The 511,081-nt window shown below is 33.3% G+C and overlaps 28 protein-coding genes, 2 long non-coding RNA genes and 2 other non-coding genes across 59 annotated transcripts; 12 read left to right on the top strand and 20 right to left on the bottom strand.

Annotated features, from left to right (window-relative positions):
• Window positions 1–36,448: 36,448 nt before the first annotated feature.
• LOC144855935 (ankyrin repeat and SOCS box protein 5-like) lies at window positions 36,449–43,318 on the top strand. 3 transcript variants are annotated; one of them, XM_078713898.1, is made up of 6 exons: window positions 36,449–36,467; window positions 36,559–36,692; window positions 37,136–37,335; window positions 37,660–37,853; window positions 38,015–38,143; window positions 43,044–43,318. In XM_078713898.1, exons 3-6 carry the CDS (start codon window positions 37,149–37,151, stop codon window positions 43,260–43,262), a joined length of 729 nt encoding a protein of 242 aa, XP_078570024.1. In that variant the 5' UTR covers window positions 36,449–36,467; window positions 36,559–36,692; window positions 37,136–37,148; the 3' UTR covers window positions 43,263–43,318. The 3 variants fall into 3 exon arrangements, with proteins under 3 accessions (XP_078570024.1, XP_078570023.1, XP_078570025.1); XM_078713897.1 differs by lacking the exon at window positions 36,449–36,467 and having other exon boundaries at window positions 36,559–36,795; XM_078713899.1 differs by lacking the exon at window positions 36,449–36,467 and having other exon boundaries at window positions 36,572–36,617.
• LOC144855934 (complement C1q tumor necrosis factor-related protein 4-like) lies at window positions 37,949–40,338 on the bottom strand. Its single transcript, XM_078713896.1, has 3 exons — window positions 40,189–40,338; window positions 39,279–39,761; window positions 37,949–39,052 (listed from the first exon to the last, which is right to left on the bottom strand). Exons 2-3 carry the CDS (start codon window positions 39,745–39,747, stop codon window positions 38,652–38,654), a joined length of 870 nt encoding a protein of 289 aa, XP_078570022.1. The 5' UTR covers window positions 39,748–39,761; window positions 40,189–40,338; the 3' UTR covers window positions 37,949–38,651.
• Window positions 41,178–42,436, bottom strand: LOC144855718 (C1q-related factor-like). The gene is made up of 2 exons (XM_078713633.1): window positions 42,340–42,436; window positions 41,178–41,906 (listed from the first exon to the last, which is right to left on the bottom strand). Exon 2 carries the CDS (start codon window positions 41,878–41,880, stop codon window positions 41,392–41,394), a length of 489 nt encoding a protein of 162 aa, XP_078569759.1. The 5' UTR covers window positions 41,881–41,906; window positions 42,340–42,436; the 3' UTR covers window positions 41,178–41,391.
• A 1,057-nt stretch (window positions 43,319–44,375) lies between the features above and the next one.
• Window positions 44,376–80,745, bottom strand: LOC144855933 (pseudouridylate synthase 7 homolog). Of its 4 annotated transcripts, XM_078713893.1 has the most exons (20): window positions 80,674–80,745; window positions 78,890–79,057; window positions 78,588–78,711; window positions 78,075–78,162; window positions 77,664–77,765; window positions 73,250–73,382; window positions 72,931–73,048; window positions 72,528–72,605; window positions 57,752–57,817; window positions 56,371–56,433; window positions 52,536–52,661; window positions 49,993–50,054; window positions 49,512–49,669; window positions 49,090–49,219; window positions 48,499–48,615; window positions 48,088–48,157; window positions 47,926–47,985; window positions 46,292–46,383; window positions 45,905–46,042; window positions 44,376–45,638 (listed from the first exon to the last, which is right to left on the bottom strand). In XM_078713893.1, exons 2-19 carry the CDS (start codon window positions 79,041–79,043, stop codon window positions 45,915–45,917), a joined length of 1,869 nt encoding a protein of 622 aa, XP_078570019.1. In that variant the 5' UTR covers window positions 79,044–79,057; window positions 80,674–80,745; the 3' UTR covers window positions 44,376–45,638; window positions 45,905–45,914. The 4 variants fall into 4 exon arrangements, with proteins under 4 accessions (XP_078570019.1, XP_078570018.1, XP_078570020.1 ...); XM_078713892.1 differs by having other exon boundaries at window positions 44,376–46,042; XM_078713894.1 differs by lacking the exons at window positions 44,376–45,638; window positions 45,905–46,042; window positions 46,292–46,383 and having other exon boundaries at window positions 47,922–47,985.
• On the top strand, window positions 63,120–67,691 carry LOC144855932 (uncharacterized). The gene is made up of 2 exons (XM_078713891.1): window positions 63,120–65,173; window positions 65,327–67,691. Exons 1-2 carry the CDS (start codon window positions 63,121–63,123, stop codon window positions 67,288–67,290), a joined length of 4,017 nt encoding a protein of 1,338 aa, XP_078570017.1. The 5' UTR covers window position 63,120; the 3' UTR covers window positions 67,291–67,691.
• Window positions 80,746–81,125: 380 nt separating the features above from the next.
• Window positions 81,126–81,242, top strand: Trnal-caa (transfer RNA leucine (anticodon CAA)). Its single transcript has 2 exons — window positions 81,126–81,163; window positions 81,197–81,242. It is a non-coding gene; the product is annotated as a tRNA-Leu (tRNA).
• Window positions 81,243–81,424: 182 nt separating this feature from the next.
• Trnal-caa (transfer RNA leucine (anticodon CAA)) lies at window positions 81,425–81,541 on the bottom strand. The gene is made up of 2 exons: window positions 81,504–81,541; window positions 81,425–81,470 (listed from the first exon to the last, which is right to left on the bottom strand). It is a non-coding gene; the product is annotated as a tRNA-Leu (tRNA).
• Window positions 81,542–84,439: 2,898 nt separating this feature from the next.
• LOC144856562 (uncharacterized) lies at window positions 84,440–85,454 on the bottom strand. Its single transcript, XR_013614942.1, has 4 exons — window positions 85,380–85,454; window positions 85,196–85,298; window positions 85,008–85,069; window positions 84,440–84,791 (listed from the first exon to the last, which is right to left on the bottom strand). It is a non-coding gene; the product is annotated as an uncharacterized LOC144856562 (long non-coding RNA).
• A 6,551-nt stretch (window positions 85,455–92,005) lies between these two features.
• On the bottom strand, window positions 92,006–180,289 carry LOC144855789 (membrane-associated guanylate kinase, WW and PDZ domain-containing protein 3-like). 5 transcript variants are annotated; one of them, XM_078713722.1, is made up of 26 exons: window positions 180,202–180,289; window positions 178,582–178,940; window positions 154,408–154,524; window positions 150,025–150,144; window positions 135,448–135,751; window positions 131,151–131,233; window positions 130,541–130,598; window positions 128,942–129,168; window positions 127,601–127,792; window positions 126,778–127,277; window positions 126,141–126,306; window positions 119,626–119,675; window positions 107,388–107,481; window positions 106,437–106,973; window positions 105,278–105,600; window positions 103,228–103,420; window positions 102,643–102,813; window positions 101,219–101,383; window positions 99,801–99,829; window positions 99,571–99,671; window positions 98,494–99,361; window positions 98,167–98,325; window positions 97,726–97,861; window positions 96,405–96,454; window positions 95,958–96,012; window positions 93,564–93,645 (listed from the first exon to the last, which is right to left on the bottom strand). In XM_078713722.1, the coding sequence occupies exons 2-25, from the start codon at window positions 178,895–178,897 to the stop codon at window positions 95,980–95,982; spliced, it is 4,992 nt and encodes a 1,663-aa protein (XP_078569848.1). In that variant the 5' UTR covers window positions 178,898–178,940; window positions 180,202–180,289; the 3' UTR covers window positions 93,564–93,645; window positions 95,958–95,979. The 5 variants fall into 5 exon arrangements, with proteins under 5 accessions (XP_078569847.1, XP_078569850.1, XP_078569851.1 ...); XM_078713723.1 differs by lacking the exon at window positions 95,958–96,012 and having other exon boundaries at window positions 93,508–93,645; XM_078713721.1 differs by lacking the exons at window positions 95,958–96,012; window positions 96,405–96,454 and having other exon boundaries at window positions 92,006–93,645.
• Window positions 138,196–147,709, top strand: LOC144855821 (uncharacterized). The gene is made up of 3 exons (XM_078713763.1): window positions 138,196–139,214; window positions 144,359–144,529; window positions 147,041–147,709. The coding sequence occupies exons 1-3, from the start codon at window positions 138,688–138,690 to the stop codon at window positions 147,456–147,458; spliced, it is 1,116 nt and encodes a 371-aa protein (XP_078569889.1). The 5' UTR covers window positions 138,196–138,687; the 3' UTR covers window positions 147,459–147,709.
• A 3,382-nt stretch (window positions 180,290–183,671) lies between the features above and the next one.
• LOC144855895 (testis-expressed protein 264-like) lies at window positions 183,672–187,812 on the bottom strand. Its single transcript, XM_078713847.1, has 3 exons — window positions 187,487–187,812; window positions 186,865–187,086; window positions 183,672–185,150 (listed from the first exon to the last, which is right to left on the bottom strand). Exons 1-3 carry the CDS (start codon window positions 187,742–187,744, stop codon window positions 184,863–184,865), a joined length of 768 nt encoding a protein of 255 aa, XP_078569973.1. The 5' UTR covers window positions 187,745–187,812; the 3' UTR covers window positions 183,672–184,862.
• Window positions 187,813–188,460: 648 nt separating this feature from the next.
• On the top strand, window positions 188,461–238,208 carry LOC144855803 (metabotropic glutamate receptor 3-like). The gene is made up of 5 exons (XM_078713742.1): window positions 188,461–188,680; window positions 216,356–218,211; window positions 223,240–224,303; window positions 234,223–234,406; window positions 238,003–238,208. The coding sequence occupies exons 2-5, from the start codon at window positions 216,870–216,872 to the stop codon at window positions 238,059–238,061; spliced, it is 2,649 nt and encodes an 882-aa protein (XP_078569868.1). The 5' UTR covers window positions 188,461–188,680; window positions 216,356–216,869; the 3' UTR covers window positions 238,062–238,208.
• Window positions 238,209–243,164: 4,956 nt separating this feature from the next.
• Window positions 243,165–266,166, bottom strand: LOC144855793 (Fanconi anemia group I protein-like). 2 transcript variants are annotated; one of them, XM_078713733.1, is made up of 33 exons: window positions 266,036–266,166; window positions 265,286–265,410; window positions 264,976–265,182; window positions 264,569–264,654; window positions 263,757–263,882; window positions 263,343–263,384; window positions 263,070–263,193; window positions 262,446–262,537; window positions 262,067–262,184; window positions 261,500–261,592; window positions 261,122–261,200; window positions 260,741–260,798; window positions 260,403–260,506; window positions 259,760–259,921; window positions 259,406–259,607; window positions 259,055–259,172; window positions 258,447–258,569; window positions 258,140–258,310; window positions 257,810–257,989; window positions 257,285–257,406; window positions 256,869–257,024; window positions 256,571–256,750; window positions 256,268–256,322; window positions 255,834–256,004; window positions 255,508–255,624; window positions 255,341–255,392; window positions 254,882–255,078; window positions 254,513–254,612; window positions 253,298–253,479; window positions 251,876–251,992; window positions 244,893–245,096; window positions 244,436–244,534; window positions 243,165–244,314 (listed from the first exon to the last, which is right to left on the bottom strand). In XM_078713733.1, exons 2-33 carry the CDS (start codon window positions 265,370–265,372, stop codon window positions 244,222–244,224), a joined length of 4,017 nt encoding a protein of 1,338 aa, XP_078569859.1. In that variant the 5' UTR covers window positions 265,373–265,410; window positions 266,036–266,166; the 3' UTR covers window positions 243,165–244,221. The 2 variants fall into 2 exon arrangements, with proteins under 2 accessions (XP_078569859.1, XP_078569858.1); XM_078713732.1 differs by having other exon boundaries at window positions 243,165–244,317.
• A 5,677-nt stretch (window positions 266,167–271,843) lies between these two features.
• LOC144855894 (uncharacterized) lies at window positions 271,844–274,972 on the bottom strand. 2 transcript variants are annotated; one of them, XR_013614875.1, is made up of 3 exons: window positions 274,650–274,972; window positions 272,713–272,823; window positions 271,844–272,543 (listed from the first exon to the last, which is right to left on the bottom strand). It is a non-coding gene; the product is annotated as an uncharacterized LOC144855894 (long non-coding RNA). The 2 variants fall into 2 exon arrangements; XR_013614874.1 differs by lacking the exon at window positions 274,650–274,972 and adding an exon at window positions 273,637–273,988.
• A 392-nt stretch (window positions 274,973–275,364) lies between these two features.
• Window positions 275,365–287,622, bottom strand: LOC144855310 (uncharacterized). The gene is made up of 21 exons (XM_078713127.1): window positions 287,497–287,622; window positions 287,221–287,255; window positions 286,800–286,960; window positions 286,278–286,418; window positions 285,840–285,966; window positions 285,050–285,256; window positions 284,568–284,719; window positions 284,234–284,425; window positions 283,784–283,857; window positions 283,100–283,171; window positions 282,022–282,044; window positions 281,666–281,826; window positions 281,303–281,449; window positions 280,836–280,968; window positions 279,900–280,094; window positions 279,333–279,490; window positions 278,792–278,983; window positions 278,610–278,680; window positions 278,105–278,218; window positions 277,818–277,974; window positions 275,365–277,705 (listed from the first exon to the last, which is right to left on the bottom strand). The coding sequence occupies exons 1-21, from the start codon at window positions 287,573–287,575 to the stop codon at window positions 277,306–277,308; spliced, it is 2,991 nt and encodes a 996-aa protein (XP_078569253.1). The 5' UTR covers window positions 287,576–287,622; the 3' UTR covers window positions 275,365–277,305.
• Window positions 287,623–290,412: 2,790 nt separating this feature from the next.
• Window positions 290,413–291,091, bottom strand: LOC144856210 (mitogen-activated protein kinase kinase kinase 20-like). The gene is made up of 2 exons (XM_078714161.1): window positions 290,495–291,091; window positions 290,413–290,418 (listed from the first exon to the last, which is right to left on the bottom strand). Exons 1-2 carry the CDS (start codon window positions 291,089–291,091, stop codon window positions 290,413–290,415), a joined length of 603 nt encoding a protein of 200 aa, XP_078570287.1.
• Window positions 291,092–295,310: 4,219 nt separating this feature from the next.
• On the bottom strand, window positions 295,311–308,754 carry LOC144856211 (uncharacterized). Its single transcript, XM_078714162.1, has 25 exons — window positions 307,887–308,754; window positions 307,344–307,733; window positions 307,000–307,042; window positions 306,677–306,741; window positions 306,095–306,132; window positions 305,737–305,897; window positions 304,775–304,918; window positions 302,440–302,578; window positions 301,686–301,898; window positions 301,395–301,549; window positions 300,966–301,148; window positions 300,673–300,749; window positions 300,412–300,483; window positions 300,239–300,261; window positions 299,590–299,747; window positions 299,200–299,346; window positions 298,831–298,972; window positions 298,350–298,544; window positions 297,671–297,834; window positions 297,252–297,443; window positions 296,978–297,048; window positions 296,587–296,700; window positions 296,250–296,412; window positions 295,853–296,153; window positions 295,311–295,815 (listed from the first exon to the last, which is right to left on the bottom strand). The coding sequence occupies exons 1-25, from the start codon at window positions 308,752–308,754 to the stop codon at window positions 295,813–295,815; spliced, it is 4,221 nt and encodes a 1,406-aa protein (XP_078570288.1). The 3' UTR covers window positions 295,311–295,812.
• Window positions 308,755–309,483: 729 nt separating this feature from the next.
• LOC144855666 (methyl-CpG-binding domain protein 4-like) lies at window positions 309,484–316,080 on the bottom strand. 2 transcript variants are annotated; one of them, XM_078713580.1, is made up of 8 exons: window positions 315,945–316,080; window positions 314,869–315,321; window positions 314,364–314,602; window positions 311,786–312,010; window positions 311,183–311,638; window positions 310,886–311,035; window positions 310,347–310,450; window positions 309,484–310,039 (listed from the first exon to the last, which is right to left on the bottom strand). In XM_078713580.1, exons 1-8 carry the CDS (start codon window positions 315,980–315,982, stop codon window positions 309,962–309,964), a joined length of 1,743 nt encoding a protein of 580 aa, XP_078569706.1. In that variant the 5' UTR covers window positions 315,983–316,080; the 3' UTR covers window positions 309,484–309,961. The 2 variants fall into 2 exon arrangements, with proteins under 2 accessions (XP_078569706.1, XP_078569705.1); XM_078713579.1 differs by having other exon boundaries at window positions 311,183–312,010.
• Window positions 316,081–317,136: 1,056 nt separating this feature from the next.
• On the top strand, window positions 317,137–333,153 carry LOC144855788 (uncharacterized). Its single transcript, XM_078713720.1, has 28 exons — window positions 317,137–317,365; window positions 321,271–321,315; window positions 321,483–321,652; window positions 321,918–322,022; window positions 322,375–322,513; window positions 322,654–323,034; window positions 323,124–323,412; window positions 323,526–324,073; window positions 324,245–324,557; window positions 324,681–324,706; window positions 324,805–324,971; window positions 325,087–325,179; window positions 325,414–325,552; window positions 325,932–326,198; window positions 326,406–326,697; window positions 326,817–327,364; window positions 327,599–327,905; window positions 328,467–328,516; window positions 328,635–328,795; window positions 328,987–329,097; window positions 329,270–329,405; window positions 329,588–329,854; window positions 330,070–330,355; window positions 330,635–331,173; window positions 331,395–331,713; window positions 332,036–332,149; window positions 332,392–332,763; window positions 332,867–333,153. The coding sequence occupies exons 1-28, from the start codon at window positions 317,276–317,278 to the stop codon at window positions 333,103–333,105; spliced, it is 6,513 nt and encodes a 2,170-aa protein (XP_078569846.1). The 5' UTR covers window positions 317,137–317,275; the 3' UTR covers window positions 333,106–333,153.
• A 667-nt stretch (window positions 333,154–333,820) lies between these two features.
• Window positions 333,821–335,890, bottom strand: LOC144855823 (GTPase IMAP family member 4-like). Its single transcript, XM_078713765.1, has 2 exons — window positions 335,449–335,890; window positions 333,821–335,060 (listed from the first exon to the last, which is right to left on the bottom strand). Exons 1-2 carry the CDS (start codon window positions 335,564–335,566, stop codon window positions 334,105–334,107), a joined length of 1,074 nt encoding a protein of 357 aa, XP_078569891.1. The 5' UTR covers window positions 335,567–335,890; the 3' UTR covers window positions 333,821–334,104.
• Window positions 335,891–337,367: 1,477 nt separating this feature from the next.
• LOC144855539 (actin nucleation-promoting factor WAS-like) lies at window positions 337,368–349,554 on the bottom strand. Of its 3 annotated transcripts, none has more exons than XM_078713434.1 (12): window positions 349,336–349,554; window positions 348,656–348,790; window positions 345,984–346,070; window positions 345,443–345,539; window positions 344,812–344,880; window positions 344,266–344,337; window positions 342,495–342,618; window positions 342,227–342,269; window positions 341,775–341,934; window positions 340,927–341,453; window positions 340,299–340,407; window positions 337,368–337,436 (listed from the first exon to the last, which is right to left on the bottom strand). In XM_078713434.1, exons 1-12 carry the CDS (start codon window positions 349,438–349,440, stop codon window positions 337,375–337,377), a joined length of 1,590 nt encoding a protein of 529 aa, XP_078569560.1. In that variant the 5' UTR covers window positions 349,441–349,554; the 3' UTR covers window positions 337,368–337,374. The 3 variants fall into 3 exon arrangements, with proteins under 3 accessions (XP_078569560.1, XP_078569561.1, XP_078569562.1); XM_078713435.1 differs by lacking the exon at window positions 340,299–340,407 and adding an exon at window positions 339,569–339,674 and having other exon boundaries at window positions 349,336–349,552; XM_078713436.1 differs by lacking the exon at window positions 344,266–344,337 and having other exon boundaries at window positions 349,336–349,553.
• Window positions 349,555–350,071: 517 nt separating this feature from the next.
• On the bottom strand, window positions 350,072–373,305 carry LOC144855791 (uncharacterized). 5 transcript variants are annotated; one of them, XM_078713729.1, is made up of 23 exons: window positions 373,168–373,305; window positions 372,313–372,413; window positions 368,391–368,501; window positions 366,897–367,115; window positions 365,557–365,664; window positions 364,418–365,303; window positions 361,631–361,681; window positions 357,816–358,004; window positions 357,629–357,728; window positions 357,278–357,428; window positions 357,018–357,179; window positions 356,705–356,816; window positions 356,425–356,585; window positions 356,157–356,271; window positions 355,898–356,067; window positions 355,642–355,728; window positions 355,451–355,550; window positions 355,112–355,319; window positions 354,690–354,986; window positions 354,389–354,555; window positions 354,037–354,209; window positions 353,836–353,906; window positions 350,072–353,501 (listed from the first exon to the last, which is right to left on the bottom strand). In XM_078713729.1, exons 2-23 carry the CDS (start codon window positions 372,382–372,384, stop codon window positions 353,249–353,251), a joined length of 3,963 nt encoding a protein of 1,320 aa, XP_078569855.1. In that variant the 5' UTR covers window positions 372,385–372,413; window positions 373,168–373,305; the 3' UTR covers window positions 350,072–353,248. The 5 variants fall into 5 exon arrangements, with proteins under 5 accessions (XP_078569855.1, XP_078569854.1, XP_078569856.1 ...); XM_078713728.1 differs by lacking the exon at window positions 361,631–361,681 and adding an exon at window positions 360,118–360,142 and having other exon boundaries at window positions 364,023–365,303; XM_078713730.1 differs by lacking the exon at window positions 361,631–361,681.
• A 3,002-nt stretch (window positions 373,306–376,307) lies between these two features.
• Window positions 376,308–398,540, top strand: LOC144856572 (uncharacterized). 3 transcript variants are annotated; one of them, XM_078714592.1, is made up of 8 exons: window positions 376,308–376,547; window positions 381,069–381,138; window positions 391,903–392,067; window positions 395,375–395,447; window positions 395,832–396,188; window positions 396,407–396,582; window positions 396,799–397,005; window positions 397,432–398,540. In XM_078714592.1, exons 1-8 carry the CDS (start codon window positions 376,540–376,542, stop codon window positions 397,933–397,935), a joined length of 1,560 nt encoding a protein of 519 aa, XP_078570718.1. In that variant the 5' UTR covers window positions 376,308–376,539; the 3' UTR covers window positions 397,936–398,540. The 3 variants fall into 3 exon arrangements, with proteins under 3 accessions (XP_078570718.1, XP_078570719.1, XP_078570720.1); XM_078714593.1 differs by having other exon boundaries at window positions 376,308–376,559; window positions 381,084–381,138; window positions 397,432–398,535; XM_078714594.1 differs by lacking the exons at window positions 376,308–376,547; window positions 381,069–381,138 and adding an exon at window positions 383,794–383,942 and having other exon boundaries at window positions 397,432–398,535.
• An 84-nt stretch (window positions 398,541–398,624) lies between these two features.
• On the bottom strand, window positions 398,625–407,288 carry LOC144856574 (RNA-splicing ligase RtcB homolog). 2 transcript variants are annotated; one of them, XM_078714595.1, is made up of 14 exons: window positions 407,156–407,288; window positions 406,768–406,911; window positions 406,412–406,490; window positions 406,170–406,286; window positions 405,860–406,067; window positions 405,377–405,426; window positions 405,183–405,289; window positions 404,851–405,010; window positions 404,585–404,760; window positions 404,273–404,367; window positions 403,757–403,850; window positions 403,411–403,521; window positions 402,385–402,504; window positions 398,625–401,309 (listed from the first exon to the last, which is right to left on the bottom strand). In XM_078714595.1, exons 2-14 carry the CDS (start codon window positions 406,861–406,863, stop codon window positions 401,202–401,204), a joined length of 1,521 nt encoding a protein of 506 aa, XP_078570721.1. In that variant the 5' UTR covers window positions 406,864–406,911; window positions 407,156–407,288; the 3' UTR covers window positions 398,625–401,201. The 2 variants fall into 2 exon arrangements, with proteins under 2 accessions (XP_078570721.1, XP_078570722.1); XM_078714596.1 differs by having other exon boundaries at window positions 407,171–407,282.
• An 85-nt stretch (window positions 407,289–407,373) lies between these two features.
• Window positions 407,374–410,953, top strand: LOC144856506 (uncharacterized). The gene is made up of 3 exons (XM_078714510.1): window positions 407,374–407,466; window positions 407,945–408,025; window positions 408,419–410,953. The coding sequence occupies exons 2-3, from the start codon at window positions 407,989–407,991 to the stop codon at window positions 410,296–410,298; spliced, it is 1,917 nt and encodes a 638-aa protein (XP_078570636.1). The 5' UTR covers window positions 407,374–407,466; window positions 407,945–407,988; the 3' UTR covers window positions 410,299–410,953.
• Window positions 410,954–410,996: 43 nt separating this feature from the next.
• Window positions 410,997–413,133, bottom strand: LOC144856507 (YY1-associated factor 2-like). Of its 2 annotated transcripts, none has more exons than XM_078714511.1 (4): window positions 412,975–413,133; window positions 412,192–412,317; window positions 411,979–412,092; window positions 410,997–411,504 (listed from the first exon to the last, which is right to left on the bottom strand). In XM_078714511.1, the coding sequence occupies exons 1-4, from the start codon at window positions 412,992–412,994 to the stop codon at window positions 411,315–411,317; spliced, it is 450 nt and encodes a 149-aa protein (XP_078570637.1). In that variant the 5' UTR covers window positions 412,995–413,133; the 3' UTR covers window positions 410,997–411,314. The 2 variants fall into 2 exon arrangements, with proteins under 2 accessions (XP_078570637.1, XP_078570638.1); XM_078714512.1 differs by having other exon boundaries at window positions 412,192–412,314; window positions 412,975–413,131.
• A 63-nt stretch (window positions 413,134–413,196) lies between these two features.
• On the top strand, window positions 413,197–466,499 carry LOC144855830 (lectin BRA-3-like). 4 transcript variants are annotated; one of them, XM_078713776.1, is made up of 4 exons: window positions 413,197–413,282; window positions 460,987–461,352; window positions 462,807–463,045; window positions 463,782–466,499. In XM_078713776.1, exons 2-4 carry the CDS (start codon window positions 460,998–461,000, stop codon window positions 463,971–463,973), a joined length of 786 nt encoding a protein of 261 aa, XP_078569902.1. In that variant the 5' UTR covers window positions 413,197–413,282; window positions 460,987–460,997; the 3' UTR covers window positions 463,974–466,499. The 4 variants fall into 4 exon arrangements, with proteins under 4 accessions (XP_078569902.1, XP_078569900.1, XP_078569901.1 ...); XM_078713774.1 differs by having other exon boundaries at window positions 413,201–413,379; XM_078713775.1 differs by having other exon boundaries at window positions 413,218–413,282; window positions 460,967–461,352.
• Window positions 414,066–432,309, bottom strand: LOC144855453 (uncharacterized). The gene is made up of 28 exons (XM_078713317.1): window positions 432,199–432,309; window positions 431,201–431,276; window positions 430,321–430,418; window positions 429,689–430,080; window positions 429,024–429,299; window positions 428,115–428,333; window positions 427,480–427,663; window positions 427,078–427,191; window positions 426,397–426,593; window positions 425,913–426,143; window positions 425,397–425,645; window positions 424,246–424,731; window positions 423,689–423,989; window positions 423,108–423,283; window positions 422,548–422,880; window positions 422,280–422,414; window positions 421,398–421,743; window positions 420,544–420,793; window positions 419,949–420,120; window positions 419,359–419,575; window positions 419,044–419,186; window positions 418,281–418,424; window positions 417,898–418,051; window positions 417,154–417,177; window positions 416,967–417,045; window positions 416,542–416,591; window positions 415,763–416,020; window positions 414,066–415,268 (listed from the first exon to the last, which is right to left on the bottom strand). The coding sequence occupies exons 1-28, from the start codon at window positions 432,254–432,256 to the stop codon at window positions 415,201–415,203; spliced, it is 5,430 nt and encodes a 1,809-aa protein (XP_078569443.1). The 5' UTR covers window positions 432,257–432,309; the 3' UTR covers window positions 414,066–415,200.
• Window positions 433,788–436,916, top strand: LOC144855927 (uncharacterized). Its single transcript, XM_078713888.1, has 5 exons — window positions 433,788–434,337; window positions 434,768–434,821; window positions 435,433–435,534; window positions 435,846–435,920; window positions 436,076–436,916. Exons 1-5 carry the CDS (start codon window positions 433,947–433,949, stop codon window positions 436,363–436,365), a joined length of 912 nt encoding a protein of 303 aa, XP_078570014.1. The 5' UTR covers window positions 433,788–433,946; the 3' UTR covers window positions 436,366–436,916.
• On the top strand, window positions 453,234–458,822 carry LOC144855840 (perlucin-like protein). Its single transcript, XM_078713784.1, has 3 exons — window positions 453,234–454,195; window positions 456,134–456,366; window positions 458,264–458,822. Exons 1-3 carry the CDS (start codon window positions 453,970–453,972, stop codon window positions 458,447–458,449), a joined length of 645 nt encoding a protein of 214 aa, XP_078569910.1. The 5' UTR covers window positions 453,234–453,969; the 3' UTR covers window positions 458,450–458,822.
• LOC144855822 (carbohydrate sulfotransferase 11-like) lies at window positions 465,121–468,606 on the bottom strand. The gene is made up of 4 exons (XM_078713764.1): window positions 468,457–468,606; window positions 466,639–466,673; window positions 465,246–466,167; window positions 465,121–465,207 (listed from the first exon to the last, which is right to left on the bottom strand). The coding sequence occupies exons 1-3, from the start codon at window positions 468,587–468,589 to the stop codon at window positions 465,250–465,252; spliced, it is 1,086 nt and encodes a 361-aa protein (XP_078569890.1). The 5' UTR covers window positions 468,590–468,606; the 3' UTR covers window positions 465,121–465,207; window positions 465,246–465,249.
• A 568-nt stretch (window positions 468,607–469,174) lies between these two features.
• On the top strand, window positions 469,175–484,534 carry LOC144856277 (6-phosphofructo-2-kinase/fructose-2,6-bisphosphatase 1-like). Of its 3 annotated transcripts, none has more exons than XM_078714223.1 (15): window positions 469,175–469,273; window positions 473,097–473,222; window positions 473,460–473,556; window positions 473,773–473,836; window positions 474,075–474,149; window positions 475,558–475,614; window positions 475,751–475,934; window positions 476,150–476,223; window positions 476,560–476,778; window positions 476,877–476,981; window positions 477,350–477,391; window positions 477,499–477,586; window positions 477,976–478,038; window positions 478,328–478,392; window positions 483,697–484,533. In XM_078714223.1, the coding sequence occupies exons 1-15, from the start codon at window positions 469,180–469,182 to the stop codon at window positions 483,841–483,843; spliced, it is 1,500 nt and encodes a 499-aa protein (XP_078570349.1). In that variant the 5' UTR covers window positions 469,175–469,179; the 3' UTR covers window positions 483,844–484,533. The 3 variants fall into 3 exon arrangements, with proteins under 3 accessions (XP_078570349.1, XP_078570351.1, XP_078570350.1); XM_078714225.1 differs by lacking the exon at window positions 483,697–484,533 and adding an exon at window positions 480,959–482,950; XM_078714224.1 differs by lacking the exon at window positions 469,175–469,273 and adding an exon at window positions 471,395–471,504 and having other exon boundaries at window positions 483,697–484,534.
• The last annotated feature ends 26,547 nt before the right edge of the window (window positions 484,535–511,081 follow it).

Raw genomic sequence — 511,081 nt, forward strand, 5'->3', positions numbered from 1 at the left:
ATTATTGAAACTAAGACTAATAAGTGAGCAAGTCAATATGTTATAAAACAGAAATGGGTACATGATGTAATGATCACAGCAATTACATTTCAGAAGGGGTGGAAGTATGGTGGGGAAAATATTTTGCACAATATAAAAGAGCAAAAGTTGAATGAGACAGGGAAGTATAAAAAGAAATATAAAAGTTGAATAATTGATACCAAGACAAATAAGAGAGCAAGTTATGATTATGATAAAACAGACATGGGAAAACTGTGATAATAACAGAAATTAGATTTTAGAAGGGGTGGAATTATGGTGGGGAAAATATGGATACGAGGTAGGGAAGGCAATGAAAAATAAAAGCAAAGTAATTGAAACTAAGACTAATTAATGAACAAGTTAATAATTATAAAACAGACATGGGTAAATGATGTTTTGACATTGACATGGAAACCTAAATTATATTTCAGAAGGCGTGGAAGTATGGAGGGGAAAATATTTTGTACATCATAAGTAAAATGGATGTGAAGCATGGAAGGCAATGAAAAATACAAAAATTTACACTAAGAATAATAATTGAGCAAGATTAAGATGTTAAGAATGGATTAGGCTTGGACTAAGATGTTAAGAATGGATTAGGCTTGGACTAAGATGTTAAGAATGGATTAAGATGTTAAGAATGGATTAGAGATAGACATGGGTAAATAATCTAATTATATTTCAGAAGGGGTGGAAGTATGGTGGTGCACAACATGAAGTTGAATGGATGTGAGGAAGGAAGCCAATGAAAAATTAAACATTTCAGTAATTGAAACTAAGATTAAGTGAGCAAGTTAAGATGTTAACAGACAGACATGGGTAAATGATGTTATAATCACAGCACATAATTACATTTCAGAAGGTGTGGAAATATGTTGGGGAAAATATTTTGCACAATATAAAGTGTAATTGATGTGAAGCATGGAAGGCAATGAAAAATAAAAGTTGAGTAAATGATACCAAGACAAATAAGTGAGCAAATTAAGATGATATAAGACAGACATGGGTAAATGATATTATAATCACAGCAATTAGATTTCAAAAGGGGTGGAAGTATGATGGGAAAAATATATTGCACAATATAATAGAGACAGGTGAATGGAGTTTTGGTTTGCCAAAGCATGGAAGACAATGAAAAATAAAAGTTTAATTTACACTAAGACAAACAAGTGTAAATATTTGTGTAAAAAACAGATGGAAAATATTTTGAACAAAATAATAGATAGAACAGTTGAATGGATGTAAATGTAGTGTAGAATAAAAGTTGAGTAGTTGACACTAAGTGAGTAAGTTTTAAGAATGGAGGTTTGAAAATCTAAAGGGAGGATTGTACAGAAGATGAAAGGATATAGGGTATTTGTCCAACAATGGACATTGGGCGTGAGCATTGACACTAAGAATAAGCGGACGTTATTATCATAATCACAGCAATTCAATATCAGAAGGGAACGTGAAGTATGAAAATGAAAACATAAAGTTGAATGGATATGACAAATAAAAGTGTAGTAATTGACACCACGAATAATAAGTGAGCAAGTTAAGATGTTAGGAGACAGACATGGGTAAATGATGTAATAATCACAGCCATTACATTTCAGAAGGGGTGGAAATGGTGGGAAAAATATTTTGCACAACCTAAAGTTGGAATGGATGTGAAGCATTGAATGCAATGAAAAATAAAAGTTTAGTAAGTTAGCAAGTTTTAACTTGAAAGATTTCAAGAATGGAGACAGACATGGGTGGATAGGGAATTTGTCCAACAACAGAAATTGCGAGCAACTGTTTAACAGCATTGACATGGAAACATAAAGGGAAAAGGAATAACTATAAATGGAGGATTGTACAGAAGATGAAAGGATAGGGCATCTGTCCAACAATGGACATTGGGAGCGACTGTTTAACAGCCTTGACCTGGAAACATAAAGGAGTAAGAAAACTATATCCGAGTTAAATAATTGAAGGACAATAGAGAGAAGTAAAGGTTAAAATTGAAAATATAGAAACAAAGTTAAAAGATGCAACATTATTGGTCACAGTACCTATAAATATTTGCCACTATAACTTACCTTACAGATATACTTACTTATACTTACTTGGTTGTAGGTCTACTCCAATGCAATGTGCCCTGTAATAAGCAGCAGCGTATACAATCAACTCTGAAATTGCAGCATTTTGGTTAGTAGTACTTACTTGAATGTCCTTTCATGTCCAAAAAATACAAAAACTAGCTGCATCTTCCAATATAGTAGGTCCTATTTCCTCTGCTATTCCATCCTCTACGTCCAATATCCAAGTTCTGCACACATCTCAGATAGACAGGTTGGTCCGGATATTATTCGGCCAACTCTGAAATAGCAGAATTTTGGTTAAAGTAAACTTACTTGATTCCTTCCATCTCCAAAAACTATGTCTTCCAATGTAGTAGGTCCCTTTCTTCTCCTACTCCATCCTCTATGTCCAGTATCCAACTTCTGCACATAGATCTCTGATAGACAGGTTGTTCCGGATATTAATCGGCCAACTCTGAAATTGCAGAATTTTGGTTAGAGTAAACTTACTTGATTCCTTCCATCTCCAAAACTGACTTCCAATGTAGTAGGTCCTAATTCTTCTCCTACTCCATCCTCTATCCAACTTCTGCAAACATCTCTGATAGACAGGTTGGTCCAGTTTTATCTTTGATTACAACGTGTATGCCAATAGTATCCAAGTTCCGCACATATACAGTATCTCTGATAGATAGGCTATTCCAAATGCACTGCTACTCCTGAAACAACTCTGAAAAATAGTGCTTAAGAAGAACAATATTTTATAGCCTACATACAAAACATATATTATTTTAAACCTTTGATTTTTTGCACTCAAATCTAATTGAGCCACACATACCTGCAGGGACACTTATACCAAGATAATACCAACTTACACATCATATAAAATAGTAAAGAATACAACCAATTGATATGCATTAAAACTTTAAACATATACCTTTTTAACTACAATTAATCTGAACTTAGCTACACATATACCTGCAGGAAAACTATACACCAAGAAAATAGCAACTTACAAATTATATAAAAAAATAAAAGAATAAAACCAAATTATATGCATTTAAACTTTAAACATATACCTTCTTAACTACAATTAATCTGAACTTAGCTACACATATACCTGCAGGAAAACTATACACCAAGATAATAGCAACTTACAAATTATATAAAAAAAATAAAAGAATAAAATCAATTTATATACATTTAAACTTTAAACATATACCTTCTTAACTACAATTAATCTGAACTTAGCCACACATATACCTGCAGGAAAACTATACACCAAGATAATAGCAACTTACAAATTATATAAAAAAAATAAAAGAATAAAACCAATTTATATTCATTTAAACTTTAAACATATACCTTCCTAACTACCATTAATATGAACTTAGCTACTCATATACCTGCAGGAAAACTATACCAAGATAATACCAACTTACAAATTATATAAAAAAATAAAAGAATAAAACCAATTTATATGCATTTAAACTTACCTTAAACATATACCTTCTTAACTACAATTAATCTGAACTTAGCTACGCATATACCTGCAGGAAAACTATACCAAGATAATACCAACTTACAAATTATATAACAAGGCCAACAGCTATAAGTCGCGTGCTAAAACGCATAGTGATACCGGACCGACAGACAGACCGACCGACATAGTGAACTATAGAGTCGCGTCCACGCAACTAAAAAAATAAAAGAATAAAACCAATTTATATACATTTAAACTTACCTTACCTGCAGGAAAACTATACCAAGATAATACCAACTTAGAAATTATATAAAAAAAATAAAAGAATAAAACCAATTTATATGCATTTAAACTTTAAACATATACCTTCCTAACTACCATTAATATGAACTTAGCTACTCATATACCTGCAGGAAAACTATACCAAGATAATACCAACTTACAAATTATATAAAAAAATAAAACAATAAAACCAATTTATATGCATTTAAACTTACCTTAAACATATACCTTCTTAACTACCATTAATCTGAACTTAGCTACGCATATACCTGCAGGAAAACTATACCAAGATAATACAAACTTACAAATTATATAACAAGGCCAACAGCTATAAGTCGCGTGCTAAAACGCATAGTGATACCGGACCGACAGACAGACCGACCGACATAGTGAACTATAGAGTCGCGTCCAAGCGACTAAAAAAATAAAAGAATAAAACCAGTTTATATACATTTAAACTTACCTTACCTGCAGGAAAACTATACCAAGATAATACCAACTTACAAATTATATAAAAAAATAAAAGAATAAAACCAATTTATATGCATTTAAACTTACCTTAAACATATACCTTCTTAACTACAATTAATCTGAACTTAGCTACGCATATACCTGCAGGAAAACTATACCAAGATAATACCAACTTACAAATTATATAACAAGGCCAACAGCCATAAGTCGCGTGCTAAAACGCATAGTGATACCGGACCGACAGACAGACCGACCGACATAGTGAACTATAGAGTCGCGTCCACGCGACTAAAAAAATAAAAGAACAAAACCAATTTATATACATTTAAACTTACCTTACCTGCAGGAAAACTATACCAAGATAATACCAACTTACAAATTATATAAAAAAAATAAAAGAATAAAACCAATTTATATACATTTAAACTTTAAACATATACCTTCTTAACTACAATTAATCTGAACTTGGCTACACATATACCTGCAGGAAAACTATACAAAGATAATACCAACTTACAAATTATATAAAAAAATAAAAGAATAAAACCAAGTTATATACATTTAAACTTACCTTAAACATATACCTTCTTAACTACAATTAATCTGAACTTAGCTACGCATATACCTGCAGGAAAACTATACAAAGATAATACCAACTTATAAATTATATAAAAAAAATAAAAGAATAAAACCAATTTATATACATTTAAACTTACCTTAAACATATACCTTCTTAACTACAATTAATCTGAACTTAGCTACGCATATACCTGCAGGAAAACTATACCAAGATAATACCAACTTACAAATTATATAACAAGGCCAACAGCCATAAGTCGTGTGCTAAAACGCATAGTGATACCTGACCGACAGACCGACCGACATAGTGAACTATAGAGTCGCGTCCACGCGACTAAAAAAATAAAAGAATAAAACCAATTTATATACATTTAAACTTTAAACATATACCTTCTGAACTACAATTAATCTGAACTTAACTACACATATACCTGCAGGAAAACTATACCAAGATAATACCAACTTACAAATTATATAAAAAAATAAAACAATAAAACCAATTTATATGCATTTAAACTTTAAACATATACCTTCCTAACTACCATTAATATGAACTTAGCTACTCATATACCTGCAGGAAAACTATACAAAGATAATACCAACTTACAAATTATATAAAAAAATAAAAGAATAAAACCAATTTATATACATTTACACTTACTTTAAACATATACGTTCTTAACTACAATTAATCTGAACTTGGCTACACATATACCTGCAGGAAAACTATACCAAGATAATACCAACTTACAAATTATATAACAAGACCAACAGCCATAAGTCGCGTGCTAAAATGCATAGTGATACCAGACCGACAGACCGACCGACATAGTGAACTATAGTCGCGTCCACGCGACTAAAAAAATAAAAGAATAAAACCAATTTATATACATTTAAACTTTAAACATATACCTTCTTAACTACAATTAATCTGAACTTAGCTACACATATACCTGCAGGAAAACTATACCAAGATAATACCAACTGAAAAATTATATAAAAAAATAAAAGAATAAAACCAATTTATAAACATTTAAACTTTAAACATATACCTTCTTAACTACAATTAATCTGAACTTAGCTACACATATACCTGCAGGAAAACTATACCAAGATAATACCAACTTACAAATTATATAAAAAAATAAAAGAATTAAACCAATTTATATACATTTAAACTTACCTTAAACATATACCTTCTTAATTAATCTGAACTTAGCTACACATATACCTGCAGGAAAACTATACCAAGATAATACCAACTTACAAATTATATAACAAGGCCAACAGCCATAAGTCGCATACTAAAACGCATAGTGATACCGGACCGACAGACCGACCGACATAGTGAACTATAGTCGCGTCCACGCGACTAAAAAAATAAAAGAATAAAACCAATTTATATACATTTAAACTTTAAACATATACCTTCTTAACTACAATTAATCTGAACTTAGCTACACATATACCTGCAGGAAAACTATACCAAGATAATACCAACTTACAAATTATATAAAAAAATAAAAGAATAAAACCAATTTATATACATTTAAACTTACCTTAAACATATACCTTCTTAAATACAATTAATCTGAACTTAGCTACGCATATACCTGCAGGAAAACTATACCAAGATAATACCAACTTACAAATTATATAACAAGGCCAACAGCCATAAGTCGCGTGCAAAAACGCATAGTGATACCGGACCGACAGACAGACCGACCGACATAGTGAACTATAGAGTCGCGTCCACGCGACTAAAAAAATAAAAGAATAAAACCAATTTATATACATTTAAACTTACCTTACCTGCAGGAAAACTATACCAAGATAATACCAACTTACAAATTATATAAAAAAATAAAAGAATAAAACCAATTTATATACATTTAAACTTACCTTAAACATATACCTTCTTAACTACAATTAATCTGAACTTAGCTACGCATATACCTGCAGGAAAACTATACCAAGATAATACCAACTTATAAATTATATAAAAAAATAAAAGAATAAAACCAATTTATATACATTTAAACTTACCTTAAACATATACCTTCTTAACTACAATTAATCTGAACTTAGCTACGCATATACCTGCAGGAAAACTATACAAAGATAATACCAACTTACAAATTATATAACAAGGCCAACAGCTATAAGTCGCGTGCTAAAACGCATAGTGATACCGGACCGACAGACAGACCGACCGACATAGTGAACTATAGAGTCGCGTCCACGCAACTAAAAAAATAAAAGAATAAAACCAATTTATATACATTTAAACTTACCTTACCTGCAGGAAAACTATACCAAGATAATACCAACTTAGAAATTATATAAAAAAAATAAAAGAATAAAACCAATTTATATGCATTTAAACTTTAAACATATACCTTCCTAACTACCATTAATATGAACTTAGCTACTCATATACCTGCAGGAAACTATACCAAGATAATACCAACTTACAAATTATATAAAAAAATAAAACAATAAAACCAATTTATATGCATTTAAACTTACCTTAAACATATACCTTCTTAACTACAATTAATCTGAACTTAGCTACACATATACCTGCAGGAAAACTATACCAAGATAATACCAACTTAGAAATTATATAAAAAAAATAAAAGAATAAAACCAATTTATATGCATTTAAACTTTAAACATATACCTTCCTAACTACCATTAATATGAACTTAGCTACTCATATACCTGCAGGAAACTATACCAAGATAATACCAACTTACAAATTATATAACAAGGCCAACAGCTATAAGTCGCGTGCTAAAACGCATAGTGATACCGGACCGACAGACAGACCGACCGACATAGTGAACTATAGAGTCGCGTCCAAGCGACTAAAAAAATAAAAGAATAAAACCAGTTTATATACATTTAAACTTACCTTACCTGCAGGAAAACTATACCAAGATAATACCAACTTACAAATTATATAAAAAAATAAAAGAATAAAACCAATTTATATGCATTTAAACTTTAAACATATACCTTCTTAACTACAATTAATCTGAAGTTAGCTACACATATACCTGCAGGAAACTATACCAAGATAATACCAACTTACAAATTATATAAAAAAATAAAATAATAAAACCAATTTATATACATTTACACTTACTTTAAACATATACGTTCTTAACTACAATTAATCTGAACTTAACTACACATATACCTGCAGGAAAACTATACCAAGATAATACCAACTTACAATTTATATAAAAAAATAAAAGAATAAAACCAATTTATATACATTTAAACTTTAAACATATACCTTCTTAACTACAATTAATCTGAACTTGGCTACACATATACCTGCAGGAAAACTATACCAAGATAATACCAACTTACAAATTATATAAAAAAATAAAAGAATAAAACCAATTTATATACATTTAAACTTACCTTACCTGCAGGAAAACTATACCAAGATAATACCAACTTAGAAATTATATAAAAAAAATAAAAGAATAAAACCAATTTATATGCATTTAAACTTTAAACATATACCTTCCTAACTACCATTAATATGAACTTAGCTACTCATATACCTGCAGGAAACTATACCAAGATAATACCAACTTACAAATTATATAAAAAAATAAAAGAATAAAACCAATTTATATGCATTTAAACTTACCTTAAACATATACCTTCTTAACTACAATTAATCTGAACTTAGCTACACATATACCTGCAGGAAACTATACCAAGATAATACCAACTTACAAATTATATAACAAGGCCAACAGCTATAAGTCGCGTGCTAAAACGCATAGTGATACCGGACCGACAGACAGACCGACCGACATAGTGAACTATAGAGTCGCGTCCAAGCGACTAAAAAAATAAAAGAATAAAACCAGTTTATATACATTTAAACTTACCTTACCTGCAGGAAAACTATACCAAGATAATACCAACTTACAAATTATATAAAAAAATAAAAGAATAAAACCAATTTATATGCATTTAAACTTTAAACATATACCTTCTTAACTACAATTAATCTGAAGTTAGCTACACATATACCTGCAGGAAAACTATACAAAGATAATACCAACTTATAAATTATATAAAAAAATAAAATAATAAAACCAATTTATATACATTTACACTTACTTTAAACATATACGTTCTTAACTACAATTAATCTGAACTTAACTACACATATACCTGCAGGAAAACTATACCAAGATAATACCAACTTACAAATTATATAAAAAAATAAAATAATAAAACCAATTTATATACATTTACACTTACTTTAAACATATACGTTCTTAACTACAATTAATCTGAACTTAACTACACATATACCTGCAGGAAAACTATACCAAGATAATACCAACTTACAATTTATATAAAAAAATAAAAGAATAAAACCAATTTATATACATTTAAACTTTAAACATATACCTTCTTAACTACAATTAATCTGAACTTGGCTACACATATACCTGCAGGAAAACTATACCAAGATAATACCAACTTACAAATTATATAAAAAAATAAAAGAATAAAACCAATTTATATACATTTAAACTTACCTTACCTGCAGGAAAACTATACCAAGATAATACCAACTTACAAATTATATAAAAAAATAAAAGAATAAAACCAATTTATATACATTTAAACTTACCTTAAACATATACCTTCTTAACTACAATTAATCTGAACTTAGCTACGCATATACCTGCAGGAAAACTATACCAAGATAATACCAACTTACAAATTATATAAAAAAATAAAAGAATAAAACCAATTTATATACATTTAAACTTACCTTAAACATATACCTTCTTAACTACAATTAATCTGAACTTAGCTACGCATATACCTGCAGGAAAACTATACAAAGATAATACCAACTTATAAATTATATAAAAAAATAAAAGAATAAAACCAATTTATATACATTTAAACTTACCTTAAACATATACCTTCTTAACTAGAATTAATCTGAACTTAGCTACGCATATACCTGCAGGAAAACTATACCAAGATAATACCAACTTACAAATTATATAACAAGGCCAACAGCTATAAGTCGCGTGCTAAAACGCATAGTGATACCGGACCGACAGACAGACCGACCGACATAGTGAACTATAGAGTCGCGTCCACGCAACTAAAAAAATAAAAGAATAAAACCAATTTATATACATTTAAACTTACCTTACCTGCAGGAAAACTATACCAAGATAATACCAACTTAGAAATTATATAAAAAAAATAAAAGAATAAAACCAATTTATATGCATTTAAACTTACCTTAAACATATACCTTCTTAACTACAATTAATCTGAACTTGGCTACACATATACCTGCAGGAAACTATACCAAGATAATACCAACTTACAAATTATATAAAAAAATAAAAGAATAAAACCAATTTATATGCATTTAAACTTTAAACATATACCTTCTTAACTACAATTAATCTGAACTTAGCTACACATATACCTGCAGGAAACTATACCAAGATAATACCAACTTACAAATTATATAAAAAAATAAAATAATAAAACCAATTTATATACATTTACACTTACTTTAAACATATACCTTCTTAACTACAATTAATCTGAACTTGGCTACACATATACCTGCAGGAAAACTATACCAAGATAATACCAACTTACAAATTATATAACAAGGCCAACAGACATAAGTCGTGTGCTAAAACGCATAGTGATACCGGACCGACAGACCGACCGACATAGTGAACTATAGTCGCGTCCACGCGACTAAAAAAATAAAAGAATAAAACCAATTTATATACATTTAAACTTTAAACATATACCTTCTGAACTACAATTAATCTGAACTTAACTACACATATACCTGCAGGAAACTATACCAAGATAATACCAACTTACAAATTATATAAAAAAATAAAAGAATAAAACCAATTTATATACATTTAAACTTACCTTAAACATATACCTTCTTAACTACAATTAATCTGAACTTAGCTACGCATATACCTGCAGGAAAACTATACAAAGATAATACCAACTTATAAATTATATAAAAAAAATAAAAGAATAAAACCAATTTATATACATTTAAACTTACCTTAAACATATACCTTCTTAACTACAATTAATCTGAACTTAGCTACGCATATACCTGCAGGAAAACTATACCAAGATAATACCAACTTACAAATTATATAACAAGGCCAACAGCTATAAGTCGCGTGCTAAAACGCATAGTGATACCTGACCGACAGACCGACCGACATAGTGAACTATAGAGTCGCGTCCACGCGACTAAAAAAATAAAAGAATAAAACCAATTTATATACATTTAAACTTTAAACATATACCTTCTGAACTACAATTAATCTGAACTTAACTACACATATACCTGCAGGAAAACTATACAAAGATAATACCAACTTACAAATTATATAAAAAAAATAAAAGAATAAAACCAATTTATATACATTTAAACTTACCTTAAACATATACCTTCTTAACTACAATTAATCTGAACTTAGCTACGCATATACCTGCAGGAAAACTATACCAAGATAATACCAACTTACAAATTATATAACAAGGCCAACAGCCATAAGTTGCGTGCTAAAACGCATAGTGATACCGGACCGACAGACAGACCGACCGAAATAGTGAACTATAGAGTCGCGTCCACGCGACTAAAAAAATAAAAGAATAAAACCAATTTATATACATTTAAACTTACCTTACCTGCAGGAAAACTATACCAAGATAATACCAACTTACAAATTATATAAAAAAAATAAAAGAATAAAACCAATTTATATACATTTAAACTTTAAACATATACCTTCTTAACTACAATTAATCTGAACTTAGCTACACATATACCTGCAGGAAAACTATACCAAGATAATACCAACTTACAAATTATTATTAGACTTTCTGTTTAGTTGACATCATTCGTCTTCATCTGAAATTGATGTTATGTGTGATGTAAACAAAATTTGTACGATTTAGAAATAGGAGGGATGGGTTGAGGACTTAAAAATGGTGGAATTAAGAATGAATGCCACCTAAATTAAATGTCTTATATTCTGCGTTGCAATTTGACGTCTACCTTTTCATGTAGACTTGCTGTAAAGAGATTGAAGAAACCTAGACCCACCATTTTACAGTACATCAGAGAAAGCAATTAAAAGAGGTCTAATTTTTTAAAAAGACAAGAGAGTCATTTGCTATTATAAAAGTAAGATTGTTGCACTAAAGCATGAAAAACTTTGAAAAAAGCAACTGGCTGGAAATGTTGCACACTAAGGACGATTTGGAAGGGGGAAGTTACAGGGTTTAAAAATGGTGAAATTAAGTGCTGAACGTAACCAAAGTTTGACGTCAATCGTCTACTCTTGGTGTAGACTTGCTGTTAAAGTTGACGTCTAACTTCTTGGTGTAGACTTGCTGTTAAGGTTGACGTCAATCGTCTTGGTGTAGACTTGCTGTTAAGGTTGACATCAATCATCTTGGTGTAGACTTGCTGTTAAGGTTGAAGTCTAACTTCTTGGTGTAGACTTTCTGTTAAGGTTGATGTCAATCTTCTTGGTGTAAACTTGTTGTTAAGGTTGATGTCAATCTTCTTGGTGTAGAATTGCTGTTAAGGTTGACGTCAATCGCCTTGGTGTAGACTTGGTTTTAAAGTTGACGTCAATATTCTTGATGTAGACTTGCTGTTGAGGTTGACATCAATTGTCTTGGTGTAGACTTGCTGTTAAGGTTAACGTTATGAATCTTCTTAGTGTAGATTTGCTGTTAATTTTGATGTAAACCATCTTGATGTAGCCTTGTTGTTAAGGTTGACGTAAATATTCTTCATGTAGACTTTCTGTTTAGGTTGACATCATTTGTCTTCATGTGGAATTGATGTCATATGTGTGATGTAAAACATTTTGTACGATTTTGAAATAGGAGGGATGGGATGAGTGGATATAGACTTCAAGTTGACATCACTTGTCTTCAGATAGACTTGCAGTAAAGAGATTGAAGAATTAAAGAGTACATCAGAGAAAGCAATTAAAAGAGGTCAAGTTTTTAAAAAAGACAAGAGAGTCAGTGCTATTGCAAAACAAAGAATGTTGTGCTAAAGCATAACAAACTTTGAAAAAAGCAACTGAATGGAAATGTTGCACATTACAAGGACGATTTGGAAGGGGGAAGGGACAGGGTTTAAAAATGGTGAAATTATGTGCTGAACCAAAGTTTGACGTCAATCTTCTTGGTGTAGAATTGCTGTTAAGGTTGACATCCTTGTCTTGATGTAGACTTGCTGTTAAGGTTGACGTCAATCGTCTTTGTGTAAACTTGCTGTCAAGGTTGACATCATTCATCTTTATGTGGAATTGATGCTATGTGTCAAGTAAAACAACATTTTGAAATACGAGGGAGGGGACACTTGACGTCCATCTTCTTGGTGTAGAATTGCTGTTAGGGTTGACGTCAATCTTCTTGGTGTAGACTTCCTGTTAAGGTTGACATCAATTGCCTTGATGTACATAGACTTGCTGTAAAGAGATTAAAGAAACCTAAACCCACCTTTTGTACAGTACATCAGAGAAAGCAATTAAAAGAGGTCTCTTGTCAGTGCTATTACAAAGGCAAGAATGTTGTGCTAAAGCATAACAAACTTTGAAAAAAGCAACTGGATTGAAATGTTGCACACTAAGGGCGATTTGGAAGGGGGAAGGGACAGGGTTTAAAAATGGTGAAATTAAGTGCTGAACCAAAGTTTGAAGTCAATCGTCTTTATGTAAACTTGCTGTGAAGGTTGACTTCTATCTTCTTGGTGTAGACTTGCTGTTAAGGTTGACGTCAATCGTCTTGGTGTAGACTTGCTGTGAAGGTTGACATCTATCTTCTTGTTGTAGACTTGCTGTTAGGGTTGACATCCTCGTCTCGATGTAGACTTGTCGTTAAGCTTGATGTCAATTGCCTTCATGTAGACTTTCTGTTTAGGTTGACATCATTCGTCTTTATGTGGAATTGATGTTATGTGTGAAGTAAAACAACATTTTGAAATACAAGATGGGATGAGGAATTAAAAATGGTGGAATTAAGACTGAATGTAACCTAAATTAAATGTTTTATCTTTTGCACTGCAATTTGACACTATCTTCTTCATGTAGACTTTAAGTTGAAATACTTGCTGTAAAGAGATTAAAGAAACCTAGACCCACCTTTTGTACAGCACATCAGAGAAAGCAATTAAAAGAGGTCAAGATTTTAAAAAAGACAAGTGAGTCAGTGATATTGCAAAAGCCAGTGTTGTGCTAAAGCATAACAAACTCTGAAAAAAAAGCAACTGGATGGAAATATTGCACACTATAAGGACGATTTGGAAGTGGGAAGGGACAGGGTTTAAAAATGGTGAAATTAATTGTAACAGCAATCGTCTTGGTGTAGACTGACTGTTAAGGTTGACGTCAATCGTCTTGGTGTAGACTGGCTGTTAAGGTTGACGTCAATCCTCTTGGTGTAGACTGGCTGTTAAGGTTGACGTCAATCGTCTTGGTGTAGACTTGTGGTTAAGGTTGACATCAATTGCATTGATGTACATAGACTTGCTGTAAAGAGATTGAAGAAACCTAAACCCACCTTTTGTACAGTACATCAGAGAAAGCAATTAAAAGAGGTCATGATTTTAAAAAAGACAAGAGAGTCAGTGCTATTGCAAAAGCAAGAATGTTGTGCTAAAGCATAACAAACTTTGAAAAAAGCAACTGGATAGAAATGTTACACACTATGGACAATTTGGAAGGGGGAAGGGACAGGGTTTAAAAATGGTGAAATTAAGTGCTGAACGTAACCAAAGTTTGACGTCAATCATCTTGGTGTAGATTTGCTGTTAAGGTTGATGTCAAATCTTTTTGGTGTAGACTTGCTGTTAAGGTTGACGTCTAACTTCTTGGTGTAGACTGGCTGTTAAAATTGACGTCAATCGTCTTGGTGTAGACTTGTTGTTAAGGTTGACATCAATCTTCTTGGTGTAGACTGGCTGTTAAGGTTGACATCAATCGTCTTGGTGTAGACTTGCTGTTAAGGTTGACGTCAATCTTCTTGGTGTAGACTGGCTGTTAAGGTTGACGTCAATCTACTTGGTGTAGACTGGCTGTTAAGGTTGACGTCTAACTTCTTGGTGTAGACTTGTTGTTAAGGTTGACATCAATCTTCTTGGTGTAGACTTGCTGTTAAGGTTGACATCAATCGTCTTGGTGTAGACTGGCTGTTAAGGTTGACGTCAATCTTCTTGGTGTAGACTTGCTGTTAAGGTTGACGTCAATTGCCTTGATGTACATAGACTTGCTGTAAAGAGATTGAAGAAACCTAAACCCACCTTTTGTACAGTACATCAGAGAAAGCAATTAAAAGAGGTCAAGATTTTAAATTCGACAAGAGAGTCAGTGCTATTGCAAAAGCAAGAATGTTGTGCTAAAGCATAACAAACTTTGAAAAAAGCAACTGGATGGAAATGTTGCACACTAAGGACAATTTGGAAGAGGGAAGGGACAGGGTTTAAAAATGGTGAAATTAAGTGCTGAACGTAACCAAAGTCAAGTCAATCGTCTTGTCTTGCTGTTAAGGTTGACGTCAATTGTCTTGGTGTAGACTGGCTGTTAAGGTTGACGTCAATCGTCCTGGTGTAGACTTGCTGTTAAGGTTGACGTCAATCGTCATAGTGTAGACTTGCTGTTAAGGTTGACCTCTAACTTCTTGGTGTAGACTTGCTGTTAAGGTTGACCTCTAACTTCTTGGTGTAGACTTGCTGTTGAGTTTGACGTCAATCGTCTTGATGTAGACTTGCTGTTAAGTTTGACGTCAATCGTCTTGGTGTAGACTTGCTGTTAAGGTTGACGTCAATCTTGGTGTAGACTTGCTGTTAAGGTTGATATCAATTGTCTTGGTGTAGACTTGCTGTTAAGGTTGATGTCAATCGTCTTGGTGTAGACTTGCTGTTAAGGTTGACGTCAATCGTCTTGGTGTAGACTTGCTGTTAAGGTTGACCTCTAACTTCTTGGTGTAGACTTGCTGTTGAGTTTGACGTCAATCGTCTTGGTGTAGACTTGCTGTTAAGTTTGATGTCAATCGTCTTGGTGTAGACTTGCTGTCACGGTTGACGTCAATCTTGGTGTAGACTTGCTGTTAAGGTTGACATCAATTGTCTTGGTGTAGACTTGCTGTTAAGGTTGACGTCAATCGTCTTGGTGTAGACTTGCTGTTAAGGTTGACGTCAATTGTCTTGGTGTAGACTTGCTGTTAAGGTTGACATCAATTGTCTTGGTGTAGACTTGCTGTTAAGGTTGACGTCAATCGTCTTGGTGTAGACTTGCTGTTATGGTTGACATCATTCGTCTTCATGTAGACTTGCCGTTAAGATTGACACCTTCCATCAATATACCTTCATAGGAGCAAGATCTGAAAAGAGTAATTGAGAAGTTAAATAGTTATTCATATGTTGATACAATTAATTTAATTAATCACAATTCGTCTTGGTGTAGACTTGCTGTTAAGGTTGACATCTATCATCTTGGTGTAGACTTGGTGTTAAAGTTGACATCAATATTCTTGTTGTAGACTTGCTGTAGAGGTTGACATAAATCGTCTTGGTGTAGACTTGCTGTTAAGGTTGACTTCATGAATCTTTTCAGTGTAGACTTGCTGTTAAGGTTGTTGTCAATCACCTTGATGTAGACTTGCTGTTAGGCTTGACATAAATATTCTTCATGTAGACATTCTGTTTAGGTTGACATCATTCGTCTTCATATGGAATTGATGTTATGTGTGATGTAAAACATTTTGTATGATTTTGAAATAGGAGGGATGGGATGAGGTCTTAAAAACTGAGTTGACATCACTTGTCTTCAGCTAGACTTGCTGTAAAGAGATTGAAGAATTGAACAGTACATCAGAGAAAGCAATTAAAAAAGGTCAAGTTTTTAAAAAAGACAAGAGAGTCAGTGCTATTGCTAAAGCAAGAATGTTGTGCTAAAGCATAACAAACTTTGAAAAAAGCAACTGGATGGACATGTTGCACACTAAGGACCATTTGGAAGAGGGAAAGGACAGGGTTTAAAAATGGTGAAATTAAGTGCTGAACCAAAGTCAACCTTCGTCTTGGTGTATATATACTTGTTGTTAAGGTTGACAGGCTTCCAATGGCTGGGTCAGACTTCCAATGGCTGCGTCAGACTTCCAATGGCTGTGTCAGACTTCCAATGGCTTTGTCAGACTTCCAATGGCTTTGTCAGACATCCCATGGCTGTGTCAGACTTCCAATGGCTTTGTCAGACTCCCAATGGCTTTGTCAGACACCCAATGGCTTTTTCAGACTTCCCATGGCTGGGTAAGACTTCCCATGGCTGTGTCAGACTTCCAATGGCTTTGTCAGACTCCCAATGGCTGTGTCAGACTTCCAATGGCTGTGTCAGACTTCCCATGGCTGTGTCAGACTTCCAATGGCTTTGTCAGACTTCCAATGGCTTTGTCAGACTTCCAATGGCTGTGTCAGACTTCCAACGGCTGTGTCAGGCTTCCAACGGCTGGGTCAGACTTCCATGGGCTAAAACTTACAGTAAAAAAAGTTTGTAGGCAAAGAAGGCAGCAAACAGTAAATTTGTGAATTAAATTAAGAAATAGACAAAAGATATATTTGCATTTTATTTTGTGCAAGGAGACTGTAGAAACCTGTGACTCATCTTTTGAACATCAGAGAGACAAAATAGTCAGTGCTGTTGCAAAATTAAGAATGCTTCGCTAAAGCACAAACTCTGAAAAAAGCAGCTGCATGGAAACGTTACACAATAAGGACGATTTTGAAATAAAGGGGAGGAGACAGGGCTTAAAAATTCTGAAATTAAGTGCTGAATGAAATGCAAGTGTCCTATCTTTTGCATTGTAATTTCCAAATTGCTGTGCAGGTTGACATCAATCATCATGATGTAGACTTGCCGTTAAGATTGACGTCAGTCATCTTGATGTAGACTTGCTGTTAAGATTGATGTTTATCTTCTTGGTGTAGACTTGCTGTTAAGATTGACATCAATCATCTTGATGTAGACTTGCTGTTAAGGTTGACATCAATCACCTTGATGTAGACTTGCCGTTAAGATTGACGTTTATCTTCTTGGTGTAGACTTGCTGTTAAGGTTGACATCAATCATCATGATGTAGACTTGCAGTTAAGATTGACGTCAATCATCTTGATGTAGACTTGCTGTTAAGATTGATGTTTATCTTCTTGGTGTAGACTTGCTGTTAAGGTTGACATCAATCGTCTTGGTGTAGACTTGCTGTTAAGATTGACATCAATCATCTTGGTGTAGACTTTCTGTTAAGGTTGATGTCAATCATCTTGATGTAGACTTGCTGTTAAGGATTCAATTGCGTTGATATACATAGACTTGCTGCAAGGAGACTGAAGAAACCTGTGACTCATCTTTTGAACATCAGAGAATACGAAAAAATTAAGACAAAATAGTCAGTGCTGTTGCAAAATTAAGAATGCTTCGCTAAAGCACAAACTCTGAAAAAATCAGCTGCATGGAAACGTTACACAATAAGGACGATTTTGAAATAAAGGGGAGTGGACAGGCCTTAAAAATTCTGAAATTAAGTGCTGAATGTAACACAAGTGTCCTATCTTTTGCATTGTAATTTGCAAAATTGCTGTGCAGGTTGACATCATCGTGTTGATGTAGACTTGCTGTTAAGATTGATGTTTATCTTCTTGGTGTAGACTTGCTGTTAAGATTGACATCAATCATCTTGATGTAGACTTGCTGTTAAGGTTGACCTCTAACTTCTTGGTGTAGACTTGCTGTTAAGGTTGACCTCTAACTTCTTGGTGTAGACTTGCTGTTGAGTTTGACGTCAATCGTCTTGATGTAGACTTGCTGTTAAGTTTGACGTCAATCGTCTTGGTGTAGACTTGCTGTTAAGGTTGACGTCAATCTTGGTGTAGACTTGCTGTTAAGGTTGATATCAATTGTCTTGGTGTAGACTTGCTGTTAAGGTTGATGTCAATCGTCTTGGTGTAGACTTGCTGTTAAGGTGACGTCAATCGTCTTGGTGTAGACTTGCTGTTAAGGTTGACCTCTAACTTCTTGGTGTAGACTTGCTGTTGAGTTTGACGTCAATCGTCTTGGTGTAGACTTGCTGTTAAGTTTGATGTCAATCGTCTTGGTGTAGACTTGCTGTCAAGGTTGACGTCAATCTTGGTGTAGACTTGCTGTTAAGGTTGACATCAATTGTCTTGGTGTAGACTTGCTGTTAAGGTTGACGTCAATCGTCTTGGTGTAGACTTGCTGTTAAGGTTGACGTCAATTGTCTTGGTGTAGACTTGCTGTTAAGGTTGACATCAATTGTCTTGGTGTAGACTTGCTGTTAAGGTTGACGTCAATCGTCTTGGTGTAGACTTGCTGTTATGGTTGACATCATTCGTCTTCATGTAGACTTGCCGTTAAGATTGACACCTTCCATCAATATACCTTCATAGGAGCAAGATCTGAAAAGAGTAATTGAGAAGTTAAATAGTTATTCATATGTTGATACAATTAATTTAATTAATCACAATTCGTCTTGGTGTAGACTTGCTGTTAAGGTTGACATCTATCATCTTGGTGTAGACTTGGTGTTAAAGTTGACATCAATATTCTTGTTGTAGACTTGCTGTAGAGGTTGACATAAATCATCTTGGTGTAGACTTGCTGTTAAGGTTGACTTCATGAATCTTTTCAGTGTAGACTTGCTGTTAAGGTTGTTGTCAATCACCTTGATGTAGACTTGCTGTTAGGCTTGACATAAATATTCTTCATGTAGACATTCTGTTTAGGTTGACATCATTCGTCTTCATATGGAATTGATGTTATGTGTGATGTAAAACATTTTGTATGATTTTGAAATAGGAGGGATGGGATGAGGTCTTAAAAACTGAGTTGACATCACTTGTCTTCAGCTAGACTTGCTGTAAAGAGATTGAAGAATTGAACAGTACATCAGAGAAAGCAATTAAAAAAGGTCAAGTTTTTAAAAAAGACAAGAGAGTCAGTGCTATTGCTAAAGCAAGAATGTTGTGCTAAAGCATAACAAACTTTGAAAAAAGCAACTGGATGGACATGTTGCACACTAAGGACCATTTGGAAGAGGGAAAGGACAGGGTTTAAAAATGGTGAAATTAAGTGCTGAACCAAAGTCAACCTTCGTCTTGGTGTATATATACTTGTTGTTAAGGTTGACAGGCTTCCAATGGCTGGGTCAGACTTCCAATGGCTGCGCCAGACTTCCAATGGCTGTGTCAGACTTCCAATGGCTTTGTCAGACTTCCAATGGCTTTGTCAGACATCCCATGGCTGTGTCAGACTTCCAATGGCTTTGTCAGACTCCCAATGGCTTTGTCAGACACCCAATGGCTTTTTCAGACTTCCCATGGCTGGGTAAGACTTCCCATGGCTGTGTCAGACTTCCAATGGCTTTGTCAGACTCCCAATGGCTGTGTCAGACTTCCAATGGCTGTGTCAGACTTCCCATGGCTGTGTCAGACTTCCAATGGCTTTGTCAGACTTCCAATGGCTTTGTCAGACTTCCAATGGCTGTGTCAGACTTCCAACGGCTGTGTCAGGCTTCCAACGGCTGGGTCAGACTTCCATGGGCTAAAACTTACAGTAAAAAAAGTTTGTAGGCAAAGAAGGCAGCAAACAGTAAATTTGTGAATTAAATTAAGAAATAGACAAAAGATATATTTGCATTTTATTTTGTGCAAGGAGACTGTAGAAACCTGTGACTCATCTTTTGAACATCAGAGAGACAAAATAGTCAGTGCTGTTGCAAAATTAAGAATGCTTCGCTAAAGCACAAACTCTGAAAAAAGCAGCTGCATGGAAACGTTACACAATAAGGACGATTTTGAAATAAAGGGGAGGAGACAGGGCTTAAAAATTCTGAAATTAAGTGCTGAATGAAATGCAAGTGTCCTATCTTTTGCATTGTAATTTCCAAATTGCTGTGCAGGTTGACATCAATCATCATGATGTAGACTTGCCGTTAAGATTGACGTCAGTCATCTTGATGTAGACTTGCTGTTAAGATTGATGTTTATCTTCTTGGTGTAGACTTGCTGTTAAGATTGACATCAATCATCTTGATGTAGACTTGCTGTTAAGGTTGACATCAATCACCTTGATGTAGACTTGCCGTTAAGATTGACGTTTATCTTCTTGGTGTAGACTTGCTGTTAAGGTTGACATCAATCATCATGATGTAGACTTGCAGTTAAGATTGACGTCAATCATCTTGATGTAGACTTGCTGTTAAGATTGATGTTTATCTTCTTGGTGTAGACTTGCTGTTAAGGTTGACATCAATCGTCTTGGTGTAGACTTGCTGTTAAGATTGACATCAATCATCTTGGTGTAGACTTTCTGTTAAGGTTGATGTCAATCATCTTGATGTAGACTTGCTGTTAAGGATTCAATTGCGTTGATATACATAGACTTGCTGCAAGGAGACTGAAGAAACCTGTGACTCATCTTTTGAACATCAGAGAATACGAAAAAATTAAGACAAAATAGTCAGTGCTGTTGCAAAATTAAGAATGCTTCGCTAAAGCACAAACTCTGAAAAAATCAGCTGCATGGAAACGTTACACAATAAGGACGATTTTGAAATAAAGGGGAGTGGACAGGCCTTAAAAATTCTGAAATTAAGTGCTGAATGTAACACAAGTGTCCTATCTTTTGCATTGTAATTTGCAAAATTGCTGTGCAGGTTGACATCATCGTGTTGATGTAGACTTGCTGTTAAGATTGATGTTTATCTTCTTGGTGTAGACTTGCTGTTAAGATTGACATCAATCATCTTGATGTAGACTTGCTGTTAAGGTTGACCTCTAACTTCTTGGTGTAGACTTGCTGTTAAGGTTGACCTCTAACTTCTTGGTGTAGACTTGCTGTTGAGTTTGACGTCAATCGTCTTGATGTAGACTTGCTGTTAAGTTTGACGTCAATCGTCTTGGTGTAGACTTGCTGTTAAGGTTGACGTCAATCTTGGTGTAGACTTGCTGTTAAGGTTGATATCAATTGTCTTGGTGTAGACTTGCTGTTAAGGTTGATGTCAATCGTCTTGGTGTAGACTTGCTGTTAAGGTTGACGTCAATCGTCTTGGTGTAGACTTGCTGTTAAGGTTGACCTCTAACTTCTTGGTGTAGACTTGCTGTTGAGTTTGACGTCAATCGTCTTGGTGTAGACTTGCTGTTAAGTTTGATGTCAATCGTCTTGGTGTAGACTTGCTGTCAAGGTTGACGTCAATCTTGGTGTAGACTTGCTGTTAAGGTTGACATCAATTGTCTTGGTGTAGACTTGCTGTTAAGGTTGACGTCAATCGTCTTGGTGTAGACTTGCTGTTAAGGTTGACGTCAATTGTCTTGGTGTAGACTTGCTGTTAAGGTTGACATCAATTGTCTTGGTGTAGACTTGCTGTTAAGGTTGACGTCAATCGTCTTGGTGTAGACTTGCTGTTATGGTTGACATCATTCGTCTTCATGTAGACTTGCCGTTAAGATTGACACCTTCCATCAATATACCTTCATAGGAGCAAGATCTGAAAAGAGTAATTGAGAAGTTAAATAGTTATTCATATGTTGATACAATTAATTTAATTAATCACAATTCGTCTTGGTGTAGACTTGCTGTTAAGGTTGACATCTATCATCTTGGTGTAGACTTGGTGTTAAAGTTGACATCAATATTCTTGTTGTAGACTTGCTGTAGAGGTTGACATAAATCGTCTTGGTGTAGACTTGCTGTTAAGGTTGACTTCATGAATCTTTTCAGTGTAGACTTGCTGTTAAGGTTGTTGTCAATCACCTTGATGTAGACTTGCTGTTAGGCTTGACATAAATATTCTTCATGTAGACATTCTGTTTAGGTTGACATCATTCGTCTTCATATGGAATTGATGTTATGTGTGATGTAAAACATTTTGTATGATTTTGAAATAGGAGGGATGGGATGAGGTCTTAAAAACTGAGTTGACATCACTTGTCTTCAGCTAGACTTGCTGTAAAGAGATTGAAGAATTGAACAGTACATCAGAGAAAGCAATTAAAAAAGGTCAAGTTTTTAAAAAAGACAAGAGAGTCAGTGCTATTGCTAAAGCAAGAATGTTGTGCTAAAGCATAACAAACTTTGAAAAAAGCAACTGGATGGACATGTTGCACACTAAGGACCATTTGGAAGAGGGAAAGGACAGGGTTTAAAAATGGTGAAATTAAGTGCTGAACCAAAGTCAACCTTCGTCTTGGTGTATATATACTTGTTGTTAAGGTTGACAGGCTTCCAATGGCTGGGTCAGACTTCCAATGGCTGCGTCAGACTTCCAATGGCTGTGTCAGACTTCCAATGGCTTTGTCAGACTTCCAATGGCTTTGTCAGACATCCCATGGCTGTGTCAGACTTCCAATGGCTTTGTCAGACTCCCAATGGCTTTGTCAGACACCCAATGGCTTTTTCAGACTTCCCATGGCTGGGTAAGACTTCCCATGGCTGTGTCAGACTTCCAATGGCTTTGTCAGACTCCCAATGGCTGTGTCAGACTTCCAATGGCTGTGTCAGACTTCCCATGGCTGTGTCAGACTTCCAATGGCTTTGTCAGACTTCCAATGGCTTTGTCAGACTTCCAATGGCTGTGTCAGACTTCCAACGGCTGTGTCAGGCTTCCAACGGCTGGGTCAGACTTCCATGGGCTAAAACTTACAGTAAAAAAAGTTTGTAGGCAAAGAAGGCAGCAAACAGTAAATTTGTGAATTAAATTAAGAAATAGACAAAAGATATATTTGCATTTTATTTTGTGCAAGGAGACTGTAGAAACCTGTGACTCATCTTTTGAACATCAGAGAGACAAAATAGTCAGTGCTGTTGCAAAATTAAGAATGCTTCGCTAAAGCACAAACTCTGAAAAAAGCAGCTGCATGGAAACGTTACACAATAAGGACGATTTTGAAATAAAGGGGAGGAGACAGGGCTTAAAAATTCTGAAATTAAGTGCTGAATGAAATGCAAGTGTCCTATCTTTTGCATTGTAATTTCCAAATTGCTGTGCAGGTTGACATCAATCATCATGATGTAGACTTGCCGTTAAGATTGACGTCAGTCATCTTGATGTAGACTTGCTGTTAAGATTGATGTTTATCTTCTTGGTGTAGACTTGCTGTTAAGATTGACATCAATCATCTTGATGTAGACTTGCTGTTAAGGTTGACATCAATCACCTTGATGTAGACTTGCCGTTAAGATTGACGTTTATCTTCTTGGTGTAGACTTGCTGTTAAGGTTGACATCAATCATCATGATGTAGACTTGCAGTTAAGATTGACGTCAATCATCTTGATGTAGACTTGCTGTTAAGATTGATGTTTATCTTCTTGGTGTAGACTTGCTGTTAAGGTTGACATCAATCGTCTTGGTGTAGACTTGCTGTTAAGATTGACATCAATCATCTTGGTGTAGACTTTCTGTTAAGGTTGATGTCAATCATCTTGATGTAGACTTGCTGTTAAGGATTCAATTGCGTTGATATACATAGACTTGCTGCAAGGAGACTGAAGAAACCTGTGACTCATCTTTTGAACATCAGAGAATACGAAAAAAATAAGACAAAATAGTCAGTGCTGTTGCAAAATTAAGAATGCTTCGCTAAAGCACAAACTCTGAAAAAATCAGCTGCATGGAAACGTTACACAATAAGGACGATTTTGAAATAAAGGGGAGTGGACAGGCCTTAAAAATTCTGAAATTAAGTGCTGAATGTAACACAAGTGTCCTATCTTTTGCATTGTAATTTGCAAAATTGCTGTGCAGGTTGACATCATCGTGTTGATGTAGACTTGCCGTTAAGATTGACGTCAATCATCTTGATGTAGACTTGCTGTTAAGATTGATGTTTATCTTCTTGGTGTAGACTTGCTGTTAAGATTGACATCAATCATCTTGATGTAGACTTGCTGTTAAGGTTGACATCAATCATCTTGATGTAGACTTGCCGTTAAGATTGACGTTTATCTTCTTGGTGTAGACTTGCTGTTAAGGTTGACATCATTCATCATGATGTAGACTTGTAGTTAAGATTGACGTCAATCATCTTGATGTAGACTTGCTGTTAAGATTGACGTCAATCATCATGATGTAGACTTGCAGTTAAGATTGACGTCAATCATCTTGATGTAGACTTGCTGTTAAGATTGATGTTTATCTTCTTGGTGTAGACTTGCTGTTAAGATTGACATCAATCATCTTGGTGTAGACTTGCTGTTAAAGTTGATGTCTAACTTCTTGGTGTAGACTTGCTGTTAAGGTTGACATCAATCGTCTTGGTGTAGACTTGCTGTTAAGATTGACATCAATCATCTTGGTGTAGACTTTCTGTTAAGGTTGATGTCAATCATCTTGATGTAGACTTGCTGTTAAGGATTCAATTGCGTTGATATACATAGACTTGCTGCAAGGACACTGAAGAAACCTGTGACTCATCTTTTGAACATCAGAGAATAAGAAAAAAATAAGACAAAATAGTCAGTGCTGTTGCAAAATTAAGAATGCTTCGCTAAAGCACAAACTCTGAAAAAAGCAGCTGCATGGAAACGATGCACAATAAGGACGATTTTGAAATAAAGGGGAGGGAACAGGGCTTAAAAATTCTGAAATTAAGTGCTGAATGTAATGCAAGTGTCCTATCTTTTGTATTGTAATTTCCAAATTGCTGTGCAGGTTGACGTCATCGTGGTGATGTAGACTTGCCGTTAAGATTGACGTCAATCATCTTGATGTAGACTTGCCGTTAAGATTGACGTCAATCGTCTTGGTGTAGACTTGCTGTTAAGATTGACATCAATCATCTTGGTGTAGATTGCTGTTAAAGTTGCCGTCTAACTTCTTGGTGTAGACTTGCTGTTAATTAAGATTGATGTTTATCTTCTTGGTGTAGACTTGCTGTTAAGATTGACATCAATCATCTTGGTGTAGACTTGATGTTAAGATTGACATCAATCATCTTGGTGTAGACTTGCTGTTGAAGTTGACGTCAATCGTCTTGGTGTAGACTTGCTGTTAAGATTGACATCAATCATCTTGGTGTAGACTTTCTATTAAGGTTGATGTCAATCATCTTGATGTAGACTTGCTGTTAAGGTTGACGTCAATTGCATTGATATACATAGACTTGCTGCAAGGAGACTGAAGAAACCTGTGACTCATCTTTTGAACATCAGAGAATAAGAAAAAAATAAGACAAAATAGTCAGTGCTGTTGCAAAATTAAGAATGCTTCGCTAAAGCACAAACTCTGGAAAAAGCAGCTTCATGGAAACGATGCACAATAAGGACGATTTTGAAATAAAGGTGAGGGGACAGGGCTTAAAAATTCTGAAATTAAGTGCTGAATGTAACACAAGTGTCCTATCTTTTGCATTGTAATTTGCAAAATTGCTGTGCAGGTTGACGTCAATCATCTTGATGTAGACTTGCTGTTAAGGTTGACGTCAATTGCGTTGATGTACATAGACTTGCTGCAAGGAGACTGAAGAAACCTGTGACTCATCTTTTGAACATCAGAGAATAAGAAAACAATAAGAAAAATTAGTCAGTGCTGTTGCAAAATTAAGAATGCTTCGCTAAAGCACAAACTCTGGAAAAAGCAGCTTCATGGAAATGTTGTACACTAAGGAGGATTTGAAAATAAATGGAGGGGACAGGGCTAAAATATTCTGAAAGTTCTGAATGTAACGAAAGTTTCCTATCTTTTGTATTGTAATTTCCAAAATTGCTGTGCAGGTTAACATCGTCGTCATGTAAACTTGCTGTTAGGGTTGACATCAATCGTCTTGGTGTAGACTTGCTGTTAAGGTTGATGTCAATATTCTTCATGTAGACTTTCTGTTTAGTTGACATCATTCGTCTTCATCTGAAATTGATGTTATGTGTGACGTAAACAAAATTTGTAAGATTTAGAAATAGGTGGGATGGGATGAGGACTTAAAAATGGTGGAATTAAGACTGAATGTAACCTAAATTAAATGTCATATTTTGCATTGCAATTTGACATCTATCTTCTTCATGTAGACTTTAAGTTGACATCACTGTTTTCATGTAGACTTGCTGTAAAGAGATTGAAGAAACCTAGACCCACCATTTTACAGTACATCAGAGAAAACAATTAAAAGAGGTCTAATTTTTTTAAAAGACAAGATAGTCATTTGCTATTACAAAAGTAAGATTGTTACACTAAAGCATGACAAACTTTGAAAAAAGCAACTGGCTGGAAATGTTGCACACTAAGGACGATTTGGAAGGGGGAAGGGACAGGGTTTAAAGATGGTGAAATTATGTGCTCAACATAAATCGTCTACGGTTGGTGTAGACTTGCTGTTAAAGTTGACGTCTAACTTCTTGGTGTAGACTTGCTGTTAAGGTTGACCTCAATCGTCTTGGTGAAGACTTGCTGTTAAGGTTGATGTCAATCTTCTTGGTGTAGACTTGCTGTTAAGGTTGATGTCAATCTTCTTAATGTAGACTTGCTGTTAAGGTTGATGTCAATTGTCTTGGTGAAGACTTGCTGTTAAGGTTGATGTCAATCTTCTTGGTGTAGACTTGCTGTTAAGGTTGACGTCTAACTTCTTGGTGTAGACTTGCTGTTAAATGTTGATATCAATCTTCTTGGTGTAGACTTGCTGTTAAGGTTGACGTCAATCGTCTTCATGTAGACTTGCCGTTAAGATTGACACCTTCCATCAATATGCCTTCATAGGAGCAAGATCTGAAAAGAGTAATTGACAAGTTAAATAGTTATGCATATGTTGATACAATTAATTTAATTAATCACAATTCGTCTTGGTGTAGACTTGCTATTAAGGTTGACATCTATCATCTTGGTGTAGATTTGCTGTTAAGGTTGACATCTATCATCTTGGTATAGACTTGGTGTTAAAGTTGACGTCAATGTTTTTGATGTAGACTTGCTTTTGAGGTTGACATCTATTGTCTTGGTGTAGATTTGCTGTTAAGGTTGACATCTATCATCTTGGTGTAGACTTGGTGTTAAAGTTGACATCAATATTCTTGTTGTAGACTTGCTGTTGAGGTTGACATCAATTGTCTTGGTGTAGACTTGCTGTTAAGGTTGACGTCATGAATCATCTCAGTGTAAACTTGCTGTTAAGGTTGATGTCAACCATCTTGATGTAGCCTTGCTGTTAAGGTTAACGTAAATATTCTTCATGTAGACTTTCTGTTTAGTGTGACATCATTCGTCTTCATGTGGAATTGATGTTATGTGTGATGTAAAACATTTTGTACGATTTTGAAATAGGAGGGATGGGATGAGGATTTAAAAATGGTGGAATTAAGTACTGAATATAGACTTCAAGTTGACATTACTTCAGGTAGACTTGCAGTAAAGAGATTGAAGAATTGAACAGTACATCAGAGAAAGCAATTAAAAGAGGTCAAGTTTTTAAAAAAGACAAGAGAGTCAGTGCTTTTGCAAAAGCAAGAATGTTGAGCTAAAGCATAACAAACTTTGAAAAAAGCAACTGGATGGAAATGTTGCACATTACAAGGACGATTTGGAAGGGGGAAGGGACAGGGTTTAAAAAAGGTGAAATTAAGTGCTGAACATAACCAAAGTTTGACGTCAATTGTCTTGGTGTAGACTTGCTGTTAAGGTTGACGTCAATCTTCTTGGTGTAGACTGGCTGTTAAGGTTGACGTCAATCGTCTTGGTGTAGACTTGCTGTTAAGGTTGACGTCAATCTTCTTGGTGTAGACTGGCTGTTAAGGTTGACGTCAATCTTCTTGGTGTAGACTGGCTGTTAAGGTTGACGTCTAACTTCTTGATGTAGACTTGCTGTTACGGTTGATGTCAATTGCGTTGATATACATAGACTTGCCGCAAGGAGACTGAAGAAACCTGTGACTCATCTTTTGAACATCAGAGAAAAAGAAAACAATAAGAAAAAATAGTTAGTGCTGTTGCAAAATTAAGAATGCTTCGCTAAAGCACAAACTCTGGAAAAAGCAGCTGCATTGAAACGATGCACAATAAGGACGATTTTGAAATAAAGGTGAGGGGACAGGGCTTAAAAATTCTGAAAGTAAGTGCTGAATGTAACACGTACAAGTGTCCTATCTTTTGCATTGTAATTTGCAAAATTGCTGTGCAGGTTGACGTCAATCATCTTGATGTAGACTTGCTGTTAAGGTTGACGTCAATTGCGTTGATGTACATAGACTTGCTGCAAGGAGACTGAAGAAACCTGTGACTCATCTTTTGAACATCAGAGAATAAGAAAACAATAAGAAAAATTAGTCAGTGCTGTTGCAAAATTAAGAATGCTTCGCTAAAGCACAAACTCTGGAAAAAGCAGCTTCATGGAAATGTTGTACACTAAGGAGGATTTGGAAATAAATGGAGGGGACAGGGCTAAAATATTCTGAAAGTTCTGAATGTAACGAAAGTTTCCTATCTTTTGTATTGTAATTTCCAAAATTGCTGTGCAGGTTAACATCATCGTCATGTAAACTTGCTGTTAGGGTTGACATCAATCGTCTTGGTGTAGACTTGCTGTTGAGGTTGATGTCAAAATTCTTCATGTAGACTTTCTGTTTAGTTGACATCATTCGTCTTCATCTGAAATTGATGACGTAAACAAAATGTGTACGATTTAGAAATAGGAGGGATGGGATGAGGACTTAAAAATGGTGGAATTAAGACTGAATGTAACCTAAATTAAATGTCATATTTTGCATTGCAATTTGACATCTATCTTCTTCATGTAGACTTTAAGTTGACATCACTGTTTTCATGTAGACTTGCTGTAAAGAGATTGAAGAAACCTAGACTCACCATTTTACAGTACATCAGAGAAAACAATTAAAAGAGGTCTAATTTTTTAAAAAGACAAGATAGTCATTTGCTATTACAAAAGTAAGATTATTGCATTAAAGCATGACAAACTTTGAAAAAAGCAACTGGCTGGAAATGTTGCACACTAAGGACGATTTGGAAGGGGGAAGGGACAGGGTTTAAAGATGGTGAAATTATGTGCTCAACATAAATCGTCTACTGTTGGTGTAGACTTGCAGTTAAAGTTGACGTCTAACTTCTTGGTGTAGACTTGCTGTTAAGGTTGACGTCAATCTTCTTGGTGTAGACTTTCTGTTAAGTTTGACGTCAATCGTCTTGGTGTAGACTTGCTGTTAAGGTTGACGTCAATCGTCTTGGTGTAGACTTGCTGTTAAGGTTGACGTCAATCGTCTTGGTGTAGACTTGCTGTTAAGGTTGACGTCAATCGTCTTGGTGTAGACCTGTTAAGGCTGACGTCAATCTTCTTGATGTAGACTTGTTAGGTTGATGTGAATCATCTTGGTGTAGACTTGCTGTTAAGGTTGACGTCAATCGTCTTGGTGTAGATTTGCTTTCAAGGTTGACGTCAATCGTATTGGTGTAGACTTGCTTTCAAGGTTGATGTCAATCGTCTTGGTGTAGACTTGCTGTTAAGGTTGATGTCAATCGTCTTGGTGTAGACTTACTGTTAAGGCTGACGTCAATCTTCTTGATGTAGACTTGTTAGGTTGATGTGAATCATCTTGGTGTAGACTTGCTGCAAGGAGACTGAAGAAACCTAGATCCATCATTTGTACATCAGACACAGCAAACGAGGGCAAAAAAAAAAAAAGAGAGAAAGACCGAGACAAAATATGAATCAGCTGCATGTTTACCATTAGACCATACCAGTCAGCAAACTTGATACAGAAACAATATCATGAACCATCATTTTTAGTATCCAAAAAATGCAGAGAAAACTGCAATCTACATCGCAAAATTTAAAATGGAATATGGATGAGATATAAAGGAAACTGAAAGACATAAAGAGTACATTATAACAAAAATAACTGAAAAGAAACTTCCATTGAGCAATCTGATAAACTGCAAGATAAAATATATCAATTTGTTATTAAAATAATTTAGGTATTATTTAATACGTAACTTTATTGATAGCATCATTTATCCATACCAAAAAGTCTTAGTAGATATAGCTCTATATCTATTAGCCTTATAAGTTATCGCCTTAATAGATATAGCCCTATTACCTATTAAGCACCTACTAATAAGTAGATTTTAGGTAGATTTTAGATAGTTCCTAATAGGTTTTACCTCATTAGCATAAACTCCTACTAATTAGTAGTAGATAGATTTTTCACTATTTTTAATCTGTGAGTAACACAGTTGTATACATCTATCTATTGTCTACTTATAATAGCTATACAATGGGCTATCAGCAACCTATTAGATAGAATAGAATAGACATAAACAAACTGATAATAGCCAGTAACTGTTAATAAACTATCTGTTTTATACAATAGATAGATATGGACTCAAATAGCTGTCATATCTATCTACTGTCTACTTATTATAGCTATACAAAGGCTACCAAACCTATCAATAGACTATAAACAAAATGATAATAGCCAGTCAAATATTAATCAACTATCTATTTTATATAGCTGGGAAGTAGTCATTCCATCATTGAGTTAAAATCCTTAGTAGGCGAGATAAAAAGGTCTACTAAAAAACTATTTGGGCTACGAAAAATAGAGCTATTTCTACTTAAGCCTACTTAAATCTACTAATTTTTTTTGCTATTTAGCTCTCCTATTTTAGCTTATATATACACAAAAATGTGTTAGTGAACATTTGTCTGCATTAACTATGGCTGTAATAAAATTCTCATAACATCTGAAGAAAGCTGTATACCTATAAATTTAGAAGCAGAAAAAAGTAAATAAACAAAATAAATGAAAGAAAATAAAGCAGATTAATTTGTGACGGGTTTGAGCAAGCGCGACCGGCTTTCAGTGACCGAGTCCGGCTTCAGTTGACTCCGTCCGGTTAAGTTCCCACGAATGTTTGGCTTTTAGCGACTGCTTCCAGCATTCAGCGACTGCGTCCGACTTTCAGTGAATGTGTTTGGTTTTCAGCGACCGCTTCCGGCTTTCCGCGACTGTGTCTGGCTTCCAGCAAATGTATTTGGTTTTCAGCGACCGCTTCCGGCTTTCAGCGACTGTGTCCGGCTTCCAATGACTGTACAGAAAAAAATGTAGAAAGGTAAAGAGGGCAGCAAGCAGTAAATAAGTGAATCAATATAAAACATAACCAACAAACACTATTTTATTTTTTAAATGTTTAAATAAAAAAAATTATAAAAATATTTGTATTTTATGAAATAAAATACTAACACCTATTTGTATTTTATTTTGTGAAATAAAAAAATAGACACCCAACACATATTTGAATTTTTTTTTGAAAATAAAAAATAGACACCCAACACATATTTGTATTTATTTTTGTGAAATAAAAAAATAGACACCCAACACATATTTGTATTTAATTTTGTAAAATAAAAAAATAGACAAGCAACACATATTTGTACTTTATTTTGTGAAAAAAAAAATTAGACACCGAAAACATATTTGTGAAATAAAAAAATAGATACCCAACTCCTATTTGTATTTATTTTTGTGAAATAAAAAAATAGACACCCAACACATATTTGTATTTTATTTTTGTGAAATAAAAAAATAGACATCCCACACATATTTGTATTTTATTTTGAAAATAAAAAATAGACACCCCACACATATTTGTATTTTATTTTTAAAATAAAAAAATAGACACCCCACACATATTTGTATTTATTTTTGTGAAATAAAAAAATAGACACACAATGCATATTTGTATTTATTTTTGGGAAATAAAAAAATAGACACCCAACATATATTTGTATTTATTTTTGTGAAATAAAAAAAATAGACACCCAACACATATTTGTATTTATTTTTGTGAAATAAAAAAATAGACACCCAACTCCTATTTGTATTTTATTTTGAAAATAAAAAAATAGACACCCCACACATATTTGTATTTTATTTTTTAAATAAAAAAATAGACACCCAACTCCTATTTGTATTTTATTTTGAAAATAAAAAAATAGACACCCCACACATATTTGTATTTATTTTTGTGAAATAAAAAAATAGACACACAACACATATTTTGTATTTATTTTTGTGAAATAAAAAAAATAGACACCCCACACATATTTGTATTTATTTTTGTGAAATAAAAAAATAGACACCCCACACATATTTGTATTTTATTTTTTAAAATGAAAAAATAGACACCCCACACATATTTGTATTTATTTTTGTGAAATAAAAAAATAGACACACAACACATATTTTGTATTTCATTTTGTAAAATAAAAAAATAGACACCCAACACATATTTGTATTTTATTTTGTAAAATAAAAAAATAGACACCCAACACATATTTGTATTTTATTTTTGTGAAATAAAAAAATAGACATCCCACACATATTTGTATTTTATTTTGAAAATAAAAAATAGACACCCCACACATATTTGTATTTCATTTTGTAAAATAAAAAATAGACACCCAACACATATTTGTATTTATTTTTGTGAAATAAAAAAATAGACACCCAACACATATTTGTATTTTATTTTTGTGAAATAAAAAAATAGACATCCCACACATATTTGTATTTTATTTTGAAAATAAAAAATAGACACCCCACACATATTTGTATTTTATTTTTAAAATAAAAAAATAGACACCCCACACATATTTCTATTTATTTTTGTGAAATAAAAAAAATAGACACCCCACACATATTTGTATTTATTTTTGTGAAATAAAAAAATAGACACACAACACATATTTTGTATTTATTTTTGTGAAATAAAAAAATAGACACACAACACATATTTTGTATTTATTTTTGTGAAATAAAAAAAATAGACACCCCACACATATTTTGTATTTATTTTTGTGAAATAAAAAAAATAGACACCCCACACATATTTGTATTTATTTTTGTGAAATAAAAAAATAGACACCCCACACATATTTGTATTTTATTTTTTTAAATAAAAAAATAGACACCCAACTCCTATTTGTATTTATTTTTGTGAAATAAAAAAATAGACACACAACACATATTTGTATTTCATTTTGAAAATAAAAAATAGACACCCAACACATATTTGTATTTATTTTTGTGAAATAAAAAAATAGACACACAACACATATTTTGTATTTCATTTTGTAAAATAAAAAAATAGACACCCAACACATATTTGTATTTTATTTTGTAAAATAAAAAAATAGACACCCAACACATATTTGTATTTTATTTTTGTGAAATAAAAAAATAGACATCCCACACATATTTGTATTTTATTTTGAAAATAAAAAATAGACACCCCACACATATTTGTATTTCATTTTGTAAAATAAAAAAATAGACACCCAACACATATTTGTATTTATTTTTGTGAAATAAAAAAATAGACACCCAACACATATTTGTATTTTATTTTTGTGAAATAAAAAAATAGACATCCCACACATATTTGTATTTTATTTTGAAAATAAAAAATAGACAACCCACACATATTTGTATTATTATTGTGAAATAAAAAAATAGACGCACAACGCATATTTGTATTTATTTTTGTGAAATAAAAAAATAGACACCCAACACATATTTGTATTTATTTTTGTGAAATAAAAAAATAGACATACAACACATATTTGTATTTATTTTTGAGAAATAAAAAAATAGACACCCAACTCCTATTTGTATTTATTTTTGTGAAATAAAAAAATAGACACCCAACACATATTTGTATTTTATTTTGAAAATACAAAAAATAGACAAGCAACACATATTTGTATTTTATTTTGAAAATAAAAGTTTACATTAAAAAAAAGTTTATAGACAAAGAGGGCAGCAAACAGTAAATTTGTGAAATAAAATTAAAAAATAGACACCATACACTTTATTTTGTAAATATGTGAATAAAAAAGACACAAAACACATTGTATTTTGTGAAAATAAATACCAACAAACATTATTGTATTTTAGTTTGTCATTTTGTAAAAGACATTTTAGATGCCAACATGTATAAACACCAACATGTATTTTGTTTTATAAATTTGTGAACTAAAATAAAAAATGACACAACACACTTGTATTTTATTTTGTGAAATAAAAAAAAAAAGACACCAACACCTTTGTATTTTATTTGTAAATGTGTGAATTAAGATAATAAAAACACCACCAACTTGTACACCAATGCACCAACGACCCAGAGGCTGGAACACATCACAGTTGCCCCATCCTGTAAACCAAATTTCTAATCTTAAAATACCTGAAATCCACTGCATTGATTTAACAGTAATTTTGCATAAAATAACAAAAAATAGACCATAGTCCTAGGCCTTCATAAATCATTTAGTTTGGATTTGGTGACCGCCGCTATTATTTTCTATCGCCGCCGCTGACGCGCGTGTGACGAGGTGTGTGACATGGCTGATCAGAACAAAAATTTAGACCAAACGGTATCATTTTGGAAGAATATTAACGGCGAATAAAGATTCTACACATCTTGCATTTAAAATAGAAACAAACACTGCAATATCGAAGTCTATAATGTACATATAATCCGAATAAAGGCAATCAGAAAATGAGATGAGGTCCGCCGTTTGTTGAACAGTGGGCGAAAGAAACATGGTTTCTCAAGCAGGGGTAGGGCGCACTACCTGAGCTCAGTTTGAGCTGTATAAATCTAATAAATTCGAGTATTTTTACAAATTAAAATTTTCCTACAAAGCACTATACAATAATAGTTTATTATAATTGCCTCTGGTAGTTAAATATCTTTGAATTATGTATATTTTAGAGGGAAAATAAAACATACCTGCATCATGTCCCTTGGTTGCCGACCATCTTCCTCGCCGTCTTCTTCCAAAAGGAAGAAAAAGTTGTACTAAGTATGTTAATTAGCAAATTACTGGCCGCTGATTGGTTTATTGGCCCGTCTTCTTGAAACGCGCGATCCTAAACCGGATCTTACCGGTAGGCTTCGATGATTGGACGACGTTTCACAAAATGTTTTCTGTATCGTTGCTGTTTAGAACAGCAAACATCACCCCTCTGTTCTAGGAAGTAGACGTACTTAATTCATCTATTTTACTTAATTATTGTGTACTTTGTATATTAAATTATACAAAATGAAGCAATAAAAGATAGATAACGAATAATTAAAAACAATATATTACAAACCAAATGGTTTATTTTATAGAAAAATTAGTTTGAATGAAATGTATTAGGCCTATGTTCTATCTCATTGTTCATTTGTATGCTTCATTTGTTTGAAAAGCTATACGACAGTAAAACATCCCTTAGACCAACGTTAGTAAATTCTACGCATATATGCACACAAACTTATAGAATTCAAAGCAATTTAATACTTCTGTATTAGGCCCTACTTTTTTAAAAAGTATAAAACAACCCTGGATATGATTGATCGATGAGATGATGCGGCTCGAACGTACCTTGGAACTCTAGGTGGCGCTGCTCGAAAATAATACAGTGGTTTGGTTGTTTTGATATTTTTATCGTAAGTATGCAGTAATTTTAATTTTTTTAAATGTTTAGTTCTCATAAAAATATTATTCAAATTTAATTCACTATTTTCATACTTTTTCTAGTACTACTGTTATTTTGGATATTAGAGCAAACAACCCTCGATGTTGCCCAGCCCCACACGGTGAGCGAGATGTCGAAGTGAATCATTTTCCATCACGGACGGAAGGCGAAGTTTTCGACGACCAACCAAAAGGAGGTAGAGAGGCTTATGAGCCTAGGCCTAGTAGTATAGCTATTGCATTAGGATATACTATAGGCCTAGTTACTTCAAGTTCAAAAAATAATTCGTGGCATAAAAAGTATGATAACTATGTTAACATTAACAATTTAATTACTGTTTGTAACTTTTTACAAATAGATGTCTTTGTTTTGTTATTTATAATTAAATTAAAAAATATACAGAACTCCTTTGTTGTCGGTCTGGGGGTGGGGGTGGTGGGGGAGAGTGGTAAACAGATTATTCTTTTAAGCATGGAACATGATTTAAGTAGACAGTGGTCCTTTGAATTTGTTTACGCTAACTAATGAAAATATGTTATTACCAATAATAATATATAATGCCAAAACTGCAATGCTAATATATTTATTAAATATATTATTATTATTAATTAGTATATACAATGTTTAAATTAAATTTAGATGAGGACATGCAATGGGGTCAAAGTGGAGTTCGTTGCCCATGGAATGGAAATTTGATTGTTTTGGACAAAACCAAGACGACTGCAAAACGCCAAAAAACTCAGGTCGACCTCCAAAGTTTACACATAATTGGACCGCTTTACACTATGCTGCAAGCCATGGCAATGTAGAGGAAATACAGCAAATATACCAGGCAGAAGGTGAAACGTTACGCATGATTGACATGGGCGTTATTAATACAGTGGACGCCCAATTAAGGGTACACTTCCCATGAAATGAACAAGGGGCAATATATGTTTTAACACTATGGCCAAGCATGCAATTCAGGGAAAACCCCATTTAATAATAAGGGGACATATTTTGGGTCCAGAGGGTTTTACTGTATGTACAAATTTATACATACATATGTACTGTATCCTTTAAATTTAGGATGAATAAACCCCCAACTATGCCAAAACTACATTCATAAACTGTTTTTTTAACGGTACCTAAAATCACAATTATTACCTTTTGTATTATTGCAGGTACTGCAGGTATAAATAGGAAAGACTTTTATGGCAAGTCTGCCCTCTACTGGGCAGCTTATAAAGGACACGCAAACTGTCTAGAAGTTTTAATTGAGAACGGAGCAGACGTGAACAGTCAATGTAAACACGGACAAGCCCCACTACATGCTGTCTCAGCTCTTTACCCAGAATGCATGTCTCTTCTTATAAAGGTAACAGGATGTAACCAACTTTACGAAAACAATTTTCTTCCAAATAATAATTTACAAGAAATTACCATTACTAAAATTGAGGACAAAAACAAATATAAATTCACCAGTTTGTTTATAATTTTTATTATTTTGTATTTAATATTAATACATGTTTTTTCTAGGCTGGTGCAGATGTTGACCTACGAGACAACTGGGGCGTCACGCCAATGTACACTGCTGCCTGCAACGGCCAACTTGAATGCATTAAGCTGCTCATCAAAGCTGGGTCAAAGTTCACTTTTATAAACCAAGTAAGTAAGGTCAAACATTTTGACATGGTCAGGTAAGGACTTACATACATGTCTATCAGATGTGGTGTGATGGTAATAATACAATACATTATGCAATATACCAATATAATAGTGTAATTACTTAAATGGATACTGAAGTCTCAAAATGTTAAATTTCAGAAATGAATGACTGGTTCAAAAATGTATAGGAATAAATAGAGCTTTTACAAGTATTTCAAAATAATATATTCAACTTAAAAAATTACGTAAATATATATGATTTGATCAAGTAAACTTAAAAGTAACTAACAAAATATATGTATATGAATTCTTTCAGATAATATGGTTTATAATCAAAAGTAAATAAATGCTAGTAATATAAAATCTTAAGACAATGTCCAAACACTGCAGTAAATTCAGTTATTTTGATGAAAAAAAAAATGATTACAAAATGTAATTATGGTATTACTGCAGTAGATAGATGTTAACACAATTTGTTAGAATTATTAATTAAATAAAATGCAAATGTTCACAATAAAAACCCTGTAAATACTATAGAACCACCTACTAATTCAAGTGGACTACCAGCTGTATATTCCAACTGAACCGTATCGCCTTTTACGAGCGCAAGGACAGTACTACCGGAGAGAGAATCAAAATCCGCACCATCTGTCATTGTTAAGACCGCTTCGTTATTTTTATTAACTTCGAAAGTTACCGTTCCTTTCGTGAAAGCGGTGAAAGAGAAGTAATACGTTCCGCTGTAAGGTGCCGTGAAGATTCCTGTATCGGCGTTGATACAGTTGCCGATGTTGTTGAGCGCCAACTGATAGGTGATGTTGCCCAATTCGATAGACTCACCGGGTTGGATCAAGTTGACCACCGAAAAGGAGACTTCTTTGGTGAACTTACCGCCGCAATGACAATCATCTGCAAGATTTGATTTATTTATTATTATAAGATAATCTTATCAACATACATTGAAGAAATTATGTTTGCGGTTATTACACTTATTCAGAAGTTATGAATCTGGTCTCAGTACTAGATCATTATGGTAGTTTGTTTTTTAATGGTTAAGTTATGAAATCTTCAAAACCTGTCCCTAAGCCAAGTAAGGCTTGCATAGGGTAAAAAAAATCAAAGAAAAAAAACTTACGATTTAAAAGAAACCCAGTTAACACAAGTGGATGATCATCGTCAAAAGTTTCAACCAGATCATACGGAACGTGAAGCTGAACTTTGTCGCCAACCCCAAGAGCAACGACACTAGCCGTCTCCGAATTCAAGATTTTCAGGTTAGAGGTCAACACCAGATTGTCAACATTACTAATGAAGAACAGATCTGTTGACAATTTTGCGTTTGTTTGGTCATCAGCCAAGTGTACATCAATCTCAAAATAGTACGTTCCAGGTAATTCACATGTGAATGTTCCGGTAGCGCTGTTAAAATCTTCTCCTCGGTTTAAAACCGGTGTTTGAAAACCTTTGATCGTTTCAGAAATTGTCTTGTTGATTGTGCCAGTGAATTTAGCGCTGAAAGCCGAGTCTTGGAAATACTTTGACAGAGCAAATGACGTTGGTAGGTACAGTGCGAGTAATATACACACCGGTATGACACGTTGCATTATGACGTCAACAGCTGAAATTGAAAGAGTATTATATTTTATTTATTCATTCACAAATAAAAGAGAAAGGTATAAAAGGAAAGCTGCTAAACACCACCCATATGCTAGTTGGTCAACCCAAAACAGACAAATCTGGATCTTCAAAAAAAATGTTATAAAGTAGTTTACTCAACCTCTTAAATAAGCCTTAGATAATTGAGAATTTTACCAAGATATAGTCATTACACACAATGTACAGGCATAGGCATACATCTAAGTATTTAGTACCAACCAATGCTACCTAGAAGGAGCACCTACTACTGTGTTGAATCATACTAAATAGAATACCGTAGAAAGAATTTCTAGATTTGCTGGCCTAGCTTAGACAAGTTTAGTTATTTATTGTGCTTTTAAATTGAAAAGAAAACTAACACAAAAACTAATTTAATACTGAAAACTTACCCCAAAAACCACAAGATAATTTATCTAATGATGTTTCAAGTTGCTACTACTGTAAAAACAAAATGGTGGACACCACCAGATAGACAGTAGAGTGTGGTAGCTGTTCCCTGAAAGGCTGTTGACTGACTAAAGATACAAGCTTCCTCAAAATACCTGCTTATTCAAATTAGTAGTAAAGAATTCTGGGAAACCTGTTTTGGACTATACCATTTTGGTTCCATGATGATTGTGTTAAATTTTTGTTATTACTATTATTAAAGTTTACACATCTGGTAAAATAAATGAATAAGCCAAAATATAATTTGTTAAAAGAGAGTTTTAACATAAAAAAAAATGAAATTGAAATAACCACTATTGAAGATATTAAAATGTCCAGATTTTGCATTTAAAACTATTTTTTCTAATTGCAATTCATAGTCATATATTGAACCCACATAAAATCCATTATTTATCAAAATGATTATAAAGCACAAACACCTCCTAAATATAGCAAGATTTTTTAGAATCATATTACTTGAAAATTCATATTCCCTCTCAAGTTCTCCATTTCTAAAAATTGTGTTTAGTATTATTCGTATTATCAACACTGCCAGAGGGTGTTTGATTTTAGTTTATAGTTCTAGATTAGTTATTTCAGCTCAAAACAAATATATGAAGACTCTTGTATTCAGAGTGAGACTTACCCCCTCTATATGAATATAAATATTATGGCTATTTTAATTCATGCATCACACAGACAGTAACATATGTAATTATAACGCAGTTGTTTGATTGGACAAAATATATTTAATGAAGCAGAATTTGGTTGGATATTTCAAATGCAGAGAACACTCTTCGGTCAAGCACCATTTAAGTTGCAGCGATAGCACGTAACAAGCATTGCAATTTCTTTACAATTTTCTCTCTGGGTTGTACTTTTACAGTACCTGTAGAGGAATGTTTTAAGGGGATGTAATATGCTACTTAGTAAATTAAAGTAATCATCACAGTTTTATCTTTGGTGTGCTTTATTCAAACTTCATTTATTCATGTGAATATTAAATACAATAGAATTTATCCTTTATTCATATTTCAATGGTATTTCTAAACATATGCATACTCCAATAAATTCACTATTATAGCCTAAACAGATTAGTTTATTGTTTTTATATTAAACAATAGTGTCTTTCTGAGAACATTGCTTTTTTCAACCTTATTTTATCTTTATACAGTTCTGTAGAGTAGAAATCCATTAAAAACTAATGGTTTATCTCCTTGTAAGTACAGACTCCCATCTAGATACAGGTAGACTCTCTCACCAGCAACCAGCTCGGCTAATGCGCCCCCGCCACCATAGTCTACCCTTAATGCCGGCTCAAAAGCACTGGTGATTTCCGTTTCTGCTGAACCAAAGCTGTTCTTAAAAAGCGTAATTGTCGAGTTTTGTGAATTCATCGCCGTTTGCGGGAAATGAAATTTGAAGAAGTACAACCCAGGTACCCTGCACGTGAAAGAACCAGCAGCGTTGTCAAAATCGTTGCCAACGTTAGTCACAATGTTGTCGTAGGTTGTAATGTTGCTTTGGATACTGCCAGTACGAGTAATCTTAGTAGCGGCGAAGGCACTGGTTCTTTTGTATTTGTCGGTGACTGCATCACAGTAAATGAAGACAAGACAGACAATGAACCCAATCGTAAGAAGTTTCTTCAACATGGCTGCTATGTTTTAGACACAACAATCTGTAAATAAACAAAAACAAATAATAAATTTAAAATTTACAGTACAGTCTGTTTGTACAGACTTAACATAATACTATACCTAGAATAGATTCATCAATATACATTACTATGGTAATCTACAGAATATGCAGCCATTTTGAACTGCATCCAAACCATGCCCTTTTATTAACAATATACACAAAATAATTTATTACTAATCAGTGGTTATTGTACTACAATGGGTGAAGGTGTTGTAGGCCTACACATTCAATTCTTTTAGTCTGTACCAGTCTCCAATAGCAGTGTTTAAACTGAATGCAATGGCACATGTAATTAGTCTTCAAAGGGCCTAGAATAATCTTGCTCCATTAACTACACTGCATCAATATTTTTGAAAGCTATTCTTCATATAATCAACTAAATAGAGTGCCAAATTATTTGAATGTACACTTACTTAGGCTCTGTATTAACTACTGACTACTTGTACCCCAATACTTCTTCCCAGTACAGCCAGCACCACACTGCTGTTGCACTTGCTATTTCCAGAGATCTTTGACCTTAATTTACATAACAAGTGGTAGAGCCACATGGGCTATTCCATTGAGGTATAGGTAATATAAAATGTTGGCTATACTGTAATTTATAATAAATTATATGTATTTTTATTATTTGAATACATTGTTGTTTTACATTTATGTAAAATGGGTTTTCTTGCTAAATTATATTTTATATACATATTTTCTATACTTTTAGCTGCCAAAAATGGCAACTACAATACTTGTTTCAACTTGGTTGGTTCCAACAAAAGCAGATTTGTTTTTGTTTCATCATCATGCAAGTTTAAAACAATGTAATGTAAATTCACGAAAACCTAATTTGTTCTGTTTGAAAAAAGTCAGCAGGTTGACTGAAGAAATAATTAACACAATTTTTTTTTATCAAAGGCAGTGTTTATGATTTTTTTTTGGTATTTTATTGCATTGAGGCTTTAGCATAATGTGCTACCCAAGTGTAGGATCAGCCCTGGTCGTTCATGGTAGGCGCTGCACTGTGGCTGTCATGGGTCCACAGAGGACCAACCTAATCCAAATTCTTTTTAATGATGAATATTATGAATATTATTATTATCATATATAAATTATTATTTATTTTAAACAGAAAACCGGTGGTATACCAAAGCAACTAGCAAGACATACGCAAATGTGTAAATGGCTGCGACAAGTTTCTCAGACACCACGCACTCTTCAGGAACTGTGCGCCATTGTGGTACGCAAACGATTAGGACAGCATGGTCTAAAGAACATAGAAAGTTTGCATCTACCAGAGACACTTCAGAATCGTCTGCAATTAAAGGATTTAAACTCAAGAGGGAGCTAGTCTTGTGAGAATACAGGTCACTCTCCAATTAAAGAGCAGGGTGTCTTTGGGTGGGCGCGGTGAAAGGGCGTTTGGGGGGGGGGGGTGATAATTTAGTTTATTGCAAAGTTGTCCAAAGATGAGTAGGAGTATTCAAGAAGTTTTCATTCATTAGCACCCCTATTAAGAGGAAACTTTTTAATAGGGGTGTCCCCTGAATAGAGGTTGGCCATATACATATATTTCAGTTTATGGCTCCTCTAAGTGCTTCACTCTAAATGCAATCTTAATGCTATGGTCACAAGATGTGATTAATTTATGCTGCATGTTGTTTTGTTGGATTGAACAGTTAATTTGACAAGCATTCAATCAAAGGAATGGAATATGGTCAAAGCCTTCATGAAATGCTGCAGACATTGTTACAGTATATCAACATTAGCACACAAAATTGAAAATGCCATAGAGGTATTATACAACTAGAGAGTCAAGTAAGCGACAGCAAAGTGATAAAACAGGGGGAGGGACTCCTCAAAATGACTGCCTTATAGTATATCAACATCATCAGCCTCATTGGGTTTTTTTTTTACATTAGTACACAAAATTGAAAATCCCATAGAGGTATTATATAACTAGAGAGTAAACTAAGCCAAGTGATGCAAACAGGGGGGAGGGACTCCTCAAAATGACTGCCTTATAGTATATCAACATCATCAGCCTCATTGGGTTTTTTTTACATTAGTACACAAAATTGAAAATCCCATAGAGGTATTATATAACTAGAGAGTCAACTAAGCCAAGTGATGCAAACAGGGGGAGGAACTCCTCAAAATGAATGCCTTATCTGTAAACAAACACTGTAGCGTACTGTACTGTAATGGTGCGTGTCTGCGTAGTGGAGTCATCTTCAGGTTTAAACCGGTGTATCAGATCGGATTGGCCGATACGATACAACTTATTCCATGGTCCTTCTCCACGGTGCAACTTTATTAGAGTTGACACTCTTAACGTAAAACGCAGCTATGGAAATATCTTATTATACACACTAAAAACAGATTGTATAAAATAAACATGTTTCACGTATGAAATTAATTGATAAAAATATCTAATTAATTAAAATAACCAAAAAAACCCAAATATATTTAAAAGTATGTCTTTATTGGGAAAAAATAGAAGACTGGATTTGTAAATATGAACTCTATCTCATTTAACTTGTCAAAGGTCAAAGGTGACAACCTTTGTGATGTAAATATCTTTTTCTTAATTTTCATATTTCTATTTTACAATTTGTACTTTGTGGTCCTTTATATATTTTTCATGACAGTTTCTCTTGTATATTCTTAAATGTGCTGTTTTGTGATTTTTTTCTTGATATGCCATTTCCATATTTCATAACAATGATGTGTTTCCGTAACAGTTCTACATGTGTGCTTTTCAACAGGTAATTCTTGAGAGCCATCTACACAAATAATTTATCGTAACTAGACAGTTGCAGTCCCAGCATTTAGGGAGGAGGGAGGGACAAATACTTCATATGGTGAATGTCAACGTTCACAATTTTGCACACTATTTTTGCTAGCTTTCAAAGCAGGGAGGGTGTGTTCCTTTTTAATTCACCCTGTAAGCAACAATCGCCAAGGTGTGATGGTTGGCTCTAGTCAAGTAATTGGAATAAGATTAGGTACACAGTTTTTGTGTAAATTCTTAATTTTTTAAATCCAGATTTAATGAATTTGTAAGTAAGTAGTAAAACAATTTTATATTTTTGTGAAAGAATGTTTTACACAAAAATAATGTTGTACATTTTATTTGTCTTACTTTTTCTTGTCTAATATTTTGATTAATACTATTAAGAATTGTGCTTTTCTCTTTTATGTTCGAGTACAGTATGCAATAAATTCTTTTGCCACCCGCATTTATAAATTTAACTTGATTGTAGTGTTTTGAATATCTGTGTCACCTCATGTTTGTTTCCACAATGTTTTCCATTCTAGATGACAGGCCTTAAAAAATATGTTTGGCTTTAAGTTTGGTGTTGTTCTCACGCTTTGTTCATACCAAAGAAAATTGTAAGACAGCTTCGATGCCTGTCCTCATGAGGGAGGATTTAGAAATTGTATACATGTAGAGTAGCTCATACCACATTCTACGAACATCTTTGACCTCTATGTGACCTGAACATGTGTGAACGCTTGTTGATTGAGAACTTTGTCTAAAAACACATTTTTCGTGAAAATCACTGTTCTAACAGCATATATGTATTTTGCGGAAGATGCATTAGCCCAGACTTATTGGCTACGTTTAGGAGGAAATAGACTGCAAATGCTTAGCTTCGGTAATACAGCTCCAGATACATCCTGCCATATGCGTGCATTATTCCATGGGAAACCATTGGTGTTTATGAAAAAATTGGTGATGGCTCACTTTTCTGTTATATATTCTTTGGTTATAGCAGAAAGAGCAAAGTTGGGAAAGGGAATATAATTGGACGTAGCTGTGAAGGCATTGTTGAGCTGCAATGGGGCTGCAATGAGCAGCTCTTATTTTTGTAATGGAAGTAGATCTTATTGATATGAGGTCTTTGCTTGCTTTTATGCCATGATTTCTTCTGCCTTTTCAAACAGCTTCAAAACCTTCATAAAAAACTTTTGACCTATGAACCTTACTGTCACATGATCAGTAATTAGTTATGCTTGACTGGAAACTGGCAGATGTGTCCATCTTGGTCACCTCTCTGACTGCCATTGTTGCGTAGGAAGACGGTGGTAAGGAAAACTCCATTTTGAGCGCTTTCAACTTTCCATCTACACACAGTAAAAAAAAAGTACTATTTTACCTTTTATTACTACTATTATATGAAACAAATCTATTTAAAACAACCAGATTATTAAATATAAATATACATACATATATTACCCGGGTAAGATTGTGATCTACCCAACAAAGTTAGCAATAATTGGTCCATGATGTCAACATACCCGGGTAAAAAAACTAATCCCAAACAGGCCCTTAGAGATAATGGTTGCATCATTACAAATGTCACATTCACCTACCTGTAACAGACTGTGGGGGCGCTTTTCCTTCGAATACTTCTAAATCTGATTGAGTCAGTGGTAAAAGACTATCATTATACTTCAAAATTGACCTGAAATCAAAGAAATAATTAATTAATTTAGAAATATTTAATATTTGTATTAGCTGGTTTCATAAAAAAATATGATATAATATAAATATTATAAATTGAATATGGTATATAACAACTATGAACACTGCATCCATATGTACGAAATGCACAGAGTTTGCAAACACTATGGCATGCTAACACCCACAATCTAAAAAGATCTCAAGTGTAACTATTTTTATTTACTTAATTATATAACGACATACAATTTCATTTCATCTTGCACGTATACCATGATTAAATGTTAACTAGTTTAAAAAAACTGTTGTCACTTTTCCCACGGGAGGACCCCTCAGTTGTCACGCTTGTTCCCTTTTCCACCTGGGAATCATAATGTCATTATGTTTAATGTCTTTATTTACTAAAATGTTGAACTTAAGCCAGAGAGAGTTGACCTTGACTTTCAATTTCTGATGCAAGATGCAAGAAAGTTTGCTTGTATAAAGCTGTAGATGTTTTAAAATAATTTTTCGCAAAATATTCATGGTATGTCGACAACTCAACTCAACTGACTGCACAGTCGAAATAAGCATAGTCGAGTTGTGCATGTTCCAAATGAAAGGAAATAAAAACAACTTTGAATCGTCATCCACGGTATGGGTAACCACGACTAGTTACAATAATTTCCATGTTGACATAAAGCGCCCACACTGGATCGTTTCAGTTCCGCATAAGCGCTCTTGTGAAACTAATTCCTTTTAGTTGTTGAGTTGCATTCCAGGTTGACGTCATAAACAGTATGACATTGATTTAGCGCACATTGCAACACTGAAGAATTTTTAGACTTATAATAGTCTGCATAAATCACACACTCACATTCTATCAAATGCTGAACATTAACTTGTGCAAGTAATCATTTTTTTAACGCAATTATTCCATTTATCATGTAATTACCTTCACTGGCCGTGAACATATTAAACTGTGATTTGTATTAATAGTGACAAATGTACACGATACTTTTGGAAAGTAATGTTCATGATGTGACTAAGGCTTTTATTTAAGCTCTTGGTTTAGAATTTAACACGTTTTGACGCTAACAAACCGGAGATTAAAAAAGAATATTAGCAGCATAAGGGTAGCTGGCTCATTTGAGTTTCAGCAATTTATTTTGCTTTAAAGTTGCATTGCCCAGCGTATATCAGCTCTATGTTCTAATGTGTTTTACAACACCTAAATTAATTACATGTGAAAATACAATTTCATCTTTCACATCATGAAATTATTTGTACCATTGCACTCATAAGCATTCATTATTTTATTGTATTGAGAAGGTAACACAGGCTTTGAGCCATAGGGATTTATTTCCCTTTTTCCTGCCAACTTACATTGTGGCATTTTTTGTTGTTTTGTATGTTTTTAGCAATAAAGAATAAGAATTGACGATGATAGGAAGAACAAAATAAAGGCCAATGGTACACTGAAACCTACTTGAAAAGTGAGGATGAGAAAATCTGTGAGAATGAGAAAAAGCTACCCTAATATAATACATCCTCTTTGTTGACTTACCAGTTAACATTAGATGGTTTCACGATTATTTTGCGGTAAGCACCGGGCAGAGAATACTCTCTGGAAAAAAGAACAAATTAATTATGATGAGTTTGGGATTTGAACCAAACAGCTTAGGATAGGTAAGCAAGCTTCAGTTCAAATATTAGGAATACCACTTACTTCACTTCATGCTTGAGACTTTGTAAGGTGACTCCATCTTCTTCCATCATAGCCTTGTATTGGTCTCCAACTGTCAAATTATACACAAAAAAAACAAACATTAATTTCTCAATATACTATTTCATAGACTAAATATTAAAGATATAGTGTCGACTGAAAAAATAATTTTCATTGTTTTATGTTTGTTTTATTTCTATGGAAGTGAACAAAATATATTCAAATTTGATCAATATTAATAAAAAAACGTTTTTGCGGGACAATAAATATGAAATATTAAAAATTGATGTATTGTAGAATGTTTCTCCAAATTTATATTTTGAATACATTAGTTTATCATAGAAATAATTGACAAACATCCATGTAACTTAATTGATTCTATAGTTTCTTTAGTTGCTAATTGCATTGCCTTACTTGAATGGGTAGGATATATTATATTATATCCTGGCTGAGGTAGCACAATATCCTCTATTTTCAACTCATTGAGGTCACTATCAGTCACAACATAAGCATTCTTGTTAGAGTCACCATCTAAAGATAAAAGGTAAAGGTATTTATTCTGGTCCTCAAGCTTAGCTGGAAACTGAGGAAATTCAGATTAGGCCCTTTATGGACCCACGGCAGCCAGCATGCAGCGCCTACCAGATCAGTGGAGAGGCGATCCCCTACTCTTTTTTTAATAGTATACCAAGTTCTTTATACTATATGTACACAGGACGCCTTTACATTCCATCAATACAATTGATATTTTAATTACACATCCAAAAGTGTGTTCAAATAACTAACACATTAGCACACCTCTGTCTACATATCGCTATCAAACTATTTTGACAAAAAAAGTGTGATATACCCAAATATGGTAGTGATATGTCATCATCATGTCCATATATGGGCACATCACACTTTTTTATCAAATAAAGTTTGATAGTGTAGACAGAGCTTTATAGATGTCCCTGGATAAGGGTTTGCCATATTACGCTAGTTTGTTTCACCCGTTTTGCGTACCATTTGCCTTTAAAGCAAGATCTCCAACCACTGGTTTCAAGCCATATTCTTGTATGCGTTTGGTTGCCATTGCATTCCATATCTTACTCTGATAGCTGTGTACGTACATCATTCTTGTGGTGCGAGGAATCTGCAAAAACAAAAAATTGAATGAAGTATTTGTTTTATTCTTTTTGAAGACAAACTTTGATTTCTAATATAATGTTACTCTTCCAAGCAGAATGAAAGGAACTATAAATGATACATACAAACAATTGGAATTGCAAAAGACAGAAAATTCTTTCTTTTTGAGAAGACATGAAATGGGATTACAGTGGAACCCCTGTTAGGACAGCTTTGGGACACAAGAAAGGATGTCCCTTTAATATGCATGTTCCTTGAATAGGGGTTGGCTATAGGGTTTAAAAAAAATTAAAACTTACATAGGATAGTGCATAAATAGGATTGTCAGAGTTCTTTAAAATACCCAGTAGAAGCTCTTTCTCAGCTGAATGTCGTTTGTTGCTAGGCAACATCTCCAAGGTACTCCTTGCATCTTTTGTCTGCTTCCAATTTACCCGCCATCTATCTCTTTCATCTTCTAAAAGATAATAATTTAATAAAATAAAATTACTACTTACAATGGGGTGTTGTCAATGGTATCCAGTTGTCAATACAAAGAGGTTAACATGATGTCAAGTGGTCAATTTGAGAAAAACTCTCAAGAGAATAATCTAATAGAGTAGAACTCCTATTAAGGGGACACTTTTGGGACCCATATCCAGTTAATAAGTGTGTCCCCTAAAAAGGAGTTTTCTCTGAATAGGAGATTTATTTCACAGGAAAGTGTCCCTTTAGTAGGGATGTCCTCGGAATATGGGTGGCCAAAAGGAGAGGTTCTACTATATTAAGTATGTTGATTACCTTCACTTCGAGGCTTTAGTATGAGGTCAATGACCTCATTCCACTGGCGCAAAAGTATAGCTCTGAGGAAAAAAAAAATTGGATGGTTAGTATTACACATTATAGCTGATTCTCGGTATTGTACCTACAACTGTCCAATATCATAGGCAAATTCTGTAATACAGTGACACATATGTATCACATGTTACACTTAACGTTACGCTTAACATAGCCATAATGTGAATACAGGTGTCACATGTGATATATATGTGACACTGTATTATAGCATTTGCTAATAATACTGGACAAATAATGCCATATGTGGAGATACAGTTAAAAGAATCGGGTCACAATAATATTTACGCATTGTTTTACAACATCTGTGGTCTAATTGCCATTAACACTTCCTTGTCTGTACGACCGTCAAGATCAAATCCTGCTAGATACTTCAACAATAGCAGCATTTTTAATAATTTGACATGTTAGGCTCTAGTTATTAATTGGTACCAGGAACGCAAATTTGACCCCCTAATAGGCATTTCCAGGTGGCAGCAGGCAGTTAATCTACATATCCAATACTAGATTCCACATTTAACAGATGACCTCATTCAATTTCCGGTTTAATCATCATAGACGGTTTTGAATCGAGGCATGCATTTGTCATAAAATAATTAATGTTATGACACATCATAGGATGTAACAATCCAGGCAACACATGATACTGTTACATACATTTATAAAAATGATTTATTTATCTGTATATTCAAGCTAAAACTTGTGCAGATCCTGAGGAATGGTATCCCCAACCCCCATCCCAATATTCAAATTTAATTGGCACGTGTGTCTGTGCATAAATTAACTCCAAACCGCCTGGTAATGCTGAAATTTAAAAATTCTCCAAATGAGATTCAGACCCAGAATCTTATCCTTAATATGCAGGCAACCTACCATTAAACCACTGAGGCTTTCATGGTATGGTTCAAATTTAATTTGATAGTGAATCTTTAGCGTAACGCCTATCCTCAATTGTAAGCACGAGATACAGAGGGTAAATTGGTACGCCCCTATCTTATAGCACATAGATTCACAAGGAGGAATCTCCGCAGAGATACTTTATAATATATAAATTTGCAGGAATAACTACTACTACATTTAATTAAGTCAACAGCTGTATAACATGTTTCACACAATCGTTAATGAATGTTAAACCATTTTAGAACATTCATACAGTGAGTGCCAATTACTCAAGCATATATAATTTTTATTGACATCTGAGTCTTACTTAATTATTCCAACAGTGTTATAAATTTCCTTTTAATGATCTAAAAGCGTCTGTAGGTCAAGGTTGAATGACACGAATGAATACAACATGATACATTATGTTCGGTTCTCTAGTAACATTTTAAACCGCTGACATTTCTAATCTATATAGAGATTTCTACCAAAAACCTTAAATTGTGGTAGACCCTTTTGACACCCCTGTTAAGGGGACTTCCAATACTGTATATTTTCACAACAGAGAACACCTATTTGTAATAAGGTTACACCTGTTCAGGGACACCCCTATCATGGAGCCACTTTCCTGGGAATCGAATGAATAGAGGACAATATACAATACTGCATATTTTAATTAACAATACAGAACACCTCTGTTGTAATAAGGTTACACTTTCAACCTATCCAGAATAATTAATTGGGTACGTTGGTTCCTATAAGTGGACACTTTCGGCACCCAACAATGCGTCCCTTTAACAGGGGCCTCCTCTAATAGGGATACAGTGTTAAAACAAATATTGCCTTTTGTTCATTTCATGTCAAGGCATCTGATTAATTAAAGGTACGTGTCTTCTGAATAGGGATGTCCCGAAGGAGGGCTATAGGGTTAAAACCAAATAGTGACTTTTTCTTTGTTCATTTCATGTGAAGGTGTCTGATTAAATAAGGTTGTCCTCTGGATAGGGATGTCCCGAAGAAGGGTTTCTACTGTAATGTAAACAACATGTAAAAGATTTTTCAATATTAGAAGGAACAGAAATTTCTAGAAGTAGAATATGAATCTGACTTTCATGTTTGAAATTTAAATGTGAATAATTTCACATGATTTAATCCTGAAGTGATTCATCAATTTGACAAGAAACATGAATTAAAAAAAAACATATGTTGCTTTTACTTTTAGTTTTCAACTACATTTTTTTAATCACATTTTCATTACATACAGCTAGTGGATGGGTTTTTTCTTAAAGAAAGAGAGGGGTGGGAATGCCTCTAGGCCCCAGCGGATGTACTCAAACTTAACTTGAAGAAACCTTTACACTACTATTTTATCAGTGGTTAACACATGAGACATAGACCACTGGTTTAGCACTCCAACGCTGGGTACAATTGCAGTGGGCTGCTCATTCTCTGAGGCCCCTGGGTTTAGCCAGTGAGCACTCATAGCCGTTTATGTCAGTACCACGATAATGCTTAGGTACAGAGGCTCAAGTGTATCTATATAAGGCACAGTCAAATATATAAAACCTATCCTATGGCTTATAACAAAAAAACAAGGAGCCATCGTTTACCTTCCAACCTGGTGTGTAGCAATTAGTGAGTTACCAAACCGCTGCATGCCAAAATAGTTGATAAAACCAACATCTCGAAGGGAACACATGGCACTGTTCATAGCTCCATCCTCTCCAGTCACATTTCTAACAGTAAAATACAAATGCAGACATTTTATTCAGGAGTATAAATGGGAACATGTACATATTTTTAATACTATAAGAACACATTTTTAAATTTCATTCTTTATTATTATTTCTTAATTAAATAATTTGAAACAGGTTTTCTTTCAATAGGATGTAAGTAAACCTTTACAAGGCAATGACGATATCCTCAAACCAACACCTTTCTTTATTTCAAAAATTTGTTGAAAAACCATTAAAAGTGTAAAAAGCTCTATATTTTGTTTAGTAGATGATGAGTAAAGATGACATTAAGGTTGTAGAATGTCTCATCTGTATCTTATTATACAGATTGAGTATTTAAACTAATACCATGTCTATCAAATTATAATCCATTCTCTAAATTATTAATTTTACACAACAGGTGATGATGAGGGTGAGGTGACGCATTATGAAACACAGAATGATTGGTTTACTGGGATGGTTCTCATTGTGATGATAGCCTCTGAAAGCACAGCATATGGAAAAATAGGTGCCTAAACATAAAATAATATGTATTTAGTCAACACATATTTACAATAACCTGAAAAATTAAATATCGACATAGGCAGACCTCAGCACCAAACCCGAAAACATGATCCCTACTCTTTTCCAATTTGTTAAAATTACTTAAGTATATTTCCCTGACAGAAATATCAACTTAAAGTCTCAACTAAATGACGAAGGAACCAATAAGAATAAAGGTCACAGAAAGGTCATGTGTTCATCTCACTCACTATGTATAACATTGAAAAAGTATGTTCAAATCAATGACTGTGTTTCCCACGGTTATTTTCCTGTCGACCAATCAATCGCAGCAGATTTTCATCAGAGATAGTCTGAGAATAATCTCCCTAGAGAACTAAATTTTTGTCCATAGCTCTTTAAACCAAGAAAATCCGCTATGTACGTTCACACTTTAAAGTGTAGTCAACGTCTGACCCGATTAACCTGAACCAGTCTGAAAGCGATTCATGTTGAAATGAGTCAATCATGAATGGATCATCCTGTGAATAATGATTTGACGTTTGAAAACGCTTCAAATAAAATGAAATACTCCGCAGGCATCCTGTTTGAGAGATGTATAAACTTATCTCTGTAATCGTCTAATTAAGGGATCTCTCTGTCCCTGAAACCATTTGATTTATATATCACTTTGACAATTTGCGGGAAAAAAAACATACAAGCATGAACAATGCTGGAATAAGTAATGAAACTTTATATTAAAATAGAAAACTAATTTCCAATTGGTAATTCTGTAAGGATGATAATGCTATGCAATATTATCATTAGCAATGTCACTGTGTTTATGAGAATGTCATTGTGTAATATTGCAACTAATACTGTCACTGTGAAATTATATTGTCATTAACAATGTCACTTGGTATGATAGTAACTAACAATGCCACTGGTCAATGATTTTGTCACTAACATACAATGTCATTATGGTAGTTGTCACTATAATGTCACTGTGCAGTGACATTATCCCTAACAATGTCATTGTCATAGTTTAGCCAATCAGAAAGCTATGCTCCTGACCTGGTTTTTAAAGCTCTTGACCATTCAGAAGATAATTTGATTATAATACATATAATTTAAATATATATACAGTATATCTTTTATCAACTTTATACACATACTCGCACGCATTCCTAATCTATAAAACAGTATAAAAAATAAGTTTTCAATTACACAATTTTGTATTAAATATACACAGTGTGTAAAAAAAAACTAAAAATCATTAACAATATGGAAATGGATGGAGTACAAACTTAGGCCCTGTCTAGTTAGACAAAAAAAAGTGTGATGTGTCCAAATATAGTATTGATATGCCCTAATATGGTAGTGACATGACATCATCATGTCCATATATGGGCAAATCATATTTTTTTGTCACATAAAGTTTGATAGTGTAGACAGTGCTTTTATACATAGACACTATTTATGGTCCTTTCACCTTTGAAATATCAAACTTATTCTTTAATATAATTTTAACCCAATAAAATCATACTAAAATACCATTTCAATAAATAAATAATTTAATTTTAATATTTCTAAAAAATCAGATGAAAATTTATAATATTGAAAAATGAAAGGAATTTCAAAAATGAAAGTAAAACTGAAATATTCAAATTACAAAGGGGAAAATATTAATGAACATTTCGGATTATGGTCAATTATGTACTTTATATCTACATCTTACATCGATGTTAAGAACAAGACTGTGGATGAAGCGGATAGTTGGGGGTGGGGTTGATAATGACGCAAGGGGAAAGTTTACAAATCTTGCAACAGATTGGTTAATTAATTAATTATTTAATTAATTAATTACATGTAAAAATTCATTGATTGGCTAATTCAATTAATATATCTTTTCCCTCTCAATATAACACAAAATTATTTTATACTATAGAAGTATTAGTATAACATATATAATCAAGTTTGATCTGAGGGTATAAGTACGAAACTTGGAAAACATTAGAGAGGTGGGATTACACTCAGATTATTAAAATAGATTTACCTATGTCTTGTGTCAATATTTAGCCTAAAAATTGACATTATACTGGAGTATGGAATTATATTTGTACGTACTTTGATATGGTATTGTAGTACACGCAAATATTTGTCAGTTGAGGCACTCTTGTAAAAAATACAAAAACATTTAACTTCAAAATGTTTAATTCAATGGAGGGAAACAATTTTTTTAAAATTTACAATGGTTGTATGGAGTACATATTGTCTGTTTGAAACGATCAGAAATATATAGTTACTATCCTTGAACCTCATGTATGCGATTTGGCAGGCTTTACAACTTACATGGCCAATTTTAAATGGCCAATTGGATCACTCATACTAAAGCCTAAAACATAATATTTTTGTTTAGTCACATAGTATACTTATTGCTACTACGTTTATGAAAAAAATGTAAAATCATTTTAATGTTTTACGGTAAATCTAAAAACTCTCAAGATCCGGTTCAGAGAAGAATGCCTTATCCAATGAACCCTAAATTTGTTTCAACTGATTCAATTTTGACAAAAAAATGGGAAGGAAATCGGAGCAATCATGCGATAATTCAATATTGAGCCCACACAAGCTGTCATCTGTGAAAGCTAGTACCAGGGTGTTAAATTGTTGAAACTATTAATATTATTTTGTATAGAAAAAATGACATGAAAAAAGAGGCAAGAAAATTGATACATGATTTCATTGACAATGGTAGTTTGTTGGATATATGGTAAAAAAGGTGTGGCAAGTAGGTATTCAGGGGGTCAAGATTAGCCTTTTGACTCTTAATGATGACCCACAGCCCCCTTCTAAAAAATGTTGCGCCCCTGAAAATACCTTTTACTAGTTTCAATCATCATATACCATAACATAATTGGAAAAAGGAAAACGAATAGTAAATAGAAAATTGAACGACCATGGAAATGATTAAAGCAAGATGTAAATATATATGATTTTGGAAAAATATAGTAGGACCACTCGCAGATGTATAGTGTGGATTGACACTTCTGAATGCAGGTATAGTTTTCAAAATTGTTTAAAACTTCATTAAAAACTCCATTTCTAAAAATAGATGACGTGATAGCACCTGTATTAGTTCAAGATGTTTTAAATAATCATCAATCGCTGAATGAATTACTGCAACATTTGTGCGATTGGATTATTTCTGTACCAGTCACATACTCACCTTAAAACAACTATAAAATGGTTGCCAGAAAGATCACCCAAGGACAGCGGTGTCTTGACGTAACTGATGAAACAGAAATGACAGATAGTATGAATTAATTTTGAACAATTATTATATTATAAAAGTTCAAACATGAATGAAGAACTGCTGTATATGTTAGCATGAATGTACAGACTTGTTTTAGATGCCTATTATAAAGCTGTCTAAACTAGTTTGACAAAAAATGTATGATGTGCCTAAATATGTTATTGACATGCCCAAATATGGTAGTGATATGACATCATCGTGTCCATATATGGGCACATCACATTTTGTTGTCACATTACAGCTTGACTTAAGAATACAATATATTATATTGTATAAACGAGGGGTTTTAAACACTCAGGTACACCCCTACAAATAAAATCTATCAAGTAAATAGGAATTAGATTACAGGTGGCACCCGAGAACAAACATACAAATGAGAAACATTTTTTTTCCTTGTTTTTTATTCTAAAATAAATTGAATGACTCAAGAAAGATCAGGAAACTATTTATGCTCAGTAGTTTATCTTCGTGATACGATCTAGGGTGGAGTTTACAGGAATTATACATTAATAACATTGACAACATTGACAATGCAGAATTCTTGGCAAAACATGGATATCAATTAATTTTAGTGATAAAATCTAGGGTGGGGTTAATAGGATAAGATAGGCTTTACACATTAAACACTGACAATAAAATGCAAGGATTTGGGCAAACATTTGATTGAGGAAATAGCTTCTGGACAATAGGATTATCTTGGGTGGGGTGTTTTGGCAAAATCTGTTGATATCAATATGTTTGAGGTGATGGTATGGAAATAGATTTGGTGATTTAGGGTGGGGTGATATGCAATAATCTAAAGCTCTGTCTACACTATCAAAGTTTGATGTGCCCAAATATGGCAGTGATATACCTAAATATGGGAGTGATATGACATTATCATGTCCATAAATGGGCACATCACATTTTTGTTGTCACATAAAGTTTGATAGTGTAGACAGAGCTTAACACATTGTTAAAAATGCAAATTTATGATGGGGTTTTGGCAAAATATTTTGATATTAATATGATTGAGGTCATGACATGGAAATAGATTTAGTGATGAGATCAGGGTGGGGTCAACACAGTGATAACGAGGAGAAATCAGTAGACTAATTCCTCCATGTTGATAACAATGCAAATTTATGAAAGATTCTTGGCAAAAACTTTTGATATTAATATAATTAAGGTCATGATATGGCAATAAATTGTGAAAGTGATGGTGTGTTTGAAATGATGTATTCTTTCCTATCACAATTAACATAATTATAATTGATTTTTAGAAAAGTGTGAATAAGTGATGATAAGCACTCACCTGAAGTTTCCTAACTTAATACCACGAAGAACTTTATTCAACTGGCTAAGTCTTGTAGCAAACACCCTGTAAAATACACATAGAACAAATGATTTTTAAAAACAAACAATAACTTTTATATTCCTTCTTATACTGGAAATGGAAGGAGGTAGCTGTCTTTTTTTTTCTTTTTAAACATTGATTTATTTACTAGTATATATTAATCCTAGGGCAAATTACTGAAAAAATGACAACACTGTGGGTGTCAGTGGCTTGATCTTGATACAAAATAAAATAAGTAAAACGTTAAATCAAAATGATAAATTAGAACAGCCAGATAAACGTGGAGAGCTTTCGGGCAACACTAGCCCTTCATTTAGTGCAAGAGTACTTAAATAGAGATAGAATATATATGAATACTGTATGAAATATGTACAATTTATGTCTGAAATAAAGAAATTACAAATTACAAAATAATATATGACAGAGAGTGAGAGTTAGTACAGAGACCATACTTCTGTCACAAAACAATAAATCCAGTTGTAAAACAATTCTTCATATCTTCTTTAATCAACAAATTTTCTATAGGAGCAAGGAAGAAGGCATTTGCTATCCTTATTAAACCTCCCAACTCCCTCATCACCAGGCCCCAACAAAGTGTCTCTTTTGAATATATAGTTGACCTGGGAAAACATATATTGCTGCAAACTCAGTAGGGGTGTTCTCAAAGGAAGGGTTCTACTGTAAATATGAATATTCAAGCGGCAGACAATGTTTTATTTTGTCCTTGCAGACACAGAAATACATCCAGGCACCTATATTTATATTCCTATACTCATTGTTATAGTCTGATGGATCGTTGAATCAGCTAGGAACAGATCATAATCATAAGCTGAAGCCCTTTACTCTGATTATGGTGCTATTCACTAGGGTTTACTTAAAAGTCTGTGAGTCACACCAAATCAGCTGCTCAACACACGCGCTAGAAACGTGAACGTTATACACTGGTTCAGTTATAATGAGAAGAATTGTTCTAACTTTAGAATTAGCAGCTTGGATTGCAATTTTCATTGCTTTTGTAACATATATTGAAGAATAAACTAACAAAAATTCAAGTTGAGTTGAGTTCTCCAGTATCCAGTATGTCTAATCTAATATAGGGAAAACAAATTCAATACTTGACTGAAGATATCTTCCACCAACATTATAGATGCCACTGACAAAAAAGATGTACATACGGTAAATTAACAGACTGATTAAAAGGATATCCTTGAGACCCAACAAACTGTGTGTCCTCTGAATTGGGGTTGGCCGTAGTGTTTAAACATATATTGCCATTTTGTTCATTTTATCAGCTGATTCTCGGTACTGTATCTATTTCCAAAGTATCATAGGAATATTTGGTACTGCTGTGCAACATCACATGTATCTAGCAGTAACCTAACCTACAGCTGATTTGGAATCGGTTGATTTCATGGGAAAGTGTCCCTTTAATATGCAGGTGTCCCTTTAATAGATGGGTGTCCCTTTTTAATAAGCTATGAATAGGGGTGTCTTAAAGGAGAGGTTCTACTAATTTACATTAATAGCTAATGAAAGTACTGTACCATACTAGGCATGTAGACTTTTAATGTTTTGCTATTAATTAATACCGACAGGGTCAAAGGTAAAAAAAACAACAAAACACAACATCTTGACCTTAATAATTGATGTTAATCTTATTACGGAATCCGCAAGTATTCACTTGAAATGTGACTTAGTTGTAATACTTTAAATCTAACTTTATCCGTCCTTTAATTAATAACATTAGGTCGCTTCCTTCATCAGTCATTATAATACATTAGTTGTAAGATGTTAAAAGGAAGTTGTTAAATTTGTTTAAAAAACTAAAAAGTCAATTGACAAAAATTGTTACTACCTTTATGTTAAGAAATTGCATCCTTAAGCTATGTCTACACTATCAAACTAGTTTGACAAAAAAAGTGTGATGTGCCCAAATATGGTAGTGATATGCTCAAATATGGTAGTGACATGACATCTTCATCACATTTATTTTACTCTGTTGGTGTTATAAGTAAAACACTGCCTGCCACTGAACTCTTAAGAGGACAAAATCAAGGTTAAAAAAAGTTAATAGGAGTGTCCCTTGAATATGGGTTGGTCGTAGTGTTTAAAAAATATGTTCACAGGAAAATGTTCTTTGAATAAAGGGTGTTCAGTTCGTTTCAGAGAAAAGTGTCCCCTTAATAGGTGTGTCTCAAACAAGGGATCTACATGTACTGTATATAACACAATTTTAAAACATGCTATATCATATTATTATTATAAGTTAGTATTAAGTTCCATGATTCCTATGTATTATTATCTCTGGTAAAGTTTAAATTTTAATATTAAAATTGTGAATGTACATGCAATGTATTATTAGCCCCCATGTGATACCAACTCAATTATTTGAACTTGAAAAAAACGTGCTAAAAAATGCTTAGATAATGTCGGTGAAAAGTTCTTTCATATTGCGCTTCCGGATAATAAGAATATGTGAATCCACCTACACTCTGACCTAATGGTGCTGCTGTGTTCAGAATTGAGCGATTCTGATTGGTTGAATGTATGTTCATGGTTTGCCTGTTGCTGTGTAGTGTGTCATTATGACAGTGGCTTTCAAGGCTTGTGTTTGTTACGACTAAAAGCGTGGACTTGTGTACGTTTGGACTCGTGTACACTAAAACGTTTTAACTTGATGACTAATCTAAGGTTTGCATATATGAAAGGTAAGTTTATATTTATTTAAAACTGATATATATCTTAAACATCTACAGTTTGTCTGCAATATTCATTTTTTTTCTTTTTTTTTTAAACTTTATATTGTACTTCTAGAAAATTATAATACTTGGTGAAAATAAGAATAATAAAATCTAAATCAATGAATAAATTAAATATATTTTTTTTCTGTTTGTAGTTATGACTTTGGTTGTAGGAAAATAAGAAATATAATATTAAATAATAGGGGTCTCCCCTGAATAAGGGTAGTGTTGCCCCTGTATATTGGCCCTGAATCACCCAGTTAATATAACATTAGTGGTTGATTGTTACGTTAGTGGGTGATACAGGTCTTTGATTATTTCTTAGTGTTCTCTTAATAGTGGTATCCCAACAGAGGCCTTTTCTGTATGTTTAATATTTAATAATATGTCTTCAATACAGATAAGGTTTGTATGATTCATTGCTTTCAACAATCGACCAATCGTACGTTTCAACGGAGGTCAGTTCTATTTATAGACGATATGATAGGTTGCTATATTGAGATCATCAATTTGTACTTTGTGTCCAAAATTAATATTGAGTGGGGTGGACTACAGGAATTGTTAGTTTCTAGGCTTTCATTAGTTTATCAATTAGAAACATATAACATATAAACATACACCCCTCGTGGTCCCCAATGAAAAAAAAACCATTTAATACTATACTTATATGTTATAAATAAGTTTAAAAAAAAAAATTGAATAAAAAAAAACGAATATTTGATACTTATGTTATTGTCTGCTGACATTACTGTATGTATTGTCAAGGGAGACAATCTGAACGACAGACAAATGTTTAATTTACACTATTTACTGAAATTGCCAAATTTTCAAGTTTTTTATTAATTTTAATGATTCAAATTAAATTTAGGAAAAAACTACATGACATTAACTTCCTATGGTCAACACGCAAATTCACAATTCCTTGTCTTTGGGAGTTAGTTTTGCATTAGTTTTTTAAATGATTTTCTTGGTCAATAAAAAAAATTAAACACAGCATGTAACATACAAATGTCTTTCTCAAAAATAGTACTATGGCCCCCACCCACACAAAAAAATGACCTTTTAACCAATTATATCATTATCTAAACGGATTTTCTAACTTTACGTGTCAATAAAATTATATTTCTTCTTTGTTAAAATGTTAGTTCCTAATTGCCAAACTTTTAAAAAATAATTATTGAAAATCTTAACATTCCTGACAAGTTGAAAAGAAAAGCACAGATATGTTTTAAAATATTAAAAAGATAAAAATCAATTAAAAAATGATATTTTTCAAATAGTTAACATTTTTAAAGGATTTGTTTTGAGGTTATCTAGATGAGATAATACTGATTTTTGATATTTAGTTGAAAAAAGCAACTTTTCAATTAAAAGGAAAATATAACATTACAAGTTAACAAGGAAAGATAAACTTGTTTTAAAATTTTAAAAAAGATAAAAATTAATTAACTTATATATTTCAAATAACAAATATTTTAAGGGATTTGTTTTGAAGTTATCTAGATAAAAACAATGATATATTTTAGATTAACTTGACATAAGTAAGCTATTTAAAGATAGAACATTTTAACTTACAACTCAAGTTCAAAAGGAAAGCTTTTTTAAATGATTTAATGAAGATAAAAATTAATTAAAACTGAAATATTAAACATTTTTAAAGGGGTTGTTTCAAGGTTATCTTTAAAAACAAACATTCACATTTGAATTTATTTTCACCATCATACAAATGTTGTCATTTTACAAGGCCATTTGAACAGTTGAAAAAAATACAACAAACTTATTGAATAAAAGTTTTGAATTAACCTTGTATAATGAAGATAAAAATTAATTAAAACTGAAATATTTAAAATATTTTAAAGGTGTTGTTTCAAGGTTAAACATTCATATTTTGAATTTAATTTGATCAACATACAAATGTTTTCATTTTACGAGGCCATTTGAAAAGTTATTATAAACATACTAATTAAATAAAAGTCTTGAATTAACCCTGTATGATGTAATATTAAGTAGGAGAAACTGTCTCAAGACAAACTTTTAAATCACAGGAAATCATGCTAAATTACTTGGTTCCTTTTAGGAACTAAACCCTTCCTCTTATACCAGTTGTCACCTGATTGAATTTAAAGTTCAAAGGTCAAAGAAGACACTAAAATAGCACCAGATTCCCTATGCTGTATCTCATATGTCCAGTATCTTAGGCAAATTCCTTAATACAGCAACACATGTGTACCACACTGTATCATGGAAGGTTAGCTTATTGTGATGTCTGTTCTTTTTTTAAAAATATGTAAAGGGCCTTTGAACAGTCAAGAAAGGGCGCTATATAAATGTGGTATTCATTATTTACTATGATACAGGCATCACATGTGAAACACATGATATACTGTATTACAGACTTTGACTATGATACTGGACAAATTGAGGCACAGTACCAAGACTTGACTGAAAACGATATAAGATGAATAAAACACACATCTATTCCAATATGTTTTTCTTTTTCTTACAGATATGGTGAGAAAAAAATAGTTTCAGAAACAAAAATACCAAGAAATATTAAGAGTTTCTTTTGAAAGCAGTAGCATAAAAATGAAAATGAAAACGTTAAACAGTGTAATCTTAGGAGTGATTTTGATTGATTTGGTTGGAGCGTTACCAATGTGGCCAAGAGGGGTAGATTGCCCCGCAAGGTGTATTTGTACCATCACCAACGATTACTTGTACCCATTACGTCAAGGTGTGTACCAAAAAGTGGACTGTGCCAATAAAGGACTCAACTTCATCCCGCGTAACCTACCTCCTGAAACCAACATTCTTCTTTTGAACAATAACAGAATTCGTAGTATAGGCCAAGCATTTCGTTCAGTTTTTGACCTTAAATATCTTGATTTATCGTATAATAATTTTCAATTTATCAAAGAGGGAGTGTTTGATTATAACCGTAATTTAGAGTTGATTAATCTTGGTTGGAATTCGATACAAACGTTGGAAGATGCAGTGTTTCGCAGGCAAGAGGATATGACCGATTTGACGCTTGCTGGTAACAAATTGACTGAGATTCCGTATGCGGTTAGTAGTCTGCGTACATTACAGGTTCTGCAGTTATACCAAAACCAAATCACATCACTTGAAAACAATCCATTTGTCGGATTAGATAGTTTGCAGTTTTTAAATTTACATGATAATCAAATATCAAAAATTGAAGGGACAGTGTTCCTGCGAAATCCAGAATTGAGTAATATTTATTTGAATGCGAATAAGATACAGTCGATCCCGGCAAATCTCTTCCGCAACTTGCGGAGCCTTGATTATCTTGCACTGAGTGACAACCAGATCACAAACTTCCATGTCAACACCTTCCGTATGGCTGGGAATATTCGCAGTCTTGATTTACAAAGGAACCAATTGACGACGCTACCAAGCGGACTCTTTGTGGGAATGTCAAGATTACGAGAAATCAACCTTCAGGAGAATATGTTACGTACTATTCCTCACTCAACTGCTATGTTCCGAGGACTCAACAATCTTCGGACGATTGATCTTTCAAAGAATACCGCTATCGGAACTTTACCCCCTGGCATTTTCAGCAATCTTCCAAATCTAGAAACGATAACTCTGAGTCACCTTACGGGTATCGACGCAACAACTTTTTACGGACTTCCTCATTTAAAAACACTAAAAATTACAGATAGCAGCATAAACACTTTATCAAATAATATTTTCAAAGATAATCGTCTTCTTGAGCAGCTGTCATTACCGAAATGTGGAATTAGCACGGTTGAACAAAGAGCACTTTTTGGATTGTCCAAACTCCGTTCCATAGACTTTTCTGATAACCGACTTACATTCGTTGATGGAAGCATGTTCGCAGAATGTCAACTAATTGCTATAGAAACGCTGCATCTTCAGTATAATAAAATCCGTGAATTGTCTGTGTTTGCATTCAGAAACATGGAAACACTGACAAACCTACGTTTGGACAATAACAAGATTCCAAGCCTTCCAGCATTCATGTTTAACTTCCTTAGGAATTTAAGAAGTTTAGAAGTTGATCATAACAGTATAACCTTTGTGCAAGACGGCGCTCTAAGCGGGTTGATGTCGCTCGCAAGATTCGACATCTCGAACAATCCTATAAACTGCGACTGTACCATACTACCGTTTACTCGTTGGATTAATAACAATAAAAATAAGATATTCTCATTAACGCAAACCGTTTGTGGATCGCCCTCAATATATGCTCATAATCCGATAACAACTGTGATGAACACAGTTTCCGGTACTCCGTTTGTCTGTATTCCTCCTTCAATCACATCACAACCGAAAGCTCAGCAAATATACATCAAAGTCGGTACACATTCTAAGTTACCATGCGATCTACAGGAACGTGTAGTAGCTGAACAGGTGTGGACGATTCCTTTGAATAGAAAGATCACTGTTGGGAAAACGCCTACAACAGCGTTTGTTATCGCAATGCAGCACATTACAGCTCTAACAGATGGAACACTCGTTATACAAAATGCGGGTTATACTGATTCTGGGAAATATACATGTACAGCAACCAATTCAAAAGGCATTAAATCGATTACATACAATATATTAGTTGTGGATTTTGTACCAACTGGAGGAGTCGTTGCACCAGGTAAAATAATGTAGAAAATAAGATTAGGCCTAATGTAATTAGGCCTATTTAAGGAAAGGATCAGTTCGAATGTCAAAATGTTGCCTTCTCAGATGATTCGTTAATACCATTTAAAGTAAATAAAATCAATAAATTGTGCATGTTTTATTACAGGTGCAGGAACAACTGGAACTGGTGGTACTCCTGGAGCTGGGACACCTGGTGGTGGTACTCCTGGAGCTGGAACACCTGGTGGTGGTACTCCTGGAGCTGGAACACCTGGAGCTGGGACACCTAGTGGTGGGATACCTGGTGGTGGGATACCTGGAGCTGGGACACCTGGTGGTGGTAATCCTGGAGCTGGGATACCTGGTGGGACACCTGGTGGTGGGATACCTGGAGCTGGGACACCCGGTGGTGAGATACCTGGAGCTGGGACACCTGGTGCCGGTACACCGGGTGTAGGAATACCTGGAGCTGGCACACCTGGTGTAGGAATACCTGGAGCCTGGGTACCTGGTGCTGGAATACCTGGGGCCGGGACACCAGGAGCTGGAATACCTGGGGCCGGGACACCAGGAGCTGGAATACCTGGGGCCGGGACACCAGGAGCTGGAATACCTGGGGCCGGGACACCGGGAGCTGAAGTACCTGGTGCTGGGACACCTGGTGTAGGAATACCTGGAGCTGGTGGTTGGATACCTGGTGGTGGAACTCCTGGAGTTGGGACACCTGGAGTTGGGACACCTGGAGCAGGAGTACCTGGAGCAGGAACACCTGGAGCAGGAACACCTGGAGTAGGAACACCTGGAGCTGGGACACCTGGTGTTTGGACACCTAATTTTGGGACACCTGGTTTTTGGACACCTAATTTTGGGACACCTGGTTTTGGGACACCTGGAGCTGGAACACCTGGTGTCGGGACACCTGGAGCTGGAATACCTGGTGCAGGGACACCTGGAGCTGGAACACCTGGTGCTGGTACACCAGGAGTAGGATTACCTGGCAGACCAGGAGGAGGATTTGGTGGTCCAAATAGACCAATAGGGCCTAATGGTGGTTACCCAGTATATCCTGGAAATGGTGTACCTGGTTATCCAGGTATAAATCCTGGAAATGGTGGGAATCCTGTACTTCCAGTACCTGGTTATCCAGGTATAATAAACCCAGGCACAGGGAACGTTTTACCTAGCAGGGTCCCCCACCTACAACCAACAAAGTTTCCTTATACAACACCAATGGCATACGATCCACATCCTTGTACACCAAGCCCTTGTCTCCATGGAGGTAAATGCACAGAAATACCTGCTGATGGCATTGAAGATAGTGACCATCAGAAACCAAAGGTAACAAGCAAAACAGTTATTCCGGTAGCAGTTGCTGAACCAGTGGTTCTCATGGCTAAGTGCGCTTGTACACAGTTGTGGGGTGGACGATACTGTGAGGTACGTCTTCCAGGCCGACCAAAAGCAGTACAGATATCCAATACACACAGCAACTACATACAGATAAAATGGCATGAAGGAGAAATACATGGTGATCTTTCAGGATATAAAGTACTATATCGAAAAATGGGAGGTGATCAACCAATTGAAGTGAGCATGCCCCTTGACCCAGATGTCAAATCATTTACACTGCATCAGTTGGAAACTGAAGCAACATATCGTATTTGTGTTGTTGCTTATAACACCGGTGGTGAAAGCGATCTTGGTGACGATAATTGCATTTTAGCTCACACGAATAAATCAGACAAGACAAAATCCCAGGATAATATCTCAATTTTAACAGTATCTCTCGGTGGACTTGGACTGTTGATCGCAATTGTAGCATCAGCGGGTTATTATAGATACAATCATAAGAAGAACAAGCCTGTAGAGACCATGCAACAAAGAACAGACAACCTGAAGAAAGGGCTACAAAAGAAAGGCAGAGGAGCTGCTAAGCCAGCTCGTGAACCAGTCAGGCCTGAAACCATTTACTATTCACACAGTAATGACAGCGTTATGTTGTTGGATATGAACCCACAGATACCGTCCATGATGTACTTAAACCCGAGTGCTGCACCTCCTGCACCTCAGAAAGCTATCAAACCTAAACCAAAGAAGAGGCTGTTGCAGATACAGTCAGACTTGGAATAATAAATCAATCATTTAAAATTCAGATATTATGGTGCTTTCGATTTGACCAACCTAGGAACCACTTAGGTCATGTTAATTCACCATGTCCATGCAGGAAAAGTCAGGATGCGCTTCCTCTCTCTATTCATCGACACAGTCCTGATTTCTAGCTTCAGGTGACGACCGACATCAATCTGTAGGTCGTCGCAAACAAAAAGCTTGACCCTTTATTTGTAGAATCTTTCCTGTTTATGGCAAGGAATGTGTAACTGTATAATTGCAAAAAGAATTCTGATATAGTAATTTCTATATTAAGATACAACTAGAAAAACTTTATACACAATATCTAAATTGCTGTGCATTATATTGACTATCCACTATATTATGAAAAAAAAACACCATAACCTATATTGGTTGAAAAACATCACATGATTAAATGTATTTATATAAATATATAATTACTATGCAGTATATTGAATATACACTAATATAACAAAAATTTAAACTATATAATTGTTGACAATTTAAAAAATAAAATATGTAATTGCTGTATAGTATATTTAATATACATAATTATATAAAAACAATAAATGTATATTGTATATATTTTTGACACAATTTAATAATAGTAAATACATAAAATAGTATATTGAATATACTATATTATACATATATAACTAACATAATGTATATATTGAGTGAAAACAGTATAACATTTATATATTGATTATATACTGTATACTAATTTTTAATGCAAAGCCACTAATTTGCTGATAAATTTGAATAGGCAAATTATACCACTGTATATGCAAAAATGGCAAACACTCTAAGGATTTTTTATCTTATAATGTTTTGGTATAAATAAAGTTATTATATTTCTATAAATTCTTTTAAACTTTAACTAATTTTCTTATATGCAAAATACTTAAAATTTTAAATAATGTATATAAATTTGTTTTTTTCTTTTTTTAAATATTGCAAAAAAAATCTTTTAAGTAAATAATGTATAAAATTTATTTCATCATTCGCATTGCATTTCTTATAAAGAGAGGCAAATATGCAAATGAGGTCAATTATTTGGAACAGGAAGTGAATCAAGAACAAGTAATTTTTATGAATAATTTATTGAATGGTTTCCTGAATGAATTAAAGTAAATAAATGTGCAATATGCAACATGAGACTTTTAAAAGTTGTTATAGTTTCAATTTGTTTTGTATTTATAACTATAGCTGAATATTGACATCAAACTTTATGTGACAACAAAATGTGAGGTGCCCATATATGGATGATATCATATCACTACCATATTTGGGCATATCATTACCATATTTAGGCACATAACACTTTTTTAGTCAAACTAGTTTGATAGTGTAGACAGAGCTTTACATCCACAGAAGGCAAGGATTTGGGAGTTGGGAAAGTCATATTTCTGAATTTCCTGTTTCAGGAGAATTGACCTACTCACTCGCTGGACTTAATGACTAATTGAGTAATCAATCATGGGAGCATCTCCTAAGTCTCTGCCTGCACACAGTCAGTTACTGTAACTAGTTCGTAGGTTATAGCAAATTGCATAATCTTTCGATAGCATATTGACTATGCAGCTAGTGAGTCTAAATGTCATTCTATACATGCTTATATTGCTTATGGTACACAGAATGAATTTCTGTGTAAAAAAAAAGCTGTGTAGCTGTGTGTACAGTAGTCATGTCAATGCGAATATGCAGCTATTGAGTCTAAAAGTCATTCGGTGTATGCTCATATTGCTTCTAGTACACAGAATGACTTTTCGTCTTGACAGCTCTGTAGTGGCTTGTCATGAAAATGAAAGGTTGGTAATATTTCATTGCTTAAATTTACCCAATGTCCTCTGTTCTTTCCGTTAAATAATTATTAACTGTTAATATAATTCAGTTGTCCGACAAAAATAGAAAATTATTAAACAACTGGTACGGATATGCTGTCCCTGATGTATTAAAATAAATAAAGTTAAAATTAATCATATTAGGATCATGTTAAATTTAATATTCTGAACGTAAAGAGAAAAATATAAATTAATTTTAACAAGAGAATCTTTAATTTGGACAGGTATTATTTTCAATTAAAGAAATTATAAATCAATTAATTGAATTTACAAATAATTAAAAAAAGAAATCTGTTAAAAAATACTATAATGTTTACTATGAAAAGAATGATTTATGGTTTTGAAAAACCTCTATTCTTAAAAGAACCTCACTTGGCCCATCAAACCCCCTATTAGTCATATTTTAACAGCTAACAATGGCAGCTCAAATTATTTCATGAAACTTATATTGACTTACTTTTACATTTGTTTGTATCATAAAACGCATGATAATGACTCACTATGTATTCCTTTTTAAAACAGTTTTTTTCTCAAAAAACTACAACTATTATAGGGTTCAGCTAAACTTATATTCTACACTATGCAATAAACTGTATAATTGATTCTGTTTTACAAAATTCATTATAATGACTCACTCTTATTCCTTTATAAAATTTCATTTCTCATTTCATATATTCTCCAAACGTATAATTTTTCCGACAACCAAAAATTTGCAAATTAAAAGAATATTTTCACAGGTAACTTTTCAACCTATCATTTTAAACGAAGTCTTTCAGCGAAATATTTAGGATGGCAGATTGGCTGAAGCTTCCTATGTCAGAGTTGTGTATCCTGCGTGACTCAACCGCGTTCTGAGCAGCAAACTTGTCGTTTAAAATCCTCGAGTAGGAGTGACCTTTAGGAATCCCATTTATTAATTTCTGGTAATTGTAAATAGATTTACAACAGGAATATCATTGTTTTGGATAGTTTATTTTTAGCTCTATTTTATAATTAAGATAACAGCTTTAAAAAATGGAACTACTGTACAGTATATGTTGTTCCATTGTCTATAATATAGCCCATATAGTGCTGTGCAATAGGAGTGAAGTGTAGTTGGACTTTTGATAAAAATACAATTTTAAAAGAAACTTTATTGAACAGCCTAAATCATAACTATATTGTTCTCAGACTTAGTCTATTATGAGGCCCATAACGGTATGCAATTTGATTCAAAATACAAAAATAAAATGAAAACAAAACTATATGTAGTTCCCATATTTTGTGTACTGAATGACGCAGGCCACTCAACAAAACGTGAGCATATAGACAAAAAAGACACAACACCAGACCATGTGAGTCCTTAAAGACACAGTAGAAAAAAAAAAAGATTCAAGAAACCATGAGAATAGCTCTCTGGTGAATTATAAAGCAGATTTTTTTTATATTGCCTGTAAACAAAGCTATATGTATTTTGTACTGAATGACGCAGACCGTTCCATAAAATGTGAGCATACAGACAAAATAGATAGACAGATAGAAAACTACCAGGGTCTCTCACGTAGACCATGCGAGTCCTTAAAGATAGAGTAGACAAAAACAAAAAAATGAGATTCAGGAAAATTATTAAAGCAGTTTTTTTCTATTGCCTCTAAACAAAGCTATTTGTATTTTGTACTGAATGGCAAAATGTGACCATACAGACACAAAAGACAACAGAAAGAAAACTACCATGGTCTCTCACGTAGACCATACAAATCCTTAAAGATACAGTACACAAAAACAAAAAAAATGAGATTCAAGAAACCGTGGGAAAAGCTCCCTAATGAATTATTATAAAGCACTTTTTTGCCTCTCATAAGACAAGAAGTCTGACAAAGATCCAAAAATTGTTTCACGATTAAAAGACTTGCTATAAGAATTATGAGAGTCATCTCCCCGCCATGTGTGCTACACCGTTTCACACGTAGACCTGGTCGTATGGTAATCCACGTCACGTCTGGGACAACTTTCTATTTTATCTACATGCTTATTTCCTGCCTATTGACAATTATGTTGAAATAATAGTTATAATCAAATTAAAACGCTACTATATCTATCATGACATGTCCTTCATTAACAAAGAATAAATAAATGATATTTACAATTTAATTGCATTATATATTAATTGCAATAAATTAAATAAATTTAATGAAAGAAAATTTTAAATTTCTATATTAATATAGAATACTAGGAAAGATACCCAAACCACCATAGAAAAGTGTCCTCTTAATAGGCGTGTCCCCTTAATAGGTGTGTCTCCTTAATAGGTGTGTCCCTTAATAGGCATGTCCCCTTAATAGGTGTGTCTCCTTAATAGGCGTGTTCTCATTAATAGCCATGTCTCCCTTAATAGTCGTGTCCTAGGAATAGCAATCTCAAAGGAGGGGTTCTACTATATTAACACTGTTTTGTTTTGCCGTTGGCTATGGTTTTAAAATGAAAAGAAGAAACTTGTAACAATTTGTAACATAGTTTGATCTCCGATTTATTACACGATTTTTTCAAGTATAGCTGGGCGCTGTTTGATTACTATGATTGGTCAGTATAATACCAGGGTAATTAAACATACACACTCTATAAATGAATGACATTCTATAAAATAACTACAGGAATCTTTACAAAAAAGCTTTCAAACTTTATGTGACAAAAAAAATGTGATGTGCCCATATATGGACATGATGATGTCATATCACTACCATATTTGGGCACATCACACTTTTTGTGGTAAACTAACAGTACTTTGATAGTGTAGACACATCTTTAAACGTGACTAAGTAGCCTCTCAGCTGCCTTTGATTGGTAAAAATTAATCAATAGTAGGTCAAACATATGCTTTGCATAATTACTATTATTAAAGCATCTTTTCCATACATCATCAGACAATATGTTTTAAGGTGACAGAAACGGGCAATGACCTATTAAATGTCCCTTGTATTACCTTGATCTTAACCTACAATAGAATTTCCTGAAACCTAATTGTTCCATGAGAAATAGAATATAATAAGGTTAAAGTTTAATCCATTCATACTACAAAATTTTAGAAAATCGCAAATTTCATATACGGGATGTGGGGTAAAAAAAATTGAAATATGTGTACAGTTGTAAACAATATTAATATTGTAATAAACATTTTGAATGGAATACATTGTGTTTAAGGTTTCGTTTTTAATTAGATATAATTGGGAGGGGGAATTCTGAAAATGGAAAAAGGAATGCAAATATTAAATTCCAAAAATAAATACCAATATGATACATCTTTGGTAGGAAATACCATTTATCAGACGTCCAATAAATAATTATAAATATGCAAAGATGAAACAGCACACTCATCTCTGATACAAACCTGCAGTCTGGACTACAAAGACTACTTACTTTTTTACAGTAACTTCTTGAACTGTGATGGCTCTCTTGTCTTTACTGCCAGCAAAGGAAAATAAGTGTGTGCTCATCCTGAATTACAAATATTAATATAGAAAAGCATTATCATAATGATGCAAACACCAAGTATTTGTACATTATATACAAATGTTTAAAATGGCCTAGACAGTTCAAAACAGAAGATACACTGGCACACTCAGATGACATCTCTTCTGGATATCTCAAATGAATAAAAAAAGAATACAAAACATACATTGTTCAATAGTATGTTTCAACATTACCATTCATTAAAAGTAATATTGAACTGCACATGATACATGATTAACCAATCAAATGGCAGAGATAGATGTAATAATGGGTGATATTAAATAAACTTTCTATTTAGTTGTTCACTTACTTTAAGTATTTGCATATGATATTTATAACATCATTGATGTCTTTGTTTTCTTTGTACAGCGCAAACTTGCAGTATTCAGGTCTTTTCTTCGGCCATCCTGCATTTTTTCTTTTTCTACCTGACAACAAAAATAAGATAATGATGTTTTTAAGTTGTATATCTCCATTGAAAAGAAATGTTTTAATGTTGCAGTAAGAGGTGTGAAAATACCAAAATACTACAGGAATTCTGCTACAAATATGAACAATGTTTGCTAGAAGAAAACTTCAAATTTCGGAATAAATGGTGGGTTTATAAATGGGTGCACTACTAAACATACCTTCCTGTGTGGCAAAAGAAACTTGGATCATCTTCTGGCCGTCGACCTCGATTGTACTGCTCTCAAGTTTGGATGAGAACGCCCTCACAGCCTCGTGCATTTTGGTACGAGTCTCCTTATCGTCTTTGAGGACCTAGTAAGCAATGATGAAAGAGTATGCACATATTGTTAAGAAACCAACTACTATGTTTTGCGAGAAAATGATAATATGAAACAGAATATCATTCCAGGAACCTCCAAAAGACTGGAGAACAATCCTGGAGAAATGATGTCTCTTATCGATACCACAAATCAAAGACCTTATAAAGACAAGATGACAGTCAGATGCTTTAAAGAGCTCTCTTATCGATACCACAAATCAAAGACCTTATGAAGACAAAATGACATTTAGGGATGCTTTAAAGAGGTCTCTTATCAAAGAAACAAAGCAAGAGGTTTCTTATTAAAGAAACAAAGCAAGGACCCTCCGGAGACACCAAGACAATCACTGGCACTTTAAAAAGGTCTCATTATTATTATAGCATATAGCAATGCAAAAACCTTCTGTAGCCATCAAGATAACCACGGATCCTAGACAGATCTGTTATCAATGAAGTCTTAGTGATGGAAATGACAAAATGTCGTCATCTATGTTCAACTGCTGCTATGTTTGCTGCAGTTTTGTTTATAACATTTAAACCACTTTAAAGAAGTTGAAGATTCATAATTCGTTAGATACCAACTTAATTCTAGAGGTTTCGGTTTACAACAAAGCAACACTGTGAGCATTAATGACATTAAACGTTTTATTTCCCAAGGAATAGCTACTACAGTACATTAAACACATTAATTTATATACATCAAAAACAAAAAATTCCACATTGCATTTAATTTTACTATGAATATTCCTGAATATACTTTGAATTTATAGCCTTTTAATATCATACACCAACATAATAATATAATTTTTACTTATAATAATTTTTACTGGTATTTGGTGTCAAGAATTTAAGTAGCAAGAAGTTTTGCACAATTGTTATTTTTTTGCACCAGTATTCTCGAATCGGGGGAAATTTACGTAAGAGTTTTTGTGACGCACATCTGGTACACTTTTAAAATATAAAGATTCTAGCATACTGAATGGCACTGTGGCATGGTGGTTAACATGCTTGCTTCCAATTACCAGGTGCTGTGTTCAGCTCATTACAAAGATCAGTAGTTTTACAGCAATCACATAATTTTTTACTGTACTTAACACATAGTTATACACCTATGGAAATAGCCAATTTACACAAACACAATTTTTGTCAATTAAATACTTTAGGTGCGAGAAATTCATTAAAATTACATTCGATTTAAAATAAATATACTTAAGACTATGGGGTTTAAAAAAATTCTTTCCATTTTTTTTCCTTATGGACGAAAGAAATTTACACTGTATTCCATATTTACGTTGTTTTACAGAGATCATTATCTCCATAATAATAAATAATTCAGTTTATCACATTTTTTACACATGCACACAAAATATATAATAAATATAATTTAAAAGTAAGACCTTATATTGCGTATTGTATCTACAGCAAGAATATGGCAGATATATTAAGTAGTTTAATTATGAATAAATTAAATGCTGTAAAAGGAAAACACTTGCTGTATATTTACTAGAAGTTACTATTCACAGACAACGAGCAAAGCTTTAGCTTAGTTTGAAACAGTTAAGAACTTTTGAAGTGACACAGGCCTATAGAGATGCATTTAAGCAAAAGCCATTCTACAGGCCTTATAGCCTTGACAATATGCCAGTCATAAAAGCGTAGGAGGCCTAGGGGTGCACTGAAATTTCAAGACATCAGAAATAGAAAACTATGGGTTCTTTCAGGTTTACAATTGTTAGTTACCTGGGTAAGTTGGTTCATACCTACCAAAGTTAGCAGACTTTGCCTATGAAACAGACTTACCCTGGGTAAATAACTAAGTCTGAACGGGGCCAAAGATTGAGTGTTTGCGAGTATTTAGAGTTGATATCCTGTTACTACTACTACTAGTACTATATCTTTACAGGGAAGGTATGGAAAATGGTGTAGAGGAAGATGAGATACCAAAGAAGTAAGAATGTTTTTACACAATGCAAGGGGATCGATCAACATCTAGGTAGAAGAAGAATAAGTCTTTAATTATGACACTTCATAATTTCTTGTTTTTGTTACACGAGCAACAACCACTCCCTCATCAAGTAACTCTGTCGTGGTTGTCTCACTGACAATGCGCCTGGATGGTCTTCTGGGTACTGGTTGAACCTCACTCTTGGGTGGCAGTTCTGTCTGAATGGCAGTGGAAGCTACTGATTTGATCACTGGTTGTTCATTCGATCTCTGTACGGCATGTACTACCGTATGACTCGGTGATGGTCGGTGCAAACTTGGTTGCGAATGCGCAACTGATGGCTGTAGCCTTCTGTGTTGTGTAACATTGGAAGATGCAATTGGATGTGGCTGATTGATGGTGTTTACACTTGGTGGTATCATCAGACGCACTTGGCTGCTTGTCGGTGAACGTTGTAAAACCGAACTTGGAGGGCTGTTGACATGTGGTAAGCGTAAAGGAGGAGGACCACTCATATTTATGTGGTGATGCGGAAGCATGTTGTTGACCCTAGCAGTAGACGAGCTTGCCGGCTGTGCAAGGGGAGGTCGCATGCTGGACACATGTGGCTGTTGTTGTACGGAAGGAAACGGGCGATCGCTACTCCGTGGAATCGGAACTTTTGGATTTGCACCAACTAACCGAGGATTTGGTAAAGGCGGTGGGTTATTCTTTGCCGGGGAAGTGGATGTTGATGAGATACTTGTGGAGAGCTCTGTGATCTGTTCGGTGGCCGTGTGTTTATCTTGTAGATGTCTTTTAAGATCGTATTTTCTACTGAATGCACGGTCGCAGAACAGACAAACGAGACGGACACGGCCCTCGTGCTGCTCAGCCATGTGGCGTCTAAGTGCCGACTTACTTGTAAAGCGAGCCTGACAGCGTGCACAAACCCTGCGACGGATGTTTCGCACCATAGGAGTGAAAGGTGTCTGAAAAAATAGAAAGGTGTAGATGCTAGGTATTTTTTAAAAACTTGATACACTACATCTTTGAGCGCTTCATCTGATTCTTCTAGCAACAACTCTTAGCCACCACTTCATTTTGCTTCATTCGTTTATTGTGCTTTTCTTGGAATTTGGTCCAGTCTTTTTTTAAACTCTTTAAATGTCTCAATTTAAGAATTCTTTGTATTGTTGTGACTTTTTGACTTATTCCAATTAACAAAAATAATTTGAGTACCAGAAGACTGAACCTTTTTCTAGCGTAAATACAATGTTTCCAAATGATATCAAACACCCTTCAGATTCAATAGATGTACTGTATTTTTACATATGGCATAAATTGTCCAGTATCATAGGAAAAATCTGTACATGTGGTGGCTGTATTATATTTAAGTTAGGCTTAAAGCCTACTGTACAAGACAGCAATGATAGGATGAGGCTGTGCCTGTCAAGTATGTGTCTGTATACATTACCATTGATCTAACATTCTATTTTGGTTCCCTACCTACTGTATACTAATTTAAAATCAGTGACATCTACTTTGTTTTTGCAATAAAAAAAATGCAACTATTCAATCTAGATTTGGAAATGAAAGACAACCAAGTTAACCACCAATATCAAAAAATATTGTATTGCTAAAACATATGTACTACTAATACTAAACTATTAAACTTTAAGACATACAGTAAATGCAGTACACTTCTAATAATACACTATCTATAAAAGTTTAAAACATTTGTATCTGATTTTATTAAGGCACCTCACAGTTGTAATGTACATATTGGTCATTCATCCTTAATGACTCAAAACATAAAATAAACCCAAATTCTAAAGAATCTACTTAAAGCTCTGTCTACACTATCCAACTAGTTTGACAACAAAAGCGTGATGTGCCCAAATATGGTAGTGATATGACATCATCATGTCCATATAAGGGCACATCACATAAAGTTTGACAGTGTAGACAGAGCTTAATGTATATATTCACACATTCAAGATCCCACACCCACTATGATCAATTTTGTAAAATTTTACACAATTTAGCCTTTGGCTACAATGTAAATTTTCGTTTTATTGAATAAAACCTTGAATTGAATTGAATTGATTGCGTTGTCACCTGATTGCAGCATGTTAACATTATAAGCTTGACAGACGAGAACCGTAAATACAGATTATGTGTACATTTCACACACACGTTTTCTGAACGTTATACCGTACTGATGCGGATATAAGCCACGTCCCCCCTCCCAAACCCTGAACATCCAGACGATAAAAGAAGTAAACAAAATCGTCAAAATGTGTAGGCAATTCATGGTTATATTTATTGTTCTTAAACTTATACTCACCATAATATTAACAGAGCTAGACCTGTTGTTGGATTCAATGAGTCCGCTTAACCGATCAATGTCCGTTGAATTTAGTACTGGACTTGTAGATGAAACAGGAGTCTAATAATAAAAAAAAGTAATAATAAAAATGTAAAAAAATAGTACGAATGAATGATTTGGGTTAAGGTTGATAGTAATAATATTAAATAAAAAGGGCCTACAAAAACACATTTAACCAACCTGTATCTAAAGTACTAACTATGCAAATAAGCAAACACATGAAATTACTCATCCATGTACAGTAAATCATCAGTTTAATGCATGTGTTTGTTACAATCCAAAACAAGGGATGCTTTCAGTTAGCTTTTGGGGTTGGCTGATTATTTAAACATATGCATACTATTCCAGATAACAGGACATTACGCTTACTTCTACATCATTTTCAGGTGGTTCCACATTGGACAGTCGTACAACCTCTCCCGACTTGTTTCGTTCATTTACCACAAAATCCTGAAATCTGCAAAAGAAATTAAAAACACAAATTAATTTAAGCCCACTGTTAAGCTCTGTCTACACCACCTCACAGTTGTAAATGTACATATTGGTCATTCATCCAAAAACATTAAAAAAAAAAAACAAATCTACTTAAAGCTCTGTCTACAATATCAAACTAGTTTGACAAAAAAGTGTGATATGCCCAAATATGGTGGTGATATGACAACATCATGTCCATGGGCACATCACATTTTTTTGTCAGATAAAGTTTGATAGTGTAGACAGAGTTTTGGCCAAAGTGTAATGGTAATTTGACATGGATCACTCATGTTCCAGTCGACAGGTTAGCATACCTGCTATTAGTATATCGCTTTGAAATAGGCAGAGGTTTTGTAAATACAGTACAAACCCAATTATCACTTCAAAATGGTTAACAATTATTTATACCTCTGCTTTAGCACACCCTGAAATCCATCTTCCTCATTTACATATTCTACGATTCCCACATCAGCTTCTCGTAGACCAACAAGTCCCCCATCCCCATCATTGTTTTCTTCAGCACTCAATGCTTCTGTTAAAAAAAACAATCAATAATGAATAAAGTATCCATCACTATTTACCAAACCAACTGGTTAAAATCAAGATTTGCGAAAGGGTGAGGGTCTTATGCCACACTTCCTAAGTATGTTCATCTTTTTGAACATGTACCTCTACATTTAGCCATGTATGGCATGGTAAACCAACCATACCTTCTTTGATAGTAACAACATCAGAATCCTGGAATTTCTCGATCGGTCCAGAGTCTGAATTGGAATCATCGGTTTGAAATCTCGGTTTTTTCGAGCATGTTTCAAGTTCATCCTCATCACCACCATCACGTTTCAAGCTTGGATTCTCTTCCATTTCGTTTTATCAATCTGAAAAATGGAAAAACAATTTCAATGTAACACTAACAGTTAGAAATTACAGACATTGAAAGCATTGTTTAGAGCGCCTATGTGAGAAACCCATACTGCTTCTGAGTGCTACTGTCCTTTATGTTCAGGCTAATTACAGTGATGTAGTCACAAGAAATAAAATGGTGCAGTTTTCACAATCACTGTTCAAGCAACTGGGTTTTCAAAGGCCTCTGTGAAAAAGTGGTCAGGTTGAAACCTTACAAACCGTACTGATGGCTACGGCCCTGAATTATCAAGGGTTTCTTGTTTGACACAAAGTGAAGCATTTGCTCTAATCTGCATCACGGGTCAACCAATCAAATCCAATCATTTTACGTTGTCCTTTTACATGTCAATAATCACGCTATTACATTATCTTACGAGGAATATCTCGATGATTAAAATTCGCTACTATTTTACAGATGACTTTATTCATATTCCTACAATTATCTTTACACAGTGCAGCAATTAGTAGGTCTATCAATACACCAACAAAAGTTCACTTTTATTATACAGTCTATCCCTGCTGTTGCTTGTTTAAGAAAACATTTAAAGAATCGGTAGGATATTAAGAAAGACTGGAGCAGATGACATTATTTTATATTATGAGTACCAGTATAAGATTTTAGTGGTTGTACAGTACGTATACCAGCAAATTTAGCCAACAATAATTTATCATGAGTTATCGTAGTCTTAGCTGTAATTGGCCCCTGATTTCAAAATTTGATAGTTGGCAAAAGCAGAGAAGGGGGCGGATCAAGGGTTTTTTTTTTTAAAAGGGGGAAGGGGGTAGTGCTAAAATATTAGTCAGTTTGTCAAAAAAATATGTCAATAAGTAGTAGTAGTATTTCATAAAAGACTAAGGTATTTTTTTTCTATATTGGATCTTTAAAAATGCCTGCCTAGTCCTGGTGTCAGTTTTCCATTAATTAATACTGCATTAAATACAGTTAGTAATATATTCTCGAAAGCTCTGCTAACTTTTCTGGCTGTTTTACTTTATCGTTTTGATTTAGCTTTTCACTTTTTTTTTTTTATCATCTCAATTGAGATCCAGCCACTGATACCCACAGCATTGTCATTTTTTCAGTAATTTGCCTTTGGATTTATATAATAAATATATATATATTATATTGATAGGCCTAGTGACTAGTTATTATTTTGTTTATATTTTTATTATTTTATATAGGCCTATTATATTAATTAATAATTTTTATTTGACAACCAATCTAAAAAAGAAGTTATACAAAGATATTAAAATGGATTGATTGAAGTGCATTACCTGTCTGTACTAGCACTCCCAGTTTCTGAATTTCTAAAACAATGCTTAATTTTACTGAACAATACAACATGCCTTTTGTATACAAACATTATAAGGGCGAAACGACCACGAGATAGACAACTCTCATAACCCTTGCTACACACGGCTATAAATAAGTATTTTATGACACCGTCGGTCCTCCTCTTCTTCTGCATAAAAGAGTAAGCCGAAATTATCGGCTATATTTACACATACTAGCAACAAATATTAGCCTAAAATTTAACATTATCAATACGTATTTCATATCTATAAAAATCAAAGCTAGTACCCTTACAAATTAGGAAAATATCTGGTTTTCATTCATTATTGTTGCCTCTTTGTTATACCGCGGCGGCAGACATCTTTGTTTCAATAGGCCTAGAGAAAAAGTATTTTTAAATATTCAGTATTTACTAGTGGTATTTATCAAATGAAATTATTTCATAATAAACATTAAAATATATATTTTACTATTATATTTTTTTTATATTTCTATATCTAAAATTAAATTTGTTAGAAGAATAGAAATTATTTAAATATAACAATTCTTTAGAATTTATAAAAAGATCGCCCTCTCTCTCACGATACCGTCAATAAGTATCAGAAAATGTGCATGATTCAGTTTTAAGACACCTTTCGATTTGAATAATCTAATAAATTATTACCCAAATAAAAAACGATACAAAAAAAATTATAATTTAACAAACTACCCAATATGATGCTACGTTGTCTATGATTCTACCAGATGTCAGGATGGCCGAGCGGTCTAAGGCGCCAGACTCAAGGTTAACCTTACCAAGCACTTGGTAAACAGGGTATTCTGGTCTCCGAATGGAGGCGTGGGTTCGAATCCCACTTCTGACACACCTTTTTTATTTTATGTTTTAAAAATATCAAAATTTACGTTATTTGTTTTTACAAATATATATGCGTCCTAAATAAAATTTGGAATATTTTTTTTTAATTCACATTTATTTAAGGCGCATATAATATATTTGTAAAATAACGCAACTTTAATATTTTTAAAACATAAAATAAAAAAGGTGTGTCAGAAGTGGGATTCGAACCCACGCCTCCATTCGGAGACCAGAATACCCTGTTTACCAAGTGCTTGGTAAGGTTAACCTTGAGTCTGGCGCCTTAGACCGCTCGGCCATCCTGACAACTGATAGAAACAAACAACGTAGCATAATACTACTGGCTAGTTCAATAGTTTTTTTTATTTCCACGTTTATCGTTACTTCTTATGCATGCAAATCGATACCTGATTCACTACACAATCTATGTGTTCACACATGGAGTTTACAAATGAGCGCTAGCTGTGTGCCGTACGTATATGTAGCCACTGGTATATTGCAGTTAGTATATGTGGAGTAGCAACACAGAAAATTAATCGGTTATTTCATTTTGCGCCGTTTCTGCGGCCCAAAAATAATCGATTATTTCTGCTCAGCAGAAACAGGCCAATAGATCAAGTGAACTAGAAAGAAAGAGCCAACAAATAATCCATAAAAATATTCTTTTTTTAAATATAAACAAATGAACCTTTCTGCCTTAACGTCATAGGAATAAAAATAATAACACTTCAGCTTTATGCCGATGACATGAATATTGAATTTATATTTGTACTTACAAATTAGGCCTACGAGATATATACAATTAATTTATTTGTTCAAAATAAGTTACAATTACCATACAAGAAAAGGTATGACAAGACAAACATCAAAGATTACCATTCAAATAATATTCAAAAATGTAGTAGTGTTTTTAAAAGAAAAAAAGACGTAAATATCTATGATCAGGATAGAAAATTAAAAACAAATTACACAGGTATATTTCCTGAAAACCCCACTTAATTTTCCGTAAGATTTCGTTGCGTAGATATGGATGCAAAACCTCATGTCAAAGTCTAATAGTTATTCAGTTACGTATTATACATATGAAACGCCATGTGTGACAGAATATTATCTTTTTACTAACCGTCTAAAACTACCTTAACTATGCCATACAAATTTCTCTTTTGCTTCCATATTAGAAAGACATTTGAGAATTATGCGGTTTAAATTTACAAACAAAATTATATAATATACATGAATGTTTTATGTTGATATTAAATTCGACATTTCACAAGTATTATGAAGAGCTGCCACTGAATATCAGATTGTTATTTAATTATAACAGTTCGACTTTCTAATCGTTAGTAATGAAATTTATTACATTATAGTATTCCTAGTTGTTTTAATCAATTTTCAATAGTTAACATTCTATTAATTAAATTAAATATTTTAACATTGGCCTATCGCGTTTTCACAATTTGAAATATTTTTCTATGGCAAACAAAAATTAATTTCAATTTCAGTGGACCAATTAAATTGATTGGATCTTGAATATAACTTGAACAAATCTTTAAAATATAGCGATTTTCCATTAAGTCTTTTACTTGTGTTTTCTGCTCGGTGTTGTGGAGGTCTATTATATATCCGAACAAATATAGTATTTCAACACTTTTAAATACAATTCTGGCATTGAATCTTTGCTGATAGTTCGGGTTGACTTCAAGTTGATTGTTTTTAATAATTCGTGATATAAAAGTTGCATTGACACCTTCAGATCCGCATAAACAGGTTTTATGTCGGACATTACCGGTACCAGGGAAAATTAACTCTTCCCTGCCGGTACAGATTTGTAAACAAACAAATTAAACTCGTTAAGTTCTGATAATAACAATACAACAATTTATTAATTCATTTTCAAATGTTCAAACTTCGAAGTGATACTGATAAATGAATGAGTATCTTGTCTTGGAGCCATCATCAGGAAGATGTACGTCAACTCGGCCATTTAAATCGGGAACATTTGAAAAAAAAAGAAAGAAAAGTATTTAGACAATATTCACTGCATTAGAATTACACAACATAAACAAGAAGTGCCATTGCCCACGTCTGTTCCAAAGCAATACACTTTGGTTAACCAGGGTCAACCACGAGAAGGTGTGGGTTGGCTTGCTGGATAGAGAGGCTCATAACACCACTGAGAAAACTCGCCTTAAAGATTTGTTTTCATGGGGTGATTTTTTCCGAGACGCTTCGTACCCATATGACCCTGAACATTTAACGGACACAAGTATGTTATGCTCTATTAACTAACTATATTTTTTTCCTAAAAAAAATAATTATTTAACGATACGAGAAACAGTAATTATTATGTTCACATTAGTTAAAATGTATTTTATTTTTAGTACCCGAAATTGTGACCCGATTCATTTATATTTCAAATTAATTATATTATAGGTTTTTTAGCGATCTTTTGCTCGCGGTTACTATGGGCTGTTTTTTTAAAAACCGATATACCTATTAAACAACTTTTTTAACCCGAATGTGAACCGAATTGCGAGTGATTTTTTTAATGGTATGACAAAGATGATGATTAGTTAATGAAAGTGTAATCGGTATTATTCTAATTCTAACTTTTTGATAATGCCTACCATTTACTTTCTATCTTAACTCGGCCTAACTATCTTAACTCGGCCTAACTATCTTAACTACCATAACAACTTAAACCCGTATGAGCTTAACTACCCTAGGCTAAGGGAACTAGTTTTATAAACCAATAATACCGATTACACAGTGTTAGGTTAAAATGACATGTTATGGATATTTGTATTTGATTTGTATTGGCTAAGATTTTTTCTTTTTTTTTTTTGGTGGAGGGAGGTGTGAACTCAGGGGGAAAATTTCATTTTTAAATTTTGTTTAGCAATATTGCTAATAAAACTAATTTTTGAGTCGAGAAACATAGTTTTGTATTGTGTTTTTTGCTACACAATTTTAGAAATGTGTAGCAATAAGGTTGTTTTGTATAGCTGCTTTTTGCTATGCTACACTGGCGAAACTATTCCCTGGAACTTCATCTCGTGAAGTCTAACCATCGAAACGCCGAGACATTTCAAATTTTTAAAAACATTATGTTTCTTGTTTAATTTAAATCTTTGCTTAAGTGGGGTATACCGTTTTTTCACGGTTTTAATTTATTTTAAATGGCATTTATATCATACAGATATATGCGATAGATTTAATTTTTGTCTTATTAAGTTTTTAAATTTTCATTTAGGCCTAGTATCATGTGCCATAGTCCTAGAATTCGCGTCATTATAGGATATTCGCGTCATAATTATACTATTCTCGTCATCATTATATAGAATTTGCGTCACCATAGGATTTAAAATTAACTAATAAAGCATAACATACTGAAAATAGAAACATCGAACGGATTACATAGAAGAGGAGTTCGAGAAAGAAGGAGAATAAAGGAATACAAAATATAAAAAAATGTTAACCACCTTTTAATCAGCCAATCGGGGAGATGTTTTTACATCGCCCTGATCCAACACAGCTTCTACCATCAATGACATGACTGAAAATAATAAAATAATGCCGCAAATTCTTCTAAATATTAGGTATCATACTACGCATCACTACCATCAGTTATCAGCCGTTAAGCGCTTTTTCATATTTGACGCAGGTAAGGCCTAAGTAAAATTCGTCGCCAATGAGTAGTATATCTTACATGAAATTAGGCGCAAACTTATACATATAAATGATATATTATAACATAGAGTATATCACCTACCATCAGTTTGCATCAATGTTAAGAATCCACTCGAAGTTGGTATATGCATCTTCTCCAATGGTCTTTGAAAAGAAAAATATACACATTTAAAAAGAAAAACATCCTATTATATTGACAAAAATGTTTGTATAAACCATAGCATTAAGAGGTATCAGTTAGCACCAATAAGTTGATTCCTAATTCTTTACCTCCTCTAAAGAATCCACAAAGACCATCGACCACATGCTTCCGACGAGCTTCTTGGTAACAACCAGCAGGCTATGAGTTCCTTGTCCAGATGCAACGCAGTTCCTGCAAGAAAGAAAACAGATAATGGTTTGACTGTTCTTGTACAGTGAAACTTTATGAATTACAGCTATAAACTTCTTTTACCTCCAGAAGAACCATCAATCACAATGCTTCTGACGAACTTCTTGGTAACAACCAGTCAAGATGCAAGAACTATTTCTGTAACAAAGACAATGTTTTACTGCGATTAAGAGAAGTGAAATGTATAAAGAGAAATGAATGAACACATTACAAAATATACGTAAACGTTCTAATCATCGGCCCTCACTGCGTTTATTGTACAGAAAAGAAACTTACAGAATTATCTCCACACCTGTGCCAGTCTAACCACCAACCATTACCGTCTGACATGATCTTGAGAATGCGAAATTTAGACTCAATTTTCCTGGTCTGGGAATTAAGAAAACAAAAACACGGATTAAAATCAATCTAAAGCTTTACAACATTGAAAACTTAAAATATTGTCGTTTTTGCAACAGAAATGGAGGATGTGAAGATTCCCGCTAAATACGCGTACAATAAAGTTAATCAAAGTAAAATTTGCGGATATTAATTTTGCCAGAGGTAGTGCCCACGTTATTATTAGACCCGTGGTATTTTACGCAACTGCAAAGGTGAATTTGTTTTCGTAGTTTTTTGAATTGTTGTTGACTTCTGTAGCCTTTCCTGTTTTTTTTATGTTAATGTTAAAACATGTAAGAACATATATCCTCGGCATACTTCGGCAAGGCTCTGAACGAGGTTCTACTTAAAAAAGAAAGAACATTTCACAAGGACAATGATATGAGATTAGATACTATCTAGAAATACACTCAAACGCCAACGCGCCTAAATCGCCAGACGGACAACATGCGCACACACGTCATAGCACACGTCATGAAAGTTAATATTTAAAAAACATTTAAAGGTATCAGAAGTCAATTACAATTCAAATTACCATTTTGAACAAATTCTAAATGTGTTTTGTAAATATTTAAAAATATATAATTATTAGATAACAAAGTACCGATATTAAATAATTCCCGTCTTAAATGAATAAACATTGCACAATGATGTTTAAACTAATTTGTTTGGGATTACATTTTATGGTTCGGATGGGGAAGAGGGTAGGGGTACCACTAAAATTGACTTTTGAAAAAAGGTGTTCTACTTATCTTTATCGTAAATCGAATTAGATGGTTCGAAATCGAAATGTCTACGCAGTATCACTACCACCACTATACCAAACCACAGACAGCCTGAAAGAAACTAGAAAATACCTAGCTATCTTGGCCTATAGGCCGGATAAAATTATTACAGTTAAGGATTTCGATAATTTAGTAGAGATGTTTGTGTACAAAGTTTCTAATACCGCCTTCCATTTACATGGAGAGGACAGTTTACAAAAATGACCCTAACCTGAAAAATAAAAACATTTACAGAATGTGCTTACTTCTCGCCATAGACGAGACAGTTTACAAACAGAAACTTAAACTACTTTCAGTGGGGTGTCCCCTCCCCCAAGACGCTGAAATAAAAACATACTGTTAATACAATACAAATATTAAAATGAGCATTTTTTATGTCTATGTTGTCAAGTGCATTTTATGTTTTGCAATTTATTGTGTTGTTTCTACTTATTTCATTAATTTAATTTACTTATTTATTTTGAATGTAAATGTCGAATAGAGGACGTACACGTAAAGACTCCCTATAAAGCATTCACGGTAAATCTTGTTCAACATTCTGTTCTTTAAATTATATTTTTTTTCTTTCACATTTTCTTTCAATCATGAAGTTCCTACGTTTATATCAAATACAGTTACCCAAGTAGCTGCCCTATACAACCGCTTTGAATAACCATACTCGACAGAAATATTATTTTACATTAGTGACGACACAGCCATGCGAAGTATGCTGGCATGAGAAGCCACTAAAGAAGATGGATAGAGCATTAATCTACACGTCAGATGTCTCAGACATCATGATGCCACAGAAAAAAAAATTCTCTTTCGAGATTGTCAGAAGCGCCGGCTACCAACATTACACGGAAGAGAAAAAAAAATTCACGAGCCTAGTTTTGGGATAAAGTCACAAGCCTAGCCTAACAACTAAGTTACAATCCAATGTGTTAAGGAAGTCTTGCTGCGTTAGTACCTACCTTCCACTGTGGATAAACATGGAAGCCAGCGTACAACATTATAGGGATATTATACGCCGGCGTGTTGTATCATGCACAAACATAATTATAAGTGGGTTAAAGACGCCTTTAAATAATTATATTGACACGTTTTTTAAAACTTTATTTCACATACTTAAATTACATTTTTAAACAATATGATTAATGTAATACTTTTGATTAATACAATTGGGTTTCTTTTAATGTTGTAAAGATGTTTTACCTTAAGTAACTTATTGTCTACTGTCTAGCAATATTGTATATAGGGTTGTATGAATGATGGTTGTAAGACTAAGTTATCCAGCCGTTGTTCTCCAGACGTTGTTATCCTCTTCTGCTGTGTGTTAGTAGACATAAAAAAAACCATTGCAATACACATATCGCCTCTATAGTTATAGGCCTATATCAGTGATACATGCAACATTTATAATACAAATACATATATAATTTTGAAAATACAAATATATAAACTTAAGTCCTGTAAAAAAAACATATAATATACCAAATCCAAGTTTGCGGAACACCAACAAACTATAACATGACATTTATACAAAGCACAGAACATGGAGGTATAAATATATATATATACCTCCATGCATAGAATACATATTATTGCATGATACAACACATACAACATAATATATCATTATAACACCAAAGGTATTACATGTATATTATGGGTTGAGAGATATGGGAAATCAGGAACCAGCTCACTCCACTGAAATACAATGTACTTAACTTAAGTATTAGTCCATCTGAAAAGCAAAGAACCATTGAAACATACCATGTGTTATATGCATAATATAAACATTATTACATCACACATATTGGTAAACACATGTTAGTTTTAATGGTTCCAGGGGTTAAGTCTTACTATTTTTTGTTGTCTCATCAGTGATCGAACGTCTGTCCCCGAGCTTCTATCCTTCGTCCGTTCCCCTCTATCATCTTCTTCTGGAGGATACTAAAGGCGTAAATGTCTAGGGACTTCAGTTGGTCGTTTTGAATTTGGAGTTTTTGTTTATAAAACACGGTCAATATCAACCGTTAGAAGTACGACCTATATAAAAAAAATATGAAAAATGATGTTAAAGAACTAGGCCTATTATCAATATTGAATTAAAAAAATAAAGCAAATCACATCGGTTACAAAATCAGTGCGAGCTTTACTAAATAAACGGCGGCCGTAATTTCTGTTATTCATAATTTTAACTTCAAGTTAGGTATAATTATCGTTAAGTTAATAGAAGACGAATATCTTGAAATTGGTATAGGCATATCTATTTATTTCAGTGTATAAACAGAGCACATAATGAGTAGTAAAGACTACAAAATTATGTTCCACAACATAGATACGGCAACTAAAGGCCAACACAGCCAGCGTCGTACGGCGAGAGGCCAGACGAATCGTCTCGTCGGGACCTAAAAACTACGCCCGCCTCGTCGGGATTCAACAGCACCGACGAGCCAAGATACAACTCGGTACCGCCATCTTTAAACATGCCAAGTGCACCGTGGTGGTCAATGTTTTGTAACTGGAAAATATCTTTAAAATGTGCAATTTAAGCTAATGTTTGTTCTTTAATGAAGCCTATAATGAATAGAATAAACATAACTATAGATTTTAATTTTAAAAAAAACATAATAATAGGCCAAAATGATGTAATAGTAAATAAGTACGTACCCGCTGTAAGCCACTATCCATTCACACCTTCCTCCGCAGCTTAGTCGACGACGAATGACGAGGATGTGCGTATACCTTACGCGTCGATCTGCTGTATATGCAAATTAACCCACACCGTGATTGGATACACGTACGTCACTTTGGAATGTTGATGACTCACGTGACTTCCGCTAAAATCCTGGACCTTGTCTTCTCTCCCCGTTTTTCGTCTTTTCTCTGTACTTTTTACGTTTCCGTGTAACTCGTGTTTTTCTTTCCGTAATTGGGAATGTGTTGTCCATCGTTCGTTTCCATAAAAATACGTTCTTCATTTCTCGTTTGTCAACGTAATACGTCATTCATTTCTCATTTTTTGTCAAAATACGTAACTTTTGTTGTTAGGCCTACTTGTTCATAAACCAAATTTTCGACATAGCTGCTTACCATGACACCATAAGATGACGATAAAATGGATATAATTATAGCAACATTATTGCATAACAATTGAATTTTAAAAGTCGATATTTCGGACATTTTTCGAAATGATTTCGATGGATGTTTAAAAAATGGCCAAATTTCGACCCTTTTATTTTTCGAAATAACTGCTTACTATGATTCTATAAAAAGTTAATATTTCACCTATTTTCCGACAAAATTCGTGTACTATAGCACAGATATTTTGTCGAAACATTTTGATAACCTGTTTCGGACATAACTGGTTTCTATATATATGGAAATATTAGGGAATAATAATTGCTTTTTAGCACATTTTATGGCGCCCATTTTTCGATCAAATTTCTGTACTATATATAGTACAGGAATTTGCTAGAAAATGATGCATCATTTACCCATCCATCTTCATTCATCCCTGATAAAACTTTATACCGCGTATAACGATCAAGAACAAAAAGCAATACAAACAATACATTTATATGTAAAGAAATTATATTTGGCATATTAAAAGTGACTGTACAATATTGTATCGCATACAGTTGTAAACAAAATCTTACAATAAATGCACCCAAAATCTCACAACATTGACTTTGAAATACAAATAATGAACATCAGATATTTGAATATCACCATATCTGGTCAAGTATAATCCACCCATAGAGAAAGTTATAATTAAAGCTTGGTTCCCACTAACGTAATTTAACCAATCACACGCAATTGGTTGTTTGAATTGTCAATAGCCATTGGTCAACTCGCTTGCAAGGACGTAAGCGAAACGCAAATAATTTAACCAATCACAAGCGATGGATTATTCGAATTTTCAATAGCCATTGGTCAACTCACTTGCAAGGACGACAGCGAAACGCAATTAAGTTAACTAATCACAAGCGATGTATTGTTTGAATTGTCGCTTGCTATTGGTCAACTCGTTTGCAAGAACGAAAGCGAAACACAAATAATTTAACCAATCACAAGCGATGGATTATTCGAATTGTCGCCTGCTATTGGTCTACTCGCTTGCGTCGTAGTGGGAACCAAGCTAGTCTTTTTTACCCAACAAAAGAGCTTGCTTGCTACTTGCTTAAACAAAATGTAGTTACTGCAGTAACTGCAGTAAATAATTATGACACGGTCCCTTAGTGTTTATTATAACTACACTCCTAATAATTCCACGTTTTATGAATACATTTGGTAAGAATATACTAGGTCAGATATGGTATCAAATAATGGTGTTTATTTTTATGTTAGTAAAATTTAAATCATTCAATACATTATGACAGACTTGTGGTAAAATGAGACTTTTACAAAGTTCCAGTGCAATAAATTGGAAACTCAAATATCATTTGGATCAACCATGAACAACAAAAGGCGTCATCCCCATTATCAAAATGAATAGTGCAATAGCAGATTAAAATAATTACCTACCTAACTATATTTGATATTTGAATTCAGTATCTAACTCTAAATGGAATTTGACAACTGGGAATGTTTCTAAAATCATGGCAAATAAATATGATAATTAGTTTGTTGTCGGTTAATATGGTAATTCAGAATGGCTACTATTTTAACTGGAATATTGCATTCTTTCCATGGAACAGATTCATTTTATCCAGCTGAAACACCTTTGTCAATCTTATCCAAGATAATCTTAAAGTATATTTACAATAACAATGATTTATCTAACGGTACTGTACAAAAATGAATTTCAGCCTACCTTTATTTTACAAATAATGATTTTAATATATCACAAATCATCACATTATTTATATTAAATTTAAAGAATAAATTCTGTGGTATATTAAAACTGTTTTTCAGTATGTTTAAAAAGTGTTTCTATTTTGATCGCTGGTGTAACATTTTGATTTGTTTTATTCCCCATAAAATATGAATAAAAGGTTAGGATAAAATAATAGTAAAGTTTATCCAATTACAGAAGAGGAACACGACTTTAGTGAAAGACAAAAAACAATAATTTTCCAAATACAGAAAAAACAAAATAGGAAAAAAAAACCTGACATTTAAATAATAATACATTCGACATCACAACTTTTAATTTCCAAACTAAAATAATTATAAATGCGAATATTTTGATCAAACTATTACAATGTTACATAAAGTATAAAATAAAATTATTATACAATAATAATTATAAAACAGAAATTATACATGTTGTTTTAAAAATGTATGGTCAATAAAAATGGTAAAACTTTAAAAATTACAAGCACAAAAAAAAAAAATAAGTAAAAGTTACTACATAATTATATATATATTACAGAGTTAAAATAAAATAATAGAAATATGGAATACTCTTACATGCTATAAATGTGTCTTAGATATAATAGGCTAATTAATTATTATAACAAAACAGATCCCTTTCGGAGAACAAGTTTTTTTTACAACATTTTACTAACCATACGTGGAATACTGTATGCATGCGGTAGAGCCAAGATATGCATACAATAGTCCATACCATACTGTATGCAGTAGAGCAAAGATATGCATGCAATAGTCCATACTGTATGCAGTAGAGCTAAGGACTGTATGCAGTAGAGCTAAGATATGCATACAGTAGTCCATACTGTATGCAGTAGAGCTAAGGTATGCATGCAATAGTCCATACTGTATGCAGTAGAGCCAAGATATGCATGCAATAGTCCATCTAAAGTTAAGAAAATTACATTTTTGGGGAACTAGCAATAAGCATTTTAATTGTATAATTATTTTGTTATTTTAACACCATTCTTATCTAAAACCTTCTTTATACTCCAATATATAACCCATAATATCCTAAAAAATTCCTATTCATTTCATGTACGACAAAGAGAGCGGTTAAAAAACATACAAACACCACTCTTACAGGGTCACATGACAAATAAACACTATCAGTATTACCCAATCAAATCTCTTGCGTTCTTTCTTTTCAGATGAAGGGAGAATCATAGAATCAGATTTATCAGTTAATCTTATCTTTCGTCTCCTTGCAATGTTTTTCCATTTTAACATTGTGTTTAGCAAGATTTTGAAAACGTGGCTCAAACTTCACTGGTCCAATCAGATTCAAGAAAAGATTCTTTTTCTACACTTAATTCATCTCAACAATTATTGAATACTATTCCCAATCTTTCACATGATTCCACTTAATCACAAGTTTGTTTTAACCAATCACAAGTTGATGTTGTTTCAACCAATCACAAGTTGATGTTATTTCAACCAATCATAAGTTGGTATTGTTTTAACCAATAACAAGTTGGTGTTATTTGAACCAATCACAAGTTGATGTTATTTCAACCAATTATAAGTTAGTATTGTTTCAACCAATAACAAGTTGGTGTTGTTTCAACCAATCACAAGTTGATGTTGTTTCAACCAATCACAACTTGGCTCCATTCAGTTCAATCCATGGCATACCACAACCTTGTCTATCAGCTTGTTGGAGCACGATGTTACTTTATCAAACAAAAAGAAAGTCTCTTTTGCAGCAAACTTTTGGCAGTATTATCATGTATTATAATCTCTACAAAATACAAAGTACTGTGTTTTCCCCTGTCCTCTATTGCAATTCTGAACAGCTGGCACTAACATTTTAAATATGGAATTGTTCACCAATAGCTGATAGAACAGCCAATTCTACTGGCTCTACCACAACCAAGTACTTCACACCATAGCTGATGCAACAGTCAATTCTATTGGTTAAACAGTACCTTTACCAAATATGGAATAGCTTGATATAAACATTTTGATTAAACATTCCATACAAATATAATGTTATTATTAGATGATGTAATATTATTTTCATTGGGTACTACATACAACCCCAAATATGGAAATCATTATCAAACACTGTTCCAACAAGAATTTTCAGTGGAGGAAATCTCTGTATGTTTGTTGTAAACCACAAAAACATTTAATCTTTTAATTTCCTCAATATCGTATATTCCTTGGTAAACTACGATAAGTCCAGTGGTCAAATGTTTTAACACCACTAGCATCTACAGGGGTCTTGGGTCCGGATCCTGACTGGGATGTCAATGGGTTTCTGTACATTGGGGTTGGCGTCTGGGTATTCATGGTACGCTCTGGAAAATACAACGATAGTAAATAAATAGTTATACATTTGCAAAAGCATCATAGTCCAGTTCACCAACATCCCTTTGAAGTACAAATTATATAGTGCTCTATAATAATTGTGCAGAATTTTCCTGATATTCCTGTGCAAAATATGTTGTAGTACAAGTTATTATAAAGTCAACCTCTCTTTACCAGTCTTATAGTCTGTAACCAGATTATCAAAAATTTAACCAGGTTATCAAAGAGTTAACCAAGTTAACTTAAGAGTTAACCAAGTTAACAGAAGAGTTAACCAAGTTAACAGAAGAGTTAACTAAGTTATCAGAAGAGTTAACTAAGTTATCAGAATAGTTAACCAAGTTATCAGAATAGTTAACCAAATTCTCAACAGAGTCAACACTGGTTATCAAAAAAGTTAACCAGGTTATCAGAAGAGTTAAAAAGGTTATCAGAAGAACTGCACACATTTTCTGTAGTTGCTGAATATATAGCTGTACTATTAATAAGTTTAATTCAAATGAGAATTGCAAGAACTGTAATTATAACATTCACATCAAAAACTATTAATGCATTAAAATATTAAAAACATTATATTACAAAATGATGCAAATTCATCATAGCATTAGGTGCACTGACAATCCTTAAATTTCGAAACACATTTAAAAATATTAAAATTCTCAACATACATACATGTATATATTGCATACATGTGAACAATAAAGATTGTTTTCTATTAAAATTGTTTTCTAAGTTTATTAAAAAATTAAGGTATGTCAGTGCATTATATACAATATTGAAAAAAAAATATATATTTTATTACAAAATGATGCATCCACGATGGAGTTAATAGAACATTATAGTTACATGGATGAGAAGACATTAACAATTGACATAGGAAGGAAAGAAATATTAAACATGTTATCAATTAGTTAACATACATATAAGGGATCATGTCAAAATTATTTTACTGTAGTTACTGCAGTTTATACATTTTTGTACTTCAATGTTGTATAATATTGTATAAAATACAGTTAGAGACAGTTACTGCAAGAAACATTGAGCATTATTAGCCAAAAAATGTTGCAAAAACAAACAATATGTAGTTACTGCAGTAACTACAGTAGAATAATTTGACATGATCCCTAACAAGTAGCAATGAAGTTTATTGAATAAGATGAAAAGTTACATTCTGACATTCTGAAAGCAAAATACAGTAATTTAGTTAAAGATGTACAGTAAAGGGTCTTTCACACCTGCTCCGGTCTGGCTCCTGTTCAGGTTCGTGTCAAATTGCGCGTACAGCATCGACGACTTTTCGTCTTAATGACGCGCATTGCAGCTACATGCACATCAAGTAAAATGATTGGCGCATAGCTGTGTGGAGCGTCATGAAAAAGAAACAATGAGATGTGATTTTATTTGCCAGAGAAGGTGTGGAAGACACTTAAGAGTAAAAATACTATACAGATATAGCAGACCATTTTCTTGCTGACTGGATTGCAATACAACATTTCACTTAATTAGTAAAAAAACCATACAAATAATTGATATCATAATTTACTAAAGTTTGTGTCTAATTATGAAATCAATTTGTTCCCATTTGCATGGTTCAAGAATATTTACATATTAACGAAGAGTGAAAAAAGAATAGAGCCTTCACCAACATTGAACATATGTGATTTTCTACATTTAAATAAATTTGCATATTTCTGTATAGTATACATGTTATTAATTTAAATATTTTACAAATTATTAGGAAAAACTTATTTTACCAATAAATATATTGTGTTTTGGTGGCTAATTAACTAATCTACATGTAGATTAAGTGAGATTAGCATTCAATGGCACCGATATTGGATATATAAGATTAGTAACAGACTAACAGGGATTAATCATCAATAATGTTGGGATAGGAAATAATATAAAATGTATCAAAGATTTAAATAACATTAAATTCTCTATTCAAAAAATGTACTGGATGAATTAGTTGGTTTATTATTATTTATTTATTATTTATTTTGGGTTTTTGCAGATATGGTTATTGAAATAACAATGACATTCAACTACAAGTCACATTCATGCCAAAATTTAAATATAACATACAATTTTACATCTGTACATATAAAAAGATATATATATATAGCTAGGCACAGAAAGTTTAGAGTTTTAAGTGGTTTCATTGAAGTGAGAAATTTGAAGATACAGTAGCTAAAAGGAAACGATTTAAACAGAAATACAATTAGCTTAAAAGACTTAAGCGGAAGTATAGCAGCTTAAGTAGATTGCAAAGCGAAAACAATTTGGATGTTGGGTGGCCTACATGTTGTGATGATTCAAAACGCTTAGTATCCGTTAATATACGACCTCCGGTTTCGCTGAAAAGTAGAAAATGTAGAGACAACCAACTTAATTTAATTGGTGTAGTATAATAAAAGGTTTATTTAATTTTTGGCTTAAGCTAATAGGAATTTATGTTAGAACTAACGCAGATGCAACTGCCTGAACATTCTTTTGATGATTTTACTAAATATAAGTTTTATTAACATAATATATGTTAGAATGTGGGCCTATGGAAATTTCGGCATTTTTAAAAGATAAAGTTTTAAATAATTTCAAAGTTTTTACTGCATGCTTCAATGGATTCATTCATTTTCTTTTTCAAATTTCCCACTTCAAAATTAGCAATCAATGTCAAGTTAATGAAAAATTTATTGTCATATTTCATGTCTGCCTAATCACTGCAAGCCCCCGGTGGTCCAGAGCTTACCATCGACGGAGAAAGCGCCCTCTTCAGGTGATTATTCTCTGTTCCTAAAACTGTGTAGAGATAGCAACATAGTGTAAAGTAACAACAAAAGAAAAGTAATGTTTATAATTAGATAAAACATTCAGAAAGAAAAAAAAACAAAGAAAAATAATAACTGTCACTGTAAATACTGTACACAATAATATTTGTCGACACATTCAACAAGAGTCACAAATTTTCAAGTCAAATACTGTAAAATAGTGTTCCCATTAAATAGATACTAGTGCAGTAATACAATTAGGTATTGATTAAGAATAATAAAAAGTGAAAAAGAGTTTTATAATTACAAAATTCTTATTACCACACATCTTAAAGCTATATATTATAACCTAACCTTTTTTTTTTTATCATTAATGAAAATGATGTTTTGGTATGGTTTAGTTTAAAATAAAAAATTCAAATTCAATTCACGGCATTCAAAAAATTAATTAAACTCAATCCAAATAGCACTTATTCAAACAATTAATTTCAATCAGGAATTCAATCAACTAATCAGATTCAATCAATATTTAAACCAATCAATTATTGTATTTGATTCCAATATTATAACAGCATGCTATTATTAATACACATTTAAAACCATCATTCATTTGAACATTCATTCAACCAAGACAAGAGAGGGCAGCATAGCAGTGTAAAAGTCAAACGAGGGCAGAATTTAGGTACCTACATGTGAGATGTATTTATGGGGGTAATTCCAGCATGTTCACACTGTGCAGAAACAGATAAAGGGTTAGAATACAACAACAATATGGATTTAAAAAATAAACCTTTTCATAGATTCTAAAACAATGATAAAAGTATTTGCAAAGAAAGTCAGCAGAGTGCTTAGGCTATAGGCCTACAAAATTGGTTGAGGTTTCAGTGTCGGCACCTAACCTAATTTTTCGCGCAAACAAATTCACTTGCTGAAAATCGGCTTAGAACAAAGAAGAGAACAAAGTGGATATTTAATACTATTTTTAGAAAGAATACAGATGGCTAAATGTGTGTACTTTTACTATTCTAATACAAACAAGGAATATGTTTCTTTTGTTAAAACACAAAGAGAGTACAGTACAGTATTTTAATTACTTGCACATTTCTATGTTTAAGTACAGGATTTAATACCTTAATATATGATAGGAGATGCCATATAAAGCTACAATATTTATAATATAACACTACTAATTGCCAAGTATATTGAAATACATTTGTTACACATTTTTTTTTGGATTGATGAGTTTTGTCATTGCAAAATATTAATAGACAAACAACAGTTCAAAATAAAATGGTAACATACCTAGCGTTGGTGACACCTCGTCCCTTCGTAGTATCAGATGTAATCGCGTACCTCCTCTCTTGATGGCGTCAATAGCTTCTGTGTGCAGCATGTTTTCCGTACTTTGACCATTGATTTCAAGAAGGTGATCACCGACCTAAAGGCAAATAGTTATTGAGTAGAATTGATTAAAATCGCGTTGAATTGTCTGTGAGCGAAATCGCAAGGATTTTAGACAAATGAGGCTTATGGGGAATGGTTTAGAGTATTATTGACAGAGCAAAACTTAAAATCTTATATACATGGTCATTTTGGGTAATTTGTGGTGTTTTTGACAAAGCAGGCCTCTGAAAGGAAACATTAGAGGTTCAGTAATAACATTTTTAGACAAATTTAAAGATTTTACATAGTGAAAAGAACCAAAATTGAAAGTAAGCATTCCCAACCACCTGCAAATCTTACCTTTATCCTTCCATCTTTCCCTGCTGGGCCTTCAGGTGCCATTCTAAGGATGAAGATTGGTGTATTTTGATACTCACGTCCACCTCTGATACTGAACCCAAAACCTGTTGTTCCCTTCTCTAAGACAACATTAAAATATCCTCCGGTATCAACTTCATTCTACAAATAAAATAGGACATATAGAACTCAAAAGTAGTTTAGTATTCTAGTTTTTAAGAAGACTTGTTCCATGACCAGAAAGATGTCAAGAATGCCATCCAAACCTGATATAATAATGACAATGCAGTAACTCTTTCAGGAGAGTATTATTGGAATGAACGTACTAACCTGTGGAGAACTAACAAGTGAACTTAATGATGCCTCGCGTGACCTTGATTTTGGACTTGGATAACCCTTCCTGTCTGCCATAGGTGAATTCTTCTGCCTTCTATCATCCACCACATGAGGAGGTGGGTGTCGTCTAGGATGTGGTGATGTATGGTAGCCATCCTGCCAACGTTCAGGATTTGATGGTGAGTATGTTTTACGTTCTGGATATGGGTACTGGTCACTGTATCGATCGTGTGAAGGATGATTAAAGTCTTCACGTCGATCATCGTAAGGGTGCGTTGTGCGGCCGGGTCCTCTATCTGGTGAAGGAGGATGTTTGCCCCTTTTGTCCATGGGCGCGTATCTATCTGGTGCTGGCCGTGAATTAGGTCTACCCTGAGGTCCATCCCTATGTTGTGGCTGACCCTCTCTATATGAAGGGCCATCCCAATATGGGGAAGCACCATCGCGATAAGGTGGGTGGCCATCTCTATAGTAAGGTGGACCATCTCCTCTATATGATGGTGATGGGCCATCTCGATAAGGCGGTCCATCACGATGAGGTGGTGGCCCGTCTCTGTATGACGGTGATGGGCCATCCCTGTATGGTGGTCCTTCCCTGTACCCAGGGCCGTACGAAGGGCCACCTGGTGGTGGATACCTTCCATGATCAGGTTTTGAATATGAATCACGATAGTCTATTCCATTCACTTGTGGGGGTGGCCCATGAACGAGACGTGGATCATCTCGCCTGTATGCTGGGTTACCAGGATAAGATGGGTCTCTTCGAATTGGACCTTTACTTGGTGAAGATGGTCCAATATCTGATGAACGACTTGGCTGTCTTTGTCTTGGGTCCTGCCCTCGCAGCTTTTCATCATGATACCTGATAATAAAATACAGTAATTAAAAATAATTGAAAGGCAATTATGAAATCCTTGACCTGTTAATAATTGAAAGTCAATTCTATACCTGTTAAGTTGTCTGAATGCTTAGGTCAGTTGCGAGTAAAACAAGAAAAGCTCCTGTATTGCAACTGCACTTCTAAATAACACTTGACATCATTTTTAAGGCATACATTTAGCCAGTACTTACATTTTTTCTGGTGATTTTTGTCCACTTGATGGTCTTAAGCTTGCATCGCTTCCTTTTATGTCTGCAGGCATTGCTAAAGCATTCACCATACTGTCAGAGCCCTTTAAAAGAAGACCAAATATCTAATATAAAATTCTACAGAACGAATACTGCTTGACATGAAGTGCAAATTACACTCATGAAATATTGCAAGATAGGACATTATATACAAAACATTGAAAGTAACTTACCCTTGGTGAGCTCCCTCCTGAGGCGATTTCTGTACAAGAAAACATAAGATTAAAAATGTATAATATGTTTATATTGTAACTGAAAACTCCATTGCCCTTTAAATAGCATTTATAACCATCAAACATACCAGAATCCTTATTAAAATAACCATGTACTCCATGTACAAGCAGACATGACTATACAGACAATACAAACCCCACTAAACCCATACCAAGTACAAATATACATTTGTATATATAAACTTTTATTTGGTGTTGATGTATCATTTCAAAATTTGTAGAAGATTTAAATGGATGTTACAGATCTTATGTAAAATTATTAAAAATTAAACATGTGAAATGCTATTTACTGTGTAATTATTATATAAAATAAAAGTGTATCTTTTTTTAAATAAAAACTTAAAAATAAAAATAAGTAAATGAATGCAAAAAGAAAATTGAAAAGAATAATACTCATGCATAGGGACTAGTGACGAATTTTGAAATGAGGTCAGAAATGGAAAGGAGTTTGAATAAATTGGAAAAAAAACAATGTAGGAAAAAGTGAAGGCTATAGAATATTAATAATAAAATGAGTGGGGTATTAATAAGTATATTAAAGAAAAGTAAAAAGTCAGTAGCGATTTTAGTTGGACACCAGGAAATCTGATTAGTATGTTGGAGTCAGGAAGGAAAAGTGGAATAATGTAGGAAAAGGGTGGAAACTAAAGTAGTAATGGAATAGTTCAACATAGAAACAGCAAGCACTGTATACATTATAAATTAGCGATATTTATACAGAAAATGCAGATGCAACAACAATGATAAGGAATGTGGAAAAAAAGAAAAGAAAATGGAAAAGTATTCCTTCACTTCAGTAGTGTAGCTCTCTGAGTGTTTCGGCTGCTTCTTCCAGAGGCATAGACAATTAAGTAGAGTTATACATTGTACAAGGGAAAAAAAGAAGGAAAAGATATGAAAAGAGGGAAGAAAAAAAAGGCATGGTAAAGCATTCACTATTTTCATGAATTATTAGATTAGTATTACAATAGCGATATGTAAATGTGAAAACAGATGGAATATGGGTAAACAAGTTAGGATAGTGATACACAAGCAGGTAAAAAGATGGAATGACAAGAAAGTTGGGAAAATAGTGGATAGGATAGTGATACACAAGCAGGTAAAAAGATGGAAAAATATGAAATGCTGGGAAAAGAGTGAATAGGATAGTGATACACAAGCAGGAAAAAAGACGGAAAAATATGAAATGATGGGAAAAGAGTGAATAGGATAGTGATACACAAGCAGGAAAAAAGATGGAAAAATATGAAATGATGGGAAAAGAGTGGATAGGATAGTGATACCTAAACAGCTAAAAAGATTGAATGATAAAAGATGAGGGGAAAAGAGTGAAGGAATGAAGACGCATCCATCTTTACCTGGAGATCCGATAGTAAGAGTACAAGTCCTGCCCGTATCCTTCACCATATTGACTATATCTTTGTGATGCATCGTTGTAATGTCTATGTTATTAACAGCTATAAGCCGATCACCAACACTAAGTTGCCCGCAACGATCCGCAGGACTGCCCTCAATAATACGCCCTGAACACAATCGGTAAAAACACATGACAACAATCAGTTCAGCAACAAACAAAACAAACAAAAATTAAAAGACGAAAACAAAAACAGCTTTAAATCTTATCAAGTTATCAATTGGCAATTATTAGTAATCTATTATATTAATTAGCAACATTTTGTTGTTAAAAAGCCATATTCACCGGTCAGTCTTTTTGTAGTGACCACACCTGGACATTTATTTTCTATTGGTCAAACTGAAAACTGATTATTGGCACTTTTTGACCGTGTGATTTGCAAGTGCAAAAAAAAAAGTAATATAATGTTAATAATAAAATAAACTGTAAATTGCGATACGATAGAAACTCTGGAACAGGCCGGTTATAATGTCATTAATGTCTAATTGGTTGATTATAATGCTAGATATCAATTTTATTGTATAAAAATATACATGTGTACAGATAGGTTATTAATATTTTAAATCATTTTTGTTATCAAACTGTGAGCATTTTTTAACGCATCTAACATAAAATTTTGTACTGTATATATTTTTTATAGCATAAACCTAATATTAAATTATTATCGGTTTTAAAGTTATTTCAGTTAAAATTTAAATTATCACATATTAAAATGTATACGCCATAATTCACAAAGACTAACATAAATACATGTATAAGAAGCCCTTATTATGGAAACCACAATCAACTGACATTTTCCCAAAAGCAAAATATGTAGCAAAAATTAATTAATTTAATTTGAAAATATAAAAGAAATGAAAATAAGCTTTTGTGAAACTTTTGGCCAATAAAAGCATAAAAATAGCCAAGAAATTTGAAAAAATACAAAATTGAACTTCCTTAGCAGAAAAAAATGTTGATTTCTTAATCATAAACAAAATACCAATTTCAAAAAAATGATATAGCCTTTCCCATTTCCAAACAAAGTTTTATTGGATCTTGGGCATTTAAATAATAATGATAATGTATAAACAATTTTTTCTTGTACAAGTTTCTTTGGAAAAGCTTGGCTCGATCGGATTAGCCCTTATATATATTATTATTTATTTATACTGGGTAACTTCTTCAGTTAAAGATTGTTCTTCCAGAAGGCCCAGTTATGATCAGTGGCTGTGTGTATGTACTAGTATGAATGAATAGTGGTATCAGATAAGATTTGAACTAGGCCTGACCCAAGTGAGTACGTGGGATTTGTTTAAACTACTAACTTGTACACAAATAAACAAACAAGTCAAAGTAGAATGCAATATATAGATCACATGACCATACCTATTTTCGATCCAGACTGTAAGGTTGAAGATAAGATAACAAAACCAAATCCTTCAGTGTCGCGCCTACTCAGGTTGATGTCGTAGGGGTAAGTGACATGTGGATCAGATCCCTGAGACGTAGTTGATGGAGGTCTTTTCGTCATAGGACTTCTATCATCTAACGGAGCAGCTAACAAAAATAAGTGAAGATAAAGATGAATTATATTATTATGTGATTTATAGATAGAATTGTAGATAAATTGTTTAGATTCAACTCCTTCATTAAAAAAAAAGATCACTTTTTGTGGACATGAACACAAAGTATATAATGTATTTTATTAAATGAATAAATTAACATTTATAAGTCTACTGTAAAATTGCAAAATAAAATATCTCCAAATATGGTATTATGTCCAGTATCATAGAGAAAATTCTGTAATACAGTGTCACATATGTATCTCATGCGCTGCCTGTATTTTGTTAAGGTTAGGCTTTGGGCCTATGATACGGGCATAACATGTGATACATAAATGCCACTGTATCACAGCCTTTGCCTATGATAGTGCACTCAGAATTGGCTGAAACAAGATATTGCATATCTTACCATTTGCAGGAAGTTTTCTCCTAATTCCAAGCGATACTCTTCCGGCAAGTGCGGCATTACCCATTAAGTTCACGACCTTGCGATGGGAAGAACCAATCACGGATTGTCCATCGACATATAGTAGCTCATCACCGGTCAACAGTCGTCCATCAAGGTGGGCGGCACTACCGGCGACTATGGCACCAATAGAAACCTATTTTGAAAATAAGATAACATAGTAATTAAATGTAACATGCCAAACATAGGTGTTAATAAGAATATTTAAGTAATTAGAAAACATTTTTTTGAAAACTCAAGCACATACAATTACAGCAAAACATATTTTTTTAGCTTTATAAATTTGATTTTGTAAGAGTTTTTAACTAATTACTTCAAGGAAATATTGTTTATAATGGAATTTCTTTGTTTTTGTTTTTTAATTTTTCGCTCAGTTTTTATATGACTAGTTAAATCAAAATAAATCTTTTTAATTAAAAAACAAATATATAACAGAATCAACATGAACTTGAACAACAGTGCCGACAATGAAAAAATAATTAAAATTGGTTTTCTTGAGATCTTAAACGAGAAAGACGTAAAGTACACTTAAAATTGTAAATGACAGTACTCAGCAGATTTTAGCATACGTAATAACCAAATAAAAAATTACATCAAAGAAAATGAACGTCATTTTATAATTACGAGTTTAATTAAGAATGCTAAGTGGACATCTTCATTTCCAGTATAAATGACAAAATCAGTAAACTATTTTTTTGGATGTGTTTTCTTCTATTCTCTAATTACTTCTAACATTACTCAAATTTCATCTGAACTATCGAGTCTCAAAAACAGTGCGACTGCCTAAGGAGGTCGTTTAAATGTTTGACGCATGTGTCTTAATTAACATACTCTCCTTAGAGCATACACACCGAAATAAGAGAGACTTTTAAATATCGTTAGTCAAGTTAGCTGTTTATAAAACGAAAGCCTATGGGGCTTTGATTAAGTTTTCAAGATGTTATGTTGAAGAACTGCCAATTACATAACTTTTTTTGAAAGGCTGCTTTTCACATTTCTGTATTTATTTAACATACATTTGTTGGCGTATCTCCATGCATTGAACTACAGTATGTATACCTCTCGGACCAATATCACTAATATCGCTATTAATTTCTGTATTTATTTAACATACATTTGTTGGCGTATCTCCATGCGTTGAACTACAGTATGCATACCTCTCGGACCAATATCACTAATATCGCTATTAATGTTGGCAATAAACATTTCATTGCAATAAGCGCGTCCTTTTAAGTTTCAAACCGTTTGGCAATAACTAAGGAATACGTTCAGCTAATAAATCAACACAATTTGTTTTCCTTCAGCATGCTTTTCACTGACTAGCAGCTGGCAATGCATGCTATCCATTACTTTAAATCGTTTCCATTTTTAAATGGCTCTCGAACGATCATTAGTTAATTTGCATTGGATAGATTAATACATGTATGCCATAATTTTTAGCGCTTTACACTATGTGGAACACAGCTTTAAGATATGGTGACCTATAACGTTCCATTTTGTTTAAGTTATGCAAAAATAATCTTTAAAATAAATATGTCTTAAAATTCCAATCCAATCAATCATGTCTGTCAATTTTTTTTTTTGTATTAGAAAAAAACAGTGTTAAAATGTCAAGTATCGTTTACTTGTTTAATCAGGAAAATTACCAGGCATGAGTATTTAAAAAAACATAGCATCAAAGTTTGTATTATAGTCGACTCTTCCAATGCTGGCCTCTCTGAAAACTTTCCCAAACTAAACTTTTTTTTGACATCGTAAATGCAGAATTTCTAGAAAATCATATAGTAGGCCAGTCCAAATGTGTCCGGTATTGGAGTTGACTGTATTAACTTAACTATTAGAGATCTTCTTTCAATCTACATTTGAGAAAAGGGGACAGCCGACCTGGCACCTCCTAAATGAAAATAAATTGCAATACCAAAGATAGGGACAAGTTCAGACCAATATATTAGAATCATGGATCCTAGAACTAGAGGAGATAAAAGATTGATACCTGTGAGCCCTCTTCATGTCCTCCCACAATCCGGAAGCCAAATCCTTGTTCTTTCCTTTTTAAGAATACTGTTGTTTCCATATAATTGGCTTCATCTCCCATAGGGTCCTGTTCCATCCGAGGTCGTGAAGGTGGTCGTCTATCGTCCATCTCTGGTCGGGAAGGTGGTCTTCTATCGTCCATCTCTGGTCTTGAGGCAGGCCGTCTATCATCGACCTCAGGTCTTGATGGCGGTCTTCTATCGTCGATCTCAGGTCTTGAGGGCGGTCTTCTATCGTCAATCTCAGGTCTCGAGGGTGGTCTTCTATCCATAGTTTCTCCTTCTGCAAAACAATATTTTTATCTTTGTTTTATACTGATACTTTCTAATATTTTCTTTATCACTGTAAAATAGTTTTTAACATCTGGCTTTAAATATATTAATTATCTGTAAACAATTCTTTACGTACACGCACATATTTAATTAATTACTGGTGTAATGTAAAGAATTGTATACAGATAGTTTTTAACATAATAACAAAATCAGGCCAACAAATATTTATTTTACATTTGCAGATACAATTAGTTAAAACTTCTATGTTTTCGCTCAATTTATTTGTTCCATTAATTATTCCTGTCTACATCAAAAACGTTAGAAATCAAGTTGAATGGCAATTTCAAATGCTCGGAAGTTAATTTACGATAGATGGTCTTACGTGACCTAATAGCTAAAAGCAATATAATTTACTTCAAGAAAATGTTATTGCGAAGAAAACGACATGGAGACCTGTAATCAGATTACTACATTTAAAAAGTAGTTTATTCATTTCTGAAACAAAATTGCATTACAGCATTTCTAAATATTCACAAAACAGTTTTTCACACTTTAATACTTTTATAAGCTTATCAATTAAGATCTAAATCAAATGTCCTGAGCAGTATTATTAAGTTAATGTTGTGAAAAGAAATAAATAATATAAGTCTTAATTTTTGTATTTTAAAGTATAGAATGTTATTGTTACACTTTTGAAATGAATTTCAACATACCATTGAATTTCTTTATTGGTCTGCATATACAATTTCAGTGTTTTGGTATTTTTTTACATTTATACATTGAATTCATTATTTATCTATTTATTTGAAATTTAGCATAATGAATTAAAACAAAAAATTAACTTACTAGAATAAGGAGATTTTGATGGGGATGGAATGCGATCAGGTTTAGGTGTTCTACTCCTCTCATCCTGATACAGAGGCCTGGAATTATACCCATCACCACTTGGAGTCTTCGGCCTACCGTTATACCGTGCATCATATTCTAATGGTGGGGTCTTTCGTGGGTAAGCATCATTATATGGTGGCGCACTTCGTGGGTCATCGTACCGTCCATTACCCATTCTGCCTTCTGGATCATACCGATCTCTTGGAGGTGGACCGGTTCTTTCAAGCTCTTGTCTTTCACGTATTATCCTATCTTCGTGTTCGTCAGGTCGCCTATAATCATTCAGTCGCCCTCTTTCATCATATTGACTCCTTTCTGATTCTCGTCGTTCTTTGTCGGATCTTTCATTTTCAAAGTCTCGTTTTCCAGATCCAGTCGAGATTCGGTCATCCTCTGGATGTCTGTCATTGAGATCTCTTTCAGATGTTTTACGATCATCTTCTTGGTTTCCAGTCATTGGTCCGTTTTGACGATTATAATCATTTCTATATTCACCTGAAAATTGTAACAAAGCATTCAAGGTTAAAATAATTTTGACATAGTTCCTAAAGCTAAGTTCGCAACGTAACGCAACCTACACAAAGTAAGAAAATTCCCTTCCAATAATTAAGTTTGTCCCCGCCTGCATGAAAATGTTTGCAGCACTGTTACGTCGTCAGTTCACACTTGACATTATGCAATACAGCACGTTGCATTGTGTTGCGTTCTAGTGGGAACCAAGCTTTACATCCAAGATGTAAAAATGCAATTTAAAAGTACTAAGAGAAAGTAACAAAATATATTGATCAAAATTGTAATTTTTAAGAGAAAGTAACTTCTACAAAGCAAACCGCAGAAAGTTAATAAATTTGTTTCATTTTCATTCCTGACTGTTACTTTTAGTTTCAAGTTTTAATATTTTGTACATACCATCATTTCTTTGTCCAACTATTGGCGATCTGTTGTCATTCGTTAACGAATTCTGATTTCTATCCTGCTTTTTCATGTCTAACGGGCTCGCATTCTGCAAGAGAAAAAGACAAACATTTTAAAATAGTATAATGATGAAATCAAAATCCTTAAAACAAAAAATGAATTTAGACGACCAGAACAACTTAGGTCTGCTGTGCCTTGAAATCATAAGGAGGTTTAGAATTGATATTAACATAAAAAACTATATACCACACATTTCTATAACATTAAACTTGGTGAATTGTTCCAACAGTCACAGAAAACGAACGATCTTTAATATTGTTTTACGTTACGCCACATTTTATTGAATAACTGTATTACCTCACTTTACATGTCAATCTAAGGACTATAACAGTTGACACAAGACGTGACACAAATATCTGTAGCACTGTATTACTAAAATTCGGATTACTTGAAGCAACACTCTATGTTTCAACCTTGACAAACCTCAAATACTCCGTAACCTTGTTTAAAATTGCTACTACAACAAAAACTGCCTCAAACTCGTACAATATTTTCCAATTTTACACTGAGTTACGATAAATCATTCTCTATGAAAGAATACGCTACAAACGCATATATTAATAACAACACGCTTCGAGTTATTGATTGTAGCAACCTTGCCAATGTTCAACTGTAATGAATATGCAATGACCGTTATTTTAATATTTATATACTTTCCATTAATAATCATGTGACGGGAGTTAACGATCTTGCAATGTTAATGTAAAAGTGTTTTATTGTTTATGTAACCGTTTCTTATGTAACTTGTGACCATGACAACTTTCTTTCTAGATAGATTTGCTTTCATTTCAGTTAGAATTGATTATTGAGCAAAAAAACCAAACAAAACAAAAGCAAAAATGTCTGTTGGAGCAGGAAATCTTCCTGGTATAGAACCGTGGGTTGAAATCCTTTAAGTTGTGTTTTTGTTTCTATCACATCTATTCATAGACTTAAAATTACTCTTCAAAAATCTATTTTAATCCGTCAAGCTCTGTCTGGACATGATGATGTCATATCACTACCATATTTGAGCATATCACTACCATATTTGGGCATCACACTTTTTTTGTCAAACTAATTTGATAGTGTAGACAGAGCATAAGAATATAGAGATTATCAAAGAATCAAAGTCAACAATACCAACTCTTCTTTCCTCAGACAACATGTCTACAACAAAATTTGTCATCCCCATAAAAAATTAAACTAAAACGTCATATTTTATCCACAAGTTTTTGGACATGCTTCACCAATTTAAACGATTAATTACATCTGCTGATGAATTTATTGGCTAATTTGCATAAACACCTGAGGTGAATTACAACTCTAGTAATCATCCAATGACAAATGAACAATACAAAACGAATGACCATCCATCATTTGGTTATATATACTAAGCGTTTTTGACACTTACGTTTTAGCGATTCCGTTGAGAAGAATATTTTTACATGTGGAACTGAGAGATCAATATCACCTATTAAAAAATATTCATTTCTATGATGTGATAAGCGTTCAATTTTGACCTAGCTTTTCTTAAGCTCACAGAAAAAATATATATTTCTTTCATATAATTTATGTTGAGGAAAGGAAAGAGCTCATGATATAAAATAAACCTGTACACACTTCAATCTATATCATAGCAACTTTAATGCTGTTTCTATTCCAATATGAAAGTCAATTTTACTGCAGTTACTGTACATCTTTTTTATGCAATTATTTATTTAGCTTTTTAGCTAATCATATACACTGTTGTTGCAATTAAACTTCAACATTGAAACAAATTATTATTGCAGTAAACCAAATGATAGTTGCTGCAGTGAAATAATTTTGATATAATTTATGAACTAAAAATTCTACACTAACAATTATTACATCATAAATCCAAGCATAATATTTAATTTTAACTATTTAAAACTTAAATTCCTCTTGAAAATCAAAACTTGGTTGTATATGAGCAAACTCCATTTTATTATTATTTGGCACTAATAGTAAAAACAACCATTATTTAATATTCATAGTTACAACCAATTATAAAGTACTGTACTGTATGCTAACTGAACAAACCTGTAATTCATAAAGTCTGCGAAGCAAATTCGTACTAAAATCTGACACAAACATGAAGAAACTAAAGCGTTCACTCTCAAATACAAAGTACAGTAGTTGCTAACAGTTCTCCGCAATAAAGTTTAATCCAATTTTATTACACTAGATCAGAAACAAAATTTTACAACACGGATTTCCTCTGCAAAAAGCTGAACAGCTCTGTGTGAAGTGTGTCTGAGACGGATTTTCAGAAACGTATAATGATGAAAATGAGACTTATCACATTCCTAATCATGCGTAACAAAGACGTGATGTATTTGCACGAGTTTTAAAATCTACAAGAGCTTTTAAAAATTGGAATTATTGCACAGGCCATCTACCTTGCTACAAATCATTTCTATTAAAACCGTTAACTATTTATCACATCTGCAACATGTTCTAATATTTTTTTCCTCTGACTTTAACATGATCAGCGTTGATGGGAATCGTCGAAGATGAATGTCATGATGTGTGTGATATTGCATGAATTAATCTTAAATTATAAATAATTATCATGTCTTCTTTCATTATTTAAATTTAATTAACTATATCATTGATAAACCTTTTAGTGACCTAGTTGAAGAATTAGCTGACCTACGGTAACTAAAAAAATGTTCCTAAAAATGAAAACTTAGCATTTGCTTAGCCGGTAATAATTATCATGTCTTTAATTATTTAAATTTAATTAAATGTATCATAGATAAACCCTTTAGTGACGCAGACAAAGACTTACCTTTTGCCTAGCCCGTAATTTCTTTATATTCTTTTGGCTCATTCTAACAGTACAAGTAATACAACTACAATATATAATATTTATCTATAGAACTACAGCACTGATTTGCATAAACACCTGGGTATATCTTGGGTATGGTAATCAAAATGTACTCATGCAAGATTACTACACAGTTTTCTATACATTCCAAATATGAATTCAAATGATTGCGTCAAATAGTGTGAAACTGCACCAAACAAAATTAGTTGATGTTGTTTTCTTCTTTAACTCCTACAACATCTTGTTACAAATAATAAATTATCGCAAAAATGTAAACCACAAAGATGACTCTTTTGATAATCCAAAAATAATTGGTCCATTAATTGGAGAAAACTGGTAAAAATTACAGGAACTATAGCATTATTATTGTTTAAGCTTTAATCACAGAAAATCTTTAATCTATCCATCTCTGCAATCCACAAACATCAACAAAGACCAACAAAATACAGTAACTCTTGTAAAGAAATGTCTACAAGTTTTAATTCAACAGGCACGTGACCAGGCTACAGGCCAAAAGTTTCTTTCAGACGTCAGCAAGTAAAAAAGTTAATTTGAGATGTGTTGATAAACAAAGTTATGATTGATGAAAGAGAATACTTAGACTAGAAATTAATATAGCTTAAGGATAATGGTGGATATGCTCCTCCTGTTGCTGGAGTATTGATCGCATTGTAATTTAGACGTGGAATGTTTTGATAAACTTTATTTGAGATTATGTCATCTTGGACAAGTTACCAATTAATGTTAAAAGGTGTTAAAACCTCCAAATAAATTAAACTTTATGTCTGATGAGAACATAATATTTATTTAAAAAAAGATTAAATAACTGTTATGTATTTTTTGGTAAGAAATCTTCATGATTAAAACTATCCTAAAATTATTGCGAACAGTGAAAAAAGAAACTTAATCTTTATTCCTTTAAATCCTTTAAACATCAGCTTTGGTCTACTTTATCTTGAAGAATGGTGAGAAACAACAATTTTCTAAAACTTACACTGGTAAATGTTCAATAACTTTGTTTCATCAACTTTTCACATCCAATCGTAAAAACGTTGAGAAAGAGACGGCATCATCCTCTCACTTCGAAATCAAATGGTAAACACCACAACAACAAACAAACTTTTCAGAAGACAATATCACATTCGTTTCAGTTTTATATCCAATAAGCCTATATAAACAAATTTATCCTCCCACTTTGAAAGCCAACTTGAAGAAACACTTCTCCAACCTTTCTGAACAATTTATTAATTACTTTTCTGTGATTTTTAAAGTAACTCATCCAGAAAACACTTCTTCAAACCACATCTGGATATCATCAGAAAACCACTGATGCGTAGAATCTTCTGAATGGAAAACAAAACACGATTTCAACTTAAAAAATTAGAAAAACTCTCCAATTATAGTCCAAAAGAAGCTTCCACAATTACAATTATATTATGATGCTATTACATCAGATCATTGAGTTTACAGCTATTAATTCTAAGATCTGATAGTGAGATTTGGTTGTAGTTGTTCTCATGAGAATTCATTACAAGCTCATCAATGGGCGTAATGGGTCATTAAGTTTCCACAGGTCAGTAAGTACAGTAGGTAATAAGAATTTGTTGAAACCTGGGTATTCAAAACAGATGGAAGCTAAGGACGTTTGACAGGAAAAGAATGAACAAAAAATCGATGTACTGTCTATCAAAAAATTAATAAGAATGATTGATGGTTGTTCTACCTTATTTAAATAAAGCGACATAGGTTCTGTTCACACTAGTGTTCAATATTGGTGCATAGAACAAACTAAGCCGGTTTGAATCATATCCTAGTAACAAATTGTGCTATGCAATCTAAAGGCTTGTCTACACTATCAAACTTTATGTGACAACAAAATGTGATGTGCCCATATATGGACATGATGATGTCATATTACTAACATATTTGGGAATATCACTACCATATTTGGGCAATTTTTTTTGTCAAACTAATTTGATAGTGCAGAGAGCTTATCATCATCATCATCATCATATTTGGGAATATCACTACCATATTTGGGCAATTTTTTTGTCAAACTAATTTGATATTGTAGACAGAGCTTTATACATCAGTGTCATTGCCTCCAATAAAAATCTCATGCACTGAGGCCGAGAGAGAACTTATTTGAATAAAATTTAATGTTTTACAACACGAAATGGATTAGGGTGCAGGGACTGACTGTAAAAAAGCAATTGTTATTTTATTTAAAACATATACCTTACTTTTAGAAACAAATTTAAAATTCCACTATTGACTGAGCCTACATATTTTATATTTTACATATTTCAGGAGTTATGAAAGTATAATAAAATTTGTTCTACTTCTGTTCAATAATATTTATTATGATATTCATATTCTTAATAAAATTTCAACTCAACCTCTTGTAAAAATGTAATTGGACATAGGATGCCAAAGGCTATGTTCAAATGTTATGCAATATTGTTCAATTTCTTATATGGATTTTGTATAAATTTAATTAAAAGATTGAAATATATTCTACAATAACATTTTAACACAATCTTGAATATTGGAAATGTTAATGCAAAAAAGAAGTGCTGGCACCTACGGCTGTACAAATTCTTACATAATTTTCAAATAAAATGAATCTTATAACAAGAGGTTGTGAAATATGGACAAATTGGAGAAATGAGGAGAAATTGTATTGCAATATATTAGAATAAATAAAATGTGGAATTCATTTTATTCTTAATATTAAAATAATATTCAAATAAGCTAATGATAAGTTAATGATCTCTATCTTGTAATCATGATTAAAAACTTTGAGAAAAAGGTTTAAAAATTATACAGTACTAAGACAGCATGTCAACCATAATGAATAAAGAATAAATATTGAGTTCTAGACGAGAACTAACAAATATGTTGAATATGTTACGAAATCAATAAAGAAAATTTAATTTGATATATAGCCGTGAAGGCAAATATCTATCAATTCATTTCAACTATAAATAATTTTTTAGCATTAAAATAAGACAGCCAAGAAGTCTAGGGTTTTTTATTCCTAACTATAAAAAGTAAATGGTTTTCTAAATGAATAAACCCCCATTTTCTTGACAGTACCCAAGTTGAACAGCATCACGATTTGACATATTGAACGTACGATGTCAATCGGGAAGATGTGTCTTAAAATCGTAAAATTACATAGCATGAATGAACATCATTACTGATACATATATTATTTATGTTACTGTATCAAACGTATTCCTCTAAATGAAGTCCTTTCCATTAAAGACTCCCTCCAGTCCAAATAAAGACCGTTTTCTATGACCTAACTGTAGATAAAGATAGCTGATCCGAAAGAAGGTAGTACCCTTACTTTGGGACACCCCTATTCAGGGGACACAACCTATTCATAATTGTTCTACACACCTATCTAAATTCATTACTTTAAATGTTTATTCTTCAATCGTTGAATACAATTTTTTTTTCTCGATACCAACATTACAAGTTCGAAACTACAAATTGTAGAAACTAGTTTACTTACAAGATGCCAAACATTATTTCCTGCACTTGTCCACATTGTACCATGTACAAACAACCGAACATTAATAACAAGAAGCTAACTCGTGTCAACAACAATTCATAAACTACACCATTAAAGGGCATTGTTTAAAGAAGAAATGAAAATGAAAGTTAATTTACACCATTAAGCATCAACTTTTAATAACAGCAATTAAATATGGAAACCTATCACGCCTTAAATGTGTCGTAACAGTTAAAAACAACTTACATCTTTATTAGTTTCCTCCATATTAGAATATATTACCAGATGAAGACCGTGCTAAAATCCATTTCATGGTAACTGCCAAACTCGTATAAAAATAAGCTGGTAGTGTTGTCAACAGATAAAGTAGTCAACTAACTGTTTACAATCATGTATTACGTCTTTATAACTACATCACACTTTGAATTATTCAAAAGACAACTGAGATATTTTCGTAACGAATCTGATGCTTTACATTTGTAATGACATCCTTTGGGCAACTATTTTTTACTGTTCTGATTTCTAACAAGAAATGTATTTATCATTTAAATCTTATTTTGGGCTAATTTTAAACACTATTTTACTAGTCCACATGTTATTTAACTAGTCTGACTATGTTCAAATCATACCTATAGACAGGCTTTGAATTGAATTGATTTAAGTTCACTTCCCACTGGGATAGTTAATCGTTCAACTTTCCCAAACACTATAATTCTTGCCCAATTTCTAAATGACATCATGATTCAGAATAAAGATATTGTATTTATTTTGTTTTCCTAAATTCAATAAATATATAAATGAAACATAACATTTTATTTCTTGCATATATTGCTTTATCATAATTTTTTGTAATAAAACAAAATTAGAGATTGGTTGTCCTTGAATAAATACTAGTATCCTAAATAGTAATCACACTGACATGTACATTTGCCATAGCAATAATGGTAAGCAATAAAAATATAATTTTCAGTCTATAAAGATAATTTGCCAGTAATTATGATAACATAACATGATGCATAATAAAAACATAATGTTTATATATATTATTATGAATTTCATTTTCTGGTGGTAATTTGTTTGTTTTTCATTGACCCTTTATTTTGACCAACTGTTAAGTCCAAGTGGACAATAGTTCTATTCCTGGTGTGCTTTCATTGGATTGGAAATTCAAATATAAATATGGAGATAACATTGAATTTAAAATTATTTGAAAGTTCATTTTGATATCATATGTCATAATACATATGCTTATTAATTGAATTGTAGTGTGAAATGTGTCCCACTTTAAAGTAGTTATGTGCCAAGAACATTTTTGTTTATGGATCCAGAACACAACATTATTACAGTATATACTGTATAAAGGAAATGAAAAAGTTCATACTATTACAGATTGAGGGCAGTATTGCAATTCTGAATTACTTCATAGTAGTGTATAAAGTTTTGTAATCGTTGGATGATAGAAAAATATTTCATTGATTGAACTCATAAACATTCATTATTTTTTTTATATTTCATTCTCTCCATTGTATGTCCCTTTAAAAATAAGTACGGTATGTTGAATCAGTGTGTTGGACTGTACCTTTAATAATAAAGTTTGATCTTTAAAAGCCCACCTACTGTACTACAGGTAATTGTAAATAGTCGAGTAGCAATAGACTGCTCTGAAAGTAGGTCAAGTAAAAATAGCATCCTGTAAGACCACTTTACTATAGCCACTTTCGCTACACCTTGGGCCTGGAATGTCCATACACCATGACGCATACTAAGAACTACAGACCTCATACAAATTCAATAATTATATACGGTATATTTATTATAAAAATGTTTTCACATTAAACATTATTCTTTTTCAACCTACCTCTCTAATAACCATTCTAACATTTCACAGTACTAAACTCCTAAACAAGATTATTAGCAATAGCCCACACAACTTGTTGACTGAAAAGACCTACTCAATTGATTCGAAACAAGATTAAAAGATTCTCGTAGATAATTTCTGCATCAGATATTAACCACATGTATGTCGTCTTTTCCTTATCATGCCGATGGAAAACTTGGAAAAGTCTTTGTCTATTCCGGAAACAGGAAATGCATTTACAAGGACAAGAAGTTCTTCCTACCCCTCAAAATATTATGAAGATAAATATTATATTTTATATATTATACAGTGCTTGAAATTGAAATATATAATAGTTTATAATTTCTGAAGTTTTCATATTTTATAATAAAGATATGAATTGTTCTGTACAATAGTTGAACACATTTTTTCACATCCCACCCTTTCCCATTCAATGTAAAATATATTCTTTCTTTCTTCAAAATATTATGAAGATAAAAATTATATATTTTTTTTTAAGTGTTTGAAATTGAAATATAGAATAGTTTCCAATTTCTCAAGTTTTCATATTTAACAATGAAGATATGAATTATTCTCTACAACAAGTTTTTTTCACATCCTATTTTTTTCCATTCAATGTAAAATAAATTCTTTCTTTTTTCTTGCAATCAATATTTTTGAGTATCAATAACAATAAAAAGCTTGGTGATTGCTTTTGTTCTTAAAGTGTTCTTGCATTTGAAATCAATTTCTGAGGACAAATACTTCAAAATAATCTCTGTATTGTTGGGAATACTGCCCTTTCAAAGTCCTAGATTGTCTCTATTATTAAAGGGTCCAGATTTATTGTAAACAACCTTCTTTAGAACAACAAACTAGAAAAAGCAAATGACATCATTTTGAATGAACTTTAAGAAATAAATAAACTCAGGAATACTTTATTTTATAATATATGGCCTGCTTCTGCTGTATAATCAATATACCTGTAGATTAAAAAAATACATGTTTATTTCTACGGCATTTCTGTGAGGTTTGTACTCTCAAAAAATTGTTAAAATTAATGGTTTGTTGTCAATGGAAAAGAAATATCCAAAATGCAATGTGCTCAGAATGGTGAAACGTTCAAGATGCCACAGCAGTTTGAAGGTGGTTATTCAAATAAGCGTTATTTTGTGTTGCAGCTAAAAGTTGCACAGCGATAAGCGGTTAAAAAGTGTTAACATCCAATAAATTATTTTTAAAAGTAATTTAACTGTTACTAAAGATTCACTCTGTTTCTGCCACTAAGAAATTTGGGAAATGCAATCACACAGTTATTAATTCTGAATTAATATTTGTTTACAGCAAAAACAGGCCCTGTCATTCCACAATATTACGCAGCCCCTAATATTATTCCTATAATAGGAAGTCTATTGTTACAGCCTCAAGCTGGTCCTTCAGAAATAGATACAGTTGAATCAATACACTGTATTATACCATCTTTTGCACCAGTTGCTTTCTGAAAATAACCCCTCCAAGTCATTTTAACCAAATGCAATTAAATCACACCTCCATTCACATCAAAACAAATATCCTACTATAGCAATGAATGGCTTCCGCTAACTATATCCATTGTTGGTTTGTTTTCATAAATATTTTCTTTACAGATTCATTGATTGCAAAGCCAAGAGCTTTTGTCATCGGTAATGGTTGGCGTTTCTTACCAAACATTCTAATATTATAGATAATTGCTGGTTATGTTACTATTATTAAGAATAAGGAAATATGTATTTTTGGAGTTAATAATTAAATATACGCAAAAGAAATGTTAATGAGGGAAATAGTGGAAGTTAATTAAATTTGAAAAAATAAATACGGTATGTAATGATAAAAATGTTATTTAACAACAATAATAATGAGTCATAAATTAATAAGGGAATTATGATTCATACATTCTTATTGTTAAAATATGAATAAAGAAAATAAATATATCAATAATAATAACAATAACACTACTGTATATTACTAATACTAGTAATATTTTAAGAGTATGGATAAACATTACATATTTACAATATTAGTAAGGCAAAGTTAGTCATACTGGGAGGATTTACTAGTCATACTGGGAGGGTTACTAGTCCCACAGGGAGGGGTTACATAGTCATACTGGGAGGGGTTACCCAGTCATACGTTTTTTACGGTTGGGGGAGGGGGGGGGGGGTGGGGGAGAGCGCGTTTACATTTACAGCTTTACATTCATCTAACACCAATAATAAAAACAGCATCTTATTAATATTAACTACAAATTTCTGTCTCGTTTGATGTATCCATGGCAACCAATTATGCAAATATGTTATAACCACCTGTCTATTATTATACTACTACAAATACAAGATTATTTCTTGCACTATCACATTATTAACTACTATATTAAAGAAGATCTATAAACACAATGTAACACAATGTAATATTATAATAATCGTAAAGTCGAAAGATGTCTGCATAGTTTAATTTGCATATTGTTTTATTATTGAAAAATTTTCATAAGTAAAAGTGAGCTATTATATTGCTATTCCTATTAAGTATTAGCTATATCATTATGTACATACGGTAGGCAATGCGTAACAGGTTGTCTTTCCAAGGTGTCAATGAATTGATCGACAATCAATCAAAGAGGACAGAAGTTGGTATTAAATGATATTTAACTTGTTAAATGCTTTTATCATGAACTAAATGTATAAAACATCCATCAGAAAAATTTAATTTATCCTTTTTATGGGTGACCTTTTCTCTCTAAAACCCATGCCACATACTACAGTACTATAGTCCAACATCCCTTACCATTATGCCACATTGCTCTTTTTAAACATCTTGGGTTTTATTTTGTAGGTAACAGCTGATGAATTGGCACATTATAAATGATATCACAGGTCTCAGGTGATATTAATTTCCTCTTTTTATTTTGCACTAAACTCCAGTTCTCTTAACATTTTATAACCTTTAACATGTTTGTAAAGCTATGTCTACATTATGAAAAAAGTGTGATGTGCCCAAATATGGTAGTGATATGATATGACATCATCATGTCCATATATATGGGCACATCACATAAAGTTTGATAGTGTAGACAGAGCTTAACCTTTAACATTGTTTGCAAGAATACTAAATTCCACCTGCTTATTCTAGCAAGCTGACAAAAACGAGATCGATAGAAAATATTGATTTTTAATTTAAAGTATTTATATTCTAGATCCTGTCACACAATGTAGTTGTAGTGCAGTGTCTGTAAAGGTTATTATTAATTCATTTTAATATAAAAAATCAAGTATCTCATTATAAAATATGTTTAATGGTTTATAATTTGGTTTAAAATAATATAACTTACTGTATGTAACACACACATATTTTCAGTTTTAAAATAAAAATGAAAAAAATATTTCACCTTCAATTTAGAACTTGTTACATAAGGAAATCATTAGTAAATATTAAATGGCTCAATTTTCATTAGTAACAAGAACAGGATGAAATTGGCATTTTTTTAAAATTGGGTAAAAACACCAAATCAATTGCGTGTTTGAACGCTGTTATTGGTTCGGTATTGGAGGAAAAGATGGTGGGCTCAGTTCTTAACTTTGACCAAAATATATATTTGAGATTTTAAATGGAAATAGGGTTATTTATAAAGGGAGGAGTATATCAATGTTTCTCATTTACAAGTAATGTGGGTCCTCAAATTATAGTGCTTGTAACTTGAACTTTGTATTAACCAGCCTGGTACAAAAATGAATAGTACTGTATATGACCGAGTATACTGTAGTACCATGGGTATGAAATTTGGAGAAAATTAGGGTTAGGGTTAGCAATGGAATAATACCAAAGTATGTTGTCAAATTTAGCCAACCTAAATTAGGGGTGGGATTATAGTCAAGCATGGGATACTCGGTTATATACGGTATTTAATTGATGAGAGAAACAAACAAAGCAAGAAATATAAACTTACCGTTGGTAATTTTCCGAGCATGTTCATGTTCTTGACGGGCTTCAACATACCTGCAGCAAATTTAGAATCCAAGACAATGTTAGGCATTATGGCAACAAGTGGTACACACACACAGTATAAAAATCCAAGAAAAAAAAACTCTCAACAATGTGCTAACATCTCGCAGGTATGATCCGAAACATAAATAAACAATCCCACAGAAACATAACAATTAATATTTATCTTGTCTGTAATCCTATTTAACGAACATTTGTTATTGTTTTGTAACAGAACACTCCCTATGTATATTAAGTTCAACTGCTATATCCTTCAACTTGGAGTTGTAAGCTTGTTTGAAGAGAGAAACAGAAACCATTGAAGCGTGTCCTCAGAGACCCCAATGTCAGACTACCAAAGTTTGGTATGCTGAAAATGTCTTGGGTGGTTAAAGGATTATTATAGGAGTTTTTAAACCATCTCACACTAGGTTTGGAAATTGTTGAATGAGGCCTAGAGATTGTTTTGATATTAAAATATTACTATAGTGTGTCACACTACTTGTCAATGACAGCGTCTCATGATGTTATTATTATGCAAATGAGGCTACTTGTTATTGGTCCATGGAAAGCTAGTGGCATATTTAAATGGCTTTGTCAATGACAAACATACCAATTACTAATATGAATTTAATTGCTAATGACATTGACATTAAATTGTTTTTTGTGGATTAGCACTTAAATGTCACGGCCATTTGTTTGCATGAAAATAAATACAAAAATGATTATAATTAATAGTATAAATAATTATTAAACATCTATGATAATTTCATACAAATAACAATATTCAAGAAAGAATTTAAATTTGTTTCATTTCTATCATTTTAGGTTATCTAAAGATTGTTTGATGATCTAAAAATCGGTTAAAAGAAAGGCTTCTTTCAGATTTGTTTAAATTCTACAGTACTTTGAGTGAAAGTTGTATTTAGAATAAACTTAAGTGCAACACACTCATTAGAAGGTTTCAAAATATTTTCTTTGTACCAACATAACAAATTTATTTAAACTTTATAGTAAAATAGATAAGGGAAACGTAACTATAGATAGGACGGTTGATCCGGAAGGAAGGTACAGGCATGCCTGGCTAAGCATTATCAAAGCAAATAGGAAATTATTAAAATATTGTTGGTATTGAAAAAAAAAACAGATAAAGAAGGAAAGAACGATGTGTTATAAACGGCATAAAAATATGATAGGAAATTAAGATTGCGTTATCGTTTTGCACCTTTTAAGGGAAACCTATTAAAGAATGTTAGAAGTGGAAAAACTATTGATTTTTCTTCAAATTTTATACATAGCATACTTTGAAACTACCAAACTAATGATATAACAATTAAATAGCTAATTGTAAAGTTCCTGATCAAAAAAATCCAAATCCTGGACTTAAAAATGTTGGTTTTATTTGGCCTTGGCCGGTTTATTTTCGTGTGACTCTCAATCATCCATATTTCCATATTATTAATTCAATTTTCCTTTACCAATAAATTTCTCTGAAAGCCATTCTTTATTTTTCCATGTAAGCAAATTTGAAAGTAAATCACATACCAGGAATGTATCTGTTACCATGGTGATTACCCCTAGTGACGTGACATATTCAAGTTGTTATTTTGGTGTTAAGTATGATTTATTTGTAATGGTTCCACTCCTTTATGTTTTGGACAAAAATCTAATTTAAAGTTGCTGATACACCTTCCTATCTTATGGAACTATTATTACATGTTCATAAACCCATGAAAAGTGGATTACGACCAAAGATACTAAACTTATTAATAATAATAACAACATACTTTTGGTATGATGAACTCTTTGAAAATTAACTCAACTATTCTTTCTGTACCCTTTTTTTTCTTGTTTTAGTCTCAATGTTATTATTTTTCTCTGATATTTTGGCAATTGTAGATAAAGTATTCTTTTAAAATCTGATGCAGTATAAAATTGAATTATTCAAATTACTTATTTAATTGAATATTACGAGAATGAAACATTATTATCAGACGTTTTTTGTCAAACAAATAAATGAAATGATTTACTTATTTATGATAATTGCTTTTAATTAAATATATTAATACTGTACATGTGTGTGTATAATAATAAATATAAAGTACAAGTTTCCTATTGTTATTCAGTATCATTGTATCAAGAATACATGCTAAAATATTTAAATTTAAATATCCATTGTTTATTGGTATATCAAGTTAAATTTGATTTATCACCATCCCTCCTCCATTATGTCAAGTTAAATAAATAACAGATTTTAATCCCAAGGGTAGAAACATATGTTGTAATTGTTTATCATAGTACTTTATATTCTGGGCTTAAAGAATTTGTACAAATTAAGTTGTCCTTTGGGCAACCAATGTCTACAAGTTGATCTAAAACAATTTTTACTTGCCCAATATTAATCAAAAAACAACAAGAAGAAAAGCTCTGTCTACACTATCAAACTTCATGTGACAAAAAAGTGTGACATGCCCAAATATGGTAGTGATATTCCCAAATATGGTAGTGATGACATCATCTCAGGTGTGCATGCAAGGTGAAAGTAGAGTGGAATCAGCAGGGAGGAGGAAGTGATGGACTCTACAATTCCAAGGTTTGTTTATGATTTTTTTATGCGAATACATTCTAAATCAAATGAAAATCATTGTGATTTTATGCAGATAGCATCATGCTAAAAGGTTTCTATTTTATAGAAACAATGAATTAAATTTTGGAGAAAAACACATTGAGATTAAAATAAATATTTATAAAAAAAGAAAAATAATGGTTGAAAAAAGAAAGAAAAAATGTAATGAGTTCTGCAAATAATAAAAAAAAATCCTAGAGAAATGTTTAAAAAAAACCCAAATTAAATAAATTACAGATATGGCACACGTTAGATGTCATACGAATAAAGGAATTTCAATTTACACGCGATCTTTACAATCAAGTGTGCAACAACAAATACTAAACTGTTCTAAAAAGATTGGAATGTTTATTCACGTGTATCGAGCCCGAGGACACAATCGACTTTAAGAAAAGCCTTGTAGCGTATTTTTGTCTGTCGTAACACCTTTAAGTTTACTTTCATAACTAGCTATTGTTGTTTTTCTACAGGGGCCCATGTGTGTTTTATTTTGAGTGTTGGTGAAAAAGGAGTAATTATATAATCTAAACCACTTAAAAGTAGGAAGGAGGTACCTAATTGAAAACTTTATTTATTTAAACTGGTGTTGGAAGATTGACAGTTGAAATAAGAAAGTATGAAATACTGTATAAACTGAAATTGTATGTATAACTTTATTTAAATGTTTTCTCAAAACATATAAACAACGACAAAAAGCAGGTGGATTAGCTAATGAACCAGAATGAAGGGGGTGGAGAGAGAAATAGTATTATTAATAATGTATTCATCAAATCCTAAAAGGCTTCATTGTAAGGTAAGTTACTGCATTTTGTTTACTAACTGTTGTTTACTAAACAGTTATGTAATATCTGGCTTTTGTGGGTAATTGTACACACCTTTTTATTGCAGTTAAAGATAAAACTTTGTTAATAATAGATTAAAATCATATGTTATCGCATTTAAAAAAAAGGAGATACTGCAATAACTGCAGTAGAATAAAATTTAACAAGATCTGCAAATTGAACAGATAAAATCTAACTTCTAACTTTGAGGGGCTTAAGTTGCTATAAAGATTCAACATTCCTTCCAGTAGGATTAATAATGCACTTTAATATTTAATATGGACCAGGTGCAAAGGTGTGTCATGTCACCTGAGGAATAAACAGGTTCTTGCCAACTATTATACAAGTTTTTGTGTATGTGGAAATAATGTTTAAATAGTTTAACACTGTTAAATTATTTGAAACTGTGCAATTAAGTTTTGAAAAACTAGTTTGGTGGAATGCTGTTCTCAGATTGAAAACATCAAATTACCTAAAGTGTTTATTAACTTCTATTTATTATATTTACATATTTAAAAAAAAATTGTACTCGCTCTATGAATTTAATTCATGTACCTTTTTTAGCAAGAGAGGTTTATAATTATTTAAAATGTTAATACTTTGAATGTTTATGCACATTTTTTAATAGTACAAGTTGTTTTGTGTATTGTATTCCTTGTTTTGTTTTAAGCTCTGTCTACACTATCAAACTTTATGTGACAAAAAAATGTGATGTGCCCATATATGGCCACAATGATGTCATATCATTACCATATTTGGGCATATCACTAACATATTTAGGCACATCACACTTTTTTGTCAAACTAGTTTGATAGTGTAGACAGAGCTTTATCTCAGTCTGTTAGTGGATTTTCTTTTATCTCTGTTGGTTGTGAATTGAATAAAATAGAATAAAATAATTGTGTCTCATTCAATTTTTGGCGTCTGCAAATACCTGTGTTGATAAAATTCTACTGTTCTACAATATTTCTCAACAACTAATATTTTGATAAAATTCCATAAATTTTTTCAAAACAATACTACTGTATTATTTATTTTTGTTTATTAGAAACATTTTTAAAAATAGTATTGAATGAAAATATTGTTCAAGTCTCTGATTTTGTTCAGAGATAAAAATCTTAAACTAGACTTTGAAGAAATTAAGTAAAAAACAAATTAACACCAAACCACAATGGAGGTCATTAAAAATGTAGTAAACAAAAATAAAGATGGATTATAAAGAGATTTGAATTGCTCTACAAAGATGTTAGTGTTGATTGGTTGATCTTGACCTTAAATGACTTGACCTTAAACATCACTTGACCTTAAACATCAGTTGCTTAAAAATTGTTCTTGGTTTCTTTCAACCAGTACACGAATTTGAAAAAATGCTTTATTTCGACAGTTATCGACACGATAAAGAAATGTTGTAGTTAGGAATGAACCTAGGGTGCTAGGATTGTCAGGAAGGCTACAGTAGCACAAACATACCACTAAAATACAATTGAAATGTGATAGTAGAAAATCTGAATAGGACAAATGTTGGTAACTTTCTCAATTTTATTGCTACTTGTTGTCGTCACCTCCATCGAACATTCTTTAAGGATACAATATTCTTTGACCTATGACCTTACGATGGTATTTTATCGCAAATACTTAAAACACAATGGATGATGTTTATTAACAGTAGCATGAAAGGAGACATTTGGTTGATTTGGCTGTTTGATAAGAATTTATTTCAATTTAGTATAAAATGTTTAAATGTACGTGCTTACGATTGGTCAATTTTTTTACCCCATTTGAAATGGTATATATGCAATAAAGATTTATGAACATTAACAAGTCTGCATTTCTCTCTCTCTTTTGCAAAAATTAAGGGTTGGTATTGTACTTTGGTTAAATTAGTTATCATTGTTTTACCAGTGTCTTCTTATTGTGTCTAAATTTAGTCATAATTAGTAGATGGGACTATATTTGAGCATGGGATTATACTTGGTCGTATTAAAACAGTAATTGTCTTAACATCTTATGGATACTTTGTTCTAGTGTAATAATATTCCAAAATGATAATCATATCATATTGATTGAATGAATGAGTTAATAAATCATAGAGGGCTCACTTCTGTATTTTAATTTTTGGATGATGAATAGAGTTTGAAATGTAGAGTTGGTGAAATTCTGCATAAATTTGAATAATTAACCATTTTGCATAGAAGAGAGAATAGATGTGTATAGTTAAAGTACACTTGTTTATGTTAGAATGAGGTATTGAATGCCTAAGTACTAGAAGAACGACACCACAATTGTAGGTGTACAATTAAATAAACCACCTAGGAACTTAGTCATACTAAGTCATGGGTCATAAATACTTAAATAACAAACTTGATAATAATTTACTCTGAAAGACATATCACAGCAAGGGGTATTTCAACATTCCAACACATCACATATATTCAACAAATGTCATTGTCAATGTCACATAAAATGTCACATTATTTCCTTGTAAAATTCTCTCAACAAATGTCACAAATTCAGAAATAAACTTTGTAACATCAAATACTTGAGGGCAGTAGTATATCATTCTTTGTACTGCCCTCTTTTGACAAGTTCGAGAATGAACGTTTTTGCACAGTTTTCTATCAGACTATTAAGTTCAGAGATTGACGAAATTGAAAACTTTGGAACATTAAATACTTGGCACAAGAGGGCTGTAATACATCATTCTTTGTACTGCCCTCTTTTGAGAAGTTTGATAATGAATATCTCATAGATCATACAAATGTTCTGAGATTTTAACAACATTGAAAACTATGGAACATTATATACTTGGCACAAGAGGGCAGTAGTACATCATTCTTTGTACTGCCCTCTTGAGAAATGTTTGTGAATCTTTGTTGCACAGTTCTCTCATACAACATACAAGGTAGGTTAGGAAATTCTCAAAACCAAAAGCCAGGTAATGTCTCAACATTAAACTACAAAGTCCTATATCTTGGACAACTAAAAAATTTAAACTACTGTACACACATTGATAATAAAAATAAAGAAACCCACCTCCTCTTTGCACGACAAGCGCTGCTTCAACCCCATTGGGACAGTTCTTCAGAAGATTAACAACGTACGTATGTGGTCGGTCTCGAATATACTCATCATTGATCTCCATAAGAATGTCGCCTTCACGTAAAGTTTTACAACGCTCGCTGTCGAGGATTTGTTTCACCTGATACAAAGCAAACACAGAAGATGACATAATGTAATTAGTTTAATGTTAATTGAAGAGTTAAAGATATTTATGGATGTAGTATTTGACTTTATAGTCAAGGAGGGCTAAAAATAAATAATTTGAGTGACACATTGTGGGGAAATTTTAGGGATTTAGACAAAAACATTATTTATAAATAGTAGAATAATTTTGAAATGGTCCACTCTATGTTAGCAACAAATATAAAGATTTACGTCTTTTCGAGAACCAATTGATACTGGTATACTTAATAATCTCAGTTTCTTATTGGCAATTTAAAATTCTTTCAACATTTCTTAATTTATGAATTGTAATATACAGCATAATTTTAAGCATTTCTATTTGTTGGAATTGTTAGTTTTTTTATTTGATAGTTTTGAATTACATAATTTTTCACTTTCATGAAGTTTCTATTTATTATTATAATTCATTTCATCAATCAATACCGACCTTTTGGCCATACGGACTGTCTGCTATCGTGAAACCGAATCCCATGTTTCCTTTCGTGACGCCAATGTCTATGAAATCACGTTTTTCTAAACTAGCTCGATGCTCGGGAGACACCTGCGGATCTCCGTAACCCTGCTTGCCCGGTGTGGGAGTCTTAGCACGTTTGTTCAATTCCTCTGGTGCATGTTTTTGTGAAAGATCCGGTAATGATTTATGCACATCGTTATATTTTGAATAGCGCGAGTCTTCAGGATGATCCTGGCTACTGATACTGGTGCGTGAAACATTGTCAAATTCCTGTCTGCTTTTATCACTTTGCGGTTTCTTTGAATTTGGTACTACATGTGTATAAGGATCTTCCGGATCAAACGGCAATGGATAACCCCGGCAAACATCTAGATCAACAGGCTCTCCGGGGTGAACCGCCTGGAACATTTTGACCACGTCATGATGGGTGAAACCTAATACTAACGTGTCATTTACATACACAAGAACATCACCTAAAAAAAAAAAAAAAATTTACAGACATCTTGAGACTAGTTCAAGTAGATGACAATATTAATAATAATGACTGTATTGGTAGAAATAATGATGATGTTGATGATGATGGTGGTGATAATGATGATGATAATGATGATGATAACGATGGTGATAATGATGATGGTGACGATGATAATGTTGATGATGATGATAATGTTGATGATGATGCAGTAATGATGATGATGATGCTGCTGCTAGCAGGATAGTTTTTTAAATGATTGATACTTATAGTGGTATACCCTTAAATACTGAGGAAGTTAACAAATTAAACTAATTTACTAACCCATTTGTAAGACACCATCATCATAAGCAGGACCTCCCTCTACCACACTTTTGATTTGGAGAAACTCTTCAGGGTCATCTCCACCTATGATGGTGAAGCCAAAGCCTCTATTGCTCTTGAGTAGGGTGGTCTTGATTCTGGTGCCTTTCAGCTCATTAGGATTACTGGTGAACATTGCTCTCCACTCCGAAGCTGTTGAAAGAGATAATGATCTTATTATTCGAAAACATATATTCCAGATAGGTGATCTGTAAAAATTAATCCAATATTGTCCCCCAAAACTTTGAATCGGCCATTTTGTAGCTTTAACAAAGTTATTCACTTTTTACAAAAATTATTAAAATAAACCTTTCAAGAAAAATATTTTCAGGTTTGATCCATTTTTGTTAAAAGTGAGTAATTATTATGTGACATTAAAATTGGCAACTTTTTGTCAAAGGGGGTCATTTAGAGACAGTACAGTATATCTTTAATGAAAATTGAAGTACAAAAAAACAAGTAAAAAAGAAAAATATAATAAGTAAGTAATGTTTCTTATTTGTTGTGTAATTGTGAAATTCAAATTATGAATCTAATATTATGTAATAATAATGTCCAAAATACGACAGGTTTTTTAGAATAGGTGTGGAGAAAGTCACCAGACTGACCAGGTTGACAATAATAATATGCTACAAGTTAGTTGAGAGAGCGTAATGATAGCCAATACCTCAGCCAATTTAATCACTTTAATCAAAATGCTATTATGTTGACGACACGGAAATGAAAATAAGACTCCTCGGCTCCATTTGTAAAATATCATCATTCTAAACTATTTTTCACACCAATCAATCATTGGACGTCAGTAAAGAATCTTTCTTCCGATTCCAAAGTAACAGTATCTTTTCTAAGCAAAAACTCCTAGACTTTCTAGGCCCAAAGCCTTTAGATTTTCTAGGCTCAAGCCGTTATCCTTTCTAGGCTCAAACTTCTAGACCTTTGTGGGCTCAAACTTAAAACTTTCTAGGCTGGCTTTATAACACATTTCTATAGTTCATTTCTATGCTATGAGACAAAAGGACAATAATTGTTGGTGCAGTACACGCTGCTTCCTTGGTCTTGAATTAAACCCTAGCTATCAGGGTAAGCTTGGTGGCCTGGAAGTATGAACACCATTCGCTATCTAGTGCAATGAAGTTTGTGGGTTCGAGTTGCACCAGAGAATTACAGAGTTTTCAATGACATTAGTATGAAGTACAATTTACGTAGGGCAAAACATTTGATATAAAATGTAGTTACTGCAGTAGGGCAATTTTGACATACTGTATTATATTCAATAAAAGAGTAAAAAATACACTTATGTACCTGTTGGGGACATAGTAGGGGTAAACGCCGATTCAGTCTCCACTGGTCCGTTGGCCTGTTTTGCAGAGGTGGCTTTTGAAGATATGTTACCCTCGCTAACCGTTCGGGGTGGGGGAGGAGGCGGTGTCTTGCCTTTCTTGTTAGTTCTTGGTAACGTTGAGGATTTGCCTTGTTCTTTCTTAGCTTGTACTACAGGATTTTCATATTGAGTTCTTCTGTTAACATGACTATTGAAAAAAAGAGAATCATAAAAAATGAGTAATTCTGGCATTTCAGTGCACTTTTCAATATTGGCTTAAAAAAAAATAACAAAAGGTTTCATACCTGAATTTCTACCCAGCCTAAAGATTATTTAAAAGTCTTTTACCAAGCCTAATTTCCACATTACACCCACCCAAGGGATCTATACCAAAAAATAATAATAATATCCTGGATTTTTGGATCAAACACCTATGGAAACATACTCCCATAATGCAGCTAGTAATCAGCGCAAATTTGTGTCTTGATCTAACCAGGTTCCCATTTATACACCTGGGTGGAGAGAGGCAAACGTAAATAAAGTATCTTGCCTAAGGATACAAGCAATGCGTCGAGAGTTGATCCTTGATCTCATGATCAGTAGTCGAACGTCCAACACACTGCGCCACACGCCCTTGAAAAATGTACTGTTTCCCGCCTCACCCTTACGTTTTTTACACCTTATAATTCTCTATGATCCCTGATATAACTGACGTTTCGGTTTTTCATATTGGTAAAATTACCCCCTCTATAATTCAATGTTTGTGTTTGTTTTGGAAGAAGAAAATAAAAAACATATGAAATAAGAGCAAAGTGCTTTGTCATGAGCCTATTCTTATAATCCACTTATAAATAATTGGCTATTTTTACTAATGCTATGGGAATCTTATTCAAGCACATTTTGGTTTAATTAAATTAATTGTAGTCATCGTTAATTCTCGATCATTTTGCGATAATTTGATTTAAATTTCAATGATTCACAACGTTTGGTAATATCTTGAAGCGATTTATTTTCGCATGCCTTTATATTTGCAAAAAAATAAGGCCGTTCAACATGTTATCCAGGTGTCATTTTTACGAAATTATAAAGACTTCGAATTTAAGGAAGAATGAAACCAAAATTGTAAAAATGGTTTTAAAATATGAAGGTACAGACCTCGTTCAGGGCATGATAACTAAATAAGGATATGTGTTTTAAAGATGAATGATTCCTATATAAGGATACATGATTCCTATATTAGGATATGTGATTCCTATAAGGATAAATGATTCCTTATATAACGATACATGATTCCTATATAAGAATAAATGATTCCTATATAAGGATACTAGATTTCTATATAAAGATACATGATTTCTATATAAAGATACATGATTTCTATATAAAGATAGATGATTCCTATATAGGATACATGATTCGTAAGGATACAGGATTCCTATATAAGGATACATGATTCCTATAAGGATACAGGATTCTCTATATGGATACATGATTCCTATATTAGGATATGCAATTTTTATATTAGGATATGCAATTTTTTTAGGTAAATAGATGTTTTTATTTCATATACAATAACTTACTCTATGTAATAGCAACCAAACTGAGGATCATCTATTTTTTCCCATCCATACGGTAATTCTGCAATAAAATACAAAAACAAATTTGAAGCTGTATCATTTCAATCCAATTCATCTTTCTCACAAAATTGTACATTGCAAATAATTATTTTAAAATGGATGGGACGTCAAGCTGTTGGTTTGCAGCACACACTGCTGTTACAGTAAAAACCCATGCTATTCAAGGGATACATTCTCTAAAACTCTGTCTACACTATCAAACTTTATGTGATAAAAAAATGTGATGTGCCCATATGTGAACATGATGTCATATCACTACCATATTTGGGCATATCACTACCATATTTGGGCATACAACTACCATATTTGGGCATATCACTACCATATTTGGGCATATCACTACCATATTTGTTGTCTAGTTTTAGCTTTAAACTGAACAAGGGGAAATGTAGGTTTTAACAAAGCCAATGCTATGTAGGAGCCTAAAGTTGTATATTTAATAATAGCATAGATTAGACGGACAATTAAATTAAGAAAAACAAATTTATTATCAGACACTGGGGACAGACAGACAGACATTACTATAAATTTGTTTACTTAAAAAAATGTTTACCATCGTCTTGGCATTCAAGAAGATCTTTCTTTCGTTTCATTTCCAGCCTTGGATCCAACCATTGTGTCGACTCTGTAACGTGACTAAAAAGCGATAAAAAATATAAATATATAATTCAATTCACATGTTACTTCATTTTGAGATAAATCCTTTAGCTAAAAGGACATACAAACAATTGTGTAGAAAATCTTGTAAAAATTAACCAGTAAAACTACTGATCATTTTAAATCTAGTTAGTGTGTGAATTTTTTGTAATGAAAGTACGTGAACATATTCACAACACATCTATAGAATGTAACATTCACATTCACATTCACAAATTTTACAACCATTTTTGCAATATTAATGTTGATAAAAAAAACAATGTTTTGTGATTACAAAAATATATCAGATAAATTTATTTTAAATATTTGTTTATGTAAACTTATTAATGTTTATACTAGAAGGTGTGTTCTCTACCATAAGATTACTTAGGAAGAAAACTATATATGTGGGCATATGATATTACTAAATAAAGATATATGATAACTAAATAAGGATATGCGATAACTAAATAAGGATATGCAATAACTAAATAAGGATATGTGATTCTCATATAAGGTCATGCGATTCCTATATAAGGATAATAGTATGTGATTCGGATAAAGGATTCCTATACAAGGACATGAATACCAGAGGGACATATATATAATATTTAAATATCTACTAATTACCAAGAATATCTGTATCTACAAAATAAAAATTAGCTTTTCCCCTGTAGCTTTGAGTTTAATATTGTGTGTTTGTTTCCATTTTAGGCTTGTTTCAATATCTATATTGGACAGCCAGACAGGAAGGACAGGTAATGCTCTAACAGGTAGATGAAGTCGATGACCTGATAGCAACATTCTGAATTCTGAGTCATTTTGTTATTGCGGAGGCCAGGTATCATGCGAAAATTGACACAATCAAATAATAACCAGTCAAAATAATTTAATATACTGATATCTTTTTCTTTCAAAATAAAAAAAATACAGTGGAAAGATAAAACAATTTATTTGATATAATAAAATAATTTTGGAAGGAAGGTATGTATTTGTACAAGCTGTATTTTGAAAATGTACAATTTTAATTTACTAACTAAACCAGTTCTTTTTATCTTATGGAATGGACTTGATCGTTTAAGATTTAAGAAAAAAAACTGCTTAGTTTCTTAAAAACTGACTTAAAGATGTATTGTCTTCCAAAAACATGAAAAACAAAGATGAATAAAGTAAGACTTTTAATAAGTCATATGGTAGTTTTAATCAAATTATTCACTTACGTAAAGAAACAAAATAATGGTTTCACTTAAAAAAAGACAAAATAATTAAAATTTAACCAAAATCCCATTGCTTTACAGACAACTTGAATATTTTTGCTTTAAATTACAATTCTTCAGGTAAATAATGTTGTTTTCCCGATCCAATTTTTGGTTGAAGTTAATAAGTATTAAAAAATGGCATATAAAAAAAAATATTTAAAACAAATATTTTTAATATATCTTTAAGTATGCCATTGACTTAAAACAAGGTTAAAAAGATTTTTTTTTTGCTAAGTAATTTTGACAATCTCACTCCTATAATGATTGGTAGGAATGTTGTTTTCACTTGAACCATAATCCTACAAGTTCAAGCAACCAGGTTCTAGTTGCTTTAACTCATTTTAAGAAAAACATTTGACAACTGGTTGTCAAATTACCTAACTGAGGTAGAATTAAGTTAAAATTGCATCTTACGGTTAATATAATTTACAGATTTTTGCACTAAAAATGTCTGATTTATACATTGAAAAACTATGTTAATTGAAAAGAGAAAAACATCTGAAAACAATGAAATTTCCAAATATGCCAATGAATGAAAAACTAATTTCAAGGAAAATTTGCCAAATATAAAACTTAGTTCCTAGAAAAAAATAAAAAGTAAATGGTATTCATATCAAATACACAAAACATTTTTGTAAGAGACAATGATTGGCAACTTTTTCCTATATCGCTATTAAGACAAAATTAGAAGAAAAATGTTGTTTTCGTTTGACTGGGACTCTAGAAGCTTAAGTACTGTACTACTTGTGGATGGTTGGAAGTGTTTTAAAATACATCATCATATAAAGTAATAGTAAAAAGGATGGCTAGAGAAAAACTAAATAACAGAACTTCCAACAAGATATGTTTGTGACTATGTTATCTTGAAGTGTTATGCAATATCCATTACATAAGAAAGAAATTGACACACATAGAAATGCACCATTACATTACTTAGTGTTCTAAATTGTATACGGTACTAAAACTTGAGTAATCACATGCCCAAGTATAATCCTACTATGCCATTTTTCATACCCAGGCACCATAGGACTTGGCCATACTTTAGTCATACATAGTACATACTCCTACAAATTTCCTTCACATTCAACAATAGCCTAGTAGTCCTGTCTAAGAATTATATTGAAATTGAGAAAATTTGTAATTAAAAAAACTGTTCGTTGGAGTGTCAAAGATGATAGTAAAATTCCTGATTTTCGTGAAAAGCTCTCCAGTGATAACTTAACATATGACTCAATCATCTGCAGGTACGGTTTGACTAAATGGGAATAACCTGTATTGTAACTTCACTAAAGGTTGGTATACAACAATATCTACATCCAGGTTCCTAGCGAGAATATATTAATAACATGGTGACCAATGAAAACTTAAATGTACCCAATACGTCAATAAGATTCCAACATCACTTACCGAAGTTAAAGAAGAAAAATATATCCAGAAGGAATTTCAACAGATATTATAAACAAGTATGATGAAACATATACTGTAAACGTAGTGTAGTAAAGGGGTTCCTAGATGCCAAGCCTTTTCCTGCAGGATGTAAGCAGTAGGAAAGATCTGCTTTTCTGCTTAGCACCTTTAGGTTGTGCTACGGATTTAATTTGCTTCCTCGTTGTGTGATTTATAACACCCCTCTATTAACGTTTTTATTAATATGTTAGTTCTAATGTACCACAACAATCCTAAAAATCTATTATTACTTTATTTCTAATCTACTGCAACAATCCTAAAAATCTATTATCCTGTTTGTGAAATTGGCTGGTAGATATTTTTGTCACAATGTTTTTATCGTCTTTTGTCTTTTGGCATACAGAGATTTTCCGTTACTTTCCTTAATTTTTTTGAAATGCATGTTCACAATCATGTGAACAAATATAAAAATGTTATGGCTGTGCAACATCTTTAAAGTGCCCATATCCTGATGTTGTTTACTAAAAAATGTTCATTTTCATACTAACAAAAAATCAAAGTTATATGATGGATACACTGCTTTTAAACTGGAAGTCTATGGGGTGCAGTAAACACAGTTGTTACAACCTTGGTGCTAGGTAAGGATTGAACCCTGGACCTTATGATTGGAAAGCATGCATGTTAAATACCAAGCTACAGCACCACTACAAACAATATCCTGTTCTTTTGGTACAGTAAATCAACAGAGGGCAGACATCCGATGCTCTAAAATGGTGGATTATGTTTGTCCTGAACATCTATCTATTAATATGTATGTATGTAGCCCCTCTTTTTTCAATAGCTTTAAACAAATATATAATAATTATTACAAGTTGACATCATTAATTGATGACATCACTCGGTGATGGTTTCCTTCAATTCTGCCAATTCATTATTCATCTTATAATTTATATAATAGAAAGGCAACAAGTTTAAGTATACACTTGGATTAAGCCACCATAAACCACCACCAATTAGTTTTGTTAAACTAATCTTGAAAACAAATTTCATTCATAAAAATAGAATTTCTAGCAATTGAATTAATTTGTATTATTTAATCCATTTAAGTAAGTTTTTCGAAATATTTAAACAGAATTTCAATTTTGATTTCACTGGTAGTTTCTCATAAAGCTGTTTTTTCACATGTAAATTACTGTGTTACTTGTATTTGAATTATTTTTATTATAATATATTGTTTTCTCTACTGAACCACTTTGGAAATCAATGCTTTAGCACTGAAATTGTCATTCAGTACAAAGACAGAATAAATAAATACATACAGTGCATGATAAATAACTTGGTATACTATTCAAAAAGATTAGATTTTCCATGGTGTGCTGATATTGGCCCTGTAATGGGCACTCTGGGGTAACATGCTTGTTTTGAAGAATTTACCCAGTATAAACAAGAAAAGAAATTAGCTATCAAATTATACATGGAGACATTTTATTGAGTCCCGAAGGTGTTTCCCTTAACAGGAGAACTAAAGTATCAAATAACAATACTTACTTGATAAAGTACATATCCCCCTGGTCTGTAAATGCTACCTCCCAGTCCGGGGGTAACGGACCAAGTTCGGTCGTCCGTTTATCCACATCTTCTTGCTTTTTTTGTTCCGCTTCATCAACCATCTTTGAGTTTAACGTAGTTGCTTCTATGCTGGATTTGTTCCTCTGTCTCTTGCCCTGGGACGATGGCCTTGCCCCAGGCCGGTGGTCTGGGTTGTTCTCTGTGGGGTTTGGTTGCTTCTGTGGTGTGGATGGAACTGATGCGTCCGGTGTTGCTGGTGGCTTAGGGGTGCCGTAGTGGTTACCTATTAAAAATGCAAAAAAATGTACATTAAAAAAAAACACAAAAAAACCAATCAATAGCACATAGAATTGGAAACAAACCAATACTTTCTCTAAAGATCTGTTTACACTTTACTTTTTAAAAAAGTGTGATGTCCCAAATATGGTAGTGATATGCCCAAAAATGGTAGTCATATGCCCAAAAATGGTAGTCATATGACATCATCATGTCCATATATGGGCACATCACATTTTTCGTCAATAATAGATAGTGTAGACAGAGCATTAGAAAGATCATCTAAATGATATTTTAACTCAACATTCTCCATAATTTCCTATTACTATTTCAAAACATCTAAAAACTTTATAATCAAAACCTACCCATTTTCCAGATTTTCTCACTTTCTCCCAACTGCTACACTCCCAATACACATACAACCCAAATCTTTTAATGGGGTGTATGTTCTATACCTTTCCTAATCTGTTCATTATAAACCAAAGTTAATCTTACTATAATCTTTAATTAATCCATGCCTAATCTATTTAAATAGAATTATATAAAACCAATAAAATGTCACTAAGTAAATTATTTCTTTTATTGAATAAATTACTAATCATAAAGTTTATCCAATCACATTAAAAAACGGGAAAAAAGTTAGTCATTGGGATAATCTCTTTAAAATGACACATATTGATTAAAAGAATTAACCTTCCTAATCTAATCTAAAGACATCCCAAAAACTTGGAAAATATCAATTTATTTACTTCTGTAGAAAGAAGGAGGAAAATGAAAAAAAAAAGAATAATAAACAAAATAATATTTTCAACAATATATATATTTTTTATGTTTAAAATAAATTAAAATGTAAAATATAAATTTAATGTTAAAAATAAAAAAATTTGTTGTCAAATATAATAAAATGTTAAACATTTCTTTGTAAAGGGCTCAACTTAAAAAAAAGCACATCTAGAGATAGAATGATAAAGCAGAGGCAACATAAGTCCTTTAATTAAACACAATTATTTGTCCTCAACGAAGGTAATTAACATTCTCAAATATATAATTTTATAACTTCATGTGGTTAAAAATAACTGATTGTACCATAACTATTAAATTGACACGATTTGTAGAACTGGCTAAAAATATTGTTTTAGGTTAATCCACTAATGACTAACTTACAGTGATTAAGCCTAGTTACTCAACACAATTAATGTAAATCGGATCAAATTTTGAATTTATTAATTGAGATAATTAAGTATGATGTGTGTTCGATTTAGATTAAAAGAAAAAAAAAACAACAATGACAAAATTTTGATTGGTTGATAACAAGATAATAGAGTTTAGTTAAATGTTTATGATTTTAAAAAAAAAGATTTTATTTCTAATAAATGGAGATGATAAGAAAGTTGATAAAGATAACGTTTTGTGATGATTATTTATGATAACAATAATGTTGATGATAAGAATATCATGATAGCAATAATGCTGATATAATGAAAGTAATGATAACGATGATGATAGTGATAAAGATGTTCTTAATGATGATATTATAATGATAATAAACAATATTTTTCATGATAAAGATAACGATGAAAAAGCTGTTAACTTTATGATAATGATATTTGAAATTACAATGATAAATATGATGAAAGTTATTGATAGAATAGAAGTAAAATAGTTTTTTTAAAATAATTTTTTAACATCACAATTTCGTTTTTGGTTAGGATCTGGTTTAGAAGTTTATTAAAGATGAAAACTGAATAATAAATTGTGATGTACAAAGTGTTTGGCTTCTTACTAGATTTCTTCAGTATGTTTGTAATTTATATTACCATACCATACAAAGGTCAGAAAGGATAAATTCCTCATGATAAAGATTATTCTTAAAGATATCATCAGTTGAAGACCTGAAGTCATCAAATAAGTCGATGAAGAGGGCTGAATCATCCAACAGGGAGGGACAAACAGCGTTAATCCTCAACCTATTATCTCAATGATCACTCTCATTTAAAACATTTAACAACAACTTCCTGTTAGCTTGCTATCAACCCACAAGGTAGCTATCAAACAACTTGTTCAACAAATTAATCGGTGTTACGATTCACGCTAGAAAAATTCACATGCTTTTTTTTTTGCTTTCCCAACTTGACTCACTTCCTGTGAAGTTAATGACACCCCTATTGGTGAAGTGGAACATCCCAGGTTTATGACCATTAAGAGTGCTGGATGAATTGCATAAATAGATCACAGCTGTGTCTGTAAGAGAGATTACAAACGGACTCAACCATATCTTAATTTGTAGGGAGACAAAAAACACACTGTTACTAAACAAACAACGCTTCGGAATGTAATCCTAAAACAAAAAACACAACTGTGTTAAAAATGTTAATTAAAAACCTTTTCATTGTTCCAGTTATTTATTTTTTAGACTAAAAGTATTGAAAATTTATGTAAATTTTCTTTGAAACGGTTTGTTTTATCATCCGTCTGGCTTTCATTTGGATAATGCATCTCTGTTGATGAATGATTACTCGCAGCGTAAGCGTCGTCGGCGACCATTGTTTGTGTTCTAACACAGAATTTGTAATCATATGAAAACCAGCTTATAATTGCTTGTGTGAATACTAAATGATTTCAACCTTAAAAGCTGGGGGTGACTAGTGCATTTCTGAGAAGGGGTGTAACAAAAAAACAGCACATGTTAATCATTAAACACTGGCTGTATAACAAGAAACTTTTGATAACCTCACATATTTTATAGGTCACTTCCCCATTACAATGGAAATCTAATTAAGTATTTCTTACCCATTGCAAAATGGAATGTTCTAATGATAAAGATCATTAAATAGCAGATTTAAATATCAAATGTCATTAGCTGGTTGTCAAATAGATTTAATGACTATAAGTGGGGTTGGGAACAGAGTTGCTTTGTCTGACAAACATCCACCAGAGTAAAGCATGGCTACTATCAACTGGTCTCAAGAAAAATCCACGCCTGTAAGTTCGCCAGAAACTATTGAATCTTCGAAACCGTGGACAGGTATTGTACGATGTAAAAACTTTGGCTATGAGGAATCGTTGGCGTTGATAAAAATCTGGGGAAGCGAAGGCATACAGAATTTATTCAAAACGAAACGAAGGCATTTCTTCGTATGGAATAAGATAGCGGAGCAGATGACACAGCTTGGATACACAAGGAGACCGGAAAATTGTAAAACAAGGATTGACAATATAAAAGCCATATATTTCCGGATTAGGAAGAACTTACTGGATGGTGATCCGGCACCATCATGGCCTTTTTGGGATACAGTGCACGGAATTATGACACAAGGGCCGACAGATTGGGATATGAGGGATGGTGGAGATGCCATAGAGATGGAGGATGACTACGGAGAAATGGAAGATGAGGAACACAATGATAATAACGCTATTGCACAGAATGGATGTGACCAGGATGTAAATGCATACCAACAACAAAACACAGGGTAGGTATTCAATTGATAAATGGCTCGAAATTCACCCTAGAAAACAGGTAATTTGATAGTAGATTGTTTCTATTTGCTAGTTGGAAATTTCAAAACTAGCAAATGATACCAAAATGTGCATGCTGGTTGGGTTGCTAATTTTAATTTTAGGTATACATTGCCATAATAAATGGCTCGAAATTCACCCTAGCAAACAGGTAATTTAAAGTTGGAAATTTTAAAACTAGCAAATTTATGTTTTGTTTCCTGGACCAGACTGCATATTGTGAGTGCCACTTTCAAAGGTTTATGGTCAACAAATAAATTTTAAAAAATACCAAAAACTTATGCATGGCTATTCTAGTTGTGTGTCTCATTTTGCTATTTTTCTATTTTATAGCTATAAGTGCTGGATAAAAACACAATATCTAGCCTTGCAATAAATTAGAATATTTTACAATTGTTGGTTTAAAGTTGGGGTTGCTATTTGTTAGATATTTTATAACTAGCTGGTGGATAAAAACACAAATTTCTAGCCTTTGCAATAAATTAACCTGTTTTACAACTGTTGGTTTTATAGGCCTGATTATGTGATCTTCCTCTTGTTTGCAACAACAATGTAATTAGGCTTATGAAAATTGAAGCAATAAAAATGTTTGATCAACTGTACAAACAAGTGTAACTGATTATAGTTAATAACAGGAAACACAAAATTAACATTTTTTTCTAAATTACTTGAGTGATTTGCTTTGTAATTTTCTTTGTGTTAAAAGATGAATAATAAATAATGAATTTCCAAATATTTGAATTTGAAATTTTTTCTTAGAATTACCAGATATTATATTTTCACTGAAATAATAAACAATACATACTTTACGTAATGACTACAGCAGTTTGGATATATTACGTACAGTAATAAGAAAATATCGCACTGGTACTGTAGTAGTACTACCACAGACAGTACTTTTAAAATAAGCTTTTCTAGAACTATAGGTTTTCAGCTAGCTATATTTTCAAATTCATGCCACTTTTGAAATGACACATGGTTTTAGTTAAAGTAGTTTTTAAATATTATGTAATTATTTTTAAACAAAATTTTGATAAATATTTCTAGTGAAGAAATTGTTGTTTGTTGTGAATTGCTTTCTAAAATGGTTGGCTTGGCTCACTGCTGTGTGTGAATTGAAATAAATAAAATATTATATACGTTGTATGGTTTAATAATTAAATTAGACAGCTCAGAAAAAAAATAAATATAAAAAATTAAGGAAGTATTTCAAAACAAAACAGAAAATGTAAAACAATTGCAAAGAATCTTCAATTGAAAGAGATGGTATATAATTGAATATAGATTCTAGATCATTAAAGCCAATAGCTATACACACATTTTTTTTTCCAGTAGAATCAATTAAGCAATCAATTTAGTAACGAGCTAAATTAACACGGAACAGCTCTCCCATTGTCCTCGCAAAACCATACACAAAAACAAAACCTAGCAAAATTTACAACCCTACTCACTCATCATACATTTAAACATCAACATTTGTTAATATTCTAAGCGTTATTGCTCATGTTGACTAGAAATTAAATTCTACAAATTCCCATAGGAATGCAGCGGGATATGTACGCACTGTAGTTGTTGCAATTATTGATTTTCCGCATTCATTCGGACAAACTGTTAGCTTAAGTCTCAGTATATATACGCTACCCTCATTAACATAACTATTCCATGTGATGATAAAAACGATTGTAAAATATGAATGATTTCAACAACGGTTGTTAAACGTACCGAAGAAAAAATATCATTATTAAAATTAAATGCTGGTTGATGAGTTAGTTGAATAATATTAATACTACAGTACCATTTAACAACCATTGCTAGTCATATATTTATCTTTTATGACATGAGAAAATTTTTACAAAGTTTAAATTAACCAAATTTGTCCGATTCTTTATGAATAAAAGTAAATATCCTATGAGTTAAGGACTAAAGTTTAAAACATTTTTTAATTTCATTTTTTACTATAAAGTTTTTGTCTGCTTCAATATTATGAATTCACATTTAATAAAAATAAAATCACATAAACTTTAACCTTTATTCAATCTAAAAAACATCAACATGATTTAATTGAAACCATTTGTGTTAACAGGTCTCACTATAAAAATGGCCTGCCGCTAGACACATCTTTGGAATCTTTTTAACCCTGTAGTCCTGAATGACAAAATTGAAAATGTAAATGTTAAATTATTAAATAAAACATTTGATATGAGATTTAGTGAAGTCTTTGATGAAGATGGTTTCCATGGAGATAATAAGTAACTGTAAAAGATGATGATAATGACAGTGATGTTCATTAAATGTTCATTATGGTTATTTCATGCTAATTTAAATGCTTTATTCAGACATGATATGTTTGTAATGATAACTTGATGATGATAAAATGATGCTGATGATAATTATGACAATGACGATAAAATTATGTCGATGAAATTATGAATTTCTTGATGAAAGTATCATCAGTAAAATAGTAATGATGAAATGATATGAAAAAATTATGCAAATGATGAAATGATAATGAAAATTACATCAAGATAAAATAATGATAAATTTCTTGATGAAATAATAATGGTAATGATATTATGTTAATCTTGGTAAAATAATTCTTATTGTAATGAAGAAAATGATCAAATGATTTTCTTTATGATGAAAATTACATCATGATAAAATAATGATATTCTTGATGAAATAATGATGAAATGATGCTAATCTTGATGAAATAATGGTTATTGTAATGATGAAGAAAATGATGATTTTCTTTATGATGAAATGATGATGATGATGATGATGATGATGATACTGATAATGATGTTATTATTGTTAATGCATTTCAACTTCTTGTTTATACCATTAATCAACTTTTTATTTAAAAAAACAATTTTATTTTAAATGTATAGTTACACATTCGATGTCAGAAACTTTATGAAAATGTAATATACAGAACAAGCATTATTATACTTGTTTTTAACTTAGTTAGCAAGCTAGTCACTTGGTATTTTGTAACAATAAAGCCTTTATTGTTTGTAGACAATGTTTCTTTCTTCTCCACACATATGTCATTGTTGACTGATAGTGGTCGCTTTTAATGTTATCAGCAACGGAAATATCATTAAGATCTAGTATAATCATAAATCAACTGTTTTTTTATCAATAACATTTGTGATACGAATTTGTTTTTACAATCACATTGTTAAAGGATTCTCTGTCATTCATTATGACATAATAACACAAATCCAAACAACACGAATTCGAACAGAAAACAATGTAAGGCCAGAAAAAAAAGTATACTTGTTATTAGCATCAACTTAATAAATTTCATGGGTGGGAAGCATTTTTAAATGTAATATACTACTGTATATTTTTATTTATAGTCTATTGGCATTGATTCATGCTACAATTCTCAAATAAAACTGAGACCAACGCTTTTAAACAAGAAAAAAAATGAAACTATACTATACTATACATTTTAAACTTTAAGAAAACCATTTTATGCAATAAAATATTTTCTGTACTCTGGCGATAATTGAATGTTACAACTCTTTGTCACTTTTGAAAAATATTTTAAAAGGTGGCTTGGAAATCAGGGGAGGGAGGTGACGCAGAAAAAACTGTAGTTACCTCAGTAACTGTGGTAAAATAACTTTGACATGATCACTTCAAAAAGTACCAAAAACATCACGATCATATCAAAATAATCAGCTATTTAATAATATGAAAATCAATTTCATTTCTAAATATTAGTCATATCCTTTTTATCACAATGGTAGTAAATTTGATTAAAGGAATGCGTATATCTTGATATGGTTCCACACAGTCAGGTCTTAATAACTTAACGAGTACAATGTGTAAACGTGAGCCGGTTACCTCACTCTCGAAAGGAAATAATTATAGACGGACAGGTAGAAAATATTGATAACATTTTTACGGATTTCGAAGCTGATCATAAACAGCCAGTCTCTAGACAATGTATGATGAATAGGAAAAACAACTCACGTAGAATTAAATTTAATTTTGAAGATCTACATTTTTTTTGTGATTTTATTGATAAACAAGAAAAAAAGTGACGTTGAGATTAATTTGTTTTTAACCACCAAACAACATCATCACAAAATTTTGAAGATCTACATTTTTTTTTTGGTGATTTCATTGATAAACAAGAAAACAATTGATGTTGATATTAATTTGTTTTTGACCACCAAACAACATTAAAACAACAGTAAAACAACAGTAAAATATATTTGATTTATAATTGGTATACAATATACTAATAGTTTTTTATACTGTATCAAATTGTATATAGGCCAAAAAAAAAAACAAAACAAGAATTAAACAATTCCTGTCCCTTATCAAAATTTATCAAAAGACTTATAATTTTTGTTTTACTGTTTGCTAATTTTTAAAAAGAAATTATATTCTGTAAAATAATTGGACAGTCAATATCATTAGTAAAAATAATGTTGATATTACCATGAATAATTATTAAATTTCTTTTTAAAATTCAAATCTGGATGTAAAACTAAACAATTTGCCTCTGGACATTGTCAAGATCTTAAGGTTGCTGTGTGTGAACGGGGACAATACAAATCATGTTTCCCACAATTCCTGTGTGAACAGAGCTTAACTAATTGGTGAGAAGAGGAATGAATGAAAACCTGTTTACAGACCTACTACAAATAAAGATGATTACTTCTTGTTCACATTATCATTTTGCAAACATTTGTAGATACAGTACACATTACCAGATGCCTGTAATTCTAATGTGGTTAAAATATTCTCACGGTTGTTTATCAGAAAAGTGTGATGACACCTAGAAGCTTGACCTTGCAATTTAACATTTTAAAGCTCTGTCAAACTATTTTGACAAAAAAAGTGTGATGTGCCCAAATATGGTAGTTATATACCCAAATATGGTAGTGGTATGACATCATCATGTTCATAAATGGGCACATCACATTATTTTGTAGACAGAGCTTTAGACATTTTGAAATACATTAGAACCCCCTTTTTGGACACCCCTATTCAGTGGAAATCTTCCCTATGTTCAGGTTATCCAGGTACTGTAAGCTAGGCACGAACTACATAATAATATTTAATTAATTATTTACAGAGACACTGAATTAACAGACTTTTATGGTACGGGAAATGAAGTGCCAAGAAATGGGCAAGCTGAGGGAGAGGAGGCATCCATAGAAACCAACGGTACACAGGAGGACCCTGTCTCCGATCCAATGCCTAGGCCTAGAAAATGGAGTAGAAAATCTCCATACCCACGCAAAAGGTAAGCAAACTTTAGTATTCGACTTCCAAAACCACACAAGCTTTGGCTAGTTCCAAAATGTAAATTTGAGATCATACGGGTCAGGAGGAGGAACCAGGGGGAAATAGCGCTGAGCCGGCCGCTCCCTGTTCTCACAGTAAAATTATGAACTATTTTTTAGAGAGTATTAATATGTTTAAAGAATACCAGGATCCGCCCCTGTGGGCAACTGATACCGGTCCGTTTTCAGAAAAACTTATTTGAATAGCGATAACGATCTAGTGAAACACAAAATACTTCTGTATGAAACTTAATTAACAGCTAAATTGCATTTCCTACAGATGAAAACTTAAATAAGTAATTCAGAAATGTTGAGGAGACAGACTAAAATTATAGAAATAAATTATAAATGAGTACTGCCTTAATATTAAAATGTCATTAGAGAAGAGACGTTAAAATTTAGCTAAAATCGTCACGCAACATTCACCATTTGAAAAATGAAAAATATCATAAATAAAATATCAAATTAAAGCTTAAATTGCCACTATAAATTGACCAAAACAGCCATTAATGAATATTATAAATGTTTAAATATTTGTGTATTTTGTATACAAAAAGTAATAAAATAAATTTTCTATGAGTAAGCTTTACAAATAAAACATAAAAATGACAATAAATTTTAATAATCTGATTCTGCATCTACAATCAATATAAAACTGTGTATAAATTTATGAATTATATTATAAAAAAAGGAAAATGTATTTATAAAAAAATATATTTTTCAATGTAATGAATTGAAAGTAATTTCTATGAAATTAAATTAAGAAATATTTGTTTAAAAACAGAATCTTGTAAAATTGATCAACAAAATAATTAAAAATAGAGAAACAAGAGAACAGAAAATTAAAGTTGATAACTGCGTTATCTGAGCTGCAGCTGCATTGTACTATTGTGTACAGACGCCTACAGCTATCATTAAACAAGAATGGAGATATAGAAATATAGTCAGTCATTTACATAATCATCATTACAAAGCCTACACATGATCAACGTACACTCGCCGTTCACGATATTAAGATTGAGTCGAATGATTGCTTAAGTGTTGCTCATTAGCATATATGCTAATTACCTACCACATGATCAATGTCACATGACCTAGTATGAGATGTTAAAACATCAAATCAATTTTACACGCATCAGTTATTAAATAATCATGATTATACATTTATGGTTGCTTGATAATATTAGTGCTATAAAAGCTTCATATTAAAAAATAGATGTTGTTTTTTTATCAAAGAAATTTTACATTTTAAAACCTCTCAGATTATAAGAACTAAGAAATGAAAACTCTCAATCTCTAATCATAAATCAAAAACAATTAAAGAAAGCTATTACATAATTAAAAAAAAACAACAACCTTCTCAGAACTAAGATCGCATTTAAATAAAACATAATACAGTTGTTTTATTAGGGGACACCTTCAGAACCCAGATAAAGTGTCCCCTTAATAGGGGTGTCCAGGAAGGGTGATCAAGGTTCCAAGTTTACCAACTCATGGCGACCATTAGATTCTAAAGCTCTGTCTACACCATCAAACTTTAAGTGACAAAAAAATGTGATGTGCCCATATATATGGACATGATGATGTCATACCATATCACCTTTTCTCACAAAACTATTGATACAGTAGTTCTTCTGCAAACTATCATTTTCGGAAAAACCTGACATTTTCGTCTAGCCCAAGCAGTATGACAATGATGTAACCAAACTGTTTAGTATGTAGTCACTGAAGTGGTTGTAATTTGAGCATCACCTTCTACTCTACTATTCTCTTTATCATCCATAAATTCGTTCCTTCCGGTAACGATAATAAATCTATCAAAGGTTTGTAATTAAATCCTGTAAAACTTTCATTATTTGAATCTAAAAAGTACAACACACTCAATAAACTACACAAGTAGTAACACATTTATATGATTCACCATCTTCTTCTCTATTAACTTTTACTGGGCAAGTTACAAAACACTGTGCAAGTTATAAAACACTGGGCAAGTTACAAAACACTGGGCAAGTTACAAAACACTGGGCAAGTTACAAAACACTGGGCAAGTTACAAAACACTGTGCAAGTTACAAAACACTGGGCAAGTTATAAACCACTGGGCAAATGACTAAACACTGGGCAAGTTATAAAACACTGGGCAAATGACTAAACACTGGGCAAGTTATAAAACACTGGGCAAGTTACTAAACACTGGGCAAGTTATAAAACACTGTGCAAGTTATAAAATACTGGGAAAGTTACTAAACACTGGGCAATTTACTAAAAACTGGGCAAGTTAATAACATTGGACAAATTACTAAATACTGGATAAGTTAATATACAATGGATAAGTTAATATACACTGGGCAAGTTATAACATACTGGGCAAGTTATAAAACACTGGGCAAGTCATTAAACACTGGGAAAGTTACAAAACACTGGGCAAGTTTAATAATTCACATTTTTAAATATCTTTTATGTTTTTTCTAGTTTTAGTCTGTTGAACCATCTACAAAGAGCACCTCCAACGGGAAACTATGAAGGGTTAAGCCTCTTGTCACAAAGAAGCCCATTAGGCACCTCTCGGTTCTCATCAGCCGGTAACACGTCAGGCTTACTTAAGAAGAAACACCGCGTGTTAGAACGCGCTCTCCAAGACCTTGTACGAGTAGAACGAGAACGACTTGATTTGGAAAAACAGCGGTTGGAGATGGACAGACAGTTATTGTTATCGATGCAAACGAACATGATGTGGTTATCGCAAGCGATGCTCATACGAACTGGAATGCAAATGCCATTAAATGGTCAACGCGGCGCAGATGCTGGTCAATCAGCATCAAGCCCTGCCGCAACATCTGATATGGGATTTACTCTACCAACAGAAAACGTTAAACCATCAACGGACTGAAATATTCTTGATTTTTGATACTTTTTTTAAAAGAAAACTTTTAAAAGAGCTATGCCAGGAAATGCCATAATGTGGTTTAGACTCGATGCAAGAACTCCACAGAAAATAATGGTGTTTATTAGCCTATTATTAGCAAATTAACTTATATTTACTCGTTTATCTGTTAAATTTAGTTGTTTCCATGTGTTTATAACAATTCAACCAATCAGGTATTTATTAAACGCAGCTAAACATTTCTTTAAAAAAATGAATTCATGTGTCCAACTAGCAATTATTAAATTAAAAAAATATTTATTTAATTATTATTATTATTTACTAATTTTAGTACTTTGATAATATTTAAGCAAATGAAGTCTTAAAATTATGATTAATTAATGTTTTTTTTTAAATAACTATGATTTTGGTAAATGTCATTTCTGATAAAATGGTTAAAGGTCATATTTCTGTTGTAAGAGTTAAATACTGTACTTGGTCTAGCATAGGGTATACTGTACAAAGCCCCTTCTACTTCTGCTCTTATTAAAACTCAACGACGGTAGATCAGTACAGATTCTCTACAGTAAATAAACACATTTACCAAGAGCAAAAATATGAAATATTTTTTTTAAACATTAATAAATAAATACTTTCTTTATTAATAATTAATCATCATGTAAATTTGTTAAAATATTTATTTTTCTTCCTTCCGTTTATATGTTTACATCATTAATAATAATATCTGTGTCAATTGCTTCATAATACTAGTTCACTGTAGATCCATAATGTACTGTTACATACATCTGGAAAAGCTCTCTAAATTTTAGGTAAAAATCAATCAATTTAATATTTAAAACAGAAATTATATTTATTTATTTAGGCGTAGGTATGTACATAGATAGAGGAATAAATGTTCAAATATGGCAAAAAGGCAAAATGTGGGAATCTCTTTAAAACATGAAGATATGCAAGACTGTTAAATCAAAAGCGTCAGCTTATACGCATGCATAGAGATGGATTTGGAAGATAGATGCTTATACGCTGGCACTTTCGATTTGCCTAGTGGAAAATAGGCTTTAAACTACCCATGAAAAGTTTATTTAGAGTCTAAAGATTTACCAAATAAAAAAAATTCATAATCAAAATCAAAAACAAAATGGAAAATATCCCTTGAAATGAAGGAACTTGTATAAAATGTACAGTGTTTACCAAATTGTGGATTTTTTTATTCTTTATCATTTTCTATTTTATTATTAAAATTAACAGTTATTATATTTCGTGTATGAGATGTACACACTAGTTCAAAAGCAGAAAGAAAAAATTATTATACTGTAGCTACCAGATGCGTTAGCTCTGAGCAGAAATAAAAAACGCTCAAAGTTAAACTAGGAAATCTGAGTGATTAACAGGTTTCCATTCAAGAACTTTTACTAAGTGAATCCCTCCAATTATTGACCAATCTAAAGCTCTGTCTACACTATCAAACAAAAAATGTTATGTGGACATGAGGATGTCATATCACTACCATATTTGGGCATATCACTACCATATTTCACCACACTAGTTTGAGTAGACAGAGCTTAACACAGTCCTAAAACACCAAAGACCACCATCAGTATTTCAAAATTATTTTAGTACAGATTAATTAGAAAAATAATAATGATAAAGAAAAATTTAAGATTTTAATTTATGAAAAAATATCGAAGCTTCGGTAATTTTCAAACATGCTTAATACTTTGTGGTTATATTTCTTGAAATGGAATTATATTTATTATTTATTTATTATATTATAAATTTAGTTCTTCTATTCCTTTTTGTAAATATTATTAAAGCTCTGTCTACAACTATCAAATTAGTTTGTGATGTGCCCAAATATAGTAGTGATATGATGTCATCATGTCCATATATGGGCACGTATCGGCATATCACATTTTTTTGTCACATAAAGTTTGATAGTGTAAACAGAGCTTTAGAATCATTGTTACTGGACATCTAACGGCTTTAGCAAATGGACAAACATTTAGTTTTCTAAATAGTGTCGAGTAGGAACATTTTTTGTTGTTCAACGCTTCATAAAAAAGTGTATACAATGACATGAATCAATAAATAAAAAGAAAAGGTCAACTTGAGCTCAAAATTAATAACAAAAATTAATTTATAATGCAAATTTTATATGAAGGTGTTTTAATAATTTAAAATATTAAATAACTATTGATGGTTATATCTACTTAAAATGACAAGGAACAATTTAGGCAATCAGGGAATGATGATTCTGTTTAATCCACAGAGGTTCTAAATTAGATATTTTCAAAACAAATTATGTAGTTTATTTTCAAAAGTGAAACAAACAATTGATAATTTATTTAAATTGAATTTGTCCAAATTATATACAATACGTACTTTATTAATTATGAATATATGAGTTAAAATACAGATTAAAAAAAAACAAAATTCAATTTTCTGTATTGGTGTTTTCTACACAATATGAAAGTAATGAAGTAAGACTGTTTTCTACATTGCCAGTTTCTATATTTGGTGTAGACGCTGAAGCTATCCCAACACAGATACAAACCATATTTAATAAACCTACCGTCAAAAATTCCACTCTCAAGAAGGTGGCCAGTCTTCTCGAGTACGATGAACTGTTCGGTTGATAAGAATTTATAATCTACGCCGTCCACCTCCTCGTCTCGCGGAGCTCGTGTCGTACCTGAGGATAAAAATATTCAAAATGAGTGGAATACGGAAGATTACACATAACAGTATCAATAGTTACCATTTAGTACTATTCAATAATACAGTACAAATAATGTTTATGAGTGTAATGGTCAAATAATGGCATGAGGTGAATGATGAAAAGTGTTATAATAGTAATACAATATAATTTCTTATACAGAATATGGGGTCCAAATCCATGCAAAATACAGTAAATTTTTATGGAACTCACAAAAAGGACAATTATTAATATTACATAATTGTAATTATATTAATGTAATTAATTGTATTACTGATGAAAGAGTCACAGTTATGTACAGTTCTATTATAATATAATAAAAACTAAAAATACATCAAAGCTCTCAGTACTGCTGTATGATCCAATGTGTTCCCAAAATAAATTGTGAATACAATATTAATATTTATTATAACAAATCAACAACAGTGACCGATTTTTTAGAGACTTGATTGTATTACAAACTTTATACACAAATAATCTATTTCTGTTGTTGTTATTGCATCTAGCAAATGCAATTATACAGATACATGCACTGCTCTCAAAATAGTGTACATAAAAATAACTGAACTTTGTAAGAACAGTACTGTAATGTTTTTATATACGTCTCATGTTAATATTACATCGTAAAATGCAAACTTTTGCTACACACAAAAATAAATTGTCAATAATGTTTAATTTTAGAATTTAAAAATTCTATTGTTTGAATACAAAGTCTGTACAGTAATTTTTTTCTTGAACAACCAATAAAATACAATGTTCTAGTTACTTGTGTCGGTGTCTACTTATTTTGGTGTAAATTCACACAAACTTTAATTTCAATTTATCTTTTAAAATTAAAGCAATAAAACATTGATTTCGCATAAAAATTACAAAATAAAAAGTTAATTGTAAAGAAGAATGCCACAATTGTTGTCCAAACTTGTCACTAATTTCTATTTACAATAATTTTGTTAATAGTGGTGATAGCTTGAAATGAGAAATTTCTCCTTGAAAATGAATGTTTTGTAATTTTCAAGAGAAAATTACATTATTAATAACAAGCATCAATAATGCCCCTATTGTTATCAATACTGATTCTGCTCGTTTTGTCATCAACATTTATCAGATGCAAATTACTGACATAATACTAATAGCATCTTTTTTGTAAATTGTAATTTTAACAAATGTATGATGTAAATGTGAATGTTTTGTTTGTTTTACGAGTTTTTATTGCGGATAAGAATTTTTCCATGTATGTACACATTTTTATATCATGTAGAACAAAAAAAGATTTGATTAATAACATCAACATCAATATTAAAATGTTGACATAAGTATTTTATAATTTTCAATATTTATCATCATGAGCTTATTTCAAAAAATTAAATTAATATTGTAATCATAAAAACAGTTACTGAATTCAATATTAACATCATTTTATTATTATTCAAAGTCATCAACTATATATTATCATAATATCAACATTTTCAACTTCAACAATCAATAATAATTTATCATCATTAACATAATCAACAAGCATTCATATTTAATATTTTTTTAGTGATGATGAATATTATAATAAGCTTATTAATATTTATAATCACTAACAAATTTATAAACATCATTATCAACTAGCAATGCATTCATATTTATATTATTATATCTTAGTCATCAAGATTATTAATAATATTCATAAAAATGTATCAACATTATTATCGTATCAACTAGCATTTATATATGTATCTCAAGTTCATCATTAATTTTATCAAACATTTCAACATCATTAATATTCGAATACAAGCATTCATTTTATTTTATGTTTAGCTTATTTTTATGTTTGCTTATAAAATGTCATTATATAACATTATAATTCATATGATCATAATATTCATCATATTATATTTTGTATTTTTTTTGTATTTATTTATTTAATCAGACTGTTGTTTAAATTATAAGACCAGCCAATTCTGGCTATGAGTGAACAAATATATAAAATAACAATTAGACACGGATAATTTATTGAATATACTGTACTGTACTACATTTAAAAACTGTATTACTATTAAAAATCTTTAAAAATAAGAAAGTCTAAAGCTATGTCTACATACACTATCAAACTTGATAAAAAAATGCGATGTGCACATATATGGACATGATGATGTCATATCACTACCATATTTGGGTATAGCACTACCATATTTGGGAACATCACACCTTTTTTGATAGTGTAGACAGAGCTTTAGCCTGCATTTATTAATATATCCTTTTTGTATGGTATCAAACCAATAATAGAACATTAGTTGTTCCTTTCCTTAAATGGATAATTATAAAGGGAAATTGATAAAATTAATTAATAACTTGAAAATCATTCAATTTCTATAATGGCCTTGAAACTTAGTGATTGGTTATACATTTACAATTAAATTAAAGTAAGAAAACTTTTGAGTATTTGATTGTTCTTAGAGTTTCACAACTGTGAAATTGACGAGTTGAGTGGCCGAGTGGTTAAAGAAGAGTGCTGTTAAGGCATGGTAAGTTAAACAGGGTGTCATGAACCATACATAGCCATAACATCAGCACAGCATCAAGGCCATCCTCCATAGTTTTTAAGGTAGAACATTAAACTGGGGGTTCAGTGTACAAATCTAAACCATGCATTTTTCGGAAGAGCACCATGGTTTCTCGTTCATCTCAGTAGTGCCGAAAGGATGTCTGAAGAAGCGGTTACCACCGATCCTTTACAGGCAACAAAAAGATTTCATCCCTGATGTGTCCACTTATAAATTTAGATTTAAAAGAAAGAAGAAAGATTTTTGATGTACACAATACCTGATCATTATTTAGTCATTGCTCAGTTAATGTGAACGCATTCTACCACAACATCAATTGTTTTGTTGTCTGCTTAAGTAATATTCTCTCTTTTATCCTGCATTGTGTAATTAATAATTGCCAACATTTTCAACTATAACCGCATTACCTCTCAAAACAACAAAAAAGTTTTTCTTACGCACCATACTAAATCACCCCAAATAGTTTGGTGTTGGGTTTTAACTAGAATGATGCTGCAGAAACATTAAATAAGTTTGATGGAGATTGAGGATGGTGGGATAGGGTAGGGAAGTGGTAACAAAATTTAATTTTTTTTAAATGTTTTGTTTTATTTCATACCCATAAACAGTGAGCAACTCGCCAATTACAGGATGGATAAACTATTTTATAATTTATCATGCTTATAAACTCATTTGAGGGTTAGAGTCGTGAGTTACAAACCTGGCACAAGGTGAATTGAACCCCGGATCTTGGGATTGGAAAGCAAGCGTGTTACCCACCAAGCTACAGTTCCACTATTTGTTAAAAAGAAATTTTAAATTAAAGTGCTGTAACACTATTAAAAAAGCCGATTAAATATTGTTAAAACGCTACCCTGTCGTTTTAATACAAGAAAAATCAATACTACATCAATCCATTTACTGTATAAGATGGCAATCTACAGTAATAAAAAACAAATATCTATAAAACATCATTTTAATATTTCATTAGATAAAGAAGAATTATGAGTTTTGTATCTCCTTTGTCAACAGCTTGGATGTGCAATTGAAAGCTATAAAAGGTCATCCACTCATGAATAATTCATTGTTATAATTTACAAATTATATATAGAGGGCAGTATAACAATATTTCTTAAAAACACAAAATGATTTTTATTAAAAAGATACAAAAAGAGTTTTGTGTTCCTAGGGAGCTTTTGATTTGCAACGACTGACGACCTAGGAAAAAGTTAATTCATTGGGAATGTTTCATCATTGTATTCCTCGACATACAATGGTTTTGGTATCGTTCTAGATCCAAACAACGACTGCTGGCACACCATGCGTGTCCCAGGTCACCTAAATAGAAAATTTGGCAAAACATTTTCCTTGAGTTAGTAACCGAGGAAAATGTTCAGACCGAGTTTGGCAAAACATTTTCTTTGAGTTAGTAACCAAGGATGGGTGTTGCCCAATCAGGATAAATTGAACGGCCTATCTAAATACTTTTATTTGCATAATTTAACATACAGAAGAAGTTCAAGGAACCGATGTGTTTTTGCAAAGAAGTATAAGCAAGGTTGAGGAAGTCTTGATGTTTTGGATATTATGCAACCATATTCTGGTGTGAGAAGACGGAATACCTACTATTGTTCATTCGCCAAGCAAACCTTTAAATCAATAAAAATTAAGCATAAACATGAATAAAAATTTTAATACAAAGCCAACTTACAAGGAACTGTTCGCATGTACAGATTATCTCTTATCGTCTGTTGCAGTTCGTGGTCCACGGAGCCTTTATGGAATCTTGTATTGAGGTAACGTCTGAGATCTTTCGAGAGTGTCGGGCCTAGAAATGAAAGCAAAAAAAGCGCAAATCAAATAGATGAAAGAATATTGATTATAGATTTGGTTTTGTTTTCTTAATGTAATTGGATAGCATTCTTAATCTCAACAAATTGATCTCGAATTATCTAATTTTTTACTTACAACCACTGACCTAGTTAATGTCGAATTAAGAATAACAGACACTAATTATGGCATTTCTTATTCTTAGACTTGCTTGCACTATACAGTTTACGATTAAAAGGTTGGGAGTTGCCGGATAATGTACAGACAACCTTTATTCTCTAAATAATTAATATTGATTGGTTGTGTCTACAATGTTATGAATTAATGACTATGTTAAGTGGCTGACTTTAACCAGGCACTTCTACTGTGAATTTACAGTTTACTCTGTCTTTTACCATGGCTCAGATATAATCCCATGCTCCTGTTAAGTGGTTGACTTTAACTAGGGACTTCTTTGTAAATTTTACAGTTTACTCAGTCTTTTACCATGGCTCAGATATAATCCCATGTTCCTGTAAGTGGCTGACTTTAACCAGGCACTTCTACTGTGAATTTACAATTACTTAATAGTCTTCTACCATAATGGCTCGGATATAATCCCACATTCCTGTTAAGTGCCTGACTTTAAGCAGGCACTTCTATGTAAATTTTACAGTTTACTTAGTCTTTTACCATGGCTCAGATATAATCCCACATTCCTGTTTAGTGGCTGACTTTAACCAGGCACTTCTACTCTGAATTTAGTTACTTTAGTCTTTTACCATAATGGCTCAGATATAATCCCACGTTCCTACTAAGTGGCTGACTTTAACCAGGCACTTCTATCTACTGTGAATTTAAAGTTTAATCAGTCTTTTACCATGGCTCAGATATAATCCCACGTTCCTAGCATATCAAGGTGAATCAAATTCAGCATGCTTATAAACAAATACATCATTTTTAAAAATATCATCTAGATATAAATTTATGATTATATTTATATTGTGTTAAATTGTTTGAATGTATTCAATGCCATAAAAAATGTCCTTTTACAAATCACTCACCAGAGGGCAGCAAACACTATTTTATGTAAAATCAGTTTTATTACTTGGCAACATTTTATATTAATATTAAAACCAAATAAAAAACCAACAAACATGGCAATTATCCAATTATTAGGTAACCTTTTATTTCTGAAATTGAAGAATAATTTGTTGGATCATCAGCTAGAAAACGTGAGAAACAGGGAAGAGATGCCAAAAAATGCAGAAGAAAAGAAAAAGCTTTTTAAACACCAGAGGTCCATTATTATTCTACAGTTTTTTGTCTCTAATTTTATTGAGAGCACAAAATATCTTGGCTCTGACAACCTGTAAGAACGACGGACTGTTGACTTTTCTGAACAAATTTCACAGTGATGGTGGTCCCTTAAATAAGTTACAGTCATAATCAAATTAAACATGTTTGGTATGTAAATATTCAATAATAATTAGTCCTACAAACCCAATATTTTGGCACCATGCCAACACAAATCAAGGCTATATTTTGTAGATAAATAAATACTGTTATTATGAGGGTTTCTGAATATAGCATGTTCACCGAATATGGCATTAACAACAAAATCTTTAAATGTTATACGTGCTGTAACTAAATACATTTTTAAGATATCATTTTATAATATGGAATTATAATTATTAAGATACAGTACAGCATCAAACAGTACATAATACTATTTCTTTTCTACAAAAAAAAAAGTGTAAGCAAAAGCAAACTAAAGAAAAGATAGACTTAGACCAAGCCTAGTAAAAATAATTTGCATACTGAAAAAAGGGATGTTCTTTCGAACCCTGCTGTAACCAGTTTTTCCTTTCTCCCAATTTCTGTTATTAAGAGTGGACGTCGTGGTATATTCTTATATTAACATTTCAGCACAAAACAAAACCTTTCCTACAAAATTGACATGATAATTCAACTATAAATTTACGTTTTTTTTAATATCAAACACAATTGATAATGGACTGTATTATGACCTTAATATAGATCAATCTATTCAAGGCAAAGAAACCCCTATGATGTGAATAAACAGTATACCATGGCAAATGAATTGTGGCAGATTACAATATTATAGCACAGTTGATTACACTTGTAAAATGCATTGAAAAGCACTAGAACACAATCTAAACACTGCCAGCTCTCAATGTAAACACACTTTAAAGCTTCTGGATTGATGTATCATTTACAATCATCAGACAGCAAGGGTTTAAAGAATAATTGCATGGTGGGAGGGGTGTAGGGATACGGTGGGAGGGGTGTAGGTGTAAGGTGGAAGGGTGGAGAGACTTTATTGAATCAGAGTGATGTTTGGATAGGGTATATTTAACTAAGAGATACTAAAATATAATATTAATCCTCAAAAAGTAATTCATAATTTTGTTTTAGCTGTCATAAGGAAGAGCTCTATCTATCAGTGTGATGTTTAAAAGGGGCAGATGAGCGCTAATAAACATAATACTAATGTATGGGCCAGCAAAAAAGACAACTTGTATATGACATGCTTTTCAGTGACCCTACATCATCAAGCAAGTAATCAAGATAGTCTGTCAAAAATAAATATCAAAAGGGGGTTAGAGTGCTCTCCAGTGCTACCCTTGGATCAACCACTGCTTGAGCTCAACCCTGTGAAAAACACAAGTACATGGTAACCATGCCTTGAACAAACCATACAGTACTGCGGTGAACAGTTTATACCTTACTATCATAGGCATCACCAAACATGAAATAAACATTGCAAGCATGTTGGCTCCTGCATGCTATTGTCTGTGTCTGTATGAGGAGACATATGATAACCATTAGTGGTGGTTAAGGCCTAAAGTGCCAGTCAACATATCTTGACCCCATGCTTATAATGCTTGATCTATTTACTTTTCTACTGGTCAACAAAAGATGATGGTCTTCGGCCTGCTGAACAACCTGCTGAATATCCCTTGAACATGTATAGAAAAATGGCAATTTTGAATTTGATCAAAAGTATCTTGTCTTTGCTAAACATTTGTTATTTTGGGGTGAAGAAGGTAAAAATTGTTGTTGTACAGTAATACCCAAACAACTTGATTTTGTCTACATTCTACAATACTCCATTCATGTGCTTGGGCTCACATCCTTCCGACAGAGGGTGTCAGCGCCCCATGGCCTTCACAGAGTTTACATCTGTACACAAGAGTGCACACCACACAAGCCTATGTTGACACCCCTGTGTGTAGTAAACTCTGAAGTTTTCCTAGGTAATTAGGGCATTCATATTGTCCAACAGACACAACTACAGTACACTATTTTATTTATACTGTATATTCTTATACAGTAATAATGGAAAGGACTAATGTACAGTCTCAGTCTGAAATATCTACAGTTACACCAACAAGGCTACTCAGTAATTGTACAATATATCATGCTGTAAAAAAGTCAAACTGTAGTAAATCTGACACTGTAGTAGACATGAAGATATAATAACAACAACAATGCTTAAACTATATTACTGTTACAAATACAAAAATCATAATGTACATTCACCGTTTGCAACAATATTAAAGTCATAAATGTACTAGTAAATTTGACACTATGTTCTAACAACCACAGAAGACTGTTATAAAATACAGTCAAATTCATCACTACTGATACGGCAACAATTGAAGTCATAAAAGTCATAGTAAATCGGACACTTTGCAGACACCAAGACAATCTACTCTATAATCACAGCAAAAAATTATATAGCAAATAATTATACCATCAAAATCTATCACAGTTGTAACAAAATACAGTACAGTTTACAGTTATAAAAGTCATAATAAATTTGACATTTCTTTTTTTTAAGAGCTCCTAACACTTGGATCTTCTCACCTTCAACATTAAATATAATTGATAGCACATTTTTTAACCTATCTAGATAAAAAATGAGTCCCACGAGAGCACTAAAGAGAACAAGAAAATATATTCTACATCCCACAAAGCCCATTCACATGGATGTCTACTGAACCAGAACATTGAGAATGTTCTCCAAAATGTTCAGGGTTCATCAGTATTTAATTTCTTGACATTTCTAATGGAGGAAGTTAATGTGAAAACCCTGTTTGCGAGAATAAGATTCTGTACAAGGACGTGATGAGAGAAGGGATACAGATGTTGAGAGAACGGGCCTGTTGGGGAAGGGGTGCCTATTGGGAGAAGTGGTGTCTATTGAGAGAAGTGCTGTCTATTGAGAGAAGGTGTGTCTATTGAGAGAAGTGTTGTCTATCGGGAAAAGTAGTGTCTATCGGAAGAAGAGGTGTCTATCAGGAGAAGGTGTGTCTATCGAGAGAAGGTGTGTCTATTGAGAGAAGGTGTGTCTATTGAGAGAAGGTGTGTCTATTGGGATAAGGGGCACCATTCAAGGGTAAAGAAATGTCTGTCCAAAAATAGGTGTGTGGACACATAAAGGATGGTGCATTAATAAAATTAATACAGTACAGTATTGACTTTATTGTTTTTCTTTTTTGTCCCATTCACTCCATTTTATGAGGCGGTTAAAATAAATATTGCTGAATTTTATTTATTTTAATTCAAAATACAATTTAACTTTTTCTGCAATGGTTACCGTATATTATGACCATTATTGAATTTTAATTTCCTTTTTTATATACTCGGTCTCCAAAAAAAAAATGCACATGCAAAGAGAATCCAATTCACCTGTACATTATAAGCGCCATAGACATTATACCACCCACTCCTTCCTTAGCATATGATTTTTTCCGTTTACGATTCTTAACATGCAGAAGATTTAAATGTCATTCAGTCATGATTTACCCGTTAATTAATTCAAATTTAAATACCAACAAAATAAATTAGACAGGGAGACACATAAAATATATCCACTACATATAGATGATGATTGTTTATAATGGTAATTCATTTTAAGGTAATCCTTACTTGTATTTCATGCAAAATTGTTGTCTACCTGTCGGTTAGTTAGTGTCAGTGAGACATCAAAATGAATTATTATCTGATGAAACTCCTTCACAATGATAATTAATATTAAAAATGATTTAACACAAATCAGAAATGGTGTTGGTAAGTCTATAAGTGCTAGTTTACCTGGATAAACCGACAAATGCCATATTCTCCTCGAAGAGCAAGATATACTCAAAAAGTAGAAAATTCACTGAACATCCATCTCCATAATGGTACAGTCCACAAATCATGCCCTCAAGTGGGAGCATCCCCACAAACCACCATCATTATTTCTTTTTTGAGACATGAAAAAGTATGAAAACTTTTCAAATATATCTCGCTCTTTAAGGAGAATATGGCATTTGTTGGTTTATCCAGGTAAGCTAGGCACAAAATAGACTAATATATTATTAAATTTAATCCATTTGAATTTTGGCAAGCATACAATCATCAACATACAATTAATGCTTTAATGAAGTTACTTTTTAAAATAATAATTTGCATAACAGTTTAATTGATACACTACAATATTGGTTTTTACGTACTGTTTTCAATTGTTACTTTTAAATAGTGTAATATTTGTATTAATATATAGTAGAAAATTCTTCATGGCCATGTTGAAGTACATATGTATAAGTGTAACCATAATCAAATAAGGAGTTATAATTTTAAATATATTTGTTAGTTACATTATTGTTCATTTCAAATGTACCTTAATACAAAGGTAAAAACAGGGGGAAATACCTACAACTCTGTTAAGTAAAGATGCATTTAATAAATGGGAAAGATTAGTATAAAGTAAATAAATTATACTTGTGTATTTTAATCTGACTAGCTGGGTTAAGATACAACCCATTAGTGCAATAGCATAGCAACTAATGTACATGAACTAAATAATGACGTTGACGAATATATTAAATAAATGTATGTCAAATAGTCTTATTTGAAAATGGCACACATACTGTAAACTGTAATAATATAGTACTCACATCTTCTTGAATTATTTTTAAATTATGTTATTAGATAATCAACTCTAAATCATTGTACTGTACTACTATTTAATGATTTTATAATCATATAGTACCAGGCCTTAAAAGCCAGTATTTTTACAGGGAATTTTGTTTTTCCAAAAAAAGAAGCGAAAATCGTCATGGGCTATATGCTAATTAAGCCTACCATAACTTCCATTGTTTGTCTCAAATTTGAAAAGGCACATTTCAGGAAAGTTCGAACCCCAGAACTCCCCCTGTCTACATGCTAAAGCATGGTTCTCAAATAAAATGGTTGTCAAAAAGGCTAATAATATCGCTCAGTATTATTCTAAAACATTGACCATATAGACAACATTTGCTAGCATTGTCTACTAAAACCTTAACTATGTGGATTCTAAACATAGCCTTTTAGACAGACACCCACCTAATGACAGCACAGCATGATAATAATAGTATTTCTACCCTAACAATAGAATGACATCATCAACGATTAATACCAATACCAGCATGGTCTATTGTTTTCTGTCATTCAAGCTTGGGTTGGGTTTACTACAGTAGGCCAACGAATGCTTACTCATAAGTGTTGGCTTCTATGATTAATTGTATTATCTAATAATTGATGGTAATATAATAACAATTATGACTAATTAACATTTAATATCTAATAGCATTGTAGCAAGTAAATAATTTGTTATTTATTTTATTTAAGATAGGTAACCTCTTCAAAGACTAGTCTCCCAAAGGGCCCAGTTATGATCAGTGGCTGTATGTGTACTACTACACCGGGTAACCCCCTACTCGTTTCGAAAAATGTACCAGGTTCTTTAAAGTGCACATGTGAGTGAGCCTCGACCCCTTGCCGATTTTATGGCTACATAAATACGGTTCCACTTCATTGATACTTTTCATAATTTTTATTTCATGGACAATATTTAATTGAATTTTAAAAATTATATTATACTTGTTTATAGAAAATTGCAGCAAGGGCTGCACAGAATAAATGCATTGGTTTTGTAGGCCAAAAGCATTTAATTTTATCAATATAACAAACGCTTATTTTTGGTCCTCTGTTTCCATTTTCTTTTCTGAATCCAAATAATTGGCAAAGCAGTTAAGACACGGACACAACCGCAAACCACTGTCACAACGGCACCAGGTTCCAGGTACTCCTCAGCGATAGTTTAGGTGACAAACCTTCTTTCGGTAGATTAACGGGTCATCCTAGGATTTCTGGTCTGTTTCAGTAGATTAAGGGGTCACCCTAAGGTTTCTGGTCTGTTTCAGCCTCGCTTTGGGCTAGCGACCCTCCTCAATCACTTTGTTACCCAAACCACAAGAGCTGTGGCACTATATCTCAGTATGACGAAAGTATTAACTAAGCCTTGTGCACGTTTACAAGATCAGAGTGTTAAAAAGCACTTTTAAATATTCGTTTTTAAAGATTTGTTTTAACCATATTCCAGTGTCATATATTTAATCTCTTTAACAGTTTTGCCTTGTATTTGAATGTTTATGTCATTTTTACTTTCACGCTTTAAATTTGATATCCAGATGACATGACAAAAGCGTGATAAAAACAGCGAATAAACTTGTACTTTAATTGACAAGGAGCCTGTGTGTGCGCGTTTTGATATTTTTGATCTCCATTCGCTAAATTTTAGGCCTTGCAATATTTCCTCTATCACCCAATAGAGGAACTATCCAAACCACATTGACACCTGGCCTGGATCTGATAGGCTACTCTATGCAGTGATACTGTACATCTTCGCAAGGCTAGACAAATTATTTTGATATCAACTTTAAATATCTTCCACACTTACATAAAACAACTATTGTACTCATTTTTTTTAATCAGGAAGGCCTGTTCGATTATATTGTTGCGATACACCTGGGCCAAGTTTTAATTCAGGTATACCTGATGTTCTAAGCATTTGACCATTCGATTTTATTTGTTAATCTCATTCTTTATGATTTGATACTGTAATAGGATTTTCCTGATTTTTGTGTGCCTTTAATCGGGTGTATAATCTGTATGCATTTGATATAAATTGAAATGTAAACCTGAAGGTCAAGTGACCACTGTTTGACCAATGTATCAAGCACTTGGTCAATCAACAGTTAATGCATACTTTACTGATACTATTGTGTGTATTGCGTGGTATTACAGACTTTGAGGCAGTTGAAACATACACAAATTATTAGTTTAAAATTAACCTTTAACCTAATAGCAACATTTAGTATCAATGGCAGAAGCTCAAACTATGTAGAATAATAGGTTTGCCTCTAAAGAAAGACCACTTGGAACCATTGTTTTTTTTAAATTAGAAGTTATTTAAAGAGAAAGTTTCATTTCTAACGTCATTGAATAGTGTAAATAAATTACATTGGATATTTCCATTTTAGACAAGAGAAGATGGTGATGTTTGGATGTTTCCATTTGAGGGAGTGGTCTTTGGACCGTACCATTTCCCCACTGAAGTCAATAGGTTAATTGTTCGTTTATCCAGGCAAGTTTTATTTACTCTGGGTTGATCCATTTTAGATATTGTTCATGTAATGAGATAAGAGAAGATGGTGATATTTGGATGTTTCCATTAGAGGGAGTGGTTTTTGGACCACACCATTTTGTTTGAGAGTAGAATAAGCTATTGTTAGTTTATCCAGGTAAGCTCAACTCTGATCAATTTAGGCCAAGAGCACTCTAGTATGATTAGCTTATGAATGACACACATCAACATATCTTACGTCACAGTACCTAGATACATACAACGATAAATTATGTTGATGAAGAAATGGGAAATGAATCAAACACAGCAACAGTACAACCAATATACTCAGATACTGTTACTGATTACCTACACTACATTCACACTTGTGCGTTTCATGTATCGGAAAACGGCAATTCTTTATTATAATTTTCCAGCGACGTCTTTGATTCCGTAAAACGGAATAAGAGTGGATGTATGTTATTCCAAGGGTCGATACAGATTTTTTTTTATACGTGGGAAAGGCCTAACATTTAATAATACTAAGTCGAAGGCTCTGTGTACACTATCAAACTAGTTTTACAAAAAAAGTGTGATATGCCCCATATATGGACATGGTGATGTCATATCACTACCATATTTAAGCATATCACTACCATATTTGGACACACACTTTATTTGGGTCAAACTGGTTTGATAGTGTAGACAGAACTTACTATTCTTTAAAAAATAGATCAAATAGTAGGTTTTTCATTTTATTATAGCTGTCAAAAGAAAGAAAGGAGCGCATCCATGGATCCACCCCTGAAGCACTAACAATACAACCATTGTTGAAAGACGTAACATGATGGGAGAGACTAAGGCCCTGTTCAGACCCATGGCGTTAGACCGTTTTAGCGTACGACGCTAAAAGAATGTGTGTCTGAACAGTTGGGGATTAGCGTACAACGCGTTGTACAACGGTTGTAGCGTTGTAGTGGAAAACGGTTGATAGTACCGTTTTAGCGTACGACGCTACTGTAAGTCAACGTTGTATCCAATCAGAACGTTTCCTGTTATGACGCGAAACAAGGTTTGACCTAGGCTGACATCTTGTATCGTCAATGTGTGAGAGATGGATTTCAACAACAAAAAGACCAGAATAAATAAGGCCTAACTAGGCTACAAATACAACTGTTAAAAAAAACTAGGCTACAAACTACATGTATTAATTGATTACCATTATATTTTCTAACAAATGACATAAATAAATGCACCTTGTATTTAAACATAGTGACTACGATCCCGTCCCCTTTTAGGCCTAGGCCTAGCTAAGAGCCATTCACGCATTTCATTCAAGCTAAAAACTAGCGTGGTGGGACATCAAGTCACTCATTCATATATGAGGCAGACTAGACTGGACAAGTTTAATGCTGAAAACCCCCTTAACTCCTAAAAAATTCAGTAAACAAACAAGGGGAGCTGTGTCATTTTTATTAGCAAGTTAAGGGTTTTTTTTTAACTGACTGGTCTGGACTAATCACAATCAATTTTTTCCACCCATGTGATTAACACAATCTCCATCTTCATCATTAGAAGGCCTGCTTTATTTTCGTAACACAAGAGCCTGGGGAAAATGTTTTTTACTACAAAATAAAACAATAGAAACAGAAATTTGGCTTTACTATATTTTTCTTAAATAAATGCTGAGGTATGTTTTATTTACGGCAAATGTTGTCATAATTGTAGGGCTGAGATCTAGGCCTATATACAGTGGAAATAATGATGAAAACACGTGGGTAAGAGCACATGAATATGCAACTAGAACCAACCTAAATGACGCACTTCCGTTGTAACGATAATCGTACGCTATGGGTCTGAACACCTCATTTTTTTCTCTGCGGTTTGTAATGTGACCTTGCTAGTAACGTTGTACGCTAAAACGGTCTAACGCCATGGGTCTGAACATAGCCTAAACTGTTAAGCTGGATTTGTACTCAATGTATCTCAAATTAACATAAGTATCAATCATGTAACATGATATGGATATACAGACAATTATCTGATCAATTATGTTGAAAAGATGCTGGTTTGACCTGGCTATTGCATTGTAACCTGTGTTTGACTAAAAATAAAATACAAAGGAAAACAATTTCATCAAGTGTGCCTAATATGGTAGTGATATGACATCATCATGTCTATGGGCACATCACATTTTATCGTCACATAAAGTTTGATAGTGTAGACAGAGCTTAAGAAATAATCGCAACTCAAGTAATTGTCTTTTCAATTCATTCAGTACCTAGATACCAACTGATGAATTATGCATGTCTGCCACCGCATGCATAAATGTATTAGTTTAGCATGGATTACCATATTAAAGGTGATCATCGTCAACTATCGATGGGAGGAGCACCTATTGTACTTGTTCTAAATAAAATATCATGCAGAAAATGTATAATCAAAGCAAAATAATTCTACTGCAGTATTTCTACTGCAGTAATTCTACAGTACCTAGATACACACAATTATCAGAATACGATTACCATTTATTAAAGGTGATCATCACTAACTATTGATGGGTAGAGCACCTATTGTAGTTGTTCCAAATCAAATATCTTGCAGTCAGAAAACGATTTAATCAAAGCAAAGTAATTCAACTGCAGTAATTCTACAGTAATTATTAGAATATTGTAGAGTGTACAGTATGCTACTGTATAGAACCTGATCTCTACCTGATTGTACTGTAGAGTACCTCCACATCTCTATAAAACTTTTTTTTCTTCTCTTTAAAGAAATTTCTTTCATTCAGTGCTTTCACAGGTATTATTAACAGTTTTGGCACCGTCTCTCTATTTTTTTGTAGTACATCTATGGTATTCCAAATCACGATACTGTATCATCAAATAATTGCACTATTTTATTTTAGCAATTGAAGATAAATTAGTACTTTGATAGCCAATAGAAAGTCAATTAAAAGAAATAATAATTACACTATCATAAACAAATCAAAAATGCAAACACAACATATCTGACACTACATACAGAGAAAAATATTAACAAGCAAATAAAGTTGTTTCTTGATTTCAACTCAGTATAAAATTTTGTTCTGATTGGTTCAACTCGTCCAGTCTTATTTAAAAATTTACTCATGAATAAAACCACATTTGGGACAATAAAAAAATAATGGTTTCGATGGCCTATGGATATCTGTTAACTCACTGGGCTAAACTCTTTAAAGATGGTTGAAATTTAAAAAAAAGAAAGATATTTTTTTGGAGAGTTCCGGTTTCCGGTGACTAGAGTGTACTGTACATACATAGTATTCATTGGTTACCTAAGGTGTTAATATTATCAATGAGTCACCCACAGCTATAGTAAATAGTTACCACCAAGTAGGTGCATGTCTGGGAAAGGTCAATGAACTCCTTATACTTTGTTGCATAACCCAGTCTAAGCAGGAGTCAACCAAATGTCTGTGCATGGAGGTACCCTCAGTATACAGTAGTTAAAGTAGTCAATCTGCAATCACTGACTGTCACTCAGTCAGTCAATCATATAAAATAAGGGTTTAAGTATAGTCGGAATAACCTGACATTTGTGTATTACTGTGACTTGCAAGTATTTATTTAAAAGAAAAGATTTCCTATATTCAAATGAGGTTTATGAATAATAAAGGAAGAAGAGGATCTTTATGATCTGGACCCACGGACATGATACAAATTGTACATGGGTTTTATTTTAGACCAGCCCATTTTGGAGATCATGTAGATGTATACACATACAGTAGTTCACCTTGCATGTCCATTAGAAGATACTGAACGTACTGTAGTGGGTTTCAGCGTCATCGGTTGGCATAAAAGCAATAAAGACTCTTTTCTCAAACTTAAATGTAGATAAGTGTATTGGTCAGTAAAAAGGAAAAGCTACAGTAAAGCATGTAGATAGAGAGCTTAAACAGAACAGAGGGTATGAGTAGGACTACCAAATTCTGTAGAGTGCTAATACTACAGTATACAGGTATACTACTGTATACTGTTTGTTTGTACTCTGTTTGAAAATGACTGACTAAATTAATAGAAATTAATATTCATTTAGCAATTATGAAACATACCTTTAATCCATTAGGCTGTATATTTCCAAAGTTGTGAATAAGTTAAATACCACATGTAAAAATGTTGTAGATTCCCGGTTGGACATTAACCTCAGCAAATCGATAGTTCCGTTACTTAAAACACAAAATCTACATGCTTATCAACTGCAAATTTACAACCTGACTGTACTTTCACCACATAATGAATAGGCGCATCATGATCTATAGACAATCTATTCAAACAAAACAGAGAGGTCCCGTAGAGTTCTATTGATTTCTAGGCAGGAGGGGACAATAGGCCTCATCATCCAATAGACAAACCCAGTGCTTGCTGTGTCTGAATGATCTTGACACAACAGTGCTTCAGGACAAAAGGCTAACCTAGCTTAGAACAAGCAACACATTTGAGCTGTTAATAATCAACACAGAGGCCGCTAACCTATAGAAAATAGGGTGTAACTAACGTGGAGTTATTGCTTTTATTTGTATGATAAGGACATACTGTTAAGGCATTCACACGTAACTCTATGCATTGATTAACATACCACAATTATGCAAGAGGTATCCACTTATATCTTATTCTTAGGGACAATGTCAAAATTATCTACTGCATTTACTGCAGTACTACAGGTACTACTAATATTACTACTACTTTTTGTTTACTTTTAACCTGCAGTGTGTTACACAATTATTTTTCTGGGAAATCAATTTATATACAGTACATAATGTGTGCCATCATCTCTGATGTACACCTCTGACTTACAGTTATAACAGGTTTCAGTACTGTATAATTATCTAATATAATTGATAGATACAGTAAGCAATACCTTCCCCACTGGATTAAAACAGGGGCAGACAAATACGGGATAATTGTTTTGCATTTGAATGTAAAACAAGCCAGACTGCAATGTTACTTTGACTGCAATGCAATTTCAACATAGAAAAGAACATTTAAACAAGAAATATTTCTTTAAAAAAACGCCGCTCATCTCATCATAACTACTCTCTACATGCATCTCAATATTTATCAGCAAATGTTTTCATAGACTCTCTTTTCCCAGACGTGCTTTTGGGTGTGTGCATGCTCAGTCCGAGTTTCCAAATACCCATTTTTGCAGCCATAGTAAACTATAAGCTACCGCATGGTAACTGTTTCTTAATGCCTATGTTCCCTTGAATATAATAACTGCCTAAAGGAGCGGCGCAACAAAAGCTACTAGTAGTACTATAGTATATTATTAATGATAGTGTACAGTAGTAACACTGTGTATATCGTATCCAAGTAAACACACTGTAACATTATCCTATCTGTAGTGAGATCAGTTATTACTGACAGTAAACTGAAACAACCTTTCCAGTATTCTACTGTGCTACCTGCAATCATAGAGAAAATGTATGTATTCAACAATACAAAACTACACAGTTGACATCATTGTATACTACAAAGTATAAACAAAATAAAACAATCACCTTAGCTACAGTACAACAAAAAACAACCCCTTATCTTGTTTTCTTGACCATTCAAACAGACCAATGAGAAACAGGTGACAATTCAAATAGACCAATGAGAAACAGGTGACTAGCCTAAATCCAACTAGCTTTTCTTGCCATATTTTTAGCTTAAAGTCATTAGGGTGCTGTTAACATCAAACAGTAGGCAGAATTCCTAGCCTGGGATACATTAGATTACTAGCTTTAATCTAGCCTGTGAGGCCATGAACTTGAATGCTCTGCTCATATATCATCAATGAAGTAGAAAGGTCAACTGGTGACCTCTTACATAGAATATGCTGTAGAAATGGTTCTTTATGTTGACATTTAAAAATAGGTTGATATAATGAAATATTTTGTATTGTAAATTTGTTTTCTTGTATCAAATCATTTACAAATTACATGTAAAATTATATTATGATAGTACAGTAATTAAGGAAACATTTTTCTGTGATGAATCAAGAAGGGAAAACATCACTATACGGCCAGCCCTACTCATGAGACACCCCTGTTAAGGGGAACACGCTGTTGGGTCCCGAAAGGTTCTATATACATAGTAGTATAGTGCTGTGGGTAAAATGTTTACTAGAAAATAACTGCATAGTGCATGCATTATCTACATGTACAGTATGTAGTACATTTATTCATCAATGATCACAGTAAATTTACATTTTATTTTAAAGATGTATTGTCCCCCAAAAACATGAAAAATGAAAATTAATTTAGACTTTGAATATATTATTTTGTAGTTTTAATAAAGTTGATCACTTCCATAGAAAAAAAATGAAAAAAAAGTAGTGGTTTCACTTATAAAATGACAAAATAAATGGTTAAATTCAACCAAAAATCCATTGGCTGGCACATTACATTTTCAGGTAAATACATTTTTTTTCGATCCAATTTTTGGTCAAAGTGGATAAATATTATGTTACATTAATATGGAATATTCAACAAAAAATTGTTTAAGAATTATTTTTTCAGGGGGACAATACATCTTTAAAAATTGTTCCATTATGGTATTTATAATTTAGATAGAAACTTGGTGATTGAGTGGGCTAACAGTTATTTACAATGTAATCAACAAATGAACTAAATGGTATCTCGCTATGCTTCACTGACCACAAATAAAAATGTAAACTCAATTTATGAGATTTTAACAGTGACTTGTTGGATCACAGTGTGGGATTCTTTGAATACTGTAGAACCTTTAGTAAACTTAAATGATTCAATGATAAAAACAGTGCTGTCAATGGCTTGGTTACATCATAGCCAAACGTGGGGGGCGTTAATATGGTCCTAGTGCTTAAAATACCAACACTACATACAATACAAGACATTGAACCACTTTTCCTGATATTAATTTTGAAATAAATTCTGATATAAAGTTTGTGGTACACCACGATAGTTCTGAAAAGACCTGTTGAGTTTCTGGACGTTTTGATCAATACTTTGATCATCCTAATGAGTGAAAATGGATTAAGTGGAAACAAGGGGAAATAATATACTTTATTAGGGGATACTTTGTTTGGTCCTGAAGGTGTCCCCTGAATAGGAGTTCCAGTGTATTATCCAATCACAAACATAGTTTCAAAATAACAAACAGTTGTTCTTCTATTTTGATTCTAAAAGTTCAGCCGAGTTCACTACAGTTCATAGTAAATAGAATTCAATACCAATTAATAACAATAACAATGATATTATTGATTCTTTTATGATGTCATCAGTATCATATTCGATATCACACTTTATGACACAATGTGGCTAAAATAATATTGTCAATGTGATGAAACAGCAGCTAAAGTCTACAATTTATATACAGTTTATAATTAGTGTATTATCTCATCCTCCTAGTAACTTTTTTCAAATATTTCATTCTATATTTTTAAATTGAAATCTAGATATTTCAAAACTCAAAATTAGGGTTCTAGATTTATCATTGCTTTTGAACATTTCAAAGAAAAGCTAATGTATTGCTGGTTGTGAATGCAAGTTACAGTGCAACTTCTATTAAAGGGACACAGTCAGGACGCAACAAAATGTCCCTTTAATAGGGGTATCCCTAAATAGTTGGCAATAGCGTTTAAACAACCTATATTGCCTGTCAGTCCATTCAAAAGAAAGTGTCCCCTGAATAGAGGTGTCCCTCCATTGAATAGGGGTGTCCCAAAAGAGGAGTTGTTCACATGTCTAAAGCAAAGGTACAGTAATTAATTCGGGTTGGACCTATACATTTAATATTAATTTACTAAACATTTGTTGCTTGTTATGTTAGTTGGTTTTATCATTTTGCTAATTACCATTAACTACCTAAGGTTTACTAGTGGATAAAAAAAAAGCAAATTTCTCAAGCCCTGAGTTTCATCTCTTAATATTCCATTATAAGTCCTACATTACTTAATTGAAATCTAGATCTAAACTGCAATAATCTTCATTCATTCATTATTTAAATTGCTGCCAAATACGATTCCCGCTCTCAAAAGATCAAGTCTATTTAGGGTATTTTGTTTATTATAACTGTAAGCTATAATCTCAATAGTGTCTTTGTATACCAACAGTTATGTTGTTGTCTATTATGCTATCAGCTTTAATAGACCAGCATTCCATGAACTAAAAGGTTTAGTTTGTCATTGATGATGTCATAACGTTTTACCTTTTTATCGATGGCCTTGATCTTCTGTTCTCTATTTCTCATTGTTGTTTGTACTCAATGCATTATCCAATTTGTGTTTGTAAAGCTATCAGAGCATCCCATTAGGCAATCTGTTCCCAGGGTTGGAATAAAAAGTAAATGCCCTGATTCTGTTTCAATATTCGTATGAAATGGCAGAATTATAATGTGGTGGGTGTTGGGGCCGAGTACTACCCAAGAACATTTTTAGTCGCGTGCAACGCGACTCTACAGCTCACTATGTCGGTCGGTTGGTATTAACACTAACTTGAGCACGCGACTGCAGCCATGTATATGGCCTTGTTTTTTTTATACTTAGGAAGGAACATATCAACACAATTTCTAATGTTAAAATGTACAGGCCTTCTCATACATACACTGTAGTTAGTATGGATTTGTGTACGTAGTTACACAAATAGGGTACGTTTACGAAACTTTAAAAAATTTAAACAGCTGACTAGATTTGAGAATGTTCTGTTGTTAGTTAGTTTCAGCATGTTTCATATGCTTACAAATTTCGTAAACACAACCATAGATAGACTTTAATTTTTACTTTATACTTCCTACAAATCTTTGTCTAATAATACATACATACAGTCAGCATTGAATTACTGAGTGGTGCTGTAAACTCATCTGAGGACTGAAAATGTTAATTAAACACCAGGAAAGGAAGCGATTGACATTGCAATTGAACATGTACAGCAACAGCTGTGGTCATAACCCTGACAGCAGGCAATGGAAAGTACATAATGTGCCTCGATCATGTAACAATATTCTCTCATTAAATACACATTCAAACTAAATATGTATAATATGTAGGCCTAGGACACGATACTATACTAATGAGAATATAATTATTGATACAAAAAATTTGAAATCATTATAACAGTCTAAACTGTTATTAATATTAATACTGTGAACTAAATATGAAACAATAATTAATGCTATTTTAACAACAAATTTGTCCAATCTGAGATTCGAACCCTGATGTTTCTGCTTTAGATGCAAGTGCCCTACCATTACACCAGTAGTATGATAGGATACTCGGGACAAGAAGATAAAAATCAAGCATACAATTCTAAAAGTTTGTTTACAGTACTAAAGCCTTGTCTACACTATCAAACTATAGTTTGCCCAAATATGGTGGTGATATGCCTAAATATGGTAGTAGTATCATAATGTCGATACAGTATATGGGTACATCACATTTTTTTGTCACATAAAGTTTGATAGTAGCTTTAAAAGGAGCAGAATTAGGCTAATAGATCTGTAAACTACGGATTAAGCTCCGATTCCATCCACATCACAAGGACCAATGATCCATCTTTAATCATGTGATTCCGTCATACCATTAATCCAGAGTTAATCTGTCAGGATAACCCCCCACTGCGTACCTACCCGAGAATGGTATCATAATTCCAACATATTTTTTTCATATTAAATTACATCTGGAATATAATTTTTTTTTCATTAATTATATTTTGCTGTACGTAGATAACTCTGTGGTAAAGCCTTGATGACTATATGATGTATAATATTAAAGTAAGTTTCCCACAACAATTATATACCCTCTTTATAGAGGTTGGCCCTAGTGTTAAAACACATTGACCCTTGATTAGTTTCATAGAAAGAAAGGTGTTCTACTAGTACCTGAGTAGGGGTAGTACCTGAATAGGGGTAGTATCTGAATAGGGGTACAGTAGTACCTGAACAGGGGTAGCACCTGAATAGGGGTGTCCAAAAAGGAGGGGTTCTCTAGATACTAAATATTGTAATAAAATCATAATCGATTTAACCAACATTGTAGCTACTGTAGAGATTCAGCTATCCCCCAGTTTCCTGAATTGTAATTGTATACAATATGCATGCTATAGTATACTAATTGTACTGGGTATCCATTATAGATTTGTTCATGGCTAATTGTCAGTTTTTTCATTGCTCTCTAGGAAAACGGCCAACTGAACGAAAATTGCAGTTACCCCCGTAGTTCTGCATTGTTACATGCTACACTACATACACTAGAAGAGAAGATACTTTTTTTTTACCTCTAAACATTGGCCTAAAGTTTGTTTCGCCCTAATAAAATTAGAACATTTTAGTTTACTGAGTCATGGCTGTTCTAGATGCAATATATGGGTCTTGTTGTTAGAACTCCTTAAGAAGTATTTAAATTATCAAATTTAATATATTCATCACCACAGGACAAGATGTAAAACAAAGAAGTTATTGATGATGTCATAAAAATGTAGTTCAGATGGTCTACAGCATCAAACTGAGTCTATGGACATTGTAAATCATAAGGGAAATTTGATATTTTTCAATGGCATATTGCAGTCCTTTGAGAAAGACTAGACTGGCTGAAAACGACTTTAAATTCTTGTTTAGCACACAAGTACAGTTACTGTACATTAGTATATTACTGTGGTGATCAGTATTTAAAATCTACACATTTAAAAAAAACCGAATAATTAATAAAAAAGAGAATTATGTAGTATTCATGTCTGTTTTTAATATATTGATTGTTTTAAATAATATAAATATTGTATAATAATTTTATTAATAATATTTTTAAAATGTACTCGTACTATTTCTGTATTTTAAGTGGCAAAATAAAATTGAATCTGAATCTGAATTTCTAATATTTTATTTGCAAATAAAATATTAAGACCAAGTATAAAAAATTTGAATGAATAAATATTACACTGTATTAAATACTATACAGTAATAACAGAAGTCCTATTAAAGGGACATCTTGAGGACTTAACATTCAAAGTGTCTTTTTGAAAAAAACTTATAAGTGTCCCCTACTGTACAAGGTGTGTCCCTGAATAGGTGTTCGTTAAAAACTTAAGTGTGCTTCATAGAAAGTGTTCCCTTAATAAAAATGTCCCCTGAATAATGGTTGGCCTTTAATGGAAAAACTAACTGTATATTGCCAGGGAAAAATTTCATTTTAAAATTTTGTTTAGCAAAATTGCTAATCAAACTGATTTTTGAGTCGAGAAACATAGTTTTGTATTGTATTTTTTGCTACACAATTTTTAAAATGTGCAGCAATAAGGTTGTTTTGTATAGCTTTTTTGCTATGCTACACTGGCGAAATTATTCCCCGATTGCCACTTCTTTTTTAAAATCTAATACAAAGGTTTGGCTGTCCCAAAGCAGGAGTTCTAACTGAACTTGGCAATTCAATAAAAAATATCTACATTATCAAATATACAGTAATAGTGCAGTTCTCTAACTCATTTGCACAAAGTGAAATAAAATCACATTTTTTATACTTGCTTAAAAGCATTTCAAGGTGCAACCGATTGAAGCGAAGTAATGTTCAAAGTCGAAAATCATAACGCACTGATGAACATATAAATAATTGAAAGGTTATCAAAGCCGTAAATGTCAGTAAAAAATTAGAAGAAGATGACAATCAATTTCTGTCTTTCTTTGAAGATTTTGAATTTAATTTTGTAGGTTACTTATTTTCGTATCTGTAATGTTTCACATCATTAATTTTCAATTAAATTAATGTTTGATGGTTTAGATAAGATTCGCTATTATGCCTTCAAATATTACAGTGACTTATGTTTATTAACACAGTATAGTTTTTTAGGAAATCTTAAGTTGTTTCTAACCAAGATTCATTAAAACTTACTACAGTAGAATAGCAAGAGTACTGATTTTTCTAGTTTTACCCTTCCTACTGAAGATGTTTTAAGATGAGGGCTTATCAATTTGAGAGGGAGAGAAGTTTAATCATATTAAGCTAAGGGTGAAAGTTCAATATCTTATCTGACTTGAACATTAAAGCTTTATGGTGGTCTAGTGTTCGAGTATCTGCTATCAAGTCTTGTGTCAAACATTTAAACACTCAGTCTAGGACTTACTTATAGTAACCCTTGCATCTCCTTCTCTCTATTGTTTATGCAGTTAAGATAATGGTACAGTAGCAACTACTACAATAGTGTGACTGCTAGCTACATTAATATCAGTATTTTTGTAAACAAAGAATTCAACTCTACTTTCTGTGTTTCCGGCTAACAAGAGCATACTGTAGTCAAACTCATCATGATTTTACTATTAGTATGATTATAATGTCTCTAAAGCTCTGTCTACATTATCAAACTTTATGTGTTTGATGAGTTTGATAGTGTAGACAGAGAGCTTTAGTCTAAAATTACTGCAGTTGTACTACTGTGAACCAACAAATTAAGTCAAAGCCATAAATACTATGTAATGAAATTCGTAGAATTACTATGAATGTAGAGTACGGGTTGGAATGTAAAGGAATTTATACAAATAACGAGTTTGTACATTTTTAGTGCATTCGCATCCGTTTTAAATAACGAAATATTTAGTAGAATTATAGAATTTAGAAAAAAAAACATGTCATATTCTACATTTGGAGAGAAAGGGATATTGTCGGTTTATCCAGGTAAGCTAGGCACGATAGATCTTGCTTAAAAAATGAAGGCTGCAATCATACCTACAGTAAAGCTTTGTGCCCAAATATGGTAGTTATAATGCCCAAATATGGTAGTGATATGACATTTATAAAATATATGATATCACATTTTTTTGTCACATAAAGTTTGATAGTGTAGTATAGACACAGTATTACACTTTTACAGTACATAATACAGTATGATAAGAACTGTTTTGAAACTGTTTCCTCAACACATTGTTATACTGTACAACCCCTAAGGCAGTGAAACTTTTGAGACCAAACAAGTGCCCGCTTAATAGGGGTGTCCCCTCATTCTTTTTACAGGAAAGTTCCTCCTTAATAAAGAAGTCCTAAAAGAGGGCTGTACTGTAATGTGAAAATCTTTTTCTACCCTAACCCATTTTATTAAAGTGATCATTTCAACTACTGTAACTATCTAATCTATAATGTACTGATACTAGTACAGTTTGTAACATAAATTTGTGTTCAGTATTTTGTAAAAAAACGCTTTAATTATCGAGAAAGCGTGTCACACGTCATTCATTTGTAGGAAGTGTCGTTTTAAAAACAACACAGTTGTGAAGTCGCGAAGTTCAAAGTAAACGTCAGCCAACTAATAATCAATCAAGCGCCGAACCATAGGTTCCGTAGACACCTTCGTATCACGTGTCAATGTATTGATCATAGACTCCTTAATGAGTGCAATTTCATCACCAGATTTGGTTTCATTAATACGACGGGCTCTACAGCGTTGACTTAACCTCGTGGATCAATAGCAATAATTCCCGACAGACTAACATTTACGCAGTTATCGTGGATGACGTGTTTGGGCTGCTGAATTTACACTGGAAGCGTAACATAAAATCTATTTTACATTTTCAGGCATACTTTAAATTCGTAATGTGTAAATTGGACTTTAAAAATCCTAAGAATCATTGAATAGGAATTTGCAATGCTAAGGATGGCAAAACAATGAGATTTCACAGTTTGTCTTGCGAAAAGATAACTTTAAAACAGTAAGAGCGCCCTCATGGTGCAGCCTAACCGACATTCTTCTGAACGTATGTAATATTTTCATCTGTTCTATTTAATGCATACTAATATACACACCTGTAAATCATAAATTATGTTGTATTCTTTTCTATGCAAAATTGCAAAGGTTACCACACAGCCAGAAAGCTATAGGCAATTAAGTTTAAAAATACTCTCTAAGATCATTTTGTAATTTTAAATGAACTAGTTACTATTTTTAAATACAAAATACAGCAGATTTTAAAAAGTGGAATGCGTACACGTACTCGGAAATGTTTTTAAAAAAAATACAGGCCATTGCCTCACATCATTCTCTAGTTTCCTGGAACAAGACAATAATATAAAGCAAAATAATTAAGCATTAATTCCTTCTATTAAATAAATTAATTACTTTTTAAAATTCCTGTTAAATTACCTTTTATTTCAAGAAGTTTGTGAGTATAGTACCATTCTGTGATTGTGTTAGATTAGAATTATTACAAAGGGCACAAATTCCACATGAAATTAATTTAACAATTTAAAACATTTTCCATTTTAATTGTAAAAAGAACATTTAAATTTATTTATACTGTTACATAAGTTTACTCCACTCCATGGGTGCGGCCTGTTTTATGCACTGTCCCCAACTTATTGACATACAGTACAATAACTGTATTTTTAATACCGGGGTTGTTGTTTGTACTTTGTTTCTTTTTTATGCTTGTTTTTTTTAATGTTTTTAAACCCTTTATGAAATAAACGCTTCTTCCTAATATCAATATTAAACATTGGAAGTTTATGATTTAACACAGACTACAAGTTACAGTATATCAAATTTAGGTTCCTAGAGATTTAAAAAAAAACATTTTCACAACCAGTCAAGCATATCTTTGCGAACTCTGTGACAAAACACATCTTAATAATTTGAAATTATAAAGATTTTATTTATCACTTTAAATGTCCAAACTGACAGTCAATAAAGTACAGCCTTTATTGGTTTATTAAGATGGGATAATTAAGCATTAGCATTCAACTAGCGTTTTACATATTAGCGACAAAATCTCATGCTCGGTTTTGATATCAAATTACGATATAATCGCGCCATAGCGGACTTCAGCAGCTTAGAAGATGGAGCCTTTTACTACTGTAGTAGTAGGAAGGATAATATTTTTTTACACACAATTTAAGAATGTTCCCCTGTCTAGACATAGCCCCAAAATTAATCATAAACAGTAAAGTCATTTTTTAATCATTTATCAAAAAGCCTGACTAAAGGTACAGTAATACAGTAACAAAATAGGTAGCCCTACTATAAGGTAAGGTTTGACTACTGTAGCATGGGTACTGTACAGTAGTTAGTGTGTTCGTTTTACTAGCCTGGGTACTGACTGTACCGACAGTAGTTAATGCAAGGTTTGACAGGAATTTACTATACTGTAGTAAGTACAGTAGTGTGAGGTTATACTAGCCTACAGTAAATGCTAACAGTAACACAGTTGGACAACATGTGAATTGGCCATTCTAGGTCAATTTTAGCTATTCATACCAAAACTTAGTTTTTCTAAGCACCCTGATGATAAAGTGACAATAAAAATTTGTAGGCAGCTTTCATTTTTCAGTTATCATTATTTTGAAACAGGAAACATCAACACAAAATGCACAGTAAGGCTATCAGCTGTAAATGTGCTATTTTTAGAACACAATACACTTTGCACCTATACAAATCAGGATCTAGCATTCGTTATTCAAAAAATAAATTATTCTATGTGAATAAAAGATTAGTTTCAGGATTTACAATGAAAATTTGATGTATATGGACACGATTATGTCAAATCACTACCATATTTGAGCATATCACTACCATATTTGGGCACATCACACTTTTTTTGTCAAACTAGTTTGATAGTGTAGACAGGGCTTTAATAATCATCTTACCTGGTTTCACAGTCTTCAAATAAAATGGTTTATCCGTGAGCTGTTTCAGCATCGGCTCGACGTCCCATAACGTGCAACCGCAGACCTTGCTTCCGTTAACCTGCAGCAATATCTCGTCCGAGTGTAATTTCCCGCTGCGTATCAGTAGTTTCTCGTGTTTTATATCTCCAAGGTAAATGAACTGTCCGTTCTCGGCGCCCCCTTTGATGTGGAACAGAGGATTGCCGTTGGCGGAGCTGGAGATGGCAGAATCGTGGACGTTTTGCGACCAATGCTTCGGAGGTTTGCTTCCTTTCTTAGTTTGATCCTTCGTCATTATTGAACAAGACAGATAATAATAGATATATTACAAACAACATCTGCGAAGGAAGTGTACACATAGCAAAGTGAATATCTAAAAACAATCATAATATTTCCATTCAAAACATAGCAACTCTATGGACTGTGTACATACTGTAAAGTTCTTTCTACACTATCAAACTTTATGTGACAAAAAAATGTGATGTGCCTATATATGGACATGATGATGTCATATCACTACCATATTTGGGCACATCACACTTTTTTTGTCAACTTAGTTTGATAGTGTAGACAGAGCTTTAGATTAAATGGTTAAATATCTACATTATATTCCAACATCTATCTGTCTGTAATACAGTACCTCGTACAGAATCTAGACAACCTACCTGATGATGAGACAAATGTGGCTACAGTACTGTATATAATTAACACTAGGCCTAGTTATTAGTAACTGTATCATTAAAAACAAACTAAAAAGTACCAGAGCCCACTACTACTGGACGATCACTCTTTGGTTCCTATTGTCCTACAGTGTTTCCTTATTTATACATGTCATGTGATTAGACTTAAAAACATGGACTCTAATTTGAAATGAGAAGCTGCGATTGATTTGAAGGAAAGTTTAAATTATGTGTTCTCCAATATAAATATATTTTGTAAAATTACTAAGTTGTTTGGTTATAAATAGGCTAGATGAAGATGAATAATTTGAGAAAAGTGCACTTAAAATTGATTTAATTCTTCCAAGTGTTCAAAATTAAATCTGTAGTATGGAAGTTCATATCTTATTCGATCAGTTATTAATATTATATTATTATTAGGGAGCTTTCTATTGTGACAACGACAATAGGACACACACATTGATGCGTCATTAGGCCTAGCCTAGCTAGTCATCACATTTTTATCACCCATCCTATAGCCTACTAGCCCAGGTCTATTAGGCCATATATTTGTATTATTAGGCTATTTGATAAATTATATTTCATTGTTTTGTTACAAACAAGATAATGCCTAGCTAGAGGCCTATCCTAAATACTTATTGTTGTAGTATTAATTTAGTATTTTGTGTTTATAATGTATGCTAGGCATACTGTATAATTTAAATAAAAGACATCAAAATCTAGGCCTCTTCCTAGCCTAGCTTATTCAACTGTTTGTCCTTTGCATAGAGGCCTAGCCTAGCCCTGCCGGGCTTGCAGCGTCTTCCCTACCTACCTACCTGCGGCCAAATTCTGGTCGCCGTGCCGGACGCAACACAAGCTGTGCAAGTAGAAAAAACAAACGATTTATTTAGTTAAAAGCTCATTTACACATACTTACTTGATAAAAGAATTGTTATATATAAAAAGAAGACCGCAAGTGGTCGCTTACTAGCAAAACAAAACACACAATTATTCAAATTCATTCACTAAAGTACTAAACATGTCCGAAATATAAACTCCCTGTTTACGCATGCGCAAATTCACAATAAACAAACACGCAAACCACCTACAGCAGACTACAAATAGTACAATTATATAATTTTGAACACAAAAAAATATTCAAGACTTATTGCAAATATTGGCTGAGAAACACATTTCTGAGACATAAAAATGAAAAAGAAAATACATATCTTTTTTTTGTTATGGTACTGATAAATGGGGTTTATTATATGATACTTAATAAGACACATAATGATAAAACTTAGACCTTGATATTGACTATCTTTGATAGAGTAGTAAATTATTCTGTGTTTCCAAAAAATATTTTTGCAAAACTACAGAGGTCAGCAGACAAGATTTTTCAATTATCATAAAAAAATACTTTTACGTATTTTAAATTAACAAACTACAGAGGGCGGTAGACCAGTTTTTTCAATTATCATAAAAAATACTTTCCAACGATTTTATATAGCCGAAGGCTAGATCTCAAAGAACATGCAGTGTTATCGCAGTTGGTTCCCCTCCTGTTGGAATCACTTTTCAGTCTGGAGTGCACCCTCTAGCCTTCAGCTTACAGCTCACTGCGTAAATTTGATTAACAAAACTACAGAGGGCGGCAGACCAGTTTTTTCAATTATCATAAAATTTACTTCCATGTATTTTAATTAACAAAACTACAGAGGGCGGCAGACCAGTTTTTTCAGTTATCATAACATTTTACTTTTATTCTTTTAACATTATTTTTTTATTTATTTTAATTCAAATTGATTACTGTAGTAGCCAACAGTAAATAATATTGTTAAAATAGAGCTCGGTATGTTACGCGTCTTAAAACTAAAAAATTAATAAATGTATATGTAAGTAACCTACGTTTGGTTTACTGTATGTTCTGATTTATACAATAATTATAGTTCTTACAAAAAAACGCCTCTCGACTTTTTGACGTAACAGTTATATAAAAAGTGTATGTTTAGCCTATTATAATATTTACAGACTAACATGTTTATGAATACTGCATTCGACTTCATAATTTGATTCGTTCAGATTACGGATTCATCACTTTATACATACATAATTTAACCACTGTACTGGATCAATTAAGTTCAAATTCTCTAAGGGGTTAGACTTATTTAAGAGATGGAGTAGATATGCAAACGTAGATGCGATAATACGGAACCACGATTAATGTTCCTAATGTCTCTGGGTAATTGAAATGTAAAGAGAGACTGTTGGAAAGATGCTCCTCGAAGTATCTGCCAAATCTAACGCGTCAGAAGATTTAACGACGCGTCTTGCTCGTTACGGTGGATTTAATGAAGCGTGACAAATTAGAAACAAATCACAATATATTTGATTATTCTACATTATTAGACGTAATAATATTAAGGTATTGTGTGACGTGAAGCAATTCTGCTGTTGTATCTGTACATAACATTAAAAAATCAACGCATCTTTTAGGCCCTTCGTACTTAATTTGAGTAGGCCTATATGTGCGAAATTAAGACCAATATGCATGAGAAGTAGGCCTATATACGTGGGATGAAAACAGGTAGCCAGTAAAGCTTGGTTCCCACTAGAGACCCAACGCAAGCGAGGTGACCAATGACAAGCAACTGTTCGAATAATCCATCGCTTCTGATTGGTCAAATCACTTACGCTGCGTTACGTCTCTAGTGGAAACCAGAGAGGACTTCTATACAAAGTGCTTTATCTTAATTTTCGCGACCAGATTATTTCGATAGATCAAGAGCAAATATTAGTGTACTAGATGTGATGGCACTGTGCAACGCTTCTTTATGCGCGATTAATTTAGAAAAAGTTACGTAATACATAGCCCAAAACCTGGTTCGCACCAGAGACGCAACGCAATGACGTAGACACTTCGCACGCGAGTTTACCAATGACAAGCGACAGTTTGAATAATCCACCGCTTGTGATTGGTCGAATCTCTATACACGTTGCAACCTGGGTATCCGATGTTCAACCGGTGGATGATAAGTTATGTTATGTATTGTACTTTTAGCAGTAAATTCTGACTAAATGAAATCAACTTGCACATTATGGCATACGGTAATACAACAATGGTTTTGCAGTCATCCAATATCATATCATCTTTTAATGGCCTTCTTATTTATCAGATATTAAAAAACTGAGCACATTAAAATTACATTTGGTTTTAATGCGAATAATTCTCACGCATGCATTAAAAAAAACATAATTAATATATTGTCCCTGCACATTTCATTTAAATTAATTTATAATACATAAACTAAAGAACAAAATTAACAGAAACAAAATTATGAAAACAAACTGTGAACGATAAAATAACGTTTTCTAAAGTTCCCACTATGACACAACGCAAAGTGATTTGACCAATTACAAGCTATAGATTATTCGAACAGTCGCGTGTGATTGGTCAACTCGCTTGCGTTGCGTCCTAGTGGGAACCATGCGTTACTGTATACATGCTTAAAATGACGTCATCTACCGTACTTGACGGGTCTAGAAGATGTTTAACTTTAGTAGGTCTTAAAACTTGGTTCGCACTAGAGATTCGACGTAGACGCAACGGAAGCGAGTTGACCAAGCGACAGTTCAAATATTCTATTGCTTGTGATTAGTTAAATCACTTTACGTTACGTCCTTGTATCTAGTGGGAATCAAGCCTTATATACTCTCCGTTCCCATCCAGCATGGTAGATGCAAAAAGTATGCGGAGATAGAAATACACAAGTCAGTTGCGGAAACTAACGCTTAAGCTTAGTTCCCACTAGAGACGCAACGCAACGACCAATCACAAGCGATGGATTATTCGCTTGTCATTGTTCAACTCGCTTGCGTTGCGTTTACGTCCTTGCGTTGCGTCATAGTAGGAACCAAGCTTTAGTTCGATCTAGTGGGAACCAGGCTTTAGTTCGATCTAGTGGGAACCAGGCTTTAGTTCGATCTAGTAGGAACCAAGCTTTAGTTCGATCTAGTGGGAACCAGGCTTTAGTTCGATCTAGTGGGAACCAGGCTTTAGTTCGATCTAGTGGGAACCAAGCTTTAGTTCGATCTAGTGGGAACCAGGCTTTAGTTCGATCTAGTGGGAACCAAGCTTTAGTTCGATTTAGTGGGAACCAGGCTTTAACGTGGACAAGTACAACATATTTCAACTTATAGAAAATATAAACATGGATAGAAATATTAATTGGCAGTCATAATAAAAGTTTACTTTATAAACTTTAAACACCTTTCTCTACAACTATTATTAATAGCCCGACTTGTATTGACAGAGTACTAGAGAAAAGCAGGGAAGAGCGAGTATTATTCAAAACTGAAAATAAGTCATGATTTAACGTATTAATAAATTGTAAATCTAAACAATGCTATAACTGCGTACAATTTGTAATATCTTATGAAACAAAAAAAATAGAAAAATAAATCATCAAAATTATATTGTAACTAATGACGTAATATTTATGCTGAACTTCTGTGACCATTGTAGCCTCATTGTAAAAAGGAATGCATGTTAAGAATTAGTAAAAATTAAAATATTTTTTTTTTCAATTTGGTCAATATGTATATTCTAACGATATAATATAACAAAATAACATATAAACAATTATATATTTAACATGTTAAAACCTAACTGACATAACTTGGGGGCAGTAATATATAGAAACTTTCGATTGTATTACATAAATAAAATGGGCGTTTGCCCAAGCTATCGAAACACAGATTGGTCAGTGAGCATGTGCAGTTTGTTGCTACGCTCCATTGGTTTGTATCAGTTTGGCTACGTCATGCATTTATGTGTGATAGCAAAATTACATAATTTTAAACACAGGACAATAAATAAATATTTAAATAACCCGTTGTTTATCTAACACATGGTGATATTCGCCAGTGGCCCCACCACCTATTCTACCAAATAAACACAATTTTTAACCTCATAAAAATCTTTTTACTTTAGTGTGCGTTAAATAATAGCAGAATTTTGCTTTTTTTTTGTATAAAAAAATATTTAAAATCAAGAAACTAGAATAAAAAATGTTAATGATTTGACACATATATTTTAAATGAAACACTCAGGATCTTGGTTTCTTAAGTGAAAAACCTTAAACTATTATAATATTTAATGACTTTATCATCTTATACTAAATATATATCATATATATAACGACTTAAAGGTTTAAAAGGAAAGTGTCAATATTGGAACAATTTAAAAGCAAGAAAATGAGCCAATCAGATAGCCAGAACAGTTCAAATATTAGAAAATCAGCCAATCAGATAGCAAGAACAGTTCAAATCATGGAGTTACTCCATGGTTCAAATATTATAAAATCAGCCAATCAGATAGCGAGAACAGTTCAAATATTAGAAAATTAGTCAATTACAGAGTGAGAACAGTTTAAAAGAAGAACATCAGCCAATCAGAAAGGGAGTACATATATTATATCGCGATGATCAAATGGAATATCTCACTGTATATTATACATATATGACTGACCAACAAAGTACAGTACTGAAATATTGAATATAAACATTTAAACAATGCATTATGGTATACATCATAATTTAAACTTCTTCCTCAACCTCCTCATCCTCTTCCTCTGTCACTTGGCTGGCATCGAGTTCTTCAAACGAACTGCCACTGTCCTCACCAGAGCTGCTGCCACTGCCATCCACGTCGCTGTTGTCTTCGTCCAGAGAGCCGTCTAGTGACAAGCTTTCCGTCTCCGGGTCCTGTTGTTTTTCCTTAGCTTCTGGAACGTAGAATTCACTTTGTTTGGCCAGCGGAGCCATAAAATATATCAAATCATTGTCGTAAATTTCAAAACATGGATGAGCGGACAGACCAGTCTCCTATAAAAAAGAAAGAACTTCATCAACATTACAAACTATCTGTTAGCTGCCCAAAATGAATGATAGAGCACACAATTATCAGTGCTGTATCCTCCTCATCTGAAAATATTAGTCTAGTATCATAGGCAAATTCCATAATACAGGTCACATGTGATACCTGTATTACGGAAGGTAACGGTAAGGTTAGGGTTTAGGCATCACATTACTTTATCTATGATACTCGACAAATTTAAATAAAGTGTACCAAGAATTGGCTGGACAGAGAACGCTCATTTTCATAACAAAAAAGCAATAAATTATGAAAAAATGAAATTACTATCTATTAAAATATGATATAAAGTAAAACATGTTTGGTATGTATGCAAATAATAAATATAAATTAATTACAAACATGGGCTTTGAAGAAAAGAGAAACAATGAACACAGCTATGACACAGTTGAGCGATTTAGTAAATATTTGAACTGAACTTTGACCTAATAAGATTATTAAAATGATGACGATATTAGAAATGTTATAATAATTTGTCAGCATCAAACAGTTTGAATGTCAGCAACCTTTACCATGTGAACACAATTCATTCTTTTATATCTTCTTTAAATTTTTTTTCCTCATCACTTCACCTTTAAGTAACGGTATTAATTCAACGTAAATGATTTCCCCCGAGAGGTCTCCTTAATATCAGAATATGACTATAATTATCCAATTCAATTTTGTTTACTTTAAATCAAATTATAGTGGATTTAACGGCATCAATTTAGTACTGAAAATACCAGATCAACTCATTAGAAAATTGCCAAGATTAGCATGGGTCAAAATCTATGTAGAGATTTGAAGGAGCGTTGTTTCTGCTGGAAAAAAAAAGGACTTTATCTAGAGAAATATCAGAGGCGGCGGCTTCAGTAGATCTATAGTATCTACTGTATATCAGTAGAACAGTATTCTATCAAGAAGATTTTGGTAAGCAACAAATGATCACCTTAATAAGTGTGTTCCTCCCTTTCCCCGAAGAGGTGTGGACTCTTATTGTGGGTGTTTTTTTCCCCCTCTTCAAAGAGAAGTTTCACCTGAATAAAGGTTGACCATTGTGTTAAAACATAGATTGCCCTTTGCTTGTTTCACAGGAAAGTATCCCTTAATAGAGATATCATAAAAGATGATATGAAAAAATTAAATTCATTTTTGCTGTAGAGGAAGAGTTGTGCAACCAAAGCGGTCCCCATTGTATACGCCCTTATGTGTGCCTATATTGTTTGAATTGGACTCATATTTCTCTTCTGTTGATTGGTCAAATTACTTGAGCTGCATGCATGTCCTTTCATTTGCATTGCATCCTCGGACCATTGGCAGTTAAATTTAATAATGAGCTTTATATTAAACTGATAACTACACACAGCACAGGATTATTTTCATTTCATTTATGGCAACACAAAATATCAGTGAGTTTAATCTAATGCTCTATGCAGTTAATTCATACTGAAAAAAAATGTTGTGGCTGATTTCATTATTATCATAGATCCAGTGGCGTAACGCAGAGGTCTGAGGAACCTGGTTTAGGGACCCTAAGTGTACTGTACACTCGGGCATTTTTAGGCATATTTGAATGCCTGTTTTTTCCACTACGCACTGCTCGGGGCCTCCATAAGCTCCAGGGCTTTTAGGTTTAGCCAGTGAGCGCTCATAGTCGTTAAGCCACTGGATAGGATCCCTGCGTACCTCAATATAAGTTCCAAATGCGGGGTAGACACGTTGCATTCCGATAATCATGGACAAGAAGCTCTTATTTGGAAATGTCGTGTGGACCATGTTAGTTACTTCTGGTATGTTGTGGAACTTATATCCGTTGGATTCAAGCTTCTCCATTAGTTCTTTGTCGGGGTCTGCGTCGCCCTCACTTAAGATAGTCCCGACCGCATATCTTTGTTTGCCCGATGGAACCTGTGGATTTATAAATACATTTATTTTGGCAGACTATAGAATAATATAAATGTACATATCAATGTGTATATGCATGCTTTCAAAACTGATATAATATTGATATCATAATATATATAAATATATATATAAACACAGGCATAGAATTGATATACTGAAATTTAATTAATTAATTTGAAACGATAAAGAGATTCGAACCCGGACCTTCTGCTTGATATGCAGATGTCCTAACTATTAGACCACTGGGGCTTTCACATGTTATTGTTCAAACTCAATTCGGATATATATAATTAATATATATTTGATGAACTTGAAATGTCTGCCTTGTGACAACCTTTCTTTGAAAAATTATAGACAATTAATAATTCATAAATTGTGTTTAAGATTTAAATGTGTATCATACTTTTTCTGGATCATCGTAGTACATTCCAAAACTACGATAGGCTGAAGGGACTAGCTTGCCTACTTCGCCAAAATACTCGCCGACATCGCTGTATTGTCCTCGCCCGAATTTGTACGCGATTTGCAAGCTTCCAACGGGAGGCTTACCCGCCTTGAATTCAATCGGATACAAAAGTCCAGAGTAAAACAAAAGTGAAATAATTGTCAAGCAAAGCAAGAGGAAGAGAATAGCAATACCCCACAAAATAGCAGTCGACATTTTTGCAATTAAATGCACGTTTTTGATTAATTAATGATTGCGTAGCTCAGATCTAGGCTAGGCCAATGTTTACAATTTTTCAATGTGGGTCAAATGAGGTCAATAATCGGCCCTCTACCGGTGGAAAAATCTTTCATAGACGTATTGCACCAGACTAAGATAGCCAAACAATACCAAATTGAATTTAAATCCAACTTTTCTTCAATTACTTTTCTTATTTAATTGTCAATATGTTTTTTTGATTTTTACAAATTTTACTAACGCTCAGTCTGTAAGATTTTATAGATCTTGTTTGAAAATGGTGAATATTTAATGAACACAACTATTAGAAAGATATGCATGACCGAATGTCTGAATCATTAAAGACATGCCGCCATTATGTGATACTTGGATTCTTTCATGGTTGACTGATAATTTCAATTTTCTTTGTAGGGCCTAGGCCGTCTATTTTAAATGTACCAACAAAAAACAATGTTTAAATGTCACGCATAAATAACAAAACTAAAAACAATATACAGTTAATTCAACTATGAAGATAGAAGTTATTTAAAATTTAAATATATTTCTGATATAATTTAGAATTGAAAATTGATTTTAAAACAGCCTATAAAATTCAAAAATCTCACTTGTGTTCAATAAAGCTGGAATATGTTATTATACATTTTTAATATGTATCTAGCGCCCTCTATAATGACCATTTCTAAATTGCTCGTTCGTGCAGCCAGGTCTCTACCATGAAGTGAAGAACCCAGCTAGCAGTCATCAATTAACCACCAACACGATCAGTTGTTATTTGAAACAAACGTTACAGAACATGGTTCTCGACATCTGCACTTAGGCACGTCCAAGTTCTCGTCGGATTATACATATTATAATACTTTTAATGCGAATTATTCGATTTCTAGGGAATTTTGACGACTGCATCACAAAATAACAGTAAGTGGTAATGTGTTCCCTTTTTTCTCTATAAAATTAGGAAGCGAGTGCTTTTTAAAATGACCTTGTGTGACTTTTAATTTAGCATCCTAATGAGTTTTATTGCAATTTCGTCTGGAAAATGATAATAGAGTTCATTATATAGACATTTTTCGCTAATTCGCACGCTTCTCATCCTCAGGATACAGTATAGCTTATGTGTTTTACGGTTTAGTAGTTATTATTTGTCAATTTTTGTTGGGAATTTCGGTATGAGCCAAATTCACGACTTGAACCACGGAACTCGGGTTACTGGAGGAAGAAACATTACTGCAGTACCGGTACAGAAATGTGATAGCCTACTACAACATAGAGGCATGTTTTTAACACATTATTAATTGGTAGATCGCGAGAGTTGATCAAACAAAACCGCCGTAAAATATTAACAATATAGTGAAAATTATATAAATATATCACGAACTATTATCTCTCCGATTATTGTACTCAATTTTCCATCTAGAAGCTCCTTTAGGACACCTCTATTGAGGGACACCTCTTGAATACTTTCCCGGTGTGAAGCGAACGTGTGGGGGAATACGTTTTAGCACTACCTCTAAATCCTCCTAATCAGTAGGGCACACCTCTATGTTTGGTACCAAATGTGTCCCATTAGGGTTTCTACTATATTCCGGTGAAGTACTATAAAATACAATTCCATAGGATAACGTACAGTATCGACTATATTCTTAGAATGTACTTTTTTTTTCACGGATGTACTAGGCCTACAATTACAATGTTGACTCGTTCAACCAACTCAAGCTATAACAATAACACTATTATTGTAGGCCTACATTATTGTGTATTATTACACTATAAAGCCAAGTAAATACGCTTCAATTGAGCGTAGAAGTAAATAAAATAGATTTTCAGTTAGCCTAGCGTCTAGTTCACTAAACGAGTCAAAGTGGAGCTATTGTTTTGCGATGTAAGTCATATTCTTGACTCTAAAATCAATAGCGAAATACAATATTACTATTTTGTTACATATGATTGTTTACAGAGAAAAGCGAAAACAGACTAATTATCAATCAATTATTATTGTACTGTATGATCAATATACATACATATAGTGTTTTACTTGCACTTATAGCACAATAAACATGAGCAAATTATTATAACTAGATTTAGCTTAATGATTGTAACGAACAGCGGGATTAGTTATAAAGAGGTACACTCATTCTTCAAGAAAAACGGGTACTTATTCAAACGTTCGGTTTTCGTGAACGAATATAATTATATCGCTTAGTTAACAGTAGCCTAGGTAAGGTAAGGAAGGTTGAGAGATGGTGATTTTTAAACATAATTTTTTTTAAAGTATTGTTTTGCAGTTGTTTAAAACCGAAACATAAAAAAAAAATACGCTTCTTGCTTATCTTATCTAACGCGTACAATATGGTTTACATGGTCACATTATCGCTACGGTAACTTTTGTGGATAGGAACCAACTGTACACTGTAAATAGGTATGTCTGAATGGGCCGCGAACATGGCCTATATGTCTTCTGTTATAATCAATCAATCAATCAAAATCAATTTATTCCATAAAACGGAGATAAGCGTTTTCGGTAAACGCACAATACGTACATGTGGTAGATACACACCATATACGCCCTTCCGTTATAGTACGTACGCGCGGTAGGCATCATTGGCATAATATACACTCTTCCGTTTAGTACACGCTCTTCCGTTTCATGGAACGCGGGATGGAACGTTCGTTACGTCGTAAGTGGGGTTCATTTACCGCAAAGTAATAACCTTTACGTTTGAGCAAATCTTTACCATTTGTTTTACATACTCGCGTTTTTTTACAGATGTTGCATGGTAATTTTTACGGGAATTAATGGTCTATATGATGTATGGTTTAAGTAATTGCTGTACACTATATATATGTCCAATTAATGTGTATGGTAAAAGTAATAAATAGTGTATAGCTATACGTAGTATATATATCAGATATTTAACAATGCAGTTTTACGAGCGCCTCATAGTAAATTATAAGGCAGAGTTATAGTTTTAATTTCGACAACAGTTAATCTAGTTAGCTATTGCAAGCGATACAAAAATGATGTCTCACGAACAATTATCAGTAATAAAGCTAGAAAACAAGGTCGCAGTAAGAAAGACCGGATCAACAATGAAAAGATATATAAAAGGTTTAATTACAAATAGGGTATCAAAAGAGATACATAATATTCAAATAATATATGATGTATAACACAAGATATATACACGGCGACTGTTAGCTTAGGCTGGCTATTAATACGGATTATCTACCGTTATGTGAGATCGAAAACCTATCTATGATCGATTCACGCCGGATAAATAAATACCACTCTAGCCGAGCTTTGTTAAGTAAATATGTATGTATTACGTAAGCCTAGCCTTCACGGTACTATTACTTATTATTACACATCCACAACGAGCACACGACATGCGCCGTATGTTTTCTCCATATGGGACTTAGCCTATCACCATACTATACGCTAATGATTGGTTCTAAAAGAAAAATTAAACCCATAATGCGTGGTTCTCATTAAGCTTGGTTCCCACTAGGACGCAACGCAAGGACGTAAACGCAACGCAAGCATGTTGAGCAATGACAAGCGATAGTTCAAATAATCCATCTCTTGTGATTGGTCAACTCACTTACGTTGCGTTACTCCTTGTGTTGCATCTCTAGTGGGAACCAAGCATTAGAGACGCAACGCAAGGACGTAAGAGCAACGAAAGTGATTTCACCAGTCAAAATCGATGAATTAATCTGTCGCTTGTCATTGGTCAAATCATTTGCGTTGAGTCTGTAGCCAAGATTAATTCTTTTTAAGACCGCGCATTATTTAAGCCAAAGAGTCTACGAATCGGATACTACCGTACACTAATTAAATCCAGTCACACAAACCATCCAAGTTACATTGACCGATTGACTGCCACGCATGCGTAGATGTTTGTTACGCGCGTAAAACTTTATTTGAGTCGCACACCTCGCAATCAGACGAAAATTCCCTACTTTTTACTTTTACATGCTGATGCGGATATAAACGATATAGCAGGCTAGTTAAACACTCTCGTATAGTTGCTGCCAAGGTAGATATATATTCTGTTAATTAAAAGCAATAAATAATTTAGAAAGAAAGCAATTTACATTTAAATCAGACGACTTTTTATCAAAGAACACGTTGGGATTTTTGTCTGTTAAAGATCGTTCATTGCCATCGGCATTCGCATAATTATTATTCAGACTTTTTTTTAAAAATCGATTGTATTAGATTAGGAGCTTTTACTTACGCTACAACAAACTGGCTGTGGTATTATATACCGCCGGCTCTCCTAATACCCGACTTCACTGAGGTCCAAAAGAATATTAAAATTAATAATAATATATAATTATATTTAAATTTAATTAATATTAAACAACAAATTTTAGGCCAGCCAAAATTGTGTCTGGTTAATAGAAGAATTGAGTTCTTGTGTCACATGGACGTCCCACCATTTGAATTTGGCTCGGGAAGACTCATGAATATGACGCGATGGCCGTACGCGCGACGCAAGTATTGACCAATCACAGTGCCAGTTCGAATAATCCCTCTCCCTAATATAGCCGTATTCGATTGCGATGTTTTGAGCGGCGGATAATCAGCAGATATAGATTCTCAAACCCTTCGTTGTCTATATGCGAGGAGGATCAGTGGGAGCGGGTATTTCCCTTCTCATAGAAATGAAAGAAAAAGTAGGATATAAATCACATTTATTAATTAATTTATACATGAAAGTGAAGAGTATATCCACAGTCAAAAATGGCGCCTACAATTTGTATTAGTAGACGAAAGTGAAAATATGCACAAAACGAAAACAGTGCCATATACAATACTGTATTACTGTAAATCTGGGATCTAGGTTTAAAGCTTCGGTTCCCACTAGAGACGCAACGCAAGGACGTAGACGCAACGGAAAGACGTAGGTGCAACGCAACGACGTAGACGAAACGCAATAAAGTAGACGCAACGCAAAGACGTAGACGCAACAAAAAGACGTAGGCGCAACGCAACGACGTAGACGAAATGCAATAAAGTAGACGCAACGCAAAGACGTAGACGAAACGCAATAAAGTAGACGCAACGCAATGATGTAGACGCAACGCAAGGATGTATATGCAACGCAGAGAGGTAGAATAACCCATCGCTTATGATTAGTCAACTTTCGCTGTGCTTACATCTTTGTGTCCTATATAGTGGGAGAACCAATCATTAATTTGCATAATGTTTACTGCGCCCAACACAACTGCGCATAGTTGCTAACACGTTATCAAGGCCCGTCTGTATCGATTCCCTGGCGTGCAGTGAATAGTGCTTTGAACATTCTGTAAGGCACGTTACCACGTCAACAAGGTTTTATTATTGTCCAGGTAATTACAATATTGTGAAAATCATAAAATAACCTTCCCGGGTGAACACATTAAAATAAAGTAATTTAGATGCAATGCATCGTACCGTGTATTTACATTCGTTTTGTTGACTATACGAATGTTGACTGGAGAATTGGGGAGAGTCTCGATAGTGCTATATCTATACACTCAGAAGACGTTAACCTTTGACCTTTATTTTCCCAAATGAATTGCATAGAAAGAACTAGGGAGAGTCTCGATAGTGCTATATCCATACAACCAGAAGACGTTAACCTTTGACCTTTATTTTCTCAAATGAATTGCATAGAAAGAACTAGGGAGAGTCTCGATAGTGCTATATCTATACAACCAGAAGACGTTAACCTTTGACCTTTATTTTCCGAAATGAATTGCATAGAAAGAACTAGGGAGAGTCTCGATAGTGCTATATCTATACAACTAGAATACGTTAACCTTTGACCTTTATTTTCCCAAATGAATTGCATAGAAAGAACTAGAGGGAGAGTCTCGATAGTGCTATATCTATACAACCAGAAGACGTTAACCTTTGACCTTTATTCTCCCACATATCATAGAGAGAACTAACTAGTTACATTCGTGGCGAGCTTTATATTAATCAATATACGTCGTCGTCAACATTAGGTCAAATTAAATTAATTAGCTAATTAATTTATAGTGTTTCTGGACGATGTCATCTTTCTTCTATTGTCCCGAATCAAAAGCTCGAAAGATAATTAATGACCAAAATATAAAAGACTTGAATATACACAAGTACAATATATGAGATATTGAACATAATATGTCTGGCATATTTCATTACATACCACGAGAGTAGGCCTATACTAGACTTGCCCCAAGTCTTTAGTTATTTCGAGGCATTTCGAGCTCAAGCAGTATACGTGCGAACCAAGCTTTAAGCGTGGTTCCCACTAGCGACGCAACGCAAGGACGTAACGCAACGCAAGTGAATTGACCAATCACAAGCGATGGCTTATTCGCTTGTGATTGCTAACTGTCTATAACTTCGCTTGTCATTGGTTAAAACGCTTGCGTTGCGTTTACGTCCTTGCGTTACGTTCTAGTGGGAACCACGCTTTACGTTGCGTTACGTCCTTGTGTTGCGTTTCTAGTGCGAACCAAGCTTTACGTTGCGTTACGTCCTTGTGTTGCGTTTCTAGTGGGAACCAAGCTTTAGTTGCGTTACGTCCTTGTGTTGCGTTTCTAGTGGGAACCAAGCTTTACGTTGCTTTACGTCCTTGTGTTGCGTTTCTAGTGAGAACCAAGCTTTACGTTGCGTTACGTCCTTTGTGTTGCGTTTCTAGCGGGAACCAAGCTTTACGTTGCGTTACGTCCTTGTGTTGCGTTCCTAGTGAGAACCAAGCTTTACGTTGCGTTACGTCCTTGTGTTGCGTTCCTAGTGGGAACCAAGCTTTACGTTGTGTTACGTCCTTGTGTTGCGTTTCTAGTGGGAACCAAGCTTTAGTTTTAACTGTATCGCAGTCTCCTGTTTCTAAACATACAGGAACATTATCAAATGTAATGTCTTCTGTCGAATAATAGATTAAAGGATTTCCAGAATAGCCGCCAGTGATTGCAATATCAAACTCGGGGAATAGCTAGCCAGACCTCTATCAAAATTACAGATTAACGTCTCAAATTACACCGTAATCGTTGAAACCATAGTTATTGAATATATTCATAGGAAATGAAATTAATCAAAAGGGAAATATGAATACTAAACATAATATTATTATTGTATTAGGACGAAACGAAAAGAAAAAAAAAACACCAAACGAAATAATGAAATATAGAGAGAGGAATAACGAGAAATACAAAAATTGTAAAATAAATTGGATGCTTTAAAGATGTAAAAAGACAAAAATAATTCTTAAAAAAATGTTTGTTGAATATTCCATTTTAATGTAACATAGTTATCCACTTTAACAAAAAATTGGATCGAAAAAAATGTATTTTAAAGCAAAAAATGGTCAAATGGATTTTTGGTTGAATTTAACCATTTATCATGTTATTTTATAAGTGAAAAAATGTTTTGTCATCGTTTTTTTTCTACATAAGTAATTAACTTTATTAAAAATACAAAATAAACTATTCAAAGTCTGATTTAATTAATCTTCATTTTTCATGTTTTTGGGGGACAATACACCTTTAACATTTATGTTTCTAAATATAAAATATGGGGTTATTAATGTAAACGGCCCATTAGGACAACGTTTCTAATGAGTAAAGCAGTATTAGATACGGGATCAAAATAACGTGATTACCCGGATGTAGTACAGCATGTTGTTTTCTAATATACGTTTTTATTACGGAATTCATCGAAACCCATTACAATATTAATGATAAACATTCATAAATTCAATACACCAAATGTCAACTGTAAATTGGCATACACGCAAACAAACAAGCTATGACCACAGTTAAGGCCAATTACACAGACGAGCGGTATCGGTAATAAAAATATAGTTATTCCTTATGACCACTTACAAACAATGCAGAGCGGACGGGCGGTTTAGATACAGATGATACGTGGGAAAGCTACGCGGTTTTCCCCTTATCGTTAACGCTTGTCTGTGTAAATTGGCCTTTAGGCTAATTAGCTGTATGTACTGTCCATCTCAAGAAACCAAGTCTAGGTTCGACAACGCCACATACACTCGCGGCAAATAACGTATTAAGCCTTTAAACATTCATAAATACACCGAATGGACATGCACGCAAACTGACAGGATGACTATAGGCTAATCATTTTAACTCAAATATCCAGCATCCAAGACAGAAAAAAAACCTGTATAAATACCACAAGGGAGTGTTTGTTATACAATTTATAGACATTTATGCGCAAACTAACAGGCAAATTAGTTTTGGCTGTCCGTCTAATACAAGAAACCAATTTCTCAACATGCAACACACAAGAAACAAATATAGACTTAGTGGTTAAATATCTAAATATGTGAGTTTCGTTATAAAGGTTACAGACATACGCGCAAACTAACAGGATGGGTTGTTACTACTATCTTAGCTACCATCTATAACAAAAACCAATTGTAGAAAAAGACCCAAATTATACCCAAGACAATGAAATTTATTGTTATAATAAGACACAGTGAATACAGTTACCACGGAGTTTATTGCTTCTCCGCGATTTCATTAACTATACGATATCAGCATTTAAATTTCAATATCTTATTGTATACTAATAATAACATAATAATAATATAGGTATTATTTACTGTAATCTACCAGAGTAATTGAAAATCCTTGAAGCGCTTGGGTCATTACGAGGTCACCTCGAATAATCAATATTAAATTGAGTAATCATAATCAAATTATGATAATATTAAACTCCATTACATAGAGACTTCTGATACGAATAACAGTTTTTGGATGGTTTGGAAAGGGTTGGGTTTGGCCACTGGGAGGTTGTCGTTCGGCTTGACGTTGTTCGGGGATTCATTCGGTTATTGTCGGTTTCATGAATTGCGATAGTCAGTCAGACTTTATCTAGTGACAGTTACAGACTCGAGTGTGGGTATAGTACGACCGGTCCTCTTTAAATGAATTAAACAGATTGTATGAATATGACGTCATAGAGCGTAACATAAATGCACCGCGCTTCTTACAGACCGATCTATGTAGTGATAGCTTCCGCCATTACGCCAAATCATGATCAAATTAAACAATCGATGAACACATCGCGTCATGTATACAATTACAAAAAATGTTATAATACAATTTGGACGAATGTAGGCATTTTATTAGTATCACGCAGTTAAGGATATACTTTTCTAACTTCTTCACTCTGACTCCCTAACCCGCTGTGAAACATAAATACTAAATCTTCTATACGTGTGTGAGCATTCACACCGTTGCGAGAAAGAAAAACAAAGCAGTTCTTTAAATTTCATGTAGAGTTGAACTTTAAGAAGAATGTGGAATATTTAAGCAAAGAGGATTTTCCCAGGCCCTAAAATGAATTATTATTTTTCCACTTGTCGGATTAACCCAACCTTACGACACCGCATTTTCCCCTGTGAACTTCTACGTTCACAAACACTCGTTTCATATTTGCTAGGCCTACTTTGTGGTGAACCGTACGGTAATTACTGATTGTCGGTGTATGTACTACGTACAGTAGGTCATTTTAATTAATTAATTATAACACCAGATACGAAAATCTCCATTAGATGTCTATGGATAATCTAGACCAAAATATTAATATGCAAATATATTCAAATTATTTAAATATTTGATTAAAGGATAAACACTCATACACGTATTTACTATCTCGTAGGCCTGGGCCTAGAACATCAGACGACAAAATGATGATCAGGAATTAACGTTGCATTGCGAACAACAAAAACATCGACTGGCGCACGTCCGCGAAGCCCTAGGGCACAATAATGACCACAGACTATATCAATATTGACTGATTTACTCACAAAAATCGCGTTTGTTTACCCCATCTAGTGCCTCCGCCGGAAGTCCGTTAAGTGTTCGTTGCTGAACTACCGAACCAACAGATATTGTATTCTGAAAGTAATATCTCAATGCAATAACGAACATATTTATATTGTTTCCTAATACCGTCTTGATAGATATAAATGTCAATGTTTTTTCATTCGCACATACTCGAGTAGACGACTGCATTTCCACTTAATATTTTGGCACACATGGCGTTTCATACGTATAATACTAGAGCCCCATAGTAAAGCTTTGTCTACACTATCAAACTAGTTTGACAAAAAAGTTTGATGTGCCCAAATATAGTAGTGATATCATCCCAAGTGTGCTAGTGATATGACATCATCTATATATGGACACACATCACATAAAGTTTGATAGTGTAGACAAGGCTTAGGAGGTACAACATGTATGGTTTTTTTCTTCTTTCTATCTCTCTCTATCTCACTCTCAAATATGGTAGTGATATTCCCAAATGTGCTAGTGATATGACATCATCATGTCCATATATGGACACATCACATAAAGTTTGATAGTGTAGACAAGGCTTAGGAGGTACAACATGTATCATTTTCTTCTTCTTTCTATCTCTCTCATTTGTAACGCGTATGACGTGAGAGCGACGCGCGTGTGGAGTGGATGGGTCAGATAACCCGAGGAAATCACGAAGCGCTGAAAGCTTTTGTCAATAAAATATCTCATTAGACCCGGTGATTCTGTATTAACTATAATACTGTGTAATTACATAACTATACTTACACAACTAGCATATAAATCAATCACAGCGAAAACCGTCCGATTTCTTAATCATCTTAAAACTTATTAGGCTGTGGATGATTGTCTAGCTTGTTGTAGCAAGATAGTAGTGTCTTACCGCCTCCTTCTTTCCTCCTCCAAAAAGTAATTCAATTTCACCGGGCTTATTACAGTATTGCTCAGGACCCGTTGGGCAAAGTTATTTACCCCGCGGTAAGTCGGTTTCATGGGGTACAGGTATCGCTAACTTTGGAGGGTGAACAACTTACCCCAGTAAACAATTAATCCGAAACACAGGGATCTTAACTCCAAACATGAGATTAGTGCTATGTATTCAGTTCTTTGATTTAGTAAAAGTTATATTGCCAATGTCAGATGGGAGTGTTTGCCTGAACTCTTCAATACAGCGGCCATAATGTACATGTGAAAAAAACCCATTTCAAACAGTGTGATGATGGACTAAACACGACACTTACTATGGCCTATACATTTGTCAACAAACCTATATACACTTAGCGTTTTGGGTTCTCTACACGTATACAGTTATGTTTTATATTCAGGCCTAAACATTTATGTTATACATTCTATTTACTTTTGGTGACCATTCATGGTTGGTTTTGCAATTTTAATATTTAGCCACAGAGAGAAGTCAAATTATATGTGTTGTTGCTATTTTCTAAACGTGGACCGCACAGCTTTTAATAGCGTATTTATTCAGCAAACATATATTTACGTTGTTATATACAATATTATAATAGCATTATAATGTAGACCTACGAGAGATGTTGATCCATGGTAAACATCACTCTCACTAATTATCTATTAATTGTCACTCTTGGATATAAGTGCCGCTTCGGATAAGTACTTAGCTCTTTTCCAAACACACTGAACAGAATTTCCAAACAATTCTATAATCGCTGTGCCACTTATTTGATAATTATGGTACGCAATTATACAAAACACCAGGGAACAACAGTGAAAATAGCCTGTGAGCTTATCGTCAGGCCTAAACACATTGCGCTTGCGCCTGTCGTGTGCTTATCGTCAGGCCTAAAAACATCATAACGCTTTAGGTCCTCGCGCACGCTCCAGTCGTGTGTTTATCGTCAGGTCTAAACATACATCAGCCCTCTGGGTTCTCACAACACGTTCAGGAATTTCGGACTGATGTTATTAATATCCTGATGGATGTAAAGTAAACGTACTTTTAATTTATATACTCTTCGGAGTATTCACTCAATGTACACACTTAGGAGTGATTAAAATAATTAAAGCGATTAACTTAATGGAAATCTGTTCTGTTTGAAAGTTTCAAGATCATAATTTTGAATGTTATGCTAAAATCCTCTCGAACAGAAGATTATGACAGCTATGAGTGACGGATAAAACGTAACACATGTTTCTACTTACCACAGACGTATATGTGTGTAAATGCGTCATCAGTGAGTTGCGACGCGTCATCAATGAGTTGCGACGCGTCTTAGATGAACTAAAATGAAAAAAAAAAATAATATAATCGCGTGTCGATCATTGGACAATACAAATAATGTAGGGCTATGAATAATGGAATACAAAGAGTATTGTTAAGCAGGTTTATTCAATGTTTTAATATGTTTATTTTTTACATAATAATTCGAATCGTTTTACATGATTTTGTTTAGTTTTTATAGAGCTTCACATGCAACAACGACAAACAATAAGAACAAAAACAGAAAAGTGTCAAGTGAAAGGAAGAGGCTCAGTTGAATACAACTTTAAAGCAACTCCTCCATAGGGGGACTCCTACTCGGATACGCACCCTTTGAGGACTCCTACTCGGGGACCCACCCTGGGAGGACTCCTATTCGGGTACGCACTCTTGGAGGACTCCTACTCGGGTACGCACTCTTGGAGGACTCCTACTCGGGTACGCACCCTTGGAGGACTCCTACTCGGCTACGCACTCTTGGAGGACTCCTACTCGGGTACGCACTCTTGGAGGACTCCTACTCGGGTACGCACTCTTGGAGGACTCCTACTCGGGTACGCACCCTTGGAGGACTCCTACTCGGGTACGCACTCTTGGAGGACTCCTACTCGGGTACGCACCCTTGGAAGACTCCTACTCGGGTACGCACCCTTGGAGGACTCCTACTCGGGTACGCACCCTTGGAGGACTCCTACTCGGGTACGCACCCTTTGAGGACTCCTACTCGGGTACGCACCCTGGGAGGACTCCTACTAAGGTAGGGTAAACAATCAATGAAAACACTACTGTATTGATCTATGTAAGAAGACTGAGATAAAGAAGAACATAATGGTCGGTTGGCCGCTTCAGTGTAATGTAACACGACCTCGCACCCTCTGCACAGGAAATATGTGATTACGGAACATTAATTTACATCACTTTGTTAAAAGAAATTCTTAATGTTTCCGTAACGCTATTCATTACTTACATTATATGCACCTTTATTCGATACTATTCTATACTATACTCAAAATACATCTAATCAAAACCCTTACGTTGCCTTCAAGTGGAAACCAAACTTTGACACAAAATCAAAAATTTAAAACCACAAAGAAGATTTTTTTAATTAGGGTGACAAATTGTATGCCATAACATAATTTAAGAAACCAAGGGATAACATACATGATTGCCATTTCGAACTCCTTGGCGACGCTCGTGTAAACATATGCTGAAAGGCGCAATTTCTAAATGTACGACGCCATCATTTGACTTCGAAAATTGTTAATGTAAATATTACATTTACTTTATTATATGTACATAACCTGAATTTAGCATTAAAGCCGTCATTTTTCCAAAAACTAATTTGCCATAGTGCACTAGATTTAAAGTTTTGTCCTAAGGCTAAATAGACATTTCGACACCTAATTAATGCCTTGGAAATAGGCCTAGCTCTAAACACACACACACGCAGATATGATTCGTATGTTGTTTTCACGCTTTTGCATGTAATCTCTATCGCGTGCGTAACCCTCGAGCAGGCACATATAAGAACATGTTACGAAATTGATGTATCGAAATATCATAATATTGGACATATTCTTGTGACAAAACATCGACGCTGGATGCGTTGATCCGTTTGAAGCTTACAAAGATGCTACACTGGGAGATTGAAAAGATAATGATTTTAAAGATAATTAACACGATTGGAAATTGTAAGCTAGAGAAAAAAACATTGTATAGATGAGGTTAAAGATGATTAGGCCTAATAACATGTTGATTAGTAGATTGGTATCCAAAGGGTTTCTACGAACATGCCAATAACAATGTAATTTGTACATTAAAATAGTATGCACATTTCTAGATACAGTATCACATGTGACATGTGTTTTTATCTTAACCATAAGCTAACCTTTAAAATAATTCCTATAGCACAGTTGTAACCGTGACACAGTTAACACTTCTAACGTTGTAACATTTGACGAATATGTGACACTGTAACGTGGATCTTTCATAAGATACTGAACAAATTAAGATACAGTACGGATAAGCAGGTGCATTGATAGCCTGCAGTATTTGCAATTGGATTTACAGTGGTTATGGCCATCAGACAATATATGCCATAAATGAATGCTGTTAATCTCACAGAATGAGATCAATCGCTTCAAGATATATTTTCAATGATTCGAAAAATCCCATTTCATTCCAGGAACCTCCTCCCTCGGCGTAATTATTTTTAGAATAATTTAGCTCGAAAATCAGTAAAATCATTAATGACAGTACATACTTTTTTACGTGAGCGTTCAAAAGTTGATAATGATAGTACAGGTTTAGTACGCGCGCGTACGATACTTGATAAGCGATATTTTCGAGGAACTTAAGGCAATTGAAGCACAACGTTGACGAGGAAATGAACCTATAATTAGGTCGGAAACATGTTGAGAATGCTAATATTATCATTACTACAGCAATTTCTATTTCATAAATTTAAGATCGCGTTATAAAAGATAACTACTGTATAACCTATTGTGTGGATATTCTTTTATATATTCTGCACAAACATCATGGGTTGTGTAAACAGAGCTAATTCAAATTCAATCGAATGCAATTGGCCTTAGGAAAAATGATAATTGATGTTTGACAAAATATGACATATTTTAATAACACCTCAAGTCAAAGCTCTGAATCCATTACCAAATTACAATAATTCATGAACTAACCATAATTATTGGGGTTTTTTGGAAACTATAAAAAACCCCAAAAAAAACCGTCTCAAGGCTATATGACAGTTTAATAAATTCATTTGTTAGAAAATTCAGTTAAATATGTATACTTGTCGAAGCCATGTTAGGCCTAAATATTTATTTTTTAACTTCAGGTGTTCGCCGAGAAGACAGCACCGTATCCGTGCAATAAAAAATCACCACTATTATCTAATAAATATTCCCGAGTCGTTGGTAGCTTATGCTAAAAAAAAAACATACCCGCTATTGTTTTTTTTTTATCATTAACGATAGATAGAGAAACGCTATAATATCTAATATGGTATAAATGTTGTTGTCAGAAGGCACGATACAGCACGCTATTTATTATCGCTAGACATGATACAGTACATTAAACACTAATCACACTAATCCATCGAACAGTAACAAATTCTTTAGTAAATTTCTCGTGGACCATGCTTTATATTATATCCATCCATATATTATACATACATGTTAATCTTGGTTTAACACTAGGCATACTATTGTAAACATTATTGACTTCCAACTATCTCAAATCTAAACAGGCTCTTAAGCGTGGTTCCCACTAGAACGCAACGCAGCGACGTATTGACGCAAAGTGATGTATTGCGTAATCACAAGTGGGAACCGACGACGCAACAGTCCTGCAAAAATCGCAGGTTTGATTTCACGCAGGCGGGGGCAAACACAATTATTGGAAGGGCATTTGCTTATGTTGCGTAGGTTGCGTCGCAAGTGGAAACCAAGCTTTAATAACGTAAGCTGCCATTTTAACCTAAAATGTTGACCATTGGACAACGCTGTATCGCGATGATACAACAGAGCACTTATAGCCTCGAGAAATATAAACATGCATTGTTGAAAATTGACCAGCAGAGTCGTCTTTGCCCTAAAGTCAATATGACTCCAGTCAATAAATTTGATCATTCATAATGGGGGGAATGTTTATATAACAAAGACGACGGAAATTAGAAAAACAACGAGATGGGTTTTCTATAAATAAGTGCTGTAACGTAAGAATAAAGTAACTAACGTAGTTAAATAAGTGTCGTACTAATATAGGTTCGTTATTGAGTAATGTCGAATAAGTACTAAGTAAGTGAAAAACAACGAGATGGGTTTTCTATAAATAAGTGCTGTAACGTAAGAATAAAGTAACTACCGTAGTTAAATAAGTGTCGTACTAATAGATTAAGGTTCGTTATTGAGTAATGTCGAATAAGTACTAAGTTAAATAAGTGAAAAACAACGAGATGGGTTTTCTATAGGCCTAAATAAGTGCTGTAACGTAAGAAAAAAGTATACCGTAGTTAAATAAGTGTCGTACTAATAGATTAAGGTCCGTTGTTAAATAAGTGTCACTGTCGCGAATAAGGAAATTAGAACGGCGGGACGGATTCTCCATTACCGCAATGGTAGAGCGCGCAAGCACCATAGTTGAATAGGTACCGCGGTTGAATAAGTACTTCGGTTCAATAAGTACAGCGGTTGTAGGCCTACTGTACTGTGTTTGAACATGTACCGCGGTTGAATAAGTACCGCGGTTTTAGGTAGGTCTACTGTACTGTGGTTGAATCGCGATTCACTGTATAGTGTGGTTGAATAAGTACTGCGGTTGAATATGTACCGCGGTTGAATATGTACTGCATTTGAATAAGTACCGCGGTTGAATAAATGCCGCTGTCGAATGAGAAAAAATGGATATTAAATTTAAAATAAAATCTTTCTACATATAAGTGGTAAATTTCACGTGATTTTTATATCAAAAGCTCATAACTTATTATTACAATAAAGAATTTTCTTTATTGTAATAGGTCTGAGCTTTTAATTCAGGAATATTGCCAGTATATTTTAAATCCTCTCAGATGAATGGTTTCTGTTTTGCCATTAAACATGTTATAATGTTACCGTATGTAATTCGTAAGTCAAACGGCGTTTACGTCGTCGAGGTCGACGACAAGAAACACCCAGCTATGCAAGCAAACTGTCCATCACTTGATTGGTTGTCAACATCACATGAGCAAACTGTCCATCACTTGATTGGTTGTCAACATCACATGACATCGTGATTACGACATATTAATGCTTTTCAATCGTCAAGGGTCCAGATTAGTTCTTTAGATCATTATTTTAATTATGGGCATAAGTGATTGAGATGCTTCGTAATAGCGATTAGAGTTACTTGAAATAACAATTATACGTTGATTGATTTTGCTAAAAAGTTAATTGCACTTTTGTATCAAACAGGAATGTAGCCTAAGCAACGAAAGACTGAAATACACGCTGTGTGAACGCAAACCCGAACGCGAGTGTCACGTGTCTAAAATGAAAAAAAGCAAAACAAACATTTGTATTCACTTGTGAAATATTTTCATTACGTGAAGCTACCAAGGATTATGTTTATTTTCATGGTGCGTTTTTACGCAGGACGAATAATAGCGTAGATACGTAGTGTGAGACGGTTATTACTACGACATAGCTAACTAGTATGGAGGGAAAAACAAACATTGGGTTCATATTAGTAGGAAATGTTTTCTGGAAGGCATACGCAGGCGAAGAATGGTACTGTGTAGCATCATAAAATGTATGTGTAGCAAGCAAGGCACAACAAAGGTGCGTAAACAGCAACGCAAGACCCAGGTGCGAGTAGCAATCGTAATTTAATACCAGACGCATGTTTAGCAGAATCGCACACCCAATAATACGTTTGTAGCAGCAATTACCGTAACAAAAGTTATATTGTAACACACTACGCAATTGTATGTGTAGCAGCAACGTACAGTTACAAACGTTATATGTGTAACACACTACACAATGTTATGTGTAGTAACAACGTACAGTTATCAAACGCTATATGTGTAACACACGACACAATCGTATGTGTAGCAGCAACGTACAGTTATCAAACGTTATGTGTTAACAGCATAGTACTACACAGTAGTACGTGTAGCACTACACAATGTGTAGCAGCAACGTACAGTTATCGAACTTTATATGTGTAACACACGACAAAATAGTATGTGTAGTAGCAACGTACAGTTATCAAACGTTATACGTGTAGCACTATACACAACTTGTGCAACATGCAGTAGCGCATTACGCAAAGGTACGTGTGTATAGCATAACACAAACGGTTGGCACGACATACGCGTAGTACGTGCAGTAGAATTTACTTGAAAGCGTACGTGTAGCAGCAGGTCAGTGCACTACACGAGAGTATGTAAATAGCAGCAATATATTACATGTAGGTCTATTAACATGTAATAAACAGCACCTGTCGAAATACTATAAAATGTCTATTAAAAAGCAAACCACACAATATAAATTGAATATTGTATTGCGGAAGAATAAAATCATGATCTTTTTGTGACGATGACGATTAATTTTTTCCTACATTCAAGCTATTAAATATAACTCTGAAGTGAGTGCTTACAATACCACGTGATTCATCATAATTACGCTATTCTAGAATTAATAGTACGTAATTGTTTAAGTGTTGATTATAACCAGTCCTTAATTTAATCATAGATTTATTTGTGTAGAATAAATATTTATTAAATCCACAATAGAAAATCCGGTTGGTAATTATATTAGTTGGTTGGTGTAGTTATATTAGTATTCTGTATATTTCGAAGAAAATTGCAATGACGTATAACTGCATTTTCCAAGAGTTGGGCCCAATTGTGTCACATGCACTAAGGGTTAGTTCACACGATGTATTTTCACATCTCGGCAACGTCTATTACCGATGTATCTTTAGCTCTGTCTACACTATCAACATTTATGATGTATCCATGTATGGATAAGATGATGTCATATCACTACCATATTTGGGCACTCCACTACCATATTTGAGGACATCAAACTAGTTTGATAGTGTAGACGGAGCTTACGCTGGCACAAACTAGAGACAACGCTGTAGTGTGAACGTATCTTCCCTGAGGCTAAACAAAATAGAGAACTTGACTATATATTACTATAAGTTTCTATACAACCACATCTGAATCCATCGCTTTGTCGAAAACCTAGAGTAGAAGCAAACAGTTACATTTCTAGAGAAAGTAGGCCTACATTATTGTCATTTTTTCTTCTTGATTAGAGCACCGAAACACGGCTATCTGAATTTCTTAAGCCGAAGCATGAATTAAAATAGACAGTTTTAAAAAGCATAGACTTTGTTAAGCGTATGTAATGACAGACACGGAAGATTTACTAGTTACATGGACATTTAAAACAATTGGTAATGACACCTAATCTAAGCAATTTCTAAAATGAAGACAGCTAGACGTCTGGATGATGAATTCTAGACGAGGCTCTGAAAGACGTCTGGATGAAATTATGATATCAGCTGTCCCTAACAACACTCATGAATGGATTATTTGGACATGTTATTCCGAAACTGATGGCCAATTACTCTATATATTGGACATATGGCTGTCTCTACGGTTGCATTCAATACTACAGAAAGGAATAAAAGAATTCAAGAACAAGCCATTCAGTAGTGAAACAAAACAAATGGACGAATGAAATAAAGAGTTTTGAAGTGGCAACTCATAGTATCATCACAGCAGCAACAATAAAACGCTTTTTATAAAAACTAATATCTAAAAACGTAATTATGTTAGCATGTTTGTATATGAAACGCTAAAACTGCGTTCACACTGGTAGTTGGAGAAAACTCCCCAGTATATACGTTACAACGTGTTACGTTACAAACGATTCGTACGGAATCCAGAATGAGAGTGTGAACGGTTACTAACACTAGACCTACACCTATTTTGTATTCGGCTAAAGGAAAATGAATCATTGCTTAAGTGTGAACGTACCTTAAGGTGGGTAAAGGCTATAAACGAGAATGAAAACAAAAGTCAAAATATCTGTTTCCAACGAGAAATATAATATGTTAAATAATGTGTATATGCCTATATCCTTTATTATAGTACTTGTATACGTCATATTAATAACGAAAGTACGCATAAAGCCAATAAAAGCCATTCAAATAATATATACCCGTTAGAAAATTACATTCAGATATCACAGTAGCGATACAGAAATTCATATCCCGTCTGAACGCCAATTCCATGCATTAGCCAGAATAATGGCTTGTTGTAAAATCATCTCGAGGCCTTCTCTGTCGAGATCTGACAAACAGGTGGTAACACTATCGCCGCATATTGCTGCATCCCATTCGATACATGAATGTCGAATTTCGTAGATGTCCTCCGATTTGTTTTATGACAAAATATGGTCGTTGTTGAAAGGTTATAGGAGATTATGTCAATGAGAAAAATATGTAAAACATACAGCCATAAAAACAAATGAAACATGACGTACTATAGGCCTCCTACTCAAGGAGAATTTTATACAGTATTACATTAAATTTAATCGCACAATTTAATTTAATAGTCTTTTAAACAGGGAAATATATATGTTACTGGTAGGATAGGAGGCCTATCTAGTAAGTAATAAAATATAAAATAACTCAGCGACATGTTGTTAGGCTCTACTAAGAAAGGTATAGGCCTAATGGGGTTTTTAGAAAGAAGTTAACAAAAGCTTGGTTACCACTAGGACACGCAACGCAACGACGTAGTCCCAAAACAAGCGCGAGTTAACCAATCACAACCGACAGTTCGAATAATCCATCGCTTGTGAGTGGTCAAAGTAATTGCGTTGCGCTCGCGTCCTTGCGTTGTGTCTTAAGCTTGGTTCCCACTAGAGACGCAACACAAGGTACGTAACGTAACGTAAGTTAGTTGACCAATCACAAGCGATAAATTATTCGAACTGTCGCTTGTCATTGGTCAACACGTTTGCGTTGCGTTTACGTCCTGCGTTACGTCCAAGCTTAGAGCGTGGTTCCCACTAGAACGCAACGCAACGACGTATCGACGCAAAGTGCTGTATTGCGTAATCACAAGTGGGAACCGACGACGCATAGTGCTGCAAACATCGCAGGTTCGATTACGTTGTGTAGATTGTGTTACGTTGCGTCGCTAGTGGAAACCACGCTTTAGAAACAAGCTATCTTCATGTCATATAATTGGAGAAACCAAACTGCAAATAAATAAGTCTCTAACTATTCAATTTATTTTAGTATAAAAGAGATTCTATTTTCCAAATGATAAGATGAACCTCAGGCTCCTAGTTCTAATTTATATTCAATCGTATGTATCCTTGTTCTTCTTGCTAATGCTAATGAAATGACTGAATGGAACGAAACGTTAAATGTCAAATTACAGAGAGAAGTGAATATTTTATTGAGCCCTGCATTCGACGTAGAATATACAGTAGGTAGTGCATTAAAAGCTATATAGTTACACTGTACTATATAATTCAATAAATGCCACACAAATGTAGAGATGGCATTGCTGTAATTGTATTAATTAATTCTAAACAACAACCAACAGGAAATACATAATTATGTATGAAAATGTATAAAGCAATAAAGGAGAATATTCAAGTTAAAAGAAGTAACTTAAAGTAAAGCTCTGTCTACACTATTAAACTATAGTTTGACAAAAAAAGTATGATGTGCTCAAATATGGTAGTGATATGCCCAAATATGGTAGTGAAATGACATCATCATGTCCATATATATGGGCACATCATATTTTTTTGTCACATAAAGTTTGATAGAGCTTAAGTAGCAGAATTAGGCTAATAGATCTGTAAACTACGGATTAAGCTCTGATTTCATCCACATCACAAGGACCAGTGATCCATCTTAATCATGTGATTCCGTCATACCATTAATCCAGAGTTAATCTGTCAGGATAACCCCCACTGCGTACCTACCCGAGAATGGTATCATAATTCCAACATATTTTTTTCATATTAAATTACATCTGGAATATAATTTTTATTATAGTCACCATGTTTAAAACAATAAACGAAAATCTATAAAATCATCTTATGGTACCAATTATACAACACTATGTGTTATAGTATCTATAGCCAGGAATTAGTTTCTATTGCTGTTAGGGGTCATATCCTATATCCTCGAGGTTGAACCACCTAACAGATATCATACACATATAGACTTGCTCCAAATCTGTAGTTTGAAACGCCATATGTGCCAAAATATTTATCTTAATTTTTATTAATATTAAGTCAAAACTTGGTCTACAACCTAGGCTAATGTCATACATTCATATCAGCGGTCTTAAATGTAAATGAACAACTGACAGAAAGTGAAACATGTGTATCATTAAATATTCCGTGGTAAATAACTACATTAGGCCACTGAGGAATACTTGGAATGAACAATAGATAGAATGGGAATACATAGGTATCGCGAGTGTAATTAGCATACACAAATGACTCGTTAGAAACGAAATCACCGTACAGTAATAAATCACATCGAACTTTCAAAAAGAATTTTTTTTTCAGTATATAAATCATGAACATAAGTTAATTTTGCATATACAATTATTTATAGTGTTATGTTTTACGTTATAGAAACATTGTTGTTGAAAATGGCAACTGAAATGTTCGATTATTAGAATAAAACATTATTTATAGTAGACGTATTTATTTTATGTAATGATAGAGGCACATTTACACTAGGATGATAAAGATCGACGATTTTGTTGCATTTTTCCTACATAAAAAAAAAATCTAAAAAAAAAAAGACTGACCAATCAAAAGCGATGGATTATTCGAACTGTCGGTTGTGATTTGTCAATTCGCTTGCGGCTTACTTTCTTACGTTACGTCCTAGTGGGAACCACGCTTAATTAGTCGAAACAATCATACCTCATTTCTTTGGATCCTAAGGGGAAACCAAGCTTAAGAAAGGATTGTTACCGTTATTACATTTTAGCTGCCTATTTTACTCATAGTTGATTTTGAAACCACTTAAAGCTCTGTCTACACTATCAAACTTTATGTGACAAAAAAGTGTGATGGGTATGTACCCAAATATGGTAGTGATATGCTCAAATATGGTAGTGATATGCTTAAATATGGTAGTGATATGACATCACCATGTCCATATATGGGCACAGGCAGAGCTTAAGTTTGTATTTCAATGAACTTTTACAAGCTATCTATACATTTAAAGATAACTTACTCGTCATATCAGATATCTAACGAAAACATATTCATCGAGTTTGATATGTACAATATATGTCTCTTATTGATTAGTTATTGACATTTTTCTTTTATAAATAATCCTAAATTGTAGTTAATGTCATTTTTATGTCAAGTTATCATGGATTGATTAAGTCTTGTCAATATTGTTTTGATGCGTAGGTTAGATTCCGTACTTCGACATTATCTTGCCATTTTCCAGAGAGTTCCAGGGTTTGATACCTGTCTGTTTACATACTTAGGTTGAGATAGGCCTACTTAAATTTAGTCACAAGTTAGAAATAACTACAGCTATAATGTTTATCGCAAATTGTGTGTGCGATGCATAATGGGAAGGGTTTGGGAGCAATAGCGCCACCACCAGTATATAAAGTTTGTATTATACGGTAGCGCTATGACTTTTCTGATATGATATAATGCCGTACGATAAAACAAACCCCGCTCAAATATGACATACTACACAAGTACATCGAGCTTAAAATACATTCTGCGCACGCTCAGAAACCTACTAAATGTGAATGCGCATGCTCGTTAGTCTCTGCGTAGTGTGCTTTGTAAATAATCTTCTGACCGGCATCTGGCTTGTTACAATAGCATAACGTAAGTACCCATCTTTCTACGTATTTATAACGTCTTTGCATTACGTCATTTTATTAATTAATCATGCATAACGGATAGTAACTAGCGCCATCACAGTACTTCATGCCGCATTGTCTACTACTACAAAAGTTCATAATCAATATCATAACAGCAGCAGCGGTGGTGTTGAGAAATAACAAATTAAAATATAAAGTGAATAAATAAATTATAGTAGAGACAGTAAATCTGCACATGCAAATAAAACAAATTGGCAAGAAGGTACAAGGTAACAGGAAACAGCGTCATTAATATTATTTAATGCTGAAGTAATAAAATTACAGAGAGAAGAATAATAAAATATGCATGATCCGAACAGCAATCAAAAGTATAGATTGATGAATGACACGGGAAATTGAAGATCGTCGCGTTTGGGTTAAGGATTTTAATTAAAACAGAAAAATAAAACATGGGTTGGTTTTTTGATTGATAAACTTCACGTTTTACACCGGAGACCAAGGAACACTTACATCGGATTTGACGCATGTACACCGCGCGGCGCCAAATATTACAATGATAGATCGAGAAACACTACATCGGATTTGACGTATCTAACACCGCGGCGCCAAATCTTAAAAAAGGGAATTTAGTAAATATATTTACATGCTTACGAATCAATAGATCTTGCATTGTCGCCAAAACATGATAACATTTTTCATGAAAATCGTTATATAATAATCACTAATATTGGTGACGCCACATAAGCTTAATAAAAGCTCGAGTTATCTCTATCTTCAATATACATCGAAACATTAAATAGCGCGCCCTCTGTCGCTCTCCGCATTGACAACATTAATGATTAAGACACTTTTGAACCTATAAATTAAGATCGATTAGGCCATGTAACGAAAAAGACCTTTGATAAAACATAATGTTTAAGGACATTATTCTTTGTATATTATTATCATGATGTAATAAGTATTATACATATTTGTTTCGAGATTATACAATAGGGAGTAATGGTACAGTATACACTTCGTATAAATCTTCCAGACAATAATATTTCTAAAGGTTTAGGACATTCTGGAAAATTGTATTTTGTATTTTTAGGACGATTGACCATTCATTCATTTATTTCAGTGCAAAGTGGATACATGCATCATAAGTATCAAGGAATAGTTCACTCTTCCCTGATAAGTATTAGGTGAAATAGAAAGAAAAAGAAGAACATCCGGGAATGGAAATACCAAAATCTCAGATAGAGGGTGGGGTCAAGTGAATAATTTTGATTCTGCTCGCTCATTGGTCATTACATATACAGAGGAAGTAGTATTTTTGTTTCAGCGACAAACGTGAGCTGCAAACGTGCGGGAATTTGACAGTTCCGAAATGGCCACCGCCTCTTAAAAGAAACGACATAACTTTAATTCTGTGTAATTAAGGCGACGACATCTAAATGAAAATTCTGACCCGAGGAGACGCTCAGTTCAACGAATCCACCTATTTCCAGCCGACTGGATATTTCACTTCGGCCATGTTAAAACGTCAGAAGCTAAAAGCGTAATGACCCTTAGGCCAGTGAAAACCAAACACAAGACTAATTTAAACGAACCAGCCATGGCATCACGGTTTGTTACGTCTTAATTTACACGACTCACCGTTTTGCCCGGCAGCGGAATACCCTCCATACGACGTAATCTGTCACTTCTTTGACAAAGGTCAAAGGTCCACACACCGACAAATCCATCATCGCGTTAAATATTATTATTATTCTAGTTTAGGCTATATAACATCTAAATCAGTTATTAATCCATCATTATAGAAACGTGTTACATATACCATAATATCTATAGTTTTTAATCAAATAAACGAGGTTGTTACATTTATTTTACATTATGGCATGCTTTCTTAGTTTTTCAAACAGTAGCCGCAATTTCATGATATATATCATTAAGCCGTACAATTACAGTCTTAGCTTTAAAAACGTGCACGATTTGTGCATAGTTCATGCTATAATTAAGATATTTAGGCTTAACCGAAACAATGACGATTTAGGCCTAACCTGAAACAATGGCGCATTAGGCCTAACTTGATACAACGACGATTTAGGCCTAACTTAAACAATAGCGCTTTAGGCCTTACCATAAAAAAATGGCGATTTAGGCCTAACCTAAATAATGGCGAGTTAGGCCTAACCTAAACAATATCGATTTAGGCCTAACTTGAAACAATGGCGATTTATCTTAAATAAAATTACTCACTTTTTGAGACGCTTTTATATATAGTGAAAACAAGTTTGTTTTGGTTCTTTAAGTTTGAAGAAAGACAAATCATTTTTCAGTAAGGATATATACCCAGCATCCAAGTACATTGACAGTCTGTATCCTGTCGTAAAATATATTCCTTCATTAGCGTAAATCCTAAGTGATTTGTTTAAAAAATTACAAATTCGAATGAAATTAAGAGATAGAAAAAGCGTGGGCGAACTGTCTCCATTTTTTATTTTCCTGCGGTTCAAATGTAACCGATTGCACCTTTGGGGCATTGATTCGAGTAAAAGTTTGTTACCTCCTGAAAAGAACAAAACAATTAGCGTAAACTAAACGAGACATTTAGGATTGCTGAACGAAGGGATTGATTGGAGAATGATGCAATTTGACATCTACGTTTTACTGCGCATGTCTGATGTTTTACTGCGCATGTCTGATGGTTCACATGCGTTTACGGGTTTAATTAATCAATGTTAGCGTTTACTTGGATTTTGTTTAATGGCTTGCTGAATACAATGGAATTCATAGTCATGTCTGACTGCCTTATTGTGATTTTTACATTTTTGAGATGTTTTTAGTTTTAATTGTCTTATTTTTCACCCATAAATCCCGGATTATTGCCACAAATTCCTAATTGAGGAAAGTGCAACGGCTTATCATGGCATTGGCTGTGGCGTTCGTTCATTCATCATTTCGTCTCTCTTATTTCAGACTTTATTTAAAGATGTATTGTCCCCCAAACTTATATCTGGTCAGGTTCGATCCTATATGTTGTTTTTTTGTACCCTGTATTTTGTTTTTTAAAGTACTAGTACAGTATTCCTTGATAAGGCCTGGAGGAAATTGTGGCAGATTTTTTCTTTTCATATTGATATACAAACAAACACGTTTACGATCACAACGCGCGTACCGTTACACGATATAAGTATAAATTATACTTAACAGCGAATTAACTAATGTAGCCTGCGATACACTTCGAGTAAGAAAGTCATCGAATAAAAGCACGTTCCCTAGAACAGGCGTGTGTTTTTCTCTTAAGTATATCTCTGTAACACTTACAACTCGCACTCTATATGAATTTTGGCCTAGTTGCGTGATTTACTGACATGAGTTATATTAGCTAAGATTAGGACAATAAAAACAAGAACAGTAACATTAAGACGTGTTTTCTGATCAAGAACCACAGCAGCGGCGCTATAGTATAAATTGAAGTCGAAAGTAGATTTTCGATCTACATTTTAGAGCTCATCGACCTTGAAAATGAAAAGTCTAGATACTTCTAACTCATCTTGTATTGGGTATTTACCCACCCATGCGTAATAGGTGTCCCAATGAGAGAGTCGAACCAGTGCCTTTGTGTCAACTGGTTGAAAAAACACCGCTAAAAAGTGTTTCAAAACCAGATGTAGCCCGCCCTCTAGTAACTAGTATTAAATAAAACCGGAAGTATACTGCCCCCTATAGCAATAGTATAACTTATAACGATTGCATAGTCTCTCTAGTCAATCATTAGCAGTAAATTGACTGGCAAAAGAAAAGTTGTGAAGAATCTGAGAGCCAAAAACGTGCATTTTTCGAGTGCAATTCGAGGGTGACAATAGAAGCATGTTTTATCATGTGTACCGAAAATAAATATGAAATTCATTGAACAACTATTTTATACTTGTGCAATTTGCATTTGCTTTTATCAATGTTAAATAATACATGATCCTTGATAACGAGTAACTATAGCTTTGCCAGAATGGGCTTGATTGCCTAACAATTAACACGAAATCAATACGAGTCGCTGGATCATATTCTCCTGTCGGACAGGTTACGCGCGCATCCTTATCGATCGTCTGAAATTCTCAAAGAAAAACAATCTGGAATTAGTCCCCAAAGAAGCTAGGAATGAGAAAAAAACATTTGACGATTAACAACTCTCATAAAAACGTAGAGTTCGATTACTCACACATGGGTAGCATTCTCCTTTCTGAGTTTGAACATCGAAATGTGCTTGAATAAAAGAAATGTATTTGTAATGTAATATTTTACGGGGTTTCTATACACTTAATGCATATATTTAACGGTTAATTAGTGATATTTACTTTCAAGATATGATGAACGTTGAATATAGGCCTATATTTCATAAGACCAGTTAATATTGAATAAAGTGGTTGAAATAGAAGTTGTAGCTTTGTTTTCTTTTATTTATTATTAGTTTATGTATTTTTTCTCTCTCTCTCGTATTCGTATTTAATGTTATATCTTGGGATGGGTCAAAGTCTTTCTGACTTATATGATTCTGTATTATCTTGTATGTTATTGTGTATTGTGGAAATAAATTGAATTGAATTGATAGTAATATAGTTGCCTTTAATAAGTTCACCTTTCTTCTTTTTTTAGTTCGATGCAAGCAATTTATTGTTCTGAAACTCTAATTTAAGATTTTATTTTCCAATGCATTCATAATCATTATTCGAAATGAGACGATACATTAATGGACATTTGTAATAATTTAGTAAATTATCAAATATATTCATTAATAATTAAATATAATCGAATGACATTTTCACGCAAACGAGCAAAAATCAAAGGCCATATTGGCAGGTGCAGTTTGATCATTTCTGTTAATATTTGACAAATAATTCAACGGCTGTTTTACATTGTATACCTTTTGAATAGCACTCGCATATATTAACTCTTACTTCATATGAAACGCTATGAATTATTAGCATTTTTAGTTGCTCTTGTAGCGTTCCATAATGTTAAGAGCTATAAACGTAAATTGTAGTTTTAAACGACTTTTAGTGAATAAACATTTTATTCATAGATACATTTTCTTTTATTTATATTTTTACAATCTTATAATTTATTTTTCCAATTTCAGATCAATAAAACTGGAATGTTAAACGAAGCTTACAGGAACATGCGCAGAAGTAACAACGTTTAACCGACGTTATCGTCTGCAACGGTATCTACATTAACACGTGATATTAGTTCAATTAACCTGTGCACATGCGCATGTGGTCGTAAAATAATTTCATTAATTACCTTTCAAACGTATATATCCTACGTACTGCCGTCAGACGATTGACATACGAAACAACGCACACAAGGAATTAATGTTTGAAAGCAAGTTTAATAACTAGAAAACGAGCATATTATTTCAACATGCGTACGGTGGAGTAACGAGTAATTTTGATTTCCAATCGTTACTGTTCATTTCGTATACCAAATTATGATATAATTGATTAGTATGACGTCATAGCGAAGTCTTGCTTAATTGTACTACAGTAGTCTCGGGAAGACTGTCTGAAGTAGATGTGTGTTTACGTTGGTGAACATATTGCCAGTCAGTGCCTTAAGAGCCGCAAGCTAAGGAGAGATATACATCCAGCATCATGTACGCTGCTGGTCGCATGCACGCGAGTTCACTTTTAATTTCAATCGTGCTTTTTACATGTTATCGATGCTTGACAGGCCAGAATGAAGAGGAAGGAAAAGGCTTTCATGTGATATTTGAACCTGGGGATGTGATACTCGGCGGATTGTTTCCTATTCACGAGAAGGGTTCGAATGGAGTGCCGTGTGGACCGATGAACGTTGACCGTGGTATGCAGCGGGCGGAAGCGATGCGGTACGCCGTAAGAAAAATCAACAATGATTCGACACTGTTAAAAGGACTTACATTAGGCGCGGAAATTCGCGATACGTGCTCCCTCGATATATACGCGCTAGAGCAATCTTTGAAGTTTGTCAGATCGTCATTGAGTTCAGACGAATTTTCAAATTGTCCGTGTAACCAAGATGGCACCAACATCGCCGATCAGGTATTGTTCGGCGTTATTGGTGGCTCTTACAGCACGGTAACGTCGCAAGTTGCGAATCTTCTTCGTCTGTTTAAGTTACCGCAGATAAGCTACGCATCCACCAGCGCTCAATTGTCAGACAAGACGCGGTTTGATTACTTCGCTCGAACTGTGCCGCCTGACACACTGCAGGCTAAGGCTATGGTTGACATCGTTGCGGCTTTTAAGTGGGACTACGTATCTACTGTGGCATCGGAGGGTCAATATGGCGAACCTGGAATCGATCAATTTGAGCGGGAAGCAAGGGCTAGAAATATATGCATAGCAGCGTCCGAGACGGTACCGTTTGTCTCGAACAATATCACGTTTGATAAAATTGTTAAAAATCTTGATAACAATAACGCCAAGGCAAGAGCTGTGATACTGTTCACCCGTATGGATGACGCTAGGGAAATAATGGCTGCGGCCCAACGAGCTGGGTACAACTTTGTCTGGCTAGCAAGCGACGGGTGGGGCGTTCAGGAGGTCCCCGTACAAGGCAACGAAGAAGTCGCTCAAGGTGCTATAACTATAGAACTACAAACTAAAACAATCAAAGAGTTTGATGAATATTTTTTAAATTTACACCCGTATAACCAAAAAGAGAATGCCTGGTTTAAGGAGTTTTGGGAAGATCAGTTCAATTGCCAGTTAGGTAACAATTCAAAACATCCATGTGACGAGTCTTTGCGACTCACAAACGATACGTACGCGCAAGAGAAAAAGATACAATTTGTTGTTGATGCCGTCTACGCGATGGCGCATGCGCTGGATAACTTTCGCCACGAATCGACTAAAAATTGTACTTTTGAGAAAAACAAATTTTGTGGACTTCCTACAGCGGACGAAGGCAAGAAATTCTACTTAGATTATCTACTTAACGTTACGTTTGAAGGTAAGTCAACTCATTTTATTACGGCAGAATAAATATGATTAATTTGGGTACAATTAAATGGTGTTGAATTGCAAAATAAATTTTAAGACTATATCATAATGAATATAGGTTAATTGAAATTCAATTCTTCTACTTGCTTAACTCTCTATCAGTGTCTCATAATGGGATTATAGTCGACGACGAGTATCCAAGAGCTCGACAACGGCCTGGGTTTAAAACTATAATCTAGTAACTGTGGGCCTATAGTGGATTCGCCGACGACGACGGGAATAAACGTAGTAAAGTAGACTAATTTACTCGACGACGGGCTAAAAAAATATACGAAAGTACCGGTACTCGTTGACGTTTATACAACTAAACTATGTATAACGGACGTTCCGGCGACGACGGTTAGGCCTATAACATTATAGTCAGGACGTAACTGTCGACGACGGGTATAAAACTATACAGATATACTTAACAACCGGTATAAAACTATACTAACGTACTCGACGACGTTTATACAACAAAGTAGGCCTATATTATTATAATACTCTACGACGGGGATAAATCAAATACGGTACTCTTTTAATTTATGGCACGGCAAATAAAGCAAGTGCAAGTCATATAAACGTTTACATTAATTTATCAAAATTAATTAAGTTCAGTGCCCAAATGACTATATTACTATAATTGTAGTGTATCTCTGTTATTGGTCATAACATACACGACTTTCTCCATTAATGTACAACTGTATGAGCACACCGTCGACGTTAGATCAACTCAATTTGCGACAACAACAACCTAGGCCTACTTTTCAATCTTCTTCCGTTGATTCTTTTAAAACATCGCGACTTTGTTGATAATTGCTATAATTCAAAAGTCATCATCTTTTTGACACTTTATTGAAACATGTGAGCAGCTTGGATTTGCGCGTAAACTGCGCTCTACTTGGCAGACGATATACATTCATGTTTAGACATAAAGATACTTTCGCGCCCTTTTTATCACTAAATACTTGTCTGACCTTCTTTTCCCGCGTACTATTTTGTGTTAAATGTTACGAAGGCTTTGTTTTTTTCTCGCCTTCTTCGATAAACTTATTGAAGTTGATTTTTTTTCCTACAAAAAAACCCATTAGTGCAGTAACAAGGGACGTATAAAAATCACACATTTAGATTTGGGAACACTAGGATTTTATCTGCTATTTCGCCTATTAAATCTTTAATCCTAAGTGAGCAATATTATGTTACCGTTTACGAGTGTTTGGATTAATGTTTATGACTAAGCGAATAGCCTAAGAATTTGATTCTTCTACAAGCATAATGCTTTATTGTTACAGTATATTGCCAGTTTCATCCGCCAATATATTCCAATTTTAAACGGTATTTCTATACATTTGGGGTATTTTATGAGACAGAAAAATACGGTGCCAGTTTCATGGTTTCAATGAATTGGTTCATCCGTCAATATATTCCAATTATAAACGGTTCTTTTTCTATACATTTGGGGTATGAGACAGAAAAATACGGTGCCAGTTTCATGGTTTCAATGACTTGTTTCATCCGTCAATATATTCCAATTTTAAACGGGATTTTTCAACACAGTTGGGGTATTTTGTGAGACAGAAAAATACGGTATATACAGTATTGCCAGTTTCAAGGTTTCAATGAATTGGTTCATCCGCCAATATATTCCAATTTTAAAAGTGTTTTTCTATACAGTTGGGGTATTTTGTGAAACAGAATAAAAAACGGTATATATTGCCAGTTTCATGGTTTCAATGAATTGGTTCATCCGCCAATATATTCCAATTGTAAACGTTTTTTTTCATACAGTTGGGGTATTTTTTGAGACAGAAAACTAACTTCGATAGATTCGGGCCGAAACGTTTATGGACCGACACTTTCCTAATTACATTTTTATTTTCACCATAAGCGACAACTCTTATACATTGTTTTTTCAATGAGAAAAATTGTCAGCACAAATCACTTGTAGCCAATCAACCTTGTGAACACACGTTTGTAACACTATGTTCGTGCAGAGACGCATAACATACGCATGCGTTTAAATCGCAGCCTTTACCCGTCGTTTTCCGAAACAAACAGGCTTAGGAATATTTATGTTCCGAATAATACTATTTCTCATTTGAACGTTATTATCGAAACTAAAGTGATAACATTATAACAGGTCATATGTTTGGATCGTCGGAGATATTTATTAATACCGCGCCGTCTGCATTCTTCCGCGTGTCGCAGATAACTGGATAATTAATTTTTTTGTGTTCAAGCATTCTTAATGTCAAGATGTTATCGCAAAACGGTACATTTTGTACGCATTCACAGAATTGCTTTGTTAATACGTGTTAATTGCTGCTTCAAAGTAATGAGAAAATTACACAAATACTGTTTGTTATATTCGAGGCAACTTCTGTCGAGTAAGAAATCTTTCTGCGCATGCTCATATTGCTAAGCGTACGCAGAATGACAGCCGCGGGTACTGGAGTGGGGAGAAGCGCGTCGTACAAGCAAAAGCTCTCTATCATGACCTAGGCTACATTACTACCCGGAATCAGTCGGAACTGGAGGTGCAAGGTCTACACTACATACATTGGTTGTCGGTGGTAACAAATGAACTGATACATTATGGCTTCAGTCTTATATCTATACTCATTACGTAAGGTGATTTCTGTAGGCCTATACATCTAGTATAAGATGGGAGTTGATATAGATTGACACAATAGCTTGCCGCCGGATTAAGTCTTTCAGAAAATAATGAAATGATTTATGACGCAATAACAAAAACAGGAACCTCGATCCCCACAAGATCTGGTTATAATTTCTTTTTAGATATTAAAATTAATTAAATCGATTCAATTGATAAAATCTGTTAGAGAATCAATTTTTAACAACGACATTCAACAGAAGCACTCCACAGTATCTTTGCTGCGACAGATTAATTGTGAATCAAATTTAAAAACCGATATTTAATTAATTTTATGGATTACTTTTAAGTAAAGAGTAAAATATTACTTTTTAGAGAAATCAATTTGTGAATCTTTGATAACATGTAGAAAATACGAGTGTTTTTAATTATATGTTTTCACCTAAAACGCTTTTGCAAATTAGATTAAGACGTGACGATGGCGTACGTACCAAGATTCAGTTATGGCAGGATTTTTATCTAGGACTTCACGCAGACTATCACACGATCGTCTGATAGCGGCGTTCAAAAGCTGATAATTCAGTAGTATACCTGTACGTGTGCGCGCCATTAGGTAAACCTATATAGCCGTTTAAGTGGCTGACGTAATTACATTTTTTTTAGACTTCACTGAATGAGAACCAATCTACTAGGCCTAAACACAAATTAGTAAATACGCTAATTGTGTAAGAAATTAATAAAATAAAATTAATTAATTAAAATATTACTAACACATCTGCTACACGCTATGGAGTAATTAATTTCTGAAATTCAGCAAAAAAAAAAGTATTTATGCCTATTGGAAGTGTTTAAAAACGTTACCACAAGGTTATAAACACCAAATTGAATTCAATATTGAACAAGTGTGGTTGAAAACAAGATTAGCTTTCCTAATTAAAAGCCAAATGTAACACCTGATGCTAGTAAAATCATTTTATTGTTTCGATACAATTATCTATCAACAATGTAATCAATTGCCAAGGGTATACAGTATACAATTATGGAAATTAACACCGGGCACATGTTCGTTACCTGACGCCCACAGAATATAATAGAGAGCTGAAAATAGGCCTAGGTCCACTATTTAACGCTAGAAAATTAGGCCTATCTGATGTATTTAATGACCGTTTGACAATAGGCATACAGTCTATCTCCATGATGTGACAGAATGCTTAACATACCCTTCGAACTGTTAGGCTTAAACCATCATGTTTGGTCAGTGAGTTAAGTGCTCTGTGAACGTACGACCTCTAGTAGTAGGTTTCAAGTAGGTACGCGAGATTCTAGTGCAATTACACGGATTAATAGGTGGTCACTGAAGATAATTGGAATTAGTTATATCATGTTGTATGTAACTGTGCAGTGTCAGTGAATCCTGGTTCACATTAGAACACTGTTCACACGGGGATACATTAAAGCACTGTTCACTATACATTTGGACACTTTAGAGCACTGTTCACTATACATGGTGACATATTAGAGCACTGTTCACTATACATGGTGACACATTAGAGCACTGTTCACTATACATGGTGACACATTAGAGGACTGTTCACTATACATGGTGACACATTAGAGGACTGTTCACTATACATGATGACACATTAGAGCACTGTTCACTATACATGGTGACACATTAGAGGACTGTTCACTATACATGGTGACACATTAGAGCACTTTTCTAACCCACTATGATGACACATGTGTCGTTTCCTCCCTAGGTTATTAAATTCTATTTCTCTACTTTACTTTTACGGATATTTTTCCTCATAATGTTAATTATTATTATAAAATATACTACTTTTTCGAAATTAGTTGATAAGTAAATGTCATGCGCTAACATTTCATTTGTGCATTATGTATATCTCATCCGTATTGCTAATAGACATACGTGCTCAATTGGGTAGGTTTATGTTGGATGATCTATAGAATAATTGCTTATGATATGCCAGTTTTGAGTAATCTCAGCTATTGTGCACGCTGCCGACAAGAATACAAACGTTTTAATAGCTACTCTGAAATAATTATGATGGGTTTATTAACAATACATTACTTTGTCATTCTAAAAATAGAAGTTCATAATAACGTATATTGAATATAATAAGTCAATATCGACAATATAAGGGTAGTAACAATCTGCACATTTCTATCAGGTCTGATCGTCCTTATAATCGACGAAATTTGGTCCAACAACTTGAAAAACCCCAAACCCAATAAACTCAACATAAGCGAATAGAGTCCTATTTTGGTCGTCCCAAATCAAAGCTCTCTATTGCTAATGCATATATGTTGATACTATTATTGTTTTGTATAGTTTTACTAATTCTAATTTCTAATTTCTTGCAGATATTACGGGCTCACGAGTAAGTTTTGACGAGCGGGGTGATGGACCAGGCCGTTACGACATCATGAATTACCGTATGGGATCGGACAAGCATTATCATTATGTGAACGTCGGAAACTGGTCTATGGGAACCCTACACCTAGATATCGACATGGTCCAGTTCAACAGTAAGCTCTCCACAGACAATGCGATACCTCTTTCGCAGTGCAGTGAACCGTGTAAAAAAGGAGAGGTGAAGAATCTGCAGGAAGGAGAACCGTGTTGTTGGATCTGCTTTCCTTGCCGCGAAAACGAGTTTCTTTTGAATGAATTTCTTTGCGAAAAGTGCAAATTAGGAGAATGGCCGAACAAGGAGAAAACTGGTTGTGACGTCATTCCGATCGACTACATGCACTGGAACGAAGTGTGGTCAATTATTCCAGTCATCTTCAGTTTAGGTGGTGTCATTGCTACATCTATTGTAATTTGCATATTCATAAAGTATAACGACACGCCTGTTGTGCGTGCCTCCGCGCGCGAGCTAAGTTATTTCCTATTGGCTGGTGTCATCTGGTGTTACTTCATGACGTTTGTGATCCTAGCGAAGCCATCTCTGCCATCGTGTACGTTACGAAGAGTTGGTATAGGGATTTCGTTCGCTATGTGCTATTCCGCATTGCTAACAAAAACAAATCGCATAGCAAGAATTTTTAATTCAACGCAGAGTCCTCAAAGACCTAAGTATATAAGTCCGTTCTCACAATTAATCATCTGCATGATGATGGTGGCTATCCAGTTAGTAGGCTCATTATTGTGGCTTATAATTGAGAGGCCCGGAGTGCGACTTGATTATTCAAACAATAACTCAACTGTTGTTTTAAAATGCAGTGAATCTGAACTTTCTCTAATGGTTTCGTTAGTTTATGCGATACTTTTAGTGTTTTGTTGTACTGTATATGCGTTTAAAACGCGAAAAATTCCAGAGAATTTTAACGAAGCCAAGTTTATTGCGTTTACGATGTATACAACGTGTATCGTATGGTTGGCATTTGTACCGTTATACTTTGGAACAGCAAACGATTTCAGGGTAAGTTTTACATGTTTTTCATACTTTATTAATCAATGATTTTACTTACTTAATGTTGTCTACTTGATTTCCTCACTGGACTCTACCGCAGGCGTTTCGTATGAGTTAGATCCAGCCGTGCATTTGGTGAGTCACGCCCCGATAGCTATAAAATTAAAAGGTTAAGTTGAGAAGGTATCGATCTATACTCTGTACTGCTTAATTCAACGATGCCTCAAAATATAAAGAACAATGGTGCATGTATATACTATTGGTGCGCAAATCGAAATGCATATTTCACCACATGTTTCTACCTACTTGGAAATGCGCAACCAAACAGAAATGTTTGATTGGCGCGAAAAAAATTTCTAGTGCAAAAGTCAGTACAGATATTGGTCCCGAATTTGAAGTGGTAATTTGTTGTAATGGGTTACTTAATAATAAAAACGAAATGTATACAAAAACAAATGTAAATATAAACAGTTTAACATAGATGCTATAGACTAGGCTTAGTTCCTCCCACCAAAGTCAGCGATAACGGGTGTTAATGACAAAACTTAACCGTTCAAAAAACTAAGCCTGTACGGGCCCCATGCCATAAATGGGTGGCTAAATAATATACATTGGAAATAAAACTGAGTTTAGCAATTATAATAATCATTAAATATCTGTTATAATAGAGAGTAAAGAGTGAGTGAGTTGTGGAAAGGGAATAAAGCTAAATGTTTCAAAAACAATACAATGTAATGAAATAAGGTAAACAAATATAGATTCTTGGCGCAATTTATAGCCTACTCCATCTAACATAGGCAGCCTAAGTGGTTTCAAAGAAATCATGCTATCAATGCTTCATTTGCTAATGTACGATACCAAATGGGCTCTTCTTCATTCATAATGTGATTGGCTCAAATTACATAGAAAGATAATATCAAATAGCTAAGTAATAAGAGTAGCAAAAATATGTTCTTGCAACATCCATCCATGAAGGCAACTGGCGCGAGGTTACAGTAATCATAACGCCTGCAGCGTAATTAACACTTAACTGTTGTTTACGCGTATTGTATTATTACCAATGTCAATAAAATAACGGTCTTCAAGTTTGGTCACTTAACGTTAGAATCGGAGAGTTTCTAGCATTTTGGATCTTTGAAGATACCTGATTCATATGTTTATCTTCGTTTTTACGCGTATTGTATTATTACCAAAGCCAATAAAATAACGGTCTTCAAGTTTGGTCACTTAACGTTAGAATCGGAGAGTTTCTAGCATTTTGGATCTTTGAAGATACCTGATTCATTTGTTTATCTTCGTATTAAAATCTAAAACTATCTGTGCAGTAACTGGGGAATTTCTAACAGTTAAGTGGTCTACAGTGTATGGACATAACACATATCAGTAGACACTAACAATAACTTAATAAAGATGTATTGTAATTATCTTTCGAAAACGGGTAAATCGCTATTTGTTATATGTATAAAGAAAAACTGGCAGTTATTAGATGACTAATACGATACTATAACATATAAAAGGGCTTTTGTTATAAGTTGTACTATAAAGATACACAAAATGCCCTCACAAACGCTACAATGCACAAGCACAATTTGTCAATGCAATGTTTTTTAGGAAGTTAGGTCTAGAAAAAGATCTTATCTTCCTCCTAAACCCCCCCCCCCCAACCACCTCCCCACCCCCTGAAATATTACAATACCATTGATTTGTTGAGTTTATAGCAAAGACCTCAATTGAAAAGACGTAACGTAAGCAAGTCGACCAATCACAAGCGATGGATTATTCGAACAGTCGCTTGTCATTGGTCAACTCGCTTGCGTTGTGTTTACGTCCTCGCGTTGCGTCCTAGTATGAACCAAGATTTAAGAGACACGATTGACTAGAAAATAGCGACAACAGAAATAGAATATTAATAGAATATACTTGAAAAAAAAAGGATTCGTACTGATTACAATTTCTTACTAAAGTAAGACATTGGCCAACTCGCTTGCGTTGCGTATACGTCCTCGCGTTGCGTCCTAGTGTGAATCAAGCTTTAGAGAGAAGATTGACTAGAAAATAACGACAACAGAAAAGGAATATTAATAGAATATAAAGTATTCGTACTGATTACAGGAAAGCTTCAGTACAACGTAGATCGTTTAATGTGATTGAGTAGTTTAAAATTCAACTTTAATCGACGACGATTGTACGGACGTTGTAGAATGCTTTTTTGTTTCTTAAACGATGACAAATGTCTTGGAAAAGTACAGTCCACGAAATTGTCAATATTTAATTGATTTTAATATATTTACTCGTGAGCACTATAATCACAGTTGTATCATCAATTTGCTATAGTGAATTATTTTACCGGATTAGCCTTCAAAAGAAAATGTCAAAACTTTACAGGCATCCGAGTCAGTTGAGCCAAAGGCTCAGTAGAGTTAGAATGTTAGAATAAACGTTATCGTGATTGGTCGAAACGCTGCACACGTGACTTTATCTCGCTATTTTGTCATCCGACGTGAGTGGTATATACGCAAGATCGACATTCTTATGTTTGTAATTAGTCAATTGAAAAAAAATAGATGTTTTATTTTAAACTTGCAAAAATGGAAACTTATCGAAAAATAGCGATATCCATACGGACTTAATATTAATTGTTAATTATTAATTACCACATATATTTTGAAATATTGTTATAAATGGAATTGGCGTAGCCCATTTTTCGGAATTTTATATAAAATCTAAAAAAATAGAAACGTAGAAAATAGCGATATTCCTGCGGACTTAATATTAATTGTTAATTACCACAAGGCCATATATTCTTTGAACTTTTTTTTTATAAATGAAATTGGCGGAGCCCGTTTTCCGGAATTTTATATAAAAATGAAATTAAAAATACATAAAACGCAAGTTACGATATTATTGTTATGATACAGGTTGACAATTTTATCACCGAGAATGAGAATACCATAAAAATCAAAGGATTTTCTTCATAAAATTATTAACATAAAGTCGGTCAGAGAAAAGACATGGCATAAAGCCGAGAATTATTGGCCTACTACCGGCTCTTGTAGCAAAGAAATTTAATATCACTAAAATTACAGCAGATTTATTGATAAGATCAAGAACACATTTAACGTATAAATTTACTAAAGTGAAATTGCCATTCGCACAAGATAGCTTTGATGATGTAATGTTATTCATTTCACATAGAATTTTATAGCACACTGTGAAAAAAATATGGAAAACGTAATTGTTTAATTAAACAGTCACGTAGTGTTTTGCTCGGAATGATATTTAGACATTCAATTGTTAGACGATTCCAAACTTAATTTCTACGAACTCTAGAATTCTACGAAAACGTTTGTGTGATATATGGAACTGGCCTAGATTTTTTTAGTGAAAGTGAAAAGTGCAAGGAAAATGAGTACAGTGTAGGCACGTGTTATGTGTTGTAGACTAAAGCTCTGTCTACACTAGCAAATTAGGTTGATGTGCCTAAATATGCTAGTGATACGCCAAAATGTGGTAGTGATATGACATCATCATGTCTATATATGGGCACATCACATTGTTGTCATATATAGTTTGATAGTGTAGACAGAGCTTTACGATACCATGGAGGAAATTTAGTTACTTTCTCATTTTAGCCATTTTCTGGCTGATGAGAGTAACGAAACATTATAGCTAGGGGCTAACTTTCTCCGAGGCTGTTGTATTAGTTACAAAATCTATAAGCGGTTGGAAGGGGGGTGGTTACTTAATCGAATGCTTTGAGCATCTACAGACAGTGATCAAGAGTGTGTGGGCTTGGCTATTATTCTGTCATTAGGGTTAGAGGCGACGTTACATTAACGCATTCATAACTCATTTGGTAAGGAAATGAAAAAATTGATTAAAAGTCCGTAAACACTCACCAGTCAATTATTAAGCCATAATATGTGATTAATTAGCTTAGGATGTGTTGGCTTAAATGCCTCTAAAACTAACTCTCCCACTGGCTACACTACATGCTTCTGTGTAAACGACCTTTGACCTGTTAAACACAGTGTTTCAATCGGTTGATCTTGTTCTGTGTAATTATGGTGTAACGTTAAATCGGATATCTGAAACTATCGGAGTTATAACGGACGACGGTACACCGGAGTTATAACAGACAGTACACCGGAGTTAAAACGGAGGTAAATCGGAGTTATAACGGAGGTTAATCGGAGTTATAACGGAGGTAAATCTGTGTTATAACGGACGGTACATCAGGGTTATAATGGAGGTACATCGGAGATATAACGGAGGTACATCGAAGTTATAACGGAGGTACATCGGAGTTATAACGGAGGTACATTGGCGTTATATCAGAAGTATCGAAATTCACTCCGATATGATTCGGATTATCTTGAATCCGTTCTATCCACGCTTAACTCTAGAGCCGTAGTGAAAATATTCTACCGCGCGGCGTACAACCGGGCGCTATTGATGATGTGCGTATACAGATGCCAGTAATTTGTTGAATGGCGACATTCAATAAAAAAAAAACTATCCTACAATAATTGTATTATAATTTGATATGAGTCGTTTCCGAAATGGCTATTGATGATATAATATTGAATACCGGAAATGTTATTAGGTATCTCTTATTTGATTTGGCTTTATTTAAGCGAATCGGCGTAAACTAATGACGTGTATCAAGAAAGCACAAGTTTAGTATCTTAAGCAATGTTATTTTCCTGATAGCCGATTCGGGGTATTACCCACAATCAATGGACTTGATGTACTGTATTGGTGGAACACGCTGTAGTCGTGGGAGGGTATTTTCATACAAATATTATTCTTCCCGGAGCTTAACAAGCTAATAAATAAATTACATATTCAATGCATAGTTAGTAATATCCTGTAATTACCACACAAAACATAGCAGTGAAACTAGAAATATAATGGTCAAATAACACAAACAAAAATACGAAACGCTTACAGCGCTATCGCGTGTACATCTCTAACGTATGACGGGATGTCAACGCGTCAACATCAAAACTAATTATGTTCAGCCTAAACAAACTCGTTAAGCCCAATTAGGAGGTGGATCAGTTAAGATCATGGTTTTATTGAGAGCTTTAAAAGCTAAGAACTAAATATCAATTATGTGACGGATGACCAATTACCGTGCTAGTCATCAATCCCCGAGCTGTTTTCTTTTTGCCGGTGAACCAAACAAATGAAACGAAATAATATGTACACCAGACTATGCCTAACATGTTTATTAGTTAGCAAGCTTTACAAACTTCTTTTAAGCGCAAAACGTAGTCAGATGTACGTACAAGAATACGCGTAATTCGCAGGATGACCGTTATAATTTGACAGTCAAGTAAGCGTGGTTGTGTACGCAAACATTGATACGCTTGAAGAAAAAAAAATAACCCCTGATCACGTGCGTTTACGCGTTATTTGAAACACTGTAGCAAGCTTTACAAGCATCTTTTAAGCGCAAAACGCAATCTGTGTGCGAACCAGAATACGCGTAATTGGCAGGATGTAATTACGTAAAATCGACAGTCATGTAAGCTTGCTGTTTGTGTACGCAAATATTGATACGCTTTAAGAAACAAATAACCCCTGATTACGTGCGTTTACGCGTTATATAAAACAGTGTACATATGTTTGGATCACGAAAAGAAAATGCTGTAAATGTCACATATTCTATAGAGTGGCTCTTACAGGAATAGCGAATCTAATCTTATGTTCTTAATTTGATTCAATTTATCAGCACAGTCGAACGTAAAATTATTCTATGGCAAACTAAATCCACAAATTGATAATCAGATTGTCTTTTTACGTTTTAATGTCATCGGAGTAGCAGTATAGGATTGCGTCAAATTCGATCTAATAATCGTAATTAATATCTCTATATACGGGAATACGATTGAAGTTAAATACTCGTTTGTGCCAGACAGTAATAATGGCTAGAATAAGATTTAAATAAATTACATGACTTTTGAATAAAATAATGTTTTGTGTTTAAGGAGGGTAGTCTGGTTTCGGGGCATACCATAAGCAAGTTGACATACACATACAGTACTCAACAAACAGCCGATTCTCGGTACTGTATCTATTTCCGAAGTATCATAGGAATATTTGGTAAGGCTCCGTCTACACTATTAAACTAGTTTGACAAAAAAAGTGTGATGTGCCCAAATATAGTAGTGATATGGCCAAATATCGCAGTGATATGACATCATCATGTCCATATATGGGCACATCACATTTTTCTGTCACATATTTGATAGTCTAGACAAGGCTTTATACAACATCACGTTTTTCACATTTATCCAGTAGTAACCTAACCCTTAATCTAACCTTACATGATACAGGCACCACATGTGATGTAAATGATATGCTGTATTACCAAATATTCCTATGATACTTCGGAAATAAATAGTATGTGGAGATACAGCACTGAGAATCGGGTGGAGTAGTTGCATTTCATTGGTATATATATCTTTCTTTATGTTTAGCTCTTGCAAAAATAGTACCGTAAACATTGAAACGTGTTTAGATAGGAAAGTACTTAATAAACTCGTCGTTAAAATACAACATCAAAAGTCAATGTGCATTTACAGACATAAAGAGAAACTCTAAACCGACCGATAATATTAAATACATAATCTAAAAATCTCAATTACATAATAGATTCTGTTAATTGAATATTTATTGCAGAATGCGATTCTAAAAACAAAAGTTAGAATCTGAAACTGTATCACTAAACCGAATCGTGTTCGTTTCTAGAGGTGTCTGTAGCATACCGACGATTGTTTATATCATACCGTAAACTATATAATAAAAATACCAATAAGATAAATAGAACTTTACTCGACAAAGACCCGAATACGTTTTCGAAATTTGGTTGAGTTTTCATCTCTTTCCAATGTTTACAACGTTTATTTAATAATGACTAAGAAGATAAATAAAAGATAAAAACGCGGAAAACACTAAGGTTTTTAACAACTTTACGAGATTGCTTCTCTTCTAATATTGACCAAAAAATTGTTTCAATGGTGAATAACAACCAGTCTTTACCATCAATGTTCTGATTCAAGACTCCAATGTAGCGCTATGATGTACGCGGCGTACTGTTTTTCTGTCTGGCCGCGCAAAGCTATTACGCAACGAGTTCATAACGCAAGCAGATGATGGTAGATACACGAACGCTACACTTTGTGATGCATCAGTGATTTTGACCTCCAGTCAAACGCCGACCGATAAACAGACATCTAAACATCGAAACCGAATGTATATTGTTTGTCTGGACACAACTGAAGTCGGCATACGGGGACAGAGCAGGTGATTCTAATGGTCGGTTATAAAAACACAAAACGGATTACCAAAACACAGATCCGTTATCAGTACAACCCTCTACTATGCCTATTTGCAGTAACAATCTACTATACCTACATCTAGTCAAAATACTAGCCTGATAAATCTAACCATTAAGTTCCACAAGCATTGTCGAATATGCCTACATTCTAATTTGAAATAGGCCTATAAATAATTTAGAACACGAAATGGACAAACCTACGCAGTATAGAAAACTAGCCACACTTGAAATAGATTTGAAAACGATTACATCTATAACGAGCATTTCAAGAAGAGATTTAAAGAATATTTTCACCATCAAGTGTCGATATTATAGTTCTGTGTGTCATTTTTGTCATCTATGTCTTAAAGAGACAGTTCACAAAACCAACCATTTAAAGTGGTTCGATATTCATTAAATCTCAGCGTGGGTTTTAAGACTTGGCGTTGATCCAGTGGCGATGGAACAAACTTTCGGATAAGAAACTGCAAAAAATATGTAATATTCTCAACCACCGTTATCTTTGATTCCTAGCGGTAACTCGATATCGGTCGCTACAGATAGTTTGGCACACTCACGCATGGGGCTGGGGTAATCAATGACATGCCTAAATATATTATTTAAAAAATATGTTTAGCTTTATCTGGCAACACTGGCCTAAAAACGTATGGTACGTTTGGTACGAACTGACCATGCTAGAAATAATTAACTTCCTAATCAAGGAATAGTGAAATTAACTCTTCCCGGATATAATACATTATCAAACGAATGTCCACAGTGCTTAGAAAAAGTGTGCATTAATTAATATAACTCAATAAACTCTTATCATTCATAGATTTAATTTACAATTTCCATAGAAACAGGCCTTTGATTTTCAATGTGCAAACATATTAAACAAATATTGACAAAGTAATGTAGTGAAAAGTGATCCGTCGCCGTCTGTGACAAATTTGCACAATTTTCAAATTGTTCATCTCGAATTCTTGCAATCAATTCCACGTAGGCCTACTGTGTAACATATGTAAATACCTTCTGACAAGGAACGGCGTATTGCCGTCTGAACACAAGATTCGTTGATGTTCTATTATTGCCCATGAATATCTGATTCGATGACTAATCTTCCAAGCAAAATTACCATCTGAATACGTAGAAGAAAACTTACTTTATGCAAGACATATCATTGAAAGTCTACCCATACTATTTAATGGAAAAAAAAATCAGCTTTTGCTTCGGATTTCAGGAGTAGTCTTTCTGGATGTCTGAAGTAGATATTTTTTCCTGAATGTCAGGAAGTAGATACGTCTTCCTGAATGTCAGAAAGTAGATACTTCTTCTTGGATGTCAGGAAGTAGATACTTCTTTCTGGATGTCAGGAAGTAGATACTTCTTCCTGGATGTCAGAAAGTAGATACTTCTTCCTGGATGTCAGAAAGTAGATACTTCTTTCTGGATGCCAGGAAGTAGATACTTCTTCCTGCATGTCAGGAAGTACATACTTCTTCCTGGATGTCAGGAAGTAGATACTTCTTTCTAAATTTCAGGAAGTAGGTACTTCTTTCTGAATGTCTGGAAGTACATACTTCTTTCTGGATGTCTGGAAGTACATACTTCTTTCTGGATGTCTGGAAGTACATACTTCTTTCTGGATGTCTGGAAGTACATACTTCTTTCTGGATGTCTGGAAGTACATACTTCTTTCTGGATGTCTGGAAGTAGATGCTTCTTTCTGTATTTCGGGAAGTAGATACTTCTTTCTGGATGTCAGGAAGTGGATGCTTCTTTCTGTACTTCGGGAAGTAGATACTTCTTTCTGGATGTCTGGAAGTACATACTTCTTTCTGGATGTCTGGAAGTAGATGCTTCTTTCTGTATTTCGGGAAGTAGATACTTCTTTCTGGATGTCTGGAAGTAGATACTTCTTTCTGGATGTCTGGAAGTAGATACTTCTTTCTGGATGTCTGGAAGTAGATACTTCTTTTTGGATGTCTGGAAGTAGTTTCTGCTTTTTGGATGTCAGGAAGTGGATGCTTCTTTCTGTACTTCGGGAAGTAGATACTTCTTTCTGGATGTCAGGCAGGAGGTCAGAAAGTGAATGTTTCTTTCTTTATTTTGGGAAGTAGTTTACTTCTTTTTGGGTGTCTGGAAGATGCTTCTCTTTGGCTATTAAGGAAGACATTTCTTTCTGGCTGACTGGATGTCAGGAACTAGGTACTTTATACTAGATGTTAAGAATTATAAGTAATGTTTTTAAAAATAGGGAGTTCTTTCGATATTTCTAGAAGTAGGTATACTTCTTGATGTCTGAAAATATGGTATGATACTTCTCTCTGGATGTACGAATTATTGTATTGCTTTCTGGATGTTAGAAGGAACTAACTTCTTTCGACTGTTTTCAGCTGTTTCCTGAAGACTTACATCTATGCTTAAGTGCGTATCGATAATAGTTCATAATGAAATTATATGGAGATTACATTCTACGTATCGAATGTATAAAAATCAAATTAAATCGAAAGTTATACGTGTTATTTCAGGACACCGACATCCTGTAAATGTTGTTCTAAGTGCACATTCTTAAAATAAATTATATTTTTGTTTTTATAGGTGCAAAGTACAACACTGTGTGTAGCAATCAGCCTAAGTGCTACAGTTACTTTAGGCTGTATGTTCCTGCCAAAGGTGTACATTATCGTCTGCCAGCCCGAAAAAAATGTGCGCTCATTGAACCGTAACCATGCCAGACAAGAGAACAATACGACGAGGATGACGTTCAGCGAGACTTCTTACGGTAAATTTAATATAATAACCAACATTTTAATATGTTTTTAATAGCCATATTTTTTCACAGTAACCATCGCGAGATTGGTTTGATTTATCAGTTAGTGGATAAATGGATTTTTACGCACACAGTACGTCATCGTTTGATTGATTGCTATGGTCGTTGATTGACTGTATCATTGATTGAATGATTGATTGACTGAATGATAGATTGAATTTTAGATTACTTAGTTGATTGAATGATGTTTCAATGATTGACTTGTTTCATTGATTGATATATTTGTTTTGATGTATTGCCTTGTTTGATTGATGAAGTTACTATAGTAGTTAGGATGACTTGATTATTTGCTAGGCGTAATTTATTATTATTAGACATTTCGTATAAAGGAGGGGAGACCAATGTGTACCATTCAGGTTATCTTGTCAGGAAATAGCAGACAGCTTTCTTTACTTTCCCATTGATAATAAGAAAAAAAATTATAGCCACATATCATTATTCAACGGAAAAGTTAGGCCTACTGTAGATGGGTATTTCTATTACTCAACTGAAGATTTTTTTCGCCGGCGTTCAAATGATAAATGGCTCGTGTGTGCCCGTGAATGTTAACTTTATATGTTAGAGGTGGTAACGACACTACTACGTAATTATCTCTACGAGGCGAATTCGAAACCGAAGCATATCACAGTGGATGTTCGTCCCAGGTGACGCAGTATCTCGGACGAATAGACGTTAGATAATTAAAGGTCGCTCGTGTGTGCGCGTGCACGTTAACTTTATCTTTTTGTGGTGGTAACAACGCTACCCGTTGGAGGGACATAATTATTTCTACGAGGCGAATCGAAACCGATGGATTATTTTATCAAAGTGGATTCGGACGAATAGACATTAAGGACGAATAGACGTTAACTAATCAAAGTTCGCGTCATTTGTTTTGTAAATAGGGTTTTGATTTGATTACAACGCAAGCCACATTACGCAATTAAAAATGATTATTACCTTCATTTCATAGCGGTTGGTATTGATTTGATGTAACATTACAGGTGTATTCAAATACAGTTGCGTGCGGAACTCTCGAGAAAGCCGGTAATGAAGAATCTATAAGAAAGCAGACGAAACGTCTATGACAACATTATAAAGACGAAATGGTGCAACCCTAGATTTTCTACAAACGCCATTAAAGAAAAATCATATACTTAATTAAATGCTATTTTATGTTATATACACTTCCTGTATGGCTTCATATCTCTTAATAATATACCATATCCAATTCACATTGTAGGCTATACCCGCTTTTAACAAAAAAATAAGAGATAATCTGGCTTATGAGATTTACACAAGGATATGCTACTCAATATAATTCATACATTTCAACAAATTTCGACAAAACACACTTATATAAAAGGGAAAGTACCCATTTTAATACCATATTGCTTTCTACAAATCTGAGACTAGTTGTCTCAGATCTGTATGTAATATCCAAGCTTATTAAAAGTATGGTAATCGATCGCTCCACACCAATAATACCTGTATTATATTAGGCATATATTAACTGTCTAAAGATAATAATTCTATATTATAGGCATTATTCGTAACGGGGTATAAACTTACCGTACAACCGTATGTTGAACAACGCGGTTATTGTTACACAAAATCGTAAACAATATTTAAATCGGGCCACACATGTGTCAACTGTTATTTACATACAATCAGTACAGGTGGTAATAGAGTACTATATACGCTTCTAAACATACATGATTTTTTTAAAGAAATGACACAAAGTTCTATGTTCTATTTTGATGGCTAAAATTTGGATTAAATTGATATATTCAATTACAGGTGGTCTGTTTCATTTGCAAATTTATAGAAAATACACCGCCAGGTAAATACCACTTTTTTGTGATTTAATAAAATAAAAATGTCCTCATCTTGTCATGTTTCTATTTTGTTTTAAAATTCAAGACACATAATGGACAATGTCTGGTCTATTATTAATTCAAGGCTTAGCATTAGAAAGGCCTATAAAAATCATTGTGACGTCATGAATACGCGTAATTTTGTTGTCATATTTTAACCAATCACAGGCGTACAGCAGCAGTTGCAAGAACCAATGTAAGGAAGCATGATAAATGTAATCATTCGTGATTGTCATCAACATTTATTTTGGATGAAACCATTATCATAATCATAAACTTTTCATTGGCAAAATCGGTAAACTGTAGAATCATAACAGCATCGTGACGTCATTATCATTCTTTTCATATTTATTAGCATGAAAACGTATCACATAACATAAATTTGATAGACCTTTGAATATAATCTCTGACTTTTTTTATCAGCGTAATCATAATTGATAGGGCAATCAGACTAATAAGTGGAAGAATTTGAGTGAGTCGTTACACCTTTGAATGTAGATGTTCATGACACGGGATACCCCTTTACTGGCCCAGGACACCCTTTTACTGGCCCAGGACACCCCTTTACTGGCCCAGGACACTCCTTTACTTGCCTAGGACACTCCTTTACTTGCCTAGGATACCCATTTACTGGCCCAGGACATCCCTTTACTGGCCCAGGATACCCCTTTACTGGCCCAGGATAGCCCTTTACTGGCTCAGGATACCACTTTACTGGCCCAGGATAGCCCTTTACTGGCCCAGGATAGCCCTTTACTGGCCCAGGATAGTCCTTTACTGGCCCAAGATACCCCTTTATTGGCCCAGGATACCACTTCACTGGCCCAGGATAGCCCTTTACTGGCCCACAACATCTCACGACAAAGACTGTTTCTCACTCCTTTATTATACAACTCGGCCTACTATAAAAGTAGAAAGAGTCACGCTTTCACAGTTCCTTCACAGCCAAAAAGTTACAACTTTATTGTTCAAACAATGTGCGGAAATCGAATCAAATCATGGTAACTGTATACGCTGAGTAGTTGACAATAATTCCAGTTATAAGAAGCCAATATAATTTATAACACATTCCATTTGATAGTTTTGTGTAATCCGAAACTCATTTTTCGTTCGAATGAATATTGATTGGAAAATCAGAGATTTCAATCGACCGTTGACGTGAGACTTTTTTTATATGTTATTAAGAAAAAGAAATTTCGTCGAATGTTGACGAAATTCGATAGTATATTGTGTTTTGTAGCGTTTAATTTAAATGTCAGTTGCAAATAAAATGTGGAAAACATAATTAATAACGGGAAAATATAATTCCAGACGCAAATATTTACTTACACAGCAACGATCTATAATACAAATAAAAACATAAGCAAAGAAGCTACATAAAAACGTAAAGTACACCAAATTTTGCAGCTGTCACTAGGTAGAACTTAACTGACTATTGCAAGTCAACTAGAAAAGAGTATATGTGTATTATTTACCTTTAATACATGTATTCCCAGTCACTCGCTGACTTTCAATTGTCAGTTAAGTTCTACCTAGTGACGGCTGCAGAATCGGATGTAAAGTAAGTTTATTTATTATGTATACATTATGTATTTACAATGTGATATGTGGCCTTCTTCATCCATCATACCATTTCTATTTTATTAGGCTATATTGAATGACGTAATCAGATCAATATTTACATTTCAACAGGTAAAATACCACAAGAAGAACTTGGGAAGCAAGGTGGCGAAGCCTGCTCGTCAGAATAGGGTAGAGAAGCACACAATACATACCATACATGACAGTGAGTGAATTCACTCTTCCCTGCTGGTACGCATGTTGATGTTCAAGACGAGGCTGGACGATGATAGGCTGCGCATCCATGGTATGATAATCGGTACTGAACCAGTTTTTCTCTCAAGTACTGTAGTTGTACAGCAGGCAGAAGGAAGTACTGTATCACCAGTTATGTAGGCCTTCTGTTCTAGAACCGACTGGGGCAACATCATAATAGACGGGATCGGTGTCCGATACAAAACACATTATTGTCAAGTATCATATAGGCAAATTCTTTAGGGTCACATTATGTATTACATGTGGCGCATAGGCCTACTGTTATACAATTATATACGACGCTGTCACAGAATTTGCTTATGGTAAATGTACACAGTACCGACAACAATCGGCTATACGTACAAAAGTACGTATAAAAGCCAACTCAGACATCGTCGTTCGACAAGGCCGGCCGGGAGAACATTATACGTGTTTAAGGTTCTCCCGACGACCTAAAACCTACGCCCGACGCTATCTCGGTTTCGTCAGGATCAACTCAGACAGCACCGACGAGTCAAGACGTTTGGTCGGGCCTCGTTGTACGATGCTGTCTGAGTTTTAACTTTAATGCCATGTCTTAGATAATGTCTGTATTTTCTGATTGTAAATTATGTAAATTTTTAATATTTTATATGTTTTTGAAAAACGTGACCAATAATAATATTTCATTTGTTTTTTTTTTCTTAGAATATTATGTGTAATTTTGTAAATAATTATGAAGGTATTTTATGACATGCAGTTAAAATTGATTACAACCATTATCGATGTTTTTAGTAGGTTTAGTAGTATACAAATAATGAATGTTTATGAGTGTAATGGTACAAATAATGGCATGAGGTGAATGATGAAAGGTTATATCAACGAGGCAACGCCGAGTTGATGTAACCTTTCATCATTCACCAAATGCCATTATTTGTACCATTACACGAATATTAAACATTCCTTATTTGTTTTATATAACATCTAAATAGATTCCTGTCATTTGAATCAAATATAAGGTAGCCCCTAGCCAAGAGGCCTACATTTCATTCAGATTGATTAAAACAGTAATATTATAATATTAAATGTTAATGTTATATTTATATGGATTTTATAAACACACCTACTTTAGTGTTAATTATGTCAACAAACAACCAAATAATCCTATGCTTAGCAAGGCTAAAACGCCTAGGCTAGGCCTAGCCTAATACTAACAGGCCTAGCTAGGCTAGACCTAGTGTAGTAGTACTAGATTGGCTGAAAGGCAAAACTTCGACAGACAATTGGAACTTATCTTGACTAATTATGGTTTTTCCAACGAGTCCACGTCTTGTAGGGATGTCCCCATTAAGTAATCAAAATCCTAAAAACGATCTAAAGCTAATTTAAATGCCTTTTTGAATGAAATTAGTACATATATATCTCCAAATCGTACACAAAAATCTGCTGCTTTTGCATATCTCGCGGTGGTGTTTACAAACAGAGGCAGGACGACAGGTGGCGCTGTTGTATTTCAATGTAATTTTTGTATTCTAAATTTTTTTTCATCCGCGAAACGTTTTTTTTTTTCGTACACAAAATGTTTAAAAAAGTACTATTAAACGATCGTTTAATAGTGCGTACTATTGCACGCCATGTGACCCACAATCGTCCAATCAAATGACAGGAATTTATTTAGGTGTTATATAATATAAGTTATATTATATTTAAATATATTTAAACCGCTATTTCTGACGCTTTACACACTTTACGCAGGCGTACTGTGAAATGCGTGCGCACCAAGGCTGCTTGGCAAACCAAAGAGGGCGTGGGTATAACTAATGGAAATAAATTGATATTGTTCAAAAGAGGGCTGAAAACTGCAGCATCTCATATGGGGCTGAAAACTGCAGCATCTCATATGGGGCTGAAAACTGCAGCATCTCATATGGGGCTGAAAACTGCAGCATCTCATATGGGGCTGAAAACTGCAGCATCTCATATGGGGCTGAAAACTGCAGCATCTCATATGGGGCTGAAAACTGCAGCATCTCATATGGGGCTGAAAACTGCAGCATCTCATATGGGGCTGAAAACTGCAGCATCTCATATGGGGACGAAAACGCTGGGGCGAATTTCCTGGGGTACCACGGTTAAAGACAACTGTTTTGGGTATAATAGCCTCCCGTATTCCGCTGAATTTCATTTTCATGTAGGTTATATATATATATATATATATTCTAAATAAATCTATAGTCTACAGCATATTTAAGAACAAATTTCCTACTTAACCGCCCAAGACCGGATTGAAACGGTCAATTGGCTTATAAACAAACAATGTACGGGTTAATGATTAAATTATATTATTATGTATAACGTGTTTTGTCACAATTTATGTTTAATATATGTTTTTATATAGTAACGTATATTTTGTTTACTTTGTTATAGTTAATATACAAACATATCAAGCTATATGTATATACAAAAAATGACATGTCATAACTATAATAGTAAATGTTTAGAAATCTAAACACATGATAATGTACTAAGCTGTGATTGGCTAGTTTTGTAATAGTATAGACTACTTTCTTATTGTAAAGGAGTTAAAATGGTTCTCGATGTTAAAAAAGGTAAAATGCTTTTACTCCGAGAGCGAATTTTCACTCTTTAAAGAGTTGTTAAACTTGTCTGAAATTATGTAATCGCTTAAATTAGTTCACTCTATGAGGAGTGAAAATCTTTATCGAGTAACTTTCACTCTGTCAAGAGTGACTTTCACTCTGTAAAGAGTGACTTTCACTCTGTTAAGAGTGACTTTCACTTTACTAAGGGTGACTTTCACTTTGCTAAGGGTGACTTCACTCTGCCAAGAGTGACTTTCACTCTGTTAAGAGTGACTTTCACTTTGCTAAGGGTGACTTTCACTCTGTTAAGAGTGACTTTCACTCTGTTAAGGGTGACTTTCACTCTGTTGAGAGTGTTTAGGCACAGGCACACTAGCCAAAAGAGTGACAATTAACTGTAAAGATCAATCTGTTAGGTCTACATTTAAAAGAGTACGTATACATTTTACTTGCGGGTACAAGTGAACTACCATACTCAATTCAAGCAAAGAGTACACCATCTTGGGTTAGATTAAATAAATTAAAATTAATCAAACTTCTGATTTTAAAATTACAGAAATTTATCTAAAAGAATAGAGTTTTAGCAAGCGCGATTCACTGTTCCGTGACATTGGTTTTCCAATCTTAGGCCTACTATCTGTGTTAGCGATTGGGCCGAATTGGGTGGTTAAAATTACTGTAGCTTGTTTATAAAATGATGCACGATGTTTTAGTCAATCATGAAGAAATATTAAGTAAAGAATTATTTCTCGACGAACCGAGATGTTTTAGCGACATTATATGTAATATTATAACATAATTATCGACGATTTTTTAAATATGAACTTTATTCTTTTTTAAAGTAATCGAGGGAAGAGTTATACTGTTCACTCTTCCCTGACTGTTATTACCATCAGTGATAGGTACATACATGTTTTTGTATCGTGTACTAATAATAGTGTACATTAATAAAGTATTAAACACCTGAGACACTTACTAATAGTGTATTGCTGTTTGTATTTAAGTACGTATCATGAGATTATTATCCTTCCATTTGATTGGTTGATTTAGTACGTTCCTTCCATTGATTGGTTGATTTCGTATTACGTTTCGAATGGTCATTTTTTCCATATGGAAAATTGTATGCGACGCGGTAGGCTGGCGAATAACGCCTGTTTGAAATCCAACCGATAGTGTGCACCATATTTAACTGATCTACTCCGCGCGGCAAAAAACACGAGCGCTGTCTTTTACATGGCCTAGCCTTCGACATTTGATTTAATAGGGAATCGCATGACCAATTGATTACAAGTTTAATATATAGCATTAAACAAATAATGAATTATTTGTATTCTTCGAATCGAGGGAAAATTGCCATTCGTTGAAAGTCTGCCTGACCTATTTAATTTGATTACGAGCCTCATTCTTTTCTTATGTTTTTTTCTAAATTCGATACGTATGGGCCTATAGAATTACATGCACACTGACAATGCCGAGTACATTAATAATAGCTTTTGCGTTTATCGTACGACAGAACTAGCTAAATCAACTCCTGAATAATTACGAATTACTGCAAAGTCTAAGACTTTCAATATAATTGATTGACCTGCTTTCCGTTTTCCGATGCACAAGTGGGTAAATGGGATTACGACATCAGGTGGACAATCTTATTAGGCTGTATTGATTGCAAAGGTTGTTAGGCTGAGGGAAAATTACTTACATGCGAACGTACGTTGACAATGGCTTTGAAAGCCAACCTGCTTCCTTATCTAATTTGGGAGTAAGTGATCTGATGAGTTAACGTTATTAGATGGTAGCATACTGACGCACTCTATTGTTACGCATCTAAAGTAAGTTACGGAGAAGCAAAATTAGTAACCATTGCGTTGAAAACCAAAACCTCCTAGACGTTTCAAATCATCACCGGTCCCGTGTCAACTGAAAAAAAGGCTATGGATAGGTGGAAAGCAGAAGATAAGATACCGAAACCCAGACGAATCGAAAAGATCCGAAAAGTCGAAAACAGAGAAGAGAAGAGCCGAGTCGAAAACCAAGACAAGAGCCGAACATCAAGAAGTGAAGAAACGAAAACCGAGTAGAACCGAAATCCGAGAGTAGAAGATATCGAAAACAGAAGACCACCTGAAAACCGAGCCTAATTAGACAGATTACATTGATGAAATGCGGCGTACAAAACCGTTTAATTACCATGTGTACACGCGCGTAAAGATTGGTACGCGCAAGGTTAGTGTATCTTCACAAGTCACTGGTGGCGAAGAAGGATCACTCTAAAACAAGTAATCAATACGACGCAAATGTGATTTCCGGTGCAGTGACTATTAATGTTTCAACTAAATTGATTCATATAACGATCACAAAATCTAATCATTTGTTTGAATGCATTAATCAACCAAGACCGCTTTGTCAGTGAAGTTTAATTATTTTTTAAAGATTTTAATATTTAATTGACCAGATTGGATATACAATTAATAGTTTCTGAAATTGATACTGTGTGTTTGTTAGCGTACCTACGGTCTACGTTTCGAAACTAAAATACTATAGGCCTAAGCAACTCGAAATGTGGGCCTATAGATATTGCCGGTGGAAGTTTGTTTCATTTAATTGATGCTGTGCTTGGAGTGGGTGGGGTTGGGAGCTGGGCTGGTTTAGGCCGAATGTACATCATTATTTACAATACAGTATTTTAAAAAAACCGATAGGCCTAAATAGGTTTCAGTTCACCTTGACTTAGGGCCTACTATTTAGTAGTACATATTCTAAAACAGATTTAACCAAAACTATTTTATAATATTATTTATACTCAATTAATACCAAAAACAATCATAACATTAAAATGTTAATCATTTTGTTAGGTTTATAAATCGTAACGTATTTTATTCATTGAGCATGCGCAATAAACATTTTGACAATTTAGTTAGCATGCAGTATATTAAAGACTTTCGGTTACCATTGATACTGTCTATAATAAATGCATATTTTATATACAGCGTGAATATATATAATATAAATTGTTAACACTAATAATGATTGGTAAGACGAACTATATTAAGGCAAGGTGTTGACAGAATATACATTTACAATTTTTTCTTCCTCTCTTCTTCCTAAAACAAGGCGGCATATCAAAACACACAGATAGATCATCCTGATCTATATATAGGCACCGTACTTCCTTACGGAGCTTTGTAAAATGTATATTCCCTTTCGATTTCCTTTTGAAAAGGTTATGTGCCAGTAGAATCCTTTTTGGACACCTCTATCAAGGGGACACTTTTTCCCCGTGAAACGGACGTGTGCTAATATTTTGTATATATACACTACTTCGACCAACACCTACTCAGGGGACATTTTCCGTCAATCAATGTTTTCACACTACAATCAACTGATATTCAAAGGACACCACCTCCATTCGAAGGTGTCCCAATATTAGGGGGTCTACTGTTCGGCGATCTTACCGTTTTACTTGGCTCAAACGTATACTAAACTAAATACCAGCAACGTACTTATATAGTTATGTTTAGTTTTCCCCTTTCCTTTTCGTTCCTCTACTTAGTTTTGTTTTTTTCTTTGGTGTTTCCTCTTCTCCAATGCTAGTGTTGTCATCAGAAGTCTGCTAAAAAAAAAAACAACCCCTATTTATTTTTTATTTTTTTGCATTTTAACTTTAAAAAAAACAAAAAAACTTTTTTACACAATTAAACTGTAGGACAATGGGTGAAAGATAAATCTACCTCTTCTGCATCCGGGTCGTCCAAAGAAGCCTCCACTACGGCAAAATTGATCCGGAAATCACGTGATGTGCTTAGTTTTACATGCTCCATCAGGTTTATCTAACAAGAAATTGGGGGAAAATATACGGTAATCAACGGAAGTTAGCGTAATGGAGAAACATCGATTTTTCGTTATTGTTCTTCAGGCGTAACACTCCTTGCTACCTCCGCCACTCTTCCACCCCAACGGCGTCTGATATCACAATTTTATTAATTTTCATCATCAGACGACCATCACATCATCAACGTCACGTTTAAATTACATTTGCGCATGTATATATGAACAATGCGGCGTTTAAATCATACGCAGGATATTACGGGGTTGAAATCATACGCAGGGTATCGCAGCGTTCCGACGGCTTTGTAGGCCTATATTGGTGTCAGGTCGTCGTCAACATGAAAACGGGGCCTACTGTACCTTAGCCTTCTTTCCAAGTTTAATCAGGATACGTTCGTACTGCTCTATGGAGTAGATCAAGTTTGGTATGGGGCGCGAACCGCGTAAAACCTTCTGTGCATTCTTCGCCTTTGCGTCAACTTTCACATCTTTGGTTTGCTTTTTTCGTTTCCCCTTGTCACCGACTTTTGCGTCTTCTGGTTGAAGTTGCTCCGATTGCGCTGCCTAAAAAATATATATAGGGATATACAATTTACCCCGGAGTTTTGGTAGGTCGAATGGTAAAGATCTAAGCTACATTTTACGGAAATGTATTTAATCGGAGACAATGTCAATCATTTCCATTATAATCAGATAAAAAACAAATACAATATTATGATGAAGTACGCACAACAAACGAAAAGCCTGAAAAACGTTGCACACCTTTACCTTTACTTCTTTTGTAAGCGTATTATAGAAAAATATAAGAACATTAATGAAAACAGGATGTAATGTGGAATATGAAGTGAATTTCAAAGATTTAAAAATGTCACACTGATGAAGTTGGTCACATTGTAATGACATTAGAAATTAAATCAAATTATCAAAAATGTGTTAATAATGAAAATAATATGATTTAATTTTTTAAATTTTTTTAAAATTTATTTTTATTTCATAATACAAGACATTACAAAGGAAACATAATAAAACTAAAATTAAAAGCAAATAAAAACAACATAGATATCCATATCCTTATAAATTAAATAAAGGTTCATGAAAGTATGATGATTTTATGGTGATGACATGACTATGATATTAATGTGAATAAAAGCGGTGCTTACGTCACAAAAGAGAAAAAAAACACAAGGAACAAAGACACATAAAAAAGATTGTATTTCCTACCCACCACCTATGCAAAGCCAAATTAAACATGAGAGTCTATGAAGACTTTCATACATTCATATAAACACATGAGTTAAGGTTTAAAAACAGTAAAACAAGCCTACTCTAGCTTAATTGTCAAACTAGTAAACGATTTGATCGGTTGCTAGCTGCGCTTGAACAATTTTTATTTTTATTCATTTTAAGAATTTTCGGAGAAAATGATGATAAAGAAAAATAAATTGCTGTTTTTTATATATTTTAAAGAATAATTTGCCCAAATATATCATATAAAATAACAAAAGTAGGCAAAGTAAACCCGACAGTTATAAGAAATACGAATTACTACGGCGCTTACCGTTTCAATCCAAATCAACTTTATTCAATCAATGAAACATATACATTATACTGTTATATAATCAAAAGTTACAACGTCTCTTTTCGTTTATACAATACAGTAAAGCTACAGTTATATAGGTCATAATAAACAAATAGGATAGAAAGGGATATTCAAAATATTATCTCATTGTCTGTATAGCAAAGCATTAAGCGATTAAACGTTAGAATAATGTTACTCTGTTCCTGATACCATCGAGTAAAGAATAACTCCATGCTGACACAGTAACAGTATTGAATGTAATATGCCTATTGTACACAATCCCTATCCAATCATATTCACGCATCATTACACACACACACAAACGATCGACCTCTCGTCTGTTCAAAGGGTCACGTGTCTATAGAGTCACGCTTCGCACCGTTTACGTTTCACATTGTACCTCATTTGCATATGACGTAGCGTCATTCCCTTATCCGGTGTGTGAAAAACAACGAACGTCACGGCTAGAACAAGCAATAACCGCCATTTTGCTTACGTCGTGTAAACACAGTACGTTTTCGACGGTTTAAAATCAGCGTTTTGTGCCGTTTTACGTAGGCTTCGAGGTACCCCAATGCTACAACCGACCGATGTCAAGTTGGAGCCTCTGGAAGACGTAAACGATGACGGTCTTATTGATATGTTTTCATCGTCTGATCCTCGCAAAATGCAGAATTCTGACGGTTCGTTGCAGCAAGGCGTAAGGACTGAAACGATGTTTGCTACACGTCTGCAAACAAGCGAGCCTCGTAATGGTGGCACAACAGGTACTGAATAAAACTTTGTAATTACTAATTCATGAATATTTATATATAAAACAGAATAATTTAAATAGAAATACTCACTATCGCTTAAATTTGATGAAATAAAGTAGCTAGTCTGTATATACTGTGCATTTTCAATGGTAGTGATTTTTATTTGAACTGTATGGCTAATTAAAACAAATTCTATACCTCCTGTAGGCCTATTTGATAACAGACCGTGTAGGCCTATATTAAAATACCTGGTAAATTATTATTTATGAAACAAATAAATCTACTTTTTTTAAAGTATGTTCAATAATCACCATTATTAATAATTGTTCTAATGACGCATGCTAGATGCTTAATTACAATATTATTAACAAATACATATTGTTCAGGGCGTTATTAATAACATTAATATCAAATCCCTCTAATTTATAATTGTGGCGGAAATTACTAAGATAAATAGATATATTTACTATAGGCCTATTATTTGAACTTCATACTATCACTAATAGCCAACAATATTATGCTGGCTACGTAATATACTGTTTATCATGAATAGGCCCTATTGGTATTGTTATTAAAATAAGATTGTTATCAAAGTATAATATTGACTACAGATTTCCTATTGCGTTTAACGTACGTTTACAGGTCAGCGAACTAAGTTCCACAGTAGGAAATCTGTGTATAATTCTATCACAATACAATAGGCCTATAATATGGTTTCAGAATGTAGCCTATTGTTTCATTCAACAACACACTGGGGCGGATACAACTATATCCTTGCAATTTAAAACAAAAACACTTTCATCCAATTTATGATGGGCGAATACAGACACATTGTGCAAATTTTAAAAAAAAGCTTGTGTGGGAATATCCATAGTATCCATCGTGAGGGGCTGTAAACAACTGTTTTTGAGTTGGTATTGCTGTTGATAAAAAAAGAAGGCCAAAAAGAAATACAAAACATTGTAGTCACCGATGAGGGCGAAATAATAATTTCTTCAGTTTCCACAAATTTGGAATCTTTCGAAAAATCAACTTTATTTCATGTATCGCATGTGATAATACATTGGCTATATAATATACACATTATAGTGTTTTTATTAACACAAATGACCCTGATTTAATGACCATGTGAACCCACTCTTAATAATAATATTGTTTGTTTACCGTGCGTTCACATTTGTTTCTCTAGGGAATGATGACGAAAGCAGCGATGAAGACGACGACTCACAGATGATGATCGAATCAAATGCGTGTCAAGGTACTGTATATATCTCAAACTCCGTAAAGCTCCGTTCACATTGAGCTCATTTTCACGATATTTATCCGGCCACCGGAATGTGATCAGTGTGGCCGTAGCTTAAACATGAGGTCTAATTCATCCATGAACAAGTTCCTTGCGTTTATTTACCTGTATCAATACACTTTAAAAGTAATATTGCTAGAGAGATCATTGATGAAGGTGACTTCACTGCTGCTGGTGTTGTAGTGGTGATAGATTCTTGGTGGTGATAAAACATAGTTGTGTAGAGATGTAGAGAGAGATGTTGATCGATTGAATTAATACAATATAATTGTTTTTCTTTAGTTATAGGTGAAGGCATGATGGAAGAGGACGACTGGATAGAGCTTAGCGACAATGATCTCTCAGATACGGAATCAAACCACTCCGAGGCTGAAGATTCACCGCATCTCTCGTGGACAGATATGGTGATTTCACCGATGATACAGACACCAACATACACGGCAGGTGCCATTGGTGATCTGTCCAATCTAAGTGATGAACTGGACTACTTCCACGCGTTCTTTCCGATGTCCTTATACAAACAGATAAAGAACGACACGAATAATTACGTCGAGTATTATCAAGAGAAGAAGAGAGACGCCAAACGAGAGTGGTGGAATTGGCAGGACGGCGGGTGGCTTCCAATCGCTGGTAAAAATGAACTCATGACGCTCTTCGGGGCTTGTCTTGGAATGTCCATCGTCAACCTGCCTAACCTGATGGACTATTGGGGAAACCACCCAATGCTTTCTTTAGATTGGATGTCTCCTGCGCCGAATTTTACACGTTTTTCCAAACTCCATACGTACCTGCGTTTAAGTAATCCGTGGCGCGATCCAAGTTATATTAACAACATAGAAAGACGCGATGAAGCGTGTCGGCAAAACCCGATGTACAAAGTATGTAAATTCTTGGAGCCATTGGTGGAAAGTTGTCTAAATATGTACACGCCTGGTGGTGCACTGGTTATGAAACACGCAATGATAGGTCTGAAGGGCGAAACGACACCAAACGTACCGTTTTATTCCGCTAAAAGTTGGCGTGTATTACTTCTTGTTGACGCCGATACCGGATACGTGAAAAATATTGAGATATACGGCCCACACAGCGATAAAAATTACGACAACCAAGAGTACAGCACCGCAACAGAGGCAGCCATTATGCGATTAACTGAGCCACTAGTCGGAAAGTTTCATAGCGTCTTTGCAAGTGGAATATTTGTCAGTTCGAATCTAGCCAGACGACTTTACAGTAAAGGAGTGTATATCAGCGCAGAGCGGTTCAACATCCCACAACAACTGAAAGAAGTCACTATCGATACACTAGCCCTAGGAGAAATAAAGAGTGTCCAGTTTACAGAGGTGATAACAACTGTCTGGAGAGGCGAGAAAGGTCTTGTGTACAACCTTTCAACTATGAACTGTATGCAGCAAGAATCCATCAATTGTAGAGTGTACAACGTAGACAGCAATCGGTACCAAGTCCAAGAGGTCACGTGTCCTGTGATCATCCAGAAACACCAACAGTACACAAACCGTCGACCAGAATGTTGTTTATTGCGATCATGCGCACACATCCAGCACATGTGTAATACGTGGTGGAAACACATATTTTGGTTGTTGTTAGATATTTCCATCAACAACGCTCACGTGTTGTTCGACTCGGCTCATTCAGGCATCAACCGCTTTGAGTTTACAATGAATATTGTCAAACAACTCATGGGTCTTGTAGATTCCGATGAGGTGCTAGAACCATCAGAATGCACGGCAGAACCAGGTCGCAACACTTCCACGCAAAAACGGCCTTTAACCGGTTCAAACCAGTTATCGCAAAAAACAATCAACCATAGCACTGTTATTCCGTATACACATTTCAGCAGCAAAACAGACGATGCTGGTGACAACGTTGCGGTGCAAGACGACGCCGATGCGCCAGTACTGGATGATGCAAGTCACATACTGGTTAAGTTCCCTCGACGAGGTCGCAACTGCAAGCACTGTTCCGCCATCAACGTACGGACACAATGTGGCAGGCGACGAGATACATACTTCGGCTGTCTTTCATGTCAAGTCCACCTTCACAAGGGAGAATGCTTTATCAACTATCACGTGGCTAAGAACATAAACGTCACCAAGAACTACCGCCAGGACATAGTCTTTGAAGTTACAGAATCTCCTCCAGTCAAACGGTCCAAATCGGTCCCTGTTAGCTTCATAGAGTCTGGTTCCTTCTCGCAATTTCCAAAGTAATCTCTTTTTTTATATCTGAACACCAAAGTCCAAAAGAATGTAAGAACAGCATTGGGTTGTAGACATATTGTTTTCATAGTTGCAATAAGTAGATTTTTACAAATTGAAATTTAACGTTTTTAAGTTATTGAATTCTCCAAGCAAAAGGACCATTGAATTTCATCGTTGTTGTTGATGTTACTGGGTACACGGTAGGCGTACATACTGCATAATCACAGTTGAAATTTAACGTTTTATATAATTGAATTCTCCACAGAAAAGAATGCCAATTGTTGTTCATAATTAATACATAATGAGATGTTTAATAACCAAAATAATGACATATTTGTCGAATAAAGATCTATTTTATGCTTTTCAATTTGTATAGCATATCATTTTCTTGTGTTTAACTTCAGACATTACCCTAATTAGGTCGAAGTGAAATACTTCACACTAAACAATTATGGAGCGTCACTTTGTAAATGGATTTATATTCGAAAGTGATAGGCCTACATCACAAATTGATGTGAATACGCCATCTAAAAAAAGTGCAGACCACATTGCAATTGGGTCATGATCTTTGTTCAATTAGTAAACAATCAACATTAGATCAATATTAAATTAACAGTCGTTTAGTTAGTCTATATACATATAATCTATATTCATTGATTACTGACAACTCCTTTAGCCATGTCTACACTATTAAACTTTATGTGACAAAAAATTGTGATGTGCCCATATATGGACATGATGATGTCATATCGCTACCATATGTGGGCACACTTTTTTTGTCAAACTAGTTTGATAGTGTAGACAGAGCTTTGAATTGAAAGAAACAGGTAGACAGAAAGCTGAACACATATCTTATTGGTCTGTATTCACAAAATAGCACTGAATTATGTTATAGTCTAGGACTAAAGATATCATGCTTTCATATATACAGTGGCATAACAACTATGAGCGCTCACTGGATAAAACCAGGGGCCCTGGAGCTTATAGTGAGCATTGGCAGAGGAAAAAACAGGCATTAAAATATGTCAAAAAAAGGCTAAAAACGATCGAGGCCTCCAGCGTTGTAGGGTCACTTAGGGTTCCTAAACCACGTTATGCCACTGCATATATACGGCCATTGTAATTCTCTGAGTGTTTCAACACGTAGTTACATACTCAACATGACAAGTAAATTTCTTTTCGCAAAACACTGATGTGTTTCCAATCCAAAAGTTTGAAAAGTAAATCGATAATTGCAAGGTTTTTTAAAATTTCATATGCATCCAACATCGTGAAACTTGCCAATTACAGGATGGATAAACTATTTTTTAATTTATCGTGCTTACAAACTAAGTCTCATTTGAGGCTTAGGGAGTGGAGTTGAAAGAGTCATGAGTTACAACCCTGGCACTAAGTCAGGATTGAATCCTGGACCTTTGAATTGGAAGGCAAGCACGTTAACCAACAACTTAAAGCTCCATTACGAATGATAGAAAATGGTTACGTACCTGTACATACGTGATCCATGCGTAGACTTGTTGCGTTAGATGAGTTCCCGACAGTTTAATGAGCTTCTCAAACCTTTCACAAAAATGTCCATTCTCTTTCTCATAAACATTTAAATACTGTTTAGAAATAAAGAAATTTGTATTGTTATTGCTCAGTTAGAAAAAAAAACTTCTTAGAAAGGTTGGGAGTCTGCACACCAAATCCAGAAAAATAAACTGATTCTGTACTGTGTGTACAATGTGCCAAGTATCATAGCAAATTCTGTAATACAGTGTCACATATGTATCACATGTGTCGCCTGTATCATTGGCCTAACCTTAACAAATGCAGGCATGCTATGTGATACTGTATTACCTGGAAAAATTAATCCATTGTAAAAGTACAGAGAATCAGGTGTGAAAAATTTGATTCGTTTTCGGTTCTGTAATTTAATAGTTTATAATATCATATCAGTGGAATTTATTTTTTCGTAAACCATTTGATTTTTTATCTTGCACAAAACTATTTCAGTGTCTTAACTATTACCTACTATGACCTTTAACCTTTCAATGTCTTTAATTACTTTGTTTTATCTCTAAGGTCTTAACATTAACTTTGCAATGTACAATTAGGCAATGCTAAACCTTGACTGCTTGTCCTACATTTGGCTAATTTCACATGCTCAAAAGTCAAAGCATAACACTATAATATACGTCTACGCCTCATTAAATGTTCAAATCCAAAAGGAAATAGATAGCATCGTAAAAAATATATTAGATGTAAATCATTATTTGTACAAGACAAAAACAAATGCTGAATCGGTCGAGTAGAATAGATTGAAGATATTAAAATACGTAGAATGTTCAACATCGTTAATTACGTTCATGCCGTATTGGAAAAGCAACGCAACATTTTTTATTAACACCTAAATATGGTATATTATTATTAACTCTGGTTTACTACTGAACTGCACCTCTGAGACTAAAAAAAGCGTCCTGGTAATAGAGGTCGCCAATAGTGTTAAAACCTATGGCCCTTGATCATTTCAAAGGGAAGTGTCCCTTTAATAGGGGTGTCCCCTGATTAGGGGTTGGCTATAGTGTTAAAACCTATGACCCTTGTTCATTTCAAAGGGAAGTGTCCCTTTAATAGGGGTGTCTCCTGATTAGGCGTTGGCCGTAGTGTTAAAACCTATGACCCTTGATCATTTCAAAGGGAAGTGTCCCTTTAATAGGGGTGTCCCCTGATTAGGGGTTTGTCGTAGTGTAAAAACTATATTGATCCTCACTTGTTTCACAAAAAAGTGTCCCCTTAATAGGGATGTCCCCTGATTAGAGGTTGGCGTAGTGTTAAAAGCCTTTGTTCGTTTAACAGAAAAATGTACCATTAAGGAGGGTCACCAAAATAAGGGTGTCCCAAAGAAGTGGATCTACTGTACTTACATATTTACAGAGTTGATTTAAGGTGGTGTATGTATGAATCAACACCTTCAAAAGGGCATCTATAGATTGACCAACTGGAATGACCGACTGGACAAGCTCATGGAAGGAATTGATGAGGAAGCCAAGACGAATGCATATCATGTTTTCCTTGTCTTCGTAATTGGTGAACAAGGCCTGTGTGTCTGTAAAGTGAAAAAAATGGGTATGGGTATGAGGCCGACTCGCTAGTTCTAGTTCTGGTGATTGAACAAATCTTCTCAGGTAAGGGCTACAAACCGTAGGTCCAGTGTACAGTTTGACCGTGTGCACTATAAAGTTCACAAAATAGCCCCTGTTTATGGGGATAGAACAGTGATTAATTTACTATTGATAATCCTTGGCCACATATAAATACATTAAATAAATAAAATAAATTTGCCATAAACTACCTTTAAAAATAATTCAAATGATACTGTTGTAACATTTCACAAACATGTGAGGCTGTTTTTTAATTACTGAATAAATTACCATACAGAGAACGGGAAGATTCATTATTCAATCAGGGGCACAGTAGGATACTTGGATAAGTACTACAAATATGGATCGCACCAAACTTGTGCCACGCTTGACTAACCACCACAGGGACTAATAACATACATGCAGCTTGCTTTTCATTCATTAATATAAAATACCCTTTTCTAGACACATCAATTTTCTTTTCATAACATTTAAAAAATAATTTTACATAAGATTTTAACACAATTTATTTTCGCTTATGACCATGTCATTAATTCTGTCTGTATATTCTCCAACGATTTAAATATAATTTTAAAGTCATCAATGTTCGTACATGTTATGAATTATTCCCTGTTGCAGAATTTAAAATACATTTATAAAATAATCTATAATTTACAATTCCACTATGGAACATTCATGTACATGTATAAGACATGAAATTATAACAAATTCACAGACATGTGACCTTTGAACTCTTTGGAAACAAAATTATGTTACTACTTTGTTATTTACTTTTTTTAAATTTCTTTCATATTTTTTTATATCAATGAACATTGGAGGAATTTCCCAGTTTCCTCAACAAGGGGTTATTTTTTTTAACAATCTATTATTGAAGGGATGTCTGGTTTATTTTGGAGATAATTCAAAATTGTCCAATGAATCAAAAGGCATAATACCAGTAAAGAACTATGATAAATTGATCAAGTGGTTTATTTTTACCTGGATCAGTGACATCAACACTGGAGAGCTGTGACATCATCTGGCCTAGGATCCAATCAGTCTCCTCCAGAGCCTGTTCTATGTGAGGCACAAGCAGAAGCTGCAAAAAAAAAACAAAAAAAAAACACAAACGAATAATATAACAATTGTTAGTGGCGCTGAAGCTTGGTGATTAATATGCTTGCTTACTAATCCCAGGGTCCTTGGTTTAAATCCTGGCTCTGTCACAGTGATAGTGTCGGTTGTTTTTATGGCCAAGATTCATCCAAGACTTAGAAAGTTTGCTTCTTTGTAGAAAGTATTATTTAGAACCCATTGCATCGTTTCAGAGCCATTGGTAAATTAACGAGGACTAAAGTTCAAGCTTACCAATATAGAGGGCGCAGCTGTCCTTGGATTGATAAGCGAAAAGTTTGAGCTGTTTCCGACCTCAACATCTTCGTCAATGTCTCCAAGATGACTGTGAATATCCTGCGAGATGTCACGCGTCAATTTAACGCCGCTCTTAATACGAGTTGTGAGATTCAGAAGTAATGACATTAGAGCTTTTGACAGGACATTGTCATCTGAAATAAAAAACATTAATTTTTGGCATTTTATACTTTATAGCTGGGTTATTAAATTCTAATATTATTTCTGAATATTACAAGGTAATAACACATTAAAGTTTCTTTTTTCAATAAAAAAAATGTGATGTGCCCATATATGGACATGATGATTTCATATTACTACCATATTTAGGCATATCACTACCATATTTGTTTGATAGTGTAAACGGAGCTTTAGGCATTAAAAGTGTGATCTACATCTAGTAAAGAAATTACATACCTGGGTTGTTCTCAGCGCAAACACGCAACAACCAAGTGTAAAGCTCAGTGAACTAAAAAATGCAAACAAAAAATGTTTTAAAAACATTTGGAATGATTAATAAATTTTTGATTAAAAAATACTTTTTTAGTTAATTCACAATATAATATATATAAAACAACTTTTACTTGAGGGCGCTCGGCATTGAGAAGTTTTGACAGAAGCGTTATAATTGTACAGAAATGTACGGCATCTTTTATATGGACATCCTCCTCTTCACTTGTCAAGTACGAAATCAGTAATCGCTATGGAAATAAACAAAAACTTTATAAGAATGAAAAAAGTATATATAATTATGAGATCAGGATTTTTTGTAGCAAAAAGAACATAAAAATTGAAATAGAAAAAATAAAATAAAGATAAATAAAGAAAATAATATTATAACAACAACAAATGATTTGAAGCCAGGAGTTTGGACTTGTAGGCAAGTATCTCAATTAAACCATAAAAGTACCTGAAACTTTTTGATGTAAGCATGAATTTGTTCTTGTTCGTTGTCATCAACTTTATCGCACTCAACGTCAACAAGGTCGAGAAATTGTCGGATCTTTCCAGGATACCGTGTACAGATAATGTGTATAATACTAGTCAGCGTCTCTAAACACATTTGCGTCATTGTCTTGTTCTTGAAAAATAAAGAAACTTTTAAAACTATTATAATACACAAACTTTTTAAAATTTCAATTATCAAGTATAATGGTAACGAGTATAGGAATGATGTTTTAAAAAACATTACAGTTCTCTTACAAAATGACCATCATACTCACACCCTTAGGCTGTTGCAAAATGTCTAGACAGAATATACAGACAATAGAGTTCTGTTGCAGTGAAATTTTATACTTTGTATCAAATTTCAACTATTAAAAAGACATGTTTTGAAATAGTCACCTTATCTTTCTTTTGACTCTCAATAGTTGGTGTTATAATTTGTTGCAGAAATACTCTAAAAATATAAAAAACGAAAATAAAAAAATGTAGAAAATAATGTTTATTCAGCGTTAGGTTTTCAGTAACTGGATCAATCTCCATGAAACTGGATCAATCTACATGAAACTGGATCAATCTCCATGAAACTGGATCAATCTCAATGAAACTGGATCAATCTCAATGAAACTGGATCAAACTGGCTCAAACTGGATAAAATTTAATCAAACTGGATTCAGTGATAAACCTCTATAATTTCCCATTTACCTCGCTAATGTTGAACAATAAATGAATATCTTTTCCTTATTTGTCCCTTCTGGGCCATCGCAATGACCTTTTGTGTCATTTTGATGAATCTTTTGCAGAGTAACGGCGAGTATGTGGTGAACAAAGTCTGGATTTTGGCGCAATACTGTTAACCCTTCATCGTGCGATGGACTGTTCAAACTTCAAAAACAAATACTGACAGGTTAAAACATGTACAAAGTATGTATATGTATACAAATGTATTGTTTCTAGATAGAACATGTTTTAAATACCAAGAATACAATATAAAATTAGATACCTGAATAGCGCCCTTAATGTTTCAGTAGCAAATTTCACTGATAGTAGACTCCTTGCTGTATCTTTTCCTTTCTTTCCTCCAGCCTTTTCTTTCAAGACACCAGACAATGTATGGTAATTGTTGAATAGTCCAAGCACTTGATCACAACGAGTTGAACTTCATGTCAAAGAGAAGTTGTTTTCTTTTTTTTTTTTTTTTAATTTTATTTCAAAACATATACATAACAAGGTAACAGAAAAGAGTTTTCAGTTTAGTCACTGGCTGAACCCAGGGGCCCCAGAGCATGAGCAGCCCAGCTTTGGAACGCTGCTGAGTTTATATATTTACACTATAAAACTTTGTGACAAAAACATGTGATGTGCCCATGATGATTTCATATTACTACCATATCTAGTATGCCAGACTATAGTTTTTACCTGTACTGTCCATTGTTAATCACATACTCCAGTAGCACCTCATAGATACCAAGTACCAATATCGCAAATATGTTGTTACGAATGCCCACTCCATGGTCCATTGAATAATCCGCAGATTTATCCTGCAGACAAAAAAGAAGTTATTATTGTTATGTAGCATTTCTTCCTGTGATACACAACTACTTTTCTCTTTTCGTCAAGCTAGAGATCAAGCTAAATGGGGCTTCTTTTTTTTAATGCTAGGCTTGTATTGAGCTTTTTGAAAGAAAAACACCAACCAACATATACTGTAGCCATTTCCTTTTATCTCATTCAGTAAAGAACAGTGATTATTGATTTATTTATCAAGTTTTTTTTTTAAATGGTTCTAGTAGAAGAAGTAGGGACAATTCTCTGTGAAACAAACAAGGAGAAGTATATGTCTTAACTTTACGGCTCAATCTCTATAAAGGAGATAACCCTATTAAGGGGACACTTTGTTGGGTCTCAAAGGTATCCCCTTAATAGTGGTTCCATTCCACTTACAAGTTCAAAATCTTCCATCTCACTGCTAATCATCCTCTTAGCTAACATCATCATTACTTCATCCAGTTTGTCCACAAGTTTCACAACATTCACGTTTTCGTCTTCTTCTTCATCATCTGTTTGTCCTCTTATTTTCTTGCAGAACAACAAGCTGTGACAGATTGCCATTAAGAGGTGTGTCTGCAAAAATGAACAAGATACATGACTAGGATTTTGTATCTGGAGGTATGCTGAAACATGCATCAGCGACTTCTTCATTCTTTTGCGTTCACTTATAAGCCCACCATGGGATATAATTAGTTATAGTCAGTTCAGTAGTTCTGTACTTACAAGTGGCTCTGTAACATAAACATTGTCTCCTTGGGCAGTGATGCATGGCTCCAGTTTGACTGGTGGAAGCACTTCTTCATCTTCTGCATAGTATCGCTGAAATTGATTGTACAACAGCTCTAGGATTTGACCTTTCAACTTGTGGTTGTTGGCGAGAGCTTCATACAAACCCTATTGGAATAAGAACTGGATTTAATAAAATCAAGTATAAACAATGTTACTCCTATTTAGATATCACAATTGTTTTACTTATGTGGTTTTACTATCTGCAATCTCTTACAAATACATGAAGTTTATTTTCTCATACCTCGTACAGAATTAGCCTGACGTCAGCTTGCTGGTTGAAGGTACGCCGTAAACTCCCCAAGATCTCTGAACAGACAATGGCTTCATAGTCTGGAGAAGTCTTCTGGTGAACATCAACAACAACCTTTAACACAGACATCAGTTAAATACATGCCGTTATAAAGTGTTCTGGTAGATCTGCATTTCTCAGCAGTGATACTGGAATTTGTTTTACTTAAAAATGAATGAACCGAAAGACCAACAAAGATCTTTAGGATCTTTTTCTTTAATAAACTTAGCGAGTGAGTGGCCGAGCGTTTAAAACAGTGGAACCGTAATAATGTAGCCATAACACTGACAAAGGTTCGAAGGCTTACTCGCTCCTAGTTCTGGTGGTAGTTCTTTCTCGGAAAAGGACTATAAACCGTAAGTTCAGTGTACACATCTAGCCCATGTGCACTTTAAAGAACCCTCTTTTGAGATGAGCTTACCCCGTGACACAAAACCACTCATCATACCTGGACCCTCTGGGAGAGTAGTATTTGACTGAAGAGGATACCCAGTATAAATAATAATAAAAACTCTAGATCAATCAGGAACAATGGGTTGGTCTTAAAATAGCGGACATACCTGAGATGATGAGCAGGCTATCTGGCTAGACTGACTGGATGGAAGACTGCCATACACCTTAAAGTTCTTAAGAATCAGTAGATATCCAGTAGCAGCAAGTTTTCTACTCTCAACTTGTCTAAACAAAAGAAAATAGAAAAAAGTAATATCAAGATGTAACACCATACTGGGTGAATTTCATATTCATAATAATGCAAGGAACTCCATATTTTTAAAGGTAGGCTTATTTCATGGCTACTAAATCTAAAAAAGAATTTGTTACTGGTACTGTATGTTTCCACTACAATAGATTAGAAGAAAAATGAAATTAGGAAAAATTAGAATATAAAAAAGAAGAAAAAGATAATCTACCTTGAGAAAAGGGCTTTGCGGAGCATAAGCATGAGGGCGTCTTTCAGTGTCATGCTTATTTTCACGAGAGGCTGAATAGCAACCAGCAACCCCTTGGCTGTGTCCAGTGGAAGTTGCGTTAGGTAGTCAAACGTTTCTCGCACCTTTGATTGATAATCTAGCGCCGTCTGCGGTGAAGCTTCAATAATGTTGGACAACAGTTCTGTAATTGGATAAAAGTAATTTTACAAATGACCAATAAGCATTCAGTATGAAAAATTCCAAATAAAGAAATGGAGGAGGGACAAACTTAGGAATTTTGGTTACTAACATATATTATAAGCTTCTTAAAAGACAAATAAAGAAAGTCCATACTCAAGTAATGATGAACTGGATGTGTGGAGCTGGTGATCAGATGGTTAAGGATTTGCTCAATGACATCCTGTCTGGCAGCTTCTTGCAGTTTAAAGATCTCTTGTAGGATGGAGATTCCAAGATGGCAGGCTTTCTGTGATGGAGTTAATATGGCTGTAGGCTCTGAAAAAATGTGTTGGAAATCCATCTACGATTGTTACAGTTGTTTTTTAGAAGATATTTATTTACAACGTACTAAAAGAGCTGTTCTTTTTTCATTCTCGTTTTATTTTACATTTATCATACAAAACTTGTTAAATCTTGGACATACATAGCTCTGGAGAGGCAAACTGTTTGGGAAGGATGCTTTTGTTATAATATCATCACTAGACAGGAAGTATATTAAACTTAAATATGTTTATATTTAATTGGTTGGAAAGTGTTATATTATGTTTTTGTATTATCATAGCAGCTAGATGCACACAGGGAGTATATTCAACATTTTGTTTATCTCTATCTTTTATTATGAGTGTAGGTATGGTGACATGTCAACCCTAAAGATGTTTATATCAAGTTGTTTTTATTATTATACAAGCGTTTTTTGTATTATTAGCGTAGCAGTTAGTGGAATTATTTAAGCTGTTTATTTAGAGTGTTTACATACCATGCACTGATACTTTACCAAACGCAGATTTTGGTCCATAGGATTCCATCAGAGAAAAACCCAACTCAATTAGACCGTGTGTTACATGGTCCCATCCCATGGAACTAAAAACACAAATATTGAATTATTATTAATATTCATAGAATACTGTAACAAACATTTGTACATTTTTTGTAGATTTTATATGATCAGTACTTTATATGATGCATACAAAAAAAACGTGGCTGTCTGACTATTTTCATTGTTTAAAATATATAGTTTTACTGATAGTATCTATACATTTATTCATTTCTCTTTAAAATACTTACTTAAAAAATATTGAATGATCCAAATCTCACCTGTTTTTGACGATGCTTAGAATATCTGATGCAATGTCAGGAATCGGTGGAGCAATTTCTAGACAAAATTTTAAAAACACAAACTTTAAATATGTTATTTATAAGGGAAAGCAGGACTACACATGGACAATAAATTGGCTGCGATTACATATTTTAATGTGTTTTTTTCCAGAGTTAGTTGATAAATTGGATGTTTAGAGTTTGGCTCTACAGTAATACAGTCCACTCATTCTGGAAAGTTAGGGGGAAAATGGCAAAAGGCTTCCTACTGTCTAAAGAGTTATGTTAGATAATTTATAGTGTTTTGATAACTCTTGTAACATGACCATAGTGCTGATTTCACCATTTTCCTCCTAATTGTGGAATAAATCAAAAGAGTACCTGCAATAAACTTGGACTCATTGTGTTTTTCTATATTTTTGTAGCACCTAAATATTGACGTCTTTAAGATTGAGATCATCTAAGAAAAAGAATCGATGAAAATAGATACTAATAAGCACCTTTATTTAATCAATGATTTACATAAATTCTAGCACTACACGGTTACAAGGGTAGTACTTTTAGCAGGGAGCCTTCCTTAGAATTTTACCCACACTGTTGAACTAAGCACCATGGTGTGTAGGCCAAGGGGCTCACTGAGGTGGTTCAGGATCAAGCTGTTTTATATGATGCATACAAACGTGTCTGTCAGATTATTGTCATGTTTAAAATATCTAGTTTTACTGATAGTATCATTCGTGTGTCATATTTTGTACGAACCTGTTCAGTAAAAGAATGTATTCTGGAAATCGCTAGTATCAGCGCTGTGGAAAATGGTTGCAATACAGCACTTGGGTCCCCTTGTTGTCTATCCTATAATGAATATAAATCATAAGGTTAGGAGAGACCGCTTGATTCAGGTACTAAATAAAGGTCTGAAATATAAATCGAACTGAACTGTATGTAAGGCCCTCATATCCATTTGGCAGTAAAGAAAACAGATCCATATTATTTATATGTTAAAGACAAAGAGACTGGTTAACATGCTTAATGGGATCTCTGATGCTGGGTAGTTGTATTAGGGCTATTATGCTCTGGGGCCCCTTGAACTCTTGAGTTTAGTCAGTGAGTGCTCATAGCCAGTATGCTACTGGTTGTACAGTATTCTCATTTATTCTGTGGTCAACTACAGGTACTATCACAGTTTATTAGGGTCTCAGAGCAGAATAGAATTTAAAAAACTGGGCCAATTATAGTAAAGTGATAAGGTTTTTGTACTTTGCGTTTGGAGTTACTATAAAGGATATTGATGTTACATATTGATATTTAAAAACGAGAAATATAAACCTTTAGGATTCGAACCAATTCCTTTCCTAGCGGTTGATCTTGTCTCACTGCAAATGTTACATGCACAATGACCGTACCTTCTGTGTGTTGTATTGTTTCATTAGTGGTTGCTGATACACTATGTAAAAAAAACCATTTTTTAAATGTTTTATCTACAAGGTTTTAGAAACATGATAATCTGATCAAGGCTAAAAAAAAAAATAGCTCCCTCAAACTACCAAATATGGTAGTGATATGCCCAAATATGTAGTGTTATGGAATCATCATGTACATATATGGGCACATAACATTTTTTTCGTCACATAAAGTTTGATAGTGTAGACAGAGCATAAGATTGTAAATTTATACTTAAATATACTTATATACCCTCTACACATACCTGAATATATCCTCACTTTCTTGCACTATATCTTGCTTTTCAACATTATTAAAGAAATTCAGTATTCCCTTTAAAACTAAATCTTTATGACCCTATAGGAAAAATGATCATGTTGATGATTGTAATAAACAGTTAATTTTGTTATTAAGATAAACTTTTATCTATAGTATTGCATTTCTGGAACGAATCATTTTTTATTATGTTTATATTCTATATAATGCATTTGTCAATTGTATGACCCACTTTACGAACCCCGGGAGAGGTGCGTCATTTGTTCAATGTGCACCATACCTTACAAATATCATTTCGTACCCTAGCGTCAAAAGTGACTTAACTTTAGGTGACCATGACAGACCCATTTTTACGCATTGTGACCATGTTGTTCATGATATGGTGGGTTGTAAAGTGACAGGCATTGACACACCATTGTTCATTGAAGTGACGTACCACCTAGGTTTTTTGCATAATTATTTGTAAATGACGCATCCATGACTCCAAGGGGTCGTATAGTGGCAAGTGCATAATATAGGCAGAAAGAGAAGTTACCAAGTTTATTTGATTATAAAAAAATATCTTTCTGTTTGAAGTTCTTTAAAAATAAAATGGAGCAAATGAAAAACTCACCTTGGTCGTTAGGACAAGAAGCTGGTAGATAAGTGGTGGTAACTCTTGGAAATTCATGATGGGGAATCCCCTAATAACTTTCTTCATTACAAATGCAAGTTGGTCACTCATCATGGGGATTTCCCTTTAATAAAAATGAATATTCATTATTAATCTCATGAATATTTAACAGGCCTAATTAAAGTTAACAGCAAACCTAATTATTATGCAAATCATTAATAAATCTTTATCAAGTTAAATTAAACAATTAATTAATTAATTATTAAGATTTACCTGACCATTGAAGTCAGTGGTAGGATGCAGTGAGGTTCCCATCTATGAAAATAAAAAGATAAAACATTTTTCTTGTAAAATAATCTTATAACTTTTAAGATCATAGTTAATTAGTAATTCACAATTGCCTTAAGACTGTTTTTTTGTTTCTTTTTTGTGCCTTTTTGTTTAGTTTTATTTGTCAATTTGACGAAAGGAAGAACTTTTTTTTTTTTTTTTGTTCTCTCACTTAAATTAGATAATTAAATATGTTACTTATCTGGAGGACCAAACTTAAAGCCTTGGCTTAATGTGTCCTCCTCACACAATTGTATTTATTAATTTATGTTTCTGTTCATATTGTATTATATTGTGTGAAACAATAAACTTGAAACTTGAAAATGTATAGCTAGTCTTATTTCATATCCAACTTACCTACTCGAACACAAATTGTTAAGCACATAGTCTTTGAACTTTGACCCAGTCATATTATTGTTGCCATGGAGAACATTATCCCTTGATGTCAGCGATGATAATATCTTTGGTAACAGCTCAAATGCCCTACAAAAATTAAGAAGTATTTATGTTGATTAGGTCATTTGGTTCCATCATATTCTTGATGTTTTTTTTTATGCAGTTCAGATACCTCAGTGGGAAGGAGTTACCTCTATGTGGGTGAGAACGGTTCAGCTAAGATGTCCTACCTACTGCACATAGTACACTAGGAGCGGAGCTTATGGGAGAGTTACAGTACACTCTATGGGAGAGTTACAGTACACTCTATGGGAGAGTTACAGTACACTCTATGGGAGAGTTACAGTACACTCTATGGGAGAGTTACAGTACACTCTATGGGAGAGTTACAGTACACTCTATGGGAGAGTTACAGTACACTCTATGGGAGAGTTACAGTACACTCTATGGGAGAGTTACAGTACACTCTATGGGAGAGTTACAGTACACTCTATGGGAGAGTTACAGTACACTCTATGGGAGAGTTACAGTACACTCTATGGGAGAGTTACAGTACACTCTATGGGAGAGTTACAGTACACTCTATGGGAGAGTTACAGTACACTCTATGGGAGAGTTACAGTACACTCTATGGGAGAGTTACAGTACACTCTATGGGAGAGTTACAGTACACTCTATGGGAGAGTTACAGTACACTCTATGGGAGAGTTACAGTACACTCTATGGGAGAGTTACAGTACACTCTATGGGAGAGTTACACTCTATGGCCTTACCTTCCACTTGTAGGTTCTTTACTTTTTACAGCCTCGATATAAAAGTCTGTCAATTCTGCCAATCTGCTGCTTGATAGCTTATCAGTCTAAAGAAGGATGCAATTAAAAAAGTAAACAATCATATTCAGACATTATTTCAACTAGAAACGTATAGTAGAACAAAAACAGGTGCTTTTTACAAGAGGTGTGTCTCTCAGAGTTGGGTTGTGCAATGTGTAGGGTGTTTTGTTAGTTTATACAGAAAGATTTTTTGCTTGCCTAGACTAGAGACCTGTACGGAAACAGAATCTAAACTAGGGCTTCTCAACAGTAACACTTTTCTAGTGTGCACCGAATTGAAATTGTAAAATAATTTTATAGAACACATACACAAAAATGAGAATTATTTACTATACACTTTTTATTACCTCAACCAGAAGAAATGCAATGATATCCGTGGCAACCTTAACATTAATGGTAGAATCTTGTAGTAGGTTTATACAGGCTGTAAAAACCATGTGTCTGGCTTTCATACCATCTTCATATTTATCGCAGCCTTTTAACAGCGCCCTCAACAGGATGATAGGATCACCAACCGTGCCAATAACCCGCCTAGTCAACATGTCAGATATTTTCTACACAAGCAGAGAAAAGAAAACTAATAAAATAAAAAATTAAATTATAAAATGCATATCTCTCTTGGGAAGTAAGTAAGTAATTGTATACTACTATACTAACCTGTGGTGCATCAATTAAAGAGTTGACAAGCTTGGTGAGACCTGTAAGTTTACCAGTTTCATACAGAATTACTATCTTTTGGTCCATTGTGTTGGTTATGTGTACAGTATTCCTCAATTAAATTACTGTGAAAAAAAAACAAGTCAAGAATATTCATCCCGAAAGTTGTTGTGTTCTTATTTAGCGGATATTCATTTGTCATTTTAGCCTTGGTATGAGTTGGCATAAGTACGGCTGGTTGACCCGGTTTTAGATTCACCCCTGCACTTCACAGATGGGGCAGGGACAGGCCTAGCTAGCTAGGGCTAGTCCTAGCCCCTTATTTATTTAGACCTTTTTATACTCTGCTAGTCTATCTATACTAAAAAGTATAATACTAACTAGCCTTAGCAGGTGTAATGCCAAAATAAAGTGAACTGGCTAGCTAGGCATCATATAGGCCTAGGCCTAAGCCTATTCTAGGCCTAGCCTATACTATACTATAGTATTTATAGGGCGTAGGCCTACCGCTTAGGCCCGATAATAATATATAGGCCTAGGCCTATAGGCGCGCCTAGGATAGGGCCTACCTAGGCCAACGCCTAGCCCTAAGGGTAGCCTACTAAGTACTAGCCTAGCCTAGGCCTACTTTCTTAGTACTAGCCTAGGCCCTACCTAGCTAGGCTTTAGCCTGGATAGGCTAGGCCTAGCTATATCTAGAATAGGCCCTATCATCTATACTAATATATTTAATAGGAAGGTTGAATTTACCAATGACTAAAACCAGATAATCAAATATTCATTCAAATCTGCGTTCTTGATTTTAGCTTGGCCCTAGGCCTAGAGGTCTCCAGTTGAAATTTCAATATTCGCGCGAGTTCTCCTCCTCACCTCTCCTCCCCCCAGAGCCAGCTCTTTCGTCGCGCTCCCTCACCGGTTACACGCAATTGCGGTTTGCTGCAGCACGTCCCTGAGAGTGAGGCATACATATATTGTATTTGTCTTGAGGTATTGCCTGTTGAAGAATAGCACGGGCTATTCCATTTTACTGTGGGTAATTACGTCAAATTTATAATAAATATTGAAAAACTGCATAAATACAAACGATTTCCTGATTGCTGCCCTCTATATATTTTATTCCATGGATTTTTAACTGTATTTAAAGATACTATTTGCTGTATATTGTAGAAACCTACTGTGTTTTCTTTCACATTTTTACTTTGATAAATTACGGTGTATTTTTGTAGTATGAGTTAAGGTTTTATTTCAATTGCCATATACAATTAATAAGAAATAACACAAGGTCAAAAGATGGCGATATAAATTCAAAATGATCAAGGGAATTTTCCATCGAGGGTATTAAAAAGAAAATACCCGGCACGGGTCATACTATATTGGATAATTTTTTAAAAGCATAACATGGCACAGGCGTACATGCATAGGCTATACAAGTTTTTAAATTTCATATAAACATTATTTTGATGATTTGCATCTCTAAGTATGATTATTAAGAATGTCGGTTTTTAATTCAATTTAAGTTTCATCTTACTCAATGACAGATTCATCTTTTTAACAATGCTCATTTTACTGCTCTAATTTTGTTCCAATATACCAAACCTAAAATTAAACATAACCAAAGTCCTAAGTTAAATATGTAATTTCTGTTATTTTTAGAGCGAGTTCGTTTTACGGTACTTATAAAGTATTTAATTGTTGTAATAACCAATTTAACGATGACCACCATATTTACCAACCTGAGAGATTTAAAATGCGGGACAGACTATTTTTGTAGGGGGTGAGGGCGTGATCGGACACGAAGTATTTACAGCCCCCTCCCCCTAGTGGTGCTTGCGACGGAAACAAATTTAGTTCACTGGCACTATGGCCGGAAATATTACTATCGCACGTAAAATTCATGATGAATGGCACCTCTTGTATTGGTACGGTAAGCGATGCAAATATTTTAGATTGTATGTTACTCTTTTTTTGTTAATCTATAATTCAACGTTTTTCAGCATGCTGATTCTTGAAATTATTTTATTAATGAACATTTTTTGGAGTGCAAAAATTGAACTGATCCACCAACCAATAGCAAGAAAATTGGGTTTACCTTTCATAAACGCACACATGTCAAGTGTAATTATTGCGATCATGACAAACGCATGGTTATAGGCCCATCCTCGTCACGGCGAGCGACCACGGACACATTATTGTAAACTTTCCCCTGATATTACGTATTTTATTGATGTGTGGTGTAATAATACAAATAGGCCTACTCGTATAATGTTCTATACTTTTAAAATATACCAATTAATTTGAATGCATTTTCTTCTCAAATTGTGATAAAAAATGATAACGCATCGTATTATAGGCCTACCTAGGTTTAAACGCGTATTTCCGATTAAAAAACACTTGAAATGCGGCTGTCCCGAACGATGCGAGACGGTTGGCAGGGCCGTAGCCAGGATTTGTCAAGGGGGATTCGGACACTAAGTATTTGGGTCCACTCCACATACCCCTCCCCCCCCCCCGGGTGGGGCATTAGGCGAAGCGAATTTTGTTGGGGGTGGGGCCTGAGACGAAGCAAATTTTGTTAAATGACACCCCTAGATGGCCGGAAAAGACACTCTCATGCAGCATGCTACCAATGTGCAAAACGATCGTACTTGGACTCGTGGACTATTTAAAGGACGATAACATTTGTTTCCATATGTTAGATGCGCGTGCTCTGTGCGGAACCGCCGATTGTTTTATCATTTACTACGTATTTTGTTTTGTTCAATAAGTTCAATGCGAACGTACGTCTAGGAGAAGCCCCGAAAAAAGCACACTGGATGAAGGCAAATGCAATTCTTATTATAGCTCTATCTATAATATTTATTTACAGCAATTTGTTGAGGAAATTAAATATGCCAATGTAAATAGGTGATATTGATACATTTGAGTACGTATCGGCTGGTGGTCTAGAAAAAAATAATCGGATGCTATAATGTGAACTACAGTACATGATACCATAGATATTATAGTGTAAAATATTAATATTCACTATAATCCTCTATGATACATTATACTTCATAGCCACACATAAATACTGATGTATGTTGGAAGGCTATATACTTTATGCATGCTGCCTGACTGCCCGTGATGATCTAAACAATTGGTACGCAGTTGTCTGGCGGTGTCCTTTGTACGAATCGTTCGTGCCCCAGCTCGCTGTGAGATGCATCAATATCATGTTACATGCAGGGACCAAACATTTATTTTTCAGGTTAAAATCGGCAATTCATGTGCAACTCTTAGAAATTTACAGACACGTATCACTCGAAGTACGCTCATACAGGGAAGAAGGTACTGTATGTGTTATTCCGAACGAGTTTACGAATTTTTCAATTTACGAACAACTTTTTGTACTGTGTGGGGCACGTATTTGGAGGATTTCCGGAGATGAGGGTGAGGTATTGGGCATGTCGAGGATGGGGGTTCGCAGTCGGTTAATAGGGGTTCACTGTAAAGGGGGGTTCGCCCGAACCATAAAACCCCCCTGGCTACGGGCCTGGTTGGTAACTATGGACCACATAAATAATTTTAAGTAGCCTTACCATTTGTTTGTTGGAATTAATGGGATCGATTAATTACAAAACTATTGAATATTATGTAATGTCGTACCTTATACCGCCAAACCAAAAATTTGGTGCTGAGAGATTTTTTTGTCTTATCTTACACTTTGATAGCATGTGTTATTGGTGGTACAATTCAGAATAGAATAGGACAGGCGGCTTAGCGTTAAACCCGGCCGATGTAAAAATCGGATAAAGTTAATTTTCAGTCTAAATGTCGTCAAATTTAATAACACTTTGTAATAGGCCTATATATATATACAATAATTAACTAAAAATAAACTTATAAATTTGTAATTGTGTTCTGACCGCTCTAAAGGTACTTTTTCACCGGTTGGTCTCTTCCCCTCACGCCGCTCCTTTTGTATATTCTTATTGATGATATAATTCTGCTTATGCCATATTTTTCTAATCTATTTTTAAATGTGCCTGTAAAAATCCTAATAATAAATATGAACCTCTAACCACTGAAATTTTATAAAAGACTTACTTATACAGTGTTATTTAGGGTTAAAATTCAATTAGTAAACAATATGCATATACATACATAGTAGATTAATAAAATTTACAGCTTGCCCAGCTTGTTTAAATGGACCCGCACTCATGGTTACAAAATGGGGATTTGAATTAAATGCTATTTAACTAAAAAAACACGCTCTCATGGAAAAATCACAGAAATTGGATAACTGTACCTTTAAATTTATTTATAAATTGGTGTGGTGTTCATCACATGGAACTAAAGTAAACTCAAACAAGAGTCAGGTCTATTTAAGCAATTGAATGCTGTTTAATTAAAAAACTCGCTCGGCAAGGAAAATCTCAGAAATTACGTAACTGAACCTTTAAATTTATTTTTGTTGAATGAAATTATTGGTGTTCATCACATGAAACTAAAGTAAACTCAAACAAGAAAAAATTAGGTCTATCTAAGCAATTGAATGCTGTTTAATTAAAAAACTCGCTCTCAAGGAAAATCTCAGAAATTACGTAATTGTACCTTTAAATTTATTTTTGTTGAATGAAATTATTGGTGTTCATCACATGGAACTAAAGTAAACTCAAACAGGAAAAAATCAGGTCTATTTAAGTAATTGAATTCTGTTTAATTAAAAAACTCGCTCTCAAGAAAAATCTCAGAAATTAAGTAACTGTACCTTTAAATTTATTTTTATTGAATGAAATTATTAGTGTTTATCACATGGAACTAAAGTAAACTCAAACAGGAAAAAATCAGGTCTATTTAAGTAATTGAATGCCGTTTAATTAAAAAACTCGCTCTCAAGGAAAATCACAGAAATTACGTAACTGTACCTTTAAATTTATTTTTATTGAATGAAATTATTGGTGTTCATCACATGGAACTAAAGTAAAGTCAAACAGAAAAAAATCAGGTCTATTTAAGTAATTGAATGCCGTTTAATTAAAAAACTCGCTCTCAAAGAAAATCTCAGAAATTACGTAACTGTACCTTTAAATTTATTTTTATTGAATGAAATTATTGGTGTTCATCACATGGAACTAAAGTAAAGTCAAACAGAAAAAAATCAGGTCTATTTAAGTAATTGAATGCCGTTTAATTAAAAAACTCGCTCTCAAGGAAAATCACAGAAATTACGTAACTGTACCTTTAAATTTATTTTTATTGAATGAAATTATTAGTGTATATCACATGGAACTAAAGTAAACTCAAACAGGAAAAAATCAGGTCTATTTAAGTAATTGAATGCCGTTTAATTAAAAAACTCACTCTCAAGGAAAATCTGAGAAATTACGTAACTGTACCTTTAAATTTATTTTTATTGAATGAAATTATTGGTGTTCATCACATGGAACTAAAGTAAACTCAAACAGAAAAAAATCAGGTCTATTTAAGTAATTGAATGCCGTTTAATTAAAAAACTCGCTCTCAAGGAAAATCACAGAAATTACGTAACTGTACCTTTAAATTTATTCTTATTGAATGAAATTATTAGTGTATATCACATGGAACTAAAGTAAACTCAAACAGGAAAAAATCAGGTCTATTTAAGTAATTGAATGCCGTTTAATTAAAAAACTCACTCTCAAGGAAAATCTCAGAAATTACGTAACTGTACCTTTAAATTAATTTTTATTGAATGAAATTATTAGTGTTCATCACATGGAACTAAAGTAAACTCAAACAGGAAAAAATCAGGTCTATTTAAGTAATTGAATGCCGTTTAATTAAAAAACTCACTCTCAAGGAAAATCACAGAAATTACGTAACTGTACCTTTAAATTTATTTTTATTGAATGAAATTATTAGTGTTTATCACATGGAACTAAAGTAAACTCAAACAGGAAAAAATCAGGTCTATTTAAGTAATTGAATGCCGTTTAATTAAAAAACTCACTCTCAAGGAAAATCACAGAAATTACGTAACTGTACCTTTAAAATTATTTTTATTGAATGAAATTATTAGTGTTCATCACATGGAACTAAAGTAAACTCAAACAGAAAAAAATCAGGTCTATTTAAGTAATTGAATGCTGTTTAATTAAAAAACTCGCTCTCAAGGAAAATCTCAGAAATTACGTAACTGTACCTTTAAATTTATTTTTATTGAATGAAATTATTGGTGTTCATCACATGGAACTAAAGTAAACTCAAACAGAAAAAAATCAGGTCTATTTAAGTAATTGAATGCCGTTTAATTAAAAAACTCGCTCTCAAGGAAAATCACAGAAATTACGTAACTGTACCTTTAAATTTATTCTTATTGAATGAAATTATTAGTGTATATCACATGGAACTAAAGTAAACTCAAACAGGAAAAAATCAGGTCTATTTAAGTAATTGAATGCCGTTTAATTAAAAAACTCACTCTCAAGGAAAATCTCAGAAATTACGTAACTGTACCTTTAAATTAATTTTTATTGAATGAAATTATTAGTGTTCATCACATGGAACTAAAGTAAACTCAAACAAGAAAAAATCAGGTCTATTTAAGCAATTGAATGCTGTTTAATTAAAAAACTCGCTCTCAAGGAAAATCTCAGAAATTACGTAACTGTACCTTTAAATTTATTTTTATTGAATGAAATTATTGGTGTTCATCACATGGAACTAAAGTAAACTCAAACAAGAAAAAATCAGGTCTATTTAATTGAATGCTGTTTAATTAAAAAACACGCTCTCAGGGAAAATCACAGAAATTACATAACTGTACCTTTAAATTTATTTTTATTGAATGAAATTATTAGTGTTCATCACATGGAACTAAAGTAAACTCAAACAAGAAAAAATCAGGTCTATTTAAGCAATTGAATGCTGTTTAATTAAAAAACACGCTTTCAGGGAAAATCACAGAAATTACGTAATTGAATGCAATAATGCAATTTAAATAAACAGCATTCAATTGCTCAAATAAGCTTGATTTTATTAGTGTTCATTACATGGAACTAAAATAAACTGCTTAACTTTTCCTTCATAGTGTGTTATATTAATATTTATAATATGTGAATAAAAGATACTGTACATAAATTGACCCGAATAAATAATACTGTAGAGTAATAGACGAATATATAACATCTTGCACCTTAATATTTTATATCATTGCAAATTTGTTTTCAACAGATGCTGCAGTTTGTTGAGGAGCCAACAAGCTATGCAAGACAAAATAATTCAGCTACCATACACTCTAAAAAGAAACAAACAAATATTAAATGTCAACCAGGAACTAGATTGGGCACCAAAAAACAAAAGTATTATATCAGCCACAGTTTCTCTTAATATCATATAAATAAAACTAAACATTCTTATTCACCAGTTTTTATTGTAGGACATTTTGATTATATAAATTCATTTACCTGAAAATGTATTTGAATTTCTTGGCTAAAATCACAAGCCCTTACAGCATTATCGACTGCAAGTCCAATCAAGGTCATGAAAGTGTTTTGGTACAGCGGATTTTTATTATCCTACGGTAAAAAGAAAAAAAAATCATAAAATTAAATATTCTATATAGAAGTATGCAACATGTATACAAATAACACACCTATGCACTTGTTCTGACGAGTATATGAATAATATTATATACCATAATTAATTTTGGTTTTTTTTTAAATACAAAACGACCAATAATTACTTCACAATCTAATTTATGCAATAGGTCTAATAGTAGGTAGTTATAACACTAATTAACAGTAAAAGAGATGCTACAGTGGTCACATTAATCTATGATATAAAAGGATATAGTATCTAGTACATTAATATTAAAATTTAACTTATATACATTTTTCTTTCAAGAAACAAGTTAAAATCAATTTTAATATTGTTAAACTTTTTATTTGTAACAACCAGTTAATCAATTAATATCACAGAGGATGCCGGTCATCAGTTTTGGAATAAACCTAATAAGTATTTTTACAGTTTTTTACATTAAATTGTAAAAATGTATAAATTAAAATGTACATGTATATTATTATTAATACATGATTAATAAATATAATGTATTGTTAGCTAGAATTTACTTCTTGACATTTTATAATATATCGTAAACTACTGCTACTACTAGGCCTACTTACTATCTAGGCTTACTACTACGGGTGTGTAGAAAGCGACGACCTCGAATTGGACGACCCCAACGACCCGGGCGACCTCGAATTGGACGACCTAGAATTGGACGACCCATAACACGAAACCGACGACCCCTATAGCCTAGCCTAGGCGTTAGGCCTAAGTGTGGTATAACATCCCGAAGCCGAACATAGCCAAAGATCTTTAAACTATACCTTATATATATACTCGCAAACAAGCAATTGATTGAAAAAATACAGAAATATCGCCATTTGATACTGAATGTGTCGAAACGAACAAACGAACAGATATGGAACGCCAAGAGTGCATCATTAAAACTGCATTCGACTCGATTAGCACACGAAATATCATAAACATGGCAAACCAGGTCAAAACGGCCCCTTTTTCAGCGGCGGGTAAGGTTTGCTCAGTGGATTGGTCATTGGTTGGTCATTGGTATTTCGACAAACATATTAAAAAGAAATTCAAAGGAAATAAATATTATACATTACATGGTTAAACCATGGACGTATAATTACATCTTCTTCATATAACGAACACTATAGGCCTACCAAGCAGCGTGTTGCGAACATGTGCATGGGGAGGGCCATAAGAAAGCTTTACATTTCACATATGCATTGTATACGGTCAAACCTTACCCGCCGCTGAAAAGGGGCCGTTTTGACCTGGGTTGCCATGTTTATGATATTTCGTGTGCTAATCGAGTCGAATGCAGTTTTAATGATGCACTCTTGGCGTTACATATCTGTTCGTTTGTTCGTGTCGACACATTCAGTATCCAATGGCGATATTTCTGTATTTTTTCAATCAATTGCTTGCTTGCGAGTATTAAATAAGGTATGGTTTAAAGATCTTTGGCTATTTTCGGCTTCGGGATGTTATACCACGCTTAGGCCTAGGCTAGGCTATAGGGGTCGTCGGTTTCGTGTTATGGGTCGTCCAATTCTAGGTCGTTCAATTCGAGGTCGCCCGGGTCGTTGGGGTCGTCCAATTCGAGGTCGTCGCTTTCTACACACCCTTACTACTACTGCTACACTCTTCTATTCTATAGCTAGTAGGGCTAGCCTACACTATAGTATAGGCGTAGCCACAACAAAACGAGGCCACAACAAAGGCCTAGCTAGGCCCTAGGCCTAGGTAGTAGGTTTAGCCTAGGCTCAACATTAATTAACCAGGCCTAGGCTAGCCTACATAAGTTAAAAAATACCATGAATGAATTGAAAAGACATCCTAGCCTAGGCCTAGACGATCCGCCTAGACTAGGTTTCTTCGACGTTAAGCCCTGCCCTAGGCTAGTAGTCCAGGCCCAGGCCAGGGCTAGGCCTACATCATCACCCGTTCCTCAAAACACACGGCAGCAGTAACAACAATCTTTGCTGCTGTCGCGTTAAAATACAGTTATCAGATTTATATGACGGTTTTCGGGAGTTAGAAACACAAAAGTAACGCCACTTGACGCGAAATTACAGTGGAAAACAAACACCCACGAACAAATGGTACAGGCAATACCTCAAGGCAAATGCAATATATGTAGGGTATATCCTCAAGGACGTGCTGCAGCAAACTCCCTATCGTTACACGTCGTCTCTCCTTTTTACAACCACCTCCCGCTTGGTGGCGCGTATGGACGGCAATTATCGCCATAAACTTTTGCTGAATGCAATAAGTCTCTTTGCCATGTGCCATATTTGTTTGCGATGTGTCAAAAAAAAAAAAGACATAATTTTATTCTAAATGATTCACACTAGTTTACAAGTACAGTAGTATTTTTATATAGATAGATAGGCCTATATTGTTCACCTGAAAAAACTTTAATTCAAAACAAAAAAAGAGTCAAATGGGCTACCAGAATGTTTTTAATCAGTTATTTTGTCACTTTAAAAAAAATAAATAAAAATGTTTCTTTCTACGGAAGTGATTAACTTAATTTGTTAAAACTACAAAATGGCCTATTCAAAGTCTGATTTTATTGATCTTCATTTTACATTTGCTATGTGGGATATACAGTACATCGTTAACTTATACTGGTTATACGTTTGGAGAAAATAGGAACATGTACATTAAGTAAAAGATTTTTAAAATGATGTCATGAAATGGTAAGGCATACTTACACTTCGCCTAATTAATGGTAGAAACATACCCCACGTTTCAAATACAGTATATCACAAACCTACAGGACTATTCTATAATACCGTATAAATCATTCTAAATACCAAATATCCCAAAATCAAATAACAGTGAAAGTTTTATGTATGTCAATGAATTATTTTTCTTTATAAAAGCGTCTATATATAACGCATAAAGTTTTCTGAGCTAAAAAAAAGAGAATTGGAGTAATATCTCCAAGCAATCAGGTAGACTGGCATTATTGAACCTTTCGTAATTGGATGGACTATCTCAGATGGTATGACTACCGTTCAAATAGGAACATGTACATTAAGTAAAAGATTTTTAAAATGATGTCATGAAATGGTAAGGCATACTTACACTTCGCCTAATTAATGGTAGAAACATACCCCACGTTTCAAATACAGTATATCACAAACCTACAGGACTATTCTATAATACCGTATAAATCATTCTAAATACCAAATATCCCAAAATCAAATAACAGTGAAAGTTTTATGTATGTCAATGAATTATTTTTCTTTATAAAAGCGTCTATATATAACGCATAAAGTTTTCTGAGCTAAAAAAAAGAGAATTGGAGTAATATCTCCAAGCAATCAGGTAGACTGGCATTATTGAACCTTTCGTAATTGGATGGACTATCTCAGATGGTATGACTACCGTTCAAATAGGAACATGTACATTAAGTAAAAGATTTTTAAAATGATGTCATGAAATGGTAAGGCATACTTACACTTCGCCTAATTAATGGTAGAAACATACCCCACGTTTCAAATACAGTATATCACAAACCTACAGGACTATTCTATAATACCGTATAAATCATTCTAAATACCAAATATCCCAAAATCAAATAACAGTGAAAGTTTTATGTATGTCAATGAATTATTTTTCTTTATAAAAGCGTCTATATATAACGCATAAAGTTTTCTGAGCTAAAAAAAAAGAGAATTGGAGTAATATCTCCAAGCAATCAGGTAGACTGGCATTATTGAACCTTTCGTAATTGGATGGACTATCTCAGATGGTATGACTACCGTTCACACACGGAGGTGACGCCAAATTGATGAAAAAAAAAGTATTAAACGGCGCCATCTTCCGTCCTCTGAAACGAAACAAATGTGAATTCTATGTTACGGAGTGTGATCCACCAAATTACGACAACCATGGAACTATTATAGTTATGCGACAACTTATTCGGCCCATGGAGGGTGCCAAATTAGACACCAGAGGCCTCTGAAATGTTTCCAGTGAATTTATTTATAAACTGTCATTATTGAATTTACAAAACGAGCCTTTGTTGCACAAACGGGCCTTTGAGTACATGTAGGCCTAAGTATATAGCTGGAGGTGTACCGACGAGACAAAGAGGTCTCCCAGGAGGAAGATTCCATCATGGAGGTATACAATTAGTTCTATGGTTCAATCCCATGGAGGCACAACCAATTATAGCTTTGTTTCCGTTACACAGTACTGTTAGATGAATATTCAAATTGAAGATGCACGGCATCTATATCTCTTAAAATCCGATATTTTCTCTAAAATAAAATATTTACACATACTACTATTATATCAATGATATTATAATATTAAGCTAATGTAATTTAAGAAATTGAAAAACAAAAGTTCTGGTAACTATATAAATTATTAAATGTTATATCAGCGAACTATTGTCAATTAACAAAACTCTTCCTTGTTACATTTTCAGTTTTTTTGCGAGACCTACACGTACTTTATTTATTAATGTAATCGGGACTTGGTGGAACAATTCCATGTGGGCCATATGCGTAGTCATAAAAGTTAAAAGGCGCATCTGCTATCGGGTCGGCAACGTCATCATAATCTCCTTCATCGTCAGGGGATTCCAATATGTCTTGATATAAATGCTCATAATCCGACTCAGGAATATATGACATATACTCATCACCTTCTGTATCATCGTTTCTGGCTGCCAATTTCTTCTTGGCTTTTAAATTCTTCTTGGGTATTGCAGTATTCCCTATAGTTGCTGTATCATTAACGACAGGGGTGTTTGTGAAATGAAATGGGAAAGAAGGGAGTGAGAAGCGTTTTGACTTATCTTTAGGTGATTTTTTGGGTCTTGTGAAAGTTGCTTCAGGTTCAACAAATTGGCTATAAAAAAAAACGTAACTAAAATAAAAATTCATGCAATGTTAAAAAGATACAGGTGATCATTAATTCTTTAATTTTAATGATAAAAACATTACACCTTTTTTTTTATTACCTATGCCTTCTATTTCCCTTATTTTCTCTTTCATTTTTAAATCGTAGCTTCACTTCCTGACCAATGCTATATTCACTGGAACGTTCTGGTCCTAGACGGTCGTGTGGAAACCACCCAGACATTCCATCACGTTCATAACGAATTCCTTTTACCCAGACTAAACGAAAACAACAATGTAAAATTGTATTTTGAATATATTTATTAATATTTTATTTAATAATTTAATATATTTATTATTTAAATATTACACTGTACTTTTCAGTAGAACATTCATGCTAAAAAATTACCTTGACCGATGGCTTCTCGACGTTCTAGAAGTTCCACAAAGTCGTTCACTTCGAGTTCAAGCTCGTTGTCTCTGTCAGTGGTAAACGGCTTTGATATAATATGTCTTGGTCGAGCTATAAAACAAAGGTAAAGACTGTTTATAACCAAGTCGAATTTATTCGCGCGAATCAGAACGATCATGTTACGTTTTCATCATATTCACGTTTTCATCATATTCACTTTTGTATAATGAGCATTTAAAGTAGATGTTCCGTCAGAACCATATCACGAAGTACCGGTACCTTTAGTTTTACCCCAACACACACACAAACGGCATAGTTCAATAAAATTAAATTAAAACGAAATATTCTCCACGGTTAGGACTGGGCACACTCCCCTGGTATCTCTACTAAAAAATGCTATAGGCCTAGTACAGGACTGAATTGTGCTTCTCATCTTGAAAGTCACTTCGGTATATTAATGTTGGATGTGTGTCATAAAACATTTTTAAATATGAACACTTACTATAATCATCATATTTTCCAGATTCGCCTGTAGAGACGACAAGTGCTGCTTTCCATTCCATGAAATCTTTCCTAAAAAAGAAATTACAAAAGTTACAAAAACACGTAAATTTAAAATGAAAAAAGAGTAGTTGTGTATTGCAGAAATCAACCATACAACAGTATTAACAAATGTACACTTACACAATTTGGTCACTCTCAGAGGTATATCGAAGAAGATGTTCAACTGGCTGGTAATCGTCGGTTTTGCTTACTTTCTCATATATCCACAAGTTAAACAAAAACCCCTTTTCGGGCATCCAACCTTTTCGGTTTCGAGTGTCCAAACTTTCAATATCAGCATAATTTCGATCATAGCATTTGCAAAGCTGTTTTATAATAATAAATAATAAATAATAAATAATAAATAATAAATAATAAATAATAAATAATAAATAATAAATAATAAATAATAAATAATAAATAATAAATAATAAATAATAAATAATAAATAATAAATAATAAATAATAATAAATAAATAATAATAAATAATAAATAACAACAACAATAATAATAATAATAATAATAATAATAATACCACAATAAACAGAATAACGTTTACCAAAAGATAATATTATCTAAACTATCTTCCTACTTTTATTTATTCAAAATAGACCATGGATATGCACAAATTATTGAACTTTATAACACACCCTAATGAAACACATTGTTGTTGTTACTTACGAATTCATTATAATTACTGAGGTTGAAGCGTAGATATGGATAATCTCTTTCATAGTTGGATATTTTTTTCTCATACTCTTCCTCAAAACATCACCCTTTCTATAAAATGTAAAACAACCATGCTTGTTCAACCAGTCATCCTTTATATTTAATAATTTCTATAATTTGGAAAAAAATAATATCTCATATAAGTTATCGGTTTCATAATATCTCTTATGGTGTAATGGAGTCATATTTTCTCGTAATGTTGGCCTATTCTTACGCATATTCATACGGTATAGGTATCGATGATAAAGTAGTGCTATGTAGAGTAATATGCTTAAATTCTTTCCACTATGAAATGAAATACATGTGTGTAACGTGACGATATTTTGTTCATGTCAGTTAGTTTCGACAAAACGCAAGTTTTTTTTTATGTAAACACACTAGGCCTAAACGTAAAGTCGTTTAACTGATCGTAACCATTATCGAAGACACAAGTGAAGTCTTTGGATTGCATTGCAAACGATAGGACACTGGTTCAGTAATTAATTTTACCATTACCTAGAAAAATATATTTTGACCTACCTGTAATATTTGATGATCGCGTGGTGATGGTATTTGTAAATCGAGAAGCACTGATGTCATGTGCAAGCTTTTCTTTTCTTCTATACTTTTCGTCATCTCTTGATCTTCTTGGATAAAATGTTCTAGCCTCTCAATAGCTTCAGTTTGTAGCTGATCATGCTCAAACATACCATATATTGCACAGTTTCTCAAAGCCTGAATACGAAGTAAAAATGATTGTTATTTCCTTTAAACATGACAGAAATGATCGGTACAGAATCAATATAAATACATTTCTTTTTCTTTTTTTAAACTTTTGATATCCTCGGTTAAACCGTCTTAAGGGAGTGTTTAAAGGCAATACAAAATTCCTTCCAACCTACTACTGTAAATTAATTTAGGAAGGAATATTTAAAAATGTAGTGCCTTTATACACTCCCTCAATCTATGGAGAACTAGAAAGTCCTTTTTTGTAAATAGCATTCATATGTACAATTCTAAGGCTCTGTCTACACTATCAAACTATATGTGAAAACAAATTTGATGTACCCATATATTATAGACATGATGATGTCATATCACTACCATATTTGAGAACATCACACTTTTTTTGTCAAACTTGTTTGATAGTGTAGAAAAAGCTCATTGCTGTAATTTTTGTTTCAAATTTTTAATCGTTTCAACAGTATTCTACATGGCATATGCCATTTTTGGAATCTGCATTTTTAACAGTATCTTAACATAGGTCTATAAATAGTATTTTAACACTGCCTTTTGCAATTTGATGTATTTTTATTGTCTTAATTATGCCAAGCAAAATGATATTCCATTTTAATGTGGACCAATAACATTTCTTGAATCTTGAAATAAAATTATAATAACTCAATGTCTACTGTAGACACACTTAAACAAAGATATTTTTAAACATTTATAACATATATCATTTTCTACCGTTACCTCAGACTTCTTATGAAGGCATGTTAGCCAATCTGAAGGTTTCAAAAGCCGTGCCTCTAAGTCCATCAAAGATATTCCACTTTGCGTTCGTTCACATTTCTCAAGCACATCTATGAATGTCGTACGGTGTTTCCTGTAAAAGCAAAATAAATATTAAATACTACGCAGTATATACCATGAGTAATTGTTTGTGGATTACCCTTGATGTATATCTTTATTGAGATAATCATAATCATTCTAATCGACTAATGATTAAATATAACAACGGTAATTTTTGATAATTTTATGAATAATGATTTGGTGAGTTGATGGCGATTACGACGAATTTGAATGAAAATGTTGGCAATGGTAATAAAGTTGACAAACATTGAGATCGATAGTAGGTAATGATGAAAAATAGGATAGGCCTACTGTATATCATGAGGAACATAAATAATCATGGCATTCTAAAACGTTTTTCATTATACCTTTGAAACTCCAGCATATTCTGTTGAAAACACATGTTGGCGCGATATTTAACAATCGGCTTAAAAGAACCTTCTTTTAACCGATTATTTAATTCAGTAAAGTATACAACGCTGTCTCTTCGATTAGATTCTAAAACACTGTCAAAACTTAGAAGAGAATAAAGAGGTTTTAGAATTTGTATTGAATTTCACAATTTCTTAAAATTAATACGGATTATGCATAATATTTGATTCTACTACTCTCTACTACCGCATTAAAGTAATTGTATACATGTATTACAGAATAATGTCTTAATTGAAAAAAAAAGCAGTCCGTGATATAGGAAACTAGACAGTTCTAATACACATTTATAAAATGAATACCTTTCAATCATGTCTTTGACTTCAGTAACATTACGATAGAGATGGTGCTTCTCTCCTTCTTCAAGAATTTTATTAAAGGCTGCATCATTGATGTATAATTCATTGAGTTTTGAAAGACTTTTAATATTCTTCTTGTTCAGATCGGCAATATCGAATAATATCTTTAAAAATGAATGAATACAATTGAATAGTCATAATCTTGTGTTTAGCGTTTAATATCGAATGGAAGATAAAATATAGATGGATTATATAAATAGTTGATATAATCCATTATTCTCTAATACTCCTATTCGATTAGACCAGGATAGTAACCAATTTGATATTTTAAAATAGTAAATAAAAAAAATCAAACGGACCTTTACTTCATGATCATTTTGCTCTAGGGATAAAAAATAGAAAATAAAGTTATTTAAAACCATGCAACACGTTTCTAAGATATATACTTTTTACGGTTATATTACTTATCAAGAGACTTTTTGAGAAATAATGGCCAAAATGCTATGCTGTTGATATTCTATGTGTTAAGTCTTCTACTATAAAACAAGATATATCTATTAAAAACTAAAAATAAGGTAAATGGCAACAATCGGCAACAGTTTAATGTACTGTAAATATAATATAGAACAAACAAACAAGACAGGACAATGAACTGTTATCTGATCTATAAAACACTGAAGCATGAAGAATAACAAGGCCAACAGCCATTAAGTCGCGTGCTACAATGCACAGTGATACTGGACCGACAGACAGACCGACAGACAGACCGACCGACCGACCGACCGACCGACATAGTGAACAATAACTGCGTAGCCTGTCACTTTTGACGTGCTCGTATAACGTAATTTCAAGTTGAAAAGTAAGTCAAGAAAACAGAAATCGGGCAAAAAGAGTGCGCAATAACATTTAACGCGCACTCATGGCAATTTTGTAAACGCTTAAAACTGCCTGAAACGTACTCTTATTTCATCGAAAATAAATTTTGAAAATTTTAAGCGCGCGTACGCATGCGTTACATGCGCTACGCATGTAATTGTATTGCCATATGATGATTTATGCCCTGAAATTTATGAGTACCAAATTTTATTTAATTGTGATTCATGGTTGTGAAGATATGATTACAAACGTGATTTCGTTAAATCGTGCGTAGACCGCGTAATTTTTTATTGCGCACCGTGAAAACAAACCACATCGATTCCTGGCCATAAGGAATATTCTGTGAAAAATTGACTTAGCTAGAATAAACTGATATCAAGATAAGGTCAGAAAGCGATAAAACGCATAGTGATACCGGACCGACAGACAGACAGACAGACCGACAGACAGACAGACCGACCAACCGACCGACATAGTGAACTGCAGAGTCGCGTCCACGCGACTAAAAACTGCATGTACACAAACACAAAGGTTACTAGAGGAAGAACTATAATACTTTACCCATTCCAGAACTGACTTGGTCTTCAGATGTAGGTTGTTCCTTTGCTTCATTCATTATTCCAAGAGGTGTGACTAAGAATTAAAATTAGACATTTATACTTTAGTTACACATGCATGATAATCAATGATGTGTTTAACAATACAAACTTTAAAATAAAACACAATGTGATAGGCCTACTGCAGCCATTTCTGGAATTAAGAAGAATACATTGTGAATTATAGAATCTATTATGTTACCATGACATGAAAAATGCCAATTAATTAAAAGAGAAGCACACATCGTTATCAGTAACTGAACGGCTCTTTTGTACTTGCATTACCTACTGTATGATAGGCCTATGTTTTTTCCTTAATGGCAATAATAGTTCATCTATATTATTATTCTTTATTGACAACTGGGTTAACATTGTCCAACATGGCACATAAATAGTACAGTACAAGCATGACAATAGAAATATAATAACAAACAAAAAGTACTTCAAAAACAAGTTTTCACAGTAGGCCTATACACACAATGTATATAATTATTACAATTTTGGCGTATGTGGCAGAAGGTCTAAGGGGCATTCACATAATGCGTGAAGCTCGGTCTGCACTACGCCGCATTTACAAACTTTAAATAACATTTATCATTTATGGTAATTGAATAAAATCTATGTAATTGACATGTAATGTAAAGCTTACTATACTCCACTTCCTGTGCTAGACTCTCTATTTCCGAAAACTTCAGTACTTTTAACCATTCCGAAATTTCGCTTCTATAATAAGATTATAAACAATATTGATTTCATCATAATATGACAGATCTAAAAAAATTGAATGTGCATACATCACCCCCTTTGCCATATTGAAATTTGAATTTCTCCATGGCCATAATATAAGAGTGACCAGTCATACAAAACACAATTACATGAACTGGTACCATTTAAATCACCTTCAAAATCGTAAAAAACTGGGATCCTGGTGTGGTGGTAAGCCTAGAATTAATTATCTTATAATGCACCCTTTTCTACGTGTGTAAAGAAAATAATTATTAAACGAGTTGCGGGTTGGAGGACTGTGTATTATCTTTATGTTTCTTTGAAGTTATGTAATAATAATGTTAAATATATGTAATAAAATAAAACGTGATACCTGTCTTCGAAATAAAGAATATAATTCTGGACTGAATGTCTTGAATAGGGATCCAATTTAGTCAATTTAACTCTCTCTCCCGTTTCATTCTTGATTTCCTCCATTCCAAAATTCTTGTCGACGTTTTCATAGCCTCCACGTTCAACTTGTATATCTTTCTTGTGGATACAATCGTCTACTTCGAACACATCTCTGTAAGAAAACAGCTAATTAAACAGGGAAAGGTTAAATTACAATTTAACTCTTCCCTGTCGAGTAACAAATACTAGATGAAAACTACAATCAAAACTAATAAAACCTCCTGACTCTACATATACATAAACAAAAACCTTACATGTTAGGTTGTACAATTAGGAATGTGTTGACGAAAGCAATAATTGTGCATTTCCTTTTTTCTATTAATCGCTTTTTTCCTCTCTTTGTGCTCTCAAGAACAGTAACGTCCCCCTTCTTTTGAACCCAACACTCTCCATAAACCATCAATTTCTGTAAATTTAATATTTTTGTTAATTAAATTGTCCCCCATTCAATTCAATTCAAAAGACACCAATTCATCAATACAAAAAACAATAATGACAGACTGAAATTTTTGAAAAAAGAAGTAATGGACGAAGGCAGAATCCCAAGAAGATGAAAATCTTGTAGCAGGATTGCCTTTACAAGTTAATAATTTATGTAAATGTATATAAATATATATTGATATCCATATATTAGATTGAAAATCTGTAACCATGCTGCCACATTTTTTGTCCAGACTGGTTGCCCTGTAATAATTTAATAAATCTAAATAAAGAATGGGTTAATACAATTCTGTACCTGGGCTTTTTTTTCTTCCTCTTCTTCTGCTGTAAACTGGAGCTTAGGTACTAAAGATGTAATGTGATCTTCCATTTTGTTAATTATTCGATTTTCATGATCATTGCAATTATCAACCATTTCCTTCAGTTTGTTACAGCACTGTTTGAATTCGTCAATGACCGATTCTTCTTTAGTCATCTTAGCTGTCAGCGCGCTTTGAATGCCCTTAAATGAAATATACAATTCAAATAAAAATGCACAATACAAATACCATAGATAAAATATTTAATAAAAAACTCACCAATATTGCAGAACCTTTAGAGAGAGGTATAGTATATATAAACAATAAATCAAATCAAATTTAGCATAGGCCATTGTGTAATTTTAATTAAGTTATTCACCCTTTCCCAAAAATAATGATATCGTTTAATAAAAAAAAAATTTTAAAAAGACAAAACAATCATGTTTATACAAAGTTTCAATATTATCCACATGGAGTCTAGGCTGCCCCACTTCACTATTTGTTATTACACATATTCATACATGGACTTTCATGACAGCATTTGTCAACAAATTTAGTTCGCGGGAGTAATGAAAAATAACATGAATTGTTAAAGTACATCTGAAAACCATCACGAAAGGGGTTGTGAATTGGAAGTAATTGGATATATAACTGGAATTTATTCTGTGAAACTATATTTTAAAAAATGATTAGGTAGATACAAAATGATTGCTATTGTATTACTGGGAAGGTTTCAAACTACATCTAAACACCGCACACAATAATTGTTAACGATTGAATAATTACTTGTATTATACACTGGAATTTTTTCAGCCAATTAGCTTGTTTCATAAGAATGGTTTGAACATCTGTAAACGTCATAGTATTTGTGTCTTCATCGTCTGCTAAGCTCCCTCCATTGTCGGTACATCGCCTATAATAAAATAATTTTGCTGTAATTCAGTATTGAAGGTCCCATTGAATACATCATACATGCACATGCAATTCAATTTGGAGGAATTATTGCAATAACTTCTTGACTTTATGTGATCATATGTGTACCTGTATATTCCCGAACAATGTTATAATGATAGTATTAATGCAAACTCTAAAATACCCGCTTCTCCAATTCTCCCTTCACATCTCCTAGCAAAATCCCAGAGTTTGCACACACCTGGAGCGACATACAAAACGCAATAATAATAATATATCAATCTTGTATATTATGCATTTATAAAAACACACCTAATTGATTCAATCATGTTCATCTGGACATGTGAATACACTGCAAAGTTTGCAATCGGTTGAAGATAATCAAAGATGTTGGTTATTAATCCACATACGGTAGGAATGCGCCACTGACATGTCTTGAACCAATCATATAAGCTGCCGAATAAAATAATAGACTTTAAACGACTTGAGCCACTCTTTCAATAAAGCTGGTATAAAGGGTATTTCACACCTGTTCCGGCATTAGACCAGTATAAAAACATTCCAGGAACTTGTTCCACTGAAATGCCTAATGCTATACCCTGATACGTGTTACCAGCTTTAACCTATACTTTGCAATGATTTTATATTAATTTATGAGATGATTGTCAGATTTTATTATGCTACGTTATTTCTTATATATAAAAAGCGATACCTGTCTTCAAAATAATCATAAATTCTTTTGATTTGGAGTACAATTATTTTAATCATACAATCATCAGAATGACAATTTAACAACAATTTAATCTAAGAATCGCATAAAACTTTAGATATTACCTCGATATTGACTGTTCTAAATCAACAATATTTATCATGAGATGTCTTCTTTCTCCATCACTTAAAAACTCATGACATCGTCTTTTATCGAAAAATTCTTTCATGACCAGTTTTAGACTTGAGTAACTTTCTTCAATATGTTCATGCAACTTGGATATTTCCTATGTTAAATATAGTGAGTAAAAGATAAAATAAGCATGTCAACTCGAAAACAAATTATTTTGAATTTTTACACATTTTTTTTAAATTGAAGTACTGTTGGGATTTGAGTTGTTTACGGAATTTTAATTCGACTATGAATTTGAATTACAGACATTTATAAAAAAATACTAGCGTTCTTAGGAAATCCCGTCCCCTTTAGGAGACTGAAGAATACTATAAATGAAAGTACTGAAAACTATATATAAAAAAATAAACATACCTCACGTAATTTTCCAGTGGGAATTGAAGAATCGTCTGTTAAAAAATATTTGCAATGCTCTAAATGTTTAATATTTTATGAAAATACCCTTAAAAACCTATAATCTTTCCCGAATATAAATAAGCATACGATTCATGAAAATAACACTATCAGCTGTAATGGTAATCACAAACAATTGGGTACATATATAGATTTAATTCGTACATTAGTGACAGTAGTAATAATTTGTTTCAATAATCTTACCATATCCATGATCTGTACCGGTAGCATATTTACCATCGCTAAAAACCGGTTGATCAATTATTGTTAATTCTTTGACGGTCAATACTTCGTCCCCTTTCTGTGGGCTGTCCATATCTACCGGTCTATCCTCGACTTCAATAGGTTCCGAAGTAACTTCATCGTCGTTTTCTGTTTTGAACCCTTTATCGTCGGATAGAGAGCAACTTTGGTGTGGATGCTTAGGTGTTTCTAATTAGAACACAATATTGAAATACATACACTTTATTATAAGTATAAAAGAAATGAGTTGTGAGTCAGGCCTAAAGGTTCAAGTAACTTGTTCCGTAAACTTAATAGTAAACTTTTCAAATTTAAAACACTTATTATATATTAAATAAATAATTAAAATCATATTTTGTGTCGCCAAAATCAGAATATGTAAAAAAAAGATAAAATATGAAATTGAAAAATATATGACTAACATGAGCAGAATTCGTATTACTTTCTATGGATTATGATCCGTATTAAGTCGCGCTTCAGTGCTGTACCGTAGTTTTGCGACTATTATGTATAAAATATTATTATTGTACATATTCTTGTATACTCTTGTTATTTTAACAATTGAGAATAATAATTTTCACTTTAACTTTTATTAAGTATAAACGATTAGGTTACATTACTAAAATATTTGCTGCTACAGTCATAAAGATACTTTTGTAAAAACCTTTTTAATGCAATAGTTACATTGTGAGGAATTATTCAATGGTGTATATTCTACACAATAGGCCTAAAGGCATTGTAAAATCAGGTTAGTGCTGTAAAATTGTTCACATATTTCAACTCAATTGCCGTGTGGTATGAGGCGGGTGCGCCGAAATCATTTGTCACTTCGATGACGTGTTCCATTCATGGCTGAAATACACTGCACGATTCTAGATTTACTTGATACCTCCATGGTTTGAGTTGAGAATATTACATTTCAATATATATGTTAATACATACGATTAGGTATTTCAATTTTGTTACTGCTACAGTATTTAAAGCTCAGATACAGGCATGAATTTCAAATATAGGCCTAATAATACGGTTATATGTAAATCGTTTCTTGTTGTATTCTTTTAAACGGTGCAATCAAAAAAATAGTATACTAATTTGCAATGAATTTGAAAATGTGCAATAAATCTGATGAAATAGAATAATCTATAAATATAATATAAATGCTGTTCCTTTTTTAGTTTAGATTTTTTTTACATCCAAATGTAAAATTTAGTAGCCCAAAACATTGTAGCAAAACGTAAATGACAAAAATAACAGTCGAGAGTCTTTCCACAAAGAAATAAAAACTAAAAACGTCACCATTGTCTGCACGTCAACCCTCATGGCACATTAGATAAAATGAAAGGTTTTGAAAGAGTATCGATGTTTTAAAAAGCAACCCACACAAAATGGTAATTGTGTGGGATGATAATTATATCATGAAGGAAATAAATATTTATAACTATTTTATTTCCTCTATGATTATTACTGTGTATATTCTATACAATACATACAAAGGCATTTGATCAGTATCTAAATGTATACAGCAAACATGTAACAACTATTATTCTTAAAAAAATACTTCCTCTAAATACTTCTACTAAATCACAAGTTTAAATTTGCTGTTATGTTATACTCTAGCCCTTTGTATCTATTTGGTTACAATCTTAATACATTTTGTTTGAAAATTTGGGGCTACTAATTGTTCACATTCTTAATTTATAGAACGCATACACCCCATGCATCAGCACCGTATCCACATATTTAACACAGCACCGTGTCTACACATCTAATATAGGAACATTGCAGCCAGACCTTTTCTTTTTTTTTAAAGCTGATATTTTCTTATGCCCTGAACGTTTCGGTGATTCGTTCCTGGGCAATTTGATTTTTTTAATTACTCACTTTCTGAAACTGGAACTCCTACTCCTACTAGGCGAATAAAACAAAGCATAATATACTTAAAGATGTATTGTCCCTTGAAACACAAAAAATGAAGGTCAAATATTCTAAATTTAAATTGGCCATATTAAAGTAATATTAAAGTTATTCACTTTAAGTCGAAAATTTGAGCCAAAAACAACAAGTTTAAGTAATTAACAGGTAAATTAATTGGAAAATCGTCGCGAATAAAAGTAAACAAAGATTTTAAACCACGAGTATGTATTATGCATGATGCTCATCACGATTGAGAAGGTGTTCTCACACATATCGCGAGGAAGTTTTATTATTATGCATACAGAGTAGCCAAACAAGCGCGTTGCATTATGAGATATGTTTTGATCAAAAACTTTGACTGGAAGTCAAAGTTATTTTTTGAACAAAAAAACATCTGTATTTCAGTTAAAAGATTTTTTTTGACTAATTTTTGGTGAAAGTTAATAACTATTATGATACTTCAAAATGACCCACTTTTTTTCGAAATCTTTTTTTAAATTTTTTTGAATTGGTCAAAGGGACAATACATCTTTAGGCAATTGTACCTAAGCTATCCACAACATATTTAACACAATATTATTAAGAAGTAACACAGCAAAACTTTGAAAAGACACATGGGTTCTAGAAAATAATGGGGAGGTGTGAATGATGTCAGAAATAAATAACTTGACATTGACATGTGATGTAATCAAAACAGCAGATAACAAAATAATTATAATTTTCGCAACAGTAAATCATGATATAGTATGAAGAATAAACCATTGCATGTTGTAATACTATTATTTAATATATATTTCGAATAGAAAATAATAAATCATTTACCATTAATAGAATTTCTGAAGTTTTCTAGGTAATCCAGCACTTCATCTATATCGCAACGTTCTTCTCTTTTTTTCTTCCAACATTGTTTCATCATGGGACGCAATGCATCCGGAAAATCCTTAGGAAGCACCAGTAATATGCCTTTAACTATATTCATTGACATTTCAAACTCTCCTAAGCCTTTCCATGGTTGATCACAAGTCCATAATTCCCAATTAACAACACCCAATGAAAACATATCGGATTTTTTAGATACCATCGTTGGATATTCGATAACTTCAGGTGAAGACCAGCGTTTTGTGCATCCTCCAGAAGTTGCGATTATCGTAGTTTCTACTTGTTTAGAAATCCCAAAATCACACAACTTAAGTACATTCAACCCGTTTTTCTGATCGTCGCTTAACAAACAGTTCGATGATTTGATGTCTTTGTGGATTATTTTCTTCTCATGCAAGTACTGAACGGCAGAAGCGAGGTCAATACTCCACTGAACAAATTGCATTTTCGATAATCGCAATGGTAATCCAGCATCTTTACTTTCCTGACTAAATCTAGCTAAAAACTGACCCAAGTTACCTTCAGATGCTAATTCTAAGACAATACCAAATTTCATTCTATGGTTAAGTAGACCGTAGAATTTTATAATATTTTTGTGATCAAGATCTTTAAGAATGTCAACCTCTTTATACTCGATCTTCTGATACATCTTCACAGCTACTTTAGTTTCTTTGTTATCCGTTGTTAGTGTGGCTTTAAAGACAGCTGAAGTTGAACCCATTCCAAGCTCAATGTTGTGCTCTCCAAAGTCAATTTCATTGAGTGGAATGAGAATATCCTGATTTGGCTCATCCATTTCGAGTTAGTATTAAAGTACCTTGAAAACCGATCACTCAATCAATCGTCTTCAATAGGTGGACGATGGGTGACGATGCAAATGTTGTTCCTAGCCTCTTTATATATTCTAAAAAAAACTGGAAATCCATAACCCATTTATAGACAATTACAAATACTATGATTATTAGCATAACAGGGTGCTATAAGGAAGTGTTGAAAGCAAAAAAATACATTTACCAGTCGAATGATTTTGTATTGAAACTATATTTACTACAATGCGATTATTTTCCATGTCAATTTCATGGGGGTAGGGTTAGGGTTTACTTTCGTTGTCATGGGGGTAGAATAGTGTATAACATGTTGCTATAAAAGTAGTATGCGTCAAATACATTCACCAGTCGAATAATTTGTTATTGGAGCTTTAAAACTGCTTAAAGATGATTGAACTTTCCAATATCAAATTCATGGGGTAGAATAATAATTAGGCCTATCCTAATATGATCAAATAAAATAACACTAAAAAGTGTCAACACTATCGCTGACATTCATCGTCGAAGGTGGACGGTGCAAATATTGTTTATATCCTTATTTTGGAATTTAAATATACTGCAAATCTTTCTTTTCTCTATTTTTTTTTTCAATAAACAATGGCCTCCGGCCCATTTTACTTAATAAAATCTATATTAATTATTATATTATTGATTGCAAGACAATGTCGGTGAACTATTCCAGTCTTTTCCATCCGCCATTTTAAATACTGAGGTATACATACTGTGTACATATTAGGTATACATACTGTGTACATATTAGGTATACATACTGTGTACATATTAGGTATACATACTGTGTACAAGTATACATACTGTGTACATATTAGGTATACATACTGTGTACACGTATAAATACTGTGTACATATTAGGTATACATACTGTGTACACGTATAAATACTGTGTACATATTAGGTATACATACTGTGTACATATTAGGTATACATACTGTGTACATATTAGGTATACATACTGTGTACATATTAGGTATACATACTGTGTACATATTAGGTATACATACTGTGTACATATTAGGTATACATACTGTGTACATATTAGGTATACATACTGTGTACATATTAGGTATACATACTGTGTACATATTAGGTATACATACTGTGTACATATTAAGTATACATACTGTGTAAATATTAGGTATACATACTGTGTACATATTAGGTATACATACTGTGTACATATTAAGTATACAGTATCTTTGCTTGTTCTATTTAAGAAACAGCTGTAGATGCAAAATTCGAATAACTGGGGATACACAAACACGATGAAGACCACAATCAAAATTGAAGGAGAAATAGAAAGAACAAAAAAACTATAATAACTAGAACCAATCTACAGTATTAACAGCATTAAACTCTCTATACAAAAACCCAAAAGGTTATAACTGTATGTATACAGACTATAAACAAAATTACCATTCAATAGCATGACACGACAAAGAATACCATAAATAAAATGCATGGAATGTAACAATCAAAAGACCAGTGACGTATTGCGGTCGGAAACAAATGTATTTGGCATAACCCCCCAACTCTCCCTATAATGGCTGGAGTCTCCCGATATTTTTAGTCACTTCCCGATCTCCCGATAAAATGCAATCTAATAAAATAACACTAAAAAGTGTCTAAAGTATCCTTCACAATCGTCGTCAAAGGTGGACGGTGCAAATGTTGTTTATATCCCTATTTTCGAATTTAAATATACTGAAAATCTTTTTTTTCTTTTATTGCAATAAACAATGGCCTCCGGCCCATTTCACATAATAAAATCTATATTAATTATTATGTTGATTGCAAGACAATGTCGGTGAACTAGTCCAGTCTTTTCCATCCGCCATTTTAAATATTAAGGTATACATACTGTGTACATATTAGGTATACATACTGTGTACATATTAGGTATACATACTGTGTACATATTAGGTATACATACTGTGTACATATTAGGTATACATACTGTGTAGGCCTACATATTAGGTATACATACTGTGTACATATTAGGTATACATACTGTGTACATATTAGGTATACATACTGTGTACATATTAGGTATAAATACTGTGTACATATTAGGTATACATACTGTGTACATATTAAGTATACATACTGTGTACATATTAAGTATACATACTGTGTACATATTAAGTATACATACTGTGTACATATTAGGTATACATACTGTGTACATATTAGGTATACATACTGTGTACACATTAGGTATACATACTGTGTACATATTAAGTATACATACTGTGTACATATTAGGTATACATACTGTGTACATATTAGGTATACATACTGTGTACATATTAGGTATACATACTGTGTACATATTAAGTATACATACTGTGTACATATTAAGTATACATACTGTGTACATATTAAGTATACATACTGTGTACATATTAGGTATACATACTGTGTACATATTAGGTATACATACTGTGTACATATTAGGTATACATACTGTGTACATATTAGGTATACATACTGTGTACATATTAGGTATACATACTGTGTACATATTAGGTATACATACTGTGTACATATTAGGTATACATACTGTGTACATATTAAGTATACATACTGTGTACATATTAGGTATACATACTGTGTACATATTAGGTATACATACTGTGTACATATTAGGTATACATACTGTGTACATATTAGGTATACATACTGTGTACATATTAAGTATACATACTGTGTACATATTAGGTATACATACTGTGTACATATTAGGTATACATACTGTGTACATATTAGGTATACATACTGTGTACATATTAAGTATACATACTGTGTACATATTAGGTATACATACTGTGTACATATTAAGTATACATACTGTGTACATATTAGGTATACATACTGTGTACATATTAGGTATACATACTGTGTACATATTAGGTATACATACTGTGTACATATTAAGTATACATACTGTGTACATATTAGGTATACATACTGTGTACATATTAGGTATACATACTGTGTACAAGTATACATACTGTGTACATATTAGGTATACATACTGTGTACATATTAGGTATACATACTGTGTACATATTAGGTATACATACTGTGTACATATTAAGTATACATACTGTGTACATATTAGGTATACATACTGTGTACAAGTATACATACTGTGTACATATTAGGTATACATACTGTGTACATATTAGGTATACATACTGTGTACATATTAGGTATACATACTGTGTACATATTAGGTATACATACTGTGTACATATTAGGTATACATACTGTGTACATATTAGGTATACATACTGTGTACATATTAGGTATACATACTGTGTACATATTAAGTATATTAAGTATACAGTATCTTTGCTTGTTCTATTTAAGAAACAGCTGTAGATGCAAAATTCGAATAACTGGGGATACACAAACACGATGAAGACCACAATCAAAATTGAAGGAAAAATAGAAAGAAGAAAAAAACTATAATAACTAGAACCAATCTACAGTATTAACAGCATTAAACTCTCTATACAAAAACCCAAAAGGTTATAACTGTATGTATACAGACTATAAACAAAATTACCATTCAATGGCATGACACGACAAAGAATACCATAAATAAAATGCATGGAATGTAACAATCAAAAGACCAGTGACGTATTGCGGTCGGAAACAAATGTATTTGGCAAAAAACCCCCAACTCTCCCTAAATGGTGGGAGTCTCCCGAAATTTGTATTCACTTCCCGATCTCCCGATAAAATGCAATTCCCCTCCGATATTTTGGATAAACACAAATATCCCGATATTTCTAATTTATACTAGGCCTATACCTATATAAAGAGGGAAAAAAGAAAATGCTAATATCGATGTTTATAAAAAAACAATCATGCATTGTTTGAAAATTGAAATGATTTGGTATTATATTTTCTGACAAACCCGTAATACCTTTTAAGATTTTTAATAGCGCCCTTTATGTAGGCCTACGATGTTTTATTCTAGCGCCCCCTATAGTTTGGACATGATTTCGTAGTGTATGTTGATATATACAGTTATTAATAGTTTGCTGACAAAAGAGGAGAAGGTAAAGAGAGTGCGCATAAACAGTTTTTTATAAATTGTTTTTATGTATAATACAAATCCTAAACAAAATCGAAACAAACTAGTTGATTTACGGACACTAACAATTGCAAAATTCGGTGTCTAATAACGCCGTGTATTAGTAATAATATTGGTTTTGTTGTTGCAGTTCTAAATTACAATAATACTAAATAATTTAATTGAAAATTATTTTCAATTATGCTAATTACTTTTATTATACGGACCAATCTTAAGGTACCCGTCATTACGCTAATTATTCTTATTATACGGACCAATCTTAAGGTACTCATCATTATGCTAATTATTCTTATTATACGGACCAATCTAAAGGTACCTGTCATTATGCTAATTATTCTTATTATACGGACCAATCTTAAGGTACCCGTCATTATGCTAATTATTCTTATTATACGGACCAATCTTAAGGTACCCGTCATTATGCTAATTATTCTTATTATACGGACCAATCTTAAGGTACTCATCATTATGCTAATTATTCTTATTATACGGACCAATCTTAAGGTACTCATCATTATGCTAATTATTCTTATTATACGGACCAATCTTAAGGTACTCATCATTATGCTAATTATTCTTATTATACGGAGCAATCGTCATCATGCTCATTATTCTTATTATACGGAGCAACCTTAACGTACCCGCCGTCATCAAACTCAATGTCAGAACAAATGTAGTCATAATGGGAGGTTCGGTCTAATACGCTGTAAGATGTTTCCACATTACCAACACGTATTTCTTGATACAAGTCTGTGTCCTTAGGTACAATACATGCATTCTGATTCATCAGCAGCCTACTGAGAGGCCTAAAAGGAAATGATAATCGTTTTGATTTATCTTTAGACGATTTCCTGGGGTTTCTGTTAGTTGTGTCACTGTCTTTCTTTCTAACTTGGATGGCATCGTTGCTAAAATAAAATAAAATTAACAATTATTTACAAAAAACAAGATACGAATACAATTCAATAAAATAACATCTTGGAGATACAAAAAAAATATTTTACTTATAGCTTGATTTGTCGTCTTCATATTCATTTTCTCTTTCTTTTTTACACCGAAGTTTAATTTTCTGGCCATAGCTATATTGTTCATCCCTTGGTGATCCTAAAATGTTGCTTGGAAACCACCCAGACATTCCGTCACGTTGACGTATACCTCTTACCCAAACTAAATGAAAATATAACAGGAATTATGTAAATCATGAGTTCATTTTCACTTAATGTAAATCATTCATTTCTAAATCACTGTATGTAGGCATGTTTTTGTTGTGTTCTCCAAATTATACATTAATAAACATTCCTCGGTGGAATGCAAGAACACAAGTTCCAGTCAAATATTTACTTTCGTTCTTGACTTGTCGATTTTCAAGAAGTTCCACAAAGTCATTCACATCCAGTTGAAGTTCGTCGTCTCTGTTAGTGACAAAAACCGTTGATACAATATGTATTGGTCGACCTATAAACAAAAACCTTCTGATTGAGTAATTGCTTAATATTTAATTTATTTAGATCTAGATTTAAAGATCAATTTGTGACACACTACTTGTTTTGCCGTTCGATAGAAACATGTACAGTAGTATTATTAACATAGGATTATGCTTACAGGCCTACTAAAAATTAAAAATTAGATATGCTTTTTTCATCTCGAATTTGGCTACTCATAATAGTACTCTTTAATGTATATTATGAGACATTTGATTTTAATATATAAATTCAAATAAATAATTGCCTACTGTAATCATCATATTTTCCAGATTCACCAGTAGCCACGACGAGTGCTGCTTTCCATTCTTTGAAGTCTTTCCTAAACATAAAGTAAATGAAGTGGTTATTACAAAAAAACTTAACAAACACACAAGTACCGATTGCTTAAGATCTCATAATTTTATCTCGCACTTCGATTTGTAAATGTTTTGCATTATGTTTCTAAGCATGCGCAATTTCCTACTCGAAGGCTGCTGCGTGTGGCGCGTCAAATAAAAACGAAAGATTCTGACAGACACTTACTCAATTTGGTCACTTCCTGAGGTAAATCCAAGAAGGTATTCCACTGGCTGATAATCGTCTACGAGGCCTACTTTCTTATATATCCACAACTTAAACAAAAAACCTCTTTCAGGCATCCAACCTTTTCTGTTTCTTGCGTCAACAACTTCAATATCAGTATAATTTCGATCATAGCAATTACAAAATTGTTTCCTGAAACAATCAACTTTTAATTGATTTAATTTGAATGGTGTAGACAAGACTTTTTTTTCTTTAAATTAAACTACCATTGTTAGTCCAAAACTTGAATGACAAAGTGTACAAATACTATCAGCAAAGACCAATAAGGAAATCAAATATAGCCATTTTATAGGTCAACGCGTTTAGTTTTAAAACGAAATCTTTAAAAAATGGTAAGTTTAAATAAAAAAGTTACTTACGATGTCAAAATAATGACTGAGGCTGAAGCGTAAATATGAATCTCTTTTTGTGAATATTTCTTTCTAATATTCTTCAGTGGGTTTCCGTCGTCAGTCTTTCTCTTGGTATATAACGTAAAACAACCGTGCTTTTTTAACCAATCATCTTTTATTTGTGATAGTTTCTATAGTTTAGAAAGAGAATAACATAAGGAGCTTTGTATCCGTTTTGTACGTCATTTAACTAGCTTACGTAGGAGTAGGCTTATCAAAATAAAAAACAAGGCCATATGCATGGCTGCAGTCGCGTGCTCAAGTTAGTGTTTACCGACCGATCAACCGACCGACATAGTGAGCTGTAGAGACTAAAAATAATGGTAGCTAAGTGCGTAACTTTTTTTACAGAGAGAAAGGCATCAACATTAATATGCACAAATTAACAATCAATTAAAATCAAATAGAATAATATTAACAGTTAACAGTAATTTAGTGTTTCTTAAATATGGAAAAGAGGCTGTTTTCGGTTATTTCAAGCTATTTAGTACACTATAACATTATATACTGACGGACCTATTCATGTATTTTTGGCGACATCCTAAATATGTTGAGACATACATTATCATAATATGTAAATCAAGTAACTTGGGATATATACAAAAAGAATCACCCGAACAAAAAGCACTGAGATTTTTTAACTTACGTATAATAATTGACGATCTTTTGATACCAGTTCAGTTGGTAAGTTGAGCAGCACTGACGTCATGTGTAAGTCTTTTTCTAAACTTTTCGTGAGTTCTTGTTCTTCTTGAATAAGTTTCTCAAGCATATGAATTGTATTTATTTGCAACCGATGGTTAGGCTGGTCGGTTGGACCTTTAAATGCTTTGTTTAGAGCCTAAACAAATCAATCAATTAATCAACCGTTTATTTTCGTTTACTTTTATATAAACATAACATACAAATGGATAGTGCAGGAACAATAAATTGAATCAGCAGATAGTGACGCTACTATAATTATGATAATATCATATGTTTCTTTAATATTGAAAAGATGTCAATTTTTTCTGGTATTTCAAACAACATAATAAAGTTATACCTTAGCTGCTCTGCTTCTGACTGACTATAACCCTAACCGATCGATATACAGTGGGAATATATATAAATTATTAAATAAATGTTACCTTAGACTTTCTATAAAGACACGTTAGCCATTCTTGAGGTTTCGAAATCCGTAACTGCAAGTCCATCTCAGAAATACGGCATTTTTTTTGGACATTTCGCTCAAAATTTCCAAGCACTTGTATAAGTGCTCTATTATGTTTTCTGATTAAAAGTAATAATTTTTTTAACTTGTTGTTTGTTTATTGAAGAAAACCGGCAAATGTTGCCCTCACATAAACACGAGATAAAAGAAACATGTAAATCAAAATACAAGCATCTCAAAATAGAAAACAATAAAAAAAAAACTAGAAAATCATTTACTATTCACTATAACAAAATAAAATATCAGTAAGGAAGCATTGTTTTGTGTGTCTATTACACTACTGTACCTTTGGAATTGAAGCATATTCCGTTGAAAAGGCAAGTTGGCTTGATATTCAACAATCGGCTTAAAAGAACCTTCCTTCAATCGTTTATTTAGTTCAGTAAAGTATGCGAAACTGTCTAGACGATTACCCTCTAACACACTGTCAAAACTTTAAGAGAAGATAACGTTATTTTTTTTTAGCATTGAGTTGCTTCAATTACATATCTTATCCCAATATATGAGTGAAAAGATTCGATTCATAGAGGTATTTTTAAATTTGATCATAAACGCAAAATGAAATTTAAAATTAAATTCGGTATAAATTGTTAATATGATCTGAAATATTTGTGAATACCAAAGTAATAAACTTGTCTTTATAAATCTTCTTTATTATTCATTATCGAATTAATACCTTTCAATCATGTCTTTGACTTCCATTATATTACGGAAAAGATGATACTTTACTCCTTCTTCAATAATTTGACTGCAGAACTTCATGATATATAATTCATGAAGTTTTGAAAGACTTTTAATGGTCGCCTTGTTCAGATCAGCAATACCTAATAATTTCTTTGAAAAAAAAGAAAAAGAACATATATAAAAGCACATGTTGTATTATAGCATTTGTATGTACTGAAGAAGTATATGAAATACATAATCAACCACAAATGCACAATGGTACAATTAAAATGTTGTCCGCAATGGTACACGTTTTCTAATGTTTGGATAATAAACGTTTTTTTTTAAAAAGATTACTCGAACTTGTGCTGAAGTTAAAAACTCAAGAAACTAAAAAAAGATTTTAAATAAAAGCATGCAGAATAAATCTGGTAAACTCGTTTACAGACTACATTAGCATTTATCATTCCGTACGGTAATCAATATTATTAGTACTTAAAAATATATATTTTTCAAATTAAGAATTCATAAAAGAATATTTATTCAGACGGTAGGTAATTTATATTTTGTTTCTATTGAGGGAAGAACATTTTCTCTTAAGTTAGTTATTAAGTCTTATTATAAGAACTTCATTAACCAGACAAAAAAAATGAAATACTAACTTCCACTTCAAGATCTTTCTTTTCTATAAAAAAAAAACCATTCTTTGAGCAACAGAATATAATACACACATTAACTAAATAATAGTAGGCCTACAGTAAATATTAGAAAACAATGCGACACATAATCACTACATATTACAAAAGAAATAATCAATATGCTATGCCAACAGTACCAATTCTATGATTCAGTTGATATTCAGACGGAGAGTGTTCCTTTGTTTTATCCAGTATCTCCAAAGTTGTACCTAAGAATTAGAATTATACATTGTGTTAGACGGATCTAAAAAAGAAAATAAATTAAAATCTTATTGTCAATAAATCATATCATTATTAATCTTTTGAGCTATAATTATACCGTACCACTATACCTCCTTCTTCTTCCTTACATGAAACATTTCACATTCTATTTTTTTAAAATGTAGGCTAAAGCTTACTATAATATTCCATTTCCTGTGCTAAATCTTCTTCTTCTGAAAACTTCAATACTGTAGACCACTCAGGAATTTCAGATCTGTAATAACGGTTAAAAACGTATGGAAGATCCAATTGACAATCAACATGGTAGAGCAGTCAGAAATGAATATGAACTGTATCATTGAGAATGCATCCATATTTAAGAAGTTACGAAGCTTGAATTATTAAACAATGTCTGATTATGAGGGAGAAGTGACATGTTTATATTTCTACAGTGTTTTTTTAAAGAAACATGACACAATAAATGCTTTACCTGTCTTCAAAATAAAGTACATATTTTTGAACAGAATTTCTTCGAATAGGATCCAATTTGGTCAATACAGCTCTTTCTCCGGTTCTGTGCTCTCCCTCTATTCTGAAGTTGTTTTCAACATTGTAACCTCCATGAAATCTTATATCTTTCTTGTGAATACAATCTATCATCTTGTAATAGTTTCTGAGAAAACAACATTAAACAAAATAATTGCAATATTATTTTTTGTACAAATACAAAAATAAATACCTTTATTCATCGAATCATAATGTGAAAACAAATTATAAATAAATAATGCAAAATGGGGGTCTCAGGAAATCTGGAAGCTTTTTATGAAAGATACCTAAGATTACATAACAATAATTAAAATTGGTTTTCTTAAAAGGAGAATCAAAAACTTTTTACGTGGCCGTACGCAAATAATCTTACCCTTTCGGTTGTACAATTAGAACGGTGGTAACAAAAGCAATCATTGTGTATTCCTTTTTTTCTGTTGTATGTTTCTTTCCTCGCACTGAGTCCTCTAAAACGGTAACTGGGCCTCTCTTTTTAACCCAACCTTCTCCACACACCATTCTTTTGAACTAAGGTTTTGGGGATTAAAAATATGTAGATAATTACCAGAATAGAAAGATAATAAACAACACTGCTATATTTGTGTCTGTAATCTAATTCAATAAAATGGGAATAAAGAATTTAAATTTAATATAAATAAAATACTTGGACTGTTTTGTTATTCCTTTCGTCTGGCGAAAATGTCAGCTTGTGTATCAAAGATGTACTGTGATCTTCCATGTTTTTATTTATTCGATGTTCATGATCATTGCAAATATCAACAATTTGCTTCAGTTTGTAACTCCATTGTTCACAGTCTTGAATGATCGATTCTCCCTCTATGGTCGTCGGCTCAGCAACTAGAGCGCCATGGATACTCTAAAATGATTTACAAAATCATAATGTTAATAATATTCAATAACAACTAACGGCGCAGATTCGTTTTTAATAGTTAGGGGTGGTGACGTATAAAAAGGAAATACTTTGCGAGCGAAGTCCCCTGGAAGCGGTAATTTATAAGTCGTTTCAATCAATTTCTGAGCAGATAAAAATTCCGTCCGCAAGAATACAATTATTTTGGGTTACGCACTTCCTGTTTATGCGCCACTAGTTATACTCACGCAAAATCTATTCTTCTTAGAAACTGTATTTTCTGAAATCACATACGATACGCGTGTCATAGAAGTCTTACTTTCTATTTCATTTCAACAATTAATGATTTTGCTGTTGAAAAGCCCCTATTAAAAAATATGGGGGTGTGGGAGTCCCCTAGGATCTGCGCTGGTGATAACAACTATATATTATTAAGATTAATAATGCTAAACCAGTTTAGAAATTTAAATAAAATGAAGGATAATTATCAGATAATTAGGCGTCAGGCAATGCTGTTTTCAGACGGGATATTTAGCATTCGAATTACTTGTACTATGCTCTGAAGTTTTTTCAGCCAATTAGCTTGTTTCATAAGAATGGTTTGGATATCTGTAAACGTCAAAGTATGTTGTGTACTGTCTTCATCCTCTTGATGTATGAAGCTTCCTGCACTATCGATGCAATGTCTGTAATAAGAAAACATGACGACTAATAGAGAAGAGTTAGTTCAAAATTACGTGATGACACGCACTGATGCATGCCGTCACAGACAACCATACTTGAATGAAATATATACTTTTATGAATTTTGCAGGTGAATGAATTTGGATAACGTCATAATATAAGAACTGGCAAGTGCTGCCTGGATGGACAGGAATAAAAGAAATACAAGAAAAGGAGACAGGATGGAGTCTGAATAAGAGTAGAAAACAAGGTAGCTTGGTAGAGATATAAACAATTTTGGAATGAAACTAAAAAACAGCTTAAATGGTGGTTAATATTGAAACTTAAATTTTGGTAGTCAATGGAATAATTTTACCGATCTGGGAGTATGTTCCTAATGTTAAGTCAAAAAGGTTTTGTGGTTTTAAGTTGTAATTCCCAGTGGTTTTCTTTGTCTTTGCGAGTTTTGTCGCTCCATTTGACATCGTGGTCTATAGCAATAACTCTGACATTTTCAATCGAGTGACCAGCTGAATTAAAATGTTCGGCTACAGGTTGATCAAGCTTTAATGTTTTGATAGCTGATCTGTGTTGTGTCATTCTCATACGGAGAGTGTTTTTTGTTTCCTCGACGTAATGTTTGCCACAAATATTACAGTATATGAGATAAATGACGTTTTTGGTTAGACAATTAATTGAAAAATGCGGCCAGTTTGGTTACTCTTAAATTTTTCAGTAGAATCAACCAATGAACAAGTTTTGCAAGATTTGCCGCAAAGGTGACTGTCCAAATGTTGGCTGTCATGAGAGTTAATTTCACTCTTAAATTTGGATCTGACTAATATATCACGAAGGTTGGGGGTCTACGAATTGCAATAATGGGTGGTTCCGGAAAAACAGTCCCGAGACGTTCTGTGGACTGTAGAATGGGCATATGTTTCTCAATAATAGCCCGTAATGGAGGCAACCTCGGGTGATAGGTTGTGACCAATGGCATTCTGGTCGAATTTGGCTGACGTGGTTTGTACGTCAGTGTTTGACATCGAGGAATATCTCTTGCTTTCTTTATAGCAGTTTCGATGTATTCCTTTTTGTAATTTCTATTCCGGAGATGTCCGGTTAGTTCTTCGGTGTACGATTCTGAAAATCTAAATCTGAAGAACATATACGTCTGATACGTAATGCTTGACTGTACGGTATGTTTTTAGTACAGTGTCGGGGATGACAACTGCTAGGGAGCAGGTACATATTTTTATCCGTGGGTTTACTGAATAAGTCAGTTTTGAGTGTACCATTTTCTATGGTCACTATAGTGTCCAAATAATCATCGCTACTAGTGGATTTGGTAGCTGTAAATTTGATAGTTGGGTGGGCTGAATTAATATTGAGAAGAAAAGATTCCAAATTATCTTCACCATGGGTCCAGATCATGAAGATGTCGTCAATGTATCTAAACCAAACAAGTGGTTTATTAGGTTGGAGGGACAGAAAATTGGCCTCAAATTCTCCCATAAATACATTTGCAAAAGATGGCGCCATTTTTGTGCCCATCGCTGTACCATGAATTTAAAGGTAATGGTCATTTCCAAAAATAAAATTGTTGTTGGTTAAAATCAACATGACCAGTTCTCGTAAATGAGCTTTAGTAGGCGTTTTGCCTGGAATTTGTTTGTAATTTAAAATACATGCGTCGGGATATTAGTATACAACGATGAAACATCTAATATAGCCAGAACAGAATTATTAGGTAGATTTTGAATTTGGTTAATTTTGCGGATAAAGTCCGTGGCGGAGCCCTGAATGTATGAAGGGAGATCAGTCAAATATGGTCTAAGTAAATCATCCACATATTCAGAAATTTTCTTTGTAGCAGTGCCATTTTATGTTATATTGATATTGTATTTTTGGTAGTTAAACTGCTCACGAACCAGCAGTAAAGTTGAAAGTGGGGTCAGTGGTAGGCATAAGTTAGGTCTTTAACAATCAATTCCTATGTCAAAGCAATTGCCATAGGCCATACTATAGAACATAACATGTCTAAAGTTACGGAATTATGTTACCATATTAATACATTAATACATTTTATTTTTAACACGTTTGTTCTTGCAAAATTCAACAATAATATGACTTAAACATAGCAAACGCCGTACGTGTATACAGTAGGCCTACCAAGCATGTGACAAAATTATATTAAAACCAATACATTTATAAAGAAATTACCTAATTGATTCAATCATGTTCAATTGGATATGAGAATACACTGCAAAGTTCATCATTGGTTGAAGATAATCATAATCAAGGATGTTGGTTATTAATTTGCATACATCAATCCGGCACCGACATGATTTGAACGAATCGTACAGTCTTCCAAAAACAAAGATTTAATAACAATTCACCATTGCCTAACACGAGGCTTTATACAATAATAATAGTATAAATATGATTACATTGTTTTGCTTGTGTTTTTTTCTGCCAAGAAAACAATTATCATTATACTATGTATGAATGACTTAATAAATCGAATCTGAATCTGAATTATAAATTGGTGATTAGCACCTGTTCCGCCAATTTAACAAATCTTTCACATTATAGGCTTATATCACCAATCCTAAAAAAGCTTATTTAAATAGGTCTACAGTCCTACTGCCAGGTAAAAAAATATCATCATTACACATGGAAGGGAATGAAAAGCCAGTGCCTCATCCTTTTGGTAATGCGGTTTAGTAGGAGATAGAATAACACCTTTTGGATTAGTGTTATTATAATATAGATTGTTTGAAGGTTTGCATGGCGAAATCGAATGTTGATATAAAGTTGCGGTACACCACGTGTATTAGTTCTGAAAAGAACTGTTGAGTTTCTCGACGTTTCGATCAAGATACTTTGATCGTCCTCAGGAGTGAGAATGCAGAAAGTCCAGGAAACTTGGAATATAAGTGGATTTTCTGCATTCTCACTCCTGAGGACGATCAAAGTATATTGATCGAAACGTCGAGAAACTCAACAGTTCTTTTCAGAACTAATACACGTGGTGTACCGCAACTTTATATCAATATATAATATAGATACAGTATAAACCATGTCATTGTATCTAGATCAATAGTGTTTAATTCAAATCTGCTTTCATAATAAATGTAATCATATTATTGTATCTTATATAGACATATTTATATAGACATCACCTCTTTGTTGAACGTTCTACATCAACGATATTTATCATCAAATGCCTTCTTTCTCTATCACTTAAAAAGTCATGAAACCGCTTTTTATCGAAAAATTCTTCCTTGACCAGTTTTAGAGTTGAGTAGCTTTCTTCAATATGTTCATACAATTTGGAAAATGCCTAAATAATAAACAGACACAGAGTGAGTAATAAATAGCAAAAATTGCTCCGATTTCTCTAATCAATTTCCTGAGGATATAAAACAATTTCAAATGGAACAGAATCGTTATCATGGAATGAGAAACATTTATAAAAATTAATAATAGTACTTTGTATGTATATTACTAGACACTATAATTGAAGAAATGTGAAATTACCTCATTCAATTTTCCAGTAAGTGGTGAACAAATACCGTCTGTAATAAAAAAAAAATTTAAACACAATATAGATTTAAGCCTAAAAACATTGGTTTCAATTTTGAATTTTAAATGGATGGAAACAGTTATTTGTTAATAATGTTGGAGTGGCCATATCAATAAGATGCATCCTATGTTCTTATCTTATTTGTATCAGTAGGCTAATACTAGTAAAGTATACTTTGTGATACAAAATGTGACTCTAGAGAAAGTCAATGTGACTGCTTGGTTGTTTGGTATAACCTAAACGTCATGACATTCTCAACTCATTACTTCCTACTTACCTTCCAAGCATTTACCAATGTTTTTCCCATGCAATCTTTTAATTTAACTATTATTTTAATTTGTACGTACTGTATAAATAAACCCGAAGCCAGTGAAATACTGGAATGAGCAATAATTTTATTTATTTATTTGACCAACAACAAACCATAATTTAAAATAAACAGAGGAGAATTGGCCAGGGACTGCTAAAGTAAAAAAGATCTCAAAAGTCAGTTATTTACCAAATTTTATTTTTACCAAATGACGTAAAATACATACCAAAATTGTCATCCACTATTGGTACGGGTGTTTTCAGGTTAGGCATAACGTCATGCTCTTGAACGCTAAATAGAATTTTATATCAATCAATCAATAAAATGTAGGCCTACTATTTATGATATTAAGGCTCTCTTTCTAAATATCAAAATGCTGATGGATTTATAAGGAGAGCTGCAATTCGTGCTTATAACGAGAAATACTATTTCTCGGATTAAAAAAAACTATGTGAATTAAAAACAGAACAAAATGTTTAATTAAATTGGAAATGTGTGAGCGTTTATAATTTATAGGCCTCTTCTATGTTAAAAAAAAAAGACGCTTACATCTTTGTACTTTCAATTTCTTCTATTTTAGGGTGTATCCGTTCTGAAATTAAACAAACAGACAATATAAATAATTTAATTTGTTTTAAATCTGAATTACCAATAAAATAATACTTGACGTGGTGTGACTTTCTTTTTTTTCCCGATCCAATAGATCGAAAAGTACTAAATATGGTACTTACAACGACATTTCGCAAACGTTCAGTTTGCTTTCGTCGTGTTTAGAAAAACAAAATTCTCTCCCATAATATTTGGATCTAAATTAAATTAATTTATTGAAAATATAATGTTGTTCTTGTTCTTATTAGTTATTCATAACCGTAGGAACATTTTGCAATTCTTACCATAGACATGGTTTGTATAGGTATCACAAACGCTATCAGTGACCTTCTCTACATCCGACGTAATTAAACTTTCAAAATGCTCAAAATCAGGAACATTCATTTCTTCAATTGAATCAACTACTTGATCCATGTAAGGTACTACGTCATGGTTTTTTGATGATTGTTCAAAACTGTTTTTGTTTTCTTCGTCTTTTTCAAAATTACACCCATCTAAAGAATGGCTCTTCTCTGGTCTGCTAATAGTTAACGGTATCGTTTCAACTGTATCATTTCCAAGAGGCTTTGAAATAACTTCTCTGCTCTGAAGTGTTTCATCGTTATCTGTTGTAGATATTATGCCTACATAATTTTCATTTGAACACTGGTCTGGTCTGGTTGTTCGTATGCGATCTGAAAGAAATGTAAAACAAAATTAATGCAAAATTAACTAATAAAATGGCAAGAATACAAGCTGGTACCATGATCTTACTTTGTTGTAGGCTTATGGCCATAATATTTAAATATTCAACGATTTATTGAAGATGAAATAATGAAAAACATTACCGTTGTCGATCGAAGAATTTTTAAACCTTCTTATGTAATCTAGCACTTGATCGATATCGTAACGTAGTTCTCTTGCTGTGCTCCAACACTTTTCAATCATTGGACGCAATGCAACCGGAAAGTCGTGTGGAATCTCCAGTAAAGTCCCCCTACCTACATTCATCATCATTTCGAATTCTTCTAAACCTTCAAATGGTCCCTCACAGGTCCATAATTCCCATAGAACAACACACAGTGAATAAATGTCGGACTTTTGACATACTAACTTGGGATTTTTTATTACTTCAGGTGCCGCCCAGCGTAGTGTACAGCCTGCAACTGTCCCCATAATAGTACTTGTACCGTGTACTTGTTTAGAAATTCCAAAATCACACAACTTAAGTACATTCATCCCGTTTTCCTTATCATCACTCAACAAACAGTTCAAAGATTTGATGTCTTTGTGAATTATGTACATCTTATGCAAGTACTGAACAGCAGAAGCGATGTCAATACTCCACTGAACAAATTGCGAGTTTGGTAATCGCGATGGCAGTCTAGCATCTTTTCTTTCCTGTCTAAATCTAGCTAAAAACTGACCCAAGTTACCACCAGATGCTAATTCTAAAACAATACCTACTCTCAGTCCTTCATTAAGTAGACCGTAGAATTTTATAATATTTTTGTGATCAAGATCTTTAAGAATGTCAACCTCTTTATAAACGATCTTCTCATACATCTTCACGGCTACTTCAGTTTTCTTGTTATCCGTTTTTCGTGTGACTTTATAGACAGCCGAAGTTGAACCTGTTCCAAGCTCAATGGTTGGATTTCCGAAGTAAATTTCATCGCGCGGAATAAAAATATTCTCATTTGATAACATATCCATTTCGCATTTGGAAAAAGTAACACAACAGTATCACCAGCGTACAACTCAGAAAGAGGTCTGTCTGATTAGTGGAAATGTATTATTCGTTGTACTCTTTATATAAATAGGAAATCCGTAACCCATACAATGGTCGCTTGTCCTCTATCGAAAGGAAGTATATAATAAACAATAAGCAGTTCACAGGTTAAGTACTTTAACATTCTTCTTTCATTTCATTCTTAAGAGTAACATTTAAAATATTCACACTTATGCAAAATATCTTTCCCAGGTCATCCGTCAATTGGCCTGTTTTTTTCAAATACAATATTTTGCAACACCGTTTAGTCATGGGATGCAATACACTCGGAAAATTGTTGGGAATCTTCAGGAAAATCCCATACATATATATTTCAATCTGCCCTATACCTTCCTATGGTTGTTGGCAAGTTTGGACTCCTTATATCCTGTAAATAGCGAAACACTTAGGCCTAAACCATAGCAAGATGCCTTAAGAACTGGTAAGAAATATTGAACATAATGTCTTCATAGATGGAATGAGATTGGCTAAACTACTTAAAATTATAAGATAAAGTCAATTATTTATTTTTTTTAAACGAGTGAAAAGTGTGTTAACTTTCACAACAGCTTTATGCGTGTACTAGGGAGAAAGCCTAAGGTATTAATAAGCAGTTTCTCAATATTGAAGCCACGAAAACGGACATTCTTGTGTATATTATTTGATTTGTCGTAAGTTTACAATAACATTTCCTTTTAAAACAATTATAATTTTTAAACTCATGTACGAGACTAAAAGTTTCATCGTCTAATATTTTACAATAGATGGAAAGATATAGACCTAAGCAATACATTACATTAGGCCTATGGTCTTATTTATATTTCTGATTAGGTGCTAAAATAAGTTCATGAATTTTTATACAGGATTTTGAAGTATGTATACATGTTTTCAAAATCAAAGCTTACGTCATGCTCTGCTAGTCATATTTATAGATACGCACAAAATGTGAACAGATATCATAGAACGCACAATAAAATAGCATAAAACGCACAATCTAACCCAAATTGTAGTGTTCTTTTGATTTTTTTAGGGAAATTTTGGGATTTGCGTAATGGTCTGATGATCATGACGATTGGATTGCTACAGGATACACAATCTTCCGTCACGTAATAACATATTCCACGGAATACACAAACGAGGAATAAGCAGTAGTTATTCCAAGCCTAATTCCTTGTACTTGGTCCACAACCAGTCATGATATTTATTCAGGAAATTGTCATTTGGATGAACCTAAAAATAAATTACAACCAATACAATTATTATGTATGTAATATAACATTATGTTAACTTGAATCATTTAAATATCTACTATAAAGCTCTGTCTACGCTATCAAACTAGTTTGACCAAAAATATGGTAGTAATATGCCCAAATATGGTAGTGATATGCCAAAATATCGTAGTGATATGACATCATCATGTCCATAAATACATTTTTTGTCCCATAAAATGTGATAGTGTAGACAGAGCTTTATGCCTATTATTAAATCAGCGATGAGCTATACGTAGAATACGACAAAATGCAAGATTTCACAATACCTCTTTCCATTTTCCAAGACAAAATATTTTATATGAGTCATTACCATATTTCCCAATACCATGTAATTCATCAGCATTTTCCCAGTCTTTCTCTAAAAATTCATCTACATAAAAAAATGTATTTAAAGAGCTCATTTCAATTATTTCGCCATTTCATAAACAAATAATAATAATATATTAGGCCTCCTTTAACATGATCATCAAAAGAATAAATCAAAATGTTGTTCCAAGTTCCGAAATACTAAGAATTATTCGTAGTCTATACAAAATAGGTCATCGACCTATACTTTTGTAACAACGACATCATTTCTAGAATAACCACACTGTACAGGAAGTCGTGTCAATAAATACGGCAATTAAACTACAGAACAGTGGACCTACAGTTCGTTAAGTCAATGCATCTTATTTATCTGTTTCTAGATGTAAACATATTTATTGTAAATCCATACATTAACATTTTTGCAACAGAAGGCAAATATTGGATCATAACCCGTATGTAGCAGAATGGTTGTGTTAAACCGATTAAAAAAATATCATACCAGAAAATCTGATGATCATTTTCGCGCGTTTTTTATGTAACCCAAGATGCTGAAGAAGGTTCGCAATCGGCTGCCAGTCGGCTTTCCGCGTTACGTCAGCAGTAGGATACAATTCAAAGAATTGCCATAGTATAGGAATAGCCACTGCTCCTATACAAATCACAAAAAAACATTCAGTTAGACCTGGGGAAAGAAAATGAATACAGTACAATAGTATATCCAGCAGATTTAGGCGTACAATACAGTACTTGGATGGCATGATAAACTCACTAAAAACCCTGATAAACACGGTTTTACCTCTTGTTTTATTAAGAAACATTGTAGCAATCAGCAACTTCCACGGGTCATGAAATAAAGATTCTTGTACAAGATTATATGGTGACTTTGGTGGTGTCCATAAAACTCGTCTATCTAAATTAGTTTCAATTAACGTATTATTTTCCATTGTATAACTTGTCATCGGTCTCTTTGCCGACTCAGTATTCTCGACTTTACATGAAATTGAAATATCTTGTGACATCTGCAATTTATCAGAATTTAGTTCCTCTTGCGAATCTTTAGATACCAGTTCAGACTGCAACCGATCCGGTATTAGCTCTTCTTGCAATCCATCAGACTTTAGCTCTATTTGTAATCGAGAATTTGGCTCCGTTTGTAATCCGTCAGAGTCTAGCTGTTGCTGCAGTCTATCAGACATTAGCTCCTTCTGTAATCGAGAATTTGCCTCCGTTTGCAATCCATCAGAGTCTAGCTCTTGCTGCAATCCATCAGACTTTAGCTCTTTCTGTAATCGACAATTTGGCTTCGTTAGCAATCCATCAGAGTCTTGCTGTTCCTGCAATCTATTAGACTTTAACTCCAATTCATAAGACTTTAGCTCCTTCTGCAAGACATCTTCACTTTGTGATATTCTTCTCTTCCTGAGACAGAATTTTTGTTTAGGTTTAGCAGCGTTCTCACGACATGAAGCTGTTTTTGATACATCTTGTGCACAATACGTCTGCACATTGTCAGTCTTTCGTGTCAGTCTTTTCTCTTTAGACTTCATGGTACCATGTGACATTTGTCTCTTCCTGAGATTTCTGAAGTATGGACTTGATTTGATTGGCATCTTGGAGCCGGGACCTACAATAAAAGAAACTCAAATATGTTTTTATTAATTAAGTTTCAACAAGATTGATTAATAACCCAGTCTTCTTCCCCAAATTGACTCACTCTTGTGCGCGCGTAAATAATACAAACAAAATCCACATTATGGACATTTCAAACTTTTTATTGAAAAAACATATAAAAATTGACAAAACATAAAACCTATACTATGATTGTTTATGAAGTTGAATAAAATAACTGAAAAGACGAGTTATTATTAATTAATTAATAATTAAATAAGAGACTCTGCTCATTTTAATTGTGAAGCTTAAATGTCTTTAGCGTAAAGTGCGTCTAAAAGATTATCTGTTTCAATCTTAAATGCACAACTTTTAGGCAGAAATATTTAGCAACCACTAAGAAGCCAAAATAATCTCATTAAATTAGAGCAGCATTGTCTTAAAATTTATCAAAGTACTAAATTACAAATAAAGTTTGTAAGTAAGTAAAGAAAAAACAAGTTGATTGAAATTCATTTTAACTTTGGGAGAAACGGTGTAAATGCCGCAGTAATATTATGCAAGTTGCAATAGAAATATTGTACCAAAATAGTTTAGATAAAGTTCCTTAAAATAACTTATCTACAAGTCCAACTACACATCACCATTAAAGTAGTTATGTTATAGAAATGTTGCAGACAGGTTTGTTGTTCTTTACCATTACAAAAGTTGTTGAGAATGTTTTGATGAGATGTGATCAATTCTGGAGAGAGAAGTACAGTACAGTAGAAGGGTCATAGTTCATAGGACTTGTTATGGCAGGTGGAGTTGGTGTTCAAGGATTAATGTTCTCAGAACTTTAGCATCAATTTGTTTTTAAATCCTGATAGTCAATATTAGTCTTAGTCTTGGACACCCTATTTTGTTTAGGCCTAGGGATTTGCATAGCCTATGAAGCAAAGCATCTGCGAATGCCTGGAAACCAATTCATGTGGTAATAGCTCCATTAAATTTATGGTTGTCCTAAATCTATTAAAGATATTATAAACATGTTCATATGTAAACATGTTGATAGTTAAACATTTTAATACGTAAACATGTTTAAATACTTAAACACGTTTATATAGTTAAACATGTTTATACTTAACTTGTGTTAAAAAAAGTTTCTGCAGTAAAATACAAACAAACGAACACAAATAAAAAATTCTTTTAAAGTGAAACAGAGAAAGCTGCTAAAATCACTACAGTACTGGTTCTACATAAAGTCGTAAATTGAGGAGAATTTATTAGATTGATTCTTTTAATTACTGAATTGATTCAACAATGCATTTTAGTCTCCTTTTAATTTATTTTTTCCAAGGAGATTTATTTAGCCTCTAGATAAAATATAATTTTCTTTTTGTTACAATAAATGATTTAAAATGGTAATAAATTAGACTTGCATCAATTTTCATAGCAAGTTTCAACCACAGACATTGCATGGTCAATTATTAAACTTATTGTTTTCTGTAAGTTGTCAGGAAATGGATTTCAAAGAAATCATTATATAGATAATAATTATTATTATACTGTACAGTTTTAGTTGAAAATATGATTATCAATTTCTTTTTATAAGTCAGACTTGTGCATAATAATGTTCACCCACATAATAGTTTCCTTATTACTAAAAGCCACACACATAGTGATAGACTTTGAAAACAGTAGAACCCTTATATAGGGGTACCCTTTAAGAGGACCCCTTCCTGTGAAACAAATGAGAGGAAACATGTTGTTTAACACTATAACCAACCTCTATTCAGTACACATTTTGTTGGGTCCTCAAGGTGTCCCCTTAACAGGGGTTCTACTGTAACGAATTATATGATTTTCACCACAAATTGGTTAAAAATATAATCATTATTTGGAGACCTAAATACAAATATGTTACACTATTAAGTTCTGTCTACACTATCAAACTTTATGTGATAAACAAATGTTATGTGCACATATATGGACATGATGATGTCATATCACTTCCATATTTGAGCATATCACTACCATATTTGGGCACATCCCCTTTTTTTTTGTCAAACCAGTTTGATAGTGTAAACAGAGCTTTACATTACAAATACTCTATAATGAAACTAATAACTAAAATAAATCTATTATTACAGTAGAATCAAGAATTAAAATCTAATATTAAGGCTTTAGAAAATACTAGAGATTTGGTCAGTGTCACTATTTTTCCTTTCTGGCTCGCTTTGGTGTACTTGCTTGCTCTTCTGCCTCTCCATCATCCCCCCTACCTTTAAAATTAATCTTCACAAGCAATTTTTTCATTGATTGTTCTTTATTATACTTTTTACTGCTCTTATCGGTTGACGGTTGAGCAACTTTGCGTATATTCTTACCTGCGGGAGACTTGTTCGGTTTTTGTTTAGTCTTTTTTTCTGGTGTTGATTTTGTCTTACTTGTGCTTTTCCTCTTTGCCGGTGTCTTTTTTTTCGGTGTTGCCGGTTTGGCTTTTGTGGTAGCTTTATTTCCGGTTCCACGAACAGTAAAGTCAAAATCATCCGCATCATGTTCAGATTTATTTACTTTAAAGTAAGCTGCTAGTTCGTTCCGGGAACGGAAACGTCTATTGGTTGGGCTAAACGAACAAAAATATAAATAAAAGAAACAATATTATATTTGATTATTAATTAAGGGCTTACTATACCAGAGGTATAATCAAGATTACTGTACTAATATACAAGTTTTTTGGAGGTGTGGCACTTTGCAGCGAACAGATTCTCAGAGCTTCTTCTGACATTTGTCCCTCGTTCAGAACACAGAAATGTGTCCTCCTAAAGGGGTGGGGGGGGGGGGGTGGGAGGGGGGTTGGTTCTACTGTAATAGCAAAATAAATATCATTACCTTATCAAATACACATCAAACTTTCCTGCCGATCTTCCGGTCAGTCTCTGAGTAACTTTTCTTTTCCATCCTTCTGGTAACCTATTATCCTCCTCAAGAACACCAGCTTCATCCTTTTTCCCATCATCCTCTTTGTCCTCATCACCCTCATTGGTTAACTCTTTATTTTCATCTTTCGAACTACTGTTTCCTTTCTCCTCTTCTTCTGTCTCTTTAGCTTCATCCTGAGAACTTACTTCCTCTTTCTGTGCTTCTTCGTCTTTTGTGTCTTTCTTTGAATCACATCTGTTGCCGCCATCTTCCGACTCTGAAGTGTTCTGCGATTCTGCTTCCGTTTTATCAGCTGCTTTGATGCCATTGTCAGATTCACTATCATTGTTGTCTGGTGACTGGGAAGGAGTCAATGGTGTTATCTTGCAAACTTCTCCAATACTTTCATCAGCACTTGAAGAGCTGAAAATAATTAAGACAATTTATAATTTAATCAAAATAATCATCATTTGAGTAAAAAAACACTTTTTTGAAAAATGAATCCTAGTTAGGAAGCTTTTAAAAATAATATTATTAATATTAGTCTTCTATGCTATTCCTAGTAGTAATGTGCATAAATTCCTATCTATTTTATCTAGGCCTAGACTATCTACCTAGGCCTATCTATATTATATGCCGGCCCAGCTAGCTAGCCTAGGCCTAACTAGGCCTATACTTACTAGTTAGGCTAGTCTATTCTATATATTAACTGTACTAGGCCTACTACTAGGCCTAGCTTAGCATAGTCATCTAGCTAGCCTACCTAGCTAGCACAGTATCTATAGCTAACTAGGCCTTATGGTCTGGACCAATTGCACTAAGGCCTATACTAGTCCAAGGCGATTTACTGCTCGGCTTGACGGCTGCTACTCGGGCACGACCGCGAGGTTTCAGTGCAGCAGGTATCACGACCACCAGGCCTAGGATGGATCTTCGGCAAGTTCTATTAGTATTTGTCTAAAACTCTCATACACAGGCGAATATTGAATTAATCTACCAATTAACCAAATGTAATATTGCATCCTTGAATAAAGATGACACTGTACCTTCGTCTAGAATTCGTAGAATCTTGATTTTCCTCCATAATTACTTACTATCTTTGGACGATTAAAAAAAAACGCGAATCAATTGAGCGCCCTCATTTGTTTCTGCAAAATTCATTACGTCATCGTAGTCTAGTCGTCAATTAGCCTACTATACTATTAATGCTGTGTACCAGTAATATGTTTCGTTTTTAAATCAGGAAGTCTAATTTATTTTCCAGTAGGCCTAATAAAATGATAAATTAAATTTTTTAAACACAAAATGTATAGGCCAATAAAACTTAATACAACTCATAATTAAGGCTTCAAAGAAATAAGTGTGACTACACGTAATTCCCGAACTCCTATGCGAATACCCTTTTTTCAAGTTGTTATAACTCGTGGAAAATTATTGTCTTCTCCCCAACAACACCTCTCAAAATCACCAATTTGTGACTTATTGTCATTTAAATATATAATGTGGTTGTTGAATTGGACATTCTTAAAGGGTAATAGGCCGTTACCGCGGTGATACGTAACATAATCATGTTCTAGACCTCTTGAACATTATGTAGACATTCTGTGACGTCAGTGTTGACTGAAGTCTGTACAGACTTTGTGTTTAGAAAAACATAGGGCCTACAACATTTTATGTAACAAACTACAGCTATGGCGTGGAACGTCATTGTATAAAATGCATGTGGGAATTAGGAGTTGGGAGCAAAAAGTAATATATATATAACAGAAACAACAAATCCCGGTGCGCGTGTACATACGACGCGTCGTGACGTTTACTCCCATTTCCCTCACATCATCATGCGTCACGAAAATTTGATTTGGGAACCACGTTAACTGTGTATTCAAGTTTGCTTCCTAAGCTTAAAAGTTGGAAACGGAATCATTCCCACTATTCCCATCGACTAGTGCATACATAATATTCAAAATCCTTTTTATTTCAAACTGGCCAGCCTAGCGTGATTAGTTAATGCTCCGCTACGGTACTAAACGTAGGCCTATCTAGCTATTCCGAATATTTTTTCTTTCATTTTATAAATTGACACAGAAACCAAACAAGTAGAAAAGAAGTCATTGACAAAGAAGAAGATTAACATGACAAAGAGCACTTTAAAAAGCATTGAACCCACATAGTGTATTCTTTTCGAGAAAAGTATTTAATCTTCAGGCAAGCGGAACCAGATTTTAGAACAAAATCCAATTGTTAGGGAGAGTCGAGTACACATAATACGTTAGTAAAGTGAAGACTGACGTTAGGACTAAATCGAAGCTTCTTTTACAATAAGCGATTGAGAGTGAATGTTAATAAGATATATAGGGGTACAAGAATACGGGGAGACATGGGTAAAGGAGGGTTGCAAGTATTAATATTTACGGTTGTCTTATTCGTGTGTGGGTATGGAGCTGTAGTCCGACAGGAAGTTGACGAGGTAAGAGATAGTATAGAAAGCGTAAAAATCTAGTTTTAAGCATGATCAGCTCAACTCTAATATCACAGAATCAGCTCAATACTCAAATTATTTTTCGTTTAAAAGGTTTCGCTGGGATTTAAATATACGCCCCCTTCAATGAAATGAGTGATCATACGTTAGGCCATAGTTAGATATAGCCTCTTGGGCTAACTAATTTTGATTTTGAAGCGTAAAGTCTACTAAAAGTCCAACCACGAATGAGTGATATAGGCATGTGTGGTCATTGGTAAACTGGTCAATGGTACCAGCCCGAAATAAGTAATAGGTGCACCCGTGGTGAACAAAGACATCTTCGTCTTCAATCTGTGGTTACGACGAACCTCCTGAGTTGGACCGCGGTCTATTCTTGCGTTATACAGTAGTTATAGCATGTCATATACATACAATGATCGGAAGTAAATACCAAATACAAATTTACATTCCTTCAACGGTTTCATCTCACGCACTCAGTGACCATGCTGATTTGTTTGTGATTACTTAACTGACAAAAGAATAGCCTTTCATGTTGTGACTTTGTCTTGGAAATCATAACCGAGAGAGTTCCGGGTTTACTATCTAGTGCTCCTTTTAAAGTTGAGTGATTGCTCAGAAAATAAGGACTGGCACCATCAGTTCGATAAGTTTTGCAAACAAATATACAAGTTACCCATGTAAAGCAAAATTTCAAAAGATGTATTTAGGTTGTACTATTGGCCTTCAAGCTAATATATCGGTCACAAGCTAGTTAACATCCCAAATGAACGCGAGCATTCATCCTGTCAGTGTGCCCCCGAGTGTGCGACAGGACAAAACTAAAAATTAAAGAAAGTTATTCAACGAAAAAATGGAAATCATATGAAAGTGTTAATGATTCATAATTTTTCAGGTTAAATTGTTTACATGCCCTTGACTTGTGGATATTAAGTAAACACTCACGCGCGGGGAGCGGTGCGGTATGCTATACAAATCTCTCGTTCAATTCACACCTCTGGTATTCAAGATTATTCGCTTTTTGTACGCTAGGCTGGTTGTATTATTGTGGCTTTTCTAGAGACTCGGTGACAACCAGCCTACTCAATGATTAAAGTGTTAAAAACCTACATACTAAAGTATTTGGTTTCCTTTTCTTACTTTAGTAGTAGTATTCCCTTTTTTTTTTTTTTTCTCTTTCGTGGGGGTCACCCACATTTATTCATTCCTTTACAAATATATATTATATAACATACATACATTTTTTATAAAAATATAAAACAATAAAATTCAATATAGCAGCTAAAAAGGCACTATATTTATACTTGTACATAAAATCGATGGAGTAAAAGTATGCTTTAAAAACGTACATTTTATGTTTATTGCAAGTTATAGTAAAAGTACGAATATTATTTAAATTTACTTTATATTAAAAAATGTATTAAAAAGTAGTTGTTTCTTTTATTATATCTTAAATCAGTACTCACAATTTGTTTCTTTATTTCTTTTGACCTTATATTCCATCCATTACAAATATATACACCCATACACACATTAATATACCTATTTACATTTACGAATCAGTTTAACATAGTTATTATAAACACATTATATGTTACTTTTTATGTTTTGGCCTTGTATAACATTTGTTTCATTCCACTATTTCTAAACCTTAAAGTTCTGTTCTTACTATGTTGGCCATTTATATTGTTTGTTTACATATATGTTTGACCGTGTGTTTCAGTCTATGTTTTACCCTAATACATTTATTTCTATCATGTATTAGTTTTAGTATAGGCCTAGGTGTTTGTTAGTTTTATAATGTATTGCTTTATTATAGGTATGACCTTATGTTTAGCATTATTTCATATATAGAATATTATCATAGCAGATGTGTTCTGCCTAAACTTAATTCAATTGATTTATTACATTCTTACATAACTTTATAGTAACTACTGGTACAGTTTTGATTTTCCAATATATGAATGCTTATATAATATATACACTACAGCTTGTACTAGTTTTATATTTTTCTTATTTTATGAATTCTAATAATTTAATTTTAACATCATTCCATTTTATAACTGCTTTATACTGATTACATGCGTATTCATTTTCTATAAGATTTTTTAATTCAAACTTAAACATATTCAAGATACTTTTTGATTCGTTAACCATCATGTTATCTAATAAACCAAGCCTTATGCGGGATTTGTAGATACAAAACGTAAAGATAGATGTTAGTTCATTTACAAGTTTATCTTTGGAACCAGTAACTATATCAAACCAAAGTATTGGCGTTTCATTAGGAAAGCATTCAACAATAAGATTATTGAATTTCCTCCAAACTGGCTTAATCTCTTTACACTTAAGTAACATATGTTCTTCGTTTTCTATCATTCTATCATATTCCCTTTTTAAACGTTTAGGTTGTTACCAGTTTGTTGTCGGTATCGTAAAATTCAATCTTCCGTTTATAGGCCTTCAGCAATTGCTTTCCAAATCGAAAAGTGTCTGTTATTACCAATATTAAAATGCAAACGTGTTCTTCTGGTTTAACTTTTAATTTACGGAAATATTTAACAAATTGAACGATTTTTAGTCATACATATTAAAATATTATATCAGTATCAGCAGGGAAGAGTGAAAATGTCACTCTTCCCTGGTATCAGTATAATATCTTTATTCATCTCTCATGGGGCAATTAACAAAAGAAGGAGATGGATTACATCAGCTTACCATATAAAAAGTACAAATTACAACATCAAATATAAAAGATAAAACTCTTATTAAATATTATTAAGTGTTTAAGTTAATATAATAATAGTTGAATCTAATTAATAATTAGGCCATCTTAAGTTCTGCCGATTCTACTATAACTTGTTCATATGTATTTTGTAACAAGATTCATATTATTGCATAAACTGTATTATGTTGTGCTTTAGGTCATCAACCACATACAAGCGTTTAGCTTTTTGTTGCTTTTAATGTATTTTATTCTATATTTGTTAAAGATATTTTTGTTTTCTTCTTGGATGAATAAAATTAATGAAACTGAAACTGAAAACATAATATTAAACTGAAACCTTTGGTGATCAAAATTATTTCGCACTATAACCTATACAAGTATGCATCTGATAATTGCTGTCAGCAATTCTTCTCGATTTTTCTCTTTGTCACTGCAACGGCCTACATTTCATAAGCTCAGTTTTAGTTTGCCTGTGAATACACTAAGTCTGTGTATTGTAATAATACGATATTGTTCGTTAACAACCAAAATATTATTATTGAATGCACACAAGTTTTATCTGTAGTGTGAATCCGCGTGTGAATTCTGATTCTGTAAAGATTACTTTTCTTCATTAACCATGCAGTTAAAACTGGTTAAGCTCTGTCTATACTACAAACTAGTACAAATATGGTAGTGATATGTCCAAATATGGTAGCGATATGACATCATCATGTCTATATATGGGCACATCACATAGTTTAAGATACAGATTATTACAATACTTGATTCTTCTGTAGCAGCACGGTAGCATAAAAGTAGATTTCAGGTTAGAGATAAATATGTAGATTAAAATCTTATTTCCAAATCATTGTATTATTACTTATTTTTTTTTTTTCACAATAACGTTCAAAAGTTTTCGTACTGAATTTTTAATAGCTATATACCTACATACCTATTGATTCAATACATCATCAAAAAAATATATATTACTGACGTCACACAACGATTATTAAAATCCCGAGTTATCTATATCTTCAACATGGGCCAAATATTAAATAGCGCGCCTTCTATCTGTATTTGTCGTATTTCGGCCATTTTCTTGGGAAAAGTGTCACTAGTCATCGTAATAATGACAGATTCATTTTCATCTTTTATGAAAACTTTAAATTCCATTTAATTGCAGGGATTAAAATCGTTTCGATCAAGACAAAGACGACAAGCCGATGATGTAAGAAAACCTTTCTTTTTTTAGTTTTAAGTACTTTTTTTGTAATATTTTATTGGAAAGTTCGAATAAAATAAGGTCAAAAGATGATATTAATAAAGAGATAATGACCATAATAATAATATTGATCATTTTCACTACACCATTCCTATTGTAATATTTGTCGTTAGAATGCAGGAAGAATTCGTGAAGTACAACTTCTAGATATTGAATCTAAAGTTGCTATGAGATTTGCCAGCACAAGAATCGTATGCAGAATAACGAATAAAGGCGACAGCTCAGAAAGAATCACCTTTCCTCTTGAATTTCCAGATAGTGCGTATGTTACAGAGTTCACAGTGTAAGAACATAATTTTCCATTTTGTCATTGACTCTACATGAATTAAGTACCGTATCTATCTATTTATCTCCGTCAGAATGGCGAGAGGTTGTGAGGTCAATTGAGTGTTAGCATGATTACTCAAAAGTTATTGCCCGATTTTCATAAGATTTTAAAGACTGGTTTCATAGCTGTATGGGAACACGTGATAACATTTTCATATTCCTAAGCGGAAATTTACGCTCTCTGATTGCTCTTCTAGTTATGATTTTTTCGTGTTTTGTAGGGTTGTTGATGGAGACGATGAGACATACTACGGCGAGGTTAGGGATCGATGCGAGAACTCAGATCAGTACACTTTCAGTGCCTCTGGAGATGTGCCACCTGATGCGTAAGTAGCCAAGCTTGTTGACGTCATCGTGTCCATATATATGAATACATTTTTTTTGTCACATAAAGTTTGATTGTGTTGATATAGAGCTTTAAACAACAAGGTGTGTAAGTATCAAGGAAATATTGGCAACTATAGTATTATTTCCCGACAGAAAAAAAAATGATAAAGGTCGCCTGCAAATAACTAAATTAAAAAATAATTTCAAGAACAAAAAAAGAAAACCAATGTAAAACTTTTAGTAACTAAAATCCTTAGTAAAATAGATTAATTGATAATTAATAGAATCTCACATTTTCAAACAAGAAAAGTCAATTAAACCAGCCAATAAAATCGTTCTTTTGAAAACTAGTGATCCACTTTGGAACAATTTCACAACCGCAGTTTACCTGAGACCAAGAGGACATGTAACATATACAGTAACATACCAAGAAATATTGAAGAGAGTTCGTGGAAGTTACTCTTTGGTAATAAGCGTGAAACCAGGACATGTGAGTATTTTTATATGCAATCTAATTAATCGACTATCATACAATATACATACTGTATTATAAACTGGAACACATCATTACGTCATATATGCAGACTTAATACGTTGATATTTATGGTGATTCCACTGTATTTTTTAAAGGTCGTGTCAGATTTTGGCATTGATATTCAAGTAACCGAAGCGCAGGGCATTTCTTATATAAACGCTGGGTTCTTTAACTACTCGACGTCAGCGGCCGCACGATCATCTGACTTATCTCTATTCTCGTCGGTATTTTACGGTGGAAGAGAAACTCTCAACAGCCAGAATACAGCCATAGACTCCATTTTAGGAGATGACGTCAATCGGGTATTTCTGTCACAGTATATCACTAAGAAGAACAATCAGAATACTAGAGCTAGTTTTAAATACAGTCCTTCTAAATCCGAGCAGCAGGCGTTCAACCAAGATGTGGGGATGTATGGTGTATTTGTCTTGACATACGACGTAGAGCATGAAGCTGCCAGCCCTGGCGATATAATGGTATGTTCTTAGATACTAGGCCTATTCAAACTGGTTGTGGCCCAAATGTTATCGTTTCTAATTATATTTTTCGCATTCGTATTTCCAAGGTGTCGGATGATTTCTTTGTACATTACTTCTCTCCGAGTGGACTGCAAGCTTTGCCAAAGGATGTTGTCTTTGCATTTGACGTCAGTGCTTCGATGTATGGAAGAAAACTTGATCAAACAAAGATGGCATTAAAGACAATTCTTGATGATCTTAGTGTTACCGACCATTTTAACATATTAACCTTCTCCACTACAGTGGAGCTCTGGGAAGAAAATAGACTCCTAGAAGCAAACCAACAAAACATTGACAGGGCCAAGATACATGTGGAAAATCTTGAAAGTGTTGCTAGTAAGTATCATTAATAGTTTGAATAACCAACAAGATGTCATCAATGGTGTTCACATTATGGTAAATAAGTCCAAAACAAACTTAAATCTATAATATATGCATATTTCTTGCAGGTACGAATATAAATGGCGCTTTGGTGGAAGGACTGAAGTTACTGAACAACGCTGCTGGAGGTAGGCGTACGTCGGTCTGCATCCTGTTTTTGCTCACTGATGGCACGGCAACTATTGGCGAAACCAATCCAAGAACTATCCTTCAAAACACAAGAACAGAGAACCAAAACGACTGTTCCATAATCACCCTAGGCTTTGGAAAGCGCGATTCCGACGTGGATTTTCCTTTCTTAACAAGAATCGCTTTAGCAAATAAAGGCATAGCTAGAAGAATCTTCGACGGTGTGGATGTGCCATCGCAGCTGAAAGGAGTCTACGATGAAGTTTCTACTCCTCTTCTTCGTGACGTCTCCATATCATACTTGGAGAATAGTGTGGATCTTGCAACTCTTACTCAAACTCAATTTCAGAACTTTTTCAACGGATCTGAGCTGTCAGTGGCTGGTCTCTTAGCTGACTCACAATTGACAGAAATTCCTGTTCGTGTTAGCGCAACAGGATCCACTGGTGTTGGTGACGTCACAATGGAAGAAAGGTTGAATATAGCTGTAAGTATTTCAATATTTCGACATTCTTTTATACAAACTTCTTCTAAATAATTATTTTGTCGTTATATCGTTGGCATTGTCGTCACACTTTAATACCAAAGGACGATGGGATATGTGACGTCATATACAGACGATGTATACTTATTGGCATTATTCATTTCCCTTTTATAGAATCCTCCAAGCTCTACTCGACACGTACCTCGAGACTTTGTAGAACGGTCTTGGGCAATCCATACGCTAGAGGAAACACTAAGGAATCTAGAGATAACAGAAGATGAGAAAGAACGGGAACTTTATCTTAAAAGTGCGTTTGATCTGTCCCAACGTTACAACCTTCTTACACCTGTTACGTCATTCAATTTCATCAACAATAAAGGCCAATCAAAAGTGCCTGATGGATTTGGATGGGAGTTGGTTGGCTCAAGATATAACACGGCAGAGAAAGATAAACTCGGAGCCGAGTCTGAGTTTTGTGTAAGAGAAGGTAATTAATACAAAACAAAACTCTATATAAAAACGTATTCTTAATTATTAGGACTGTTATTTAAAAGGCTACATTGTGTTTGTTTGATTGTATCCTGTTAATGACATGATTTTTTTTTTGCAGATGAACCGGTTTTAGGTGGTGTCGAGGTAAATATTCAATATTTTCTTATTATAATTTTAAAATTAATTCACAATTCTAACACAAATATGTATTAAGGAATATAAACAAAAATGCTATTTTTCAGACCCAGGAAGGAGTTGACATAGAACTGATCGATATTGAAACACAAATTGCTCTGAGATATGCACGTACAGAAATTACCGCTCGACTTGTTCACGAGAACCAAGGTAATGTTAATCTTCGGTTCAGCTTCCAGATTCCAAGATACGCATTTGTCACCAACGTTATTGCGTAAGTATTATGACATTTATGGCAGCGTTCGTACGCCATATGTGATAGGCATGGAAGACAAACAAACGCCAATAAACTAATCGATAATAGTGTGGACACTTTTTTCCAATTACAGTACGAGCCGAGGTAAAACGTATGACACGACAATTGTGCATGATGACAACTCTAAGAAAATTGTTCTTGATGCTAAAGGCAGAATACCCAGATGGTAAGTGATCATTTGTATCTTTCTATGCAACAGGTTTAATCATAAGTCTATGTATAGAATTACTAGTTAAAAAGAGTTCCAGGGCACGAATCATATGGAGCTACGTCTCTGTTAAAGGCATGGTTGCTGTATACATTCGTATAGTGTCGACCGACCAGATAGAATTCTAGCAAATACTATATACATAACTTACGTCCCGTGTGTAGATAAATTAACCGGTTCGCTATTCTTTAGGATTCCTACAATGGAGACCGTGTCAGTATCAGCTCTGGCACCACCAGATGTGCCAATTACGTTTGAAATTACGTACGAACAACTACTTGAGCGTACTGATGGACTATTTGAATATCGACTTAATCTATATCCAAGACAGGTAGGAATTATTTTACGTTTGTTTTAATTGTAAAATGAACTGGACATGTTTGTTTAGTTCAGCAATAATAGAGGTTAAATTGAAACAGGGAGAACCCTTAGGCATAAATTATTACCAAGCAATGTGTGTGTACACAGAACCTTCATGTATAAGCCGCTGTCCATGAGGACTTGTTCCACCGCTAGAGCTATAGAAGGGCTTCAATAATCCTTGCCGGCTTAAACAAGTTGAAGATTTTGCAACTTGTAGGCCCACTAGAAGGCCTATTTTACGTAGTGGCTGTGTGTGGCAGTGGCTGTATAGCTATATGTTCCAGTTCGCCTGCTGACTCGTTCAACAGCCAATATTTATGCATAAATGCGACACGTACCATTTTCAGATTGTTCGTGATTTCCGAACTGCCATATACGTAACAGAACCTCAAGAAATAGACACAATAGACGCCAAGTTTGATAACCACGTAGAGGATGGAGAAGACATTGAATTGACCAATGAATTGACGCGTAGAGGATCTACAGCCAGACAGTTAGTTTACGACTTCACCGTCGACAAACAAAATAATCACATTGACAACTCAGGTGGAATCAAAGGAGACATAGTAGTGAGGTATGACGTAGAGCATGATACTTCTGGCGGTTACATGGAGGTAGGTCAAAGATCAAATTCCTATTAGTTTACAATTGTTACAATCATTTACACCACCAAACAAATATGATTTTCCTAGTCTTAGTCGTTATTTGCAAGTATGCATTGTTTAACAGCATATTTATATGGAAAACCCTGTATAGGCATAGGTTTTATATTACTGTACTGTACTATGAAGATTTCCATTAAAGTAGTTATACTTATACAGGCTAAAGATGGCTATTTCGTTCACTACTTTTCTCCAAATGGACTGAGAGAAGTAGCCAAACACGTGGTGTTCGTGATTGATACAAGCGCATCGATGGGGTTAGGAGAGAAGCTACGACAGACAAAAGAAGCTGTAAAGTCAGTCATTGATGATCTGGGACGAAACGACAGATTCAATGTCATAAGTTTCGCCGATCAACCAAAAGCATGGCGTCCGAGAGGATTGGCAGAGGCTTACACAAACAACAAAGTTGATGCAAAGAATTTTATTAACAGGTTGACAGATGGAGGAGGTAGGTGTTACTTTTTTTTTAAAGTTATTGTATATATTATGAAATCAACAAACTGAAAGTTTAATTTCTAAACAATATGAAAAGAGGTTAAGGTAAAACACATGAATTTTACTTTCTAGATACAAATCTGTTCTCGGCGTTGACTAAGGCTGATGAAGTTCTTGACCGAGGTGCACGTGATGTATCTGGAAATGATGACGAAATCTACTCAATGATCGTAGTATTCACGGACGGTAAGCCCAGCGTCGGCATCACAGACACTGATCAGCTCGTACAGCAGGTAACAAACGGTATCAACAGTGCGCATTCTTTGTACGCAGTCAGTTTCGGCCCGGATGCCGATTTTGAGTTTCTGGTGAGACTAGCTGCACAGAATAGCGGTAGTGCTACTAAAATTTACGTAGATGATGATGCTGCGAAACGCCTTGAAGACTTATATGGAGAAATATCAGCAGCTTTGCTGATGGATACGAATTTCCAGTATTCAAGCGACAAAATTGACCCAGATTCACTCACAGCAGTCATGACGTATCCGTACTTTGAAGGGTCAGAGATACCGTCTGCAGGGAAGTTGACAGATGACGCGTCTGGTGTTTTAAGAGGAACAGTAACTGGACGATTAGATACGGGACGATTGAGAACATTCCAAGCTGATACATCAATTACAGTAAGCATAACGTTTTATTTAAGTATATAAAGACTATCTGGCAACATTGGTGACAAACACAACCAGAATGTTCGAAATTCCTAAGTAAAATACGCTTAATAATATAAAGAGAAACATTCTTTAAAAATGATTATATCTTAAGAACTGGATTTGTCTAAAGTACTCTAGATACAAAAAAAATACACATGAAAACTAATGTCTAAAAATAACATTATCAACAATATTGTTTCCCAGAATCCTTCACCAGAGATGAATTCGCAGTACGTTCCAAATGATGTTGTTGAAAGGATATGGGCTTATTTACGAGTCAGACACCTCTTGGATCGTTACGCTAGGACAGACGATCCGACGATTGCAGCAGAAATCATAGACGTTGCGCAGAAATACAAGTTCTTTACGCCACTGACACCTCTTGTATTCGTCGATCCGACGTCACAGAAGAAAATAAATGATGGTTCTCTGTCTCATCCACTTGTGACGTTTAGCAGTGATGACTTTGCTTTGTACAATGCTCTTGTGAAAGACTATAAACCTACGGTTGGTAAGTATTATACTGACTGAAAGTAGTCTCAAAGAATATTTAGTAATTATTTTCCATAAACCAGTTGCTTAATAAACACTACTTCCTTTACTTATCTAACCGTTGAAAAACCAGACACGTTCAAATACAACCTTTAAAGATGTATTGTTTGTTGTTTTTTTTTTAAATATGCCATTTTAATGTAACATAATAATTATCCACTTTGACTAAAAACTGGATCGAAAAAAAATGTATTTACCTGAAAAAACTGTAATTTATAGCAAAAAAAAGGTCAAATTGGCTGCCAGCCAATGGGTTTTTGGTTGAATTTAACCATTTATTTTGTCATTTTCTAAGTGAAAACATCATTTTGTTTATTTTTTTTTCTACGGAAGTGATAAACTTTATTAAAACTACAAAATAACATATTCAAAGTTTGATTTAATTAATCTTCATTTTTCATGTTTTGGGGGGACAATACATCTTTAAGTAATGCAGCAGCAGTATATTGCATTTGCAAGGGCTGAGAAAGTTTCTTTTCAAAGAGTATATAAATAATTATTTCGTGTATTTTTTTTCCAGTTACTGACTCACCACCAGCTATCCCATCAGGGATTATATTAGAAGAATCAGTAAGTGACCCCCTTCTTTTATACGCATTTAAACGGTAATTTCTGCCGATATGATATCCTTTTGGGCACAACTTTTTCATACCAGTACATTATAATATAATATATTTTTTTTATTTAGGATGGAATTGACCTTCGTCAGTTTACCATCAAGTGTACAATTGGAGCCCGGTACTCGATCACAGAAGCATTCAAGCTGTTTGATAATTTGAGCGCACGCAAGGGTAGAGTGGTATTCCGGTTTGATATGCCTGGTGATGCCGTCATATCAGCGTTTAGGATGTAAGTAAGGTCTAGGCAGATCTAGGCCTAGAATGTCCAGACGACAATTAAAGAAAACCTAACTATATACAGTATTCTCAAGCTTCAACGTGAAGATTAAAAATGTTGATAACTCTATGTGGCTATAAAAAGCATACATAATAGTAAAGTATACACGATCATTTTGATATATTTTATCTTAACTTTTGTAGGGACATTGACGGTTCAACGTACTCAAGTGACGCGTTTGACATGTCTACTTTCCCGAATACTGACCAAGGACCATTAGATATAAATGGCAACGGAGGTTTTGTAGAACACAGGTAAGTAAAGTTTAAAAAAACAATAATGGAAAATACAAGGCAGTAAATAGATGGTTACGCTATTCCCTAACAATCTAGGCCTTCAGTGTCTTGACTGACTAGTAATGGCTTATACCATACTTAGGTAGGTAACATAGACACTTGATTGAGCAAAAGCTGATATTTTTTATAGGGGAGGATCAAAGACGCTGGTAGTATCTGTACCTATAAATGGAAATGGAAGAGCCCAATTCCAAGTGACGTACGAACGTCTACTAAGAAGATCGAAAGGGAAATATGCAGAAGTGATCAAACTATATCCAGGAGAGGTAAGAGCTGTTTTCGTCATTATCATCATTAAGATACAATCAAATCTCGTGATCAAATCCAAACCTTTTGCTTCTCTCTTTATCAATCCACTTTGTTATCCTCATGTTTTCATACGATAAACGTATTTGTGATCATCAATACCAAGGTATGTGTCCTAACAACTGGTGATCTTTGTGTTTAGTTTGTAGAAGATCTAAACATCGACGTGCGGATCGCTGAGCCTGCTGGTATACGTTTCACCGACGCCAGTATTATGTTCACAAGCAGTCAAAATGTTCCTCAACGCAGGAACCTACCAGGAACTATCACCCAAGAGCGATCTACAGTCACCTCGGTAAAGTTCAGTCCAAGTGAGAAAGAACAATCTGCCTACAGCAACACAGGAATTAAAGGCGAGTTCGTTGTAGAATATGACGTCGTACAAAATAATGACGGTGGTGATATACAGGTTTGTATACAGTAACTTACATACTTGCTTACAGTCGTATAACTGCTACCAACTGCTAATAATTTCATCCTCTTTGGATAAACTATACATTGGTAGGATCCAATAATCTAAAATAAAAGAAACTCGACTGAACGACCAGATTCATATACATTTTCTCTACATAAATCTGCAATTAGACAGCATTGCTTACATCACATAACCCATTTGTTTTCCAGCTTTACAATGACTACTTCATTCATCACTTTTCACCAAACATTCTCCAAGCTCTTCGGAAAAACGTCGTATTCGTTATCGATGTCAGTGATTCGATGAACGGTCTTAAGCTCCAACAAGTGAAAAAAGCCTTCACTACCATTCTCAATGATGTCCGACCAAACGATCGGTTCAATATACTTGCATTCTCCAACACAGTGATGCCATTCCGAACGGACATGGTGGATGCGACACAACAGAATGTACAAGCTGCGCAGAGATTCGTGGAGGATTTGAAGCCACTTGATGGTAAGGTCATAGTTCGTACAAACATGATTTCTCAGTTGTACATAACTAATTATTATTTTTCAATAACAGAACATGTCCTCTCTCTCCCTCTCTCTCTCTCCCCGAGAGCAAATCAACAACTCTCCTATTCGTTCCCTGCCACTTTCTGGCTCTCTCCTTTTAGAAAGAACTACGCAGGTAGGGCAGTCCCACAGACATGAACATGCTGACAAGTCATCCAGGGGTTTTATTCAGACATGCTGCTTGTAAACAAGTTATAGTACTGACATTATCTTGTAGGTACAAATTTAAACAGAGCTGTTCTTGATGGAATTAACCAGCTTCGTAAAGAGAACGAACAAAGAACACAAAATGAAGATGTTCTTGGTCTTCTGATTCTTCTCACTGATGGCACGCCAACGCAAGGTGAGATTGTGCTGGAAACGATTATCAAAAATGTCGAAGACGCTGGAAGAGGACAACCAGAGTATTCGATTTTCTGTCTGGGTTTTGGAAATGATGTCGATATGGACTTCTTGAATCGACTAGCTCTGACGAGTTACGGTATCGCAAGAAGTATCCCGGCTTCTTCTAATGCTGTGGAATTACTTGAAGGATTTTATGATGAGGTCGCGACGCCATTACTGTACGACATTCAGGTGTTCTACCTTGATGGCATTGCTGCTGATTTGAGTACAAGAGTTTTCAAGAATTACTTCAATGGATCTGAGATTGTGGTGGTTGGTCGACTTAATGAATTCCGTCAAAGAGATATTCTTATATCCAGAATTAAGACCATCAGTCGGGACACTGACTTTGAAGCAAGAGCTGACGCCAAGGTGGGTCAATGTGTGTACCATTATCTAGTAGAAATATTTACCAATAGTCTGGACACAAGTTAACTCCACCATGAGCTGAATAGTTTAGACAACAAAACAGAAACAACATTTTTGGAAAATATGAGTAGAGATAAAGAAGAAGAACGTTTCCTATTGAAGTTAATATAAGTAATACTTTTATAATTGATAATCTAATACAATCCTTGTTTTATGTTAACTAGAGACCACCAGATGAGTTCCAGTACAACGCTCGCTACCCGGACGACATGATGTCTCGTGCCTGGGCTTACTACACCTTACTAGAATTATTTGAATCGTATCTCGAAGAACAAGGGGCTGGGACTTTCACAAGAAGAGAAATAACGTCAAGAGCAGAAAGGTACAACTTCCTCACGTCTAACAACTTTACGTTCTATCACGTGAAGCAGGACAGCGACCAGGATAAAGTGATGAGAATCGTGGAGAGAGGGTATGGAGATTTGCAGCCTAGACTAGACCTTTACAAAACATGTGAAAATAGCAGAAGCGGAAGATCTTGGTGTAAGTAGGCCTATATCATGCAATCCTAAACATACAATGTTACCACCTAGGGCTACAAGTTTATTTTCTGTCAACCGCCACATATATTTCTCCGAAATGATAAGTTAATATTGCTACGTTAAGTTAAGTTAAGAAAAGCAAGATTGTAGAAACCACAATAGTTTCTTCACATAAGGTTATTCAATTTTTCCCATAAGTCACTGCATTAAAAAAACTTAAACTTGACAGAAAAAAAACTATGTTGAATAACAGCAATACTAACAGTATTGTATTGTACTTCAAATATTTCATGTAAAGTAAATAATGTTTTGGTTTTTTTTAGGTGACAACGATCCACATTTCGTTGTACACATTCCTAGGAGCAATGTCAGTGTATGTTTTGACATAAACGGTGAACCGGATGACGTGTTTAATTTAATAGCTGATCCTGCTAAAGGTATGCATATATTATTATTTTTATATGAAATAAACTAAACGAAGTTTTACTGAATTCCGGCTAGTTATTAAAAAACATCTTGATTCATGACTTGCGCAATTTCAGATAGAGCAGATAAAAATAAAACTACAAAAAATGATTGATGTTTGCTTTAAAACATTGATTTAGGCCTATCTTAAATATTCGTAAAGCTTGCTTTTGAAATTTCCGAATAAATTAAACAAAGTTTACTTTATTTTTAGGTATTTTTGTTAACGGACTTATAGTCGGTGAGGAAAACGTTAAAACTGACAAGCAAAGAAAGACCTATTTTGGTCAAATAGCATTTGTGAAAGATCCTCCTAATGACCCAACAGCTAAATACTCAGACATCTTAATAAGTCCAAACGAGATAATAATCAACAATGCGATCCAACTAAAATGGCGAAAATCTCGAAAAATAACGATAAATGGTGTTACAGTAGAGGTCAAAGGTGAAAAGGCAAATGTCACATTGGATACTGGAGTCAACTTTGTTGTACGACGTCATGTTCCAAAAGATTCACCATCGGCGTACTTTGGCATTTACATGGAAGACGCTAGAGGTTTTTCAGATGGACTACATGGACTTATGGGTAAGGTCAAAGTTCAATATCGTTATATACATGTTCTGAGCATGTTCATTCCTAAACAGGTTCACGAAAGTATGTAAATCAAATTAATGGTATGTTTTTTCAGGTCAATTTGAGCACGCAACTGTTGATGTCAAAGTTCATCCTCAAACTGTGCCAGACGAAGAACAACGGGGAACTCTAACAATCAGAGGACATCAAATCCATACTAAACTAAGCGGAAGAACGAATAGTTTAAGAAAACAGAAGAAAGAATGTTGGAAAGTTGAAAAGAATGGTTTGAATTTAATTCAGGGACACTATACAGACTACACACGGTCCGATATGTTCAGCACCGCCATGTAATGAAAGAGAAACTAATAAAGGCCCATTTACGACGAGCGGTAACAGTGAGCGGTAAAGCGGGAACCCGCTCAGATAGGCCTACATTAGTCTATACGTGGGACACGCACGCGGTTTTCCTTTTACCGTTACCGCTCGTCTGTGTAAATTCGCCTTGATGTGTTATTGTAGCTCTTGATAAACTCAACACTGTTCTATGATCTAATATGTTTATAAACATTGTCTTAATGCAATTGGTTGCAATTGTACTATACTCCGATAGACAAGTAGGACCAGATAATCGGTCTCCTGAAAGGAATAAAGGAATACCAAACTACAGTACTAGGCCTATTACATACAGGTTATCCCAATAGTTTGCAAATTCTTGAATTAAATAAAACAGGTTTGCTTGTTTAGGTAATTTAATGTAAAAAGTTATATTCATTTGAAAATAATAAATACCAATATTTATTAATTAATGTAGTATTCAAAATGAACAGACAACTATTGTATTTCTCCTCGTAACAGGGACTTTTTTTTAATAGCTGAAATACAGGAATTGCTATCGGCAAGATGGTTTCTACCATTGTTTGGATGCAATACCTAATATATTCAGTCACCCACGAGGAAACAAAAGTAAATATGTATAAGGTATAGAATAGCCCAACTAATAATAAATTGATATAATCTAATTTTTGTTAAAATCTGTAAATAAAATAATAACCAATCATTTTATAAGTAGTGAATTTATTTTGAATTATTTATGAAATGCCACTATAATACAAATTGATAACTAAAGAACGGTGTACATTTAAACTTAAATACAACTAAAACTGTAAGTTTTTACTTAAGTTTCTAGACTAACATTACAGATTGAGATACATTATAAATTGATTGAAAATAGTATGTTTAATGCCTTGTACTGATTCTTAAAGTCTTCATAGGATGTCATAATACTTTGGCCTGTTTTAGAGAACTTTTCCAAAAGGCATCCATTTAGTAACTTATGGAGTCCAAAGAGAATCATGGCACAAACCACATAAATGATAACAAGAATTTTCCAATGGCTTTAGTTCCTGAAGTTAGTAATCTTCGTAAATTAAGCTCGAACGGAGTTATCGATTCTTGGAGAATACCATCACGAACCTGATCACACACCACTTGCAGCATCTGTTCCTTCAACCTCTCTAACTCCGCTTCCATCATATCTTGTGACGCTGCGGCTGTTTCACTTTCTCTAGTAGTAGCATTCAGTGGCCGTACTCGTTCAACCTCTTTTATTTTATCAAGTAACGGTATTCCTTCATTACTAGACATGTATTTTTCTTTGGCTTTCTGTTTATGTACTCTGAGATTTACTTGAGCCAATGTGTAAACGTCATTTGTGTAGAATGTGTCTGTATTGCTTTGAAGAACATCTTGTATCATATCAAAGATTTGGTTCCTTTGAGTGTCTTTATCGCCAGATACATTGTCAACTTGAACTACGCGATTATTGCATTTTGTCATGATATTCTGTACAACAGGAGCAGCGTTTAATTTAAAGTTTTCAATAGACGTCGTTCCATTTGAACTCATGATATCACTTTTTGTCAGAACAATTATCGAGTTATCTATAGCGCCGGGAAAAAACGCATTTTGAATCCTTGACATTGCCTGCTTCTCTTCAGAGGATAACTTAACACCTGGGACTACGAATATGCAAATGTGAGGCCCCGGGGCTGTCAAGCCTATTAGTTTATTAACTTCAGTAATGACAAATTTTGGCGCGATTCGGGTATGGAACAAACAAGGCGAGTCTACTACAACATATCGTATGTCATTCCTGACGCACGGATAGTACGCGCTTGTCCTTTTACTTGCCTTCTTAGCTGTCTGTAAAACTTCACCACCTGTAATCAGTTGTGCCACAGAACTTTTGCCAGAGCCATCAACTCCTAACAGAAGAATTCTAACTTCATTTTCTGGAAAGTCTTGTTCTGTAAAAAGAAACACCATGGATTCTCAAAAGTTTGTCGTTTCATGACAATACGCTTTGATGACCTTACTAATTGTATTTATCTTATCTTAAATCATAAGTCATTTGACAATTCACATTTCCTATTAATATAGCCTACATTATACCCTAAATTGTCATCTATTTCATGTGACCATATTGAATATGACCAGACAGACACTAACATTAACACACATCTGGGTAGGCCTACACACGGGAAGACGTTTGATGGGAAAAATACATGTCTTGTCCGTGGATTTTCCCTTAAGTCACAACATTTTCAGCTACAATAATATATTCTCAAACAAGAAACAATAGTACGGTATATTCTTGCCGATTGGAGTCTAAAGAGAGTCCGCAATTTGCCTCACCTATAGTCTGTAGTGCATACGCTTCGCTGGATGGCACTATATTTTTCTCTTTCTTCAGTGGCGTTGGCTTCACCAGTTTACCAGCTTTCTCTTTTCCACTTTCTTCGTTTATACCCATTCTTACAGGCTTAAACCGTCGAGTGCGCCTGTGATAATTTTACTTGGATAAGACCATAATGTCGAGCAGATGCCTGAACTTGAGTTACTTTATTGGCTGCGCTTAGTTACATTTCCGTTGGTGACTCAAAGGCATTGTGTTCCGGAGTTTTACAAACCACCAATAAGAAACAATGTATTAGATAATAATTGGGATTTACTATTTGTACTGGTGATCATTTGTAATCAGTTTGTATTGAAACCAAAATAAACAAATATTTTGGCATTGACCAATTCAGCAGACATACAGGCATAAGTAATATATGCAATATAACTGTGTCATTGTGCCTTAATCAACAGATTAAAATATGACGTATTATAAAGGATTTGAATGAAAAAGTATAGGTTATGGATGAATGACTCAAAAATGTATATATATAAATTATTATTCTTAAAATCAAATGACAAACAATACAAATATAATTTTCTAAAAATAAATAATGTATGTCAACTCCGTATTAATTTCTATGTCCTTAAGTTTTTCCCCGAATTTTTTGTCCACGGTGTCTAATTAATTCTAATATTTTCTCACGGTCAGCGGTATAATTGAAAGTAATAATGACTTTCTATTTAAAATTAAAAAAAACACAGGGTATTTCTCGCACGATTCGAAAAATTTGATATTACCGACCATGTTCTTTAAAACAATTAAAACATTCTACAAATTACTGATTTGTACATTTTATTTTCTTTCTTTTTTTATATATATTGACAAACAATAATATACATAATAATATTCCAATGTACGACTATGAAAAAATGTATACTGCGATTGGCTTCAGTCAAACAGTTAAATATTATATACAGTACTGTATGTGCTATTTCGTAAATGTCCGAGTTCAATAAACTTCGCAGAAATATACTGTATTTCATATAGAGAATTTTAAACTAACTCTCCGTGAAATATCTATACGATTCTCGGTACTGTATCTATAACTTGTACCGTATCATAGACAATGTATGATAAGCCTAATCTAAAATAATACAGGCGTCAATCATATGTGACCCGGTATTATAGAATTTGCCTATGATACTGGAAATACAACGTCATATGTTAAGATACAGTTCAGAGAATCGGGTGAAATATTAACATTTTTAGTCTATAATTTTAATATATCTCAATAATTATCAATAGAAATTTTTTAACATAACTTTGTCTATTTGTTATCTTTATAAAGTGAAATATTTTCAAATAAAAATATACATAATTAGCAATTGAAAAAAAAGTTTACCCGACGGTGTGTGAAAGGACACTTACATCTCCACCCAACCACACCCACCAATTACCCAAGCATTGCTAAAAATAATACTGTACAGATTCCCCACCTAGATACCGATATTAAAACTTTGGATCCAAATAGCTGCTTTATTGATAATATAAATAAATTTCTCTCTTATATTTTTTAACGATTAAACAGTACAATATCGAAAAAGAAAATCAAAACATTGTAAGATTGTTGTTTTTTCCAGCTAGTAGCAACAGAAGCGTATGGGTCTCTCAGTTGATACCATGTTTCAGATATAATAATAATATTTGACCATCCCGAAAATGACCTTTTGTTTGGCCTACAGGTCACTTCAATACATTTCTATTCTTTAAAATCATTATGAAATAATTCCAAAATATTCACATTTTTAGAATAGTTTCGCAACAATGGGTCTGATCTTTTATTATAAATTGTTTAGCTGGATCATCTTTCCCTGTATTACCAAAAGATGATGAAATAAATTTTGAATTTATGTTTTTTTTTGTGTAAACAATATGTTGTATTAGTCTTCCCATTCATCGTCGTCATCTTCAAATTCATCATCTTCATCCCCTTCACTATCATCTGAAAATGTGACATTTAATGTTGTTGTTAGCCTGTCACGAGGAAGATAAAGCTCAATGGGACACTCATAAAATTCTCAAAGACTTTGCTTAAGGTCTTTCTGGACTGGACACTGGTTTTGAAAGATTAATTTTAATGGGACATCTCAAGCATATCCTTAATATGACTCGAGTGCCCTTTTAGAACCCCTATTAAGGGAACACTTTCAGGGTCTATAAAGCGTCCCCTTAAGAAGTGCCCTCTGAATAGGAGTTGGTCATAATTATTGTTAAGTTTCTCCTCACTCGTTCCATGAGAAAGTGTCCTCTTAATAAGAGTATCCCTTGAACAGTGGTGTCTAAATAGAGAGGTTCTACTCTATACTCAAGTATAAGTCCACCCTGAGTTATAGAAGGGAAATGGGTAGTCAAAATGCCATGCTATATGAAGATATTATGCAATAGCTTTGAAAATACATGCAGCATGCTAGTATTGTGTTATATGAACTAATACACATATTTTCCATTTAGTTTTGAGATTTATGCGTTAGTGAAGCCACATACAATTAGGGATCAGATGTCATTTAGGGTTCTGATGATTTAGCTGCTTTGCATCTAAGAGCTAAGCTAATTGGTCAGATTTATGCCCTAGTCTGGCAAACATTTGACCAATTAAATTAGGTTCTGACTGAACAGATTTCTCCCCCCCCCCACCCCACCCTTTTTTTCTATGAATAAACTTGGTTGATTGATTGATTTTATTTGATATTCATACATAAAAGTTAAAATATACAATGTATAAAAAGAATACCTGGATAACCCATTAAGTCGACAAAAAAGTAAACTTATTTCCAATGGGGTCCAATCCGTAATGACTGAAAAGTGAGTGGTTGGGCCTAGTACAATTATCGTTAAGTATGACTCAGTAAAAATGAAAAAACAAGAAAATACATACAAGACAAGAAAACATCAAAAAAACAATATTAAAAATAGCTTAATTAGACTGAAATACCAAGCTGTTCATTATTAAAATATTCTTTAAGTTTTATTTTGAAGGTTGCATTATTTTGTATTGATTTGAGTGAATTGGGGAGCCTGTTCCAGTCACGGATACCTAAGAAATAAAAAGTCGTATCATTAACGCCAGTAGCCTTAGGAGTGACAAAATTAAATGTTGTACCCCTGGTGAAATGGTTGTGATGATCAGAAATTAACAAAAAGTTATCCTTAAGGAAAGAAGGCGTATTAAAGTTATAACGAATTTTGTGAACATAATTTAATCTTAAAAACTTATTTCTGAGGCTGACATTAAGAAACCCAAGATCGGAAAGCTCTTTGGCACCTATGTGAGACCTCGGACCAACATTTAAAATGAAACGTGCCATCTTGTTTTGGGCAGTTTGTAATTTATGTTTAAGATTCTTATTGACACCGCCGTACCATGCCGAGGCAGAATAGTCAAATGTACATTGTATTAAAGCAGTGCTTAATAGTTTACGACATTTTTTATTCAAGCACGAACTATGCCTAGGTTGATTGAAACAGTTGGAATTAGCGGTCTTATCATAGAACATGGTTGACATCTGCCACCCTAAAATAATCATGATGTAATTTTGTAAATGTGTGAAGTACAATGTATGATAATATACAAACATTTCAACTATGTCTAATGTTTCTTAAAACATTGCATATTGAATCTCCATAATTTAATATCTGATATTTCATGCATTACTGTAAGGTTTAGAAAGGTTTCATTTATTGCCTCACTTTTAGAAATTAAAATAAGTCATATTTTACATATGAATATCCTATTGTTATATTAGGTTTATCAAAAATTAGTAAATTTATATATTCCCAGAAAGATAGTTTTAAGTAAGTGGTTAGTTTTGGTTTTCTAAATTTTAAACATGCTTGAGAAAATATCCAATAGCTAAGATCCCGTAACCATTGTTAGTAAAGCTATTTTTAAAGCTATTCTATTTTACTGTATAAAGCTCTGTCTACACTATCAAACATTATGTGACAACAACATGTGATGTGCCTATATATGGACATGATGTCATATCACTATCATATTTAGGCATATCACACCTTTTTTGTCAAACTAGTTTGTATGCAGATTTATATATGTAGAATTCTTGTCACATGTCCTACCTGAGCGAATCACATTTGACCTTAGCTCTAGAGCTTTTCTGAGCGCAGCACCTAGGCCTGAGTCATCTTCAATTACAGGTTCGTTATTTTGTTCAGATGGATCGACCTGCATGATACCATGATATTATACTTTACAATACAATGAGATGATTTGTCACAACAAGCGTGCCATACTAATGAATACAAGATATACAGGCTTTCCACACATTTGAGCTCAATTTAAACAAATTTAAAACAAGTTGTCGATAGTTATAAATATTGAATAATAATAATAATAAAATCTTTTTTTTTGTAAAGAAGCTTATCATATATAGAATGTTTTCTTCCACAATTAAATTTCAATACATGTTTTAACCTCGAACAGGAAACGGCATTTTCTTCTACATAGAGGAAGACATATTTCAACATTTTTTTTAACAATTTAAAAATCATTACATTCCCTTTGAGTAGTAGGATGGCTAATAAACAAAGAAGACCTGTATATTAAATAAATATATATAAACAGAAAATTTACACCGCCCACCACAGCAGGCTATAATATATAAATACACCAGTCAGGAATTTTCAATAAATTTGATACCACAACACGATAAAAATATGATGAATTTCATGATAGTATGATTAAAGCAAAACAAACACCAATGAAACAAAGTAAAAATGTATAAAGTGTGGCGTAAGCTAGCAGTATGAGGGTGGAACAACGTCGACGCGATGATACCGCCTAGTTTACCTGACTGAATAGCCTTCTTTCGGTCATCAAGAGCTTTGCTCAACAAACTGCCTAAATCATTGATAGACTCAAGCGGTGACTTGGCGACTGAAGCTCGGTCGTCACTCACCTGACACGATGCAAGTTGTTTTCAAGTAAAATTAAATATTTATTTTTAAAAATCAATAATTGTATACAATAGTCAATGAGCGAGCGAGTGGCAGAGCGGTAAACACAGTGGAACCGTAATTATGTACAGTAGCCAAAACATCAGTAAGGGTTTGAGGCTCACTCGCTCCATGGTTCTGATGGTAGAACGAGTCTCCTAAGATAAGGACTATAAACCGTAGGTCCAGTGTACACATCTAGCTCATGTACATCTTTCGAGACACGTAGGGGGTTATCCCGGTGTACTAGTACACACAGGCACTGTCACTCACAGCCACTGTTTGACTGAAGAGGTCAAATAATAAATAAAGATCAGCTGGCATTCAAATAGATCATCAACATAAATCTGTAAATTTTGATTTAAATCCTGAGGATGCTGTGATCATCCTTAGTTTCAACTGACCCCATTGTAGCATTAACAGCAGGTCCAAATTCAATTTTATGGGTAATCAATAAATTTAACACATAATAAACATCTTACCTTCTTTAGCTTCTTTCCACCTCTGATTTGATCAAGTAATGCTCCTCTGGGTGTACCACTGTTAGGCTCTACTGCTTTTAACTCTTTGCCTTGTTGAATCTGACTTAAGAGATCACCTCTGCCTCCTCCTCCTCCGCCGCCACCACCACCACCACCACCCATAGATGGTGCTCCTGCTGATGGTACAGGTGGTGGTGGAGGTGCTGCTCCAACAGATGGTGGTGGCGGTGGTGGTGGTGGAGGAGGACCGCCGCCACCACCGGAAGGAGGTGGTGGTCCACGTGATGGTCTTGTGATCGGGGGAGGTTGATTCATGCTTGGTGGTGGTAATGGAGGAAGCCCTCTTGAGGATGAAGAAGGTGGACGTGGAGCTGGTGCTCTTTGGGGTCGTGGGCTAGCTCTGGTGTCTCTCTGGGGAGGAGGGGGAGGCAAGTCTCGGCGAGATGGGGGTGTAGGAGGAGGCATTCCACCGTCTCGACGAGAGGGTGGAGGGTGCCGATCTGATGGGGGTGGTGGAGGTGGCAATTCTGTAAAGATAAAAAAGTAGAATATTCATAGTTACAATACATATGGTAAGGACCAAATGGTTTTGTGAAATATATTTATATTTGTCAAAAAAAGCATTTAAAATAGTTAGTTTATAGTATTTGATTTCTGAATTCTGATTTTTTAATAATTTAAATATACTTTAAGGAATGAATAAATCCTGATTAACTGGTTCACAAAATAGAACCTGTATCAGGGGGATTACAATCTATCTGATAGGACAGTGATTAATTCACTATTGGTGATCCTTGGGCACATGTGCCTAAAGACTAAAATAAAGAAAAACAAAACATTAAACTCACCTGGTTTGGCTCGCTCTGCTTCCTTTTTGACGGCTTCAATTCCTCCATGTTCTTCGATAAAGTCATTAATGAATTTAGCTGTGTTCTTGTCTTTCAATAAGGCTTCCGTCACTCCAATTGACTGAAACCATCCTTTCACTGACGGATCCATATTGTTAGTCTAAACAAAAAAATCATATTATTTTGAACTTGATAAACAACAATTCGCTCTAAAAATTCATATATTTTATGCTTTATTTTCTTAATATTTTTTTTGTCACATAAAGTTTGATAGTGTAGACAGATAGGCTTAAAGGCTTAGGAGTAGAATAGAAAGATCTGTGAGTTACGACCCTGGAACTACTTTAAGTCAGAATTGAATCCTAGACTTAAGCATGTTAACCACGAAGCAACCATTCTACTAAGTACTTATTATTTTGTTTTTTGTTGACATATAAATTATCACTACTTACATCAAATCCCTTGTCAGGATCCCATCCAACATGGCTGACATGTCTATGAAAATAAAGAAAAATGTCAGTCTACACTTTGTTTCATTATTCTAAATAATTGCAAATATTTGAATTGGGATAGTAACTATTTGCTATAAATATATTACTGTCTCCATAGGTAGTCTGGCCCTAGTAAATAAAATGTAGGTAGTTTAACTGCTTGCTTTACTAGGCCTAGAAGCCTAGGACTACTTACTAAACTACTAGTAGTTTTAAAACAAAGTCTTACTGGAAGTTTGATGGAAGCCCAATATCAGCTTTGGTAATTTTGCTTTTCTTTTTGTCTTTTTTCTTTGTTCCTTTCTTTTCTTTATTATTGTCATTTGATATCTGGTTTGGTGTGTGATGTACCTCTGATGAAAAAATATAAAAATAGATAATTAATTTAAATATAACATTAATTATACAAAACACTAATTACAGTAATTATTGTATAATTTGTGTAAGCAACAACCTTCGGATAAGTCCACCAATTTTGAAAACAACAAAACAGGCCTATGGGTATACTGCCACTGTCAACTGGGTTATAAACTGACCCTGATAGCCCATAAACATGAAAGCCCATAAATGAAATTTTAAAAACTCCTAAATTATAGTGCAGACATTATATTTGGTATGGTTAGTTTGTATTGTAGCAAACAACAAACTGACATTTGCAATTCTAATCTCTAAGGTATCATAATAGGTTGGCGAAATTTACTGTTATGCTTATTTTCTCCAGTTTATAAGCAGTAATATCTTCTACCTTTATTTTCTAACTTTAAAGTTCGCTATTTTTATTTTAAAATGTTTCTAGCACTTTAGCACATATACACCATTATTAAGCAAATTTGAAGTCTAAACTAATTATTTATTCTTAACAAAATGAAAAAAAAAATCTATATTTAATAATTTAATATCTCTAAAGTTCTTATAAAAAGATAAAAATATAAGAAAATAACAGTATACAGTAGATCCCTATGTATGGACCTTTTTAATGCAGTGTCCCCTTAATAGGGGTGTGCCCTGAATAGAGGTTTGCCTTAGTATTCAAACATATATGGCCCTTCATTTGTTTTACTGTATGTGATGGTGTCCCCTTAATAGGGGTGTGCTCCAAACGAGGAATTCTACTGTAACATAAACAAAACAAAAACAAATCTATAATCTACTAAAAATAATAAATAAAAACAAAACATGCACAAAAATAAAATCATGCAATAATAAAAATGAAGCAAAAACAATAAATATAAATAAGTATATTACATTATAACATAAGTATGAAATTTATTTTTATCTTGAATAAGTAGTAGTATTAAAAAAACCAAGACAATGGTATGACGATAATCTTGTGGGATTGAGTAGCAAATCCCACACAGTTAAATAAACACAGCAGTCTGTAGGAGCACCTGTTAGAACTGTCTGAATAAATATAATAATAACTTGTTGAAATGGAGACACAACAAACTATGGTGACATATACAAGACAAAACAAACAAACAATGCCATTACATAGTATACCAACAGGCTATCTCTCTCCAACCCCTAGGCTGTCTCTCCCATCTCCCTAGGGTGTCTTCACTCAAGTTGGACATGTACAACGTCCTTACATAGCATACCAACAGGCTTTCTCTCTCCAACCCACGGGCCCCATCTCCCCAGGGTATCCTCCCTCAAATTATACATGCACAATGCCATTACATAGCATACTAGACACAAACCTGGATACTCCCCTCCACATCTCAATCACCCAAACTAATGTTCTATAGAGGGTAACACATGTAAAAACAAAAATTTAAAATACACACACGCACACACATATCAGAAATAATTGGAAATCAAAAGAAGCATACACAGTACTGTAGGTACACGCCCACATACCTCACACAGTGCATACAAACACACAGTCACAAACATAAAACAATAAAATAGTCTCCATGAAGCTAGAATTCAAAACAAAATATACTTAAGCACAAGCAAAACTACTAGTAGCATAGCAGCCTATTGGGGTCGTACTGTACCTCGTAAACTCGGGGAAGAACTCAGTCTAGGTGCGGGACGTGAAGGTACGTGCACCGATTTACTTCGATGAACTGAAGAAGTTGATGGTTAAATAATCAAATATGGAGCGTGAAATGTCGCATTGGTTATAATTAAAGAAAATATATTTAAATGATAAATAAAATTTATAATTTATGGTGTTTGCATGATATAAATTCTTCTACAAAGAAAGAATCAAATTCAGTAAACAAGAAGTAAACTCTGGATACAAACTCTAGGCTGACCTCACATGACCAAGAATGTATATCACATTTTATAAAAAATAAATGTTGTGATTATCCGTGAATGCTAAACTTATTATGCTAATTCTTTATTTCATCATAAATAAAACTTAAAAAACAAAAGTAAGAAAATTGGATTTGCAATTATGACTTTACTTTTACTAATTTTCTTTTCATTTAAAAATAATGTAAAATCATTACCAAAAGACACAAAATACCTAATTAATAACGGACAGTTTTCATGCTAAAAAATTTAGGAAATTGTTGATGAAATTATAGACTTACCAGGCAATGGAGGAGGAGCGTTAGATCCTTGGTTACTTGGAGGGACTGGTGGCGCCTGTCGACGTTTGTCTGTGTTTAGGAAGGAAGTTGTGAGAAACTTAGAAACACTGCATAATATTAATGATTAAAGATATCGACGACTTGTGTTCAAGGAAGTATTAACAATTAAATAAACATAGAAAGTGCTCAACAACGGTGACTAAAGAAGCAATTAAAACTTGTGAAGACAATCTAGCAACAATTTGTATATAAATTTCTTCAAATCTATACACCAATATTCAGGCCTGTATTCTGAGTCTGTCATGACTCACCTTTATGACCCAGGGTAGCCTACGGGTTTGATACTGGTATTTAACAAATCTTCTCAAAGTATTTCGGTCTAAGTAATAGCTTGTCAGCTTCAAGATTTTATTTACTATAGTCATTTTTACAGTTATAAGGAACCCTATTTAGGAACCTCCCAACAAAGTGTCCCCTTAATAGCTGTATCTTCTGAATATGGGTTGGCCATAGTGTGGACACATATATTTTCCCTTCTTCGTTTCACATGAAAGTGTACCCTTGATAGGGATGTTCCATCAATAGTTGTGTCCCTAAGGAGAAATTGATAAAAATGTTTATAATACTGTACCTCGTCTTTGTTGTTTTAAGCTGATCTTTTCTAAAATAACACCACCAAAATTTTCCGCTTCTAGGTCACTTGCGAAATTCAGTCCTGCCCAACAGGTCTAAGAATGAAAAAAATATATAAATACAAATATACTATAATAATTATATTAATCTAAAGGCAAATAACTGAAAAATGATAATGCTCAATGGAGATACAAATTAAAAAAGCAAATTAGCTTTAAATCAAACAATAAAGTAAAACAGCCAAAAATAAATTGCAGAGCTTCTAGCTCTTCTTCAGTGCAAAGAAAGAAATTATATAATAATTACATTATAATAAATATATATTATCTGTATCACTCTAAACTTCAGACGTACATCTACGGTAATTATTAAAAAAAAACCACATTTTTATCCAAAAACTTCGCCTGTCAGTGTCAGGATTTTTTCATTTTCATTTGTTGATTGTATTGTTTCTAAGCTAATCGATTAAATATACAAAGGAAATCAATAATCCATCTAACTCTCCACCATTTTCCAGTGACCAACCACGTTTTACTTACATCAGTACAAAATGTATGAAAAAATGGTCTTGGTTTCTTGTACTTAAATTGATTGTAAAGCTCTTGTTCCCAAACCATAGCATTTTTCTATAAAATAATGTTAAGTTAAATAAAATGAAGAAAATATATATTTTACATGCAATGTTCTGTTGAAATATTCCGAAAGTATGGGTGGATCATTGCAAAAATAGGAAGCTACTTGCAAGGATCTCCAGTGTGTTGCCCTCCCCTACTCTTCCAATTATGGGTGAATAATTGCAACACATTTAAATTACTATGTATTTGACAATAAATTTGAAATTGAAAAATAGGGAGCTATTTTCAAGGACCTGGTCAGTGTGTTGTCCTCCCCCTCTCTTCCTGATATGGGTGGATCATTGTCAACAAATTTCAATTACTAGGTACTTGACAATAAATTTGAACTTGAACAATAGGGAGATATTTGCAAGGACCTCCAGTGTGTCGCCCTTCCCCTCTCTTCCAATTATGGGTGGATCATTGCAACAAATTTCAATTACTATGTATTTGACAATAAATTTGAACTTGAACAATAGGGAGCTACAGTATTTGCAAGGACCTGTATAGTGTGTCGTTGGTTGGTTGTCAACTGAACCTAGAATCCTACAAAACTGTTTTAAAGAATCTAGTGAGGAAGAAATTACCAATGTCTTGTCATGTACACATTGAATTAACATTAGATTGGTCATCACAATTCGAAAGCACCCTACTATGACCCCCTAAGTAACCCTCAACATTACTGTACATGCTTAAGGTAACCATTTCAACAGAACTTTGCAAGTTAAAAAAAAAAGATGAAATCAAACTTACAATATCATATTTCACAGTTTTCAGTAATGAAATCATCCCTTGCAATTATCAACAGTAAATCCAAATAAATATATCAAGGTATAAAAGTACTGTAGGGGATATTCACATAAACACAGTCTGGCACTGAGTGGTGTTTATCAAGTAACTGTTTGGTTTTACGATGTCACAAGAAATAAATATCATTTCCATTAGACCAATCGGAAGACAGTTTGTTTTGAAAGTTTTGAATTAGTTACAATTTTGTCGGTATTTTTGTAAGATATTAATTGAATCATAGGTGATGGAAATAAAAGGTCTTTGACATTTTTTGCTTATTGCCCAGGAAGTCCGTAAGACGTACATTTCCGGACAGTTTTACGTTTACCTGTAAGGATATAGTTGAACAATTATAGAGAATTTACAGACTGGAAATCCCTTTTGATGACACATATTAAAATTTGCATCATAATGAAGATATTACAGAGTAACTATGGCTGATTCACGGAATAATAACTGTCAACGATTTCCTTTAAATTTCTTTAATTTATACGTAACCATCTTTAATGACAATTTACAACTATTTCCTTACTTTTTCCTTTAATTTATATGACAATCATCTCAAATGAAAATTTACAATAGTAACAAACCAGTTATTGGAAATAAATATTAAAAGTTACTCCGATTCAGCCTAGTTTAACGAACATTATGATTACTGTAAGTATGGTACATGGGCCTGTGACACGCTATAGTGACATTTCCAGTTAGACCTACTGTAATTTGGATGTAGTGAATTACAAACCTATAAAAAATAAATTGTTTCGTTTAAAATGGTGTGATTGCCAATTATAATAAAGGAAGCTTGTTTTTTATACTTTTTATACTTGTCTACTTTTTGTCTTGTCAAGGTCACATAAGTCATAGTAGGTAGCAGCCTAGATATTGAGGTCTAGACTCATGTTAGGCCAACATTTTAAGACTCATTATTATATGAAATATATTAACAGAATAGAATTTGAAAAACTGTATTAATCAATTTTTACTTCCACTCAATCTCAGTAAAATAAAAATCAATCGTTCAAAGAAGACTTTTTTGATGCAGAGAGAATAACTGGTTTATATTAAACTTCGCACTTGGTGAAAACAATGTGAATCATTCCTCTATCTTTTTATTTATTTATACATTGTTTGTAGAAATACAACTTAGTCACCAATATATCTTGAGTATTAGTAATCCTATAATATTCTTTTACAAAGAAGATATTTGTCATCTACTGTGTATTACTGATGTAAAATGAAAATTATTTTAATCATTTCCCTCGATGGGGATTATTCTGAAAGTCAATCATAGAGCACACTTGATGAATCTAGATGATTGAATCTTAATGATTAAATATGATCAAGACATCATTGTACATGATGACATGTGAATTTGTGAATAACAATAATGCTTTGTCAATTGTATGACCCACTACACGACACCCAGGAGAGGTGCGTCATTTGTCTGATGTGCATCATACCTTACTGTATGAATACCATGGATGACACACCTGCGTCAAAAAAGTGACTTACTTTTATGTGACCATGATACACCAATTTTGACGTATCGTGACCATCTTGTTCATGATATGGTAGTGGATGGTAAAGTGACGGACATTGACACACAATTGTTTATCATATATGTTTTTTGACGCACCCCTGCATCAATAATTATTTTTAACTGACACACCTCTCCCGGGGAGTGTATAAAGTGCTTTCTTGAAGGTCTTAACTATTAAAGCAAAATGCATGACTTAAAGGCTGTGCTTGGAAGTACTTACTAAGATATCGTATACAGTACTTACTAAGATATCGTATACAGTACTTACTAAGATATCGTATACTCGGATGTAGTACGATCTGTTTGGGTTATCTTTTACGAAACATGCTACGCCACAACATTGCTTCACCCACGAACTTCCACTCTTTGCCAGAAACACTTGAACAACAGAGGTGGCCAGTGTCTAAAATTATGAAAAAGTTATCATTACAAATAGTTTATAACAAAATGATGAAAACATAATAATAATAATATGGTATTGGCCTAGGGCCTAGTAGTACAATTAATTGTAATTGTAATTGTAACATTGTTAAAATTATCACTGTACAAATTACCGATAAATGAATGATGTGCTACTCTAGCCTACAAGCAGTCTCTTGCATACTGTAGCTGTGCTTTTGTGGGTTTCCCCTAAGTTTGCCCTGTTTCTTAAATTGCTGTTGACTGTTGTGTGGCTTACTTTACCTTACTTAATTTTTTTTTTAAGTGAGTCAGTCTTACATTTTCTCATTCACCTCATTGAAAGTAAAAGACCAATCCAAAACTCTACCCCTTTTTTACCATCTGAACTCAGTAGCCAGAGTCCACAATAACCGTGAGAAAATCAACCAGGAAGAGATTATTTGTATCTAGGCTAGAGCTTAGCTGCTGCCAGGCCTAGCCTAGGCTAGGCTAGCTCGCTAGGGGCCCAGGCCTAAAAAAAATAAACACTCCCACGAATTTACTTACAACACATCTTTTCCCCAAGAGATTAAACACTTGATCATTTTCTTGACGATTAAGCAGTGAACATTGTACGTTATTTTGCATAGATTTTCTCTGTGATTGTGTCATTTTAGCAGCAGTTTCTGACAACTTGGCCGGTAAAACTGACCACTAATTTTGCAAAAACAACACACGATCGCCGTCAAATTTATTTTCACTTCCGCTTTCAAAATTGAATAAAAAATCACCCCCTCTATAGTTACCTCTTGTACAAACTTTTTGGAACTAAAATGTCTCCCCACATCCCCTCCGATTCCCAGCTTGACTATTTAAATGTTAAAATGACATCGCGTTCTTTCTCTTTTTTGGTCTCAAAATCGGGGTTATTTTTTTGCTGATTCGCTTTAAACTTTTGAAGGCTAGAACCAACTGTCTCTATCATGAAATCTCGGAAATTCGACGAATAAGTCTTATTTCACTCAAAGTTTACACACACACACATTCTCCACATCCTAAACAATCTTATTTCCACCGTTTAAACGTAATTTTATTTATTAATATTTTTATACTGTAATAGTTTATATAAGTTTTTATATTTTATTATCCTTTTTAAATTATTAATGTAACCTGAAATGATATGAGTCACAAACGTACTTTTTTCATCTCAGTCTTTTGTTGTGGTTTATTTCATGTTTTTGTGACGTTGATTTGATTGGCAATGAAACAGTATGAATAAAATAAACAGAATAAAAGACACTAATTAATCTAGCACCACTGTTTATTGCAGTTCCATGTTACATCGCTAAATACAGCAGAAGTCATGGAAATAAAAACAGTATAATCTGTGTTGATAATCGTGACCACAATCTAAGCTAACAATTATACAGATTTACCCTACTTCAATTGCACAACAGATACGTATAGGTTTAGGCCCATAAATATGATCTGGGCCTACAACTGAACTACGCACGTCAGGTCAATAAAGTTATAGTGAAGTCAGTATCATTTCGTTCTATACAATGAGAGTGGATAAGTCGATATCTTCGAGTATACATACAAATAGATTTAGCGACACGCACAAAGGGACAGAAAAGAGTACGCGCGCGTACAATGGTTATCAACGTTTACACGCGCGCGTTAACCTTTCTAGAGGTGGGTCAATGACTGCTAAATGGTGGTGTGTGTATCGATAGCAGATACTCTTTGATTGACGTTGTTCTAATTCCGGATCACAGTAAAGCGATATTGTTTACAGTCCACTTGAAAGAGACCGCTTTTCTGTAAACTCAAATAAAAACTCAATCGTTAAAAGCTGGTTAAAAATATGAAACTAAACCTGTAAAGAATTGTGGTACCGACAAAACGATATTATGAACACCAGATAGATATTTAACGTTCATAAATGTAAAAATGTTTCATAATATACGTTTCGTAGGTCATTATAAAACATATTAAAACTTATATACTAAGATAAAACAAACACTTCTCCCAGTAATTACACCAATGCTTGTCAGAACTTATTACTGTGGAGTCGTGTATGTATTGTTTATGTTATCTTTGTTACAACAAATACATATATGAATGAATACTATAAAACCAGAGAAGAGTGTGTAATTTCACTCTTCCCTGATAAAACACACTATTAAGGCAAGGTTATGTCATAAATAAAAACAAAAATAAAATAAAAATCACTTTATCAGCAATTCTACAGCATGTCCACACAGTATGAAAACTATAAGTAATTTTGCCATGTTTATCATGATTACGTCCTTATAAGCCCTGTCCACATTAGTATATTTTAAGAAATATAAATAAAAGGTGTCTAATGATACGTTTGCATTTAGTTTTGACAGGAAAAAAATTTGGAAAATTACATAATGAAAAATGATACTACAAAATATGTCCATTACATGAAATAAAACACATTATCTTTGTTTTTTGTTTTTTGTATAAAAAAAAAACTAAACTAAGACAAAATAATATGTTTAAATATCCAATGACATTAATCAAAGAACATACTAACAGAGAAATACCAAGATCTGTAAAAAGAGTGGATTAAATATGATGAGACCACGCCCATTGGAGGTTGATTTAAAGGTGTGTTTAATATAAGACCATGCCCATGTTCCAACAAATAACGTCCATGTGCTGTTTGATAAAACGCATTTATGATTTTGCTGCTCATATCCTTTTTCATCAATCAACATCAACTTAATTGTAAAAATGCTAATTATAAATAAATATCAATAAATATGTTATGGAATATTAATGACATCATACAAAATAAATCTAAATACTTAATTTCACTCACATAAAAACATATTAAATATAATAATTATTATGATTATTATGATAAAAATATTAAGAATAACGAAAATTACTGTTGGCTCTAATTAATATAACTGATATTTTACCATTCCATATTAATTAAAATATTCATTAAAAAATGTCCTCTCCTAAAGACTCCCTCTAAGTTCAAAATGTCTTTCTGTGGAGGTATGAATATTTCATACAGCTAGTCACATGTAAGAAAACACATTAATTAAACATTAATTAAGTAGTGTTATATACTTACTTAAAATAACAAGGTTAGAAACGAACAGACTTATTAATACAAAAATCAACATGTAATCTGGCTTCAATTGAGTGCCTAAGGTACTAAACTTTAGTTTCTAACATAGTTTTGCAAACTTGAATACATACTTATATTAATAAGTGCCAAACAATTTTTAGCAACTTAGGTACCCATAATACTAAAGTTTCTATTAAGATAAGGTTATTTACTGTAAGTAGAGTAGAATGTGTCCAAAGGTAAATCATGATATTTCCAGTTGTCAATCAAGGCATCAATATTAACAAATGTAATTTTTAGATCATGCATTGTTTGTAAGACTGGCTTGATGATAATTTCTATGGTTTTTTTTCTCTATAAAACCAGTTAAATGACAAAAATTTTAATTAATAATGCAAAATACATATTCCTCAACCCAACTTAAATGTTACCCTTTTCAGTCTAGTAATATATCACAGGCCAGACTGTCTATTCGACCAAATTGTATATTTTAGTCACATAATTAAAACAACATTAAGATGCCACACGCATCGCTCCATACGTAACACACTGTACCACCCATAACAGAATCCTACAGCATAGCTTCTAATAAGCTTTATACTATGCTGTAAGGGACTATTTAATTTATTCTACTGCAGTTACTGCAGAAATCACATTTTGTTTACTCTTTGACCTGTTTATGTAATCATTTAGCAAGATTTTTTTGACAGTCATACGCATTATAGACTGCCTTCTATATTGAAATAAAAATGTTATTACAGCAACGAAGTGGAGTTACTGCAGTAAAATAATTTTGATCCCTAATTAAAACCTTACACCTAATGAATGTTTGGCTAAAATGCATTACATTTATATTACAGAATATTTACACAAACATCACGATACATACACACAAAACATGATATTTCAAAGCCACGCCATGTACAATATACATACAAACTTTTTATATTATAATATTTACAATAAAAACACCCCACCATATTTTCATTTTTTTTTTAAACTTACATTTTCTTAAAAAACCTGGACATAATTACATTATAAATAGCTCATGCATTAAGTAGTAGTTATTACTTAATTAGTTAATTTATTAATTAATTAATAAAACTTGTAGTTGGAACAGCATTTTCTCCTTTTTTATCTACATTTGTTTAGATTTACTCTCGGTTCATGTAACATGTTTAAAAATTGTTCTTGCAGTGATCACACTTCACCTATAAATATGGTCATTTACATCCAATCAAATATTGCCTCTCATATCTGTATGAGTCTCTCATATTAACTAACCAATCAAATTTACTCTCTCATAGCAGTTTAACAAATCAGGTCAGGTATGTAAGTTTCTTTTACCATGATACTATTTTTAGATTATACAGTTTCTTCCCACATGCCGGTATCCCATGATGCCTTCTGTCTTCCCACATTCACTTGCTGCTTCCCTTCCTCCCAGCTGGCTCGTTTCATTGTCTTCTCTATTTCCTCGATTTCTTCTTGGCCTTGGTCCAAAATGTTGGTGATCTCTGAAAGCAAAGGACTCTGGGAAGAGCTGCTCATTCTGGTCATGTGATGTGACTGTATTTGATTGGTTGCACCCCGGAGTTGAATGTCAGGCACGTCAGGCCTACATTAAAACAAAAGAATTTTCGTTTTTTAAATGTTTTTTATCGCAATACTTTTGTTTCAGGCAAAAAGTTCATACTGTAGTATATACAGGGATTGAATTTGAATGTTATTTATTTATACTGGGTAACCTCTTCAGTCAAAGACTGGTCTATCAGAGGGCCCAATCGTTATCAGTGGTTGTGGTTAATGTCCCATAATCGGGATTCTACTGTATATACTGTAGTAATACAATAGCTTATAAATTAATAATATAACTAATAAGACAATAGCTCATACCAAAATGTATTGTATACAATTTGAAGGAAAAAAATAGAATTTTGTAAAAGGCTTACCCATTGTACATTTCAATGACACGTTTGGCAATGTCAGTTTTGTTGTTTCTCTTTACAGTGGATGCTCTATCCTCACCTAGTATACAATAAAGACAGTGCAATTAGGAAACAGAATAATGAATACAATTATTAATGTTGAGAGAGGCAGGATTTTAATCATCCAACTGACAGGTTAATAATTGTACAACTGTTACTAGTTACTGACTTACCCAAATCAAGAACCATTTGATCGCGTGGAAGACTGAGATAGTTAGCTGCCACCTTGCTACGATCGAGACTTCTACTTCTGCGCTCCGCTCGAATGATGGTTGAAGTCTGCGACAGTACAGGACCATCTTTCATGCCACGGAAGTTGGACAAATACCCCTGATATTCTGAAATATAAGAAAAAAGATATAAGTATTTCAGTTAAATACGAACTGTAATTTCAGTTAATAAAAAAAATTATTAATTTTCATTCTCAAATTCATTTAACACCCCTATACATATAAATGGTACAGTCTATTATTTGAATAAAAGCATTAATACCATTTAATATTGACTTTTGAATTACCTGATGCCTGGAAGGGACAGTTCGGTAGGATAGCCTTCCGTAGCAACACACAGAGAGCGGTGTTTACCACTTGCGTCGTAGGCGTTGGTCCACCAGCTGACGAACCTTGTACAATCGCCTCTTCAACAGCTGGTGCAATTTGTACATTCCAAGTCTTCGCCAACCATCTAAGAAAAAAAATTCAAAATCTTTTGTTAGCATTTCATAAAATGATGATGTCACCATTACCATATTTGGCCATATCACTCTTTTTGTTTTTTTTTGTTTTGTAGTTGAATATTGTAGACAGAGCTTTACTCACCTAAAAACAACTTCTGGGTTGTGAACATCCAGTGGAAAATCGTACAACAACCTTGGTCCTTGAATCGTCTCAACCAAACTCAATTTCTGCAAGTACTCATTCAGTCGCCACCATGCACTGTACACCCACGCTCCTAACAAGTTTTGGCCGTCAGTTGGTGGGAATGGTTGACCTCCGTTGGCAGAGATCAAACGGAGTCGGATATGGCGTGCTAACATACAACGCACCGGCTGGTTATCCCATTTGAAATGTACCCAACGGAACAGCTGTTGCATGGATAAGTCTAGACCAGTCATCCTAAACAAAATATGGTTTATAAGTTATTTTTATTTCATTAACGAAAAAATGTGTTTCATGTAATAAAATTATCTCATATGTAATATTGAAATTGATTGCAAAGCATTGTGGGATCACTACATTACCTGTTCCTATTCATGGTTGCTATGATACAGTTCCTTGGATGTAGCTGGTAAGCTGGTGGTGATGTGGGGCTACTGGCTCTCAGGTGTTCAAGAGCAGGAATCAAATCCGACAAAATGATTGAAACATTGATTTGGTCCAAGCCGTCCAAAACCAGGATTGGTGCTGTCATTGGCCAATCACCTACATGCTCAATGGCTCGCAGGAAACCTTTAAAAAGAGTAGAAAACGAGTTTGATAATACATAAATAAAACCAGAACACTGCAGCCAAAATATTGAATATAGACACACAATTTCCGAGCATAACGATAATGATAACTATAATAATGATGGTGATTACCTTTCTCGATAAGAACTTTTTTTAGGCTTTCTCTGGTAACATTATGTTGTAGAGGTAGCACAATAACTGTACATCTCAATCCTTCTTTATCTTGTCTAGTCTGTGAAGAGAATACATAAGTTATTTAGAATGAGAATGAGTAGTGTGAGAGAAATAAGATCTGGACCAGCTGTGCATAACTAGATACTAACCTTAAGGCACTGAGCAAGTTTAACAGCGACATGTGACTTGCAGCAGCCAGGTGGTCCATAGAACACAACGTTACGGTACTGTTCAACCTGTAGTATAAGGAAAGAGTGTATGTTAACAAAATTAGTATAATTGGTAAAAAAATGGCTATTGTATCATAAGAGTCAAATTGTTATCCCTGCCAGATCTTTCAGAAGATTGAACAAGTATGAACCAGTTAAAACCAAATCCAGTGATAACTATCATATGAATACTCACCAGTCGTAAGAATGTCTGCAAAGTCTTAGCTGACACATGACTGGTATAGGCCAACTGATCCAGACTTCCTTTAGCTACTGATTTCAATCGAATCTCTATATCTGATCCAGACTTAGTCAACACATATGGAGGAGTGGATGGGTATTTATGACTGGTCCATGTTACACTACCTGAGCAAAACAAAGATAATGACATTTTATAGTCTATAGTCCAGAAAAAAAATGTTGCGATAGTCTCTGAAGAAGAGAAAGAAGCTTACCAAGTGTGTAAGAAGCAATAGCTGCTGCATTCAGACTAAGTTCCATCTCTCCATCTGGTGTATCTTCTGTTGGACTTCCATCCGTCTTACCAATGCCATCGGCTCCATTTAATTCCTGTTGGAAGAAGAAAATGTCAAAGTTACGACAAGCTGAAGCTTAGGAGTGTTGATACCAATCTCAGGGTTCAAATCTGATCACATGATCTTTTCAAACTACTTTATTCCGACAAACAATACAGACTGATCTTCAAGATTGGTAAGTCTTTACCTTTGTATGCTGCATAAGAGCATTTGCTACACTGCTATGAAAAGAAGTCCAATTGGTACGCTTAGAGATCAGTATACAACCAATGCTGCAACGCTGACAACTCTGTCCTTGTTCTCCATCAACGACAACTGCAACAATCACCTTGATACTGTCTGGTGAACCTGATAAACAGAAATACAATTTTGAAAAATTAGTTTTATAGAAAATAATGTCTCTTTGAACATCACATTATCTGTCATTATTATATTTAAGCAAAAAACAATATTAGTTAGCCACTTACTGAAAGCGATAACTCGTTTACAGGTTGGTGTGGCAACATCATGTGGAGTTCGTTGCCACATGTCAAGAGCTTCCAGATCAAGACCGTGTCGACAGAGCAGCTCAAGAGCTTCCTAAATTACAACAAAAACATGTAGTCAAGAATTTCTGTTTCAATACGGAGATGTGAATAGACAGAACAAGTTAAGAATGGTTATCCACATCAGGTCCTTAGAGTAAAGTCCAATAATACAGAGGACTATTATACTGCCCCAGTGTTGACAGCATCAATAATGTCTAATCATCTAGATGTCATGTATGTATGATAAACTTACAACATGTCCAAGAGATGCTGCAAGATGTGCCGCTGTCCAGCCTTCTTGGCTTGCTGCATTCAGCTCACTATGCAGACCTTTAGCTGTGAAGTGCTGAAGCAACACTTGTAGACACTCAACATGTCCTCTCTCTGCTGCTATATGTAAAGGAGTGCATCCAGTCTAAAAACAACATTATTAATTAGTACTTGGTTTACCAAAATTGTAACATACTAAAAGGTAACTAGTGAATGATTCATTAAAAAGAGTAAAAGACTTACTTGTGATCGACACAAACTGGAAATACCCTGGCTTAGAAGAACTTGAACACAAGCTCCAGAACCACTGCTAGCTGCCTGATGCAAAGGCTGCCATCCTATGGTATCTGGCTGGCTTGCAGGGCTGCCAGCATCGAGCAGTAACTGCATACATCTAAAAGATATAAGAATAACAGGATTAAATGGGTATCACATAAAGGAACTGCTGTTAGCCATATGGCGTCAGCTAAAAGTACACCAGAATTCAGTAGAGAAGCACGAGAACTAAGTTGATTTCATATCTTAAAAACATAAATGTACTAGGTACTTAAATGTTGGCTGCTTTTATTCAACCCCATCTTTGGTAGGTCTTACCTTGCATGTCCAAATTTGGCAGCTGCGTGAAGCGGTGTGAAACCATCGACTCTAACAGCGGCGGCTGAACCACCGTGTTGTAACAAAGACTTTAAACAATCTGTAAAAAACCATTAAATATTAATCCACCGCATCATTATTGTCTACAACTAACATGTTATTATAACCCACAAAGCATTCAACTTACCGAAATGACCATAAAGGGCCGCTATATGAACCGGAGTAGATCCATCGTCAGCAGTTAAATTAGGATCCAAATGCTGTTCAACTACAAGTCTATTAATTGCCCCTACCTCCCCCCTCTCAGCTACCAGGTGCAAGGGGCTAGCACCGGCTGCTGAACTTATCTGATGTCTAACTACTTGGCCAGGGAGACCTGCAAGAAATTAAATATGAAATCAATAATTTATATGCAAATAGGACTATGAATAATGCACAGAACCACCTGTAATAACTTACTGACACAAACCAATCAATTTCATCCTGAGGAAATAATATGCAAATGTTATTACAAATATGCATAAATACACAACTTTTAATGATATACCATACATTCTCAAAAATAATATTCTGTACTTAGGCAAAGAAATAGTTTATAAAAGAAAAGTGCAATGTTCTGTAATAAAAACAAATTATTTTAAAAAAAGCAGGCGTGATAGATATGCAAATGACATGATGAATAATTCATTAAAACAATTATAAAAATGTTGATGTCAATAGAAATATTCTTAATTCTGAACTGTGAACCTGGCAGGATTATTTTTTTAGTACCAAATATTTGCAAAAAAGTTTTTGAGACTGGCCTGGATGTTAAATGTTTAATATTCTAAGAGTTAAATAAAGGTCAAGACATGAGGTCAATATCTGTTAGCAACAGGAAAAGAATAAAATGGTTGAAAAACAGTCATGATGCTAACAATCACAGACCTTTACCAAATATAAATATTCATGAGATAAAATGAATAATTAATATTTGCCATGCAAAGGATCAGAACGACAAGTTATGATTGGTTGGTAACTGATTAGGAGCGCTTGCAAACTGGTTAAATAATGAATATTCATAAAATAATTAATTTATATAAATATATCATTGAATTGTAAAATAAATTATTAATCATGCATTAGCTATGTTATATTTTTTTTAACTTTTTATATATTTAAACTTTTTTTTGTAAATTTTTAACAACCAAACTCCCTGCATGTTGGGAAGTTTTTCTTTAAATTTTGTGGTGTTAAATCATTCAATAAACCTTTCCACATGAATTATAAATATTTAAATTATGTCAAATATGGCAAAATACAGATGAACACAAATGAAATGTTTACAGAAATTCTTGAAACCAGTACAAATGTTTACAAAATCGGAAGAACTGTTATTACAACTTTCATAATAAATAAATAATGATAAAAATGGTACAAAAAATTGTTAGTTATTCCTTTCTAAATATATAGATGCAAGAACTAAACAATACTTTGTATGATAATCTTTCAATTTAAAAAAAAAATAAATATAATGTATTAAAAATAAATTTTAAAAAAAAACACAATAACAATATATAAATATAATGACAAGGTTAGAATATATAAACATTTCAACTGCTTTTAGTCATAACTTAAAAATGCAATAAATAATATTTTATGATTCAAACAAATTTGTTTTTCTAATTTAATTTTAACAACTAGAGCAAAATTTTAGTCTTGTTGAAAAGGGAGAATTTATGAGCATTTCTTTTTCCTTGAGAAGAACTTAAGATTAGTTGTTAATCCAAATGTATCTGATCCTCACATTTTTCCAAATACTCAACATGTGTATCTACTGTAATCTCATAAATTTAAGATAAAAATTTAGTTAACCTCAGTATCATCTTTATATCAAACCTGACCTCGCACATGTTCCAATGAGAGAGAAATGGTAGATGATAGTTTCGTTAACATAGAAAGTTGGAAGAAAGTCATGCAGATTAAGATATGCAACCAACCACACAAAGTAAAAGAATTTAAAGAGAAAATTTGATAGATTTATAAACTTATTCAGATCCTGAAATAAAACTAAATATGTAATTATTCTTTTATTATCATATTATGTTTATTTTAATGATAATATTCAAATTTGAATCTCAGTTAGGGATGTTTTGTCACTTTCTCAAATATTTCATTATCTTTATGACTGTTAATAAATGTACATAATAGTGTTTTTTGTTTTTCGATTAGTTTTCTGATATTTATAATTTGATTTCTGATTTCAATTACTTGAATATGCATGAGGTTTCAGTATAAACAGGACCAATGGCAAGGCTAAAAGAAAATAAAAAACATATTTCTTACCATTTCCCTGTATCATATTTTCTATATTCACTCTTTTGAATTTACCATTATTAATTTTTTTTTTTACAAGCCCTGTGTGATTGGTTAAGTGCAAGAAGGATGGAAATACATTCGTATGGAGGGGAAAAAGTGACAAATCTGCATTCGTTAAAAGCAGTACTTACTCTGTGTCAGTAGGGGTATGGTACACTGTGCATGCCAGAATTAAGGGGGAAGGTGAAGAAAAGTAGGTTAAGTCATTTTTATGATTTCTTATATTAACTTTAATTTTTATTATTAAACATAGTGTTGATAAAAATTATTATTATTTTTTTTTTCAAATATGAAGTAATTTGAAATATAAAAATGTATGGACATTAAACAATGTTTAAAAAAATGATGTACACATTTTATTTTAAAATGAAGAATGAATTTAAAAGGTTGAAATGGATATTTAAATTATATTTGTTTTAAAGTATCGCTGTTAATGATTAATTTAGAAATAATCAAAATCATGATGGAATTTGCTTAAACACAACAAACAAGCAAACGTAGAAAAGAGAACGTCATAATAAATATCGAATATGAAAATCATTGAATATAAAAAAAATATATAAATAAATAAACTTATAAAAAGCTTGTAATACATCATAATTATATAAATATTCCAATAGAAATGAGTGCAATTTAATTAAAAGCAATTAGAATGAAATATGACTTATTAATGGAAATATATATAAAGATAAAATAAAATGTCAAAGTTCAAAGGTTGATGATCTACTCCAGTCCAGCCCAGCTTCGCAATGCAATCAGAGTTTTGCAATGAATTCAGATGAAGTGTTAGTAATAGCGTAGGAAAGGTTAGGCTGGGCAAGAAGCATGCTGGTGGTGCAGAGAGTGGGTCAGATATTGGGACACACACGCACGCACACATGCAGGGGACGGATTAACACACATCAACAGATATGGCACACACACACACACAAACATATAACCTTTGACCTATGGAAATAGATTACAAAATTTCAATTATTTCATTAGTGACAATAGAATTTGATCATTTTGAATGGCGACAAACAAAACAATTATATAAAGCAGATATTTAGTAAACAAAACTAACAAATTAAAAAACTGCCATTTAAATTAGAAATCTTAAATAATTGTCTATTTGGATGTTTTGGTTGGATGTGAATGTTTCATTGACACTACAGTACTTGCTTCTGTTCGCAACATTTTTATTGGAAATTTAAATTTGGTATTAACGACAAGTAAAATATATATGTTAAACTTGACCTGCTGACCATTAAGAAAAAATCCAATTTGACCAATGCTATATATTATATTAGTAAGCATAGAGCATTTAAGGAAAAGCTTGAGAAGGATGATTAAATGATGACCATTATTAATACATGAAAATGTCTACATTATAAATGTAATGTGTTTGAGCAAGTATTTGGTTCCCAAGAATAAATAAAAGGCGCTTCCAGCATGAAACGCTATATTAAAGGTTATGTTTGTAAGAGGAAAGCGTGACCAGAGTGATAACTACCATTAAGTGCAGGAATTTGATATCTTAATTATGTAATTAGTATTAAGCTTTAAGGTCGCAAAACAGATGCATTGTGGGTTTAATGGAGGTTTTGAAACCTGTGTAAGCCAATGTAAATGGATGGATCAAAATGTTTGTTTAGTTACTACCTCTATGATGACTACTTTTACTTGATGTCTTTTGTGGAATTCTTGCATGAACTGTACAAAGAATACATTCTATTTTAGATGAAGTTTCCAAAAATATTATTATTACTTTTTTTTTTTTTTAAATTCAGTCTTATTAAAGAGAGATTATAGAGATATTCGATAAACTGAAGATTTTTGTTGAAAGCAAAAGAAGAAGAAAAAAACACTAAAAATGTTTAACACTAAAAATGTTAATAAACAAATACACACACTTGGCACTTTGATTTAGGAAATGAACTTCAAAAAACTGTTTTTAAAAAAATAAATTTTACTCTGATAATCATCATCACATCATCAATGCAAGAAGTCGTTATGAAAAATGCTCACACTTCAAAATAAACAACAGCTTTTAGTACAATAAATAGTTCCAAGTTCTCTCAATCAATCAAGCCTTTTTCTTATAAATAATTGGCCTTTATCTCTCAGTTTTCTAGAAAATATTTATATATATATATATATATTTCTAATCCTCACCACAATACAGTTCATTTCCTTCTCTTCACTCAATTTATTGTTTTATTTTTTAAATAGAATAAAATACAACAAATATATAGAATTTTAATTTACAGGTATGGAGAATGGTAGGTTGGATGCGATTGGGTAAAGTTGTTTCCACTAAACATGATAACAGTATACAAACAGCAAATCTACTCTAGTTTTTATGTGAACTACACCCTCCCCCTAATTTAGTATTAGGTAGGTGCAATCTCAAGGTGGACAAGGATCTTTTATATAACTACGGTATTCGTTTTATATTTTCATGTTACTTTTTCAATGTTACCCACTCATACCTACAACACATCAAGCTTCCCCTCTACTTGTAGATAAAAAAAATGAATGGTGGTATGTGTATGTTTTATTTACAAACCAAAATCCACCAGATTCAACACAGAAACTGGATAGGCCACCCTCAATAAATATAATCTATTGTTATATCATCTAGATATTCCCTCAAAACTACATTAGCTAATGCTCTAGCTAGCTTAAGCTTGGTTGCCACTTGGACAAAAGGCAACGAGGCCATAAGTAATTTGACCAATCACGACTCAATGGGTCATCCGAACAGTCACTTGTGATTGATCAACCAACTTATAATGTCATTGCATGGACTGTGCATGCTTAACCTAAATTGATCTGTCAAAAAGTTTAGAGTAGAGTTAAAAAAATGTTTACTGTTACCAAATTAAGTGGAAATAACTTCTACTTTTTGTTGCATTAACCTTTGTATGAGAAAATCTTAAAACACTGTTTAAAAAAAGAGAAAGTGACATTGTAGAGACACCAAAAAGACACTAACAATGAAGCAGAACATCAAAACAGCAGCAAAAACCAGCACAGAGGACATGGCCAGGGAATCTTGGGATTGAAGTAAAAGGCACTCTAACTACCAGTGGGTCATGTGACTGAAAGCACATCACAAAATATCAATGTGACAGTGATGAAAGCTATGACTAGATACTATAATACTGGTATTAAAATGTTACTAAATTTTAGTTGTTCTAAAATGTTGGTCACATGACATCTCTAATACGTTGGTCACATGACGTCTCTAATATGTTGGTCACATGATGACTATAATACTGGTATTAAAAAAATGTTACTAAATTAAATTTTAGTCATAATTAAATATTGGTCATGTGATTGTAAGTACAATAAGCTATTGGTGAGGACTGGTATCTAGCTACGACTAGATTTAATATGTTACTTTAGAAATTACATTTATTAATTAGTTCAAAATTGTGCTTCTTGTTGGTCATGTGGCTATAGAGCACAACCAGTTTATAAAGATTTTTTGTTTCTAAAAATGTTTTAGTTTAGTTTGTATTTTTATGCTTTAACTTCCTACTTCAGGAGCTGGGATTGGTTAAAACTATATACTAGACAAGTCTGCATTTGTACAGAAGCACTTTGTACACTGTTTTCAATGCAAACAGGTCTATATTTCTCTAAAGGGAACTAGCAAATATTATATAGTTTTGTATTATGTTTAGTTCATTCAGCTTATAGCAAGCAATTGCTAATGTTTTAAAGATATATCATCCAAAAGCCCTAGTTATGTGGTTAATAAATAAAATGATATATGTAAAAAAAATCTTGAGTAATAAATTTTGTTTACCAGTATTATTTGTGTTATAATAATATTTATAAACATATGTAGTCACGCCACAATCTACTAGTCAAGCTGTAAGTAACCTAACTACAACAGCCGGTTTTAGTGCTAATAAGAGTAGCTAGCGTGCATGCCGTACTAGGAAGGCTGGTTGTTAGTAATACCTGTCAGTGTGAGGTGTGGAGCTGGGCTGGCCTGGCCTGAAGTAGAAGTATCCAACCTTCTTGATTCTACCTCACCCACCTGTGTGTCCCTGGCCATGCCCTCTGCATTAGAGTTGTTACTGTTGGCATTAAGGGCACCTGTTTTGTGCCCTGCAACTCCGCCTAGCTTACTTGCGTAGAACTGTTTGCGAGCCTCCACCAAAGAATCAGATTTTCTAGCTACCACAGTCTTACCAACTCCACTGTTAGTGGGCCCGCTCGAGGGAGCAGATTTCTGAGGTATAAGGGTTGGTTTGTTAGGCGGAATAGGAGGGGGGTTCCCCCTGGGTGAAACAACCTTTTTGGATTGTGTCCCACCTTGGGAAGGTGCTTGAATTACAAGGGGTTGGTTAGAAGCTGTGGTTTGCTTAGAATTGTTAGTGACTTTGGTATCCCTAGACCTGTCCTCTCCAGTGTTGATTATTGAACCAGTACCTCGACCTGGAGAGCCAGGCTTGCCTTGCTGCTTTGTCAGTGGAAGAACTTTGGCAGTGGGAGGGTTAGCAGAGGCTGAAGCCTCACCACGTTTACTACCTGCTACACCACCCTGCTTACTTCTGTTGACTGGCGATGCCCTCCCGTTGTTGCTTCCTCGAACCTGTGTCGTCGGTGATGAATTTCCAACTTTTGGCTTCATCTTAGAACCTGGTTTGACAACTCCGCTTCCGGGTCTAGTAACTCCAGGATTTTTAGCAGTCCTTGGGTTATGAAGATCTTCTGAACTGGAAGAATTAGAACCATCAGAGCGATCTAATTTGCGATCTCTTATAACCTTAGAAGTTGCTCTTGCTACATTCGGAGTCTTTTGTTTAGTGTCTTTTGCAGGAGTTTCAACTATAGAAACGGAACTATTGCTTGGACTAATCTTTGAGTTTTTCTTGGCAACCTCTAATTTTAATTTCTGTTCTGTATTCGCTAAAGCTTGCTCAAGATCACTAATTTTCTTTCTCAAAATCTGAACTTCATCTTTCAGTTCTTTATTTCTGTTTTCTTCACGATTAAATTTTGCTTTTAACTGTTCTCTTTCAACATCAACTTCAGAAAGTTGCTTTTCCATCTCTGCCTCCCGTTTGGCAGCATCTTTCGATTCTGCAGATAAATAGTTTTCAGTGCTCTCCACCTTATGCTGGAGAGTGAGTAAAGACTGCGCCAACATGTCAGATTTTTGCTGCTCTTCCTTGAGTTGTTCTAAAAGGACAGTTCTTTCTGCCAACATAAATTTAGCAACTTGTTTAATGTTTTTACGTTCCTGAACAATAACATTTTGTGCTCTTTTGTTTTCTCTTTCCAGCTTCTTTTGTTGTGCCTTTTCAAATTCAACCTGAAAGAAAAAGTATACCAAAAGGTATTGAATGTTATATTTTGAAATTTGATTTTCTTTAGCAGCAATTCAGCAAAGTGTATTTCAATCCAATGCTTTCTACTTTTCTAATTGGCACAAATTTGTCAAAAGGGACTGCACATTTCTACACCCCTAAAGACCACTATGTCTAGCAGAAAATATACAAGTCAACAAAAGGAGGCATCTTCTCTTTTTGATAGTGTACATGATAAAGATGCACCAGAAGCATTACCTGTTGTATAAGACGTTCCCTCTCCTTCTCCAGCATATAGGTAACATCATCTCCTTGAGCGGCATCTTGTGCATGCTTGTGCCGCTCATCTTCCAACTGAGAAACAATCTTAACAAAAATTGAAAAAAATTTAAAATACTGTCTATAAGGACAAAAATAATGATGAACAAATTATATTGTTATAATAATAATAAATGGGACTTATAGCGTATTATGCAAAGCCTCGAATGCGCTTAACAAAAGAAATAACAAGAGGAAAACTAAGAGAAAAACGAGTTTAGTGTTACCTAGGACCTGTAGTCGTTACGTTTTGTTAATTTATTTTGTGCATATTATATTATTATATTAAAAGGTTCCCTATATTATGACTTAATTGCAGAAAATATAAGAAAATGTATTCTCTTAATTGCAGCAGGATTCAAAATTGTAATAATACAGCAATAATCAAACTACAATATTAATTTTTATCAATACTAATATATTTACTGTATTGCTTCAATATGTTATCTAATTAATATGTAAATTTCTTTTAGGCCTTGATATACTTGCCTACTAAATAAAACATGTGTATTATTCATACCATAATATACAGTATATTAATTATAATACTTGATGACAGGCTAAGATTATTGATTAACACCATTGTAATTGAACAAGCGGATCAATCAAATGGCGGTATGACACGCAAAAGAGTACAGTGCATTCATCAATACTCATTAACATATGAGTCAGCTTGATTGTGGGTATTAAGTATTGGCTCAGCAAGCTAATTAACATCTCATTAAACATAATTAACACAGACGCTTAGCTGGTACACAGCCATTATGGAAATTAGCTGTGTTTCAACACTTGTGACTAAAGCGTTTTGGTGACATTGACAATGAAATTGTCACTTGAAGTTTATAATTTTTGATTGGTTCAAAATGTCTTATATTAATATATTTTTAATTTGATTGAATAAGAATTTCTGTCAATATTATCATCCTCATCATTATTATATTATATTTGTAATTATTAAAACTACTGTCTGATGAAACTTGGTTTTTAGTGGTTGGTGTGAAGAAGGATTCTCAACATAAAAATTTATCACAATGGTAAAGTTTTAAATGATTTAAAATAAAAACCAATTAACCAAAAAGTATACCATCTTATATAGCGTTAATTTCATGGGTGTACAGTACCTGTAGAGTGTAGTTAGAGGTAATTCATTGGAAAAAGGTGCAGGCTCTTATGGACAATATCAGTATCACTGTCTTGGAGGTGTGCTAAAATGTATTGAAAAAGCCTATGTCGGTTTATCCGGGTAAGTTGTGCACAAAGTAGACTAAGAATATAAATACCTTTGCATGGCTTTCGGTCAAAGCTTTTAATTGGCCAATCATATTCTGCTCTGCCTTTTTGTGATGCGTTATCAGGGTCTGTAGATGGTTGAGGGGGTGGTTGGCTTCTTCCTCTCCGGGTTCGCCATCTGGACGATCCCGGATTAGCGCAGCGTATGGATTATTGAATATAAGTTTCTTTTGCACAGACTTGCTACGTAGCAATTTTTGACGCTCAAGCTATGAAAAAAGAGGGAAAAAATAATACAGTATAAATAGGCAATCTACGTTTAACGTTATCAGCCCACACTGGGGAGGTAAACTTGGATACTTAATCATTATCAAGTGCTTGTTTGAGTATAGTAATGTACTACTATGCAAGCATGTTTTGTGGACTGTACCATTATTAGATATGGGTGTTGGACAAACTTTGTGTTGTATGTAGCCTCTTAAAACGAAAACTACATACAGAACTACATACTGTACAGTACTGTGCAGGAACAAATAGCATAGTTGGTACTAATATAGTGTTTATTAATGAAAACTGTTAAAATATTTGCTTTTTAATTAATTATAGTATAGTTTTCAAAGTACTGTAGTGTTAATTGTTATTTTTATTTTATACGACAACATTTAATTTTAATAATTTGGAAAGTGAGCCATATGGTGTATAAAGAAACAACCATATTGATAAATAGCACTTGCATCAAATATCAGATCATTTTAATTAACTAGTACACTGATGATAATTATAATATAATATTAATATGGTATTGAATAATAAATGTGGCAGATCAATATTAACCACAAGCCGTTTGCAAATAAGAAAACAATAATGGTACAGAATCAATATGATTAGTTTGGTTACTAGATGATATTGGGTAATATCCGCTATCGGCATCAGCTGTCTGCCTTGATGTCAGCTGGCTAAGTCATAGGGACGCATCTCATAGGCCTGTATGATCAATATGCTAGTGGAGTGCATGGGACAACTAAGCGTGCGTAATATGAAACACACGTTGGAAACATATTGCTGGGATGTTCCACAAGCAGTGTCATTCAATTGTGTCGGAGTATCATCATTTTAGACTTGTTTTGTACTGCAATTGTTATATTTCCTAAGTCCTACCGCATAAAAATACATTGATGTTTATTTTTAACTTGGCAGAAAATTAATGTTTTTTCCCTTTTCATTTTAAAGGTCTTATTGTAAAAAATCAACAATACAGTAGAGCCACATTGAAATAATGGCATTGTTTATGGGTCATACCATTTCATAAAAGGGTTCTCATAAATATTCCTTTTTAGATAATCATTATCTTACCCTGAATGATTTTTGTTTTTTTTAGGACATTTAGGAAATAGTGCCAGTGAAATACTATGGATTATAGTGATTGAAAATGTTCATCTGGTTTGCAGTTATAATTATATATATATATTGTATATATTAAAATATTAAGTTATTTGAAATGTTGGATTATAGGTCATACCATTTCATAATAGGGGTGTACTCACCTTGAATTGATGAATTATTAGATCTCTAGTTTGTAGTTCATTTTCTAATAACCCTACCAAATGAATCAGCTGTGCTTTGCCAAATTTATTGTCATTTCCTCCTTGGAAATCCTGAAAATATGCAAAACAATCATTTTAATGTATAATTGTAAATTTATAATTTATTCAACTTCATGCAATTAAATAATATTGCACATATTTTGTATTCTCATAATTTTTATTCTACACAGAGCTCCATGTGGACACATTTCCCTTGCCGCAGGCAAACATCAATTTTATTTCTTAACAATTCAACATCATTGCCAGAGAACATATTTTGTTAATGTTTTTATTCATATTTCTGTCGTAACACACCATGTGAAAATATTTTATTACTCTATGTTGAATATATTTATACAATTCATTCAGCATTTTAACACATTTTATATGCTGACTTTTTCTCACACATGAACAAAAATATCTAATATCAATAATCACTCATGCGTAACAGTAATGTTTTCAGGCTCATATAAGACAAATCCCTTTAACAATGTATAGTATGCTATCTGTACCATATTTCTATTCAGATAACTACTACAATTGTTCGCATACACTTTTCAAACATGATTCAATCTGTTTTCAAAAGGATTATCCATTCACTGAATGAGAATAGGTACTGTAGATTTTGATCTGCGATGACCTAGGAAAGTCTAGAAAATCCCCATGTATTCATTTTGTGTATGCAGTGTGTATGGGAATAGGGCAGATTGTTCCGTGCCATTTCTTGACTCTATTTTGATAGACAATGTCATGATAATTTGATTTAATATGTACTGTAGGTCGTCGCAAATCAAATTCAAGAAATTTTAATCTTCTTAAAGTATAATATTAATAAAACCAGAACCAATTTACTGTATTGATAAAAACAAAATACTAGCTTAAATAAATGATACTGTAAACATCTGTCAAAACAATGAAGCAAATTCTAAAGCTCTGTCTACACTATTAAACTTTATGTGACAAAAAAATATGTGATGTGCCCATATGGACATGATGATGTCATATCACTACTCTACCATATTTAAGCATATCACTACCATTATTAATTTATTGGGCACATCAGACACTTTTTGTCAAACTAGTTTAATAGTGTACAGACAGAACTTAAGTCTAAGAGAGTAACTCAGGAAATGTTTAATTTTGCTAAACAACATGAATATCTCAATATGACTGGAGTAATTAAATAGTAAACACTGACATTTACACAGTATATCATATGACCTTGATAAACCAATGATATTTGACCTGTTATAATAATATCCATGGTTGACCTGTCATCATTGTAAATGCCTTGAGAGCACAGCAGGAGCTCTACTGAACCAATCACTGATGTATAATCCTATCAAGCATGTAATATTCAGGAGAAAATTATGTCATATTTAAATATTTAATATAATTTTTCATACAATAATTACCTCTCAGTCTCAACAAGTTTTTTTATAATATTCTAATTTTTGTTCCATCTCAGACCATCATCGATCATAACTGATCATAGGTTTCGTCACACTTTGTGGCTATTGAAATATTGTTATATTGTAGTTAATATTGGATTGGGAAAAGGCCTAATATAAATATACTAACTGTATTATTAATATAGTTACCCAACATCACACAGCCTCCTGTTGTTATACAATACTGTAGGGATCATATCAGAATTATTCTACTGTTCTGTTAGTAGTTACTGCATTTATTTTAACTGAAAAATGATTCTACTGTTGTTTAACTACATTTATTTTACTGTTCAATTTCAATAAAGTATGCTTTAGTTTGTTTGGAGATGGAGTTTAATATAACAATGTATGAAGCACACTGCAATATACACCTGTATAACAACAAAATGAGGATAGTTACTGCAGTATCTGCAGTAGATTAATGTTTGCATGGTTACTTTCATAACATACTACCGTACTAATACCTGTTTTACAGTACCTTTAAAGTTAAATTTTTAATTAAATTTTTAGTTTCATGATTTATTCATGTATTTATTGAATGTCAGTTGGAAATATAATAAGCACGATTTTCCATCTCATTACTTCACTCAATTTATTTATTAAATACTATTCTAATTATTGAATAATAATAATATACACCTAGAGTACCATACCAGTGGCGAAGCTGGTTGGGTTTCATTTCCCCTGGATTTCCCCTTCTGAATGATCAAGTATTGTTTTTGAATTGATCAATGTCCTCGAGTAAAATTCCCACTTAAACTAAATGTTAAAATCACTGTGAAGTGCTTACATCACCACAAGATATTACCCATAATACTAATAGTCTTTTACTCTATCCAAATTGCCTACACTTTTTAAAATGCGAAATCTGCCACTGAGAAGTGAGATTGTAATGTTGTAAAATTCTGTTGATGATGATGATGATGGTGATGATGATGATGGTGATGATGATGATGATAGTGATAATGATGATAATGACTATGATGATGGTGATGATGATGCTGATAATAATGATGATGATATCAATATTGATGATGGTGATGTTGACGAAGGTGATGATGATGATACAGTAATGATGATAATAATGATGATGACGATGCTGATGATGGACTATATAATGATCAATGATGATATAGTAATGATGATAATGATGATGATGATGGTGATGATGATGATGATACAGTAATAATGATGATGATGTGGGTTCGATGGGGTTTTCTAGGTATTTTGGTGGTTTTTGAAGGTTTTTGGAGGTTTCCAGGTTTTAGCAATACCCAATTAGATTACAACACAATGATACACTATAGTATTGCAGTACATCATTTTTTCAGTAAAACTTGAATTTATTTTTACAAATCATAACTTTATTTTGTTGCGTAAAATCTGAACTTATGACCTTGTAACCATGAAAGCAGAAATACAATTAACATTCATTACAATGTTGAACTAATTGACAAATTACAGAGAACAATTAAAAGGAGGATCAAGCATCAATTAGATAATGATGGGAGTGAGTGCAGCGGAAAAACACCAACTGATGCTATTTGTTAGATAATACAGATTCCAGCAGCTGTTACAGTACGTTTTGTTGCATTAAAATGATAAATTTGATACGAGTGAGTCATAACTAACAGACACTCTGTACTATTCAATCAATGCTATTTTGAATAATAACAGATTTATTAATTATTAAAAAAACAAGAAAATTTAACAAACGGATGATTGAATTAGTAAAATGATGTTGCAGTAATAATAAAATGATTTTGATGATGACAGATGACGAGTAAGATTAGAATAAATTTGTGATATTGTTGATGACAGTGATGATGCTCCAGACAATGACATGATAAAGATGATACTTTGATGATACAATGTTGATAATATTTTTCACATACTGTATGTAGAACAGGCAGGGAGTCTGAGCCAGCAATGCTCTCCCTACTTTTGACAAAACATTTTTTTGGGGTGGAGGGAGGGTGGATGTGGAGGATCCAACTGAGTACCCCCATATCCTCTGTTTAGCCCTCTCTTCACCACATGGATTCACCGCTGATGAATTGCCAATAACAATTTTAAACAAAAATAGAAGTTTGATTCACATTGTTTCATTATTGTCTAATTCATTTCCTACATTAAATAAAGCATACAAATTGGTACCTGGTAAGGTCAAGACACAACTTTGCACTGATTATTAGCTGCATTATGGGAGTATGTTTCCATGTTTAAAAAAAAAATGACCAGGGTACAGTGATTAGAGGTTTCACATTGGGCGCTTTATATCCAGGATTACTATACTATTACTATTGATTGTATTGAATTTTCACAATTTTTTTCCCCAGTTGTGTATCGAATGTGTAATTTTAAATAACTATTTTTCACCTTTTCTAGGAGGAAAAAAGTTTTTCTAATATTAATTAGTTACAAGTGCATACCTGAGAATTACTTTTTGGCCCTCTATATTTGACCGTATCACTCTTAATTCCAATTTCTCCGTCCTCAGACATGATGGCGCTTTCAATATTTCAAATCAAATCTGAAAAGTAATTTCAATTGGTTTACATTTGTTGGTATGTCAGGTAATATCAATTAAGATGTACGTTTAATTAAATCGTATTTATTCAAATAAACGCACCAAGGCATTTTTATTGTTTAATAATGTACAAGCCTAAAGATAATACTTTTACACTCTCAGTCTCATTGCCTTGTCCTCTGGATGGGATAAAGTCTTTCCTGTGTACACGACATAGAGAATAAGATTCAAGAACAAAACTTGGTACAGATAGACTATGTACTATGTGCTGCTGTGGGTTCGTAGGGGGCATGATGTTACTAAGAGTAATACAGTTTAAAAAGTACATCAAAATAAACCAACAAATATTAATTTTACTGTCAAGGTACAGTATAATTAAATAGTACTAGGCCTCCCTATATAGGCTAGTAGAGTATTGAAAATATAAACAAATAACAATATTTATTTGACTTTCTATTAATTAAATTATGATGCTGCCTGGCTGCTGGATAATAAAAAATAATAAAGGCCAAACAGAAAAGTAATCATCTTGCAAATATAATAATAAAACTTATACATTTATTAACAGAAAGCCAAACACTCTAGGCTGGCAAAAACACGGTGAAAAATAAGCAACACACCACCACCCATCGGCTATCCTCTCTCCTTGCTACACTGGAACAAAAAAGTGGAGGTCGACTCCAGCTGCGGTCACTCTCCACATCGTTTCCAGATTGTCGGAGGCCTACAAATAAAACACAAAAATATTGATACCTACGGCTTTCATTCTTGTACAGCTAGAAAATATGTAATAACTATTACATTATAAATAATTTGTTAATCTTTTGAAGGGCAGCATGGCACCAAAAACATCGATGATTCATCATTTCATCTTCAAAATTATCTCGAAATCCATTCAATAATAACAATACCCATTTCCGGTTCAGTGTCATTTCGGTTGCCGGTACGGAAGCTTGTTTCCGCCCAATTTTAGAAAACTACTGTTGGGATTTTGAAAATACCAGTTGGCTGAATTACCAATGTCCATATAAATTTAGTGTTTAATTTGTATTAAAAATGTATCTAGAAAATTCAGAAAATCTTAGATAGGCGCTTACAGATCGCTTTTAGTTTTGCGAAAAAAGAAAGGCCTATAATGCTAGAGATTTTTTTTTGCCGAAAAAGCTACAGTTTTAAATTATCTATTAGGCCTAATTTCGCCATATTTCAAAGTAAGCTGATTTTTTGGCCCTAAAGAAAAATACGAAAAATAATGACAAAGAATTTATATAAAAGATATAGTACTAAGGCCTAATAAGTAATACTTAAAGGCGATTGAAATTGATAGAGCAATTTGGGTTAAAAGCACATCAAACCAACCAATATTGAAAATCTATCAGAATGAAATTTATATTCAATCAATATTTTTCCCCTTATTTTGAGCACAATACTGAAAAGGCTAAGCAGTGGCTTTCTTAGATTTGCCTGCTCTTTTGTTTACTGTATATCATAAAATAAAGAGAACTTAATGTTTATGTCAATTGATGAAAAGCGCCAATAATGGTAAACTAGACTATACCGAGTTGAAGTAAAGAAAAATGGAAAAAGAAGAAAAGCAAAAGAGATTTAATGTTCTATTAAAGCTCAACAAAACATGATTCCATACTTAATCTGCAATCAGCATTTTATGAGCTTTCTGTTTCCATATTTTGTATAAGAAGAAAATTATTTCCATTTTTTTGAAGTACGTCGATAAAATGATAGGCCTACACTGAGTTGATTTTAATCCGTTCGCATGACTACAATTACTATCACGACATTATAAAACGAACAAAATGATTTGTGATGATCAATTTTGAATTATTTCCACCAGTATACAACATTTTCCCTCAGGGCATCATAAACCGTGTTCCTTTTATATTTGTTATTATTGGTTTAATATGATTCTAAAGCTCTGTCTACACTAGTGATGTTCCCAATTTTGTGGTAGTGATATTTTCAAATATGATATTGATATGATATATAGCTTATCATTTTGCCAAGAATGGATCTTCAAAGACAGACATACTGTATGACCAAAAAATGGATCTGTCTCAAAATCGTTGAGGAGTTTTACTTCTCTTTTTCAAAGTTTAAAAAAAATAATTTCCACATTAATAATAATAATAAGCCAAATATTCTATAATGTACTTTATATAACGATTCACCATCTGAGATGAGATTCAATAACGTTACTGTATTTAATATATTATGTGGAATTGATTTTTTAGCAAGCAATAACTCGGTATCCAGGGAGATATACAAAAACACTGGTATAGCCTATATATTTCAGTATATGCGACAACCACCGCATGCAAAGAAGAATGGAGTTATTAATATTTCTATGACTCGATGATTCAAACCCAAAACTTGATTTGGGGGGAGTGAGTAGAAGACGAGAGTTAGGTGGGAGTTTAAATGCAGAGAATGTACCCAAGTTAATGTTAACCTCCTATCTCATAAAAGTAAACATGGGGTGATGTAAAACAATTACATAAGCATGAATTTTCACAAAAGTCTCTTTTCACCCCAAGCGAACTTCTGCTGCTTTAATAAATATAATTTGTTTATTATAGGCCCAAACCTCGTCGTGAAGATAGGCCTACCAATCAGTCATTGAAAGAAGAGGCAAAAATGTGCAAGGCACCAACGAGATCGAAAATGAAATCGCATGAAAGCGTCAGTGGTCTAAACGGTATGGTGCATGTATCAAGCAGAAGATACTTGGTTCTAATCCTCATTCATTATGATGTTCGAGGGCTGTTATCGACAATACCTCTCATGTTATACAAGTGAATGTAATATTATGTAGGTCTTATACGGTGCAGTTATTATTATGAGTATGCCGATGACATCGTAAAGCAGGTTTCTGTGACGATGCAAAATATTTTACAGAAATAAATATAGGTTCTTAAATGTTGCAATCGTCATAATTAATATTCAATTCAATTATTGAAAGGGTGTCTGACCACCAACCTATTTAGGAGCTATCGTAAATGATAATCTTAAATGAAATTCACAATTGCTTGCTAGCAAAGCTAATAAAATAGCTTATTTTGAAAGAAACTAAGTGAACTGAAAGTTGACAGCAAATATGTTTCCCAACCATTGATCCATGATTTTAATGTAACATGTTTTAACGATTTATTGTCCCACAAAAACATGAAAAAATGAAGATTTATAAAATCAGACTTATAGATTATTTTGTTGTTTTAATAAAATTAATCACTTCCGTAGAAAAAAAAGGATTATTTATAAAATGACAAAATAAATGCTTAAATTGAAACAAAAACCCATTGGCAGCCAATTTGACCATTTTTTTGCTTTAAATTACAGTTTTTTCATGTAAATACATTTTTCTTCAATCTAATTTTTGGTCAAAGTGGATAACTATTAGGTAACATTAAAATGGCATATTCAACAACAAAAATTGTTAAGAATTATTTTTTCACAAGGTAAGGTATTAGCGATTTTGGAACATTATAACATGTGTGAAGGAAAAAAAATTATAAAGGTCAAGAAAAATAGCTCAGCGTATCACTTAAAAATAACTGAAAAACAATGTTGCACTCAAAAATATCATGAACAACACGGCAAATTGAATAAATATTATATGACATTAAAATGGCATATTAAAAATAAAATAAAAACACAATTTTTTAGGGGACAATATATCTTTTACGAAAAGGAGAGTCTAAACAGCACAGCACACAGAATATTATTTATTTCTAAATGATCTTTATTATTTATTAAATATTGCGATAATAATCTTGATTCAATGATTGCAAGGCCTTAGAGCACCCTCTTTGGTCAGGTATTTAACGCATTGTTTGATCTCTCCCGCCTTTACCTGTCCGCATTTCACACGTTAGCCCTCAACATAACTGGTTTCCATAGCTCTTATCACGTGACTAACAAATCATTACTAAGGACTCGACTGATTGACCACTATAAAGTTTATGTTGGACTGCATTGCACATAAAAACCGACAGCGAAAAATAATAAAATTCAGGAAGCAAAGTATGTATTCAGGAGATCATTCATTTAAGTCGAATTAAAAGTGCGTTCGAGCGCCGCCTTCTGTAACATATATGCGGAAGTCAAAGCCGAGATGAGAAGGTAGGTGCTAAAGTTGTGTTTACAACGTACTAAAAAAGTACATCGACACTACTTAGCATAGATGCTTAGGCCTATATTTTCTTTAATATTGATTATTCCCAGCCCATCATTCTATCTCTTGTTATTTCTGACAATTTATTAGATATGTTTTACCATGGTATGATAATCACCATACATTGTTTGTTAATTCGTATAATACATCTTTATTTATTCCAATCAATGTGTATTGATCAGTATTGAACTGATCGAACAAGTCCATCATGATGATATTGGATTCTGCTGTGTAGGCCCAAGCCTCTTGCTTTAGGCTAAACCAAGCCTGTAGTAGTAGTATATTTTATCAAGGCCAATCTATTATAATGTAGATTTGCGTGGATTGCCATATTATTTAATAATATACAGTCTTAGAAAATTATGAATAAATCATACGGTTTAGTAATCATTGAAATAATTAAATTTAAAGAGGTTGGTTTGTATTGTATAGTAATTTGCATAAATTTGCATTTTAACTTGACCTAACATGTTTTTCTGATATCAAATATTACATGTTAACATACTATATATGAGATATTCCTCCAACAATTTAATTCTTAAATTAAAATCAACTATATTAATATTAACCAAATAGGGGCACATACTCAAATGAAATATTTTGCATACATTTGCATTTTTGCTCATGTTGTACTCCTTTAGAATTATTATACAGAAAAACCTGTAAATTCATGAACTGTCAATTTTGATTCGTCAACAGCTCACACTGCATTGCGTTCAAGTGGGAACCAAATTTTAGTAGCAATAAGTAATTACTGCAGTATGTAACTACTGCTGCAGTAAGTATAACTATACTGCAGTAAAAAACTTACTACTTACTTAATTAAGTCTGTAACTCACCTAGTAAAGGTTGGTTCCCACTAGGACGTAACGCACAGACATAGACGCAACGCAAACAAGTTGACCAATGACAAGCAACAGTCAAATAAATCCATCGCTTGTGATTGGTCAAACCCCTTACGTTGCATTACGTCGTTGTGTTGCGGCTCTAGTGGGAACCAAGCATTCTTTTGCAGTAGGTAACTATACTGCAGTAAACAACTTCTGCAGTAAAGTAATGTAACTTTCTCAGTATGTAACTATACCATGTTTTGAAGAATAAATTTTTCATTTATGACGATTAATTGTTGTGTATCATTTTCTTGTTCTTATTTTGTTCTAACTTCTTCACTATTAGAAAGTATAATGCTATGATTTATGTACTTAAACTTTGACCTTCATTTGTGTAATACTTAAAAATTTAAACCTTTAGAGGCTTACATTTTGTATGCACACATGAACTTGAATAGCAATGAATAGGGGTGTGGCTTATCAAGTGTCAATCACAGGTAATGAACCGTTATAAGAACAAATATAGACAGTCCACTTGGGGGCATGCAGGTGTATTGTAAAGGGTAAAAATGGCGGCAAACTACTGTATTTTACAACGATTTCTCAACCACAATAAAAGAAGACTTTTAGATACAAGTTTCATAAACGTTAGTTGGTATGAAGTAAGAATGGTATTAATAGGTATGTATAACTATGTTGTACAGAAAAATATTTAGTAGTAAATTTACATTTTGTATAAATAGTGTAACTTAACAGTTCTTGACTAATTAACTAATCTCATTTTGTTAGTATGAATATTTCAATCATATCTTCGGATATAAATCCATAATTCAAAACAGTTTTGAAACTTAAAGCATTTTACCAAATCGAAAGTTACATGTGGTCATACTGCAGGGGCAGATGCAAGGTGCTTGGGCGCGCCCCTCTAAATATAAATACTATGCTACAGATAGAACATTAGGTTATATGTTCAGCATTCATTTTACAATGAATGCTGAATTCCTGAATCCCCTCTACAATACTTCAACTCTTTCAAGGCAGTAGTAGTATGTTGGTAGAAATTGCACATTAGTGATCCTTTCTGTATTTTTTATTTAATTGATAAAAACTATTTCTTAAATAAATATTTTAACTACCAGTAATTGGTAAATTTGAATTCACTTTCTACCATTCAAAAATGAAATCTCTTAAAAATGTATCAATTACCTTTTATTTCAAATTCAAAAATATATTAAAAAATGTATTAAGCTAGACATGATTTATAGAGGATTTCAACGAGTTCTGTATCATATACAAATATGACGACCAAAGTTCTGATTACTCTTTAACAAATTTCAGTTGTATTGTAAATTGGTTGAGAATTTGCATAACACTAAACTAATGTTTACTTTTGGAATCTGCTGGCAGAGTACACTCCAGAATATCATAAATGTGTGCAAACTTCCTTCTCAAGTGGAAAGAATGCCTAATACACACACACTTATTTTAAATACAACTGGCCTTTTTAATGTGATATTCCCCAGAGGTTAAGGGGCGTATCAGTGGCCCTCCAACGCTGGAGGCCTTGGGCATTTTTAGCCCTTTTCGACATATTTTAATGTCTGTTTTTTCCTCTGGATACTGCTCAGGGTTGGCCATAAGCTCCATAAGTTCTAGGGCCCCCTATAAGCTCCAGAGCCCCTGGGTTTAGCCAGTGAGCGCTCATAGCCATTACGCCACTGGGGCGGATTTAACTAACCAAAGAGTCCATAGTGTAACATAAAATTATCCGCATTTTCTCTAGAATGCTTGGAAAACCCTTTAATCTTTGTTCCCACTTGAGATTTGGTCATTTTCTTATAATAAAAAAAAGATAAAGTATAAAGATATCCTTATAGTATTTCATGCCTAGCCTACCTGGATAAATACCAGAGAGGCTTAGATACAAAAAGTTAAAGTTAAGAAAATGTAAGTAGAGTATTGCCTTGTAGTAACAATAAGGACAAAAGTGATTAGAATAAATTAATTAAATTTTAACATAAAACTGAATAAGTTATGAGTTGTAGCCTTGGTTAAAATTTTAATAAGCATGATCAATTTAAAATAATAATGTAATGTACCAAATATTAATTATCTGATGAAATCATTATTGCACGTATTAAGTAATAATAGGAAAGTTCAATGATAATTAACTGTGCATTTCAGATTCTGAAAACTAACATTTCTATAAAAATCTCTTTTTTCTAAAAAAGAGTAATACTTTACAAAAATCTCTCCATGAAGGTTGTCAAATAAAGCTTTGTATTTCTTTTTTTTATTGTATGATATATTTCATATGGACAGTTGAATAAAGTTGAATTGAATTAAAAATATCAATCCACTTTATGCCTACCCACTTCCCATGTATCCAAACTTTCTCCCATTTTAAAAATATAATTAATTGATTGATTGATTAATTGACATAATGTACAAATGTTCAAGAAAGTTGTCAAGAATATTCTTGTTTGTAACTTTTAAACCTTAATTGAGCCAATAGCAATAGACCATTTGGCACATAACCCATCTGCAAAAAAATTAGAATATTTTGTTTTCAGCAGTTCCATGAATAATTTAAAACCGAGTGTGGGAAAAACATATGCGATGTGATATCGTCCATGCCTTAAATTTTGTCTTTGTTGCGGCTTCTTCAAGTTGAAAACGCAAATATTGTGCAAGAATGGCATCAATAACAGTTCCTTAAACGCTCTTTATTCACGACTCATGCAAGCAATTTGCGACTACTTGGTTAAGATCAGCAACAAAAACAACTTAATGAAGCAAGTGTATTGAGTAAAAAATTTCAAACAGGACAACGTTGTATTAGCAACTATCGATACTAACTATAAATATATATTCTTATTTATTTCAACCTCAATAAACAAATAATAAACAATTAATTATAAGGTCTGATAAACTTTAAATTAATAATTTATTATAGCATTATTACTTACTGTATTTGCATAAATATTTTATTTGTCAGTATACCACAATTTAGTCAAGTTCACAAACATTTTGGAAATCATATTAAATATAAATGACTAACTATATTTCATTCATTTCATTTAAAGCTTTAATATCCCATAGGAAAACTCTGTTGGCCTGAACAATAAGAAATATAAGAAATTTAGAACAGATATGACAAAAAAATATAATTTCTTGAAATTCATTCGGCGTTAAAGCCTTGATCAAACTGAACCTAATTTGGTCAAATTAAGCAAGTTACCCACTAAATTTACCGTCCGATCTGTAAGTTAACCAAGCTGAACAGTTAATTTTACCAACCATGCCTGCCTAGTAGAACCATTTCGACCACCTTATTTCTCCATGGTAGAACTTACTGTACCTTGGTTTCGGTAAAATATAGTGCAATACCGCTTGTAAAACAAATTGGTAAAACTAACCGTGTGAATGATACTAGTGCGAACAATGGTCAAAGTACCGTTGACCTTTAAAGTAAAGTTACTACTTATTGAATTGACCATGTTTTAAGTCCAGTGAGAACAAGGCTTTAAAGCTGATCTTCAGTAAAGCTCTCTGATAAGATAGAGCTTCTATTAAAACTCTCTTTTCAGTGAATGTTGGTTTAAGATTACTTTTAAATCATGTTCTCTCATCTTTTAGATCTCATCAGTTGAGCTACAGTAGAAATGGAAAGTTGACTGAAACAGAGGGAGAAAGCGGATCAAAGCAGGTTGGTGATTGATTATTTTTTTTCATAATTAATATGTAATAAATAAAGATAAAAGAAACTTAATAATCATCTGCATAAAAAATAAAACAATTTTAATGTATAGCAATTTCAATTTTAAAAAGATGTACATAGAAAAAACAAAACAGAATGGGGCTTGATATGCTCTGTTAAAATTTATATTTAATGTATGTGTAACTAAATTATATATAGACAAATTAAATTTGTGTCTCGTCAAATTTAACATATAAAATCATTAGACTGCATCGAAAGTAGAGAATTATGGGATAGTAATTATTATAAATTACAAGTTTGGTGCACGGTATGTATTTCCTACTGAATGCTGATTCTAGGTGATTGATCTCTATATCCCGGAACCCTAACTACATTTCACACCTATCGCTGGTGACTTACATTAAATTACATATTTATTGTACTTAAATATGTAGGTCTCCTACATTTTATATAGGAATTAAATTGTTTATGCGAGATAAAATTGCCTGAATGCAGGATGCTTGATCGATACATTGACAAAAGAAAAGCATTATGATGAGGGGAAATGATGAAAGATGATTCGGGAATTGAGTCTATTTCGTGCCTAGATTACCTGGATAAACCACCATTGGCCTGTTCTCTCCAAAAAGAGAGCTATAACTTGAATATATAATTTTATTAAATACCCCTATCAGATAATGAACTCTGACCTCAGGTAGGAGCTTCTGATTGGTAGACATCCTACCATTAAACTGGAGCTTTCTTGTTATGGTTCAAAATCTGATTATGGTTACTTTCCATTTAAGTTGTAGGTTACATGTAGCAATGTACTAGTGGGAACGAAGCTTATGCTACCAATAAAAACACCACTGAAACATTTTGTTTACTACGAAACCACCCTAAATCAAATCCAGCTGTCAACATCTAGTATATGACTAATACTGTACTATTCAACCTTATTAAAATTTGATACATATTTTAATCATCATCACTATTACATCATTAACATACTTTCAATTCACATGAACATCCTTGTTGAAATATTAAAATTCTCAAATTATGTTCGCTTTGCTGGTTATGAAAAACCGCCTGTGTGTGATTGCTCAAGTGTGTATAACAATCTTACTTCCACTTGCCGCTTGCTACTGGATATTGGCAAAATATGTTGTACTAGCTTCCATACAAGCCAATTGGAAAATTGCATCTTGTATATGCAGAAGTTAATGTCTCAATATAGCTGTGCAATATTTTGTAGAGGGAAGGGTCTTGCCAGTGGTGTAAAAGCTGTGAACATACACTGGCTAAATCCAAGAGCCTCGGAGGATAAGCGGCCCCCAGAGCATAAGCAACCCCAATGCAAATATCCAGTGTTTAGAGTAATAAACCAGAGGTCTTTTGGAAAAAATGACAATGGAGGCAGCAAACATTAGCTAGTTTGAAAATGTTCATCTACTGAGGCATTAGAAAAATGGTAACTAGAAAATTTCAAGTTTGATACGGTTTCAAGAAATGCGTATATCGTTTCTCCCTGTTATCAGTTTCTTGCCCGTATATAATATAGGAAATATTAATTGCAATTTACATTTTCTTCTGTTACCTACGGTAATCCTCTTTTGAATGTTGTATAGTTTAATTATCATAAACAAACAATGAAACAAGCTCACAGTATGTTTGATTATGGTTTCTTTTGTAAACAGAAACGTGAAGTTTTTCTTTTTACTATTTGCGTAGTCTAGTAACAAGGTCATGTGAGAAAGTTGATCTGATAAACACATATCAGAATTATGTGTATGTTCACATAGAGCTATTATATGCTTTCGTATTGTAAAGCACATTATAATGTACGTTGAAATAACGTGTGTTCAGACTCGGACTAACTTAAGGGTTGAAATTTGTGTATGCAGCCATTTAAGATTTGATTGGTTTGAGTTCAAAATTGTTGACGCATTTTTTTATGTATCATACTTAGCATACAAATCTTGTACCTTGAGCTTTCGTAGCCAGCATGTCAGTGTTGTAAAAGGTACTAATCTATTCCTATGGAGTTGGAGTATGCCATAATAATGCCTATAGGCCTTGTGCTAAAATAAAAGTTTTTGTGATCAGTTCCAAAAATATACCATTCTTGCAGTGTTTCATTTTGCAAGTAAGAAATGCGGTCTTCAAACTCTAGGTCGTCATTGGCTTTGAAGGAAACCAAATCATTTTCTATGATTTTGTTTTGTGTTATGAATGAATGAATAATTTTTGTTTTAAATGTCCCTTTATGGATAAAGTTGGAAATGGACTTATACTCAAGTGTAATGACTAGCTACCTTATTTTGCACAATATTTTGCGTGCTTGTAGTAAAACACTTGGAAACCGTCAGCTCATAGTATGCCTTGGTAGTACGTAGTGGTTTTTATGAGGAATGTCTACTGATAGCTCCTTCTGGCTTTTTTTAATAAAGCAAGATTTCATTGGTTGAGCAACTCTGAATAGATTCTTCGAAGCAAGAGGAACTCGCTGGACTGAAAGCTTTGCTGGAGGTGTATTAGTATTTTCCATATGACTTGTTCTATTCATCCGCAATGCTACATATTGTACCGTTTTAGAAACGCTGCATTACTTTACACATCCTCTTTCAGTGAGGGCGTATCGGGCTAGCCAACTACAAGAAGCTTAACCTTACCAGCAAATTACGTTGAGTAAATAAGCTTAAGCTATATACAGTTTATTGCGTACTATAACAACATTTGTTCATCTTTTGGAGACGTTTCAAGATTTTTAATTTGGTTTTCATTTTGATTTGATATTTGCCAAGACATTCCTGGTAGGTTTTTTTTTTCAATAACATTTTTTCGAAAAATTTAATAATTTAATGAGTGCTAAAATATTACTCTAAAAATGTACATTATAGATATAACTAGGTATTAATTTGATAGAGATTATAAAAGACTTATAACCGGCAAGAAGATTGTCATGGTTTTATAGGTTTTGGTAAATTGTGTTAATGAATTGGAGATATACACAGGTTGTTGTTTGTCCTTCATGATATGCCGTATTATATGCCCAATTGTGTCGGCCATCTTGGTTGTATTGTGTTTGTGAAATGTATGTTTTTATTGGCGCAACAGGCTGTGTACAGATATTTGAAAAGAGTCGTTCAGGCGGAAAGATTGTAAAAAGAATGGTTAGAACCACAACCTGGTGCTGTGAGAAAACTCACACAGGTTATGTGACAGGTTTTACTGACGTTTCCGAAAACATGGAATATTTTTTTATTTTTATTGCCATAAACACTTATTAATTAGTATTCATTGGTAGAAATAATTAAATAATTACTGTAAAAATTATATTATATCAATACTCTACACTATGGGCGTAGTAACTACATACTGTGGAATCTCTATTAAAGGACATCTTCGGCACCCAACAAAGTTCTCCTTTAATAGGCTTGTCCCATAATTATGTTTGATACCCAACAAAATTTCCCTTCAATAGCTGGTATGTCCCATGGTTAGGAGTTGTTCATAATTATTAAAACCATGGTTTGAATAATAATATCAATGTTACAAAATAATGTTTTAATTCATTTTTCAATTAACTACAGTAAGTACAAAATAAGGTGTACATTTTCTATATTTAGGTCAAGTAGATCATACTAAGCTTGTTGTCGAGTTTGATGATTGTAGATTAGCCTTTGAATTACTGTATTAAAAAATATATCCTGGATGAGAAAAATATCAGAATATTAAGAACAGGGGGCGGATCCAGTGGGCGATAGGGGCGGATCCAGTGGGCGATAGGGGCGGATCCAGTGGGTGATATGGGCGGATCCAGTGGGCGATATGGGCGGATCCAGTGGGCGATAGGGGCGGATCCAGTGGGTGATATGGGCGTGCACTTGCTCTTCCCTTTTGGCAGCTAAAATGAAATTATAAAACTTAGGAAAGCGGCAAAATAATAGCACAGTTGAATCAAGCAGCCAGATTGCGAAGTGTTCAGAACATTGATTTTTTAAGAAAACAAGATTTCGAATGCCTTGCCACGTTATACTCTCGTAGTAGTAGTATGCTGGTGACCTGTTAATATAATTACTATTGGAATTATTTAACGAATACCCGGAGTACGTAAGGTGAAAACGCAGCTGTTTTTGCACAGACTGCTTTGTATTCCTTTCTATTTCTTTACTATTAATGACACAAAAATGCTAGCTTGTTTAAAAGTACACAGTTCTACCGAGAAAAGTCATGTTTTATGTGTATAATTAAAAAAAAAACAAATATATCGTGCCTAGCCCACCTAACCGACAATAGATACATGTTGAGGACCCCTATCGGATAATGGTATCATCCGCAAACCGCTCCCTCAAGTGATATTTCCTATTCTGATAAAAAGTTGTCCCCAAAACAGAGTCAGTGTTTAAGAGTATACATTTTTTTTTTATTTGTTTCAAATTTATATTAGTAATATATTGACCTTCGGATTTGTGTTTTTTGTTTCATATATAATAACTGTTTAAATGATAGAGAGATAATTATACTAATAATTATGTAAAATCTATAATGAATAAATAATTATGATTGGTACCTTAATAGTCTAATTAAATATTTAATGTGTAATTTAAAATTAATTTTATTCGCAATTATTTTCTATTGAGATAATAAATAATCACACTCCACAAAAAATAGAGATTCAATTAAATGTTATCGTCCTATATATTTACACAATACAATTTTGTTTGGATTTTTTTTTTCAATTGAGATCTTACTGAATAATTACACTAACAAATTACTTAATATTAGATAAGAATCAAATGCTAATTTATGGAAGATATATAATTTTCTTTTCGTAAAATTGTAAATTATTTTTAAAAGAAAGTCTTTTGTTGTAGGAAATAGAAATGCTGCGTTCTTGTTTATTGATTATCGTGTTCATAATTTTCTCATTATGCTAAACTAAGGATGTTGATTTTACTTAGCAATGCTATGAAATTAACCATAAAATAAAGTCTATTCTTGAATTACAATGGGCGTGACTTTGAAAACACGTTTATTGATCCAGCCAACAAGCTTGTATCGTTCAATGGGGCTTCCTTTATCACCAACTTGTATTCATAGTTTTAATGTATTTTATTTACTGACGACTCTCAGTTGCAAAGCTGTGGTAGCTTTGTATTGTGGAAGGCCTATAGATGTTTTGTGTACTGTAAACAATACTGTGTGATTCACACTGGGTTTTGAATTTAACACTTGTATTGTGGCCATTCAGGTCCGCTGAAGCATCTCTCTGGGAGTGGCTATAGGAAAAAATCAATTGAATTTTTACACCTTTTGGTCTTCAGTTGTATTTACTATGCTGTAGTGTTAACAACTAGGAATAGTAATTTTCAGTAAAGCTTATCAATTTGCTCATCAAAATGTAAGTACTGTATATAACTAGAGTGTAGTTAATATTGAGCAGATTAAAAAATGGGTACCGGTAGGGGAGGGACCCTGGCCTGTATTCACTATAGACTTACTGTAGGTGAGATATTTCCCCTTAATTTAAATGAAGTCAATAAATATTAAGGATTTCCAAAAGTGGTATTCACTTAGATAGGAGATTTCTTTTTAAATGTTATGCCGCCGTTATGTAATAAAACGGTTGGATAAAAAAAATATGTCTATATGAAACATTTAATTTCAGTTATTTTCTTTTTGTTGTATTAACTTATAGGAATCCTTAGTTGCTATGCAACGAATGCGTTAATAATTAGGTACATAGAAATCAATTTTGATGTCTTCTACATTTTAGTTGATGTGAAGTGTACTGTAATTTATTTCAATTTATTCCAAAGAGTATTAGAATCATAATATATGACTTCTAAAAAAGTTTGTGACCAAATGCTTTGAAAGAGCAAAATAGATTGGAAATTTTACGCATGATACATCATGTAAAAAAACTTCTATTTTTAATATCTTTACTACATTTGGTAAAAAATGCAATGCAATTTTCTCAAAATTTTGGATGAATTGTCACCATAATCTTTATCTCAAGTAGAGAGCTTTCGGTTTGCGAAGGCCGACGACCAAACTATATCATGTTAGTTCATTGTGTGTGTACGAAATATTTGGACTTGTGTCCTCGCTCCTCAGACGATGAACGACGACACATCAATTGACCTAACCTAGGTTGGTTCTCTATCTTTGGCTCCCTATTAATAATCGAAAAAAGCGTGATGACCTACTGTAGAATGTAATATGATGGACAATTTTACAACATGCATTTAGGGGTTGTATCGGAATATACGCCCTTGTCTTTGCTGTTTTCGTATCTTATTTAAAATATATATAACCTACTGTACAGCGAGGTTTCCAAGTGTTTATCGTATCCCACTAAGGTTTAGCCCGGTTAACACTGGCAGAAATATGTTCCCGCACTGTTCCACATTGAATAGAGCTGATGGTATATTCTTTTTAGAAGAAATTTTCAGGCCAACCATTTAGTTAAATACCATCAAATAATATCATACATTAATACATGATTCATATGTTGAGATTTTAATAGCTATATTGAAATTCAAATAATTTTTATGGATATGGAAATATATTCATAAAATAATACTATTCATTAGGTTTTTAGTAGATTGGTATTGATGTTTTGTGTAATACACAGTAATAATAATTGTGGATTATTAGTTGTAGAGTGTGTCTGTAAAGACTAGAAGAATTTGTTAATAAAACTGTATGTTTACAATCACAAGATGACAAAATATATATTCTATAAATATCTTATCTATACTTAGCTCTCATCATTGTCAATCAAATTTTTGATATATATTATATACCGTATGATGATGATTTTTACCAAAGACCCCATCCATATACTTACGCATTTACACCATTTTTCGGCTCCAAACTACAGCTAGTTTTCCTAGTATGCTCTCATCATTGTCAAATTATAAATATATACATACATTACATACAGTAACTTTATGACTTACTGACAGTTTCATAGACCTCATATACTATAATATTTTTCAAATTAAATTTTGGCGGCAAACATGTTTAATATCTTTATCTAATCTTTTCATAATATCTCCTACTAGTTCATTATCTGAGTCAATTTTCATGGTAAATGTAGTATTAGCAATATTTACATAAATCTTTACTGTATATGGAAGTTTTAACTTTTTTAAACATCATGAAGCCAAATTAAGTGTGACTAAATATCTACATTTGATTTACCGGTTCTTTTTGTAGTATAAAGATGAATTAACTTCATTGACCTTTTACAAAAAGTTCATTGATCACTGTGGTAGGCTATCTTTGCACTTTGGACTTGATAAAACATTAAAATCATAAACCCAGTCATAGGATAGTCTAGTCTGACTATAATCACAATATCTGAAGGCAAGCTTCAAATTTAATAGTACGATAAGCTTATAGTTCCACACTTAAAACTTTTTGAAAGTGAAAAATATGTAAACTTTGAAGTGTTCCACTCAGTGGTCGTTGACAGAGACGGCAACAGAGGTTTTTAATATTGTTTTAAAATAATCAGTAGTTTCGTCAAAGGTTGGTATTAACTATTTACATTATGTTTCAATTTACTACTAGGTGGCACTGTATGCTAGACTTGTTAATGTAATTATGTTGACGAATGTAGATCTGAGGAATCATGGGAAGGTTAATTGCTTAATGTACAGACATTTTAAGTGAGCGTTGTACAGTATGACTCGTTTATCTCGTGTGTAGAAATAAAGACACAGGTCCACACACGAGCATATTTAGGATAAAATTATTAGATAAAATTATATCTTCATTAGGGTTCCGTAGCTATATTTGTCACACACCTAGGAGAAAGAGAATTAGTTTGAATTGGATTTTAGACTTTACAGTAGGCTTGTATCTTGTATATCTTGTATAAACCTGGTATGAGGTTCAAAAGGTCCCAAACTCTTTTTTTAAATCATTAATTAAACACATTGACTGTTTTTGAATAGTTCTAGGGCAGTAGCCACCAGTTAGGCCCTACAATTGGTAAGGTTTGGACAGAGGCCTTGCCCTGCACAGGTGATTGCGACCATTGCACCACTCATTTTTTTTGGTATGGAACTGAGTTAATTTTATTCTCCATGTTTAAGTGCATAATAGTTAATTTAAACTGATTATTTTATTATAAAAGATTTTTTAAAGTTACTGTAGTATAAAATTACCAACATGTTTTATGATTGTTTAGTAGTTTTTATTCATTACGTAATTATGAAATACTTGTATGGCATCTTCTGTGTATTTAAAATCGAAATCTACATAATGACGAAGTTCAAATTTGTTAAGCATAGAATTGCATGAATAGAGCTTTTGTACTGCATGCTTACTGAATAGTTATCCCATCTACTGTGCCATTGAATAAAATAAAAAAATTGGTATTGATTGGAGCAAGGCCATTGTATAGGCTGCCGTGATCAATGCCCTAAAATTAAATATTAAAATCTCATATTTAAATTAGGCCAACACAATCGGTAGTAGCTTGATAGAATACGATATTTATGGTTGATTTTGTATGCGCGTTAGATGCATGAGGGGTTGTATGCATATTCAGCTATTGTTTGTCGCAGCAGGTCAATATTTTGTAGCCTACTACGTTACAGATGTATTGATTGAATAGTGACGCCAAGCCAAACAACTACCACAAGCATCGCCGCGCTTATGAATTACTATCAATTCTATATGCAGCTTCGTTTGGCAATTATCTTATATGAATGGTAAAATATGTTAGATTTAAGGGTGGAGTTTATATGTTGAATTTCTGTCTTTGTTTTAATACCGCGAGTCGATTTTTTACAGTAATAGAAAACAAATTTAATACCACTTTTATTTGTATACAACTTTTATCTTTTTTAATCACTTTATATTTTACATATATTTTAATATGTGTTGGCAAAATAAAGCCAGTACTGGACCCACAGCATCCAGCATTAGGCAGTTGCATTAACGGTTTATTTTCACCACAAGTCCTACCCCCTCCCCTTATCCACTGGCACAGTTTGTATACTTTGTATTAAAAATTATATTTAAAACATCATTGCCTTCTCTGTTTTGAACTTTTTGCTATGGTCATGAGAAACATTAAATACTTGAACCGAAGGTGATGGTTCAAATCTCCATACATTTAAGAATGCTATCCAATCACTTGTACTGTAATGCATTTAAATCGCTGATTTCGCATTTTTTTGTTATTATACTGTATAACAAAACCTGTTTCCATTTCTTTGCAGATATACTTATTATGTAGAGTGGTTTTAACCTATAATGATCATAATGATTCGGTGAAATGTTCACGTATAATGCCATTATATATTTATAAACCTACTCTATTATTCATACATTTCTCAAGTTAAACGTGGAGAAAAGTTATGAATGGTTGCGAATTGTGAACTGATCATAACCTTGATATCGCATCTTTCGCAACAAGAACAGCGCACTTAAATGAGAATAAATAACGGTTAATAGTGTATTATCGCTATATTAAAATAGCTTGGACATAATGGCTATCCTCACAAATCATCTCACCGTTGTAAAATATATGTTCTGGCAAATTTATTGCTTAAAAAGACAGGAAGTGAACGATTAAAAATGAGTGACTTCCCCCAAATTATTATTAAAATATGTCCACATTTTATTATATAATCTGTATTACTGAATTAATAAAAAGTATCGTTGAAATTATAGATGCCATAAAGTATAATTTCTACTATATAACTATTATTCTGTACTCTAGTAAATTTATGAGAGTGGAAAGAATATTTGTATTTAAGGGAAATATTAGTACTCACAGTACTGTAAAGCCACTGGGATCTGTCACATAGGACTAAAGTATCGTGACTACCGCCAAAATATAATACTGTACATTGACATGTACCCACCAAATATATAATTTTCATAATGAAAATAAGTAACAAATTGGTGGGTGGGATTAAATTTTATAAATCTATAGCTTTTCACTGTTCAATTATAATTACGGTGAATCAGTTTTGACGTCTGCAAATGAATCGTTAAATACCAAAGCCTACTATCACTGTAATTACATAATTACCTATCGTCTAAATACATAGATTACAGAGCGTGCCATAGTATATATTTCTATCATAATTTATTGGGTCGTACCTTCATATCCAGCTAGCCGCGCTGCAGCGTTAATGATAAACACTAGTTTGCGATATTCAATATGTAGAAATGTGTACTGTATAATTAGTATTATTGAATTTCACTGCATCCATAAAAATTAGGTTATAGCAGGCTTGTGACAAATGTGACTTCTATAAATAGTATTAATTGTATTGCAATATATTATATATAGCAATATAGGTTACTATGTATAGTTCTTTATTCAAATAAAACCTGATGTTTTCTTATTTAATTCTTCCTAGGTGTATTGACTGCATTTCTATATCAATAGTATTCCATAGTTCTATATATAGAATGCATATTCATAAATAATTACTACTAATGATTATTTTCAGTAAATGTATAGTTTGTATTGTAACTTTAAAATATTATTCTTTCTTTCCTATGTAATTAATTGATATTTTAACAGAAAGGAACAAATCCTGAAACAACCTAGTAAAAGAAACAATAGTATGGAAAATAAAAATGAGGACATTTATCAACAAATGCTGAACAAAATTGTTCCAAACAAGAACTCTATTCTGCGTGATATTCCAACATATACTGTAGCATTAGAACGCTTTTATGGTATGCTTAATTCCGATTGGATAACAATTATTTTCTTATTTCTTTTTACAGAAGCATGCAGAGAAATACAGACAATGGCAGGAATTCAAGAATCAGCAACGAAACCAGGAGCATCGGTTACTGCAGAAGAAAGTGTTACTGCAGCACGAGCTCATTGAAGCAAATGACCGGCTACACCAACAGCTACTGGATGAAGATGAACAGAGAAAGATACAGGTGGGTAGAGAGTGAAGCGATTGGTCGATCTGTGAAACATTCAGTCATGTGATCAAATCCATCATTATTAGGTTAAAAAGACTATTTATAAAAGCATCTTAGCAGTTATAACCTGACCTGGTCCTCAACCCTAGCCATGGTTAAAAGCAGAAGTATGTCTGTTTGCCCTAAACATAAATGATCGTCGTCGTACACTGCCTACAGCAGGCTTCAAACCCAGAAACACCATTTCACAAGATAGTGGAAACCTGAAGTATTTCGTTTTTTATCGTGGATGGCTGAACGCTCATTACTGTCTGTGTCTATTTGACATAGGATAGGTCATGTTCATGCAGTTCACTGGTTTCATGTGGTGGTTAGACTGTTTTCAGGTTTCTAGCACCATGTAAAATCAGTGCATTGTCTGGATATCAACAACTAGGCAGCAGTAGCAGAGATGGCACAAATAAACTATTTTGTTTATCTTCGAAGAAGATCACGCATTCAGCTCTGGATACCAACAACTAATCAGAGAAATATGAACTGGAAATAAAAGATACAAAAGTGTTTTATCCTCAAAGTAGAGCATGTTCATTCAGCTCTGAGAAATAAAATAATTTATGAGTTTTGTGTACTTCAACTGTTTTCAATTGGTTCATAGATTAAAAGAAAGTCTCTAGCACCATATGAAATCAGTATAAGTATAGAGACTATACAACGGAATTGATGATAACTAGTCTAAAACCCATTCCATACATTGTCTGTTTTCCAAGATGGGGTGGGACTTTGAAAGAGACTATACAACGAAATTGATGAAAACTAATCTAACCCATTCCATACATTGTCTGTTTTCCAAGATGGGGTGGGACTTTGAAAGTTGAATGGGGAGAATATTTTCCTGAGTTGAAAGAATGACTCGGCCAGACAAATATAACACATTCATTCACTTTGTTACAAATAGCTCATAGTACCTTCCCCCAATTGTGAGGATGGGAGAAAATAATGTATGGCATGTGATAAAAAGAATGAAATGACAAGAATGTGTTATAATTTAGAATAGTATACAATTTGGAATTTTTATTAATGCTGTTGGTGCATAAAAACCATGAGAAATGGAAAACTTAGTATTGTGTACAACAATGAATTGAATTTTTCCAACAATTTCAAAATGGTTGCACTTTCGCTTTGTGAATACCTAAAATTGCATGAACAAATTAACCTTGCAACCACCTATGAGGGAGATTGTGGTTAGCATGGATTATTGGATTAAGTGAATTTGAAAGCAAATTGTGAATTGAAAATGTGCAAGACGGTTTATAACCCCTAGGCCTATTGTTATATTCTCATAGCAGTATTTAATACATTGATTATGAATATAGCTCTGTCTACACCATCAAACTTTATGTGACAAAAAATTGTGATGTCCATATATGGACATGATGATGTCTATATACTATATTTGGGCATATTATTATTTATTTTATTATTATTTATTATACTGGCCGACCTCTTCAGTCAACGACTGGTCTCCCAGAGGGCCCAGTTATGATCAGTGACTGTGATGTACTGGTACACCGGGGCAACCCCCTACTCGTCTCCAAAGATGTACTAGGTTCTTTAAAGTGCACATGAGCTAGATGTGTCACAAACTAGACCTACGGTTTATAGTCCTTTATCACTACCATATTTGGGCACATCACACTTTGTTATCAGACTAGTTTGATAGTGCAGACAGAGCTTAAGTCTAGTTGGAATCAGATACACATTTCATATTTTATAAAATATTTAAATTGAAAACCTGGATGTTATATTTTTGGCACGATCTTGGTTAATTATACCGTATAAACCTATAAAAAAAGCCAAAAGGCAGAATATATGATGATGTTAAATATAACCTTTAAACACTTTGAATACATGTGTGCTGATCTCTGGCGGGTTTTTGATATTTCCAAGTGTGGTCCTGATCTCTGGTGTTTTTTGAATACCATGACAGCTGGTGGTGATCTTTGGTGTTTTTTGACCACCAACTGTAGTAGTGATTTTTAGTGATGTTTTTTGAATACCGTATAAGTAGGTGGTAAGCTTTTGACACCATCAACTGTGGTAGCTCTGGTGTTTTTTGAATACCATCACAGCTGGTGGTGATCTTCGGATACCACAAATTGTGGTAGGGATCTCTGGTGGAGATCATGATATTTTCTTGTGTTGGAATTGTGAATCACATGTAATGATACTATAATTATTTCTGAATATTTCTATGAAATGAATAGAGTATAACCAGACAATGTAGAAATCAAACAAGTATACTGTACTGTATTGATCCAAGAAAACCACAATTGTTGTCATTTTTATGCATTTTACCATAGTTTTTCTTTCTTGTGGTTTTTGAGCATTCATTGTGAAAACAATACAAAACCACAGAAAAACCAACATCCTCATTAGTAGACCAATTATTAAATAATTTTTTCAAAAGTAAAATATCGATGTGTTTTAAAAACTGAATTCAAGGTTTCTCCCACCCCTTTACATTTAACTGTCCTTACATTTATAAGATAGAAAAAACCATACATATTTCACCATATAAAAAACCCATGTATTTTAATCTTGAGAGTATTAAATACACTGTAGGCGCTACTGAAAATCTATGTATGAAATTTGAGATCACAGATTTTTATTTTATATCCCAAATCTGCTCCCCCCTCCATGATCCTTAATAATACCTTATATTTTCGCGCCGTGCCCATATGCCGGTCCTTCAGAGTGGGAACCCCCCTCCCCCAGAGGGTCAGCTCTGGACCCCCTACATTTCAACTCAACACTACAGTTTTAGGCCCTGTACTACCCTCACCCCTCCCCATATCAAAATCCTGCATTCGCTGCTGTAATATTATTAAACAATCCATATCTTATATGTTGAAGATATTAAAAGTAATATCTCTGCTGCACAATATACATTCTACAATATGTAATTACTAGGAAGTAGTCTTCAGTATTGATCAATATTGAGAGAGTGTAAATATTAAGTCGGTAGTAGAATATATTATAATATATAATATCATTTTATGCAATTATACTATACTTTGTATTTGTTCTGTTAGACATTTTAATATAACATTGCATGATTGGAAAAAATATATATATGTAATATAAATTTATTTTAATATACCCAATTGCATTCTCATAAATCATTTTAGTTTATTTATTATGCAATTAAATATCTTTTTAAAATTAATTCAGTAAACGTGAATACTCAGAACATGTCCATTTTCACAAAAAAAAAAAAATGTTAGCTTTATTTAAATTATTATATTACAATTTTTTTTTTCAGTTGAGAGAAGCTATAAAAAAAGAAAAAGCTATGAAACAACAGAACCTTATGGATACGGGCAACCAGTCTTTAGGTAAGAATATGTGTACGTAAGACAATTTAGAACCAGGCCTACTAAAGCTGTTCCATTTTGTGGCTAGCTTACCTAGATAAACCGACATTTGAGAAGAGCATTACGTGAATACATATAAATTAATTTAACACCCCTATCAGACAATGGTGAATCCCATTATCATCCTTTGGGTCTGCCTATGACCTACACCTTGCCTTTAGTAATCAGCACTCATAGACCAAAAACACTTCAGGTTTGATGCAGGCAACTGCAGTAGTAGAGAGTCGCACGTGCATCAAACTAGACTTAAAGAATCTTATTAAAGAATAAACCAGTGTGTGTCTGTGTCCAGATCATTCCCACATTCATTATTACTGTACTAATACAATACACATCTCCTCACAGCTAACGAAAAACAGAAACAGTCGGTTGAGCAGCCCAAGCAAGAAATACCCAATCAATCGTCTTCTGCAATAACTTATCCAAGGAGACGTTCTGGTCAATACCTTTCAAAATCTGAAAGTCAAGAACATATGAAAATGGACACAAAGCATCAAGATCACCATCACATGGATGTTGATGAAGGCGCCATTAAGGAGGAGGATGAAGATGACGATGAAGATTTTGAAGAGAAGGAAGATCATGAGTACGAGCTTCAGAAGATGTTTGGGAAGCGCCAAGCAAATTATTTTCTACGTCCAAGAATTGAACCAGAGAAGAAAAAACAGACAAATATTCCACCAGCTGTAAGGAGAAAAGGAGGTATTATTACAATTTCTTTTTGATGGTTTAATGTTAAAAAGGCGCCATGTGTGATACACATGTGACGTTGTATTATAACATTTTCCTATGGCGATACAGTACTGAGAATCAACTGGTTGAGAGTCCACTGAAGATAATAGGAAATAAAATAACTGATCATTAGTGGTTGATATAGAGAAGATATTTGTATGTATAAAACTTGTTTGGTTTTTATGTAGGACGTGCTGGTGCAACAATGTTGTGGAAGATATTGAGAGATAACACAAGCAGAAAGTTACAGAAAGCCGATTCACAGATACCAGATGAATTAAAAGATGCGTATGGCGCATTCGTCAGGGAATGCTTAACAAAACATGAAACAGTTGCTCAACGAAGCTTCTATAGTGGAAATGGGGTAAGAGATATTTAGTTAGGGACCGATATAATGCTGTCTGCAGAATGATAAATTAGATTCAATTAAATATCCTTACAGTATTACGTAGAGAGATAAAATAAAATATATTAAGCTTTAGAGACAGGTATTGATTAAACAAACGTTCCTAATCCATAGCAACGATTGAGTCCCATGTCCGTACGGTGTCTAATCTCTAAATAATTGTCTCTTTTTTAGGTTCCAGAAACCGAAAAGTTACAAGATGGCAGTTATCGAGATAAAGTTCGTGAACTACGACACAATGTAGAATTAATGTATCGGTCAGCTCACAACAACCAAGATAAAACCGCTATTTTGACGTATAACAACCCTCTGCCTGATTTTTCTGATCGCAATGGGGAAGAAGGCCCAATGCGTTACTACCCGTCATGGATTGCCAATGAGGTACAAACACACAAAATATATTATGGTGCACCATTTTATGTACAGTACCACAGTATTATCCCTATTAAGGAGACCCCTCTGAACTCGGTCCTTGACTAGTTGCTGGCCGTAGTGTTAAAACACACACGTTTCGTAGGGAAGTTTTCCTTTAATGTATGAGTGTCCCCTGAATAGGTATTGGCTGTAGTGTTTATTATTATTTAGTGTATATTTTCCTTCATTCATTTCAGAAAAGTTTCCCATTAATAGGGATGTTCCCCGAATAGTGTTGTCCTAAAGGAGGGGTTTTATTTTAATGTAATTTACAATGATGTGAATTGATAGCGCAACCGTTAAACAGAAGGGGACACCCTTCAAGACTCGGTCCTCTGAATAGGAATAGTTCCAATCACAATATAAATATATGGTATGTATTCTTTGTTCTAGGAAGATGCTGTTGATGTGCCCGCCTACCACAAGTGGTTAACAAATGGCAAGATCACTTCAGCAGAAGATGAACCGCATGATAGCAGAGAAGCTACACCAGGAAGAACTAATAGTAAACACCTCACCACAAAGAAAAACGCAAAACTGTCTTTCTTAACAGAAGCTGACGCCACTTGTGATGGCCAATTCTGGGCTTCCAGAAAAAAAAAACCACCAGAAAATCCAGAAGAAAATGAGATAATACTGCTTAGTAAACGAAGATCTATGTTGCGTGAAAAATCCACTACAGAGAAAAAGTCACCAAAAGAGAAACAAAAAAGACGATCATTGACTGCGCCGTCATTAAGACTTGCTAAAGGGAGAGTCAGCGAGCCATGGGAGCCATTAAGTTTGGCAGCTCTTACAGAGTATAAGCCAACACTTGATACATTCGAGGGGCCTGAAGGATTCTCTCATGGGAGCACCAATATGTGGAAGCCAGTTCTGGCAAATGAATCCTTGTAAAGTTTAAAATTAATTTAACCTTTAACTTGAAAGAAACACATCAAATAAGCCCCCCTTTTACAATGTTTATTTCATCAATGAACAGAGAGTATTCTATAGGGTTTTATTTCACCAGAGACTTAAGTATACTTAATTGCCAATTCAGAGAGGAAAGTCACTATGGTACTAAACATAGGGTGCTTTATTTAAAATTCCTGCAAGGACCAAATGAATCTGAATACTTTTCTCTTAATGTAGAGTACACTATTGGGCAAGTCCATTATTCACCACCATGAGGTGGGGGATGTTGTGTGGGTTTCTGGCTATCAGTACTATATTTTTACTTTGCCGGGAAGATGGGTAAATTTAAAAAAAATCTTTTTAAAGAGTTTAAGAATACATACTAGTAATTTTAATGCGATATAGATTTTAATTTTTCAACCTTCTTTGTACGTTTTTCAACCAACTGTTTTATTTGCATACAAGGTAAAAAAAACACCAAAACCTCCAAGTAGAAGTTTGATTACCAAAAATATATATTTATATATAATAATCATGTTAAGTATATAATGCCATCTAAAATAAAAAATAATATGTATAGGATCGATTATTATTTTGTAATATATTCTTCCGTCCAACAGAATATTATTTATATTTGCTGAAGAGTAATAAAATGTTTAAAAAAGCTGTTTACATAAAGTGTTTATATTTCTGTTTTACAAACTATGAAAATCTCATAAAAAGATCTTTCTATGGTGAACATACATTTAAAAAAGGCAAAAATAATTTGAATATTGAATTAAAGAAAAAATATCATTTTAAACATAAATATAGACACCAATGACTTTGGGTCCCTTGAAGATGTTACTAGATTATGGGGCCTAGGCTAGAAATAACTTACCTATCATTCCCTATTTTTTTAATAGTGAAATATACACATTTTCCACAAATAATAATTCAAATTAATTATATCTTGTGCTTTGATCTCTATGGAAAAAAGCGCTTTATAAATTATTAGAATATTCAAATATATATATATTTTTGGATATAACTAATGATATTGAAAAAAACATTAACTAAAATGCTTGGATATCTTTGAACAAAGTATGAGTGGGAGTGTGTGTGTGAATATCAGCTATGCATAACAAAGGAAGTATAACAATGCATGGATCATCTGAATGGTTTATATAAATCAATGATTATATTACTAAGCCAGCTTAACCACAGCAAAAATACAGTAGAACCTCTATTAAGGGGACACTTTCAGGATCAAAGTATACCTTTAATAGTGGTGTTATAGGGGTGTTACCTAAATAACTGAGGATTGGCCATAGTTTTAAACATAGCAACTCGTTTCACAGGAAAGTGCCCCTTTAATAGGGGGTTGTACTGTATAGTCTAAATCTAACCAAACGTTATTGTTGCATTGGTTTGAACGACCCACTACATACATTAGTGGAATTTTCCACATATCTGGATTTTCCCACTTCCCTGGGTTTTCTCACTTCAGCAGTACCCTCTACTGATTCCTACGGTAACTATGATATCTTAATAATTCTTGTAAAGCAAGGATAATATTAGGAAAACCTTAATCTATCAATCAAAATCAAAATGTTACTTTTTATTAGGCAGTGGTTATATTTTAATTAAGTCTTTCCTTTTAAATTATTCCTGAATAATTTATTGCAATGCATAAGGTAAAACCTGCAGTCTTCAAATAAATATATTACATTTTTACAAAATTACACAAATTAATAGTAAAAAAAAAAAATTCTTTTAGATAGAAGTTTAGGGACTTTCCCTTAATTAAACCAAAAATATTTTCAAAGGGATTTCTCAAATATACCATTTAAAAAAAAGCAATTACTGAAAATGATGATTTTTTTCATGAAAACTGAAAGGTCCTTTGATTAGTTTCAACAGAAATTCTTATTTCTATGGTTTCAATTACCAAAGTAAAATACATATCTATATTGTATTTCTACACTTTATACAGTGATGAAATATTACATTTTAAAGATGTATTGTCCCCCTGAATTTTTTTAACAATTTTCTGTTGAATATGGGATATTCCATTTTAATGTTACAAAGTTATTCACTTTGAAATAAAAATTAGATCGAAAAAGAAATAATTTACCAGAAAACAGATTTAAAGCAAAAATAGTAATTTCCAACAGGTTTTTGATTGAATTTAACTATTTATTTTGTCTTTTTCAAGTGAAAATATTATTTTTTTTCCATTTTCTTTCTTTCTATATAAGTTAATCACAGAAGTGATTAACTTGATTAAATCTGCAAAATAACCTATTCAAAGTCTGATTTTATTAATCTTTTCATGTTTTTGAGGGACAATACATCTTTAAGCATGGGATGTAATATATTGTGGTGGATACAATAATCTGACATTGTATTTACGATTCAATAATTTCTGATATTGTAGCATGACATCAACTGGCCCTCCGGCATCGATGCTAAAAAGTAGGAAACACGATACTCACAGGATTGTAATATCATTAGTAGACATTTTCAAGAAAAACCAATAGTAGTCTACTGTATTCACATAGAAAACATACATGCTATGGAGGTTTGCAATTGCAATAAAAAATCCATCCTAACCATTTTTTGGAATATGTACTATTGATTTCACCACCTCTTCACACCCCTCTAACTAAATTTTTAAATGCAAAAGATAAACTATAATAAATGCAGCACTTCTCTTTATAATTTGTAGGCCTTGGGCTACGCTTTTCCATTTCCCCACCCCTCTTTAAAAATCCTGGATACACCACTGACTTCAAGATGTGATCCATGAAAATGAAGATTACATGATATTATGTTTTGAAAGTTTGTAAATATGATTTCTTTTGCGTACCATATGCATTATTTAAAATAAAAAAACATTTGTAATTTTCTGTATATTAAATGAAGACACTGTTTTCATATATAAAGGTGGTTAAGTTTCATAGTATGTCAAATTATTCTACTGCAGTTACTTCAGTAATTATACAGTATTTTGCTCACTGTTGTTAATGAAATTATTTAGAAACCAATATGTTATTGCAGTAAAATATATAGTTACTGTAGTAATGTGTTTACTATAGCTTTGTTATCACGATTTTCCAGAGTATTACTGTTGCTTATTAAATATTATAGAGAGAGAGTGAGAGAGAGGAAAGCACCTTCAGCCATTACTACTGTATGTTCTACAAACAGTACATCATTATTCTGAATTTGGACTCCCTTGAGCTGCAACGCCTCTCAGAGTTTCCCCAGAGGATTTTCGCACTTCATCCTTTAATGACTGCGATTGGTCGAAGCTTAATTGCTTTCTTACTGATACCAGCAGCATGACACGTATCAACTACATCCGTCACATTTTTGTACGACTCTGGAGCCTAGAAAATATAATTATATAGACCAAATCATTCCTGCTTTCAGTGTGTTAACATACTATATATACACACAGAAATTCTCACCTTAAAACACTATCATATTTTCCTATTTATAATATCAACACAGATTTGATTTCTTTTCTTATATTATTATTTGCATATGTTGATAATTAAAATAAATCACACATTTAAAACACAATAATATTATATTATACTGCATTAATACCTTATAAATTTTAATGTATTTGATGTTAGATACTGTATAGTATGGATGAACCACTTTTTGTGTGTGCCACAGATGTAAAGGTGTAATTTCCAAATAAATTGATTGATATTGCTACAAAGGTTATGTTATAATATGTGTATTCCTCGAAATTTGCATAATTCACTAGAAGGATCTCCAAGGAACAATAATGAAATTAGTAACTATTTGCCGACAAATTAATTAAATTACACAGACTACATTATTAACAGTGTCAAATGTAAGCCTTCATTCTTCCCGCTAATATTCTACATTACAAACATTAAATCCTAGCTTGCAGCTATTATGAATGGTAATGTAACCTCTGCTGCAGGTTACACTAATGCGGGAAGCTGGTTATGGTGTCAAAATGTATACAAATAATGAATGTTTATGAGTTGAATGGGAATTATATTCAATGAGTTGAATGGGAATTATATTCCATGAGTTGAAAGATTGACTGTTCTATTTAATGATGGAGAACAGTTAGGCTTTCAATCAATATTCTCCCCATTTAAATAATAACATATTATTTTTTTGATAAACTAATATTCAATTAATCTGCTAATGTCCATCTTGAATCAATGGCTAGGCCATTTAACTAGGCAGTTTTACACCGCAGGTTGGTTTTCGAACTCCCAACAACCATCATCCTTGCATGGCACACACTTTTATAAAAATCTGAATGCAATAGAACCATTCAATAGAACCATTAAACATCACTTTTCTGTTATATCTGTGCAGTAGAACTAATACTTAATGGCACATGATATGAACTTAACCAATCAGATATCAAGAATAAACTTAGTTCTAAGTCCAAGTGAACTTTAACCTTACCTCTTCCATAACCAACTTTGGTGATGCTACCCTGATTGATATTCCTTGGCCTGCAAGTTTATCCAGAACTGTTTGGTAATCTAGATTACGTCGTGACTTGGCTCGAGATAATGCTCGCCCCTAGAGAAATAAGACCACAAATCAAAGCCTTCACAATTAAACCCAGGAAAGAATTTGAAAAAAAAAAACCATTTTCAAGGCCTAATACATGAGTGACAGTTATTATATAGATATTCTATAGAATGTTTGTCTGTGAAATTTAATATGTACCATATATTATTTTCAATGGGCTAGAAAGAAAGAATTGTACACATCACTATTAACTGAGGGACTATCAAACCTTGTAATAACACACGTGAAAATTTGGTAAAATCATCCTTTTAAAATGTTTAATGAAAAAGAAAACAATGTTTTGTATGATTAGAACTAGACAAGTAAGGTTTCACGGTACAGCGCACTTATCAACATATTGTGGTAAACTCTATACAGCAATGTCATGTATCAAAAGGTCAATTTAATTTGAATGTGTACTAGGCACGGAAAGGTCAATGGGGAGTGACATTATAATAAGTGACATCATTTTAGCTGTGTAACTCCAAATGTTTGATCGGGGAGAGTGCCACTGCATTGCAAATATATTTGGCTGGGGACCAGATGTTGCATGTTAAATTAATGTTATGTTTATGCATAGTATATAACTCTGGTCAGTGCATCCACGACGTGTGTTCTCTCATCAATGACACAGGCTGTGTAAACCACTACTTCGATGTAACCCCGCCATACTTGTTTTGAATAGTGTACTGGTTTATTTAAAAAGCACATGAGTGAATGTTCACTGAACCATTTATAGTCTTTATCTGAGAAGACACAATCTACACATAGAACTATGGTACGTGTCGGAACAGGAAATTATGATTACGAATATTATGATTCTACTGTACATTGTACTGGTACCCTAGATAAACCATGAAGAATGTCACTGTCCAACTAGTTTGATAGTGTAGACAGAGCTTTAGATAAACCTACAGCTCCATGACATGTTGTTCCAAATGTTTCCTCCATACCCTTGTCAGTACCGGTTAATACGTAGCTGCATGTACCCATAGTGCCTCCAATCAGAACAGGCTGACCTGTTAGCTACATCAACAAAAATTAGTTACAAATTAGCATAAAAAATAGTGCTTAAGTGTAAATAAATGAAGAATGGTCTTATGATGGGGAGCTTGCCTTATAATTCTCTGGTATTAGGTTCAGGTCGTATTGTCTGATTATCCTCAGCGATTGAGTTTTTTTTTGGTAGAGCTTAAATTCCTATTGCCTAATATTCTTTCTAATAGTATTTTCATAAACAGCTGCAACTTAATAATCTTACCTGATAGTCAACCGGAATGAGAGGATGATGCGGTGGGAATGCTCTAGTGGATCCCTTACGATGCACTAGTAACGTTTTTTGCTTACCATCTACCATGTACACACGGTTTAGTTAAGGCTAAAACAATGTTTAGTTCACATGACGTCTTGATCATTAGCAGCTCTCGACTAATGACAGGGATTGGAAGTGAGAAGTTGTGAAGATTTTACAACTTAGCACAGTCAACATATGGAGGAAGTACAGTTCACATTATATATCTGGTATAAGTCAACCCCTCCACCTCCTTTGTATGAAGTGCAATGTTTGTGTATCTTGGTTAGTGTAAAGCTCTGTCCACACTATCAAACTTTAAGGGCCAATAAAATGTGATGTGCCTATATATAGACACGATGATGTCATATCACTACCATATTGGGCATATCACTACCATATTTGGGCACATCACATTTTTAAAAAACTAGTTTGATAGTGTAGACAGCTTAAGACTAGATTTTTCTAATAAATAAAACAAAGGATATGTGTTCTTCAACTTTAGCGATATTGTGAGATACGTCATAGATAACATGCATGTCAAGGTCATCAGGTGTCGAGTGGAACTGCTTTGCAAATGCCTAAAAAAGGAACATTTTAAATTACTTTTGATTGGTTTATGAAACTAGAATTGCATATCTTATGTTCTACTGTCAGTAAACTTGCCAGCAGGCCTACATATGATTAGGCAACCTTCCATATATCTAAGCCTGAGTAGGTTAAACACAAGACCAAGCTTATTATCTCATCCCAAAATCATGTGATCAAACATTCTAAATATAGAATAAAAATGATTACCTGTCTTGTAAGAAATGTCATGCTTGACCGATTAACCCAAGCAAAGTTTGCAGCAGCCGCCATTGCCTTCAGATAGTCTTGACCTTCTTGTGAATGGATACGTGCACACGCAAGCTGACGATCATTCACTGCTATGTTGTCACGCTTCATTGCTTTCTCCATTTGAACTAATGCATCTAAAAAAGCAAAGATTGTTTTAATTTCAGTTCAGCAGCATAGAAAGACCAGGCCTAAAAAGTACTTGAAAACAAACTTGTGTGCCTTACCTGTAGCTACTTGATGACCAAACCCTCGACTTCCACTGTGAACCATTACACATATCTGGCCTTTGCGTTCAATGCCCATCTTCTGTGCTGTGTGGCGATCATAAATGTCATCTACTACTTGGATTTCTGCGTAGTGATTTCCAGCACCGAGTGTTCCAAGCTGCAAAAATGCACAAATTATATTTAATAAAAACTCCGAAAGCTGCGAGAGTTTCAAAAGCCTTGTAAGAATGTGAAAATCATTCATTTGGCAACCATTTTTTGCAGGAGTTCAACAGCCTATAAAATGAATGTGCAACTCAATTGTTTTTTTAAACAAAGTAAATACAGACCTGTGGTAGTCCCCTTTTCTTAGCTCGTGCGCTGACCTTTGTGGGGTCGGCCTGCAGCATTCGACCATACTCCTCACAATGTTCTTTGTCTTCTGCCCATGCATAGCCTATTAAAATAAACAATGATCTCAATAAACACAATATAATAATATAATATAGGCGCGACCTTTACATATAATTATAGTCATGTATACCTTCTCGTAATGACCAATCCATACCCATCTCAAGTGCCTCTTCCAATTCCCTAGAATAAAATAAAATCATTAAAGATAAGGTTAGCAATATCGTGTATTTAAATAGGTTGATAAGGTACAGCAAGAAGCTTTGCCATTAAAAAATAAACCTATGCATAGCATACAGTTGGATGACATTTGTTATGTTTCATATTCTCTAGATTTACAGTGATTTGTATTGTATGGTATTAGTATTAAGGATCTTTCACACCTGTTCCGGTCCCAGTCCAGGTTCACTGCAGATTGTGTATACAGCATTAGCGTATTTTATTTTTTATGGTTAAGTGCACATCGAATAAACAGATTGGCAAATAGCCGCGTGGAGCGTCATGAAAACAAAAAATTAAGATTCAATTTTATTTGACGAAGCCGGACCGGGTGTAAAAGTTGCTTTATTCTGTATTCCTCTGCTGATGATAGTGAGTGCAACAAGAGTAAACTTACTTGGATCCCATCGGTATAACACCCTTTGAACCGACACCTACTGGAATGTGATCAAAGAGGGCCTGTGCCAACTGTTCTTTTACAGGGCTTACATCTTTTTCCGTAAGGTTTGTTCTGATAAGTCGTACACCGCAGTTTATATCAAATCCTACTCCTCCCGGTGACACAACAGATTCTGGGTTGCTCATATCAAAGGCTGCCATATTACCTAGATTATACAAACAGAAAACAAGTTTAATATTTTAAACTCAGATAGAGTAAAAAGTGACCATCAATATATCATTGCCAATGAATCACCAGCAACACTTACCTATTGCAAATCCATACCCAGAATGGAGATCCGGAAGACCAATGGATGCCTTGACAATACCTGGCAATGCTGCCACGTTCGCGATTTGTTTAACTCCAGGAAGAAAACCACCAAAACCTTCAGAAGAGACAAAAATAAGATAATGAATGGTTTTAAATCATGTGCATGAGATATTGTATTTGTGACATGTGATTTTATGAAATAAAGATTAATAATAATAAAAAAAATTGTATATTACTAACCTTGATTTCTACAGGAATTTCGAAGTTCTTCCAACATCAAATATTCTAGGTTTTTATTTACATAAAAGAGGCCTTCAACCTAAAAAAGATAAAAAAAGTTAAATTTGTCATATCCATAATGAAATCCATCTGCGTCAGAAAAATATCCTTGATTTGTGCACTTTGAACTTTTGGTTGTTTTAAATTAAATGTGTAATTGCACAATGATGTGTAATGTCACACCGAATGATGTCATCATGAAGGACAACTTCAGATTTTGCTCAAAAATTTGAGCTTTAGCTTATATCGGAGGATATTATATATTCAGTTGGTACCGATAATGTACATTAACAACTTCAAATGACAAAAGGTCTTACCTGCATGTTCGGTACAAATCCTTTCTTTATTCTCCAGCAACAGTCAGATATTCTTGTGAGATATTCCATCTCTTGGTTGTAACTTCTTGAACTCATCTTGAACAATTTTTAGACTTCTTGAAAGTAGTAGTAGTCCTAATTAATCTAGAGTAGAGTAGGCACCTATAATTAATGGTATTGTACTTGTGTGTGGTCAAAGAATAAAAATATATGTATACAAATTAACAGTATATATAATATAATAATATTATATATAAATATTAAATAATTCTTTTATTTAGCAGTTTTGCAGCCCCTGTGCCCTATACTATACTCTAGTACAGCCAGTGCAGCAGCAGTGTGTCACAAAATATCATTTTCACAACAAATAATTATCCTCAATACTCACAATTTGTTGACTTACTGAATGGCAAATTTATGAACAAAAGTTCACTGTTCTTGATAATTTTAGTACATTCAGAATTATGAAATACAAGATATTTTGTACTTATATAACAAACAGCACTGTAGGTACACTGGATTGCGCCACATGAATGAAATTCAGCGAGAGCGCCCTCTACATTTATTCGCTGGTCGAAGTTCGCGGGGAAAAAAGTATTGTAGAATTAAGCATGCACACTAAAAACTAGCGCACAAGATAGAAGCCTAGCTTATTAGTAGGCCTAGGCCAAAAATTAACTACTATTGTACAAATAAAAAGTCTGTTTTTAATACTATCTTAACATTTGCTGCCGTTCCTTAGGCTAGGCCTACCTAGTAAGTTAGGACAGATAGGCTACTGTCTATAAAAATAAATAGGCCTAGGGCCCATCTAGCTTTTCTATACTCTAGAGGGCCAGGTCTATGCTAGTTTTACTAGGCTAGCCACTACATCCTAGAGCTATAGTTTCAAATTCAGGAGAGAGGCCTATTAAAGACTGAGATGATGCTCAGGGCAGTGTAGTTTAGGAGTAGAGATTATTAATAAATAAATAAATAATGCAACATTTATATCGCTAATTACGTGAAGATCAGCCTAGGTATTATAATTCATAATTATAATAATGATAAATGATGATGATCGATGTTCTTTCCCGGTAAGAATACTACTACTAACTAGACAGTGGGGGGTGGAAGTAGGGCTTGTGGGCTGGTCTAACAATTATATTGCATTTTCTTAAACATTTTTTTCTGGCAGGTCAGTAAAAAAACAAGCTATATATACATACTATCTATGAATATATGATGGATACTGTTCATGAATGTGAGACTGAAAAAGGTTAGTTTAGTCTCAGTCGGCTCTCTTAAATTCTGCATGCCCTACTACAGTCACCTAGGTGATCTAAAAACAGGATGCTGAGCTCCAGAGATCAAAGGGTTTATCTGTGGCTGTGACACGATCAGTTCCACGTCCCTTAACACTGCGCGCCACATATAGTACAGTACTGTACAGTATTTGTCGCAGCCAGACATAAGATCAAAGGAATGTGTGTTATGAGTTCCTATATTGGCAAGGCGAGCTCAGTGTCCTGTTAGATTCCCTTGGTTCCACCAATCCACCTACCTTATAAGGTCTCACCATAATCAAACCAGTCCTTACCTTTCCTATTGTTAGGCATAGAACACGATTATACAAACATTTTAAAAGAAATTGTGCTATTATTTCTTATAGAGGTCAATGATATTCAAAATTCTGATGTCATGGTGAGTGCGGAAGAGTTGAGAAAAATTGCAAGTACTGAAAGCAGTGATGATCAGTCTGACAAGAGGTTAAAATTCAGTGGTGGTCAGTCTGACCAGAGGTCAAAATTCAGTGATGGTCAGTCTGATAAGAGGTCGAAGGAATATTCAGAAACTGTAAAATATCCAGAAGGAAAACAGAAATGTGAGCATTGTGATGAACTGTTTGAGCTAAATGATTTACAAATACATTTGGAGATACATATAAAGAGAGAAATAGTTCAGTGTGAACAGTGTGGTCAGACGTTTGACAATAAAAATGATTTGAAAAATCATATTAGTAAACATACAGAAAATGCACCATATACATGCCAACATTGTGAAGAGCAATATGCTTTTGAAAATGATTTGGAAATTCATTTAAAAACACACACAGGAAAATCGTGTTACGAATGTGAATATTGTGGAAAAGAATTTAACCAACGTGGCAACTTGGAGAGGCATCGTAGGACACATACAGGAGAGAAGCCTTATAAGTGTGAACAGTGTGAAAGAACGTTTAGTCGAAGAAGTTCTTTAAAGGTACATCTGAGGTTACACACGGGAGAGAAACCTTACAAATGTGAGCATTGTGAAAGGGCGTTCATTCAGAACAGTTCTTTAAAGGTGCATCTAAGATCACACACAGGTGAGAGACCGTTTGTATGTGACCATTGTGGGAAGAAATTTAACGAACATGGCACGTTGAAGTCTCATTTAAGGACACACACTGGAGAAAAGCCTTACCAGTGTGAACAGTGTGAAAAAGTGTTTAGTAGAAGAAGTTCTTTAAAGGTTCATCTGCGTTTACACACCGGTGAGAAACCTTACAAATGTGGGCATTGTGATAAGACGTTCAGTCAAAACAATGCTTTAAGAGTACACATGCGTTTACACATGGATAAGATCCAATTTACATGTGAACATTGTGGAAAGAAATGCATTAAACGAGATAATGACTTGGAAAACCAGGAACAATCACGCACTGAAGTTTGTGAACAGTGTGGACAGAAATGTAGTGAAAGTTCACCAACTTTGAAAAAGCAGTTGAAGATACGTAAACGTGAGAAAAGAAATGAATGTACACATTGTGGCAAGAAATTTAGGAACAGCAGTCACCTAAACGTACATCTGAGGTTACACACAGGGGAGATGCCTTATGAATGTGAACATTGCGGAAGGAAATTCAATGAACGTGGTACTTTAAAATCGCATTTAAGAACACATACTGGAGAAAAACCTTACAAATGTGAACATTGCGAAAAGTTGTTTAGTCGCAGTAATTCTTTAAAAGTACATATGCGGCTGCACACAGGAGAAAAGCCTTACAAATGCGAACTGTGTGATAAATGTTTTATCCAAGGCATATCTTTAAAAATACATCTAAGGTCACACACAGGCGAGATGCCGTTTGTGTGTGAGCATTGTGGGAAGAAATTTAAGGAACATGGTACATTGAAATCACATTTGAGAACACACACAGGAGAAAAGCCTTACAAATGTGGACATTGCGATAAGTCATTTAGTCAAAGTAGTTCTTTAAACGTACATCTAAGGCTACACACGAATGTGATGCCATTTGTGTGCGAGCATTGTGGGAAGAAGTTTAAGGAACAGGGTACTTTGAAATCTCACTTAAGAACACACACTGGGGAAAAGCCTTACAAATGTGAACATTGTGGTAAGGTGTTCAGTCAGAACAGTTCTTTGAAAGTACATCTGAGGCTACATACAGGTGAAAATACATTTGTTATTGACAATTGTGGAAAGAAAGTTGAAGAATATGACACGGAAAGTCAGGCATTATCACCCACAGTAAAGGAGCCTTTTTAATGTGAAAAAAAAATTCCAGAAATACTTCCAAACAATTCCACAGTAGCTTGTTTATAAACAAGATCATAATCATAGCTGGTCAGTGGAGGTTGCAATTTCGTTTGGGGAAAAAAGATATCAAACTAAACCAGGTTCGAACTTGGGAAAATAAAATACCTGTTTAAATAAAACTTGCTAAACTATAGAGGGTGCTATTTTAAAAATAAAAACATCCTAACATAGAAGGTGCTATTTAAACAGAAAAACGCTTTTCAAGGTAAGATGTTTGTGAGCAAGGCCATATACATGGCTGCAGTCGCATGCTCATATTTGAGTTAGTGTTTACCGACTGACATAGTGAGCCTGTAGAGTCGCGTTGCACGCGACTAAAACTAAACGCACAATATATAATGAACACTATTTATTTCTCTGCTATATTTATAACATAAAATACTAAATTTAAATACATAGTTTGAAATTCCAAGCAATAGATATTGATGAAAATATGTATAAACTGAATTATGTATGAATTGATTTTTTGTATGGTCAAATTTCCATAATTATGTATAGCATATGTACAGGAACTAATTTTTTTATTATACTGTATAAACATTTTAAATACAATTTTAGCATTCAATGTATTTATTTGACATTAGCTTTGTAAAAGAAATTTATAAATTATAATATGTGTAAAGGTGACAGACATATCGGAATAAAAATGTGTTGCTTTGTAACAATTTACTGAAATGATTAATTATGTACAAAATAAAAAATATCAATTAAATATTCTACTTACAGTCACTCAAAGATATATTTGCCATGCGAAAATAACACAAATGATTACATACATGATTTTGACTAGGTGTTGCCAATTATAGAGGTCCCACTCAGTACTGGGTTTCACCAAATATATTTTTATGTCTTTGCTGAAAATTTAAAAGGTTTAAACTTATCATAAAGTATAAACCTCTGCAACATTGATATGATAATGACCCCACTTATTTTACTTTAAACAAAAATTTGACCTAACATAAGAATCAGAGTTTATTCAAGTGATTATTTGTGTGATTTATATCAATGCTGCCTTGGCTACTGCTACTACACTCCGTGGTTGTGGACGACCTTGGATGAACCTTCTCTTTGTATTCTGTTATCACAATGGGAATATCGTTGACGGTTACTTCTGTCGTTATCGCTGAATTTCTGTCAACATTTTTTAACCTTGGTCTGAAATACGAAAACGTATGTAATAGTAACATTTTATATGTACTGGTAATAAGAGAAAATATTTAGTAAAAGTATTGTTAGTAAAGTTAGGTTAGCTGTATGCCATGTGTTTTTTACGCTGAGTAGTCTTCTGAATTTTAGTTTTTATGCTACAACAGTCTTCTGGAGCTTAATCTTGTTTAAATTCAACCAAAAATCCATTGGCTGGCAGCCAATTTGACAATTTTTGCTTTAAATTACACTTTTTTCAGGTAAATACATTTTTTTTTCGATCAAATTTTTGGTCAAAGTGGATAACTATTATGTTACATTAAAATGGAATATTCAACAAAAAATGTTGTAAGAATTTTTTTCAGGGGGACAATACATCTTTAAACAATTTTGTTAGAAATGCTATAATAGTATAATTGCAGTACATATTCATCAGCCAGTTTCATTCTTGCAAAGTTTATACTAAAGCATAAATAGACTTACCTATATTTCCTTTTGTGTTCTTTTTTACTGTTTTGTTTAACAGGTGGTGGTGGCTGAGCTAGTGCTTGTTGAGCTTGCTGTTGAGCAACCAACTGTGGGTTTAATCGTGGCTTTCTGTAAAATAAAAACATGAAATTTACTTTCTTAGACTACTTATGTGTATCACAACTGTGTGTAAGTAGTATAGGCTAAGCTTTATATTTAAATAGTTACCTTGTAGAAGTTCCTTTGCGTACATCACACATCTCGCATTTGAAAGCCTCGGGTGTGTTTTTGTAAGTGCACACACTGCAATCCCATGTTCCTTCATCTAATGCACGTAGACTACGCTTAATTCTTCTAAATGAAAAACAATAATTTCGTATGATCAGGCCTAGCTCTCTGCATGGCCTACTTAATTAACCCAGCAGGGCTAGTTAGCTAGGTACCAAAACAAAAACTGTTATCAAACAACAAATTTCCAATTTTATTTAGGCCTAGGGCCTACTGTGTTTATGAATATTGGTATGGACAATAATAAAAGTTTTTTAATTTTTAAATAAAATTTAGATGTATTTATTGGTTGCAAAATTGTCTGTTTAATTCAAAATTAAAAGCTGCTGATCTTTCAAAAAGAACACTAGGTATGATTTAGTAGGTAAACAAGAAACAATAATAATTATAATAATTAATATTATTACAGTATACTGTATATACAGTATTATTATTTATTAATGATATTAATTAAAATAAAGGAAACATACAAAAGTAAATTAAATGCACATGATACATAGGCCTACCAATACAATGCATTTCGTCCTTTTTATGTACTGTAATAGGGACGAAACGACTGAAAAACAGCTACCTCGCACATCAACTTATCCAGAGCTTCAGCTAGCCTACACTAGCTAGTTAGGTAGGCCGGAACTAAAGGCTAGGCCTAGCCTAATAAGTAATATATTTAGGCCTGGCCCCTTTAATACGATACGTTATAATGATATGATTTTTAATACCTACCCACTACTACTTCGCTGCATACTGTGTACACGTGCCTAACCAACTCAAAGCACAAGTATTGTAATAAATTACTAAAAAATTCAACTATTGGAAACGACCAACATTTAGGCTAGCCCCATTTCTCGCGCGTCGCTCGACATTATAGCGCCACCACCATGTCTACGCTGTAGGTAATAGAGGGCGCTTAACTGCTGATGTTTTATTGGCTCAACATGCGCGCTCAATTGAATGAAGGAAAAAATGAGGGAAACATGAAAGATTTTCACTTGATGTGTTACTTTTATCTGTCAGTAGTATCACCCAAAAAGGTAAAATAGCTGTCTAGGATCCATTAAAATCTACTGATTTGAAGGAATATTTATTGGAGGCCTTTTTTTGACTGAAAATTGAAGTTGCAACTGACAGGTAGGCCCATGCCATATGGTAGGCCTGGGTAGGATACTAACTAGGCCTAGGCCTAGTCGGATCGTCTAGTAATTAGGTGAGGTGAGGGTGAGGCCTAGCCTACACACACCGATTGCTTGGGATTTTTCATCTAATAGTAAATGTATATATAACACAAAGACTAAGGTTCAGGTGGTATGCCTCCTATTTTTATACTTTTATAGTTTTTTTAACTGATCATAAAAAATAATCAATTTAAGATTTGTTGAATTTTGTTTTTAAATTATGGTTTGTATAGAACTGTATTATACCACATAAATAAATAGCTGTAATATATATAATAAGTTTGTCAAAAATCAGGTCTAAGAATTAAGTAAGCTCTGACCACCAATCGGAAGCAATCCGTATTCATCCTTAACCACGACTGTGCGCCGCGGCTTTTTTGCCACCGAGATATGACGAAGCCTACGTACTCTATAGGCCTACTATTATGTGTAGTGTATGAATTTCATTCTTCCCTGCATCTATCGGCAAGAGTTGAAAAATGTTAAGATAGACATCTATCTAATATTATTAATAACGGTACGTATTCTGTTCTGATATTGCTTTTAATTTTATAGAGAAACTTATTTTCCAAAATTAAGTTAGCTATTCGCGTGTTTTGTTACACACACACAAAAAGAAAACAAGACATTATTATATAATTCTGTCAGTTTAATTTGACCTTCGTTTGTACATTTACATTCCACAATTAATCAATTAATTGAACCAAGGAATGAATTAGCTAAATTCGTAACTATATTGTTGTTAGGCTCCCACTAGGTATGGCTTATGAAATGCTACGGCATTTGACCTACCTAACTATAACAGAGCTGCTACTTGGGAGCTTCAAATTGTGTGGCTAGGATTTGCCATATAGGCCTATTTTGAATGTTTCATATATATGTTAATAAATATATGTAGAAGCATTTTGTAGGCATATTGTTCTCATAAACATTGCCCAAGCCTAAAAAAAAAGACATATTTAATGTTTTAATTTACTTTAAATGCATAGGCATATCTGTAATTACCAATTTTCAAATTAAACAAAATGACTAGGCCTAGGAGATTTGAATTATTTATTTTTTTAGGCTGTATCTGAAAAACAATTGCCATGTCCTCTTTTTCGAAAATATTAATAAGCATATGAAATTGACAGATTTTATAGGTAGTATATTAGGCATATATTTACTATTAATGCAAAATCGTCTAGGTCTACAGTACTTTTAAAATTAAACATCACTTGATTTCATAGAAACATAATTTTTACATTTTCTACACAAAAATAAGAATAAACTTTAACTTTTTTGTTTATTTACAGGTAATTTTACACATATTTTAATAACTCATGGTAAGTTAAAAAAAACTTTATTTACTGTATATTAAATTATAAATATTACTTGTTTGGTTGACCGCTGTTTTTACCATTCTACCATTAATTTATTTGAATTTGTTACTGAATTCTTCCAAAGTAATTGCTTTACACGTCTATTCGTTTATACTTTATCATCAAATCATCTTTTTTTATCAGCAACTTTCTCATAAAAGAAGTCGAAAATTGATACCAGTTGTACGGGGAGGTTATCCAAGTCACAATCAAAGCAGTAAGTAATTGTAGACAATTTGTATTGAAAAATATAATAAATTGAACCAATACTGTAGGTTAATTAAAATGGTCTATAAATTTGTAACCGTAAATTTGGTCTTTGAGGGCTCAAACATGTACAATGATTAATGGAATCATTTGTGTACCTATTTTTTTACGATATTACGATACGATATTAATAGGTGGAACAATCCTTGCTATATCTTTCCTATTTGCTGCCAGTTTCCATCACTGTCGAAACTATGTACACCTCTGTCTGCGTCAACTGAAAGTGATAAAAATATACAGTTTTTTAGTAACCTGTAAAGGATCGGTTGAAATAAGGGATAACCAATGAGTTGAGTTTGAAATGTGAATATTAAGGAATTAACTGGAAAGGTGATGGTGGATTATAACGCAAGTAATATTATTGGGTAAAAAGAGGAGCTAAAGAAATTGTCGGTGACTAAAGGCAATAAAAACGTCATTTCAACGATCAATGGTCATGGCGCTGCCAGAAATAAATTCGGAGTGATAAAACTGTGTCTCGTGTCTATTGTGTGAAAGCAGATTGTAGCTTACTAGAGCCTATGTCTAATAGTACAATTGATGATCATAAAAATATTTAGTTAGACTTTTCCCAAGTCTGAAGTTTTTTTTTGTTCGTCCACCAGTTGGCGTTTCGAATTTTATTATACGTATGAAACGCCATATATGCCAAAATATTTATTTTCTTGCTAATATTCGAATCACGGTCTAGAACCTAGACTAGATATTTACCTTTAATAGACTGGTTTACCCCTGTTACACTTGTAAACGACAAGGTAACTTCTGTTGAAGGATTGTTTGGCACTTTCTTGGCTTTCACCATTTCCACATCGTTGTCGACGTATTCTAGATAGCTGTCGGGGCTCACTGAATACCATGTTGTTCCGTAATCATCACTTCTCATAAGAATATGACCGCTTTGATCCACTCCGTATATTTCTCGAGTTGAATTTATGATAGCTATAACATTTGCAATATTATCATCGATAGCTAAGAAATAAAGAAAAAAAAGTCTTAACACGAGTTGTAAATATAAACCCACATCATGTCAGGGCGTGAAAAAAATGTTTTCGAAAATTATTTTTTATTGTCAGTTTTGGAAGAATACAAAAGTATTAAATTCCTTTTCCTGATGCTAAAACAAGTAATAACAATTTATTCTGTAGGCCTACAGAGATCAATTAATTTTGGAAACCCCCTGCATCATTCTACTAAACCATTTTTGTTGGTGAGATTTTATTTTATCATTGAAATGAGCAGTGTTCTACTTTTTGTAATTTAAAAAAATGAGCAACCAATCGGAGCTAATAATTTCGGCGATTTGCTCCTGTTTTGGTAAAATGTTAAAAAATGTTTTCTTTTGGAAAATGAGAAATTGATTTATGGTGGGAAAATAGACTCTTAAAGTTATACTGTAGTAATTTTGTTTAGTTTAGCAGTCCCTGACCAATTCATCTTTGTATATTTTACATTTTGGTTTGTTGGTCAAATGAATTGAAATTAAATATTACCATCCCATGCCATTCCATTGTCATCGGAATAACTACAGAGATGAGGTCCACTGAAAATAGAATATGTGATATTTTATTAAGTGAATACTTTCAGCAGCTTAGTGTGTTCTAAATTGATTCATAACGACAATTGAAGCAAACAATTACAATTTATGCCAGTATGAGCTAGGTAAGACTTTTCACATACACTGATCTTATACATAGGCTTGTTTTTTTGTATAAAGTTTCGAAATGCCTAGATTGCTAGTTTTAACCTTTTATCCTACTGATAATCAAAACCTGTTTTCTTTATGTACTACTATTGGTGCAGCAGGTTAGTTTGGTTATTAAGTCGCAAGATTTGAATTTGGGTTGCGGTCGTTAAAAATGAATATAATATAAAACAATTCACAGTGAAAATATTAAATTAAATAGAATGTACGTACTCAATGTATGACAAAACACAGACAAATATTCTTCCAGATAGTGGATCAACAATCACGCCTCTGTCGTATTCAGTAAAAACTAAAATATAAAATAGTCAGTAAAATCGGTAATATGTTATTCAGGAGTTTAAAAGCTGATACATAATTATGTAGGTATATGTAACGAATATTAATGGTTTTAACTTACCAGTAGGTCCATCTGACAGACAAGCTGTAAAATGAAAAGATATGATATTACAACATTTTCATCATTACACATATAAACTAGAGGGTACTCTGAGAGTACAAACCTCCGCCTACTGTAAAATTCCCCTACATACAATGTCCCCGGAAAATATATATATATTTTTTTACATTTTTTTTATTAGTTCTAAGTGTAAATAGGCTAAATGCACACTACAATGTTGTGGATGAGAGTTTGGTGTAATGGTTATGTATCCAGCCTCTCACAATCGCTGGTTCAAGTCTCGCTGAGTTTTGTTTTTTTTAATTATTTTTTTATTTCTTTTTTTTTGTGGACCTTGATCTTTGACCCTGACCCTTCAAAATGTAACCACAATTATATGATGAGTAATTGATCATTGTGGCTAAGTTTGGTGAGAATCGGATAAAAACTGTGGCCTCCAGGCTGTTCACAGACAGACAGACACACAAACATACAGGGGTGAAAATATAACCTCCTTGGCGGAGGTAATTAATCATTATAATCTTAAATTCGTATGTATATATATATGGAACCGGACCATGTTGAAACGTTGTATGGTCCGGCTGCGTTTGCATTAGCGAATTGCATTCAGGTTCTTACGTCACACCTTATGGATATAGTAGTAGTTACGGTAAACCTTAACCGCTCGGCTTTACTTTATTTAAGATAATTTATTCCGTAGTGAATTAAATGTGAATGAATAATAAAACCATGGATTATAGTTACTGGTGATAGGTGATGCTGCCTGGCATCCGTACACATCAAATTGCAACTTCTTTCCCGATTCCTTTGGATGTACTCTGACGGCAATTGCATCAAATGGATTTGCCAGAATATGAAGATGTTCTTGGACAGAATCGTTTAAAGCGTTTTCAAACACCTATCATAGAAAAATGATCATTGGCATAATATGTACTTTATACTATATATATATATATGCACTGTGTCTATTGCAGTGAACAGTACACATCTACATAGAAATACTAAAATTATATAATTATTGCAGTAATAGTCATTGCAGGTGGATAGTGTTGAATACATAATAATATATTTGAATAGGGCCTACATGTGTAACTCCTTTGCGTTGAAGGAACTAAGTTTCTACAAACCTTAATTTCAGATGATTCCTTATAGTCAACCCAGGTGACAAATTCTGGAGAGTAAGCCACCGTAAACTGTGAAACGGTGTTCTCAGTGTCCCCACATAGAAACATTTTGATTCCAGTTACATGCCGTTCAATATGAAATAAAACCTAGTAGAAGTAAAATAATAAAATAAAGAACGCTAAACAAAGTAGTTAAACATAGCACTAGTTCATCCGCACTCTTTGTATGCTGCTGTACACCGGTGTTAAACCCGTACTCGAAATGAACACGCGAGTACAAATCCTTTTTCCTATTTATGCCTGCTATGTTTACTCTTTCATTGTTAATTTACAATGTGTATTTAGGGTATTGATGCAAGTTCATTCGAATTTTCTTAATCTTTTAAAAGTTTTTCGTCTTCCAACATTATGATTTCCACATTTTCTTTCCATCTGTTAGGGCCGAATGGTTGTGTTATTGTGTTAACGTCTTATTTGGTTCATCCTTTTCAGTTGGTCGTTTTACTTTAAGTTTTTATTGGAATATCATCTGGTTATAATTTAAGGTCAACATGAGAACATTATAAATACAATGAATAAATGTGTTTGTTGCTATGTTTAGCCTTTCGCTTGTCCTTTCTAAACGCCTACTGCATGTTCCGCTTACCGTTATACTGCTCGTATAAGAATAGAATATAGAAATTGAATTATTTATTTAAAATCAAATGGTTTAGACAGACAGAGAATAACTCTTGGTCTTTTGAGAAAAGTTTGTTCGGTGTCATACCTGTATGTACTCTTTCTCATAATCTCTAAGAGCAGGAATCCAACCACTCCCTGGAGTTAAACCCTGTTGAGCGTCGTTCGTACCATCAAATGATGAAGACGCAGTGACGTTACAGGCGTCGCCACCAATCGATGTAAGGCATTCTATAATAGAATTAAAATTACAAACTTATAAACCCTATTGTTTCGGTATATGATCGATTATAATCCCATGCTTGAGTATAATAATAATGATGTACGGTATTTATAATGTATGATGTATTACTTTGTGCATGTTTTAAGAGTAGGTCGTCGCAAAAGCTCTATATTATCTTACCTGGGACTGTGAATTGGATGACAAGAGGGACCGTTTTGGACTTATAAACCTGTCCCAATACAGGATTTGACCCAGACATACTATCAAGTTTGTAGTATATTACTTCCATAGGAATTGTGGTGTTTATGAGTCCATTTCTCCTTGGCAGTGTGCTTAGAGGATCGATAGAGAAATTAAAGTCAGCTGTAAATGTATCAGTAAAAAACATCTTTCCAAACTGAAAGTATGAATAATATAATAATAGGTTAGAAACTTTGTGGGGCCAAACCATAGTCACCTTGCTACACTACTAAAGCTTAGTTCCCGCTTAGATGCAGCGCAATTACGTAAACGCAGAGCAATTACGTAGGCGCAGCGCATGTGAGTTTACCAATCACAGGCGACAGTTCAAATAATCCATCACGTTATGATTGGTCAAAGTACTTACAATTATATTCAGTGGTTTCACAATAGCTCTGAATCACCTCTCATTATCAATAACCCCGCTTAGTTAAGTGAGGTTATTATCAAGTTATTGCCAAGGTTTATGTTTTATAATAAAAATTACAATTGTTATTCCCGGAGATACCCTTTAAGTAAGCGTTACTTACAAGCATTTGGAAACCATCATTGTTTGTTTGGGTCGTAACTTGTGGTTCGCTATCAATATTTACGGTTTCAATCGTAATGTAGTTAGGAAGTTGAAGGTTTAAAAAAACTCCAAACGCATGCGCAGATGATGTGTCGCTATGCACGATGGCTGTGTTAACAGTCAGCAGATCTCTGAAAGAAACCAAAATAGGAAGCTATTTTGGTGACGTCATGAAAACAAACCATTGTGTACATTTGTCACCATCAAGAAAACATTTGAAATATACTGAGCTTTACATCAAAAACTTTTCTAGACTAGTAAAATGTTAATGTAAACCAGTTACTGTATCAGGTCCGGAATGCTGTTTCAGAATCCAACCTGCTATGCTTGTGGTTGTGAATTCCATGTATTTTTGTCTTTTTTTTAAATTTTCAAACATTTATTTCTGGGAAAAAATTTGTATCTAGCTGCCTTTATGTATTTATTTCTGGTCTTATTGTATTTTTCGTGATTGTGTGAATGGAATTTGCTCACCACTGTATTATTATTTCACGATACTGACGAAAAATAACTTTATACCCGGAGCTACCCTTTAAACAAACAAAAATTGTTACCCTGGATTGATATCCTGTGGATCGTATTCTGGGACGTCAATATCAAGCACAAGTTCGGGTCTTTCGGAACCAGTCTTGTTGACTTCGATAGTCTGTGACAACGGCTGACCATCACCGTTAAACTCGACGCTAACATCAAACATTTGCTCATTGCTTAATTCGTAATTATCGGCCAATTGAATTTCAACATCAATTAGAATTGCATCGTCATCGGGCTTTCGCTCCTCAAATTGATATCTGTGTGACGAAACTGTCGAATAAAAATGGAATACTAATCAATTTTGTATAAAACAATTAAACTTGTGATCACAAATTATATACAGTTGCCTACTATTTATCTATAGTTACGTCACCAACACATGAGCTTTCATGCTAATTATAGTTTTTGTGGCAGAGTTATATATGAAAATTAGTGTAGTAATACACCCCCCACCCCCACCCCAACACCCAAGTGACCTATCTGATCTTTGGTGATCTATTATATTCCTATAGATATAAATCGTATATGTTACTGTAGCACACATTTTACCTCTTATTTACTTCATATTACAGTGACAATACAACTGTAGGGCTGTTATAAATTAGCATTAAAATACTAAATACAAATATTACACACTGCAGAGTATGGGTCCTACTAAACACCACACAACACTACAGAATAGCACCACATGCGCCTAACCACAGACGCTAATGCGCGTTAGTAGGCCTACGCAACCCCTAAGTAATCAGCCTTAAATCAAACTGAACCTAACCCTCTAAATGTTCCCTAAGTACTAACTATTGTATAGCAATGTGTGATGTGTTGTAGGGTGTGGTGTTGACTCTTACTCTTGTATGCACAAGTAAAAACTTACAAGAATTGCTAATGATTCCTAAATTAATCGTTACGGAATCTTTTTGACTTGTGCTGTGAGTTGACCCATATGTTAAATCCAACTCGTAAAAACGACCGCATGGGTAATTTTTGCCAACGTGCTGAATTGTGACGTTTGTAATTGTTAAGTATGCTTCACCACTGGTATCTCCCGACACTGATGAAAAAGTAACTTCTGCACTCATTCTTCTGGTGACTTGAGATATACTGATGTTGACGGTAAAGTTCTGCTTTTGGCCTATGGTGTAGATATCTGGATTCGACTGCATGTGCGTGTCGTTTTCATGTGGTCCAAGAAATGCATATATTGGATCTAATGCATACGTCTGTAAGATAAACGATAACTCAGGCACTTTATCTAACGATAAAGTGTAGTAGGCTATAGACTTTGTCTTAAGCTATGTGTACACTATCAAACTTTAATGGCAAAATATGTGATGTGCCCATATATGGACATGATGATGTCATATCACTACCATAATAATTTAACCATATCACTACTATATTTGGGCCCATCACACTGTTTTAGTCAAACTAATTTGATAGTGTATAGGCCTACAGAGCTTTACGTTTGTTTCCAACTATTCAAATTTATTACTGAATTTTTATTATTATTTAATTGAAAGCTTATTCCTAGTTCAACCTTCCAAATCCGTTTCTGTGACAAATTCTAAATAGTTTTTCTCTTGTCAGTGCAATTAGTTAAAATAGTTTCTACTTTTTGTAATTTGTCAATCATCAGAGCTTTGGTCGAGTTCACATGGCTTTAGGCCTATAGACTACTACTTCATTTGCATTATAGCAGGGTAGGAACTATAAGCTATGTATGAGGGAGTTGTAAAAATGTTGTACTGTAGCCTACCCCCAGAGGTTCTTGAACATTAAATGTCAATTGTTGAGTTGGTTTCTCAACACCGTCAATGGCGAGAGTTGCAGCAACGTTTACTGAAGTTGCGTCAGTGTCTGCCTCCACTCTGTAAATCACCTCAAATTGAACCTAAAAAATAAGAAAGACGCATAAGATAAGCGCTCCATTCTAGATCTCGGTACGGCATCTAGGGTTATGTAAGAAAGTATAATTTGTTTGTTAGTTTTTATATAGAAATGCAAATGAAAGATAATATACATACCATATTGGCATCTTGGTTAAAGTCTTCATTGACCCATTCCATGTTTGTAATAACTCCAGCATCTAGAGTTGCAATATCATCATAAACACCAGGAACTGTCGTGTTATACACAGTTGTCAACATACTGCCGTTCACACACGGTATGTTGAAGCCAGCGTAACGAAGATTTACTTGACATACGGTTGCAACTCCGCTAACCCCACTCACGTCCAAACGATAACTTTTAAGCGATTTAAATGGAATATGGACATCAAAAGAGTATTCAGCAATGCCTCCTTTACTGACTGTAACTATTGGGTAAACTTCAGAAAAACTTAGCAAAGGTTCCAGGCCCTAAAATAAAAATAACATTAATATTTTTTAAATATGAACAAAATTACTATGAAATAATTTATTATTATACTTTGATAGTTTCGCCTACTGCCATTATTGATATATGTTTGATCATAACTAACTCCACAAAGACCGGCTGGATTACCAAACACTTTGGGAATAGGAATAGAGTAATGAATAACTCTAAAAATGATAAAGACACGTTTTTCATAATGTTTTAAACTCACATCATAAGTTGTTGGAGGCCCACTATTAAAGGTAATATTTCTTGATGTTGACCATAGATGGGTTTGACCAGTCCTCACAGTGACATCAAACGACTGTGCGTCTACCTGCTCGTCAAGTCTAACTACAATCTGAGACACCAGGTAGTTGTCCTCTCCATTGGTTATAGGAGATACTCCTGAAGATAATGAAGCGATATTACAGATTAATAAGTATTTAGAAATAACCAAATAAGATAGATACGATTAAATAGATTAAGGTTAGATGGATTATATTGAAGAAGTTTAGATAAGGGATAAGGTAGAAATATATTAGATCAGGGATTATTAGATAGATTGAGATTTGAAACAAGGCCATATACATGGCTGCAATCGCGTGCGCAAATTTGAGTTTACCGACCGACATAGTGAGTTATAGAGTTATAATAATAATAGTTTCTGTTGAAAAAAAACTAAACCATATTTATTATCACTGTCCTGTTCTCAAGTAAACATGTTTAAAAATACTATTTATCGCTTTATGCTGATGAACAACACTAAAATGTATATAAGAAAAAAAAAGATTTTAGTATGTTTTCACTAACCTGAATTCCTCACAATTCCAAGATCTAAAAAGGCACGATCCACCAACCGGTCATTCTCGTATGAATAGTAGTTTGCCTTGTAATCCTTAAAACACGGAAGATTCCTGCCGGATCTTGAACTTAAAATATCCGCTCTACAGACAGATAATGTATTGTTTTCGGCAATAACGTCAATGAGATACTTTGAAACAGAATTTGTTGGGGTGTAGATAACCATAGTGTAAACTGCTGTTTCGCCTACCACCAAGGCGGAGACACGACCGTCGTCTAAATTCAACTCAAATTGTGGCTCTTCGTTGTCCTGAAAAAATTAAATGTACTATATAAGCTCTTTAGTAATTGCAAAAACAATGGAAATAAATGATGTTATGAATAGAGTATAACGACTATACCAAATTCGGTTGTAAGGAACACCCCTACTAAGAGGACATTTTGTTTGTTCTGAATAGTATATTGTTGTATTCTCAAGAAGATGTATTTTCTATTCTTCTCCTTGGTATTTTATCGATCATCATGTTTATTTCTTAAAGCTAGCTTGGTTCTCAAAGAAAACCTACCTCTGTAAATTCTGGATCAGTTAAGTTGACCTCGTATGACATCTGTTTGGTAACCACCTCTTGTCCATACGTAAAATTAACAGATACGTTGTAAATATCACCGTCGTTAATATCTGGATGATCTTTCAGTTTCATGTGCACTTCAAACACGATTTTATTATCGTTGGGATCTGTTGGTTCGGGTTCGTATACCGGATTTGTAAAAGGACCCGAAGAGACAACCATGAAACTGGTTGTTTCATTAGGATATTCCACTAGTATAGAATTATGTCCATCGAAACACGGAAATGACCCTCCCACGCTATTAACACGGAATTCACACCTTTCAAACAGAGATTCTTCGCTAGATTCCGGAACGCCAATTTCAAATGTAAACGGGTAAAACGAGGTAGCAGAAGGCACAGTCAAATCCATGTTGAAAGACAGGCCAGAATTCTTGTAAATGTAATTATCACTAGCTCGGTTAATAAGTTCTAAGGTTGGTATCTGAAAAATGAAAAGTTATGAATATAATATTATTATTAATATTATAATATTCTTAAGCGTGATTTCCACTATGACGCAACGAATGGACTTACGCGTAATGTAATTAATTTAATAATAAGCAACTGATGTAATTTTCATGCGATGAAAGGAGAAACGGTCATACAAACAAATAAAACTGTCATTGAATGAATCGAAAACCTTGTTGCATAGAACCCACTGTCCCCGCAAGCCTCTTCTTGAAATTAAACTTTGATATACTTTAATAAAAAACTACTACTAAAAACACTGCTCTCAGCTTTGAATTAATTTAGTAATTTTGATAACTTCTAGGCTTATTGTAAAAAGAAAATGTTGATGTTGATGCGTGCGACTTTTCGATTCAACATCTGTGTTTTAAATGATTGGCCACCATGCTCATTGGCTAATAGTTGTGATGTCATCATTTTTCTTGATGTGTTTTGACACTCGTATGATCTTGGAAAACCCACTTAAACAGGCATTTTGTGTGATTGAATCTTTCTGCTTAGGTAATATATATTTCGTATATATTTGCGTGTTATTATTAATATTATTATCTTCTTTTTCCTATATGTCCACAATTGGCCTACATTTCTGTAGAATGTATTTGAAAACTCTGAAGCTAATGATAATTTAATTAATGCTACCTTGGTGTCATCATTGGCATAATTTTGAGGCATAGACTGTGAACCTGTGAGATCAACCGTGGCAGTCCATAGAACTTCAGCTGTTGCTGCAGTTGAATACGTTACACCTGACGTCACTGTGTATTGATTTCCGTCGACCGCAGATTCGGACATTTTTGCAACAACTCTGATCTTGACCGTGCTGTCGGACACCTCTGATCTTCGGCCAATGTTTGTAATTCGTCCAAAATCAAATGTTACTGTATCTCCCTATAATGAAAGAAAAACTAATATATCTTGGCTCAACGCAAAGACAACGCAAGTGAGTTGACCAATGGCAAACGACAGTTTAAATAGTCCATCGCTTGTGATTGGTCATCATTTACGTTCGTTACGTCATTGTGTTGCCGCTCTAGTAGGAACCAAGTGTTTAATAGGCTGGAGATAGAAAAGGGTAGAGTTGGCAGGTGCATACCCTTCTCCTGCTCACAGGTTTCTTTTTATTATAGTGTCAAATACCAGCCTTTCTTTTTTTACCTCTTCATTATATGTTGGAGAAACCACTCCCTCGCATGGATAATTATGACCGATAAAGTATACTTCAGCACTGCATATGGTCATGATTGAGTCCGAGTCCATGGCAACCTCAACACTAAGTTCAGTTGTTGCTGTTTCTGGCAGGGCAAAGGTCAATATGAGACCAACGTGTCCTCCAATTATGATATCATTGCCATCGGCTGCGAAGAAACTGAAGCTTGGGTCATCCGCCTAAAAAAAAAGTTTTTGAATTTTCAGATTTTTGGAACAAACAATCTAAAATTAGAAATTTTAAAGATTAGAAAAACTTTATTTTACTCCAATTCAGATTTGAACTTTTCTCTTTTGCTTCATATGCAGACAGCCTGTAATTTAGATTCCAGAACACTAGGCTTTCATGTTATTATACTCTCTCATTGTGTTCAGGTGGGGCACTGCAGCACTAAATAAAATACTGTACAGTATTTATATATTATAAACTTACAAGCGTAATTGGCTTTTGTGTTAAAGCCGTCACAGAGTATTTGTTGGAATGAATGTATTCTTTGTCCACGGTCAATGATACACCGATCCAGTACGATTTAGTGTCGACTATTTCACTACTGTCTGTTAGGTGTATGGCAATCTGCACTCTGATTGTGTCCTGTGTATCGTTGTTACTCCCGCCTCTTGAACGTTTTCCTAAAATACATATCGCAAATATGAATTATATGCAAAGAACCCCTATTAAGCAGATACATACATACATACTCTCCATAAAATAGGTGTATAGGGATTTGGCTGAGGTTTTAGATATATACTGCACAACTGTATTTCCGGTGATTTTACAGGAAATTGTCTGCTTAATAGGGTTGTCGTCTGAATAAGACTTTTGGTACTAATCCCTGGAATGTATGAAAGGCAAGATAAAACTATACAAGTTCAGTAGAACATTACAATAGCCTTTGGATCATGTCAAAACTATTCTTCAACAATCTGTATAATTTAAGGATGTATATTGCAAACCTTTTAGGCAGTCACTGCAATGAGCAGTGTGTATGATTATCCCAAGCAAATCTTGCTAAATAATTCCTTTATCGGGTTAAAGAGTAAACAAAATGTAGTTACTGCAGTAACTGCTGTAGAATAATGTTGGCATGGTCCTTAAGCAGACGTGCATACCTACCTGCATTTGTTATACTGCCAAACACATATGATGCAGATGCATTGAACTCTGATGACGTATTGGAGTTACTTTCAAAACGTGCCAAATCCTTTGCCATGCAGTCATAGCTTTCACCTGTAGCAAAGTAAAATGTATTTGTCAATTGCTTCCTTGCTTTGTCAGAACCGAAAGTCCATTGTTTGACTACAACATATTGACCTAAGACGACCTAGGCCAATATACGACTTTCGCTCTCTGCGTGGGAAATCATTTATTGCAGGCGATGATTGTACAGTACATTCTATAGTCCGTATGAGGTATGTTGTTATCCAATGAGAAGCGTTCTAATATAGACATTCGGTTTCTATCTTTATTGAGACCGCAGCACAGAAAGTACATTTACCATGATGATGTTCAACCTACCGTATGATCCAACACTCATAGAGGCAAAGCTCATGACTGGTTCAGTTTCTGATTCTGCCATGACATCTAAACGGATATCGGAACCATACTCTGGGAGTACCATGTCGGTGTAAAATAAAGCACATGTATCTTTGTATATTTCGTTTGGTCCAGAGATGGAAATAACCGACTCTGATGAAGAGGTCTAAAAATAAAAGAATAATAATTAAATAAATGTATTGTTTCAAGATTCTTAATATCAAGTCTCCTGAATTATATTTTACTATTGTACTGTATATAGTAGGTCATGTGTATATGGCAAACATTTTCGATAAAATAAATTAAGTCAATCTCCAAAGCCTATTTCCACTACGCAAATTGAAAACATCAGCATAAGTATACGCATGCGTATTCGTATTGCTATCTTCCAATTACATTTCTGCTATAAATTCTAATTCCTCGAGTTTTTTCATTCGGCGAAATTATAGTTTTTGCTTTTGCAAAGTGACGCAACCAATCTGAACTCAGGAAATAAGTTGTCATGTACGATCAAAATGAAAATCGCAGTTATTTGGATTCGCTTGACTAAATTCACCTAGTGGAAAACCGACTTAGTTATTAAACTTAGGCCTATTAGTATTTGGTAGATACATTACCCATGTATCGCGATCTATAGAAGCAGTGAATGCGATTTGCGCAATCCAGATGTCATCGTTGTAAGTAGCGCCAGCCACCACGTCATAGGTTTGACCATCCTGTGTTGCATTATTGTTTGCAAGTATTACCGCGTAGTCGATGACGATTTTACTTGCGTCACTCGCAGAAGTGACCCCGCTGTGTGATATGCTCCCAAAGTCAATAACAGCCCGGTCCCACTGTAAAAAAAACCCAGTTTATTTTGTTTAACATAGCATGTATATGATTAACTAGAAAAGATGGTTAAAATGACGTAAATAGGGTAGAGACTAAGCAAAATGTAGTTAGGCTTACTGCAGTAACTGCAGTAAGATTAACATTTACTTTAACAATTAAGCTCATGCATCACTGATATTAACACAAATTACTGTTTTGCCAACATTCGAATTATATTATAATCATTATTTTCTTTCACTAAAAACTAAATTTTCTAAATTATCAATGCTATAGTATTTACGTTGAGTATACTCGTCGCATTTTATGTGTTCATGCATAGTTTTTGATATAAGGACATGATCCGACGTCACAAGTTATCATTCTCACAACCGAAAGTTCATTGTTTGACTACAAAACATTGGCCTAAGACGACGTAGACCAGTGTACGACTTTCGCTCTCTGCGGGGGAAATCATTAATTGCAGGCGATGATTCATCAATGCTATAGTATTTACGTTGAGTACTGTATACTCATTGCATTTTATCTGTTCATACTCGTTTTTGTACTTTTTGAAATAAGAACATGGTTCGACGTCACATTTTATCATTCTATATATCGCCTTTTGATAAGTAGTATTTCATCAGGCTTGATACTTTACCTATTTAGATAGTATTTCAAATTTGGTATATGTTTGAATAATAATACAATCTTACTCTCTTGTCTCCGTTTTTAGCGTCTAAAGTGACAACAGTCTCAGCAACAGATCCATCATAGTTACTACCAACGTGTGTAATGGTTGGATCACAAATAGTAAAAATGGCTGACGATTCGTATGGAGTGAGAAGCTCAACGACCAAGTCAAATGTCTCTGCTGGTAACCAAATCGAAAGTTTCATTGGAACTTTTTGTCCAATTTTCAAAGTGGTGACGCCTGTAAACGAATCAAGCTTTTCTACCAAAAATACTGGTGAGGAAGGCGTCGCTGTTGGCTATAAGAAGAAAAAGATGTTTTATTGAAAGTCAGAATTAATCGATAAAGTAAGTATAGTAAATCCAAACAATGATAACAGTGAGTGTGTAAGCGATTGTGTGAAATAAATAAATAGAAAAATGATTGTTATTGCAAAACACAATATTAAATATCCATTGCTATATACCGCAATAATAGTAATACGGTGATAATGCAATACAATGGCACACACGCAACGCAAGCGAATTGACCAATGACAAGCGACTGTTCGAATAATCCATCACTTGTGATTGGTCAAAACGTTGCTCTTACGGCTAATGTGAATATTATATTAACATTAACCACACAGTCGCCTAATTTGCGTATATTTTATCTTTGTGTGAAAAACTCAAACAAAATTGTACGTACAACTGCTGAACGTCTCTGTCTAGAGTGAACTTCTGGACTGCTAATCACTACATCTACTGTTGATGATAGCTGTGTGTCCGCACTTCTAACGTGTCTCGTAGTGTGAATCGGATTTCTTGCCGAGATCTTTAAAGTTCGCTCGATATCATAGACATCGTCTGGGAGATCCTGTGTGTATCTGACCACACCCGTGGTTTGGTCTATGTCAAACATGTTATCGTCATTTCCCTCTTCGATTGCGTACAGCACGGTTGAACAATGGCACGAATTCTTGTCCAGACATTTATCTGCGTCGAGGTCCAATGCATTCAGAGTGGTCACATGGTTGCCGGTCTTTTCACTCAAAGCAACTTCAATCTTGTTGCGTGTGAACACGGGTGTATGTAAGTTCTCTATTCAGTAAATGAGAAATAAAATATACTTGTTTTTTTTCAATAGCTGAATCAGACTAAAGATTAGCTATTAAAGCTAGAGTGGCCAGTCCTCGTAGCATTGAGTGGGTTTTACAAATGAGATATTATTATAGACATAGGTTTTACTAGAGATATTATCGAGCAGGTATTAAATTATTGATTATTTTGGCCATTGATTAAAAGTCAGCATGTAGGCTAGATATTACGGTAAAATCCTACCGGGAATGTTGCAGGTTTCTCCGGTCCAACAATGGGAACAATCACATTCTCCTGTCGCATTGTTACAAGTTCCGTGAAAGCATTCAACTTCATTAATTCTGTTGATAACAGAAAGAAAAAAACAACTTTACACAAGGGGATCTTTATCACAGATGCTATTCCTATTATTGAGGTTTTGTTCTGCCAATACTACATGATAAACAAAATTAAAAAGAAATGTTATGCAAGTGGCATCGTTGTTTTTTATAGTATGACACGCCCACAAATAACTTTACACAGGGGATCTTTATCACAGATGCTATTCCTCTAATTGAGGTTTTGCTCTGCCAATACTACACGATAAACAAATTAAAAAGAAATGTTATGCAAGTGGCATCGTTGTTTTTTTTAGTATGACACGCCCACAGATACTTTTTCTGGTGACAGCATACGATAAAAGAAAATCAAAACGAAACGAAACATAAGTGGCATCTTGCTTTTATTCATCATATTGTAGCTAAAACATGTCTTCTTTGGTTTAAATTCTTTTGTTGATAAAGTATAAAGAAAACATACTGTTTTAAAGAATTTTCGATTCTAAGTGTTTCTGTTTTCAGATGAATTGACTACATCTTAACATATATCATTTTAGGCAGAAAGAATAAAATATTATAAGATTATAAGATTGAAAAAGACTTTTCTTTTGTTTATTATTCAACAACCTACCCCAAAATGTACAGGATATCAAAATACAACTTATATTAAATATATGTTGATCAATATTCTAATTATCTTATTCTGTTGTTATAATATTGTATTACATTTATTTGATAATATTTTGATCTTGATTTTTTTAGATATCCCATCGTTATTACTGATTAAATTCATGTTTTAAACTTACTCTGAACACATTGACAGTCCGCATCGTTTAAAAACTTTATGAGTACACGTCGTCGGTATCACAGAAAGATTTTCCTCTGAAATATAAAATATAAAATAAATTGTTAAACCATAGACAGAAATGGTTGAAGAATGTAAAGATCTCCCTTCTATTATATTTGTAAACTTATGTTTTAGAAGTATTTGCAACAGCATTTTGTAGTATAGGTTGTATAAGGTGATTTGGCTTAATATAGTAGAAAAAAATATAGAAAAAGGAAATACTTTAAAATCAATCATAAACGTTAAATAACTCTCACTGCTTTTCCTAGTTCCAATTATTAGACAATTTCTTTATTTTTAGAAAGTGACATTTTAGGTAAAGTTAAGTTCAGTTTAAAATACTATTTCTAATTTAGATTACAATCATTAGAAAATGAACTTACTGATTTCATCAACTACAAATACTACTTTATGATTTAGATTACAATGATTAGAAAACGATCTTACCGATTTCATCAACTACAAATACTACTTTTTGATTTAGATTACAATCATTAGAAAATGAACTTACTAATTTCATCAACTACAAATACTACTTTATGATTTAGATTACAATGATTAGAAAACGATCTTACCGATTTCATCAACTACAAATACTACTTTCTGATTTAGATTACAATGATTAGAAAATGAACTTAATGATTTCATCAACTGTAAATACTATTTCTGATTTAGATTACAATGATTAGAAAATAAACATACCGATTTCATCAACTGAACTACAAATACTTTATGATTTTAGATTACAGTGTTTAGAAAATGAACTTACTGATTTCATCAAAATACTGTATCTGGTTTAGAATACAGTGATTAGAAAATGAACTTAATGATTTCATCAACTATAAATACTACTTTCTGATTCAGATTACAATGGTTAGAAAATGATCTTACCACTTCAGACAACAAATAATTCCTTTCTGGTTTTCTTAACTTACATTTATTAAAACATAAACTTACCAATTTCCTGAGTTTGTGCAAAAACGACACTGAAAAGTATCAAGTAAAGTCGCAGCATTTTCTTGCTAAGCGTTTTCAAATGTAAGTAAAGTTCGAAGATATTAACTGTCTTCTGTTACAACTGAAATTTCATCTTCAAAAGTGAAGCCATGAGAAAGTCGACATCTGTTGCAAGACTTTATAAATATATCAATAATTGGTATTGATCGCAATAAATTAGTTTTTTAAATTCATAAAGACTAACACAGTTAATATGCTGCTGCATGACAACTAATATTGATAAAACTTGTATGCTATTGGTGTAATTGATTTTTCTTAACGAATTAAGTATTCATAGCCATAGAATAACCAATATATAGATGTTTGACGTAAACAATGAATGGTCGATCACCATTCACTTGTTATTATTTAATAAGATGTTAAACTTGCATAATAAGTATTGCCTACCTGTGGGTCTATTGTTAGGAATCTTCCACTTTCTGAAAGGGTAAATTAATTTTGTTGTTAAAATATTGATTTTTTTTATATAACAATATTAAATGAGAATATTATTAAGAAGGAACAATAGAAATTATATTGTGCAAACATTTATATTTTCTACTTTATTTTAAAATACAGTATACATTATAATACAGTATTTATTTTAAAAATATTGATTTTGTATCCAAGTACAAATATCATTAAGTTGCTAAAGTATAAATAGTATTGAACACTATACAATTGTTAATTAATAAGTATGTTAATTAGAATGTTGCATTGTTATCGAATTTTTTAATGTTTTGTTATGGCTTAATAAATAGAAGAACAGACATCCATCTAAACAAAATGTATTTAAAATACGTTTCAATATTTATTCGCCCACTTCATGCTACTTGTATATTGAATTGCCTCAGAGGCAAGATAACAACAAAATGTTGTCCTTTTTACAATTTTTTTTTTTTTTTGGAACTTGGATAAGTGAAAAAATATCGGGAGAATTTATGAAAGAATTATCGCCAAACATCAAGAGAGGGTGTTATGAAGATTAGGAATCAAACTACAAGGGGAGCGTTCACAAAATAATATTAGACATAATATTAGGAGGCCTGTCTTGACGACCGTATCGTGCAGTTCCGATGGAAAATTAAATAATTCTTTTAATTTTTTTTACTGATTACCGCCAATAGGAGAACAAAATGTTAATATTTAAACAAGGCCATATACCTGGCTGCAGTCGCGTGCTAAAATAGTGTTTACAAACCAACCGACCAACATAGTCAGCTGTAGAGAGACTAAAAATAGGGAGGGGTATGTGTAATTTTTTTTTCTTTGAAAATACTTCTTTATGCTATCAAATAGGCCTGGAGAATAAATAAGTGACCATTCTGAATATGCGTAGTAATTATTTTCCACCAATCACCATTTTCGCAACCTTACCTCCCAATATTTGACAGTTATATAATTATTTTTATTGAGTATTGTAAGATGTTTTACACTAAATGCACGGTATGTGTTCCATAGTTGCCAGTAAATATTGAAGGCACTCTTGGCGCGCCATGCTGCATTTTTTCTATATAGCGCCGCCTATCGATAATTGAGACATAATTGTTTTTAACCATACGCCGCATGCAACGCGAGACGGGCAGCACCATCCTGGTCGTCGGCGACAGATGTAATTTTTCTCCGGAGGATCCTAACCCATATGCCTAGCTAGGCCTAGGTATTAGGCCTAACGAATAGTAGTTCTGTTTGAAAAAAACAACTAAATAATGTTGAAAGCAATACGAGGAAACAACTGGACTGACAGAGAAGTAAAAGAATTGATAGAACTATGGAAAGATCCAGATCTGAGAAAGGAAATAGATTCAAATAAGAGATGTAAATTGGACACTTGGTATGAAATTGCAACACGGCTTGCCAACTTGGGATACCCAACACGAAGTGGACCACAAATCCACAATAAAATCAATGATCTCAGAAGATCATATCAGAGAGCTAAAGTTGAATTAAATGATGGCTCAGATCGTATAGTGGTAATGAGACAATATCCTTTTTATGAGATGCTAAAGAAGGTGATTGTTGACAAGAAACAAGCTCAATCAGAAGGAGGAGGAGAGAACAGTTTCATGAGTGGAATTGAATGCGATGGTCAAGATGATGGTAAGCGTGTAAACTCCCCAGCCCAGTCCATATTGAGTGTCATAAGAACCTATCTTGAACTAAGTCTAGACCTATTCAGTAATAATTAAGGCATACTAGGCCTAGGTTTTGTTTAGTCCCAAAAATATATACAGTACAGTAGTTTTTCAATAGGCCTAGCTAGGCCTACCGCGGCCTACCGCGGCCTACCTAGGTTACCCAGTATAAATAAATAACAAATTATAAACTTAAATGAAACGTAGTTTGTACTGCAAAGTATATTTATTATAATATTCTGATTTTTTAATATGGATAGGAATTTATGTTGGAAAGTTAAGTACCATAATTTTTTGTCATATATATAGGCTAAGGCCTGAGCTTTAGCTGTAGTTATTGTGATTGTCGCAAATTATAATATAAATTGTTTTATGTTTTTGTATTTATTTTTCAGATTCAAGTATTGACGAAACTCTGCTGGATGATACAAACAGTTCAAATTCAATAAGTAAGGACATAGAGTTATATTGATTTGTGTTACTGAAATAGTACTGATATTGATTGGTGATCATATGCCATTTTTAAAGTGTGATCTAACTGGGTGGAGACATACATGACATGACATGCCTTACAACCTAGCTGCTGTGTGTGTATTTGCATGGGATTAAAATCTGGGGATGGGAGATGAAAGTTTACCATATTTCCTGTCCAAAAAGAATTCCCTGTATCTTAAACTGGTTCGAGACATACACGGCATACCATGCCTTACAACCGAACCTAGCCGCTGAATGTGTATGTGCATGGGATTATAATCTGGGGGGATGAGAGATGAAAGTTTACCAAATTTCCTGCCCAAAAAAAATTCCCTGTAGCTTAAACAGGCCTCAACATCTTTGCGTTTCCAACCACTGGAGGATTGAATGATTGATGTTGATGATACTGATGCTAATGTGAGAAATTGTTGATGATGTGACAACTTTTCGATGATGTGACAATAAATGGTCGTGGTGATTATGTTGGTGACAAAATGAGGTGGTTATGTAATGTGCATATGACACTTGTCATAAAATGATTTATGCTATTACCAATGTTGAATTTTGTCACCCCTTTCTCTGTTAGACTTTGCACTTAGCGATGATGACTATACTCCAAATAAAGATGGAGAAACAAGTGGTGTAGGAAATACAGAAAGTAAACAGTTTCAAGAAAACACTTATGAAGGTATTTTTATATCTACTTTTGAATTGTTTTAAATTTGGCATGTAATCAACTGGTCCAATTTGAAAAGATTTTATTTATTTTAAATAAAATAGTGTCAGTTTCACAAATCCTTATGTTGTACATAAAGTACATTCCAACCAATTTATTAATAGAGGGCTCACTTCACAATTTCCCATCTGTCACAATTTGTTTTTCCTTTGGAGGCATCTTGTTAGATTTTTGTATAAATTGTTACAAATTATGATTTAATATTGAGTAATTATTTTTTTTAATTTAGCTGTGGTTAAAAACAAATGTTTATTTGCTTGTAGATGTGATAAACCAAGGGAATGATGAAGAACCACATCAAGCAAAATGTTCAGAATCTAGTCAACAGTCTAGATCAGGTATAATTAATTCTACTTTGAGAGGCCACTCTCTAACTTCTATCAATGTTGTGTTCATTGGATGTGGTAACAAAATTATCAAAGTATCTAGAGATGTGGTACTGTACCGAAGCTCTTCTGACTTGTCGAATTATTAATTCATTCTTAATTTACAGGTAAAAAGCGACAGCGTGTGAGCCTGAAAGACCGAACAGTAGAAGCGCTTGCAAAGAAAATGAAAGATATAACGGCCGAATCTGATAAGAAATTCTTAATGATTGAAGAGAAGCGAAGGAGAGAGGATTTGGAACAACGAAGAGAGGATAGAAAGTGTATGATGAAAATGATGGAATTAATAAAAGATTCAATGGAAGAGAGGAAACAAGCTGACGAGAGGAGACGAAAAGATTTTGAAGCATTGATGGAGGTTTTAGGTCAAAGTTCATCATCGTCATCCAAGAGCTAGCATTTGTATATATTTATTTCAATTGTAGAAACATAAATAGACATACACTATGGGGTTCGTTTTAGGATGAGGGCTTATTGATTTCAACCAGTTGTTGTTCAGTCATGCCAAATTGAGGTTAAAACATGATTTCAAAAGACTACCACGAATGGTCAGCGGTTGCTTTCATTTCAAGGAGAAGGTGTATATATACCCCAAGTGGGCTAGTGAGGATTAAATCAGTTCTTTTAGCTATTGGTATGCATGTACAATACTTTGTAAAAAAATTAAATTCAAGTACATTTTTATTATTTGTGTATGCTTAATTATTATATCAGATATTTAAGATAAAATATATAATATGCTTTACAATGTACGCATTTTTGTGGTGGTTTGTTTGCTCAATATAGTAATATATATAGTAATCAGGGAGTTGCAACTCGCTGATGTAACCAGGGAAGAGTGCTCTTCCCTGATGTAACTAACAATAACATTCCAGGAGCGCTAATTGGTCAATTACCCTCTTCCAATATTTGAGCTACTAATAAAACGTGTCTCATCAAATTAACTAATTGATAGTATTAGTAAATTCTTTTTTGTTATCAAATTTCATTTTGGAATTTGTATATAGTAGGCCCAAGTTTGTTTCTTAGACGAAGAGAAGCGGTAGACCTACGCCAATTTCTGTATGACGGTATATCTTTGAAGTACGCCCTCAATATTTGTCATAGGCATTTATTTCATAACATAGCAGTGTATTTTTGCTTTGTTTCTTTCAATGACATTTTTTTACACAATTTGCAGCTTTATATAATGTCATCTTAGTCATTTATTTATTGTCGTTTTTCCTAGTGTTTTCAATATGTTTTAAACAGTACATAATCCCATGTTTATAACATACAATGATACATTCTATTTAAAGAGCCGAGGGGATTATGAATTAAAATCGTTCACTGTATGCGACACAGTTTTTAAGTAGATCGACCATTGATACGGGGCGCCGTTCGGGACATTGCAGCATCAGATGGCTGGTAATGAGTAATTCATGCGATGATGAAATATGTTGGCTTGTTAAAAATAATTGAGTGAGTTGTTTTATAAACTATGGCTTAGTGAGTCATGTTGTCCATCACCAATGATATAACCGATTCTTTTGGGCTATATACTGTTCGTCTCATTTGTCCAGTTGTTTTTACCTCAGCCCCCCCCCCCCCCGTTTTGACTATAACAAGTACACTTTTAGTGTTATTTTATATTTATTTTGTTTCTATTGTTATTTGTTGGTTTTTTCGATGTTGTTGTTGTATTTTCTATTAAGTTTCACATTATTTAACCTTTCTTCTACATAACAAATGAAATAGGGTTATAAAAGTACAAAATACTGTAGTAAAAAATAATTTACCCAAACATTTTACCACAGAAATGAGTCATTTCTATTATTGTATATAAAACACCATTCACTGGTAGTAACAGAACAGTAGTAATGACTCGGATACAAATTTGCGTAATTCAACGAAGAGTGGATTAATCAGAGAAAAGTGAAAAAAAAAGTTTTTATATTTATACTAAATGATGAAATATTTTTAGATAATCGTTAATAACCTTCACAGACGATATTTTGTTCGTATTTTTTTACGCATATAGATAAATTTAATAGTAAATTGGCACTGCACTTTTTTTTTATCAGTGGCACACTTGTGAAGGTGCGTCCAAAGAAACAAAATTGAAAACAAAGAAGAAAAATACAAAAATGGAAATGTACATTAACTACTTAAACGAACATCACAACAAGTTACAACTAACAAACAAAGGAATATAGTGCGGAAAAAAAGTAAATAAATATACAAAAAATATATAAAAATGCATATAAAAAATAGTAATAATAAACAAAATAATAATAAGATATCAATTAATAAATATAAATTACAAAATGAAATATACACAATATATAGCAATGTGGAATCCACAGCAATGGAGAATACTGTACTCAGATATTTTTAAGGAGAAATTTTGTATATTATTTTCTTTCAATTAAACGAATTAGATCTGAAATCTACATAACACAGATCACGAACAATAGACTCTTCGAGGCCCTTGGTATGAACCACTGACAATGCTATAGTTACCAATAAGCTATTACAAGTGGCATCTGTTGTGATAGTCTTTTGTTATTCGAATTTATTTCAGAACGGCCTTGGTAAAGTCAGTTTATCTGCTCTAATAATGGTAGCGATCTAGAATATTAGCATAGAGTAAAGTAACAGTTAAAAGGCATGTATTGTGATATTTTAACAAAAGGCAATCCTCCTTGCTGTGTGACCCCTGTTTAGTGTTCTAGTCCTGGTGTGTTGTTTTACTGATTATAAATATGGTTGTGTGCTCTGTAATAATGCTACCGGTGAAATGATGGTAAAAGCAATTCTGTTTCCAAACAATCTCAACATTTAATGAAAAATACACATTTTTGATAATCCATTCAACATTGCTAATTTGTAGTCATTTCAAACTAAAGTGTTTCTTTATATTATAAACTTGTATTAATAATTGTAATTACTTAAATTACTTACTGAATTATTTACTTAAATTATTTACTTAAAAGTAATGATCATTTAGTATATGTATTATATGAATTTGGGAAATTTAAAGTTAAAGTTTGACATTGAAAAAATGACCAAAACATTTTAAAAATAAAATGTAAACTTATATCCAGTATTGGATCCTATAGTCCTAACAGCGTTAAATTGTATTAGGATTTCCCATGTTATTATTTTTTTTCATTGTTGCTCATTTGATGAATAGGAACAAATGTCGAGTGCAATCCAACTTAACTTACGCACTTTATTTTTGTGTCTCAATAAATGTTTGGGTGTGGTTAAATTACATTTCTTTAGTATTAATATCATTTTTATATGATTATTGATTTGAATCTGTTGTTAATATGATATATCTTAAACAAATATCATTTGGTTATTATAATCATCATTATTATTATCAATCGCATATTATTTATTATCAATATCAGTGTTTAGGAATAACGTTATACCAGGGAAGTTTGAAGTTACATTTTTACAGTAATGTTATTATTTTATATCTTTAAAAATATTATTTGGTTATTATAATCATTATTATTATCAATCGCATTTTGTTTTATTATCAGTGTTTAGGAATAACGTTATACCAGGGAAGTTTGAAGTTACATTTTTACAGTAATGTTATTATTTTATATCTTTAAAAATATTATTTGGTTATTATAATCATTATTATTATCAATCGCATTTTGTTTTATTATCAGTGTTTAGGAATAACGTTATACCAGGGAAGTTTGAAGTTACATTTTTACAGTAATGTTATTATTTTATATCTTTAAAAATATTATTTGGTTATTATAATCATTATTATTATCAATCGCATATTGTTTTATTATCAGTGTTTAGGAATAACGTTATACCAGGGTAGAGGTAAGTTACATTTTTACAGTAATGTTATTATTTTATATCTTTAAAAATATTATTTGGTTATTATAATCATTATTATTATCAATCGCATATTGTTTTATTATCAGTGTTTAGGAATAACGTTATACCAGGGTAGAGGTAAGTTACATTTTTAGAGTAATTTTACTCTTCCCTGGTTCTATATCTACGTAATACTAATACAGTAGTAACATTTATGATTGGTTATTCCCACTGTCTCTTCCCTATGGCACGTCTCATCGATGCCATTGTCCTTCCAAACAACAAAGGAAAATTACTTTGGCGTCATGATAATATTTATGCTGTAACACTTTTAAAAGATTAAAAAAGTATTCCAAGCGAACATAATAAATCATTAATAATGTAAATTATGAAAACAGGCTGTTATTAAAATTCAATATACAAAAAGTGAAATTAATTTGTGATATAATTAAAAAAAAACATTGATATTTTATCTTAATTTAAATTTAGCAATTAATATATGTTAAAGTCTCTTTAAAACATAACAAGAAATATTTGAAAGCTATTATAATTCCTTAAAACAGCCACATATTTTGTATCAACATTTGTTGTATTTCAGAAGGGACCCTCTTAAAATATAAATATATGACAGAAAAAACTAACTGTAAAAATTACATAATATATAGCCTACAAATGTACACAAAATATATCTTGCATTCTTTTTAATTGATGATTTATGTTATGTTTGTCAACTTGTCTACCCCTATTACGGAATGGTTTAACCCATGTTGAGTAGCGGCTGTTGATACAGTATGATATTATTTTCATCTTTAGGGAGTTCATCATATAACAGTAGGCCACATACAATTAATATTAATTTTATTTGTATAACACATAATGATAACAGATCTCACATTGATTACATTTTGATTTTCCTTTGTTATAATATATGTTCGTGTTCGTGAATATAATTATGTCTACTATTAGAAAACAGGACAATACATAATATAATATTGAGCTGAATTGATAATTACATTCAATCCCTAACTACTCTAGATTCAATCTTCAGTTACTAGAATTCAGTACCGTATACGATTACAACGAGTCTTTGATTACTAGATTCAGTCTTTCAATACTAGATTCAATATATGATTACTAGATTCAATCTTTGAATTTATAATTGTTTGAGACAGCTGAATGAAATTATTTTAGAAACAAGTGTCCTGATGGAAATAATTTAGTCTCCTTCTATTCAATCCCAAGTTTAAACTAATGATGATCTTGAAATTGAATGTTTGTGTTTTTATTTTGATGGAATAAAATGTTTGAATTGATGCGCGCAATATGAATAGTATTGCCAACCAACCAAATAATTCGAGAAAAAAGAAAGAAGATACAGTAATGTATTGGAGTGTGCTTTTATTCCTAAAATAATAAAACAATAAACACGAAATTAAAAAATATCCAATCCGACAAAGCAGTTGTGTACAATAAATTTCATTTCTTTTTATTATCTGTTGTAAATCTTTGTTCGAACATTTTGAAAAACTCATTTAGTTTTTATTATATGTGACCTTTTAACCTTAATGATTATCATCGAACATAAATCCCTAATCATCTTTGTATTAAATCTATGTTTTGTTCAATATTATCACGTGACTGTTGGTATTATAACACGCCCAATATTTTCTTTGTTAGACGATGCGTCATTGCTTATTTTCCATCAACAATTCATATTTACGCAACATATTTAATTAAATGATTTGAGTTATTGCTTTAAAAAGCTATAGCACATTGGTCACATTCTTCGCATTACCAACAAAAATTATGGGGCTTTTTTTCATTAAAAAGAAACCCCACTGTTTATTCAATTTATTTTTATTTTCAATTGTAAATATTGTCAATATTAATACAGAGTTTATACTGTATTTGTTCAACTTTATTTATAGAGGGTGACCCTCATGAGTTATGATAACTGTCTGTGTGTATCATATAATATGTACTTATAGAGGAGCCTTACGTTAAATACAATGAATTTGTTTGGTTCTTTTTAAAAATATCATTTATTGCAATATTTAAACTTCTGATAGGTATTCTGACTATGGTAGTGTACTAAATGTTTCTTTATTTTTAAATTTAAATTAATTAGAATTAAATTTCCACGAACCCATAAACAAAATAAAAAAGACCACTGAAATTGGTTAAAAAGGACTGTGCTCTGTCTACACCATCAAACAAAAAAGTGTGATGTTCCCAAATGTGGTAGTGATATGCCCGAATATGGTAGTGATATGCCGTAATTGGATAGTAATATGCTCAAATATGGTAGTGATATGCCCAAATAAGAGAGTTGTATGCCCAAATATAGTAGTGATATGGCCAAATATGGTAGCGCAAGTATTAACATTTGAACAACATGTGTAAATAATGACCGATGATTAATTACTTAAAACATAATAATAGTAAAAAGAAATTGAATGTTTCAATATAATAGATTCTATTATGATAATAATAACATTATAAAAATGAAACGTAATGATTAATTAGTACTGTACAATTCGGTTTCAATAGATAGTGCAATTTTATCTTAATTTTTATTTTTGTTTTCCATGAATTTATAGTTTGCGTCGAACTAACAACAAAAACAAGACTGAAAAACAGGTAGGCCTAAGCAGTATTATTTCTTAATGTGTTATACTTTTGTGTTTCACTTTCAATTGTTGTATTTTATAATAACAACATGTACACTACTTTACAAATGATTGCTGTTTTCAACATTATTCCATCCATGCCTGTTACGTCATCGAGTGACATTTTTACACGCGGCGTTTAAAGAGACGAATAAAAAGGGATGCGCGCGCGTCGACATTGTGTCTCTTCTCATTGAAATATATTGTTACTGGTGGCTAAGCCATGCCTCTCTTAAAACACACTGTTAACAAGTATATAAAACATACAATTTTTGTTTTTTCTCTTCAAAGTATCTTTTATTGTTTCATCATGACGTATAAAATCTATAACAACATCTTATCATAGGCTACACATTTAAACCGTATTTCAATTCAATTTTTCTTCCCAATGTATTTTTTGAAAAGATGGGATTTAGATTTTATGACTTGTGACAAATAATACCTTCATTCAACTGACCCTTCAGAGCAATAACCACCCCCCACCCACCACCCTCACTGTCAATGGTTTCAATTTGGAGCTTACGGATAGACTTTTTGATCTAGTCGTAATACATTGAAATGGTTTAAACAAATTGAAACCAGTTAAAATTATTGTGACGTAAGTATAATTATTATTAATATAATTTATCGCTGATCAATACGGTATGTTTATTGTTTTTTATTACTCATATCTATTTCGAATATTTATATTATATTCATTTATAGTATCAAAACCAAAACAAAGCTTAAGCAATTTAAATGAAATTGATTTAATTGCAGTTAATAGAGGACCTTTTCTCCATGGATATAACAATAGATACAAATGGAAGAATTTTCCTCTATTTTAGAATTCTTCCATGTTATAACATGGAAGAATTTTCCTTCTTGGTTGGTTTTAAATAGAGGAATATTTTTCCGTTATTACATGGAAGAATTTTCCTCCTTGTTTAAAAAATAGAGGAATGTTATAACATGGAAGAATTTTTCTCAATGGTTATAACATGGCGGAATTTCCTTCCTTGTTTAAAATGGAAGGATTCCCTCTATAAATAGATGGCGAAAGAAGTTTCCTCCTTGGTTCTAAAATGGGAATGTTCTTCCATGTTATAAAATGTAGAAATTTCCCACCATGGTTTTAACATTATGGAATTTTCCACCATGGTTTTAACATGACGAGATTTCCACTATGGTTATTACCATATGGAATTTTCCTGTAGTGTTCTAAAATGGAGACATTTTACACCATGTTTATAAATCTATGGTTAGCCTATTGGAGAAATTTTTAAACATAGTTCGAAAAAAAAATTAGCGTCTGTAAAAGTCTATAAATAACAACAAGCTTACGTATGCAAAATTTACAATGCAATTAAAATACGTACATGCAAAATGAGTATACAGTAATATTAAAAAAACAATCATGACATATTTAAAATTGGCAATAATCACACAAACGTTTTACATAGATTATATAATACAAATAAATACATTTTATATAAAGGTCATCGCACTTTGTTACGATTTATAAACGAAAATGTTGTGCTTTCAAAGAAATATAATTCTGATTTTAATAGCATACTTAGAAATACAAAACATTGTATTATAGACTTGTGATTTGAACGATTTCCGGATACAGGAATATGTCATTATAATAATAATACATAATATACACAGTGTGAAATGTAGGATACAGTATATAATATGTATGCTATAATACAATATATACTGCAGCCTATATTGTACACATGCTGTGTCATAGTAGTACAGTACATAAAACATGATTTGACATTGTGATATTATACAGTACAATGTGTATGTATTCAAGCTGCACTGGTTGTGCCGTACATAATAAAATAGGTTAATTAACATAATGCATTTTAACCGATACTCGCTATATTGTAGTCTCATCCCATTTACCGTGTATATACAACTACCGAAATATTAACTATACCGTAGAAAATATATGCCTTTAGTCATTAGGCCCAAGTTTATGTATGATTTATATTGTAAAAATATATTTACTAGTATTTGAAATATAACGGCACTTTCCATTGAAACAAACATTCGTATTATTATAAATTATGGAAATATATTATAAATGTCTGTTACAAGCTGGTTATTCTATTTCATTACTAGAATTTGAATAGCACAGTTAAATAACCAAGATTACAGTCAAAAAATGACTACAACACGTGAGATACACTCGAGGACTGACGTTCTCGAGTACATATTTTGTTTTTAAAAATAGCTGGTCCTCTCGTGTCTTCACACTATTATTACGCTCGTCTCTGGCGTGAGGTTACGTTAACGGTTTACAATATTGTAGTGTTTCGGTTTCAATTTCCTATATTGTGTTGTTTCATAATAATCCTTTGTTATTTGTGGTTTAATTTGTAAAAATAGTGTAGGCCTATATAACAGATTCTAGTATATTATAGTACGCCTAATATTAGTAATGTCTATTCTATCTATCAGATGTTAGCAAAGTGTATCTTTAAGTATTGTGAGTTCCAAGCCAGCATCTTGTTCAGAGGTTGGCTGCATACTTCTATCCAGTGGTTTTGTATTCACTGGCGAATCAAAATCAAAATCAAATTTAGTTTCACCAGACCCTGAGCAAATGCCTTCATCTGTACCATCCAGTGTATCTGCAGACGTCCCATAATCCTTAGCACCAGTGTTTAAATTGCAGAAGTCTTTAGCAGACGACAGGCACGAGTCGTCTGGATTACAATGTTCTAACGTGTCACTAAATTGCATGTCACTATTTTCTGGAAATTTACCCTGTACTATGATTTCAAGAAGATTGCTTCCTTCCATGTCATCCTCACCAAATAAAGAGCTGGCTCCACTAGCCCGACCAAAGCCTGATCGCTTGTGCATAGCATTGTAATGCAGCGGGTAGTTCGTGTTTTTGTGAACGTTGGCTAGGCCTGAATAAAAAGAATCGCTGATAGCTAATCGAGCGGGTTTCTTACTTTGAACATGTTTGTAACAACAGATAAATAAGATCAAGAGTAGAACTAGAAAAAGAAAGGTTCCTATAGCGGCAGCAATAAAAACTTTATACGACATGTGAACCATATTTAAGAACTCCTGGAATCCAGATAAGGATTCTGTTGGAGAAGGACTACTGGTGACGTATGTGGATGGTGTTGATGATACATCAGGTAAAGAACCGATGGGAAGATTAAAGCTGAACTGAGAACCAGTAGTAAAACTAGGCAAGGTAGAACTAAACAGATTAGTTGGTGACAATCCCATTTTCGTGGTTTTGCCAGAATGTTTGTCAGTTTTCTCCTCTTTTTTCTTATCTTTCTTCTCTTTTATCGGCCTATATTCCTCTAATGCAATAGTAGTACTTTCAATTGTATCAGAAATCACAATAATCGTTGCTTTTCTGGTATAACCATTGTGGTGTTTACAGAAGATCTCTGTGTTATTGTCTGATAAAGATAGATTCGATATAGACAACGTTCTGTTGGTCTTAGAGAATGTAAGACGTTTTAGAATGTCATTGTTTGCCGGCTGTAAATTCCAGATTGGGAAATCAGACGATGATCTGACGTCACAAGTAATATTTATATCATTACCTATCTTGACATAGTTCCTTTCCTCTGACAACACAACCGGATATTCCAAGGTTTTGATAGAACACTCCTTCGTTTCTATTTTTGAATTCTTATTTAAAAGTTGACAGACATATAAATTATTCAATCCAACAAGACTGAAATTAGTTAACGAAAGAGTGGTTTTAGTCTCCTTTGCTAGTACTTCTCCTTCTCGTACCCATTGTATGGAATACTCTTTCGACAGTTTGTCTGTTGCTACTGAACATGTCAGTGAAATCACAGAACTGTTTGTTAATGTACTTGATTCAGATGAAGCATCCAGCGAACAAACTGGATTCAAATCAATCGTATTGATTGATTCTAGTGTAACATTGATTGAATACAAACCTTGAAATTTGCCTTGTTTACTCTCTATGTAACCACATTCGTATACACCTTCATCTATTTGTTTAACATCCACAATTCGTAAAGTAAATTGGCTACCATCTTTGTCAACAATGGAATAACGATCTTGAATATCTACCGGTAACTCAACAGAAATATTATAATTGGCTGAAATAATAGTATTCGTTGACTGTTTTCTCCACAGTACTATAGTATCAAAACTAGATTTGTCCGTGTCTGGACATTTTAGTTTGATTAAGTCGCCAGCAATAGCTGTTTTATGCGATGGTACCGATATTGCGATGATATCGTTAACAAACGTTGCCCATACAGAGGCAATCAAAAATATTTCCAAATGCATTTTCACAAACAAGAACATATATCATTCAAAGAGATGAGAGGTATACGGACAAGTTGGTATTTAACAACGCTAACGAGGTTCAGTAATATTTTAAATATCCCATTATAATAATAGTATCTTCACTAATTGGTTAGGCCTGCAATAATGATCTTGAATTGTTGACAAAGCCCGCTTCCTGAGTGTTTCGTCTGTGATCATGTCCTTAAAATAGGCGTTGTTATTTAAAATCCGCTGTTGTACGTTTCGATATTCTGTGTTTTATAGATAAGACTTCATTTTAAAACCGATCCACTTCATTGTTATTCGTTTTACTCAGCGATTTTGCCTCCGATTTCACGTACTACCGCATAATATATCGTCCTCTCTGTAATTAACGTCTGCTTACTTAATTGTACGGTCTGTTATGGTAGCGCGTACAGTTTGCATTGATGCGCATACAGTCAACTCGTCACAGTCAATACAGCTCAGAAATACGGTCTTGACCTTTATGCTTCAAATCCCGTATGGCGAAGGATGAACGCTCGCTTTTCCACAACAGACAATAGATCGTAAGATTTGTATATAATGCAGAATAGAATCGACACATTACAAAGAACACGGCTATAGTAAACTGTTCAGTTTATAAAACGAAAATAATCGTCGATTGTTTGAACTGAAAGCGTACAACGATAAGCATATGAAACCATAACATATAAAAGGACCAGTTTTCCGCAATATGCGTTTCCTGCAATCTGTATAATGACTAAGGTTTTCCTACGTTACACTACGGAAATATACCCTCTTATACACTCAACCAAAGCGTGCTAAATAATATAACAAGGCCTTTTATATTATAATTAATCACTTCCTACGAGTTTTGATATACGTATTTCTCTAATAAGCTGTAATGGAAGGGAACTATTCAATTATAGATATATAAATACCGTAGTAGATTCAAGAGCCTGTAGGAATATTCAATATATAAATACTGTGCCATTACACTATGTAAATATACTGTAAATACCATATACTGTATACTTATGAGAGTAGGCTTACAATGATTTTAAAAATATAACAATTTTTTTTCTTGATTCCTTCGATCTTCAAAATTTAAAAGTATAATTAAGTGTCCTTCGCCTTGTAAAAGGTCGTAGGTTCGAATCCGGTCAGTATGATTTATGAATATTATTATAAGATTATAATAAATTAAATTCTACCACAACAACCGAAACCCCTATTAAACAAACAAAAATAATGATAACAATAATAAATAAATAAACAAAAATACATACACACAAAAAGAGAAAAAACAAATGTAATTTATAAAATGTAAGATTTTGTTATAATTATAGATTCGATTTTATGAAAACATTAATTAATAAGGAGTGTATAATTACTATCTGAAGGTCTTATAACTTGACCGAAACCGAAACTCGTATTAAACAAACACAAATAATACAAATAATGTTAAAAATAATAATTAAAAAAACAAAAATACATACACACAAAAAGACAAAAACAAATGTAGTTTATACAATGTAAGATTTTGTTATAATTATAGATTAGATTTTGTGAAAACATTAATTAATAAGGAGAGTATAATTACTATCTGAAGGTCTTATAAATTGACATGGTAATTGGGAGTGGAATTTCGTTATAAACATCACTAATGAACCGGGCATTATACTATACATATCTTATTACAGTAGAATCCCCATTCTGGACCTCACAAAGTGTCCCTTTTAAAGGTGGTGTACTGTACTACTACTAGTGTACTGTATTATATTTTTGTCTATCTGTCGCAAAATGTGACATTAATTGCATAAACATTTAAATTTATTTCTAAGTCTGGCATACACTGTTGAATATTCATTTTCTTACACATTTGCACTGGCATGGTTTACACATTAGATGCGGGTAGGCAATACGTGTGAGATCTACAGAGATTAATCAGTAATTGTATCAGTGTAGATTATTACTGTCAATTAATCAACGCATGGTTTTAAAATAGATAAGGCCTAAGAAAATTTGTTTATCTATTTTGATTCAATACAACTTTTTAATTTAGTAGACCCAAAGGCTTTGTCTTTTGACAATTATATTTTTAGGCCTTATTCTACTGTACATTTATTAATGCGGAATTGCTCTGATGCAAATACTACGGTATAGGGCGACCTAAACCGTTTATCGCAAGTACCAATGTGTGACTTTGGGTTTATTCAATTTAGGCTATGAAATAAAACCAAGGCAGTTACCCATAAAGACACAACCTTATTTGATTTTATAGACAATATACCAATACTAACAAAAATGTGTAAAAAGATAACTGAACTGTAAGCTGTTTATTACAATCACACTAGTTCCGCATGGAGAGACCTGAATGAAAAAAGTTCAGGAGCGGGTTATTTCTTGATTTTATAGTTTTTTTAAGATACAATACAATGCGTGATAATGGATTTAATTCGTCCTTTGTACAAGTTGATTTCTAAAAAAGATAATCTTTTTTAAAGATGTTGGTGATTCTTTTAAATAACTATAGGCGATAAGAAGAATATGTAAATACACTGAGTCAACGAACTTGAATAGTTGATTATATAGATAGGTATTGAATGAATATGTAATTAAAGTGCTCATATCAAATGTTATTTAATATAAAAATCACAAATATAATACAAATGTATTATTAGTTAATAAATGTTACGAAATATCAATGACGATTGTGATGATGATAGTGACGAGGTTGATGTCGGTAATGATGATAGTGACGAGGTTGATGTCGGTAATGATGATAGTGACGAGGAGGTTTTCGGTAATGATGATAGTGATGAGGTTGATGTCAGTAATAATGATAGTGACGAGGAGGTTTTCGGTAATGATGATAGTGACGAGGATTTCGGTAATGATGATAGTGATGAGGTTTGTGTCGATAATGATGATAGTGACGAGGAGGATTTCGGTAATGATGATAGTGATGAGGTTGATGTCGGTGATGATGATAGTGACGAGGTTTATGTCGGTGATGATGATAGTGACGAGGAGGTTTTCGGTAATGATGATAGTGACGAGGATTTCGGTAATGATGATAGTGATGAGGTTGATGTCGGTAATGATGATAGTGACGAGGTTTATGTCGGTAATGATGATAGTGACGAGGAGGATTTCGGTAATGATGATAGTGACGAGAAGGATTTCGGTAATAGTGATAGTGACGAGGATTTCGGTAATAATAGTGACGAGAAAGATGTCGGAAAACATGATGGTGACGAGGAGGATTTCGGTAATAATGATAGTGACGAGGTGGATATCGGTAATGATGATAGTGACGAGGAGGATTTGGGGAATGATGATAGTGACGAGGATGATTTCGGTACTGATGATAGTGACGAGGATGATTTCGGTAATGATTGTGATGAGGTTGATGTCAGTAATGATGATAGTGACGATGATGATTTCGGTAAAGATGAAAGTGACGAGGATGATTTCGGTAATGATGATAGTGACGAAGAGGATTTCGGTGCTGATGATAGTGACGAGGAGGATTTCGGTAATAATGATAATGACGAGGAGGATTTCGCTAATGAGGATACTGACGGTGGTAATGATTTGTGTAAAATTTACATTGAAGACGTTTATGTCGGTAACAAGACACAGGTAATGTTGGTAATAATAGGACATATATCATGTTGTATGCCGTTTTACCGTTTAAAAGTACTGTATACTCTCTACTGTTCAAAGTTTCGCGGTTCAATTCTTTTTCTGTTGGTGGCGCTGTTTAAAAAAACGTGTGAAATATAGACGTATCAACTCTATACATTTAAGGATAGTTTATATGCTACTATAAAAATGGGCCAAGTGTGAAAAGGAGATAGGTCGAAGCGGCTTTTAAAGAAAATTATAATTGTTAATATTTTTCTAGAAGGTTTTACAGATATTAAATGGATATTGTTAATTTATTATTTTAATAAGTACAGTGTGTTGTAGCTACTAAGAGTAATTGTTCATACATAGTGTGTATTATTTAGGTCTTGCGATCACATCGCCCTCTTTATCACGTCTCGTATTTTGTGGGTACAGTACAGAAATTATTAACGCTTGCATTATTCAAAGCACACATTTCGTTGAAATGGTACGCTTTTGGTCAACAGACAAAAAACGAAAGCTTCACACACGGCTTTTGTACGCGCGCGTCAATAGTAACATTATGACGAATGACAGCTTTTACGCGCGCGTTCAAATGTTGATATTAATGGTACGGCTTTTTTACGCACACGTCAACGGTGACATCACAAAGAAACACAATTTGTACGTACGAGCGCATTTAAATGTTGATAATAATTGCATGACGCCACAAAGAAACACACCTTTTAAGGCCAATATAGGCCTACGCAGACGAGCGGTTACGGTAATACAAATATAGAATATACGTTATTCCTTATAACCATTTACACATAACGCGCAGCGGACGGGTGGTTTCTGCTCAGGATAGATACAGATTCTTCGGACAAATTACGCGGTTTTTCAGCTCACCGTTACCGCTCGTCTGTGTAAATTGGCCTTTGCGTGACCGTTAACATACAGTAATCTAATAATTATATGACTGTGTCATCGTTAGTAAACATTTTAAAAATTTGCATTAAGGCAACGTTTACGTGTGTTACATTTCGGATTAATCTCTTTGGTACTTTGAGAGGCTTTTGGCACAGAAATATAGTGCTTCGTAATTTACATTTGCCAATAGAAGCATGGGTGATGCTGATAGTGACGAGGAGGTTTTCGGTAATGATGATAGTGACGAGGATTTCGGTAATGATGATAGTGATGAGGTTGATGTCGGTAATGATGATAGTGACGAGGTTTATGTCGGTAATGATGATAGTGACGAGGAGGATTTCGGTAATGATGATAGTGACGAGAAGGATTTCGGTAATAGTGATAGTGACGAGGATTTCGGTAATAATAGTGACGAGAAAGATGTCGGAAAACATGATGGTGACGAGGAGGATTTCGGTAATAATGATAGTGGAAATGGTACGCTTTTGGTCAACAGACAAAGAACGAAAGCTTCACACACGGCTTTTGTACGCGCGCGTCAATAGTAACATTATGACGAATGACAGCTTTTACGCGCGCGTTCAAATGTTGATATTAATGGTACGGCTTTTTTACGCACACGTCAACGGTGACATCACAAAGAAACACAATTTGTACGTACGAGCGCATTTAAATGTTGATAATAATTGCATGACACCACAAAGAAACACACCTTTTAAGGCCAATATAGGCCTACGCAGACGAGCGGTTACGGTAATACAAATATAGAATATACGTTATTCCTTATAACCATTTACACATAACGCGCAGCGGACGGGTGGTTTCTGCTCAGGATAGATACAGATTCTTCGGACAAATTACGCGGTTTTTCAGCTCACCGTTACCGCTCGTCTGTGTAAATTGGCCTTTGCGTGACCGTTAACATACAGTAATCTAATAATTATATGACTGTGTCATCGTTAGTAAACATTTTAAAAATTTGCATTAAGGCAACGTTTACGTGTGTTACATTTCGGATTAATCTCTTTGGTACTTTGAGAGGCTTTTGGCACAGAAATATAGTGCTTCGTAATTTACATTTGCCAATAGAAGCATGGGTCTTTTACCGTAACAGATTAAAACTAAAAGCTTACGCAATAAATTTCTAACGTCTGAGGGAAATATTGTACTGTCATTGATTTACAGTTTTTAGTAACGATAAATTATCGTTAATGCAAAAATCACTTATCTTCGAGGCACGCGACATTGTGATCTATTGAACTAATAGCTAGCTATGCTATTAAACTCTGGATTGTTATTATCAAAACGTATAATAAAAATAATGTAAAAAAAAAACACGACGAAAGTTACCAATTCTTCGAAGGTGTTTATCGAGAAATAATGATCTCATCAGTCGTTGATTGTATATTCCATTATCTCGTCACGTGATCATCTCATCACTAATATAATAAGCGAGTTTTCTTCAATTACGTTAATTTGACAACATTTGTAATTGCAGTCTATCACACACGGACGGAGATTGCGATCTACGCAGACTGCTGTGCATAGCTGGCGTATATTGTTGAATGTTCTATTACACATAGAATTCGACGTGAGGATTACGTAATTATGAACAAATTGTGAAGTGCCAGGATCGTGTCAACACCGTTTCACCAGCGTATACGTTTATTACGTGACGTGACGTGTTATTTCATGCTATTACTGACTGTCTCGGAGGCTACCGTTATCTGACGTTCCAACGTTGTATTTTCTTCGACGGACGAATCGTTTTTAACTGCCTAGCCAGTATTGTATTGTGACTTTATATCTATTGTATTATCTTTATATTGTTGTACACTACAGAGAGCGTTTACAGAATATGTTTACAGTAGTCAATGGACTGGCGTATTGTATTATAGAAAAGCATAATTGATTCTTAGACGGAATATATTTACGCTAACATTTTGCCTTTATTTACTGTACACAAATATCGCAAGTTATCTTCTTTACCGTCTGCCTTTATATAGCAACAAAAGAAGACTGTTCAATTGTATAAACAGATATTTGAATCTGAAATATACACATACAATACAAATTCAATTTGAACAGTACGGTAATGGGATTGTTTATTGTATGACATTTTTTTTTATAACGGTGATACACTTATAACGAGAGTCGTGCGCCTACGATACGCAGGCATGTTGACATACATTATTCGAACGGTTTAATGGTTTCTCTGGGAGATACTTACATTGTGATTTTCAATTCAAAGAAGTGGATTTCAAATGTTTTATATTAGCGTTGTGAATATTACTTTGCGTTTTACACGATTATAAAGTGCATAGGCCTACTTATATTTTCAGTTTTGCAAAATAAGTATAGGCCTAGAGATTTTGTAACGTACCACGTCTTCTCCACCACCAACTTTGCCACAAGATGCTGTTTTGAGAATTGTATTTGTACCGCTTGTTTAACTTTGAGAATATGTAACTGTTGATCTGGTGACAACGGGCCAGACTGATGTACGGAAAAGAATCATCATTGTATTGAACCAAAAATTGAATTTCCAGGACAGAAGGCCAGAAAGCTATATATTGTATAGCTGGAATATATTCTGGTTTAAAGAGAGCGTTCATCGTCCGGTAACCACTCATAGACTTTGAAGTCCAAATAGACAGATTTTTAAAAATACCTTGAAAATGAAGCTAGAAATAAGCATACAGCCGAGTTTAGTCTTCGTTCTTTTAAGTGCCGTACTAGTTCATTGTAAACGGGCTAAAAACACTCCAGATTTGGTGATTGACGTCCGTGACTTATCAGAAACTGTTGCAACTTTACGAAAAGACTTGAATGAAGCTGTTGAGAAAATTTCTCGACAGGACGATGTGATAGCGACGCTACAGAAGGAACACGAACTCAAAGAAGGTAATTCTACGGGCAGATCCAGGCTTTAGTTATCTATACCCGGTGTTATGACCCATTATATTTCACTAAAGCTGGCGATAACCGTGCCTGAAATCAACTTACCCGGGTAAATAACTAAGCCTGAAAGGGGTGGGGGCATAATTCTAGCAAACCACGTACTGTAGGCCTAGTTTTACAAGTTAGGCCTACATCTCTTCTAATCCAGCATCCTTTTAACCGTCTTTTAGAGTTGTGTCTTGGTAGTTGATCCCGTGTTTTAGGTTAAATTCTTGTCTGATATGCCAGGAGCTTTTCTCACGGCAAGGCATTTCCTCTTCCAAAAACTCTTTAAGGTTAAATCTTACATTCTAGTATCCTTCTTGGATGGACGACTGAACGACCATATTTTTTCTTTACATCACCTTTACTTCTTGTAAACACATTTATTCATATAGTAATTTCAGTCGTTAGTGGATATGGCTTGATTTAAATGAATAAATAGATAATATATTAGTGACTATAGAGTTATACGAATAGTGCCGGCCAGAAACTAGCTAATTGAAAATGATGGTAACAATATTCTCTCTATATTGATAAAGAAATGTTCATGTATTCATATTGTAATGTCTAACAGTCGTTAGTGGCTATGGCTTAATTTTAAATGAATAAATATATACTATATTAGTAACTAGAGTTAATAGGACTCACTGTTTGAAAACTATGGTAAATATATTCTCTCTATCTTGTTAGCAGTAAACATATTTTTTATTGTTCAATGATACAAATATAATCTCAAACATCAACTTTTTTTTTTGTTCAATGACACCCAAGCAAGGCTTCCAAACGTGTTTTAAGAATAACAAATTACAGTAAACATATTGGTTTCACCAGTATTGTAATTCAACACACTTAAACATCTCAAACATCAACTTTTTTTTTTCAATGATACAAATAACGTCATCAATTCTGTATATTACGTCATTAACATTTACGCATCCTGTGTATATTATTTGTCTGTTGCAACACGTTAAACACCCAAGCAAGGCTTGTTTTAAGAATAACCAATTATAATGAAGGAATATAGTATAAATTGCTTGTATGGTATTTGTATTCATAACATACAAACTGTATTACTTAAATTCCACGTCAATTGCCTCGAACTTTTAACATATTATTGTAACTCAGACAGAGTGTTTATCCAAATTTGAAATTATGAAATGATTACTTCTATAATTGATTCAGCAAGCCCACGGAGAAGCGCTGCTCGTTCCGAAACATGTGTCATGTTATTCGAGTAAGCAAACTTTAAGTGACTGAAAGCGTATCGTAATATTTAATTTCGATGTGAAATACTTCATCACTCTCCGGTAGCGTGTATTTATAAGAGAGGGCTTAATGATGATAGATGGATGCAGGTGGGATGGGATGGGAACGTAATGCGTGCGCGCTCTGGATTTATCAGTGTTAGTATGAGGCCTATAAAGTTTCCATATTAATACCGTGCTGTTTTTTTTGTAAAGAAATACTTATTTGTAAGTGTGAGGAAATAGGCAGAAGGTGGCGGAGCTAAGGGTGTTATTTGACGTGTGCCATCAGTGGGCATATCGAACCGTATCAATAGGCCTATTATTAAGAACGGTACGATATGGTGGTAATGGAATTTTAAAAAACATTAACAATTAACATTGATGATAATTATTTATAATTTACTTACCGTATTATAAATACTGTATTTGTTTAAAAGAAAAATAGAAAAGATAGTAATAGTATATTAATTATAAATTAATTTTGAATAAAACGAATCAAATTAAAATACGTATTCAATTGGGATTGCTAAAGCTCTGTCTACGCTATCAAACTAGTTTGACCAAAAAAGTGTGATTTGTCCAAATTTTCTCTGATCGCCCGGGCATTGGAGCTAAAGAGCTGAATAAATTACATTAATTAATTGTCTTCCAGATAAATGCAGCCAAGCTCATGGATGGTGGCGATTTGATAAGTCTTGCTACTGGTTCTCGCCTGAAGGCAGGCAAGTCAACTACGACACGGCAAGAGGCGTCTGCAACGGCAAGGGTAAAGAGTCGGATCTTGCCCTTATTAACAGTTACGAGGAAGCCCAGTTTATTGCACGCATTGCTGACTTCACTTCAATGAACTCAGCCTGGTGGATCGGTTGTCAGTATAATTCTACGGTAAGCAACTACATTTATACCTATTAGCACCCATAGGGCGGGCCTGCGGCACCACCCTTCTCTTACCTCGCACTAGAGTTTGCACAGATAGAATAAGGCCTAAACATATTTTACATTCAAAGTGTATTATGTACAGGAATGTAAGAATTATCAAAATAAAATAAGGAAGGGTGAAAATGGTTGGGCATATACTGTACATGATAAGTGAACACATCTACAATATCTATATAATGGTAATATAATTAGCCAAAAACTTGTGTCCTATCTCCTCTAAACCACAAGATAGATAAATACTCAAACTAAAATTTCTCTTTAACCATTTGGTAATTAGAAGGGCAAGTTTTTGCACAAAATGTGCATTCGGTAATTCTAAGTCAAGTTATCACACTGATTGAGGCGCGATTTTCTTGCATACGACTTTACAAACAAAGTGGGTCTGCTAGCATAACAGTTCACAAAATAATACATCATAATTAATTTATATATTAATAATGATATAATTAATGCACGCTGATCGTGTATGTAACGTTAGGAGTAAATTGAGTATTCTTTGAAATTAGCGACAAAATTATTTCGAGGTTACGAGAAGAATAAAGCCACCGTTACAGTAATTAAATGTGTGCGTAATGTAATTGAATATCGCATTGCCTTTAAGGCACGCAGATTAATCTTTTAATATAACTTTGCTCATCTTAGATGGTGAAACATGTCTCTCTGACGGATGAGTGTTTAACGATTTGTATCATTAGGTTTTTCAGTACACAGCTTGCAATCGATGTGAAAATAAACACTGGGAGTGTAGCTTAATTTATTTATAACAAACTTGGAGTAAAGGAGTGTACATAAAGCTTGGTTCCCACTAGCGACGCAAACGACGCAACGTAAAGAAAAGCCCTTCCAATAATTGTGTTTTCCCCCGCCTGCGTCAGCACTGTTGCGTCGTCGGTTCCCACTTGTGATTACGCAATACATCACTTTGCGTCGTCAATACGTCGCTGCGTTGCGTTCTGGTGGGAATCACGCTTACGTAAAGTAAACTTCGAATCATATATCGAGACATACTTTTAAATGCATGAAATTAAACCAAATAATTCAATTTCAAAAAGATTTGAACTTTGAAGAAAGGATGAGTTGGTTATCCACGCAAACGCAAAGTGATATCTCACCTTAAAGCTTGGTTCCCAGTAGGACGCAACGCAAGGACGTAGACGCAACGCAATTACACGCGACTGTCCAGATAATCCATCGCTTGTGATTGGTCAAATCACTTTGCGTTGCGTTACGTCCTTGCTTTGTGTCCTTGTGGGAACCAAGCTTAAGAGGTTATCACTTTGCGCTGCGTTGCGTCCTAGTGGGAACCAAGCTCTTTACCAAAATCACCGCATTAAAGAAAGTAGCCCATCATGAATACTACAATCAGGTTATGATCAACTCCAACTCAAACAGAGAGAATGAAATAATGACAAAAGCCATTGAAAATCACAAGGGATTCAATGTATGTGACAGATATCTGACAAGTGATATCCGATACGACATGTGGGATTCCAACGGTGATGCTCTTTCAAAATCAATATTGAAATTGTTTGTCTTCATTTAAAGCTACCAGGCTATTATCGTAGCAAAATCAACAATGGAAAATAATACATCCAGGGCCTAACTTCGTTTATCGCCATTTGAAATCCTCAAACTGAAACCTTTTCTGGTTACAAGTGTAACCTCGTGTTCTTATTAGCGCCCCCTTAACATCACGTGACAACCCACTCCCTTTTCTGCTTCCCATAATACTCTATATTGTTGTTATGGATATGTTATTACATATTGAAACCGCTTTTCCTTAGCCATTTGAGGTGTCGATTTATACATTTTATTATCCTATATCTGTTTTATTTCTTTTCAGAAGAAAGATTATATGTGTGTGAACGGGGAGGTAATGACGTATAAGAAATGGTCAGACGGACGCCCTACCGGCTATTCCAACGCACGATGCCTTCAAATGTGGAAAGTTCCCAAAGTAGAGATGACCGACACGCAATGTAACCAGCGATGGTCATTTGTGTGTGAACGGCCACTTAAACGACCTTGATCTTAACTACAGTTCACATGCTTATATCCTCACTTGTTGTATTACGAACGTGTTACATTTCAGGAGAAAGATTCATAATATAATACAGTAATAATATAAAATAACTCTCAGTATATCTTAATTTTATCATTAATATAAACATCATTATTAGCAAATGTTCATAGTCATCTTGGTGTCATTCATCGTCGTTGTCACCGTACATCATCATCCTCATCTTCACTATCCCCTTCAACGTCATAATCGTCATCGTCGTCTTCACTATCCCTTTCAACGTTATCATACTCGTCATCGTCTTCTTCATTATCTTTTTCAACGTCATCATCATAATCGTCATCGTTTTCTTCACTATCCCCTTCAACGTCATCATCATAATCGTCATCGTTTTCTTCACTATCCCCTTCAACGTCATCATCATAATCGTCATCATCTTCTTCACTATCCTCTTCAACGTCATCATCATAATCGTCATCGTCTTCTTCACCATCCTTTTCAACGTCATCATCATATCGTCATCCTCATCTTCACTATCGCTTTCAATGTCATCATCATATAAAAAATGAATACATGCTGGGTAGGGGCAGCGTAAGCGAAATACACCACTGTAACTCCAATGAATCAGCTATAATCCATCGCTTTTGACTGGTAAAATGCTCGGTGTTGCTTGACTCGCTTGCGTTGCGCTTAAAGGGACATTACGCAATACTAAACAACATTAATAAAAACTTGTTTCAATCAACTATAACATTAACACAGTATCGTTTCACAGAAATGTATCAATAAAAAAATGCATATTTGATTGCAACTTAAGACGTTCGTAAGTATTTCAACATTTTATGTATGATAATCATGCCATATTTGCATCTTTTTAATGCAAATGCACGGCGATATTGAAAAGAATTTCTAAAATGTCACGTGTGTTTCATAAATATATTTTTGTTATTAATAATAATAAGTACAAACGTATTTTCATGTGTTGAAATTTTGTGAACTATTTGTTTCGTTAACGTTACTACCATTATCGTTGTGTGACGTCACCATTAACACGAATAGTGTTTTATTATATTATTATTGAGATATTAGATTGTATAATTAAATAGCTGTTTATTAAAATGCATTATGATGTTAAGGTTATTAAAATTAATTTGTGTGTATTATTTTTAATATGTTGTAAATAATAACATGATGATACAGTTTTTATTTCTTAATACTGCATTATCAATTATTTTGTAATAGCACAATAATTACTATGACGTAATTGCTGCGTAGCAGCTATTCATATTATTCAAAGCACCTCCCGTTACGCTTTATTGCTTTTCAGATCCGGAAGTTCATTGTTTGTCTACAAAACATTGGCCTAAGATCGGACCTAGGCAAAGTTTAAGGTTTTCGCTCTCTGCGGTTGAAATCAATTATTGCAGGCGCGATTGTACCAGGGAAGAATTATTAACTCTTCCCTGATTGTACCATGAACTAATTCCTCCATGATTGTAAATACATAGTCTATGGGAGGTCTAACATCGACATTCGATCTGTGTCAGGGCCCTGCGTCATCAAAACTACGTTATGCTTTAGAACTGCAGTACTCACTTGCACTTTTTACAATTTCTACTTTTACTACTTCATACTGCTTTTTCTTAATTAACATTATTGACGGGCATATTCATTACGTGTACAATACAAAGCCTTTGAAATACATTAATCCCAGTAGACAAAAGACATACCCATCATAACATTTTTTTATTGACTATTGTTATTCTCAGTAACCATATGTCAGAATTCTACCACATTTAGAAAACTTAAATTGGCAATATATAAATAAATTAATTAATATTCTCCTTCTCATCAACTACATGATAGTAGTCTGTACTATGTACTGTACTACCAAATGATTTGAATTTATAGACACGTAAAACTGTCACATTGTTTATACAGTCTCCGTAAAACAATATATGCCAGGAAGATGCCTCACTGTTTTTCAGTAATAAATATAGAATGCCTCTTCTATATCACGACAATTGGTCTTATACATGATAGTCAATTCGCCCCTGAAATTACTACAACCGTTCCTCTTTCTCGCTGATGTATTAAAAATACATATCCTTTGATTGATGTTAAATGCACTACGACATACTTTCACTCTCCTCTGATATCTTATTCAGACAGCAGTCATAGTCCTCACCGATAGACGCGATAAATATTTCTCCATCATCATATTCCAAATTAATATTTGATTGAATGTGGATATTTGAGACTTTATAAAAACGTGGTTATGTTTACTAACCGAACTTCTAGAATCCATTCAGGTACATTAGATGGTAATCATATATCTTATGATAATAGAAGTCAATCAGTATAATCACTGGACGGGGGATATGAATGCGATATGCATTAAGACGCGGAGGTAAATTAGCTGTTACTGCCAGGCGGGAAAGGTGTTTCGCAGTTGTGTGATTTCTATCGCCGCATTTTTATTTTGTAGAGAATTATAATTTTTAGTGAATTGAAAATGAATTTAAGTTTTAGATTATGGATTTTAGCTTACTGCTTGATGATTAAACGCGGAGAAAGTAGAAGAAATTCTGAGACGAAAGTACACACTTTGGAGGCAGATACAGATGACCTAACGTCTACCCCAGTTTCTTCTCCAAGCCCAGGAAAAGCTGAAGATTCCTGCTCGTACACCTTCAAAGTGTCTTCCCTAGCGGTGTCGGAAAACACTTGCGGTGTACCAAAGAATGATAGACGTTGCAGCAGTCATAAGAAGGTCAGGTCTTTACAGAAGAATTATTCAAATATGAGTTTGAATGTCTTAAAATTGGAAGAGAAGATTAAAAGTTTGGAAGAACGTTTGGAATTACAAACTGAAGTGATAAAGAAATTACAGAAGCATGTCTACACTGAAGGTAAGCGGCTTCCTTATCACTTAATATGATAGCTAGGCCTAAAATTGCCACTAAATAAATGTCTCCTTCATCTTCTGAAGTTACCATCTTCTTACAATCGGTATTTTTGACTTAATGTTCTCATTAATACGATGCTGCTAGTTTACTTGACTGAGGGATATGTAGAAATATATATCTAAAATAAAATAAAATAATATAAAAATATTTAGATGACTATTTAGATGGTAGGTAATCACTTTTCAAAATGTTTGTGAAAAACAACCTCAAGCTAAAAATAATAAATGACACTTATTGTAAAAGTAATATACACAGATGTTAATGTAAATTTTATGTTTACTGAATAATTTAATGAGTATTTAGATTAATAAATTAGAAATTCGATGGTAGGTAATCATTGTTTTTTCAAAATGTTTGTGAAAAACAGCCTCAAGCTAAAAATAATAAATGGTTTATAAACACTTTATTGTAAGTAATATACACAGATGTTAATGTAAATTTTATGTTTACTGAATATATGGGCACATCACATTTTATAACATGCATAACGTGTATTGTTGTAAACAGGGCTTAAGTATATTGCATAACTATCGAAATATTATACTTCACAAACATTACTTTACAAAATATCAAAAAACATGTGTGAATTTAGAAATATGAACATTAGCGACAGTAGTATTATTTTTCATCTTCATTTGGCAACGTTTGTAATTTTTAATGAGTCTTCACAAGTTTCACAGAAGCTCTGTATTTGGAACCTTGTTAACTACATTGTTTTCATGCAACTTCTTTCAAACTTTTGCGTAATTCTTTTTTTTTTTGGGGTCTCATTTTGAGTTTCAGAAAATAACGGCTTAATGTTCTTTGTGTGGATGATTGATGTTTCTTGTTCAGTTATTTGGTGTTTTCCACGACATGAATACAATCAATATCCAAGTTTAATCAGTTACTTAATAATATTGAGATAATGATTGCAATAGTACATTCTTAGAATTGTTTAGTTCTTCAGCTAGAAAATGAATAATACATAGCCATTATTACATTAATCATACGCAGGTAGGCCTAGCGTTAGTTTCAGCTACAGGGAAAAACATTCGACAAAAGTGCATTCGTATAATCAATACATCAATTTTGTTCAGTTCAGCAACATATAAGTAATTCGTTAATCTTCCAGGTATTTTCTTTCCCTTAAAAAGTCACGAAATTCATCGTCGGATGTTGGTTCAGTTTGTTAAATGTTAGTAATTGGTTATGCAAACCATAGGGGTATCTTATAATTGGACAATCAACTTTTTTAGATATTATTTAGCAAAAGGTTGTAAAGTGTTTTAAAACAAATTACAGCACAAATTCAACATGCTGTACCTTTCATATTTTATACCAGTGCGTATAAAATTTTATTCGAATATTGGAATAGGTTGTAATTACACAATATTTTGATTTATTTTCTTTAAAAGGTTTATATTGTGACCGTATGACAGGGTGGATCCGTTATAATAATTCATGTTATTGGTTCAGCCCACGTGACTACCAAACATCATGGTGGAATGCTATAATAATTTGTAACAGCCTCAATCAGGGAGCTTCTCTGGCGGTATTAAATGATGAGCAAGAGGCGGGGTTTGTCCTAGCCCATGCCGATATGGTTGATAGACAGAGTTTTTGGTGGATAGGATGCCGGAGAAAAAGCGGTCAGGTTAGTGAAATTTAGTCGTTTTTGTAGCATATGTAGGCCTATGTTATTAAATGATGAACAAGAGGCAGGGTTTGTCCTAGCCCATGCCGATATGGTTGATAGACAGAGTTTTTGGTGGATAGGATGCCGGAGAAAAAGCGGTCAGGTTAGTGAAATTTAGTCGTTTTTGTAGCGCTTATGTAGCCCTACGTTATTAGCAAGTTCAATTGGAAAGTTCCATATTCTGTTTGGATGTTTGCGTACGACTGTCTTTATTATTTCATAGTTCTTTGTCTCAGTCTCTCTGACGATAGGATACTGCCAAAGTGTGTTTAATGTCACGTGTCTTGTGGCATTATTACCAATTATTTATGAAATGTGGCTATTTATAATTTCATTAGACTTAGGCCCACCGTAAAGAAGCTCATAAACGAATGCAGAATACATTTATTGTAGGCCTATTCAAACACTCATACAATACACTTTCCATCTAAGCAATTCTTCTGGTATCGTATCTGGTTGCTGACGTTGATGACCATTGTTCTACAGAGTTTCCTGTTATATACAGTTTCAATAAAATTGTAATTGTTGATGAACTGAGTGTTAATTAATTGTTGAGAGATATGTCAAAAGTTGACGACGACTTTCTTCTTCCTTCCACTTTTCCGCATAGTGTCAGCAGTTGTATTTCTCCCTTCCTTTTATTTAAGCAATTAATGGCGTTAAATTGATAATCATTTTCATCTATATATTATAGGTAAGAGAATGGACCTGCGTGGACGACTCAGCCCTTGGGTTTATCCGATGGTCAACTAACAGACCAACGAGTTACCCAAATGACCGCTGTCTGCAACTCTGGAATTTACCGAGGATGGAGTTCACTGATACACAGTGCAATCAGAAGTGGGCATTTGTTTGCGAAAGGAAAATGAACGAATTATATAACTAAATCTAACAATCTCACAGAAGAAATAGGATGACATGCACGGAGCTTTAAATTACTATAGTAGATAATATAGTGCTATCAGTCAAGCTGAACACTAATACGCTAAACATGTTGATTGTTAACGGTAACGTACATGACACATTGAACGCTAAGAACGTGGAGCAGCAATACAACACGAGTGTACACGTTAAACACGTTACGTGCTTGGACTAAACACGTTGATTGCTTTGCTAAACGTGTTGATTGCTGAATAAGTTGATAAATCTCGTACGTAACACATTGAATTCCAAACACGTGAAGCAATTACAATACGAGTACATGTTTAAACACGTGCTTAGACTAAACACGTTGATTGCTTTGCTAAACGTGTTGATTGCTGAACAAGTTGATAGATCTCGTACGTGACACATTGAATGCTCAACACGTGGAGCAAGTACAATAGGAGTGTAGACGCTTAAACACGTTTAGACTAAACACGTAACGTATTTAAAGCTCCACCTATGTTTACAGTGTAGGCATCTACCTCTGATTTGTCTGTGAGATTAATAACGGATACTAAGTTGCGTTATTTTGTTTAAAACACCTTTTTGCGTTTTAAGTAGAGCTGCGATAACAGAACATACTCTGCGATTGAATAACTATACAAGGAAGCAGTTTGTATGTTCACGCCCGTTTAATTGTTATGAAAGTACAAAGGAACAACACATTAAGGCAAATAGAAAAACAATAAATCATGAGAAAAACAGCCTTAAGATATATCTAGAGTCAAAATTTACAAGATTTTGAGACTGAAATCCGCATCTGAGCCTGGAGACAAAGTTACAGAACGTGGCATAAACACCGTAGTTCCACGTGAGGCTTCTCAGCTAGCGCTCCGCATACATAATTAAGCAAAATGTTAAATACTAAAGTACAATAACCTCATTGAAAAGATTGAACAAACTTTAATTCTTTAATTCAAATGATTAGAAAGATTCAATCGGTGAAATTAAGTATCTTATAAACGTTTCATCTTATTTTTAGTAACAATTTGTTTCTGTAAAACGTGGTTCCAACGATTTACCAACGGATTGTCGCTTGAGATTGGATTGGTCAACTCACCTGCGTCGCGTCCAAAGAGACCAAACATACGGGTTGTTTCTAATACACGTGATCGTCAAGTCATGCGTGGTGCGGTATGGAGAGCGCATGTCGCAAAACATAGGTATTTCAGAATCGCGTCACATTATTGAAAACTTGATGGAATTTGTTTACTTGGTATAGTATCAATGGTAATTATTTAAACTTGTGTAAAGTTCGGTCGTGGGTACCCAAACAACCTATAGTCTACAAAATATTTCGTATATAGTTTCATAACCATTTCTGTCGGAAAGTTCCTCAATTCTCGAAATAGAACGCCGAGCGTTTCCGAAGTGTGATTCTTCTCAAACGCAGGCGGTACCACAGCACCAAGTTTCTTGAATAGCATTGGAGCGTCAATAGATCTTGTCTCAAAATGACCAATAAAGTTATACTTAACGTCACAGGGAGCGCATCTGGTGTAGACATCCTGCCAATGCATGTCAGCACCAGTAGTGACGCTGACATCTGGGTCTATGATGAAGCTTGCAAACTCTTTGAAAGTTATGTTCAGTTCATCTGACTTATCATAGTGCTTTCTAGGTGTACGATCGTCTGACAGAGGTTGCCGCCTGTATTTTCCGACTATCATTGGTCCATAGACAATTTGATACGAGTTGCCTCTTTTGAATTTGTTACGCCACGCGGAAACGAGCCTCTCTATTGGCTCACGAACAAAAATTGCTTTTGTGTAATCACGCATAATCGCGCGTTTTTCCCTATTCGAGTAAGAACCTAATAATCGGACAGCACCACACCCAAGTTTCTTTGCAGTGTTTTCTAAAGACATTCTCCAAGTGACAGACGATACCTTTCGAACCTGGCAGAAGACCAGACGCAGACAATCGACTACCAGAATATGATTCAGGTCTTTCGGAACGTGTTTTGGAACATACTTGGTGTCATCATCATCTGCTCGAAAACTGCACTCGTGCCGAAGTAGTGTCAGTCTGCCTTGTTGAGCAACCTCAAAGTTGTACTTGTCCATGACGTCCTCTGGGTGCTTCATGAAACATGCAGATTCGTTTTCCACCTTTTTCTGAATTCGATCCATCTCTTCAACATCAAATGACCAGTCCTTTAAGAATAACACAACGTATTATTAACCCCAGTATAGCTAGGCCTACCATAATAGTATTTCCATATTTCAGATACAGGTGTTCGCACATACGCGCCTTAGATACATAGATGGGTTATAAATATTCATAGACATCATAGGATGAGCTAAGCCTATATCCGGTTTGGGCTGGTTTACTGACAGTAGTAAGCCTATAGAGATCCGGTTCTTGTTTTTAACTTTGACCCTCAGTTCATAGATATACAAACTGGTTCATCCAAATAGAGAAACAAGGCTTTTTAGTTGGATCAATGTTTGATATGCAAATTAAACCAAGTATAGAGATTACTAAATATTGTTTTTGAAACTTTTATTTGCTGATGTTTTTATTTAGTTCCGAGGAATGAGTAGGCCTAAATAGTAATTTATTCATTTTTTTCATCTTTTCACTTTAATAAATTATTAATTAAAAAATATCTAATGTAAACTCACTGGTGCTCTGTATCTGTACTTTAACTGGTGACGACCTGTCAAAGAAAAATAAGAAATGCTGATTAAATAGCGATAATGATTTTTCATTTTCTAATTTCGCGCGGCCTATGTACTATACTATTAATTACTACGACTCTAATATTTCTGTTCAGCTCACCTCATTTCGCTGATTTTAAACGAGCACTCAAGGAGTTTGAGTAGATAAAGCTGAATACAATTGTCTGGTAGTAGGTAGGTAGGTACCTAGGCCTAAATAATAGGTATCTATTCAATTTCAAACTAGGAAGGCCTAGGTGACGTGTATTCGATTATTAAACTAATCTGTTTTTCTTGTTGCTGCGCGCGGTTTTTTCACTACTTGTATTCTGTATGATGTTGGGGGTGCGGGATCATTCGCCTAAAACAGACTATAGGCTTAGGTAGCCTAGGTGTAGAGTCTTTAGAGTAGACCTAGGCCTGTATAGCCTGGGTGCAGAACAGTTAATATACACATTTGCGGGAAAAAAGTATAGGAAAATTTTTTTGTAATTTTTCTGATAGAGTATACCATATAGAAGGTCAGAAAAAAAATCTCCATCCCAGGGTCTTGGGGAAAATTTGTTACGGCACTTTTAAATTTTGGCCTATATAACGCACACAAATTCCTATTAACACACACAAATACCAATATATAGGGGATAGGGAAAATCAATTAACGGTTTTTGTTACTTGCAGTTGTGTTTTAATGATTAAAATTAGTAGAGGCTTACTTTAATAACTACTTCTCATAGTAGTTGATAAATCGAGTCGATACGATGACACCATCATGCCTGAATCCAATATGGCGTCTAATTTGGCAGGAAAAACAGGGTATTGCTAAAAACCCCGCAAACCTCCAAAAAAACATAGCAAATCCCACCAAACCAACATAAAAGTGATTGAATCATGGAGTGTATGACCCACTGGGTATATAAAATATTAAATTTCTACTGTTAACTACTTATTTTGGGGATAAAACATCATTTTTTGGTTAAAAATCAGCAATCATTTTTTACCAAAAAATGATGTTTTACCCCAAAAATAAGTAGTTAACCGTATAAATTTAATTTTTTTTTTACATGGATATACCCAGTGGGTCGTAAACTACATGATTCAATCACTTTTATTATGTTGGTTCGGTGGGGTTTGCTATATTTTTTTGGAGGTTTGCAGGGTTTAGCAATCATTTTTGACCAAAAAAGTATGTTTTACCCCAAAAATAAGTAGTTAACAGTAGAAATTTAATATTTTTTTTTACATGGATATACCCAGTGGTTGTACACTACATGATTCAATCACTTTTATGTTGGTTCGGTGGGGTTTGCTATGTTTTTTGGAGGTTTGGGATGTTTGCGGGAAGTTAGCAATACCCTGTTTTTTCCGCCAAATTGGACGCCATATTGGATTCTGGCATGATGATGTCATCCTATCGACTTGATTCATCAACTACTATGAGAAGTAGTTATTAAAGTAAGCCTCTACTAATTTTAATCATTAAAACACAACTGCAAGTAACAAAAACCGTTAATTGATTTTCCCTATCCCCTATATAGGTATTTGTGTGTGTTAATAGGAATTTGTGTGTGTTGTATAGGCAAAAATTTTAAAGTGCCGTAAAAAATTTTCCCCAAGACCCTGGGATGGGGATTTTTTTTCTGACATTCTATATGGTATACTCTATCAGAAAAACCAAAACAAAATTTTCCTATACTTTTTTCCCGCAAAATTTGTACTGCACCCAGGCTAGTACTAGGCTACTGGTCGAATACACTATATTTATTTATCAGGCAGACTACTGACCATTATCGAAATGTTTCTTGATAAAGACGTAATGTTGCTTCCAAACGAACCATACTAAGAACATCCAGAAAATCGAGCTTAAAACTTTGTAACGTCCTGGCCTCTTTTTACAATTTCGGATTGAAAAATTCATTTCAAAATTGATTTGATGATGTTTATCACTAAAAAGAAATCGAACAAACCATAATTACAATGTGCCTAGGCCTAGTCTAGACTATATTCGTACGTTTTTCATTCTGTTCATAATAATCCTACGCCTAGGCTATTGCACTCTAGCAAAATAGGCTAAAGCCTAATTATTTATTATTATATTTAATATTTTTATTTGAATCACAACAAAATGGTGAGAGTAGTTATAGTAGGCGGCCTATTCTTAAGAATTACTTCCTACTTATTTGGGTCTGTCTTTATTTTAGGCCTCCTATATAGCACTGAATTTGATTTAATTATATAAATAATTTAGGCTATATTAATTATTATACCTTACCTACTACCTAAAAAGTTGCACGTGACATGTACTAGCTTCTCTAGGCGCTAGGCCTAGGATCGGATTTTAGAAAGTGAGAATCGGCGCGGACGGGAGCCGGATGGGTACGTGCGCACGCGGGCGGCGATGAGGGGAGAGAGAATTGAAATACAAAAAAAGTTATTGGATCTGGACTGTTGTAGGGGGCGCTCGCGATGTAAATACACGTGACTTTTTCTTCCGTCTGCAAAACCAACATGGCTGCTCACGACGGAGTGAAAAAAGGAATAATTGATCGAGCATATTTGGCACGAAATCCTTCTGAAAGAATTGTTCACTTGGGTGGACCAGGTAAATGATAATTTGATGTAATAACGAATCTCTTGCTGGATGTTCTTGAATAATCTAGAGGCCTATATTAGCTAACCTAGCTAGGCCAGCTTACAACAATTACATAACTGCCTGTGTGTGTGAGTCTGACATGACGTGTGTACAGTCATTGTGGGACTGTTAGTTAGGCCTTGTTGGCTGCTGCTGTTGGGCCTAGCCCTCTCTGACTGTACGGGGACCCGCCTGCCCAGGTTAGGCCTAGTAATAGTAGAGGCAGGTCACTTACACTTGCCTCTACTGCTCTTGCTAGGCCTAGCATATACTGATATAAATAATAAGCCTAAATTAGACAAGTATGATGTATGTAGGCCTAGGGTAGGTACCTAACATGAAAATTCAAACTTATTGAAACAGATCGAGTCATACATCAAAAAATGAAGGAAAAAAATAGAAATTTAATAACACAAAAATAATTAAAATTCGTCAACATGGTAATTTTTTATAATTTTTTTAATGTTTTTTTTTCATAAAAAATCAGTATAGGCATTTCAATGCATAAGAAAAAAAAAGTGTGGCAATGAAGTGCAATATTCTTAAAAATTGTTTTAAAATTATTATTTAAATTTATTATTTTTCCAAACATGAATCTACCTCTTCTCAACAACAATCAAACCCATTTACGTTCTAACAACTTTTTCCCTACCCTCTGACAACCTCTCCCCCGAAATTATTACAAATTGTCTTTCAGTCGAATATTCACAAACATACTATACTTGCACACCCAAATCTACACCAGCTTGGGTAAAAACACGCACTCTGATTGGCCGCATTGTAAACTGACAACCTAGCGTACTAATATTCATACGGGTTATTGTTATTAATGAAAAATATCTTTTAAAATCGCTGTATTCTAACAACTTTGGTACCAAAACATAATTGAATGTTATAAATCAAACATTGTTTTATTTTATTTCCTACTTTTTAAAACATATTTAGAGTGATTAATAGTGAAATATATTATGTATACAAAGGAGTCGACATAGACCGTCAAAGGCCTATTCTTTAACCAGGGAGATACATCCCTGCGTTAACATCCTATGCTATGCTAGGTAAACATGTGGAAAAAATACAAAATTTCAACATCTAAAAAAATCCATTGTAACATCTATCAATATACACAAAACTTATGTCAAAATAATCGTAATAGCATGTAGTATATGGACTGAAACATGAAAATAATGGACTAACTCACTTTTTATGAAAAAAAGACGTGTTTTGATGAGGTATATTTTCGAATCATTGTAACTCATGAAATAAACATCAGAAAAAAAAAAAAAAATTCCCAGCAGTAGACATCAAAAAGGGGCGTGTCACCATAAGTTGCAGGTACCTACCTAGGGCATAGATTTATCTGTTCCACTCCATATGTTTGAATGGATTAGGATGATTTTATTTTATAAAATCCAAAAGTTTTGAATTTCAGGTTTAGAATATTTCTAAAGTTATTTTACTTTCTAGAATTTTAGTACTTACTACTATTTATGATGGTAGAAAAAAATATTGTACTTTGTTACTGTATTAACATGTTATTTATTTCTCAAAAATTGGAAATTAATGATTAAATTATATTTTATTGTATGTATTATAATACTCTTTCTTGAACTTGAATTGAAGAATAAAAGTTACATTATGAGTCGTGTAATAGTATACTAAATAATTGAATGAGGTACTGCATGGTTGAATGAGCATACAAACTTATAATATAACACTGTGAGGATCATCAGTATTAATTGTTATACAAATACTTCCATGTAAATACTGACCTGTCAAAATAATAGACTAGTCCAAAACATGACAATTCAGTTTTATAGACAATTCCGCCTTATTGGTTTAGTACAATACCTGTTGGCTGTAGTTCCTGGTATAACTAAACATTCCATATATAATAACCAAATTAGCAGCTCCACAGTCACTATTATAAGCAATGTCTACACACAGGACTAATTTTAAAAGTTAAAGCATCAAGTTATATATTACTGTAATTAAGTTTGCAGTGGTCGTACGGTGTTTGACATTATTAGTACTACACAAAGTTTGAGCCCCCACCATTCAGCTGATTTTACAATTTGAGTGATTTTTAAACTGTGGAAAACGAAATTTCAATTAGTCAAGTACTTTGGACAAAATGGAGAAAACTATAAAAGTGAATGATAGCGATAGAAGAAAGATAAGTATTGTTAAGATTGGAAAAGGTGAGAAAGTTTAATGTGTAGTTTCGTATATTAATATATGTAGAAATATTAAAGCTCTGTCTGTCTGTCAACAGGCATTTCTTGAATACAACAGATAGTTTTATTTGACATGTTTAGATTAGTTGAACCACTTTTAAAGTAATTTAAAATTCAGTGAAGTACAAGTAGTTTAGCATTTTTGATTGATATATCTCTGTACTAGTTATGCTTTTTAACATTAGATTTTCCAGAAGATAAAGATAAGGAAAAGTCGATACTGTAGTATTATTATTAATTACAACACAAGCTTCCTTGACAGTAGTTCAGGATATCACTGAGGAGGAAATAATTGTTTTATTTGTTTAGTGAAAGCAGTTTTATTGTGTAGAGCAAGCAGGGAACCTTTGATTTGCAACAACAAAACTATATTATGTTGATTTATTTTTGTGTGTCTTGTATGGGCTCGTCCCACTTTTATTTCATTATTATTTTATTATTAGTAAAATATATACATTAATATAATATAAAGTAAGTAAGTCTATATAAACACGGCACAGAATATATACGGTATATATTCTCTTGTATATTATAAACAATAAATATTAAAATTAAAAACAATATTTAGAAATGGCATTTTGATTTGTTATGTGCATTCAGAGAGGTTGGTACATGTTTTCTCACACCACCACCTCGTCGCAGTTTGGAAGGGTCTAGATCTAGATGATGACCGACGATACATTGATTGACCGTCGGTCAGCGGAAGCTCCCTATTAATTGGTAGTACACCTATCTTTACCCTTTGTTGTAACTCTCTTTTGACAATTGTATACTAACAATACCTTGACCACAATTTGTTTACTTACAGTAGATTGAAATGATCTACTAACAATACAGTAGATTGAAATGATCTACTAACAATACAGTAGATTGAAATGATCTACTAACAATACAGTAGATTGAAATGATCTACTAACAATACAGTAGATTGAAATGATCTACTAACAATACAGTAGATTGAAATGATCTACTATCAATACAGTAGATTGAAATGATCTACTAACAATAGATTGAAATGAGATTAAAATAGATTGAAATAAGTCTTAATTTAAAGATGTATTGTCCCCCAAAAACATGAAAAAATAACTTAGATTAATAAAATCAGATTTTGAATAGGCAATTTCAGTTTTAATAAAGTTATTCACTTCTGTAGAAAAAAAATCATCCAAAATAATTATTTCACTTATAAAAAGCCAAAAGAAATGGTTAATTTCAACCAAAAACCAATGTCTTCCAGACAATTTAGGTATATGCCTATTTTGCTTTAAATTACATTTTTTTTGGTGGAAAATGTTTTTTTTTTGGTTCAAGTTTTTGGTCATAGTGAATAACTATTATGGGATATTAAAATGGCATATTCAAAAGAAATTTTATTTTTATTGAAAATGTTTGTAAATTGTAGATGTTAAGCGTTTCCACAGAACACGCATACAGTACTTGTATCTGACATAACAATGACTGTGTATCACACCTTATGCTTACAATATATATTGGTAAATTAGGAAAAATTAAAGATTAATTTTCAATAATTGATACATTTTTTGTTTGTGTTTTAGCATCATGTCCAATTCTATCAAATCCTCGGTTAGTGATTGTAATGGTTGGCCTACCAGCCCGTGGAAAGACCTACATAGCCAAGAAACTGACAAGATATTTGAATTGGGTCGGAGTTACCACCAAAGGTAAAGTGTGTCAGTCTTTGTAGCATGCATCTTAGAATGCTTACAATACCAAGATATAATACTATACCTGTACATGGAATCTTTGATTTTTCTTATACACTGAAAGAAGATACACAGTAAAGGAGAAAGAAGTACTTTTAAGTTAAAAACAGTATCCAAATACTTAATAATATTGACATCACATTATATTTAAGGACATTGACATTATATTAAATATCTGATATTCTTTTTTTTTAGTTTTTAATGTTGGTGAATACCGTAGGAAAGTGGTCGGTCCGAATGCGCCACACGATTTTTTCAAACCCGACAATGCCGAGGCACAGAAAATAAGAAGGTACAGTAATTATTATTTTTATTAAAAATGTTAAGTTTTGTCCGTATTTAGTGATAGTCAAAATGTGTTTATAATAAGTATCTGAATAAAAACTAAAAATAGATTAATGGGCAACCCTAATATAAATATGTATGATAATTTAAATTATACAATTTTTCATATTTTTGTGTGATACCTTCATAAAATAAAAATCTTTTTATTTTCCACAAATTCTAGAGAATGCGCAGTTGCTGCCTTGAAAGATGTCTCAGAGTGGCTGGAAAATGATGGCGAAATTGCTGTAAGTGAATTTTTTTCCAAATAATATTTTGTTGAAAAGTTTCTTATGAAAATATCTTGCAATAGGGAAAAGTTAGACGAATAATAAAAAGGAATCAAATCAGTCAATTCAATTTAAACTCTATACTAAGTACTGTAACTATTTTCAACTTCAGTGTGAACACAACTCTATAATGTGTAGTGTATACTAACTAGTGTGACTCCAACTTAAACACAGTTTATTTTAAAAATATACTTAGGTTTTCGATGCTACAAACACGACACAACAAAGACGGAAAGTTATTATCGATTTTTGTGAGGAGCATTGTTATAAGGTATGCCTTCTCTGGTTTTTGTCCTAAAGCTCTGTCTACACTATCAAACGTTATTTGACAAACAAATGTGATGTGCCCTGCCCCCATATAAGGACATGATGATGTCATATCACTACCATATTTAAGCATATCACTACCATATTTGGGCACATCACACCTTTTTTTGTCATACTAGTTTGATAGTGTGGACAGAGATTTAGTAAGCTTAATAATGCTTATCTTAGTAGAATGCAATGTCATTGTGTTCAGGAAACTGTCACTTTTGTACTTCAATTGTTCTGAGGTTCTTTCATTTTGGCATATCCTGAAATCATATTCTTAATTAGAAAGTAAAAACACATTAAAATATCATCCTATAGCAATATTTCATTATATTACTGATGTTTATTGTTATCATTTTAAGACTGTTGCTACACATAACAATATGTTTGAATGGAGAGTAAAACTCTGTCTACACTATCAATCTTTATGTTACAAAAAAAATGTGATGTGCCCATATATGGACATTATGATCTCATATCACTACCGTATTTGGGCACATCACATTTTTTAATTTTCAAATTATACAGTAATTTATATTAAAGATTATCAAAAAGCAACTGAATGGAAAAATGACAATGTTATGGGTATCAGTGACTGGATCTCTAAGAAGATACAAATATTCATTCATTCAGTCTTTTATTTCGAAATCTCTGGTCCATAGAAAGTAAAATTACGTATAAATATGCGCTGACTACACTTTGAGACGATGCGCTTTCATCTCAGTATGACATTCCACCTGGAGAGCATCTTTGACTTATTGTGTAATCGTTGAAACTAAAACATTTTCACTTGAATTAAGTCTATACATATCAGGCCATATTATATTATATTATCAATTATTCATTTTGAATGCTAACCTCAAATAAGGTCTCCATGGTATCAATTGGCACTTATAAAGTACTTATTAGGATTAGGACTTATTTTTTATGGTGTCCCACAAATTACTAATTGTAACCTTGACGGATTACAGTATCTGTTGCATTCTTTTTACACCACACTATTTACTTTGAAATAAGACAAAATTATTCAATGATGGCAACTACTAATACTATAATAATAATAATAAATATTATATTCAATATTTTTTGTAACAGACATTTTTTTTTTGTGTGGCAGTTATAACATGTATGAAAAAGCAAATATATATGGTAGCTTTACATATACCATAAATCCTTGAGTATTATCCCACTTCGGGTCTAATCCCACTCCCGATTTCACAAACAGGCATATCCCCAGTATTAACTTTTGGTCTGGATGTACAGTAGGCTTCTCTCTAGCCAGTTCAGATGAGTTTTTACAAGAAATGCATAAAAATAATTGTTTTCATGAACAATGTTTTAAATATTTTTTTTTTTTTTACCGTCAGCTGTTTTTCATCGAGTCAATATGTGAAGATCCTGAAATTGTGCAATCAAACGTAACGGTATGCTTGTCATTAATTTAATTTTTTTTACTAGAAAAATTGAAGAATATGTTTTTAATATATAGGTTTGCATGCCGAAATCAAATGTTAAATAAATTATGTACGTTAAATTATCTTTACTTTTTTTTCTCTATAGGAAGTAAAACTAACGAGTCCAGATTATCAAGAAATGAATAAAGAAGAAGCGATGAATGATTTTATTAAGAGAATAGAACATTACAAGGATGCGTATGAGCCGCTAGATGACACTCTTGATAACGAACTGTCTTTCATTAAAATAATTAATGTTGGTGATCGATATCTTGTTAATAAAGTTAAAGGTATAGAATCCCTCCAATGTCCACAATAATCAATATTATAGTTAAAGATGTATTGTCCCCCAAAAACATGAAAAATAATTAAATTAGACTTTGAATAGGTGATTTTGTAGTTTTAATAAAGTTAATCACTTCTAAACTAAGATAACATTTTGCAAAATTAATTTCCAGAATTTATAGTAGAAATCGGGAAACAATAGGTATGTTTGTTGTTTCAGGTCACCTACAAAGTCGTGCAGTATATTATCTCATGAATATTCATATTACGCCAAGGACGATCTATCTCACAAGAGTAAGTAATGTTATTTGTTGTCATTGTCTAAATCGGTAGTATTTTAAACCAGGAATCTTCAGATTTTTACTCCAATTACTCTGGTCATGTCCAGTACCATTTCGATTATTTTTATTTTACCAATATGTTTTGTTTTTTTGAGTATTCTAGAATATTCAGATTTGACCCATGACCCTGAAATTAAATGCAAACAACCAATCTATTTCATGCCTAGCTTACCTGGATAAACCAATATTAGCCTATTTCTCTTTGAGTAGAGTATTACAAATTTAATACATAGAAATTACAACAATGGTACATTCTATGAACTCACAATTTTCACTGATTTTTTTTTAGCACGGAGAGAGCATGTTAAATATAGAAGGAAAAATCGGAGGGAACTCTGACCTTTCGCCGCGAGGAGAATTATACTCGAAAGCACTGGCTGATTATATGGAAACGCAGAATATTAAAGATTTGAAAGTGTGGACAAGTCGTTTAAAACGAACTGCTCAGACAGCGTCGGAAGTAAATGCACCGATTGAACAATGGAAGGCGCTTGATGAACTTGACGCGGTAAGGAAGATTTGCCAATTCTCATAAATATGTGAATAAAACAGATTTTAAAAACTTCTTGCGTTTTATTTTTCCGGTTGATTATTTGATTCTTGTAGGGTGTTTGTGATGGGATGACGTATGAAGAGATCCAGACGGAACATCCGGAAGAGTTTGCCCTGAGAGACCAGGATAAATACCATTACAGGTATCCTATGGGAGAGGTGAGATACATGACCCAACAAAGTCTTCTTAATATGGGTGTCCCCTGAATTGGGGTTGGGTGTAGTGTGAAAAAATATATTTCCCCATTCTTGTGTGTTCCACTATTTCTTATGTCTCACAAGGATAATCTTATATATATATATATATATTTTCTTTGATATTTTTATTTTTTGCATGATTGTTTTTTTTTTTTTTTTTTTTCAATCTTTCTTTAATACATTGGAATACAAAAAAAGCAGACATTACATCACACAGAGTAAAAATACAAAAATTATACATAATCAATTCTCCTATTGATGATTGTTGATTTTGATTTCTTTCTCTTTTTTTTGTAATAAAATAAAAATAATTTTTTCTTTTTTTATAGTCATATCAAGATCTTGTGGCAAGATTGGAACCTGTTATTATGGTAAGATATTTTAAGTAATGACCGGGGTAATAATGTGCAGCGCATTGAGAGCTTGCTTATATCCGCTATATCGGAATGAAATATTATTATTATTATTATTGTTACAGGAGCTTGAGAGGCAGCAGAACGTTCTAGTGGTATGCCATCAGGGTGTAATGAGGTGTCTGCTGGCTTATTTCCTGGATAAAAATTCAAGTAAGTTTTACCAATTAAATGTCTATGACAACCCCATACATACATATTTGACATCTTGTGTAAATTATTTATGTGTATGTAGCGTAGTGATCGTGTCAACCAAGGCAATCTAACAACAGGATGCTGAGCTCACCTTGCCAAGATAGGAACTCGTAACAGTCCTTTGATCTTATGTCTGGCTGCGACAAATACCAACAGTACTGTACTAGGTACATATTCTCTGCGGTGTGCCGTGTCTGTTAAGGGGCCTGGAACTGGTCGTTTCGCAGCCACAGATAAACCCTTTGATCTTAGGAGCTCAGCATCCTGTTGTTAGATTGCCTTGTCAACATTATTCTATTGCAATTACTGCAGTAACTATATTGACTAATTATTTTTTTCAACCATAGATGAGTTACCATATTTAAGATGTCCTCTCCACACTATCATCAAGTTAACACCAGTAGCTTATGGTAAGTATTTTGTGTCTTTATTAATGCTAAATAGTGTCGTATTACAAACAAGTTCCCAATTTGATTGCATTTAGTATTGCTAACTTGCATTACTTTTCTTATAGTAATTATTTTGAGAATATGAGTACGTATTCAAAAATTGGTACAATTGGGGAAACCTAATGCAGTTTATTTTGTTTACATATATTTAAAAAAGCAGTGTTCTGACTAGATCTTTAATGAAAATTATTTACAGTATTGGGTATTTAGATAGAGAAGAAAACACTTTGTTTCTTCAATATTTGTTTAGGTTGTCGAGTGGAAACTATACCCTTAAAGATTCAAGCTGTTGACACACATAGAGAAAAGCCAAAAGTAAGTTAATGTATTTGATTTTACAATTACTGAATTTTCAAGGTAGATTTTATATAGATTAAGCATGCATTTGATGTATTAAGTTTGAGATATTTGAGAGGTTTATTTGTTTTATGGCCGACGTCTGAATGAAACTAAGCCAGAACTGTTTAAAGCACCACCTATCATTGATCAAGGGCTTCTCTCATCTAGTGCCCATCTTGACCAGAGGAAAAGATTCTAGATGCAGGGGCCACCATAAGAGTCAACAGTGCTGATTTCAAATGGCTAATGCTCCATATACGCCACCCGATATTGGTCTCCCATCCAAGCTCTAACCAGGCCCAATGTTGCTTAAATTCGGTGATCCGATCTGATTTTTCAACGTGGTAAAGCTGTGTGAGAGGTACAGTTTATTTAATGTTGCCCAATACACAAACTTGCTCAAAACGCACAGAATGTCTGAAACAGAGGTGAGATGTGTGACGTCTAACAACAACGAAAATCATTCAAGAAGAGCAAAATAAATGGAAAATCATATAGTATGATATGGGGGTGAATTGGTTAGTAAAAAGGCTTTCTAGAAAGAGTGATATAGATGGAAAAGCCTTCTCAGAAACACTTAGTAAATTCATCCAAACTATCCAACTTAAGTGAATCTGGTTTACTTTCTTCATTCTACTTCCACAGAAATGTGGAAACGCTTTAGTCACTGAGATTATCTTTGCATGTTTTACACTTTTTTATTCTGGTTATTAAATGTACATTTTTTTTTCTCATCAAGATTTTGAAATGTTTGCAATCCACTCCAAATTACATTTGATTTTATTACATGCTTGCTATTATTGGGAAAACAATTTTTTGTAGGTTTTTTTAAATATTAAAAGCGTGGTTCCTATGAATTTTTTCATTTTTTCACCTTTTACCAAATAAGGTAAAGGACACTTGTAGGGTCCCGAAGGTCTCCACTTACATGGTTCTACCGTACTAGAAATAAAATATTTTGGTGATGATTTAGCTTGGTGACCGATCCCAGGCTCCTGGGTTCAAGTCCTATCAGATGTCGGAATTTTTCTTACAAAAAAAAAAACAACTCCGCTACCAAAGATAATGATATCTTTACAAATATTTTAAGAAAATTAAAAACTAGATTAATTTACTATTATTAACCTAAAAGATTGTCTCTTATTTTTTTTTGTCCATCTCTTACTGTACATAAAAAGTAAGCACAGTGGAAATCATTTTCATGTTAAACAAAAAATTTAGAAAAATATGATTTTACCGAAAATATAAAACAAAATATGACTATTCGTACAAGACTATACGTCAATAGAAGATTTTTCGCAATTTATGGACACCCATGCTTTTTACAATGACGTTCAGAAAGGCGACGTGAGGGCGCACTTCTTGATGATGTTGTTAAAGGTGGGTATTCTGAATAAAATATGAATGTACTAACCATATGTGATTAGAAATATTAGCGATTTGTCTTTCATTGCACAGTCATTTTCTATTATTCATCCTTTTAAAATGTTCTTTTCTTCATAATTTTTGTTTTTCCTTTATAATTTTCCACCCGAAAAGGCTTAGTACATTATTCTCCCACAATGCACCACTCACTTGAATAATATTCCGTTTCTTGTAATCTTAAGGATATATTGTCCCCCTAAACAAATTTTTTGTTGAATATGCCATTTTAATGTCACATAATAGTTATTCACTTTGACCAAAAACTGAATCGAAAAAAACATTATTTACCTGAAAAAGTGTAATTGAAAGCAAAAAATACTTCAATGGTTTTTGGTTCAAATTAACTGTTTTTTTCTGTCTTTTTATAAGTGAAATAATTATTTTTTGGAGGTTTTTTTTAAAAATAAGTGAATAAACTTTATTAAAACTGCAAAAATGGCCTATTTAAAGTCTGATTTTATTAATTTTTCATGTTTTTTGGGGGACAATACATCTTTAATTTAAACAAAAAAATGGTTTTGTATTGGTAGGCATTGCACTGTGGATATCGTGGGTCCGTAGACGACCTAATCCAAATGTCTGAAATTTATCTTCGAAAAATGTTGTCATCTGGTTTTACACTAAATATCTGTACACAATTCTTTACATTGAACAAGTAGAAACTTCGCATACGTACATATCCATTACTGGTTTAACGTAAAGAATAGCATAAAGATATTCTTAAATTTATGATGCACATTTTAAAAATAAAACAAATTAGTTGTAATGTGAACCCAGTGTTAGATTTGATTGATAAGGGTAATTTCAGACTGCTAATGAGCTTAATCATTGATAGTGATTCCTAGTGTTATTTCGGGTTGTTGCACAATATATATGTCCATATGATCTCACCTTTTGATGTACCGTATATAATAAGTAAGGGTGGGAAAATGGCTTCTATTTAATATTGGATTTGTTCAAATCAATCGTAATTCCATTTGTTTTATAGGTTTTCAGGTGAAATCTTATTTCGTATTTGATTCTTAATTTATTTAAATGATTTTTTTGTTATTAATATCGACAAAATATAAATAAATGTTAATTTGATTTGATTTAAAAGTTAAATTTCTCTCCACAGATTATACCAACAGTTAAACGTGAGAAACATGCATCTGGACAAAAAAATGGAACTACACACTACAAATGACGGCTTGATGCTTTATAGAGGGATCATAGTGGAATCTTTCATCATCTGCCTCCCCCCCCCCCTACCAGCATTATTAGAGAGATTTTTAAGTGCTGATGCGAGAAGAATGCCTTCCGCAACTCATTGTTTAGATTTTATGCAACTCAACCATCTTTATCACATGATCTTCAATATCTATTTTGGAGTTTTTGTTTAACTTCTGTCAAATTCCATGTCCATGGAAGTCTTTATATATCCCCATTCGCACTGTAAATTGCACGCTTGATTGCACTTTGTACAGTGCTGCAGTGTCTTTTTTTAAAGTTTATTGAAGTTTCTCCCAACGTGTATTTATATGAACATGAAAATGACATGACAAGTAAAGATTTACTCTCGGTACTGAGGCAGTTTTAAGGAAAGCTCTTAAGGTAGAAAGAAAATGTAGCTTCGTTTGTAGTTTCTCTGTTGCTGCTTCCTCTTGTATACAGTGAGACATTCATTGAGTTTCTTGGCAATATTATTTAATCTTTTATGATATATTTTAAAATCAGGAACATTTTTAATTGGACAAAAACTATGTTTTAACGATTTTATTTATCGGAAACATGTATAATAATACCTTTTTAACAGTATATTTTATAAGTAATTTACCGAAAATGTGCATTTCTTTAGCAGGTAATCATACTGACCGTATGCTTGTACATTGAAACAAACTACTTTCAATCCATATGGTATTTCAGAAAAAGATTCAGTTACTGCAGTAATACAATAATTTTACATGATCCCAAAACAAATTGAATTCCATTGTGTGCTGCTTTAAACTGTGTGCTTAGAATTAAAGAATTCCAATTCATTGCATTTAGTGTTAAGTTTTAAAAATTCTGTTATCTCTTTATACTATTATATATACTGTAAATAATCTTAATTCTGTAAGTCAAATATAATTTATTAATATGATTACATACTGTTATTATTTTCCATAACTTGGACGCAAGCGCAACGCAAGTAATTTGACCAATCAGAAGTGATGGATTACTCAAACTATCGCTTTTCATTGGTCAACTCGCTTACATTGTGCTGACGTCATTTCGTTATGGGAACCAAGCTTTTGTTGTTTAGTACCCAGTTCACACTGCCTAGTAAAACCCCAGAGTTTAAACGCATCTTTATTTTGTATGGTGTGCATCCAATGTGTGTAAACTCCAGCTAAGCGTTATGAAGTGCTCAACAAGTCAGATACATAAATAACTGTACTGCCTCCAACAACTTTGAGACCCTTTAATACAAAGATTTTCTAGGCTTAGGCCTACTAAAAAAAAAGCCTAATAATACAGTAATACTAAGTAGGTCTACTAACTAAATATTTTAAGGTTATGTCTATTCTGCAGGATACCGTATCAATAATCATACAATAAGATTTTTTGTAATCATATTCACACTTAGACTTAATCTTTCAATTTTTTCCTCATTTAAGTTTCCTCATTAAGTTTAATTCTTAAATATTTATTAACTTATGTGAAATACTTTATATATACTGTACTATCTCATTTAAGTGTGCTTCACAATCTAAAAAACTAAAACATGATTCCACTTGGACGACGCAACGCAAGGATGTAACGATTTGACCAATCACGACGTCGATGCATCATCCGAATTGTCGATTGTGATTGGTCAACTCACTTGCATTGGTCTTACGTCGTTGCGTTGCTTGGGAACCAAGCTTTAGTTTAAACTAAGACAGAATACGTAAAACTCTGTCTGCACTATCAAACTTTATGTGATGTGCCCAGAATGGTTACATATAACTTATCTGATATATAAATTATTTATTGCTATGCAAATTTACTGAAATTATTTTCATTATTGCAAGTGAGCTTATTGTTTATAGGTCTATAGCAAGCATTTGTCATAAAGTGAATTTAATGCTAATAAACAAGAAAGAAACTTGGCAAATGTGTGTTTATCTTTATCATATCGTACTCACATTTATCTAGTGTGTGTTCACATGTAAACCACATTTATTATTCACTTAAAGGCAGTATTGTACGTTGTGTGTTTTGAACTTTTATTATTGTTTGGTATACGCAATAATTCATTTTGTTTTTCACTGTTTTGATATGGAGAAAACGCACTATTTTACTCGTGTTTTTTATGTGCAATAACTGTGTTTTTCTCGTAAAAATTCACTGTTTTTACATGTTTTTTTTCCTTTTTTCTTCTTTATTATTTACTAAAAAGTACTTAAATTTAGCCTCATCTTATGCACTAATTCCGTTAGTTAGAAAAACCCCGAATTATTGATGCTGCCGAAACAGAACATATGTATCTTCACGTAGAAAGTCTCAACGCGTCGACGTAAGCGCAATGTTAAGTGAGTTAACCAACGACAAGCGAGAGTTTGAATGATCCATCGATTGTGATTGGTCAAATTACTTACGTCCTTGCGTTCCGTCTAGCGGGTAACAAGCATAAAGCTTGGTTCCCATTTGGTCGGAAAGTAAGGATGTAAGCCCTAACGTAAGCGAATTGAACGACAGCTCGAATAATCCATCGTTTTGATTGGTAAATTCGCATGGGTTGCGGCTCACGTCCTTGCGTTGTGTCCTAGTGAGAAACAAGCTTAAGCAGTGCCGTCTCGGGCTTTTTCTGTAATGTAAAGAAAATGTAATATTTCCATCGATCTCTTTCAGGTTACAGATGTTGCGAGAACAGACGCAGATGCCTTATCAACGGTACCAGGCATAGAGATTGTTTATGGAAGTGCGGGGAATCCTAACAATTTTGATGTACCCAAAACTGGCGATGTAAAAGTGACTTTTCCGAACAGTTTAAGTTAAAAAACAGCAACGTTGTCCTCACAAAGTGACTGTCGTTATTGTAATATTTACAGAATAGAGAATGAATAATTACGTAACAATCATGATTTAAAGCTTGGTTCACACAGGGCTCAACGCAACTACGTAAGCGCAGTGTAAACGAGTTGACCAATGACAAGCGGTAGTTCAAACGATCCATCGCTTGTGATTGGTCAAATCACTTACGTTGTGCTTGTAAACGTCATTGCGTTGCGTGGTAACACATTTTAAAGATTGCAATGTACCTGTACCTTAGCTTTGGTAATAATAGGCCTCTGTATTTTGTAAATAATATTTTTATAATCCTAAATCTATTTTAATCTTGATGTTGACCATCAATCTATTGTTTTTGTAAAAGAGTCCATGATTTACTGAAGTCCATGACTCAGAAAATCGGAATGCACCATATTATTGTATTATGTATAACTTAACAAATAGAGGCGTGGTTGGAAAGTGGGGATTTTTTTGGGAATGGGGTTTGGTGATTGTTTATCTTGAATTTGTGTTTTCTTTTAATGTTTATATATTTTTGTATTTCAAATGCACCTTTTTAATGATAAGTGTACGCCCCATAGCACAAATTTAAAATGCCAAATTCAAATAAATAAAGGAATAAATATGTCTACTAATACTTGAATTCTGAATTTTAATTAATATGAAACTCAACTTTAATTTTTTTTTTCATTTTAAAGACTATAGATTTTGTATACTGTATAACATATGTTTGTGGTGTATTTGGGGGGAAATGTATAAATCTATTTACAGTATCTATCCCGTGAGTTGACAGAAGCGGTGAGATCGATTATCCAATGCGCTAGTTTATGCAAGCTCTGCTCATTTAAACACGGTCAGTATCTCGTCGTGGCCCTCTATAGTTGGGAATCCACTGCTAACATTCTAAATCAGTATAAATCCGCAGTATGATTGCTCTATTGGCATGTATGCGTCGAGGATTAATTGACAACAAAAATATGTTGCTGAACAATTGTTTTCAATTTCATTATAATCGGACGACGAAAAGTTCATTTTCATACTGTAGTATGAGAATATTATTAAAACTATGCATCATCATTGTCATCATCATTACCATCATCATCCTCGTTTGATGTTTGTATGCAGTCCAATCAAACCAGTTTTGTGGAAAAACAAAATGGTCGAAAGTTGGCTATTTTTAGTCGCGTGCGTGCAACGCGACTCTACAGCTCACTATGTCGGTCGGTAAACACTAATTTGAGCACGCGACTGCAGCCATGTATATGGCCTTGTTTTAAATCCCTATACTATTCAAAAAATGTTTTTAAAATTCAATTGTGCAATAATTTTGCTGTATATGACCATGTATTGCGTTATCATCATATTATAGTGCCATAGAAATCAGTTTTGTCGAAAAATAGAATGGTCGAAAATTGGCTATTTTTTAGAAAAATTGCCAAAATATCAAGTGTTTAAAAATGTTATTATTATTCAATAATATTGTTGTATATGGTCATATATTACGTTATCATCATCTTATAGTGCCCTAGGAGCCATTTTTGTTTTCTCTAAATATGGCAAAAATATAAAGTTTTAATATTCAATTATGCAATAATATTTCTGTATATGATCATATTGCGTTATCATCATCTTATAGTGCCATAGAAACCTTTTTCGAAAAATGGCCATTTTTCGACCCTTTTATTTTTTGACATACATGGTTACTATAGCATAATAAACATGCGCAGAGTCGAATAATGGGTTCTGCGCATGTCAACTATGCTATAGTAACCAGTTTTATCGAAAAATAAAAAGGTCGAAATTTGGCCATTTTTGGAGAAAATCCCTGAACTATAATAGTACAGGGAAATTTTCGAAAAATGGCCATTTTTCGATCATTTAATTTTTTGATATAAATGGTTACTATAGCACAATAAACATGCGCAGAGTCGAATAATGGGTTCTGCGCATGTCAACTATGCTATAGTAACCAGTTTTATCGAAAAATAAAAAGGTCGGAATTTGGCCATTTTTGGAAAAAATCCCTGTACTAATAGTACAGGGAAATTTTCGAAAAATGGCCATTTTTCGACCCTTTTATTTTTTGAAATAAATGGTTACTATAGCACAATAAACATGCGCAGAGTCGAATAATGGGTTCTGCGTATGTCAACTATGCTATAGTAACCAGTTTTATCGAAAAATAAAAAGGTCGAAATTTGGCCATTTTTAGAAAAAATCCCTGTATTATAGTACAGGGAAATTTTCGAAAAATGGCCATTTTTCGATCATTTTATTTTTTGATATAAATGGTTACTATAGCACAATAAACATGCGCAGAATCGAATAATGGGTTCTGCGCATGTCAACTATGCTATAGTAACCAGTTTTATCGAAAAATAAAAAGGTCGAAATTTGGCCAATTTTAGAAAAAATCCCTGTACTATAGTACAGGGAAATTTTCGAAAAATGGCCATTTTACGATCATTTTATTTTTTGATATAAATGGTTACTATAGCACAAAAAACATGCGCAGAATCGAATAATGGGTTCTGCGCATGTCAACTATGCTATAGTAACCAGTTTTATCGAAAAATAAAAAGGTCGAAATTTGGCCAATTTTAGAAAAAATCCCTGTACTATAGTACAGGGAAATTTTCGAAAAATGACCATTTTTCGATCATTTTATTTTTTGATATAAATGGTTACTATAGCACAATAAACATGCGCAGAGTCGAATAATGAGTTCTGCGCATGTCAACTATGCTATAGTAACCAGTTTTATCGAAAAATAAAAAGGTCGAAATTTGGCCATTTTTGGAAAAAATCCCTGTACTATAGTACAGGGAAATTTTCGAAAAATGGCCATTTTTCGACCCTTTTATTTTTTGATATATATGGTTACTATAGCACAATAAACATGCGCAGAGTCGAATAATGGGTTCTGCGCATGTCAACTATGCTATAGTAACCAGTTTTATCGAAAAATATAAAGGTCGAAATTTGGCCATTTTTGGAAAAAATCCATGTACTATACTGCCCTGTCATGAAAGAACGACTCAACTGACACATTTTTCAAAAATCACTTTTTTACCTTTTTGGGCTATTTAGGGAATAATACACCTTGTGGTATATTCAGATATTCAAAATTTTGACTAGAAATATGAAATTTAAAATTCAAAATACCACTCAATTGCAAGTGTGTGTTACTATTGTCATCAAAGACTAACTCAACTGCAAATGTCATGAAAGACTCACTCAATTGACATATTAACACCTATTATGTCATAGGAAACCCATTCAAGTGCACAACAACGGTGTTTACTGCACAGCACGCTGTGTACTCAAATGTTGTTTTAAACATTAAATAATTTGGTACTGCCCTACTAATAATTGTCAATATTTATTTTATTCAATACTTACTTAAACTTGTTTAGTTATTATTAGAGTATTAATTATATTTTTCGAATATTCAGAATTAAATACCCCGGAGAGACTACTGTATGTGAACACCATTATGCTATTATTGAATATTCTCCCTCTTAAATTATTACTTAAAACTAAAAATTAAAAATACAAGAAACATGAAAAACAATATTTTTATTTTTTTTTTAGATACAAATATATGTACACACTATTATATATACAGAAAAGTGGGAAATTTGATTGCTAGCAATATAACGACGGTAGTGTCCAGACAAAAATAATTTTAAAAATGAATGAATTAAATATGACCTAAAAGGTGTCATTATTTTGAATAACATATATTCTTGTTCATTTTCCTCTAATGAAAAAATATCACATATAAATTCATTCTTTATAAGCAAAACCCCCAATTAGTCTTAGGCTTAGCTTATAACAAGCCAAAAAACGCACAGGCAGACAATGGGCTTTGGGTGCCTTATATGACGTAGACAAAATTGGCCTAGGAACATCAATCATTCAAAAAATCACTATATAACTAAGTATTATATGAACTAAAGTCTTATTATCAAATTATTAAATAATATAAAATGTTTTTATATATTTTTACGTTAAATTAGTACTTTCTTGAAAATACATTTTGTAGTTGAGTTGATTCTTTCATGACAAATGCAGTTGAGTCAGTCTTTCGTGATTTTCTTGTGTATGATTGACCAAGAATGTTATGAAAAAACAGTAAAACTGACGTATCTAAAATTATAGTCAGTAAATTTAATAAAACTTTCTACACAATAAAGAGTACTTATATGTACTACTAAAAGGTGTGAAAATCAAAATAATATTATCTACACATAAGAAGGGCTAAAACAATAACACGTTTTGTTGATTATCTCAAAACTTTGGTTTATGCAGTTGAGTCGTTCTTTCATGACGGGGCAGTATAGTACAGGGAAATTTTCGAAAAATAGCCATTTTTCGACCCTTTTATTTTTTGATATATTATGGTTACTATAGCACAATAAACATGCGCAGAGTCGAATAATGGGTTCTGCGCATGTCAACTATGCTATAGTAACCAGTTTTATCGAAAAATATAAAGGTCGAAATTTGGCCATTTTTGGAAAAAATCCATGTACTATAGTACAGGGAAATTTTCGAAAAATGGCCATTTTTCGATCATTTTATTTTTTGATATAAATGGTTACTATAGCACAATAAACATGCGCAGAATCGAATAATGGGTTCTGCGCATGTCAACTATGCTATAGTAACCAGTTTTATCGAAAAATAAAAAGGTCGAAATTTGGCCATTTTTGGAGAAAATCCCTGAACTATAGTACAGGGAAATTTTCGAAAAATGGCCATTTTTCGATCATTTTATTTTTTGATATAAATGGTTACTATAGCACAATAAACATGCGCAGAGTCGAATAATGAGTTCTGCGCATGTCAACTATGCTATAGTAACCAGTTTTATCGAAATATAAAAAGGTCGAAATTTGGCCATTTTTGGAAAAAATCCATGTACTATAGTACAGGGAAATTTTCGAAAAATGGCCATTTTTCGACCCTTTTATTTTTTGATATATATGGTTACTATAGCACAATAAACATGCGCAGAGTCGAAAATGGGTTCTGCGCATGTCAACTATGCTATAGTAACCAGTTTTATCGAAAAATATAAAGGTCGAAATTTGGCCATTTTTGGAAAAAATCCCTGTACTATAGTACAGGGAAATTTTCGGAAAATGGCCATTTTTCGATCATTTTATTTTTTGATATAAATGGTTACTATAGCACAATAAACATGCGCAGAGTCGAATAATGGGTTCTGCGCATGTCAACTATGCTATAGTAACCAGTTTTATCGAAAAATAAAAAGGTCGAAATTTGGCCATTTTTGGAGAAAATCCCTGAACTATAGTACAGGGAAATTTTCGAAAAATGGCCATTTTTCGATCATTTTATTTTTTGATATAAATGGTTACTATAGCACAATAAACATGCGCAGAATCGAATAATGGGTTCTGCGCATGTCAACTATGCTATAGTAACCAGTTTTATCGAAAAATAAAAAGGTCGAAATTTGGCCAATTTTAGAAAAAATCCCTGAACTATAGTACAGGGAAATTTTCGAAAAATGGCCATTTTACGATCATTTTATTTTTTGATATAAATGGTTACTATAGCACAAAAAACATGCGCAGAATCGAATAATGGGTTCTGCGCATGTCAACTATGCTATAGTAACCAGTTTTATCGAAAAATAAAAAGGTCGAAATTTGGCCAATTTTAGAAAAAATCCCTGTACTATAGTACAGGGAAATTTTCGAAAAATGACCATTTTTCGATCATTTTATTTTTTGATATAAATGGTTACTATAGCACAATAAACATGCGCAGAGTCGAATAATGAGTTCTGCGCATGTCAACTATGCTATAGTAACCAGTTTTATCGAAAAATAAAAAGGTCGAAATTTGGCCATTTTTGGAAAAAATCCCTGTACTATAGTACAGGGAAATTTTCGAAAAATGGCCATTTTTCGACCCTTTTATTTTTTGATATATATGGTTACTATAGCACAATAAACATGCGCAGAGTCGAATAATGGGTTCTGCGCATGTCAACTATGCTATAGTAACCAGTTTTATCGAAAAATATAAAGGTCAAAATTTGGCCATTTTTGGAAAAAATCCATGTACTATAGTACAGGGAAATTTTCGAAAAATGGCCATTTTTCGATCATTTTATTTTTTGATATAAATGGTTACTATAGCACAATAAACATGCGCAGAATCGAATAATGGGTTCTGCGCATGTCAACTATGCTATAGTAACCAGTTTTATCGAAAAATAAAAAGGTCGAAATTTGGCCAATTTTAGAAAAAATCCCTGTACTATAGTACAGGGAAATTTTCGAAAAATGACCATTTTTCGATCATTTTATTTTTTGATATAAATGGTTACTATAGCACAATAAACATGCGTAGAGTCGAATAATGGGTTCTGCGCATGTCAACTATGCTATAGTAACCAGTTTTATCGAAAAATAAAAAGGTCGAAATTTGGCCATTTTTGGAGAAAATCCCTGAACTATAGTACAGGGAAATTTTCGAAAAATGGCCATTTTTCGATAATTTTATTTTTTGATATAAATGGTTACTATAGCACAATAAACATGCGCAGAATCGAATAATGGGTTCTGCGCATGTCAACTATGCTATAGTAACCAGTTTTATCGAAAAATAAAAAGGTCGAAATTTGGCCAATTTTAGAAAAAATCCCTGTACTATAGTACAGGGAAATTTTCGAAAAATGACCATTTTTCGATCATTTTATTTTTTGATATATATGGTTACTATAGCACAATAAACATGCGCAGAGTCGAATAATGGGTTCTGCGCATGTCAACTATGCTATAGTAACCAGTTTTATCGAAAAATATAAAGGTCGAAATTTGGCCATTTTTGGAAAAAATCCATGTACTATAGTACAGGGAAATTTTCGAAAAATAGCCATTTTTCGACCCTTTTATTTTTTGATATATATGGTTACTATAGCACAATAAACATGCGCAGAGTCGAATAATGGGTTCTGCGCATGTCAACTATGCTATAGTAACCAGTTTTATCGAAAAATAAAAAGGTTGAAATTTGGCCATTTTTGGAGAAAATCCCTGAACTATAGTACAGGGAAATTTTCGAAAAATGGCCATTTTTCGACCCTTTTATTTTTTGATATATATGGTTACTATAGCACAATAAACATGCGCAGAGTCGAATAATGGGTTCTGCGCATGTCAACTATGCTATAGTAACCAGTTTTATCGAAAAATATAAAGGTCGAAATTTGGCTATTTTTGGAAAAAATCCATGTACTATAGTACAGGGAAGTTTTCGAAAAAAAGCCATTTTTCGACCCTTTTATTTTTTGATATATATGGTTATTATAGCACAATAAACATGTGCAGAGTCGAATAATGGGTTCTGCGCATGTCAACTATGCTATAGTAACCAGTTTTATCGAAAAATAAAAGGTCGAAATTTGGCCATTTTTGGAGAAAATCCCTGAACTATAGTACAGGGAAATTTTCGAAAAATGGCCATTTTTCGATCATTTTATTTTTTGATATAAATGGTTACTATAGCACAATAAACATGCGCAGAATCGAATAATGGGTTCTGCGCATGTCAACTATGCTATAGTAACCAGTTTTATCGAAAAATAAAAAGGTCGAAATTTTGCCATTTTTGGAGAAAATCCCTGAACTATAGTACAGGGAAATTTTCGAAAAATGGCCATTTTTCGATCATTTTATTTTTTGATATAAATGGTTACTATAGCACAATAAACATGCGGAGAGTCGAATAATGAGTTCTGCGCATGTCAACTATGCTATAGTAACCAGTTTTATCGAAAAATAAAAAGGTCGAAATTTGGCCATTTTTGGAAAAAATCCATGTACTATAGTACAGGGAAATTTTCGAAAAATGGCCATTTTTCGACCCTTTTATTTTTTGATATATATGGTTACTATAGCACAATAAACATGCGCAGAGTCGAAAATGGGTTCTGCGCATGTCAACTATGCTATAGTAACCAGTTTTATCGAAAAATATAAAGGTCGAAATTTGGCCATTTTTGGAAAAAATCCCTGTACTATAGTACAGGGAAATTTTCGGAAAATGGCCATTTTTCGATCATTTTATTTTTTGATATAAATGGTTACTATAGCACAATAAACATGCGCAGAGTCGAATAATGGGTTCTGCGCATGTCAACTATGCTATAGTAACCAGTTTTATCGAAAAATAAAAAGGTCGAAATTTGGCCATTTTTGGAGAAAATCCCTGAACTATAGTACAGGGAAATTTTCGAAAAATGGCCATTTTTCGATCATTTTATTTTTTGATATAAATGGTTACTATAGCACAATAAACAGGCGCAGAATCGAATAATGGGTTCTGCGCATGTCAACTATGCTATAGTAACCAGTTTTATCGAAAAATAAAAAGGTCGAAATTTGGCCAATTTTAGAAAAAATCCCTGTACTATAGTACAGGGAAATTTTCGAAAAATGACCATTTTTCGATCATTTTATTTTTTGATATAAATGGTTACTATAGCACAATAAACATGCGCAGAGTCGAATAATGGGTTCTGCGCATGTCAACTATGCTATAGTAACCAGTTTTATCGAAAAATAAAAAGGTCGAAATTTGGCCATTTTTGGAAAAAATCCCTGTACTATAGTACAGGGAAATTTTCGAAAAATGGCCATTTTACGATCATTTTATTTTTTGATATAAATAGTTACTATAGCACAATAAACATGCGCAGAGTCGAATAATGAGTTCTGCGCATGTCAACTATGCTATAGTAACCAGTTTTATCGAAAAATAAAAAGGTCGAAATTTGGCCATTTTTGGAAAAAATCCCTGTACTATAGTACAGGGAAATTTTCGAAAAATGGCCATTTTTCGACCCTTTTATTTTTTGATATATATGGTTACTATAGCACAATAAACATGCGCAGAGTCGAATAATGGGTTCTGCGCATGTCAATTAGGCTATAGTAACCAGTTTTATCGAAAAATAAAAAGGTCGAAGTTTGGCCATTTTTGGAAAAAATCTATGTACTATAGTACAGGGAAATTTTCGAAAAATGACCATTTTTCGACCCTTTTATTTTTTGATATAAATGGTTACTATAGCACAATAAACATGCGCAGAGTCGAAAAATGGGTTCTGCGCATGTCAACTATGCTATAGTAACCAGTTTTATCGAAAAATATAAAGGTCGAAATTTGGCCATTTTTGGAAAAAATCCCTGTACTATAGTACAGGGAAATTTTCGAAAAATGGCCATTTTTCGATCATTTTATTTTTTGATATAAATGGTTACTATAGCACAATAAACATGCGCAGAGTCGAATAATGAGTTCTGCGCATGTCAACTATGCTATAGTAACCAGTTTTATCAAAAAATAAAAAGGTCGAAATTTGGCCATTTTTGGAAAAAATCCCTGTACTATAGTACAGGGAAATTTTCGGAAAATGGCCATTTTTCGATCATTTTATTTTTTGATATAAATGGTTACTATAGCACAATAAACATGCGCAGAGTCGAATAATGGGTTCTGCGCATATCAACTATGCTATAGTAACCAGTTTTATCGAAAAATAAAAAGGTCGAAATTTGGCCATTTTTGGAAAAAATCCCTGTACTAAAATAGTACAGGGAAATTTTCGAAAAATGGCCATTTTTTGACCATTTTATTTTTTGACATAAATGGTTACTATAGCATAATAAACATGCGCAGACTCGAATAATGCGTTCTGCGCATGTCAATTAGGCTATAGTAACCAGTTTTATCGAAAAATAAAAAGGTCGAAGTTTGGCAATTTTTGGAAAAAATCTATGTACTATAGTACAGGAAAATTTTCGAAAAATGACCATTTTTCGACCCTTTTATTTTTTGATATAAATGGTTACTATAGCACAATAAACATGCGCAGAGTCGAAAAATGGGTTCTGCGCATGTCAACTATGCTATAGTAACCAGTTTTATCGAAAAATATAAAGGTCGAAATTTGGCCATTTTTGGAAAAAATCCCCGTACTATAGTACAGGGAAATTTTCTAAAAATGGCCATTTTTCGATCCTTTTATTTTTTGATATAAATGGTTACTATAGCACAATAAATATGCGCAGAGTCGAATAATGGGTTCTGCGCATGTCAACTATGCTATAGTAACCAGTATATCGAAAAATAAAAAGGTCGAAATTTGGCCATTTTTGGAAAAAATCCCTGTACTATAGTACAGGGAAATTTTCGAAAAATGGCAATTTTTCGACCATTTTTTTTTTGACATAAATGGTTACTATAGCATAATAAACATGCGCAGAGTCGAATAATGGGTTCTGCGCATGTCAATTAGGCTATAGTAACCAGTTTTATCGAAAAATAAAAAGGTCGAAATTTGGCCATTTTTGGAAAAAATCCCTGTACTATAGTACAGGGAAATTTTCTAAAAATGGCCATTTTTCGACCCTTTTATTTTTTGATATATATGGTTACTATACCACAATAAACATGCGCAGAGTCGAATAATGGGTTCTGCGCATGTCAACTATGCTATAGTAACCAGTTTTATCGAAAAATATAAAGGTCGAAATTTGGCCATTTTTAGAAAAAATCCCTGAACTATAGTACAGGGAAATTTTCGAAAAATGGCCATTTTTTGACCATTTTATTTTTTGACATAAATGGTTACTATAGCATAATAAACATGCGCAGAGTCGAATAATGGGTTCTGCGCATGTCCACTATGCTATAGTAACCAGTTTTATCGAAAAATAAAAAGGTCGAAATTTGGCCATTTTTGGAAAAAATCCATGTACTATAGTACAGGGAAATTTTCGAAAAATGGCAAATTTTTCGACCATTTTTTTTTTTACATAAATGGTTACTATAGCATAATAAACATGCACAGAGTCAAATAATGGGTTCTGCGCATGTCAATTAGGCTATAGTAACCAGTTTTATCGAAAAATAAAAAGGTCGAAATTTGGCCATTTTTGAAAAAAATCCATGTACTATAGTACAGGGAAATTTTCGAAAAATGGCCATTTTTCGACCCTTTTATTTTTTGACATAAATGGTTACTATAGCACAATAAACATGCGCAGAGTCGAATAATGGGTTCAGCGCATGTCAACTATGCTATAGAAACCAGTTTTATCGAAAAATAAAAAGGTCGAAATTTGGCCATTTTTGGAAAAAATCCCTGTACTATAGTACAGGGAAATTTTCGAAAAATGGCCATTGTTCGACCCTTTTATTTTTTGACATAAATGGTTACTATAGCACAATAAACATGCGCAGAGTCGAATAATGGGTTCTGCGCATGTCAACTATGCTATAGTAACCAGTTTTATCAAAAAATAAAAAGGTCGAAATTTGGCAATTTTTGGAGAAAATCCCTGAACTATAGTACAGGGAAATTTTCGAAAAATGGCCATTTTTCGAACATTTTATTTTTTGATATAAGTGGTTACTATAGCACAATAAACATGCGCAGAGTCGAATAATGGGTTCTGCGCATGTCAACTATGCTATAGTAACCAGTTTTATCGAAAAATAAAAAGGTCGAAATTAGGCCATTTTTGGAAAAAATCCCTGTACTATAGTACAGGGAAATTTTCGAAAAATTGCCATTTTTCGACACTTTTTGTTGTTGAAATAAATGGTTACTATAGCACAATAAACATGCGCAGAGTCGAATAATGGGTTCTGCGCATGTCAACTATGCTATAGTAACCAGTTTTATCGAAAAATAAAAACGTCAAAATTTGGCCATTTTTGGAGAAAATCCCTGAACTATAGTACAGGGAAATTTTCGAAAAATGGCCATTTTTCGATCATTTTATTTTTTGATATAAATGGTTACTATAGCACAATAAACATGCGCAGAGTCGAATAATGGGTTCTGCGCATGTCAACTATGCTATAGTAACCAGTTTTATCGAAAAATAAAAAGGTCGAAATTTGGCCATTTTTGGAAAAAATCCCTGTACTATAGTACAGGGAAATTTTCGAAAAATGGCCATTTGTCGACCATTTTATTTTTTGACATAAATGGTTACTATAGCATAATAAACATGCGCAGAGTCGAATAATGCGTTCTGCGCATGTCAATTAGGCTATAGTAACCAGTTTTATCGAAAAATAAAAAGGTCGAAGTTTGGCCATTTTTGAAAAAAATCCATGTACTATAGTACAGGCTGCCCAAATCAGCTGTGTGACTTAGGCAATTAAGGAGAGCTGACTTATGATCTGCCTAACTCACTGCTTATATCAATATACTATTATTTTTTGTGTTTCTGCCTAAGTCAGCTGTGTGACTTAGGCAATTAAGGAGAGCTGACTTATGATCTGCCTAACTCACTGCTTATATCATTATTCTGCTCTCTGTACATTATCTGTGTGCTTTTATATACATTTGCACATGCTCATATCGTTTTTTGTGTTTCTGCCCAAGTCAGCTGTGTGACTTAGGCAATTAAGGAGAGCTGACTTATGATCTGCCTAACTCACTGCTTATATCATTATACTGCCCTCTGTAAATTATCTGAATGCTTTTATATACATTTGCACATGCTCAGATCGTTTTTTGTGTTTCTGCCTAAGTCAGCTGTGTGACTTAGGCAATTAAGGAGAGGAGACTGATGATTTTTAAAATAAAATAAGAAATACATTTTTATAGTACATTTTTTAACCCATTGTTACAAATTCTTTCGCTTTATTGCTACTTTCCTTTTCTAAAACCATCAGTGTTAATTTTAATCTGAAGAGCTGATGCTATTACATTTTGTTACTTAAAGGTAGCATTTTTTGTATATAGATGATATCGACAGCCTCATAACAAAAGTGTCTAAGTCATAATTTTTGTTTTGTTTTTCTGCCTAACTCACTGCTTATAACAATATACTATATTTTTTGTGTTTCTGCCCAAGTCAGCTGTGTGACTTAGGCAATTAAAAAGAGCTGACTTATGATCTGCCTAACTCACTGCTTATATCAATATATTATATTTTTTGTGTTTCTGCCTAAGTCAGCTGTGTGACTTAGGCAATTAAAAAGAGCTGACTTATGATCTGCCTAACTCACTGCTTATATCAATATATTATATTTTTTGTGTTTCTGCCTAAGTCAGCTGTGTGACTTAGGCAATTAAGGAGAGCTGACTTATGATCTGCCTAACTCACTGCTTATATCATTATACTGCCCTCTGTAAATTATCTGAGTGCTTTTATATACTGTACTATAGTAGAGGGAAATTTTGGAAAAATGGCCATTTTTCGACCCTTTTATTTTTTGACATAAATGGTTACCATAGCACAATAAACATGCGCAGAGTCGAATAATGGGTTCTGCGCATGTCAACTATGCTATAGTAACCAGTTTTATCGAAAAATAAAAAGGTCGAAATTTGGCCATTTTTGGAAAAAATCCCTGTACTATAGTACAGGGAAATTTTCGAAAAATTGCCATTTTTCGATCATTTTATTTTTTGATATAAAGGGGTACTATAGCACAATAAACATGCGCAGAGTCGAATAATGGGTTCTGCGCATGTCAACTATGCTATAGTAACCAGTTTTATCGAAAAATAAAAAGGTCGAAATTTGGCCATTTTTGGAAAAAATCCCTGTACTAATAGTACAGGGAAATTTTCGAAAAATGGCCATTTGTCGACCCTTTTATTTTTTGACATAAATGGTTACTATAGCATAATAAACATGCGCAGACTCGAATAATGCGTTCTGCGCATGTCAATTAGGCTATAGTAACCAGTTTTATCGAAAAATAAAAAGGTCGAAGTTTGGCCATTTTTGGAAAAAATCCATGTACTATAGTACAGGCTGCCCAAATCAGCTGTGTGACTTAGGCAAATAAGGAGAGCTGACTTATGATCTGCCTAACTCACTGCTTATATCAATATACTATTATTTTTTGTGTTTCTGCCTAAGTCAGCTGTGTGACTTAGGCAATTAAGGAGAGCTGACTTATGATCTGCCTAACTCACTGCTTATATCATTATTCTGCTCTCTGTACATTATCTGTGTGCTTTTATATACATTTGCACATGCTCATATCGTTTTTTGTGTTTCTGCCCAAGTCAGCTGTGTGACTTAGGCAATTAAGGAGAGCTGACTTATGATCTGCCTAACTCACTGCTTATATCATTATACTGCCCTCTGTAAATTATCTGAATGCTTTTATATACATTTGCACATGCTCAGATCGTTTTTTGTGTTTCTGCCTAAGTCAGCTGTGTGACTTAGGCAATTAAGGAGAGGAGACTGATGATTTTTAAAATAAAATAAGAAATACATTTTTATAGTATATTTTTTAACCCATTGTTACAAATTCTTTCGCTTTATTGCTACTTTCCTTTTCTAAAACCATCAGTGTTAATTTTAATCTGAAGAGCTGATGCTATTACATTTTGTTACTTAAAGGTAGCATTTTTTGTATATAGATGATATCGACAGCCTCATAACAAAAGTGTCTAAGTCATAATTTTTGTTTTGTTTTTCTGCCTAACTCACTGCTTATAACAATATACTATATTTTTTGTGTTTCTGCCCAAGTCAGCTGTGTGACTTAGGCAATTAAAAAGAGCTGACTTATGATCTGCCTAACTCACTGCTTATATCAATATATTATATTTTTTGTGTTTCTGCCTAAGTCAGCTGTGTGACTTAGGCAATTAAAAAGAGCTGACTTATGATCTGCCTAACTCACTGCTTATATCAATATATTATATTTTTTGTGTTTCTGCCTAAGTCAGCTGTGTGACTTAGGCAATTAAGGAGAGCTGACTTATGATCTGCCTAACTCACTGCTTATATCATTATACTGCCCTCTGTAAATTATCTGAGTGCTTTTATATACTGTACTATAGTACAGGGAAATTTTCGAAAAATGGCCATTTTTCGACCCTTTTATTTTTTGACATAAATGGTTACCATAGCACAATAAACATGCGCAGAGTCGAATAATGGGTTCTGCGCATGTCAACTATGCTATAGTAACCAGTTTTATCGAAAAATAAAAAGGTCGAAATTTGGCCATTTTTGGAAAAAATCCCTGTACTATAGTACAGGGAAATTTTCGAAAAATGGCCATTTTTCGATCATTTTATTTTTTGATATAAATGGGTACTATAGCACAATAAACATGCGCAGAGTCGAATAATGGGTTCTGCGCATGTCAACTATGCTATAGTAACCAGTTTTATCGAAAAATAAAAAGGTCGAAATTTGGCCATTTTTGGAAAAAATCCCTGTACTAATAGTACAGGGAAATTTTCGAAAAATGGCCACTTGTCGACCATTTTATTTTTTGACATAAATGGTTACTATAGCATAATAAACATGCGCAGACTCGAATAATGCGTTCTGCGCATGTCAATTAGGCTATAGTAACCAGTTTTATCGAAAAATAAAAAGGTCGAAGTTTGGCCATTTTTGGAAAAAAATCCATGTACTATAGTACAAGCTGCCCAAATCAGCTGTGTGACTTAGGCAATTAAGGAGAGCTGACTTATGATCTGCCTAACTCACTGCTTATATCAATATACTATTATTTTTTGTGTTTCTGCCTAAGTCAGCTGTGTGACTTAGGCAATTAAGGAGAGCTGACTTATGATCTGCCTAACTCACTGCTTATATCATTATTCTGCTCTCTGTACATTATCTGTGTGCTTTTATATACATTTGCACATGCTCATATCGTTTTTTGTGTTTCTGCCCAAGTCAGCTGTGTGACTTAGGCAATTAAGGAGAGCTGACTTATGATCTGCCTAACTCACTGCTTATATCATTATACTGCCCTCTGTAAATTATCTGAATGCTTTTATATGCATTTGCACATGCTCAGATCGTTTTTTGTGTTTCTGCCTAAGTCAGCTGTGTGACTTAGGCAATTAAGGAGAGGAGACTGATGATTTTTAAAATAAAATAAGAAATACATTTTTATAGTATATTTTTTAACCCATTGTTACAAATTCTTTCGCTTTATTGCTACTTTCCTTTTCTAAAACCATCAGTGTTAATTTTAATCTGAAGAGCTGATGCTATTACATTTTGTTACTTAAAGGTAGCATTTTTTGTATATAGATGATATCGACAGCCTCATAACAAAAGTGTCTAAGTCATAATTTTTGTTTTGTTTTTCTGCCTAACTCACTGCTTATAACAATATACTATATTTTTTGTGTTTCTGCCCAAGTCAGCTGTGTGACTTAGGCAATTAAAAAGAGCTGACTTATGATCTGCCTAACTCACTGCTTATATCAATATATTATATTTTTTGTGTTTCTGCCTAAGTCAGCTGTGTGACTTAGGCAATTAAGGAGAGCTGACTTATGATCTGCCTAACTCACTGCTTATATCATTATACTGCCCTCTGTAAATTATCTGAGTGCTTTTATATACTGTACTATAGTACAGGGAAATTTTGGAAAAATGGCCATTTTTCGACCCTTTTATTTTTTGACATAAATGGTTACCATAGCACAATAAACATGCGCAGAGTCGAATAATGGGTTCTGCGCATGTCAACTATGCTATACTAACCAGTTTTATCGAAAAATAAAAAGGTCGAAATTTGGCTATTTTTGGAAAAAATCCCTGTACTATAGTACAGGGAAATTTTCGAAAAATGGCCATTTTTCGACCCTTTTATTTTTTGATATATATGGTTACTATAGCACAATAAACATGCGCAGAGTCTAATAATGCGTTCTGCGCATGTCAATTAGGCTATAGTAACCAGTTTTATCGAAAAATAAAAAGGTCGAAGTTTGGCCATTTTTGGAAAAAATCCATGTACTATAGTACAGGCTGCCCAAATCAGCTGTGTGACTTAGGCAATTAAGGAGAGCTGACTTATGATCTGCCTAACTCACTGCTTATATCAATATACTATTATTTTTTGTGTTTCTGCCTAAGTCAGCTGTGTGACTTAGGCAATTAAGGAGAGCTGACTTATGATCTGCCTAACTCACTGCTTATATCATTATTCTGCTCTCTGTACATTATCTGTGTGCTTTTATATACATTTGCACATGCTCATATCGTTTTTTGTGTTTCTGCCCAAGTCAGCTGTGTGACTTAGGCAATTAAGGAGAGCTGACTTATGATCTGCCTAACTCACTGCTTATATCATTACACTGCCCTCTGTAAATTATCTGAATGCTTTTATATACATTTGCACATGCTCAGATCGTTTTTTGTGTTTCTGCCTAAGTCAGCTGTGTGACTTAGGCAATTAAGGAGAGGAGACTGATGATTTTTAGAATAAAATAAGAAATACATTTTTATAGTATATTTTTTAACCCATTGTTACAAATTCTTTCGCTTTATTGCTACTTTCCTTTTCTAAAACCATCAGTGTTAATTTTAATCTGAAGAGCTGATGCTATTACATTTTGTTACTTAAAGGTAGCATTTTTTGTATATAGATGATATCGACAGCCTCATAACAAAAGTGTCTAAGTCATAATTTTTGTTTTGTTTTTCTGCCTAACTCACTGCTTATAACAATATACTATATTTTTTGTGTTTCTGCCCAAGTCAGCTGTGTGACTTAGGCAATTAAAAAGAGCTGACTTATGATCTGCCTAACTCACTGCTTATATCAATATATTATATTTTTTGTGTTTCTGCCTAAGTCAGCTGTGTGACTTAGGCAATTAAAAAGAGCTGACTTATGATCTGCCTAACTCACTGCTTATATCAATATATTATATTTTTTGTGTTTCTGCCTAAGTCAGCTGTGTGACTTAGGCAATTAAAAAGAGCTGACTTATGATCTGCCTAACTCACTGCTTATATCAATATATTATATTTTTTGTGTTTCTGCCTAAGTCAGCTGTGTGACTTAGGCAATTAAGGAGAGCTGACTTATGATCTGCCTAACTCACTGCTTATATCATTATACTGCCCTCTGTAAATTATCTGAGTGCTTTTATATACTGTACTATAGTAGAGGGAAATTTTGGAAAAATGGCCATTTTTCGACCCTTTTATTTTTTGACATAAATGGTTACCATAGCACAATAAACATGCGCAGAGTCGAATAATGGGTTCTGCGCATGTCAACTATGCTATAGTAACCAGTTTTATCGAAAAATAAAAAGGTCGAAATTTGGCCATTTTTGGAAAAAATCCCTGTACTATAGTACAGGGAAATTTTCGAAAAATTGCCATTTTTCGATCATTTTATTTTTTGATATAAAGGGGTACTATAGCACAATAAACATGCGCAGAGTCGAATAATGGGTTCTGCGCATGTCAACTATGCTATAGTAACCAGTTTTATCGAAAAATAAAAAGGTCGAAATTTGGCCATTTTTGGAAAAAATCCCTGTACTAATAGTACAGGGAAATTTTCGAAAAATGGCCATTTGTCGACCCTTTTATTTTTTGACATAAATGGTTACTATAGCATAATAAACATGCGCAGACTCGAATAATGCGTTCTGCGCATGTCAATTAGGCTATAGTAACCAGTTTTATCGAAAAATAAAAAGGTCGAAGTTTGGCCATTTTTGGAAAAAATCCATGTACTATAGTACAGGCTGCCCAAATCAGCTGTGTGACTTAGGCAAATAAGGAGAGCTGACTTATGATCTGCCTAACTCACTGCTTATATCAATATACTATTATTTTTTGTGTTTCTACCTAAGTCAGCTGTGTGACTTAGGCAATTAAGGAGAGCTGACTTATGATCTGCCTAACTCACTGCTTATATCATTATTCTGCTCTCTGTACATTATCTGTGTGCTTTTATATACATTTGCACATGCTCATATCGTTTTTTGTGTTTCTGCCCAAGTCAGCTGTGTGACTTAGGCAATTAAGGAGAGCTGACTTATGATCTGCCTAACTCACTGCTTATATCATTATACTGCCCTCTGTAAATTATCTGAATGCTTTTATATACATTTGCACATGCTCAGATCGTTTTTTGTGTTTCTGCCTAAGTCAGCTGTGTGACTTAGGCAATTAAGGAGAGGAGACTGATGATTTTTAAAATAAAATAAGAAATACATTTTTATAGTATATTTTTTAACCCATTGTTACAAATTCTTTCGCTTTATTGCTACTTTCCTTTTCTAAAACCATCAGTGTTAATTTTAATCTGAAGAGCTGATGCTATTACATTTTGTTACTTAAAGGTAGCATTTTTTGTATATAGATGATATCGACAGCCTCATAACAAAAGTGTCTAAGTCATAATTTTTGTTTTGTTTTTCTGCCTAACTCACTGCTTATAACAATATACTATATTTTTTGTGTTTCTGCCCAAGTCAGCTGTGTGACTTAGGCAATTAAAAAGAGCTGACTTATGATCTGCCTAACTCACTGCTTATATCAATATATTATATTTTTTGTGTTTCTGCCTAAGCCAGCTGTGTGACTTAGGCAATTAAAAAGAGCTGACTTATGATCTGCCTAACTCACTGCTTATATCAATATATTATATTTTTTGTGTTTCTGCCTAAGTCAGCTGTGTGACTTAGGCAATTAAGGAGAGCTGACTTATGATCTGCCTAACTCACTGCTTATATCATTATACTGCCCTCTGTAAATTATCTGAGTGCTTTTATATACTGTACTATAGTACAGGGAAATTTTCGAAAAATGGCCATTTTTCGACCCTTTTATTTTTTGACATAAATGGTTACCATAGCACAATAAACATGCGCAGAGTCGAATAATGGGTTCTGCGCATGTCAACTATGCTATAGTAACCAGTTTTATCGAAAAATAAAAAGGTCGAAATTTGGCCATTTTTGGAAAAAATCCCTGTACTATAGTACAGGGAAATTTTCGAAAAATGGCCATTTTTCGATCATTTTATTTTTTGATATAAATGGGTACTATAGCACAATAAACATGCGCAGAGTCGAATAATGGGTTCTGCGCATGTCAACTATGCTATAGTAACCAGTTTTATCGAAAAATAAAAAGGTCGAAATTTGGCCATTTTTGGAAAAAATCCCTGTACTAATAGTACAGGGAAATTTTCGAAAAATGGCCACTTGTCGACCATTTTATTTTTTGACATAAATGGTTACTATAGCATAATAAACATGCGCAGACTCGAATAATGCGTTCTGCGCATGTCAATTAGGCTATAGTAACCAGTTTTATCGAAAAATAAAAAGGTCGAAGTTTGGCCATTTTTGGAAAAAAATCCATGTACTATAGTACAAGCTGCCCAAATCAGCTGTGTGACTTAGGCAATTAAGGAGAGCTGACTTATGATCTGCCTAACTCACTGCTTATATCAATATACTATTATTTTTTGTGTTTCTGCCTAAGTCAGCTGTGTGACTTAGGCAATTAAGGAGAGCTGACTTATGATCTGCCTAACTCACTGCTTATATCATTATTCTGCTCTCTGTACATTATCTGTGTGCTTTTATATACATTTGCACATGCTCATATCGTTTTTTGTGTTTCTGCCCAAGTCAGCTGTGTGACTTAGGCAATTAAGGAGAGCTGACTTATGATCTGCCTAACTCACTGCTTATATCATTATACTGCCCTCTGTAAATTATCTGAATGCTTTTATATGCATTTGCACATGCTCAGATCGTTTTTTGTGTTTCTGCCTAAGTCAGCTGTGTGACTTAGGCAATTAAGGAGAGGAGACTGATGATTTTTAAAATAAAATAAGAAATACATTTTTATAGTATATTTTTTAACCCATTGTTACAAATTCTTTCGCTTTATTGCTACTTTCCTTTTCTAAAACCATCAGTGTTAATTTTAATCTGAAGAGCTGATGCTATTACATTTTGTTACTTAAAGGTAGCATTTTTTGTATATAGATGATATCGACAGCCTCATAACAAAAGTGTCTAAGTCATAATTTTTGTTTTGTTTTTCTGCCTAACTCACTGCTTATAACAATATACTATATTTTTTGTGTTTCTGCCCAAGTCAGCTGTGTGACTTAGGCAATTAAAAAGAGCTGACTTATGATCTGCCTAACTCACTGCTTATATCAATATATTATATTTTTTGTGTTTCTGCCTAAGTCAGCTGTGTGACTTAGGCAATTAAGGAGAGCTGACTTATGATCTGCCTAACTCACTGCTTATATCATTATACTGCCCTCTGTAAATTATCTGAGTGCTTTTATATACTGTACTATAGTACAGGGAAATTTTGGAAAAATGGCCATTTTTCGACCCTTTTATTTTTTGACATAAATGGTTACCATAGCACAATAAACATGCGCAGAGTCGAATAATGGGTTCTGCGCATGTCAACTATGCTATACTAACCAGTTTTATCGAAAAATAAAAAGGTCGAAATTTGGCTATTTTTGGAAAAAATCCCTGTACTATAGTACAGGGAAATTTTCGAAAAATGGCCATTTTTCGACCCTTTTATTTTTTGATATATATGGTTACTATAGCACAATAAACATGCGCAGAGTCTAATAATGCGTTCTGCGCATGTCAATTAGGCTATAGTAACCAGTTTTATCGAAAAATAAAAAGGTCGAAGTTTGGCCATTTTTGGAAAAAATCCATGTACTATAGTACAGGCTGCCCAAATCAGCTGTGTGACTTAGGCAATTAAGGAGAGCTGACTTATGATCTGCCTAACTCACTGCTTATATCAATATACTATTATTTTTTGTGTTTCTGCCTAAGTCAGCTGTGTGACTTAGGCAATTAAGGAGAGCTGACTTATGATCTGCCTAACTCACTGCTTATATCATTATTCTGCTCTCTGTACATTATCTGTGTGCTTTTATATACATTTGCACATGCTCATATCGTTTTTTGTGTTTCTGCCCAAGTCAGCTGTGTGACTTAGGCAATTAAGGAGAGCTGACTTATGATCTGCCTAACTCACTGCTTATATCATTACACTGCCCTCTGTAAATTATCTGAATGCTTTTATATACATTTGCACATGCTCAGATCGTTTTTTGTGTTTCTGCCTAAGTCAGCTGTGTGACTTAGGCAATTAAGGAGAGGAGACTGATGATTTTTAGAATAAAATAAGAAATACATTTTTATAGTATATTTTTTAACCCATTGTTACAAATTCTTTCGCTTTATTGCTACTTTCCTTTTCTAAAACCATCAGTGTTAATTTTAATCTGAAGAGCTGATGCTATTACATTTTGTTACTTAAAGGTAGCATTTTTTGTATATAGATGATATCGACAGCCTCATAACAAAAGTGTCTAAGTCATAATTTTTGTTTTGTTTTTCTGCCTAACTCACTGCTTATAACAATATACTATATTTTTTGTGTTTCTGCCCAAGTCAGCTGTGTGACTTAGGCAATTAAAAAGAGCTGACTTATGATCTGCCTAACTCACTGCTTATATCAATATATTATATTTTTTGTGTTTCTGCCTAAGTCAGCTGTGTGACTTAGGCAATTAAAAAGAGCTGACTTATGATCTGCCTAACTCACTGCTTATATCAATATATTATATTTTTTGTGTTTCTGCCTAAGTCAGCTGTGTGACTTAGGCAATTAAGGAGAGCTGACTTATGATCTGCCTAACTCACTGCTTATATCATTATACTGCCCTCTGTAAATTATCTGAGTGCTTTTATATACTGAACTATAGTAGAGGGAAATTTTGGAAAAATGGCAATTTTTCGACCCTTTTATTTTTTGACATAAATGGTTACCATAGCACAATAAACATGCGCAGAGTCGAATAATGGGTTCTGCGCATGTCAACTATGCTATAGTAACCAGTTTTATCGAAAAATAAAAAGGTCGAAATTTGGCCATTTTTGGAAAAAATCCCTGTACTATAGTACAGGGAAATTTTCGAAAAATGGCCATTTTTCGACCCTTTTATTTTTTGATATATATGGTTACTATAGCACAATAAACATGCGCAGAGTCGAATAATGGGTTCTGCGCATGTCAACTATGCTATAGTAACCAGTTTTATCGAAAAATAAAAAGGTCGAAATTTGGCCATTTTTGGAAAAAATCCCTGTACTATAGTAAAGGGAAATTTTCGAAAAATGGCCATTTTTCGACCCTTTTATTTTTTGACATAAATGGTTACCATAGCACAATAAACATGCGCAGAGTCGAATAATGGGTTCTGCGCATGTCAATTAGGCTATAGTAACCAGTTTTATCGAAAAATAAAAAGGTCGAAGTTTGGCCATTTTTGGAAAAAGTCCATGTACTATAGTACAGGCTGCCCAAATCAGCTGTGTGACTTAGGCAATTAAGGAGAGCTGACTTATGATCTGCCTAACTCACTGCTTATATCAATATACTATTATTTTTTGTGTTTCTGCCTAAGTCAGCTGTGTGACTTAGGCAATTAAGGAGAGCTGACTTATGATCTGCCTAACTCACTGCTTATATCATTATTCTGCTCTCTGTACATTATCTGTGTGCTTTTATATACATTTGCACATGCTCATATCGTTTTTTGTGTTTCTGCCCAAGTCAGCTGTGTGACTTAGGCAATTAAGGAGAGCTGACTTATGATCTGCCTAACTCACTGCTTATATCATTATACTGCCCTCTGTAAATTATCTGAATGCTTTTATATACATTTGCACATGCTCAGATCGTTTTTTGTGTTTCTGCCTAAGTCAGCTGTGTGACTTAGGCAATTAAGGAGAGGAGACTGATGATTTTTAAAATAAAATAAGAAATACATTTTTATAGTATATTTTTTAACCCATTGTTACAAATTCTTTCGCTTTATTGCTACTTTCCTTTTCTAAAACCATCAGTGTTAATTTTAATCTGAAGAGCTGATGCTATTACATTTTGTTACTTAAAGGTAGCATTTTTTGTATATAGATGATATCGACAGCCTCATAACAAAAGTGTCTAAGTCATAATTTTTGTTTTGTTTTTCTGCCTAACTCACTGCTTATAACAATATACTATATTTTTTGTGTTTCTGCCCAAGTCAGCTGTGTGACTTAGGCAATTAAAAAGAGCTGACTTATGATCTGCCTAACTCACTGCTTATATCAATATATTATATTTTTTGTGTTTCTGCCTAAGTCAGCTGTGTGACTTAGGCAATTAAGGAGAGCTGACTTATGATCTGCCTAACTCACTGCTTATATCATTATACTGCCCTCTGTAAATTATCTGAGTGCTTTTATATACTGTACTATAGTACAGGGAAATTTTGGAAAAATGGCCATTTTTCGACCCTTTTATTTTTTGACATAAATGGTTACCATAGCACAATAAACATGCGCAGAGTCGAATAATGGGTTCTGCGCATGTCAACTATGCTATACTAACCAGTTTTATCGAAAAATAAAAAGGTCGAAATTTGGCCATTTTTGGAAAAAATCCCTGTACAGGGAAATTTTCGAAAAATGGCCATTTTTCGACCCTTTTATTTTTTGATATATATGGTTACTATAGCACAATAAACATGCGCAGAGTCTAATAATGCGTTCTGCGCATGTCAATTAGGCTATAGTAACCAGTTTTATCTAAAAATAAAAAGGTCGAAGTTTGGCCATTTTTGGAAAAAATCCATGTACTATAGTACAGGCTGCCCAAATCAGCTGTGTGACTTAGGCAATTAAGGAGAGCTGACTTATGATCTGCCTAACTCACTGCTTATATCAATATACTATTATTTTTTGTGTTTCTGCCTAAGTCAGCTGTGTGACTTAGGCAATTAAGGAGAGCTGACTTATGATCTGCCTAACTCACTGCTTATATCATTATTCTGCTCTCTGTACATTATCTGTGTGCTTTTATATACATTTGCACATGCTCATATCGTTTTTTGTGTTTCTGCCCAAGTCAGCTGTGTGACTTAGGCAATTAAGGAGAGCTGACTTATGATCTGCCTAACTCACTGCTTATATCATTATACTGCCCTCTGTAAATTATCTGAATGCTTTTATATACATTTGCACATGCTCAGATCGTTTTTTGTGTTTCTGCCTAAGTCAGCTGTGTGACTTAGGCAATTAAGGAGAGGAGACTGATGATTTTTAAAATAAAATAAGAAATACATTTTTATAGTATATTTTTTAACCCATTGTTACAAATTCTTTCGCTTTATTGCTACTTTCCTTTTCTAAAACCATCAGTGTTAATTTTAATCTGAAGAGCTGATGCTATTACATTTTGTTACTTAAAGGTAGCATTTTTTGTATATAGATGATATCGACAGCCTCATAACAAAAGTGTCTAAGTCATAATTTTTGTTTTGTTTTTCTGCCTAACTCACTGCTTATAACAATATACTATATTTTTTGTGTTTCTGCCCAAGTCAGCTGTGTGACTTAGGCAATTAAAAAGAGCTGACTTATGATCTGCCTAACTCACTGCTTATATCAATATATTATATTTTTTGTGTTTCTGCCTAAGTCAGCTGTGTGACTTAGGCAATTAAAAAGAGCTGACTTATGATCTGCCTAACTCACTGCTTATATCAATATATTATATTTTTTGTGTTTCTGCCTAAGTCAGCTGTGTGACTTAGGCAATTAAGGAGAGCTGACTTATGATCTGCCTAACTCACTGCTTATATCATTATACTGCCCTCTGTAAATTATCTGAGTGCTTTTATATACTGAACTATAGTAGAGGGAAATTTTGGAAAAATGGCCATTTTTCGACCCTTTTATTTTTTGACATAAATGGTTACCATAGCACAATAAACATGCGCAGAGTCGAATAATGGGTTCTGCGCATGTCAACTATGCTATAGTAACCAGTTTTATCGAAAAATAAAAAGGTCGAAATTTGGCCATTTTTGGAAAAAATCCCTGTACTATAGTACAGGGAAATTTTCGAAAAATGGCCATTTTTCGACCCTTTTATTTTTTGACATAAATGGTTACCATAGCACAATAAACATGCGCAGAGTCGAATAATGGGTTCTGCGCATGTCAACTATGCTATAGTAACCAGTTTTATCGAAAAATAAAAAGGTCGAAATTTGGCCATTTTTGGAAAAAATCCCTGTACTAATAGTACAGGGAAATTTTCGAAAAATGGCCATTTGTCGACCATTTTATTTTTTGACATAAATGGTTACTATAGCATAATAAACATGCGCAGACTCGAATAATGCGTTCTGCGCATGTCAATTAGGCTATAGTAACCAGTTTTATCGAAAAATAAAAAGGTCGAAGTTTGGCCATTTTTGGAAAAAGTCCATGTACTATTATAGTACAGGCTGCCCAAATCAGCTGTGTGACTTAGGCAATTAAGGAGAGCTGACTTATGATCTGCCTAACTCACTGCTTATATCAATATACTATTATTTTTTGTGTTTCTGCCTAAGTCAGCTGTGTGACTTAGGCAATTAAGGAGAGCTGACTTATGATCTGCCTAACTCACTGCTTATATCATTATTCTGCTCTCTGTACATTATCTGTGTGCTTTTATATACATTTGCACATGCTCATATCGTTTTTTGTGTTTCTGCCCAAGTCAGCTGTGTGACTTAGGCAATTAAGGAGAGCTGACTTATGATCTGCCTAACTCACTGCTTATATCATTATACTGCCCTCTGTAAATTATCTGAATGCTTTTATATACATTTGCACATGCTCAGATCGTTTTTTGTGTTTCTGCCTAAGTCAGCTGTGTGACTTAGGCAATTAAGGAGAGGAGACTGATGATTTTTAAAATAAAATAAGAAATACATTTTTATAGTATATTTTTTAACCCATTGTTACAAATTCTTTCGCTTTATTGCTACTTTCCTTTTCTAAAACCATCAGTGTTAATTTTAATCTGAAGAGCTGATGCTATTACATTTTGTTACTTAAAGGTAGCATTTTTTGTATATAGATGATATCGACAGCCTCATAACAAAAGTGTCTAAGTCATAATTTTTGTTTTGTTTTTCTGCCTAACTCACTGCTTATAACAATATACTATATTTTTTGTGTTTCTGCCCAAGTCAGCTGTGTGACTTAGGCAATTAAAAAGAGCTGACTTATGATCTGCCTAACTCACTGCTTATATCAATATATTATATTTTTTGTGTTTCTGCCTAAGTCAGCTGTGTGACTTAGGCAATTAAGGAGAGCTGACTTATGATCTGCGCAACTCACTGCTTATATCATTATACTGCCCTCTGTAAATTATCTGAGTGCTTTTATATACTGTACTATAGTACAGGGAAATTTTGGAAAAATGGCCATTTTTCGACCCTTTTATTTTTTGACATAAATGGTTACCATAGCACAATAAACATGCGCAGAGTCGAATAATGGGTTCTGCGC

The sequence above is a fragment of the Antedon bifida genome, chromosome 11, assembly GCF_963402885.1.
Source record: "Antedon bifida chromosome 11, ecAntBifi1.1, whole genome shotgun sequence".
Lineage (NCBI taxonomy): Eukaryota > Metazoa > Echinodermata > Crinoidea > Comatulida > Antedonidae > Antedon > Antedon bifida.

Bases quoted from the DNA above. Each gene is read 5' to 3' on its own strand.
- LOC144855935 (XM_078713898.1), top strand. From the start codon at position 37,149: ATGGGGTCAAAGTGGAGTTCGTTGCCCATGGAATGGAAATTTGATTGT. The intron at 37,336-37,659 runs GTGAAACGTTAC...GTATTATTGCAG, and splicing joins GCAAATATACCAGGCAGAAG to GTACTGCAGGTATAAATAGG. The intron at 38,144-43,043 runs GTAAGTAAGGTC...TATTTTAAACAG, and splicing joins AGTTCACTTTTATAAACCAA to AAAACCGGTGGTATACCAAA.
- LOC144855934 (XM_078713896.1), bottom strand. From the start codon at position 39,747: ATGCAACGTGTCATACCGGTGTGTATATTACTCGCACTGTACCTACCA. The intron at 39,053-39,278 runs GTAAGTTTTTTT...CAAATCTTGCAG, and splicing joins AACTGGGTTTCTTTTAAATC to ATGATTGTCATTGCGGCGGT.
- LOC144855718 (XM_078713633.1), bottom strand. From the start codon at position 41,880: ATGTTGAAGAAACTTCTTACGATTGGGTTCATTGTCTGTCTTGTCTTC.
- LOC144855932 (XM_078713891.1), top strand. From the start codon at position 63,121: ATGAAAATGAAAACGTTAAACAGTGTAATCTTAGGAGTGATTTTGATT. The intron at 65,174-65,326 runs GTAAAATAATGT...GTTTTATTACAG, and splicing joins TGGAGGAGTCGTTGCACCAG to GTGCAGGAACAACTGGAACT.
- LOC144855933 (XM_078713893.1), bottom strand. From the start codon at position 79,043: ATGGAAGAGAATCCAAGCTTGAAACGTGATGGTGGTGATGAGGATGAA. The intron at 56,434-57,751 runs GTGAGTGCTTAT...CTGTTTCATCAG, and splicing joins ATTAAGTTAGGAAACTTCAG to TTACGTCAAGACACCGCTGT. The intron at 48,616-49,089 runs GTACGCAAAACG...TTTTATCTTTAG, and splicing joins TCTTGCTTTAAAGGCAAATG to ATGGTGACTCTAACAAGAAT.
- LOC144855821 (XM_078713763.1), top strand. From the start codon at position 138,688: ATGGCTACTATCAACTGGTCTCAAGAAAAATCCACGCCTGTAAGTTCG. The intron at 139,215-144,358 runs GTAGGTATTCAA...AATTATTTACAG, and splicing joins TACCAACAACAAAACACAGG to AGACACTGAATTAACAGACT. The intron at 144,530-147,040 runs GTAAGCAAACTT...TGTTTTTTCTAG, and splicing joins TCTCCATACCCACGCAAAAG to TTTTAGTCTGTTGAACCATC.
- LOC144855789 (XM_078713721.1), bottom strand. From the start codon at position 178,897: ATGACGAAGGATCAAACTAAGAAAGGAAGCAAACCTCCGAAGCATTGG. The intron at 105,601-106,436 runs GTAAGTTAATTT...ATTGTTTTGCAG, and splicing joins ATCAAAATCTCCTTATTCTA to AAGGAGAAACTATGGATAGA. The intron at 99,830-101,218 runs GTAAAGATGGAT...TTTCTTGTACAG, and splicing joins TCTTACTATCGGATCTCCAG to AAATCGCCTCAGGAGGGAGC.
- LOC144855895 (XM_078713847.1), bottom strand. From the start codon at position 187,744: ATGTCGACTGCTATTTTGTGGGGTATTGCTATTCTCTTCCTCTTGCTT. The intron at 187,087-187,486 runs GTATGATACACA...ATAAATCCACAG, and splicing joins ACTACGATGATCCAGAAAAA to GTTCCATCGGGCAAACAAAG. The intron at 185,151-186,864 runs GTACGCAGGGAT...TCTTTTTTATAG, and splicing joins CATTTGGAACTTATATTGAG to GAGACTGGTCTGTCCGCTCA.
- LOC144855803 (XM_078713742.1), top strand. From the start codon at position 216,870: ATGTACGCTGCTGGTCGCATGCACGCGAGTTCACTTTTAATTTCAATC. The intron at 224,304-234,222 runs GTAAGTTTTACA...TTGTTTTTATAG, and splicing joins GAACAGCAAACGATTTCAGG to GTGCAAAGTACAACACTGTG. The intron at 234,407-238,002 runs GTAAATTTAATA...ACATTTCAACAG, and splicing joins GTTCAGCGAGACTTCTTACG to GTAAAATACCACAAGAAGAA.
- LOC144855793 (XM_078713732.1), bottom strand. From the start codon at position 265,372: ATGGACCAAAAGATAGTAATTCTGTATGAAACTGGTAAACTTACAGGT. The intron at 258,570-259,054 runs GTATGTCCGCTA...TCTGTGTTAAAG, and splicing joins TAGCCTGCTCATCATCTCAG to GTTGTTGTTGATGTTCACCA. The intron at 244,318-244,435 runs GTAGATTTATCT...TTTTTTTTTTAG, and splicing joins ACGACCCGGATGCAGAAGAG to CAGACTTCTGATGACAACAC.
- LOC144855310 (XM_078713127.1), bottom strand. From the start codon at position 287,575: ATGGACAGCCCACAGAAAGGGGACGAAGTATTGACCGTCAAAGAATTA. The intron at 286,419-286,799 runs GTAATATCTAAA...TTTATTCGGCAG, and splicing joins TTAGAACAGTCAATATCGAG to CTTATATGATTGGTTCAAGA. The intron at 277,706-277,817 runs GTAATAAAAAAA...TTTTTTTTATAG, and splicing joins AAGGGAAATAGAAGGCATAG to CCAATTTGTTGAACCTGAAG.
- LOC144856210 (XM_078714161.1), bottom strand. From the start codon at position 291,091: ATGGATGAGCCAAATCAGGATATTCTCATTCCACTCAATGAAATTGAC.
- LOC144856211 (XM_078714162.1), bottom strand. From the start codon at position 308,754: ATGGATATGTTATCAAATGAGAATATTTTTATTCCGCGCGATGAAATT. The intron at 302,579-304,774 runs GTAATTTCTTTA...TTCTTATTACAG, and splicing joins AACATGATTGAATCAATTAG to ACATTGCATCGATAGTGCAG. The intron at 299,347-299,589 runs GTATTAATTCGA...CTTCTCTTAAAG, and splicing joins GTCAAAGACATGATTGAAAG to TTTTGACAGTGTGTTAGAGG.
- LOC144855666 (XM_078713579.1), bottom strand. From the start codon at position 315,982: ATGGAGGAAAATCAAGATTCTACGAATTCTAGACGAAG. The intron at 315,322-315,944 runs GTACAGTGTCAT...AATTATTTTCAG, and splicing joins TCTACGAATTCTAGACGAAG to CTCTTCAAGTGCTGATGAAA. The intron at 310,040-310,346 runs GTATTGTGAAAT...ATTTATTTTTAG, and splicing joins GTCTTGGAAAATGGAAAGAG to GTTCATCCAAATGACAATTT.
- LOC144855788 (XM_078713720.1), top strand. From the start codon at position 317,276: ATGGGTAAAGGAGGGTTGCAAGTATTAATATTTACGGTTGTCTTATTC. The intron at 328,517-328,634 runs GTAAGTGACCCC...TTTTTTATTTAG, and splicing joins GGATTATATTAGAAGAATCA to GATGGAATTGACCTTCGTCA. The intron at 329,406-329,587 runs GTAAGAGCTGTT...CTTTGTGTTTAG, and splicing joins TCAAACTATATCCAGGAGAG to TTTGTAGAAGATCTAAACAT.
- LOC144855823 (XM_078713765.1), bottom strand. From the start codon at position 335,566: ATGGGTATAAACGAAGAAAGTGGAAAAGAGAAAGCTGGTAAACTGGTG. The intron at 335,061-335,448 runs GTGAGGCAAATT...TTCTTTTTACAG, and splicing joins GTATGCACTACAGACTATAG to AACAAGACTTTCCAGAAAAT.
- LOC144855539 (XM_078713434.1), bottom strand. From the start codon at position 349,440: ATGACACAATCACAGAGAAAATCTATGCAAAATAACGTACAATGTTCA. The intron at 345,540-345,983 runs GTAAGTAAAACG...TTTCATTCTTAG, and splicing joins TTCATACATTTTGTACTGAT to ACCTGTTGGGCAGGACTGAA. The intron at 342,619-344,265 runs GTACAGTACGAC...TTTTTTCATCAG, and splicing joins TTCTTCCCCGAGTTTACGAG to AGGTACATCACACACCAAAC.
- LOC144855791 (XM_078713726.1), bottom strand. From the start codon at position 372,384: ATGTCTGAGGACGGAGAAATTGGAATTAAGAGTGATACGGTCAAATAT. The intron at 357,180-357,277 runs GTAAGTCTTTTA...TGTTGTTTTTAG, and splicing joins CCAGTTTGTGTCGATCACAA to ACTGGATGCACTCCTTTACA. The intron at 354,210-354,388 runs GTAATTCAAAAG...CTTATATTTCAG, and splicing joins CTGTCCCTTCCAGGCATCAG to AATATCAGGGGTATTTGTCC.
- LOC144856572 (XM_078714592.1), top strand. The intron at 396,189-396,406 runs GTATTATTACAA...GTTTTTATGTAG, and splicing joins AGCTGTAAGGAGAAAAGGAG to GACGTGCTGGTGCAACAATG. The intron at 396,583-396,798 runs GTAAGAGATATT...TCTCTTTTTTAG, and splicing joins GCTTCTATAGTGGAAATGGG to GTTCCAGAAACCGAAAAGTT.
- LOC144856574 (XM_078714595.1), bottom strand. From the start codon at position 406,863: ATGAGTTCAAGAAGTTACAACCAAGAGATGGAATATCTCACAAGAATA. The intron at 404,368-404,584 runs GTAATCATTTTT...TTCCTTTTTTAG, and splicing joins TGACATTTCTTACAAGACAG to GCATTTGCAAAGCAGTTCCA. The intron at 403,522-403,756 runs GTAAGATTATTA...TTGTTGATGTAG, and splicing joins TCATTCCGGTTGACTATCAG to CTAACAGGTCAGCCTGTTCT.
- LOC144856506 (XM_078714510.1), top strand. From the start codon at position 407,989: ATGATGGATACTGTTCATGAATGTGAGACTGAAAAAG. The intron at 408,026-408,418 runs GTTAGTTTAGTC...TATTTCTTATAG, and splicing joins TGAATGTGAGACTGAAAAAG to AGGTCAATGATATTCAAAAT.
- LOC144856507 (XM_078714511.1), bottom strand. From the start codon at position 412,994: ATGCAGCGAAGTAGTAGTGG. The intron at 412,318-412,974 runs GTAGGTATTAAA...TTTTTCATTTAG, and splicing joins ATGCAGCGAAGTAGTAGTGG to AAGAATTAAGCGTAGTCTAC. The intron at 411,505-411,978 runs GTAAGTCTATTT...TTCGTATTTCAG, and splicing joins GAACACAAAAGGAAATATAG to ACCAAGGTTAAAAAATGTTG.
- LOC144855453 (XM_078713317.1), bottom strand. From the start codon at position 432,256: ATGCTGCGACTTTACTTGATACTTTTCAGTGTCGTTTTTGCACAAACT. The intron at 419,187-419,358 runs GTAAGATAATAT...ATTCTATTATAG, and splicing joins CATCCAATTCACAGTCCCAG to AATGCCTTACATCGATTGGT. The intron at 417,178-417,897 runs GTAACTATAATC...TTCATTTTACAG, and splicing joins GGCAGCATCACCTATCACCA to CTTGTCTGTCAGATGGACCT.
- LOC144855927 (XM_078713888.1), top strand. From the start codon at position 433,947: ATGTTGAAAGCAATACGAGGAAACAACTGGACTGACAGAGAAGTAAAA. The intron at 434,338-434,767 runs GTAAGCGTGTAA...TTTATTTTTCAG, and splicing joins ATGCGATGGTCAAGATGATG to ATTCAAGTATTGACGAAACT. The intron at 434,822-435,432 runs GTAAGGACATAG...TTTCTCTGTTAG, and splicing joins AAACAGTTCAAATTCAATAA to ACTTTGCACTTAGCGATGAT.
- LOC144855840 (XM_078713784.1), top strand. From the start codon at position 453,970: ATGAAGCTAGAAATAAGCATACAGCCGAGTTTAGTCTTCGTTCTTTTA. The intron at 454,196-456,133 runs GTAATTCTACGG...ATTGTCTTCCAG, and splicing joins GGAACACGAACTCAAAGAAG to ATAAATGCAGCCAAGCTCAT. The intron at 456,367-458,263 runs GTAAGCAACTAC...ATTTCTTTTCAG, and splicing joins GTTGTCAGTATAATTCTACG to AAGAAAGATTATATGTGTGT.
- LOC144855830 (XM_078713773.1), top strand. From the start codon at position 460,956: ATGAATTTAAGTTTTAGATTATGGATTTTAGCTTACTGCTTGATGATT. The intron at 461,353-462,806 runs GTAAGCGGCTTC...TTTCTTTAAAAG, and splicing joins GAAGCATGTCTACACTGAAG to GTTTATATTGTGACCGTATG. The intron at 463,046-463,781 runs GTTAGTGAAATT...TATATATTATAG, and splicing joins GCCGGAGAAAAAGCGGTCAG to GTAAGAGAATGGACCTGCGT.
- LOC144855822 (XM_078713764.1), bottom strand. From the start codon at position 468,589: ATGAATTTTTCAATCCGAAATTGTAAAAAGAGGCCAGGACGTTACAAA. The intron at 466,674-468,456 runs GTCAGTAGTCTG...TTTCTTTGACAG, and splicing joins CAAGAAACATTTCGATAATG to GTCGTCACCAGTTAAAGTAC. The intron at 466,168-466,638 runs GTGAGTTTACAT...TTATTCTTAAAG, and splicing joins AGTACAGATACAGAGCACCA to GACTGGTCATTTGATGTTGA.
- LOC144856277 (XM_078714223.1), top strand. From the start codon at position 469,180: ATGGCTGCTCACGACGGAGTGAAAAAAGGAATAATTGATCGAGCATAT. The intron at 475,615-475,750 runs GTATGCTTGTCA...TTTTCTCTATAG, and splicing joins TTGTGCAATCAAACGTAACG to GAAGTAAAACTAACGAGTCC. The intron at 476,224-476,559 runs GTAAGTAATGTT...ATTTTTTTTTAG, and splicing joins GGACGATCTATCTCACAAGA to CACGGAGAGAGCATGTTAAA.